Here is a 548,678-nt window from a genome sequence, read left to right as displayed (position 1 = left end):
AACCTCGTGGGGCTCCACCGGGGAGGCTCGGCGGCTTCAGCTGCATTAACCGCTTCCTGTGCGTCCTGCTCGTTCACGGGTTTCAATTTTGCCGTTTAAACTTCGGATTCTATGACATCTGTGAATTCTGGCAAAAAGATAGTCCCTGACGGATGAATAGTTGCAAATAAGGAATTCTAAATTAGTGTGACACAGAAACTTTGTAATCCAGCCTGGGGTTCAACAGCATTGAAAGAGACTTTTCCAGATGCGATGCTGGGCACGGAATATAGAAGATAAAGAACACATCATTTCTGCCCCTATGAAGATCCTGTTTTCTATCTTGTTCTGTTTGCTGAAAAATTTCTTGGCTTATCTTCCAGCTCTGGATTGAAATAGAGATAGATAGATAGATAGATAGATAGATAGACGATAGATAGATAGATAGAGGTAGGTTGAGATAGATAGATTGAGAGGTAGATAGATTCTGCTATTGTATTATTAAATTCTGCTATTGTATTTTTAATCCCAAGAGCTATTTCCTATTTTTGAATCAGGAATTAAATATCTTTTTTTTTGTCTCTCTGAAGATATTAATTGTGGTTTCCTTAAAGTACTTTTTTCTTTTTCATTCATTGTCTCTGATGCTTCACAGTTTTTTCTTTTCTTTTTAAAGATTTTATTTATTTATTCATGAGAGACAGAGAGAGAGAGAGAGAGAGGCGGAGACACAGGCAGAGGGAGAAGCAGGCTCCATGCAGGGAACCCGATGTGGGACTCGATCCCGAGGCTCCAGGATCAGGCCCTGGCCAAAGGCAGCGCTAAGCCGCTGAGCCACCCGGGCTGCCCAGTTCTTCTCCTTTATGATCGTATTGGGTTTCATCTTTCCTGCCACCACCATACACTAATGCTTGGTGATCGTTGAGCATCTATTCATATTTAAGAGTGAGACACTAAAGAAAACTACTGTAAACTTGGTTATCAGACGAGGGTTTACTTGCCCATTATTGGCCTCCCTACAGAGTAATAACATGAGACTTTGGCTGTTTCATTGGAGAACTATCTAAAAGCCTTTATCTGTAGATCTTTTCTCTCAGACCAGTGATTTTCCCTGGAGAAGAATCTTTTAATTTCCTGTCTGGAGGGCACATATCAGACATCAGAATGTGATGGGGGTTAAAATGGCCTCATAATTCAGTATTTAGCTTTCACTATTACCCACTTATAGTGTAACACCTTGACACCCCTCTTAGCTGTGCATTTCTGACTTTATAGTCTTTCTGATTCAGTTTCTTCATGAAATCAAACCTGTAGCCTTCTGTCTTAAAAGGAAAGGTAACTTGGCACCCTGGTTATGGAGGAAATCCGGAAGTGGGGTTCTAACTGCTCCTTATTCAGACTTTTCAGCAGACTATTCCTCTCTTCAGGCCCAGTTTTAGTATGTTTTTCAGGAGTATCTAGTCTTTAATTTGTGAACATTTCCAGAATTCTTTTGTTTAAATTGATTAGTTTTTGTTGACTTCTTAGCCAAGTTAGTTACTACTCATCTGTCCTTTTTCTAGCTTTTAAATGTTGCTAAAATCTCATTAGCATTTACTTTTATTATTTTTATTCTTCTAAGTCATTTTAGTAGATTTTGAGAGGCAGGGAATATAAATGTACATGGTTAGTCTGCCATATTGAAGCACAAAACCCCAGATATACTGTACATTATCAGATTATGCCACTCTCCTATTTAAGTATTCTAATAGTTTTCTACAAAAGCCTACATTATTTGGCCCCTGCCCACAACTCTGACGTCCCATAGTAACCACTCTTCCTTCTAATTTTTTTTAAAGATTTTATTTATTCATTAGAGAGAGAGGGGGAGAGAGAGAGGCAGAGAAGCAGGCTCCATGCAGGGAGCCCGATGTGGGACTTGATCCTGGGACTCCAGAATCACGCCCTGGGCTGAAGGCAGGCTCTAAACCGCTGAGCCACCCAGGGATCCCCACCACTCTTCCTTCTAGAACATTACACTTAGGCTACAAATGTTCTTTTTCCTTCAGTCTTACAGCCTTTGCTCTTATTTTCTTTGCCCTGAATGTTCTACCTTCTGTTGGTGCAAAATTTAGCAGCACACTCAGCTCCTCAGATAGACCTTTTCTAACTATGTTAGTACTACCTATAAATAACCCAGTTTTATTTTCCCCATAGCACTTATCACGATCAGTTCGTTTAACTTGCTTTTCTCTGCCTCAAGAGCGTGTAAGCTTCAAATAGCCTGCATTTTGAATATTTTGGTTACTGCTGCAGCCCTAGTTCCAAGCGAAATGCATTTCGAATATACACTCATTATATATTTATCGAATGAAATGACAACTGAGGCCTAAAAATAAGATGCATGTCATCTTGTAACCTGGAGGCAAGAACTTGTCTTAGTCATCTTCCAACTAGAGCAGTTTGGATTTTGGCACATGGTAGCATCACAAGCCCTTTATTGATATACCGTGGTAGTCAGGCCCTAGGGCATTGTGGACTCGTGTAATGAGAATACCTCAAAACCTATTAAAAAGAGACAACTGCTAGTAATATTTGGGAGTATATGCCTTCAGCCTTCTTTATTCACAAACAAAAACACACATACACTCAAAGGCAGTTTTACATAAATAGAATTGCACTAGAGATATTTTTTATTTAAATGTTTATTCAGAAACCTGACATGGATATATTTGCCTATCAACAAATCTAGAGGTACAAAATCATCTTAAGAACTCTAAATTCCCTTATAGGAAAATATCATAATATATCCAGTCTTCCGTTGTGGATATTCAGGTTGTTTTCAGCTTTTAACTACTCATGGTACAAAAAAATTTAAGGAATAGTGCCATGAACTTGTGTGTATATATAGATATATATATATATATCTCCTTGCATTTGTGTGAGTCGTGTAAAGTATGAGGGTGAAAGTCCTGAGAGGATTGGATACTCCCAAGTTTAATATGCGGGAAGGAGAGCATATTTGCCATTTTGGCTAATGCATTGGTAGGATAGTGGAGAGAAGAAGGATGACTACATTTCCAGGGCCTGAGAGAAGGCGATTCCCTCTCTACAGGAGGGAGTCAAAGCCCCCTGAGATACACGAGAGCCTGGGCTGCTTCTAAACACCATCCTCCTGTGGTCCTTGCAATCGTTCTAAACAAACAAACAAACAAACAAACAAACAAACAAACAAACAAACAAACAAACAAACCGTCGTAGGATTTCATTCTGGAAATTCTCAGAGCCTCCTGCGCCTCTCCTAGTACGTTAGTAGTCAGCATCCTGAACGGAGGATACAAAAGACTACGACTCCCAGAAGACACCACGACCCCGAGAAGCGTGGAGCAGTGCAGGCTGGGAGGCTTTTCCTTCCGGGAGGCGGGGACAGAGGAAAAGGCTCTTTGAATGTGGTGATGGAATTTCGAGTGTTTTGGAGGCGCTGATTCTTTTCTTGGTTAACTGAGAATCTCTGGGTGTAGGGAGGGCCTGCGTCGGTTCTTCCTTGGACGGGCCCTTCTGTGCGGGAGAGCCGGACGGCGTCGGCGGCGGACCCGAAGAGGAAGCTAAGCCTGGGGCAGTGCCGCCGCGGCCGGACCTTCGGGCGGGTAGGAACCTGCGGTCCCGTCCCCCGTCCCCCGTCCCCCATCCCCCATCCCCCATCCCCCACTCCGAGCCCGCCGCTGTCTGGCCCCGGGAAGAGAAGAAACTGGGCGTGACGTTCTTACCCTTGGTGGGTTGGGAGAATTTCCTTCTAGAGTCAGAAACTTGTTTTCACATTTTTTTAAAAAAACTTTGTTTATTCATGTGAGACACAGAGAGAGGCAGAGACACAGGCAGAGGGAGAAGCAGGCTCCATGCAGGGAGCCCGACGCGGGGCTCGAACCCTGGCCTCCAGGATCAGGCCCTGGGCCGAAGGCGGGGGCTAAACCTCTGAGCCACCCGGGCCGCCCTTCCTGTTTGTTTTCAAGTAGCCCTTGGCTGAACGATGTAGGAAGTTTGTGGCTGTGGTTGCTTTCTAAGGATTCTTAACAAAAAGCGCCTTTTGTCGGTACCCAGTGCTTTCTTAGTCCATAAAACCCTAAAGTGACTGCAGATTTTTGGTACAATTCATTTTATAGACCGAACCTCAAAGACGTGGATGCGATTGTTTTACGTAACATTTTGAAACCTGAGTTTGTAATCCAGTTGGTTCTAGAATCGGTGCTCTTTCCTACCATGGTTACTCTGTTTTGTTTGTTTGTTTGTTTGTTTGTTTTTTCTTTCTTTCCGTCAAGAAAACAGCGTTTGGAGCCCAACTGGGTTAGCATTTTGGCTGACCATTTTCTGGCTTTGGTGACCTGACAAATCCTCCGTATGGGATGACAATAATGTTACTTAAATTACTTTGATAAATCTGAGGCTCTTTTTTTTTTTTTAAGATTTTATTTATTTATTCATGAGAGACACAGAGAGAGGCAGAGAGAGAAGCAGGCTCCATGCCGGGAGCCCGATGTGGGGCTCGATCCTGGGACTCCAGGATCATGACCTGAGCCAAAGGCAGATGCTCAACAACTGAGCCACACAGGCAACCCATCTGAAGCTCTTTAACTGTTAACTCCTGTACCAAGATGTGTTTATTTACACTCCCCATTGTTAACAACTTTAAGTTTCGGTATTTAGATCAGTTAATAAGATTTCTTCTTATAGTTTTCTCATAACTGACTTGTCTTACTTGGGAAATTTTATGAACATTATTTTTTTTTCTCTACCTCAGACGAGACACACTTTTCTAAACATTTTAAAAGCTATTTATTTTTAAGTTGAACTATTATCGCCTTTATTTTGTTGAAACCATAAACTTAAAATTCAGTAGAGAAAGTTTGGTTGAGATTTATAAAATGAGGTGTGTACATTTGAGGAATAGTTAAGTACATCAGACTATCACCAAAATAATCCAGTTTTAAATATTTGTTAAAACTTTGTTTCAGATTATTTTATAGAATGCATTTCTCTTCGGCCTTTCAAACTTAAAATAATATTATGTTCTTTTCTAGCTACCGGATGTACTATGCTTTCTTGTGATATTTGTGGTGAAACAGTAACCTCAGAACCAGACATGAAGGCTCACCTTCTAATTGTGCACATGGAAAATGAAGTTATATGTCCATTTTGCAAGTTGTCAGGTGTGAATTATGATGAAATGTGTTTTCATATTGAAACTGCTCACTTTGAGCAAAATGAACTAGAAAGAAGCTTTGAAAGGATCAATACGATACAAATTAGAACTTCAGATAACAGGAAGGACAACACCTTGCAGTGTAGAATGGAAGTTAATTCTAGTGTCCATTCAGCTTGTGCATCTAATCATCCAAAAACTTCACCTCAAAGCCTGCCTAGTGATGACACTTTAAAACATAAAGCCTATTCGGAGAACTTAACTGAATCTAGAAAATTCCTTAAAAGTAGGGAGAAAGAGTGTGACCTATCTAAAATAAAAGGATCAATTTATGAAACAGTGTATAGTCCTCCCGAATGTCCATTCTGTGGAAGAATAGAAGATTGCAGTCAAGATATGGAAAATCATGTGAAAACGAAGCATGCCAATCTTTTAGACACTCCATCAGAAGGTAAGATGTTCATTTTATGTAATAAAACCGTAGTCTCAGTTTAATATATGGTGTCCTAAAAATTGGTTTATAAATCAGATTACTGCAAATGTGGTTTTTTTTTTTTAAGATTTTATTTATTTATTAGAGAGAGAGAGAGAGAGAGAGGCAGAAACAGACTCCACGCAGGGAACCCGACATGGGACTCGATCGCGGGTCTCCAGGATCACGCCCTGGGCTGAAGGCGGCGCTAAACTGCTAAGCCACCGAGGCTACCCTGCAAATGTGTTTTTTAAATACAGTTTATAACATTGTTCATTTGCTATTATTGCAATCTAAGAATATAATTATGGAAAAGAATTTTGATTCAGTTAATGTTTCAACTACATTGAGAGTAGTTTTAGAACCTTTCTGAGGAGGAATACACTCAGAGTCCATTTTTCAGAGGGCATGCTTTTATTTACCACCAGCCCGATGGCATCTGAACTGTATTGGACTCTGGTTTTCTGTGGTTCTGAGATTGACTCCCTTATGATCAGAAAACACACTCTGTGATGTTAGTTATTTTGCAAATATTTCTTCCAATCTGGAGCCTGTCTTTTCATTCTCTTAACAGTGTTTTTCATAGAGCAGAAGTTTTGACTTTTAATGAAGCACAACTTACTTGATCTTTCATGGATTGTGCTTTTGATGTCATATCTAAAAATTCATCACCAAATCCAAGGTCATCTTTCCTATGTTATCTTCTAAAAGTTTTGTAGCTTTGAATTTTACATTTAAGTCTGTGGTTCATTAGAGTTAATTTTTTTTTTAAGTGTAAGGAGTATCTAGATTCATTTTTTTTTTTAACTAATGAATGTCATTTTTTAGAGCAGTTTCAGGTTCACAGTAAAATTAAGTAGAAAGTACAGAGAATACCCACGTGCCCACTGTCCTCATATATTCACAGCCTCCTCCACTATCAATAACTGTCCAAGTGATAATCATTTTTTTTTTTATAATCAGTGAACCTACTCTGACCCATCATTGTCACCCAAAGTCATAGTTTCCATTAAGGTTCACTCTTGGTGTTGTATGTTCTATAGGATTTGACAAATGTGTAATAACAATTACCCACCATTTTAGTTATCATGCAGAATAGTTTCACTTCTCTAAAAATCCTGTGTGCGCCACCTAGTCACCACTCCCCCACCCTAACTTCTGGGGCAATCACAGATCTTTCTACTATCTCTATTTTTGCTTTTTTCAATGTCATTGGGAATCATGCAGTATATAGCTTTTTCAGATTGGTTTCTTTCACTTAGTAATATGCATTTAAGTTTTCTCCATGTCTTTGTGGCTTGGTAGTTCATTTTTTAGGGCTGAATAATATTCCATTGTCTGGACATACCACAGTGTATTTATCTATTCACCTACTGAAAAGCATCTTGGTTGTTTCCAGGTTTTGGCATTTAGGAATAAAGCTGCTTTAAACATCCATGTGTAGATTTTTATACAGACAGAAATTTTCGATTCATTTGAGTAGATAGCAAGGAATGTGATTAATGGATTGTATAATATGGTGTGTTTAGTTCTAATAAGAAACTGCCAAGCTCTTTCAGCAGTGAATGAGATTTCCTCTTGCTCCATATCCTCACCAGCATTTGGTATTGTCAGTGTTCCAGATTGTGGCTATTCTAATATTTGTATTGTAGTATCTCATCTTAATTTATTTTTTGTCTTAATTTAAAGTGCTATCTCATAAACGTAGCATGAATCTCTTTTTGTGTGGTTACTTAACCATCAGTATATCTTCTGTGGTAAAATATCTATGAAGGTCTTCAGCCACATTTTAATCTGGTTTTGGTTTTCTTATTGTTGATTTTGAAGAGGTTTTTTGTATATTTTGGATAACAGATCTCTTTTTTTTTTTAATTTTTATTTATTTATGATAGTCACAGAGAGAGAGAGAGAGAGAGGCAGAGACAAAGGCAGAGGGAGAAGCAGGCTCCATGCACCGGGAGCCTGATGTGGGATTCGATCCCGGGTCTCCAGGATCGTGCCCTGGGCCAAAGGCAGGCGCTAAACCGCTGCGCCACCCAGGGATCCCTGGATAACAGATCTTTAGTACATGTATTGCATATTCAAGTCACTTTTGTGAAGGATTTAAATTCCGAGTCTAGATTCATTTTCTTTGTATTTTGATGTCCACATGTGCCAGCACCATTTGTTGAAAAATTTTCTTTCCTCCATAATTCTGCCTTTGCTTCGTCAAAGATTAATTGACTGGGCTATAAGTCTATTTCTGGGCTCTCTGTTCTGTTTCATTGATCTCTTTGTTCTTTTTTTCAGTACCGTAGCTTTATAGTGTCTTGGAAGTCAGGTAGAACCAGTCCTTTGCTTTATTCTTCAATATTAAGTTAGTTATTCTAGATAGTTTGCCTCGTTATATACATTTTAGAATCAGTTTGTTGATAGCCACCAAATAACTTGCTGGGATTTTTTTTATTGGGATTGCCTTGGATCTATAGATCAAATTGGGAAGAATAGATATTGTGGCAATATTGAGTCTTCCTATCATGAACAAGAAATATCTCTCAACTTAGTTGTTTACTGATTTCTCTCATCAGAATTTTGTATATTTTTTCTCATGTATATCTTGTTATATATTTTATTAGGTTTTTACCTAGGGTTTGTTTTTGTTGTTGTTGTTGTTGTTGTTGTTGTTTTTGGGGTAGTGGTGGTGGTATTAATTTACCTGATTGTGTCTTTCAAGGAATTGGTCCATTTCATCTAGTTTACAAATTTGTGACCTAATTCATAATATAACTTTATTATCTTTGGAATGTACATAGGACATGTAATAATCTTCTCCTTTTTACTTCTGGTGTTAACAATCAGTGTTCTCTTTTTTCTTTTTAGTTTGGCCAGGGTTTCGTTGGTTTTCTCTTGATATTTTGTTTTCAGTTTCATTTATTTCTGCTCATTTTTTTAAAAAAATTCTTCTGCTTTTGGTTTCATTGGTTTTCTCTTGATTTTTTGTTTTCAGTTTCATTTATTTCTGCTCATTTTTTAAAAAAATTTCTTCTGCTTATCTTGGATTTAACTTGTTCTTTTTCTAGTTTCCTGAAGTGGAAACCTAGATGATTATCTTTCTTCTTTTCTGATACATTCATTCAGTGTTACAAATTTCCTTCTAAGCAGTGCTTTTGCTGCATTGCATAAATTTTAAGTTGTACTTTAATTTCATTTAGTTTAAAATATTTAAAAATTTCTCTTGAGATTTGATACATTAATTAGATGTATGTTTAATCTCCAAGTATTTGGGGATTTTTCGGCTCTTTTTGTTAATTTTTATTTCCTTTGTACTCTGAGAGCAGACATTGTTTGACTTTAATTTTTTAAATTTCTTAAGGTTTAATGGCCTAGATTATGTTTTATGGCCTAGAATGTGGTTTGTCTTGGTGAATATTTTATATTTTATATGAGCTTAAGCAGAATGTGTATTCTGCTGTTGTCATATCAATTATATCCAGTTGATTGATGGTACCGTTGAGTCAAACTATATCCTTATTTTCTGCCTACTGGATTTGTCCACTTCTAAAAGAGAAGGTTAAAAATTCTCTAACTGAAAAAAAAATTCTCTAACAGTATAATAGCAGATTCATCTGTTTCTTCTTATAGTTCTATTAATTTTTGCCTCATGTGTTTTAATACTCTGTTACGGGGATCCCTGGGTGGCTTAGCGGTTTAGCACCATCTTCAGCCCTGGGCCTGATCCTAGAGTCCTGGGATTGAGTCCCACGTCGGGCTTCCTGCATGGAGCCTGCTTCTCCCTCTGTCTGTGTCTCTGCCTCTCTCTCTCTCTCTCTCTCTGTCTCTCATGATTAAATAAATAAAATATTTACCAAAAAAAAAACTGTTAGGCTCATATACACTAAGGATTATTGTGTCTTCTTGGAATATTGAACCCTTTGTCATTATGTAGTAACATTATCCTGGGTAAAACATTCCTTATTCAGAAATCTGCCCTCTCTGAAATTAATATAGCTACTCCTGGTTCTTTGGTTTTGGTTTTGGGTAGTGTTAGCATGATGTATCTTTCTCCATCCCTTTACTTTTAATCTATATGTGTTTTTTTTTTTTTTTAAAGATTTATTCATTTATTTGGCAGGGGGGAGGGGCTTAAGAAGAGAATCTTCAAGTATATCCCCCACGGAGTGTGGAGCTCACACAGGGCTCCATCTCAACAACCCATGAGATCAAAACAAGAGTTGGACGCTTAACCAACTGAGGCACCCGGGCATCCCTCTATATGTGTATTTATATTTAAAATATAATTTCTTATAGACAGCATATAGGTAGGTCTTGTACTTTGCTCCACTCTGATAATCTGTCTTTTAATGGGTGTGTTTAGACCAGAGATGTTTAAAGTGACTATTTCTATAGTTGGATATTTGTTATTGTTTTCTATTTGTTGCCCTTGTTCTTAGCTTTTTTGTCTTCTACTTTTTTTCTGTCTTTTATGGTTTAATTGAGCCTCTCATATGATTTCATTTTCTATTGGGAAAAACAGACATGCGTGTAGTCTTTTGACCCTATTTGGCTATATAGGAATGAGCCTTGGGTCTGGAACACTTCCTTATCAAGAGATAGAGTCCTCACAGCCTGTGTTTGGAAATATTTTTCCCTGTTTCAGGCAATAAGGTATACTCCTTTGTTTTGTGTAACCACTTGTGTCATCTGGCACCCGAACCAGCCTTACTGCTGGATTTATCTTCTGCCAGAGGTGGGATGGCATCCTCTGCCAGAAGGGGATGACATCCTTCATATTGTGGCACAAGAGAGGTGTGTACAGACCAATTGCCGTATATTGGCTGCTAGAAGAGACCTATTGGTCATGGCAGGCTAATGTCTAATACTGAAGGTTATCTTGCTCTTTCTCTTCTGTGTGTTTCTCTGTGTTTACTTTGAGTAAAGGGTTCTCTCCAGTACTTGACTGCATTATGTTTTCCTTGGTGATTCTGATATCAAGATGCATTTGGACTTCTACTCCTAATACTAGGCAAGAGATGTCACTTGCTCACTACTCTTCCTTTCTTAACATATTAATTAAACTTGTTCTTATTTTTTTTAGTGCTTGGCCTAGAATTTGCAGTGTATGTTAATAACTACTCCAGGTCTACTTTTGAATAACACTGTATCACTGTAGGAGTACAGATCTTATAATAATAAGATATTTATTCCTAATTCCTCCCCATCCCTTGTGTCATTGCTGTCATTCATTTCAAGTAAATGTAAGCACATACATATATATGTATATATACACACACACCCACATAATTGAATACATTGTTTCTATTTTTATTTGAATAAACTTTTATATCAATGAGAAAAATAAAAGTTTTATTTTACTATTTCCTGTTTCTTCACTGATACTCTTCCTTTATGGATATCCATGTTTCTGACCAATACCATTTTCCTTCTCTCTGAAGAATTTAACATTTCTTGCATGGCAAGTCTACTTGCAACAATTTCCCTCAATTTTGTCTGAGAAGTTCTTTCTTTTCCTTCACTTTTGAGGGATAATTTTGATTGGTATAAAATTTTAGGTTGATGGGGTTTTTTTCCTTCTGGAAAAGTGAAATATTTCACTCCTCTCTCTTATTACCTGAATCACTTCTGAGAAGTTGTATGTAATTCTTATCTTTGTTCTTGTATAGGTAGGGTGTTTTTCCTTCTGGCTTCTTTCAAGGTTTTTTATCCTCGATTTTCTGAAGTCTGAATATGATGTGCCTAGATGTAGTTTTTTTTAATATTTACTGTGCTTGGTATTTTCTGAGCTTCCAAGATCTATAGTTTGATGTCTGACATTAACTTGCGATATTCTCAGACATTATTGCTCTAAAACTTTGTTCCTTTCACCCTTCTGGTATTCCCATTTTGTGTATGTTATAACTTTTGCAGTTTTCCCACAGCTTTTGGAGACTGTGGGTTTGGATTTTTATGTTTAGCAGTGGGCTTTGGGAGATCATTTTCTTTTTACATTTCATTTTGGGAAATATCATTTAAGAACTTAGTTGAAGACTGCAGTGTTGACACCATGACAGCCACGTGTAGGGTCGGGCCTGGTTTTGTTTTGGTTTTGTTTTCAGTAGCCAGTGGGGTATGTTCCTTGAGTTGGCTGCTAGAGGGTGTGGTACAGTTTTGTGGGGCCCATGTCAACTGCCTACTAGTCATCAAGGTAAAAAAAAAAAAAATTCATTATCTCCTCCTTGGTATTCCATTCCATGGAAATCAACTCAGTATTGCAAGATACTTGCAACTCCACTGAATGCTTTCACAAACTGGGATCTTTTGTATGACTTACCTGTGACAATTTCCAATGTAGCTCCAAATTTTTTAGAGTTGTGAGCAAACCATTCTATCAGGGACATAGTTTTAAGCAGTTCATGTTCCTGTCCTGTCAGTGAAATGAGATTTATCCTTCTCCTATTCTACAGTTAGATAGAGAATGTTCTCTTCTGTGCCTTGGCAATGAAGAACATTTCTCATTGAATCCAGATTTTCATAAACTGTTAGAATCTCTACAGCTCCCATCCCAAAGCCTTTAGTGTATCGTCAGCTCCAAAACAGTACTTGTCTGTGTCCTGGCTAATTTTCACCAAAGTGTTGAATTAATTTCTCTTTTTGAATGAATTTTACCTTGAAAGAACAACAGTAGATAACTCAATGGCTTGGTTTCCATTTTCACCACCATAGGATATATCAACTCATTTTAAATCTTTTGATTGTAGCCTCTCACCAAACATATCAGATTGATTTAGTTCAATTATAAGGTCACCCGATCCACCTAAAATGAGACCAGTCACATTCACTTTGTAGAAATAAAAGCTACATAGCAGTCTCAGCTACTTTCTAAATATGGTTATTCCATTTCCAGACCAGGCCTTACATGTATGGCTTGCTCAGCTCAGTGTTCTGTGTCCCTCTTCTGTGCACAATATCAGTCAATTCTTGGTCATGCAGAGGGTGCAGCTTCTTTCCTGCGCAGGCTGCACCTGTCTGCGTACAGTGCTGCTTGGTGAATACAGCACTTTGATCTCCTGCTCCCAACTAGGCAGTGTGATCCCAGTTCCAAGCTTTATGCTGAAAGCTTTATGCTGAATTTTGCACCTCACCACTCAGGTTTGGAGGGAGGGTGCTGACAATTTAGTCCCTAAAATTCATGCATAGACTGGCCCCTACTTATCATTTTAATTTTCCTTTATACTTTTCTTGCTTTGACTACAGATCCAACTGTTTATTATTAATTTTTTTCTTTTATTATAGCGGTAAGAGATTTGTGCTTATGTTCAGCCTTCCATTTTGACTCTAGAAGTAGAAAATAGCTTTAAATCCAACTATAAAGAGCTTTTACTTATTTAATTGGTTATTGGGCAGTAGACAATCTTTGACTTCAGGTGAAAAAATCTTAAACCAACTAAATTATATCTCCAAAACAGACCATGATCAACCACTGTATGACTGTCCTATGTGTGGGCTCATCTGTACAAATTACCATATTCTTCAGGAGCATGTTGACTTACATTTAGAAGAAAGCAACTTTGGACAAGGTATGTTGATGTGTTTAAAAATAAGAATCTCGTGATGTAATTTCTGCTGCCTAGAATATATTGAATCTTTAGAGTAGTGATATAGAGAGAACAAAGCATGCCAGTTAAAAATAAATTTGTACCTTTAAAGAATTCTGATGTCCCTTCAACTTTTTTTTTTTTTTTTAAGATGTACTTATTTATTTATTCAGAGAGAGTGAGAGAGAGGCAGAGACACAGGCAGAGGGAGAAGCAGGTTCCATGCAGGAAGCCAGATGTGGGGCTCGATCCCGGTCTCCAGGATCATACCCCGGGCTGCAGGCGGCGCTAAACCGCTACGCCACTGGGGCTGCCCTCCCTTCAACTTCTTTTTAGAAGTTGTTTCACAGAAAAGTTGTGTAGGAATTGCTGTGACCAGCAACTAAACTAGTGGTGTGTACCCCAGAGTTTTGCCCCAAAATACCAATATTTAGAAGACAGTGAAATATGGTACAATTTAAGAAATATGTTTGATGAAGTTGAGGCTATTTCAGCAGCTAGAAGTTAGCATCAGGTCAGCAAAAGTTGATGAGCTAGGAAGCTGCCATATGACACATACAATTTTTTAAAAATACGTGAACTTTATGATTTAAATGTTTTTCAAGTTCATTTCCAGTTTGCCCAGTATCTTATATTTGCCCAGATATTATATTATCACTTACTAGTTTTGTAAGTGACTCTGTACAATTTTTTTCTCTGTCCCCTATGTCTTTGAGTAGTGGTGTTGATTAAAAAATCATTGTGGTGCCTTAGAAGTGGAAAGATCCTGTGAGTTTCAGAGTCCCAATGAAACAATATAAAGTAGACCCTAAGAGAAACCAATTGTGTTCTACTGGGCTTCATTTTCTTAAGGTACATTGAAATCTCCTAATAATTCAGGGGTCTTGAGTGTCCTCTATTACTGATCCTAGTACTTACTGTCAGTACAAGGAATAGGATCTTCATGGACAATATTCCTTGCTCACTCAGCCTAATCTCAAAATGAGAATCCCTGGAGCAAAGATGAACAGTCCTCTGCTCCAGTGATTTTCTACTAATTACTGTGGAAAAAAAAACCCTCTGAAGCTGAATGTCTGATAACTCTTTTGTTTATGATAGGCTTTGTAGGGGTACATAAATTATTCTATAAGCCTGTGGTAAATAATGGAAGGTATGGCCTGAGTAAATCACTGTAGATAGCGTCAGAAGTACGCTAAAAATCAGTTGTAAATTGCTTATCTCCGGCAGTGGAAATGGGGACCAATAGGAAGATGTAGTATAGACTGAGAGATTTGGAAGGAAAAAAGAATATCCAGATACATAATTCAGATATCAAATTAGAAGTCAGGGAGACAAGATCCTGGCCAGAAGCCACTAGCTAATGGATCTGCAGGGTATTGAGTAGAGAGAAAACAGGGCAACATGTGGCAAAGTTGTACTATTTGTTTGAGACCAGACTGTAATTAAGCTGGACTTTGCAAACATATTTTTATGCCCTCTATTATTTTCTTTTCTCCCACCGGTTTATTTTAAAAGCCAGTTTTCCTTTTTTGCTAATTAAGAGTATTACTTAATATCTCAAAGTTCTGGTTTCCTTAGTACATAATACCTAACTTCCTAAGGTTGTTATAATGATCAAATGAGATAATTAATGAAAAATGCTTGTCACAGCCTACCTACTCAGTAAGTACTAGTGATTTAAGTGGAGGTGGTACCATGATAGAAACTGTTCAAGTTCTGCTAGAAACTGTATTTTCATGACATCATAGTCATGAATAAATACCAAAATAATGGCATTTACTTCATTTAAAAAACAGGAGTTAACATATAATGAGATTTGAATACAGTTGTTATTTTATTCTAAACTGATATCTAATAGGCATAAATAGAGTACAGTGTTCTCGAGATCTGGAATTGGCTCACCAACTTCAACAAGAAGAAGACAGAAAGAGGAGATCTGAAGAAGCACGACAAGAAATGGGAGAATTTCAGAAGCTGCAGGTACAAAGATTAAACAATTACAGTATTTTGCTTTGGTAGAATTCTAATTTTTCAAACATGCTGTCAATACTGCAGCCTATTAGTTTTGTCATTGTTGGTATATAAAATACTTTTTTTACATTTACATTTTATAATTCATAATAGTATTCACTCGTCATTTCCTGGGATAAGAACTTCATACATAGAATCTCAAAATCTTCACAACAACTCCCTACATGACAGATGAGGAAGTAGAGACAGAGCACTAGTAACTTGTTCAGGTTCGGGATGTATTAAATGGTAAAGCCTAGATTCAAACCTATGTTAAATTGATAGGGCACATTAGGAAACCAAGATTCAGAATTTAAGTGTTTGTATAGATACTTAAAAGAGAAACTTTGAATTAATTTCTCCTGACTGTTAGGTTCTTTTAGTGATTGCAATTCAGGCATTTTTAAAGACCCATTTTTAATGGAAAATGCATTTTTTATAATATTTGAGATTTTTATCTTAGGTTGATGATGGTATCTGCTAAATTAAACTGGCAGCACCTAATATATTTTTAGTGCATTCAAATTTTTAATAGATTTTTCTACTTTTCTCAGTCCTAATTTGCTGTGGACTATGGTGTTACCTGTGCTAATAATGCTCACAGTTTCTAAATACTCTCTTTCTAAGTGCTAATAGGATTATGTTTGAATAAAAAGGGTTTATGATTAAGTTTGAAAATACTCAGTTAAACAGGTTTGTATACTTCAAGATTTGTCAAAACCTTTAATATACTAATGTGCATTGTACAAATAATTTTCTCAGGCCTACTTCTGAGTTTTTCTCCGATATGTTACACATGACTAATTCTCATTTTGGAATATCTAATTTAGGCTATTTTTCTCCTTGGTGATTCATTTATTTGCAAAGTATTTTCCCACCAACTTTCAGAGGAAGAAAAAAAGTTGTCTTTTCCTAAATTTTCCCTGTCTTGCATAATTTTGAACATCATCAATACAAAAGATTTCCAGTATTTAAATAGGAAGTTTGTTAAGTAACTTTGCAAATTGTTTAGATCTCAGAAACTTTTTCCATAGAGGCTGTGTTACACATTTGAGATTCTCTATCCAGTATACAAAAAAACAAAATTTACTGTATAGAGTTACTGCCTGAATGAATTATGGATTAAGTAGAACTTCATTGACTAGCCTGGGAACCAAATAAGAACTGACAAGCTTTCTTAAATAAATCAGTGATATGTTCAGAACTCATCTGCCTTTTTCAGTACCTTTAGTAGAAAGACAGGATTCTTTACTTTCCCAACTACAAAGAAAGCAAATCTCTTGCTATGGTAGTAGTTTATAGAGAAACGCTCTTATTAACTCAGGGTTTCTGTGTGTGTGTGTGTGTGTGTGTGTGTGTGTGTGTGTTATTTATCTCTAATAAAAATCTTGAATTGACTTGTATGAAAGTCTATACACCAGAATGTTTCAAATTACATTTCCAAATTGTAGTAAATTTCCATCTTCATTGAGGTAAAGGGACATAAAAATTAAGTCCTTTGTTTTTATGTTTGATAGAGACAATATGGTTTAGATAACTCTGGAGGATACAAACAACAGCAACTACGAAATATGGAGATAGAAGTCAATAGGGGAAGAATGCATCCATCTGAATTTCATAGAAGAAAAGCTGATATGATGGAATCTCTAGCTATTGGTATTGATGATGGAAAAACAAAAACTTCTGGTAAGTATTTAAACATCAAAATTGTTATTTTAGTACTTCATGTAACAGTGAGGTAATAATCAGGATTATTTGAATTTTGCTTAATTTTAATAATCCATAGTTTTTATACTTTTAGGTGAGACTGTTCAAATAACTTTTTAATGTATTTTTTGGAAACTTCTGCACTTCTATTTTTACATTAAATAGTTCACCTAAAAATAATTTACTTTTATATTGTGTTCATTTACTTGACATTTGAAAATGAACCTTTTATAAGTTTTATTGTTTACTATGTTCTAGATCAATGCTGTGTAATAGAAGTATAAGTGAACCAAATATATAATTTTAAATTCCTATAGTCACATTCAGAAAAGAAAGTGAGGTGAATTTTAATATTTTAAACCCCATATGTCCATAATATTATTATTTCAACATATAATCAATATTAAAAACTATTAATGAAATATTTTGCAATCTTTGTACATTCTTCAAATTTCAATGTGTATTTTTTATACTTTCCAGAATATTTAGATTTGGGCAAGCACATCTCAAATGCTTAATAGTCATACTGAGATAGTGGCTACTATATTGTTTTAATATAGTTTTAGACACTGAGATCTTTATAAAACTTTATATATTCTTTATATATTCTTTTCATTTGGTCAGTTTATTCTTACAGCTGTACTTCAAATATGTTGATTCTTTTAGCTGTACTTCATTCATTTTGACTCTAGTATATACTAGTATTTCCTTGTGTGAGAAAACACACACAACTAATTTACCTATTTTCATGTTGACAAACATTTAGGTTGTTTCCAGTTTCTTACTCTGAAATTATGAACAGGTCATTTTGTTTGTTTCCTTAATGCCCATCACCATTTGCCCCATCCCCCCACCCATCTCCCTGCCAGCAACGCTCAATTTGTTCCTGTTGTGAAGAGGTCTTTTTTAAGAGTTTCTCTAGTAATGCATTCAGAACTGGAAATACTAGGTTAAAGGGAATATACATCTCTAACCTTGTTAAGGTTATTGCAGAATTATTTTCCAAAATGATCATAATCTACATTTGCATCATTGTATTCTCATACTTTGTATGGTGACATTTTTTAATTTTTGCCACTCATTTTTGAAAGAATATAGTACTTAATTTGCATTTTCCTGATTACTCCTGAGTTAGTTTCCTGTTCCTTTCCTTTGTCTGTCCTCTATTGGGTTATCTTTTTCTTATCTGGTTTGTGGGAGTTCCTTCAATATTCAGGACATCAATTCTGTTGATTACATGAAATACAAATATTTTCTTCAACATCTATAATTTGCCTTTAAATTTTGTATATGATATCTTTAATTAGAATTTTAAATTTGATTATAATCAAATTTCTCAGTCTTTGTCTTTATTTATATCCTAAGTAATTTAAGAAAATCCCCCAGCTTCAAGATCATAAACATATTCCTTTATATTTTCTGTAAACATTTATACTTTGTATTTCCTATTTCTACTTTTAATTTACATGGAATTTATTTGTATGAGACAGGAGAGAGAAAGAGGAGGTGTGGATTTAATTTTTTCCTCTTATATATAACAGCACTTGTAAGTTCTTATTGCTTATACATAAGCAATAAGAAAGGAATAGCAATAAGCAATAAGAAAGGAATTGCTCTGCAAGCAATAAGAAAGGAAAGCAACTCTGTACTTTCCCCCACTTATCTGTAATTCCCTAATGCCATGTATTTTCATACCCCATGAGTATTTCTGAAGGCTGTCTTTATACTTCTTCAAGGGTCTCCATGTAAAAAGGTTTCTGTGGGATAGATAGGGCATTCCAGGAGATGTGGAATATGATTTATTAAGGTGTACAGGAAGAAAATACTAGAATTTCTATTTTAATTTATGTCACCCTTTAATTTCTATTTGTGCATATGTTTTAGAATTACTATAGAATGTGGTACAGTATATATAATAGAATATTAATATATCTGTAGAAGATTAAAGAATATTACTCTGTAATGTACTATGTCCTTTTTATAAACTGCTTTGGAATTCAGTGATTGTGTGGCAAAGATTTTTATTTTTGTTAGTCATGCAAATGTTAATTGAAGCAACTATTAGTTACTCTTATTTCTTTTTAACAATAGATTATAATTTAACGAAAGATAGATTTCATCTTAGGTAATATCTTAAAGAGATTGAGGGGCTAAGGATAAAAAATACTATTATGAGGAACTTTTTCTTTGGCAGTTATATGATGTGGTTGCTAAGACCGTGTTACCTAGACAGTGAGGCACCATTGTCTTAGTAATAAGTATGCCAACATATATTAGAATGTTCATTACTTCTTTTTTTGGGGGGTGGGGTTTCCCTCTCATTCTCAGTGATCTCTCTCAAATCTTGTTTTCTTCATCAAAGTTTCTGATACTGAAGTTCACATTTATTTTCTCTGAATTCTAAAGTATCCATTCCATGCTACCATTTTTAGTTAATCAATTACATAGTCTTTTATTCTTTTTCTTGATTATAAATCTTACCTTTCAAAATTCCTTGGAAACGGTTATATATATTTCTCTCTTTCATATGCTAGGCACAGCTACAACTCTTGGTTCATTTAATTGTTTTGACTTATTTGCTCTGTCTTGTTAAGGACAAAACTGATTTTCCCATAGTTACCCTCATTCAAGTGAGAGTTCAGTGATTGTCTTTTTGAGAATCTCCCTATTGAGAAGGTATGGGTTACCCAGTTCAGCCCTTCCTGCCCACAACCTTCACAGAGTCTGTAGAGAAGTAAAGTATACACAAAACTGTTGTGTTCTCCTGTGACAGAATATGGCTAGTACCTAGGAGCACAACAAATAAATGCAGTGTGTGTTCGGGGAAAGAGGACCGATTTGTTTGGGTTTTAGAATCAGGGAAAGGGTCTATGAAGACATGAGCATGTGATCTGTGGAGTATCTGTAGGATTTCAAAATACAAGAAGTGTATACCAGAAGGAGGCAAAAGGACAGGATCACATGTACTCTGTCCTAACACCTTGTTTATCCATATTATAGTACTTACTATGGTCTGAGTCCATGAGATTTCAAGGAAAATGTTATATATATGTATATACATATATATATATATCCTTATATATATATATTTTATATATATATTTTTGTATCTTAGCACTTAGCATAGTGCTAGGTATATAAAAAGTGCTTAGTAGACATTGTTAGTAGAAATTCCATGGGCAAAATAACATTTAATGTATTCATTAGGTGACAGCCAAAATTATGGCAAGAAGAATGGTTGGAGAAAAAGATAAATTAAAGGATAGCTTGCTGTGGGGCTTCATATACCATGGATTATAACCATTCTATAGGTAATAGGAAATTACTAAAGGTTTTATTTATTTATTTTTTTATATATATATTTTTAATTTATTTATGACAGTCACACAGAGAGAGAGAGAGAGGCAGAGACACAGGCAGAGGGAGAAGCAGGCTCCATGCACCGGGAGCCCGATGTGGGATTCGATCCCGGGTCTCCAGGATCGCGCCCTGGGCCAAAGGCAGGCGCTAAACCGCTGCGCCACCCAGGGATCCCATTACTAAAGGTTTTAAATTGGGAGCAAATTGATGAGCTTCAGAGAGCATAATGTCCAACACTATGTATAATAATAGACAAGTATAACATTCATTCAATAATATACTTTTATGTGCACCTTGCAGGTGCAGAAATGAAAGATGTAAACCGCTTCAATTCTGTGTAATAAGTAAGTAGCATGCTAGTGTCAGGAAAACTTGCATAGTAGTAACAAGAAAGACATGAACTAAGGTTATAACAGTCAAAAGATAAAGAAGATGGAATTGACAGGATTTAGATGGGGCACTTGAGGGTGGAGAGGGGCTGATACTAGAAATAGATGAGACAGCCATAGAAGAGGATAGCTTATCCATAGAAGAGGATAGCTTATCCTTCTAAATCTTCTTTTTTTTTATTTTAGGAATTATTGAAGCACTTTATAGATACTATCAGAATGCTGCCACAGATGTGAGACGCGTGTGGCTTTCCACAGGGGTGGATCACTTTCATTCATCTTTTGGTGACAAAGGTTGGGGTTGTGGTTACAGAAATTTCCAGATGCTACTTTCATCATTACTGCAAAATGATGCTTATGATGATTGCTTGAAAGGTATGTGAAATACAGTTCTCTCAATTTGTCCACTGATAACATAAGCCCTCTAAAACACATGAGTTTGAACTACATATACATGGATTTTTATAAATGGAGTTTTTACAGCCTAGTATTTTATTTCTCTTATGACTTTTTTCCTTATGAGTTTCTTTTTTCTAGCTTTATTATAGGAATACAGTATATAATATGTATAACATAAAATATATGTTAATCAACTGTTCCTTTTATATTTATTCGGGAGGCTTCTGGTCAACAGTAGGTTATTAGTAGTGAAGTTTTTGGGGAGCACAGGGTGCCTGAGTGGCTCAATTGGTTAAGCGTCTGCCTTCGGCTCATATGGTCCTGGGATCAAGCTCTGCAAGGAGTCTCCCTCTCCCTCTGCCACTTTTCCCTGCTTGTGATATCTCAATGTTTTTCTCCCTCTCTCTAATAAGTAAATAAATAAAATCTTTAAGAAAGTTTTGGGGGAGCAAAACGTATGCAGATTTCTGACTGTGTCAGGGGTCAGTGCTCCTAACCCTTACATTGTTCAAGGATCACCTGTACATATAATATGGAATGAATTCATATATAGTACATACAATTAATAGCTGTAACGAAGAAGTGTTTTGGTGGATAATTACATTAAAACCTGAATTCTGGTTGGAAGAAGAGAAAATGATACAATAGAAAATGTCAAGAGTAATGATCTTAAAAACCGTGTTATAGGTCCTCTAGAGCACATGGTGTACTACTAACTAATACTATTTAGTACTTTAGTAATTGTCATGTAATGTGTTTGCTTGTATAATTTTAGGTATGTCAATTCCTTGCATTCCAAAAATTCAGTCTATGATTGAAGATGCATGGAAGGAAGGTTTTGATCCACAGGGTGCCTCTCAACTTAATAACAGGTTGCAGGGAACAAAGGCCTGGATCGGAGCATGTGAAGTATATACACTCCTGACCTCCCTACGGGTAAAGTATGTACCACAAAACCCAAGTTAAGGTTATTGTCGTATCTGGGAGGTTTTCTTTGTTGTTTTTTCTTTAATCAAAGAGACATTTAAAAAATAAAATTTAAGAGATACTGAAAGGCTTATACTAAAAATCAATAATTCAGTCCCTAGCTCATGTTCTTCTCTATTCTCAAGTCTGATTTCTCAGAGGCAGCTGTTAGTTACTTCAGTTGTTTCTGAATAATATGCTTTTTCTCTCAGGGCTTTTTACGTTTTGTTTTTTGTTTATCAGTTTTAGACATCATCTCTTGAATTTCCCTCACATTTCCTACCTGTGTTCACCCTCAGTCCTTATAATTTGATTAAATCTCATTTTTTTATTTAAGTCAGAGTTTACATCATGACTATAATAATATCATTCATTGCTGATTTTATTTCCTTTCCTGAAAACCTTTTAAAAATTTTCCTTGAGTTAAGAATTGTCTTTTCTTTTCCCTATTACTATTTGACTGTATCATGGTCTCATACATTTTTACACACTCCACTTTGTAATCTGAGGCACTCCTATTCCTGGACACTTCTTCCTTGAGCCCTCTATTGTTTTTGTGCTCGCTAGTCTCCTGGATCCCCTTCAAAGCTAATCATGTAGCATTCCATCATGGTTTCCTTGAAGCGGAGCCTGGAATTTTTTCTGGATTCCATGTCTTTATCTTTTTTGGACTACTCTTCTGCTTAAACACATCTTTCATTAGCTCCCTAAGGAAAGGTGTCTAATGATAAACTGATAGTTTGGGTGGCTATATTATTCTAAATTCAAAATCATATTCAGATCAAATTAAGTTTTTACTCTGTTGACTTCTAGCAATCAATGTTCCTATTGAGAACGTAAAATGTCATCTGATTTTCATTCCTTTTATATATAACCTATTTATTTTCTCTGAAAGTTTTTTGCATCAACTCTTAGTTCTGCTGTTAAGAAGTTCTACCATGAATGTGGGGCTTTAATTCATTATATTGGGCATTTGTTTTTCCTTTTGAATCTGGAATTGTGAGTTTAAAGATCTCGGGATAGGGGTGAAGAGCTTGGACTTTGGAGTCAGACTGCCTACAATTGATTCTAGCTTTCCTGCTTATTGGCTGTATGACTTAATTTGTCTATAGCTTAGTTCCATTATTGATAAAAAGAACATGTAAGTACTAACTGCTTCACAGAGTTAGAGTAATATTAAATAATAAGGTGCTTAGAACTGTGACTACAATATAGTAAGAGCTCAGAGGTTAGCTGTTGTTTGATAATTATGATCCTTCCCTTTTCTTTATTTTTTTCTGGAATTTCTGGTAGTTGGCCACCTAACTCCTTTCACTTTTTAAGTTTATTGGTCACGTTTCTTTTTTTTTGTTTACCTTTGCTTTTGTTTTACTATGTAGACTTTCTCAGCTCCCAATTACTCTATTGAAATTTGTATCTTAGCAATCATGTTAATTTTAAGGAGTAATTTCATAGCATCATAGTCTGTTATGGTGGCAAATTTTTCCCCAGCATTTATTTTCTTTCTATTCCTTGGATTTTGTGGGTTTCTTCCATGTTAATTAGTTTTCATGTCTGTTTATTTTAGTCCTTTGCTTTTTGAAAGCTTTCTTCTAACTTTTGTAAATCCTTAGTCCATTCCTAGAGTGAAGATGAGGCACTAAAAAGTTGATCAGAGGGTCCTGTAAGATTTTATGGAGCTTGAAGATGAGCAGGCTTCATTTACAGTTTTAAGTGGAAGCTTGCTATTTGAGGAACTCTCAAATTTCAGTAAAGGACCATTCAAAGAAGAGTTCTCCACTTTCCTGCCTAAGCTCCTACATTGATGGAGGGAATAGTTAACCAGTGATTTGCCTTCCTTGTGGAAGCTTTCAATTTGTTTCATATTGTATAGTCTCCCCAATACCTAGTGCCTCTAAGCTTCCAGCCTCTCTGGGATTTTAAGACAGTTGTCTATTTTTTTGCATTTGCTTTTATATTTCCTTTTCTTTTGTCTGTCTCCATTCTTTTGTCTTTACTATCTGAATTATTTTCTCCTTCAGTACTATGTTGTTGGGCTTTCAAGAGGGAATAGAGATAGATGTTTGTCATCTTTTTTTTTTTTAATATTTTTTTTTAATTTTTATTTATTTATGAAAGTCACAGAGAGAGAAAGAGAGGCAGAGACACAGGCAGAGAGAAGCAGGCTCCATGCACCGGGAGCCCGACGTGGGAATCGATCCTGGGTCTCCAGGATCGTGCCCTAGGCCAAAGGCAGGCGCCAAACCGCTGCGCCACCCAGGGATCCCGATGTTTGTCATCTTTAATTGAAAGTTTGCCTTTAAGCTTCATGGCTCTGTATTTTCCTTTATGCTTGTTTTACATTGTTCCTACCCTATTAATATTAATTGATTGGTTTCAGAGGTAAAAATATTTTTTAACTTTTAAACAGCAATAGAAAAACTTTAAATAGAACTTTAAATAGAAAAACTCGTGCTTTCTCAAAATAAATAAAAATTTATTTAAACATTTTTTTTAAATGTTTTTTTTTATTTATTCATGAGAGTCACACAGAGAGAGGCAGAGACATAGGCAGAGGGAGAAGCAGGCTCCCCGCAGGGAGCCCAATGTGGGACTAGATCCCAGACCCCGGAATCACGGCCTGAGCCGAAGGCAGACACTCAACTGCTGAGCCACCCAGGTGTCTCTATTCAAACATTTTTTAAATTGAGGCACAGTTGATATATAACATTATATTAGTTTCAGGTGTACAGTGTAATGATTTGATATTTGTGTATATTATGAAATGACCACCACAATGTCCAGTTAACATCCATCACTGTACATAGTTACAAAATCTTTTCTTATGGGAACTTTTAAGATTTACCTTCTGAGCAGCCTTCAAATATGCAATACACTATTATTTTTTTTTAAGTTTTTAAAATTTAAATTCAATTAACATATAGTGTATTATTAGTTTCAAAGGTAGAGTTCAGGGATTCATCAGTCATATATAATAAATCTATAAAAGACAAAGACTTTAATAAGTATATTGAATTATTTATATTGAAAGTACTATTTTAATGCCCTCTAAATTTATTTTTTCTCTTTTTCTTCTTGCCAGTCTGTTGACACTTTAAGACTACATATTATACTATGTACTGAGTTTTCAAATAATGTTTAAGGAAAGGAAAATATCTAGAATACCTGATATGTCCAGCTTTTTTCTTGGTGCCTGAAATAGTTTAGTTTTTTAGTAAAGCCACTTTAATACTATACTCTGAATTTGTTTACTATTTGTTTAAATGTCTTCCTTTCTCTAGGATATTATTCAAATTCTAAATCTAAACATGTCATCAATTTTTAACCTAAAAGCAGTATACCTACTTTTTAAAAATTTAATCAAAAGTTCAGTGTTTAAAACTTAGTAATCATTTGGTAGTTATCAACAATACACTTGCTGAGGCTAAGGATAGCAACCATTGCAATTTTGGTGTATTTGGAGATTTTATTGTCCAGAGAGACAAGGAAAGGGTATCTGTGCTGTACTTTAAAGTGACAGTAAAGCTCTTAATTAATTTTGCTTATAACCCAACCTTTTATTTATTTTTTTAAGATTTTATTTATGTGAGAGAGAGAGAAAGAGTGACTAAGCACAAGCTGGGGGAAAGGCAGAGGGAGAAAGAGAATCTCAAGCAGACTCCATGCTCATCTCAGAGCCTGATGTGGAGCTCGATCTCAGAACCCTGAGACCCTGAACAGAAATCAAGAGTTGAACACTTCACTGAGCCACCCAGACACGCCTTACTTATACCCAACCTTTTAAAAATAGTTACTGAGAAGTGTCAGTAGTGCTTCTGGTTAAAATAATTTTGTTTATTCAAGGTTGACTTCTCTTGAAGAAGGAACACCACTGTGGTCTAGTGCCAAATAGGGGATGGGTAGATGTATAGATAGGAATATATACAGAGTTTTTCTAACATCTTTACAGGTATTTTCTTGTCTATTATTGGAATATAAGAGCCCAACAGGAAAAATACTCAGGATATTTTTAGTGGATATGAATGGCTGTTGTGGAATTAAAATTAGAAGTCAGCTTCTAATTGATCATCAGGTTTAGAGATTTTATTTATTTTTTAAAGATTTTATTTATTTATTAGAGACAAAGAGAGAGGGAGAGGCAGAGACACAGCAGAGGAAGAAGCAGGCCCCATGCAGGGAGCCCGACGTGGGACTCAATCCTGGGTCTCCAGAATCACGCCCTGGGCTGAAGGCAGTGCTAAACCACTAAGCCACCGGGGCTGCCCAGGTTTAGAGAGTTTAGAATGAAATTTGTGTCTCAGATTACATGTAGGTGACTTTTAAAAACCAAGTATGGTCCTCATTTACTATTCATGGAGATTCTATATGTCGGAAAATGTTTGTAACTTTGAAATCAGCCATCAACCTTATTATAAAGTTATTTAAATAATCATTTTTTCTTAAAATGATACTTTTCCTGATATATAATGAAATTTATATGTATTTTCTTCTTAGGAAAATACTCCTGGGATAAAATTAGTTCTAAATTAAATTTTTTTTGTATTTGATAACTCCATTGACGAAAATGTTTTAAAAAATAATCTCCAAATAATCCATTTTGTCAAATTTTTTATAGATGCCACATTGTTGATTTTCATAAGTCAACTGGTCCTTTGGGTACCCATCCTCGCTTATTTGAATGGATATTGAACTATTATTCTTCAGAGAGAGAAGGGAATCCAAAAGTAGTGTGTACATCTAAACCTCCTATCTATCTTCAGCATCAAGGTTGGTATAACTCATAGATAGGAAGTATAGCTTATAAGATAATACTTTTATAGGACAACTAATTGGCTTTTGCTTTAGGATAGATTAAGATTCAGATACAAGGGAAGAGGGGAGTATTGTGACATTAGTCTGATTTTCAGAGCTACATTGTCATTATGGTAGCTTCCTAGGTAATGAAGGATGCTGTGCCTCATTCATTCAGGGCCCCTGGGTTCACTCTTCCTTTCTTATTCCTCCCTTCCTTTTTATAGGTCTTCATGTATGTCACTTCAGTGAGGCTTTCCCTGATCACCTTCTTTAAAATTCCACCTTGTTAACAGCCCTCAACACTGGCATCTTCTCTCTCTTCCCTGCTTTATTTTTTTTGTATCTAACGTAACATATGCTTACCTATTTACCTTGTTTATAGGGTATTCCTTCCTTTTAGAGTAAAAACTCCACGAAGGCAGGAATGTTTGTTCTGTTTGCTTCTTTACAGCTAACTGCCTGGAATAGTGCCTGGCACATGGATACTTGATACATTTTGTTGAACAGATGATTTGAATCAATAGGAGTAGAAGAAGTAAGTGTAGGGAATTTTGTTACTTAGCAATACAAGCTGTAAATGTTGAGCCCTCCCTGTTGAAATTCTAGTATATATTAATTTACTTTTGTTAACCTTTTGGATTCATGAGAGTTTCTGTTTTGTGGTAATTTTCAAATGCTTTCATGTGAGATGATTTGATTAAGAAGGATCAAGGGATTAGGAAAGAAAAACTAAAATATATGCCACAGTAGACATAATTTTTTGTAACGAAGCCTTTAAGAAAAAAAAACTGAAACTAAAGGTTTCAAAAAATGAAAAGTAAAGGTTAGGAAATAGAATTAAAACTATTTTGTGTTTAGAATGAAAGACTGGTTAGAAGGACTATTTATATTCCAAAGACACATGTGCACACACTGCATACAGAGAGTATATAATGTATGTGTATGTATTTAGTAACATATCTATATGTATAGCAATAGACAGGACATACACATATATACAGCTGGGTATGTTTTGTTTTGTTTTGTTTTTTGATAGGTCATAGTCGAACAGTTGTTGGAATTGAAGAGAGAAAAAATCGAACATTATGTTTACTAATATTTGATCCTGGATGTCCTTCTCGGGAAATGCAGAAACTATTAAAGCAAGATACAGAGGCTAGCAATGTCAAACAACTTCGGAAATTTGTGGGAAATTTAAAACATAAGCAGTACCAGATAGTGGCAGTAGAGGGTGTTCTTTCTTCTGAGGAGAAAATTGTAAGTACTTACGTATTTTCTTGTGTGAAGCTTGAACAAATTGAACTTACGGGTTTAAAATTTTTAGTTAAGATCATCAGTGTTATCCCTTTTTATCTCATTCTGTATTTTTCAGTTGGCAAAGATATTTTGGTTTTCTATCATTTAATTTCTGGAGTGGACATCTTTAAATTTCAGGTGCTACCTAACTTGACTCAGAGCTTCAAAAAAATATTTAATTTTTTAAATTAAATTAAAATTAATTTTTAATACCAGGCACATAATGAAAAATGGCAACATATATGGTAAAAAGACCTAACTTAATCCGAGGACTCCTAATGCATATTGGTCTTAACAATTATGGTTTATTAAATGTGATTCTTGTGATTATTGAGGCTCTGTGTTATGCACTTGGGTTTACTGGATATATACACAGTTCTAGAATTTAACTTCAATACAGTTGCCTCTTTATCCCGTACAGCTAAGTGATGACTGGTATGTTACAGAAGAATTTCTAGAGGTTGAAAACCCTCCACTTAGTATAAACTGAAGCTATCTATGTATGTAGTGGCATATCAAGTCTACAAAATGCACAGTTCCCAGAATCTTAAAAGGAAAAAAAATAAGTGCCTATTTGAGTATTCCACATGGATTTGTTTTCCCCTAAGGAGAAGAGAGACAGAGGCCTAGAGAGGAGCATTTATGAAGAATAACAGGATTACAGGTGGAAACACTAAAATTGCTTTAAATGAGAGAGAATTAGAGTAATCTTTTCAGCCTCACAACTTGGGATATAAAGGCAAATATTATTTCAGAGGTTCTTCAGTTTAATTAAATCTTAAAGGTTTCCTTGGAGTGAATTACATGCCAAAATTGCATTCATTTTTTTCACCCTGTCATATCTTTGGCTACATAAAGAGATTAATTTTATTTATTTATTTATTTATTTATTTATTTATTTATTTATTTATTTATTTAGACTTTAAAAAAATATTTTTTTATTTTAATTCTAGTGTTAACATACAATATTATACTGGTTTCAGGGATATAATATAGTGATTCAGCAGTTCTGTACATTACCAATTAAGTGTATCTTAATCCTCTGTACCTATTTCGCCCACCCCCCACCCACCTCCCCTCTGGTGGCCATCTGTTTGTTCTCTGTAGTTAAGAGTCTGTTTTTTGTTTTGTCAGAGGTTAATTTTAATTGTTATAAAATGCCAAGATGCTTGTTCATCAGTATACAGGTAACTTATGAGAGCATAAGTGAGGTTAAATATTATCATGGAACCTAGCTGAACATTTTAGTTCGGTGTTATGTTAACTTTCTGATTGTGGGAACTGAGATGTTGTTAGAATAGTAGCTTGTCCTTTTCTTTTCTTTTCTTCTTTTTTTTTTTTTGAGTCATAGAGAGTAGCTGTGTCTTTAACTTCTTTAAAAGAATTAGAACTTGGCTCATTATGTACAATACTGCTAGGTGGAAAAGAAATAATATGATTATAATTGTAATACTAATAAAGTATTACTTTGTAATGCTTGCTTTGCACTAGGCACCACGCTAAGCATTTTTACACAGATATTAACTAATGTAATTACACAATTGCCCTATAGAGTAGGCTCTATTATTCCCATTTTACAGATGAGGATGTCTAGGCTCAGAAGAGTTGTTACATTTCTGAAGTCACACAGCAGCTAAGTAACAAGAGGCAGGATTCCAATTCAGTCAGTTTACATCCAGAGTTCTGCCCTATGTGGCTGCTTCTGGGAGGATACAATCTCTTGTTTCATATTCGTTAATTAAGCTTATATGTGAACAATTCACTTTTATTATTGAAAAGATAGGATACTATATTTTGAAAGATGAAAATCAGTTAACATTATTTTTACATACCGCTTTCAAGCCTACGTTTTTGTTTCTTCCTTTTTGTTTTAAATCACTGTGTCTTATAGTTATTCTGCCATTTTTAACAGTGCTGTCTACCCTGTAGGAATTCAGCAAATACTGCCGTACTGATTGATCTGTGTATCACCAGATAGACATCTGCAGCTTCAACTAAGGGCTCATTAATGACTTTACTTTTTATTTCAGAGTGGTGGTTTATTTATAGCTCATTTTAAAATGTGTTTTTCCTCCTAAGTGATAACTATAATTTTAATTGTAGGAATTTCAGAACATATTTGGTATTTTAAAGTATCCCAAAGTGTAGATATTTGTAACTGCATTTTATATTCTTCATATTTGGAGTTTAATTATAATATTTTAATAATCATGCAGCTCTTACTCAAGGAAAGGAAACAGGTTTCAAACAATTGTTTTTATCCTGGCAGCTGTCCTATAATTACCATAATGCATTTCTGCCATAACTATATTTTGAGTAATAATTCCAAACTGTTACAGATGTTGGAGCACTTGGTTAAGTGAAAGAATTTATGTTGGCAAATATCTCCTAATGCAATTCAATTAAGTAATGCATACATACCTACTTAATAGCCATTTTCCTCAATTCTTTTCATACATTGACATATTTTAGTTAAATTCTACAAAGAAGCACTGCATTCTGTTTTCCATTTTGTAATCCTTGTACTCTTGATTTAACTTCGTTTTAAACTGGCTTGGTATAATATGCCTTGATTCATAACTCAAGTTGTAAAAATAGAACAAATGCTTAAAAGTCTTTTAAAGTGACATTTAAAGCCATAATGAAGGAGATAATTTTCTTAAAGATTCTCTGCTCACAACCCTCTGTTTATACGTGTCTCTCTGACTGTGAGCCATCATTTTTATTTTTGACTCATTATTCCTTAAAACGGTGAATTTTCTTTTTACTCTTTTCTCTTTACCTGGTATTTTGTTTAATTTCCTTTTTTTGGGTTGGTTTTAAAAATCTTTATTACTAGAGCACCTGGCTGGCTCAGTTAGCTAAGCATCCAACTTGATCTCAGCTCAAGTCTTGATCTCAGGATCCTGAGTTCAAGCCCCATGTTGGGCTCCACGCTGAGTGTGGAGCCTACTTAAAAAGAAAAAACGTTTATTCCTAATTTCCTAAGTTTGAAGTTGTAATTTTTCTTAAGGAATTTTTATTATCTTAAAAAAAGTCCAGATTTTATTTTTTATGTTAGATAATTAATATATATTCTAAATAATGGACTTCTTGCTTAAAATTAACAGTTTTTTAAAATTCCTTTTCAAGGCCAGGAGACAAGCTTCTCAAGTCTTCACAGCTGAGAAGATTCCTTGAAGAATTAAGCATTTCAGTGATCATGGGATTTTACTTTCTTTTCCAAATTCAGATACTATAAACTCCCTCATAGTGCTTACGAATCTGAATTCTCTAAATACTCAACTTATAATTTCTGAAACATCCATATCATACCTCGAGTACCTCACTGTTTAGAAACTATTTCAATAAACTGTTTTGTTTGCATTATGAGTTCTGTATTTCCTCTTAGAATTATGTGTTAGAAACTGGTTTTGTATGATAGTCATATGTAATATTTATTGGGTCCTTGTGTTAGGTATTCTTAGTACTTCCCATGTATTAATTAATGTAATCTTTAAAATAATTCTGTGAGACCAATTCTGTTAGTCCTGTAAGGAAGCTGAAGCTCTGCCAGGTTTGTAATTTGCCCAAGAAAATTATTGTAGTCCAGAGTTTGAACCCAGGCTATCTCCCTTCCAAGCTCTTAGCACTTGAGCATTATGCTTTCTTTCATTACAAAACATATATAATGAAATTCCCTCTTTATCACTTAGAAATTACCTTAATACTTAACAGGTATAACTCTAAAAAGAGGGATTTACTTTTGTTAAATATTTATACTCTTACCCATACAACTGTGAATTAGAACCTTGTGTTTAACATGGCCTATAGGAAAGAAACTTTCAGATTCATGTTAGATGTGTCAAGTAAGGTTGTAAGCAGGAATCCTACTTTGGCCAATTTGAGCAGAAGGGAGTTCATTGAAAGACTATCAGAAGCTTAGAGAATACCAGGTAACTAGGAAATAGTGCTGGGACAAAGACAAATCTAGAGGCCAGCATGTGATCCGATTTATAGCAGAACAATCAGATTAGGAGCTGAGGTCAAATGTCTCTGCTCAAAATTCAGTTTCTAGAAAGGGCACATCTGATTGGCATGAGACTATGCCAGGGGACAGAGGCAGTTTCTCAAAAGGAAATCAGGGTAGATAAGGAAATGGATATAATACAACAACAAGCAGCACCATGAAAAAGAGGAAGAACATACTTGAATAAGGTTTTATAAATATTAGCTACTCCATCAAATAGTAAAAGGTGCACTCCAAGAATGAATAATACTGCCAATTGGAAAATTCTGGAATCATCCTTTCTAATATTCTATCCCTCAGGCAGCCAGCCAGATTTCTACTTTATCCCATTTCATGCCATCATTACCTTTTATCTAGATAATGGGATCATCTAACTGGTCTCCCTGTCTTGATCCTCTTTCGGTCAGTCTTCCACATGGAAGCCTAATGTTCTGAAATACAGATGTGATTTTGTGACTTCCTTGTTGAGTCTTCTTCATTGCTCCTCGATAAAGTCAAGACATTCCACACAATCTGGGCCCTGCTTACCTCTCCAGGCTCATTCCTCACCACTCTTAAAATTCTGCTCCTTCCAGCCTAAAGTCCTTTGCCAAAAAACCGTGGTTACTGCCTAGTACCCTTCTCCCCTTAGTTCTCCACCTCTTAGAAGTGCTTTCTGCGAGGCTCAAGTCCCAAGTCCAGATTAAATGCACCTTCTAAATGTTTGATAGCAGTGTTTTTCAAAGTGTAGATAGATCAGTGATCTGAGAACTGCCAGTCTGTGACAAGATAATTTCAGAATTTAAAATTGCTGTGATACTTTATTTTACAAAAATAATGGCATTGGGTTAGAATTTTTATTTTTAGGGGTTCCTGGGTGGCTCGGTCAGTTAAGCGTGAGCTGTGCATCTTGCTTCTTGCTTATCAGGGAGTCTGTTTCTCCCTCTGCCCCTCCCCCTGTTTGTGTACTCTCTCTCTCAAATCTTTAATTTTTTTTAAAATTGGTACTTCACAGAATTTGAGAAGCACTGTTCTGTGGTACCCTGTGACATTTATATTACAATACCTGCTAAGTCGCAATCTATTCTAATTTTCAATTCCTCTTTTCATATTCCCTTCCTTGAATGGAAGCTCAAAGACTTCAGGAGCAATTGCTACTTTTTAGCAGTAGTCTCAGAGTGCCTGGCACATAAAGGACTCAAAAATACTTTTTTAGTGAATGGAAATAATAAACTCATTTTTAGATAAATAGGAGTAGAAAGTAGTAATCTGAAGCCTGGATATTCCAGCCAGCCATCTCTGTGCAGATCATTTTCCCCCAGTCAGATCAAACCAATTTCTGTAAGGAAAAGGAGTCAGACTGACAACCTTTTTAAGAAGTTAACAAGTAAAAGTTTTGAGTGTTCCCATCTTTGAGCAGGTGATAAAATTATAAATCCTCTCCCCAACAAAACAAAACAAGACAAAAAACAACCCTCCCCATACAAACTCAAACACAATATTCACATACAGTATCACAGGCTAGTTAAAAACACATGCTCTAATTCAGGGATTATCAATATTTTTGGCCTCAATACCCACCAACAAATATTAAAGTCCCCAAGATTTTGTGGATTACATCTTTCCATGTTTCCATATTAGAAAATAAACCTAAGACTTTTTTTTTAAGAATACACATTCTACTAGCTGTAATCATCATAACAGTGATATAAGAATATGTCATTTAAGCCTCTGGAAAACCCATCAAGCATCTCTTTATAAGTACATATTAATAGTCGCACATACAAAATTCCAAATGACATTTTCAAGCAATGACATTTTGCACATGAAGAGTTGCCAATTTTTACGTAACTGTTACTACATATTATATATGTAAAACTGGTTCCACACGTGGTGTATGTGTACCAGTCTCACACAAGACTGGGCTGATTTTATTCTTGGTCCTAATCATCTTCCTCATCTTCATCTTCCTCAGTTTCTTCCATTTCCTCAGCAGGAAGAGCAGCTGCTTCTTGAGCGGCTCTGAAAGCCTGCTCTTCCTCCACACTAGGATCATCCATTTCTGTAATTTCTGCTCCGCTGGGGTATTCTTGACAAACTGGGGGTAGAGCTGGAGGTGTATAGTTGTCTGGACTATATTTATGACCCCAGCCTATGTAGACATTTTCAAACTTTCTATAAAGTTTGAAGAGAAAGTAGATAATCATTATACAGTTTTTCAGTAAGAAAGTTGATCCTTCTGTAAAAGCTGATCACTCTCTCTTAGACCATCATATTCCCGTAATTTTAAAACAATACATTTTAAGTGCTAGGGATGAAATCGCCCTCAGTGATTCTTCTACCACAGGAAATGACTGATGCAAACTGCTTAAGCTGGTTAAGAGGCTGGCCAGACCCTCCTCAAAATGTACCCTACACCTGGACCACAACCTTTAATTGTTACTATTTTCAGAAAAACAAAACCAATAAGTTTAAAAAAAAAGTTACTAATCCTCTGTAGAGTTAGGAATAATTAAAAAGTTGCCAACCTAGTAAATTGTTGGTATGACAGAGGATGCTTGCTATTGGTTACAAACCTGTGTGTGATTTTTTTTTAGGCCCAACTGTGCAATTGTCAGGTGCCACCTGGCAGGCCTCACAGGAAAACTGCTGTTTCCATGCCAGACTTGATGCCCAGCAAGACTGCACCACAGTCTCTAAGGAAAGTGGTAGTCTGACCCATCGGGCCTGTCATGTTCTCCCCATAGTTGAGTTCTTAGCATGGGTGCCTTCATTCTAGGTCTTATCTGAGGCCTTCAGCAGAGGTCTTCAGGTGCTTCTGCCAAGGCTTCCTTATGGGGTTGGGGAAGGGCGGGTACCTTAGAGACACTGCTCCGTCCTCTGACTCAGTACTCCATACTTTTTCACCTCTAGCCTTTCCACCCACCCTCCACTGGCTTCCTGAGCTCCCGAGACCGTAAAACTGCAGCAGCCTATTATCTGGGGACTCCTCAGTGAGATGGCCCCCACATCTACACTGACCCACTGACCTCCCATCGTTGTGTCATTCCATGAAGGAAAATAGGACAAGAGTAGTCAGGGTTTTCTCTTGCTTATATCATCATGGTAAATGATCAAAATCTTAACTCATTTAACCTGTTGCTTTAACAGCATCTCTGACATCTGGCAGCCCCCCTCTCTCTCCAGCTTAGCTGAGCTTCTGACAACTGGGTTCTTAGATGAGAAATGGAAGCATAAGACAAATGGAAGTGTATGTTCTGGGTGAGGGAGAAAAGGACAGTGAGTATTCTCTTGATCCTAATTCTCTTGGAAGTGATAGCTTAAATAATACATACTTTGAATTATTTTTTATCAGGATACCCAATAAAAATTATGTGAGCCTTAGACTAAACACTGCACAGAACTACCTCCATTAATGCTAGAAAATGAGTAAGTCTTTTACTCAATCAGAATAAAAACCATATTAGGACAGAAGTCTGAATTACTCTTGTATTCTAAATCTGATGCTTTACTGTGTAATGGAGATGTTATTTGAATGAATCTTACAGCACACACTCTTGACATGCCAAGATGAGTTAAAACAAGTCACCCCCCCTTTCCTCCTTCATGAGCATTCCTGGCACCAGACTTGGCTCCAGAAACAGATACCACTGAGAAATTCATTCCAGTTTAGAAAATAGCTTAACAGATTGTGGTGGTGTAGATTCCCTGGGAGTGGTCATCTTGGCAACAGGGAGAATTTTATCCCAGGCAGTGACACTACCCACTATGGAGTCCAGGGACTTCATCTGCCTCCAGCCTCTTGCTCCCTCTTTATCTCAGCCAATTCCCTAAGCTATGAAATGAGGGGCCTCTCTTCCCAAAGTTGTGATAAGAGCTGATGAGGAAGATGTAAGTACAAGTGCTGAACATGACATCTGGCTCATGGCCTGGACCTTCCTAGGAATCCACATCTCTACCAACTATCTGGATAGACTGCCCCATGCCCTTTTTTCCCTCCCATCCTGGTCTGAGATCTCACCCTAAGGTTATTGTGAATGGCTACCCTGAACAACCACCCAGGGCAGCCTTATCTGTCACTCTGGGGTTGCTCTAACTCCTTTGCCCAGGCTTGTACTTTACTTGGGGAAGCAGGTAAGGGAGAAGAAAAAGAAAAAAAAAAAAAAAACTGGAACATAACATTCCAGCGATAACTATAATTTCTAGCATTTAAATAGTCTTAATAATGGCTTTGTAAGCTGTCAGATACTTACTTGCCATTGGAAAAGGCATATGCTCCAGGCCAAAGGTTGGATCTAAGGACTGCAATAGCATATTGAGGAATGAGATTTGAGGACAGCCGTGTTGTCCAAGGTGGTATATTCTGGATTTCTGTAAACCAAAGAGAAATTCAAAAGCGTAACTTCTAAACAGACAAGGATCTGTTGTATAACAGAAAGTTTTTAGAAATCTTAAAACTCATACTTGACACACAAAGAAAAAGTAAGCATCAGCAACTTAAAGTCAAAGGATAATTTATGAACATTGTGGAACAACAAAATTCAATTATTTATATGCATGTATGTGTGCAGGTGTGTGTCCATCTGTGCAACAGAGAAAAGTTTTAGAAAAATTATCTAATGACCAAGTAAAAGATCAAATTATTATTATGAAGGAGAACAAGGGTTATAAGCAAAGATGCTCCAGGTAGAAACAAGAATAGAAGGACAAGGGTAGATTTAAAAAGCCACAGTATCTCATCTAATATTTTACTGTAACTATGTTGGGTATTTATGGCCATAGGTCTTGGCTGCAGAATGCAAGACAAGAATGAAACACAAGACAACTGTCAGCATTTCCAAGTAAGAGCTTCAGCCAATTTACATTTCTTCCCTGTACCACTCATCACCCTCTGTCTGAGGAAGTTGGTGGTGGGGCCAGCTATAGTCTCTAATCTCCGCTATGCCAAGGCACGTGAAGGGGAAAGTGGATGAAATTTAGGTTCCTGTTCACTTTTTATTGGTTTCCAACTCCCATGTATTTACTCTATAATATCCACAGTATATTATGTATACATGAAAAATACACTATAGTGTATATATATATTATATAGTGTATATAATATGGTGTATATATATTATATAGTGTATACTATATTATATATACATAACATCTGTATAGTGTATATAATACACACAGCATATTATGTAGTTTGTGTAAAATTACCTAAATCTTCAGAGATCGGTGTCAAAAGAGGAGGCCCCACTTCCTGTTCTATATAGTCAGGCTCTTCTCCTTTTTCTTCTTTTTCTTCATCCTCCTCCTCTTCCTCCTCCTCACTCTTTTGTATGGGGTTAAACCAATTACAGCGACCCTGGGAATGAGTGTTGCAACATTTAGTCGTCTAATGAAGACCTTAAAATATTGAAATATTTATTCAGATTAAAGCAGTTATCTGCAGAAGGTCCTACTATGTGGGAATTTAATCAATCATTTATTCATTCAACATCCCTGGTGCTAGGTTTTTGATCTAGCATATTTCAAGCAAAAAATGCTATAATTTATTTCACAAATTTGCCAACTGCTTAAAATCAGCAAAATCTTAGTGAGAAAAAATATGTACTTTACTGATGTGTAATAAATAATTTATGTGAAAATGATAAGGTGCTATTATTAGCAACAACGAATTTTTTAATGCAATAATAAAGTTAGGTAAGGAGGTTTGGGGTTATTTCTCATTTAAGTGACTCTTATCCAGAGACATATAAGAGTACCTCTTCCATAGATCAGATGCAATGATTTTCTACCTACAGATGAGACAGTACAGCAGGATGATTAAGAGGATGGATGCTGGATCCATTCTGTCCATTCACAGGTGACCCTGTTGCCTATTACCTATAATCCCTTTTTCACATTTTCTAAACTCTCTGTCTTGATTTTCTCATCTGTAAAATGAGGATAGTATTAGTCTCTCATACAGTTATGAGACTTACATGAGATAATATATATAAAGTGCTATTAAAAGCACCTGGGGGATCCCTGGGTGGCGCAGCGGTTTAGCGCCTGCCTTTGGCCCAGGGCGCGATCCTGGAGACCAGGGATCGAATCCCATATCGGGCTCCTGGTGCATGGAGCCTGCTTCTCTCTCTGCCTATGTCTCCGCCTCTCTCTCTCTCTCTCTCTCTCTCTGTGACTATCATAAGTAAATAAAAATTAAAAAAAAAAAAAGAGCACCTGGGAGGGGATGCCTGGGTGGCTCAGAGGTTGAGCGTCTGCCTCTGGCTCAGGTTGTGGTCCCAGGGTCGAGTCCCGCATCGGGCTCCCTGGATGGAGCCTGCTTCTCCCTCTACCTATGTCTCTGCCTCCCTCTCTGTGTCTCTCATGAATAAATAAATAAAATCTTAAAAAAAAAAAAAAAAAAGAGCACCTGGGAGAAGAGGTGCCAAATAACTGCCAGATAGCACTGATTATTTTCATGTTTGTTATATTTTATTTTTCTTGGTATAAAAGCTCCATGTATTATAAAATAAAAAGAACTGCTCCCCAAACTAATGCACCTATCTATATTTGACATATAAAATATAATATAATTAATAAAAACTATAATTAAATCATAAATTATAATTAAAATATAATTAATTAATAATTAACCTAAATCCTTACATAACTTGTCAAAATCCCCCTAGACATATTTATTTTATTTCTGTTTGGAAATAAAAACTCGAAGATCCCAGATCTAGACTACTCGGCAATTTTGTACTACTCTGCTTTTATTTGATTTTTCAATGGTTTCTTTGTCTAGGGTCTGGAGAACATTGTTTTGTATATATTTGTGCATTGTAGAGAGACTTTAATAAAAATTTGCTGATTGGCTGATAGAGAATTGCAAAACCCCTACCTGAGAGAGAATGTGTTGCACATGATGAACCCAATTGGATAGAGATTCCACGAGATCAATCACTTGGATGCCTTCAAAATCGGGGTTTTCTTCAAAGCTGTCTCGCCTGCCTTCCACCTCCTCCTCCTCCTCTCCTTCCTCTTCGCCAAACTGATAGAATCCCAGAGGGCTGACATGGGTCCCTGCTGAAATTCTGGCAATTTGTGCTCGTAAGTAATTGCTCTCATTGCCTGGAAAAGGCGGGTAGCTCACAATGGGAGCATCTAAACGCCCAGTGAAAAACTTCTTGATTTTTCTTGCAGTGACTATTTGTGCAGGTGTCACCGATGGTAACTTCACCCATGGTCGGCCCGGTTCGTTGCAAACAAAATACACATACTTGTTGGCCCCTGTTCTGCTTTCTTCTTTCGGGGTAGCCTGTGGGGTCTTGTAAAACGCCCTGGGTAATTCATCTTCGTCGTCTTCGTCAGCTCCACTGTCTCCATCGTCCCTCTCTTCAGGGACATCTTCGTCTTCTATGTCCTCTTCATCCTCGCCCTCCCGGAATTCTACTTCAGCCACCAGGTAATTCATTTCCAGACCCAAGATCTTGCCCCAGAAGCGGCATCTTTGGATTGGGTGGGTGTCAGTAAGCTGCTTGAGGGCGAGAAATATGCGATAAGTCTCATCTGTGCCCAAGCCAACTCCAGCTTGTTCAAAATAAAAGGCTGACTCCATTAGGTTTGGGAGAGAGTTTTCTGCCTGGGGATACAAACGCGGTGGTTAATGCTCTATCTCTAAGGGAACTGCTTGCTTCCTTTTTCCTTTATCCACATCTTGCTATGAGCTCTACTTTCCTCCTTCCATCACGTCTTCAACATTCCTTGTAAGGCTTAGAGCAAACTCTGATCATTCCTGTATTCCAATTTTTCTCTCGTTACTTACAGATCTAACTTCTACTGTTGTGTCTTATACTCACCAATATGAGAGTTGCCTCATTGTATGTGTGTGTCTTAAGGATAATTGAATAGCTACTAGAAATAATAAAAATTCAACATCCTCTTTTCATAAAAAAAAAAATACTTAGGTGGTCCCTTTCCTATCCTGAAATAACAAAATATAATCTACCTCCCTACCTACATTTAGACAAAGTTTATATCTGTTTGTATAAATTACCACTGTTTTTCTAAGAAAGCAGTATTTATTGTGTACATCTGATCATAGATAAGGTAAATAAAAATCAATATGGCCCTCTATATAGGGGAATATATAGGATAAATAATAAAAAGATAGAAAACAAGTGCTCAGATGTGACTGCCCTTGAAAACATAATTTAGTCAGGTATTTGCCCCTACTTATAATAAATACTTTGGGGTTTAACATAAGGAAGAAAATAAAAAATGATATTATAAAGGAAATAGAAATGAAAAAGCAAAGCCTCAAGTGGACTCTTAAGAAAACATCTGTGAGAAAGTAGAAAATAACTTTAAGTAAGATAGGGATCATGTGCAAGTTTTAAATAAACGAAGACAAATTGTAGACCTTGAAGATGGAGAAATTGAAAGCACTTTGCTAATTCTTACAAGTGTTCTGCCCTTGTTTATGTTATACTTTTGGTGTCAAAATAAGCACAATGACTTTTTTACAACCTTCATCACTTACATGTTTGGCATCTGTTGCACCCTTCACCTTTTTTTCTTTTTCTTTTTTTTTTTTTTTTATTTGAGTGTAGTGGGCACACAACATTGCACTAGTTTCGGGTGTATTCATAGTGATTAGACAAGATTATACACATGCAGTGCTCACCACAAGGGCACGATACTATTACAATATCATTGACTGTATTCCCTATGCTACATCTTTTATTTCTGTGACATTCATTTCAAAACTGGAAGCCTGTATCTCCCAATCCCTATCACCCATTTTTCCCATCCCTCTGCCCCTCTCTCCTCTGGCAAACATCAGTTTCTTCTCTGTTTTTACAGGACTGATTCTGCTTTTTGTTTGTTTATAAACTTGTGTCTTTTTAGATTCCATATATGAGTAAAATTATATGGTATTTGTCTTTCTCAGTCTGACTTATTTCACTTAGCATTATACATTCTACGTCCATCCATGCTATCACAAGTTCATCCTTTTTTATGATTGTGAAATAATTCATTATCCTTATCCCTTTGTCTTTCAGTGGACATTTAGGTGGCTTCCATATCTTGAAATATTGTAAACAATGTCCTGCAATAAAGATAGGGGTGCATACATCTTTTCAAATCAGTGTTTTTGTTTTCTTTTGGTAAATATTTGGTAGTGAAATTATTGGATCATATGGTATTCCTATATTTAATTTTAATTTTAATTTTTTTATTTATTTTATTTTATTTATTCATGACAGACACACACACGCACGCGCGCGCGCACACACACACACACACAGAGGCAGAGACACAGGCAGAGGGAGAATCAGACTTCATGCAGGGAGCCCAACGTGGGACTCGATCCCAGGTCTCCAGGATCACACCCTGGGCCGAACGCGGCACTAAACCACTGGGCCACCAGGGCTGCCCCTATATTTAATTTTTAGAGGAACTTCCCTACTGTTTTCCACAGTGGCTATCACTCTTCATCCTATACTGTCCTTTTAAACTATTTCTTCTTAGTCTCTAATTGGCTCCTTTTCCTTTATTGAGCCCTAAATATTCATGTCCTCAAATTTCAGTCATCATTCAGTACTTTATGCTTGGAAGATTGCTTCCACACACTTCAAATGTTATATTGTTGTTCAAAATCTAGCTCTCTCACTCTGACTTTTCTCCCATGTTCTACACCTGTGTTTCTAGTCATGAGAAATTTCAGTTGAATAGTCTACATATACCTCCAATTAAGATTGCATTCATATTTCTCTCAAAATCTTCTCTTTTTACTATATACCCTATCTTTGCCAATAATATCACCTTTCACTCAGGTTCCCAAAGTAATTCCATCACCCTATTTCTTCTCACTCTCTACACTTTCATATTTAATTAGAGTCCTACTGATTTTACCACCTAAAAAGCTATGCCCATTATCCCTTCCTCTTTAGCTCATTTCTTCCATACTAGTCTCCATCCTGACTCCTTATCCTGTCACAGAAGGCTTCCCATGCTCTCCTTGCCCTGTTCTAATCTTTCTTCTTTCATTCTCCTCCACATTATTTCCAGAGTTACCTTTCTAAACCAAAAGTAAGATCATGCTATTGACTTTTATTGCTATTAAAAGCTTCTATTGACCTTCCATCATACAGAAGAAATTTCTTATCAGTGCACAAGAACAGTCTGGCTTTAAGCACCTGTTTGCTTTGTTTCTATCACTTCCTCAATCCCAGGCTTCACTTTCTCAAACATTACATAATGTCTCCTGACTTTTTATTGCTCCTTTTGCTCAGAATTTATTCCTTATATAGTCTTTGTCTCATGAACCTCTACTTATCCTTCACGACCCAAATGAAATATCACCTCCAGTACAAAGCCTTGCCCAATTCCCGGTAGTGGGAATTAATGGAGTTAGTCACTCCATTCTGTTTAATGGCTTGTAAAAACAATATAACCATTCATTAAATTCCCAGTATGTGCCAAACCTATCATATATAGTACTCTACCCCTTGAGTTGTTGACATGTGATTATCCCTGAGGCTTGGAAAGTTTCATCACTCACTCATAGTCACACAGTAAGTTAAGGGATTGAGCTACGATTCTAATTCAGATGTAACTCCAAAGTTCACATTTTTTCCCACCAAACAAAGCTATCTCTATTTTTGCACTGATCAAATAGTGTTACAGCCTTTTCTGCTTCTTTCACTAGACTGTCCTGACTTAAGTTGGGCAGTCTTTTTTATGTGTGTATCATTTCACATGTATGTCTTTCTCACGTGTAGCTGGCATGCAGTGGGTGGTCACAGTGCTTGTGAATTACTGGGTTAACAAATAAATGAAAGCTGAAAACTAGGAACAGGAATTCTCATGTGGTCAAAGACAGGAATAGAAACATGAACACTCTCCATCTTAAGTCTGAGACAGAGTTGGTCACATAGCTCATATTTCAATGCTTCCAAGACCTATGTGTCTTCCTGTTCCTGCATCTTCCTACTGCCTGAGGTAGAACTTTTAATCTTCATCTGATGGCTCAGCTCTTCTTGGCTCTAAAACCAAAGCTACTCCTCAATAAGAAGAATTTATGAAACCTGATTAAGGGGCTCAAGTTCCAGGACCAAAACACCTCATTTGTGTTCTCAGTCCTAGTTTTAGGATGCAGATCTCTACCATTTAATACTGTACCAGTGGAGGGCCCAATGCCCTATTCTTTATACTAGAGTCTGATTTCTCTTTGATAAAGTCCTCCATGAGAGTGTCTGCCTATCTGTTTGATCCCCACATGCTGATTGCCCCCAGACTCGTCATCTCTGTGTGTGTGGCTATCTAACCACATGTTTGAAGTAAGATACTTTCAGAAAAGTTTCAGCTGATGTCAACTCCTTGACACCTTAGACCTGTTTCTTCTGAGTACTCTGTATTCCACTGTGTCACAAAGGTTGCGGAGCACCTTACCCTCCTATCTTTTTCTTGACTGAACTCTCCACCCTTCTGAAAATACCTTACACCAAACATCAACATTGCAAGCATATAGGCAGATTTTAAGGAATCTAGTGGTACTATAACGGAAGCTCAGTAGATATATAGTATAAGTTACTCAGTAGCATAAATTATAACCATATGGGCATTCAAGAAACAGAATACTTGATGCTATTTTTAAAATATCTGGAGCAAAAATTTCTGTGGTACAATAATTTTATTCTTTAATGATAGCTTTTTTATCTTTGACACCAGCTTTCTCTGTAAATATTTTCAAAACACATTGTCTATAGCTATTAAAATAAATATTTTATCCCTCTCTTGTTGTATTATGTCCCATTGATGTAATATGCATACTATGAGGAATTCCGTTGCCTTGGAAAATAACGCAAAAACATTAGAGGTACTCCTAATTATTCTAGTAAATTAATGGGGAAAATAGGCAACTTGTTTTAAAGCCCAACTTTTAACTATCTGACGTTAATTCACTCATTCAACAGATATTTAGTAAGAAACAGCTTTAGACCTATATCTATACCAGGTACTTTGGAGAATATGAAAGATGAAGGAATCATTTTCTCTTATAACAAGGAGCTCAATCCCACCAATATAAAAACTAAGCCTATGTAATATTAAAACAGAATGTGAAAAAATAAGAAACTCCAAATAAAGAAATGAATGGTGTGAAATGAGATTGCAAATACTATTCAGGAAACTATAGAAGGCAGTCAATATGAATTTCAAGCCATACGCACTCATCTCAAAACCCGAAGATTGCACTATTCAAATTTATAGCCATGACTCACTATTTCATCTTCCAGTTCTTGGTCGGCTCCCTCCAAATTTCCCTGAAGAAAAAGAGCCTTTTGCTTCTCTGCTATTTCATATGTTGGAAGCATCTCATTCTCATTTTGTAGTGTATCTAATTTTTTCCTAAAATGTGCCATCTTCACATCCTGGCTGATACTTTCAATGATGTCCACAGCATTTTCAGGACGCTCATCTAAGACCTTCGTGAGCATATCAGAAAGATGATCATATCTACCCGAAAAGAGAAGATTCCAGGTAACATCCATGTCAAAAAGGCTTTGAAGAAGTATTACATGCAGACTCAATTAGTTGGTTTCTAGGAAATTTCAACAACTCAAAGCCTTCAGAAATTTTAAGTGGATAAACACAGTAACTTCATCTGCCACAAAGATCCTACCCTAGAATCTTCCTTATTTGATATGAATATTTAACTTATTTAAAAAACATATTACAGCAACTAGAGTTCTTGATTTGCTCCAAAAGAGGCCATAAATGCCATTAAATTGCCATTAAATTGAGGACTCTACATCCAAATCTTCATTTTATTTTTCCAGTTTTAATATGTTTACATTTGATTTATTTATAGTTCTTCAGACAAGATATTGTATCAGTGTGTCTTAAGAAGTCCAAACCTGAAAATGCCTTTCTGTCAAATTATAAAATATGTTTATTAGATTTTAATTCACAATTATAGCTTTTTCAATTTGGAAGCTATAATTAATATATAATTATATATTATTATAATATATAATAATATAATTAATAACTTAATAGAATGACAGAAAGGAGGAAGCAATTCTTTTTGTAGGCTTTTTATTCAACAGAGAAAAACCAATATCAGATATTGTGTTTTAGTAAAAGACTGTTTTAATCACAACAAAAAATATTTTTCATGGCTGTCAAATAAAATCTGCAGATAAGAGAGAATTTAAGTCATCTGTTACTGAGCAGTTTTTAAATGCAGGCTCTACCGTACTTAGAAGATAATAGTGAATATTATAAGAGATGTCAATTTATGACCTCAGAGACTTAGCATTTGAAAATAAAATTTAGATATTTAAGTAATGTCAGTTACAAAATAATTCAGTAAAATAAATTTTTCCATTTCGATGTTTTGTGTTCAGTTTTAAATTGTTAGTGAACTCTCAAGTATTTATAATGAGTTTTTCTGGAATTTTAACACTGTTTGTAACACTATTTGTAAATTCATACTTGTTATTTAACCCAGAGAATTATGACCATAAGTTTATATGAGAAATTCAAGTAGAATCCACTACTTCACATCCTTGAAGCTTAGTAAATAAACTGTAGCTTAAAACAGTATTTTAGAAAAAATCTTTTGAATTGTTAGTCTTGGGTTTTGTGGAAGATTTTTCACATTAAATATTAACTTGAAAAAATTCTTCAGACCTTAAAATTATTGTGACCAATTCTCCTAGTTTGCCCTAGACTAAGGGGTTTCTCAGGATGCAGAACAATCAGTGCTCAAATCAAGACAATTCTGAGTAACTGAGATAGTGACTCACCCCCTCACTGGCCTGGTGGGGCAGGGAACTCAAAACCAAGCCAGACAAGCACCAGGATGCCATGCACTCCCTATCACTGGTAGACAATTACTTTTTATAAGCATCTAGGAGAAATGCTTGGACTTCACTATTTTCATGATCTATTTTAAACCCAAGGTTCCATATCCCTAGGTTTTATTTCTGTGTGCAAAGGGTCTTTAAAGAAGTTAAAGGAATCCCCATCAAAGATCTGTTTTGAGTTCTGTGTTGCAAAGAGTTACTAAGTCACTCTCTCCTACAAATGCAGACTTTTCAAATATATTTCTATTCATACTCTTTCACACAAAGATACACTCCCCTTTTTCTTTTCCTCCTCCTCCCTCGTTTTTCCCTTTAAGACTTACAAATTTAAGCCAGACTTGCTACTGGTCTTCAGTAGGTAAGCCTTAGCACTCTGAATGGCAATCTCAAGCAGGCTGGGGGCCACTTCTGAAACCCCAGGCTCAGCACAATCCAGATCATAGTTACTGTTTGAGTCTTCCTCCTGAAAGATGTTAAATCTCAGCTCTTTTTGTTTAGAGTTGTTCTCACTCACATCTTCTGGGCCATACAGGTGATGTCCGGTTTGCTGAGACTGTTGAAAGATGTTTCCTTCTGATTGGCACGTTTGAGGAGCAGTCGATTCTCCTTTATCAGATGATTGTTCCAAATGGGGGGAGCGAGGTGTCTCAGCTTTGGGATCCACATCAGGGGTTTTGTCCGACTGCCAAGGTGTGCCAAGCTCCTGTCTGGCCAGAGTCAGGATAGAAGGAGGGGAAGGGGCCTCCTGAGGAGGGGAAGGTGCAGATGATGCGTCTGGTCCTGTGAGGTCATCCAGAGGAGTGCTGGTTCTAGACTGTGGGCTCCGAGGAGGGCTGCTTCTGGGTTGGCCTCTTTCTGGCCCCTGCTCCGACTCCAGGGGCTCAGATAAACCAGACTCCGGATCTTGGGAAGAAGCTACTGTTATTTCTTCCCATGGCCGCCCTACTTCCCCCACTTCTTGGTCTGCCTTTTCTTCCTTTGGGGACGTCAAGTCTTCCATGGAGGGAGTCGAGAAAAAACGACGTTGTGGATGAAGGGGGCGTGCAGATATGGAAAGAGGCAACGCAGGGCAGTTACCTTGTTGAGGTCTGCTGAGCGATTCCTGGGTCCCAGCGGCTCTGCAAGTTGCAGCGTCCTATCTCCATAGCAACCCCAGGCTAGGGTTCCTCGAAGGGCAACTACACACACCTGTTGCCAGGATTCCAGGGAGGAGACCAAGTAAAATGAAAATCCTAGATTTGTGATTTGGTGAAGCCTCTGCTCCTCTTCTTACCGCAGCCAATCTGACCTGCTATGCTAGTCGACCAGTCTTGGCTGGAAACCTGAGAACTGGAGCCTGGAGAACAAAGGAGGAGGAGCTTCAGGATCCAGCGCGGGGTGGGGGGCTTGCCGGGTCTGATGGTTTGATTCAAGTTGCGCACAAAGGGGCGAGTCAAGCATTAGTGGAGACATAATGCATTTATAGATTGAGTGTGTGTGTGTGTGTGTGTGTGTGTGTGTGTGTGTGTGTGTGAGAGAGAGAGAGAGAGAGAGAGAGAGAGAGAGAGACAGGGACACAGGCACAGACGCAGATGCACCTTTGGAGCCACGAGGTGTCGGTGCCAATGAGATGCCAGTGTGCGGACCAGTGTGCAGACCAGCGGTGTCTAAGACTTACCCTTAGAAGGCAGAGCTGTCTCATCTGTGCCCTCCAAACTCGAGAGACTCGGAGGATTAACAAGGAAGTCCTGATTTTTGTTCTTCCCCCCTCTTAGGGAATATGCCAGAGGGGTAAGCAGAGTATTACCTTGACGGTGAAGGCAATGCAGAAGGTTATCCTATACATAAATAATGCAGCTCATAGGTTTACTTGTTTTCTAGTGATTGAAATTCAACTTAACCCTGAAACTATACTGGCATAGCATAATCCTTTTTTTGATCATATAAATGTGAATTCATAATTTTGCAATATTTAAGGTCATTACTATGACTATTAATTCGTATTATTCATGAAGAAGGTATAAAGGATGAGACCATATATTAATTAGTCCTTAATCTATGTCCCTGTATCTCTCTTTTAATAAACTAATACTTGGTTTTTGACCCTTTACATTGATATAACTTTCAATTAGCAAGATGTTGGTCATTAATTTTAACTGCATGAAATAACATAATACTTAGCTCTTGCTCACTCGCAATTTAGTGGGAGAATTACAGGGCTCTTCCATAAAACTGTGGACCTTTAACCTTCACAAAATACACATGTCTGTGCACACAAAATGTTGCATATAATTTCTGCTGGTTCAGGAACTCCTTGAAGTGAAACTCCTCAGAACAGAACCCCTGGAATAGACTTAAAATGAAAGAAAAACTAGGGGGATCCCTGGGTGGCTCAGCGGTTTGGCGCCTGCCTTTGGCCCAGGGTGCGATCCTGGAGTCCCCGGATCGAGTCCCGCATCGGGCTCCCGGCATGGAGCCTGCTTCTCCCTCTGCCTGTGTCTCTGCCTCTCTCTCTATCTCTGTGTCTCTCATGAATAAATAAATAAAATCTTAAAAAAAAAAAAGAAAGAAAAACTAGAATGATGAATTAGGGGAGGAAGGCAACTGAAAGGAATAACCTTAAGAAAATGTCTGTTATTTTTCCTGCTTCATTTCCAGCCCAAACATCTATCTAGGCTTTGACTCTAATCCTAAAGTTTTTTCTCATTATTCTTAAAATAACTATCAAAAGTCTTGGCCTACTAACTTAGTCCCCTAATTTTTCTTTCATTCACTCAAATGTTCCATATTCCTTCTTACCTCAGAGCAATTGCACATGCTGTTTCGTTGGCCTGAAAAGTTTTCCCGTTCTTCCACTTAGTTCTTTTCCTTAGAAAAACCTTCCTTGATCCCATAGACAATCTCAGTTTCCCTTATTATGTGCTATCATCATACCCTGTACTTTTCATTCTTAGCATTGATCACAATTTGCCATGGTAATAAACTACTAGTGAGTTTTACCTCCAGAGGCTTCCCCAGGTTCTTGAAGACCAAAGGAAAAAAACCTTTTCTACTTTGAGCAGGGGACAGGGGAAAGTAACCATTCCCAGAAATACGCCCAGAGTTTTCTATTCTCCTTAACAAGGATTGCCCTCCAGGGAAGGCATTTTACCAGAGCCTAACTAATTTTTACAAGGGTTTCTCTGGGCTTTTTTCTGAAGCATAATTGATCTGAGAGATATCCAAATCTAGGACACCCTAGACTTCCTATATCACCTGAGGTTAGAGAGGGGGAATAAAGCTGAGAAGCAGTTGTGAAGTTCACACCTCAGCAAAGATATTTACAAAGAACTGAGACCTAATTATAGGATTATGGAATGCTTCCCCTTTCTCTACATCTTACCACCCATTCAGTGGGGCTTCTGTATAATAACAGGGGTAACACTGGAAAAACTGCAAACCTGAGATCCATTTAAGGAGGAGTCTCTGGAGAAACCCAAAGACAACAGAGGACCCAAACACAAGGATGCTAGAGGAAATTTTATCCTCTGAAACCACAGCTGCAGCAAACAGTAAACACATCCTAACTCTTAACAAGATAAATATAATACCTCACACTAATGGTCTATGTATCTCAGTTCCTTTTACCTGATAGATCCTTCCAGCTTTCCATAAAAAACTTACAATGCGTGTTAAAAGACAATAAACAGTCTGAAGAGAAAAACTAGCATCAGAACCAGAGTCAGATATGGCAATTTTGGAATTATCAGACCTGAATTTAAAGTAACCGTAATAAACAGGCTAAAGGCTTTAATGAAAAAAAGTAGACAATATGGAAGAACAGATGAGTACTCTAAGAAGAGAGATGGAAACTGTAAAAATCAAAAGGAAATGCTGGAAACCAAAATCATTGTAGAAGAAATGAAGAATGTATCTGCCGGGCTCATCAGTTTAATGGACATGGCTGAGGAAAGAATCAGTGAGTTTGAAGATATGTTCATAGTAACTTTTCAAGCTGAAAAACAAAGAGAAAAAAGAATTAAGAAATAGAAATAAAATGAACAGAATATCCAAGACTTATGAGATAATTATAATAGGTGTAAAATAAACCTAATGGAAATAGCAGAAGGTAAAAAAGAAAAGAACAGAAAAAAAAAATATTTGTAGTAATAATGGCTGAGAATTTTCCAAAATTAATAACAGACACCAAACCACAAATCCAGACAATTAAGACAACATGCAGGATAAATACTGAAATATCTACATCTAGGCATATAATATTCAAACTTCAGAAAAACAAGACAAAGAGAAAATCTTGAAAGAAGATGGAGGAAAAAAACACTTTACCTATCTCTACAGAAACAAGGATAAGAATTACATCAGACTTCTCTTTAAAAACCATTCAAGCTGGGGCACCTGTGTAGTTCAATCAGTTAAGAGTCATGGTTCCAGGGTCCTGGGATTGAGCCCCAAGTCAGGCTCCCTGCTCAGCAGGGAGTCTCCCTCTCTCTTTGCTCTTCCCTCTCCCCCTGCCCCACCCCTACATTCGCCTGCTCTCTCTCTCAAATAAATAAGTAAAATCTTAAAAAAAAAAATTCAAGCAAGAAGCGAGTGAAGTAAAAAATGCAAAGATTTGAAAGAAAAAAACCCCACAAATCTGGAATTCTGTATCCAATAAAATTATCCTTCACAAGTGAAGGAGATATAAAGACTTTCTGAGATGAAGATTTGCTCCCCGAAGACCTGCCTTGCAAGAAATGTTAAAAGATGTTCCTCAGAGAGGAGAATGATACAGATCAGAAAGTCAAATCTACACAAGGAAAGAAAAAGTGTTAGAATACATAGATGAAGGTAAAATCAAATCTTTACTTTTATTACTTTTAAGTGAGTAACAGATAACAGTTTGATCAAAGTAATAAGAAATGATTATTGGATAAATACAGCTTATGCATAAGTAAATTGCCAGCAGATGGATTTGGGTTCAGTTACAGAGAAAGGAAAAATTCTCTATAGGTGTTAACAAGGTAAGCTACTTTGGGTTGTATATTGATTGCTGGTTTTATCTTCAGAATGTCCATAAATATGAGTCTTTTTTTAAAAGACTTTATTTATTTATGCATGAGAGACACATACACACAGAGAGAGAGAGAGAGAGAGAGAGAGAAAGGCAGAGACACAGGCAGAAGGAGAAGCAGGCTCCACACAGGGAGCCCGACGTGGGACTTGATCCCAGGTCTCCATGATCAGGCCCTGGGCTGAAGGCAACGCTAAACCGCTGAGCCCCCCGGGCTGCCCCACAACTATGAGCCTTATGATCAGATGTCTGTTCTGCTGACTTCTCAATAAATGCTTAAAAACAATTGCTGTTTTGCCCAATCCAAAGGTTTTGGCCCAGTTCAAACAAAAGTAGGTAAGGTGGTTTATCTACAATAGCCATCTCTACTCCCTTTTAAAATGAATTGTCATGTCAATTTTTCACATTTCCCCCTTTTGTACTAGATCTTTCTCTGAAAGTATTGCTGATCAACCATCAAGCATCAGTGATCCCTTGTCACCATGCAGGCTCATTCTCAGTGTGTCATGTCCACATAATGAGTAAAGTGGAAGCATAAATTATGGAGTCATTAGACACTGTAGTTCGATCGATAAGGTGGACCTATTTTAGTAGGGAAATTAACTTAAGAAAGGAAATAAGAGTAGCAATATTTTAAAAATATCAACAATCTGAGCATGTCAGAAGTGTTGAGTTATCAAAAGCTAAGAAGTTTGCCGGTATTGTAAAGCAGGTCTAATATGAAATGGATTAAGAGCAGAGTCAAGGGATCCCTGGGTGGCGCAGCGGTTTGGCGCCTGCCTTTGGCCCAGGGCGCGATCCTGGAGACCCGGGATCGAATCCCACATCGGGCTCCCGGTGCATGGAGCCTGCTTCTCCCTCTGCCTATGTCTCTGCCTCTCTCTCTCTCTCTGTGACTATCATAAATAAATATAAATTAAAAAAAAAAAAAGAGCAGAGTCAAAATAATGTTCATGAGTATACAGGCCTGGTCCAGTCGAGTTACCTGTCCACGTTAGGTGCCATCTTCATTTTCCTAGTAATTTGGTTCAGAGGTCTCCAGCATTTGTATAGAGCCAGATGTCAGGTGGCGCCTTCTTTGGGTGTGAGATGTGTTCCCAAGGCTCAAGTCCCTAAAGTTTGGCTGCCATGTGGGCAGTGAGGAGGACTTGATATATTCTCTTGCAAGGATATTTGAAGGCAATTATTGTTCTTATTGATTTCACATCACAAGGGTGGGAGAAAATTGGAAATGTTAGTTTGGAGAGTCAAAGCCAGATATTTGAAGGAACTATAAGAATTTAGGATTCAGTCCAGCTTCCAGGTATATAACAAAACCTCAAAGACAATTAATAGGACTAGACTCTAATACAGACAAAGATACAAATATAACTTCTCTTTCTACAATTACCCTTATTTTTAAAAAATTCAAAGATCACGACAAAACTAATTTGCTTAAGCTTGGCCTGATTATTTATATAAAAACAGCAAAAAGAGTGATTAGCTATATAAACTTTTTAAAGGATTGTTTTGTTGGAACTTTGTAAGCAAGGTACTAGGCCAATTTTTACAAGCAGTTCTTTAAAGCTATCTGATCATACCTGAGTCTATGCACCTATCTTACAAATATGTTCTAGTCAAAGCCTTGGCAAGGCAGCCAATTTTTTAAAAATTGTGTCCTGTGATAAGCAGAACAACTTCTCATTGAATTTATGTAAACAACTAACAATATTGTTTGAATTCTAGAGGGATAAGGTAGGGAGGGAAAGACAAATATTTCATCTTTGTTTACAAAGGTATATCTTACCAAATGGTTGACATATTAAGAGAAAAGACTTTCCTAAATCTGGAAAAACAAAAAATTAAAAACTGGTAACACTTCAGTTAAAAAGTTATGAAAATTATAATCCATATTCATCAGTTTGTTAATTACATCAGTCCTATGTCATTAATACTTGTTCTGCCTGAGTACATTTTTTTCATTAGTTTTGTTGACCTTGCCTGATAATCAAAAGTGATAATTTTAAGAAATTTGTAAGGTTTTCATTAAGTCTTACATAATTTGCCTGATGAAGTCGGTACCTGGATATTGTGGAAAGTATACCTTACATGGGAAACACATCAACATTTTGATAACCCATAGTAGGTGGCAGTTGAATGAAGTCCAACTGCAGATGTTCAAAAAACCAAGAGAGAGGAGGTCTGAGGCCTCTGAGGAACAAATTAGCTTTTCTTAAATGCACTAAGGTGAGTAAAGGAACGCAAAAACCAAAAATGGGTTTTGCCAAGGAGCTAGGAGCCATCTTGGGTTTCCCATAGCCCTGACTAATCACTTAATTTATAGCCATCGTTTACCTATCTTAATTTCTGTGATTCAGGAATAGACTGTTGTCATGTTACAAGGACACCAGGATGGCAAGAGTGTGGTAATGAGGGGCCATTTTTTGTAGAATCAGAATGTACTTTACACACATGTACCACAACCTATAGATTGTATTGTCTGTTGTTAAAGATGTAATGAGAATTCACTGCAATGGTATTGACAAGAAAGTTTGGTTATTTTTGAGACATATTACATTTTAAGATAATACCTGAAATTGTAAGTAATAAGCTGATTCGGGGAATCTTATTAAAAATATTCAAAAGACTTTGAAATACTTGGTCAAATAGGATCAGAAGCCATTGGGAAACAATAGTTAGTTATCCATTTAGCCATGGTGACGATTAAAGACTTTGCAGGCAAATACACAATACAAATATTGGGAACCATAGCTCTTTCAGTAGAAAAGACTCAGTTTTAAGTAATCAAAAAACCTGACAAAGCCATTTTTTTAAAATTTTTATTTATTTATGATAGTCACACAGAGAGAGAGAGAGAGAGAGAGAGAGGCAGAGACACAGGCAGAGGGAGAAGCAGGCTCCATGCACTGGGAGCCCGACGTGGGATTCGATCCCGGGTCTCCAGGATCGCGCCCTGGGCCAAAGGCAGGCGCCAAACCACTACGCCACCCAGGGATCCCAAAGCCATTTTTTTTAAAAGACTTTATTTATTTATTCATGAGAGACACAGAGAGAGAGAGGCAGAGACACAGGCAGCGGGAGAAGCAGGCTCCATGCAGGGAGCTTGATGTCGGAATCGATCCCGGGTCTCCAGGACCAGGCCCTGGCCCTGGGCTGAAGGCAGGGCTAAACTACTGAGCCAGCCAGGCTGCCCTGACAAAGCCATTTTTAAGAAAAAATCTCTAACAATTTTTTGTCAACAGCAGACCAAGAGATTTGGTCTTTTTATTTTATTTCATTTTATTTTAAAGATTTTATTCATTTATTCATGAGAGACACACAGAGAGAGGCAGAGACACAGGCAGAGGGAGAAGCAGGCTACATGCAAGGAACCCGACATGGGACTTGATCCCGGGTCTCCAGGATCATGCCCTGGGCCGAAGGCAGGAGCCAAACCGCTGAGCTACCCAGGGATCCCCTGGTCTTTTTATTTTAAAGATTTTGTTTTTATTATTTTTTCATGAGAGACACAGAGAAAGAAAGAGGTAGAGACACAGGCAGAGGGAGAAGCAGGCTCCCTGTGGAGAGCCTGATGTGGGACTTGATCCCAGGACCCCAGGATCACACTGTGAACCATAGGCAGCACTCAACCACTGAGCCACCCAGGCATCTCAAAAATTGGTCTTTTTAAAAGTAAACCAAATCCTAATTTTGCAACAGTGTACTTTTGTTTTACAATAAATTCATTTTAATCTTAGCCAGCTTGACCACACATTAAAATTCCTTTTCAACAAACATTATATGGTCTCATTCATTTGGGAAATATAAAAATTAGTGAAAGAGAATAAAGGGAAAGGAGAGAAAATGAGTGAAAAGATCAGTGAGGGTGACAAAACATGAGAGACTCCTAACTCTGGGAAATGAACAAAGGGTAGTGGAAGGAGAAGTGGGCGGGGGGTTGGGGTGACTGAGTGATGGGCAATGAGGGGGGCACTTGGCGGGATGAGCAATGGGTGGATGGGTGTTATGCTATATGTTGGCAAATTGAACTCCAATAAAAAACATTTTTAAAAAATTCCTTTTCAAAGATTTCTTTTCCACAGATCTTCTCAAGTTTCTTTTTACACTTAGATTTTGTCCTCAGTATTCCCTCTTTTAAAAAAAATATTTATTTATTTATGATAGACATAGAGAGAGAGAGAGAGAGAGAGGCAGAGACACAGGAGGAGGGAGAAGCAGGCTCCATGCTGGGAGCCCGATGTGGGACTCAATCCCGGGATCACACCCTGGGCCAAAGGCAGGCGCGAAACCGCTGAGCCACCCAGGGATCCCCCAGTATCCCCTCTTTAAATAACCAATCTCATTATAGGACAAAATTATTTTATTCTCCCTCAACAAAAAATCAATTTCCATTCCTCATACCTTCTTTTACACACATCCTACTTTTTGTGATTTCTAGAAATATGTACTTTTATAGTATAATCTTTGAATAAAGCATAAAACATGTTTGCTAACAGATCCAAATGTTATCTTTAGTTTCTTTGTAATGAGGGAGCCAAAAGTAGATAAGCCTATGCTCAGAAATTAATATTTCATTATTTTATCTTATTTGGAAATGATCTAGACATTTAATACACTTCTATCATTTATTTTATTTTTTTTCTATCATTTATTTTAATTTAGCAAAACTCAAGTTTCAAATTACTTGAAACTTGATTTTCAAGCTATTGAAAATTTTGGAAGCTATTTTTTTTTAAGATTTTATTTATTTATTCATGAGAGATGCAGAGAGAGAGAGAGAGAGAGAGAGAGAGAAATAGAGAGGCAGAGGTAGAGGGAGAAGCAGGCTCCATGCAGGGAGCCTGACGTGGGACTTGATCCCAGATCTCCAGAATCATGCCCTGGACTGAAGGCAGTGCTAAACCGCTGAGCCACCCGGACTGCCCAGGAAGCTATTTTTAAGAAAAAGCTTCACCATAACAAATTATTGTGAAATTTTGTAAGAGAGATGACATAAGCTATTTGTAGAGGCTGCTTTTAGGCAACAGGCTTGAGCAATGGAAAATGGAGCAAGGCCAAAAGGCCCACACCGATCACCCCAGCTGATGTGAACAGGTTCATTAACTCATTGGCCCTAACCAACCAATGTGCTAACCGAGCACAATTCCTGAGGTTGTCCTCCACTGGAACCCATTCTTATAATACTATTTTCTAGCTGGACCTCTTACTGGAATTCCTCCAAATGATCAGAGATCCCATATATGCAAGCCCACATGGCAATGTCCCTCAAATCACGACCTCCACAAAAACTGTAGAATGTGCCTTTTTTCAGTTTCATGGCCCATCTGACCCTGCGGACATTTCTAGAAAACTCTTCTTTTATTCCACCCAGTTGTCTTTCCCCTCTCCCTGAAGGCCCAGGGGCTCCCATGGACTTAAATTGCAAACTTTAGATTTACCCACCGGTATCCCAGGTAAGAATTGACCATGGGGAACAAACCAATTGACTTTTAGTGGACACAGATGCAGCATATTCAGTTAAAGCTAATCTTCACAGTGTCTTCACCAGTAATAGGTTCCATCTCAAGAAACCACTTTCTTTGCTCATCCATTAGAAGCAACTCCTCATCCATTCAAGTTTGATTGTGAGATCACAGCAATTCAGTCACACCTTCAGGTTCTCCTTCCAATTCTAGTTCTTGGCTATTTCTTCAGACCTTTAATTTGTACAAAATATGGTACCTGTGAAACAGTAAGATGAGGTACACCTATAACTGCTACTGGAACATTAAAAAGGTAATAAGCCGAGAGGACAGGGAATCTGGATTGGCAGAGGGCATGGGATGGAGTGGCGTTGTTAGAATACATGAACAATTGTCCTTCATTTACATATGGATTTTAAAGATTTCTGCCTCTCTTAATCATTAATTATATAATTGAGCCTCGTCATTTTTGTTCACTTAGTGAAAATATACACACAGCTGAACTTTTATTAATATCGATATCAGACAAATCAGATATGTGGGTTTACTACACTTTCTATTGTCTACTGTTGATTGATTATTCTCTTCCTTTACCAATACAACACTGTCTTTGTGGTAAGTCTTAAAGTCAGGTAATGTCATTCCTCTGATTTTATTCTACTCTTTCAATAGTGTTGGCTATTCTGGGTCCTTTACTTCTCTATATAAACTTTAGAATCAGCTTGTGAGTATCCACAAAATACTTGTGGGCTAACATCTGTAAGAGGCTGTGATAAGAATTTCAAGACACTATGTGGTCAAATAAGTGGCATTTATTAATAGTAATATTGTTTTTAATATGTATTATTAATATATTAAGATCTTAATCTTATTTTGAATTTTGTATTTAGAGACACTCTCTAAAACACTTATACCTGATTACTTTAATGGCACAAATTGTTATTATTTCAGAATTCTCACTTTACTCTTTTTTATAGATCTACTGAAAGTAGTGGGTTTTTTTTGTAAGACACAATTTGATTATTCAGAGTACTTGAAAGTAGTTCTGAACATAAAAACAATATAGTCATAATAAACATTAAACTGGTACGGGTATAATGTGAAAAAATTAATGCACATAAAATTTGAAATCCATTAATCAAATAGGAATATTACAATAGTGCATATTTCTTTTTTTAATTAATTAATTATTTTTTTGAGAGAATCCTAAGCAGACTCCACACCCACCTTGGAGCCCCATGTGGGGCTCGATCTCACAACCCTTAAATCATGACCTGAGCCAAAATCAAGAGGTGGATGCTCACCAACTCAACCACCCAGGTGCCCTAATTGTGCATATTTCTAAGCCAATTGGTAAAAATGCATAAACTTATTTAGTATGAAAAAAACATTTCCCTCATTTAACTTACCTTTTTTATAAGCTAGGAGTGAATATGTGTTTTTTTTAAAGAAAACAGGTGGAATATTAGGTATTGTTCTATAACTTACTTTTTTCACTAATAATCATTCAACACCTTTCTAAATTTTGAACATATATATGTGTGTGTATATATATATATGTATTTTTATTTAAAAAATTCCATAATATACTTTATCCTAATGGATATTGTGCTAAACTTAGTTTTTAATTTCCTATTTTTTAAATAATGTAACGCTAAACATTCTACTGTAGTTATATATGTTTAGTTCTTAAGGTAGATACTATGTGTTTGTGTTTTTACATATATGCGATAAATTTCTAGATGTGAAACTTTTGGGTCAGCCGCTATGCACGTTTACATTTTTAATTTGTATTGTAAAATGGTAATTAATTGATAATCTGCCATAATTATTACATTTTTAAGATGAAAAACCTGGTCCAGCATAATAATTGGTGAATTATTTCAGTTGTATAGATATGAAAGGATAATGTTCTTATAAATTAATCTCAGTAAGGTAGTTGGTTAAATAATATCCTACCTGAAATATTTTGATTCTGTGTAAGGAATTTTCTGATAAATTGTATTTATAAGTGTTTAATTTTTCAGTTAAATTTTCATATAGCAAGGCAGCAAACCAACTTTAAACTATACTAAAAATCATATTTAGAAGTCACATATAAATTACCTTGATATGTCAAAGAAAATGTGATGAAAATACAAGCAAATACTATGTTTCAGTATTTTGGCTATTCAAAACAATTTTGTACTTATGTATGTGCCATATGATACCCTCTTTATGACTTAGCACTTAGATAAAGCACATAAACATGTAATAAACAATTTAATATTGGAAGCTACTGAATGGGAGAATATATTTGCAAGCCATATATTTGATAAGGGGTTAATATCAAAAGTATATAAAGAACTTAGACAACTCAGCAGCAAAAATTCAAACAATCCAATTAAAAAATGGGCCGAAGGGCAGCCCAGGTGGCTCAGTGGTTTTGCGCTTGCCTTCGGCTCAGGGCATGATCTTGGAGACCCAAGATCGAGTCCCACATCGGGATCCCTACATGGAGCCTGCTTCTCCCTCTGCCTGTGTCTCTGCCTCTCTCTCTCTCTCTCTCTCTCTCTCTCTCTGTCTTTCATGAATGGATGAATAAAATCTTTAAAAAATATATATTAAAAAATGGGCTGAAGATCTAAATAGACATTTTTCCAAAGAAAGCATATAGATGGCCAACATGTATATGGCCAACATCAATAATCATAAGGGAAATGTAAATTAAAACCACAATGAAATATTACCTCATCTTATTAGTATGGCTACCAGAAAAACAAAAAATAACAAAAGTGTTGATGAGGATGTGGAGAGAAGAGGACCCTAGTGCTGCATTGGTGGGAATGTAACTTGGTGCAGGCCCGATGGAAAACAACATAGCAGTTCCTTAAAAATAGAGCTACCATATGATCCAGTAATTCCACTTCTGGGTATTTATCTGAAGAAAATGAAAATATTAACTTGAAAAGATATCTGCACCTCCAATGTTTATTGGAGCATTGTTTACACTAACCAAGATGTGGAATCAACCTAAGTGTTTATTGATTAATGAAAAAAGAAAGAAAATACAGTATATTATTTAGCCATAAAAAAGAATGAAATCTTGCCATTTGTGACAGCATGAATGGACCTTGAGGGCATTATGCTAAGTGAAATAAGTTATACAGAGAAAGAGAAAGCTATATAATCTCTCTTATATGTACAGCCTATATATTTTTTTTAAAGATTTTTATTTATTCATGAGAGACAGACAGACAGAGAGAGAGAGAGAGAGAGAGAGAGAGAGGCAGAGACACATGCAGAGGGAGAAGCAGGCTCCATGCAGGGAGCCCGATGTGGGACTTGATCCCAGGCCTCCAGGATCACGCCCCAGGCCCACGGCAGACGCCCAACCACTGAGCCACCCAGGCGTCCCGTAAAGCCTATATTTAAAACAATAAAACAAAAAATTAAAACTCAAGCTCATGGATACAAAAATCAGATTGGTAAAAAGGAAAAAAAAAAAGGGACAGTTTGGTAGTTGCCATAGGAAGGGGATGAGGTTAGGGTGAGAGAAATGGGTGAAGGGAGTCAAAAGATTTTTTTTAATTAATTTAAAAATTTTAAATAAAACAAAAAAAGAAGGGGTGCCTGGGTGGCTCCGTCGATTAACTGTTTGCTTTCAGCTCAGGTCATGATCCTGAGGTCCTGGGATTGAGCCCCAAGCATCAGGCTCCCTGCCCAGTGGAGAGCCTGCTTCTCCCTCTCCCTCTGCAGCATCTCTTGCTTGTGCTTAGTTCTCTCTCTCAAATAAAGAAATAAAATCTTAAAAAGAAAGAAAGAAAAAGACGGGACTTAAGACCCATTTCAGACTTCTGACCTCAAGAAATGTAAGAGAATAGATTTATGTTGTTCTAAGCAATTAAATTTGTGATAATTCATGATAGCAGCAATAGGAAACTAATACAGCTGGTAAACAGTAAACAGCAGCTTTCTAATAGCTCCTTGAATATCATTTTAGAATGAACTCAGCATGGGTATGAAAAAATGGCCCCTATTCCTCCAGGCATTTTATAAAAAGGAGAAGAAGCCACCTTACCAAATAGGTTAGGGGATGGGGACTGATTTGTGTAGGAGGTTTCCTACAATTTCAAAAACAGTTGGAAAAGAAGTGGGTCCCATAGTGTTCCCTTTTTTTAGGAACAAGCTAAAAGATTTTCTTTTTATTTATTCATAGAGACACAGAGAGAGAGGGAGAGGCAGAGACACAGGCAAAGAGAGAAGCAGGCTCCATGCAGAGAGCCTGACGTGGGACTCGATCCAGGGTCCCCAGGATCACACCCTGGGCTGCAGGCAGTGCTAAACCGCTGGGCCACCAGGGCTTCCCAGGAACAAGAGTCTTAAAAGGGAAACACAATTTCTTACCAGGTGTGTCAACCATCTGGAATAAATAAAGCTCTCCTCTGAGTCCTTTAACCCATTTTGTGGAGGATATATGCATTAATAGTCCTGTCTTTATCCCTTCCTCTTGATAGATGATAGATGATAGATAGATGATGATGATGATAGATGATAGATAGATAGATAGATAGATAGATAGATAGATAGATAGAAACTTGGAAATTCAATACAGCTGTGTAAGAACATCAGGCTGTAAGCACCTCATGGGTTGATAGCAGTGCTGGGATCCCAATCTTGTACTTACTCTGCGTAAGCTGCTATGTTAATACTGAATAGGTAGAGGAATCAAGCTTCTCACTTTTCTAAAATAATACTATACCTTAGTAGCAGATCACTGAATAATGGCAGAACAGACCAAAACAGGAAGTTGATAACTAGTGCTATACTTCAAAGACTTTTCATGCCTATTTGTTGAACCAAATTTTCTAGATGTGCTAAAAGACTTTGAAATCTGACATAGTGATACCTTCATTGTTTCTTATCCAAAATCTAGTAAGTTATATAATTATTTTGATTTTTATAGCATATGTCAATGTATATATTAGTAATCACTAGAAAGTATTATTGGAAATTTGGAAATTTGGCCCAAAAAGTCCCAAGAGTAGAAGGGTGTAAGAATGTGTCCTGATCAGTTTTAATCGAATACATCATTTCATTTTTAAATTCACAAACCATTCTTTCTTAGCTTTAAGGGAGCCCAAGAATTTCCAATCATTGATTATTGACTTAAAAGATCTTACATTGTGAACTGCATCTACTCTAGGATGGAAACATTTTCTTCTATTTCCCACCCCTGAATCCAGCTCTATACACTCTTGTTTCCTTCTCAAAGTCTCTGATTTGTGGACTTCATCATAGATCTTGACCTACATGGCTCACATAGAGCATATCATTCTAGCTGTCATATTTTGGGAGCCAAAATTAAAGCCTTTGAGCCTTAAAAGAACTACCAAAGGCAAAACCTCATTTTATGGAAATACATTCTTTTCTTGAATGTCACTCTTTAGACTCACACATTTTTTTTTCCAGCAGTTTAATGAGTGAGGAACACCGTATTTATACCAGACTTTGTATTAGATAGGATTTGAGATGGTGACCTGTATTAAAACGATTTCACTTGGTAGGGTAAGGATTGCTCTATTGCTTTTGTTCCCTGAAGACTTTCTGCCTTGCTTTAGAGGATAAGAGATAAAATGGTGTCCTCCCAATCTCCAGTCCAAGAGCAGAAAGCTTGGAGCCCATCTCCTCTGTGCACCCTCAGGGAAAACCAGTCAATCACACCTGTCTCCCTGGTCTGACCACACTATGTGCTCACCCAGGCTGTGATAGACTGAGGGACCCTCAGTCTTCCTGTGACCCTCAGGGATTCTGAGACCACTCTGTTCCACCTAGGATTCCGCCCCTGCTTCACCACCTGAACCAGGGACCACCTCAGTCAGGGACCTCACTGGAGCAGACCTCTAAAATCTCTAATATTGTGCTACTTTGCTCTATCACTTTCTAGTGCTGGCTACTGGAGGCTCCCTCCCTCCACACTTTATCTTCCCATGTATTGCTTCAGGTTCACTTCTCTGCACTTCCTACCTTGCAGATATATACTCATATAATGTCTTCCTTTGCTGCCTGACATGTATGATCTCTGAAGGACAAACACTGTGAACTACTTCACATAGTTTACCTACTTTGTGTTGTAACACCAAAAATGGATTAGTACATAAATATTGAAAACCTGCACTCTCCTTTTTCTCAAATCTAAAAATCATCTCTCCCCTTCTTGGCAAAGATGTCTTTGGAGTTGGTGACTGTACAATGAACTCATCCTTTGCATCCATAAGAGCTGTTAATTCATCACTCTTACTGGTTTTACCTTCACTAGGGAATGTTCATGTAGCCTTTTCACTGGGTTTGCCTTAGATCAGTATTTATCCCCATTTTTCCTCTGTTAGCCTTGTTGGCACAAAAATATGAAAGAATAAAGAATAAAAGCTGCAGATGGCAAATACCTCATGCTTTGGGAGATGGAACCCAGGAAACTCTGGAAGCCTGTTGAACTTCTAGACTATGGTGAGTCACCTACATCTAGTGCAAAATTTAAGGAAACACCCAAATTTCAGTAATTAGGATAAATAATGTTTTCATGCAATAGGTACAAAAATAAATAAAAAATTAATGTAAATAAAATGCTTGGTAAGCAGAATATCCACATTTTTATATTGGACAGTGCTTTTAACTCAGGTGACAATATGCTTGTGTATATCACTATTGTTTGAAGTTCTGATTTGGTATCCCTCTCCAATATTATTTTTAAACATTTATTTATTTATTTGAGAGAGAGAGTGAGAGCACATGATGGGGAGGGGCAGAGACTGAGAGAGAGAGAAACTGAAGCAGACTCCCTGCTGAGCACAGAGTCTGAGGGGGGCTCGATCTCAGCACCCTGAGATCATGACCCAAGCCAAAATCAAGAGTCTGACACTGAACCAACTACGCCAGCCAGGAGCCCCGCAATATTCTTGAACTTTCTCCAGCAAAATGATATATCACTTCTTACCTTACTGAGTGGCTATATCAAACAGACTGAAAATAATTAGCATTAGTGAAGATGTAGAGAAATGGGAATCCTTTCCAATGGTGCTGAGGTAAAGGTACGGTCCTTAGAAAGCAGTTTGGCATTACAACTTATAGGTGTTTACTGAAAAGAAATGAAAACATATGCACCTTCAAAGACTTGTCTGTGAATGCTCATAGCAGTGTTATGCATAGTAGCCAAAAATGGAAAATATTCCAACATCTATCAACTGGTGAATAAACAAAAGGTGGCATATCCACTCAATGGAATACTATTCAGGAATAAAAATGAACCACATTTAATACATGCTATAGCAGGAATGAACCTCAATGTTCCCAACAAATGATTAGAGGCAGAACATAGTTTTATATGTGACTGAGTCGGAGCATAGGAACAGAAATTGGGATGTTGATGGAACTGTTCTAAAATGAATTGTGGTGGTGGTTGCACAGCTCTAAACTACTAAGCATTATTAGGGCATACACCTAAAATTGTTAACTTTATAGCATATAAATCATCCCTCGACGTATCTGTTAAAAAATAGCTTAGAGAAAGCTTATCTGACATGCAACTCAGAACATTACAACCATTGCTTACTGCTCCTATGGTCCCTATGTTAGGTCAAGATTTGGAAGTAAGTGGGTAGAGTAGAATGATAACAGTCTACTTCAGCTCAGGATTCTCACTAACTGGAAAAATCTCATGATAGCCCATAGTTCTCTTACAAATCTTTGACTTCTTGACAGATGCTCTCTTTTTTTTTATATCTGTCTCTCATATGCTTCAATGGGAGGTAAAAACGACTCCTTGAATATAGTGAGGGAGAATAAGTAATGGTATCATAAGAAATGAATGAAGAATCTTTAACTGGCTGTATTCTCAAGGGCAATTAGCCACTTTGCCAAATATCAAAGCCAAGATCAAAGTTTTGTTTTCCTAAAACACAAAGATAAGTACAATCAGAGCTGTCCTATAAACTGGGCTCAGGAAAAGATTTTAAAAATTGTTGTGAAAATACCTGTCAATTAAACTTGTTTTTAAATTACAAAATCAATTTCTAATAAATACTGAAGAAATCTTTTTAAGAATTTTGGACTTTACAATTCCACTGAAAGCCTAATGTAAACGAAGAGAATCCCCATCGCCATATCACAGGGAAGTTAATGATTTAGATACAAGATGATCAAAGACATGGGAAGAAGTGCTTGTGCCTGGCACATAATGACTATGTAGCTTGAAATGGCTTGTTCTTATATAATTAATATGTTTAATGAAGTAAATCTTGGAGCACCTGGACACTCAGTCAGTTAAGTGTCTCCTTCAGCTCGGGTCGTGATCCTAAAGTCCTGGGATGGAGCCCGAGTTGGCCTCCCTACTCAGCGGGAAGCCTGCTTCTCCCTCTCCCTCTGCCTGCTGCTCCCCCTGCTTGTGCTCTCTCTCTGTACCTGTCAAATAAATAAATAAAAACTGGGGGGAAAAAAGAAATCTTAAAGGGATTTAGTATCATCCTCATGTTATAATGATATGAAGAGGCACTTGTTGAGAGAGAGGATGAGGCATTGTGAACACCAAGAGAGTTAATTAACTCTTGGTAAAGGTTGAGGAAAAATTGCACAGAATACAATTATGAGAGGAATAGCCAGTTACCACAATATCCTCACATGATTTGATATTGTTAGAAGGTGAGAATTCAATCTTTCATTTATTCATGATTTGCAATGAGTAAGAACAATTTGGGCACTGGTACATTGTCTGGATCTTATCTATCCCAATGTGATGCTTGACTCTCTGTCAGATTGTCTCAGGACCCAAGTAATGCTTGTCTCACCTAGGAACTCATTAAACACACTGGTGGAAAATGAACTTGCTCCATTTCTTGAAATCAGGTAGGAAGCCCTGGTGCATATATGCCACAGACCTTGGCTACAAAGATGCAAAGAGAATTTGGAATTGGAATTTCTGAACATAAATTAAATGCCTTTCCCTAATTATATGCCAAAACAAAGAGACAACCCTCTCCTGAACAGAACCTGAGGAATACCGGACAATGGAAAAGAGGCCACAGATGGCAAATGATGTAAAGGCAGTATATTCATATTTATTAATCACTGAGGTTTTTCAATAATGATTCAATGAGAGTCAAAGATGAAAGTGTACAATTGGATATATTTCCTTCTGAAAGTGCTTTCTTAAACTATCTGTGTATGGCTTAGCATTCTAGTCTTCATTCACATCCCAGATGAACTTCAGGGGAAAATCTTTCATCTCCCTTTGGAAAATCTTGTCAAACCTTTCATTCTGCTCAACAGTCATGTGATTTTTCCAGTCTCCAATGGTACCTGGGAGGAAAAACAAGGAAATTACATCAGGGAAGAGTCTGAGAAGAGGGGCATGATGCCTTAGCATTGTTGGGAGAAACAGTTTTTGCATTTTGATTTCTCTTCCCACTAAGGCCTCAGTGACTCCTGAACGCGGCCCTGCCCCTTCCCTCTCCCACCTCCTGGCAAGTGGGCAAACAAATTCATCCTCGCAATTATGCTGTAATGTCAGATAATTAGCCCAACTTCTCAGCTGGCAGACACCTGGAAAAGAAGAAAATTCTGGCAGCTTGTTCAGTACTATGCTACAGGCTAGCATGGGCTATGGTAGTTTAGAGAAAGAAGTCCTGCAAAATTTCCATAAAATCTGGTATCAATGAGCTGATTTATAACTGATGAGGACCTGGCAGTTCAGAGAGATGTTTAAAATGTAGCCCAAGGAACTAGAGTTCATAATGGCTGCCCTGTAATGATTCCCTCTTCACCCACTTTAGGTTCACAACAATCTTACTTTAAACTTGTAAACACAGAGTCGTGATGACAGACACAGGCTGATAGAGGGAGAGGCAAGAAAAGAAACACTGATCTTCACACACACTGAACTGTATACAGACAACTGAAAAAGCTGAAATATTAACAAAACTGGAATCATAAACCACAGCAGTGCAGGAGCGCTGAAGTCCGTGCAGATGCTGCCCAGAGGATCACATATAAGAGAAAAGCGCACCTGTGTGCTCAGTAAACATATGGGGGTGTGCTTCATTTCCACAGGAGATCTGGCTCTTTGTATTTTTTTCTAAGCCCTTTTAGTCTGTCATTTTTGGGTGTAAAGACATATAAGCACAGAAATTTTTCTTTTTTCAAAGAGAAACAAATTGCAAACACAAAGACAATGGCAGTTGAAGAGGGCTTTGTATCTGCACCACAATAGGATGTGCAGGGCAAAAGGGGAAGGTGTTTCCCCGCTTCTGGAGGCTCTCAGGTACCAGTGTTTCATATTTTTTAATTGAATAGGTAAATACATATGAAGAGATTAAGTAAGGAAATACTAACTTGAGGAAATCAAAGTGACAATTTCTTGCTACTTGACACAGAGGCATAGCACACTATGATGAAGTGCAAAATTGAGGTCTATAATTCCGTTTTATAGATTTTCCGTGTACCAAGCTAGAACATCATAAAATATAATGTAGAATGATTGTATAAAATAAAATAATTTACCATGTTCAAATTTATCAGTTCTATAAAATCTCACTCACCGAGGATATATTATGATAAATGAGATATTCCTATACTTTTTACTGATGTGAAATTCTAGTTTACTAGAGGACATGTGATAGTCCTGCCCAAGAACACAAGCACAGCAAGTGTATGTTCTTAATTCAGCCCTGGTGGAGGTTTAGGAAAAATCACAGAGATGGAAGAGCAGCCAGTGACAGCCAACAGACCCGTCATTACCTCATCATCACATGCTGAGCCCATGCTAATGAGAGGAAGCAGTCTAAACCTAAATGAACATCTGTTTTGTGGCAGACATTGTGCTAGGTATTGGTAGATTTTCAGAGGCCGTGGAGAAGACCTCGTGATTTTAGGTAACTCATCAGTTTCATCCAGGAAACAAATAATATAGTCTCCTAAAGAGCACCAAGAAGAAATCATAGAAAATCATCTGTTAAGAAATGAACAGGCCCATGAGGGTTCTATGTTAGGAAAGTCCACCTACAAGTTTAGAGGATAGACTCTGGTCCTTTTGTACCATAGTACAACACAGCCATTTGCTGTTCGACCTCCTGTTCAAGCTCACCTTTGCGAAGGAAATGACCTTTTACATTCTTTCCATATGCAGTTTTGATTATATCGTCATAATTTGCTAGTGGGTCATACTTCATGTTTTCAAATGTGGCCTTTGTCATGACAGCATCTATATTCTCCTCACTCAACTCTTTCCCCAGAAACTTGCAGATTTTTAACACAGAACCTCTGAGATCCTGAAATACATCAGAGTATGATAAATTATGCACAGTATAAGAAAGAAGACTTATACGAAAGTCACAGCTAAGAATAAAAATAAAAAATGTAGGTGCTTATATTGGCTAGAAAAATGGACTTGGACCACAAGAAGTGACTTGCTTATTCTTCTTGGTAAATTAATCCTTCAGTGTGCATTATTTTAGAGCACATTTGGCTTCATTACAGACGCTCATTTTTCATTTTATCTGTGTAAGTCAGCAAGTATTTGGGGAGTAGTTACCACATGTCAGACACTGCCCACATGATGGTGCAAGAGAAGAGAGGCACAGCTGGGACTCCGTGCTGGGAATTCAGTACACAGACCTAGGGGCAGGAGTAATTCCATAACAGAATTTGGAGAAAGGTTCAACAAAGATGGGAAATTTGTTTGGGGAATTAATGCAAAAAAAGGAAATTTCTGTTATTATCTAGAAATTTCTAGATAGCCCAACTGAAGGTATGGAGTCCGGACAAAAGAAAGAAAATATATGCACTGTTGTGGTTGGATGGAAGGTGTGAGGTTCCAGGTCACAGGACTATCAGAATTTGAATCTCCCTTGTGGAGCTTTATGGGCATGTGCCTAGGAGCAGAAAGATGGGAGATGGGGCTGGAGGCAGTGAGGAAGCCATATTGTGAGTAAGGTTACAAGGCCGGCCACATACCTGAATATCTCATTGGTGGGTGGTACAGACTGAACAAGAGAGTGTAGGCTTGGTGTCTTGAGCTTGGGGCAGGTATAGCAGAAACCAGTGACAAATACTCAGCACGTGGCAGCCCTTATGCTTGCCTACCTGTCAACTCTTTCTCTTCTTTCCCAGCTAAGAGATCCCTGATGGTGTTCTGGCAGCAGTGCCCAGACCCCTTCCAGTAATGATCTGGAATGATCCAGATCCTCATGCAATCCCATTGTCCTCTACAAGACATTCACCTAGGGTGGTCACATGACCCAAATTGTGTCAGAAAGATGAAGTCAAAGAGAAGTTTGAAAGAGTGATTGTCCTCCTAGAGAATAGATGGGAGCGAAGCAAGGCAAGAAAGCCCTTCTCCTCCCACTTCGCTCTCTTTCTGCCATGAATTCTATCTTCTGAGGACATGACTTTGGAGCTACAATCACCATCCTGCTACTATGAGGGAAGACATCGTTGTCACAGTAAATATGATAGAAAGGAAAGACAGAAAATGCTTGAGTCATTCACAACGTGTTTAAGCTGCCACAATATCAGGATAGGCTGTCTCTGGGTTTGGGTCAATAAGCAATAGAAATTCTTCTGTTTTAAGGCATTTGTAGTTGACTATAGTAGAAGCTAGATTCTTTCTTTTTTATTATTTATTTTTAATTTTCAAGTCAACATTTAGTTGGCTAAATTCAATAACTCAACATATAGTACATCCTTTAGTTTCAGATGTAATATTCCAGAATTCTTTCTAATCATACACAGACATTTCATTTAATTTTTCTTACAATACTTAACCACAATACAGACAAGATTAAAGTTTCCCATGAGATGCATCCCAGAATGATGAATATAACATCTAGATGGTTACTAGAATGAATAATGCAGAAAATAGATTTCATAACCCTTGCAAGAGCGACCAATAATCTGGCTCAGAATAATCAAACATATGCATGCCCACATAGATAAATAGACAGTGCCTCATGCACAGCTGGTTTTTGGAAAGAAAATTCCAGTTAATTAACTGTAAATGAAAACATGGTAAGCAAACTACAGGAATGATATAGGAAACACATCTCCTATTATGCTTAATCTGGGATCTCAAATTTGATAATGTTTTTGGGTGTTCTACATATGAACAATCAATCAACTCATTTAGCCAGGCTGAATTGTTTTACAGCTTCTGTGAAGTCACTAATGTCATGTTTCTCACCTTGTTTATCTCCTCATACATCATGAACTGAATGTTGAAGAGGCTTTTGTGCTCATACCAACCTTTGATGTGGTCAAACCAAAGGCTTCCTATAACTGTGGGAAAACCAGATACATCATCAGGCAAATTTGTTGAACAGGTTGAAAATAAGCTATAGTCGTGGGAGGTACAGGAATCTTTACTAACAAAGAAGGAAGAGGAATCTGCTGCTAAATTTCAAATTCTCCCTAGAACCTGGTTCTAGGAGCACTATCCACCTTCCCCTAGGAAACAATTAGATGAACTCAAGGAGAAATTAGTCTCTTAAAAATGCATTTTATTCAGGCAGAAAATCATCTTAACATGGGGAGAGAAAAACCAAAACCGGAAAAGAGAGGAAGGAATCCTTTCCTTTTTGCTCCTCCCACAGTGCCCAAAGGCACCTAGAGCTATTTGCCTGCTGCATGCAACAAGAAGTCTTCCTGATGAGTCACTTCAGCTCTCCAGTTGACTCTCCCGTTGCAGATCATTATCTCTACCTCTGCAGGCCTTCCTCCTGATCAACCAGTTACACTGGCTTCTCAGAACACAAATGTGGGGGCGGGGGGGGCTGGCTCCTAGGATGGAATCAGTAACTCTTGATCTTGAGGATGTGAGTTTGAGCCCCACATTGGGCATAGAGATGGACAAAAAATAAAAAAAAAAAAATAAGAAAAAAATTTTTAAAAAGAAAGGAATATGGAACAGAACTTTGTCAAATAGAGCTCCTGGGAGGTGCCCCTTGCAACATGCAGTGCAAAGCTCCAAACCTGTGATATCAATTGAGATGCTTCTCTCTGAGCTAGACCAGACAACTGTGTGCTTGTGAAAGACTCTCTTCATGGTTAGATGTAAATATTCTCTGGTGATATACCTGTAATCTTGACAGTCTCCTGAGAGGGAGCAGGAGTAATCAAAATCTGTAACAACGGCAGGTCATGGTTATCCCAGACAGCCCTACCAACTGGCTCAATACATTGATTACAGAACCCTGTTTGAATCTATTTCATCATTCACTCTCTGTCTGCCAAATTCACTAAGCTTAAAAATTTACTACAGGACACCAAACTTAATACTTATACTATAAATTTTAGTTACCTCTTCCTTCGAGAAATTGTTCCATGAATCTCTCAAAGGTACTTGTAACTTGTAATATCACATTTGTTCCAAAGTGGAAATATGAGGACAAAACATCCTTAGGGTTTCTGTATATGTAAATAATCTGGAAAGAAAGGAGGCATTCATTATTTCTGATGCTTTCATTCTCTCAGAGCTTTACCCTAATAGTTTCCAATTGGATGAAGCCTGTTGTTTTAACTCTACATTTTCCTAGCCACGTCATGTATATACTCAGCCCTCTTTGTATTTTGGGCTTTCCCTTCTTGGCAATGCCTTTCCTTTCATGATTGGCCTAGTGACTCTCAATTATTCTGTAAGACACACCTCACATGGTACCTCTTCTTAATTCACCCTGACAGAGAGCAGCAATATTCTCTTGTCTCTACATCAACAAGCTAATACAGGTGAAAATGCCCCATAGCTATAAATTATATAACAATAAGAAAAGCTTATTAAGATATTTTCAAATCATCTTAGAAAATTTAGAATGTCTTTTTTCATCCTTCTGTGTACGGTTTACATAGTTCTTATTTATATATCTTCATAGTGTAAAGTACAAGTTACTTCAGGATGTTTGGCATTGAAGGCATTGAAGGAATATGGGATTCATTCTAAAAACTGTTTATTATAACCAATCAGAAGACTTGCATTCATAAAACAGCTGAGCAACCCAATGACATTAGAATACAAAATATCATCAATCTCTGTCTAGCCCATGCTTATTCAGCATGTGTATAGATATTAGTCAGGGGGCCTGGATGAAACCTAAGGTTTGTATCTTCATAATAGCATGTATATATTTTGTGACTCCTTTGGGAGTCACATCTACATTCATAATAGGAAAAGCTTTCATTCACCTACTGCCTCCCTGTACATTGCCTGGAGCCAACCCTTAAGCTAGAAGATGAGCTTGATGCATGTCAGCCCACTGAACCCTTCACCCATGGGATTTACTGATATTTACTGATATGAACAAAGTGGTTGATAATACCAAACAGCTGTTAACACTGGTTGGTATCTGTAATGAAATAAAACGTCTTCTTAAACATGGAGGAAGAAGTTCTTTTCATTCTCTTGCTGCTTTGGCTTTGAGAATGGCTTCTTGTCATTAATCTACAGGATTGTATAAAAGTGACATAAGCACAATGGTACAAATGAGTCACTTATGCCACATGTCCTGATCCTAACCCTCTTAGGTAGATGATTACACATTTATGAATACAGGGAACCTGGAAGAGCAGTGGTTTGGAGATAAAATAAAAAATGCATTTGGATATTTGGATATCCATTTGGATATTTGAGTTCCATGTTTAGATAACAGGGGCCATAGATATATTTGAGATCTCTCTAGACATAATAGAGGAAATGGAGTGAGAGAAGTTTTGCTTTACTGTAAAAACGTGACACATTAAAAGTTGGTTATGGGCCAAATGCAATGATCCTGTAATCACAAGGACAATGGAAATGAATGAAAAAAGAAACAATATTGCTCGAGCAAAATCTTTGAGGATAGAGCAAGTTTCTCACAGTGGGAAACATGGCCATTTTCCCCCAATAATCTGTTTTTGGGATGACTTTAAGCATCATAGGGCATTTAACAGCATGCTGGAACTCAACCCATCAAAGATCAGTAGCATCAATACCCTAGTCAAAAATGCTCCAAATATTCCAAATATCCTATGGGGACAAAATGTCTCTCATTTGCAAAACAGTTGGGTAGATAAAAACAGATCTAGAAAGGGATCCAAACAATAAGGAGAGGGCAGATATATACTGAAAACAAAAATGATCAACACATTCCACTCCTCTTCTTAAGGAGGGAAGGCAGGGAGTGGAGGTTTGGGATGTGGAGGTCATTAAGTGGGAATAGTTTATTGTGACCCTTTTACTGGGATAGGTGGAACAGAATGTTATTGAATTTTGAGAAGATGAAGATAGTAGCAAATGGTCATTTTGGTAACGGTGAAAGCAAAACATTTTTTTTTAGCAAAACATTTTTAAAAGTAAAATTTGAGCATCAAGGTCATAAAAAGAAGAAGAAGATACAACTTTTAAGTGCGTTGTTTTTTCTTCCCACACTACCAGTTCATGAACACCCCGAATATACAATAATTGGGTTTCACCAGACTTAGCGGTTAAAAGCTGATCATAAGGGTTGAATGGAGCAAGGGAATTGAGGCAAAGGGGATTTGAAAGTAAAATATGGGGTCATTGGTGGGTGAGGAGAAATTGAGGATATGCGAGAGAGGGGTGGGGTGTGTGTTGAGACAGAATGGAGGGGGAGGGAATTGGAGATCTGAATGTGCTGACAGGTCACTGCAAGAGATACCTGAAAGGAGTAGGAGGAAAAGGAGGCAGCACTCAGATAACAAGGTGCTTGAAGTCAGGATTCAAGTTAGAACAATCACTGGTGATCCCTTTGTTCATTTATTCAACTCTAATGCTTGCTGGACACTGTTCTGTGTACTGCCAACTCCATCTCTCTCATGGGTTTGTACTCCAGCCAGAACCGGACAGTAAATAAACAGGTAAGTATGTATTGCATCAGGTGGCAAATGGTATCATAAACAAAGGCAGGTTTATAACACATTTATAAACCCTGGAGGTTGGCAGAGGAATAGTTCACTGGAGGTGAAGTCCACACCTAGAGGTCTGGTGAGGATAAGGGTATGGGTGGCCAGTGCAGAGCCTAAAGGGTCAACATGAAGGAGGCAATCCTGCACTTGCATGACCCTGAGAAGGCTCCTTCCTGGTGACCCCTCAGGGGCAGTTTGGTTCACATTTGTCTGGCACTGCAGAAGACCATTCACATCAACTTTGAAACACTCCCATGAGTGACAGGAGTAGAGGTAGAGAGGAAGGTAATGAGTCAAGAGCTGAAATTATCAATGAGTGGAGGTGACTGATCCAGGGAGAGAGAGAGAAATACACTCAGTAGAGATCAATGATTTGCTCTGAGGTTCCCTTGCAATTCCAAGGAATGAGGTACATTTGAACAGAAAGTAGGCAAAATAGGTGAAGTGTGAAAAGAAAGCAGGGAGGGCACACAGAGCCAAGAAAAAGGAATTGCTAGCATTTTATATATACTTGTTTCTACAGTTGTAAAAAATGAAAGGATATATAATTATATAATATATAATATATATGGTATTTTAATACAGTCTGTCAAGCAAATTAAAAGCACACATATCTATTCTTTCCTTTTTGAATGTCTGATTATAATGTCTTTTATAATCGGAAAAGAAATGGTGCAAGATACAAATCAGATACTGTAGATAAGACCTCAGATGGCTATTGAAATTTAAAGTTTGGAAATAGCCATATTTGTGAACAGTTGGATGAGTGCAGTGTTGATGAAGTGAAACAAAATGAAATCATGAAAAAGAGCAATTATCTTTCAGCAGTCAGAGTCTATTTCCTACTTTGCCTTTTTTGTTCTTCAGCCCACTTGGAACCAAGTTGTATGGGAGGTGGGTAGAGAAGAGACGAGGAGATGGTCTTTTCCCAAAATCCAATTGTCGAAAGTTGTACTCAAAGAAGGGGACCTGATCCACTGTTTGCAGTTTTCCAGTGCCTCTGCGATGTTCCTCAAAATAAATCAGACTTAATAACTGCTGAAGCCAGACAGTTCCTATAAGAGAAATAATTTTGTTTTCAATGCTGCACAAATTCCTCCAAAATGTTAGATATGTCATCAATTTTTAATCAGAGCTTGCTATTATCATAAGTAAATGGTAATTTTATCGGATTGGAATTTTTAATATATCTAAAGTACAGTATGGGTAAAAGAAAACAACACTGCCTTTATTTTTCTGTTTCAGGAGATGCTCCATTTGAAACTCCATGGGCATTTGTCCCACACATTTATTCTTTGACTCTTCTGTCCTTCCTTCTGCTTCATATATAGGACTTATAAAATATCGTCTATGGCTGCCTCCCTATTTCCCTCCCAACTCCACTCCTAGAAGCCAATGAGCCAATATTAGCAAAAAAAAAAAAAAAAAAAAAAGGAATTTCACTGAAGAGTACTTTCCATCTTTCCCCCCTTTCCCATGTTTGTCTGTGCCCATGATGGCTACTTAAGGAAAGAGTGTTCATTATGAATCCCTAAAGGAGGCCCTGGGACACCCACATGGAGATGGGAATGGAAAGACCATGCCTAAAGTTAGACCTTCTGCTTTAAGTGGGATGTGACAAATTTTTATGATGACTCTTTCACTTCATTCCAATTAGAGTGAACATTTGTCACAAAATATGTGGGTGTAATTGCCTGCTTTAGTTCCTTACACTTCATTTGCAATGCTTCATATATGGGACTATAAAGGTCATGCTTCTGACATATCCAGGCAATGCTTTACAAAGACTTCTCCCATCAAAAAATCACAAGTCCCAGAAAGATTCAAATCAACTTCTGAAATGAGAAAACCCATTCTCCCCTTGTCAATTCTCATCTTCGGCTTCCTTCTCAAGACTCTCCAATCACCCATGCTAAGTAGCAGCCCCCAGTGAGCAAGATCATTGTTGGGCACACATCCCCTTGCTGACAGTTGCAGGTGGTGTGCACCTTATCGGATCCTTCCAGTACCTTAATATTGGTGGTTGTAGTCCTCCAGTGTTGCCTGGGGAAGACCAAGACCACGTGGGCCTACATGCTACCACAGCTGGAGCTCAAACTCAGTGAAAACTGTTAGGAGGCTCTAAAAGGCTTTCTTACATCCTTTCACTTTTCCCAGATAACAGACACTGCTTCTGTAGGAGGGATTGTAGCTTTAGGGTGGCAAAGAGGTATCATGCCATAGTTCTAGAGACTCAATAAGAGGATGCAAAAATCTCTGCACAGATTCAAAACTTCAAATGTCTTCAGCTTTTCCTCCCACTCCCCTTTCCACATGGTGTCCATCTGTCTGTTTTCTTTCTTTCTTTCTTTCTTTCTTTCTTTCTTTCTTTCTTTCTTTCTTCTACCTTCCATTCTTTCTCTTCCTTCTATCCTTTTTCCCTTTCCTTCCTTCCTCACTCCCTTCCTCCTTTCCTTTATCTCTTTCTTATCTGGTAGTCAGCTGTTAGCATAATGGGATACTAAACTTTTCTCTTCAGTTCGTGATATATTAACATCACTGATTCACTACAGGCCTTCTGTCATCTGTTTATTCCTTTATCTCATTTCCTGTTCCATCCTACCCCTACTCAAACCACAGACAGGCAGGCTTTGGTATTTAAAGTTGTTTCTTTGCTGGAATGTATTCTTATGAAATATGCCTTGTTGTATGTGTTTGTATTTTCAGTGGATGGGCATCTCTTCCTCTTTCACTGTACTCTGTAGTTTAACATTCATTTATATGCTATGATGTCTGATCCATTGTGTCTAAAAGAGACTATGTTTCAGGGTTGCACCCCCACACTGACCTGTCCACTTTCTCCTGACGGACACCCCACCCCAAACAACACTGCAGTGTACACCTTCACTCATGTTCCCCTATGCACCAGCATAAGATATTTTGGAGACAATACTCAAGCAGGAATTGCCTGCTAGGTCTGTATTGCAGTTGTCCAGGGATTGGCAGATTGCTCTCCAGAGATGCTGCTGAGATCTTCTCTCTCAGGGGAAATATGCTAATGCATGCAGATGTCTGTGTACTCCATGACAGCATTCAGCGTTATTCACCCCTCCAAAGTTTGACAGCCTAGTAGATGTAAATTAATACACCATTGTTGACTAACTTGAGGGTTTTTTTTGTTGTTGGTATTGCTGGAGGGTGGTTTTTCTCTGTACATCTTAGCTCATTTGTTTGGCTCTTTTTAAATTCAGATTGCTGTCCCCTACTTGCTGTTTTGGGGTCCTACTGTATCATAGATAATTAATTATTTCTTAATTGTAAACATTGCAAATATTTCCTCTCTTTCTGTCACCTATTAACTTTGCCCAAGGGATTCTTAGAACTATGTGACCTATTCTAAAGTAATAAGTATCATCTTGTGGAGAGCAATTAGAGCAGCAGAGAAGATTGTGAGTTTTTTGGTGAGGCTGAGTTTTTAATATAGCCATTCAAAATGCAATCATGAGAATATGAATTTTTAAGTAAGGACTCAAACGAAGGGAGTATTCCATGTACACATCTAGAGGAAGACGTTTTTACAGAAAAGAAAATCTGTGAGTGCAAAGAGCCCGAGGCTGGAACATGTCTGTGATATGGAGGAAGAGCAAATAGCCAGTGTTACTCTGGTAAAAATATGAAAAGTATTTTTTCTAACACACATAGAAAGATGAAGAATTAATATCAATCCTTCGTAATCTCTTCAAACGCTAGAAAAGAAGGGAAAACTTCCAAACTCATTTTAAAGCCAGAATTACTCTGACAAAACCCAGACAAGGCAAGTACAAGAAAGGAATATTAGAGGCCATTAATCTTGATGAAAATGGATGTAAAAATCCCTGTCAAAATATTAGCAAACTACTGGATTCAGTAATACATTAAAAGGGAGGACCTAAGATGGCCCGATTCTGGAGCCCTCATGCTCGTCCCCAATTGCCAGCTTACTGCTGAGTATTTTGAGAAAACTTGGTTTAGACTGAAAGTTGCTCATCAGCAAGTATTCCCTTGGCAGGGAGCAGTCCATCCTGACACCCTCCAGATGGCCCTGCAAGTAGTGAACATCCAGACCATCGCAATGAGCAGGGCTGGGGCTCACCCGTGGAAAGCCTACCTCAGTGCTAAGGATGACACCGGCTGCCTGTTTCTAACAGAACTGCTGTTGGAGCCCGAGAACTCAGAAATGCAGATCTCTGTGAAACAGAATGAGCCGAGGACTGAGACACTGAACGGTTTTATTTCTGTATTAGAAACTGTGCTTGGAACCATTGGAGACATAAAATCCTAACAGATTCTTGCTGCCTGTCCTAAGTGAGATGAGTAGCTATCAGAGTTCTAGCTTTTCTGATTAGAATTGCTTGAAGTCCAGATATTATCAAATGCAAAAGAGAATGGACAATCTCAGAATCAGGATTCTTATGTTTTTGTCCAAAGACAATTGACTTCTTCCTCTCATACCTCTAGGTGAATGACCTCATTTTTCCAGATGTTGTTGAAAAGGTTAATGTTGATAAGGGGATGGGATGGGGTGAGGATAGGATTTGGATTCTTTTCTAATCCATTTTAGGGATTGTTTTACTAATTAAAGATGCTCAATGTTTATGGAAAAAAAAAAAAAAAAGGACCCAGGTTTGCTTCCTTCCTCCAACACAGCTAGATACATATAAAATCATTCTGAATACACAAGAAATCTATCTGAGTGATGAGGGAGCACAAGGCTAGATGAGGACATAGCACAAGCTGATACCCTGCAACCTTCTCCCTGTCCCAATCACTGGGTGAAATATGTGTGATGGAGAAATGTCACACATACTCCAGGAAGCTCCCAACTGTCTTCATGTTAATGCCTTGCTAGAGGGAAAAACAACCTTAACTTGACAATGGAAAGGCCTCCAGTATCTTCTAGGTCCTCTTTAGCATATGAAACTTCTTTTGGGGATCCCTGGGTGGCGCAGCGGTTTGGCGCCTGCCTTTGGCCCAGGGTGGGATCCTGGAGACCCAGGATCGAATCCCACGTCGGGCTCCCGGTGCATGGAGCCTGCTTCTGTGTCTCTGCCCCTCTCTCTCTCTCTCTCTCTCTCTCTCTGTGACTATCATAAATAAATAAAAAATTAAAAAAAAAATAAAAGTCACTATATTATAAAAAAAAAAAAAGAAACTTCTTTTGAAAACCTCCCTTTTCCTTACCTCTCCTAACTCCCAAGTATATAATCAGCCACGCCTTACAACCCCAGGGCAGCAGGTCTTCCTGCCTAGGGGTGCTGTCCTCCTTGCTTTAATAAAACCACCATTTTGCACCAAAGACCTCTCAAGAATTCCTTCTTGGCTGTGGGCTCCAGACCTCACTACATCATATGTCACCTACATTTAAAACTACATCACTCTCCCTCCTGAGAGCTTTTTCTATATCCTTGCTTAATAAAACTCTATCCCTTTACTTGCTCTCCCTTGTCTGCAAGATTCATTCTTTGACTCTGTAAGACAAGAACCTTGCTCTCCAGGTACATGAGAACTACAGAACAAACCACACAACATGAGGGAGAGAAGAGGCCACATCATTAAAGGTAGAAGGCAGAGATGTGGTTTGGGGGAGAAAAGGATCCCCAATGCTGCAGAGTGGGAGAGACCAGGTCACAGAGACAGGAAAGAGAGAGGGAGGAGTACACAGGTGATCACACAAGAAAACATTTCCCCACACAGACAGTGACTGGGAAAAAGAGGCAGTCTGATTTTCGTGAGTGCTTACAATCAGCAGGGTTCAAAGACTGGAGGATTGGAAGTCTGTGACTGGTTCTGGCTGGTCTGGATCCCTGTGGGCACTGCAGTGCTCCTGTGGAAGAGGGCAGATGGCCTGAAGTGGAGAGCAGGACCTGAGGATCCTATGGGACTCCCTGGGGGAGATGGTTCCCCCTTCCTGGAGTGCATCTGGGAAAGATGGCATTGTCTCGCTGGGGACAAAAGGGCTGGCAGGTGCCATAACCTTCCCCCAGTGCTCAGCAAGGGCACAGACCACTTGTGAGGGCAGCTAACCTGGACACTGGCTCTTTGCTGGGCTTTACCTCAAACTCCAGGCTCTTGAACTTCAGGGACAGACCTGCATCATTTCCAGCACAGCAAGACCCTCGCCCAGAGGACAAGTGGAGGTCCACAACACACCTTCCCTAAAGTTTCAAGTTTTAAAACTCACCTGACCTGCCTGGAATAAAACACAGGTGCATTGCACTGCCAGGTGGGCAGCCAGCCTGGACACAGACAGGGTGAAGGCAGGAATCTAGGGATGCTTGGGACAGATGAGGGGAGACTGTTCATTCTTCGGTGAGGGCTTCCCAGACAGTAGCAAGCTTCAACTCCCTTCTCTGGGATAAGGGAGGGGATTGATGCCATTTCTCTCTCCTACCCCTCACCATAAACTAATTTCAGTAAGCAGCACAGGTCCAACAATGACAGCCTAAACCACTACCACAAGGCCGATCCCCTTGCACCTGCAGGCACTGCTCAACTAGGGTAAGTTTGCCTGAGAACAGGAGCTGTGGGCCCATCCCCCAGAAGACTAGGAGAAACCCTCTGCAGGCACAAGGTCTACTGACTATAGGGAACTGACTAAACCTTCAGTTCAAAAATAAAAATAAAAATAAAAAAATAAAATAAACCTTCAGCTCTAGTGGAAAATGCATCACATGTCTTTTAACAAGTAGACCACAGCACAATCCTAAAACCCACCACACTGTGGTCAAGGTTCAACACTCCCTACTGTAGGCAAAGAGAAACTCTAAACAGGACCTGAGGGAAAGAGCACCTAAAACATAGCCATAGAGTGCACACAGTATATGCCAGAGACACTTCCTGACGTGTCAGGCTCTGAACAGTATATGATCTCTTCTTTATAACGCCATTACTCTCAGGAGCAGGAAAACTAATAGGCTTTCCTAACACAAAATAAAAGACAGAGACCTGGACAAAATGCCTGGATGGAGGAATTAATCCCAAAAGAAAGAACAAGAAAAGAACATGCCCAGTGATTTAATCGAAACTGACATGAGTAGTATGCCTGATGGAAAATTTAAAGCAATAATTTTAATAATACTAGTTGAACTTTAAAAAAGCATAGAAGACATCAGAGAGTCCCTTGCCACAGAGAATGAAGGCTAAAAAATAGACAAAAATGAAAAATGCAATAACTGAGATTTGAAACCGACTGGATTTAATGACCACAAACATGGAAGAATCAGAGGAACAAATAAAGGATATCAAAGATAAAACTATAGAAATAATGAAGCTAAAAGAAGAGAGAAAGAGAAGTATTAGATCACAAATGCAGGCTTAGGAACTCAGAGACTCCATAAAACATAATAACATTCATATCATAGGAGTCCAAGAAGAAGAGAGGAAATAAGGAGCAAAAAGTTTTTAAGGAAATTATTTTTTTTTAATTTTTTATTTATTTATGATAGTCACACAGAGAGAGAGAGAGAGGCAGAGACACAGGCAGAGGGAGAAGCAGGCTCCATGCACCGGGAGCCCGATGTGGGATTTGATCCCAGGTCTCCAGGATCGCACCCTGGGCCAAAGGCAGGCGCCAAACCGCTGCACCACCCAGGGATCCCTTAAGGAAATTAGACCTGAAAATTTCCCTAATCTGGGGAAGGAAACAGATATCCAAATCAAGGAGGCACAGAGAACTCCTATCAAAATTAACAAAAGCAGGTGAACACCAAAATATATTGTAGTTAAATTTGCAAAGTATAGAGATATGAAAACATCCTGTGAGTACCAAGGGAAAAGAAATCCATTATTCACAAGGAAACACAAATAGGGTCAGCAGCAGATCTCTCCACAGAAACTTAGCACACCAGAAGAGAGTGATATGATATATTCAATGTGCTGGAGGGGAAAAATATGCTGCCTAGAATTCTCTATCCAACAAGGCTTTCATTCACAATAGAAGGAGAGATAAAAAGTATTTTCCAAACCGACAAAAACTAAGGAGTTTGTGACCACTACCCAGCTCTGTGAGAAATATGAACGTGACTCAATGAATGGGAAAGAAAAACCAAAAGCAAACATGGACTAGAAAGGAACAGAGAAAATCTCCAGAAACAACACTGAAATAAGTAATAAAGTGACACTAAATTCATATCTGTCAATAATTACTTTCTATGTAAATGGACTAAATGCTCCAGTCAAAAGAATAAAGGGTGTCAGTATGGATAAAAAAGTGAGACCCATGTATATGCTGCCAACAAGACACTCATTTAGATCTAAAGACACCTGCAGATTGAAAGTGAAGGGAGAGAGAACATTCATCATGCAAACAAATGTCAAAAGGAAAGCAGAGTAGCTATACTTCTATCAGAAGTAGATTTATTTATTTATTTATTTATTTATTTATTTATTTATTTATTTATTTATTTTTTAGAAGTAGATTTAAATCAAAGACTGTAAAAGGAGATTTAAAAAGGCACAATATTATAAAAGGTTTTATCCAAGAAGAAGATCAAGCAATTATAAATATTTATGCCCCCAACCTAGAGAACCCAAATATATAAAACTTTTAATAATAAACACAGAGGAACTCATCAATGATAATACAACAGTAATAAGAGACTTTAACACATCACTTACATCAATGGATAGATTATTTAAACAGAAAATCAACAAGGAAACAATGACACATTGGACCAGATGAAGTTAACAGATACAGAATATTTCATCCTAAAGCACCAGAATACACATTCTTTTTGAGTGCACATGGGACATTCTCCAGAATAGATCACATAATAGGTCATAAATCAGGCTTATTAAGTACAAAAAGAGTGAAATCATACCATGAATATTTTCTGACCACAATATCAAGAAACTTGAAGTCAACCACAGGAAAAAATTTGCAAAGACCACTGCACATGGAGGTTAAAGATCATTCTACTAAAAAATGAATGGGTCAACCAGGAAATTACAGAATAAATAAAAAGTACATGGAAACAAATGATATTGAAAACAGGAGAGTCCAAAATCTTTAGGATGCAGCAAGAACAGACATAAGAGTGAAGTATACAGCAGTACAGAACTACATCAAGAAGCAAGAAAAATCTCAAATACACAATATAACCTAACCCCTAAAGCATAGATAGAAAAAGAACAACAAATGAATCCTAAAGCCAACAGAAGAAGGGAGAAAATAGAGATTAGAGAAGAAATAAATGATATAGAAACAAACAAAAACCTCACTAGAACAAATCAATGAAACCAGGAGCTAGTCCCTTGAGAGAATTAATAAAATTGATAAAGCACTAATCAGAGTTATCGAGAGAGAGAGAGATAAAGGACCTAAATAAATAAAATCAGAAATGAGAGGTGACATCACAACCAACACCACAGAATTACAAACATATTATAAGACAATATTATGAAAAATTATATGCCAACAAATTAGGTAATCAGGAAGAAATGGATACATTCCTAGAAACATAAAAACTACCAAAACTGAAGCAAGAAAAAATAGAAAATTTGAACAGACTAAAGAAATTGAATCAGTAAGCAAAACTCTGCTTGAGAAGAGAAACAAAAGTCCAGGGCTAAATGACTTCCCAAAGAAATTCAACCAAATATTTAAAGGAGGATTAATTACCTATTCTTCTCAAACTATTCCAAAAATAGGAATGGAAAGAAAACTTCCAAGCTCATTCCTCTAGGCCAGCACTACCTTGATTCCAAAACCAGACAAAGACCCCACTAAAAAAGAGAATATAGGCCAATATCCCTAAGGAACATGGATGTAAAAATTCTCAACAAAATGCTAGTGAATTGAATCCAAGAGTACGTTAAAAGAATCATTCACTATGATCAAGTGAGATTTATTCATGGGCTGCAAAAGTGGTTCAATATTTGCAAATCAATCAATGTGATACACCACATTAATAAAAGAAAGAGAAAGAATCACATGATCTCTCAATAGATGCAGAAAAGTATCTGACAAAATACAGCATCAATTCTGGATAAAAACCTTCAACAAGGTAAGGATAGATGGAAAATATCTCAACATTATAAATGACATATAAAAAACCCACAGCTAATATCATCCTCAAAGGGGAAAAATTGAGAGTTTTCCTCTAAGGTCAGGAACACAACAGGGATTCTCACTCTCACCATTGTTACTTAACATAGTACTAGAAGTCCTAGCCTTGGTAATCAGATGACAAAAAGTTATAAAAGGCATCCAAATCACCAAAGAAGTCAAATTTTCAATCTTCACAGACAAAATGATATTCTATGTAGAAAACCCAAAAGGCTCCACCAAAAGGTTGGTAAAACTGATACACAAATTCAGTAAAGTCACAGGATGCAAGATCAACATTTCTGTACACCATAGAAATCAGCATTTCTATTTCTATACACCAAATATGAAGCGGCAGAAAGAGAAATCAAGGAATCTATTCCATTTTCAGTTGCACCAAAATCAGTAAGATACCTAGGAATAAACCTAGCTAAAGAGGTAAAAGATTTGTGTACTAAAAACTAAGACACAAAGAAATGGAAAAATATTCCACGTTCGTGGATGGGAAGAATAAATATAGTTAAAATGTCTATACTACCCAAAACAATCTACACATTCAATGCAATACATAAGTAATACCACAGCATTTTTCGCAGAGCCAGAACAAACAATCCTAAAATTTGTATGGAACCACAAAAGATCCCAAACAGCCAAAGTCATCTTGAAAAAGGAAAACAAACCTGGAGAGATCACAATTCTGGATGGCAAGTTATATTATAAAGCTGTAATGATCAAGAGAATATGGTACCAACACAAAAACAGATACATAGATCAATAGAACAGAACAGAACATCCAGAAATGGACTCATAACTATACGGTCAACTAATCTTCAACCTAACAAGAAAGAACATCCAACAGAAAAAAGACAATCAGATAGTCTCTTCAACAAATAGTGCTGAGAAAACCGAACAGCCACGTGCAGAAGAATAAAACTGGACCCTTTCTTACACTATACACAAAAATAAATTCAAATGGATGAAAGACCTCAATTTGAAACAGGAAACCTTCAAAATCCTAGAGGAGAACAAAGACAGAAACCTTTTTGACATCAGTCAAGACAACTTCTTACTACATGTGTCTCTGGAGGCAAGGGAAACAAAAGCAAAACTGAATTATAGGGACATCATCAAGATAAAATATTTCTGCACAGTGAAGGAAACGGTCAACAAAACTAAAAGGCAACCTTCAGAACAAGAGAAGATTTATGCAAATTACATATACAATAAAGGGTTAGCATCCAAAATCTATAAAGAACTTATCAGACTCAACAGCCAAAGAACACATAATCCAGTCAAGAAATGGGCAAAAGACATGAATAAATATTATTCCAAAGAAGACATCTAGATGGCTAACAGAAGCCATGAAAAGATGCCCCAAATCACTCAGCATCAGGGAAATACAAATCAAAACCACAATGAGATAATACCACACACCTATCAGAATGACTGAAATTAACAACATAGGACACAATATATGTTGGCAATGATGCAGAAAAAGAGGGCACTCTTGCACCATTGGTGGGAATGCAAACTGGTGTAGTCACTCTGGAAAACAGTATGGAAGTTCCTCAAAAAGGTAAAAATAGAACTACCCTATAGCCCAGCAATTGCACTACCAGGTATTTACCAAAAGGATACAGAAATCCTGAAATAAAAGGATACATGCTCTCCCATGTTCATAGCAGCATTATCAACAATAGCCATATGATGCAAAGAGCCCAAATGTCTATTAACTGATGAATGCATAAAGAAGATATAATATATATATATATATATATATATATATATATATAAACAATGCAATATTCCTCAGCCATCAAAAACAATAAAATCTTGCCATCTGCAACAATGTGGTTGGAGCTAGAGTGTATTATGCTAAGCAAAATAAGTCAGAGAAAGATAAATATCATATGATTTCACTCATATTGTGGAATTTAAAAGACAAAATAGATTAACATAGAGGGGAAAAAGGGAGAGAGGCAAGCCATAAAACAGTCTCTTAACTACAGAGAACAAACTGAGGGCTGCTGGAGGGAACGTAGAGGAAGAATGGGTTAAATGGGTGGTGGGTATTAAAGTACGTATTGTGATGAGCACTAAGGGTCATGTGATGGGACATCACTAAATTCTACTCTTGAAACTAACATTACAGTATATGTTAACTAACTAGAATTTAAATAAAAACATTAAGTTAAAACAAAATACATTCAAAGAACCATATACCATTCTCAGGTACTCTTTATTCCAGAGATACAAGGATGAGTCGACATCCACAAATCAGGATGATATACCACATCAACAAAATGAACCATAAAAACTTCATTATCGTCCAATTGATGCAGAAAAAGTATTTGAGAAAACTGAACATCCATTCATGACAAAAAGTCTCAAAAGAATGGGTATGGAAGGACATATGTCAGCTTACAAAATGCCATTTATGACAAGCTCACAGATACCATTATATCCAATGTTGAACAACAGAAATTTTTCATCTAAGATCAAACCAGGATCAAGATGCCCATTCTCAGTAGTTTTTGTGGAAATCCTAAGAGAGCAATTAGGCAAAAAAAAAAAAAAAAGAAAGAAAACACATCCAAATTGCAAATGAAGTATAAAACTATCTCTCTGTGTAGATGATAATGATATTGTATATAGATAGGCCTAACAACTCTCTCAAAAATACTTTTAAGACTAATAATCCATTTGAATTTTTTATTTGCAAGATATGAAATCAGGATATAAATATAAGTTGCATTTCAACATAATTATAACAAACTATCAGAAAGAGAAATTAAGAAACATCCCATTTGAGGACTCCAAGATGGCATCATCCATACCAGTGAAAGAAAAGAAGCTCATGGAGGTGAAAGTAGGAGAGCTGCCAGGCTGGATACTGATGCGGGACTTCACCCCTAAGGGCATTGCTGGAGCATTTCAAAGAGGTTATTACCGGTATTACAACAAGTATATCAATGTGAAGGAAGGGGGTGTTGCTGGGATTTCTATGGTGCTGGTTGTTTATGTGCTTTTCAACTACTGTCATTCTTACAAGGAGCTCACACATGAACGGCTTCACAAGTACCACTGAAGAGGGCCCAGTGTGGAAGCACATTTGGCATTCCTGACCATGACTTTTGCCTGGCATCCTTGAATCCTTCCACTGCCTAATTCACAATTAATATCCAATAAAATTGATATTAAAAAAAAAAGAAAAAAAGAAAAACAGAAACATCCCATTTATGATAGCATGAAAAAGAATAAAATATGTAAGAATAAATGTATTCAAGGAGGTGAAAGACTTGTACATTGAAAACTGTAAGACATTGATAAATTGAAGAAAACACAAATAAAACACATTCTATGCTCATGGATTAGAATAAACAACGTTGTTAAAATATCTATACTAGGGGCAGCCCAGGTGGGGTGGCTCAGAGGTTTAGCACCACCTTCAGTCCAAGGCCTGACCCTGGAGACCTGGGATGGAGTCCCACGTAGGGCTCCCTGCATGGAGCCTGCTTCTCCTTCTGTCTGTGTCTCTGCCTCTCTCTCTCTCTGTGTCTCTCATGAATAAATAAATAAAAATCTTCAAAAAAAAGGTCTATACTATAAAAAGCAATCTACAGATTCAATGAAATACCTATCAATGTTACCATGGCATTTTTCACAATAGGACAAACCATTCCAAAATTCGTTTGTAAGTAAACAAGACCCCAAATAGACGAAGTAATTTTGAGAAAAGAGAACAAAGCCTGAAGCATTACACTTCTAGGTTTCAAATAATATTACAAAGTTATAATATCAAAACAGCATGGTATGGCATATAAAAAGACACATTGATAAATAGAATAGAGAGGTCCCAGAAATAAACCAACACATTATCACTTAACTGATGGCAAAGGAGCCCAAAATATACAATGGGGACAAATGGTGTTGGAAAAGTTAGACAGCCAAATACAAAAGCATGAAACTGGACCACTCTCTCACACTACACACATTAATTCAAAACAGATTAACGACATGAATGTAAGACCTGGAGCATAAAACTCCTATTGGAAAACATTGCTGTTAGCAACGACTTTTTTATGGGAGTTGGATATGATGGTATAAACAAATGCAACAAAAGCAAAAAATAAGCAAGTAGGATAACATGAACATCAACTAAAAAGCTTCTGTACAACATGTGGGAACAGGCTGTGAAAAAGGATGAAAAGGAGATAGAAGAGCTCAAGAAGGAAGAGCAAAGACACATAAAGACCATGGATGAAGCCATGGCCCAGCTACAAGACCTGAAGAATCAGCATCTGATTAAGAGATCTGAGGTGAGATGGGGGAGATTTGTAAGCAACTGGGACACCAATGAAGAAATGACCCATTTACAGAAGGAAGTAACAGCCATTGGGACCAAGCTTGAACAGAAACGCAGTGACCAGGAGGATCCCTGGGTGGCTCAGCAGGTTTGGCTCCTGCTTTTGGCCCAGGGTGTGATCCTGGAGTCCCGGGATCAAGTCTTGTGCCGGGCTCCCGGCACGGAGCCTGCTTATTCCTCTGCCTGTGTCACTGCCTTTCTCTCTCTCTCTCTCTCTCTCTCTCTCTGTCATAAATAAATAAATTTTTTTAAAAAAATCTTAAAAAAAAAAGAGAAAGAAACACAGTGACTGCCACAACGTGCTACAGACTTACCAGATCTAGGATATCAAGTTACCCCTGTCTAAGAGCACTATGGATGACATTAGTCAGGGAGAGGGTAGCTCTCAGGGTGAGGATTCAGTGAGTGGTTCCCAGTGAACTTCCAGTGTCTCTGCATGAGAGGCCCACACTGAGATTGACTATGGTGAGCTGTGTGAAGATCTGAAGGGTACCCAGGCTGAGGAGATCAAACAGGAGATGAATACACTGCAGCAGAAGCTGAATAAGCAGCAGAGTGTACTCCAGCATATTGCTACCCCTAACATGAAAGCCATAGAAAAGCTGGAAAGTGTCCAAGGCAAGTTACAGGAGACCTCAGATAAGCTGGGAGAAGACTGAAAAGCAAGCCAAGAGAGCCAAGCAGGGATTCAAACAGATCAAGAAGGAGCACTTTGACCATTTCAATGCTTGTTTTGAATCTGTGGCCACCAACACTGATGAGATCGATGAGGCCATATCCAATGACAACAGTGCCCAGGCATTCCTGGGCCCTGAGAACCCTTAGGAACCCTACTTGGATGGCATCAGTTACAATTGATGGCTCCTGGCAAATGCTTCTGGCCTATGGCGAACTTGTTGAGGGGGAGAAGAGTGGCAGCTCTGGCCTTGCTCATTGCCATTCACAGATAGAAGCCAGCCCCCTTTTTCATCCTGGATGAGATCGATGCTGCCCTGGATAGCAGTGACATTGGCAAGGTAGCAAATTATATCAAGGAGCAATCAAGTTCCAACTTCCAGGCTATTGTCATCTCTCTCAAGGAGGAGTTCTACACCAAGTCTCAGAGCCTCATGGGAGGCTGCCCTGAGTAAGGGAACTATGTGAGCAGCAGAATCCTAACCTTCGATCTCACTAAGTACTCAGATGCCAAACCCAACTCCAATGAGCAGTAGCAGTACTTCTGCCCTCCTACCCTCCTGCTCTGTCTGGATCCCTAAGCTGCCCCTCTCCCAATCTCTGAATATTTGGCCCCTAACATTCCCCTATTTCTTGTCCCTGTTTGGTAGAGTCATGGGATTCAGGCACTGCTTTCAAGTACCAAGTGGAATTGAGGTGATGTTAGCTCTGGGGCGAAAATTCCTGAGCTACAGTGAGCACCTTGGCTTTCGCAATGAGGTGCTGAGCTCATCTGAGCTGATCAGGGCCATCTGTCCATTCCTTCTCACTCCTCGCCCCCTCCAAGACCTCCTGCTCATCACCCATAACCATGGGTCGGGCCCCTTGCATCTTGTTTGTGTGGAGTATGTGCGTGTGTATATATTAGTCCATATGTTTACATATGGGTGTGTTTGCAAAATCATAAAGATATTGGAGACTCATTTTAGAAGGATCCTAGGCTGAATTTAATTCCAAGAGAGCTCAGTATTACAGCACCCCAGAGCTGGGCAAAGGTATCAAGGACCTCATAGGAATCAGTCAGACAAAATTGCCCTTAATCACTCATTTGTGTTTTCATATATTTGTGCATTCATCAGACATATATTGAGCACCCTCTATTTGTCAGGCTCTATTCTAGAAATATAGAGCAGAATCAGACATGATCTCTACCCTACTACTGAGGAGATGCAGTGGGTTCATTGTTTCCCACAGTCAGCTGAATCATATTTATGCATACTTTGAAGAAGAAGGATGAGAAGGATAAGAGGATGATCACCTCCAGGCTTCCTGAGCTGAACCTTGACAAACTGGTAGGATTTGGTTGGGCTCTGAGGACAGACAGTTGTGGTTTCTAGTCCCTTTTATTAATCACTCACTAGTGTGATATTGGGCAAGTCATTCGACCTTTCTATGCCTCAGTTTTCTCATCTGTAAAATGGGGCTAACAATATGACCTACCCCATAGGGTTTAATGATGTCAAGCTCCTCACTGAGGATCTTATCCCTGCTTGGAGCCCACTAGGTGCTAACCCATCAGAATACAAGCTTTCTCATCCCTGGACCCCTGAGAGCTCTGATCCCAATTGTTGGGGACAGAGGAGCCTCCAAATCTGGGAGATGCTAAATGTCTTGGTTATTGAGAAAGTTCCAGGGCACCAATGGGATTTACCTGGATGGTGAAAGGCATGAAGAAGCCTACAGCTTCAAACATGTATGGTATCCAGGTGCCTGGGCCCCAACTTGGGTGGTAAGGAAGTCGGAGAGAGATAGCCTGGAGTACATCCAGGCCAAATGTATATGAAGATCCTTTTGGGAACTAACTGTGTCAGCTGCAGGAACTGTGCAGAGGCAGCACAGCCTGCAGCCATGAGGTCAGCCTTTACTTGTTCACGCACTGTCAGACCATCACTTTGTCCTGATTGTATACTACATTTTTGTTTTTCAAATGTGAAATCAGTTCTAACTACTCAAGTGACACATAAATCCATTCTCTAAGAAATTAGATTTATAAGTAAAGCTAGCCTCATTTGACTATCATTGCCTTCCCTCTCTAATATGCTATTATGTTTGCTGTATGTCCATCTAAATTCTTTTTAAGACTTTTACATATATGAGTATTTTGAAAACATTATTGTGTGTTTAATACAAATGTTATATTGAGTCCTGCAATTTGCTTTCTTTGCCAAACAATGTTTTTGAGGTCTATGCATTCTGTTTTTCCTAAAGTAGGTTCAACTCATCCTTTGTAACTGCCATATTGAGTGTCATCATATGACTTTATCACGTCTTACCTGTTTCTTTTGTGCTGGCTAGTTAAGACTGTTTTCTGCTTTTGCTATTACAAATCACCACATTGGTAGTGTGTTACACACACACACACACACACACACATATACATATTTACCCAGGGTTGTTTCCCAGAAGTTCAATTGCAGAGTCCTCAGCTATTTATATTTTTGTTTTGAATAGACACTTCCAACTTGCCCTCCTATACTATGTACTCAATATTTTTCTTTACATAGTCTTAGGTGTAACATTGTTATTGATTTCACTTTTATCCAAAGTAGTGATATTCATGAAACCACAGATTTAACGTGCTAATTACATATTTTTCTAATACACATCTTTAATGTGTCCATCTTTTGAGCCTAACTCAAAAAACATTTCTGTACAGCAAAGAAAGCTATCAACAAGATGAAAAGGTAGCATTAAAAGGAAAAAAATATTTGTAACTCATTTATCAAATAAGGGGTTAATATCCAAAATATATTAACAAGTCATATAACACAATAATAAAGATTACAGAAACCCACTTAAAACATGGATAAAGGACTTGAATAGACATGCATGTATATACACACACATTTATGTATATATGCATTGTATACATGTATGTATGTTTTGGTCCTTTCTGAGTGCTCTAGCAAAATAAGACCCAAATAATTGAGGATTACTACGCACTGTGATAATTAGTATAAATTAAATTTCCTCCTTCTCATGCACTTGGTTATTAAATACAACTTCAACTATAGTTCAAGGTAGCTTTTTTTTTTTTTAAGATTTTTATATATGTATTCATGAGAGACACAGAGAGACACACACACACAAACACACAGGCAGAGAGAGAAGCAGGCTCCATGCAGGGAGCCTGACGTGGGACTCAATCCCGGGTCTCCAGGATCAGGCCCTGGGCCGAAGGTGGCGCTAAACCGCTGAGCCACCCGGGCTGCCCAACTTTCTAAATGATAAATATTTCTGCAGCCTCCCCAACCCAATTTAGCAATTTAGTGTTTGATAGGGTGTCTTTAAAATATCTACTTCAATATTTTCTCCATTTCTTTGTCTACATCAAAAATAACTTGTAGGGATGCCTGTGTGGCTCAGTGGTTGAGTGTCTGTCTTTGGCTCAGGGTGCGATCCCAGGGTTCCAGGATTGAGTCCCACAGTGGGCTCCCTGTGAGGAGCCTGATTCTCCCTCCGCCTATGTCTCTGCCTCTCTCTCTGTCTCTCATGAATAAATAAATAAAATATTAAAAAAAAAACAAAAATTACTTGTAGCTACATTGTAAAAGACCTTATTTCATAGGATATTAAATTCAATACACCATGATATTTAGTAGAAGTGTATATATCCATATAGAATACTACTAAAAAGACAGTTCCCACATTATTAAAGTATCATCTGATTTCTTAGATTAGCTATTAGAATATAGAACTAACCAGATTTAGGGTAAGTGATTATGAAGACATCATCTTCTCTGATTTCAAAATTATCTAAGTTTTCTATAAAGTCAATATCAATTCCTTTGCGATAAAAATAATATCCTTTAAATTTGAATAAAAATCCGTCTCCGTCTTCCATATTTCAGTCACCTGCAAAAGAGAGACAAAATTATTTGAAAGAGATTTAGTGAGTGTCTATGGTCTCTTCCCTTCTGTATCTTCAGTTGTTGACCATATACTGAGAGAATAAATTGATATCTTGTTTTCTTCACAAACACTGAGAAGTGGCTGGCTCTGTAAGCTACTTCCTGGATTCCAGACGTGTGGTGTTTGGTCCAATGCTGGGAACCAATTGTTCATAGGCTCTAGGTTAGTTCTATGTATGTGTACTCCATTTTTCTAGCTACAAAGAAAATAGTTAAAAAATAATTTTTGTAGTAGCAAAAAGATACTTTAATTAGAAAGCATACGTATATATGTATATGTATATATATATATATATATACACACACATATAAAAATGAACATACAAGTTGGATTTGAACAGGCTTCAGAAACACTTGTCTCCCATCATTCCTTCATTAGCTGGACTTTTCCCCCCATAACTGGAATATAATGTGTTAGTGTTTAGCAGGTTTCTAGAAGCTTTTCTTTATATACTTCCTGGGTAGGAATTATGCATTCGAAATATCTTTGGTAACTTTTAACTTAAATTTTGCTTTATTTCTTAACTTGTAACATGTAGAAGAATTAACACACATGACTGTATTCCAGGAAGCTGATAAATTGCAATGTGAGCAATTAAATTTCCATAATGACTAGATGACCAATAGCACAAAGTGAAAGTCTTAGAGAAAACATTCAAATAATGGTTGATACATAGTGCAAACCGAGCCTCATGAGTCATCATTCATGTATATATTTTGCCTTTCATTATTATCTCTCACTAGCCATATGGAAAATAATCTCTTGATACTATAAACTCTGAGGTGATAGTTGACTTAGAGTTCTTCCAGAAGACTCTGAAGTGTCCTTTTTTTCTATTTTCCAAAGTAGTCAGTCACGGGAACAGTTAACAAAATAACAGCTTCAGAATCACACAACTTGAAAGCAATTCCAGGACACCTGGGCCAAGGGTCATCATGAGAAGACAAAGGGAAATAAGAAATATTTGAAATATATTTTGACAGTCACACAGTTACTAGAAAACAGAGGATTGATAGCCTCTCTTTATAAAGAAGATTTAGGAAAGCTGCAAAGTAGTTGGAATCATCAACACGAATTGACAGAGAAGAAAGTGGGGGACCAGACAGGGAAGGCTAGAGGAAGAGAGAGAAGAAGATATGTCATCCTGTCACTAGAGTTATTTAAGGATTCTCATCCTTGCCATCCTTAGTGTTCAGAGAAACCAGCTACTTTACAACTCCATACCCATTGGGCTCTAATATTAACGTCCACTATAAAGCAGCAGTGGCTCCTTAACAGTAGCCAATTCCATGTCTTGGGATCAAAACAATAATGATGAGCCTATAACATCTTGATCTCTTCATGAAGTAAACATAATTCTACCATCTTATATTCTACTTATATTAGATCTTAGTATAATTACTCTCACCACAGTGAATTATATCTTTCTTTTAGTATATGTTCTTAAATCTCTACATAAATATTTGGAATCACATAATGGATCAGTTCATTGAAAATCAAAGCAAAAGTAGTAGAGTATAGTATTCTGTCATATAGAAGGGCTGATAGCTTACACATATTTAGTCTAATGTTTAGAAAACTACCAAACACCTAAAACTGCATAATTAGTACAGTACAGTCAAGAGAAAGGAAGCAGAGAGTACGTCACCCCTAAAGTACCAATTTGGCATGTGGATTGTTTTAGCTGAAAGCAATTAAGACCCAGCAGACTCAGAACAGCTTTTTACCTTCTGCCTAAAAGAATTTGGATAGGGAGCCTGTACCAGGAATAGAGCTACTACCACATATAGCTTTTTCTAGTAGCAAGACACTTTGATGGCATGGAACACATCTGTTTATCAAATATGTGCTCTTCTCAACTTCCTGTGAATTTCCCTTCTCCTTTTTGATTTCTGAAGCATATTACCCCCTTCTCCTTTGCTCAGGATGTGCCATGGAGCCTGGGATATATTTTGACAGTCACACTGTTACTAGAAAATAGAGGATTAATAGCCTCTCTTTATAAAGGAGATTTAGGAAAGCTGCAAAGTAGCTGGAATCATCAATATGAATTGACAGTCAGAGAAGAAAGTGGGGGACCAGACAGGGAAGGCTAGAGGAAGAGAGAGGAGGTAACCATATGAAGAAAGATTTGGAGTGTCATTGAAATTTAATATGGGAGGACAGGGGGACCAAGACTCGAACTTGAACTCAGACTGGACTTGGATCCCAAGGCTTTGTCTCCTACAGTTTTTATTAAGAGAGCTAGCAGATTGGCTACAGGAATGATTAATTTGGGGAAACAGAGAAAAGCATGTTTACTTCAAAAGGTAAAAGAATAGGCTATTAACTCAAGGAGGGGGAGTGGAGGACCTTATATCTGTAGAATAATGTGGACAAGAGTCAATGTGCCAATTCAGGACCTCACACATCCCCAGTGTGCCCAGGAGTACAAGATTCAGTTCTTAGATAGGCACCACAGCTAGTTCTCCCACAAGGATGGTATATAAGACTCAGTTGTCAGACTGTCTTTGACTCTTCAGGCCTTTGTGGGTCTCCCACACACATATAATTACATTTCTCTTCTGTGAGTCTCCCTTTTGCCTATTTTTTTATAAATTTATTTTTTATTGGTGTTCAATTTGCCAACATATATACAATAACACCCAGTGCTCATCCCGTCAAGTGCCCACCTCAGTGCCCATCACCCAGTCACTCCACCCCCCACCCACCTCCCCTTCCACCACCCCTAGTTCGTTTTCCAGAGTTAGGAGTCTTTCATGTTCTGTCTCCCTTTCTGATATTTCCCACTCATTTTTTCTCCTTTCCCCTTTATTCCCTTTCACTATTTTTAATATTCCCCAAATGAATGAGACCATATAATGTTTGTCCTTCTCCGATTGACTTATTTCACTCAGCATAATACCCTCCAGTTCCATCCACGTCGAAGCAAATGGTGGGTATTTGTTGTTTCTATTCTCAGACCAGCAAAGAACCTAGAAGGAAGTAGCAGAAAGTGTTTCATCCCCAAACTACAATGAAGCTACTCACCTTGAGCGTTCTTTGAAGTGAAGTGTGGGCTCTCGATATAAAAGCCAATGAGAAGAATAATTGTGTACTACTGAAGGAGAAAGACACAGATGAAAACTGAGGTTTCCACAAAGAGATTTAATGACTCACTAAGTAGCAGGGTTCCCCGAACAAATAGCTCCTTAAGGAGGAGGGATTAGGCTGATGTTGACCAGTAGATCATCAGAGTCTAGGAAAAGCTCTGATGTATTTACTGTAAATAAAGGAAGATAATGCTTCAAGCAGCTTGGTGCTACTCAGAGCTGCTGACTAGGGTCCAAAGTCTCTGCTTATATTCTGATATAATTGAAAAGCATGTATACATACTTGCTGTCCCACTCATGGTACTCTAGTGGCCATAGATCAGTAGTATAATGGACTGAGTTGCTTCTTCAATAGCATGAGTATTGGTGCCTTTAAATCCTTGTGTTGTTTCTCATGAAATAGGAAGGAGAGTAAGTGCAGTGTGAACAATGGAAAAGTTGAGGGGAGATAAACATATCTTCAGGAAGTAAATCTATTTATTTTGAAGGATTAGGCACTTTCCCAAATTCTACTATATGCTTGACACAAATGTAATACTCACTTAACTACCAGTTACCACATAGCTGCCATTAAACCCCTCAGTTGTGTTACTATTGGGAAAGTCTTCACTTCACTATATCACAGAGTGAGACATAGGTCCTGGGGTTGGCTCCCCAGGTAGTTTTGTGTCCTCTTTTTCGGGGGTTCCACGCTCTAGCCTGTCAGTTTGTTTTCCAAACAGAATGATCATAAAGGATAAACATTCTAAGGTTTATTCAAGTTCCCTCTATATGTACTTGGATTTTTGACCTTAGATGCTGTTTCTCTTATTAGTTCTTGAAAGCAAACGTTTCTTCACATATGCTAAGATAAATCAGCACTCCTTGGCATTTGTTGATGTTATGGCATGCACACTAACAGCTTTGGAACATGACTCAAGCCCTTTCTAACACATCTCCTTTCAGTTCTCCTCTGTAAACATATCACCAGGCAAAGGTAGCCTTTTTTTTTCTCATTTAGAACTACTCTTGACAACTTTAGAGTTCATCTTTGGTTTCACCTTTCCTATTGTCACCTTTCACTAAATAAAATTTTGATCCAAGGAAGGCTTTAATCCCTTTTCTTGGAGAAATTTTACTGTTAGGAAAGTGTTTAATGTGACAGAAATTTGACCTTGCAATTATTCAGAAAACCTCTTTCTCAGTGTTCTCTAAATTAAAACATAACACATTTCATGAAGCAAAAGTTGTCAATTCCTAGGAAGGAATAATTGTGATTTCCTAAAACAAATAACTTGAGGAAAGTAAACTGATACTTGTGGTTATGCACATTTTCATTATTTGCTAAACTTATGATGCTGAAAAGCTGGAAATATTACCTGCTTAAGAGGTTTAAGCACAATCTCTTGATCTATTATTGAATGATGAATAAACTACCTTGGCCTTGTCTTAAATACAACACAAGATTCAAAAAAATATCTAAGTAGTGACATCAGAGTGTGCATAAGGTTGGGGATAGATTCCATAGAATTAGTTCTAGTGAGCCACTATCTAAAAACATTAAAAATAAAATAAAGCAAAAAAGAGGAACAACCACTTCCAGGACAAGATCAGAATTCTGAAAATATTTAGTTTTCACAATAAAATACCATATGCCAAAAAACAGGAAAGTATGGTACATGGGCAGGAAAAAAGAGCAATTAATAAAAACAGTGTCTGAATGGACCCAGACTTTGGACTTAGCAAACAAAACAACTGTAAAAAATATGTCCCATTTGTTGAGCCACTCAAAAAAGGTTTGCTCCAGCAGAAGAATCATGCAAATGAAAACAGATCAATAGAGAAAAGAAATACAAACAATGAAAAGAAGACAAAGAATAAAGAAAACTGAACATAGCCTCAGAGACCTGTAGAAAATATCAAGCATACCAACATAAGTGCAAGCAGGAGAGGAAAGGGCAAAAGAAAATCTTTGAAGAAATTATGACCAAGATCTTCCCAAATTGGATGAAAAATATTAATTTGCACATCTATGAAGCTCAACAATGAGTAGGATCAACATGAAGAGATTGAAAGGAACACATACAGAGTTAAACCCCTGAAACATACATTTCAGCACTACTTCTCTTACTTCTTAGAAGGATGCCTTTGGTATTTTGATGAGGATTGAATTTCATCAGTGGATGGCCTTGGGTAGTAGGGACATCATTATATTCATTCTTCCAATCCACAAGTGTGAGACGTCCTTCCATTTGTTTTGTATTCTTTGATTTCTGTTAGCAAAGTCTTAGAGTTTACATTGTACAGGTCTTTCATGTCCCTGGTTAAATTTACTAAGATTTTTCATTGTTTTTGATGTTACTGGGAATTAAATACTTTATTTCTTTTTCAGATATTTCACTACTAGTGTAAAGGAATGAAATGGATTTCGGTATATTGATTTTGCATCCTGAGACTTTACTCTGATAGTTGATTCCACAATTTTTTGATCGACTCTTTGGGATTTGGGATTTTATATATATATATATATATATATATATATATATATATATATATATATATATATTCCTTTATTTGCAAATATTGGCTATTTTATTTCTTACTTTCTGATTTGGATGCCTTTTATTTCTTTGTCTTGCCTAATGGCTCTAGCTTGGACTTAGTACCAGAGAAGTGGTGAGAGTGAGCATCCATGTCTCACTCCTGATCTTAGAGGAAAAGCTTGCAAACTTTCACTATTGACCATGATATTAGCTGTGGCTTGTCAAAATAGTCTTTATTATGTTGTGGTATATTCAATCTATTAAGGGTTTTTAGCATGGAAGGATGTTGTGTATTATCAGTTGCTTTTTCAGTGTCTATTGAGATAATCATGGTACATTATCTTTTATTTCATTGGTATTTTACATTTATTGAGTTGTGTGTGTTGAGTGAAACTTGCATCCTAGAGGCAGATCCCACTTGGTCCAGGTATATAATATGTTAATGTGCTCTTGATTTTGGTCTGCTATTTTGTGGAGAATTTTGCATCAGGGATATTGGTCTAGTTTCAAGGTTATTTTTAATTTAAATTAAATTAGCCAACATATAGTATACCATTAGTTTCAGATGTAGAGTCCAGCTATTCATCTTATATAACACCCAGTGCTCATCACATCATGTGCTCTCCTTAATGTCCGTGACCCAGTTACCCCATCCCTCCTCCCACCTCCCTTCCACCAACCTTCAGTTTGTGCCCCATAGTTGAGAGTTGCTTGTTTGTCTTCCTCTCTGATTTCTTTCCATTCAGTTTTCCCTCCCTTCCCCTATGATCGATCCTCCATGCTATTTCTTATATTTAACATGAGTGAAACAATGTGATAGTTGTCTTTCTCTGACTTATTTCGTTCAGCATAATACCCTCCAGTTGCACCCACATCAATGTAAATGGTAAGATTTCATCCTTTTGACCACTAATATTCTAATATATATATATGCAGGTGGCCCTTTGGATCACTATATTTGTATTTGTATTTGTATTTTTGGGGGTAAATACCTAGTAGGGCAATTGCTGGATCATTGGGTAGCTCTATTTTCAAGTTTCTGAGGAAACTTCACATTTTTTTCCAGAGTGGCTGCACCATCTTGCTTTCCCACCAACAGTGTAAGAGGGTTCCCCTTTCTCTGCATCCTTGTCAACATGTCTTCTCCTGACTTGTTAATTTTAGCCATTTTGACTGGTGTGAGGTGGTATCTCATTGTGATTTTAGTTTGTATATCCCTGATGCAGAGTGATGTGGGCCATTTTTCCATGTGCTTGTTGGCCATTTGTATGTCTTCTTTGGAGAAATGTTTGTTCATGTCTTCTGCCCATTTCTTGACTGGATTATTTGTTTTTTGGGTGTTGAGTTCAATAAATTCTTTATAGATCTGATACTAGCCCTATGTCATTTGCAAATATCTTCTCCCATTCTGTAGCTTGCCTTTTAGTTTTGTTGCTAGTTATGGGTCTGTTCAATTTTTCTATTTCTTCCTGTTTCAGCTTTGGTATTTGGTGTTCTTGTCTGATTTTGGTATGAGAGTTAAGAGCGGCCTCACAGATTTAGTTTGGAAATGTCACTTCCTCCTTGATATTATGGAAGACTTTGTGGAGGATTGATATTGTTTCTTTAAATGTTTGGTAGAATTAATCTGTAAAGTCAGTCATCTGATCCTACTTTTTTGGTGCGGGTTGATAACTGATTCAATCTCTTTACTCATTTGTTCAGATTTTCTATTTCTTCTGATTCACTCTTGGTACATTGTGTTTCTAGAAATGCATTCATTTCTTCTAGATTATGTAATTTGCTGGCATGTAATTGTTCCTAGTAGTCTCTTAGGCTCCTACGTATTATTGCTGTAGTATCATTTGCACTATCTCTTCTTTCATTTCTAATTTTATTTGTCTGTCTTTTCTTCTTTGTTCATCTAGGTAAAGTTTTGTCAATTTGGTGATATTTTCAAAGAAGCACTCTTAGTTTTCTTGATTCTTTTTATTGTTTTTCTGGTCTCTAATTTATTTCTGCTCTCATCTTTTGATCTGTATTTTTTCCCAAGTTAACTTTGGGCTTAACTTGTTCTCTAGTTCAAGCTGTAAAATTAAGGACTTTATTTGATATCTAATTTGTAATATGTGATTATTGGTATTAAATAGCCATTCAGAACTCTTCCTGCTGTATCCCATAAGATCTGATATGATGTGCTAAAAATGTTTAATATGTTGCATTTCCATTTCATTTGTTTTGAGGTAATGTCTTTTTTTTTTTTTTTTTAGGTAATGTCTTTCTTATGATTTATTTTTGACCCATTGATTATTCAGAAGTGTGTCATTCAGTTTCTACATATGTGGATGTTTTCATTTTCTTGTCAGTATCATACAAAGTAAAAAGAGAGTTGGTATAAATTGAATCTTCTGAAATTTCCTAAGATTTTTGTATCCTATTATATAATCTATACTGCAGAATAATGAGATGAATGTGTATTTTGCAGATATTGGATAGAACATTCATTGTTCTATTAAGTCCATTTCTTCTAAAGTATGCTTCCATTCCAATGTTTCCTTGTTGATTTTCTATCTGGATAATGAACCTACTGCTGATAGTGAGGTAATGAAATACCTTCCTTTACTATTACTGAATTGCTGTATATTTCACCCTTAAGTTCTGTTAGTATTTGCTTAATATATTTCAGTGCTCCAAGGTTGAGAGTAGAAATAGTTGTGGCTTTTATATCTTCTTGATTTATTGACCCTTTACCTTCATATAATGACTTTCTTTTGTTACTTTTGACTTGAAATCCATTTTGTTTGATATAAAATAGCAGCCTGCACCTGTCTTCTTTTGGTTTCCATTTGTTTGGAAAGCCATCTTCCATCTCTTCACTTTGAGTTTATGTATGTCTTTAGAGCTGATATGTCTCCTGTAGGCAGCATATAGCACAGTTTGTGTCTTGCTTTTTCTTTATCCAGCCACTGTGTGCATTATAATTGGTGAATTAATCCATTTATAATTAGGGTAATCATATTAATACATAAGGACTTTATACTCTTATCTTTTGCTTTCTGGTTTTCTACCTATTTTCTTTCTTTTTCATTGTTTCTACCTCTGTAAAGTGGCGGGTTTTGTTTATTTGCTCAGTCTTCCGTGTGTGTGTGTGTGTGTGTGTGTGTGTGTGTGTGTGTGTGTATAGATGTGTCTTCTCTAGATTTTTGTTTTGGGGTTTCCTTGAACAATACATAAAACATACAAGTCCTTTTTCTGCTGCTAGCGACTCATATTCGCTTGTTTCTGCTCTCAAGTTTTGCCTTATGGTTACCTTGAGGCTTACATAAATGCTAGACCTTTATTTACTGCTAGAAACTCATATTCATTCACTTATAATGGTTCCACACTTTTTTCCACTCCTCCCTTTTGTTTATGTCAAAATTATCTCTTGTTATGCTGTGAATTCCTTAACCAACTGTAGTCCCTATCATTATTTTCAATGCTCTCTTCCTTTAACCTTTATTCTGTAATTGTTTAAAATACTATTCAACTGAATCTCCCTATTTTGATGGTCTCTATCACCTTGATGAGTTTTGTGTGATTTCATTTTTTGTCACTAGTGTCTTTTCATCTTAGCTTGAAGAGGTCTTTCAACCTCTCTTGCAAGACAGGTCTAGTGTTGGCAAACTCCTTCAGCTTCTGTTTGGGGAAAACCCTTACTTTCCCTCATATCTGGTATGTTTGGTGACAGAGTATTCATGACTGCCACTGGTATCTTTCAGTATTCTGAATCTGTCATTCCATTGTCTCCTGGCCTGTAGTGTTTCTGCTGAGAAATCTGCCCATAGTCTAAAGAGTTGGGTTGTGAGAGCTTCCTTTGCACCAATTCTTTCCTCTGCCTCTAAAATTATTTACCATTGGTTTTGACATTTATAATGTGTCGTTGAGAAAGATAATAAAGTGTTCTATTAGCTCTGTGGACTTGTATGTTAACTTCCTTCCACAGGTTGGGAAACTCTCAGCAATTATTTCTTTAAATAAATGCTGCCCCCTTCCACTCTTCTGGTATTCTTGATATTCTTATATTGGCTTTTCTAATCTGATAACTCAAATAGGGTTTTTCGACATGTTAAAAATCTTAGTCTCTTTTCTCTTCCACTTGAATCATTTCCCAATTCCTATCATTAGATAGTTCATTCTCCCTCCCATCTGACCCACTATATTTCCTATGTTTTCTAATTCATTTCTCATCTCATGTGTTGAGTCCCTCACATCCAGAATTTCTTTGGTTCCTTTTTATAATTTCAATCTCTTTGGTAACACACTCCTTCTGTTCATTAATTTTATGCCCAGATTCTCTGAGATGCCTCCTAAATTTTCTCTGGCTCATTGAAATTCTTCACAGAAGCTTCATAAAAGCAATTATATAGGAATAAGATCACAATATTCTTTGCCTCTGAATTTAGTCCCTGGACTATTGTCATTTTCTCTTTGTGATACCATCATACTATGATTTTGGATGAAATGTGCCTTTGTCATCTCACTTGAAGGTTCAAGCATCTTTCTTATTTAGGAAAGGTTTTGTTGACTTTGATTCTAACAGTTAAGCAAATTGGCAATCAGAAACCTTACTTTTGTTTCCCAGAAGGTCATGATCTAGCAAAATATTTTATTTTCTTATTGGAGCTGACTCACCACTAATTAGGAGCACACCTAAGAGATCTGACACTTAGGGAATTAAAAAACAACAACAACAACAAAAAAAAAAACCCCAAAACAAACCTGGTGGCAGAGTGGCAGGGCAGTTGTGGGCTTTAGCACTTGGGTCATGGGTGTACCCAAGGCCAGTGCGATGGGTGGGTAGGGTCTCAGAGGTCCCAGACTTCTTGAAACCCCAAGGCAGACAGCAGGAAACACCTTCCTCCAAATCATTTCCTCCCCTTCCTTCCCTTGTGCCAGTCACAGAGTTCCTCAGAAATCCAGGTGCTGAACAGCAACAGGTTCCTCCATGTACCTGAGCAGCCAGGGAGACTTTGACTTACCACTCTGCTTTCTACCTCCTCTGCCTCCAATGCCAGGATCAGCACTGCCACTGATGCTGCTGCACTTCCCTTGGCCCCATAATCTCTATGATTCCTAATCCACCCTCTTTGGAATGCAGATGGATGGATCTCTCAGTATGCTCTCTGGAGGCACTTTTATTCAGCCATGGATGTTTAATTAGACACAAATGGAAAGAAAGAGAAAAATGAAGAACTTACCCAGCTACGATGCTGACACCCCTATTACTCTCTTTAATAGGGTTGAATAAGAAATGTTAAATGAATTTCTTCTGTCTGGTATTTACCTAAATGAGGACTGAGATGAGTATGAAATGCAGTACACTTGTTATCTGGAAAAACCAGGCATACATGAAAGGGTAGGAGAGAACCTAACAAAGACCATGTTCCAAGGACAACCACAGGTACTTGTTTTCTATATATATATATATACTACTCATACTGGAACAGTGCAAATCCTTCTAGGGAGGCCATGACTTTATCTGAGATCAGTCTATTCTAGAGCAACTTAAAAAAGACCATAGTTGCCCAAACTCCATTTAATATCCTAGAGTCATAATTCTATCACTCTAGTTCTGGCTCCAGGATGGCATAAACCCCTTTCAGTGCATCTTTCACACTTCTATAAATTCTGGACAAATACAGAAAGACCTACAATTAGCCACAGATACCAAGATGCATGGGAGACAAAACTTGAACAAGTGCCCAGTATAGGGAATAAGGTCTCCAGGTCTCTGTTACTTTATTTCTGTGCCTTTGTCTACAAAAATTTCTCCAGCTGTAGGGAGAAAGAATCCAGATTCCTGGCTTCTTCCCACCCTGATATGTTGTGAGAAACAAAAATGCTCCCACATTTTTCCAGGCCCCATCCAGAACCAGTTTCCTAGCACCACCAAGGGCCCCAGCTCAATACCCACTCCACCAAACTCTGCCCTCAGTTGGTTCTGCTCCAAGGCTGTTCTGCCATTAGGTCACCAAGCTGCTTTAATTGAAATCATTTCATAGGATGTTTTCCTTTGGCTGCTTCTGAGGACACAGACTGAGATATGCCTGCAGACTAGGAAGCGCCCTCACCTCACCACCTGTGAGGGAGTGAGAGCAGAGGAGGGCAGAGGAGGAAGTTGAACTGCAATTAAACAGCAACAAAACCCACAAATGATCAAACAGGGAGCTAAGGACCTGGGATGCCTTTCAAATTCTTTTAACTTGAGGCAGTTTTGCTGCTACAATTGGAATGCAGGGCAACATTTGTGCAACCATCACTCAAGGACATGTCACCTGCACTGCTACATGTTTTGTTTGTTTCTGGATTTGCTTTTTGATGAAATAATGGCAAAAGGAAGACAGAAGGGTACCTGTCTTACTCCAATCAGGCTGCTATCACAAGACAGCACAGACTGGTGGCTTACGAACAATGGATACTTACTTCTCACAGTTCCGAGGCTGGGAAGTCCAAGATAATGACACCAGCAAATTCGTGTCTGGAGAGAATACCCTTCTGTGGTGGTCTTTTCACTGTGACCTCACGTAGCTGGTAAGAGTGCCAATCTCAATCATCCCCTCCCCAAAGCTCACCTTGGGGCTTAGGATCTCAACGTAAGAACTTCTGGGGGACACATGCATTCGGCCAATGGCAGTACACTTCTTCCCTATAATTTCACTGTGTGAGAGAGGACACTAGGCAGTGTGGGAAATGTAGGGAGATTTGTACACAAGGCCCCACAACGGCAGTGTTAACTCACTAAGCTGAACATGTGTATTAGTTGTCAATTTTAAGATTTTCATATTCAGAAATTATTGTAATCCCTGCTTACAGATGAGGAAATTGAGGACCAGAAATTAAGTGGAATGATGTGCAAACTGTCAGTTATTAGAAGAGCCTATTACTCCAATTCTCACTCTTTCCACTAGTGCCATCTTAAAAAATTTTCGTGCTACACATGCATTAACCTTTACTGGTGAACTAAAATATTAAGTAGTAAACATTAAATCTTCACTTTTCCCCTTTGTGTTCAAGCTCTCTGGGGCTGGCTCAACATGTCCTTTTTCATATCAATTGATCACCTATGTCAGGAAGAGAGACATTCCAAACTCTCTTCATAAAATATACAGACACAAAGACACTTCCTATCTCTGATAGAATCCAATAAAATTAGTTGATAATAGCAAAAAAAAAAAAAAAAAGGATATTAAATGCAAATCTTTGAGAATGTGCCTAAGACTTTAATGTCATTTCTAAGGGCCTTATAATCAATATTTACATTTTAAAACAAACACTCTTAAATCCTAATGGCTAAAGGCCTTTTCAAACAATAGAGATGAATCAATCTGACCTTTACGAAAATATTAGAAGATACATCCAAATTCATATCAAGAAGTTCTTTTAAAAACATTAGCCCAAAAGTAGAGATTAAAAATGTCCTAGATCCATCCTTTCTAGACAGAGTGAGTTCCAGAAGAATCAATCTATTAAAGATATCACCAAACTTGAAGTACAATTTTTTTTTTTTTACTCATGATTGTATCACATCTAGCTATGTTTGGATTGGTATGGTCAAAGCTATAACCTATTTTTTTTAAAAAGATTTTATTTATTTATTTGAGAGAGACAGTGAGCACAAGCTGTGGGGAGGGGTAGATGGAGAGGGAGAAACAGACTTCCCCCTGAGCAGGGAGCCTGATGCAGGGTTTGATCCTATGACCCTGGGCTCATGACCTGAGCCAAAGGCAGACGCGTAACTGCCTAACCAACTGAGCTAACCACGTGCCCAACTATAACCTATTTTTTGATGTCTTAGGCATGTGGCAGTAGCCCACAGTCTAGTAATCTCCAGGTCCTTAATTGCTTTGCTTAAATATCTGCTTGAAGCTGATATGGCTCATTCTATTTGTTGTTTTCTGAGCATCTTCATTTACATAAGGAAGCCCCCCCCCCCCCCCCCCCCCCCCCCCCCCGTTACCTAAAACTCCACATGGTTTTACCTCCAGGCCTTTCTCGTTAATAATCTTAGGATAGAGGTCAGGGAACCCTGAAAGCTTTTTGGAGCTATCATGGACTGCGGCAGGCAAGTGAGGCACTGATCTTAGGTGTAAAATTTAAAGAGGAACCAAAAACTCAGTTATTAAGATAAATAATATTTTAATGCAGTATTTTAAAAAATAAAGATTAATGTAAAATCCAAAATAAATAAAATAAGTAAATTTTAGGTAATTACTATTGATTCCTTTTACCTCAGAGGCCAAAATGGTTCTGCACAGCCATTATTTAAATTTTGATTTGATATCCCTTACAATATCCTTGAAACTTTTCTAGCATATTTCCATTTCTTATTAATGGAAAGTGCACTAAATTGTGCATTCCCAACCTATCTCATCCCTTTTCTTTCCAAGTCCTTTGCCCAAAAAAGTTGACATGAAACAGAAGGCTATAAACTTCATAATAGACCTTTTGGCAGCATTCTGCATCTCTCACTCTGACATAGGGCCTAAGGCAGCAAACAAACTAATGTCATTCCTATGGACTCCTACTCCATGTATCACTTGTGAAAAACTTTCCTTATCATGTTAGATCTCCACGGTCTCTAAAATTACTCCCTACAGTTCCGAAGTTGTGACCCATTTTAATGTATAATCATACAATGGCTACCTTTGCTGCCTGACACGTATGATCTCTGAAGGACAAACACTATGAGCTACTTGAGGTAGTTACCTACTTTGTGTTCTAATACAAACAGTGAGCTAGCACATAAATATTGAAAACCCACAATCTCCTTTCTCCTGGAATCCAGGAATGTGTCTCTTTGCTTCTTGGCACATATACCTTTGGAACTGGTGACAGTACAATCAATGAACTCATCCTTTACACCCACAAGACCTGTTATTCATACTCTTCCTGATGTTATCTCAACTAGGAAATGTTCATGTAGCCTTTTAGATGTGTTTGAAGTTAATGCAGAATCCAGAAGCATTCTTCAAAGCTGCAGGTGGCAAATAGAACATTTCTTCTGTCAATGTTTTACCTTCAAAATGCATGACAATTTTGCATTCTATTCCATAATTCACTCATTCAACAAATATTAGATGCCTATTCAGTGCCGGATATTGTCATAGGGATACAGCAGAGAATACACATATTTATATTTGTTTTTAATCTTAGAATATTTTATACAATTTAGCATAAGTAGAGAAACCAGAGCAAAAATTATCCCAAATCCAAGAGCAAAATTGGTAATCTGAGATGGCCAATTATTGCTTCACATACCACCAGTCATGCTTTTTGCACATCCTGGGATCATGTGTGCTCCAGTCTGAGAAGTAGAGTCTTTCATTAATTCCCAGAAAATAAAAGAAATATTAACATTAATATTTATTCCAGATGAAAATACTTGGGAGTATCATTAGAACTAACTCTTTGTCTTCATTTCCGTACATTAGGTTCTGCCTACATTCTGAAATGACAAAGACAGAATCCACTTCAATACCCACAGAAAATATATAAAGCTAATACTTTAAAAAAATCATGTGTGAGGAGGAGGTAGTCTCACTCTTGACACTTTAAGGTCAAATCTTTATTGACCTCGGTGCTACATTGTTCATCACTGCTTATCTTACCCTTAATTAAACTGCTCTTAAGTTCTTAATGCATCTACTGATCAGCTTCAGAAAGGATCTCTCCTTAGAAAAAGCTAATTCTCACACAAAAGAAACTTTTAGACTTGTCTCTGCAGAGAAATGCTGAACACTACTGCTGTTCCCTTTTACTGGTTGGAACCAAAGCCAGTGAAAAAGAATTATACTCTTCAGTGATAGTTTTGTCTTAAATAATCTGATTTTAGCAATAGGTCTAACTCCAAAAATAAACACGTGGTACTGCTTGTGCTTGTGGATATGTAGTATAGGCATTTTTGAAAGAAGGCAGTGATTTGCAATAGCACAGTAATTTCCTGTTAGGATTAAGATTCAATTCTCCAAAACTACAGTGACTGGATAACTTGCATGAAGCCTGGCTTTCCTACCTGAAATCCTCATGTCAACCATTCCAAATTATTACAAGAAGGTCTCATACGTGTATTAATGTAGATGTGTGTTCTCTTGCAGACAGTGTATAACCTCAAGAATTCAGATCTTTTCAGACTGTTTAAACTAGAAAAGTACTGGAACAACACAATATATATATTTCACAACTACAGAACAGGGATTCTTACCAAGGAGTAAGTAATGGAATAATCTGTGTCACTGGCATGAGATCTCACTGTTTTAAAATTCAGATTAAGGTCAGTGTTTAATAACCTAAATTGAGGAGGGCCTAGGAATGCATACCTTTTAATAACTCCATAAAGGATGCTGATTCAAATACTAACATAAGACTAAAGTCCACTTTAATCCTGAATATAATTTAGCTTTCTGGTTTTGTAAAGGTTTAAATTTATCATGCCCAAAGGCTAGAATTCCGCAGGTTTAATGTTCTCTTCACTTCTGTCTTCTAATATTTTATATTAATGATGGTACTCAGAGGCATAAACCACCACTGTCCTCAGCACAGAAATCCCAAGTTATTACAATTCCTTATATATGAATCCACACCTGCGCATAGCTGCATTCTATCCTCAAATAGACCTTATTCCTACCAATAAGAGGAACTGAACATTTTATATTTGAAACTTTAAGGTCAGTTTATTAAGTTCAATGATGAAAGCTATCAGAAGAATATTCTCCTGAAAATTATTTTTTCTTAGAAAAAAAGAAAGGAAAATCAACACCTCCACACAGCCACAGATGCTGTGGCAGTCACACCTCTCTGTAGATGGGGATAGTCCATTAGTCAGTCAGATCACTCTCTGGGTCAGCAGGATTATAGTCTGGATCATCCTCATCATCCTCTAGCTCCAAGTCATCCATTTCCTGGAATAGGGATTCATCTACCTCCACATTGTTTCCAGCTGTGAAAGACAAAAGATTTCGCCTTCAGTCTAATATTTAGGAATAAAAGATAGAACTCACTGGTAACACCAAATACAAACTTCTAAATGTACAAGTGAGGTGCCAGTGAGGAAATCCTAAACTACTACCGCAAATCATAATAACAATGATCTGTATTAGTCAGCAAAGACATAAGACATACATTTTAAGAGACACTTCAGGCTTCCAGTTTTAAAAAAAATCCAGTTATAAAAAAAGCTTTCCTAGAATGCATTATTTATTATGTGGCATGTTATAAGTTGAAGACAATGGTTTGCCCTGGTTACGCAAAGTTGATTATCACTGACCATGGGGCCTGAGCCAGGAGTTTTATCACTTCTAGTAGTGGTAGATATGTACGTCACTAGAACTCAACCACACTTGTTATTTAATTCATAGATATAACTTGATCTTTACTCTCAGATAGTTCCCCTTATGACCAATGGTATGCCCTTCTCAAATTCTAAATATCTGAGCCCTTTAGGAAGCAACACCTCAGCCTTGCATTAAACATCTTTACTCTTCAGTGCATCTAAAGTACATAAAGGCAGGATATTATAGTACTCTTAAATCACCAGAAATTGTTCATCTTCCTTTCCTGTCAGACGTTAGCCCACTGATATTCAATTCAACGAGAATGAGTCTTGCTTTATCCCTAAAAGCAGTTAAGTAATAAAATTAAACTTTCCTAAGTCCAGGCTAAAGAATAACTCGCTGATTCTGGAAGAGCCAGGAAAGACTTCCCAAAACAGATGACATCTAAAATACCTTTATGATAAATTTTAATCCACCAAGAAGAAAAGGTGTCAGGATTAAGCAATCATAGCAAAAGTCAGAAAGAAAAAATAAGGGCAGCCCGGGTGGCTCAGCGGTTTAGCGCCACCTTCAGCCCAGGGCGTGATCCTGGAGACCCGGGATCGAGACCCATGTCAGGTTCCCTGCATGGAGCCTGCTTCTCACTCTGCCTATGTCTCTGCCTCTCTCTCTCTGTGTCTGTCATGAATAAATAAATAAAATCTTAAAAAAAAGAAAGAAAGAAAGAAAAAATAAGACTTTGGGTTTTGTTTTTGTTTTTAAATAAGACTTTGAATATTTCTAATTGGAACACAAGATTCTTTAGGAAAACTATATGGATATATCATAGATGAAGGCGAAATTGAAGGACTGCGTAGGTCAACTTTTTCCTCTAACCAGTAGAGAGCCATCAAAAGATTTTGAGAAATATCATGATTAAACATGAATTTTAGAAATGCCACCTCTGGGGCAGTGACTAAAGGCACTAGAAAGAGGAAGAGACTGAAGCAGGGAGACAATATAAGAAGCCACCACAAACACCCAGGGAAAATGTTAAAATCTTCCGGTTAAGAGGAAAGAGTTGAAAATGTCTGGAAAAGACACTTCTGAAGCAGAATCAATGGAGAATTTTTGGTGAGTTACTGGATATGAAGAGATATTTGATCCATTAGATAGGGTAAGGAGTCAAGGATGAGTGAAGACAGGAAAACTTCTAAAGTGCAAGAGAGAATAAGATACAGCTTTCTGGTTGAGAATTTCTCAATAAAATAGGAGAAAAACGAGCTATAAAGTGAGAGGAGGATACATGAGGACAGCCTTGCTGGGTTTGTTTGTTTGTGGTTGTTTGTTTGAGACTAATAAATATCTTGGAGCAAGAATGTGGTATGAGATTAATAAAACAAAATGCTGAGTGTCAATAAGGGCGCAGCTCAAGTTAAGAAGCAATTTAATTTAGCACTGAGGCCATAACAACACTGTTTTAACCTTTTCCAGGAGACAGTCCAGGAACAAGGCTGAAAGGCTAGATGCTTCAGGATCACCAACTGGCAAGATAAGCTCGAAGAAAGCTAATGAAGTGCAGAACTCTAGGGTGCTATCAGAAGTGTGACTGAGTATGGAGCCCAGTTAAAGGAACACACATAGGCCATAAGCTCCATGAGGGCAGGGACTGTCTACACCGTTCTCTGCTGCTGTATCAGCAGCAGCCAGGACAACGCTTGGCTTATAGTGGGGTGCAATAAATATCTACGGATGGACGAATAATGGATGGACAGAAGATTGAAAGAGGATAAAGTTTAGGATAAAAAGGAAAAGGAAAGCATAAGGAACTAGATGCTTCAGATAGTAAGAAACATAGTATGTTTCTTAGTATGAAACATAGATTTCTGGGTAGAGTGCATGAAGAGTTCCAGATTTGAGGTCTCTATAAAGTTCCATGACTTCTGATACTAGAAATTTGAGTAAACTAGGTCAAGTTACATTGGCCTGGTTTGCTAGTTCCTAGAGAGTAATGTGACCATAACTGTTTACTGCCATCTTTGATGTGGCTTAAATTATCAGAAAATTTTAAAAAATACATTGCTATAGTTTAGTGTTTAAAATGATCAAAAATTACAATTTATTCTTCAAAATGTATTTGTTTATAGCCTTGGAAGGAAAATTTTACATTACACTCTGATTTTCACAGTTTAATATTAAAAACAGTGCATTATATACATGTGGAATCTTAGTATTATCTTACCATCTTCCAAAAACTGGATATCAGATGTGTCAAGATTATGATCTGTTTCAAATAGCTGTTTCCCTAAAAGAAATAAATGTTTAATTCAAACATATTTTTTCTATATGTTCCAGTTTCCCGCCTTTCCAGTTTTCCTCCATTGTCCCTACAATCCTTTAAAAAGTATAATTCAAGAAAAGAAGTCTGAAAACCTATTTTTCTGTGAATTTCAATAAATTTATCAATTCAGTAAGTAGCTAAGAGGCACGAGATAGGTATCTGCATTGAAATGAACAAGTGAAAACCCAGTCTGCCTTTAGAGTCCTAGAAAAACAAATGCATTTGACTCTACCACTTCCTACACTTGTGATTCTGAATGCCATAGTAGCTATATCTCAAGATTTTTCCACTGCAATATTTAGATCAGAGATAAGCCATAAAATTAATTATAATTATGAATGAAGGGCAGCCCTGATGGCCCAGTGGTTTAGCGCCGCCTTCAGCCTGGGGTGTGATCCTGGAGACCTGAGATCGAGTCCCACGTTGGGCTCCCTGCATGGAGCCTGCTTCTCCCTCTGCCTGTGTCTCTGCCTCTCTCTCGCTCTCTCTCATGAATAAATAAATAAATAAAATCTTAAAAAAAAAATTATGTATGAAGTAATATCATCATGTAGACAGAATGCTTTCTCTTTTTGTCCTAGATACCGAAGTACATTATTTTTCTATAGAAATCTGTCCAAATGAGATCCTCTTGCAATGTAAGAATATAGAACAGCCTGGCTTGGGGGGGGGGGGGGGGCGGAGATATGAGTCATACCACTTAATTTATTTTTTCCTGCTTGTTCTTCTTCTTTCATTCGTTTCTTTTTAATTTCCAAGAGTTCTGCATCAAATTTGGCCTTCCAACTTAAGAAATTCTCAATTGTGACAGGAGTGCCATGAAATAATTGCTTAGAAAATAAAAAGGACATGTGATCACATAAATGAGACACTTATAATTTATAATAAAATTATCATTTATAAAGAAATAATGCATATTTCTTGATCTTACCTGCATGAGCTCTATTAACCTTTACTAGTCTTTATTGATAATTATCCATGCTATGTGACCAGTGCAGTAAGGGACTTCTCACATTTTATTTAACAAATCTTAAATAAAATTTACTTTTGTTTATTTTGCGATTGCCGAAAAATTACCAAAACCAAAAAAACCCACCAAAAAACTGAAAACAAACAAACAAAAAAACAAACGAACCCCAAAACAAAAACCACAAAACAGATATAAAGAATAAGGAAAAAACTTAACTTTATAATATACCTTTTCAGCTTCTTCTGCCTCTTTCTCTTTTTGTTTCTTTTCTTCTTCTCTTCTAGTTTTTATTTGATCTACTATTTCATTTAATTTTTCTTGCACAGCTGTCACTAAAGTAAAGATCATTACCATACCAAGGTTTTCTTCTGCCTATGTAACCAAAAGAAAGGTTGTAGTGAGAAACATACTTCTGAGGAAAACTAAAAAAAAAAAAATCAATGAAACTGTTTCATCATAATTGCTAAATGCCATACATTTATAATATGATTACTAATTACTAATTCAGTTACACCATAAATTCAGACATCTAGATAAATGATCATTTAAGAATTGAGCACATACGGGGATGCGGGTGATTCAGACCATTAAGTGTCTGCCTCGGGCTTAGGTCATGATCCCAGGGTCTTGGGGCTGAGCCCCATGTCAGGCTCCTTGCTCAGTCAGGAGTCTGATTCTCCCTCTCCCTCTCCCCCCTGCTTGTGCTCGCTCACTCACTCTATCTCTCAAATAAATAAAATCTTTTAAAAAGTGGGAAAAAAAGAATTAAGCACATATATATGAATAACTATATAATAAATTTTAAAAGACATGTGATTTGCTACATCCAACCTAAAACAGGTATCTGTCTTACTAAATTCTGTTTAATAATCAGAATTCAGAAAACCTTTTCCTACAGCAGCTAATAACATAAGTTCTCCACCATATTTTCATGATTTAGATCTTTTGGGATATTTTAAGAGCTGTGACAATGAACTGAATCTTGAGACCAAAGTGATTTCCTAATATAGAATAATAAAGAATGTAGGTATTTTTGTGATTTATCTTTACCTACCTTTTTTTCTTCAATTTGAAATGGCTTAAAATCAAATATAATAAAGCTCTCCAACTCATGAAAGGATATATACAGTTGATCCTTGAACAATGTAGGTTGGATGTAGCACTGCACAGGTCCACTTATATCTATTTTTTTTTCAATAAATACAGTATAGTACTGTAAATGTATTTTCTCTTCCTTATGACTTTTTAATAACATCTTCTCTAGCATACTTTAAGAATACAGTATATAGGACATATACCATATAAAACATGTGTTTATCAATGGTTTATGTTATGGGTAAAGCTTCCTGCCAGTTAGCAGTAGTTTTTGGGGAGTCAAAAGTTACACACAGATTTTCGACTATGTGGAAGGTCAGGTTCCCTCAACCTCTGTGTTGTTCAAGGGTCAACTGTAAGTCAGAAGCTATTTTGGAAGTTGGTTACTTGAAAGCAGAATAAAGTAAAACAAGATATCTTGCTTATCCATAGAAACAAAATACAGTTTGAAGAAAATAGACCAAAAAAAACAAAAAAATACCCAAATATACAAGCCAGAATCTTCACTCTAGAAAGAGAAGAGATTTCCAACCACTCTTTTGACAGAGCTGGCCTCAGCGGAAGTTGAGCAGGTATTTCAGCTCCTAGGCCCTCTCCGAATACAAGACTTCCAGCTGGCTCCTGTGATTCTCTTCTTGGGGCTTCTCTGTGGTGTCTCCATGCTAACCATCCTAAATCTGACTACACAAACTTCTCTCCTGAGTGCCGAACACATAATAAAACTGCCCAGTGGACAGCAATACAATGTCTCACAGGCATGTCAACACTGAAACCATCATGTTCTCTACAAAACCTATTTCTATGTTCCCCAACTCAGAGATCCAAACCACTAACCACCCAGCATGATCACTCACATCCCATCATAAGCTCTATCACTGCCTCTAATCTATTCTTAAATGTCATTTCAATCTGCCTACTGTTCTGTCAACATTGTTATTATCCTAACCCAGGACTCAATAATCTTCAACTTCAAATATTAAAAGAAATCCCTAACTGGCTTTCTTAAAATCTGTGGTCTTGTCACCCCCAAAATCAACTTCTCTGGCCACTTAGCACACAAACATAACTAATCCAGTCAGTATCTTGCTTAAAACTCCTCAACAGCTTCCCAAACCAGGAGCAAGACCATATTTTCAAAATAGTTCAGAAGATCCTTTAGGAATTAATTCGTTTAGTTCCATCACATAATATCACTAACTTCAAATTCTAAGCTCAAGAAATTTAGTATGACTAGAAGTTCTGGAAGAAAATATTGCCCTCTTCTCTCCCTGTCACTTCCATGACCCTTAGTTTGCTCTTCTACTAGCCAAGAACTTTCCAATACCTATTTTTTTCTTCCATTCAACCCCTGCTCTCAGAGGGATCATAAATCCTGGTTGTAAGCTTGAGGAGAAGGAAAAATAATAAGAAACAAAACAAGTATCAGTCCTCTCCCCAGACTGCAGGCAATCTAGACTACAACAGGTCAGAGGGGTTGGAAGTTTTAATTTTTTTAAAAGTCAGAATTTTTAACTGCATACGGGGCTGGACATTCTGAGAAGCAGATAAAAACTGTATTTAAATTTAAAGTACCTATCAGACATCTGATTAACTAAAAGTCATGAGGCTGATTGAGTTTCGAACAGGGATATACAGACAACTTCTCTTACTCAAATTTTAAATGTACAGTGGGAAACAAAAATAAAGATGCTTTGTGAATATCTATATCTGTATGTATATGTTTAAAGAGAGAGCTAACATGAATTCTCCCTGTTCAATGTACTGGTTATACATATTTACTAGCATTTTCTGACTCTTGAAATTAATGTATACTTAAGGCCAATAAAAAATGCCATTAAAAGACTTGTTATTTCCTTACCTGTAACGCTAATAGTTTTAAAATATCTGAAACATCATTATCTTCTAGATTTTCCTGGGAGAATATTTCATAAAGAGGGGCTTCATCTGGGTATTTTTCACTGTATGTAAACTTGAGGGTAGTCTGGACAGCTAAAGACAGAAGATACGAATTTGATACAAATTATCTTTAAATGTAAAGTATCAAGAGGTCAACATCTTTGTTGGATCAGTGATTAATTTACAATGTGTCAATGAAAAGTAACACAACAGATATTCCTGCAAAGAAAAACAAGGTTACTATGAGATAACCACTTAGACAACCACTAAAGATAAATAACACCTACCACAAAGATGAAGTGAAAACAAATCATGGGAATACCAAAAATCTCGTTGAACGCATGAAATACATGTCTTACTTATCAGTAATTTACCATATCATATTGCATGTCTGAGAAAGAGCATGGATAAAAGCCACTCTTTTTAAAAACCTCCTTAAGATGAACAAAAGGCACTGAATATAATACGCAGAAAAATACTACCTTGGGCTTATTTTCAGGCCTCTACCAGACCCAGTTCCCAGTGAGGAAGATCTGGCATTAGCCCTGGAATCTACATTTCTATCTGAACAATTCCAATAGGGTACTGCTAAAGGATTGCTAGATGACACAGTTTTGAAATAGGGTTTCAGAGGTTGTCAGAGAAACTTAAAACCTGATTCATATTATGATAATTTTTGTCCCAATGTCAACTTTTTTCACTGAATAAAAATTTAACTGGGTCAAGGAAACACCTCTACAAAAATCTAAAAAAAAAACAAAAAACAAAAAAACAAACCTGATTCATCTATACATTCTCACTCACTCTTTTGGCCTGTATCAATGCATACATCTGACACTTGTATAGAAGTGAGATTCTGGGCAGCTCCGGTGGCACAGCGGTTTAGCGCCGCCTGCAGCCCAGGGCGTGATTCTGGAGACCCTGGATCGAGTCCCACATCAGGCTCTCTGTATGATGCCTGCTTCTCCCTCTGCCTGTGTCTCTGCCTCTCTCTGTCTCTATGAATAAATAAATGAAATATTAAAAAAAAAAAAAAAAAAAAGAAGTGAGATTCTTACAGGCAGATCAGTGCAAAGTATCTCTCTACAGACCAGCCTGGTGAATTCTCAATGCCACCAGGCAATTTGTAACTAAGCAGCAGTGCCAAACATTTTCTGTTAAGACTTATTATTTACACACACAAAAATAAAAATAAAAAAATAAAACTTACTAATCATAATGATCCTTTGTCTAGACTTCGACTTTCTTGTAACTCACATTTTTTTTTTTTTTTGTAACTCACATTTTAATTATTAAGAACAATCCTAAATTTTGTATGGAACCACAAAAGAACTCAAATAGCCAAAGGAATGTTGAAAAAAAGAAAACCAAAGCTGGAAGTATCATGAATCCAGACTTCAAGCTATATTACAAAGATGCAGTCATCAAGACAGAATGGTACTGGCACAAAAACACATGTATCAATGGAACAGAATAGAAAACCGAGAAATGGACTCACAACTATATAGTCAACTAATCTTTGACAGAGTAGGAAAGAATATCCAATGGAAGAAAAAAGATAAAATACAGTCTCTTCAACAAATGGTGCTGGGGAAACTGAATAGCCACATGCAGAAGAATGAAACTGGACCACTTTCTTGTACCATACACAAAAATAAATTCAAAATAGTTGAAAGATCTAAATATGAGACAAGAAACCATCAAAATCTTAGAGAACACAGGCAGCAAACTCTGACCTTGGCTATAGCAACTTATTTGATATGTTGTTGGAGGCAAGGGAAACAAAACCAAAAATGAACTACTGGGACTTCATCAATATAAAAAGCTCTACCCAGTGAAGGAAACAATCAACAAAACTAAAAGGTAGCCGGGATCCCTGGGTGGCTCAGTGGATTAGCGCCAGCCTTTGGCCCAGGGCGTGATCCTGGAGACCCGGGATCGAATCCCACGTCGGGCTCCCGGTGCATGGAGCCTGCTTCTCCCTCTGCCTGTGTCTCGGCCTCTCTCTCTCTCTGTGTGACTATCATAAATAAATAAAAAATTTAAAAAAGAAAAAAAAAAAAAAACCTAAAAGGCAGCCTATGGAATGGGAGAAGATATTTGCAAATGCCTTATCAGATAAAGGGCCAATATCCAAAATCTATAAAAAACTTACCAAACTCAACACTCAAAGAACAAGTACTCCAGTCAAGAAATGGGCAGAACATATGAACAGCCATTTCTCCAAAGATGATATCCAGATGGCTAACAGACACATGAAAAGGCACTCAAAACATCACTCATCATCAGGGAAATTCACATCAAAACCACAATGAGATACCACCTCACACCTATCAGAATGGCTAAAATTAACAACATGAGAAACAATAGATGTTGGTGAGGATGCAGAGAAAGGAGACACTCTTGCACTTGTTGGTGGGAATGCAAATTGGTGCAGTCATTCTGGAGAACAGTTTAGAGGTTTCTCAAAAACAAAAATAGGGGTGCCTGGGTGGCTCAGATAGATAAGCATTCGACTCTTGGTTTGGGCTCAGGTCAAGATCTCATGAATCATGGGAGAGAGTCCCAAGTTGGGCTCTGCACTCAGCTAAGAGTCTGCTTGGAATTCTCTCTCTCTTCTCCCTTTGCCCTCACCCCCGGTTCACACAGGCACCTGTTCTTGCTCTCTCTAAAATAAATTAATAAATCTTAAAAAAAAAAAAAAAAGGAAAAGAAAAGAAAAGAAAAAATAGAACTACTCTATGATCCAGCAATTTCACTGTTTACCCAAAAGATACAAAAATACAGATTCGAAGGGGTACATGAACCCCGATGTTTATAGCAGCATTATCAACAATAGCCACACCATGGCGAGAACCAAAATATCCACTGATTGATGAATGGATAAAGATGTGGTATATATACAACAATGGAATATTACTCAGCCATAAAAAAAAAAATGGAATCTTGCCATTCACAATGATGTGGATAGAGCTAGATAGGGTATATTATGCTAAGTGAAATAAATCAGAGAAAAGACAAATACCATTATGATCTCACATGTGGAATTTAAGAAAGAAAAGAGATCAACATATGGGAAGGGGGGGGAGGAGAAGAAAATAAGCCATAAGAAATTCTTAACTATAAAGAACTGAGGGTTAATGGAGGAAGGTGGATGGGGAGGTGGGCTAGGTGAGTAATGGGTATTAAAGAAGGCACTTGTTATGATGAGAACTGGGTGCTGTATATAAGTGATGAATCACTGAACTCTACTCCTAAAACCAATACTGCACTGTATGTTAACTAAGTAAAATTTTAAATAAATAATAAAAAATAATTAAAAAAAAAAGACTGTTAGGCCAGTAAGGATACATAGTATCTTATGGCATTTTCTTTCTTTTTTTACTGCTAGAATAAGATTTTTCTTATATGTTTACTGATTTTACTATTTGATGTAATAGATATTCATTATAGAAAATTTAGAAATACATTAAGGGGAAAATAAAATCAACAATAATCCCATAATCATGAAGAGATCACTGTTGCCATTTTGGGATATTTAAAGTATCATAAAAGTATTTTTTTAAAGGATATTTTAAAGTATCTTCTATACATTTATTTACATTTCAAACAAAGTATAAAAGGATACTCATGTTGTATTTGAGATTCTGTGTATAAAACCTATATATATACATACATATATAAGCATATGACTGTGTCCTATATCTTTTTAATTCAGATTTTAGTAATATCTCTGTGCTAATCTCATTTTCTTTTCTTTCTTTTTTTTTTTTTTGCTAATCTCATTTTCAATTGTATAAAACAGATTTGGTTATCAAGTGATGCCACTAAAATTGCTATTACTGATTGCTCGTGGCAGAATTTTAACTGACTAGCTTAACATTTAAAAAAAAAAAATCCTTGGGGTTAGCACCACCTTAAGTAATGTTTTTATCAAATTCCAAAATTAACTGAACTAGACTAATAGTGGAAATGAACTTCAGATCCTCCCCCATCTGCCACATTTAAATTAATCTATTTAATTTTAAATTATTGGTTTTATAACTGCTTTATTTCTATCAGTATATTTGTATTAGTTCTATAGTTGTATAATAGTGGCTTTTATCTGGTTTTATATGTGTGTGTGTGTGTGTGTGTGTGTGTATTTAAACAACAGTATAATATCCATCCTAAAGAAAGAGAGAAAAACCATAAAGAGAGATATTTATCCGGCTTATTTTGTTTTTTTCTTTTTTCATTTTTTTAAAGATTTTATTTATTCATGAGAGACACAGAGAGAGAGGAAGAGACATAGGCAGAGGGAGAAGCAGGCTCCCTGCAGGGAGCCTGATGTAGGACTTGATCCCCAGATTCTAGGATCATGCCCTGAGCTGAAGGCAGACACTCAACTGCTGAGCTACCCAGGCGTCCCTATCTAACTTAACTTGAAACAGCAAATGTCCAATAAGCAATCTAAATGCCCAGAGAGGAAAAACAATCATGGAGAAGTGGAATAAAACATAGTCACTGAAATATGCATACATTCAAAGTCTGGTTCTAGACAATAATCTTCTACCTTTTCTCCAACTGTTATATTGTTAATGTTTCTTTTTCACTTTTTAAAATTAAGTCATTGTGTCAGAATATATCGCATTGACCTTCTCTCTGTTTCTAAGTCATGTTTACATAGTAAATGCTAATTAGAGACATGCAACATTCATACTAGGTTCCTGACAGCACCTAATTTAGCACCTCCACATCTTCACTCCCCAACATAATGGCTGCAGAATGAGTATCATTGCTGAGAGCAACTTAGGAGAACCACAAGTATTTTTTACTGGACTTACTTTCATCATTTTCTCCAGCCTCAGATGTCACAGTAATGGTGAAACTGGGTGGATTTTCTGATAATACTGCAAGAAAATATACACAGAGATTAAGTTATTAAGATGCTTCCTAAGGCAAATGCTTTTCTTATTAGCAAAATATCACTACCCAGTCCTGGAAACTGATTCCTAGTCTGTATTTTCACTTCCAAAAATACAGACTGAACAGAACATTCAAATGATAAAACACTCATCAATTTTCTATTTAAATCTAGGATTATCTTTAATTAGGAAAAAATACCTATAGCAGATACATTTTTGAGAGTTTTATCAAATCAATTCAAAATTTCCATCTATACATGGAAAACTACATTCTAAAAAGTGGAAAACTACATTCTAAAAAGTAATGGCAGAATGGCAAAAAAAAGTTTGATGTTTCATCAGAAACTATCTGTTGATATTCAGTATTATCACTAATTTTTAAACATATATTTCCTAAGGTATAATTCAGAACCTCTATGACAAACAGTAAATATTAATTTGTTAGAGTTTGTGTCTTCTAACTATTTCTTTCTCCCACATAATCCCTAGAACCAAACTTTATTCTTTCACCAATTACTGAGTCTCTACCATCTTTCACGGAATTACAAAAACAGCCATGAATCCAAATACCAAATTTCTTACAATTTGTTAAGCAAGTCAGGATATGCAAATCAACATTTACATAAATAAGAAAGCTTTATATACCATTTTACAGCCTAATGCCTATCTGATAGTATATATGTTTATATTTCTTTCCCCACAAGAATACTATAAAAACTATGAGAACTTCTGTATCAGTACCTGGCTGTATCTAGAAATTCAATAATTTCTGGAAAAATGACAAGAGTTAAAACAATAGAATGGAAGTAGAAAAACAAAAACAAATTAAACTTAAATCCAGAACCATTAGAAGAGTAAACAAAAAAAATTCAGGCCACCTGTGATTGCTGCTGAGCCCCTGAGAAAAGCCTGTGCCTCACTCCAGCCCTGGGAAGCACTGGCCCCTGTCAAGGTTGGCAGCAGCTCAGCAACCTCTTTCTGAAATGAAAGGGCAAGGACATCTCTGAAGAACTCACCAAGGAAACTACTCAAAAACTTCTTAAGCCTTCATAAATATTCATTATCAATAAGATTTTCAAGACATATGACTTCATTTTAATTGAAGTTTGAAAGTACTCAAAGCATGATGAATATCTATGATTACTGTCAAAGTATTTGTCAAGAAGATAAAACTCACTAGACTCATATTTTAATAGGCCTCAGATAGTCCAGCCGACGCTAAAAAAAGTCCCTGAAAGATAATTCTCATAAAGCTTTTATAATATGACTCTACCTTTTTTTTGACAAATGTGTATAAAATATATTTGAGGCATTTTATTTCTATTTCTTTCCATGACCAACTTTAGCATTTATGTGTCATAAGATGTAAACACAGCGACTATAAAAATAAGGGTTCAACCCATCTTATTACCACTTTTAGGATTCTATGAGGTTGTACTTTAAGGTTTGCTATACCTAATAACAACAGCTAACGTCTACTGAGCACTACTTTGTGCCTATGTTGTACTATGCATTTACACAAAGATCCTTTATTCTTACACCAAGACCACAATTTTATACTGTTACCATATTTCACCAAATTTAATTCTCAGGCTGAATTCATAGATTTTCAGGATAATTTGAAGGTTTTCTAGGTAATTTGGTGGAGACAGGTGATTTGGAGATCCTACTCTTCCGCCATCTTGCCCCTCCTCCCTGTTACCATATTTCACCAAATTTAAAAGACTGTCAAGTATATGAGATACACCCTACTTTATGAACTAAGAAAAAAAGAATCTGCCAGTTAAACTTTAATACATAATCAATTATAAGACAAATTCATATTTCAGAGATGTTAAAACACAGAAATGTCTTAGAACCAATTAAATATACTATTATCCCAATTTCATAGCGTGGAAACTGAGATAAAAAAAGCTTTTAAATAATCTGCCCAAGGTTATTCAGCTAGTAACTAGAAGAACTGAATAGACTATATTGAGTTTCATGTGAAAAGAAAATGTTTTTTCCAGCTGGAAAAGTCATTTGAGCTAGGCTATGAATTAAGGCATATTGAGAAATAAAGATGGAGAAAAGAAATGTAGGGAACAGGAACACAGTAGCAAGGGCATAATGGTGGGAATGTTTAAGGAATATATAGGAAAGAAGAAATTATTCCATTTTGTGGATGTATATGTGAGTGAAGACAAATAGTTGAAAAAAGTTTAGTTGTGGACAATGATAGTTTTTTTAGCCACAGCAGTATGGGCAGAATTGTATTTCTAAACATAGGAAGATAAGGCTAGCAACAGAGCAGAAGTTGGAAGAGGGGAAACAAGACTAGAGGTACGATGATCGTAGATAGCTATTAAAATCATCCCAGCAAGGTTAATGAGGTTCTGAACTAGGTTAGGAGCCATGGGGATAGCAGGGAACAAGGAGGATTCTACATTCCAAATGTGCAGGCAGAGGATGGTTAATGCCACTAATAAAAACAAAAAATACAAAAGAAAAATCAGAGATGATACATTTAAATGACACAAGGAACTTTCTGTTGGAGACACTGAGTATGCAATATGCAATCAGAAACCGGCAAATGGAGCTAAAGAGAGTTGGGCTTGAATTTAATTTGGAGTCACACACACAGAAGTGATAGCTAAAGCTATCAGACTAAATGAGATCACGAGAGAGAAAACAGAGAAATAGGACCAACACTGGCTTGGCTTTGTAAAGAATCCTAAATTTGGAAAACAAAAGAGGAAAAAGGGCCAGAGAGAAAAAGAAAAGCAGTAGCCATGAGGTCAAGACATACTCAAAAGCAGCCTATTTTATTTGTGAAGGCACCCCAACTATTGAGATCCAGGTCTGGTAGGGCAGCGCTGTCTACAATGTGTACTATATGGGTCTGTGGAGCTCTATGAGGGGAAAATGAGCAATGAACCACTGGCCTGCAAGATCAGATCTAAATCCCTAACAAGGCCTTCTGTAATCCTGCCCCTGTTCATTTGTCATGCTTCATTTTTCATGACCCCAGTACTCACTTTATGTTTTAGGAATACCAAGCCACTTTCCTTTTAAATATATTTTGCTATTGCAGAGTCCTGCTTCTGCACATGCTGTGCCCCTTCCCCCATCACCCCTTAGAGTTCTCCAAAACAATCAAGACTCTCCCTTTTTCCTGTGCTCCTATATGTTCCTCTATGAAAGAATTGTCACACTATGTTGTAAATTACTTATCTGACGTCTTTTCCCAACAGACTGAGATTCTAACAATGCATATAATAAATATTTGGTAAATGAGGACTTGGGATGCTAGCATGAACATCACGGAATTGCCTGACCTTGGGAGACATACAGAATAGGGAGGCAAGATAGACGAGAAAGAAGTTGATAAACTCTTAATCCATGAGAAATCATGAGGAGAGGCATGTTCAGTAAAAAAACTGGAATGAAGAACTGTGGGGCTATAAAGTTTATGGACAGAAAGAGGACTTTCAGAGGCCAAAATTCTAAAGATGGTATTTACAAGGTATGGTCATGCCCCCACACAGTTGAAGGAAATGGAAATAAAAACTGTTCATTGATGAAGACAAGGGATTGTGAAGCCATATTGGAAGAATCAGCAACTAAGATGGTAAATTTCAAGTAGAGAGTATCTTATACTTAACAGTTACAAAGTATTTGCACTTACTTTACTTCCCATTAAACACATATGGAAACTGAAGCTTGGAGAGGTTATGACTTGTCCAAAGACATAGGGCTCATATCCACTATACCAAGCTGCCATTACAGAGAAAAAAATGTGAGCCAGGAACAACAATAACAAAAAAGGACACTGGAGAACACTGCTAATATCCCCTACTATCTACTCCCCCTCTCTTCTAGTTATTATACCACTTCTAACTGAGCATATTAACCACCCAGAATGAAGACTACATTTCCCAGCCTCCTTTCCAGTTAGGTCTCACCTAAGTTCCAGCTAATGAGATGGAAACAAGGAAGTCCTTTGACAGTTCCCAGGAAATTTACTTAAGAAACTGCTGTCTTTGGATTTTTCTCTGTTCCCCTCACTCCCCCATTCCTTTATCTACTCTACTGACTGGAAAGGAATGCTACCATCTTCACCATGAGGTAGACACTACATCTAAGGAATAACAAGGAACTAAGCAGCAGCCTGGGTACCTGAGGAATTCTTGGACTAAAGCTACACAACTATCTTTTATGTGCAAAAGCAATAAACTTTTACCTTTTTAAATTTATTCAGAGAGAGAGCGTGAGGGGTGGGGGGGGGGCAGAGGGAGAGGGAGAAAGAATTTTAAGCAGACACTGCGTTAAGTGCGGAGTCCAACTTAGGGCTGGATCCCATGATCCTGAGACCATGACCTGAGCCAAAATCAAGAGTCAGACACCTATGCAACTGAGCCACTCATTTCCCCTAAACTTTTACCTTTTTGAAACTACTTCTTTTGGGGGTTTTCTGTCACAGCTGGACCTAATCCAAAGAAAGAAAAGAGAAGAAAAGGAAAAGAAAGAAAAAGAAAAGAAAAAAGAAAGAATATTCCAAAGCTTGGAGTAAACTAACACAAGGATGAGAAAGTTACTTAATTGGACTTGAAACGATGAATGATTCATCAGCACTCTGACGAAGGAATAATCCCATTCCAATGCATTACTGTGAATTAGAATAAAATTAGCCTTCACTAAAGATACCAGATTTCCGCCACTGTAAGTGGATCAAAATATTTTTGAGAAAAAGAATAAGGTTATTGGGCATAGTGGAAGGAACCAGTGGAGGAGCAGGAGAAGTGTTGAGGGATACGGGCGCAGACGATGGTAAACTGGACAGAATTAAGGACAGACATAATGGAGGTAATAGCTGAAAGGTACACTAAAGGGACACACGAATGACATCAGGGTTTTCACAAAGAACCAGATAGCCCATATTAAAATAAGTCCCTGTAGTTCTCAGGGACTCTCTGTCTTAGAAAAACTGCTTTTGAAAGATGACCTGTGCCCCATCTCTAAGATGCAGTTATAACTATTACATGCTCATGGATACTACTTAGAGGTACTGACACAAGCAAATACCGAATCACGTACCCCTCTTTGTAAGACCAAACAGAATTAAGGGAACTTGACTTTTGGTTAACCTGAAGCTAACCAATTTGTTTCAACAAAATTCCCCATAGCCAGAGATTTTGATACAGAAATGGAAATAACCAAATTCTACTACCTTAGCAGGGCCTTGTCAAGTGAAGCACTACTGAAGGAGAATGTGGTATCAGGAGAGTCCATTTATATTTTGGAAGACTAGTTGTTAGGAGGATTGGATCAGTGTGCAATCAAGCTACAGAACAGGCAAAAAGAAGAAACTGTATTATGATTTGTCAAAATTCACAACAAATTCAACACTGGACCAAAAGTTCTTTGCAAATAGTCAAGCAATCAACTCTGAGGTTAGACTAGGTCTATGTGGCTAGAACTATGGGCTAGCTAGATGCTGCCTCTTAAGCATCCACAAGGGGGGGCCATGATGTGCTTAACAAAGAAGGCTTCTCTGGCAAGCACCAAGCTTTTATTTAAAAAAAAAAAAAAAAGTATATCTACTTCCTTCATCAACAGCATTGAGCATTTACCAAATCTAATATTAAATGGGATTCAAAATTAAATTAGAAAACTGCCAATTAGTGTTCCTTGGCAAACTGACACAAGCAAGCTCTCTCCTTTAACCTGGTATGAAAACAGGAAGGTAAGAAATCATCAACAGAAAAGAAGGCTATAAAACAGTAAACCTTGCAAATCCTCATGATTTCAAAAGATCAAACATGGAAGGGTTTTATCCCAAACTCCTCTGCCTTTTCCATGAGAGGGTTCATAAACAACACGATCATGAGTAAGGCAAAGTACCTTAAAAAATAAATAAATAAATAAATAAATAAACAAACAAACAAACACACGCAAAAACACTATAAATTGAGACATCTTATTTTACTTCATTTATTGCAAAGTTTATAGGAATGGTGGCAGGAATTAGAGACGGATGGACTCAGCTGATACTGCAGAACACTTGAATGCATCCAAGATTCATAAATTGTTTTTTATTACCCTGGCTCAGAATCCTCAAGCACTTTTGCGCCTGACAAGAATTTCACATACTGAACTGCATCAGAGCTTAGTACAATTTGAAAGAATCCTGGTTTAGGATTAAAAATGTATCACTTTTTAAAATGCTTATACGCACAGTATTTAATGAGGGATACTTTACGTCCATAGAAAAGAACAGTATACCTTATGCTTTCTTAAACTCTACCTACACGGTGCCAATTACATTTCCAATGTACTAGAAATGACCAAACGTCACGATTAAGAATATATCCAACAACGGACCCTATGTTCTATTTTATTTAGACATTGACATATAAGCAAGGAGAGAGAAGGGAGCCAGACTCCATACACACTCACCCAGTTAATGACACTCTCAAACCCCTCTTCACTCATCCCCTTAACATCCTCACAGCACAGCTGTACTGCTGGTGAGAGAGAACATGAACAGGACTGGAGCTATACAGGGGTAGCTGAGAGACATCTGCCTGTTGGCAAAGCAGAACAAAATTTGCTACCATTGCAAGCAGTGGTCAAAAAGTGGAGCTAAGAAAACTAAGCTGAACAAGGAAAAGGGAGAGGGATGGGAGTGGAACATACCTTACATTCTGAATTCTGACCGTCAGGGACGGACGACAGTCAAAGGAAGGGATGGGGGCTGTCAATCCCACAAACCTATAGGTTCTACTCCCTCATCTTGGCTTTAATTCGATCACTTCGCAGGCACGGAGTGTAACAGGGGAAAAGCCGTAGGGCTACGGTGGTTACGATGCGGCACTTTCAAAACCCATCTGAAGCGCGGCTTAATACAGAAAAATCCTCTGCCTTTAACACCCGTCTAATGAGCTTCTCAATGATGATTTTTTTTTTTTTTTTTTACATTGGCCCAACCTACCAAGTAATCGTCTGCTCCCCCTCATCCCGGCTGGAGCTAGATCCCACGTTCCACGTGTCCGCAAAGTGAAGGAACCGGAGAGGGGGTCCAAGCCCCAAGCGGTTCCGCCGGTTCCGCCGCTAACGTGCTGGCCGGACCCCAAGCGAGCCACTTACCTTCCCTGCGCCTCCACTACCTTGCTGGAAGCCAGACGCGTCCAGGCCAGACGACGTCTACCCTACTACCCCTCCCTAACAACCTGTGAATCTGCAGTGGGACTGAGATGCGTGCCGCATCATTCACTGGGCATTCGCAGGGAATATAAAGACGAAGAAAAGCGACAGATCTCAGGGACACCCCCCCCCCAAAAAAAATAAAAATAAAAACCCAAAAAACTGATTCTGGGCGACTTCGACAACAGCACTCTGAATCCCATCAACTTTAAAACACCAGCATATGAAAAGCAGCTTCTACCCCCGACGAAAGGGGGGAAAACCGACGCCTCTTGCAGCTCTGGAAAAGCTGCTCCCACTTAAGAGCATCTGTTTTCGTGTGTTTTCCCTAAAGCTCGGGTTCGCTGTAAGTTACCCAGAGACCAACGTGCACCCGACTCCGATTCCAGGCCTGACGCTCTCCAAGGGGCCTCGCCAGCCCGTCCCGGGCTCTCCAGGGTTCGGGCACTAAGCGCTGGAGTTACTCCTAAGGGTCTGAACACGTCGGGAGAAGAAGGTGAAGAGAGAGCGGCGGGCGAGGTGGCCACGCGGCCTCGCCGTCGCCGTCCTCCATCCTCCATCCTCCATCCTCGCCCGGGAGGCCGAGGGCTCCGGCCCGTCCCACGCCGCCCCCGGGCCGCTCGGGGCCCGCAGCTGCGCAAGTCACCTGTGAAGGAGTCGGGGTAGATGGACTCCAGGGCCTCCAGCTCGTTGCGCTGCTCCTCGCCGTAATCTGTCATCGTGGCCCTCGCTGCTGCCCATGGGCCGCCCAGCCACCCAGGCGGCGCGCTGCAGCTGGGACCGCCGCCGCGCCGGGAGAGCGGGCAGCGGCCGGACCCGCGCAGGCGCAGACTCCCCGGCTGCCAGGCCCGGGGCCCAAGGCCAGGCCGGGCCTGCCGAGCAGCAGCCCCGCGCGGGCCTACGCCTGCTCGCTAGTTCCGCGTTCGACTCGTGAGGCCTGGCCAGCCGAGCGCGGAGCAGCTGCCCCGCTCCCCCGCCCCCGCCCCCGCCCCCGCCCCCCGCCGCGCCGCCGCCGCCTGGGATTCGCTGAGGCGCGGACGGCCCCCGGCGCGGCGTCCGCTCCGGACCACGGGGGCGGGTTGCGGGGCTTCTCCGGGCCGCAGCCTGGCAGGCCGCTCAGCGCCACATCCCCCGCTCGATGGGTCTAGCCTGAGAGCCGAACGCGCGTACCGAGGCGGGACGAGGCGGCTGCTGGCGGGACGCGGGGCGCTTCCGCGAACCTCGTCGCTTCCGGCTTCCGGGTCGCGACCCTGCGGCCCCCGCGGGAAGGAGCGACGCGGCGCCGAGGCCGGGTCTCGCTGCGGTCGTGTGGTTCGTACGCGTGCGGAGCCTCCCGGTGTCCCGGGGGGCGGGGGCGGGGGCGGAGTGGGGAGGGCGAGAGGCCGAGCAGGGGAGGCTGCGGGCGGCGGAGGAGCGGAAGCTCTGCTGGGGCGGCTGGCCCGGAACGGTCGGGGGCCCGGAACGGTCGGCCTGCAGCGGCCGTGAGCCCGGGGGGAGGAGTCGCCTGAAGGCGGGAGGTCGGGGTTCCGGATCCCCGCGCTTCCCTGCTGCAGTCGGCAGGTGAGCGCGGCCGGACGTGGATCTAAAGGCGGTTTATTTCCGTGGAATGATGAAAGGGATGTAGGTTTCAGGAACGGTTTTAATAAGCAATGTTAAAAAAAAAAAAAAAAGAACGTTCAGTACTCTGGGAAACGTTCCGAATTGTTACCTGGGAGGATAAAATCGAGGAGGTGATCCTGGAAAAAAAAACATCCAGATGCACCTGTCGTCTCCCAGGTTCATCGCGGCCGTCGAGATGTTCAGAGAACCGAAGGGCAGGGCTAAGTGAACAAGGTACTTTTTTAGGGGGAAAGCTGTTAACAGACTGCTTATGTTCGCGATGAAGGGACGTGCGGAGTTGTAGGAAGACGCTCGCAGCAGATTACAAGATTTGTCACGCTTTTTTCTTTTTCTTTTTTTCTTCTTTCTTTCTTTCTTTCTTTCTTTCTTTCTTTCTTCTTTCTTTCTCTTTCTTTCTTTCTTTCTTTCTTTCTTTCTTTCTTTCTTTCTTTCTTTCTTTCTTTCTTCTTTTTCTTTTTCTTTTTCTTTTTTTTTTTTCTTTTGCTTTCCACCCTGTGTTTTGCATTTTCTGATACAGAAGCGGATTTCACTTGTGCAGTGCGGGTAACGCTTCACGAAGAAGTTCCCCGACAGATAAAAGCTCTGACGTTCTGTGTTGTTACGATGATGATGTACTACGGAAGCAGCAGCAGCAGCAGCAGGCGTCTTGATCTTCTGGGAAGTATGAGCTTGCAGCAGGGGAATGTGTGAGAGCGAAGGTATGGGGGGGGGGGGACACGCCCTGGTCCTGATTCTGCGTCTTGAGGATTGCTTTGGGGCATTCTCTGAGACTTTGGGGAAAAAATCGGGAACTCTACTGAGGACGGTGAGAATCATAAAGCCCATGAAGTAACTTTGCAAATGTAAGGTGCTCATTTTTCTGGATACCCTGAGTTTACAGAAAGTAACCGTTTGTTTGTTGGGGGGCCCCCGGGGGAGGGGGGAAGAGCTGGACAGAAGAACAGTCAGTGCAAAGGTGAGAGCCCACTTGGTATTTTGGAAGCCAGTGCGGCTGATGCCAGGTCAACTGGGCGGGATTTGCAGATCCCACAGGGTCAGGATTTGATGTGGGTGGTAAGAGAGGTCAGAGGTGGTTTCTGGCTAGAATAACGGGAAAGATGAAATTCTAGTGACCTAAATGACAGGTAATGAAGACAAGGAGTTTGGCACAGATGTCCATAGCACCTTTAAATAATGGGCCAAAGAAAAGGTCAGGTGAAATGTTAAGACTTCTCCTGATAGTCAAAACAACCTATCAAAATAGATACAATGTAGCAAAACAACCAATTTAAAGTTTACATTAGAAAAAAGATCGGTGTTGGTTAACGAGTTTTAATTCAGCAAATGAAGTGCTCCTTTATTTGCTCTGCTATTAACAGAAGTTTTGGTAAAAATACCCTTTTAAAGCCTGTTACATATATATTCACTCTAAAGCCTTCATATTTTAGAACGCTGTTGTGGTGGCTTTGTTTCTGTTTTTTTTTTGTTTTTTTTTTTTAAGATTTTATTTTTATTTATTCGTGAGAGACACAGAGACAGAGAGAGAGACAGAGACATAGGCTGAGGGAGAAACAGGCTTCATGCAGGGAGCCCGACCTGGTATTGGATCCCGGGTCTCCAGGATCAGGCCCTGGGCTGAAGGTGGTGCTAAACCGCTGCGCCACCAGGACTGCCCCTGTTTGTTTCTTAATCCTGCCAATAGTTCCCTGAGGGAGGGAGTCCAGTGCTAATCAAGAGAACACCCTCAAATCTTTACCACACTTAATTTTTTGGTTGATCTCTAATTTCATTTTGACGATGACAGAGACACTTCACAGATACATGAAGACCCGTAACTCTTGGGAGTTGTTAGGAGGCAAATTGGCTTTCTTTTAGTGTTTTGTTTTTAATCTTTAAAGACGTTGGAGAACAGGAGTGTTTGAAGCTCTGCAGATAGGCAGATTGTGTAGGGAAACCGTCACAGGGTTTGAAAACAAGTGAGAAGCCCAGCTTTAGCTATTTATAAGCGTATAAGATCATTCAGAGAACATGGAATCATGTATATAATAGCACATTGAGATTCAAAAATAGGATATTAGTGTTATTCATAATCTTGAATGTATATAGTATCTTCTGAAGCACTTTTCTCTTACTGTTCTCCATCTTCATTACTAAAGAAAAGTGTCTCTAAGATACTTGTCTTATTTGTATTCATCTAAGTTTCTTTGCAAGTAACACAAACTCCCAGTTGCTATTTCCTAGTATTATCAGTCTTCAAAAATTGTTTTGGTGTTTATTTTTACTTGTCTGTGCCTATGAGTTTTCAAGGCATTCTACTCTCATGCGCAGAATTTCAAATTCCCTATTTAAAGATTAATCTTAATTATCTTCATGTGGCTAGTGTTTTCATTTAGTCAGGGGTCTCATTACCAGTCACAAATACAAATAGCCACATGAAATTCTAATTTTGTGTCCCCTTGAAAGGTAGTGAATCTCTGTTTCACTTCTAGCCTAACTGACCCCCCTGTTTCCACCCTCATTATACAATCTGCTCTGACCCAACACAGGAGTCAGAGTGATCCTGTTACAGTATAAATCAGATAATGTCACTCTACTCATAACTGACACTCTCCCCAGATAAAGGCCCATCTGGCTCCCCAACCCTCACCTGCACATCTTGTTACCTCTCTAACCTTGTCTCCTACTGTCCTGCTACCTATTCTCTGCTCCTGCCGCACTAGCCTCCTTAGAGTTCCTCAGACATGCAATGTAAGTTCTCTTCTGAAGTCTTTGCGCTTGCTTTCCCTCTGCTTGGCATGCTCTTCCTCCCACACCTACATGGCTCACTCCTTCATGTCCTTCAAGTCTCTCCTCAAATGTCACTTTCTCAATGAGGCTACCCTGATTACCCTACTTAAAATTACAACTACTCTTCTCAGTACATGCTACTCTTTACCTAATTTTATTTTTCTCATGGCGTGTTAAAATTGTACTAGAATTATTATTTTTTTTTAATTTTTTTTATTTATATATGGTAGTCACACAGAGAGAGAGAGAGGCAGAGACATAGGCAGAGGGAGAAGCAGGCTCCATGCACCGGGAGCCCGACGTGGGATTCAGTCCCGGGTCTCCAGGATCACGCCCTGGGCCAAAGGCAGGTGCCAAACCGCTGTGCCACCCAGGGTTCCCCTAGAATTATTTATTAATATTATTCTCCCGCGCTCCCCATACACACCCCTTTGCTTTGGATTTGAAAGGGCCTGGGTAGAGAAGGAGGAGAGAAAACAAAGGAGTAGAAATATAGAATAAGATAGGGCTAGTGAAATAGGATATAGGGGCAGCCCAGGTGGCTCAGCGGTTTAGCGCCGCCTGCAGCCCAGGGCCTGATCCTGGAGTCCCGGAATCAAGTCCCGCATCGGGCTCCCTGCATGGAGCCCGCTTCTCCCTCTGCCTGTGTCTCTGCCTCTCTCTTTCTGTCTCTCATGAATAAATAAATCCTTTTAAAAAAAAAAGAAAAAAATATGATATAAATTATTTAAAATGTAGAAGGAAAATGAGAGTTAAAACAAAAAATTAACATTTAAGTCAAATCATTTTTTTACTTCTTGTGAGAAAATATAGTGAGTTGAGTCAAGGATTCCGCTAAGGGTGTATAGTTTCCCGGGCAAACATGTTTTGTGGGCTGCCTGTCCATATAAGCAATTTTATTAAAAGATATATTTTAAAAATTCATGGGCCAAGTAAGATACAGTGATTTGCTGATAAAGATTTAGAATAAGGGCAGCCCAGGCTCAGCAGTTTAGCACTGCCTTCAGCCCAAGGCCTGATCCCAGGTCTATCAAGTCCCATGTCAGGCTCCCTACATGGAGCCTGCTTCTCCCTCTGCCTGTGTCTCTGCCTCTCTTTCTGTGTGTCTCTCATGAATAAAAACAAAATCTTAAAAAAAAAAAAAAAAAAGATTTAGAATAATAGAGACACTTAACGCATTGTTTATTGTTTAATCAGTGAGCATGAAGGCCCTGTAGTGTCCATGCACCATCTCATTATGCTCTTTATCATCAAATATATTGTTCCTGTCTAACTTCCTATCTCCCATCATGAAAAAAAATGTAGCAGTGCTGTTACTACTCACAATGCCATGACTCTTTGTAACTTCTGTTGAAACAATATAGTTCTTGCTTCTGCAGTATCCTAATGCTGTTAAAGTAATGTTAGTCATAACATTGCTCATTAAGTTCCACCTATCATGTTGCTCCAGAATACTGGCTTCCAGTGATTATCTCAAAGAATGTGTTCTCTTGAGGATGTCCGCAAATGCAAATCTTACCCAAAGTATGCAGGAAAATAAGTGATCATTTGTTTTCTAGTCACACTAAACTTACTACATATCTTCCCACCATGTCTTTTCTTGATTTCTTTGAATCACAATCACTGCATTCCTAGAATGGGATCTCTTTCAGTGTCAGCAGCACCTTACCTTCCAGGTGGGTGGATCCAGTCCAGCAGTTGCATTTGCCTGTGAGGAATACTCTTGACTAGCCCGGGAGAGCACAAAGTCACCACGTGATCAGAGACCAGGGAAGGTAGCAATCTGAAGGGCCAGTTATAAACCTCAGAGGATGAGATGCACCACCCCCAGGGGGCTACCTAAATCAGAGGCTGGATTTTGGCTCAGTCATTACAAGTCTGTGTCCTTTGGCAGATTGTTTGACTTCTCTGTATCTCAATTGCTTCATCAGTAAAATGGGGGAACCTATTTTACTGGGGCAAAATAGGCCTGGATTCCAATTATGACCCATGGTTCACCAGTTACAATGTCAGTGAGAAAACATGTTGTCTGTATAGAACTCTACACAAAATTGTTTCACCTTCTCTGTGTTATTTCATGCCATTTCAGCAAGTCATGTCCCAATATATGCTTCTGTTTAGCAGTCTTTTGTAAAGTAAATGGGATACATTTTAAAGTATTTTAAAGTTTAAAGTAGCTGGCGTATAGTAACACTGCATACATATTGTTACTACCACTACTACGACAGATGGGTGCACATACAGGTCTAGGCCACTGGGAGGCAGCAGAGGAAACAACACCTGAAATCCATTTCTGTCTAAGGTTCCCGTGTACCGAGATTAAAGAAGTTTAATTGTACCTTGTGGTTAGTGCAGAAAAATAATTCAGTTTAGGAATGAAATAATTCACCTCTCTAGAAACACCATTCATTGCTCTTTGGTTCACTAGTCCCATTTATATACATGTGCTCCGTAGCTCAAGGAGCTCTTTGTATAGCCATATAGCTGACGATAACCTGTCGTTCAGTGACTAGGACTAAATTGTGGTAGACTTACTTAGAAGCTAACATTATATTGCTACACTTTATATTTTGAGGTAGCAAATAACTACCTAGTCTTGCATTTGGAAGGCCTTTGGTTGACTGTGGTATTTCAAAGTTTTAAAGTTAATGTGATTTTCCTTTGTGCTAAAAAAAAATGCAAAAAGCACTTTGGAAATCCACATTGTTGTTTCTTATTACGATCCTGCATTTGTGTTTTTTAATGGAATTGGAGATTGAGAACAGAGGAAGGAGACAAAGAAGGTAAATATAAGTTTGATTCTGCAATTCAGCTTTGGAAAACATAAAGAAAGCTGAGTTAAACACATCTAAACATTGAGATTATATTTGTCTCCTAGAAAGGAGGCAGCTTAGATTGTGGTGAGGGGCTGGGGGAAGCTGACAAAGTTGAAGTTAGGAAATGAGCAGGTCTGTGTGTATGCCAAGCCATAGCATTTGATGTAGTAGCCAAGATCATTTGGTAACGAAATATAAGGTAGTATTAGCATATAATTGATTATATGTCTTTAAATTATATAAATCCATTAGGCATAAAGGGGAAGAAGTACAATATTCCTAATGGAAAAGTTTTGTCTAACTGGCTGTAGAACAAAAGAATATTCTGAACAAACATACACACACAGATGGAAATATGATTTGTTTAATTGGAAATAGTGTACAATGAAATACTAGAGATGTGATCTGCCCTTCAAATGTTCACGTAGTTGCTATACAGCTCTTTGAAGCCGTGTAGAGAAACCAAAGAATACTTTAATCCTTTGCTAGAAAGCTGTGTGGAAGATTATGATTACGTGATTTAGAATATAAACTGTGTATGTCATACTCTGAAGGAGTTTGATGTAGAAAGGGCTTCCAGAATCTAGTAAAAAGAAAGTTTCCTGGTGTTAGTGTGTATAAGCAACAATTATCTTCTTTCTGGTGATGTAATGCTTTAACTTTATATACTCTTTGATGTTTCTGTTAACTGAAAATCTTATTGGAGAGTATTTACTGTGCTATAATCCCCAGAAACTAATAAAATAATTCTGAACATGGTATAAAGTGTTGATTAACTATTCTGTCCCAATACAGAGGAGTTTCAAAAATTCCCAGATAAATAGAGTGATAGAATTTTAGTGCTGGAGGAGACTGGAGAACAAAGTGGACATGACCTTCCGTATTTACACAGCTCATTTACATCAGAGCCGGATGAGGACCCTAATTAGCTTCCACAACTTCTGTTTTCTTAAGGATCCCTCTTGTGGGGCACCTGGGTGGCTCAGTGGTTGAGTGTCTGGTTTTGGCCCAGGTCATGATCCTGAGGTCCTGGGATCCAGTTCTGCATCAGGCTTTCCGCAGGGAGCCTGCATCTCCCTCTGCCTATGTCTCTGCCTCTGCGTGTGTGTATCTTTCATGAATAAATAAATAAAATCTTAAAAAAAAAATGACGATCCCTCTTGTCATGTCAGTCATGTCAGTCCTTGGCTACTTGAAAAAGTTCAGTACATGAACATTCTTTTGAAAGTGGAATGTCAGCAAATGTTTTTAGAAGAAGAATTGAACTCAGTGATAATTTCCTTCTAATGGAGACAACCTGGGCCTACTACTATTCCAGAAGATTGTATACATATGGACCTGTATACATTTAAACATGAACATAAACATCTTAATGGATTTAAAATGCACCTCAAGAATACATTTGCTTCAGTTCCTTGCCCTACAACAGGTAAGGTATCATTAACTATATTTTATAGATGAAGTGATTGAGTCCCAGAGAGACTAGCTGACTTGTCCATTAAGTAATGGTGAAGGAGAGACGGATCTCCTGTCATCGCAAAGTACTACACTAGGCATCTCTTATAAATTTTTTTTAAAAATGGTCTTCAAATTCATTTTCTATTGGTTTCCATGAAGTTTGTAGAACCCATAATTTCACACAGAATAGACTCTTTCTTCCACAATTGTGTAAAAGTAGATTACTAAGTGATTATATTTCAGTTACTCAAGTTCTCTGGTCTCCTTGAAAGTGAATCTTGAACATCAGCATGACAATTGATGGTCCATTACCCAGTAAGCAGCCATGATTTTGGTTTTAAAAGACACACGAAAGCTCTCATTTTGCTTGTTTTAGCCAATGAACCAGTTGCTTAAGTGAATGTGACAAACATCAGGCACAAGATACTACATATATCAGAAATAATCAGGATAAATTAGAAACTTTCAGATATTAGAGGTGTAGCGTCACAGAGAAGAGTCAGGCAGGTCTCCCCTTTTGGAGTTTTAGATAATGGGTATATACAAATATAGATGGCAGTCTCATTTCCCCAAATGGATTTTGAGTGCAAGGGTGCAAATTGATAATGAAAAGGCATGGATAGTGTCTCTACAGTAGAGCATAGAAGGGAAAATTTCTAGAATAAACTTCTTATGTTATGGCTATAAAAATGTTCCTAGTGTGGAGGTGCTACCAATAACATTTATGATACTAATGATGATAGAATAATGCATCATCTTCCCCTGGTTATGGCAGAATTGACACAAGACCTTGCATGGGCTTCTACCATACATGTTACCAGTTTAGAAAGGGCTTTTAGTATAGGTGCTGCCAAAGCGAGCACAGAAAGGGCTTTTCATCCTGTTGCCAAAAGGTCAGATATTTAAGATCAAAGGAAATTAGAGAGTAATGGAAAACATGGAACACAGAAAAAGTAACGTGTGTTGGCACTTATTTTAGGAAAGGCACTGTGCTGAGCACTTAGCTTATATTAACACCTTTAATCCTCACAACAGCTCTATGAGGTAGCCGTTATGTGCAGGTAACAAGATGGTGCTCAAAAATACTATTTTTCATACAGCTAACTGAGTAACAACCGAGATTCCAATTCTGATATGACTTCAAGATCCATATTGTTTTCATTAAGCCAATATTAAACCAATATCATTGGCACAATGATCAGATAAACGGATTTTGGAAATAACACCTTGAATGGACTCAGTCAAACAAATCTCAGGAGAGAAAAAGGTGAAGAGATTACTTTGAAACTCCATCATCACAAAAATAAAGCATCTGTTAAGCAAACTGAATTGTGAGAGGCGCCATAATCAAGGTTTTAATTCAATACCTTCAGGTTTGCTTTCCTCATTATCCTCATCCACCCTGTCTCCAAGGAAGCTATATCGACCTTGCAAGTCCTCACCCATGCAGAAAAGACTGGGTGCTGAAATATCTCTCCAGTCCTGACATGAAGGAATACGGATGTGTTTGACATCTTCCTTTCCAGGAATAAAGCCAAAGAGTTTCTTTATGCGCTGCATGATGATGAGCCGTGAATGCTGCTCTGCAGCTTGTTCAAAGAGCTCCCTCTCGTTGTGCAGGTGGTTGGTCCAGTAGCAGTGCTGCAGAGAGGTGAGGGGGGAGCAGCACCTCGCCAAGCAGCAGGACACGAGGATAGCGATGGTTGCCAAGGTGATCAAAATCCAGCCCAGCATCTTGATATAGTTATTTAAATAAAAAACAGAAAACATCAATATAGCAATTATCAAGGAACAGGCACAGTAAGAGGGATTCTTACGTAACTGAGAAGTGGGTAAGAAATTTGTTTTTCTAGTCTTTAAAATACTAACAAGGTGCTGATCGCTTGATACGGATATAGGCATGATGGAGAGACTAAACCCAACCATTTTAATTTGGTTTGGGGCCTATTAAGGATATTGACCAGTTAACTTAGAATGGATTAGAAGTCCTGTCCTTGAAGTGGCAGATGCTATAACCCACCAATTACTCTTATGTAAGGTACAATAAACTATATTTAACTCCCCTCTCTCCCAACCATTAGGTAGGTACAGGTCAAGCATCCTTTGGGTTCTTAACAACTATTTGGTAATGATTGTGATGAAAATGATGATACGATAGATAATAATGGTAGCTTCCTAAGTGCCTTCTTAATAATGTGCTAACAAGTGTTCATTAATATTTCTTCCTGAACTGCTCTTCCCTTTTATTTTTTTGTGACCAGAGATGACTTTTATGTCCCTAAATGGAAAGCACTTTATTATTTTCCTTTTCATTTCCCTCCTCCTTCAAATAGTTATTGGCTGACCAGTTTAATGATTCATTTTTGAAATATACTTAGAAGGGAAAATTAGCCATATTTTATTTGCAATTATTTAGTGTCCTCTTTGAAAGATTGATGTAAATGGCTGTTTTCGGGCAGCCCGAGTGGCTCAGCGGTTTAGCACCGCCTTCAGTCCAGGGTCTGATCCTGGAGACCCGGGATTGAGTCCCACATTGGGCTCCCTGCATAGAGCCTGCTTCTCCCTATGCCTGTGTCTGTGTTTCTCTGTATCTCTCATGGGTAAATAAATAAAATCTTTAAAAATAATAATAAAATAAATGGCTGTTTTCTAGTCTTGGAACTCTTTTTTTTTTAAATGATTTTTTAAAGATTTTATTTATTTATTTATGAGAGACACAGAAAGGCAGAGACATAGGCAGAGGGAGAAGCAGGCTCCCTAGGGATTAAGGATCCTAGGATCACTACAGGAGCCAGAGGCAGATGCTCAACCACTGAGCCACTCAGGCACCCTAATAATTCTTTTTTTCCCAATCGTTAGCAATTATTATGTAAAGTGAGAGAGGCAAGTTCCACACCGATAAGGAAGCCAGCAGGAGGCAGCCACAGTCTGGGAGGTGAAGGTCTCTCCCACAGCTTGTGATTCTCCAGCAGACCTGGAATTACCAGGGTGAGCACAGCAGGGGAGCTGCACTCAATGGAGGCTAAAACCTACAAAGTGACACAGCAATTAAACTTGAGAGAGGCCAGCACAGTGGAGGAAAGGCCATCTGAGATGCCCATTAATTATCAGCCATCATTTATTGAGTACCTGGTTGACCTCTCACCATGTTCTATACATGGTGGTTGGTTATGAGGTCTTAGATGTGAATACATTTAAGATACATTCACCCTTTCCACAGTCTTTCAACCAAAGGAGGAAGACAAAATAGCAAGCCAAGAAATATAGTTAAATATGATAGTTTTTTTTTATACCAGTAAGCACAATGGGAAAGAAATGAACTCACTTAATGAGGAGAAGTATCAGGGAGTACTTCCCAGAGGAGATGATGTTCAGACTTAAATATTAAGGAGCAGTTCACCAGATGCAAGAAATTAAGAGTTCTGATAAAAGCTGATAAGAAAAATAAGAGCATGAAGAATTGGGAGAACCTCAAGAAGTTTGTGCTCACAGGTCATAGGAGTCCTGTGGAAAAGTCAGGAGCCAGACGCTGAAGGACTTTGTATGCCCTGACAAGAATTTGAGTTTGTGACTGGGCCAGTAGGAAATCATTCAGGAACTTTATATAGGGTCTGGGGACAGTGATCATAATTCGATTCACATTTAGAAAGATAATTTTGGCATGGCTGTAGAAAGTTGACTGAAATTGGATAAAACTATGTCAGGAAGCTATTTTAGAATGATGTATGGGCAGAGAAGGGGTTTGAACTTTATAGGACCTTGTGGTCAACTCAGAAAAATCAAACAGAAAAATCAAACAGAAAAAACAGTGTATACTTCTCAAATGAGACTGAAGTTCAAGGTAGTCGTGAAATGTGGCTTGGTACAATGGAAACAGTATGACCTTTGAATATCTCTCTCAGCTCTTTATTAGCTCTGTGAGCTTATAAAAGTTACATAAACTCTTTAATCTTTGCTTTCCTCATCTGTAAAATGGGATTGATTATAGCTCTCTCTTAAGATTCTGAAGGTTAGAATTAAAAATGAAATATTTGTACAGTATATGATAAACATCTTACTAAATATTAGTTTTGTGGTCGCTGATCCAAAGAAGTCCACTGGCTGATGGCACTCAGAACCATAAAACTGTCTTTTCACATAAGTCTGTGTAATAAATAAGGTATTTTATTTTCACTTTAAGAAAATCTTACCAGTGGTAATAGATCTTAGTTTTTCTTGAGCAAGAACATTTTTGCAAGTTAAAATGGTCCCATTAATTATTTGACGTTTCACCTATCCTCACATAGCTCCCTCCTCTATCCGAGTTCTAGGGCTAGTATAAAAGGTTGAGGCACAGCATACCTTAATGGGATTTCTAACTTTGCTTCAATCAGGCCATATGCAACACTTGAGTATTCTGTGTGTTGATAGTAATTTTTTTCAACAAAATAGCACTAGCACTTCTAAATTTTAATAGCTAAAAAAGTGATGGGTCAAAAATGTGTATGCCTTTGCAATAAATAGTTTAAAAATAATGTATTTCTATTGTACTGCAGTGGTTTGCCAATGTGTTTTTATCCTCAAATCCCTCACAGAGAGCGATGAATGCCAATGATTCTTTCTGTATTGACAAAATGCACTTTTACAGTTCTTTTTTTTTTTAAGATTTTATTTTTTATTTATTCATGAGAGACATAGATTGAGAGAGAGAGGCAGAGACACAGGCAGAGGGAGAAGCAGGCTCCATGCATGGAGCCTGAAGTGGGACTCGATTTCAGGTCCCCAGGATCAGGCCCTGGGTAGAAGGCGGCGCTAAACCACTGAGCCACCTGGGCTGCCCTATAGTTCTTAAATTTAACCTGTAAGTGCAGTAGATACAGGCCTTTTCTCTGCCTCATCCCACCCCCTCATGTAAACTTGTCTAAGGACATTAAATTTAGAGCCATCGCTGGGATTTATTTTGATCATTATTAAGCTTCCTATAATTTTAGGTAAAATGTTAATACACAAGAATGAATATTTCAGAATATCCAAGATGGAATGAAATGATACACTATATGGTAATAATAATTTTAATGACGATATCTAAGATGTATTGTTTTTTAACATGGATTGTAGACACAATGCTGAGCCTTTTAGATATATTAGCTCATTTATTACTCACTTCAACCTTATGTGGTAGGCCCTATTAATATCTCTATTTGCAAATTGAACACCAATAAAAAATAAATGTATATTAAAAAATAGTGAAAGGGAATTAAGGAGAAAGGAGAAAAAATGAGTGGGAAATATCAGAAAGGGAGACAGAACATGAAAGACTCCTAACTCTGGGAAACGAACTAGGGGTGGTAGAAGGGGAGGTGGGCGGAGGGTGGGGGTGACTGGGTGATGGGCACTGAGGTGGGCACTTGATGGGATGAGCACTGGGTGTTATTCTATATGTTGGCAAATTGAACACCAATAAAAAATAAATTTATTAAAAAAAGTAAAAAAAATTTCTATTTTACAGCAAAGAAAAGTAAAGCGTGGTTAAGTTATATAACTTGCTCAAGGTTTTGCAGGTTAATAAAAGGCAAAGCAAGATTCAAACACAGGTCTGCTGACTCCAAAGCCCAACATCCTAACCATATGTATAGAGCCACTCAGTAGAAATCACTTTGATAAATGGCATCAAGATTGTGTTGTATATTCGGATACTATGAGAAGTAGTAGGAATGTGTAATGTCTCCAATGGCTGCAGTTAAGATGGGATAGCATCGCAAGAAAAAAAATCAAGAACTTACTTGTGACTGGAATCTGTGCAGAAGAGCAACTTCATCTCTTGCCAGGATCATGTCAGATGGAGCTGATTTGGGACATGGAAACCCAGCTAGGATCTCTTTTCGTTTGCTGGCACTGACATTGTCAAACACTGGGTAATGATCCACAGATGCGAATTCACTTGCTGCGCATTCATAGTAGGTGCCTGTCAGCAGGGTGACAGCCAGCCATGTTAATGGGGCAACAAGTGCCCTCCCAGTGATGCTGAAGAACCGAAGACAAGCCAGCTTGCGCTCCAGGGGGCTGATTCTCCGGTGTGAAGGGGCACAGCTGCAGCAGTATTCACTGGTCATTGTCCACATCTGGCTTCTCAGAGCATAGCCAGCAACCAGAAGGATCAAGGCTGGGATGACTAGAAACGCAGAACCATAGTAGAAATTTTTTCCAACCTGACAGGGACAACTGAATGTGAAAGAAGAGAAAAGCTGTTGCCCACCAATAGTCAAAGCAGCAATGAGAGAATTGATAAATGTCCCACTTCTCTGCAGGGAAGATACGATATTGTTGAGAGTTCGGCTCATCGTTGGGAAGCTCTGAAACAAATGGCCCTTTCTGATCATTAGACTCTACAGCTATAACCATTTTATGGGATCTTACTGGTTTAACTGGCTGTGTCAAGCGACTGAACATCCTTATATGTTTAAAGGATTCTAGCATCTTTCCTTGTGTACTTTGTGAATCCTGAACTAATAAATGCCCTTCGGCTTACAGGTGGAAGAAACTAGAGAGATTAATCTGGTACGAGTGACAGGAAACACTTCTGCAGTATATCTTCCTGCTAAAAAGAGAATGACCTGCTTTGCAAAGCAATCTGCTGCCATCTTTCCATGTGCTGCTGTGTGTGACACAACGTGCTCAGCACCAGCAAATAGAACATTGGGAGCAAAACAGAGAACATTCTTACCCTGTACTAGACCAGGATTTAGTTACCATCAAATTATGATATAAGAACAACAGAAATTATCAAATAATAGAGCAATCCAAACATTAGGGCTGTCTGGAACATCCAAAACCTAAGAGTTCTGTCAGAAGATCCCAAAAGCTTTCCTCAAAAGGACAAGAGTTGGGTACCTATAAATCCAAATCACAACAAAAACATTCCAACTTTGCATTAAAATGCATTTGTATTGATGGAATATAATATATTAATGTCTGGCTTTATAAGTTAATTTGCAAATTTGGGTTTATATGGTATCTTTTTGTTACATGAAAATATGATACTTAGGTATTAATAAAGTTATATATCTATAGAAAGAAGTAAAATGATCAAATATATAAGGTGTTTTCTATATTTAATCAGAAAATATTTATTGTATAACTTCTATGCAAAAGGCACTGGACTAGGCTTGGTTGGGCTAATAAAAAGTGAATAAGATACAAATTTCTCAAACTCTCAACTGGGTGTTGTTAAATATGTAATTAGTGAATTGAAGCATAATGCTGAGGAATTCACCCAAAGTACAGTATAAAAAGAAAAGAAATAAAATACTATATTTTAAAAACCAATTCAACGAACTAGAAGTCAGACTAAGCAACTCTATAACAGGACTTCCAGAAGGAAGAAATGGGATAGGCAGAGAAACAATGTTTCAAGAGAAGTAACAGAGTTTTGCAGAATCAAAGAAAGTTCTCATATCAGAAGAGTGTTAGATGTTCTGAGCAGCGTGAATGAAGACAAATCTACATATAAAAACACCATAGTAAAACTGCAGAGTGTGAAAAATGAAGAGATACTATTAAAAGCTACCAGAAGGGGATGCCTGGGTGGCTCAGTGGTTGAGCTTCTGCCTTTGGCTCAGGGTGTGATCTCCGGTCCGGGGATTGAGTCCCACATCGGGTCCCCACAGGGAGTCTGCTTCTCCCTCTATGTCTCTGCCTCTCTCTGTGTGTCTCTCATGAATAAATAAATAAAATCTTTATTTACCAGACCAGAGGCAGTATCTTCAAAATGCTTAGTACCAGATACACTATCACTCAAGACAGAACAAAATAAAGATACATATGTTAATTTTAAAAAGAGATACAGAGGGGAGGAGCAAGATGGCGGAAGAGCAGGGTCCCCAAATCACCTGTCTCCACCAAATTACCTAGAAAACCTTCAAATTATCCTGAAAATCTATCAATTCGGCCTGAGATTTAAAGAGAGAACACCTGGAATGCTACAGTGAGAGGAGTTCACGCATCTATCAAGGTAGGAAGACGGGGAAAAAGAAATAAAGGAACAAAGGCCTCCAAGGGGGAGGGGCCCCGCGAGGAGCCGGGCTGAGGCCGGGGCGAGTGTCCCCAGGACAGGAGAGCCCCGTCCCGGAGGAGCAGGAGCTGCACCGACCTTCCCGGGCGGAAAGGGGCTCGCGGGGAGTTGGAGCAGGACCCAGGAGGGCGGGGATGCCCTCGGGCTCCCGGGGACACTAACAGACACCTGCGCCCCGGGAGAGTGCGCCGAGCTCCCTAAGGGCTGCAGCGCGCACGGCGGGACCCGAGCAGCTCGGGGGTCTCGGGCGGAGGAAGAGGCTCCGTGCGGAGGGGGCTGCGCGGTTCCAGGAGCAGCTCGGGGGGGGCTCGGGGGCGGCTCCGCGGAGGGGGCTGCGGCCCGGGAGCGCGAATCCAACAGCGCAGGCTCCGGAGCACAGGGCGCCGGGACACAGCCCAGGATCCCGCCTCCCCCGGGACAGGCAGAGGCCGGGAGGGCCCAGGACAGCAAGGACGCTCCTGCCCCAGCTGAGCAGATCAGCGGCCCCGCCCCGGAGCCTCCAGGCCCTGCAGACGGAGAGCTCCGGAATTCCTGCCTGAGCTGAATCCAGGTTTCCAGAGCTGGCCCCGCCACTGGGGCTGTTGCTCCTGGGGCCTCACGGGGTAAACAACCCCCACTGAGCCCTGCACCAGGCAGGGGCACAGCAGCTCCCCCAACTGCTAACACCTGAAAATCAGCACAACAGGCCCCTCCCCCAGAAGACCAGCTAGACGGACAAGTTCCAGGGGAAGTCAAGGGACTTAAAGAACACAGAATCAGAAGATACTCCCCTGTGGTTCTTTTTTTGTTTGTTTGTTTTTGTTTTTGTTTTCGTTTTTGTTTTGTTTTGCTTTTTGATTTGTTTCCTTCCCCCACCCCCTTTTTTTCTCCTTTCTTTTTCTTTCTCTTTTTCTTCTTTTTTTTTTTTTCGTTTTTTTTTTCTTTTTCTTCCCTTTTCTTTTCTCTTTCTCTTTTCTTTCCTTCTTTCTCTCCTCTCTTTTTCTCTTTTTCCCAATACAACTTGCTTTTGGCCACTCTGCACTGAGCAAAATGACTAGAAGGAAAACCTCACCTCAAAAGAAAGAATCAGAAACAGTCCTCTCTCCCACAGAGTTACAAAATCTGGATTACAATTCAATGTCAGAAAGCCAATTCAGAAGCACTATTATACAGCTACTGGTGGCTCTAGAAAAAAGTATAAAGGACTCAAGAGACTTCATGACTGCAGAATTTAGAGCTAATCAGGCAGAAATTAAAAATCAATTGAATGAGATGCAATCCAAACTAGAAGTCCTAACGACGAGGGTTAACGAGGTGGAAGAACGAGTGAGTGACATAGAAGACAAGTTGATAGCAAAGAGGGAAACTGAGGAAAAAAAGAGACAAACAATTAAAAGACCATGAAGATAGATTAAGGGAAATAAACGACAGCCTGAGAAAGAAAAACCTACGTTTAATTGGGGTTCTCGAGGGCGCGGAAAGGGACAGAGGGCCAGAATATGTATTTGAACAAATTCTAGCTGAAAACTTTCCTAATCTGGGAAGGGAAACAGGCATTCAGATCCAGGAAATAGAGAGATCCCCCCCTAAAATCAATAAAAACTGTTCAACATCTCGACATTTAATAGTGAAGCTTGCAAATTCCAAAGATAAAGAGAAGATCCTTAAAGCAGCAAGAGACAAGAAATCCCTGACTTTTATGGGGAGGAGTATTAGGGTAACAGCAGACCTCTCCACAGAGACCTGGCAGGCCAGAAAGGGCTGGCAGGGTATATTCAGGGTCCTAAATGAGAAGAACATGCAACCAAGAATACTTTATCCAGCAAGGCTCTCATTCAAAATGGAAGGAGAGATAAAGAGCTTCCAAGACAGGCAGCAACTAAAAGAATATGTGACCTCCAAACCAGCTCTGCAAGAAATTTTAAGGGGGACTCTTAAAATTCCCCTTTAAGAAGAAGTTCAGTGGAACAGTCCACAAAAACAAGGACTGAATAGATATCATGATGACACTAAACTCATATCTCTCAATAGTAACTCTGAATGTGAACGGGCTTAATGACCCCATCAAAAGGCGCAGGGTTTCAGACTGGATAAAAAAGCAGGACCCATCTATTTGCTGTCTACAAGAGACTCATTTTAGACAGAAGGACACCTACAGCCTGAAAATAAAAGGTTGGAGAACCATTTACCATTCGAATGGTCCTCAAAAGAAAGCAGGGGTAGCCATCCTTATATCAGATAAACTAAAATTTACCCCAAAGACTGTAGTGAGAGATGAAGAGGGACACTATATCATACTTAAAGGATCTATTCAACAAGAGGACTTAACAATCCTCAATATATATGCCCCGAATGTGGGAGCTGCCAAATATATAAATCAATTATTAACCAAAGTGAAGAAATACTTAGATAATAATACACTTATACTTGGTGACTTCAATCTAGCTCTTTCTATACTCGATAGGTCTTCTAAGCACAACATCTCCAAAGAAACGAGAGCTTTAAATGATACACTGGACCAGATGAATTTCACAGATATCTACAGAACTTTACATCCAAACTCAACTGAATACACATTCTTCTCAAGCGCACATGGAACTTTCTCCAGAATAGACCACATATTGGGTCACAAATCGGGTCTGAACCAATACCAAAAGATTGGGATCGTCCCCTGCATATTCTCAGACCATAATGCCTTGAAATTAGAACTAAATCACAACAAGAAGTTTGGAAGGACCTCAAACACGTGGAGGTTAAGGATCATCCTGCTAAAAGATAAAAGGGTCAACCAGGAAATTAAGGAAGAATTAAAAAGATTCATGGAAACTAATGAGAATGAAGATACAACCGTTCAAAATCTTTGGGATGCAGCAAAAGCAGTCCTAAGGGGGAAATACATCGCAATACAAGCATCCATTCAAAAACTGGAAAGAACTCAAATACAAAAGCTAACCTTACACATAAAGGAGCTAGAGAGGAAACAGCAGATAGATCCTACACCCAAGAGAAGAAGGGAGTTAATAAAGATTCGAGCAGAACTCAACGAAATCGAGACCAGAAGAACTGTGGAACAGATCAACAGAACCAGGAGTTGGTTCTTTGAAAGAATTAATAAGATAGATAAACCATTAGCCAGCCTTATTAAAAAGAAGAGAGAGAAGACTCAAATTAATAAAATCATGAATGAGAAAGGAGAGATCACTACCAACACCAAGGAAATACAAACGATTTTAAAAACATATTATGAACAGCTATACGCCAATAAATTAGGCAATCTAGAAGAAATGGACGCATTCCTGGAAAGCCACAAACTACCAAAACTGGAACAGGAAGAAATAGAAAACCTGAACAGGCCAATAACCAGGGAGGAAATTGAAGCAGTCATCAAAAACCTCCCAAGACACAAGAGTCCAGGGCCAGATGGCTTCCCAGGGGAATTTTATCAAACGTTTAAGGAAGAAACCATACCTATTCTCCTAAAGCTGTTTGGAAAGATAGAAAGAGATGGAGTACTTCCAAATTCGTTCTATGAGGCCAGCATCACCTTAATTCCAAAACCAGACAAAGACCCCACCAAAAAGGAGAATTACAGACCAATATCCCTGATGAACATGGATGCAAAAATTCTCAACAAGATACTGGCCAATAGGATCCAACAGTACATTAAGAAAATTATTCACCATGACCAAGTAGGATTTATCCCTGGGACACAAGGCTGGTTCAACACCCGTAAAACAATCAATGTGATTCATCATATCAGCAAGAGAAAAACCAAGAACCATATGATCCTCTCATTGGATGCAGAGAAAGCATTTGACAAAATACAGCATCCATTCCTGATCAAAACTCTTCAGAGTGTAGGGATAGAGGGAACATTCCTCGACATCTTAAAAGCCATCTATGAAAAGCCCACAGCAAATATCATTCTCAATGGGGAAGCACTGGGAGCCTTTCCCCTAAGATCAGGAACAAGACAAGGATGTCCACTCTCACCACTGCTGTTCAACATAGTACTGGAAGTCCTAGCCTCAGCAATCAGACAACAAAAAGACATTAAAGGCATTCAAATTGGCAAAGAAGAAGTCAAACTCTCCCTCTTCGCCGATGACATGATACTCTACATAGAAAACCCAAAAGTCTCCACCCCAAGATTGCTAGAACTCATACAGCAATTCAGCAGTGTGGCAGGATACAAAATCAATGCCCAGAAATCAGTGGCATTTCTATACACTAACAATGAGACTGAAGAAAGAGAAATTAAGGAGTCAATCCCATTTACAATTGCACCCAAAAGCATAAGATACCTAGGAATAAACCTAACCAAAGATGTAAAGGATCTATACCCTCAAAACTATAGAACACTTCTGAAAGAAATTGAGGAAGACACAAAGAGATGGAAAAATATTCCATGCTCATGGATTGGCAGAATTAATATTGTGAAAATGTCAATCTTACCCAGGGCAATATACACGTTTAATGCAATCCCTATCAAAATACCATGGACTTTCTTCAGAGAGTTAGAACAAATTATTTTAAGATTTGTGTGGAATCAGAAAAGACCCCGAATAGCCAGGGGAATTTTAAAAAAGAAAACCATATATGGGGGCATCACAATGCCAGATCTCACGTTGTACTACAAAGCTGTGGTCATCAAGACAGTGTGGTACTGGCACAAAAACAGACACATAGATCAATGGAACAGAATAGAGAACCCAGAAGTGGACCCTGAACTTTATGGTCAACTAATATTCGATAAAGGAGGAAAGACTATCCATTGGAAGAAAGACAGTCTCTTCAATAAATGGTGCTGGGAAAATTGGACATCCACATGCAGAAGAATGAAACTAGACCACTCTCTTTCACCATACACAAAGATAAACTCAAAATGGATGAAAGATCTAAATGTGAGACAAGATTCCATCAAAATCCTAGAGAAGAACACAGGCAACACCCTTTTTGAACTCGGCCATAGTAACTTCTTGCAAGATACATCCACGAAGGCAAAAGAAACAAAAGCAAAAATGAACTATTGGGACTTCATCAAGATAAGAAGCTTCTGCACAGCAAAGGATACAGTCAACAAAACTCAAAGACAACCTACAGAATGGGAGAAGATATTTGCAAATGACATATCAGATAAAGGGCTAGTTTCCAAGATCTATAAAGAACTTCTTAAACTCAACACCAAAGAAACAAACAATCCAATCATGAAATGGGCAGAAGACATGAACAGAAATCTCACAGAGGAAGACATAGACATGGCCAACATGCATATGAGAAAATGCTCTGCATCACTTGCCATCAGGGAAATACAAATCAAAACCACAATGAGATACCACCTCACACCAGTGAGAATGGGGCAAATTAACAAGGCAGGAAACAACAAATGTTGGAGGGGATGCGGAGAAAAGGGAACCCTCTTACACTGTTGGTGGGAATGTGAACTGGTGCAGCCACTCTGGAAAACTGTGTGGAGGTTCCTCAAAGAGTTAAAAATATACCTGCCCTACGACCCAGCAATTGCACTGTTGGGGATTTACCCCAAAGATACAAATGCAATGAAACGCCGGGACACCTGCACCCCGATGTTTCTAGCAGCAATGGCCACAATAGCCAATCTGTGGAAGGAGCCTCGGTGTCCATCGAAAGATGAATGGATAAAGAAGATGTGGTTTATGTATACAATGGAATATTACTCAGCTATTAGAAATGACAAATACCCACCATTTGCTTCAACGTGGATGGAACTGGAGGGTATTATGCTGAGTGAAGTAAGTCAATCGGAGGACAAACATTATATGTTCTCATTCATTTGGGGAATATAAATAATAGTGAAAGGGAATATAAGGGAAGGGAGAAGAAATGTGTGGGAAATATCAGAAAGGGAGACAGAACGTAAAGACTGCTAACTCTGGGAAACGAACTAGGGGTGGTAGAAGGGGAGGAGGGCGGGGGGTGGGAGTGAATGGGTGACAGGCACTGGGGGTTATTCTGTATGTTAGTAAATTGAACACCAATAAAAAATAAATTAAAAAAAAAGAGATACATAAAGGCTAAGGGAATTTACCACTCACAGGAACTCATAAAGAGCATTATTAAAGGATATATTTCAACAAGGAGAAAAATTAACTCTAAGGAATGACATAGGACAAAAAATAATTATGAGTACAAATATGATATTTTTAAGTTATTTTCTTTAATCATTAGCTGTGGAAAGGATTACTTTTTACTTTAACAGGTGGAACTAAGGCAATCCATGGTTATGATATGACATCAGTATGCAATAGCTAAAATTAAGAAGACTGACCATATCAAATGTTGCTGAAGTTTGCAGAATAACTGGAACTCTTTTTCTTTTTTTTTTTTTTAAGGTTTATTTATTTTAGAGAGAGAAAGAGTGTGGCAGGGAGGGGCAGAGGGAGCAGGAGAGAGACACTCAAGCAGACTCCACACTGAGCATGGAGCCCAACTTGGGGCTTGATCTCATGACCTTGAGATCATGACCTGAGCCAAAATCAAGAGTTGGATGCTTAACCAACTGAGCCACCCAGGCACTCCCAGAGTAACTACAACTCTTATACACTGATAGCGGGAATGTAAAATGGAATATTTTTGGAAAATTGTCAGTTTCTTTAAAAGTTTACTATGTACCCACTATATATGGTACAGTCATTTGTCTCCTAGGTACTTGCTCAAGAGAAATGAAAGTATAAGTCCACACAAAAAATTGCACTTGAATGTCCACAGTAGCTTTATTTATAATAGCTACAAACCAGAAACAACACAAATGTCCATCAACAGGTGAGTAGATCAACAAACTGTTATATATCCATATGATGAATACTACTTGGTAAGATAAAATGAATAAACTATTGATTTATACAATAAGAAGAATGCATTGAAAAGAATTTTCTGAATTAAAGAATTTAAGCAAAGAAGTACATAATGTATGACTCTATATAAAATTCTAAAAATGCAAATTCATCAATACAGACAGAGAATAGGCCAGTGCTTGCCTAGGGAATAGAGGAGGAGGAGTAAGAAGAGAGAGTACCAAAGGGCCTTAGAAAACTTTCAAAGGTTGTATCAATTTGTACTGATGGGGTTTTAATTTATGGAGGTGATTGAGTGATGACACGGAGAAGCCAATGCCATTGATAGGAGATTTCTTATTTTCATTTACGAAGAGAAGAGGGCATGCCAGGCCACAAGGGGAAGCATCAGGTTTGGTCAAGAGGCAGAAAGGAAGACAGAAGAGCCTCGGCCAGAGCTTTTATTGGGGTTTCCATAGTAAAGGCAAGGTAAGGCAGGGGAAACAGCCTAGGATTGGCTAGTTTAAATAATTCTGGTGGGCTTTGGGGCATAAGGGCTGTCACTGCTTGTCTAGTACCTGGTCCTGGGTTGATCTAGAGCAGGGGAAATATTGACTTGGTGTGTGAGAGGTAGATAAGAAGATGTTCCGGGTCTGATCACATGGGAGATATTAACCGCTTTGCCTGTTAGTGTGACCCTGTAATTAATGGATGCCAAATAGACAAAGAATCTAAGATAACATAGCTGAAACAAAGGTAATGGAAATGTTAATTATGTTGATTAATTTGATGGCTTTGGGGTTTATATGTATGCCAAAACTCATCAAATTTTATTTTATTTTTAAAATATTTTATTTATTTATTCATGAGAGACACATAGAGAGAGGCAGAGACACAGGCAGAGGGAGAAGCAGGCTCCATGCAGGGAGTCCAATGCAGGACTCGATCCCAGGACTCCAGGATCACTCCCTGGGCCAAAGGCAGATGCTTAACCGCTGAACCACCCAGGCGTCCCAAGACTCATCAAATTTTAAATCAATTCATATCTCATTAAAGCAGCAAAATTGTAAGCATAATTATTAAATACTTGAAATATAGGGTATAGATCATTCAAAAGCAGGAAATTAAAAGGGAATATTAACAGAAAAAGAGACTGTAAAGAAAGGGAAAATGATGGTAAAAAGAAAACACAAAATAACGGTAAAAATGAGACCAAACACATCAATAATCACATATAAAAAAATTTAAATACCTAATAATTACTGTGGGCTTAGGGACATGTCAGGCACAGTTATAAGAACTATGATGAGGGATCCCTGGGTGGCGCAGCGGTTTAGCACCTGCCTTTGGCCCAGGGCGCGATCCTGGAGACCCAGGATCGAATCCCGCATCGGGCTCCCTGCATGGAGCCTGCTTCTCCCTCTGCCTGTGTCTCTGCCTCTCTCTCTCTCTCTCTCTCTCTCTCTCTCTGTGACTATCATGAATAAATAAATAAAATCTTTAAAAAAAAAAAAAAGAACTATGATGAGATACTAATATCATCCTCAACTGGTTTACAGATGAGAATGTTATCCTCAACTTGCTTACAGGTAAGAACTTATTTTCATGAAAAGATTCAGGAAATTGCACAGGGCCATACAGAGATGGGTAAACTTAGCTCCAGAGTTATTAAAAAAATAGAGTCATACTGCTTACAAGGGACACACCAAAAACTAGACCACACACAAAGCATGAGAAATAAAGGCACTGAAATCTATATAACTGGGAATAATGATATTAAAAGAAGGCAAAACTGAACCCAAGGCAACAAGTGTCAAAAGGGCTAATTTGGGACACTCCATCATAATAAAAGGAACAATCCATTATGAAGATAGAGCAATTGTCAACTTGTATGTCTGTGTATGTAGTATCCCATCGCAGTATTTCCATTCCATTTCATTAGTAATGTCCAATAATGAAGAAACAGATGAATCAACTGCAGAAACAGAATGCTGTAGACGAGGGGTTGACCATCTAAGGCTCATAGACAAAACTGGCCAACTGCCTGTTTTCTTCGACTTGAGTTAAGAATGGTTTCTACATCTTAACACAGTTGGATGTAACAAAAAATTTGTTTAGTATTTTATAACATGTGAAACTGCATGAGATTCAAATCTCCATGTTTACAAATAAAGTTTTATTGGCACACAGGCACACCTGTTCCTGCTTTCCCATCACAATAGCAGAGTTGAGTGGTTGTGACAGAGTCCATATGTTTGTAGAACTTAAAACACCTACGCTCTGGGCCTTCTCAGAAGAAGTTTGCTAATCTCATCTAGAAAGGCTGTGAAAATAAATGAGCTAGAGTGACAGCCATGGATATGGATAAACCTTAACAAATAACTGGGAAGAAAAAATGCAAGCTGTAGGATATGTACAGTATGATAAATTATGTCATTTTAAAACAAACTGATGGGGCATCTGGGTGGCTCAGCAGTTAGGCATCTGCCTTCAGCTCAGGTTGTGATCCCGGGGTCCTGGGATTGAGTCCTGCATTGGGTTCCCCATAGGGAGCCTGCTTCTCCGTCTGCCTATGTCTCTGCCTCTCTCTGTGTGTCTCTCATGAATAAATACATAAAATATTTTAAAAAATAAAATAAAATGAAATGATGCTACATATTCTTTGCAGTTACTAACATATAGAGAATTTTAAAACATATATAGAAATAATAAATATCAAGTTCTATGTAGTGGTGACCACTGAGGAGGACAGAATAGAATTAAAGAGGGTGCTGGCTATTTCAACTGGATCAGCATTGCTTTATTGCTTACAACAAGACCTCAAGTATATCTAGCAACTTGTTCCATGGAACGTGGTAGTAAAAACCACATTTTCCTTGTGTTTATAATTTCATATTTTAAAAGTCCATGTAATGGAACATACGGGAAGTGAGGAAGAGAGAAGGAAATTGTAGACCAGTGTTTCAGGGAACAACGCAAGAAAGGATGGAGCACTGATAAATGAGAAGTCACTATTGGAGTATCAAAGTCTTGCCGTAAAGGAGTTTCTTGATGACAAATTCTTAATTTTTTATCGTTGTTTACAGTCAAAAGAACTAATGACTTCCTCAGGGGTCCTGTGTGTAACTCGTCAGTAATTGTGAATGATTACATCTATGATGGATCAATTTTCTTTGGGGTGTTACAACCAAATGGTCTTTTTGTTAAAGATAGCTTGCTGTCACCTGTCTATCCAACATATTAAATGTCTACTTGTCAGCGGAGACCCAGAGGCTCCCTGGCTGAGGACGTGCTGGCACACGGATAGGGAAATCAGATCTGACAGCTAGAGCAGTCCTCAGAGGGCTGGGGTGCTGAACATATTATCACTCATTTTATGTAAAGAAGTGTGGTTAAAATAAATGCGAAAGGCAGCTTTAAATAGAAAAAGAAATTGCAAAAAGGTAAGACACTCCTGAAGCAGATGTGATGGCTGTGTCTGATAGTTTGTGGGCAATCTCAGAGGACGATGACACAGCTGATGATGGATCAGTAGGGGTTCCCCTCTGTCAGCACCTCCCCAGTCTACTCAGCTGCCCAGGTACCTCCCAAGGGACCACTCTCGGGGACTGGCTCAGTTCATCGCTTCCTTGGGCTGGTCGGTTTGCAGTGCCCTATGATGCCATCGACCATTGCATCATTCTCCCAACCCTGGCTCCAAGTCTGTCCTAGGCTACCAAAAGAACTCTTAATAAAAGAGGAAAAGCTCCTCCTCTGCATTATTTTGAAATGATTCTTCTTCCCAGTTCACTGCCAAGACAGAAATTATCTACCAGCTACCTGTTTGAAACATACCCTTTGTACTTTCTTCTATTTAAGGGAAGAACGTGAAGAAAAGAAAGAGCCTGGAGCACACCAGCCTGCCTTAGATCATAAAGGCCACTGAAGGTTGGTGGGTTTCAGATTCTGGGACACAATCCAGTGTCCCAGCACCACCGGCTGCAGCTGTGTTCGTGCAGGCTGTGCCTCTCGTGCAGGAACGCCAGGCAGGGACTCCTTCCTCAAGCCTCATGGTCCTGGGTGAAAGGTCAGGAGAGAGGGGGAGGCCTGGCAGTCCAGAGGAAGAGCTGGCTTGTCCCAATGTGCCCACGATGTCCTGAATCCTCAAGGTGGCCATGATGTTTCCACACCACAGTCATTAGAGTTCAGTGAAACGGATTCCTGGACCACCACTCTCCACGCACCAAGCACACAGGCCTGTGCTGTTTTTCTCAGGACTCAGCACTGCCCCCACACTAGGCTCAGCAGCGTGCTCTCACCAAGCCTTCGTAGCCATTGTGAGTCCACCTCTAAATTATTTTGCTCTAACATAAGAGTGTGTACAGTAGAAAAAAATGTTTGATTTGGAGTCAGCAACTTGAGCCTAAATCCTTCCTTGTTGCCAACTCTCCAGCGGCTTTGAACAAATTTCTTTCTTTCTTTTTTTTTTTTATTGGTGTTCAATTTACTAACATACAGAATAACACCCAGTGCCCGTCACCCATTCACTCCCACCCCCCGCCCTCCTCCCCTTCTACCACCCCTAGTTCGTTTCCCAGAGTTAGCAGTCTTTACGTTCTGTCTCCCTTTCTGATATTTCCCACACATTTCTTCCCCCTTTCCTTATATTCCCTTTCACTATTATTTATATTCCCCAAATGAATGAGAACATATAATGTTTGTCCTTCTCCGACTGACTTACTTCACTCAGCATAATTGAACAAATTTCTTAACATGACTTTTAGATTCTTATCCTAGGACATGGCAATCAATTACAGATGGTAATTGAATTAGAGGGAGATAAAGTGAAAACCATGTTTTAAATTGTAAGCTTTACATAAATATAAGGTGGTGTTAATCCACCACCAAAAAGCACCCTTCGCCCCCCTACACCACCACCCAGCAAAACTGACTTTTCCTGGGAATAGTCATGGAATACAGGCATTAATAGGAATACCCTAAATATTGTGGAACCCCATTCAATATACACACGAGAAAAAACTACAGTAATTAGTGTTTCTATGGTGCATTATAATGTGTTTTATAGCACACATTATCTCTTTGATACTCACAATTATTCTGTGAGGTGGATATTATTATTGCCTTTTTGCAAATGTGGAAACTGAGCCATAGAGCAATAAAATAGCTTGTCCAAAGTCACTCAGCCAGTAAATGGTAGAACTGCAGCTCAGCCTGAGACTTCCAAATTCTCCTAGGCTCTTTCAACTCCACCACACTCTTTCAAAGTAGTGAGTAGTCTGTCTTTATACTATATACTTTATACTTGCTATACTTTATAGCAAGAATTTTCGAGAACATACAGGGCTCATTGACTCAGATGGTAAGAAGTAGGAAACTACTTTCTTTAAATTGAGTTTTAGGCTTCTGTTTCTGGAACAGTTTTGATCCTCCACACCCTGCAGCTGTCAAGATGAGGGAGTTTCTCGTTTTAACTTTAAATATGTATACTCCTACTTAAATAAAGAGAGGCTTCAGTAGCTAATATCTCAGGGACTACAAAAGAAAGCTGAGGGCTTGCTTTCTCTGCCAAAATCATTATACATTATTCAACTGTAGAACACTCATTTAGAGCAACAGTTTCACGACAAAAAATACTAATACCCCCAAATCCATCATTCCTTAAAACTGCTGCTTATGAAAACAAAAGTACCAAATATATTTGAATTTGGTAATCATGAAAGATGGGGGTGTGCGATACCTATTAGAGTTGTTGATTAGGTTTGAACCCAAGGGGTAGTACCTACAGATTGCTGATCCTGTCTCGAATTCACACAACAATCAATACAAAGACTGAATAATGCTAACAGTGAGATCTGTCTTGGATTGTGAAGGTTTCTGTTTGTGATTTTAGAACAATGCCTTGGCATGAGAGCAAAACACCACTCTTATATCCCTTGGGCTAAAGAATTTTCAGTAGCTGGTGCTTCTTATCTGACTTCCCACTATCAGCTTTTATGCCTCTAGATTACAACTTGTTCTCACCAGTGAAGCAATATTTGATCCGTGGCAAGAAACGTGCCTATAAGACAGTCCTGCTCATGATTGTTTTCCTCTACAGCCCAGCCAGGAGCAACAGCAGTAGGGTGCAGAAGTAGCACTCGTCTCAAAGCAAGAAGGAACTTGCAAAAAACGGAAGGACAGAGATTGATATGCCTCTAAGGTAAAAACCAGTGAAAAGAAATCGAAGATCACATTCTCCATCTATCAAGCACTATGTCTCGCCCTGCACACAGAAGACCAGAATACCATAAAATCGTAAGGTCTTTTTATAAATATATTCTCAAAGAAGGTTTTCTTCTACTTCAAGGAAAATGTTTTCTTGAATGATTTCTGATTTATTTTAAATGGTGACACTTATACATAGACTTTTTTTTTTTCAGTGGAGCAAAGGTGTGTTTAGTAGAGTGGATCATAAAAGACACCTCTGGGAACAGTACAATGATCTCTAACACACTGTGACAAAATAATTGATCCTTTATACATATTTTAGGGTTTTCTTTTGTGACTAATTAGCTCTATAAAGGGTCAAATTTATCTTTTGTGTCTGATAGAAAATATAAAAAGATGAAGCAATTCTTTGTATTTCTTACTTCAGAACTAGGAAATGAAATGTATGTGAAATATATATAAAATAGTGATTGTGTGTTAAATTAAGGGGAATAAATCAGCAAAAAAACCTCAGCATTAAAAGATTGCCTTTAGAAATATATTTCCTTGTCTCAAATGTAAGTATCTATTACTATAATTTGATATGTGCTATTAATCTTTCTGTATATTCCAAGCTCAGAGTTATTTTCAAAACTTAATTGTTTGCAGATTAGTTTTGGATAAATATTCTTTTATAATCCTCTCATTAGAAATTGCAGATGTGAAAATTTATCATTAAATTAAAGCTCTTTTAATTATTTCAGGAAACTGATGAGCATTGAATAAAATTAGGTAATTTCAGTTATGGGTACTTAGAGTTGTATGATTAACTGGCACATCCCAAATGGGAATGCTTGTAGATACCCCCTCTGGTATTCTGGGATCTTGACTTATTTTTATGTGAGGCTCTGAAATACTAAAAGATTTTGTAGAGTTGAGATATTGTACCTAAATCACTTCATTTATGTGTCAGTTAAAACACACTTTTATCCTAATATATCCAAAACCTCAAATAATTAATGGTGTTCTGTTTTTTATATGTGAAAATGACTTTTTATTGTTTTATGAACTATGTCAAATTTTATGTTGACATTTTCTGTGACCAGTAGTATGGATTTGAGACCTACTGGACATGTAGTTTAAGGAATCACCTTTTACTAGGATGCAGAATGGAAAATGGGCCTCATGGGTGTTGAACTTAAAATTCAGCTACGAGTCAACTGTAGTGACTACTCACCCATCAGAATAAGCGAGAAAGAGGAAGAAGAAAATGCCATGATTTCAGTTTGGTTATATTATAAATGGGCACAATGTTGAGGCTCTGGCATATGAGTAGGGTGTAATTTCATTTCCTGTTACCTCTTGGTCAAATTCTTCTATTTTTCTTGCTAGTGGCAACAACCACATTATTCTCTCTGTCTCTCCTTCACCTTTGCTTATTTTTATGCTGTGGTCTTAACCACATAACATAATTTATCTTCCGTGGTGGCTCCTTATTTGTTGAGAAGATACTTCATGTATAATTTACAGACATTTCTTATAGTGTATGATCAAGTTTTTCAAGTTAAATAAGAACAGAATTAAAATTGAATACATGTGACTCTTTAGTGATTTAACAATATTTATGTTAAAATCACTTGCTTTACATTTCTTCTTTTCTAGTAGAAATATTAATGTACTTATTATTTTCCTATACCTGATTCATATAGATTAGTCCTTGATGTAATGTCAATTAGTGTATATAATGTACATTCTACGCACACTTATGACATTTTGATTTATATTTTCAGTGTAAATTATATCCACATATGGACTTAATTTTTATAATTATTTAGATTCTATCCATTTAAAACTTATTTAGTTATTACAAACATTCTATCTGATTAAAGAAACATATTTGTTATGACATAAACCCACGTATATGGAAGTGGATTCTTGTGGTATTGGACAAATTTTGGAAGTATTTGGATCAAAATTATATAACATTTTGTTGAAAAAAATTTTTATTGGTTTGGTTAGCCATTTCTGAGGCTTGTGCCTTAAAAAAAAAAATCTTATCAGGTCTTATCTTACCCTCCATGTTAGGCTACCCAAGACACCTGAGTCTAGAGGTATAGACACCTCTTCTAACTGGAATCCACATTTACCTTTTCATGTAAACACAAGATTATGCTATGCACAGAATAAGATTATTTTAAACAGTGGATCCCTTCCCTCCCTCCCTCTCCCACCTACCTATTTCAAATAGGCCTTCTTTTGTGCATCTCAGAGATAATTGCTATGTCAGAGTGAAGCCTGCAGTCTCAGGTTCCACCCTGGCTCTGCCAGTTGATGGCTAGTTGGACAAGTCACTCATTCCTCCTGAGGCCTCATTCCCTCCTCTGTGGGACTGACAGCATTGGAATAAATTATCCCTAATATCTCCGGCCCTTACTTAGATAGTATTCAATAGCAGAAGCAAAATAGAGAGACTTTGTCAAGTGGATTGGTCGAGCTTTGTGTGTTCTGTTTCCCATTATTTTCAACCTCTCAATGCTAAACCAAACATAAATTATTCTTAGTCGTAGTTTTCATATTTAGTTCACTCTGAAAATAGGCCATATTTTGGAGATCTATAAGGAAAGTACAAATTCTCCTTTTTTCACTAAGTATAAAGAAAACAACACCTCACAAATTTGCTGCTACAGCTGGGTTTTCATCCTGCTGGCCTCCTTGGCAGATGTGGAACCCATTAGGGATTGTGCAGACTCATGAGAAGTCTCAACCAATTATTTCTTCCAACTGAAAACATGGTCAGCCAATACCAAAGGCCATTCTAGAACAACAGAAATTTATGTTGGCAATTATTCCTTTTTTAAAAACTTGCTCTGTGAAAATACCTTGCAAGCTATATAATATAGCAAATGCATACAAAGATTTCTCCTGTTAAGAAATTTATTTCATTTCAGGGATCCCTGGGTGGCGCAGCGGTTTGGCGCCTGCCTTTGGCCCAGGGCGCGATCCTGGAGACCCGGGATCGAATCCCACATCAGGCTCCCGGTGCATGGAGCCTGCTTCTCCCTCTGCCTGTGTCTCTGCCTCTCTCTCTCTCTCTCTCTCTATCATAAATAAAAAAAAAAAAAAAAAAAAAAAAAAAAAAAAAAGAAATTTATTTCATTTCACAGTGTTTTTTCTCATCAGCAATGGATCCAAATATGGGTACAACTTTTTCTCAAAAGTCAAAATTATTGCAATAATTAGGAGGGTGGAAAAAATATGAAGATGATCTCCAAGACTTCTTCTAATTGGAAAATTTGTTTAAAAAAATAGAGTAGCATATTGTCCATAGCTTTACCTGTAAAGTAAAACCAACCCTTTTTTCTCTAGAACAAAGATCTCTTTGTCCTCACCTATGGAGCACTGGTTGCCCAACTGTGCAAAGATTATGAAAAAGACGAAGATGTGAATAAATATCTAGATAAAATGTAAGTAGAAGTCTTTTATTCTCATGGAATGTATATTGTTTCCTCACATCCTCTGAATTTTGTCTGCTTCTAATGACTTTGCTTGCTCCACTTCATGAGCTCTTCTATTATTTCAATGAACCACATTTTAAAGCTGAACATAATTTCTGACAAATGCCATTTGGGTTGTCATAAAGTATAAAGTAAGAGAAAGGAAACTTTTTTTTTCTATGAAAACCAAGCATGGAATATATTCTTTTTAGGGAGAAATCATTTCTTTGCTAGTCAATTATAAGCAAAAGTATGGTAAAACAGACTGTTCTTTCAACAATGTGATGGATCATCAAACTGATTCTTTTCAGAAGTCTTTTGTTCTAATATAACCCCTTCTAATACAAATATGTGCTTATATAATACAGATTATCTGTGTAAGGATATGCAAAAAGAATGCTAATGGCAGTTGCCTGAGAGAACTTGGAGACAGGGTTATACATAGAAGAGAGATTCACTTTTTCCTATGTAGTGTTTTTATTGTTTGAACACTTTTACCATTGCTATGCTTTACTTAAAAATATATTAAAGGGAGAAATGCACTCCTTCCTTTTAAAGTCCATTCTCCTTGTATACTTCTGCATAAATTCAGCCTTTAATTTTCTCAGAGTAATTATATGATCATCAGATTATTGCTCAATAATAAAATATCTGTCAACATTTTTTAAACCTCTTAATTATGGATCCTGAAAAGGACTCTAACAGGGCAATGACTAGAGAGCCTGTATTAATAGAAGATTTAGTTAGAAAGGTTGAAGGTGAGATTTAGCCTAGTTGAGGCTCTACCCTATGAAACATTCCCTTTACACACTGTGGTGACTTTATCTTGGTGGGCCTTCTATTGCTCCGTTCAAATCATTTCACTTGTCTATGTACATGTGGTTGTGAAGTTAAAAGACAAATTTTGTGCCAGTTGTTTAGCAAAAGCAGTCTTATTCCTTTTTATTTCCAACATTAAGGTCATATTTGCTCAACTAGATTGAAAGTTCTTAGGTCTGTCTTGCCACAAGTGTCTGCTCAGCCATCTCAGCCGCATTATGACATCTCAACATTGTGCTTCAGGTACTACTCAACATTGTGCTTCAGGTACTACTGAATCCATTTGTAGTAGGGTGGAGCTAGCCCGTCATACAAATACTTTCCCCCAAGTCCCATGGATTCAGTTTCCCTAGAATGAAAAATGAATTTTTGGATGTTGCTTTTTTTTCCTTTTCGTTAAACTTCAAAGTTCTAACTGCAGAAAACTACACAGGCAATAAAAATAGATTTTTCTTTTCCCTTCTTCCTCTCCTTCTGGTGCTCATCCTGGACATGCCTGTCTTCTTACCATGATAACTATGCTAAGAGAAGAATGAGCAGCCATGTACCACATCTATAGCAGACAAGTTAGCTAGATGCTCATTCTGTTTCCATCAACAGCCACTGATGAGAAAGTTCTTTGCCAGTAAGAGATATTAGGCTACAAACACCAACCTCCTCTAACTTTACATTGTCAAATTTGGGCCAACCTTTCCTTTTCAGGCTTCTCTGCTCATAGGAAACTAGTTAATATTTCCCGGACAATTGCTCTCTGCCAATAGCCATTGGACTTGTCAGATTTGCTTTGTTACCCATGCAAATGCTAAATAGAGGACTCCATCCCTAAACATTGATAGAGTTCATTATTCAAATATTATTTACAGACCTTTCCTTCATCACAGGGGATATGGCATTGGAACACGGCTGGTGGAAGACTTTTTGGCTCGATCTTGTGTAAGAAGATGCCATAGTTATTCAGAAATTATAGACATAATTGCCCAGGTAAATGCATTTTTAGCTCTTTCAATATGTTTTGAAAATCTTTGACTTTCCTCAGTCTTGTGGTTTTCTGCTCTGATTGGATAGGCTCTATCTGTATTCACTATTAGGTGCTAAGAGATTCTGATTGAAACCATTTTATTTCAGCCCAGGAATAAAGCTATTGTGAACAGAGGAAAATGCTTTTAGGCATTTAAACATCTATAGATTTTTCTGGCCACACTAGGAAAAATATTTTGAGAAGGTAAATAGAAAAGGAGTGTAATAGGGCAACCTGGTAACATGCACACCCCAAACTGGTTTCTTTGTAATCACTTCAGCACACAGAGGAGGTGGTCGTTGGCTGCCTCAGAGAATGCAGTTGTAGCCATTTTATTCCCAGAACAATATTTTCCCAATTGAAAAATAAAGCTTCCTATAAAAGTATGTGCTCTAAGAACTTTCACAGCCCTGTTATATGAGAGACAACTTGGAATCACCTGAGAGTAGCTCAAATATCTTAGATAGAAGATGAGATCAGGAAATGCATCATTAGCCAAAATCCTTTTAATCTGCCAGCCTACAATTATTAAACTAGTGTTGTTGTTCATTTGTGGGAGACCTGGACAGTGTATATGGGTATCGGACACTTTAAGGTTCAGGTATACTGCCTCCAGGTTCCCACAACAGACCTATTAAGTTGGTCTCATTCTTCTCTTCTCTCCGGATCCTTAATATCATGATACATTGCCATCCTGACTTTTCATGTGAGTGAAAATAATAGTTCTACATGGTGCAATAATAGTTCTACATAGTGCTTTGTGACTCCAAATGCAGTTTTATGTATTTTTTGTTTTTTACCCTTACAGTATCCTTATGAAGTAAGCAGAGTAGGAGTTGTTCCCATTTTCCAGACAAGAAAACTGAGTCCCAGAAAGAATATGATAAAAATTGAATACTAGTATATACAAAAATTTATGCATTCAAAACATAATCCAAATGAAAGATTTTCCCCATTCTTGTAATGATTACTTTCATTATTTCATTTCATTTCTCATTATTTCATTATTTCATGAATAATGTGGATAAAATTGAAATCCAAGTTTTCCATTCTCTACACACACACAACAAATTTTGGTGAAGATGTGGAGAGATTGGAACCCTTGCACACTGTTGGTAGGAATTCAAAATGGTACAGCTACTATGGAAAACAGTTTGAAAGTTTATCAAAAAAAATTAAAAATAGAATTACCATAAGACCTACCAATCCCACTTCTGGGTATTTATCCAAAAAAAAATTGAAATCAGGATCTTGAAGTGATATGAGCACCTTATATTCATCACAGCACTATTCACAATAGCCAAGATGTGGAAACAACCTAAAACACAATTGACAGATGAATAAAGAAAATGTAGTATATACATATAAATGTGGTATATACATATAATGGCATACTATTCAGTCTTTAAAAAAAAGAAAGAAACATTCTGCAATGTGAGACAACATGGTTGAACCCAGACACAGAAAGACAAATACTGCATGATTTCACCTAGATGAGAAATCTAAATCTAAAATATTCAAATTCATAGACTCAAAGAGGGTTTCCAGGGGCTGTAAGGAAGAGGAAATAGGAAGTTATCAGCCAATGGGCATAAAGCTTTACTCAAGCAAGATGAATGAGCTTTAGGGGCTGTGGTACAACATTGTATCGGTGGTCAACAATAATGTATTGTACACTTACAATTATGTTACAAGGGTAGATCTCATGTTAAGGTTCTGATCCCATTTTTAAGAAATCTTAAAAGGAAGAGATCTGTTTGATATAAAACTAAGAACATGTAGAACATCACTTTCCAAATATCTCTCCTCTAAACTTTTTGTCTTCTTGATTTTTCTGATGTCACGGAAGTTCTTGTCTGCTCCTCCTGTCCTCAAAACACTGGGAACAAATCCACTTCCACTCCTTTGCAAGATCTCTTCTTGCAATGAAGAGAATATTTCCTCACCCTTACCCTTCTCTTGTGCATTGGGTTGTCTCCTGGCCTTTGCACTTTCCTTCAAAGGTCCAATTCCCTCCCTCTTAATCATTTTCACTACTCCAGCAAATGTTCTTTTACAAAATGTTACCAAATCCAGAAGCATTTTAACACAGAGGAAGGGCGGACCTTAGTTACATACTCACCCACTAATGTTTTGCTTGTGTGTGACAGCTTTCATTAAAAATCCGGCCTTCAGCAGCATTATTTCATTGATCCTTGTAAAGGCTCCTGAGAGGAGGCAGGTGTCAAGTGTTAGAATCAGTTTCAGAGAGGAGGGGGGAGCAGAGGAAATTCACCATAGTCACATGCTGCCCATGGAGCATAGCAGGGTCAGGAATAAAACCTAAACCTTGTAACTTTTTTTGGCTGCCCCCTCAGACTTTGCCCTTATACAGAACACCATCGTGGTCCTTGCATCCTCACCGTTTTTTTTTTTTTTTTTTTTTTTTTGACAAAGCTTTAGACCTCAGGTTGCGCCATCTAGTGGTCTGAAGAGAAATCCCATGACAGAGGTCAAATCACAAAAAAGTCTGTAATCAGGCCTTATATTTCATATAAAAAAGAGATGACAGGCTAATTCTAAAGTCATATCCCTGCAACATTAAAATGTATCCATTTTTAAAGTGTGATTTAATCACAAGTCTACTTTTTGTGGTGATTGCCTTAAAGTACTTTAAATTCTAAATGTAAATGTTTTTTTTCTAAATGTAAAATTAAATACAAAGATTGTCAGTAGCATTATAACGTGATGTTGAAAAACTATTAGTAATGCAGCGCCTTTCTTAAGAAAAGCTCAAAGTAATTACCACCTATTATTTTTTTCCCTTCCAAGAGTCTTGTGAAGTAAAAACGATAGCCACCGTTAGCCTCATTCTACTGATGATGTGATTGAGACTTGGGATGATGTCATCACAGTTACATAGTCAGAAAACCCAGCTGAAAATTTAATTTTTCTGGTCTTATTCCAGTGCATTTCCCCAAAATTAATTGTTTCTTTTAAACGTACATTTGAAGATTTTCTCCTGTTATGACCACTTTTCTGAGAAAATTGAAAATGTGGAATTCACAGTAGAGTCACTGTGGCTGCTTTTAGTTGTAGTACTGAAACACTGGAGCGTTCAAATGTAATTTAAGAGGCATAAATCTGGGATACCTGGGTGGCGCAGCGGTTTGGCGCCTGCCTTTGGCCCAGGGCGTGATCCTGGAGACCCGGAATCGAGTCCCACATCGGGCTCCCGGTGCATGGAGCCTGCTTCTCCCTCTGCCTGTGTCTCTGCCTCTCTCTCTCTCTCTCTCTCTGTGACTATCATAAATAAATAAAATTTTTAAAAAAAGAGGCATAAATCTTTCAGTTTATTATAAAAGCATGAATAAATAAATAAAAGATGAGAGAGACAGAGACAGAGAGAGAGAGGCAGAGACACAAGCAGAGAGAGAAGCAGGCTCTATGCACAGAGCCCGATGTGGGATCCGATCTCAGGACTCCAGGATCACGCCCTGGGCCAAAGGCAGACACTCAACCACTGAGGCACCCAGGCATCCCAAATAAAATCTTAAAAAAAAAGAGAAAAGAACTGGTACCTCGCTTTGGTCTAAGGTCTAAAACACACTTCCTTAGTTACATAAAAATATATTTCATTGTTTCCAAACACATCCACGACAAATGCTTTATTATTAAGATAAGCTAGAGATAACTTAATCTTTTGAAGTCAAAATGATTGTAAAGTTTAGACTTGATAAAAGATTATAACACTGCCTTTTAAAGTTAATTTAAACACAAGAATCTCTGACCCTCATCAGATGCAAAGTGATAATCTAACCAAATCTAATGTAGTGGAGATTAAGAGTCCACATCCTACTTAACCACATTCCCAATGTGTGACCCTGAGCAAGTCACGCAGCCTGTCTGAACCTCAGCTTCCCAATCTGTAGGTAGGACCTGTAGTTTCAGCTGTAGTTTTTCCAATTTTCAGGCTTTGCTTTCCATAGGCAAAATCTGGACATGGAACTATAATCATAAAGAGCTGAGTGTGATGGGTGTAGTTCCTTAGGCCTCCCTTGGAGCATCCATAATGTCTCGTTACTGGTGGTGTTTACAACTGCTCGCCTTAGCACAAATTCTGCTCATCAAAGCTGGGAAAGCTTTCCACTGTTGTTAGATCAATGTCATCATGATGTCATTATAAGGGATAGAAGGAATGTATAATTTTTCAGTATAAATATCACACCAGGAGTGTTGTTACAGAAAGATTAAATTTGTAGAAAAAATATATGATATATAAAAAATATAAAAAGACTTATAAGACTTGAAATTCTGTTCTTTAGGTTAAAAAACTGCCCTTAATATATTATCCCTGGAAATTCTGAAAGCAAAAATGAGATCTTTTCCTTTTAATAGTATAAATTGAAATTTTACCTTAACTAAATAATAGGAGTAATGATTTTTTTTTCTTTGGTGAGTGATGTAAAATCAATGAATAATTGAAAAGAAGTATTCATTGGGGGCAATATAAGTAAGGATGCCTAAAGCAGGGAGGAAACCTAATGGTGAATGTCAGAAGCAGGAACTTGAGGGCAAAAGATTTAGGAATATAATCCAGAGAGGAACTTGAATGGCAGAGGTTTTTTTTTTTTTTTTTAACTGGATGATCATTTTTAACTCAATAAATTGGTCCATTTAAGATTAGAGTTGAGACTACACAGAAAGATTCCAGTAAATCATACCGGTCTTATTTCTCTTACCTTGCTTCTGATATGAATGCACAAAACTACCATGGATGAACAGATACAAGTAATTCAAATATTTTCAAGCATAAAGCTCCTGAGTCATTTCAGGATGGTGGCATCTGCAATAGCCATAGAATTGCAATCTCCAATACCAATTTGTACTCAGAAGCACAAATTTTATGCTTCTACAAGGACATCCAAATCTGACTTTATTAGACATTTTCAGAGGGGTGTGTCATGGCTTGCTTGGAAGGTGGGTCAGTGAGGCCCCATCAAGAGACAGAAACCATACAATCATTTCAATCAAGAAGAATTAATATAAAGCATTATTAACTATTTATATGGAATTATCTTCTAAGAAAGGGAAAAAATGCTGAAGAATACCCTAGTGCTGAGAGAAACTACCCAATCCAGAACCACATTTTGAAGAGGGATCATCTTCCCAAGGCTGGGTTTCAAATGTCTTTGGAGGCATGTGATTACAGCTCATGGATGCTGGAAGAGGCCTTTGGGTTGTCAGGTTGAGATATGTGGGTAGGCAATTATGGATCAAAACTGGTAAACAGAACACCCCCACCGAGGTCTAAGTGTGCTGAAGCTGGCAGTGAGGAACCCATGGGAAGGGAGCGGGAGCTCAGAAGGGAGAGCCATTGGGGGTCCCATGTACCACCAGTCACCATTTCCAGCAGACAAGGTATCCCAGAGCCAGGAAGAGATGTCCGTCCTCCTGTCTGTCTACTTGGCAAAGGAGAAATATTTGCAACATCTACCTTCAGCATCACAAGCAATGCAACGAAGCCGAGAGGCATCATCTGACAACTGGCACAGAAGGCATGAGTCAGTGTGATTGTCACATACATTTATACATTTCTGTGGCTTTTAATTTTATTTATTTATTTATTTTAACATCGAGTGGGCTCGCGTTTGGCCCTATCCAAACTGCTGGCTCACACAGGAACTACTCTCACCTCTCAGGGTAACTCAGGCTGGCTGGGGGGAAGAGAGATGTGATAAAGGAAGCTGCATTCTTCTCTTAGCAGGGTGGTGTCAACTTCTTGCAAATGAAGATGCAAAACAGGCTGAAGAGCACCATTTTCAGTATGCAAACTTCTGAAATAAAAACTTTCTGTTAAACGCTGACATTTATTAAATACAGCTACTGCCTCTTAATGAATTTCTCTATGACCAAATCTGTTCTTTCTCCCATGACTATTAAATCGACTCTCTCTATTTCATTACTGTTCAAAGTGCCATTAAGTGACCTTACTGGCCAAAAACCCCAAACACGACTGGTGAGCTCTTCCCAAGAAGTCCAAAGAAGTGAGGTGCGTGGTGTAATGGTAGATTGGTGCTTAAGCCGCCACTTAGTGAAAGGTAAGTCTGGGACTCAGACTTACCATCTGTGTTAGGGTCTCATGAGCTTTAAATGGACCAGGTCCATTTTCTGAAATGTGCCAAAGGGTGAAACTTAAATTTTCTTTGTAGGAGGCAGGAGCTGCAGTCACAGTGAGTAAGCAAAAATGACAGAGCGACTTCAGGAACGTAAGGGAACCCACGATTACCCTTACTGAGAACATTTTTTATTGGGAAAAAAGAGCAACATGAGTCTGCATTTTAGCTTAATATCTCAGTCTGTGAAATGTAATTTTACTGGGTTTTGTGCCTGCTGATCTCCCAAGAATTTCCTGTTGACCGGCTTTTTTGGCGTATATTTCTGTCCTCCATCTAACTACCGCCAAAGCATTGTGCAAAGAATGGAAATTAATACAGGGTTTTCTTGAGTTGCTTTGAGTTGATGCTGCAGTGAGATTATCTTTCATTTCTGGGAAATCTCATTGCCCCATCCCATCTGGTAAGCTTTTCAAAGGGAGGGATAATTTCAGACATTCTTGGGGTTTGGCCCACAGTGTCATGGCAAAGCAGTACATGGTAGATGTTCGTTAGAAACTGTCGAAGTGAATTTGGAAAATATTTGCAGATCTTTTCATTCAAGGGCACACTGTTGCTCCTCCTCTTCTGTCCAGGAGAGGGCAGTGGTCCACACTCATCTCCAAATTAAAGCCTCCCCCTCCCTCCCTGGCTCCCACCAGCTGTAAAAGCTCTTTTATTTCCAGCGATATTTACTGCATTGAAAATCCAGTGCTCCAAAAGTGTGGTGGCTCACGACGGCCGATCTGCAATAACACGATTTGAACTGCAATGGGATCCTGGACAGGAAAAGGGCTGATTCTTGTTAAATAATGGACAGTGAACTCAACTTGGTAATTTTATGGAAACATTTCGGGGCTTTTTTGCCACTATTTATGAGTGTAGCATGTTTCAGGAGAAGAGAGATATTCGGTCTTGCTACATTGAGGTCAACTGTGATCACAAAGTGCAAGGAGGATCCCTGAGTGGCTCAGCGGTTGAGCACCTCCCTTCCGCCCAGGGTGTGATCCTGGAGTCCCAGGATGGAGTCCCACATGGGGCTCCCTGCATGGAGCCTGCTTCTCCCTCTGCCTGTGTCTCTGCCCCCCTCTCTCTGTCTCTCTTTGCATCTCTCATGAATAAATAAATAAAATCTTTGAAAATAAATAAATAGGTAATCAAATCATTAGATATTAAATTTCACTTAACTGACTCAACAGGCATCTATCACTTCCAGTTTATTCTAAGAGCAGATAGAAAATACAGTTATACCTTTCTCTAGTCTAAGAGCTAAAAAAGCATCTCCTTAGTTGTACAAAAGTGTTTTTCATACTTTCCAAACCTGTTTGTGGTTAAGATTTCATTATTAAGAGAAGCTAATTAAAGATAAAATTGATCATTTAAATAAATCATTTCCATTAATTATGGAAAATATTTGAAATGTATCCTGAACTTCATCATGGAGCCGAATTGTGTTGGATAGATTCCTTTATGCCACTGGTTGGTGGGTTATGTTGGGTCATAGTGGTTGATTGTAAGGATGTTCTGGGACACAACAGATAGGCCTCATGGCAGAGCAGAAATCAGGAAATCCCCCATCTACCGTGTCATGTAGGCGTCTGTGGCTCCTTGCTTCAGTCCTTGTCATTTTGGTGACTCAACTATTCTCTGCCTCTTTTGCTCTTGCAGTTACCTTCTGACATCTTTCTATTCTTTATTTTCTCCACCCGTGTCAGACTCTCTGCCTCAGGACATTTGCTTACTCTCCTTTACTCCCTTCTCTCTGGGTGTCTTTTGTTTTCTGTGACTCTCTGTGTCTTATAATCAAAGTTCCAGAAAAAGCCCCTAATCTGTGGGGTAGATCACTTGCCCTCTGTGGGTAGAGCTTCCATCCACGCATCTTCCAGCCTGTATCAAACTGTGGGCAGACTGCCCCAGCTCTCAGATGCCCTTCTAGTCCATTACCTATGGCCAGAATGGAAGTAGAATGAGTCACAGAGCCTGGCCATCATAGGGAGCCCCCCCAGGAAGGGGATTTGGGTATGAAAACATCCTGAAATTTCTCAAAATGGAGCAAAGCAATTGGTAAAGACCTTGCTCTTCCTGTCTGGAGATTAGCAACATTTATTTATGAGTCTTCTTTACCTGTGAACCCTCTGCTCATATTTGTCTTACTAATGTTGGAATTTTCCATTGTTCCAGAGGCTAGAATTCCCATATAGAAGAGTGTGGCAGGCTCCATGTAGCATGTGAAGTATAAGGTTTTGAAATAGAATTGTCCTTGTTATATGTTTTGCAGGTAATAATCAAGTAAGAAAACTTAAAATACTTCCTCTGGGAAGCAATTTAAGCCAAATCACATTATTTGTTGTAAATAAATATTTTATTTCATTTATTTATTTTTAAAGACTTTATTTATTTATTCATGTGAGACACAGAGAGAAAGAGGCAGAGACACAGGCAGAGGCAGAAGCAGGCTCCATGCAGGGAGCCCTATGTGGGACTCAATCCCGGGTCTCCAGGATCACACCCTGGGCTGAAGGCGGCACTAAACTGCTGAGCCACCGGGGCTGCCCGTAAATAAATATTTTAGACCATTAGCCAAGAGTGGGGCAGACATTTCTTAGAACAGTAAACTTAGAGGGCTGCTTCGTCCAAGGGAGATAGCCAGATTTCTTCTGAGAAAAATGATGCTGTGCTGCAACAGACAGTATTAGGTTTTCTTTTGAATTTCTTATAAAGGAACCAATCATAGAAGTTTGTTCTGATCCTCTAATCCCATGGGCTTTTTGCTTTTGTTTCTTTTTCTAAATCTTTTTCAGTCCTTTCTCTTGGCATTCTGTTTTTTTTTTTTTTTTTCTTTAGAGAACATTACCAGAGATGACCTGATTTTTTTATGTGAATAGGAAAACTGCCCAAGTGAAATGAGCTTGAACCAGGCCATTCAAGACAGAGACATCAGAGTATCTTAGGTGTCTTCTTTCTCTTAAAAACATAGCAAAACAAAACAGGTTTTGTTCCTTATGCTTCTGTATTTTACTTTCCTTCCTTTAAAATTTTTAAAAAGATTTATTTATTAGTTATTTTAGAGAGAGAGAGAGAGAGAGTATGCATGTGGGGGGGCAGAGGGAGAGAGAAAATCTCAAGCAGACTCCCCACTTAGCCTGGAGCCCTCTGTGGGGCTTGGTCTCACGACCCTGATGGGATCATGACCTGAGCCAAAATCAGGATTCAGATGCTTAAGCAGTTGAGCTACCCAGGTGCTCCTCCTTCCTTTTTCTTCTGATTATATTTGGCTTCTTTCATTTTCTTTTTTAAATTTTTATTTTTTTTAAGATTGTATTTATTTATTTGTCAGAGGGAGAAAGAGAAAGAGAGAGAGGGCACAAGAAGGTGATGACCGGAGACAGGGAGTGGGAAAGCTGACCAGAGAGCCCAATCCCAGGACCTTGGGATCATGACCTGATGGGAAAGCAGACGTTTAACCAACTGAGCTACCCAGGTGCCCCGGCTTCCTTCATTTTCTAAGCATTGTACATGTTTAAAAGGAATACTTTTCCTAAAAGGCATCATATTTCACAATTCTGGGTGTAAACCTAAGTGTACTGCTCCCAGTACAATGCACAACATTCGAATTGTGTCAACATCCTAGTTCTGTGCACACAATCAGGAGACTTTTTTCTGTCCTTTGAATGTTTTTTAACCAGGGAAAAAATTTAAATATCAATTTTAAAGTTGCCTCTGTTCCCACCCACCCCCACTTCCCCTGTCTTCCCCGCATCCTCGCACCCACACATACACTCTCCTTCTTATACACAACATACTAAAGGGATAGACTGAATGGCATAGGATAGAGGGAAACCTGGAGCCCTTTTATTACTGGGCAACCTCTGCCCTTTGTTAAAATCTCCCATTGATGGTTGAGGTCTGGTCTTTGCTGATGATCCTCTCAAAAGATGACTCATCTCATCACGGCTGGGAGCACCTCACTGCCCCTGCTCTGCTGTCAACATGACCAGATGATATGTCCTGATCCAGCCTCCTTGCTTCCAGGATACAGAGAGGAGGCTCTGGGCTCCCCACACAGATACTAATGGAGGGAAACTTCCCCTCAGATCAGATCTGCTCCACCTTGGGCAGCTCAGTGCTGTACTCAAGATAATCTCTAGGCAATCTGGATAATTCAAGGTGAAGATTGGGGAGAGGGTGCAGGGTGGCTACCACTTACTTCACCTACATCAGACAGCCAACAGTCATGACTGTCAATTCAAAGATTCCCCCTTCCCCGCCACCATCCTAAAATACGTTGGTGTCTTGCCATTGTTTGATACTAGAATACTCTGTAAATAGATGTTTGAGAATGTGGCCATTATTGTATGTGCCTCCCACCCCCACCCAGAAGATTGAAGTCAGAAACTGAGGTATTAGAACACAGGGTCCTCAGAGTCTAGGGGGAAACGAGTAACGGGTCTGGACAGAAGTAGAGTGTGAATGTTCACAGGCGACAGGGTGTAACTGGAGACCAGGTCACAGAGCGCTGTTCCCGGTGAGGAGCAGGTGGGGCTGGATCCATGGGAGAGGGCACTGGAGGGGACCTCACCCTCGCCCTCCATGCTGTTCTAGGGTTACACTTCCTTCCATCCCTCCCCCAACAGTGGAAGCTAATCAGATTAAGCCTAAACAAGGTTGGTTTTTTTGGTTTTTGTTTTGTTTTGGTTTTTGTTTTTGCTATTAATCACCATTTTTCAAAGGCTAACTCACACTGTAGTGTTAGGGACCTATTCAATTGCTTTCCTTTTTCCACTTTTTCCAACAGATGATATTAAAATAAGTGGGAGCCCTTGATAAACAGGGGTTGAATTCCATGGAAGTCACAGCACTGCACCACACAGCATTCCAGAGAAGGCTGGCCTCACAGCCAACTGAATGTCAGGCCATTTTCTTACTTAGTAACATTTTTGAGCAGGGAAGAAGGGAGTGGAAAAAATTAAATGAAAAGAAAAACCCTTTATAGTCATAAAATCCTCAGTATTTAAACAAATGAATATTAACAGCAAAAGGAACCCGTCGAATATTTTGAGAAATCTTCCCATTTGGGCCAGAAATATAACAGGTACCTTATTAAAAATCAGAAGCTTGTTTAAAGAAATAGAAACGTTTGGGCCTAACTCCCCTGTCTGAGTAGCCAAGAACTGCCTTACATAAACACCCACTCACTTGGTCTATTCCCCTTTGTACCTCTGGGAGGGGTGAAAGAAGAAAGGCGTAGGAAGTTTTCTTTTGTGGAAGAGCCTGTGTGCAGAGCCACAGGGTCTGTGGATCCTGTGGACGGCCTGGGCCTAACCTAGCAGACCACATCAATTAGCCACGGCCGAGTTCCAACAGGAAAGCAGGGCACCTGGGCGAAGATTACCCCTAAGCCTTTATTACGACGACGCTTGAGTAGTAGTGTTTTTCCTTTAGTTGCAGAGAAGTGTTTCTTAAGGCTCAGCTGTCAGCAAATTCTGCAAGTTATCCCCTCTTACCGACGAATGTCCATCTTCCAGTTCTGTGTATGATCAGGTCTTATAGGAAATCTGGCTTTAAATCTAGGCACCTCATCTCCTTGGCACTGTTACCAAAGGTGCTCCAGGGGAAAGTCTTCAATGTGCCAGATATCTCAGCACATGAAAACCTCGGCTGTCCTAACTTTGCGTTAGAGTCTCCTTTTTAGTCCTATTTCTTAACTCTTTTGGATGAGATTCATAAGAGCCTGACTTAGGAAACAAACTGAAGTATGCAGATTGAAAATAGGAGCATTTTGTCCCTGTAACTATTTACAGTGAAATTCCTTCCCAGGAAATGAAAATGGCCAAGGGAATACTCTGGGGAACCAAACCCCAAGGGCTGAACAAGGTCTGTCTGGGCCTGATGATTCAGAGACTTATCTGGAAGACAGCCACACTTGGGAGCCTCCTTGCTCAGTGTTCTTTTTTTTTTTTTTTTTTTTTTAAGATTTTGTTTATTTATTCATGAGACACACACACACACACACAGAGAGAGAGAGAGAGAGAGAGAGGCAGAGACACAGGCAGAGGGAGAAGCAGGCTCCACGCAGAAGCCCAACGTGGGACTCGATCCTGGGACTCCAGGATCATGCCCTGGGCCAAAGGCAGGCACTAAACCGCTTAGCCACCCAGGGATCCCCTAGCTCAGTGTTCTTAATTCATGTCAGAAGTAAGATTTTGTTCAGACTTGCCCTGACCTCTCAGTGATGCTCCAGAGTAATGGTTCTCCATTTTTACTGCTTCATAGAATCACCTAGAGCTTTAAACAAAAAAAAAAAAAAAAAAAAAAAAATTCCAGATGCCCAGACCCTCCCTACTTTTGACCAATTGAGTGATGGTCTCTGGAAATAAGACCCAGGCATCAGGACTTTCAAAATGCTCCCCAAGTGATTTGCATGGGCTTTCTCTGCTTTAAAGCAAAAGTATGCCAACTGTGTCCCTTGGTGAGTGCTCTAGGGTGATTGCTGTAAATGCAAGGAGGTATGTGAGGGCTGCCACTCCTCCAGGCCCTCACCCCCAATTCTTCCAGAGTTACCTCTCATTCGATCTCTTCTAAGTGTTTCCAATAAAATAAAATGTCATTGGGAAAAAAGTAGATAGTCTTGATTGAAACAAAGGCCACCCCACCAGCGGTTGGGATGACTAGCTTATCTCATGGGGAAGAGGTAGGAAGAGAAACTGGGTCTTCTAGGACATTCACTCCAAAGAAGATTGAAATTGATCAAACACTGGTTTGTGACTGTATATTTTTATTAACAGCTTATTTCCTATGCAGAGTCAGTAAGACCCACTTATAATTAGCCAGATGTTTAAGGAAGTAAGCTTTTTTTAAGCACTGATTACTATCCCTCATGTTTCCTCCCATTATTCAAATACAAAAAAAAACCCCCAAAACCCTGGGAGAAAGAATCTTGTTCTGTTGATACCATCAGCAATCATTGTTTATGCAAATGCAAATCCGTTCATGTTACAATCTAGGAATAAAATGTTCTTACAGTGCAACTAATAACTGTTTTATGAGTTACGTACTCTGTCCAAAGATGTAATACATTTTGAGGTATTCTTTTTTTTTTTTTTTTTTTTTAGGATTTTATTTATTCATTTGAGAGAGAGTGTGTGTGCTCTAGCAGGGAGGAGTGGTGGGGAAAGTGAGAAAGAATCTGAAGCCCATTCCGCTTTGAGCACTGATTCCAATGTGGGGCTTGATCCCACAACCACGAAATCATGACCTGACCTAAAACCAAGAGTCAGATGCTCAACCTACTGTGTCGCCCAGGCACCCCTTGAGGTTTTTTTCTTAAGCAGAATGACTCAGTAATACGCCAACACGAGACAACATTTCTGTGGTGGAAGTTAAAAGATCGGACAAATCCAGGTCCAAATTTAGGCTCTATTCTCTTAGGCTTAATCTTGACCTTTTTAAACTTCGGTGTTATTCATAAAAATAGAAACAATAATACCATCTCCCCAGGACGCTTGGGAAATTTTTAATATAAATTACACGTAAAGTATCTATCACATGATAAGTTATCAATAAACATTAATTCAGTCTTCCCTCCTTAGTGGAAGAGCAAAATTTAGAATGTGATCTCAGAACTCAAGTGTTCTTTCTGCATAACTCAGCTTTAACCAACTGAACATAGAAAATTTTATTTGAGGGGCACCTGGGTGGCTCAGTTGGTTAAGCATCTGCCTTCTCCCTTGGGCTCAGGTCATGACTTCAGAGTCCTGGGATTGAGCCCCCCACTCTGCAGGGAGTCTGCTTCTCCTTCTCCCTCTGCCCCTCTCCCCCTCCTTGTGTGCTCTCTCAAGTAAATAAAATCTTGTAAAAAAAAAAAAAAAGAAAAAAGAAAATATTATTTGAAGCTGCCTAAGAGCAGATTTCCTTCCAGACTCAAATAGGACATTTTATATTTGTAATAAATATGTTCCAATCCCAGAAGGGATTAAAATCAATGCTCTTGATCAAAATCTTACTCGAACAGGTATAAGTTTAAAGTTCTGGCACTTGTCTTGCTTGGAGACCCCTTTCTGGGGCTTCCCTCCATGCTCAGGCTCCAGCCTCAGTAGCTCAGCTTGTCCTCCTGTCTCTCTTAAAACCTCACTATGTCCCAGTACACAGTTTGGGCTTCATTAAGGTTTAGATTAGAACTGGAACCAGATCCTTCCTGATGTCAGTGCCTCAGGAGGGGCTGCTAGGCTCCCTGGGGAACGCTGGGCAATGATGGGATTGAGAAAAATATTTGAGAATCAAGACAGCAACCACACAAAGATCTTCATCTTTGCAGCTGCCACATAAGTGTGTGGATCCCCTGTTCCTTGCTGTTTACCTCATAGGTCTGGGGCTACACATGTCAAAAAAATCAAGGATTGACTGTATTCTGGTCACATGGACAGGTGGAGAGAAAGGAGAGGGTAGGAATAGATGAAATGAGAATCCAGACCACAAGATTAACTTCATTTTTAAAAATTATTATTCAATTAATGGAATTCCAATAAAAGTATAGCAGTGGTTTAAAGGTTCTGAATCCCGGGATCCCTGGGTGGTGCAGCGGTTTGGCGCCTGCCTTTGGCCCAGGGCGCGATCCTGGAGACCCGGGATCGAGTCCCACGTCAGGCTCCCGGTACATGGAGCCTGCTTCTCCCTCTGCCTGTGTCTCTGCCTCTCTCTCTCTCTCTCTCTCTCTCTCTCTGTGACTATCATAAATAAATAAAAAAATTAAAAAAAAATAAATAAAGGTTCTGAATCCCAAACCATAACATTTCTTGAAAATCATGTAATGTAACAAGGAGAATACGAGGAAATTCACAGGCCCACTTTCTTGAAACAGAAGAAAATGTTTCTCCATAATGAAAGAGTGTAGCTTGGAGCAGGGAAAACCTCTCTGAAGGCATGTCTAGTAGCATTATTGGACTTTAAAGATGTGAAAATACAGGGCACCTGGGTGACTCGGTGGTGAAGCGTCTGCCTTTGGCTCAGGTCATGATCTCAGGGTCCCTGCTCAGCAGGAGGTGAGCTTCTCCCTTCCTCTGCCCCTCCCCCCCCCTCATGCTCTTTCACACTCTCTCAACTAAATAAAATTTAAAAAAACAAGATGTGAAAATATAGACAAAAACATCATGTTAGGAAATCAGGGTGACATTGAATTTTTCCTCAGCAACATTCAGTAACAAAAGAAAACAGAGTAACACTTAACATACACCCAAGTAGAAAAAGTGTGAGCCAGCTAAGCGGTCCTTCAAGTAGAGAACAGGCCAACATTTGAATATCTAAGAATTCAGGGAATAATATTCCCTGAGAACCTTTTCTGAGGATGATCCTAGAGAGTACAATCCAGGCAAGCAGGAGCTGATTGGCAACACTTCAGTAGAAAACTGAGGTGAGCATAATTTATTTCATTGCATAACTATTGTGAAAAATTTCAAGCATACACAAATTTAAAGAGAATGTATTATAAATCCCATGTACCATCTATCCAGGTTCAGTAAGTATCAATCTTTTGCCAATCTTGTTTCATCTTTTAGCTACCCTCCTTTTTTGTGCTGAAATATTTTATTTTTTTAAAGATTTTATTTATTTATTTGAGAGACAGAGAGAGAGAGATCACAAGCAGGGTGATGGTGGAGGGGGCAAGGTAGAAGCAGGCTCCCCACTGAGGAAGGAGCCCAACTGAGGACTCGATCCCAGGACCCTGGGATCATGACCTGAGCTGAAGGCAGACGCTTAACTGACCCAGCCACCCAGGTGCCCCTGTGCTGGAATATTTTAAAGAAAATTCTAAAAAAAAAAAAAAAAAAAAAAAAATTCTAAACATAAATGCTAATTTACACAGAAACATTTCAACATGCATCTGTAACTAATAAGGACTTTTTAAAAGCTATAAACCACCATGCTATTATTATACATAACATGGTATATATTTTATATACATGTGTTTAGCTTATAATATTATTACAAATAATTCCCTGAAGTCATCTAATACCCACTTAATACTCATTTGTGAATATTTCCCTAAATATCGCAAAGATATTCTGTTATAGTTGGCTGTTTGAAACAGGTTACAATAAGATTCATATATTGTTTTTGGTAGTTAAGTCTCTTGTCTCTTTTTTTGTCCTTTTTTCATGTCATTGGTCTGTAGAAAACTGGGTCATGTGTCAAAGAGAATGTCCTGTATTGTTGATTTACTTGGTTGCTTCCTCATTAACTTGTTTTCTTTGACCTCTATTTCCTGCGAGGTAGTAATTGGGTCTAAATCCTTGATTAGATTCAGATTTAATTCTTTAGGAAGCAGTACTTGACAGGTGATACTGTGTACTTATTCTTGCACTGTGCAAGAATATCTGGCTGTCCCATTTTTAGAGATACTAAGGAAGATGAGGGGCTTCAAGTGGCACAGTCCTCATCCCACCATGCTTTCCTCTCATAGTTTAGAATTCATTATTTATTGTGTAGATCCATTATGTCATTAGGGGTAGCGAAATGGTTATTTTCTAATTCTGAAGAGCTCTACAAAGAATAAAATAATAATATGCATAAAGAAATAGTTTTTTCATGCACTTGACTAATCACGACTTAGAAGATATCACGGGAAAAAAAAAACCATTGACTATAGCAGAAAAGAAGAATGCCTACAAATACAGGAAACTTAATAAAACTTGTGTGAGGAAAAATTAAAAATATTTCTAAAGGACAAAAGGTAGCCTTGAAGAAATGGAAAATAAATGGAAAGGCACCCCATGTTCCCAGACAGGTTGATAACAACATAACAAAGGTGTCTAATTAGGTAGCTCTCCAGTGGGACCCAAGATTCTGAATCTCTTCTAGCCTCCCCAGCATGGCCTGCTTTGTGCTTTAGAGCATTTCTCAAGGTGTGATCTCCAGACCAACAGCATGAGCATCACCTGAGAACTTGATTACAAATTGCATATTCTCTTGCCTCACCCCAGACCTACTAAATCAGACACCTTGGTCCCAGCAGTCTCCATGTTAACAAGCCCTCTGGATGATTTTGACATGAGCTGAAAGTTTGAGAATCATGGCTCTAGAGCTTCTGAAATTTCAGTTGTGTAGGAATCACCTAAGATCCTGTCAAACTGAAGATTTGATTCAACAGATCTGGGATGGGGTCTGATTCTGCATTGCTAACAAACTCCCTCATGATGCGGATGGTCTGACCACGACATTTTGAAGAGCAAGACTAGAAGAACAATCTGTTTCTAGTTTCCTCAAGGCCAACCTATCCTGTACCTTCTGCTTCCATTTTGTTCTGAGTATTAATGACAGATCATATACTATTTCTCTCAGTAGTATGTCTATTTAAAGCAGAATTTAACCCACAGAAGTGTGTTCCTCTCAAAACAAATTTACCCAGAAATAATTGCAAATTAATCTCAGGCTTTGGTGGAGCAATTTTGAAGAGATGCCTAGTTAGCATCTTTTAAATCATGCCACCAAGGATACTGCTGAATGGAATCTAGAGGAACAAATTAAGGAAAAGCTTACCCATAAAGAGAATTTTATATAAATCTATGTGTAAATCCAATTCACCTCTAATTTCTCTCCCTTAATAAATTCTGATTATCATATTTAAGGTTTAGGCTATCTATGGCTTCATAGGGACCCAAAATTTGGTGGCTTAAAACAACAAACATTTATTTAAGCTCATGATTTTCTGGGTCAGGGATTTAGGGAAGACACAGTAGGGAGTGCCCTGCAATGTCCACAGCCTCAGAAGGGGTGCTAAAAATCTGCATGGTGGGAAAGGCTTTACGAGGACCATAGCCCTGAAGTCTTTGTTCTGGCTCTTGGTTGGGTTCCCTGGTTCTTTTCCATGTCACGTCTACTGAGGCTGTTGAAATGGCTTCTTCACTCGTGCGTCTGGCACCTAAGCTAGCATGACTGGAACAGCTGGGGCTGACCAGCTCCTCTCTCTTTCTCTCTCTTTCTCCCTCCACTTGGCTAGCTTGGCCTTCTTCAGAACTTGGACCTTCAGGTAAGTGGTCTTCTTGTGGTGACTGGCTTCTGCCAGGGTGAGCATTACCAGAGACAAGGCAGAAAGTTCCACAAATCTGGCTTTATTTCTGCTACGTGCTTTGGGTTCACTAAGGCCGGATTCAAGGGGAGAAGGGTAAGACTCCATCTCTCAATTGGAGCCATTGAGCTGTACTACCATGGCTGGGTTTTATTAAAGTGAAACCCAGATGCACCAAAGATGCAATGAAGTTGCTTTGGTTAGAATCAATGTAAATGAAAACTAGCTTTAATACCTTCTCTGAAAGGCTCAAGAGAGCCGGTGGTTAACATCTCTTCCTCACTCTGCCTTCAGTGATCTCACCTTGGTAACTTAAATATGTGTCATAGAAATTGGCAAACATTTCAAATCAGAATCTTTTTAAGAGCCAGTTGTTACATATTAATCACACACCATGTTTAAAATCCAAATAATATATCACATATGTTGCAAATATACTGAACTTTACATCCTCCACCCTCCACTCTGTGTGTATGTATGTATATATATATTTAAAAGAACATGGGTATATTACATAGTAGATGCACATTTTGTGTTTGGTTTTGATAAACATAAAACTGCAAAAGCAGTTTTGACAGTTTCCTCAGACCTCTAGTCAGGAACCCTTTCAGCACAATGGCTACTATACCAAGGACCCATGAAATTTTTGGGGCTCACGAAGGTGTTTTTAATTTCTTTTAAAATCAGAAGAAAATGAATGAACTTTTGGGTTGCAAAAAATGCTTTAATACATAATATCAGTGTATTCGTCTTTATATTAATACAGTCATAAATGTGTGTGTATGTGTCTTTTTTAATGTAGAAAGGGGTTCATGCAGGCAGCAGTGCCTCTGGCCCCCAAAAGTCAGAAGACAGCCCTGACTATAGGGACATATTTTCAGCGCACAGTGGAAACATGTGAAAAAGCTCTAAATTTTAGGCATCATATCCTTTGACTGTGTTATTCATGAGAACTGCTGTCTTCAGCTTCCAAGGAAATGAATTCCAAATGGTAGGATTTCATACGTCCTTGAAAGGTAGTAGAATAGACTTGCAGGACAAGGATTTCCTCCGACGAAACCACAGATCCCACTGTCTCCAGCAGTCTGGCAAGAGTTTCTTGCTTACTCACAAGTCACCACTTCTGTCCCCAGATGCCATGACCAATGTTCACAAAGAGTGGCCAAACTTCTTGTATGAGTCTTGCTTTCAAACCATAAAAATCTTAGAACTTGAAGCCACTGAACCCCAACCCCAACCCTTGACTAGTCCCTAGGCATCAGTTTGAGTATATCTTGACACTGCCTGCCCTTGGGAGCTGCAAAGCTGCTTCCCTTTGGGCTCTTGTCTTCAAGGAAACACTAAATGTGAGAAAACACAGAGATACACCGGGTTGCTATGGATGCAGCCCAAAATGTCAGAATGAGTGTATCCCGATCCCTGTGGTTCTGCAGTAGTAGATGGACTACACACTGTGGGCAGTACCCACAAGCACCATTGTGGTCTCATCGTCCTCAGGGCTAAGTTCCAGGCCATCTTCCACCACCCTATGCAGGGTACTGTAATGTTGCCGGCTCTGGTGGAAAGAATGCAGCTCTGAAGCAGCCTCCCAGGCCGCAAAGGAGGGCATAGGGAAGACATCTGGCCTCTTGTTTTCAAAAAAGCATTTCAGGTTTCTCTCGCTCAGCTTGTTGGCGTACTCCAGGAATGTATTTTCCAACTGCTCCTTCTCCTTTTGTGCATACGTCTTCCAAAAACTCAGCTGAAGGTAGCTAACTTTAGATCGGCAGCGAGCGTAACAAGTGGCGAGCAGAGAGAAGAAAGATGCTGAACAAATCAGGCACCATCCTAGAATCTTAGAAAGAAAGAAATATTGAGGACGCGGAAAAGTAAAGCCACTTCCCAGGCAGCGGAGGTGGTGTTACCGGTAAGTAAGTGCCTGGCTAAGTTAACACCACAGTCATGGCCACGCCTCATGTGAAATCCTTCATGTTAATTTTTTAACAATACTTTTTTTCAACAGTGAAAGTAAAGTTCAGGTTTGCTTAATCCCTATTATCCATCCTACCCCCATTGCTGGTATGCAACTAAATAACCAGAAGGCAGACAAATGGAAAAGGGCAAAAATAGAAATTATCCAAGAATCAGCTAAACCAAGCCCTCAAGTAGTATTCGCTTTTAAAGGAAAGAATTCCGTGCATGAGTGAATGTGGTCATGGGAGCAAATGAACAGTTTCTCAGCCAGGAATTTTAAGGCATTGATAAGTGCATATTCATGGCCAGTGACTGACTTTTCCATGTTACGTTGTTTGCAGAGAACAACAGACCCTCTCTGAGAGAGATCCCACTACTCATCATACATGATAAAGTGAGACAGACATAATACAATGGAGAAACTGAAGCTAAAAGAATGAAAAGGCTGTATAAAAGCCAAAACAAAACAAACAAAAAAAAAACAAAAAAAAAACCCCAAACCCCCCAAACAACCAGAGTCATTCTAAACCTTCAGGATTATTGGTTCTGAATTTTGGCAATTGGAAAAAAGAAAAAACAACAACCAAATTCCTTTTTGAGGACAGACTGGTTCAGCTGGCATTTTTTTTTTCCTCCAAATTTTAAAAGCAAATAAAATAGTTCAACTTACCTCCTAAACTCTCTTGTTCTTAATTATATTTGTCACAATTGGAATTAATCTCCTATTTGGACAACTAACAGAGCCTTTTCACAGTTTCTCTTGACATTTTCGTTAAATGACCCTTAGTATTTCTCAGCAAATGGGCCTATTTGAAAATAGAAGCAATAATCCACAAATGAACCCATTCTGACCCTAACAGGACTACAAATACACTCCAGTACTTTAAATCAGGAGTTCCCACACTCTGCTCAGACTGTGGAGTCATTGTGAAGGTCCCAGACTCCAAAGGAATGCCAACTCTGGACTGGCGCTAGGTGGGTTTAAATCTCAACCTTCCCCTTCCTCTGGGTGTTCTCATTTCTTATGGGTGCCTCATCTCCTCAGTCATAAAATGGGAGTTACCCACCACAGAGAGGAAATTGGGGAATTAAAATAAGTCCCTGTAGACATACATATGCATTCAGGAAGTGTTAGCTATTATCACAGGCTGCTATTTTTCAAACGTATAGATGTTTGTGTAAAAGCATTACTGAACTCAGGGTGTCTTCCTGTCATGATTTACCAATGAGGCACAGCTCCTATCGTGTGAAAGTCCTCATATTTACCTCGAATCACTTGTGGTTGGCTATTTCAGATCTTCCTCTTCCTCTTCTACCCTCCTCTTTCTATAGAGCCAGGCCTCCTGTAGGCCATTGGGCGGTCTCGTCTCAGTATCTGAGCCAGTTCTGAGTTACACTATTTGATCAACTACAGATTCCTCCTCCCACATTGCTTGGCCTTAGCGTCACCTCGCTCTCACCCAAGTGCTGAGCACTGAGCCCTCATGTTCTTCCTCAAATCCTAGTACTTGGAAGTTATCAGACATGGTGGATGCTCCCACTGCAGCCCTCAATACGTTCCATTCCACATGAGCCTCCTCTCGCAAACCCTGGTGGTTTTCTCATTAATTTAGAACACTTACTTTGAGTCAGCAGCTTTATGCTCAGGTATGTCCATTATCTCTACGTCTTCCAGCCACCCTCCAAAGTAGGTGTTCTGACTCCCAACTATGAGGACACAGGGGCTCAGAGGGGTCAAACCATTAGCTCTGGGTCATAGAACTGGTAAGTGGTGGAATCAGGATTCAAACCTAAGGCTAGCCAACTCTAAGACCAAACTCTTGCCACTAGTCCACTCAACTTCCTTAAGAATAGAGAGGCACCCAGCTGGATTTCTTGTTTCTTTGCTCCACCCCTGGATGGGGCACTTTTTCCACTCCCACCCACATACCCAACTATTGATCGTTCCTCCTGCCTGGCTGAACCACTTGTGGTCAGCACCTGCCATTGATACAGCTCCCCTTGTCCACATCCTGCTTGCATCCTCTGCTGAAAATCAGCCCCAGGTCCTTCTATTCTGCTGTAAACAGGTAGTGTGCCCAGACTAAGCTATGACAGGATACGCATGACTTCCTTATGCCTGTGTTTAGAGAAGAAAAGCTCACACAGTGATAAGTGTTTGGATCTGGCACTAACTGAATAGAGTCTGGTGCCTGAGGACATAAATCATAAATCACTCATTGTATCATAACATTTGTAATTAATACCTTCCTTCAACAAAAGAAGGAAGACATTTGGGATCCTGGCAGGTTTTTATCTAAGATGTGCCTTATGCATTAATGAAAAGATTTTGTTTGGCGGGGGGGAGGGGTGCATATTTAAGCTTCTCGGTTTGTGCAAAAAGTCTGGTGCGACTGTACTGCCAGTCAGCTTTGGAAAGTATGATTTTAAAACCAGACTGCTTCGATGAGTTTGTTGAAAAGGCAAGTCCTTGCTGAAAAAGTAAAATTATACCATTTGCGGTGTGTTCATTCTGAAATGAATGGCATTCCTGACAAATTGTGGCTCTGTTTATCTACCCTTATTAGTTGTTTTGGTTTGGGGAATGTGATCCTACTGCTCACAGGTAGGAATTGGGCCTTTTCCCGAGGCCAGGGCAGGGCTTCACATCTGGATTTGTGCTCATGCACCTGGAAGGGCGAGCAGCTACTTCCCTGTGTCCATTAGGTAAAGCTACAGTTTCCTTCTGTTAAATCAGTGTCCCAAACCCTGAGCTTCTATTGTTTTGTTTTGTTTTGTTTTGTTTTGTTTTGTTTTGTTTTGTGGTTAAACCCTGAGCTTCTAAACTGCTGTAAGAGCTTCTGTAGCTGGAGAGCGCAAAGAGCAAAGGACGCAACCTCCCTGGAGAACATGGTCCCTTTTCACGAATGGCTGTGTCCAGACTGCCAACGCCCCGTTTACGCGGGAAATCTTTCTCAATTTTGACAATATTCATACACAGAACGAACAGTCGCCAGGAGTCATTTGAGGAAAACTCTGCGCTGATTATATCACATGCAGCTTTGAAAAATATTAGATCACTTGGTTCGGCTGGATTTTAATAAGCGAGTGCCACATGCACAGGTTCTCAGAAACCAGTTTGAAAATAAATAATTGATAGAAGGCAGCAATTTCTAATCACAGCTCTGCCATTAACTCTCAATTATGAGTTAGTGTCGTGCATTATTCACAAAGTCAACCCCAAGAGGTGGTTCTCAAAGCACTTAAGTATTTACATCTGCTCCCCCCAGGGGACAGTTTCTTTTCGGAAGTGGAAAAGACACAATCCAATCAGCAATTTCACGGAGCCACCAACCTCCAAAATAGCTTTTCCGGAGATGGTGTGCAGGCTGCGTCATGTCCCAGTTTTCATTTAGTGTCACAACGTGCCCGCAGGATTGCGGCTCGGCTGTGCCTGGAAGGAGGACGGAGCGAGAGTCCTTGGAGCTCCTGCGGGGGGAAAGAGCAGCCTGTCCTTTCTTACCTGGGACTGGGCTTGCAGGGACAGCTTCAGTTCTTCGCTGTCCGCGGCTGTCAGGCTGGTTTTGCCACAAGAGACTTTGTGCAGCTCATCCCAGCACTCCCGGGGCTTGTCCTTGCAGATCAGGCCCAGGAGTTTCGAGCTTTTGGTCCCGCTCATGGCACATTCATAAAAAGTCCCATTGAGCAGAGCCACGGAGAGCCACATCATCGGAGCCACCAGGGAACTCAGCGTGATCTGGCCCAGGACATGGAAGAAGCGGCAACTGTGGCCTTTGGGGAAGATTTTCCTGGGGTTCACACAGCAGCCTGTGAAGAGCCTCCACGACCTGCTGTTCAGGAAAAATCCCAGGATCAGCAACACCCAGGCAGGGGCGACCAGGAACACCAGCCCATAGGCCACGTTCTCCTTGCTGCAGGGACACTTAAAGGCCACAAGGGAAAAGAGCCGCTCACTGCCCACGGTCAGCAGAGCCATAAAGCTGTAGCCGATAACAGTCTTCTGGTTGAGGAAGAATTTTAAAATCCCCTGAAAAGCATCCATGCTGAAGGGCCCGGCAAGGGGAACCCGCTCGGCCTTACTTATGGGCAGAGCAGCCGGGGCAGTGGCCGAGGGTGGAGCTCCTTCTTCACTACGAACAACAGTCCAGACTGTTCTCCAGACTGACTCCAGCCAGATAAGGAAACAATGTCATGCCCTAGGAATGAGTCTTTCCCAACCGTGTTCAGATAATGCCTCCTACTGGTGGGATTTCACGCCGTGGAACCGGGGCCCAAACACTGAGGATCCGAGTTAAATTCAAAGTGCCCCGCTCCCATTTGACGTTATTTTCACGTGGCTTGGATTCTCAATCATATAAATAGCAGTCTAGGAATTTTCCAGCCAGAGGAATCAGCATGAGCAGAAATAGGTTTCAGCCAATTCACTGGGAGCCAAGTCTCCGATTGTGGAATTTCATGCAGGCTTTTCCTTTGCAGCTTAAGACGTTTCGCTATTTTGCCTTAAGATCTGAAAGATGCATTTTGGATCCCCTGGAGCTGACGAGTGTCAGAGATGTGAGCCGAATTTTAGGATTTGGGCTATTTGAAATTTATATGGAAAAGTTTAGGGAGCATTTGAATTTTGAGTGACAGACAAAATGAGAATGGTCCTCACCGTTTCTTTCCCAGGCGATGAGAGCAACCTCTCGATTAGTATCTCTGCCTTTGCCCTCATGCCCACCCCTATCTTCGACCCTAATAATGACTAATATTTTAATTTCTTACCTTCTTGCACAGTATTTATTTTGGGAAACGATTTTTTGAGAAATAATACTTAACTCTGTTTCGCAAAGCATATTGTTTCCACGGAAAACTAGTCCCTTAAGATATTCCATAAAAACAAAAGGGTTTAAGACTTGTACAGGTCTCAGGGTCAGTGCATTCCAAAGCTGAGTATTCCAAAGTCTGAACCCAGACTTTCTGACTACAAACTCCACATGCTTAACCATTGTGTGGACCACCTGGAAGAGAATATTTGGGTCCTCTGCTAATGGATATTTCTTCCTGACCAAGTTCTAGTAGGGTTTTTTTCCTCTTTATTAGGTTGCCTTTAAGATGTACTTGGGGATTACACCCAGTGTGACCTGTAACAATTCAAGCAGAACTGAATTTTCCCTGATCCTAGACAAGAATCCGCTGGTGGAGTTTGTGGAAGAGCTCCCTGCCGGGCGATCCTCTCTGTGCTACTGCAATTTACTCTGTGGGATTATCAGAGGTGCCCTGGAAATGGTAAATCACATATTTCATTTTGCCAGGTATATTCGTTATCTAGTGCTGTGTAACAAATTACCCCCCAATACAACTGCTTAAAACAACAAATATTTATTATCTCACACAGTTTCTAAGAATCAGAAATCTGGGAGTCTTGCTATGTAGGTTGTGGCTAAGAGCCTTTCAGAGCCTAATATCCATGCAGTCCAGCCGTTGGTCATGGCTGCAGTGGTGGAGACTTGACTGAGGCTAGAGAATCCACCTCCACACTTACTCACATGGCCTCAATGCATTGCTGACAGTGGGCTAGAGGCTCCATGAAATTCCTTGCCACATGGGCCCCTTGGTAGATCTAGTCACAGCAGGTGCTGCCAAGCCTGGTATACTGTGGGAGGGAACTACCCAAGGGTGTGAATAACAGGAGGCGGAGATCATTGTGATCTGTTTTGGAGACTGGCTTCCATACCTGACTATTCATCGACTTAACAAAGACAGTAATCAGCATCTGTTCAAAGGCACTGAGCATACAAGATGAGTAAGACATAGTTGCTGCCCTTTGAGAGTTTCTGTGCAGCAGAGAAGTCAGATGTGTAAAGAAGTGTCGATGATGGCTGGGTTGGCGTGGGTGGTGGGGCACAGATGACTTCCTAGAGAAACTCTGGGCTAGCATGTGAAGGATAAATAAGAATTAGGGAAAGGAAGGCCTTAGGATGAGGAGAGCAGGGGAAAATCATTTCCAGGTAAAATGAGTACCATGTTCAAAGGCACGAAAAGAATGTTTCATGCAAGGAGCAAGGAACCTTCCTTTCAATAGTGTGTGAGGAAGTCAGCCTTTTTAAACTAGTAAGACTGTTACAGGCCTTCTGTTTTTATAAATATTCAAAAGACTTCTGGGTTTTAAATGTATTCCTATTAGGGTTCAGTTTAGTTTTCCTTTGAATGTGATTGTAGGTGTGATATAATTATATATATATATGTATATATATATATATATACATATATATATATATTTAAAAAAAGGAACAAGGAACTTGAATTAGTTCAGTATGGATGGCATGTAGATTGAGGGAGATAATGTCAGGAAAAAGGAGGTTTAACTTCTTCACAGAGGCCTGACTTTTAGAAAGTGGTGGGAGCATTAATATGACCCAAGTTGGGAATTAGGCTTTTGTAACGAAAGCCGCAAAGACCTATTAGAGGTTGATAAACAAGGGAATGATATTTTGAGATTTGTGGTTTAGAAATTTCATTCCTTTGTCGTCAAAGCAGAAGTGTACAGTAGAGTAGGATGCTGGAGGGAAGAAGAGGGCAGTTGGGAAGTTGTTGATGGTAACGTCAAGAAAAACCAGAATAAAGCCCTGACAGTAGGAATGGATTTGAACAACATTAAGAAAGCAGAATAGTAATTAATTAGACTGAAGACTAGGATATCAGTTGACTGAAAGAGACAAGATTGGGAAGAAGAGTCAGGAATTATTCAGGGTTCTGAGCAACCTGTAAGGATGGTTGTACTATTGACCAAGAGAGTAAACCAAGTACAGTGGGGTTAGGAGACACAAAGTGAGGAGTTCAGCTTGGGAGGTTCTAGGTTTGAGGCCTCTAACACACAGGCAAGTGATGATATCCAATAAGCAGCTATTACACATGTCTGGAAGCCACAGAGAGATGTGGGCTGAGGAGGTTTTGGGACTGTCAAAAGCGTGTAGGGAGTGTATAGAGGAAGAAGGAAAAGGAGTCACAGGTGGAACCCTAGGAAGTGATAACACGTAATGAGTAAGTTGAAGAGAGAATACAAAGGCTGCAAAGGGTACCAAGAAGGAGTAATCAAAGGTGAGAAAAATGCAAGGACAGAATGGAGTCAGAAACAAAGGAGGAGAATATTTCAAGAAAAGGGATAGAGTCACAAGATCAAGGACAGCAGAGAGGTGAAGCAAAACAAGACCTGAGAAATATTCAAAACAGGCAGGGACCCAAATGTCAGGAAGGACCTTAGTAAAAGCTGGTTTGGGAAAGTGAAGGAAGAAGAACACCATCTGTCAAAGACTGTAGAGCCAAAGGCAGCTTAGAAAGAGGTAACAGTCCACAATGTCTCATTTTTCCAGAAGCTTAGTTATTAAGAGTGGTGGGACCAGAGAGTAGCCAAAGACTCGACATGTGTTGACCCACCCAATAATGAGACATTCATGTAATTTTTCAATTACTGCTGATAATTAGAGGAAGGACATAATAACAGGGAATCCAACAGAATACAAGAATTGAAATCATGTTTTATTCACATAGATCTTGCATGTTTCTATCCTACCAATTTTTAAAGATTGCCTTATAATCCAGAAATCTCAAGAAAGGGGAAGGGAAATATTCCCTTATAAGCAAAGGGATGATCCATAAAACAAAGGCAAAAATAGGATAAAGAATTCTCCAGCTTTCATTGATAACAGTTGATTCTATGTGCTATATGACAAACATATCAGACCTCATGCGGCCTCCAATATCCAAATAGCTTCAACATAGCCTCCTTGTTCATTTTAATTGACCTTCTGTTAAATTTTGACAAAAAACAAAAAAGATCTCATGGGGTGGGGGGAAATGACAGTAAATATAACTTCTGTATTTCAATTGCCTATTAAACTCAGGTTTTATCACTTATAATTATTATTTGTTTTACCAACCAAGTACTTTTGCTTAGTTATCTTACTTATCCCAATGACGTAAAATAGCTGAACAGACACTCTACTGAGGGTAGTAGGTAGCAATATGCTGCTCTTATGTGAATGCATTTTAATGAATAGGGAAGTAAACCCTGTGGGATTACGTCAATGTATGGGAAGTGGGAAATGCTTTACAGAGGGAAAGAAGGGCTGGATATCAAATATTCATGTCTGTAATTTCTATCATTAATTTTATATTTATAATTTATTTAGCTGATGCTTTTTCAAAGCTCTCAAAGCCATAAGTGATTCCTAAATGTTGTTAGGACAAATGATTATGTTATTTAGCTGATGACAGAATGATTGATTGCAAGTCACTGGGAAAGAAATTGTTTAAGAATCCATTTATCCTCAGAAATTCTGTCTGACAAGGCACATTGGATCAAGGCTATCTTTCAGTTGGGAATTTGTGTTCTTCTTGAGATGGACCCATAGTTCAGCTCTGCGCTGTGAGCAAGAGTGGGCTCATCTCTCTGGGCTTGCCCCCAGAGGCATTCAGGTTGGGCCCGGCCTGGGCCCCCCTTCTCTCTGTGGACTCACACCACAGAGCTGCCACTGGGTCAGAACGTGTCTGGAGGACACATTGCAAAGGGCCCTTCATCTCTCAGAGCAAGCTCTTTTTTATCATTCCTAAAGGAAAGTCAGCCCCTTCTAGGGTAAGTAAAGCTGAAAGCAGAGACAAATTTAGAGAGGTTGTTTTTGTTTGTTTGTTTGTTTTAAAAAATTAAATGATGCAGGCCTGGTTTATTTTTTATTTTTTCCCTTTCCTAGGTTCATTTGGCTGCTGATGTTACATTCTTGCAAGACACACTGAAAGGCGACCGTGTGACAGAAATAGGAATAACATTTCTGAAAAAGCTAGATGAGAAAAAATACAGACGGAAAAAATGAAGAATTGCATGCAAAATGCCACAGGGTGGCCAGTTGAGGAGTAATATTATCTAAATATATAGAGCCATAGAAATTTTGAATTGTTTAATAATGGCATGGGCTTTAAATGGTTTATATATCAGTCAGAAATTTGAAGTGCAGAGCACTAGGATTTAAAGCTGTTTTTTTTCCTTTGCTTATAGATTACACGTTTTCAATCTTATTTCCATAAGATTTCATATACAAATAAGATAGCATACATGAATTCCACATATCATATGTGCATCCTAACAGAGTCCACTTATTTCATTTATTTATGATAATGAAAAACAAAGCATACCAACTGCACAGTTGGTATATTTATCCATTCTTATTGGAAAAATAGATGAAATGATACAATATAGAGTTCACTATATGTAGACAACTTCTAGATACCATATATTACATTCTCTATAGAAATAGTGCCATTTATAACACTTTTCCATATTTTTGAGTAACTATGGATATGATTTCTCTTATATATTGGCTCGGGTTATCACTTCAGCCTCCTAAAGCTGCTCTCCCTTGATTTATAACTACCAAGGCAAGCTGTTTATTTGTATGCTAATTCTGAAATATTTTAAAATAGTATTTAATTTTAATTCATGTAAATTTTAGATAATATTGACCAAATGTCTTCCTTTTCTTATGAAACATTGCTGATGGGCAGGCCAGGAAACCTCTAAAATGAGAGGTAAATAATATTTTTTGAAAATACTTTCTTACCCCAAAGCTTATTCAGTTAGAATTTCTGCTATCATTTTTTATTCCCTAAAAAACCTTACAAAGCATAGTTTGTGACCAGAACATATTTAAAATTTAAAATGTACTGGATTAAATAAACAATAATCTTTACCAGACCATCAGCATATGCAGGTAGCCTCTATGGCAGTCCAGGATCTACTGGACTCTGCAGAAAACTGAAATTCCAAGTACATTAGAATTAGTGTGGGTCCATCAGTTAAAACTAGCATAAAGGATATGATCGTGGTAGACCTCAACAAGGACTCAGGAGCCTGAAGAGACAGTCCCAGGTCTATTTCTAGTGGATTCAGCTGATCCTAACTAATGGCTCATCTCGGGCCAGGCACATAAAAGATTACGTGCTCTCTCTCATCTATACAATGACACCATTGAATGTGATAAATATCTAATTATATAAATGGCTTTAAATGACATCAGGAACCACTGAAATTCCATATTTTTGGATTTTGAAGACATTAGGAAATTATTTGTTCCCTACCTACTCAGCTATCTCTTCAAAAGGACATCGAGGTTGGTATTAAGAACCAAATAGCATCACTGGGGCAGTTGCAGCAACCATGGAGGGAACTTCAAACCAGTTCCACAGAAGACCAAGAGTAGAGTCTCGAAGAAGACTACTACCTGACGTCAGAAGGGATATCACAATGCCATGTATTTTAAACTGATGCCTCCAGAAGAATGTTTGCCTGCCATTCATCCCAAAACTTCTTTTTGGGATATTTCCATCTTCTGTTCCTCTTTCTCCTTTATAGTACACTCACCCCTCCAGGAACCCAAAATACTCATGTCTAAGGGCCTTCCTCTTAAATCAGTACCCAACTAACCTTTTGTAAAAGTTCCATGCTCTGGAATATTCTCTAACCTGACTATATCGTGCTCTCCTTTCTTTCCTGACCCAGCCATCCAAACTGCCTTGGCGCTCTGTCTTCATTGCCCACCCACCTGAGGACAGGTGAATCTGATGCTCTCAATGATGTGGAGTGTCAGAACTGGTGAGGGTTTTGGGATAAGGCTTGTTCTCCTTCCTCTTTCTTCCCCTCATCTTAGAGTGGGAGACACCAGTCTTTGGGATTGAATTTGTGGTATGAACAGTGACCTATTTAACTGAGAGAATAGTCCTCCCTTATCCACAGAGGATATGTTCCAAGACCCCCAGTGGATGCCTGAAGCCACAGATAGTACTAAACCCTATATATACTATGTTTTTCCTATATATACATAGCTGCAATAAAGTTTAATTTATAAATTAGGCACAGTAAGAGATTTATAATAATAATAACAAAATAAAACAATAACAACATAGTATAATAAAAGTTATATAAATGTTGGATTTCTCTTTTTCAAAATATCTTACTGTACTATACTCACCTTTCTGTGATGATGTGTGATGATAAAATGCCTATATGATGAGATAACATGAAGTGACTGATGGAGGCATTGTGATGGAGAGTTAGGTTACTATGGACCTTCTGACCAGAAGTCAGAAGGAGAATCATCTGCTTTCAGACTGTGGTTGACTGGAAAGCAAAACTGCACGTGAGGAGAGACTACTGTATTCACGAGGTGCTCTATCCTGAGGAAAGTTAAGAATCTAAAAATACTGTTAGAAGTAGAGCCACATATATAAATTTTCTAATAGCCACACTCAAAAAGTAAGAAGGAGGGATGCCTGGGTGGTTCAGTTGGTTGAGCATCCAGCTTTTGGTTTGGCTCATGTCATGATCTCTCAAGGATCTCGTGGGATTGATCCTTGGTCCATGCTCAGCACTGAACCTTCTGATGATTCTCTTTCTCTCCCTCTGCCTCCCCCTGCTCTCTCTCTCTTAAATAAATAAATAAATAAATAAATAAATAAATAAATAAATTCTTTTTAAAAAAGGTCAAAAGGAGTAGGGAACACCAATTTTAATAATATACTTTATTTACACTATGTATCCAACATTTTATAAGTGGACTAATTATCCAAAGTATTATTATTTCAACATTTAGTCAATATAAAAAGTATTGAGGCCATTTACATCTTTTACATCACATCCTTGCTTGAAATGTCTTTAAACTGTACTGTGTATTTCATACTTTTAGCACATCTCAATTCAATGCTAAATGTTCAAAGCTTCCAGTAGTCCTACCAAAACAACAAATCTGTGTTTGGTGTTGTTTAATAGCTTCAATTTTTAAATTTAAATGAACTTCAATTAAAAATTCATTTCCTCAGTCACACATCATATTTTAAGTGTTCAATAGCCACAAGCAGCTAGTGGCTACTCTAATGTACAGCACAAATTCCCAAAGACCTAGGGTCTCCTTGAGCTTAGACACAAAGAGTTAAGGGGGAGGATTCAGTTTAATAGAGAAGGAGAAAGGAAAAGGTAAGAAAGACCATCCGAGATCAATGAAATGCTGAATGGTGACCCATAAAAACAGAAAAGTTTCTATGTAAAGATTTCATACTCCAGAAAGGTTGCACACCGTCCTCTGGCTTCCAAGTATATTTTCACTCTCTTGGTGTGAAGCTGAGTCTTTCTAATAATGTCTTTGTGGAAGTTGCACAGTGTAACTACAGAGTTACACCACATTTTTATTTCATAAAAGCCTTCACTCTAAACCCTAAACCTTGAATAATGCAGAGATTTTTTTTTTTAATTGTCTTGGCAAAGCCAAAAGGGAAGAAAAATTCCGGTCAGAGAGAGAGTTTATTGCTATTCAAACAACATCACCAGATTGCTACCTGAGCCATTTACAGGGGAGACCTACTGTGGTTCCTATTCAGTAAAGTTGCGGGAATCAGAAATACTCCCCTCAACAGCCTACATACTTGCTTATTGTCTTCTCACAATTGTCATCCCTTAAGCTCATCCGTTAGTTACTAGAAGCTTGGATCTCTTTAGCATTTGGAATGGGCTATTATGAATAAGTGGAAAGTTCCCTTTACTCTCTGTTTATGAAGGACTAAAGTAGAAATATGGAAAACCAGATGCATGAAGTGAGAGAACGACATTAAAACTCTTGTAACCAAAGAGGCCACTTTCATCAAGAGCTACTAAATATTAACTAACACAGTCAACATTGAAAGAGATAATATTATTCACTGTTAAGGGCCTGTCGGGTGGGACTGTAGACTCTGAGTGATTGCTATATTTCACAGCCTTGGAGGCTAATTAAATCCTCCTCATTAACACTGAAGTCCGTGATGAAGGTAACCTCTCAACCCCAGAAACTTAGTGGGACAAACATTTTCTTCTTTAAAAAGAGAGCCAAGCTTTGTTTATTCTGTTGGTTGCATATTAAAAAAAATTCTGTCCGGTTGTACTTCTTCATTCTGATAAACCTTCCAGAACTTCAGCTGGACATGACCAGTGGTTGACCAACAGTGGCTATGGCAAATAAGCAGACAGAGGGAAAGGGGATGTGGAAGTATAATGTATCAGTCTGTAATTTGAGAAGGAGACACCCAGTTCTTACTCAATCAGCAACAAGTCACCCTACAAACGAGAATAAGGCACAGCCACAGCAATCATTAGCCAAACTTTCTTTTTCAAGTGTTTCACTAAGAAAGGAAGAGCTAAACAAAACATATCAGAAGTTGGAAATCCTTCACTAAAAACAGATAAGAAATAAATGTCCTAGGATAATTCCTTGTTCTCCCTCAAACTCTGTCTTTCCCAGTTAAATTTTGTTTTTCTTCTTTTGTCTTCCGTTTTTTCTTCTTGGAGCTCTGTTACCACTACCTATGCTTCTTTTTCTTTTTCCCAAAGATTCTTCCTGCATCTCCTTTACTTCGTCCTTTATTGCCCCTTCCACTTCTTTTATCTTCATTAAGCTTCATGTAATGGATGTTTGTTGGCTGCCTATATTCTCCACTAATAGACTGACGTTTTTCTGTTCAGCAGCCTGTTATTTTTATTTATTTATTTATGATAGTCATCAGAGAGAGAGAGGCAGAGACACAAGCAGAGAGAGAAGCAGGCTCCATGCACCGGGAGCCCGACATGGGATTCGATCCTGGGTCTCCAGGATCGCGCCCTGGGCCAAAGGCAGGCACCAAACCGCTGTGCCACCCAGGGATTCCCCAGCAGCCTGTTATTTTATTAGGCAACCTATCTTTCAGGAAAAGTCATTGCTATCTCCTGCTCCATTGCTATCACCTGGGCACAGTGGCTCTTTCCCATTTGAAAACCATCACCTTGCCAGTCCGATCTCAGCCAGTCAGGACATGGTATTCCCCAGACCACAATCATTGCTGCTGACAAAGGGCAGAGGACAAGGATGAATGGACTGATAACAGAAAAGTCTGCTTGTTACATGAACTAATAAATTTACTGCATTCTTAGAGCAAGTAGAGTTTTCTGTTATGTAATGCAACAAAGTCCACTGCCTGATAAATAGGCGATAATTTGCAATATAATGGAGAACATCAAAGAGAAAAACTTTAATTTTTTCAAAGATTGTATTTAGAGGGAGAGAAAAGGAGAGAGAGCGAGGGAAAGAGAGAGAGAGAGAAAGGAGGAAGGGCAGAAGGAGAAGCAGACTCCCCACTGAGCAAGGAGTCCAATGGAGGACTGGATCCTAGGACTCAGGGTTCGTGACCTAAGCCGAAGGCAGATGCTTAACCAACTGAGCCACCCAGGTGCCCAAGAATAAACTTTATTATTACATTTCTTGCATGGTTGAATGCCCAATGAAATAAATTTGGCTATACAATAGCTTTCCTCCTCACAGAAAGGAAAGGATGGCAGGAGAGAGAGACTAGCAACCATGCATGATAGTGCGCATCTACCTAGCATACAAGTCCCAGAAGAGGGAGACCCCATAGGGAGAAGACATTTTGAATCAGTGGTAGCTCTTTAAAAACAAACAAAACTCAGACATTTCAGGTACTTCAACTATTTTTACAGGAAACTCAAAATCCCATCGAATTACCCAAAGATTTCAAAGTCAGAACAATCCTCCCAGAGCCTCCCAGTGGCCTAAATCTTTTAAGCCAGCAGACTACTTGGTGATTTGGCCTTTCTGTGCAGTATGTGAATCACAGGTTTTAATGGCCTAAAAGAGGAAATGCTAATTCCCTGTGGTCTGGATATACCTAACAATAGAAGCACCTGGAAATGCTGTTTTCTTGGTTTTGGATTCAATTAAGATATTTATCTGGTGCTAGGTACACAATTATGTGGTGTGTCACTTAATTTTCATAACAATCTGCAAGACATTAGGTTGGTAACAAAGACAAAGAGTTCAGTATGAAACTAAAAAGGAGCTGGTGCTTTAAGTACATTAAGACCAGGCTGATGAGTGGAGGGAGATGACAATGGCTCCAGAGTATCTCCTGTCTCACTTGGGAGGCTGACTGGGGGACCACAAGAAGAGGAGGCAGCTTAGGAAGAAGCTAATAAGCTGTGAATATTTTGAGTTTGAGGTGACTTTGAAACATCCCAACAACCACAGAAGCTCAGAAAAGAGGCCTGGACTGAAGATGGGCTTTGGAGTCATGGGTACATGGATAATAGTTAAAGTAATGGATGTGGATGGCAACATCTGGGGCATGAAGAGCATGGACTTCAGGAAATACAAGGAACAAAGAATCTGGACAAACACCACCATTGAAGAGGCAGCAGGGAAAGAAGAGCACAAGTGAGGCTGAACTTGCCGTCACAGATGGAGATGAGAGAACCTGATGACATGAAAGTGGTCAGAGGCATTAGAGGCCAGAGAAGAGCCAAGAAAGGCCAGAAAAGGAACATTCTGTTTGATAAGGAGAGGGTCTCTGTCTCAGAGCAATTTCAGGACAGAGACAGCAATTTCATGGAGATAGCAGACTCATCACAGTGGAGTGCAGAGACAGCAGGAGGAGAGATGCTTTGTGACTATCCTGAGATGATTCCTGGAACTTGATTGCAAATGGAAAGAGATGGAGGATACCTGGGTAATGTTGAGTGGTTGTTTGCTCTTTTATTTTTATTTTTGTTTTTAAAGAATGCAGGCATTTGAAGATACAAGAGAGAGGGACCGACTGAGGAAGCAAGACTCTGGGGACACAGAAGGGGTCAGGATCCAGATCAATAAAGTTTGACTCTGAGCTGCACAATAACCACCCCAACCCCTGAGAAAAGAGCGAACAAGGTGGAGAGGGCTGGCATGATTGGGGTTGGGATAGGAGACATCAGGGGAAGACCTTGACAGAGCCCATCACCTGGGGCCTCAATCTTCCCTGTGAAGCAAGTTTCAGCGTCTTTGTGGAGATGGAGGTGGAGGGAAGCCAGAGGAGGTTACCTTGTGCTGTGGGCCATGGCTCACGCTCTCCCATTCACACCCAGAGAGAGAAAATAGCCCAGCCTTTGGGTTGAGCGATCAAATACATGCCTGGGGAGAAAATATAGATCACCTTTACCTCTGAGCTCCACCCTCACACCGACACAGGTGGATAGCATCCTGACGGGAGGCGCTTACCTGAGACTCCACTTGGATCACAGGCGGGATTTCCTCTGCCTCCAAAAGAAAGAGAGAGATCTGGTTGCAGGCCCTCTTAGAGAGCTCCTCCATGCAACAACTACATTTGTAGCTTCAAAGTTGCCTCAGTTACCCCTGTATTCTGAAACTGCTGATGGTACACACGGAGAAATGACCCCTCAGGCCAACCACAGAAAGCCCCCAAACCGGACTACCAAGATTGTAAGGTGATTTTCCCAAAGATGTAAAGGAAGTGACATTATTTCCCTTTGGGGAAGATTTTCCAAGAGTTCATAGAGAATCTTGTGGAAAGCTAACAAATGCCACTATAGGAGGGGTGGAACACCCAGGGAAAGCAGCACAAAAGCTGGAACTAATAAGTAAACATGTCCATAGACATAATTTTTACTGCTGCAGACACATAAAACCAACAGGAAGAGGCAAATCCCCTCCTCTACAGTCAGTGGAAACTAACCTGTGACTGTTTTGTGGCCACCTAGGGCATTCCTGACAGTCGGGAAAAGCTCCAGGTCTAAACAGTACACTTTTCAACACCCTTGGGAGGTGAAAAACGGGCCTGTTAAGCTCTCCTGCACACATGCTGGAAGGGGTCCCTCTGGAGGGTGTCAAGTCTAAATGAATGCATGAGAGGTAAGGAGCCCCAAAATCAGTTGCTTGAGTTTAGACAGCTCAAGGGGCAGTTCTTTGCCAAGAATCCAACTACTCCTGGCCCGGTAGTTGATTAAGATGGTGTTTCTGTGCATGGACGGGGCCAGCTGTCTCTTGGCAAAGATGTGTACTCCATAATCTAAAGTTAAATATAGCTGAACACAGTTGAACTAAGTCTTGATGATGTGTCTCGTAGCTACCTGCTAGAGGCAGAAATATTTGCAGCAGATTTGGCTAGGTGGCAGGGAGAGAGACCACACAATAACTCAAAAAGTTCTTTTCCAGTTCTGGGATGATGGACTTTATAGAAAAAGCCATAAAGATAGAAGTTTAGGGCCAAACATGGTCTTGGAGATATTTAAAGTGTACCACTTTTTTACATTAATAAGGTTGCTGAGAACTGAAAGGTTGATAATGTTGTCATTTTCAACAGAGAAAGACCCCAGGAAAGAGCAAATTGGATAAATAAATAATAGCATGTGGAATTGCTTATTCTGATAGAGGACAGGCATGTCCTAGTTCCCACTGCCTCGTCAGAGACCTTAACTCTGTCACCCTCCCATCTTCACTTCCACTTGGCTCCTTCTCATAAACCTAAAAATACACTCAAGACTCTACTGTCCTGGAAAAACATTCTCTTAACACTGCTTCCCTTCTTCTACTGGCAAATTTTAAGAAAATATGAGGTAGCAAGAAAATGTTCTATGGTCTGAATATTTGCCTCCCCCTCAAATTTCGTATGTTGAAGCCCCAATCCCCAAAAGGATAGTATTTGGAGGTGGGATGTGATTGGGGTTACATTAGGCCTTGAGGGTGGAGCCCTCATCATGGGATTAATGATCTTAGAAAAAGAGAAAGAGATCCAAGATCTCTCTGCCCCCTCCATGGGAGGGTGCAACAGGGCAGACACCAACAAACCCATGTCTGGGGAGGGTCCTCCCCAGACATTGATGCTGCTAGCATCTTGATCTTGAACATCCCCGCCTTCAGAATGGTGAGAAATAAATGTCTGCTGTTGTGTAAGCCACCAAGTCTGTGCGATTTTGTTCCAGCAGAACCAAGTCACCTAAGAAAGAGTGCCAGCTTTGAAAGTATATAATTCTATGTTAAAATACTGACTAGCGCTTACTTTAAATTTCTCTAGTCTGGCTCTTCTCTTGTGTTTCAGCTGGCTATTGATTATAAGTCTCTCTCATTCCTCTCCAGTTCTGCTTTCTTTCCCTAATTTTGCTACATGCAGGCTCCATGGTTGGCACTTTGCTCAAGGCAGACGTTCCCCCCTGGGTAGTACAACTGACACAGAAAACCTCTCCTCTCTCCTCTCTGCACACATCTGCTCCTATTCCCTGCACCACTTACATGTCCCAGAAGCATGTATTTGGTGTGTCCCAAAGACAGCTCATTATGTCCTCTCCCTGCAAAACCTCTTTTTCCTCCATCACTCTATGCCCTAGATAACTGTCCCCATTGTTAAAACTAAAAGCCTCGTATTAATTTCTGACTCTTCCTTCCCTGTAACCCCGACATCTTATCTGTCATCAAGGTCTTTTAATTCTACACCCCAAACTTCTGATCTTTCTTTTCCCCTTAGCTCAGGGCCACATCTATACTCTTTAAATTGCTTTCTGATGTGAATTTTCATGTCTATTTCTCTCGACTCCAGAGTCAAGTGATCTCTATAATATACAAATCAGATACTGATGCAGCCACACTGCCAATCTCTGTTTTCCTGCCTACGGGATATAGCTTCCAGTACATACTATACTCCTTATCCATCAGGGGAAGTCTAGCTCCACCTCCCACATATGTCCCCTACTCAATGGAGACTATCCTAAATGGCCCATCTAGCCCCTGCCCCGGACCTGAGTGAATTGCCCACTAATTTCTGGTCTCTTTAGTACCTTTTATATATCTTTACCCTATATGCTGAGTATCTTCCTACATGCTCCTCCCTTCCCCCCAGTTAGTCTGTGAGTTCTTCTTTGGCAAAGAGCACATCTTATTTATTTTCCCAGCACATGGCACAGTCCCTGAAAATCAACACTTACTAATATTTTTTGAGTGACAAATATATAAAGTGAATGAATGAATGAATAAGATGATAACTTATAGGTCTTATTGACCCATTTTGGAAGATTGCACTCTATTTTGTCTTCTTCCTGTGGCCTTCTATTGTTAATGTCAAATTTTTGGGAAAGTTTCTCTGAAACATCAATATGAAGTACATGGAATGTGTCTGTGTAATCACAGACTCCTTTAGCCATGAGGATTCCTAGGGTGCCTTGACTGATCATGCATAGAACTATGACTCTGCTTTGCTCAAGAAGGTGGACATAGGCAGGAGACCATAACTTCACTGCATATTTGCTCTGCCTCTTAATTTTCTGGTGTGACAAGAGCCTCCATGAAAAGTAGGGTGAATGTTCTTTATTCTCCTTGTCCTTTAGCTCCCTCAAGGGTTCATTTTCTCAAGGTAACTGCCCTAAAATTACAAACCATATGGTCTATAATAGAATGAAAGTATACACATTATCAAAAGAGATTTTTTTCACCTTCATAGGTAAGTTGAGGTAATCTTAAAGGAAAGTAAAAGTGCTTATTATATCCCCAAGTCTTGCTAAATAATACTCCTGTCCCTTCTCTAAATGTCTCTTGAGTCAAATTTCTGTTTTCCCTACACAGTACCACTGCCCTAGTTTTCAGCCTATCACCACAGCAGTGATTCTCTCATTCTGTGCTCCCTGAAAACCCACCATTATTTTCTTCATTATGTTATGTGTGAGAGTGGTGTGGTATATTTAGGATATTGTCATCTCTTTACAGATATATGTTAAACACTTTTGGAGAAAGACAACATGCTTGTATTTTTCTTTAATAATTCACAAAAAATAGTAATCAAATTTGGAAAAATGTTTATTGTGGATGTCTGCATAAGGCTATTCATATGTATTAATTACAAAATAAAAACAACTAAATGTCTACCTGTAGAGGGCTGATTGAATAAACTATAGTACATCCACATAAAAGAGTACTATACTGCTATGAAAAAGAAATGAGTAACAGCTTATTTATTCTATGGCATGGTGATCTGTAGATTATATTGTCAAGAAATAAAAAGGAAAGGAGAAAAAATGTACATATATATTTTCTGATGGAAGGCTAAATCAAAACCTTTTTTTGTTTTTAAAAGATTTTATTTACTTATTTTATTTTAGAGAATGTACATGTGCACATGTGTGAGCAGGGGGAAGAGCAGAGAGGAGGGAGAGGGTGGGAGAAAGACTCTCAAACGGACTCCCCATTGAGCGGGAGCCCCCACGCAGGCAGATTTCACACCCTTAGATCATAACCTGAGCAGGGACCAAGAGTCAAAGGCATAACTGATTGAGCCATCTGGGCCCCCCAGTTAAAAACATTTTTTAAAAGGATACCATTAAGAGAGGGAACAGTATGGAAGCCATAAGGATAAAAGCTAGATTTGTCAAAATACACCTTTTGGGATGATTTGGTTTTGTAACCATGCAATCACTTCACATAATAGTTCAACATTTTAAATTAAAAGCAATTCTTTTTTTTTTTTTTTAAAGATTTTATTTATTTATTCATGATAGTCACAGAGAGAGAGAGAGAGACAGAGACACAGGCAGAGGGAGAAGCAGGCTCCATGCACCGGGAGCCCGATGTGGGATTTGATCCCGGGTCTCCAGGATCGCGCCCTGGGCCAAAGGCAGGCGCCAAACCGCTGCGCCACCCAGGGATCCCTTAAAAGCAATTCTTAAGAAATGAAAGCAAAATAAATAAATGAACCCAAGTACATATTGAGCTAGTGGCATTGAAAGCACCAATTCAGGTGATCTTAAACACAGTGATTTGATTGCACAACCTTAGAAGGATATACCTTAAGGACAAAAGGTAGCAGAAAAACAATAAAAATAAAAGTCCTAAACTTCTCTTAGAAAGCAAATCATCTACTGTAATGTTGATATCATTATTTTGAGTCTTTGGATGTGTATTGTGGTATACAGTGATGTAGTAATCCTGTGGCTATTAAGACCTGGGATTTTGGAGATGAGGAAAAGGAGACATAAGGTCAGTTTGATAGAGTTAAATCTAATTTTTAAAAAAGGCTTATAGTCCAGAATTTGAGTTGGAAACTATCAATATAATGTATATTAATCTTAAAAAAATCCAGATATGATACCAAAAACACAGACAACAAAAGTAGTATATCAAAATTAAAAATTCTGTACATTGAAGAACACAATTAACAGGGTGAAAAGGCACTTTATGGAATAGTAGAAAATATTTTCAAATAATGTATCTGATGAGGGGTTAACATTCAGAATAGATAAAGCACTGCTATGGTTCAACATCAAAAAATAAACAACTCAATGAAAAATAAATGGGCAACATTTTTACAAAAAAGATCCACAGATGGCCACATGCAAAGATGCTCAACTTCAAACTGTCAGGATAATGCAAATTAAAACTGCAATGAGATAGCCACCTCACACCCATTAGGATGGCTATAACCAAAAAGCAAACAAAAGAGAAACAAATATGTTGAGGATGTGAAAAAATTTGAATCCTGTGAGTGGGAATGCCGAATGGTGCAGCCTCCATGGAAAACAGTGTGGTAGTTCTTAAAAAGGTTAAACATTGAACTAAAAATATAACTCAGCAAACTCCACTTCTGGGTATATGCCCCAAAGAATCAAAAGCAGAGTCTCAGAGAAATATCTATACACCCAGGCTTACAGCAGCATTATTCACAATAAACAAATAGTGGAAACAGCCCAAGTGTCTGCCAAAGGATAAATGAATAAGCAAAATGTGGTATATGCTTAAAATGGCATATTATTCAGCCTGAAAAAGAAGGACATTCTGACAGAAGCTACAACGTGGGTGAATCTTGAACGCATTTCACTAAGTGAAATAAGCCGGTCACAAAAAATATAGAAACTGCATGATTCCATTTACATGAGGTACCTGGAGTAGTCAAATGCATAGAGACAGAAATGGAATGGAGTTTGCCAGGAGCTGGGGCAAAGGGAGTCTGGGGAGTCATTGTTTAATGAGTACAGAGTTTCAGCCTTGCAAGATGCAGAGAGTTCTGGAGATGGATAGTGGTGATGGTTGCACAACAATGTGAAATACTTAGTACTACTGAATTGTACACTTAAAAATGGTTAAGATGGGGATCCCTGGGTGGCGTAGCGGTTTGGTGCCTGCCTTTGGCCCAGGGTGCGATCCTGGAGACCTGGGATCGAATCCCACGTCGGGCTCCCAGTGCATGGAGCCTGCTTCTCCCTCTGCCTATGTCTCTGCCTCTCTCTCTCTCTCTCTCTCTGTGTGACTATCATAAAAATAAAAATAAAAATAAATTTAAAAAAAAATTAAAAAAATGGTTAAGGTGGGGGCACCTGCGTGACTCAGTCGGTGAAGCGTCTGCTTGTAGTTCAGGTCATGATCCCAGAGTCTCAGGATCAAGCTCCAAATCGGGCTTCCTGCTCAGTAGGGAGCCTGCTTCTCCCTCTCTTACCTGCTCAGTGCTCTCTCACTCTGTTTCTCTTTCTCTCAAATAAACAAAATCTTCTTAAAAAACGATTAAGATGGTAAATTTTATATTATATATATTTTACCACAATTAACAGTTTTAAAAATAATGAATCAAGTGAGTACAATATAGAATTGATATTTTTAAAAATAATTTATTTGTTCATTAGAGAGAGAGAAAGAGAGGGACGGAGCATGAGAGGAGGGAGAGGGCAGAGGGAGAAGCAGACTCCCCACTGAGCAGGGAGCCCCATGCGGTTTCTATCCCAGGACCCTGGGGTCATGACTTGAGCCAAAGGCGGATGCTTAACCAACTGAGCCACCAGGTACCTCTCAAAATTTGATATTTTAAAAAGATATTTGGTAGTATATGGACCTTATCTGAATACCAATTCAGACAAGTAATATTTTAGTGTGGTGTCTGGCTGGCTCAGTTGGAAGAGCATATGGCTCTTGATCTCAGGGTCATGAGTGTGAGCCCTACATTGGATGTAGAGATTACTAAAACAAACAAATTAAACAAAGTAATACCTTTATGAAGGATGTGGAAAGGAAAATACTGCCTGGATATTTGATGATATTAGGGAATTATTGTTTTTTAGGCATGATAATGGTATTGTGGACTTTGCGTTTTGGAGTGGTTTTTGTTTTAGTTTTTGTTTTAACTAAGACTTTGTTTTTTTAAAGAAGCTTTAAGGTTTACAGCAAAATTGAGGGGAAGGTACAGAGCTTTCCCATTAACCCCTTGCTCCCAGGGACACCTGGGTGGCTCAGCGGTTGAACATCTGCTTTTGGCTCAGGTTGTGATCCTGGGGTCCTGGGATCAAATCCCACATCAGGCTCCTAGGGAGCCTGTTTCTCCCTCTGCATGTGTCTCTGCTTCTCTCTGTGTGTCTCTCATGAATAAATAAATAAAATCTTAAAAGAAACACTTGCCCCCAAACACGCACAGCCTTCCCCATTACCAACATTCTCCACCAGGGGGGTGCATTTGTTACAGCTCATGAACCTATACTGACACATCATAATCACCCAGAGTCCATAGTTCACGTTATCACTCACTCACAGTGGTATACATTCTGTGGGTGTTTTAGGTATTCCTTTCTAAGATATACACTTACATATTTACAGATGGAATTGTACGACATTTGGGATGTGCCTCAAAACAATCTGGGACTGAAGGGAAGTTATGTTGGAGTGTAGATAAGATCGGTAATGAACTGATACTTGTTGAAACTGACTTAGGGGTACAAGAGGCCTCCTTACATTATTTTCTCCACTTATGTTTATTCTTGAAACTTCCCCATAATAAACACTTTTTAAAAAAAGATTTTATTTATTTATTCATGAGAGATACACAGAGAGAGCGAGAGAGAGGCAGAAACACAGGCAGAGGGAGAAGCAGGCTCTATGTTGGGAGCCCAACATGGGACTTGATCTCGGGACTCCTGGGCCGAAGGCAGGTGCCAAACCGCGGAGCCACCCAGGAATCCTAATAAACACTTTTTAACAATGTTTGCAATTCTGAAATCTATGTTTATGTATAGCTCATTATACTATTTTCTTTTTCTCTGTGCTTATGTAAGTTTCCTAATACCAAGTTAAAAAAAAAAAATCCTTCACCAGAATGATCATCCATATCCAAAGGTATCACCAATTTCCTTACTACCTCTCATCGTCTACAGGGTGAAGTGTAAGTTCCCCATGATGAAAACGAAGCCCTCAGTGACCCACCCTCTACCCTGCTTTCCAGCCCTTGCGTACAGGGCAATGCTAACGTAATGTGGTTCCTAAATACACAGCGCTGTTCGTGGCTCTGCCTTTTCACATGGTTTTCCTTCTTCCTGCAATGTTCTTTCCCTGCTTGTACACCTGGCAAAAATTCATCTTCCAAAAACCTCTTCAGGGCTCATGTTCTCTAAAACCTTCCCTTTTCGCCTCTCTCAACTCCTTAGTTTATATCTTGCCTCACTCACATAAATATCTGAGAATGGTCCAGGGCAAATCGTCACTCTACTACTTCTCCAACATGTACAAACACTACTCTTCACACAAATTTCATTACTTTAGAATTATTTGATTATGGGGCTGCCCCCCTCACGAGGCTATAATTGTACAATGGATGCTGGATGCATATTTATTAAATCACACTGGCTCCAGCTTCAAAAATTTTTCAGTGACATTGCCAAGAGAAGGAAAGGCTAAAATGAACAAAAACCTATTCAATAACCAGAGTATTGTTTTTCATACCCTAAATCAATAGAGAAAATACAATAGTCACCAGAACTAATTAAAGAGGTCACTAAAGATTTTGTGTTATCTCAGAACACACACACACACACACACACACACACACAAATTCTTCTCAACAGACAGATCATATGGCTCCAGTCATACAATTATTTTTGATCACTTCAGAGAACATGGGAAAATCTTTAGTGGAAGGTAATATCATGTAGGATTTCTTCTCTGTAGATATAAGAACCTTATTTGGAGGACCCCTGAAAGGGACTTTGGCGTTGTAAAAGATGTAAAGCACTGATTAGGAACATTGGTAACATTTGCAGATTCTCTCCATACATTTTAATGATTATTTTAGTAATTCTCTTGTTTCTCTTTTCTTTTAAAATTTACCTTTTTAAAAATATTTTATTTATTCATTCATGAGAGACACAGAGAGAGGCAGAGACATGCCCTCTATGAGGGAGAGGTCCATATCCTTCCACTTCCTGATCCCTTGATGGAACTCTGCAATCTAGAAATCCATGTTCTTCCATCTGAGGAAAATGTATTGAATTATTTCTTAGATGATATCTTATTCTATTCTACCTATTTCCCTTGCTTTCTCCTGGAATCTTCTTAGTAGGATGATAGATCTCCTAAAGGAGTGTTCTAATTTTCTTTACTTTTCTCTCTTTCCCATCTCTTTATCTTAATCCTTTACTTCCTGGAAGATTTCCTCCCAGTGTATCCTCCAATCCTTCTATTGAATTTTTAATTTCTGCTATCATGCTAATCTCCAAGGACTCTTTTGTTTTCTAAATTTTTTTTAATACTATTCTATTCTTGTTTCATATATGTAATGTCTCCTCTTATACCTCTAAAATCATTATGGTGGTTTTTTTTTTAAGTTTTCTTAGAAGAATATAATTTCGGGGCACCTGGATGGCTCAGTCATTTATTTGGGTGTTCAACTCTTGGTTTCAGCTCAGGTCATGATATTGGGTTCATGGGACTGTCCCCGCATCAGGCTCTGAGCTCAGAATCTTGTCTGCTTGTCCCTCTTCATGCCCCTCTAAACCTCCTCCAACTTGCTTGCACATGCACACACCCTCTCTCTTTCTAAAATAAATAAATAAAACCTAAAAAAATGTGTACAATTTTTTTCTTCCAAGCAGCCTTTTCCAACAAGCCTTTGTTTTGACTTCTTTTTTACTTCTTTCAAATCTCTGAAGCTCCCTGGTTGTCCACTCAAATCAGATAAAATACAAACTTTGGTAGAGTTTGTTGATTATGGACTTCAATATAGGATAATAAGTTGGGGAATTTAAATGTGAATCTCAAAATGGGTTGTTTTATTGAAATCTCTTTTCTTAGGTGGTTAGATTTACTAGATATGGCTCCTCTGACCTACAGCCTGGAGAATAAAGGCCTGAAAGCCAGCGTTCTGGGAGCCAGGTTGGGTAAGAAGGTTGGGGAAATAAAAATTCAGTATGCACATTTTAACTTAATTTCCATTTGTTCAATATAATGTCCCCGCCTGCAACTAGCCAAGTGTTCCTTAGTTCAGAAATCTTTTTGAAAAACCGTATGAAGAGATTGAAATTCCCATCTTTCTCTAGGGTACAGAGAAGCAGTTGCCAAGCCACTTGGGATAGGGGCAGAGACCTGAGGGACCAATTCTTCTTAAACAAGCTTTCAGCCAATGCTGTTTTTAGCCCCCATACCACCCGCATTTCCAGAGGAGACTGGTGCTGCTGATTGCTAAGCTTTTTTTTTTTTTGAAGGTTTCAAATGTACTTTATTTCTTAAATCATGCCATATTTTAGTGGGTGCACAGTGTTTCACTTGGCATCAATTATGAGTTGGTTTTGAAACAATTCATTATTACACCAGCTGGGATTACTGATCCCTCCATTCCTTTAGGGGTGACTCTGCCAACAGGGAACAGGTTCCATTCTATCCCAATTTGTGTTGCTGTATATGCCCATACAGCAATAGAGAAAGTGGCTCCACTAGCTAATACAACATTACCATATTTGTCATGGAAATCAGGTGCCCATTTCTGGTGACTGCCTTGCCATTGTTTGTGGAATGCTTTGAACTCGGGAAGATTTTGAGCCTTTCTGGCCATGGGAAACATCCTGAAGCTGAAGGCAGAAACGACGCAACTGCGGTTACTGCTTTGCTACAACTTCGTGCCAAGTACCCTTGCAAAGAGCCCTGAAACACAAAATGATTCCCGAGCTTTTAAAGAAAAGTCTCATGGCACAATCATATCATTTTTTATCTTTCTCCAGTTCTGTCTTGGGATTTAGATTTCTCAAGCCCATTAGAAAAATTATCATTTACCATCTGCTTTCCAAATTCCAAAAATTGTCTTGCTTTCTCTTCTCCTCTTCTCTACTTGCTTTGTGATGTGAAAAAAAAAAAAATCCCTTTGCTTTGTTTTATTGTGGTTGAACATGTACTTTCAAACCAACAATTTCCTTTAAAGAATTTATTTACTGGGATCCCTGGGTGGCGCAGCGGTTTGGCGCCTGCCTTTGGCCCAGGGCGCGATCCTGGAGACCTGGGATCGAGTCCCACGTCGGGCTCCCGGTGCATGGAGCCTGCTTCTCTCTCTGCCTCTTTCTCTCTCTCTCTCTCTCTCTATCATAAATAAATAAAAATTAAAAAAAAAGAATTTATTTACTTATTCATGACACACAGAGAGAGGCAGAGACATAGGCAGAGGGAGAAGCAGGTTCCCTGTGGGGATCCTGATGTGGGACTTCATCTCAGGACCCTAGGATCACACCCTGGGCCAAAGGCAGACACTCCATCCTGAGCCACCCAGGCGTGCCTCAGCCCAACCGTTTTAACCAGAAGTACCTCTTTCAGTTGTCTTTCACCACCAATCATCCTTTGACCAAGTCTTAGTGTAAATTATTCAGTCTCAAGTTGGAGGGGGAACATAGAGGATCTGGAATAAATGTTTAGATTTTAAGACAATGAATGACTTTTATAGAGAAAGCTTCATCATGCATCTGCAAGGAGAGGGAGGCAGTTTGCTAGCTGGGATAACTGTGCTTATGAGGCTGGAAAATTGTGGGATTCTGTTGGTATGAACAGTGGCAAACAGACTTAAAGAATGTGGACTGATTTTAAGTTAGTCTTCTTCGATTGCATATGAATTGAATGGGAACAGTCATCTCATCAAGAAATCTTGAGCAGAGGAGCTGGGAGCTGAGAAAGGGGTTCGGACTGTTTTGATTTTTGAGAGGCAAAACATCTGTTTTTGATTTTATGCACTGCCCTCTCTCCAGGCGCTTTTAAGTATCTTTAAAGATACCTAAACACATGATGATCTGGTCTCTGTGAAATAAAGTATGGTTTAATAAATCCAGATTGTATCCATCTACTTGCTTGGACATTTGAAAAAAGTTGCCCCACAGCTTGACCATGTCTCAGACTTGAGTTTATCCAAGTTGCTATTTTTGGATAGACTGTGCAAAGTAAGCCAAATAACAGTTGATTTTCCATCTGCCTCTGATTATCTGAGGTAATGTTTCCCAAACTGTGTTCTGTGGAACATCAAAACCCAAATTGCCAGTGGGTACTCCATGAAAAAAATAACAAAACAATAAAAAGCATTCGTCTTCTAAATTTTCTTTACTATGTATAAGTAAAATATTAAAATATATTTATACAATTGCTTTTCTTATTCTATAATCTGTCCTTAAGAAATGCAGTGCCATACACAAAGACCAACAAATAATATAAGAGATCACCTGATTTGTGAACACATGGTTTTCAAGTCCAAGAATGATAAGTGCAGATTTATTACATGGTTATATACTGTGTCTCTTAAAATTTTAAGAAACATCTGTCATAGTTTATATGTTTTATCTCAAAATATTGAAAACTTGAAATTATTGAAATTTGTTGTTGTTAGTTTTTTTTACTATTTTGTGCATTTGTAAGGTAATCTTTTCTAAAAATCTTCAGAAGGCATAAAATCATGCTGAGAAAACACAGTTATGATACAAAGAGGTATACGATCAAGTGCCACAGTGACTTTGAGAGGTGAAGTCATAAGAGTTCAGAGAAAGAAGTCACTATGGACTGATGACATTGGGGAAGGCTTTGAGTAGGAAGTGTGATTTGAAAGAGGTCTTGAAAGTCAGAAGATATTGTGCATGCTCTCACATGTCTCACTAGTATGCCAAGAATGCAAGGCTCTGACTGCTTTTAACCCAGGCCATTTCTCAGGGTGTATTTGCAGCTTAAGCAACTTTGAAAGATGAAATAATTTCCCTCTTGGAAAAGAGCAGTCTTGATGACTACTTGCTATAAAATGATGGTGCCCCAATGCCTGAGTGGCTCAGTTGGTTAACCATATGACTCCTGATTTCTGCTCAGGTAATGATCTTAGGGTCATGAAATCAAGCCCCATGTTGGGCTCTACGCTCAAAGGGGAGTCTGCTTGAGATTCTCTTTCTCTCTTTCTAAGCCATGACCTCCCTTTCTCTCTCTCTAAAATAAATAAATAAATCTTTAAAAAAATGGTGGTACCCCAAGTTCTTTGTTCTCACAAATAACACAATTCACTGAGTGTGATGGAGTTTGGAGGTGATTAGATCATAAGGGCAGAATCCTCAGGAATGGGGTTGGTGTCCTTACAGATGAGATCCCCAAGAGCTTCCTTGTCCTTTATACCATGTGAGAAGACAGCTATCTATGAACCAGGAAGTGGGCACCGACCAGACGCTGAACCTGATAGTGTCTTCATCTTGGACTTCCCAGCCTCCAGAACTGTGAGAAATGTTTCTGTTGTTTATAACCCACCCAGTCTATAGTACTTTGTTTTCAATGACTGAGCTATTAATCATGGCATTATAAAGACTCCCACGTTCAGTTGGTATTCTCAATATACGTTTGGATGTTTCTTGAACAACTGAAAATGAATGTATCAAGAAGTTGATTGTGAACATGAGGGGTTTTTGGTTAAGTGGGGCCCCAAACTTGACAAGGAGAATAACTTTAAAGTGACCCACAGAGTTTTATTTTTCTAAATTATTTTTCCAAGGCTTTCAAAATCAAATGCATGTAATCATTTGGATTGGAAACAAAATTGTATACACACACACACACACACACACACACAATTTTATATATATATATATATAAATCTTACAATGATATATAATCATATATATATATATATATAAGATATATATATCTTACCTGGATATATGTATATCAAGCTAAATAAAAGCCATATCATAAATTCTACTGCAAAAAAAAATAATTCCTAGAGTAAATAAATACATTTAAAAAATGTGACAAATTCAAAACTTATTTAACCTAAATTGAAAATTAATGAAATCCAAAAATTATCACTATTATTATGCTATTGGCTCTATTTTATTTTATTTTTTATTTTTAAAATTATTTTCAAGTTAATTAACATATAGTGTAGTATTGGTTTCAGAAATAGAATTTAATGATTCGTCACTTACATATAACACCCAGTGCTCATCCCAAGTGTCCTCCTTAATGCCCATCCCTCAGTCAGCCAATCCCCTCACTAACCTCCCCTTCAGGAACTTACAGTTTGTTCTCTATACTTGACAGTCTCCTGTGGTTTGTTTCCCTCTCTGTTCTCATCTTATTTTAGTTTTTTCCTTCCTTTCTCCTATATTCATCTGTTTCTTAAATTCCACACATGAATGAAATCATATGATATTTGTCTTTCTCTGGCTGACTTAGTTCTTTTTTTAAATAAAAATTTTATTCGTTTATTTGAAAGAGAGAGGACATGAGCAGAGGAGAGGGGCAGAGAGAGAAGGAGAAGCAGACTCCTTCCTCCCTGCTGAACAGGCAACCTGACTTGGGGCTCAATCCCAGGATCCTGGGATCATGACCTGAGCTGAAGGCATACACTTAACCAGTTGAGCCGCCCAGGTGTCCCCTGACTGACTTATTTTGCTTAGCATAATACACTTTAGTTCCATCCACATCATGGTAAATGGCAAGATTTCATTCTTTTTGATGGCTGAGAAATATTCCATTGTATTTATATACCACATCTTCCTTATCCACTCATCAGTTAGATTTTGGGCTCTTTCCATCGCTTGGCTATTGTTATTAATGCTGCTATAAATATGAGGGTGCATGTGACCCTTCAAGTCAGCATTTTTGTATCCTTTGGGCAAATACCTAGAGTGCAATTGCTGGGTCATAGAGTAGCTCTATTTTTAACTTTTTGGGAAACTTCTATACTGTTTTCCAGGGTGGCTGCACCAGTTTGCATTTCTATCAACAATGCAAGAGGGCTCCCCTTTCTCCACATCCTTGCCAACATCTGTTGTTTCCTAAGTTGTTATTTTTTGCCATTCTGACCAGTGTAAGGTGATATCTCATTGTGGTTTTGATTTATATTTCCCTGACAATAAGTGATGTTGAACATTTTTTCATGTGTCTGTTGGCTATCTGTATGTCTTCTTGGGAGACGGGTCTATTCATATCTTCTGCCCATTTCTTCACTGTTTTATTTATTTTTGGGGTGTTGATTTTGGTGAGTTCTTATAGATTCTGGATAGTAGGCCTTTATCAGACATGCCATTTGCAAATATCTTCTCCCATTCTGTAGGCTGCCTTTTAGTTTTGCTAATTGTTTCCTTCACTGTGCAGAAGCTTTTTATCCTGATGAAGTCCCAGTAGTTCATTTTTGTTTTTGTTTCCCTTGCCTCCTGAGACATGCCTAGTAAGAAGTTGCTGTGGCCGAGGTCAAAGAGGTTGCTGCCTAGGTTCTCCTCTAGGATTTTTATAGGTCCTGTCTTGCATTTAGGTCTTTCATCCATTTTGAATATGCTTTTGTGTATGGTATAAAAAAGTAATGACCCTCAAAGTTTTAAAAGCAATCTCTGAGTACACAAGTTCTTTTGAATATAGAAGCTCGTTTATCTCCATTATAAATAACCTATCAAACCAAGTTTCCTTAAGTTAATACTCTCCCATTTAAAAAAAAAAGAAAAGAAAAAGAAAAAACCTTTCAAAAATGTCCTCACAGCATTATAAGAGCACTCACACACACACACACACACACACACACACACACACAGATCTACACACACATACACATATACTTTTCATCTGATTTAATTCCACAGTAACATCTTTCATTAGGTCTTGGGCATCATTTCCCTAACTCCAGGACTGTGGCTGTCTGTAGACTAAAAGAGGGCATCACTTCCTCTTTTTTTAATTAACATGCTCTTGCTTTCTGTTGATTATCTCAGTGTATCCAATGGTCTAACTCAGTTATCAGTTGATTTATGCTTTGTATGGAATGTGTGTGGTTATTCAGTTCATTTACAGTAAAAACCAAACCAAAGTCCTTACAGTAGCCCAGAGACCCCATGGCCTCCTTCTGTCCCCTAGCTCACTACCTAGGCCACACCAACTAAGTCCTCACCTCTTCAAGGCTTGGCTCAAAGGCAACTGCTCAGTGAAGACAACAGCTCTCAGAACTCTAGCATTTTAATGTTCTCCTTTTTCTACCCCCCCCCATATTCTTTTCTTCCTTACATTCAATTATTTGCCTATTTACTATCCTTATTGTTCATGCTCTCTCTCTCCCCTTAGAATGCCAGCTTCACAAAGTCAGCAGCGTCTTTGTTGTTGGTTTACTGATGTATCCCAAGTACACAGAACGTGCCCAGAACAAAGTAAGCATTTAGTGAATATCTGTTAGTCTAGATGGATGAATTACAATGAAATAATATAAATCAATAAGAAAAAGACAGACAACCCAAATAGAAATAAAATGGGCAAAAGGCTTAAATAGGCCTTTCATAAGAGGATATCCAAACAACTAGTAAACCAAGGAAAGATGCCATAAAGCTTTAATGGTTAGGAAGATGTGAGTTAAAAAACACAGTGAGGAGGGCACTTGATGGGATGAGCACTGGGTATTACATTATATGTTGGCAAATCGAACTTCAATAAAAAAAATTAAAAAATAACAAATAATAAATAAATAAATAAATAAATTCAAAGTGGATTACAGAAAAAAAAACCCACAATGAGAGGGGTGCCTAGGTGTTTCAGTCAGTAAAGAGTCTGACTCTTGATTTCGGCTCAGGTCAGGATCTCAGGGTCTTGAGATCAAGCCCTGTGTGCTCTAAACTCAGCACAGAGTCTGCTTGAGATTCTTTTCCCCTTTCTTTCCCTGCCCATCTGCTCCTCCCCCTGCCCCCGCTTGCTTTCTCTCTCGCAAATAAATAAATTTTGAAGAGATTTTAAAAAGCACGCACACAATGAGAAATACCATTACATACTCACCGGGGAGACAAACAGTCAACAACTGGAAATACCAAGTGTTGTCAGCGAGAAGCAGTGAGAAGTCTCATAGTAGTGTAAATTGGCACAACCCTTATGGCAAACATGTGATATTATCTAGCAAATTGGAATATGTATATGCCCTCATGCTTCCATCTGTTCCAGGAACACATTCTGAAGCAACACTTACACATGTATACCAGAATTCAAATACATGAAGATTCACTCCAGCGTTGCTTATAAGAGCCAGAAACTGAGAACAAACCGAATGTCCATCAGTAGTTAAATGGATAACTGGATTTGCTATATTCATGTAGTAGAATACTATCCACCAATCAAAATAAATAGGTTATTCTAGACATACTATGGATGAATCCATCAAATAAAAACAAAAAAGAGGATAAAGTAATTCTTAGAGAATTGATTAGAGAATGTTTTCATTCATAAAAAGTTCAACAATAGACAAAAATAACCATGAATAATTTAGGAATGCAAAAAAAGTGGCAAAACTATAAATAAAAGGAAGGAAATTATCACACACACACACACACCGCCCAATTTCAGGCAGAAAGAGTTGAAACTGTAAAGTGACACTTGGGTAGGGTCAGGGTTTTCTGGGCTGCTGGAGAGGTACTCTTCCTTTCCCCTCGGGGGTGGTTACATAGATGTTTACTGTGTAATTATTCTTTAAAATGCACACAAATACTTCATATACTCTTCTCTAGGCTGGATATCCCACAATTTTTAAATGACAAAAAATTGCCTAATCTTATAGAAATTTCCTTTGGAGGATTTTAATGTTTTGTTCCTTGTGGCAAAGGATCTTGACAGACCACATCCCTTTTTTTGATATAGTTCTCTTTCCTTAGATGAGAATGTAATATAATCAATTCCGCAGTCCTTATTTTGCAGTTCACAAGAGAGATTGCGTAAGGAGGCAATGAAGAGGAAGAGACAAAACAGAATCAACCAACAGCCTACTTTCAGGGCAGACCCAGTGTCTGACACACGGTAGGCGCTCAGTGGGAGTTTGCCATGGACAAAATAGACAATGGTGGCGGCTGCTGGGGCTGACTCAGGGAACATTTCTCCATCTTTTATCTTAGGAAGAGTTCTTTACAATAGGCCACCTGGTAGATATGTTTCTACATAACACCTGGTGTTATGAAACCTATGGTTGGGGTTTCAAGATGTTTTTTGGCCAGACACATTTGTGTAGGGGGCTAATTCTTTTTGCAGATGCTTCCTCGACTTGCTTCTTTAGTCAGTTTGTAGAGCATTGATATTTCTATCCATGGTTTTGAATGGAGCAAAAGAGACCATGCCTGATCTTACTATGCTCTGTAAATGGTCTCATCTTGCTGAACTCAACACTGTGTGGAATCATTTCTTAAAACAATATGGTTGTTTCGCAGCAAATATTATTAGCAGGTGCCATGTCTGAATCTCTTCTAAGGTTAAGCCTTTAGGGCAACATAAAGCCAGGGTTATTAAAAAAAAAAAAGCCAGGGTTATTATAAGAATCATTTGGTGAGCCAGCAAATAACTACAGCTGGACCTTGAACAACACAGATGTGATTTACACGGGTCCACTTCTACGTGGATTTTTCTGTATACAGTACAATACTGTACATATATTTTGTCTTAAGATTTTCTCAACATTTTCTTTTCTCTAGATTATTTTACTGTAAGAATACAGTAAATAATACATACAACATACAAAATACATGTTAATCAACTGTTTATGTTATTACTGCTTCCAATCAACAATAGGCTATTAGGAGTTAAGTTTGGGAGTGGGAGTCAAAAGTTATACATGGATTTTCGACTATGTGGGGTTCAGCCCCACTATGTGGGTAAGCCCCAAATGTTCAAGGGTCGACAGAGTGTAGAAATGCTTGTGAACCCATACTGTGGTCTGTATGGGGCCAGGCTCCTAGGAGTAGAGTGTCCTACCAAACAGTGGTGACCATGTTCCCACCCTGAAATAACTTCTGTGTCCAGATATCACTGTGTTTATTCAAAGTGGTCTCAGCTATCAACAGTTACCAAGTTCCTGAATGAGATGAAAAACATTAAGGGTCACTAAGGACATCTACATCTGTTCTGCTCATGAGGGCATGTGGACTAAAATGAGAAAAACCTGGCCCAGTAATAAAAACACCAAGTGGCCACTTTGAACCACGCAATCCAGAGAGGCTCAGTCCCCTAGATTTAGTTCTGCCTCCCAGTGACTGTATGACCTTGGCCTAGTAACGTAACCACTCTAACCTTCAATTCCTCACTTGTAAGTATGAGTGATGTATTTCACGGGTATCCCACAAACTTGTGAAAACAAAATGAAGAGAGACACATAAAATCTCCTGTTGAGTGTAGAGCCCTACACCCTTCTAAGGATTCTTTTTAATCTTTTCTAATTATACAGTTAACATTTATCATTCATTACCAAAAAAAAAAAAAAAATCCAAAGATCAAAAACACATGAGGTTTAAAGAAAAAAATCCTTTGCCTCATTATTAGTCTTGAGAATTGACCAAATTTGACAATTTGGTGCATATCTTTATATACTTTGTGAACGTGTATGTATATTTCTATGCATATTTTTTTTAACAAAAAAGGGACCATATCTTACAAATCAATAGAATACTATGCCGTAATTTCTTATGAGGGAAATTATTATAAATGGACACGGAACAATGATATTTTATGTGAAAAGTTGCAGAACCACATTTAGAGTATGATTAATATTTGTGTAGACACAGAGTACATGGCTCTGTTGAAGCTGTGTAATGAATGTACCTAAGCTCATAACATTGTTCTCTCTACTTCTGTGCATATTTGAAATTTCCCGTAATAAACGGCTTTAAAATTTTCCCTCTGATTCTACAAATGAAAACCAACAGTTTTGCTCGCAATTATCCTAGTTTTCCACATTTCATATTTTTTAAATTTTACTTTCCTTTTCATAATTTTTCATTTTTGCTTTTTTGTTTGCAGGAGGTATTTCAATGTTCCAAACAGTGTGTTATCTGCAAGAAAGTGAATTTGAAATTAACATTAGATAACCTAGAAGAAAGGTCAGGAGTTCATTCATTCTTTTAGATTTTGCTTACTGAGGTCTTTTGACAGCATTATTATTCAGTGAAAAGGACCCTAGACCAGGGATTAAAAAACTTCTGATCTAGTTCCAGTTTGTCACTTTGAGTGAATCATTTGACTTTGCTTCCTTTTTTAATATAATGAATATAATAAATAGGTAAAGTTATAATTTTTTATTTGATTAAAAATTGTTTTCACAATTTGAAAAATCGGGGAAAAAAGCAATCAGACAATACTAACGTTTTTTTTTTATAAATTTTTATTTTATTTTTATTTTTTTTAAGTTTTTTTTATTTATTTATGATAGTCACAGAGAGAGAAAGAGAGGCAGGGACATAGGCAGAGGGAGAAGCAGGCTCCATGCACCGGGAGCCCGATGTGGGATTCGATCCCGCGTCTCCAGGATCGCGCCCTGGGCCAAAGGCAGGCACCAAACCGCTGCGCCACCCAGGGATCCCCCAACGTTTTTTTTTAATGAAGCAATAACTCAAAAGCACTTTCTGTGTATTCATTAATAAGGTCATAACTCAGCAGCAGTGTTTATGTTTATACCAGGTGTATCTACAAAGCCAAGAACAGGAATCACTGCATCTCCTTCTTTAGATATGATACTATGAGTCTTCTCTTTTCTGTTGACATATTTGTGCAACATGCTGTAGTACTGCTCCTTCGGATTGAAAGTATATAGCGATGAAATTTGCTGCCAGTCTTTCATGCTGGGGGTATTGCATTCCTCTGGGTGTAAGCACTCAAAGAAACACTTAACATTCTCTTTTGCCAGTTCCATGGCATGCTCTGTGGCCTGAGCTTTAAGGATCTGCTGCTCCTGTTCCAAATAGATTTTCCAGAATTTCAGCTGCAGGAAACTAACTGGAGATAGGCAACGGGAGAGAGACGTAAAAATCAGAAGGAAGATGATGACAAGTGCTATCAGGATCCAGCCCAGCACCTTCGGAAAACACAACAAAACAGCAATTTAGTCACATTTTTTTGAGAAACAAGTTTTAAAATCTGGGCAGCCGGGGTGGCTCAGCGGTTGAGGGCCTGCCTTCAGCCCAGGGCGTGACCCAGGAGACCCGGGATCGAGTCCCACAGCGGGCTCCCTGCATGGAGCCTGCTTCTCCCTCTGCCTGTGTCTCTCATACATACATACATACATACATACATACATAAATAAATAAATAAATAAAATCTTAAAAAAAATCCTTCCATAAAGTCTGAACTGCTCACAGTTGATTATGACGAACAAGCAACAGTTTTAGAAGGGGTTGGTAACCTCGCAAGCCCCCCATGCAGCTGCTGGACGGGCCGCCTTCCAGGTCACGTCCAGGGTCCAGGGTCCAGGGCCCGGGGAGGAGGCTGCCCATCTGCCCGCCAGAATCCCAAACGCGGAATTTCGGCGAAGCCAAAGAAACCAGCGTTCGTTTTCAAGGCTCTCGGAGCCGCGAGTGCCCAGAAGGAGTGCGGGCTGGTGGCCTCAGGGCCAGGACGACCCATTTTGCTGCAGCAACTCTGCTCGCTTGCAGCGGGACACGCAGCGCGACCCGGACAGAACCACGGGGCTGGCTCTCGGGCTCCGAGCGGGGCCTGAAGCTCCGCGCGCGCCTTCCCTCCTTCTCCTTCCCTTTCCCGAGGCGTTCGCCGCTCTGGTTGGCCGCCCCCGCGCCCCGCGCCCCGCGCCCCGCGCGCCCGGGTCGGTGCAGGCTGCGCCCCCCCCACCCCGGCCCCGGCCCCGGCCCCCGCCCGCGCCTCACCTGCGACTGCGCCTTGAGCTCCCTGAGGAGGCCCTGCGCGTCGGGGCCCTGCGCGGGCAGGCAGGGCGCGAGCGGCAGCTGGGCCTCGCAGGCGGGGGCGCGGCCCCGGCACAGGCGCCGCGCCAGGGGCGCGCTCCCGGCGGCCGCGCACTCGTAGAAGGCGCCGCCGAGCAGCGCCACGGCCACCCAGGTGAGCGGCGCCACCGCGGCCGAGGCGCCCAGCTGCGCGCACACCACGGCGCCCCGCAGCCCCGCGCCGCAGCCCCGGGCGCGGGAGCGCGAGCTGCGCGCGCAGCAGCCGGTGAGCAGGCGCCAGGTGCGCGCGTTCAGCACGTAGCCCAGCAGGAAGAGGGCGAGCGCGGGCACCAGCAGGAAGACCAGGCCGTAGGGCAGGTTCCAGGCGGCGCTGCAGGGACACTGGAACAAGGCGGCGGAGAACAGGCGCTCCCCGCCCGCCGTCAGGAGGCTCACCAGGCCGTAGCCCAGCGCCCTGTGCTGCTTGAGCTGCAGGTCGAGCACCGTCTGCAGCTTCTCCATGGGGCGCCGGGCTCGGGCCTCGCCGCCGCTGCCGCTGCCGCTGCTGGTGCTGCTGGTGCTGCAGCTGCTGGTGCTGCTGCTGGTGCTGGTGGTGCTGCTGGTGCAGGTGGTGCTGCTGGTGCTGGTGGTGCTGCTGGTGGTGCTGCTGGTGCTGTTGGTGCTGCTGGTGCTGGTGGTGCTGCTGGTGGTGCTGCTGGTGGTGCTGCTGGTGCTGGTGGTGCTGACGGGCCTCGCTGTCGCTGCTGGTGCTGCTGCTGGTGCTGCTGCTGGGCCTCGATGCTGGTGCTGCTGCTGCTGCTGGTGCTGCTGCTGGGCCTCGATGCTGGTGCTGCTGCTGCTGCAGGGCTCCGGGTGGGCCAAGCTCTGGGGCTTTCCAGGCTGCTCAAGGGCAGCTTCCGGACAGGGGAAGAGGGCTTCACCGGCCTCCGAGAGCTTTCACTTTCTTCTTGCAAGTGGACCCACTCTGGCTGACACACCGACTTTTCTCGCAACGGTTCGGAGACTGGACTGAGGACGGACCCCCTCCGGTTGTCACCTTTGTTTCCACCCAACCGACAAGCCACCTGGGGGGACCCTGTTTACTCTTCCCGAATCAGTGCGGCTGCCCGATGATAAGAGTAGTAAATTTTAGCTAGGTGTGAGCAGACAACGCCAGGATCTCCCCTATTGCAGCCACCCCCCTTCCTAGGCCAACTCCCACTCAGGCCAGACGATTACCCAAAACCTAGTCACTTACAGGAAACACTCAAGGGACAAATTCTGGTTTCTCTTTCACAAGCTGATTCACAACAAAGCCCAGCTCAAGTCCCAGGACCTCCGTGATCTTCTGTCCCCTTCCTGTCCCCCTTCTGGACAGATCACCAGCCTAATTCACACTGACCGTTCTCGCCTCTGATCACCCACAGAACATTAGACTGAGTGTACTGGGTTGGCTCTTTGATTAGGTATGCCCCAACACTGCCAGGCCCTGGACGACTGTCCAGTTCTTAGTGACCACCACGCTGATCAGAGGTGAGTGGAGAGGCAGGGGAGACATGGTTATTCAGGAAACACTAATTGATCCCCCAAAAGTTCAAGCTGCAGCTACATCTAACCACCATGTTTCCTCCACCTTCACTTTCCTCAAAGCAGCTTTGCTCTGACTCAAAATGTAACCACTACTGAGAAACTGAGCCTTACCGTGTGTGTGGCTCCAGAGTGAGGTGAGGCGTACTCGAAAAAACATAGGCTTTGGAGCAGGGGGGGCACTGTGTGTGTGTGTGTAATAACTTCACCCCTCTGAGACTCTTATGTTTTTTTTTTTTTTAAGATTTTGTTTATTCATTCATAGGAGACACACAGAGAGAGGCAGAGACACAGGCAGAGGGAGAAGCAGGATCACGCCCTGAGCCAAAGGCAGACACTCAACCGCTGAGCCACCCAGGCGTCCCACTGTATCTTTATTTGTAAAAGTGGGATGATAGTCCTCACCTTTCAAGATCAGTTGAGACAAGCACATTGAGCAGCATATGTACAACGCCTTTATTGATAGGATGTATCCCATTAAACCAGTGTTTAATGTGACGGATTACCTCTTACATTGCAATGTTGGGAATAGACAACACATAATTGCGTATGATTTAAGAATCCATATCAATGCTCGGTTGTAGAGCAAGGATTATATTCAGTGACTCAGTGATCTTCTACCCCCTTAAGAGAATTGGTGGGCCCTTCGTAGTCCACCGTGCTACAAGGAGGGTGTCTGGTTATGGTTTTGGGTGGGCAGGTCACAGGGAACTGGTTACTGTCAGTACCCATCCACTGGGTTTGCCGTATTTACTTGGGAAGACTAAGTGGGCTACACAACCGTGTGAATTGTTAGAGAAGGGGGAAGAAAGGTCTTAGTCTTTTCTTAGCCTAACTTGCCTTCGTAGCTACCTCCCACTACCAGTGCCTGCCACAAAACCATGATTCTGTAGCATTTAAGTGAAAAGCTATGCTGTATGTGTGAGTCCAAATTGTCAGGCAGGATGGTTGGTGCCCTCTTCTCTGAGATTAAACCGCGTATTGCAAAGTTTCCTGTGAACTTGCAGCCAAGTTCTGTATTTGAGGCGCATCATTTCTGCTATGATGATCATCTCTTTATTCCTACATTTCAAAACAATTTTTTTTCCTCCCTTGTCCCTCAGGTGACTCTGCCCCTCTTACTGCTAGCCTCTTCTTCCCTCCCACCACACATCTCCTAAAGATGTTGCCTCCCCACTCCCCACTTTCTATATACCATCGTGAACAAATCCCATTGTATCCATAACCTTTATGCAGATGGCTTTGGCCAAATCTCCCTTAACTGTCACCTAACTAAAATGTGCCCTCTGTCCTTTTGAATAAGGTTTATTTTGTTCTCCCACATTTCTCAAAACGAGAGGGAGCGTTGGCTGGCATTCTCCCGTTACAATGTCCAAACCCAGGCTTTTCCATTCTTCTAATAGTTTATTCTCCATTGAGGCTCAAGCTACTCAGCACAACCTCCTCCCCCAACCTCCCTCCTGCCATCTGTGTTCATTCCCTTCATTTATGAATACTTTTGTATCTGGTGATAGCTTTCTTCTTCTTCCTAGATCCTGCTCTTCCATCAAGGATTTGATGTCTTTTTTTTTTTAAGATTTTATTTATTTATTCATGAGAGACACAGGGAGAGAGGCAGAGACACACGCAGAGGGAGAAGCAGGTGCCCTGCTGGGACCCCGGTGTGGGACTCGATCCCAGGACTCTGGGATCACGACCTGAGCCAAAGGCAGATGCTCAATCACTGAGCCAGCCACCCAGACGCCCCAAGGATTTGGTTTCAAACATTTTTAGTTACAGAAATTTCCATCTTGTCAGTCTCCTATCCCAGCTAGAGTAATTAATTTGTTAACAGTGTATTAATCAGTTCATTTGTTCATTCAGTCATTCATTTAAATGTTTAATAAACCCCCAGAATATGATAAGAACCTACAAAAGTGCCTGGTATTATTGAGTACAATAAGAAACAAGACAAACAAATACCTTCCTTTCATTGAGCTTACATTACTGTGGAGATAAATAACGAGGAGGAAACTCCTCAAGGTTATGCAAATAATTAAATGGAATTGTGTGGTAGAGAGTGTCCTGAGAAAGCCTTTGTAAGGAGAGGGTATTTAAGGATGGATGTGAATGACCTAGGCTCTGGGATGCAAGGGAGCTCGATAGTCTATGGTTGGAAAGAAAGCTAGCTTGCTGGAATATTAAAGGTGAGCAGGTAGCTGGCACATTATGAGGGCAGAGCTGCAGGTGGAAGGTCAGGTTTAGGGGCTTTATAGACACCAGAGCATGCGATTTGCAGTCCTGCCCCTGAAACTCCTTTCAGACTGAGCTGCATCCTGACTTATTATGCATCTGCTCACGTCTCCAAACACTACCTCCTGCGGTTGCCACCACTGTGCTCCCCCGGTCATGTATCTCCCAGATACTAATTATCACCCTGTGCTTATTACAGGTTCCTGTAATTGTGAGAGTCTGAGTTCTGCCTGCCAATCTGAATTTTCTCCCAGTCCCAGCAGATGAGTCCAGTACCCTGACCTCTACCCCTGCCATCACTGAAGCAGTGGATGGTTCTAGTTCTGAGTCTATTGAAGATTGCTCAGTCCTCTATACCTGGCTTTGTTTGGAGAAGACATTGCTGAGAAGTTCAGTTCTCTGTAGCAATAGAGTAATATACTAATGGTGTGGACAGGATTCAAGAATTTTCTCTTGAGAGTAGACCAAGTAATATTTGAAAGACTTTTACACTTTTGAAAATCTATAATTTAACACCAATTTACTTTAGCTTTTATAAAATGAGTGAAAGATTCTCATGGTAAGCACATTGGAAAACCAATAGTTATGGATTTTGTTTTAACGGTAGTACTTTGTTTCTTGGCACTATCATCATCATTGTCAGGAATGGGGTTCAGAAGCCACAAAACAAATCTTAGAAAAGAAACTCTTGAAAGAATTCCACACTGTGAATCTAAGAGGTCTTTGTAGTTGTTTTCAAGTGAGCTAGTTTTCAAACATTTTTGAGAACTCAGACTAATGGTATGACCCTGCTTGGAATGTGACTTCTAGATTCTAAAAAAGTGTTGATCCTGGTCTCAAGACCCACCCATGAGAATCAAATCAAAATTCATGGATATTTTAAATATCCACCATGTGCAAGGCACAACTTTAGGTGCCAAATATAACAAGTAAATTTAGATCTGACATTCTTAATCTTAAAGAATACTTTTCTGTGCATTATAATTTATGGACATATTATGTTATGTATTTGAAAATCTGAACCTGTTATTAAGATTTTTGAATGTTTATAAAAGTTCTTTCAATGGAAGTATAGAGCAGAAGGAGGGAAAGATCAGACACTTTCCCAGACACAGGAATGTCATTTGTTAAAATGGCAATCCCATTACATTTCAAGTGACCTTTTTACAGATTATTTTCCCCTTTTCTTAGCATGAATTTTCCAAACCTATCACAAAATTTTAAATATTCACTGATTCACACACTAATTTTTTTAAACAAAAGATGATTATTTTAACCCTGAGAGCCTAGATATGGCCAGTCTTTGCTATTATTACTGTTGTCATCATCATCGTCATCATCTGATACCATAAGTCTATAAAAGGTTCTAGTTTTCCTTCCATGGTTCCTTTTTTTTTCTTTTTTAGAGAAAGAGAGAGTATAAGCAGAGGGTATAGGGGGTAGAGAGAGAAAATCTTTTTTTTTTTTTTAAAGATTTTATTTATTTACTCATGACACACACACACACACACACACACACACAGAGGTAGAGGGAGAAGCAGGCTCCATGCAGGGAGTCCGACGCGGGACTCGATCCCGGGTCTCCAGGATCACACCCTGGGCCGAAGGCGGCACTAAACCGCTGAGCCACCAGGGCTGCCCCGAGATAGAGAAAATCTTAAGCAGACTCTGTGCTGAATGTGGAGCCCAACATGGGACTCAATTCCATGACCCTGTGATCATGACCCCAAGCTAAAATCAAGAGTCAGATACTCAACAGACTGAGCCACCCAGGTGTCCATCCTTCTATGGCTCTTAAAAGTCAGGTCTAGCCTCCTTTCCAACCAGGACCCAGCAGAATGGCTCCCACAAAGAAAGGTGGTGAGGAGAAGAAGAAGGGACATTCCGCCATCAATGAGGTAGTGACTAGAGAATACACCATCAACATTCACAAGTGCACCCATGGCATGGATTTCAAGAAGCGTGCCCCTCAGGCACTCAAAGAGATCTGGAAATTTGCTGTGAAGGAGATGGGAACTCCAGATGTGTGCATTGACACCAGGCTCAACCACACTCTCTGGGCCAAAGGAATAAGGAATGTTCCATACCGTATCCACGTGCAGTTGTCCAGAAAACATAATGTGGATGAATATTCACCAAACAAGCCCTATATGTTGGTTACCCATGTACCTGTCACCACCTTCAAAAATCTACAGGCAGTTAATGTGGATGAGAACTAATTGCTGATTGTCAAATAAAGGTCTAAAACTGCCAAAAAAAAGTCTATTAGGAATTTTGGTAAATTACATAATGTTTTTCCATTGACTCAAATTATTTCACAGGTGATTTTAATGTGTGCTAGAGCTTCATTGTCAATGGCCACTTACTTATACTTTGCTTCATCACAAGCCCAGTTCCTCTGCTGTTAAATTCAGTTTACTAGTTTGTGAACTATGATCAAAGATTTGGATTTCCAAGGATAATAATAATAATAATAAATAGCAAAGAAGATTAAAGGAATAAAGGAAAAATCTCCCTAAAACAATTTATCACATAAGGAGTGCCTGACTGGCTCAGTTGGTAGAGCATGCAACTCTTGATCTTGAGGGGTATGAGTTCAAGCCCCACAGTGGGTGTAGAGATTATTTAAAATACATAAATGAAATAACACTTAAAAGGAATATATCACATGAAAGATCTGCATATTTAAAACATTCACATCTATGCAATAGAATGCAAAGTAGGTGCCTATGATTGAGGTAGATCTGTATGTGCTGATATGAGTGAAAAGACAGAGTTGACATGTTAATTGGAAAAGATAAAAACGTTGCATGTCGTACATTTGTGTAAAAAAAAGAAAAGAAAAAGAAAATATATGCATGTCCCTTGCTGATGTGTATGATATTCTGCAGGATTAAAAAAATACTGTCAAATGTTTACCTCTGAGAAGTAAGGCTGAAGGTTGTGAATGAAGGCAGGGTGAGAGACTTGCTTATCTTTCTTTAGTGTTTGTCTTTTTTTTTTTTTTAACCTGCATGTGTTCCTTCTACAATTAAGAAATGCTAACATGAAATGTTTTGATCTAATGGAGAATCTCTGAAGAACAAGTCCAGGAAGAGGTAATTTCACAGGCTCTTGTTTGTCCTTCCTTCTGTGCACACAGAGCTTATACTAAGGGTTGATCCTTGAACCTGGAATGCCAATAATTCACCTCTTCTTGCCAAAAGTAGTAAGTCCAAGGAAGAAACCGACTGTGTTTGAAGGATATAGAAGATAAAGGATTGGAGTGTTTGAGAACTGGAAGATGGCAAAAAAGCAGTAGGAGGAGAAGAAGAAAAGACCAGATGGAAAGGTGGGATTGGGTGGCATTTATCCAAGCCTGAGGGAAATGAGATGTAAGAAGCCTCTGCTTGCTTCAGAGAGGGCTTCAACTGTGCTCTGTAGGGTCTTCTAGGTACCCATAATGGCATAGGAACAAAGCAGAGACGAAAGGCAGGTGGAGAAGAATGGAGGTGGTTGAATGGTTAGGTAGTAGAGCTTCTGAAGAAGGACAGCAGGACCTTCAGCTTCCAGCTGTTTAGAAATCACCATCACTTCTTTTAAATGTTGATCCAGACTAGTTTTTCCCCAGTTTACAGAAGTTACCTGTTTTGGTCTAGCTTCATTAAAAGCCCTCTATGTATGGGAGAAAATCCAGAAAACCAATAGCATTTGGGTGAGTTAAGATATTGTTTAATGTAGGCTGGGAGCTGCTCCTGACTGAGCCACAGAGTGTTAGGGAAGGGGAGGTGACTCCTAGTAGACAGAATTCTGATTTATCCCAGGATCCCTTTCCTGAGGGGCTATTGTCAAATTATACAAGAACAGTAAGAAAAGAAAGGAAATACCTTTAAAGTGTTATTGGTCTTTTCTTATAGGAGGAGGAGGGAGTGGGGGGCAGATATTAGAAAGCACTTTGGGAATTCATTAGTGAATTGAAATGGCTTTTCACCTATATACACTGACAAGTAATCTTCAGGGCAACTAGAAAACCAGGCCAGGGGGACACCACTGTCTTCTAGATAGAGTCTTGGCCTTCCTAAGAGCCCCATATTCTCCTTGCTCCAGCTCTGGGGGCTCCACACCCTGCTCCTTTAGGAAGTAACTCTCCCCTCTTTAGGGATTGCTTTTCAATGATGAACCTATAGATCATCATCTCTGTGTCTACATTCTTATCCTAGGCAAACATTTGCGTCTTGGGAAGGTCTGGATAATTCCATGACTTCCTGTCTCGGGTCATTTTCTATTCCTTCTTCTCATTCATTACAGACAGTGCTGTGGTCAGAATATGTCCCCTCCAAATTCATATGTTGAAACTCTAACCCCCCCAAAGTGAAGATAGTATTAGTAAGTGGGGACATTCTGAGGTGCCTATGTCTTGAGGGTAGAGTCCTCCTAAGTGGGATTAGTGCTCTTATAAAAGAGGCACCAGTGAGATCCTTAGCTCCTGGGGGTGGGGGTCTCCCGGTAGCTCTTAAATGCTTCAGCACAGTCTCTTGGTCCACCTTACTACAAGGGAACAAGGACATGTAATCTTTCCATTTGCCAGAAAGAAAGAAAAGAATGGTCATTAGTTCTACTATAGGCCACTCTTTTGTTTCACTTTCGTTCCCACTGCAGAACACACCAAACTTCTTCCCAAAAGAAACAAACATGAAGTCCAAACCTGGAGCTCACAGTCTAGAGTCTGGGTAGTGTAAGGTTCATGTGCTACTCATACAATGTTGGAAGGCTACAAGTCCAGCTGGGTTTATGGTTCCTTTGACTATAAATCTCTCCCAAAATTATTTAATAAGCTGCTTGTCTCTGATTTCAGTAAACTATATTTGCTAAAACTGTTATGGTTCTTTTTAAAACATGGTTCCCAGATCTACTACATGCTTTTGCTTTCTTGCCCCATTCTCTCTCTCTCCCCACTAATTTGTTTCTATCTGTCTTTCTCTCTTGCCAGTACAGCGGGTACCCTGAGTAAACATGAGATTATAGTTTTCTGTGGGAAAACTTCACCTTTATTTTGAGCTTTCTGTGGCTCTTTACCAATTGAATTCCTTACTTTTATCTTTGCCCTAAAGTTCCTGAACTTACTGAGAGGTATTATCAATAGGTGTAGAAGCCATACTTTTAATTTGGCCTTTCTATGGATTTATTTTATTTTATTTTATTTTTTAAGATTTTATTTATTCATTCATCAGAGAGAGAGCGAGAGAGAGAGGCAGAGACACAGGCAGAGGGAGAAACAGGCTCCATGCCTGGAGCCCGACGTGGGACTCGATTCCGGGTCCCCAGGATCACACCCTGGGTTGAAGGTGGTGCTAAACCGCTGAGCCACCAGGGCTGCCCCTGATTTATTTTAATGGACTTTTTCAAGGCTACCCCAAATTCTCTCTTAGAGTTTGGAGTCTAAAACCTGTCAGGTTTTCCAATTTTGCAAGTCCTTACTTTTCTTAAATATCTCTATTCCTTTTCATTTCTGCTTACAAATCAACCAATTCCTTTTTGAGCTTATAAAGCCTTGCCAAAACATAGTCAGCAGCAACCAATATGCGCTAGAAACATTGTTTTCTAATTTTTTCCCCTCAGGCCACATTTTCTTTAGCCACATAATCTTTCCAAATTAATGCAGGAGTTAGTTTTATTAGTAGCCAGGTAAGAATTGCGGTCTTTCTAGCCCTCCATTATCAGTTTCCATGCTGCTCACCAGTAGACTGCTAAGCTAATGTCACATATTTTAGGAAAGGAAGTGAAACTTCTTTAAGAAAACTAATAATAAAGCACAGAAAAAGTTATTTCCTTTTGGTTGTTGTCTACAGCTAAAGTAAAAAGAAAAATCCCTCCCTTAATTCATCCCCTTATATGTGGGTATGGGAAGATAGTGGAGAAATGGGGGCAGATTGTGGGAAAGATGATAGATTATTTTTTATCATAGAACCGTCCTGCAGCAGACACCAATATTTGGTCCAAACTAGTCACAAGACTCCATCAAATTGCAAGGGAAATGGTGAAAGAGAACTGGATAAGCGCAAGCATGTGAAGTCTACCGTGTGTTGTAGGATCAGTTTTTCTAAATTCCCCTATTCACCCCTTAATCTTTTTAGCCTTCTGTTTGTTTCCTTATTACATATGACAGTTTTATAATCTTTTATTTGCTACTTACTGTTTTTTCATCTATGCAACTAGATTATGTGTTTCATGAAGGCAAGGATCATGCTTGATTTAATTCCTTTTTGGTTACACAGTTCTTAGCATAGTGCCCAGGATGTTATAGGTGTTCAATAAATATTCATGGATATAATGAGTGAATCAATGAATGAGTCAATGAATGAATGAGAATCTGACTTGGATATTCTCTTCTCTTACTGCAGAGCTAGCACCATGTCTACTTTGTTCAGCTCAGAATTTGAACCCTTTTACAGATGCCTGCCTGAGCATCTTGAATTGTGACAAACAGTAGGTAAATCTACCCAGGGAGGAGGAGGACAACACCATGGAGAAGATAGGGCCATGGGACAGGTTCCAGGTTACAGTTGAAGGGCCCTCTGGACAGCTACTCCCACTCAGTTTTGTCAGAGTCACCAAGCCACAGTGGGGGGATGACAGAGCTGCAGGTGCTGGCGGAGTAGGGATTCTCCCATAACTTCCTCCTTCCTGCCCAGCTCAGCTTGTTTACTCAGCAGAGTTGTCTGGTATACAGAACTCATCTTCCCCACTACCAGCCCCATTTCTCCACCATCTTCCTCTGCCATACATCACTGAATTTCTCAAGGGAGGGATTTTTCTTTTTACTTTAGCTGTAGACAGCAACCAATTTTTTTTTCTATATTTTATTGTTAGATTCCTTAAAGACGTTTCACTTCCTTTCTTGGAAGCAGTGAGCCAAGCAGGAATAGGTTTTGTTGACACCTGGTCTCAAGCTTGGGTATTATGACTCTACTTTGGCACTCTACCTCCAGGAGTGCCAGGCACCTAACTTAACTTCTCAAGGTAACTTAAGTTTGACTATTAATGACACTTTTGCGGCTCTCCTCCTAACTTGGTGACTGTTCATCTAAATGTCCTTCCCAGGTTCCTCCTCAGAACCATTGATATTGGTACTCGCTAAAACTCAATTCTTTCCACATACACTACTTGCATAATCTTCTCTTGGGGCCACCACTGGCTAGATGTGTGACCTTGGGCAAGCTTTTGACCTCTCTGTGCCTCAGTTTTTTCATCTGTAAAATGAAAATAACAGTATTATGTGCCTCCTTGGGTTGTTGTGAAGATTGAATGAGTTGATACATATGACATTCTTTTTTTTATTTTATTAAGTTTTTATTTTAATCCCAGTAAACATACAGTGTTCTATTAGTTACAGGCATACAATATAGTGACTCAACAATTCTATACATTGCTCAGTGCTTGGCAGTATACTCTTAATCCCTGTCACCTATTTTCCCCATCCCCCGACCCACTTCCCCTCTGGTAACCCTCAGCTGGTTCTCTCTTAACTGAGTCTCTTTCTTGGTTTCTGTCTCACTTGCTCTTTTTTCCTTTGTTCATATGTTTTCTTTCTTAAATTTCATGCATGAGTGAAATCATATGGTATTTGTCTTTCGCTGACTTATGTTGCTTAGCATTATACTCTCTAACTCCAGTCACGTTGTTGCAAATGGCAAGATTTCATTCTTTTTTATGGCTGAATAATACTCCATTGTGTGTATATATCACCTCTTCTTTATCCATCCATCCATCAGGGGACACTTGGGCTGCTTCCATAGTTTAGCTATTGTAAATAATTCTTCCATAAGCATAGGGGTGCATGTATCCTTTGGAATTAGTGTTTTCATATTCTTTGAGTAAATACTTAGTTGTTCTATTACTGGATCATAGGGTAGTTCTATTTTAACTTTTTGAGGAACCTCCATACTGTTTTTTACAGTGGCTGCACCAATTTGCATTCCTGCCAACAGTGCACGAGGGTTCCTTTTTCTTCACATCCTCACCCACACTTGCATTTCTTTTTTTTTTAATTTTTAAAAAGATTTTATTTATTTATTCATGAGACACACACACACACACAGAGAAAGAGAGAGAGAGAGAGAGAGAGAGAGAAAGAGAGAGGCAGAGATACAGGCAGAGGGAGAAGCAGGCCCCATGCAGGGAGCCCGATGTGGGACTCGATCTTGGGTCTCCAGAATCACACCCTGGGCCGAAGGCGGCACTAAACCACTGAGCCCCCTGGGCTGCCCCACTTGCATTTCTTGAGATAGCTGTAACATTCTTGGAATAGTGCCTGGCACATGGTAAGTGCTCAGAAAGTGCTGTCAATGACTGTTCTCTTTTCCCGTGTCTTTGACAACCAACCATATATTACCACTTCTACATCTCTACCTCCAGCCCCTCCCCTCCTAAGTTCTCCAGAGGCTTTTCTAGTTGCCTAGCAGACATTTTTGCTCATATGTCCAGCAGTCATCTCAAACCCCAAAAAGAGCTTATTTCCTCCCTAAAACTTATTTCTCCTCCAGCTTTTTGATGACCCTTAAGGATGTCAGTCTTTTAAGCTAGAAAACTTAGGGTCCCCTGTGTGTGCCACTCCATTTCCTGCGCAGCTCGATGCTGCCTCAGGGCTGTCCCTCATATCAGACCTCTTCTCCACCCTCGCTGAAAATAGACCGGGTCATTATTACCTCACTCTCCTCTGGTGGATGCCACACAGTCCTGTCAGAGTTAGCTTCCTGGAAGAAATCTGAATAGGCTGGAGAAACCGTTCTGCCCATGTGAATAGGATACAAAGTACAAAAGCCCATGGCAAGCCCATTGTTCATGTTAGGCAAGAATTGGCTTAAAAAAGTCAAAGAACAAATATCCGACAGCATCACACAAAAGAAATTGCAAAACACTCAGATGGGAGAATGCTACTCAGCCGCTGAAGTACATAAATGGCTGCTACAGCACCAACCAACCAGGATGAGTCTTACAAACATGTGGAGCAAACACAAAGAAGATTTTAAATATGATTCCAACTATAAAAACTTCACAAGCAGTTAAAATGAAATTTTGTTTTCTGCGGAAGTAAATGAAAGCAGTGAAACAGTAAAGAAAAACAAAGTAGTGGTGAAGAATCACAAAGACAGTGGTTATTACCTTTGGGGTTTGAATGGGGTTACGATTGGGATTGGGAGAAGAGGTAGGTGTTCGCAATGTTATATTTCTATTCCAGGATGAGGGGTACAGAAGTGTTTGCTTTAGAACGATGCTTTATACAGTATATTTGTTTTAGTAGTTTTCTGACCATGGGTTATATTTTTCAATTTGTAAGGCAGGAAAAGAAAGAAATCCAATCACGTTATTTTCCAGTTGAAAACGCCCATCGTCAAGAGGACAAATTTCGTATTCCCCGTGTTGACCCGAAAGCTCTTCCCAGTCCTGCTTCAGTCACCTCTGTCCACTCCATCCCACATACCTCAGTTTCCTAAAGGACTGACCCCGTACATTACCCATTCTTATGTATCAGTGTCCTTCACTTCAGTTGTGTCTTTTCATTTGCTTGTATTGCTGCTTTGTTTTTTTTTTTTTTTAAGATTTTATTTATTTATTTGACAAAAGCAGGGGGAGCGGAAGAGGGAGAGGGAGAAGCAGACTCCCTGCTGAGCAGGGAGCCGATGCAGGCAGGCCTCTATCCCAGGATCCCGGGATCATGACCTGAGCCGAAGGCAGATGCTTCACCAAATGAGCCACACAGGTGCCCCTCATGTTGCTGCTTCGAATGACATTTCCCTGTTCTTCACCTGGAAAACTACTCTCCTCCTTTAATAGTCCAATGTCCTCTCTTCATTGATGCTATCCTCAAAACCCCAACCAGAGTCAGTGGTCCTGTTTCCCTCCTCCCACACTATTGAAGAAGAGAGTAACTCAGCAGTAGTTTTTAAGGTGCCTCTTGCAACATTCCTTTCCAGAATTCCATCTCTCCTACTAAGGGGGGGGGGTGGAGATTAGAAAGAGTGTCACACTCCTACTGTCATCACAGTGTCACTCAATAAAGTCAGTCAGTCCCCGCCCACAGCTCTTCTCACTCCTGAAGTAGCCCTCACCACATTGTGTATTAGCTTTCTCTCTTTACACAGTTGTCTCAATTGATGCCATACAACTTTTGTGAGAATTAAAGTGAGATAGTGTAAAGAACCCCGCACGGTTTCAGTTACATTTTCTAAGATTTTTTAGCAGTCATTACTCAGAAATGTGCTAGAGGGCGCTAATTCACTGCCGTAATAGGTTATTGTGCTCTGTGGGGTGTTAACACTTGACTCCGATCATCTAGCAGAGAATCAAAGAAAGGTTAGTAAACAAAATATCAGCCATCTGTATTCAGTGAAATAAATGAATATAGTTCAAGAATTTAACTCTGCAACTTACTTGAAATTATTTGGGGGGAGAACAATCCAACAGTTGGATTGATGGCATCATAAACTTGTTTGCATCCCTGTTTCTTTATTTCCCAACCTAGGACAGGGTGCAGCTTGCAGTGGAAATGTTCAAGCAGGCAACGTTGATTTTGGTGACGCCTTCATGTGCACTAAAGTGAAGAAATGCCAAACATGGTGCTTCTTCCACTGTGAAATGAGAGGATTGGGCTAGATCATCTTCAGAGTCCCTTTCAACTCTATCATTCTGTAAAACACAATTCTAGTTCTAGAAGGAAATAGGCATGATCTCCAAAAATATATACATTCAAGCAAAGAGTGACAAAATTGAATCAAAAGGGAAAAACAAAGAATTGCTTAAATCTTCCAAAACAGGAAGACAAAACAAAATAAAAGAACTGTTCCATTTGTTCCTTCCATAGAATGCTGGGATTTAAAAAGCAGTGTGAGTGACAAGTGACTGGCTATCTGAAAGATGGCACTGATTCTGAAATATTTTCTAGCCTCTCTTACACTGAATGTTCTCCACACCCATTAACGATTATTTCAGACAAACCTTTGTCTTCTTTAGGAGGGTGATAAAGTAGGCTTACTTTATATGAAGTATTAGCCAGCCAATTTAGAGCATTATAGTTTTACAATGACTTCATTCATTTCAACCACCTGAAAAACCACAAGCTGTTATGAATAAGAGCAAAGTTCAGGTAGTAACTCTTAGTTAAGAGATGAATATGAAGAAATCAGTAAATAATTTGCTGTTATGTTTATGAGGCATTTCTACTTCATAAGAATCAAAGTGACTCACAGTTTGGATATAAGATGAGACCAGAAACAGAACGCTGAAGTCTGATTTTGCACTGATGGTATATATCATATGCTCTCTGCAAGCTGCGAGATCTTAAATTATGACAAATAGTTGTAATTCCTAAAACACGGGGGATGTCTTTTTAGAAGAGGAGGCAGGCTGGGACCCAAGGGGGGTAACACAGTAAAAATACTGCTTCAGTGGGCAACGTGGTACAGGTTCAGAAGGGCATTCGTCATAGTGACGCCAAAGCCCAGGTAAAAGGGAGCAGTGGTGAAAGATGAGAAAGAGCCCAGGATTGAGCCAGAAGCCCAGAAGAGTCAGGCGGGAGCAAAGAAAAATGAAAAAGAATCAGCAGGAGAGAGGCCAGTCCTGTATGAGGAACCCCTCACCCCCAGATCAGAAAACCTCCCCCAGTGGTAAATCAGCCTCACTCAAGATCTGCTCCTGGAATGCGGATGGGCTTTGAGCCTGGATTAAGAGGAAGAGTTTAGCTGAAGTGTAGGAAGAAGCCCCAGAGAGAAGAGACCAAATGTTCAGAGAACAAACTATCAGCTGAACCTCAGGAGCTGCCTGAACTATCCCATCAGTACCGGTCAGTACGTTCAGACAAGGAAGGGTACAGGGGCGTGGGCCTGCTGTCCCACCCGTGCCCACTCAAAGTGTCCTATGGCACTGGGGACAAGGGACATGATCTGGAAGGCCGAGTGACTGAATTTGTTCTGGAAACAGCCTATGTACCTAACACGGGTGGAAGTCTGGGGTGCCTGGTGGCTGGCAGTGCTGGGATGGAGCCTTTTGCAAGTTCCTGAAGGGCTTGGCTTCCCATACATCCCTTGGGCTATGTGGGGACCTCAGTGTGGCCCATGAAGAAATCCACCTTCTCTACCCCAAGGGAAACAAACAGCATGCTGGCTTCACTCGACAAGAACGTCAAGGCTTTGGGGAGTTGCTAAGGCTGTGCCACTGGCTGACAGTTTGGGGCACCTCTACCCCAAACCTGGGCTATGCTTATACCTTTTGGACCTACGTGAGGAATGTTCCATCCATAATCGTTGGTTGGCACCTTGATTACTTTTTGTTGTCTCACTCTCTCTTACCTTGTGTTGTGTGACAGCAAAAGCTGTTGCAGGGCCCTGGGCAGTGACCACTGTCCCACACCCTAAACCTAGCACTGTGACCCCTCCCCTAAATTACTGTAAGCCTGGGAAATAAGTCCCCCAAGCTAGCTTTAAAACTTAACCCCCCAAATGTCTTTAAAAACTGCTCTCTGGAGAAATCTGCATTGCACTTTCCCATCTAAAAATGTGAATTCTTTAATCAGGCTTCTAGTGACACTTAGGTTTCTTTTGAACCCCCAATTTTCTCTCTCTTTTGTGCATTTCTTTTTTCTTTTATATTAAGCTTCCTTTGAACTGTTTACAGGAAAATAGAGCCGTCATTTCAAGATAAAATAAAACACGGGGATGTCTTTTAGTCTATGTTATTTTTTAAAGTCTGCTTTGACAAAAACATTTTTTGCTTGCTCTTTTCAGCTTCACAAGGTTGAAGGTAAAAGTTGCAGTGAGACTTTAATAGTTTTGACATGATGATGCTCACAGCTCAATAGTTTCAATTATTAGAATGTGGCATTTTAAACATTTCAAATAATTAAAAGCAAATATTAAAACTTTGTATTTTGCGCTTCATGAAGTAGCCCATAATAATTGCTGGGTATCTCTAGTCCCATTTCTTAACCTCTCTGAGCCTCGTTTCCAAATTCATATAATGGGCTGTAACTTGTATCTTCCTTATTTATATCCTTACTGCATTGGTGTGCAGATGGGTGCAAAATTCTTCTCTCTGGGTCTCAGTAAGATGGCTATTATTACCACTGCTAGCCAGTATGCTTTAACATAATAATGGTGTAAACATGGACAGGGCAGTGTGTTCATCAGTTGTTACACATTTTATAAAATAAGCCTCCCATGTGGGCTCTTTGTAGCCTATTTCAAAAACAGAACTTATTTTGTCATCCATCCTTCATTCCCTTTTTCTTCCTCTGGCACCCAAGTTGTTGTTGTTGTTGTTATTATTATTATTATTTTAAGTGAAAAATGACCTCGCTGAAGCAGTGAATTCACAAAGGTCCTCTCATCATCTACGAGACTTTTAAAACATCCACTAAGCAAGACAGAAACTCTAGGAGAGAAAACATGTAGTAACTTATCCCAGCTACTCCTCTCGCCAGGTTTTCTCAGGAAGTGGGATGAACTGGTAGATCCACCCCCCCCCCCCCGCCCCCCGCACTGTCCCAGGTGCCGCAGCGACTCAGCTGCACTGGCCTGGCCTCTCTTGCTGGAATTGCACAACGTTGTGAACTCGAAAGGCATTCTCCTGGGCAATTACTGAAGCTTAGCAACAGTCTGTTGACTACTGGTGGTTTACAGCATCCCACACAAACGTTGTGTTATTTTAAGTTGGGCTTTGATTTGGCATCGGGGCTTTCTGCCCCACTGGGGACCACTGCGTGTATAACAGCCTCGAGCAGCTGCATGGGCGCCCTGTTAACCTCTGTCTTTCTCCTGCGCCCTGTCCTGGAGGTGGACTTTTCGAACCACCACGTAGCCCAGAGATGGCAGTGCTGAAACAGTGCTAGGATGAGCACTGGGTGTTATACTAAATGTTGGCAAACTGAACTTCAATAAAAACAAAAAACAAAACAAAACAAAAGAAACAGTGTTAGGATCCAGTGGGAGCATCTCTCAGGGCCAAAGTTCACTGCTACGTGGGAGGTCTATGACGTGAGCTCACCATACCGGCTGGAGCTGTCCAGGGGAAAGTCTTCTGAGACACGGTTGTCTGTGCTCCATTCATGTGTTCAGTCTGGCAGTTGGTCAAGTGTTTTTTGAGTACCACGTAGGTGCCAGGCACTGTGCAAGAATCATGTACATACAACGAGCAGGAGGCCCGATCCCCGCCCTCAAGGAGTGTGGTCTGGTGGGGAAGTCAGAGTAGTGAGTTTTGTTTTCTCATTCTAAGGGTCAGCTACCCAAGGGCAGTCTTCAATAGCAGTAATGTTGTGAGTTGTTATTGCAATTTGTGTTTCAACTTTGATAACAAGCTCTGTAAATGCATCTTTCAAAAATAATCACATTTTCCTTTTTTCGGTCCTTTTTCTATCAGGAACAGAGCTTTAAATACATACCAAGAATTCTCAGAACTCTAATAAATGGCATGGATCCATCCCTCTGTCATTAAAACAAATTCCTTAGAGAGTGGGATGAAGGAGCTAAGAAATCAAGATTGTCTGCACAGGAAGGCAACAAATTTCATTTATTTCCTGGCTGTCTCTTATCCTGAACAAGATTAAAAAGCAGTAAACAACACTTCCTGAAAAGTGAAAAGTAGAGAAGACTGACAAGATGTTCCCTTCACAAAGAAAAGGTAGTTCCTGTTATTACACTTCCTTTGAAAGAAAACGAAGGTGCCTAAACCAATGGAAATTTTTTTGTTGTTGTTGTTCAGAAAATAATTCCTAAATACATACTAAAATTACTTTTCATTGTTTAATTTGGAAAGTGTGGGCTAACTGAAATGTTTTTAGAAGCTCTTACCTTAAGAAAAACCCCCTTAGGGGCACCTGGGTGGCTCAGTCAGTTAAGCATCTGCCTTTGGCTCAGGTCATGATCCTGGGGTCCTGGGATCAAGCCCCACATCAGGCTCCCTGGGGCATCTACTTCTCTCTCTCCCTCTGCCCCCACCTCAGTGGGGCATCTACTTCTCTCTCTCCCTCTGCCCCCACCTCAAATAAATAAATAAAATCTTAAAAAAAGAAAGACAAAAGAAAATTTCCCTTAAACCAAAGCCTCAAAGGCCCATCCCAAATCATTAACGTTTCCTTTGGGACCCACCACTAAAATCATACGATCCTTCCATGACAAAGATTGCCCCATAACTAACTTCTAGACACAGCATGAGGAACAAGCAGCAGCCTTCCCATTCAGATGGTACTTCAACTGCTTGAGTTAATCAAAATGCCCATCCCATACCATTGGTACTATTATTTAAAAGTCAGATTAAAAAATTAAGGGGAAAAAGGGGGCATTACCTTTCTAGTCTTGTTTTCCACCACCCTCCATTATACACCCTCTACTCCAGCCACTCCAATCAACGTGGAGTCCCTGAAACACACAGGCTGAAAATAGAAAGGGCAGGAAGACTTAGACAATTTCCAAAGTTTATTAAGGGACAGTCGGGGGGATTGGGGCAGATGCATGGGAGGCAACTGTGCTCTTCTATAGTCTATGGGACTCAGAGGCACATACATCCTGAAGGCCCCTGGATTCATCATCTTTGATCTACATACTTCCACAAAACATCTATCCATCCCTTTGGTCACATGCTTTGCCTCTGAGCTGTGCCTTAAATATTCCCTCTCTAGACTTAGTTTTGGAACTGATTATCTCCTATCTATGGAAGGAGACAGACTATGGAAATGGCTTCTTATCTCTTCCCCACTGAGTCCATCCTCTATGTTGAAGCTCAAGTTGTCTTTCTAAAATACATTTCTGATTATTTCAAAAGAAAATCCTTCAATGGCTCTGCACTGCTTGCAGTGATTTCCAACTAGAGGGAATCCTCTTGCTAGAATGAGTTTATGGGAAATAGGGGCATATCAGCGCCACCTCGAGGATTTTTTGAAACCACACACACCTACACACACAGATGTGTGACATCTTCACCTCCCCTCTTTCAAGTCCTCTTAGCCCCCCATCCGCATATCCCACCTGGTGAAAATCACTGCCATATTGGATCAGTAATGGGCATTGTTGGTCTCCCTCGGTTATCCTAAAACATGAAAAAGGCTGAGGAGCCTTTACTGCAGAATAACGTCCAAATTCCTTAAGATGCTATACAAAGACCTCTTTAAAATTCTCCTAGCTTTACATTCCAGTCTTATCTTCAACCAGACCCCATTTCATGCCCTAGGAGCCAACAATGCCAATCTGGATGAATTCTTGAACGAGACTTGGTTTTTCATACTTCTGTTTCTTTCTGCTGTTCCATTTAGTTGGAATGCATTTCTCCCCTTACACAGCTGGTGACTTTCCATTTAACCTTTAAGAAGGCACCAACATGAACTATTGGGACTTCATCAAGATAAGAAGCTTTTGCACAGCAAAGGATACAGTCAACAAAACTCAAAGACAACCTACAGAATGGGAGAAGATATTTGCAAATGACGTATCAGATAAAGGGCTGGTTTCCAAGATCTATAAAGAACTTATGAAACTCAACACCAAAAAAACAAACAATCCAATCATGAAATGGGCAAAAGACATGAACAGAAATCTCACAGAGGAAGACATAGACATGGCCAACATGCATATGAGAAAATGCTCTGCATCACTTGCCATCAGGGAAATACAAATCAAAACCACAATGAGATACCACCTCACACCAGTGAGAATGGGGCAAATTAACAAGGCAGGAAACCACAAATGTTGGAGAGGATGCGGAGAAAAGGGAACCCTCTTACACTGTTGGTGGGAATGTGAACTGGTGCAGCCACTCTGGAAAACTGTGTGGAGGTTCCTCAAAGAGTTAAAAATAGACCTGCCCTACGACCCAGCAATTGCACTGTTGGGGATTTACCCCAATGATTCAGATGCAATGAAACGCCGGGACACCTGCACCCCGATGTTTCTAGTAGCAATGTCCACAATAGCCAAACTGTGGAAGGAGCCTCGGTGTCCATCGAAGATGAATGGATAAAGAAGATGTGGTCTCTGTATACAATGGAATATTACTCAGCCATTAGAAATGACAAATACCCACCATTTGCTTCAACGTGGATGGAACTGGAGGGTATTATGCTGAGTGAAATGAGTCAATCGGAGAAGGACAAACAGTATATGTTCTCATTCATTTGGGGAATATAAATAATAGTGAAAGGGAATATAAGGGAAGGGAGAAGAAATGTGTGGGAAACATCAGAAAGAACAGAACAGAACATGAAGACTCCTAACTCTGGGAAATGAACTAGGGGTGGTGGAAGGGGAGGAGGGCGGGGGCTGGGGGTGAATGGGTGACAGGCACTGAGGGGGGCACTTGACAGGATGAGCACTGGGTGTTATTCTGTATGTTGGCAAATTGAACACCAATAAGAAATAAATTTATTATTTAAAAAAAAAAAAAAGAAGGCACCAACAACTCTATCTTCAGCCAGAGCCCAGGCCTGGATTCCAGGACCAATCAGGTGTTTAGAAAATATACAAGCTCCCGACTCACCTGCCCCTAGTAATTCCTCCCGCAGCTGGCCATGTCTCATATCTGCCACTCCATTCTTCCACCTGACTTTTCACCTCAAAATCCGAGTCTTTGCTACAACCTATGAGGGCGGGTATGATCAGATCTTGTTTCCCAGCATCCTCCCCTCTCCCAATCCACTCCAGCCACACTGGCCTCCTATTTTTGAAACACCAAACACATACTGATGACAACAAATGCTGACACCAGGGCCTTTGTAACTTCTGTTCTCTCTACCTGGAATGCACTTCTCCCAGAAATCTTCCTTCCTTTTAAGTGTTTGCTCATATGTATCACATCTGAAATAGCTTTTTATAGAACAGTACCAGCTCACCATCACTTTTCATCCCCTCCCCTTGCTTGTTCTCCATAACGCTTATCACTACTTGACATATTGTATTTTATTGTGGTTGTTGTCATTCGCCTCTCCCCCTCACCCACTCACATCAGAATGTAAACTACCTGAGGACCAGGTTTTATGTTGTCCTCTGGCAAATCTCCAGTTCCTAAGAGTACCTGGCACAGAGTAGGTGCTCAGTAAATGTGTGTCATTGTCATTCCTACTTATCAACTCACCTGAAAAGTGATGTGGGGCTTCCAGTTAAACATACTGCATTCAGTATGAATTTATATCTGTTCCTTCCTGAAATGCCACTAAATTGACATAAAAGGATTTTTTAAAAGATTTTATTTATTTATTCATGAGAGACACACAGAGAGAGACAGAGGCAGAGACACAGGCGGAGGGAGAAGCAGGCTCCATGCAAGGAGCCTGATGTGGGACTTGATCCCGAGTCTTCAGGATCACGCCCTGGGCTGAAGGCGGCACTAAACCGCTGAGCCACCTGCTTTATTGAGCTGCTCAATAAAAGGATTTTTAAAAATAAAAAGGAGCATGGTACTGAGGGCCTCGATAGAGCCTACCCTGACCACCCTATTTAAAATTACACCCTCCCTAGGGCACCTGGGTGGCTCCGTTGGCTCAGCGGCCAACCTTGATTTCAGCTCAGGTCATGATCTCAGGGTCCTGGGATCGAGCCCTGAGTTGGGCTCTGTGCTCAGGAGGAGTCTGAGTCTGCTTAAGATTCCCTCTCTCCCTCTCCCTCCTCCCCTCTCCCCCATTCTTTCCTTCAAATAAATCTTAAAAAAAAAAAAAAAACCACTGCACTCTCCCCTTCTCAATCTCAATTTCACACACCAGTACCTATTTATTACCTTTTAATAGGTCATGTAAGGTACTTATGAATTATGCTAAGTTGTCAGACTCATCCCTAGAACATAAGTGTCAAGAAGGCAGGATCTTCATTTCATTAACGTAGTATTCTAAGTGCTAGACCAGTGCCTAGAACTAAGTGGGTTCTCAAAAAAATTTTTTTTGTCGAATGAATGGATGGGGAATAGAACAAGACTGTGCAGCCGAGAGAAAATGGATGAATGGTAACTAAACAGGAGGCTGAAATCCAAGCCAGCAAGAGAATGGGGTTGCCATCAATGGATACAAGCCAGTTTGCTCTGCAGAACTGCAACGAAGCTTGGGAATTGGCAGCAGGTACCTCCGTCAGGGGGGATGCAGCTGGAAGCCGGAGGTGGAACTGCTGCAGGCAGAGCATACTTTGACTCCAGCAGAACAGGAGGCTTTGACTACCAGGGGAAACTGAGAAGAGGGATTCTGGATTAAAGACACAGCACAGCTGCGAGTGGAGATGCTGTACTTAATCAGAGGGTAAGTGAGACCTCTAGGCCTCTTCCTTCCTGCGTGCTTTGAGAACACGTGCAGCCAGGCCGACTGAGTACCTCCCTCTGCAGCATCCCACCACTGAAGTCACCGAAGCAAATGGAAACTTTCTCCGATTAACATTGCTCTGTCTGGGAGAAAACTCAGTACCATTTCGGAGGTCATGGAGTCATGCCTTCACAATTATGAGGAAAAGTTATTTCCAGCCTACACTTGTTGGTTAAATGATAGATCAAGTGAAGGACAGAATAAATATTTTAAAAAAGATTTTTACTTTTTTATTCATGAGAGACACAGAGAAAGAGGCAGAGACATAGGCAGAGAGAGAAGCAGGCTCTGCGAGGAGCCTGATGCGGGACTCGATCCCAGGACCCCGGGATCACGACCTGAGCCTCAACTGCTGAGCCACCCAGGCGTCCCGAGAATAAACATTTTTTTTCAGACATGCAAAGGGGTAAGATGTTTACTGCTTGTGCGTTCTTCCTCAGAAATCTGAGAGAGGAGATGCTCCACGGAAATGATATATTAATGAAGAAAAAGGAAGCACGGGATCCAGGAAACAGAAGATTTAGCCAGCAAAAGGCATAGAGAATCCTCAGAATTATGGGGAAAGGAGATCTGAGGACAATCAACATACGAGGAGGGCTGGCCCCAAGAACAAAAAGAACTGCCCGATTACATGGAGGTGTTGAACGGAGTCTGATTTCCACTCTTATTGGAAAAGTTTGGGGATAAAATGAAATTGCTTAACAACTGAGCAAATTCAAAAAAAGAAATAGCCATTAACTTTGGGGAAACCAAAGTTCTACATGCAAGGAAGTCAGATAGTACTCTATGTGCTCTAACCTGCAAGGCCTACTTACCATAGTTATAGCATTTAAATACTGAATACTGACTTAACCAAAAACTATAATAGCTCTGTTAGAAGGCTGGGGGTGAGTGAAACAGGTGTGGAGAGAGGGGAGGTGGATAAGAGAGCTAAATCCTCTTGGTAACAAGTTTTGGACCTTATCACAAACAAGGGCATGATGGATGCCACAGCTAAAACAATCAGAAATTGGTGACTTCTGGAAAGCACGAATTTAGAGTGTGAAAGGAGAGGGCAGGAAATGTTTAAAAATACAAGCCTTTTTAATAATATTTTACTTTTTCAATCAGGCATGTTTATAACTTAGGAAAAAAAAATCTAAACCCAAAAAAGCAACCTCCAACACAGAGAGGGGAACTATACAGCCAAGAAAAACAAGAAAGTTCTGATGCAATTTGGACCTTTATTCTTCACATGGTGATGTGTCTTATTTAATAGAGTCTGAACCGATTAAAATAGATGACCAAAAATTAAATGTTTAGATTATGTAGTGGATTGTATGATTTCTCAGTTATTTCCTGAGAAATGTCAGTAGCTGATTGGCGTTACAGCATAAAGCAGATATCTAGCTAAAACGCTGCTGGAAAAGTGTTATCTTTGCCAGTAAGCTACATAAGCTGCAGAAACTGACTTCTTCTCAGCACAGACCTAAAGACAGAAGAATCTACCCAGTGAGTTTTGCCAACAAAAATGAAATAAGCACAGCAATAAGCATGGACAGGAAGTGGGAGACCCTATTTCCCCACCTGCCAATTTTGGAGATTCAATCGGATTATCTCAAGTTCCTTTTTTTTTTTTTTTTAAAGATTTTATTTATTTACTCATGGGAGATGGGGAGAGGCAGAGACACAGGCAGAGGGAGAAGCAGGCTCCATGCAGGGAGCCCAATGAGAGACTTGATCCCAGGACCCCGGGATCACGCCCTGAGCCAAAGGCAGACATTCAACCACTGAGCCACCCAGGTGCCCCTCAAGTTCTTTTTTTAGTACTAAAGTTCAAGTCGGACCTTCACACGCCCCATCCTGACCCCTTATATTTCCTGAATTAATCATCTATGGCATAGATGACCATATGTCCCAGTGTTCTCAGAATAGTCTTGGTTTATATCTGTTGTTCACTTCTCCTTTAACTCTAAAAAGTGCCTAGTTTAGATGATAAATTACATGGCCTTTCTACCCATGATCGTATCCATTTTAATCTTGTCTTATATTTCTAAGGAAAAACATGAATTTATTTTTTGACTTACAAATACAACATTCCACCATTTGCTTTCTCTGAAAAATTTGTGGAGAAATCTCGAACTCCTTTGTGGGTGGTTTGTGAACTATCAACAATGTTTTTAAAAACAGAATAAATATAAGGTAAATTTTTCTTTTAAAAATCAGTGGGCATAATATTCTGTTAAAAGCATTAAATGTGAAATTTTGCTACTTCTTTAAAATCATGGCTGAAATATTTGTGGAAGAATTAATTCAATATCCTAGTGATATAATAAATTTTAATGATTAAAACAGTCCCAGAGTAAGGTCTTCCACTTGACTTTATTAACAATTATAACAACAATGATCTCAAAAGACTGTTCGTAGCAGATGAGATGTCTCATCCATCATCCTGACTGTTTAGAAGCTAAGGAGTTACCAACCAGGGAATATATCCCTTCTACTGCACAGACAAGCTCTGTATGCTAATAATTCCCAAATTTTCTTTACGGCTAGGACTAAGAGCCCTGCCAATCCCTTGAACAACAGCTTACATATTATTCAGGGAACTTGAAACACTCCTTTCATGGTGAGCAGCACTGAAACAGATTCCGTAATTGATTACTCACTTTACAAGGAAGATTTAACATTTTTTGGTTTTCTGGAAGATACAAAGAGTTCCTTAGTTTAATTCAAATATGATATAAAACATGTCTCATTATAAAGAGTTGTGCTTCCTTTCAGCATTTTTTTTAACTTAACCACTTAAGTCATTGCCTGTGGAAATTTCTTTTTAAGTGAATTAGAGGTCCAATTGGAAGAAAAAAAAAAACATTTAATCAATTTTGTTTCAAAGATCCATGATTATCATATTTTTAAAAATTAAAGAATGAACTAACATGTTAGACTGCAGCATGCTATGATGACTAATTTACTGTTTGCCCTAACCTAATGAAAACAAAAGGTAAGCTGGATTTGGCACTCACTTGCACTTTCTATCCGTATTAGAAAGCATGCCTTGAGTTTTTGGATCTGAGATCAGGTTCGCTTTGGTAGCCTCAAAGAGCAATTTTCCCTTTTTTTCAAAATTTGCTTTTGATCGTTTCAGACAATTCATCTTCTCAAATGAGAAAGAGAAGAGAGGAATGTTGAATGAGGTTAAGTAAACGGAGAATCTGTCACATAAAGCAAGTTTAAATCCCAGTAACAGCATCCATCCTTCCTAGGACAAACGGAAGCATTATTCTTTTGAAAACATTATTCTTTTAAACAGTGTGTAATGACATCCTCCCTAGAGACTTCCTCCACAAAAGAAGAAAAAATACTTCCCCTTAGAAGTCATCTTCTAGATGCCAAGCGTAAAGAGTGAAGTCAAAACTTGTGTTTTCTCTGTGTAAGAAGGTTCAGAATTAGAACTGCAAAAAGATGTTTCTAAGGGTTTCCTTATGCCCATTTTCTGTCACATACTGGTATTTCCACGAATATAAAGGACTAATTAAGAGAAAATATTGCCATTATTACTTTAGACCTACAAATCAGCGAGTGTGTCCTTACTAAACTTTGAGCCAAGTGTATTTTCTGGTTTCAAGGAAGTCTGCAAGACTCAAATATATGGAATATAAGTTAATTTACTCTTACGTTCCCTATAAGTAGGTGACTTTCTTCTGCTGAAATATAAACCGTGGAACATGTTCCCAGCACTCTGTGCTCCTGTTACCACCTGAGAACTTGCTTGACAAGACCTATGAAGATTTTATGTCTTTAATTACTTAAATATCAGAAGTTGGCTTTTGTTTTAAATGTTTAAACTATGTCTAGACAACTAAAAGGTAAATAAGCAGAGAAATTACTTCTTTCAATTCAAACACTACTTAACAAATTTAATTAATGCGTGCCCAAATAAACAGTTCTCTTCAAGGATTTCAAAGCTGTTGCAAATGTGTTTAATGTAATAGAACAAAGAAGAAAGACTCTATAGATAAATCATAATTACGATGTTTATTTAGCAAAATAAACTTAACATTTTCTATTAAAAAAACATAAGAATCATATCCAAATTTTAGCTTCCCAATCTTCTTTGGTATTGAAATCAATGTTTGGGATATAAAATATTTCATTTTCAAGTTGAGCCACTGGCTCAACTGTACAACAGTTTTCCATATGTGGAAAATTAAGTTACCTGTAATTGTCTTACTTATTGAACAACCAACTGATGCATTATGTGTCTGCAGAGACCAACATCAAGGAAATATTCACTCACTGATATGTTTTTCTACTGAAAATATATTTAAAAATTTTAATGATTGTCTGGCATCATTTTATTGTGCTGTCCGAATAGTAATCCAATATGGAGATCCTGTTTTCATTTAACTAATGAACTACTCGTCAAGAAAGTTAACACCACCATACCAGGACTTAATAATACTTATTTTTCACCATGACTACACCATTTAAATTTTTTCTGAATTTCTCAGCACTGTGTGCTTCAGTCTTTTCCATAAAATAGTATCTGGAAATTGCTAATAGCATTAAATTAATATCAATAAAACCCAAATCTATCTAAATCTTTTCCTTAAAACCAGACTTGTTGTTTCTTCTGAAGAGTAGTATTATGTGTACCACTAAATTAGCCACGCCAAATACTTCCAGAAACACCATGGGACAACCAAGCTACTCTTATTCCTCTGATAAATCTTTGCCTTTCCAATTCTGATTTCTCCATATCCCTGGCTTCTTGTGTGAAAGTATCTTCTCCTTAATTTGTTAAAAGGAATCTGAGATTAAAAAGTCCAGTAACAAACTAGGGATTTTTTTTTTTTTTTTTGCATAGACTCTTGTGACCACAAAATGACCAAACAATGTATAGCTTTAGTGCTAACACTGTGATTGGGAACAAGAAGAATACAACCACAATAAAATACAGCTATCTATTAGAAGGACTGCATAAAGACATCTTTGGCCATGCAGGCTCTGGGCCCTCTGGAAATAAGTCAGTTGCATTGCCAACATGACAAAGAAAATAGCAATGTTCAGGATCAGGAACAGTCTGGTGTAGGAAGATGACAGCGACGGGGCTCTGCTGCGCGTTGTTGTCATCATCCGGGCCTGTCCAAACCGGCCTTTCAGGGCACCACCGTTTTTGTGTTTCTCATATGTCACATCTGCAAAGTCTAAAAGGTCTTTCATTTCTTCATCTTCATCTATGGGCAGTTCTTTCTGTGCCAAGATCTGAGCTTTCTGTCGAATCTTTTTTTCATTGACTTCAATCTGTGCAAAAATATCAGGGACGGCGTCCACAAATTTATAACGTTTGCCTACCCTTCGGTTTTTCTTTGACTTGCTTTGCTGCTGCTGCTGCTGCTGCGATATGGCAAAAATCCTATCAATGGCCTCCTCCGTCTGCCTCTTGTCTGAAAACCTCAGCAGGCGCTCGGCAGTCTTTCTAAAGCTAGCTGTGTTGCGGACCCGGGACAGGATCTGCTTCTCCAGCAGCTGGAACACGGGCTTAAAACGCTGCAGGTTCTGTTCCACCACAGTGGCATAGTCCTTCACCTCCGGCATGGTGGTGCTCTTGATGGCCGAGCTCCGGTCGAACAGAATTTTCTGACGATCTGCAATGACCTGTGCAAAGGCGGATTGTCCCGCGGTCTCTCCGCTCCAAAGGTAAGTGGCGTAGGCATGCTGGCTGGTGGCTATGAACACGTCCAGCTGCTGGGCGTCTCCGTGGACGCTGAAGCTCTGAACATCTACCGATGGCCCTATGAAGAGGTAAGCTGTCCTGGTGATGGGACTCCGGAGGCGCACGGTGACATTCACATAGTTTGTCCCATTGTAGGGATAGCCCCGAGGGTACGTCACTGAAGCCAAGGTTGCTTTCTCACTGTAGCCAGTATCGTCCATCCAGTACATTTTGTAGAGACCGTCCCGCTGCCTGATGAAAGCCCCGTGGACCCCATCTACCACTGTCTCCTCGAAAGGGACATCCACATTGTGGAAGAAGCTTGCTGCCGTCTCCAGAGGACTCTTGTCTCCCAGGTGTATTTGGTCCACAAGGAGAAGCAGCTGTGGATGCAGGAGGAACAGATTCCTTTGAACATTCTTCAGATTCAGCTGTGGGTTATAAGCTCCCACGCCTTCTCCTCGGATGAAAACCACTCCGTTTTTCTCCACTGCTGCAACCACCCTCCCCTGACAGCTGGCTGCCAGGTCATGCTTGTATTTAGACCATTTTGAAGAGCAGTCTTCCGTGACCTGACCCTCCCAAGGAGAAAAGCAGCTCTTTGACACAGCTGGGGAAAACATCAAAACGTTGTTGAAGAAGGTGTACTTTGGCCCATAGAGAGCCTCAGTAATGAAAGGTACGCCATTGGGAGCAAAAGTAAATGAGTTTTGATCAGGATGTTCATGCCCTGCATTAAAATTTCTCCATCCTTTGATCCAATCTTTGTATTTGTTTCTGTGGACAATGTCATATATTGCACGGCCCCCAAGTTTTCCCGACTTGAAAGAAAGAAAAGATCTGTTGATTTCTGCGGGCAGGGCACTTCCGTAAGTCACAACACCCCAGTCTTCAAAATAATGCAATGTAGGGGTGCCAAAATCCGGAGGTGGAACAGATTTCAAGCTGGCATCGTACCTGAAAGGATTAGTTTTTCAAAATTAAATGGTTTTCTGGTGGAAGTTAAAATAACCCGTCAGTACTGTTATGCCACTTTGCACTGTGGCTGGAGGAAACACCACAAATGATACCCAGAGTGCTGGCAGTGGCTTCTGGAGGAGGGACACGTCTGGAAAACCCATGGATGAGCATGCATGGGGGAACACCCTTCGTGAGGGGGAGAGGAGTCTATCTTCATTACCTGTGATCCTTGGGTTTGAGCCTGAATGACTGTTGCCTCTAATCACCACATGGACCTTCTTCACTTAATGATTTCAGAGCTGCCATCCGAAGGACCGGGGCTCACAGAATTACACTTCTAAACTTCTAGTCTAGGGGCTCCTATTCTTGAGAACCCCATGTTAGGATCTAGACTCTAACAAGCCTAGACTTGTAAGGAAGTATTGTTCTGTGACAACTGACACTGAAAGCTTGGTAGAGTACTTTTCGCCCTCTAAAAAATTAATTTTAATAGAATTAAACTTCATATATTAGATAAAATTTACTGCTGATACCACATCTAAGAATATAAGTGGATAAAATTCAAGAAACTACTAATACTGGGAGATTATAAGTGTGGCTACTACTGCCTACCAACAACCACAGGCTTTGTTTTAATCTTCAGATGATATCATGGACTTTGGACAAAAAAATGGCCTCTCATTTTTATTTATGACAAATGTTTATTATTAAATTTATACAATAGTTAACATTAAACTTCCGCAGCGATTAAGAACACAGGTTTCTGAGTCAGAGAGGGGCCCCGAAACATGATTATTTGCTTTTGATGATTTGAGATAACATTCAGACAGGTTTAGATGATTTCCTCAAGGGAAGAAAGGCAGGCCTATACTATTAGCTCTTAGATACTTCTCTCTAAAATGAATCAATCACCTATGGTTAGTATTACTGGTGTTTGATTTTGGCCGTTTTGTCTGTTGTTCTACGGTCTCAGGCCATCAGAAACTGTGTCTCTACTCAGGTCTAGTTAATAAGGTTGGCTTAATTATTGTGATTTAACAAATCCAGACACAAGATGAATTGGCCATACTTCTCTGTGGTCAGTTTGCATATTCCTATGAATGGCAGACTTTGAACCAAGTTAGACTTAGCATTAATCTGACACCTAGAGTCAGATTTATAGAACACTCCTGGTTGTTTATTTAGGGTAAGTGAAATCAGTATTAAATAATTACATCACACCCCTAACAGGAGTCATGAATTGTTATATGTTAATATATCTACTTCAACTGTAATAGTTTTTAAAAATGCTGGTTAATTATAACCAGTTATAACTTTATTAGTGTTTTTGTTCTTAATTGTTTAAACTAGAAAAAAAATTATGATGAGAAGCAAATCAAACCACAGAAGCTTATTTTGGAATTGAATACGCATTTCAATAGCTTGAAAAGACATCAAGGATTAATGAGTAACCAGTTCCCTGTAATTTTTATTTTAATTTATTGGATGCCAACAATGTATTTGGCAGTACTTTAAAAAGGAGACTGGCTTCTCTTTCTGGGCTTAAAAGATTAAGGCAGAAAAAATTACATGGTTCTTTTATTATCAAAGTGAAACTGTCAAATACTGTCAAACAATTTTACACAGTTTTGAAAATTCAGTAACAGTTTTGTTATTAGAAGATTATAATGCTCCATTTACTAAAACAAAACATTATCCTACCTTTATTTATTTATTTCTTTGGTGTGATTGTCGGAATAACCCAGTCTAAATTTTGTGCTTTTTATCTTTATGTGATCTCAAAAATGATGTAAGTTAAAACATGCACATCTATGAAAGGAAATGTCTCTAGCAGAGTGTCAAACGCTGTGACAGGAATTAAAACTGCCAGTGCTGAGGTGGCATATGGAGAAGGGATTACAAAGTGTCTTAGTTTTTCTATTTTTAAATGCAGAAAACTAGCACACTGTACCTCTTGGGACAATTTCTTTTTAAAGATAGCTCAGCATGTCCTACCAGAGAAATTCTGTGTGAAGAGTACACCAGCGCTGCCCTTTGGATGGTGTCCCTGGACCTTCCGTCACACGGTTCCTCCTGATTTGGTCAGCCAGCCAGTTACCACTGCCGTTACGCATGACAAATTTATCCAGGAACACTAATTGGCTTTCTGGACCATAAAACCAGTTGTAATTTGAGTCTGCAATAGCCACAGTTCTTTGAAACCCTAGGGAAGGAAGTTTGACAGAATTAAGATAAATTTAAAACTGCACGCTCCCATAAAGATCTAAACAATGATTTTCAATCCTGCTTGCAAATTAGAATCAACTGTGTATCTTAGATTAAAAAAAAAAAAACCCAAAAAGCATGATGTCCATGCTTCACCCCAGACTAGTTAATGATACTCCCTCTGAAGGTCCTCCACAAATCTAGTGTGCAAGTTTGTATTTGCTGTGTGGTAACTTATCTTTGGTAGTGGAAGTGCTACAATTCTTAATGCTTAGTATACACCCCACCTTCCTCATTTTCCAATGTTCATGCTATGTGTCATTATAACTGCAGACACATATACTCTCCTCTGGTGCATGGTGAGCTCCTGAACCTGGAATGAGCATCAGCTTTCCTACCAACTCAACCAACTTTCCACACCAAGATAACGACATAAGGTGCTTCAATTTGGCATCCCAAAAAAGTGGAAGTTATAAGGCTTAAAGAAGACACTGCAGTTCTATAGGAAGGAAATTTAATAATTCCCATAGAAGATCGTGCTAATATGTACTGCTGGAAGTTAAAGAGAGGAAATGCAAAGATCATACAGCAAAACAAAAGCAGGTTAAGACTGGATATGCAGGTGTTCTTGAAAAGGAATGGGACACAACTCTGGGCCAGACAGGAATAATCATTACTAGAATAGCCATTGGAGAGGGAAAAAAAAGAGAGAAAGGTTGTTGAGAACAAGTTGACTTTTAATATACAATCCCTTCTAAAATGATACCATGATCATATTTACATAATTTACAGCTGATGTGTTTTGCTTCTATCAGTTTAGCAAATGCTATTCAGAGTGAGTCCTTATGGTAAAATGTGATTTTCTGAGTCTTCTATTAATCTGCAAATTCCCTGAAAGCAAGTATGTTTTATTTCTCTTTGAATCCCCTGCCTGGTACAGTGCCTGGAACATAGCTATTCAATAAGGGTTTGCTGGATTAACTGACACAAATACATGAATCTTCCTCTTAGAGGTGTTCATACTGTCTTTCCAGTTTAGGAGGCAGTCACAAACAGCTCACAGCAGTGATATGGCTGGCTGTCAGATCTCAGATCAAATTACAAAGCACTGAGACCTCTTCCAAGGTCCCTGGCTTTAGATGGCCTTTGTCTATCAAGATAAACTACAAAACAGGCCTCTCCTGCCTATCTAAGAATAAGCAATAAAACACTAGGGTTCTGAAAGTTAAGTCTCAACTAAACTTTAAAAATCTTATGATTCTTTTGCTCTGCGTTACTTTTTGGATATTTAACGCACTAATGGAGATTCTATTCAGTCCATATATATGCAACCAGAGCCAAAAGATTTATAGACTGGATTCTTTACTGTAGATCTAGAATCACTACCTAAAAATTGCATTTCAATGGAGGAAAAAATCCCCATCTTTGTTTCCTTTTTTTTTTTTCTTTTCAAATTTTAATTTAAATTCTAGTTAACCTACAGTGCAATATTAGCTTCAGGAGTAGAATTCAATGATTCATCACTTACAATCAACACCCAGTGCTCATTACAAGCATCCTCCTTAATTCCCATTGCCCATCCAGCCCATCCCCCAACCACCTCCTCCGATCAACCCTTAGTTTGTTCTCTATCTTTAAGAGTCTCCTATGGCTTGTTTCCTCTCTCTTTTTTCTTTCCCCCCTCCTCCCATATGTTCATCTTTTGTTTCTTAAATTCCACCACATATGAGTGAAATATATGGTATTTGTCTTTCTCTAACTCATTTCATTTAGCGCATAATACACTCTTGCTCCATCCATGTTGTTGCAAATGGCAAGGTATCATTCTTTTTGATGGCTGAATAATATTTCATTATATATATACACCACCTCTCCTTTATCTGTTCATCAGTCAATGGACATTTGGGCTCTTTCCAGTTTGGCTATTATTGATACTGTTGCTATGAACATCAGGGTTCATGTGCCCCTTAGAATCTGTATCTTTGTATCCTTTAGGTAAATACCTAGTAGTGCAATTGCTGGGTCATAGAGTAGCTCTATTTTTAACTTTTTAAGGAAGCTCCATACTATTTTCCAGAGTGGCTGCACCAGTTTGTGTTCCCACCAATAGTGTAAGAGGATTCCCCTTTCTCCACATTCTTGCAAACACTTGTTTCTTGTGTTGCTAATTTTAGCCATTCTGACTGGTGTGAAGTGGATCTCTTTGTGGTTTTGATGTGTATTTCTCTGATGATGAGTGATGCTGAATATCTTTTCATGTGTCTGTTGGCCATCTGGATGTCTTCTTTGGAAAACTATTCATGTCTTTCCCCATTTATCAACTGGATTATCTGTTTTTTGGGTGTTACAAAAATCCCCATCCTGATGAAAATATACCTACTAAACTTTTTCTGACATCTTAGTCCTGTTTAGAAACAAAGAGTTATAAGGCTGTTCTAGAAATGAAAGTGTTCTTAAATCATATACATCTTTTTTTAGAGCTAGTTCTCTTAGAAGGCTGAGCTACATGACAACAAGGAATTAGAAGTTTTGTAACAATTCATTTTTCATTTTTTTCTATTTTATACTATTTATTTCAGTAAACTATTTAAAGAAAAGATTAAAGCTCCAACAAATATGTAGGTATAATTTTTCATTTTGAGTATCTGAACAGTTTGAAAATAAAAAAACTAAAAAACAAAAGAGGATCAATTTGGGATTGCATGTAAAGGAAAATTAACATGTAACCATAAATGTTTATAATTTGTTAAGATTCAAGAAAATGAGTTTATATATGTACCCAAGTTTTACATCTACAAAAATAAAAGTGCTGTGGGAGCTACAAATTATATTTGATCCATCCATTATGCTCTGAGCTTTATAATACATAAATCACAAATCTTCATAATAACTTCCCAAATGCTCTGGTTATACGCAACTCTTGGATTCCTTGATTTTTTATTAAAAAATCCCTTTTATTTCAATATCAAACTCCACATTTCTCTTCCTAGTCTAACCCAGTTTCATAATTAGAAAAAACTGTAATAGTTAATGATTCTTCACTATACCTGGTAGGATGGTTCTATACATAAATGCAAAGTGTTGTTTAAGCCATGGGTGGCCAAAGTGGTTGATGTCAAAGTGCCTCTGAACCAGAAACATATACTGGAAGAGTGATCTAGTGGTGTAGCTGCCATATGCAACTCCTTCGTAGAGGGAACCATCTGTCACCTCTCGGAGCAAGACCAGAGACTTCTCCATGATGGTCAGAACTTGTTTGGTCCATAAATAGGCTTCTTGAAGATACCCTGGAGAATGAAAACACATGGAAACAATGACTATGGCTGCAATGAAGCGTAGGGAAAATTATGGCCAAATAAAACCCTCTGAGTTATCTGACTACAGTGCAAATAGCATTTTGTAAAACTCTCACCTACCAACATTATAAATCACATTTTGCTAATCCAGGTTTGTGTCGGGTCTGTGATATAAGTTAAAAAGTTCTTGAATACAAGTCAGTTATTAATTAAATGAAGATAAACCTTGAAATGAGTATTAGTTTCTTATCTAATCTATAATAAATTTGAAATCCCATCACATCTAAGATTACAAACTGCATATAACTTTAAGTTTACAAGAAAAGATCTGGGGGTACCGGGTGGCTCAGTCAGTTTAAATGACTCTCAGTTTCGGCTCAGGTAGTGGGCTTGAGCCCCACATGGGGCTCTTTGTTGAGTGCAGAGTCTGCTTGTCCCTCTCCTTCTGCCCCTCTCCCCCACTCTCTGTTTACACATGCTCTTGCTCGCTCTCTCAGATAGGTAAATAAGATCAATCTGATATTTATATTGTATATATTAAAAAGATCTGTATATTGAGACTTCTATTCAGTTTTTCTAAAAACCACTACTTGAAAATATTTTTGAAGCTTATCATTCATATAAATTGTGCCATTATTTTATAGGATTTTTAACAAGCTGCAAATACTATACAAGTTAAGCAGATAGTCTTCAATTTGTTCCTTCATTAGAAGACAATTTCTCATCCTGTATGTGCCTTTAGATTCCACAGGATCTCAAAAGGTAGCACAGTAGGTTGAGGCACCACTGGAGTAACAATCTAATAAAAAATCTAGTGAAAAATATCAACTGGAAAAAATAAACAAAAATTTTAAAAATAAAAATTAAAAAAAAGAAAACCAACTGGGAGTGCCAAATCTGCCAAAAAAATGAGCTACAAAATTTTGTGCAAGCACTTCAACCTGTCACATTTTTCTACTTCTGCAACTAAAAATTAAAGGCCTTAAAATTTTTATGAAATACTTTTGACTCAAAACTGCTAGCTTTTTATAATTCTTGCAAGACTAGCATTTAGGTAATAATAACAACTTGCATTTCTAAAACATTTGTAATTTACACAGCACTGAACACAACCTTACTTAATCCTTTTACTAATTCAATTAGGCATTATTACTCCAGAATTACAGAAAGCTTGACTTGTTCAAGACCTCTGACACATGACCAAAAAATGAACATAACCTTTGATCTGAATCTAGGTCTTTAGATTTCAATTTTGTTTTGTGTGCTTATATTTAATACATACAACTGGTAAGGATACAATTAAGCTCATTGCCTCCTGATGTGGATGGAGTCTTGTTGCTTTGCTCCCCAGATGTGTATGATCACCAGTGTTGAACACTACCATAGCCTACTGTGCTCGTGTTTTGGGTGTGAGGGCTTCCAGGGGCCCCAGGACCACCAGATCTCAGCATGAATCCAAGGTCCCAGACTCTGTCAGACCTGGATCCCATCTCATGAGGGCAGCACTGATCTCAGGCTCAACTTGAAGAGGTGGCTGTGAATGTACCCTGACTCCTCCTATCCAGCTCTACACCTGACATGCCAGTCTTCTGGATAGCTTTTAGTTTCCATTCTGTAATCATTTGGGTTTAAAATTCTAGTCGTCTTCATCTTTTTCTTCTTTGTATCCTCCATCTCTAACCAGACTCCAATGGAATGCTTATAATCAGTCCTGCTACTTACTGCTCCCTGGTATCACATTACCTGGTTTTCCCTGTTTTTTTCCCTTACAACCATCTTGTTCAGGAGATAATGAGGCAATGTCTACCTTTGTAAACTTCAAATCTGTCAATATGAGGCACTGATATTGTTATTTTATTTCTATTTAAATTTTAGTTAACATACAGTGCAATATTGTTTTCAGGCGTTGATATTGTTATTGATGCTATGCCCTGTGCTTTACCACCAGCCATACACCCTGCTGGAATGTTCTTCATTATTTTCAGTTATCCATATCCTATCTATCTTTCAAAGTTCTATGAACCTTCTCAAACTCACCTAAAGAACATTGTTGTCCTGAATTAAACTCAATACACTCAATTGATATTTAACCATAGCTTCATGACATCCCTTATCTCATTGCATATTCATTTAGACATTTCATATGTCTTCCTTCCAACTGATTTGTAAGCTGCTTCTGTGTGATCCCGTGGTCCCTATGCACCAAGCCTTAGACAGAGTTAGGACATCAGAGAGAACATTCTAATTCTCCCACTTCTGAGATTGTATGTGAGTCCAATGGGAAGTGTCAGTACACTAAGCTCCCCAAGCATCTATGAGGCTGGTCTGGGGAACATGGGATTGTCGAAACAGCCTGTGAGGTAGCTCCTAACGGTAGTGAGCATGCCTAGAAAGGCAGGATTATAAGCCTGATTATTAACTGGGATGGGCAGGGCCAGAGATTTCACCTTTTCCTCTGTCCAATCATCTTATAAATATGTGCATTTCCTATGTGGTGATTCTGCAACACTGTATCCCTGAGCAACCCACAACTGTAATAGGAAATAATTGTACATGGAAACTCCTGCCAGAGGAGAATTATACATTTTGACCCAATCTGAACCAGTATTTTCGATGCCTGCAGGTTATCTGGAGTAATCTTACCTACCATGAAGAATGAAGAAATAAGCTCTATTCCAGCTACTAAATAACTAAAAGTTTATATGAAGAAATAATACTATACTAGACTAAAACCCAAGACTCCAGGCTGAGAGCTAGCTTATCCTGGGTTCCTTCCACCATTTCATGATGATGTCTTTTCACAGGACTTGGGATTTATTTATAAATAGTTGAAGATGTGTATTTTGATATTTTATTAATTTTTTTTTTTGCATTTTGATCTTTTAAATCTTGTTTGTTTCTGTGAGATTAGAGGGCTATAGGAGCTAGGATGAAACTTGGCCCTCATAAAGCTTTCCTTAAATTACTATAAATTGAATCTCTACTCCAAGAGAGGCAACAAAATATAGTGGAAAGAGAGTGAACTTTGAGTTTGGCCAGAACTGGTCCAAATCCCAGCTACCTTATATGGCTGATGGGACAATTAAATTAAATAGGAACAAGGATGAACACATGTCATATGTTTGATTCATATTAGTTTCTTTTCCTTTAAGACTAATTGAAAATGATGGCTGGTTGATAAGATAAGGGAGAAAGCCAGACTTAAGGAAATCTGATGCTGGATAATCTACAAAATGCATAGTAATTCTTGTGGGTAAGTGGTCAAGAGTTCTGTTAGACTTCCGGGCTCCAAGTATATACTTAATATCCTAATAATTCACTGTGATCTTAGGGCTGCTTTTCTTAAATATAGTCTAATTAAATCATACATAGACTTTCATAGGTGTTTTAATTAATTCAGAATTACAAGAACAGAGAAAATGTAATATCAGCAATTATGTATGTTAGGACATTAAAGCAAAGTAGCTATGTGACCCACAAAAGTCATCTCCAAATTTGACCTAAATGATCTAGACTGGTTGTTTTAAGTCCTTAGAGAAAAAATTGGTGTTGTAATGATGCACATCTGTATCCAAAGAACATTCATTTGAAATAATAAACCACCTATTTAGCTTTTAAAAACTACTACGTTTATCCAGGAAGGCTGTCTTCACAGTCAAAATTCTCTGGGGAAATGAATATTCACCACTGACTGCATGCTGTAGGGATATGGCTTGACACGATCCAAAGCCTTACTTAAATAACCTGCAGGCTGATGTAACTAGCAGAAATGAAGAATAGATGTCTCTCAACTGTCTAAGAGAAGCCCTGGATATTACTTCATCTCATGAGTCCAGTTAGGATCCAAGTATGAACATGTATGAAGGCTAGGTATAAAATGCTCTGCTCACAAGACAATGGTGACAGATGTTGGCTTGGGCATTCCCTCAGCTGTATTCATACGCACCTTGATTCATCAAAACAAGGCTTCCTGTGAGCAAGGCCATGCAGTTGGTGGGCTGATGATTGTGAAGGTACTGAAATCCCCATCCTCTCCTGTATGAAGTTTCATACATATATCCGGAGACGTTGGCAATCACTTCAAGAAACTTTTCCTGTTGTGTCTTGCTCAAGTAGTTGTACAAGAAGTCATAGGCAGTGGCAAAACCAACCAGAGAGTGAGCAAGCGGGACTTCATCCCAAGGAGCATCTTTCACCAGCCTGCCAAGGAAAATCAACCACATGAATGAGTGCAACAGTCCCACAGCATTTATCACACTTTTCGAGGGTCTGTTTCTTAGGAGGAAAGGGCACAATGGAAGATACAATCTAAGAGGTTTAATGCCTCATAATTAGCTTCCCTCCACATTAGACACAGCATAAAGTCTGTCTCGTGTGAAAATTTTAGAGCGAATGCTTTCCTCTGTCAGCTTTCTGGCCACATCAAGATGTTGAGAATTTTTACTTTTGACTTTTTATTTTTGATGAGAGGTAGAAGAATACATTAAAATAGATCTAAGGCACATAACATGTAGTAGCAGGGCAAAATCTCAGAAACATCTATTTAACTACTACTCACACTACCCTCTTTACAAATAAGAGGTTCTCAGTTCTGTTTTTCGGCCGCCTTGGCAAACCAGTGGAAGCATGTATCCCATCCTATTTCCCACAGGCTGGACCAGGTGAAGGTATCCTGGCTTATAGTTTATGACTTCTCAATCTGGACAGACCCACTTGGTCAAGGCCACGAGGAGAGTGAGAGTGAGGAGAGTGGCTAAAAATCTGGTGTTAGTGAAATGAACTGATTCTAACTCAGATCTTTACATCTTGTTCCTTCTTGTAAGATGAACTGCACTGCCTTTAAGTTCCTTTAAGTATCTTTCAGAGAAGTGTAAAAACTGACCTGTGAAGTATGAAACCGTTATTTTCTAGGAAGCCAAGTTTCTGCTTGGCTGGCTACATTATTCTGCAATGTTTTATTTAACAGTGCATGACCTGCGTTACACAGGAAGCTTCGAAGGGATCTTTCACAATCACAATTCCGTGGAACTATCTATCCAGAAAGCCCTCCCCATGTGCTCAAGATGTATTTGCATAATCTCTGGGACAGAGACACGAGTGAAGAGTGTGCTGTACAGGTGGGCGGTGGAAGAATACTCTTGATTGGGGATTAAATGAAAGCTTAATATTTCTATGCCATGAACCACTTGACCTCTGGGCAATCTGGTGAAGCCTCGGCCTCTTTCTCAGTGTTTGAAAATTCATAAGATAGAATACAAAGGGATATAAGGAAATCTGTTACTTTGACATGTATCTATCAATACAGATTTTTGGAAAAAATTGTGATCTCTGTGCTTTATTACGGTACTAAAAAATAAGATTTAATAGCAGAGACAGTAACTACTATAATTTATAAGTAGTGATAAGCATAAACAATAGTATCTACAATAACTATATTGTGATATGAAAATATCAAGTGATACTTACCTATGTCAAAGTTGTAAGTTCTCCCAATATTACTATAGGGGTATCTATGTTCAAGATTTGGAAGAATTGCTAAATTTCAGTTAGAGTCAATGAAAATGAAGATGCAGTATTTCTCCCATACAAACCCCATCGATCTCAAGACATGAACACTTAATATTATGAGAGACCATCTCTTCTAGACTATATTCTTCTTTTAGGAGTTTATATGATGCCTTCTGTGGTCTGTGGTCACTTTGCAGTATTTCTTTTTTAAAATTTTATTTATTTATTCATGAGAGACAGAGAGAGAGAGAGAGAGAGGCAGAGACACAGGCAGAAGGAGAAGCAGGCTCCATGCAGGGAGCCCGATGTGGGACTCGATTCCCGGTCTCCAGGATCACGCCCTGGACTGAAGGTGGCGCTAAACTGCTGAGCCACCAGGGTTGCCCATGCTGCAGAATTTCAACATCACTCCCCAACTGATGGTATCTCATTTCCCTTTCTCACTTTTTTGCCTTAGTGTTGTGTGTGTATATGTTTATGTATCCTCTACCAGATTTTAAGTTCTACAAGTCTAAGGTTTTATTTTTTTCTCTCTTTTATTCACTACTGGATCCCTAATCTTATAATAGTGTCTGACACAAAGAAGATGCTCAGCAAACCGTTTTGGAAAGAGGAAAAATGAAGGAACAGGCCTATAAATCTAGGCCACACTATTAACAGTGAGTAAGTTATCATCACAAAATCAGAAATCTGGAGCAATCTCTTGGTACCTAATCATTATTTCAGTGTTTGGTTAGCTGTGGTGCTATGGCCTGGTGCTATGGCCTAGTTATGCAACCCATAACTAGGGTTGATGACTTTTTTAACCATCTGGATACAGACAAAGCCACCTTGCCCGTCAGCTTGCTAGTGTGTACTGGTTATAAACAGACTATGAAGAGTGCGAATTAATTCCCCACTTTTAGGGAAAAAACCAACATCTCCTGCAAGCTCAGTGCCAGGGAGTTAGGAACACAGTCTTCAGTGACTCCTGGTGGTTGGTGAGTGAGGCAGAGAATCTGAGTCATTTGTTTCCCAGCCTGTGTCTTGGAGCCATGTCACGATGCATCTATACATGACAGCATGTCCACCTATTATGGTAGAGTTGACATCAATGAACCACTACTGTCTGCCCAACCCTGGCATATTTGATTAACCAGTGAACTTATTTCTCTTTTTACCAGTGAACTTATTTGTATAGATCAAAGAACATTTATTATAATTTTCATCCTTCAGGAAGTATTATTATGCAATCTCTGTGAAAATCTCCAAGCTCTCCCATTACACTTGTTTATTCCAGGCAGTTTTCAACTCAACAAATGCTAGGACACCAATAAAAAAAAGTTTATACAATCAAGCTCAACACTATATCATTATGATATCTGACCTGTAATAGTTACATTCCTAAAAGGATTTAGATAACAATCTACATTGTTATTTAGATAACAATCTAAACATCTAATATCTAATTGTTATTTAGATAACAATTTAGATTGTAATCTAAATCCTTTACCAATACAATCTGACCCAGCCGTAGATACCAAGAGCCATGATGAGAGAGAGCATTATTTGACTGTCATGGAAACCAAAGGAAATTTGCTTCTAGCTCATGGATGGCAGCAAAGAAACTATCAGATTCAATGTGATCCTTACTACTGGTTAATAAATCTACTAGTGGAAAAGTTGGTTGAGTGGTGAATCATTTAAAGAAAAAAGTATAGATATTAATTTATGAATTTTATTTCAGCTTAAAATATCTATGTGTATACACATTCACCAATCTTTTGAAGGTGAGCTAAAAGCCTTTTCTTTAAATGTGGGTCTACAGATTAGGTCATTGCGGTTCTTTCTGCAAAGCACACACACAAACACATCATCACAATTTCAAGCTTAGTTTCACAATTTAGTTTCTCTATGACATAGGAATTAAAAATACCTGTGAAGGAATGTGGAATCCTTCCAGATTTTTAAGTTTTTTTCCCCCTAAACTTTAACAAATCTCATCCACACTAAATTATGATAGTAATCTTTTACAGTAAGTAATTCCAAACCATTTAAGTTAGTTTTAGAAACATACATTCTTTTCCTTTTTTTTTTTTAAGATTTTATTTATTTATTCATGAGAGACACAGAGAGGGAGAGAGGGGCAGAGAGAGAAGCAGGCTCCATGCAGGGAGCCCAACGTGGGACTCGATCCCAGGACTCTGGGGATCACACCCAGGGCCAAAGGCAGGGGCTCAGCCGCTGAGCCACCCAGGTGTCCCCATTCTTTTTCTTTTTGAACTCACACTTATTCTATTTATATAATATTAAAATTGTATAAGAACAAGTATTGTTGAAATTGGCATAAACTGATTTGAAAACAAATACCACTGACATTTGCAAACTATCTTATTCTAGAGATGAATGGACATAGCAGAGGGCAGACAACTGGCCTTGACACTCAGCCTTCTATGAGAGTAGTCGCTGCCAAGGTTACACAAGTCAGTTTAGAGGAGGGTTAGGAAAATTTTTACTGTAGTCTTCTTTTTATGACCTATACCTTCTCCCCTTAAGAGCCATTCTTAAAGTAAGGTCTATGGACCCCTGGGGTCTCCAAGACCCTTTGAAGGAATCCTCAAGTAAAAATTATTTTCCTAATAATATAAAGATATTATATGTTGACAATTGCACTGATGATGCCAAAGCACTGATAGGTTAAAAATGCTGGCAGCTTAAATGAGAATCCAAGCAGGGGCGCTGAACTTCAGGTGATTCCGCATGCTGCCATGTACCCTAAGTTACAAAAGTAAAAACTAAAAAGCCGGTTTCATTTAAGGATATCCTTGAAAAAGTGGTAAAATGAGAATTTTATAAAATCTCAACCCTCTGAGTAGATCTCTCTTCTGTATTCTGTGTTATGAAATGGGAAGTATGTATAAAAAAGTGCAGTGAATACCAAAGGGCAGGGACTGTCACAATTAAAGGAAATTGTGCATTAAGAGCTGAGCTTGTTCCTTTTTTTTGTCATGAAACATCATTTTTACATGAGAGAATGATGAACTGACAAATTCTAGTTATTTAGACTTTGGTATTTTTAAGCGGAAGTTTTCATTGAAAATGAACAAGGAAGCCTGCCAGTTCAAACAAAATTGAAAGCCTTTGCTGCCCAGGACAAAATTTGAGCTTTTTCAAGAGAAAATAAAATTTTAGAAAGCTTGTATTTGCTGTCATGCGCTTAAGAGTTTACCAATATTCACAAACTTTTCTGATGAGGTCAGTGATAACAGATGTGATTTATTTTTATATTGTATCACTAAATATGTCAATACTTGGAGGACTGTAAGAACTCAGCAAACATTCAGAATAAAAAGGCATGATATTACAAAACTGTACACAGATAAAAGATAAGTACAAAATATACCAGTGGATTTTCCTACCAATTAGAAGAGAACATGGTTTCATATTCAATACTGAAACTTTTATGATCCAGAGTCAATATAAAATTAGCTTGTATGAAACTACCATTGGTCAAGTTCTAATCTAGTATCAGAGTATCCACAATTATCTGAAAAATTCTTAAAATACTCCGTTCTTTTCAATCACATATTGACGTGAAGCAGCTGTATGCTTCATAGAAATCAACCAAAATACCAACTGCAACACACCAAATACAGCAAAAAGGCAAGATATGCAAACATGTTAAACAATGACCTCCTTTCACACTATTTTGTTTTAAAAAATACAGTTATTTCCTCCTAAAAATATGTTATTTAATGTTAATAGGAAATAGACTTTTCACCCTAAAGGAAAAAAAAAAGAAACAGACTTTTCCAATGAATGCATACATATTTGAAATATTTCTCAGCTTTTCAAATATAATAAATACTGATATTTAAATATCAATATAGTCCAGACAAGCAAAAAGCCCTTTAATATCTTCATTAACTTTTAAGAATGTAAAAGAATTCTGGATCCAAAAAGTTTAAAAACTGCTGCCTAGAATATTTTCAAAGATGAGTTTAAGTGATTTTATGTGACACAGAATGATGTGAACACGAAAATGAACTCTTAATTGCCTAGGCTGGGGGGTATGGCATGGATGGGGAAGGGCATAGAGCTTATCAAGATGTGCTTCTTCCAAGAATCAGGCAGATTGTCAAAGGAAGAAAAAAGGCATAAAAATCTTTCCAAAATGTAATAGCTTCATTGATTCAAATTTTTATAATAGTTTTATACAAACAGAATGCCTCCATTATCATAAGTGCCTTTTGAACTATCTATAATGTATAGAGTTATAACAGGAAATCTAAGCCTCTATTATTTAAAAGTGGGCAGGTTAGTTGATTAAAAAAACTAACAAAAAGAAGTCTAATAATAATGTTGGCATCTATTTTTATTTATATACATTTAAGAATGATCAAATGATTATATTTATATTTTTTCATATAGTTTTAATAGATACATATTCTTTAGAAAATAACCATCTGTGAAAAGATTAATGTTAGTATTACAAGATTCACAGAATACTCTTTACATAATCTTGTTTAACTTTTTATGTATTTATTTCATTTACACAAATTCCGTTAAAGTAAATATGTGGAATAACAGTAATCTGGCATTTAAAATCTAAGAGGGGCCAAGAAATCACTGATATTTATTTAAATGAATCAACAGTATACAAAAAGTAAATACTACAAACCACAGGGTAACTCATAATGCCCTTTGTAATGTTATTATGACTATTAGTCTTGCTGCCTAGCACTTTTTACAGCCTAACAGTTCTATGTCAGGCTTTTCTATATGTAACTATATTGTGAAGATCATGATTTGATCCCTGGTATAGGCAAATTTATGTATTTTTATGTTTAAATGAAGCTCTACTGTGTAACCTTTATAAAAAGCAGAACTCCAAACAATCCTTTTACTCATTCTGAGAGAACATACAGTTTTAGAAGCCCATAAAATATTTACTTAGTAAATTCATAAAGTAGAAGAATCATGTTTAAAAAATCTGGCTTATTTTAGACAATATATATTTATATCAATATAAATTTAAGAGAAAATGAAGGAAGGCTGGAGCAGTAGCAACTTCACTTTTGCCAGCTTCACTGCAGCTGTGTCTACTGTAAATAAGCCACATTTTTGCCTACTGTGCACTTGGTCATACCACCCAAGTATGCCAAAATAAGGTTTTGTTCTATCTTAAAATGTAAATTAGTCTATTCATTCTAAAAGTGTCCTGAAGACAGTAATCTGATAGAAAGTCATTCAATTTTCACCCAAATGTCTTTGTGTGTTTGGAAACAACTTCCAGTAAGTTAGGAGAATCCAGTATTACTACTGTTTTTAAAAAACATGACTAATGGCAATTGTGATTCATCTTTTTTTCCTCTGTAAGTTAAATGGGAAAACCATAACATTAAATGTCAATAACAAGTTAAATTCTGTAAGTTATTCCCGTAAAACTTAGCCAAAGGAAGTGGATTTCTAAGCTGTGTGGCCTTGCCTGTGAAGCATACTGGGGCCTTGACAGTGATTTGCCAAGAAGAGCAGGGTAAGCCTGGAATTTACAGAGCCTTGATGCAGAGACCTCTGAGTGGGTGGTCAGGTATCCAAGGGGCATATTCAGCTAAATTCTGGCCTGGCTTGGTGTCTATATTCCTGTTTGATCAGGTGGCTAAGGGTGGCATTTGCAACATCAAGCAAAATTCACTATTTATAGTTAAGAGGAAAGAGAGAAGTTGTACTTCATATTATATAGTAAGCACATAGTATGTGCCAAGCTCTTCATATACTTTATTTCACCTAATCTTCAAGACTTATATTGGGATATTACATGCCCATTTAATAAATTGTAAAACTGGTATTTAGGTAGGAAAATTCCATGTTTAAGATCACAAAGTTAAATGGTGGAGCCTAGGATGGAATCCAAGACTATGTGAATCTAGACTTGTTTTATACTTCTACCTGGTGAGGGAAAGCACAGTGCTTTCAAAGAAAGTCACCATGTTTGCAATAGGAACCCAGCCAGAAGAAAGTGCTAAAGTTAGCAGACCTACCAAGAGCCAGGCCAAAAGGCACTTACAAGGAAATACAATCCAGGGTTTGAGCCCCACCATGTCCATGATACCAAGGGAGAATATAAGGTAAGAAATGTGAGAAAAAGGGCAGAGATTAGAAGAGATAACCATGACTCCATGTTCATGTGGTTGCTCATGACCCACTCAACAACCTAAGATACCAATCATACAGAACGCCTGGAACAACTCTTCCTCTCTCCACAGACATCTGCTTAGTGTGGGGCTCATAGATTACTACTCTAGGTACAGCTGGTACAAGGGCTAGTGGGCCTGAACTTGCACACTGAGAGCCATCAGCTCCTTAGTAAGCTGGACAGGGCTACAATGGACAGAAATGGACAATGAGCTTCCCTTTTTCAATATCTAGTTTATTCCCTACCCGATAAAAGTAGTGCTGGAAGGATAACAGTATGATAGATTGGAAATTGACTGTATATTGAGAAATTGGGTCACTTGGGCAGTGCAGTCAGTTGAGTGTCTGTCTCTTGGTTTTGGCTCAGATTGTGATCTCAGGGTTGTGATACTGAGCCTGTGTCAAGCTCTGTGCTCAGAGTCTGCTTAAGACTCTTCCTCCCCCTGTCCTTCTATCTCCCATGCTCTGCTTGTTCTCTCTCCAAAATAAATAAATCTTAAAAAAAAGTCTTCAGGAAAAATAACTTAGCCCTAAGATATAAAAACATTTTCTCTCACTATCCATATTTCTATATTCATTAAATTACCAGATTCAATATAGCAGTACCCTACCACTTAATTTCCTTTTAAAGCTTAGAATTCAATACTCCAAGTATTAAATTCTAAAATACAAAAATTTAGGTCAGGTTGGCTCCACTCAAGCAGAACACTGAGGAATCAATTATATAAAAGCAGAAACTAAAGAGAATATCCATATTGCTTTAAAAAAGTATGATAAATAATGTGTAGAGAAAGTGAATTTGAATGTCAAAACATACCAAGCTAATGAGAATAAAATGTAGAGTAATGTTGTTAAATGGGAAAAGGCACCGCTATGTCATTATTCCAATGTTTAATTCACTGACACAAGGTCTTAAGCAAATATCCAAGTATGCCATCCAAGCATAATATAGTTAAATAGAATCAAACAGCATTTATAATTGTAATCCCTTTTAGCTGACCAGTGGGCTAGTGTCCAGCCTGGAAAGATAAGAGGGAGAAATATGATAGGCAAGAGGATTCAAATATGATAACAAGACTCCTATGTCATTGGAATGGCAGAGTTCAAAGGGCTAGGGTTAGTCCTTACCTATCAAATTCTAATGAAAAATTATCAAAGAACTCATAATGGAGAAATTCTGAAACCTACAAAGAATAGGAGAGAATAACACAGATTTATCTATATTGTTCACAAAGCTTAATAAAATGATTTTTGCCCATTTAAAAAACTATCTTGGTATTTTATAAGTTTAACATACTTTACATTTATATGTGTACAATATAAAACAAGTTTCAAAGAGTTTAGGTTTCAGTAGGACACCTTATTGCTGTCATTGCTTTAGTCAATGACTATACAAACAACCAGTGACCATGTAAGAAACAATGCCTGGAAAGAAGGAAAAGAAGAAGAAGAAGAAAGAAGAAAAAAGAAAGAAGAAAGAAAGAAAGAAAGAAAGAAAGAAAGAAAGAAAGAAAGAAAGAAAGAAAGAAAGAAAGAAGAAGAAGAAGAAGAAGAAGAAGAAGAAGAAGAAGAAGAAGAAACAATGCCTGAAAATAGTCAATGTGATGGTAATAAAAAAATTAAGCATGTGAGAATAGCCAGGGAAGTCAATTAAAAAAAGAATAATGATGGAGGGTAATTAACTCTGCCAGAGAAGAAAACATGGTGTAAAATTTCACCAATCAAAACAGAGTGTCATGACATATGAATAGACAGACACATTAATGAAACAAAACAAAAAGGTGCAAAATATATGGAAATTTGGTACGTGATAAAGGAAGCATCAAAAATAAATAGGGAGGGATGCCTAGGTGGCTCAGCCGTTGAGCATCTGCCCCTGGCTCAGGGCATGATCTGCAGTCTCAGGATCGAGTCCCACATCAGGCTCCTCTGCCTTTCTCTCTCTGTGTCTTTCATGAATAAATAAATAAAAGCTTTAAAAAAATAAATAAATAGGGAAAAGAAGTAACTTTAAAAAAGTTATACTGGCACAACTGGACAATTATTTGAAAAAAGATAAAGTTAAATCCAAACTTCACAGAATACAACAAAATAAACTCTATATAAATTAGGCATCTAAATGTAAAATATGAAATCATACTATTATTAGAAGAAAACACAGATGAATTCCCTTGTGATCTGGCCAGCTATGATTCAAAAGCAAAAAACAATAGAAAAATAAAGTGACCAGGGATGCCTGAATGGCTCCATGGTTGAGCATCTGCCTTTGGTTCAAGTTGTGATCCTAGGGCCCTGGGATCGACTCTTATATCAGGCTCCCTACGGAGAGCCTGCTTTCTTCTTCTGCCTATGTCTCTGTGTCTCTGTGTCTCTGTGTCTGTCATGAATAAATAAATAAAATCTTTTTAAAAATTAAAAAAAAGAAAAAGAAAGTGATCATTTGGACATGTAAAACTTTAAAAACAACTTTTGCATAGGAGAAAAAAACCACCACAAGCAAAATCAAATACAAATAACAATTGGTAAAAAGTATTTACATCATATATCTTGAATAGTTACACTTACTTAAACATACAAAAAGCTCTTAAAATTTAAGAAAAAGATAAAAATCTCATTAGAAAAATGAACAAAAGACAAAGAAGACAGTTAGCAAAAAAGAAAGGTAAATATCTTCCCTCCCAAATTCTCATCTCCACTTATAATAAATATTATAGGGATCTTAGAAAGAAAAGAGGGAAAAAAGGGCAGGAGTTTATTCAACAAAATAATGGCTAAGGTAGGGAGAAATAAACACACATCCAGATACAGGTAGCCCAAAGAGTTATAAAAAGATAAATCTAAAGAGGCCCACAAGTTGCATTTAAATTGTCCAAAATCGAAAATAAAGAATCTTAAAAGTAGCAAAACAAAAGCATCTTGTTAACATATAAAGGAACCCTCATAAGACTATGAGCAGATTTCTCCACAGAAACCTTTCAGGCCAGAAGGGAGTGGGATGATATATTCAAAGTGTTGTAATAAAAAACTTCCAAACAAGAATACTCTACCCAGCAAAGTTGTCTGTCAGAAATGAATGACAGATAAAGAGGTTCCGAGACTCTAGAAGGAGTTCATCACCACTAACCGGCCTTACAGGAAGTGTTAAAGGGACTTCTTTAAGCTGAAATGAAGGATGCTAACTAGTAACATGAAGATATAGGAAAGTATAAAACTCATAGGTAAAAATAGATATATACTTAAATTCAGAACACTCTACTATTGTAATGGTGGTAAGTAAATCACCTATAACTTTAGTATAGATTTGAAAAGAAGAATATTAAAAATAATTATAACTATAATAATTTGTTAATAGATACACAATATTAAAAAATGTAGGGATCCCTGGGTGGCGCAGCGGTTTGGTGCCTGCCTTTGGCCCAGGGTGCGATCCTGGAGACCCAGGATCGAATCCCACGTCGGGCTCCCAGTGCATGGAGCTTGCTTCTCCCTCTGCCTATGTCTTTGCCTCTCTCTCTCTCTCTGTGTGACTATCATAAATAATAAATAAAATAAAAAAAAATGTAAACTGTGACACCACAGTGGGGAGAAGTGTAAAAATGTAGTTTTTGTATGTGTTGCAAGTAAAGTTATTAACTTAAAACAGGCTGTTAAAACTAGAAGATGTAAACCTCATGTTGACCACAAAGGAAAAAGCCTATAGCAGATAACCAAAAGAGAAAGGAAACACTACAGAAAATCAACAAATCAGAAAGTAAGAGAGCAAGAGAGGAAGAAGAAAGGAACAAAAGGACTAAAAAACAGCCAGAAAATAACAAGTCCATATTTATCAATAATTACTTTAAATTGTAAATGGATTAAAGTCTCCAATCAAAAAACATAGAGAAGCTAAACAGATATTTAAAAAGACCTATCAAAAAAAAAATAAATAAAAAGACCTATCCATATGTTGCCTACAAGAGACTTACCTCAGCTTTAAGGACATATAGACTGAAAGTAAAGTTAGGGGAAAAGATATTCTATGCAAATGGAAAGCAAAAGAGAGCAGGAGTAGCTATACTTAGATCACACAAAATAAACTTTAAGTCAAATGATAACAAGAGACAAAGAAGGTCATTACATAATAATAAAAGGTCAATTTATCAAGAGGATATGACATTTTAAATATTTATGCATCTAACATAGGAACACCTAAATATATAAAGCAAATATTAATAGTTCTGAAGGAAGAAACAGAGCAATACAGTAATAGTAGGAAATTTCAGTACCTCAGTTTCAATAATAGATCATCTGAAAGTAGATCATCCAGGCAAAAAAACCAATACGGAAAACTGTACTTATACTACACCTTAGACCAAAACTAAAACTACACATTAGATCAGATATACATAAAAACATATATACACATAGACCATATATATATAAACATATATATATGAAATATTTCATCCAATAGTAGCAGAATACACATTCTTCTCAAGCTCATGTGGAACATTCTCCAGCATAGATCATATATTAGGTACAAAGCAATTCCTAATAAATTTAAGAAAATTAAAAAAATTTTTAAGAAAATTAAAATCATAGTAAGCATCTTTTCCAAACATAATGGTATGAAGCTAGAAATCAATTATATGAAAATTGACAAATATGTGGAAATTAAACAACATACTCCTAAGTAACCAATGGGTCAAAGATAAAAGCAAAAGGGAAATCAAAAAATATCTTGAGACAAATGAAAATGGAAACACAACATACCACAACAAATTGGATGCAGTAAAAACTGTTCAAAGAGGAAAGTTCATAAAGATAAAAGCCTACACTAGGAAAACAGAAAGATCCCAAATAAACAAGTTAACTTTACATCTCAAGGAACTAGAAAAAGAAGAGCAAATTAAGCCCAAAGTTAGTAGAAGGAAGGAAATTACAAAGTTGAGGCAGGGATAAATAAAACAGACTAAAAAGACAATAGAAAAGATCAATAAAACTAAGAGCCGATCTTTTGAAAAGATAAATCAATAAATGTGATACACCCACATTAATAAAATGAATGATAAAAATCATATGATCACCTCAACAGATGCAGAAAAAGCATTTGACAAAGTTCAATATCCTTTTATAATAAAAACTTGGCTAAATGGATATAAAAGGAATATACCTCAATATAATAAGAGCCATACATGACAAGCCCACAACTAACATCATTTCCAACAGGAAAGCTAAAAGTTTTTCCTTTAAGATCAGGTACAAAGGAAGAATGCTGACTTTCACCATTTTTAAAAATATTTTATTCATTCATGAAAGACAGAGGCAGAGACACAGAGGGAGAAGCAGGCTCCCAGCAGGCAGCCCAATGTGGGATTCGATCCCAGCACCCTGGGATCACACCCTGAGCCAAAGGCAGATGCTCAACCAGTGAGCCACCCAGGCATCCCTGACTTTTACAATTTTTATTCAGCATAGTACCAGAAGTACTAGACAGAGCAATTAAGGAAAAAAGAAAAAGAAAAAGAAAAAAGAGTATCCAAATCAGAAAGGAGGAATACAACTGCTTCTCTTTAAAGATAGCATGATACTATATATAGAAAACTGAAGATTCCACCAATGAAACAAAACAAAACAAAACCTGTTAGAACTAATAAATGAATTCAGTAAAGTTACAGAATAAAAAATCAATATATAAAATTGTGTTTCTATATATAACAGTGAACTATCAGAAAGAGAAATTAAGAAAAAAATCCCATTTATAATAGCATAAAAAACTTAGGAATAAATTTAATCAAAGGAGTAAGTGATCCCTTTCATGAACTGAAAGAACTGAAATTGTTTTTTTTTTAAGATTTTATTTATTTATTTATTCATGAGAGACAGAGAGATAGAGATAGAGAGAGAGAGGCAGAGACACAGGTAGAGGGAGAAGCAGGCTCCATGGAGGGAGCCTGATGTGGGACTCGATCCCGGGTCTCCAGGATCAGGCCCTGGGCTGAAGGCGACACTAAACTGCTGAGCCACCTGGGCTGCCCAAGAACTGAAATTGTTAAAGTGTTCATACTACCCAAAGCTATCTATAGGTTCAGTGCAAACCCTATCAAAATTCCAAAGGCATTTTTCACAGAAATGGAACAAAAATCCTAAAATTCATATGGAACCATGAAAGACTCTGAATAGCCAAAGCAATCTTGAGAAAGAGGAACAAGGCTAGAAGCATCACACTTCCTGACATCAAACAATATTACAAAACCACAATAATCAAACAGTAGTAGCACTGGTATAAGAATAGACATATAGCTTAATGAAGAACAGAGAGCCAAGAAATAAATTCACGCATATATGGCAACTTAATTTCTGACAGAAGAGCCAAAAATATACGATGGGGAAAAGATAGTTTCTTTAATAAATGGTCCTGAGAAAACTGGACAGTTTCATGAGAAAGAATGAAACTGGACCCCTATCTTATACCACACTCAAACAACTCAAAATTGACCATAAGAACTAAAACCAAAAAACTCCTAGAAAAAAAACAAAACAAAACACAGCAAAACTCCTTGATTCTGGTCTTGGGAAGGATTATTGGATCTGACCCCAAAAGCACAGGCAAGTATGATATCAAACTAAAATGCTTCACGGGGGGGGGGGGGGGGCGGGAGGCACAGTAAAGGAAACCATCAGCAAATGAAAAGGCAACCTATGGAATTCAAGAAAATATTTGCAAAACACGTATCTGATAATGAATTAATATCCAAAGTATACAAGGAACTCACACTACTCAGTAACAACAACAACAAAAAAATAACCCAATTAGAAAATGGGCAGAGGAATCGAACATTTTTCCAAAATAACATATACATTTTCCCAAACTATATGTACAACAAGAAAAGGTACTCAAATCATCAATTACCAGGGAAACACTAATCAAAACCACAATGAGATGATCCCATCTCATACCTATTAGAATGGGTATTATCAAAAAGACAAGAGAAAAATACTGGTGAAGATGTAGAGAAAAGGGAACTCTCATACACTGTTGGTGAGAACATAAACTGGTACAAACACTATGGAAAATGGAATGGAGTTTTCTCAAAAAATTAAAAACAGAAACACTCTATGATCTACCAGTCCCACCTCTGGGTATATGTGCAAAGAAAACTAAATCAGTATCTTGAAGAGCTATCTGTACTCTCATGTTCACTGCACCATTATTCACAATACCTAAATGTGGGAACAATCTGTGTCTGTCAACAATGAATGGAAAAAGAAAATGCCACCCCCTCACACACAGAAGAATATTATTCAGCCATAAAAAGAAGGAAATCCTATCATTTGTGATAAGATGGATGAACCTGGAGGCTATTAAGCTAAGTGAAATAATTGGCACAGCAAAAGACAATACTGCACAGTATACGTAAAATCTCTTTTTAAAAAGTCAATCTCAAAGAAACAGAAAGAATGATTATTGCCAGGGTCTGGGGAGTAGGTGAAATGGGGAGAGGCTGAGAAAGAGATATAAACTTTCAGCTTTAAGATACATAAGGTCTGGGGGCACCTGGGTGGCTCAGTGGTTGAGCGTCTGCCTTTGGCTCAGGTTGTGATCCCTGGGTCCTGGGATCAAGTCCCTGATAGGGTTCCTTCAGGGAGCCTGCTTCTCCCTCTGTCCATGTCTCTGCCTCTATCTCTGTGTCTCTCATGAACAAACAAACAAACAAAATCTATTTAAAAAATAAGATGAATAAGGTCTGATGATCTCAAATGTAACATAGTGACCATGGTTTATACTCTGTATTGTATCATTGAAATTTGGCTAAGAGTGCAGAACTCGAGTGTTCTCATTTTATTTATTTATTTTTTTAAAAAAGATTTTATCTATTTATTCATGAGAGACAGAGAGAGAGACAGAGAGAGACAGAGAGAGAGACAGAGAGAGGCAGAGACACAGGCAGAGGGAGAAGCAGGCTCCATGCAGGGAACCTGACATGGGACTCAATCCCAAGTCTCCATGATCATGCCCTGGGCTGATGGTGGTGCTAAACCACTGAGCAACCCGGGCTGCCCCATGTGTTCTCATTCTAAAAAAGGTAAGTATGTGAGGTGATGGATGTGTTAATTAACTTGATGATGAGTTTTCTTCCCCAGTGTATATGTATGTCAAATCATCATGTTGTACACCTTAAATATATTACAGTTTTATCTGTCAATTGCACTTCAATAAAGGTGAAAAAGTTTGAGTGTGAAATAAAGCTTTAATTTTAAGATAAATTGAAAGCTGAGAAACTCTGTTATCAGCAAACTTGTGCTACATGTAATGTTACAAGATTTCCTTCAGGCTGATGGAAATGATAAATGAAAACTGGACTCTATACAGAGAGGAATCAAGAACACCAAAAAGGATAACCACGTGGGCAAATGTAAAAAGACTTTTCCCTCTCATGTTTATATGTGTACGGATGCTCATTCCTTCAAAATTTTTAAGAAAAATGAGTACCTCTTTAAAGAAAATATAAGTAACCTGAGGTCTGTTTTGCTGGGCTTGTTAAAAAAACCTACAATCCACACTCTTCAGCAAGATCATTCACTTTCCTTGCTTCTTTTCAATGCTGCTCGGGCCAGAAAAAGCTTTGGCTGTCACCACAAATAGACATGATAAGCACTTGGCAAAACTGCAGGGTTTTTGGAGTGAAAACTTTTCAAGCACACTATCAAAGAATGAGGCAGATCCCGAAGATGTTCGCCAGGGAAAGCAATCTTGGCAAAGTCCCGAAGTGAGAAAGCACGAGGAAGAGGAGAGATGCTTAGATCAGGGGTGCTGGGGCCCCTTGACCACCAGCAGCAGCATGTACTTGCCCCTACCAGACCCACTGAATCGGAAACTGAAGGTGAGCCTGGCAGTCCTACTAGCCCTTTGGGGGACTCTGGTGCATGCCAGTGATTTGAGAACCACAGACTGTGCTGTGCTTAAATGTTTTAATATATGGGCATTCCCCCTAAGCTCTGAGGTACACTTACATTTCCCTCCATAAGTATAGACCTGTTTTGTGTATGATTCTTTGCAGAAACTGTTCATGTCTTTATTTCCTATGCTTTTTCCTAAAGCCCCTAAAAGATCTCCTGGAAATACTGAGAAAGAATGATGTGGAGAAAAATGCCATCAAGGCCATATTCAGATGGATGGAAAAACCTTTAAAGTAGATTAAAATATAATGAGAAAAAGAAGAAAAAAATACAAGTAACAATGTATTATGGGGTTTATAATAAATATAGAAATATAACATATTACAGGAACAAAAAAGGAGGGGTATTGAATGGAATTACATTGCTGTAAGGTTTCTACATCTTTTCTGAAAAGGTCTAATTTATATCTTGCAAATAATTTAATTCATAGCAAACCACAGGGTAATTCAAAGTATAGCTAAAAGCTAACAGAAATAGAATAAAATACTAAAAAATATCTGACTAACATAAAAGAAGGTAAAAGGGGAGACACAGAGGAACAAAAACAGAAAACAAATACCAAGTTAGTTCATTTGAGCCAAATCATCACTAATTACAATAAATGTAAATAGACAAACCCACCATGTAAAGAGATTGCTGTATGTAAAAAAAGCAAAATGGAAATATATTTACAAAGGCATGCTTTAAACATATAGACATAACAAACAGGCTTTAAGTAAAAGATGAGAAAAGGTAAACATTCAGAAAAAAATATGGGAATGGTTATATTAATAACAATATAGGCTTTAAGACAGGAATATTACCAGAAATAAAAAGATAAGTTTTATAGTGAAAATGTGTTCATTCACCATGAAAATATAACAATCCTAAATGTTTATACACCCTCCTAACTGACCTTCAGAAAAATATAAAGCAAAAATTGGCAAAACTAAAGAAAAAAAAAGCAGATCCACAATTATGGTTGGAGATTTTAATACTCTTCTCCTATAGATTGATAAAAAGAAAAAATTGTAAGGATATAAAAGATTTCAATAGTACTATCAACCATCTCAACTTAATTGACCTTTATAAAATACTACATCCAACAACTGTAGAAAGCACACACATTCTTTTTTTTAATTTTCTATTTTAATTCCACTATAGTTAACATGTAGTGTTATATCTGTTTCAGGGGTCCAATATAGTGATTCATTAATTCTATACATTACTCTGTGGTCATCACAAATTAATCCCTTTTACTTATTTCATCTATCTCCCCTCCCACTTCCCCCTTGGTAGCCATTAGTTTGTTCCCTATAATTAAGAATATATTTCTTGCTTTCTCTTTTTTTCCTCTTGGCTTATTTGCTTGGTTTCTTAAATTCCACATATGAGTGAAATCATATGGTATTTGTCTTTCTGACTTATTTCACGTAGCATTTTACTAACTCCATCCATGTTGTTGCAAATGGCAAGAACCCACCTTTTTATGGCTAATATTCCATCCTATATATATATATGTGTGTATATGTGTATGTGTGTGTGTGTGTGTGTATATATATATACACACACACACCACATCCTCCCCATACACTCATCCATCAATGGACACTTAAGGTGTTTCTAGTATTTGGCTATTGTAAATAATGCTTCAATAAGCATAACAGTGCATGAATTAGTGTTTTTAAATTTTGGGGATAAATAGTAGTGTGACTACTGGGTCACAAGATAGTTTTATTTTTAACTTTTTAAAAACAGCTTTATTTATTTGACAGAGAGAGAGAGAGAGAGAGAGTAGGCACACAAGCAGGTAGAGGGAGAAAGAGAACCAGGCTTCCTGCCAAGCAGGGAGCCCAATGCATGGCTTGATTCCAGGACCCTGGGATCATTACTTGAGCTGAAGGCAGTTGCTTAACTGACTGAGCCACCCAGGTGCCCCTATTTTTAACTTTTTTTTTTATTTTTTAAAAATTTTTTTTTATTTTTAACTTTTTGAGGAACCTCTATACTGTTTTCCACAGTGGTGGTGCCAGTTTGCATTCCCACCAACAGTGCAGAAGGGTTCTTTTTTCTCCACATCCTCCCCAGAATTTGTTGTTTATTGTGTTTTTTATTTTAGCCATTCTGACAGGTGTGAGGTGATATCTCATTGCAGGTTTGATTTGCATTTCCCTGATGTTGAGCATCTCTTCGTGAGTCTGTTGGCTCTGTAGGTTTTCTTTGGAGAAATGTTCATGTCTTCTGCCCATTTTTTAATTGGATTGTTTTCTTTTTTTTTTTTTTTTGGCTTTGAGTTGTCAGGTCTCACATTTAGGTTCATAATCAAATTTGAATTTATTCTTGTGTGTGGTGAAAGAAAGCGGTCCATTCTTTTACATGTGACTCTCCTGACACCATTTGTTGAAGAGACTGTCTTCTTCCCATTGCATATTCATTCCTCCTTTGTTGAAGATTAATTGACTGTATAATTGTGGTTTATTTCTGGATCTTCTATTCTGTTCCATTGATCTATGAGTCTATTTTTGTCCCAGTACTATACTGTTCTGATTACTACAGCTCTGACTGAGTCAACCAGGTGCCCAATTACTAAACCTTTGCAGTATAACTTGGAAGTCCAGAATCATGATGCCTTCGGCTTTGCTTTTCTTTCTAAAGATTGCTTGGACTATTCAGGGTCTTTTGTAGTCGATGGAAATTTTAGGGTTATTTGTTTTAGTTCTGTAAAAAATGCTGTTGGTATTTTGATAGGGATTGCATTCAATGTGTGGATTGCTTTGGGTAGTATAGAGATTTTAACAATACTTGTTCTTCCAATCCCTAAGCATCAAATATCTTTCCATTTCTTTGTGTTATCCTCAATTTCTTTCATCAATGTTTTATAGTTTTCAGAGTACAGGTCTTTTACCTCTTTAGTTAAGTTTACTCCTAGGTATTTTATTATTTTTGGTGCAACTGTAAATGGAGTTGTTTTAATCTCTCTTTCTGCTGCTTCATTATTAGCGTATAGAAATGCAACAGATTTCTGAACATGTATTTTGTACTCTGTGACTTTACTGAATTCCTTTATCAGTTCTAGTATTTTTTTTTGAGCACACACATTATTTTAAGGGCACATGAAATAATTACCAAAGCCTACCTAATGCTGGGCTATAAAATAAGTTTCAGTAAATGAAAAAGGACTGAAATCATTTTAAGTATGTTTTTGCAACAAAAGCATTAAAATAGTAATAAGAGGTAGATAGCTAGAAGAGTTGAATATATATAAAAGCAACTCCTAAATAACTCATGGGTCAAAGAACAAATTACAAACAATTACAAATTACTACAAATGATAATGAGAATATAACATGCCCAAATTTGTGGGATGTGCTAATAGCAGTCCTTAGAAGAAAGAAAAAGGAGAGACACCTTGTGGCTCAGTTGGTTAAATGGCTGACTCTTGATTTTGGCTCAGGTCATGTTTTCAGGGTTGGGTTTTTACACTGGGTGTGGAGCCTACCTAAGATTCTCTCTCTCTCTCTCTCTGCCCCTCCCCCCATCCTTGCATGTGCATGTGGGTCATGCACACACACTCTCTCAAAAAGAATAGAAAAGTGGCACCTTAGTGGCTCAGTTTGTTAAGTGTCTGCCTTCAGCTCAGGTTGTGATCTCAGGGTCCTAGAATTGGGCCCTGGTCAGGCTCCCTGCTTGGTGGGGAGTCTGTTTTTCCCTCTCCCTTGTCCCCTCCCCCTTGCTTGTGTGCTCGCTCTCTTAAATAAATAAACCTGTAAAAAAGAAAAGAAAAGAGTATAAAAAACAATGATCTAAGGGGCACCTGGTTAATTGGTTGAGCGGCAACTCTTGGTTTTGGCTCAAGTCATGATCTCAGGGATCAAGCACATAAGTGGGCTCAGCTCAGCAGGGAGTCTGCTTGAAGATTTTCTCCCTCTGTCCCTCCCCTCATTTATGCACACACATATGAGTGCTCTCTCTTTAATATATAAATAAAACTTAAAAAAAATCAATGATTTAAGCTTCCACATTAAGAAGTCAGAAAGGAAGGGCAAATTAAATCCAACATTAATAGTATCAAACAAAAATAAAGACAAAAATCAATGAAATACAAAACAGACAAGTAGTAAGAGAAAATGAACCATGGCAAAACTGACTCTGGAAATACAAATAATTGTTGAATCCAGGAACTGCGTATTTAAGTTGATGTTAACTACATAATTCTTTAACTTCTACAGATACTTGTAAGTTTTCAAATTAAAAGGTTCAGAAGAAAATGACAATTTATAAATAATGGCTCTGACAGTAGCTGATCAGTTATAATAATTCTGTGTATCTTTATATATTTATCTTCTAAAATCCAATATATATTTTATAACATGCAAAATTAAAAATGTCTATTTCTAACATAACATGATATATAAAGGCTAAGTACTCTATGACCTAAAATAAAGATCTAAAGATTCTGACATCAAAGGTTTCCCAGGGAAAAAGGTGGAGCCAAATTGTTATCAACCTTATAGTGCACAAAATCCCTTCCCCAACACACACGTAGAATGGATAATCAGCTGTTTAGAATCTGTGGTAGGCAGAACAATGGGGCCTTCAAAGATTCTACATTCTAACTCCCAAAATCTATGGATATATTACTTTCCATGGCAAAGGGGACTGTGATGATGTGATTAAATGAAGGACTCTGGTGGTATATTTTCCTAATTTATCTAGGTGAACCAAATCATGTGGATTTTTAAAAGCAAATATTCTTTCAAGGAACACCTGGGTGGCTCAGTTGGTTAAGCATTTGACTCTGGATTTCAGCTCAGGACACGATCTCAGGGTTGTGAGATCAAGCTCTGCATAGGGCTCCACACTGGGCTGGGCATGGAACCACTTAGGATTCTCTCTCTCTCTCTCTCCCTCAGCCCTTCCTCCATCTCTCTCTCAAATAAATACATAAGTAAAGATCTTTCCTGGCTGTGGTCATAAAAACGGTATGACTATAGAGGAAAAATCAGAGACATTTGATGTTACTGGCTTGGAAGGTATAGGAATGGAGCCAAAAACAAAATAATTTATGTGGCCTCAAGAAGCTAGATAAAGCTCTTACCAGGGCCTCTGAAAAGAAATGCAGTCTTACTGACACCATAATTTTATCCCAGTGAGACCCATGTTAGAGTTCTAACCTTACACCTTATCTTGTGTAAGATAAGTTTGTATTATTTTAGTCACTATGTCTGTGGTAATTTGTTTCAGCCACAATAGTTAACTAATATAAAATTCTGCATATATGAATAGTCAGTTAATGACTACCAGAGTTTTAAGGAAATCCCATAATATGAAAGAAGAGGCCCAGATTAGCAGAATGGTAAATGCAGCTTGGGAAAAAAGATTATGCAGTTAGAAAAAAAACCCTTGAAAACAAAAAGGAACTCTTGAAGATGAAAAATAACAGGAAGACAAGCTCAATAGAAGGAGTTGACTGAAAGCTGAAGAAATCTCAAGAAAGAGAAATATGAGACAATGAAACAGAAAATGGAAAAGAAAGTTAGAGGACTAACCCCAGACGTTGAATATCTAAATAAGAAGAGAATAAAGATGAAAGCAAATAAAAACAAAGGGGAAGAAATCAAATGTATGAAGAAAACCTCCTAGAACTACAATGCAGGAGTTTCCAGACTGGAGGAGTCCATCAAGTGAATAGTATGTGGATGAAAAGAGATTCATCCCAAACCAAGATCCAGACTTTTTCAACACTGGTGACAGAAGAGACCCAAAAAAGCTTCAGAGAGAAAAATCGGGTTTCATTCAAAGCATCAAGAGTCAGATTGGGATTGGACATTTCAACAGCACACTAGAAGCTGGAACTTTAAAACTCAAGGAGACAATAAAAAAATGAAAATTAAAAATTAAAACTCGGGTAAACAACACAAGCTATAATTCCATACCCAGCCAAGCTACATTCAAACTCGAGTGCACAATAAACACAAGCAGACAGCCAAGTAAATTTCCAAATTTACCTCTCACGACACTTTCTCTGGAAACCAATGGAGAATTTCTCCACCAAATTAGGAAAAGAACAACATGATTCTCATGGCCCAGAGAATCCCACACAAGATAGGAGAGGAGAACAAGTCAACAGCTATACAGCAGACCTAGATCACAGCAAGTCAAAAGGCTCTGGCAGTTATTTCTTGATGAACTGTCAGATGAACTGTCAGGAATATAGGTATCTCCCACCTTTCCAAAATTTGAATTGTACAACTTCACTTTTATGAGAGACCTGCATTGGTGTGCATTGTTCGCTAACTAAAAGAAATCTGAAGAGGATGTTCCTTTTGACAAAAAAAGTTGAAAAGCAAAAATAGTGTTCAGCATTTGTTTTGCAGCAAGCAATGGGAGGCAGCACACAACCCAAACAGCAACAGTGGCGCCACCAGGCTCCTTCCCCGGGAACTACACTAGGTAACTCAACATTAGACTGCCAAAACTGTGCTGAGCATCTGTGCTTTATTTGGATTTATTTTGTGCATCATTAGCAAGATGCGTCCTAAGTTATCAGAACAGCCTAAGACAGGTTATTTTGGGGGTCTGGGAACACTAAAATGTATTTCCATATAAATTAATGGTGGTAACTGGCTCTTTGCTTTATGCCATTTCTGCTTACTTAAGTTTTATAGGAAAGCTCTATTTTTGGATAGCAGGGGAAACCTAAAATGTCATTAAGAAAATCTCGTGGGCAAGTGTCTGGGTGGCTTAGTTGCTTAAGTGTCTGCCTTTGGTTCAGGTCATGATCCTAGAGTCTCGGGATCAAGCCCCCACTGGGCTCCCTGCTCAGTGGGGAGTCTGCTACTCCCTCTGCCCTTCACCCCCCCTTCTCTCTCGCTCACTCTCTCTCAAATAAATAAAATCTTTTTTTAAAAAAAAGATCATCTCGTGAATTGATTGAGAGAATTACATAACTAAATAAAAGTCTGGTTGATCATTAGTGATAAATATATAGGAAATTAACTAAATAAGAAAGCTGTTATTAATACTAAAGAAAACAAAAGCTGTACACAAATTGAAAAGAGATCATAGTACACAACAGGGTTTAGGTGTCAATAACTTTTGCCTTGTTAAAATATGCAAACACTTAAAATTCATCTAACTAAAATGATAATCTATACAGGAAGATGGAGGGATAAGAAGTATACATGTGTTAATGGCAGATGGTATGTTGAGAGACAGATGAGTGATGTATCTACAAGCCAAGAAATGCCAAGGGATGCCTACAACCACCTGAAACTAAGACAGTAGCATAGGGCAGTTCCTCCTTTGGAGTCTCCAGAAGGAACCAACCCCACTGACAACTTGATTTCAGACTCTTAGCCTCCACTTGTTCATTTTAAGTCTGTGGTACCTTGTTAGAGCTGCCTCAGCAATGAATACAATGACCTTAAAGAATCTCACCAGCCATCACCACTGTCCTGTACCTGCCACCTTCCTGCCGATACCTGGACAGGACATTCCTCCCATTTATTTTAAAGAGCAATCCCCTAATATTCTGACAACATGCAACATGCAAAAGGGGAAAGAATTATCTGCAATAGAAAGTTTAAAAAGTGAAGGACACCTTACCAGGGCAAAAACTGTACTCAAATTGCTGAATCTTGCCACCCTAATGGTAGGAAAATATCAAAACCAAAATGAGGCAGACTTTAATGTGCTAAGATACAAGAAAAGATATTTTACTTTCTCTTATAATCTCCTCAGTAAGGTTAATATTTACTTAAGATACCCACTTCTTAATGCTTTATCAAAATTGTCCTCCTTTACAATATGCTTTTTAAAGGTTTTACTGAAATTGCCTTTTTGAAACAGTGAATAAGCTGTGGCAGATTTGATTTTAGGCACCGAGAGGAAATAATGTGCTGCAGAATTTATTCCACTCAACCCTGGAAACCTGAAATGCAATCATCAATCACGGACTTTGCACTCTTTCCTAATGAAAAAAAGCTGCTTCCTAATATATTTTAGAAACAAGTACTCTAAACACTCAAATTATGGAAGAAAGAGGCCACCTCAAAGAGCAAAGGAGTCCCTTCAGTGGCAAGATTTAAGAGGCATGTTAATTTAAGAAAGGGTTTTCTGAAAAGGAATCGTGTTTATCAGAGTGTTAGGCAGCACTTTCAAATTTTAAATCATAAGCTATTTTTTAAAGATTTTATTTATTTATTCAAGAGAGACAGAGAGAGAGAGAGAGAGAGAGAGAGAGGCAGAGACACAGGCAGAGGGAGAAGCAGGCTCCATGCAGGGAGCCCACTGTGGGACTCGATCCCGGGACTCCAGGATCATGTCCTGGGCCGAAGGGAGGTGCTTAGCCGCTGAGCCACCTAGGCGTCCCAAATCATAAGCTATTAATAGATTGTGAAATAAATATGATGGGTTATGACCAGTACATTTTTAATGGAATTTAATGAAATGGAATAGAATAGAAACTTGTGAAATGCAAAGCATGACCTAAATGCAAGGGCTGGGGGCACCTGGGTGGTTCAGTCAAGTCTTTGCCTTCAGCTCAGATTGTGATCCTGGGTCGTGAGATTGAGCCCCAAGTCGGGCTCCCTGCTCAGCGTTAAGTCTGCTTCTCCCTCTGCCCCTCCTCCTTCTCATGCTCTCTCTCTCTCCTTCAAACAAATAAATCTTTAAGAAATAAATAAAATAAATGCAAGGGCTGATTTGTACAACTTTCACTCATATATTTATATTACATACACATGCATAGACAAATGTAGAGTTAAAGTTAACCTGTGTACTGAGTTGGGATGCAAACTTTCTTACTATGCATCACATTCAAAAAGGTTTGGAAAGGCCTTAGAGGGTAAACTGGACACCAAACAAGCAGCCAGCCAGATGCATCCTGCAGACATAGAGGACCTGGGCCCAGGGCCTGCTTCAGTGGGTGGAGCTTGGTTGAGACACAGCCACCCAGAGCACTTTCCAGCACAAGACCAAGCCAATGCTGCGGGAAAATCACACTGTGAGATCACCAGGAAGGAACCCAGAGCACAAGTTCAGTCTGGTTAAAATAGAAGGCAGAAGGTACTGTATGATAAAGGCAGACACAAAACACCAAACAGGCTCAAGGCAGTCAATTCAGGAATGAAAACTGATTTATCACTATGCAGAAAAACATCACTCATCCTCCTCAAAGTGATTTTGTTTGGCTTTGAAGCCAAATACATTCAAGAGAGACAATGAAATAATGCCTATGAACAGCAGATGGTACCAATAGTTTATTTCATGTCCTTAGGACCCAGTTTCAGAGTACTTCTTAAAAAGCAGTGAAGTGGGAAAGTCAGTTTAGGATTTTTCTTTGTGAATCATAAAAAAAATCTGCAGGATGTACTATCTCACATGTTGCCAGAAAACAAAATTAATGAATAAACTAAATTTCAATTATGAGCCAAACTTGTAAGCTATCATCAACATGCCATCTGCATTAAATACTCCCAAGTTTTAATGTAGAGTTACGTCATTTTGAAAATAAAAGTTGACCCTACCCCAAAAACTGAATGCAATCCCATCCTCCACATCTTCTCTGACCAATGCCAGGCCATGGTAAAAAATAAAACAAAACAAAACAAAAACACACACACACACAAACAAAAACAAAAAAACAGGAGGAAAAGATTTAAACTGGATTCAGTAATACTTTGAGATCTCTCCCATGTCAACAAGTTCTCCAAAGAAGGTAAAATAGTAAACTCCATTTGGGTTTTCAAAATTATGGCCAAAAATTTAGGGCAGTAAGATATTAAAGTTATATAAAGTTTTTACAATATCTATGGATTAATTCTTATCTTCTCTTTTACCCAGATTTTTTTCTTCTAAGAGTGAACTTCCTGTAAATGAATCACAGAAATGAACTTAAAATTGCTCACTCCATTGTTACAAGCCCGAATGGTTATCCACATACTTCCTTGAGAATCTTTTCTCTTTTTCTTTTTCTAACTTTAAGGAAACAGGAGGATTCACTCAAGCTGATGCATTCCTCCCGGAGTGCCGCCTACATGGTGTTTCATTTTGGCTTCAGCTGCAAAAAGTAACGTGAAGACACCCATGTGGCTATAACACTGTCAGGCCTTTGCCTTTTCTTTTCAGTCTTCTGATTGTTATTCATTTATTTATCGTGGTAGGCCTACTTTAAATCTGACCTTCTTTAAACTTTCTTTCTACATTTTTCTATAGTCAACAGAAGTTACATACATTGTATTTCAAAACATATTTTATATTTGATAAAATCTTTTTTGTGGTGACTTTTTTTTTTAAGTCACAATACACTCATGGCAAACAGGAAGTAGCTAAAAATAACACTTGAGAGTTGCAAACCCAGTATCTCCTCTTGGGTTCATAGACCCTTCATACTCTGTATATCCAAAAACCAAAATCTTTGTTAGCATTCCCCAATGAGTGTTGCCATCTCACAGAATGGTCTCATCATTCTCTCAGCATCCCATAAAAAAATTCCTTTGTCCTTTTGGTCCTTCAATACAGTTGTCAAGTCTTATACATGCAAATTCTTAAAAGTTTCTGGAACCCAGCATTGCTTTCCATTCTCAGAGCTCCTATTCTGGGCTCTCATCTGGATGATAAACACAAAAGGCCTAACTGGTCTTTCTGGTTTGACCTCTGCAATCTACTCTCCACATGTGGCCAGAGACTCTTCCCAAAACACAAATCTGTCACATGGAGAAAACAGCAGCCATTTTATGTCTCCCGCTGAGAAAACAGTCACTCCCTACGCTTGTGTCAGAGTGACCACAACAGGTGGCAGCAGCTCCTGGGTCTACAGGAAATAGCAAGGGTGGAGGAGCATCCCCCGGAGCTATACCTTAAACATGCAGTCAGCAACCTCCAGATTGTGGGGAGCTGCTGTGCAGGTCAACAGTCCCAGGTTCTTCCACAGATAAATTATAACAATAATAAAGAGATAGAGGAGAAACAGCTTAAAAAAAAAAAGACTTAGTGAACATCTGAAAAACAAGCAAGACTGAACTTGTGCCTAGGGAGACACACCTGAATGAACTATAAAGAACACATGGGTGTAATGACTGAAGTCAGAGGAGGCTTTGTGGGGACAGACAGAGTTGGGATTGGGATGGGGCCCTTGGAGGCCTTCTCAGGATGGCAGGCAAAGTGCCATTTCTTGGTCTGTGTTGTGGTTACCAGGGAATTTCCTTTAGATGCTTCATTAAGCGACATGCTTGTTCATATGGTATTCTATTTCACTTTGCATTGAAAAGGTTAAAACACACACACACACACACACACACACACACACACGAGTTGGATGTCACCGACCTGTTAGAACCCTTCAATGGCCTCACGGTGCTCAGAAGTAAAAGTATAAGCTCCTTCCTTCACATGGCAGATGAAGCCTTGAGGCACCTGGCTCTCTGCTCAAAGCCACAATAATTGCTAGTCTCCTCCCCACATTAAATTTTCAGTTCCTCAAAAGCATTGGGCTTTCTTATGTCATGGCCTTTGAACATAAGTTACTTCTACTCAGAACAATCAAATGCACTCTCTTTCCCCTTCACTTGGCTGATTCCTGTTTGTCCTTCAGGCCCCAGTGGAAAAGTCTTCCCCAAAGCTTGAATGTTGAGTGAAGTACCCTTCCATCTACCCATTACACACTGTACTTTCCCAACCATGGCATTCATCATCTCCATTAATATTTATTAGTGGATATCTTCCGTAGGTCAACAACAAGCCAAGATGTGTAACTTGCCCTCAAATTTTCATATCCCCAATTCCTAGCACAATGCCTAGAATAGAATAAGTATACAATAAACATAAATAAAATGAATATGTACATCCATTTGTTATAAATGAAAATTACCTTTGTTGGCATCAATTTATAGGAAAACAAAATATAAGCAAAGTAAAAAAGGTAACAATATCATTATGCTAGATATTCTTTCATTAACTCATTTAATGCTCTAAACAACACTATGATGTATTGTATTTATCAGCAATTCATAGATGAGGAAACTGAGCCATGGAGAAGCCAACTAATATGCTCCGGGTCACAGAACCCATAAATGGGACTAGAATGCAGGCAGTCTGGCTCCATAGTCCTTGCTCTCATTCCAATAAACTATCCCTCCCACTTCCCACTGCCTAACATCACTACCATACATTTCAAAGATTGAAGCAGGTGGCTTTAATGGGAAAACAAAACAAAACAATATTCTATTGAGGTTATTTGATAGGGAATATTCATGAATATTATATACATATTAAAGTGCTGCATGCCAAAATTTGAGGACCTGGGAAGGAGAGAATACCAGGTGCAAGAGCACTTCAAAGAGCAGGTAATCTGACTCTCCTGATAAACTGTGCACTGAGATGTCAAATCCTGACATACCTTTTACTGGCTTCCAACTGGGCCAGGGAACAATACCTCTGTGATTACAGGCTGACAACAGGCAGGCCTTCAGAGCAACAGTGAGGCAGACAAATATAAGCATCCATGGCGCACAAGGTATCAAATCTGATGCAAAATTTGTAGAGACCAGGACTTCAGCTCTCAGTAAACTCAGACTTTCAATCAAAATACATTCATTCATTCAATATAATGTATTAGGTCTTTAAAACCATATATATGGCTCTCAGGACTCAAAAGTAAAACATGATGATACTGCCACCTTCAATAAGCTTATGTGAGGTAGGTAAACAAATAAACCAAGAATTCTAGTACGACAAGACATCCAAAAAGAAGTTTACATGGTTCCCTTGGCATATCTGAATCACACTGGACAAAGTATGGGTAGGAGCTAGAGCCCAGGATGTTTCTAGAAAAACATTTTTGAGGGGCTCCATCTTGAAGATATATATTCCTGACTAGAGAACCAAGTAATAAAAAACCCAGTTACTATTGCAAACCAAAAAGTCACATGAAAAATAATACCAGTGGGAATTGAGAAGGGTAACAGGCTAGAGAAAATCTTGTAGGGGATGGAGAAGTTAAACTGGATCTTGAAGTCTGGGTAGGGCTGGAGAGGAGAAGGAGGAAGGAAAGGAACAGATACATGTGGGATTCCTGCAGGCACAAAGGCCAACTTGGCACTGGTCTGTAGTGCCACTAGACACTCAAGGCAGAGTAGAAGACGCCAGTACCTGTGGTCCAAGTGGACAGTGGGGGAGATGCACATCAATGCCTATGGGTGAAAAGCTTAAAATACGTAATCGCAAAATTCTAGGAAAAATAAGACTTTAAAAACCTGTAAAAGCTCTGGTTAGGGGCATGTTTTATGATGAGGATAGCAACAGGCTGATCTTGCTTTTGACACCCCAAAATACTTTTCCTTGAAGAGCTCACCCACATTCAACAATGACACAACAACAGCAAGATGCATTCACGGAGTGGTAGTAGTGTGGAACAGAATAAAGGGGAGGAATGAGAGAGATGGCAGAAGGTAAACCATGTGGCAGCAACAGTGCAGAAGCCACAGAACAGGTGAAAGTGGAAGACAGTGAACTTATGAAAGTAACAGACATGGCCAGGAGGCCCAAGTAAGTACAGTAATAAAATATACACCAAGATACCCACCACAGGTATCTAGGAGCCTTTGTGATGACAACAGGGGCAGAGGGCTTTGAAATTCGTCGTTCACACAGTTGGTTGATACTAACAAAGTGAGACAGATGAAGTAGATAGAAGAAATACACAGTGACACCAAGACACATGTAAAAAGTGAACTATCTTCTCTCTCCTATATTCCCTACCACATCTGGGCATTACTGTGTAACCATTTCACCCAAGACAAAAATCAAGTACCATTTTTTAAAACCCTCTTTTCCTTTTTAAATTTTAGTGTGGGGATCCCTGGGTGGCGCAGTGGTTTAGCGCCTGCCTTTGGCCCGGGGCGCGATCCTGGAGGCCCGGGATCGAATCCCACGTCGGGCTCCCGGTGCATGGGGCCTGCTTCTCCCTCTGCCTATGTCTCTGCCTTTCTCTCTCTCTCTCTCTCTCTCTCTGTGACTATCATAAATAAATAAACATTAAAAAAAAAGATTTATTAAAAAAAAATAAATTTTAGTGTGTCTCAGAATCACATAAGGGACTTGTTAAAAGGGCAGGTTCCTTGGCCTACTCCGAAAGACGGTGATTCACGCAGTCTGTGTAGCGCCCAGGAATCTGTCTTTTCAGGAATACCTGTATGTTACCTCATATCAGTCAGAATGGCTAGTTAGCAGAAAGTCAAGATGTAATAAGTATTGGTGAAGATAAGGAGAAAAAAGAATCATGCACTTCTGGCGGGAATGTAATTTGGTGTAGCCACTACAGAAAACACTATAGAAGCTCCTTAAAAAAATAAAAATCAAAGTAACATATGACCCAGTAATTCTACTTCTGGGTATTTGCCCAAAGAAAACAAAAACATTTATTCAAAAAGATATATGTACTCCATGTTTATTCCAGAATTACAATAGCCAAGATCTGGAAGCAACCAAAATGTCCACTGATAGATGAATGAATAAAGAAGATGTGGTTAGTATAAACACGGGATATTATTACTCAACCAAAAAAAAGAATGAAACCTTACCATTCTTGACAACATAGATGGAGCTAGAGGGTATTATGCTAAGTGAAATAAGTCAGACAGAAAAAGACAAATACCATATGATTTCACTTATTATGAACAATCTAAAAAAAACAACATAAATGAATAAACATATACAAACACACACACACACAAAAACAGAAACAGACTCATAAATACAGAGAACTGGTAGGTACCAGAGAGGAGAGTATGGAAGAATGGGCAAAATAAGTCAAGGGGATTAAGAGGTACGAACTTCTAAAAGTAAAATAAGTCACAGGGATGAAAAGTACAGCTCAGGGAATATAATCAATATCATAACAACTTTGTATGGTGACAGGTGGTGACTACAGCCATGGTAAGCATCCTATAATTGATATAATTGTTGAATCATTATATTGTACACCTGAAACAAATATAGTATTGTATGTAACTATACTCCAATTTTAAAAAAAACTAAGCTATTGGTAACTGTACTTGTTATAAATTAATTGGACCTGTAGTATGAATTTTACAGATATGAAATAAAGACAATTTCTAAAATTTGTATGATTTCTTTTAGTAGGCTTCATGTCCAACATAGGGCTCAAACTTGAGATGAGGAGGAAAATGAATTTTTAATTCCCCCTGCACAAGAAAAGGATACCTTTGGAATTCTGATGAAAGAATCACACTGTGAGAAAGTGTCTCAAATCCAATCAATCTCCGTGTAGATTCTCCGCCCTCGGTGTCTCTAAAAGTCATTCCTTCTTCTCTCCACCCTCACTGTCTTAATTGTGGTCTTCACTTCCTTCCTGGACTAATTTTATAAGCTTCCACCTAGTTCCCCTCCTCCTAATTCCCGCCCCCCCCCCCCCAAAGCCATCCCACACACAAAGCTTCTAAATCACCGGCTTATGTGGGATAAGCAATGATCTGGAGGCCCCAGATGACAATGTCTCCTCCTGCTGTCCTAATGCAGCGTATTCACACTGGAAAGGAAAAGGAAGGACAGGTGACACAGTCCGTGTTAAGCTAAAACATGTTCCCTTAATGGATATGGGAGTAGGAGATGAAGAAATCAGAAAGCCATTCTGAAGATAACTAAGGTGAAATGAACCACCCGGCTTATAAGAGACCCCACAGACATACTCATGTCATTACTACTCTCTAGGAATTATAAATATCTGCTTAGCATTAGTAAGAAGCTAACGTCAGCAAGACCCTACATCTTAAGTAGTACTAGAACTGAGGAGTGATTTTACCTAATAGATAAGGCCAACTTAAAAAAAAAAAAAAAGATGACAATGAAGCATCATTGGAATAGAACATAGGTGCAGGACGCCTCGGTGGCTCAGTGGTTGAGAGTCTGCCTTTGGCTCAGGGCATGACCCTGGGGCCCTGGGATCGAGTCTTGCCTCGGGCTCCCTGCAAAAAAGCCTGCTTCTCCCTCTACCTATGTCTCTGCCTCTATCTCTCTCATGAATAAATAAAATCTTAAAAAAAATACTTTATCCTCATTTGCATTTGAAATAGATGGAGAACACTGTCAGATACTGAACAATCATACTCTAAAGAATAAGTGGGAAATATCAGAAAGGGAGACAGAACATGAAAGACTCTTAACTCTGGGAAACGATCTAGGGGTGGTGGAAGGGGAGGTGGGCGGGGGGGTGGTGACTGGGTGACAGGCACTGAGGTGGGCACTTGACGGGATGAGCACTGGGTGTTACTCTATATGTTGGCAAATTGAACACCAATAGAAAATAAATTTATAAAAAAAAATTAAAAAAAGAAGATACTAGTAACTCTTCATGTGCTTCACATGCTTCCTCCTGCTATGGGTCATCTAACCTCAATCCTCACCCAATTGCTTTATTATTGTACTGGGAACAACCTATTAAATAGCCTTCAAGAAGACAATTCCCAGACCTGGTTCCTAACATATGTTCCATAATGATCATCAGGGGTGCCTGATGCTCCATTGGTAGAGCACAAGACTCTCAGTCTTGGGTTTCTGAGTTCAAGCCCCACATTGGGGGTAGAGATTACTTATACAAACAAAATAAATGTAGAATTTCTTTAAAAAAATCTGATCATCATAAAAAGCCTCATAGTCGGGGATCCCTGGGTGGCGCAGCGGTTTGGCGCCTGCCTTTGGCCCAGGGCGCGATCCTGGAGACCCGGGATCGAGTCCCACGTCAGGCTCCCGGTGCATGGAGACTGCTTCTCCCTCTGCCTATGTCTCTGCCTCTCTCTCTCTCTCTCTGTGTGACTATCATAAATAAATAAAAAATTAAAAAAAAAAGCCTCATAGTCATCAATTTTAGTCTTCTATTTCTAAGGATCTAAGGTAGGATAAAAGGGGATCACTTCTTTTAGATTGTAGAATGAAAAGAACAGAGAAAAAGAGAGGCAAAAAGAGAGGTAGGGGGAAGGGTAAAAGGAAGAAGAAACAGGAATGAGAAAAAGCCAAGGGAATTGGGGGCTGGGTTTTCGGAGAGCCCGGCATTTGTTTCCCCAGGTCTACTGGATTTGTTTCCTGGAATCCAATGGGTTCCAGGTGCATTCTGGGCTAAGCCTCCCAGTCTTCGCCACTGTTAAGGTCACGAGATCTTTTTACTCACAGTGCTGTGGGTCCACATGTTGGGGCCCAGCTACACCCTCCCCCTTCCTTTGATTCCCAGTCTTAACGAACAATTTAGAAAAGTAAAAAGTCTGCAAAACAGCTGGCCATGCTGAGAAAGACAGGCACACACTTCATTTTGGAATGTACAGGAATAAAACCGATTGGTTCATTTCCATATGCCAGAGGCTTTTCTTTCTTTTTTTTTTTCCTTTTCCCTCTCTCTTCCATTTTATTTTGTTATTTTATTTTACTTTATTTTGCAAATACGCTCTCAGATATCACTCTCCAGAAGTCTGCAATCCACAGGCAAGGATTTAGTACTCAGTCTGTTGAAAATGTAAGTACAATTACTTCTCTGTCCGAAAGTTCAACTTTCTTTGTTTCCCTCACCAGTTCTGATTTCCTGTAGCTGACTGGCTCCAATGCAAGAGTGAAGTAATTTCTCTCCTCTGTGATTTATTTTCTGACGATAAGTGAGCAAAAATACTACATAGAAAGGAGGAAAGCAAGATTCACAATGAATCCTTCTCAAAAACGCGACTCCAGGGTGACAGAGCAGGTAAAATGGAGTACTGTGTATCAAGAAACTTGAGAATCAAGCTCTATGTTCATACCTATTTCTGTGTAATTTATAACAGTCTTTTTAGTAAAACTATGTGCCAGGTATATAATGCTAAGAGCTTTACATGCATTATCTCATTTAATCCTCAGAACCACCTTTCATGGGAAGGATCATCCACATTTTATAGATGAAGACACTGATGTTTAAAAGTTAAAAAACTTGGGCAGCCCAGGTGGCTCAGCGGTTTAGCGCCGCCTTCAGCCCAGGGCCAGATCCTGGAGACCTAGGATCAAGTCCCATGTTGGGCTCCCTGCATGGAGCCTGCTTCTCCCTCTGCCTGTGTTTCTGCCTCTCTCTCTCTCTCTCTGTGTGTCTGTCATGAATAAATAAATAAAATCTTAAAAAAAAGGTCAAAAACTTGCCAAAGGATGCATGACTAATAAAATGGCAGAGTCAAGGTGCAAGCGCTGCTCTGCCTCCAAAAAATCACTATGCGAGGGCCATTCCCCAGGGTTTACAATGCATAGGTAAAAGCCTGTTGTCAGGAAATGCACACAGGATAGTTAGAGGCTATCAAATAGAGCTGAACATATCATTTGTTTAAAATTCTATTTTATATCTCTTTTAAATGCATTCATCTCGTCATAGTAAGTAAAATAGCCTCAATGTAACTGCACCTTTCTTAAGCAATTCAGGATCTGCAGTGTTTTCCAAAAATCATATGAGTGTACTTTTTTGCTTCTTTTGCTTGTTTTTAGTTATAGATCACTGTAAGAACTGCCTGAGAAATGTAATGGCATCTATCACAAGCTTGAGTGAGATACACCATGTACACGGAGGCCGCCTGATACACGTGCAGAATTCTACTGAAGGATTCAGCCACGTTAGGGAAAAAAAAGGGGCCTGAGGCTAAACCATATATCCATCCCTTCCACTTCCACCTTTATTTCAATGAACTTCACTTTGGAGATGCTTTATCCAGGGATGCTACAGTATTCATTCATTCATTCATTCATTCATTCACTGGGCAGAAATCTACTTAATGCCGTGCTAAGAGGTGGAGGATATATGAGTGAGCAAAAGACACAACCTTGCCTTTAGTCTGGTCTGGCATAAAAAATAGCCTTGTGCAACCCATCACACATGCACTGTAGGGATGTTCATGAGACTACTGTGAAGGTTCTTCACAAAAACCCCAAGAGACATTGCTGTCTGATACTTGGGTCAAGAGTAGTAGTTCTATAGAATAACTGATGTTTTTGATCCCATGGACAGTCTACACTTACTGAGCCTCTTCGCAGCTAAAAACCACAGGGCTCACTATGACCCACTTGTGGTCTATTAGATACAACATTTTAGCAACTGTCTCATTCCTAATTCAGTTGATGTCCCAGATCTTTTTCTTCCCTTTTCTTTCTCAGCTACTTTGAATTTTGTATTTTATTTCCTTAATCTTCTGGGGGAAAGGTAGAGTAGAAATAAGTAAATAAAAATAAAAATGTGAAAAATTTAGGAAAGTAGCGTACTATGTGTTAATTCCCCAAACCAAAATTGACTTTTTGGAAATATCTTTTAAATCTCTATTAAAGAGATTGGGCACCTGGGTGGCTCAGTCAATTAAGCATCTGCCCTGGGCTCAGGTTATGATCCCAGGGTCTCCAGGGTCCTAGGATCCAGATCCACATAGGGCTCCCTGCTCAGTGGGGAGCCTGCTTCTCCCTCTACCCCATCCCCTGCTCATGCTCTCTCTCTCTCTCTCAAATAAAATATTTGAAAAATAAATAAGTCTCTACTAAGAACTGCTTTTGTTATTTTCCTATCTTAAAGTTTAAGTTTTTGTAGGGAGGACCTGATGGAGAATACTTGGAGTTTAGCTGTGTTCTTTAACTATGTAAGGTTTGAAGACAGAAAGCAATCATTTATAAATGAGAATACCCTATATGCCAACTGACATACTTAGAACTTGCTCTAGTGACCAGGTGACATTTTATAAAAAATGAATTCACTTTAAGTGGATTAAAATCCGTTTTCTATTGTTACCAGGTCTAGACTTATGGCCTCAGCTCACTGAGCTTTCTTCAAGTAGCTGCATATTAAATTCTTTTTAAAAAAGATTTTATTTATTTATTCATGAGAGACACACAGAGAGAGGCAGAGACACAGGCAGAGGGAGAAGCAGGTTCCCTATAGGGAGCCTGATGTGGGACTTGATTCCAGGACTCCAGGATCATGACCTGAGCCAAAGGAAGATGCTCAACCACTGAGCCATCCAGGTGCCCCCAAATAGCTGCATATTAAGTTCTAATCAAGCTTTTATATAAAATACGGAGCCAACTGCAGTGCAAATCCTAGTTCTCATTTGGAAGATGAGATCTATAGGGGACACCCACCCCCCAAAGGCTTAATCCAAGGGTTAAAGATATTTTTGGTGATTCTGAAAATGACTTGCCACTTTATATATAAGTTAAAATAATATCTTTTAAAATTTGATTTTTAGAACTAGGAACAAGCTTAAGTTACTGTTAATTTTACTGTTATGAAGAACATTTGAGCCTTAGCAGAAGTCAGAACAAAGGAGTGCGTGAGCAAGGACATGGCATATCTGCAAAGGCAGATACTACAGAGACAGGACTCATCCTTTTGTGGTGCCGGGAGGTACATACAAGTATAATGCTAAAATAAGAAGTTTTGCATGCTGTTGTTTTCTAATCACTACCATTCTCATGATAAATCTTTCAGATTCCCTTTTACTTGGCAGTATGTGTCATATAAAATGGCACAGAACAAGATTCGTATAGACAACATTTTCCTTTAACTTTTTTTATAATGGCCCAAGAGCCCTAAATAACTGAATATATAGATGTTACTTTTAGCTCTTTCCTTACAAAATACTCAAATGAAAAATGAGCCATATTAACAAATTTGTATGCATGTAAATATCAGATGTACTTCTTTTTAATACCAGACAAAAGACACATCACTGTTACATTCCACTAAACCTTCTTCATTGGCATTACCATCAGATTCTTATATGCATTAAAAAAGGGCCCTCGGGAGCATCACTGAACATTTTAACAGAACAAAGCCAAAAGGGAAATTTAGTGAGTTAAACAGATGTGCTAGTTTAGAGAGTCATTTGAACAAAGATGAGTAAAATCTCCACATAAATCCCAAATACTATTTCCTTAGAGTCTACATATACTGATGTATAAGCCAAAACAGGGTGTAGGTACTGAATAAATAACAGTAACAATACTTATCATTAACATCATTATTCTTATTTATTGAAGGCTTACTAGGTGACAGGAACTGTGCTGAGTACTCTCCATTGTTATCTTGGAAATCCTCCTAATGAGGCTCTGAGGGAGATATTACTGCTATTGCCACTTCACATTAAGGCACAGACAAAATGTGGAAAGCCAAGATTCAAATCCAGAGGGTGAGTGTGGAGTTAGCACTTTCTATCACACCAGAGTGCATGCAGCACGATACAAACCTTTGTGTCATGAACGAAAACTAATGAAATCTCTCATTTCTGAGAAGAGGGCACCGCCCTCACTTAGCTTTCAAATACCCAGTGTTTGCACTTCTCACTGTAGGGGTGACTTAAACAATTTCTAGGCCATCCCTTCATCTTTGAATCCCTGGTACGCAGCCGAGTGCATGACACACAACAGATACTCAGTAGAAGTTAGCTGACTGAGTGAACACAACTAAATCATTGGTTTTAAAAGGAGTAGAAATGCTCTTCAAAGAAAATGGAAAAGGTATTCAGTCTGATAAAGCCATTGTAGGAAGCTTTCTAAAAAACAAATCTATAGTATGAATTATTGATCTTTTTGGTAAATAAGAGCTAGTTCTTTTTTTTTCTCTGAAACTAATATATGTGAACTATATCCTAAGACAGTATTTCCCCACCAAAAGCTTAAACTTTAAGGCAAGAAATAATAAAAGCAGTTCTTAGTAGAGATTTATTTATTTTTCAAATATTTTATTTGAGAGAGAGAGAGAGAGAAAGAGTGAGTATGAGCAAGGGATGGGGTAGAGGGAGAAGCAGGCTCCCCACTGAGCAGGGAGCCCTATGTGGAACTGGATCCCAGGACCCTGGAGACCCTGGGATCATAACCTGAGCCTAAGGCAGATGCTTAATTGACTGAGCCACCCAGGTGCCCCTTTAGTAGAGATTTAAAAGAGATTTCCAAAGTCAATTTTTAGAGTTTGGGGAGTTAGCACTTTACTTTCCTAAAATTTTCATATGTATGTTTTTATTTACTTATTTCTACTATACCTTTCCCTGGAGATTAAGGAAACAAAATACAATATCCACAATATACTTCTCTGTGCATTGTGGGAACATATCATTGAGTTGATTTATACAGTGACAGCTGAACTACAGAAGTATTTAAGCTATCAAAAAGTGATTACATTCAACTATAAATCTAAGTGAAAATATAAGAGTCCAAGAGTTGGGCATGGTAAATTTTAAAAAGTTAAAATTTCCATGAAATCATTTAAAAGTAGAACCTAGTAACAGTAATTGTCAAGATAAAATGTTCCAGTAGCTCTTCTTTTTCTGCTAGGATCACTTCTGGCACTAGAAACCAAATGTAGAGGTAAACTTTCCATTTCTGACCTTCCTCTTTCAAGGAGGTCAAGAGAAAGGAGTCAATTGTTCAGCTCTATCAAATCACAGAATGACTTTCTGGTGACCAGATACAGCACAGAGTTATATCTATTTTTATCAATACTGCCATGAATGAAGTATTAGTCTCTTGGCAAATTTATACATACCTCCAAAACCCAGTAAATCTCAACTTGTACAAACAATATAGAGACCACCATTTTTGTAAAGCTATTTAATTTTCCCTTTTTTATCCTAAGAGTCTCATGCTCTCTAATGACAGCATTCATTCAAGTTGGTATTTATACCTCTGAATGTTTTATATTTTAATGTTTGCATCAGTTTGGTGTAATTCTCTTAATGTTATTGTATTTGTGTTAAAAAAATCTTCATGAAACAATGGTACTTCAGAGTCAGCTACTCTGTTATAAAGTGAAATAGCTTTTCACAGGAACTATTCTCTTGAACATTTTCATTAGTATCTTAATCTGACAAATTTAACTTCTCTATCTAAAAAGGGACTTTAAAAGAAAAAGTAGCTTTTAAGCAACAGAGGGGTTTCTTTCTACAAAAAGTATTTCACGGTTGCCATTTTTAACCAATTACACAATGTCGAGTACTTATAACATTTGATAATATAATATTGTAGTTCAAATATCAAATAAATTTTCATACATCTTTTATTTTCTTTCTTGGTGTCAGGAATAGAGTAAAATCAGTTAATTAGAATCAAAATCAGAAACTACTGCATACATGGCTCAGTTTTGAAACAAACCAAATATAAAGGTTCTTTTCAACCTAAAATATTATAAGCTTCAAAATGTTATACATACCTAACAATAACTCTTAAAAAGTTAGCTCTGATATGGATTTAATGCCGGCTCTTCCATAATCTTTTTCATTAAGAAATGTCCTAATATCCTTCAAATTCTATAAGCAAACAGCATTCTTTGTCATATTGGTAGAAATTTAGGAAAAATTAAATTTTGTTACGATATTGACAGAATTCAGGAAGCTTGCAAACTACCATCTTTCACTTCTATTATGGGTGAGATATAACTTATCATAGCATTAAATGCATTTATTGATTTTTCTAAGCATTTAAAAATGAGCTCTCTATAGTCCTATAAAAAAGAAATTTCTATAATTTTAAAAAGGTATTTTATATAGTTTGTAATTTTTCTGGTGCAAGTATACCATGAATATGTACTAAAACACAGTTTGGGTAAGGATACCCATAGAATCCCTAATCAACTCCCCCCATATCTCCTTGGAAGCAGGCAGACATATTTATTATAAAGAAATAAACTAAATTTAAGCTAATTCAAAAAGGGACAGCAAGTTTGTTTTCAAATCTTAGAAAATCTGAAGATAAATTATTATGTAGTTAGAAATGCTCACAAAATTATACAACAGGTTTTCCTACAGGTTTGGGCAGTTTGGTCGTTATCGGATAAGATTTTATTTATTGCCAGTTAATCCTATCATATTCATTTTTAGCTTCTAATTGTCATAAAATTTAAATAAATCTTAATTGGCCCAAATGTCTTGCTGGCAGAAGGTTTTAACCACTTAGAGGTTGATAAGAACGTAAAGCCAGATGACCATACTACATGCTCGTTAAACTTAGAAGAAAGAATTCTCAACAATTGGATGATAGTATTTACTCAATGCAGCAAATTATGTTTTCTTTGGCTAGGATATATCTAAATATTTTCCTCTAACTTTAAACACGGACATTACTGGGTCTTTTGAAATTATGGACCATTCATTAAGCCACTAACACCACAAATAACGAGTAACCCCTCCCCTTCACTCACACATGTATGTGAAAACCTGGCTTCCAAGATTTCATCTGAGTATAAATTCATGTCTTTAAATTGCAGAGTTCATACAGTAAGAAGAAAAAGACAAAAATCTACCAACTAGGCTGAGCTGCCATCCTCTCCATGTAGTCTTTGGCCATGTCTCGGGCTTCAATGTTCTCAGGATACAGCACACAAAACATTGCCAAGGCGCCCAGGTTGTTGCCGTAAATTTCATTCCAGCGGGCGCTGTAGTCCTTGGGGTCCCAAGGAGGGAGGTATTCCAAGGGGCTGGACAGCATGGTGTGCACGGCCTCAGTGAGCCGGGCAGCAATGTGCTCATGCGAGCTGGCGGCCCTGAGCTGGAGCTCTGCGACCTCCGCCCTGGAGAAGTAGAGCATTGGGTGGCTGTCGTAGTTGGCGTTGGTGAAGGGAATCATGACTTCTGGGTTCTCGTCAGTGATGTATGCTGACACAAAGCAAAACAAATATATGAAAAACACACTGGGGGCCCCCCGTGTGTGAGTCCTCATCGTGGCATCAGATCTCCAAATCTCCAAGGCAGCCAAACCATCTTCGAAAGATCCTACAGTTGGAAAAAAGAAAAGGATATGTCAACCAGGGAAACGTGGCGAAGTAGGAAGGACAACCTTGCTTACTAGGAGCAGGTCTAAATATTAAAAAAGAAAGCTTATGAATTTAGATTTTTTAAAAAATACAACAAAAATTTGAACTAGAAAGAGACTTACTAAAGCCTAATAACTTAGTCACAGGAAGAAAAGGTACAACATAAGGAATATGGTTAATGATATGATAATAGCATTGTATGGTGACAAATAGTAGCTACACTTGTGGTGAACACAGCATAATGTACAAACTTGCCAAATCACTAAGATGTACCCCTAAAACTAATAAATATATTGCATGTCAACTATACTCAAAAATAAATTAAAACTCTAATAATTTCATTGGATAATTAACCAAGTAAACATGATACTGCAGACCTGTAGTCATTGAAGAAAACAGAACTTTGGACTTGGGAAAACCATATTATATTTGCTCAAGTAGGGAAGACAGACTCTCTGTGGCATCGTTTTCATATTTTATCACGCAAAAAAAGTTTGATTTTATGGTATTTTTTTTAGACATGAACATGAAAACCACAGTAACCAAAAGCTGGTGGTGAAATGTTGTCTGGGAATCTGGATGGTCATTAGGGAAAAAGAGAAAATCCTGTCTTTCTTAATTATAGGCTCCATCACTCTGGCTTCTCCCGGCTTCCTAACATTCTACATTCTGCAGCAGGGATTAGGATCAATACATCTATACGAGTATAGGCAGACAAAATATTATGAGTAAGGTTATATCCTCTTTGTGTTAGCAGAAGGTGGGGACAGAGTAGACAAAAGCAGAGTAACCGGCAGCCAAGCCCATGGATTCCCTGGGCTGACATCAGCAGGCGTGTATTGAAAGGCCAGACAAGGGGCTGCCGGGACTAGAAACGGATGGGCCTTCATTGAGAAAATAAAATCCCAGAATCAAAAGGCTGAAATAACACGTGTGCATTTTCCCCTTATTATTTGAAACTGCTGCCTACTTTTTCATTTTGCATAGGGGATTTTGGTGTCATTCAGTAAGTCAGACAATGAAACCAAGCTCATATTTTCTTAACTGCTTAACTTTCTTAAAAATCCTTTTTTTTTTCAGTGGCACAGGTTAAAAGAACATCTTTAAAAAACAAGAACATTTTTAAAAAAGTAAAAGAAAAAGGAAAAAAAAAAACCCCAAAACCTCAGCCTAGTCTATGTCCCACATCTGGGATAAAGCAGGCATAAAATCCCCCAGAGGAAAGTCAGGGAATTCTTAAAATTCTTCAGAGGGGAAAGGTTATAGAAAGCAGACCAGAAAAAGACAGTTTTATGTAAATAATGAACAGTAGTTTTCAATTATTAAAGAGAGAAACTGATGGAGAAAAATCAACCTCCTCAGCTAAACACAAACTATTTTTCCAAGAGAAAAACTGCCTCGTCACATTCATAAGAAAGAAAACCAAAGATTTAACACACACTGGAGATCAGTCCTTATTCTCAACTTGCTGCATCTCCAAGACAGAGGCAATATGGCATCACTTATGGATGCTGCCATTAATTCTACTATTCCTTATATTTCTGAGTGTGTTTTAGACTACATATGAAATTCAAGGGCAGCAATTTTGTGAAGCATTTTATATGTATTTCAAGAGTCAAACTTGTGATTAATAAAAAAATTGGTATAGCCATGCTAAATAAAGTACATAAAATAGAAATAAGTCTTGGACTCTACTCATATTATGTCTAGCACCCAACGCTTTGAGGCGGCTGGCTAGACCCTTCAAGGTCAGAGACCTGGCCAAAAGAAATAGTCCTTTGTGGTTATGTCTGAGGAGGGGTGTGGTCTCTGGCAACACAGAGATGCGGCTGGGTCTGAAGTAATGCTGAATCCCCACCACCCCGCCTCCGCCCCGAGGTTTATTTTTTGCTCTTTTCATTGAACATCCACACAAACAATTTTCTTAAAAGCCTGCCTGTATTAAATCCCCCAGACTCTAAGATGGAATGCAGTTATCAATGCAAATAACGTTGTGGAGGTATTTTAGATACCCAAAGTGAGGATGAATTGGAAGTTTCTCCTTTAATTGACCCCTACAGGGATGCCTGGGTGGCTCAGTGGTTGATTGTCTACCTTGAGCTCAGGGCATAATGCTGTGATGAGTCCCGGGATTGAGTCCCTGCATCAGGCTCCCTGTGGGGAGCTTGTGTCTCTGCCTCTCTCTATCATGAATAAATAAAATCTTAAAAAAAGACCCGTACATGGATAGTATTAAAGATCTTCTCTCAATTACTGGTTTTTGAATGTGTAGCTAGGTATTTGTGGGAGGTTGGGTTTTAGGGGGATGGGTGAGAACCCACAGGGAGACTAGAATTCCTCTATCTCAGATTCTGCACCCACATCCCTAAAGGTAGCTCAAACCTGATTTGTTTTATCCTCTTCCTCCTCCCGTAGCATGCTACCCTCTGGCCCAGGCCCAGAGTCACTAAGGTAGTGGGGGCTGCCCCAGAGAGGACTCATGCTATGATCCCAGCCACTTCCGCCACATTGCTTCCAGATACATAGGTCATGCCTGAGTGTATTTGAACAAGAAGAGTTGCTTCTGAAGCACAGAACCTCATTAAGATGTTGTTTTGGGAATCGTGCCACCTCAGTATGCCAACTGTTATTGAAGGGTCCCTAGTTATTGCTTCAAATTCATGTGAGGTCAGGGCAGCAAGGCTGTGAGCTACCACACATTTCAAACATGAATTCTTGTTGGGCTACCATGTGGGCCAATGCAGAACCCACAGAAATTCTATAGAACAAACATGCACAAAGACTACTTGGGAAGAAGGGACTGTAGCGTTCATCCCGTCACATACTATATTGCCTTCCTATTATTCTGCACTCCAGTCATCCAGCCTCCACTACTCTCCCGCGATTAAGGCCTTTGTTGATCTATCCAAAGAGTTCATTTCTTCTGTATCTAGCACATACCTCTATCAAATGGAACTGTTTGGGCTGTTTATACGCTTTGCCTCAAGAAGGTGGGACGATGGCTTCCTCTTTGCATCACAGGACTTAGCACTGTGCTTGACAAGGAAAAAGCAGCTCTTAGATGCTGGCTGAACTAAGTTAACACTTGGACTTAGCAGGTGGAGTAGATATCCTTACTAAAATGAGTGAGGAGGAACTGGTATGCCCCATTATTTGTAGTCAAAGCAAGTTTAGAATTTTTCAGAAGAAAAATTTCTGCTAGGAAACTAATAAGGGGAAATACAAGGCCAAGAAACTCCTGTAGCCTAAAAATAAATTTCAAATAAAGAAAAGAAAAATAATTAAATTTAAAATGTAACCCAAACTTACTTTAGGCTGATAACCTAAAGGGAGACATCTACCATCTTTTTTCTTTTTTTAGATTTTATTTATTTATTCATGAGAGACACACAGAGAGAGGCAGAGAAATAGGCAGAGGGAGAAGCAGGCTCCTCACAGGGAGCCTGATGCAGGACTCGATCCTGGGACCTCGGGGTCACCCCCTGAGCTGAAGGGAGATGCTCAACCACTGACCCACCCAGGCATCCCTTACCATCTTGAATCTGTCCAGAAAATTACACTGAAAAGCCTTCATTTCCAGTCTTTGCATTTCCCCTTTACACTTCTACCTTCAGCATCCTGCATACTACTCTGTAGAGGGAAGACGTGAAGTTACGTGAAAGGAGTGTTTCTCATGATCATTTTAGGTGGACCACAGGTAGACAACTTTTATGTCAACTTATTTCAATGGAAAAACTATAACTGGTACCTCTAACCGGAGATTTCAAGAGATATAAAGTTCTGTTTAAAATACATTTACAGGGATCCCTGGGTGGCGCAGCGGTTTAGCGCCTGCCTTTGGCCCAGGGCGCGATCCTGGAGACCCGGGATCGAATCCCACCTCGGGCTCCCGGTGCATGGAGCCTGCTTCTCCCTCTACCTGTGTCTCTGCCTCTCTCTCTCTCTCTCTCTCTCTGTGTGACTATCATAAATAAATTTAAAAAAATTAGAAAAAATAAAATAAAATACATTTACATTTAAAAATAAAAAAAAAGTAAATGGATAGGGCAAAAATTGTTGAAAGTTGTAGCTGAATGACTAAAATGTGGGAGATGCTGAAATGCTGAGTAAAACAATGGTCACTGAGTTTACCAGAAGGACCAACCCTGACTCTCCCACTGCCCCACCACACGTGCGTGTGCATACACACACACACACACACACACACGTGCACGAGCTGCACAAGTCTGTACTCTCAGATGTCTATGGGTGATCTCTCAAGCCACGCTCCCCTTAGTTCATGTGTTGCAGACACAGAAGAGTACTGCTTGCTCTCTTAAATCTTCAGGCTGCACTTGGGCCAGCTCAAGAGCATGGCATTTTCAATATGGCAACATCACAGGTAACCCCTGGCAACTGCCACTAATATTTCAGTTTACCCTTAATTCAATCCCCAGGATGTTTCTGAATGACTCTAGAAGGCTCATTTCCCCTAAAAGACTTTCTTTTTCTCTTCCGCTACTATACACTAACTTTCCTCATCGAGTTTTCCTTTCTTTGTCTCCCTCTACACAGCTTGGAAAGCAAAACATTCCTAAATTTTGACCTAATCAATGAGTACAATATAGTCATTTAAAAATTAACCTGTCACTACCAGATAATTGAAATAGCAATTTGATCATGCCCTGCCTGTATCTGTGCCAGTCCAAGTTTGACATTATGCTTAGGCCAAGCCAAATAATACAAAAAGTATTTAACAAGATGTCTGAATTCTAATTATTTTAAGTAGGTCCTCACAAAGTAACAATAAGCCTAAAATTATTTTGCTTTAATCCTTGTTCCAACAATCTGCTGCAGCTATTATGACTGCTGACACACAGAAATTTCGTGTGAAATACTTTTCACATATTTGATCTTTTACTTTATAATAACTTGATGTGACAAATAGTATTAAGAGTTAGTGTCCACCGGAACTCCAACAGTATCTTAGAGGCAGAACTAGAACACTATCTCCTAAATCCTAAGCCAACATTCTTTTCTTTAACCAAATTTTTAACAATATTCAGTGACATTAAAGTTCCCATGTTTGCCATCCTTACACAAAGAAAGTACAGAAAGAATATGTTCAGAAGGAAAGAACGGAAAAGTAGACTAGTAACATCAAGTTTCAAAAATGAAGTCGGTTTCCAAATGGTCTGGGACTGTTTATAAATGTAACACATGGTAGCACAAAAGTTCTTTCAATTTCCCTGGCTTTAGAAAATATAGAAAGTATAAGGATCGAAGAGTGATATTACCCTGTAGAAAGTAAAACATGTCCCAAATTAAGATGGATTAAAAACACTTTTATAGCATGTGCTAATAAGTCTAAGGAGAACAGCATTACCATTAACACTGGGCATGGACAAAAGAATAAATCCCTGCTCTGCTGTCTGCTAGTTTTGATCAACTGACTCATGCTCTCAAAGTCTCCATTCTCTCATCCATAAAATGATCCCACTTCATGGGGTGATTAAATATTATATGATGCACTTAGCAGAGAACCTGACATGAAGAGGTCTCTCTACATTTTTAATAAAAAGGAAGAAGTTTCAGACATACAAGATGAACCTATCCATAAAATATTTTATGGATTATATTAACCATATATTATATTAACCTACCCATGAAATATTTTTTGAAAGAAACTAAATATTATAAGCAAAAGAAGGAGAATCACAGATGTTAAGTGACTAGGCAAGGTCATACTACTTTTTAGAAACTTAGCTGAAACTCAAACACAATGCTCCTGACTCTCTAACACATCATTCATTAGTAAGCTCAACACTCACTGGAAAAGAAAGCATATGACCCTTACGGTTTTTCAAGTATTTGTCAGGGGTTTTGCCCTCAAAGAAAAGAATAATGATTAAATAAATGATATCTGAGTTTGATTGCCTCCCAAGGCCCGTAATTCTTGGTGTATAAAAAGTGACTGCTTCATGATATATTCTTTCAAAAGGCCCAGTCATACAACAGGGGCTGAAAAATAAAATCTCTGGTGGGAGAGTGTTTCCTACTAATAAATTTATATGATTGAAGGGGTACATGGTATTTGGGGACATCGGCAAGAGCTGATACGGTAACCTCGAGGGTCTGGTATTGGCTCAGACAATGTCATCAGTATCTCAACTGATCATCCTGAGATATGCTATCCAGTATCAATAAAACTAAAACCCTCCTCCCCCAACATATATAAAACCAGAATGTCAGTGCATTCATTTACAAGAAATATGACCATCGAGCAGATTGGGAAATATCTTCTGGCTTCATCAGAAAACTACATAGGTAGTAAAATTACTAGATAATTGCCTGATGAAGGGCCCAGGCTTGGGGCAACTCAACCAGTCAAGATTACCAACATAACTCACTTGAAAGGAGGCTGTGTTGTTAGCATCTGTCACAGATGCCCTCGGGATATCATTAAAAACAAAAACTTTAAAATGGAATTGTAATGATAGTTAGGAAAGAAGTGCAAAATATACATACCCCACAGCTCCTGCCACCACCCTCACCAAGCTCAGCTCAAGATTACCTGTTCCTGTTTGCCCAGGCCAATGGATGGGCCCAGCAGTCAGTGACCTGATTAGGACACTTAAATACCTCCCACACTAGAACCGGATGTGTCCATATCCACGAAGAGCTAAAGCAATCCTGCAGACCATACTACAGAATGCACCGACGTCGGATCCTCCTCCCTGGGAAAGGTAGAGGCGCTGCAGAAGTTACCAACTACAACTCTTTCTTCATTCTTCTACTGAAACCCAAGTTCCCTCATTTTAGGCCTCCAATCGGGTTTTAGGCAAACTCTGATGCCCTGAGAGCACCAACATATCTTAACAGAGCTGCACATTTTCTTCTCTGATCTATTTTAGGATTTAACTCTCAGAGAAACCTATTTCCAAGTATATGAGAAATATCTTGCTGTGGTCTCACACATACTACTTCACTGTTCCCACATATTTTAACTAAGGGAATGTACATATTTTTAATATGCTCCTTACTTTTCTATTTCAATTTTATTAAACGTATAATGAGGAGACATTTTTGAAAAATAATTTTACCTCAATATCAAAATAAAACCTTATATGTCCTTGGTAAATTTCTGTAGTGAAATAAATCTAACATTATTCTTACATACATCAAATCCTAAGAAAACATATGGTTTTGGTACTACACAATCATTTGCTAAAATTACACTCCCTGATGTGTAAAGCCTGTAGACTCAGCCAAGAAAGAACATTTTAAAAACCAAGGGCTCTTAATCAAAATGAAAGTTCCTTTTACTGAGGGTTTATTGTTTTCCTTATTTAGGGTGAAATGAAATATATCTCCCCAAAAAGTCATTTCCAAACAAAAATCCACAATATGAAATTATAGCATATGGAACCCCCAAGAATTTACACACACTACTGAGGGAGTAATTACAACCCTGAACCCACACAGCAAAACCACACCGTGTATAATAATGGTACTCACCACCTTCACACTCAGCACTGGAGAAATTTTAAGTTAGGTTTGAAAGTTAAGTGCAGCTCTGTGCAGTCTAAAACCATTTCTATATTGTTTCTGGAAAAGTTTTTTTGTGAAGATAACACATTTTCTCCCAATGTAATCTGAGGCTGGATCCTTTTCTAGACCAACAATGATAACTATGTAACTTCCTTCTATGAGAAGAATTGTTAACCTAAATTATGTTTAAAATGAAGGCTCTATCTCCCATTCACCAGAGGACTACTTGAATAAGTAATTTACTGGCTATCAAACTGAAGGCATAATTTAGTGGTAGAATTATGCCTGGTGCACATTATTACAAAACTAAAAACCACTAAGATGCAGCTTTTTTGGTGCCTGGCTGGCTCAGTCGGTAGAGCATGCAACTCTTGATCTCAGGGTCGTGATTTCAAGCCTCAGGGTCGTGATTTCAAGTTGCAAGCCTGTGTCCACATTGGACACAGAGCTTACTTTAGAAAATAAACTAATTAAGGTATTACATTAAAAAATTAATAAGATCCAGCTTTTGAGAAGGTGGCTGTCTTATAGAAAATAGAAAGAAAGTAAAATCTGTATTTTCAGGAGGCAAAGAGAAAGCAGGGTAGAGGTGTGGCGGAGGATCTACAAAGTCACTGAGGAGACTAATAAAGCAGCTAATTTTGCTTACAAAAAGTCTAAAAGAGGAAAATGAAATAGTTATACTTTCTAAACTGTAAGTAAATTCTAGTTTATCTAGCAGTCCAACAACTGGACACCTTCTAATTGTTACCTCTTTATTATAATTTTGATGGGTTTTATTAATGCTGGTGTTAGAATACAAATTGCTAAAGTATTTTCAAAAGTTTTGATTCTGGGGTGGGTGGCTCAATCAGTTAAGTGCCTTTGGCTCAAGGTCATGATCTCAGGGCCCTGGGATCCAGCCCCAAGCCCATGTCAGGCTCTCTGCTCAGCCAGAACTCTGAGTCTCCCTCTCTCTCTGTTCTCTCTCTCTCTCTCAAGTAAATAAAATCTTAAAAAAATTTTTTTTACTCTGATACTATTTTCAGAAAATGTTGAATATAATTAAGTCAAGTAGTAATTTATACACATTAAGTTTTCCAATGCACTGTCTTCCAGAACTGGAAGATCAATTTCCCATCCACGTTAGGGGTAAGAATTTCTTGTAAATATTAATTATTTCAGCTATGTATTGAACAGCTATTAAATCCTGGAACTGTGCTAGCCATGGGGATAAAAAGTAAACAAGAATAATGATTATAGCATTAAAAATCTAGGAAAATGATGTTTCTCAGTTCTTTCTTTTAAAGATTTATTTGTTTGAGAGAAAGAGTGTGTGCACATGCATGGAGGTGCAAACAGGGGTAGGAACAGGAGGGGCAGAGGGAGAGAATCTTAAGGAAACTCCCTGCCAACTCAGAGCCCCACATTGGGCAATCCCATGACCCTGAGATCATGACCTGAGCCAAAATCAAAAGTCAGTCGCTCAACCAACTAAGCCACCCAGATGCCTCTGAGTTGGTTTACTTTAAACTGCAAAACTTGTATTACTTTGACAATAAATATGAGTAGGAATTTTCCCTTAGTTTAACATATTTAACTACTATAGCTGGCCCCAAAATAAAATTAACAATCTTTTTTTCCTCCAATTTTTCTAAACGGTAAGTAACCAAAGATTCTCTGGAAGTTTCTATAAAACCAGCTATGGCTTTCTCAGCAATTGCTTTAACCATGAAAACACTCTTTTCTGGCATTACTGGGTAAAAATATAAAGCATAGGAAAGAAGATAAAGATAATGAAGTTAGTGGCTAAATATAACCTCATACAATTTCAAATAACAAACAAAACCATAAATAGACATGAAAACTAAAGTACAATTTTTCTTCCTGCCACAGATTGACCAGGGCAGACCGGTGAGGTGGCTCAAAGGATTGACAAGGGGATCAGAGTGGCTTTTGTTCATTGCTCTGTGATTCTGGACGAGCCAGCTAGTCCAACTAAACCTAGTTCCTTATTACAAATGAAGATGAAAATAGTATTTGTCTCATAGAACGGTTGGGAGATTAAATAAATACCTATAAAGCATTTACCACTTTCTGGTGAGAGTTCCCCCAAAATGCTAGTCATCACAGCTCACCTCAGAACATGATTAGTGGCTGTGGGCAAAAGCCAGAGCCACCAGACTTTCAAGGTTTGAATCTCAGTGCCACCACATCCCTAGGCATGTCCCTGTTTTCTCCTGCATAGACTGGATAAAATAATACCTTCCTCAAAGGGTTTCTGTGATCTTCAATTAGCTGATACACTTAAAACATTAAAAAAGTGTCTGGAATTTAGAATTTGGAAGGTGTTCAGTAAGAGCTAGCAATCATCACCATCTTCTCAATGAGACCACCAAGGTCAGTCCAATGGAGAGGAAGCGTGCCATGACACCAGGAGGAAGCGCTCACAAAAACTGTGACACACAGATTGTTATTTTTAAGATAGGTACAATGCATTGTGTGTTCAGAACCTTGCAGAGTCATCAGGAACCTAAAAATATCAAATATTTTGACAAATAAAAAGTATGTGAAGCCAAGAAGTTTCTCCTTCTTCCTGCTCAATGGCACATTTATAACTTCAGGCTACATGTTCTAAGTAATTCAATACATCTAAGAAATCTGCAAATCTAATACTATTTCTTCATCAACCAATATTTATAGAGAGAGATAGAACTTTCTATACCATAATGACACACATGTGTTTACAGTCAGGAAAATATCCTAAACATAGAAACACCAGTCTTGATGACACTTAAAAGATGACAAAAATCACTTCTGAACCTAAATATAACTTTAAAAAATCTGATGTTTGATTGAAATACATTCTCTACATCCCCAAAATGGCAATACACATTAGCCTTCAGTTGGTAATGTAATTCCTTGAATTTGTGGATAAAACTATTTTTAATTCTACAACCAACTCTCCTCCACCCCCCTTTGATTTTTAGATATGTGACTTTCTTTCTTAACCAGTTTTGGTGGTTAATTTCGTGTCATTGTGATGGGCTACAGGTACCCAGATACCTGGTTAAGCATTATTTCTTGTGTGTCTGTTGAGGGGGTTTCCACAAGAGGTTAGCATTTCAATACATAGACCAAGTAAAAGTATAGACTGTTCCCTTTGATGAGAGTGAGCCTCATTCAGTTCACTGAGGGCCTGAACAGAACAAAAAGGCAGAGGGAGAATTCCCACTCATTCATGGGCATGCACTCTGGGCGCACTCTGCCTGCCTGCCTGAGCTGGACCAACAGTCTTCTCCTGCCCTTGGATTGGGGTTATACTTCTAGCTTTCCAGGGCTCCAGCCTGCAGACAGCAGATCATGGGACTTCTCAGCCTCTAGTGTTGAATGAACCAATGCCTCAATGTCAACCTCAGGGCCAACTTTCTTCCTTTCCCTTAGCACCATGTGTTCCTGCAGGTCAATTCCTCTGCTCCCCTGGCCTACCGGCTGCAAACGCCCATGGAACAAGTCATGACATCAATTATAGATTCTCAGGCTAAGTACCACAAAACACACTTAACCTCCTATAAGTAATCTACTCAGTTTCATTCATTTATGAATTTAGCTAAAACTGTATATATTTTGGGTATGTCCTTCTATCATTCTCCTTCAGGATCAGGTTTTATAGTTTTAGCCTCTAATAATGACCCTCAGAGACACTAATACCATCCTCCAGGCCCTACCATGCTAACTAACCATGCTATGCAGGAAAAGATTAACCCAGTAGGCCTACTGCTCAAATCTACAAGATTTCTAAGAAAGGTCTGTCTTTTCAGGATTGGCTCAGATGAGCTCTGAGAACTTGTAATAATCTGCCTCATACAAGTTTTTTTTTGTATGCCTGAGGCCTTGGGCCATGTAGTAGCAACATGACCGGATAGTTTATACTAACAATGTGATTCATGACAAACTCCCTATTTTTGCTCTGAGGGGCTATACTCTGAATAGATGAAGTCACAGAGTGCCTATATGACTGGACCCCTGGAAAAGCCCTGGACACTAAGGCTGGGGTGAGTTTCCCTGGCTGGCAACACTTTGCACATGTTGTCACATATTGTTGCCAGGAGTGCCACTCCACTAAGAGAGGTGAAGCCTTACCTGGTTTCTCCTGAAGTCTGCCCCCATGTATTTTTTCCCTTTGGTGATTTTTAAAAAAGATTTTATTTATTTATTCATGAGAGACACAGAGAGAAAGAGAGGCAGAGACACAGGCTGAGGGAGAAGCAGGCTCCATGATACAGGGTGCCTAACGTGGGACTCAATCCTGTGACTCCAGGATCACGTCCTGGGTTGAAGGCAGGCGCTAAACCACTAAGCCATCCAGGGATCCCCTCCCTTTGGTGATTTTAATCTGTATCCTTGGCTCTTTCAAACCATATTCATGATTAAAACACCTTTTTGTGAGTGTTTCTAGTGGATCACTGGGTCTGTTGGTGGTCTTGGGTATTTTCTTTTTAGTCCAATCATCTAAATTCCTGTTAGAAGTAGGAGTCTTGATATACAATTTGCCCCATTAGAAAATATTGTGATACTATTCACCAGATCTTTTTCTCTACTCAACTTTTGTTATTTTTCTATGATTTGTCCCCAGAAAAATGATTCTGTCCAAGGATATTTCTTTTGAAGCAAAGGGCACAGCAGGATATACAGTAGTGGACTTATGGACTGCCTAAAAGCTTTAGGTATTATCCAAAAAATGAAAGACACAGATGTTAGGCAAAAGGCTTAAAAGAATTTCATGGGAAAGTAATTTGCTGGCATTAAACTTATAATTCCAGCTTATTCAATAAAAATAAAAATTTCACTTACTGGATGAGTATATATACTCATGAGTATGTATACTGAGTAGATATTGGAGAGTGATGCTTTTTTCACTATACATGAAGCTCTTTCTCATTCCTTACTTATACAAGTATTTTCCACTTTTCCAATCTTCAAATACTCACCAATGATAAAACTGAATTTTTTTGCTGCCTTCACATTCTCAAACATTTTTATGTGCACCTTTTTTTAAAAATTCTCATTTTTGTCTCACAGATCATAGTTCTTTGGCACCGAAATCCCTGAGTACTTTCCAAATGTCCTCTTATGAATCATAATCAAAACTCAGAATACCACAGACTTGGTTTGTAAAACAATGATACATACGTGTAATTAACCCAAAGACACACAGGCACTGTCTTCTCAGGACTTGCCCATCTCAGTTACTGGCAACCAATCCTACCAGCAATTCAGACCCAAACTCCCCTTGCTTCCCATACCCGCTCTGTCTCCAAATCTAAATCATCAGGCAATTCTGTTAACTCCATCCTCAAAATATACCACAAATCCAGACACTTTCACCATGGCCATAATGGCCAAGCCATGCCATGTCTTGCCTGAATTACTGCAAAAGCTTCCAAACTAGTCTGCCTGCCTTCACCCTTACCTCCCAATGGCCATTCTCAATGCAGGAGCCAGAGCCGCCCTTGTTCAATTACAATTCAGATTATGTCACTGCTCTAACACTCTCCAATAGCTTCCTGTCACTCAGAGTAAGAACCAAAGTGCTTCAAAATCACTCTCAAGGCATGACGTGGCCTGCCCCAGTTGCCTCTATGCTTTCGTGACCTACAGCTCTGTCTCTTTCCCCACTCTTGCCATGTGGCCTCCTTGCTCTCCTTGCGCTCACGGGGTGTGCTCCCTCCTCAGCACCTGAAGGCTTGTTTCTTCTGCCTAGCATGCTTCCCCCCAGACATTGACGTGGCTTGCTCCCACACCTCCATTAAGCCTTTGTTCAAATATCACTTCCTCAGCAAGTCTGGCTGTGACCATGTCATTTAAATCAATCACCATCATTCCCTAACTTCTTTCCAGATTTTAGTTTTCTTCATAACACTTAGAACTTTCTAATCTACCATATAATTTACTTATTTCTTTTTGTCTGCCTGGCTGCCCCCTCTAGAATGAAAGCTCCATGAGGGCACTTTGCTTTCTGCTCTATCGCTAACACCTACAAGAGTGCCCAGCACTTAAAAAACATGCAGAGATTATTTACTGAATAGATGAACTAATGTGTCAAGATGTAAACCTTTAACAACTCAGAAAGAACTATACATATAATTATATAACTATATAAATGTAACTACATAAAAAGCAGCAATAAAACTCTTTGCCTACTAGGACAAACCATTTGGAGGTAAAATACACTGCACCATCTGACCCTTACAAGGTTACTCAGGGCGATTATTACAGTTTACTGACAGCTGCCACCATGCCCACTGCCCTCCCAAACCTCCCTCGGGTACAAAGCTCTCACTATATCTGCCCCAGGCTGCAGGTGGCTTGCTGTGTCCTCAATTCTTGCCATGCCCTTGTTAATGTGCTGGCCTACCTCAGATCACACTCTATGTCCTGAGTATACCATTTAGTTTTCCAACAGTCCATAGATGGTTTTCATCCCGGGTTTTTCTCCGGGTTTTTTTCTAAATGCCACCTCAAAACTTTCAGCCCATTTTTCACTGGATTGGACATTTTGCTACTTCTGCCATCCACTCCTGCCCAGACCAGCCAGGCCTCTCTTTCTGCTGGATGGTTGGTTGTCTGGGGCTAGCAAGACTTTTATTAAAGTTGTTCTGTTTTGAAATTTAGGGTGATTCCCTTCATGTCTTCATTTTTAACTGTATTCCCAAAGATGATGATTATTATTTGATGGCTTGGTATAAGGGCTTTATTAGTGCTATTTGTAAATTAAAAAATCTTCCTGTATTAATAACAATTCTTTTAGCTAGAAAATTCAAAAGAATAGGATGCTTTCTAATGAATTTTTTCTCATACACTTATGCCAATCTTATTATTTTGTGCTAAATATCTTATTATGGTGAGTTTTTATGGCTCTATAAAGTGTTATTAGCCAGGAAACAATCTAAGGAAAAGGAAAGCTTTACTAGACTGCTGGAGACTATGATCACTGTGCAGAACACACAAATAACTGCTGGCCACAGTTCTGCAGGCCAAAAACAAGTCTCCTGACAGAAATACCCCAAGTCAGAGCCTGGAACATGGCCAGATAGTTAATAGTTGTGTTGTATGTCCAAGGCCATGTATGCTTAACTGGATGTCTTGGTCAATCAACCATCTCTATTTCATACTGTCTTTAGCATCCTACTCTGGGAACGTTAGTTCTGTTCTCTACATCTCCCTATCTAGGCATACACTTCTCATCTTGACCCTCCCCATTTTACCCAACCTCTGCTCACAACAAGATTCCACCCAGCTATTTCTTTGGGTCCGACCTGATGGCATTATCTTTGTGGAGCTGGATGCTGAAGAAAACTCCTTTTGTACACATCTTATTTTCTAAACTTTCTTCTCATGTATTATCCTAAATGAATGTGGAAGCAATTCCTGAAAATGGGGCAGGGGTGGAAGACCAAGTGTCACTTAGGTTATCTTCCAATCCAAATTAAAGATCTTATAAAGAAATTTTGGCTCTTTCAATGACATCCTCTCCTCTGCTGTGCTCTTTCTGGAAGGCCACACCTCATTCTTCCCAACCTGCAAGCAAAGTGGGGTGAGCCTCTTTGATTCCTGGAACCACCCCTTAGTTCTCTCAGTGATAACTCCTAATACCTTCACTACCTGAAATCACCACTTGCGCATGTACTCTTTTTAACCATCACAGGCAATTTCTATTGTTTGAGGATATTTCTAACTTCCTTAGTGGCTTATAAACCTCAATCACATTTGCCCATTCCTCCTCAATCACAACTATAAACCTGAGAGGCATCAACTTTTCCATCTTACCTCTGCATATATCTTTTCTATCTTACCTCTGCATATATACCTGCTTACTCTTCTCCAATCTACTCTTTTTTTTTTAAAGATTTTATTTATTTATTCATAGAGATGCAGAGAGTCCAATCAACTCTTTAGTAAAATCCTTACCATTGATACTCTGGATTTTTGCCTCTTTCCAAAAGTATTCAATTCTTTCTTTATCACTTATACTTTGGGACAGTAATATATCATCCAAAGTTATAAAGGCTGAAATTACCAAGTGCAAGTATAATGTCCCTAAACTTATCTTAATACCTTTGACTCCAATCCTCAAATGGAAAGAAGTCCCAGAGACTGCCATGTTGGAAAGAAGAAAGAAATGTAAAAGATCCCTTCAGGAGACAGGGACATACTGATATCCCAAGGCTCTCTGTGACATGAGCATCACTGTGGCCCTTCAGAGAATGGTGCAGGTCCAGGCAAAAAGGAGAAAGAAGAGCCAAGGGAAGCTCATTAACGGTTTCTCATACACACCTGCAGATTCCTCCCCTTTTCTATAATTCTTCTGGCACACAATAGTCATAATGTGATAGACTCAAAAGACTTGATTTGGAGTCTGTCATGGGTTGAACTGTGTCTTATAAAAGTCATCATGTAGAAGTCTAAATCCCCAATACCTCAGAACGTGACCGTATTTGGAAACAGGGTTGTTGCAGATATAATTAATTAAGAAAAGGTCATATTGGAGTAGGATAGGCCCCTCATCCAATATGACTGGTATATTTGTAAAAAGAAGAAATTTGGAGACAGACACACAGAGAATGTATCATGTGAATGTAGAGATTGGGTTGAAGTACTGTCAAGCCTAGGAATGCCAAAGATTGAAAGAGACCACCAGAAGCTGGCGGAGGCATGGAATAGATTCCCTTCCTAGCCTTAGAAGGAACCAACCCCATCAACACCTTAGTTCTGGACTTCTAGCCTCTAGAATCGTGAGACAATAAATTTCTGTTGTTTAAGCACCCAGTTAGAGGCACTTTGTTACAGCAGCTCTAGGAAACTAATACAGAGTCCTAGCTCTATAATTTTCTTATTTCTAAAGTAGAAATTGCGAGCACGTGGGTGGCTCAGTTGGTTAAGTATCTGCCTTTGGTTTAGGTCATGATCCCAGAGTCCTGGGATAGAGCCCCTCATGGGGCTCTCTGTTCTCCCTCTCCTCCCCATTCTTGTTCTCTGTTGCTATATCTGTCCCACTTTTTCAAATAAATAAATAAAATCTTTTAAAAAATAGATTATAATTCTTATTGCTTATAGCAATATTGTTTATAACAATAAATATATGTAGTGCTTACCAAGTGCCAGGAACTGTGTTAAGTACTTCACATGGGTTAACTCATTTAATCCTCACCACAGGCCCATAATGTAGATATTAATATCATTCCCTATTTACAGATGAGGAAACTGAGGCATAGGTAGATTAAGTTACCCAAGGTCACACAGACAGTGAAGGAACCAAGAGAGAAACCCATATAGTCTGACCATAGTACCCATGAAACAACTATCTTTATAAACCACAAAATTCCTCACAAATTAAAGAATCACCATTATGATATCATTTTCCTACTCAAGAGCCACTATTCTCACAATAAAATGAACAACTCTCTCATCCAAGAGCTTCTGCAGTCTAACACCTCCTACCTTCATTTTATCACTCATTTTCTCCCTACACAAATTCTCCCTTCACACTTAGCTACTCCTCCTTGCTTGAGCACAACTCTTATTTTTCTCCTTTATTCCCATTGTTACTCTCTCCCATGGGGCTCCTCCTCTGTCCTGCTCCACACCCAACCTCTTATCTTTCTCAAATACAACATTCTATTAAGCCTTCCCTGCCAACTCCATGCTTAAGTGGTCTCCCCCTGTGGCCTCGTACATGCAATGTTCAGTATTCCTTGAGAATTCAGGAATAACGCCAGCCAAGAAGGCGCTTACACCATCCTATAAGATGGCAAGAGAAATGAAACATTTACCCAAACCATTAAAATAAAAAGAAGGATATCTGCATGAGAATGACAAACTACTTCTGAGATTTACAGAAGTTGACACATCTGGCTGGGGTGGAGAAAGAAAGAAGTACTGAGGCAGTGGTGCCTGAATTGGGCCTAAAAATGGGGTAAGAATGTTGATAGCTGGGCGCCTGAGTGGCTCAGTGGTTGAGCGTCTGCCTTTGGCTCAGGTCATGATCCTGGGGTCCTTGGATGGAGTCCTACATTAGGTTCTCTATTGGGAGCCTGCTTTTCCATCTGCCTATGTCTCTGCCTCTCTCAAAATCTAAAAAAAAAAAAAAAAAAAAAAAAAAAAAGAAGAATGTTGCTAGCTTCATTATGTGTTTACTAAAGTACACATTTAGTACTAGTGAAGGTATACTTCCTTTCTCATAGTTAACTGTTTCAGTCCTCTCTGGATCCCAAAGGGATCTGAGGTGAATCTGACCCACTGGGGTAGAAGCTGCTGTAAGGCAGGGGTCTTCTCTTTCCTATACCGATATGCACGCTGATTACAAGCAATCAGACACCTTCAGGAAATACTTGTGGAGAGCCCGGAAAGAACTGATGCAGAGTGAAGGAAGAAAGAAAAGAGAATGATACAGGAGAGAAGTGAATTCCCACGATTTGCCCAAGTTCTCCTCAATCTGGCAGCCACTCTATTTCGCTGCTTCCTGTGCCTTGGCTCAGCTGCCCTGCTTGTGATGTGTTTTTTCCCTTCCCCTTTCTGGCATAAAGTCCTCTGAGACCCAAAGTCCTCTCCTAGCTGGGGGTATTATCTGCCTGGGTAATCCTATGGATCTCCTCTTTCCTGCAATTTTCTACTGCATGCATTCAGCTCTGGTCAGCATTTAGTTGTTCTCATAAAGTTTCATACTTGGTTATCCTTCACCAACCAGATTTTATAGCTCCCCAAGGTTGGAAACCATGTCATATTTATTTTGTATGCTTCCCTTCTTCGCCTCCACACAGACGTCTCTTCAAACACAGAAGTACCTGGCAAATACTTGCTGAATGACTAAATCCTTTCAGTATTTCTATCGCTCAAGTATAATGTTCTTTCATCTAACTCTCCAGGTTCAAAAGTACATTGGAAAAAGTTAAATATCAAAGCATTCATTCCCAAGGAATACAGATTTATCTTTTCTAAAACTTGCAATCACTGAACCAAACTTCAGTGGCTTCACCAAGAAAAAAAGGTGTAAGCACACAAAGAAGGATCTATTATGTAACCGCCCTAACACTGCTAGCTCAATTCAACTTCTTTAGACACAGAATTTATCATTTTATGGCAACTGAGTAGATAAATACTACACGTACTTCTTCCCCAAGAAAGAGATACTGAATGTGGTCCAACTTAACCTAAAACTTGTAAGACGAAATCCAATAAGTAGAAGTGAACTTGAATTTGTAAAGTTCCCAAGTTCCTAGGGCATATTTTCAAAATACTATTTATTAATTTGAATTTAACATGGAATAATTCTATGCAAGTCACAGTTAAGTCTCAAAATTTTAATGGTGAGGACTTTAGAACCTTAAGATAACATATGGTTAATGTGTGATGAATCCAATCTGAACAATGCTGGTTTCCTTAGGAGAAACAGTGGAGCTTAACATTTTTAAATGTTCATTTATCTAAGTAATCTCTATACCCAATTTGGGGCTCAATCTCAATACCCCAAGATTAAGAGCCACTTGCTCTTCCAACTGAGCCGGCTAGCTACCCCAACAGATTGATTCTTATTTTGCTTTCTATTTCTACTGGGTTATCAATAGAACCGATCGATAGGCTCTAACTTGTGAAGACTTAAAGATAAAGGAGGTTAAGAAGAAATTAAGCTGATCATCAAAGGAGTCAGCAAAAATTATCTTACCTAAGATAACTCTGCAGGTTTTTCAGTGCCTCCAAGAATCAGCTTCCTCTGAGAGGTAATTGTGAAAACATTTCAAAGCTGCTTTAAAACCATGGACTGTAAAACTAAGTTGAGATACTTATTCCAATTGCCTAAGACATTGACTTTTCTGGGCTCTACTTCTTGCCCACTGACATTGGCTGGGAGTGCTTTTCCCAACACTTTGTTATATCAAAATGAACTTGCTTTTAAGATAATTACACCTCAAGTAGTTTAATGTTAATACTGAAAAAACAAAACAAAACACCAAAACCAAAAACCAAAAATCAGAACCATTGGCCTAAAACCACAGAATCAATTCTCTTGGAGAGTCTATCTTCCCAAACAAAAGTGAAACAAAGTTCACATTCTGGTTTTATAAATACCATTATTAATTTTTAATCATAAATACTGCTATAAGAAGTTTGGTAAATGAGAGAAGTTTCCAGACTCCTTCTGACATAGGCAACCTCTGTATTTTGACCACATAACTGATGAATGCCCCATATGTTCCTGTGGCCACTACTGCCAGTCTAGTTATACTATAAAAAATGGAGCAGAAAAAACATAAAAGGTATTACTGAAAAGCCCAAATGGAATACTATAGTCTGGTGCCAAAACCTTTTTTTAAGATTTTCTAGAATAAAAAAAAGAAATGTAGAGAAAAGCGACCTGTTCGGGGAGAGAAAACAGAGTAAGTATAGAGAAAAGGAATTTTCAGATATTATAATGCACACCTGAATGAAAGTTTAAAGGACTCTTACACATGATCAATATTTACCAGTGAGCAAATACTTTGCTCTAATAACAAAAATGCTAAGAAGAAACCATAAAGGCAACTTGAGTTTCAAACACTAAAACTGACCATTTCTTCTATGTTCATATAATTAAATCCTTTTTAATTCCTAAGATTTTCATATCCTGATGAGCCAATGTCATAAAATTAGAACCTGACAAGACATCCCTCCAGGACAGCCTCACTTAAACCTTTCTAAACACAGAAGAACTCCAAGGACTCCTTCAGAAAGCCATTCTAAAGGTTAAAACATTCAGAAAAACTTCCCTGTATTTAGCATAAATCCCTCTTGATGCTCGCTGTAAGTCGATTTCCTCTTCTTTTTCTTCAGGGAAGATGGAAAACAGCTGTTCAACATTCCCTTTCAGGCTACTTTTTCCTTCCTGCCAGGCCCATTCCCCCCAAGGGAGAAGTGTAAACACTGCAGGTGATTCCAAAATGCAGCTGGCCCAAGCCTGATTATCCACAGGGTTGGTGGGTCTGGCCCCATATGTACCTCCTAGGATGATATCATTAAACAGCAAAGGCCCCAAGAAGAGTTCTTCACCAGAATTTATGGAATTCTAGAAATCCATGACTTACAATAGTCTATCCTCAGTAGACTCAAATAACAAAAGCAGTGCTGCTTCAGGAAGAAAGAGTTACAGTCAGAGTTGTAAAAAAGGTAACCAGTTACTGTCCTGCAGCCAGGCCACCTTCACTACCGCTTTACCCAGTGTGTCAGGGTGTTGAGAGTACCTTGGCATAGAACACTTTTAAACTACTTAGTGATTTTTATCATGCGATTCTTGAGATTCTTGTCACTGACGCAACTTTCTGGATGCAAACTAACTTCAGCAATGCAATAACCCTTTCGGTACTTCAATCTAAGGGAGTATTCTATTGGGAAGTGTCAATCTGTAGTCTACTACGTCTGCAAATGAGTAATCTCTGCTGGAATCACAACATAATCTGCAGATTACTACCTTATACACTAAAATTTATAAAACCAATCTAACATTGTTACTTCCTATTTCATGAATTGCTAACAAATATCCCCATTTTTCTTGCAATAGCCATTAGACTCCAACAGTAAAGCCAGTATATGACCTGTGTACTTCATCAATAAAAATATTATAGACTCACAAGTTTGCTAGCCCATTTCCTTTACAAATTCCTTTTAGGAGTTATGAAATGCTGATTCAACTTTGTTGTGGTGTAACATCTGCATGCATTAAGTGCCTATTGCTTAGTAGCTAAGTTTGTTACACGCGAGAAAAATGCAGAAGCCTTGATTTAATCAACAAATACAAATTTACAACTCTAAGGCATCTGTGTATGCAATGAGTATTTCAAATGGAAAAATTTCACTGACAGCTCTTTAACTGATTGTGGACCTATTCAATTTCTACTAGAAGAGCAAAGTATACTAATTTAAACGCACACAGGGAATTTTGCTATGATTACCTATTTTTTTTCACATTAACTGGGGAGGAGAGGCAATATTAATTCCTTAAGTAATAGAAAAAATCTTTAGGCATGCAGACATACACATTCGGTTACAAACTCTCTCTGACCCTTCCTAGGACAAAGCAAATGGACACAACCTACAATGGATATGCCATATACATGTAATTGAGAGTTACCTGCATATATGTCTTCTGTCCTATTTTTAAAACCAGGACCATACTAATCCAATGGCTATAACCATTACCAAATATAAAATGTCAAAACAAACTATGCTTATTATCAGTATGTTTATAGCCTCTACAAAGAGGCAAATTCTGTTCTTTCAGGAATTGTTTACTAACATTTGATGACAACACTTACCAAGTTCATGCTTACGGAATATCCCAAGGGAGTTGAAATAACTAGAAGGAAATCCAGTGGTAATCTTAACACACATTAAAATTCACAGTGTTATTCTGAATTAAGGACTGAACAAACTACTCTATTCGAGAAATAAACAGATGGCCTCAACTGTCTTTTCTTCTCTTGCCAAATTAAAATCATTCCTTTTCCTTCTTTGTGATCTCCAACAGGCTCTGAGAACACTCACTCTGCCTCCTGCAGGTTTATACTCTTCTGGGCATCTGAAAGAGGATCTGGATTCCACACCCTCAACAGGCTGGAGCTTGCCTGGATAGGCAGAAGCAAGCCACACAATTGGTGAAGCACCCAAAGACCTGAAGGCAGCTAATGAGAACTGAGTGATGAGCCTAGGGCTCTGCAGGAATTCATGAAATTAGAAGAGGCCCTCCAAAATGGAATCCTTACAAGGCCCAGAGTGGAAGCAGAGGGAACTGCAGGAAGGGGTTCTTCTATACGGCCAGTTTACAGAAGTCTGGGAAGCACGTAAGTATTTGACAGAGCTGACAGCCCCTGGACAGCAGTGAGTAGTAAAAGGCATCATAAACTACATCTGTAGGAAAATGAAATGTAAGAGTCTTCAATAACATGAACTTGGAGTTGTGAAGGAGAAAAGTAGAAATAAATGTGCAGTGTGGGTTCATCTTGATTTAAGGCAGGCTGCTAATTATTTGTAAAATGACAGACAAGTCAATACCTTCATGGTATTTCCATTTCTGCACCCCTAAAATGAGGATAAGATACCTGCTCTATAGCATTCTCCACTTCCACTAAAATATGCTAAGATATACAAATATTAGATTTGGAAAAAATTTAAAAGTACTAGGCAATTTCAAAATCCAAGTATTCATGTAGCCATATGATCTATCAGGGACTTTCCCCTTACCTTTAATTGTCTAAACACATGAATTTGTAAGCAAGGTTTATTAATCGTAATGGCCCCTATTTACCCCATCCATAATACTTTCCACTAGTTTAAATCTTTTCTGTAACACTTTTCCACCAACAACTAACCTAATCACTCTTCCATATGTGCATAGAAGTTGTGAAACACTAAGCGTAGATGGGTCAGAGCGTAGGACTAAGTTTATTCCTTAACAGAAAGATTTTCTTTAAAGAAAAATTATTTCAAGGGGCACCTGGGTGGTTCAGCAGTTGAGCATCTGCCTTTGGCTCAGGTCGTGATCCCAGGGTCCTGGGATCAAGTCCTGCATTGGGCTTCCCATGGGGAGCCTGCTTCTCCCTCTGCCTATGTCTCTGCCTCTCTCTGTGTGTCTCTCATGAGTAAATAAAATCTTTAAAAAAAACAATTATTTCAATTAAAAACAGTATCCACTTAATGCAGAATTTAATTTTTTAAAGGGGATTTCTTATTAAAATTGGGCCTTAGAGTGTTGGCAAGACTTTTTGAAATTCATCCATTTCTAATTATCACCGTCACCAAATGGACGCATGGATCAGTGCCTCAGGAGTCTGGGATTTTCATCTCTAGTTCCTATTGTGCCACTAACTCACCAAATGAATTGCATGGGAAAACAATTTTTCTTTTTGGTAGTCTGGTCTTATACACTTGCCTAATTCCCAAGTTGGGCACTGATTCTAGGTTTAGAGAATTTTATTGTGTCATCCAAACATCTGCTGGTAATTGGGTGACCCCCAAATAGAGGAAGATAGTATAATTCCAAGATGAGGAAACCCTCAGGCATCCAGTAACAATTGTCCTGTCCTCTGCTTGGACAGATTATTTCAGAAGGCTGTTGCCCATCGAACCTCACTGAGTACCCTTACCCACTCCTTCAGAATAGTGAGGTCCAGCCCTCTCAGTAAATGAAATACTAATATTCACTATGATGATGAAGTTCTACCACAGGCTCTTCCCCTGCTCCAAGTCCTGTCACAAACACATCCCAGGAAAATAACACTATTTCTCTTTTTTTCTTGGGCAGGGGGAGTGCTGAAAAAAAAAAACAGTAAGAATGCTTACTACATTTTAGACTCAAACATGCTAATAGTTAAATAATACTTCATATCCACTGGAATGACAAAATGCTAGTCTTTTTACCACTTCTTTACCCATTTGAAAACTTAGATTACTGACATATTGAAACCTAAATTTAAATATTTTGTCCTTTTTTCCTCTCCAATCATTTGCTGCAATGATAATACTGAATGGGAATAACATAGTTTCTTTCACACAGTGTGATCCACAGCAGTAGAAATAAATACCAAAATAATCTACCATAAAGAATATGAAGATACACATAAGTACTTTACTATGTACTTGCAGAATGCATTTTCACCTGCGTTTATAAAACACGTTTTCAGAGATTAATCTTTAAAAAGAAGCCCTGAGGAAGGTAGGGCAACACCTGTGAAGTTAAGAACGTTATGGATGACCACCAGGTCCTCTCAAGGCAGCACTGCAAGATCACTGGGCCAGCCAGACCACAAATCTCACTGAACACCCGTATTAGCTTATCTGTGGACTAATTTTATAAATACTAAAGTTGATGCTCACACAAATGTTAGTCACTACAATAGTCCTGACCTGATGTGACCAAACTGGTTGACTCGCTACCGGTGTCTTCCACACTAGCCCCTAACCTCAACAGCTTTTACCCAGCAGAAGCAGCAAGATCCTAATAACCCCCATGGTGGCAAAGGCCTATACTGTGTGTGCTGCTGCAAATTTTCCTTTTTGTCCAAATGCTTTCTTTTTGAGAACTCCCTTTTACTTGGTGACTGTACTATCAATACTTATTTTTTTAAAAACGATTATTTATTTATTCATGAGAGACACAGAGAGGCAGAGACACCAGGCAGAGGGAGAAGCAGGCTCCATGTAGGGAGCCCGATGGGGGACTCGGTACCGGGTCTCCAGGATCATGCCCTGGGCTGAAGGCAGGCACTAAACCACTGAGCCACCGGGGCTGCCCACTATCAATACTTATTAACCTGAATGTAAAAATGCACTTTGCAGGAAAGTGTCTTTATTAACGAAGAATTGATGAAAGTCCTACGGACATGATATACCAATCAATGGGAAATGACACTTCCCAGGCCCAAAGTCTCAGGGGCTTCTTCAAAGCAACTCCAGGAGCACCAGGGCAGTTTCTTATACACCCTTGTCTGTCTCCCCGAATACCAGCACCCCGGTATTGCACTTTTTTGCTGAGGGGGGGGGTCCCTAGAGGACGGAGGCATGAAACCCCGTCTTTTCTCTGTTTTTTACTAAAATACATCTAATTTACACACTTCATAACACGACTTGTGCCTGTATGGTGACCTTAAAAAAAAAAAAACAACACATGATAGACAAAGACCCCCGTAATCATGACATTTTTGTGACCCCCTTCCCCTCCCCGTTGTGGCAGTAGCGTCTGAACAGCCCACCAAACGTGGCGCTCTCTCTCTCTCTCTCTCTCTCTCTCTCTCTCACACACACACACACATCATTTCGGAAGTTGTCATTCATGGAGAAATCGTTTCAGAGCTGAAGAAAAGCGAATTCCTGAAAGATTCAATTCTGTGAAGAAAGTGTGTGCGTGTGTGTGTGTGTGTGTGTGTGTGTGGAACTGTTTTGCAACGAGAACGTCCACTTTAGTGTATCAGTAACGAAAACCAGGACTAACGAAAAGACAAAAATAAATAAATAAACAAATAAACAAATAATTTTTTTTTTTTTTAAAGAAGTTGACACGAAGAAGCCTAGAACCTCAGTGTCCTTTCCTGAGCCAAGGAACCGCCGGCAGGCGAGGCTCCCCTCCCGCCCCGGGCCGCGGGGCCGCGGTCAGCCTTCGACGGCAGCCGGCCTCACGGGGGCTGCCGCTGCCTCAGAGGAGCGACGGGGCCCGGGTCGCCACCGCAGCTCGACACGTCGGGCCCCGGCGCGCGCCGCGGACGGGGCTTCCCAGCCCGGGAGTCCAGCGCCCAGCGCCACCGGGAGGGCCGGCCCGGAGCTTCGCCCCAGCCTCGGTGCGGGCGGCCCCCGGGGCGGCGGGGCGCGGCGGGGCGGGGGGGCTCGGCGGGTGCGCGGGCAGCGGGAGCCCCAGCTCCCGGGGCGGGAGGAGGCCCCGCACGCCCCGCGCCCCGCGCGCCCCGGGACGTGGCTCTCCGCCTCCCGCCGGCGCCCCGCGACCCGCCCGCGACCCCGGAAGAGAGCTGCGCCGCGCGCCCCCCGGCTTACCGCTCCCCGCCGCGGCTTGGTCCTCGCCTCCCCGGCCTGGGCGCGGGCTCCGGGGCCCCCTCGGTCGCGGCCGCCTCGGTCCAGGGCGCCCGGGCCTCCCCTGCCCCCGCCTCAGCCCGCGGCGCCCTCGGAGCCGAGGCCTCAGGGCGCCCGCCGCGCCTCGGGATGCGCCGCTGCAGCCTCGGGCGGCGCTGCTGCGAGCCGGGCGGGCGGGTGAGTGTGGGGCGGAGGGCGCGGAGGGGCGGAGGGGGCGGAGGGGGCGGAGGGGGCGGAGGGGGCGGAGGGGCGGGCCGCGGCGGAAACCGCAACGTCACCGGGGGGGGGGGAGGAGGAGGGGGAAGCGGGGACCCCCCCGCGGCGGGACCGCGACCTCCCCCCTCCGCTGGGGCGCGCCCCCCGCCCCTCGCACCCCTGCCTCGCCAGGCCTCTCGCGCCCCAAGTTGCTTCAGCTTCCGAGCGACCCCACAGGCTTCGGGGTCGACTGTGAAGCGACGGAGGTCGGGAGGCCCCGGGGGAGGAAAGCCGCGCGGCCCTCGCCCTCCCCGCCGTACTCACCCCTCCTCTGCTCCCGCGTGTTCTACTCTGAGGGAGAAGGGAGGACATCACCGCCTTGGAAGCTGCCCTCCCTTCCACTGCGCTGACGGGATCGCTAAACCCAAAAGCCAACTCCACGGATTTTAACCATCCAAGGTAAAGGGGGTCCCGGACCGAGCATTTGATGGACGCGGCCTTCGAGAGGAAATTTCCTCCACCGTGTCTCCTAGGCCCCTTGCGGGCGGGGGGCGGGGGGGTGGAGGGTGAGGCAGGAGGAGGGAGAGGAGACGGACCTCGGATCCTCAGAGGTTTTCAGGTGGAGGATTTGCAACCTTAGTAGTCACAACCCCTTTGGAGAAGTTTCCTCCCATTTCTTATTTTTTAAAAAAGATTTCTATTTATTTATTCACGAGAGACACAGAGAAAGAGAGAGAGAGGCAGAGACACAGGCAGAGGGAGATGCAAGCTCCATGCAGGGAGCTCCAAGTGGGCCTCGAACCCGGGTCTCCAGGGTCACGCCCTGGGCTGTAGGCGGCGCCAAACCGCTGAGCCACCCGGCTGCCCCGGCCCATGTCTTAAAGTAGCCCCCCTGCAGGCAGCTTGGTCCAGCCTGACTCCAGGGAGATGTCCTCTAGGACCAGGCCATCACATCCTCCAACCTCGGTGTTAGGGTGTAATCGAACCTACCAGAGCTAGAAGTACAAAAGTGACAGATGTTTAATCCAATTCCTTAGAACTGGAGATGTTTTACCAGAGAGCAGTATTTTTCTTCGTTTACCTCAAAGTGCTTTGCTGGAATTCTAAAGGGCCACCTCCAACCCGTTTCCCCTGTCCTCACAGGTTCTCAAGACCTTCCACATTAGGCCACATTAGGAAAAACTCTTGGTCTTTTAGGCTTCTCTTAAAAAAAAAAAAAAAAATGCCTCTGAAGAGAGATTCCTTACAAACAGCTCAAGAGGAAGTGGTTTTATTAAATTTTTTAAATGTTCACTCAGGTAAACCACTGATTTGCATAAACTTCCAGAAGTTATTTTTTTTTTTTCTAAGATGCTATTTATTTATTCATGAGAGACACGGAGAGAGAGGCAGAGAGAGAAGCAGGTTCCCTGACAGGAGCCTGATGTGGGACTTGATCCCAGGACCCCAGGATCATGACTACTGAGTCACTCAGGTGCCCCAAACTTCCAGAAGTTTTAAAGGTGACCTGTGGAGCAGGAGAGAATGGGCTCTCTAATTGAGAACTGATTTAATCTGGTTTGAATCCTTATTTTGATAAGGATAAACCAACTACAGATCTTAGTTCCATCATCTGTAATGTAGAGATACAGTACCTCCATTGAATGGTTATACATGGTTATACAATACAAATAGCTAATATTTGAGTTACTACAGGCCAGACACTGTGCTAAGGGATTTATATGTATTAATTCAATTATTAGAGAGGGTAAATTGTGAAAGTGCTTAGCTGTAGAAGGCAATCCAGAAGTCTTCATTTCCTTTGATCTTCTTGAATTTGGAAGACACCTTAGAAAAAGCATCTGGTTTGATTTATTTAGTTTCTCAACAAGTAGTCATCTAGCCCAGTGACTTTCCAACCTAGAACAGTAAGTCAGCAGCAGGGCTTTGATAAAATACTTTTTAATGAGGGCCCCACACCAGACTGATAAATCAGAATCTCTAGGGCTAGAGTCTCAAGCTTCAGCATTTAAAACTCTCTTCCCAGGTGATCATAATATGCAACCAGGATTTAGAGCTCTTCAAAGGTGACAGTACCCATTGTCATTTGCTCCCCTTATCCCCAGTTTTGCCTTCAATTGATCTAGAATCTGCTTTTGGATAACATCTACCTCTTGCAAAGGCCCCCCGTGCAACAGGCCTCAAATATCAGCAACTTTGACCTCTGGAAGCATCTGGCACCTTGATTCCACAGAAGAGTACTTCAGTTTGGCTGGGTACCTACCAACTCCATCAAGCTTCTCTTCATTCCTTTCTGAAAACTTCTCGGAAGGCAGTTTCCTTTGCCACTGTCCCTTTCAAAATCTGACCCCAATAATAAATTCAAGGTTTCATCCAAAGAACACAGGGTAAAAAGATTAAAAAGATATTTAATGGCTTTGTTCTAATTAGTGTATTTCCTCAAGTAAATCCTATGAGTTATTATGGCAGCAGTATTACCCTGATGACTCCGGATTATATTCTCCTAAAACTCTGAAGTAGTCAAGGTTTTTTACAGTTGCTCTCCAACACACCTTCCCCAGCCTACTCATTCTAGTTAGTGTTCATTCCTTAACGTGTGATTCTATGAAGTTTGATTGTGCTAAGTCAGGCTTCTTCTTTTAGCTCTTTGACATGTTGAATAACACTGATGTAATTAATTGAGTAATTCTACCTCCCAATTTTATGTCTTCTGCAAATTTGGTCTGTATGCCATGTCATCATTCAAGTCCTCATTCTCAGGCACTTTCCACTGCCAACTGACACTGAATTAACACGCCATTGATGAATATTCTCATCAATGGAGGACCCACGTGTTACTTAGTCATATTTTCTTTTCTTGTACCAGAACAGCAGCTACAGTGCATGTGTGCTTGGCATCTTTGTGGATATTAGAAAAAATTACCCACCCATACCCAGGCCAAGGATTAGGAAAACGCCACTTCTTCCTCCCAGATACAGCTTAAACAACAAATGTGTCTATGAGATGTCCTTGTTCTACTGGTGTAGCAACATGGTCAAAAAAAGGAAATGACTACTTAGAGAATTCTTGTTAACGTCTGGATTTCTTCCTTTTCTAAGTACCCAGATACTACTGTAAGAATAGGTTTATTAATTTTGCTCAGGATCTGTAAAAAGTCCCTTGTCTTGCTTTCCGGAGTCTAGCTGCTGCTTTTTTGAAAATTGGAACTCTACTTACTTGTCCACCTCTGGTCTTTTAGTGTTCACCTCTCTCTGTGCTGATTTGAGATGAAAGTTCTTATTTGCAAACTCTCCTTGCTGAGATGTAACTTTTGTAGACCAGAGGAGTTAAGCTTTAGAGAGCTAGTTTATTTTCTTGCAAATTCTTCACCTAAGTTTGCAATTAGCTCTCACACAAAGTTCATTGGACGCTTTCAGTTGAAGGGTTATTTTTTTTTTTGTGATAAAGGAAGAAAAAAAGGAATGAGTTCTGCTTGTCGTCTGTGTCAAATAGGAGCATCCCTTCTATGTTCTTTTTGTCTGAACAAAACAAAAAATATATAAACAAACTATCCATATATTGTTGTCCTTATAGTTTATTCTTGGCTCTAGCCTAATGGACCCCATTTATAGGGCTGTTAAAAGTGCATGGTTTCTGTTCTCTTGTTTAATTCATTAAACTCAAATTTGCCCTTTAGGTTTTACTAACCAGCCAGCTGGTCCATGACTGTACAACTGTCTCAGTTCTTGAAATACTTTTTTTCTTTTTCTCCCTCAGGCCAAATTAGTCTATTTGTAAAACTGCTTTACCTTACACCTAAAAGATTCATCCTTGAGTCACTGAAGAGGTATGATCACCTTGGTTTGCTTAAGCCCAGTTGCACTTGAAGTGTTCTTAGTAGTAGTCTTCAGTTTCCCTTCCATTTCTGAGCATCCAGTCCTGGCCAGACATCTACCCCAGGCTTCTCCAACCCCCCTGACTCAGACCCGCAGCCTCCCTGACTTGTCCAGTGCCAACCTGCCCCTCTCCATTGCCCAGACTGTTCTGTTGCTACTGCTTCATCTCCAGATGACTCAAGCTTCCTGAACCTAGTTTTCATCATTAAAACAAAACAAAACAAAACATTTACCTATATTATTAATCATAATTGAATTCTAACCTCTCCATCCTCATTCACAATTTAAGGCTCTTCTATAGAATTCTTCGTCAGGTACATATTTCCTGGCCTCACCATCTTCTAACAGGTCAAGTATGCTAGGCAATTCCATATGTGTCTCATTTAATCCTCACAGGTACTGATGTCGGCATTATTACTATGTTCATTTGACTGGAAACAGGCTCAGATAGTTGAAGTGGATTTTCCAAGGTATAAATGGCTCAGACTACATGACATAAACGTAACATAAGGTTAATGTTTTCTGGTATTGGATCCAGGCTCTTTCCCTGAAATCACTTGGTCTGTACTAACTTCATATCTAAAATCCCACTTTCAGTTTGAGAGTCCTCAGGTGAATTATTCTCTATTCTCAATTGATTTTTGAAACAGATGATTTTTATATCACTTACTGATTTATTTTAAACTACCCAAGGTGGGGGTGCTTGGGTGGCTCAATGGGTTAAATGTTCGACTCTTGATTTCAGCTTCAGATCATGATCTCAGTATTGTGAGATGGAGCCCTGTGTCTGGCTCAGTGCTGAGAGGGGAGCCTGCTTAAGATTCTCTCTCTCCCTCTACCTTTGCCCCTTCCCTCTCTTTCCCTCTCTTGAAAAAAAAAAAAATAAATAAATAAAAGTAAAATAAACTACCCAAGGTGTCCCATATACCTACCAAGTTACAGCACTATTCTCCGAAATTAAGCAAATGATTATAGATATATGCAACATGAATGACTGATATTATTTATTCTTTTGAGTCATGGAAAGAACCAAAAGTAGTTTAAGCATATTGCATATTCACATTAATATTTTTCTTAAATGTGGCTTTTGAGAACTGTCAACATCACTGAGGAGTTTAGAAATGGATGTTCATTGAGGCTTGATTTAGTTAGTGATTCCTCATAAACAGGTGCTTGGACAGTTCTTAATCCTCTCCACTTTTTACCAAAGTCTGGCTTCTTCCAGGAAAGTACAATTAAGAAAGAATTGCCTTAAGAAGATTCTGAGGTCAGGGATGCCTGGGTGGCTCAGTTGGTCAAGCGTCTACCTTCAGCTCAAGTCATGATCCCGGGGTTCTAGGATCAAGCCCCGTGTTGGGCTCCCTGCTCAGTGGGAAGCCTGCTTCTCCCTCTCCCTCTGTCCCCTGCTTGTGTTCTCTCTCTCTCTTGCTCTCTATCTCAAATAAATAAATACAATCATAAAAAAAGAGATTCCTAGGACTAGTTCATGGTCCCGGAATCTGATTGCCCAACGTCCATGTGCTATTATAGTGTGTTATTCCAAGAAATAACCCAACTTCTGTCTTCATGCACTCTACCTGCTCACAATGCTGCTGAAAGTAGTTGAGATTAGGCCAGGTTTGTATTAGTTTGGAAGCCAAACCTTATGGAATTTTATGCTAAAATATTCAGGAGGATAAGGAGTTGCTTTGGCAATATTCTGTAGTAGTAATTCTAACCCCATATTAGCATCACCTGGGGGAGTACCTAAAACACAACAATGCTCAGGCTCACTCTTAGAAATTCTGATTTAATTCTTTCTAGGATGAAGCCTTGGCATCCCATATGTTGTTAAAGATACCAGATGGTTCCAGTGTTAAGCCAAAGTTAGAACCAATGCTCCATAGCATTAGAACAATCCAGGGAGCTTTTAGAGCTTCTGATGGCCAGGTTGTATCCTATGCCAATCAAAGCATACTGACTGAGGTGTTTAAAGCCCTGTGATTCCAATATACAGAATGTTCAAAAACCGCCATTCTGTAAAAGTGTTACTAAATGGGCATTTGAACCAAATGAAGCATTAGATTTAGATAATATGTTAATTTACCATGTTTGTACTGGCCTAATGATTATGTACAATATTGTGAAGGTTGCTTTTCATTTACACTGGTTCACTAATATATTTATTTCTGAGTACTATTGCTGGATACGCATTTTGGGGAAGTAATACTTGATTTTAGTTTTGGCTGAACTAGTGAAGTTGTTTCAGTAGTTAATGTTTCACTTCAAATTTCTGCTGCCCAAGTATTATAAATAATAATTTTCAATGAAACATTTAACAGCTAGGCCATTCAGGACTTTTTCTTCTGCCAATGAGATTAACTGTATTAAGCAAGGAAAATCATGGTGGTTTTGGATTGATGGTGTCTTTCAGATGATCTTTTGGATGATAGGAATAATTGCCAGTTTGCTGATGTTAAACCTAAGTATGTAACCCAATGACAGTTTTCTATACATTTTTGTAACTTAGCTCCAAAGAATACAGATTGTTTCTTCTATCTTCCAGATTTTATAGTTTTTATAAATAATTCCATTTTGGGGTGGCTATTTTTGCTCTTCATGGCCAAGTGGAAAATACTGTTTTTTTTTTTTAAATGCTAAAAAGAAAAAAAAAAGGCTAGAACAGCAAAATTTAAAAACCCAACTACAGTCTAAGAGCAAAACAGCTTTCTTAGATGCACTTATCATCTATGCAAAAAAGAAGAAAGAAGAAATCTTGGAATAATCATATCCTAACCCTTTCATTTTCCAAAGAAACTGAGGTTAATATAGGTGGTGATTGCCAGTTCCTGCTGCTAATTACTGGTAGAAATGGGAAAAGAAGTCAGGCCTCTGGGTCCTACCTACATGTTCTTTTTCCCACTTCTCCATGCTGCATCATTGGCCAAAAAAATATAACTTCTCCTTTTCAGGTTCTCATATTTTATATGAACTGTGACAATTTATTTAAAAATGTAAACTTGCATTCTTTCCATTAACAAAATTATCAAATTATCAACACATAAGGAAAAGTAAGCTTTATTTTTGGAAGAAATCAAATACCTACTCAAAATGTAAATTGATAGCACCCTCATTTAGCATTGCTAAGCCCGATGATGTATGCTACATATAATTTTCCACTGATATATGGGCAAAGTATGCTCCTCAATACATACTTAGCAATTGCCACCTAAGCAAGGTCCTGTCCTTGAGGTGAAATCCTCAATAAGCTTTTACCTTCCTGAGTCATTTATTCTCATTAGACCTGGGATTTTTTAAGACATTCTAAAGTTTTAACAGATTTTTACATTTTTATTGCATAAATCAATTTTCTATGTTTCCTGCTACTTACAAGAAGAATAATGCTAGTGGCAATGTTTCTACTCATAGTGGGCACGTTACTATTACAGGGTGAAGATTGGCCACATGCACGCACATATATACATATAAATGTGTGTATATATATATATAAAATCTCACTTTATGATTAATCATTAAACATGTCACAACAAATAGCAACTATTATGGAGCAGACATAGAACACAGAATACAACATTCTTGGGATTGTACTACAATGAAAAAGCCACTTAAAGTGAATCTACCTGAATTAAACAAATAAATGTTTTGAGGGGAAATGAATGGGTCAATCTTGGAAATGGAGAATGTTGGGTTCTAGGACTAAATCTTTCACATACCAGCGTGTGGCCCCAGAAGAAATTTTTTACTATTCCTAAAAATCAGGAAAATTCAGCAATAGCATACATGTTAACTAGAGCAAACCACTTAACCTCCTTGAGTTTCAGTGTCCTTAGCTATTAATTGAAGCAATTGGCCTTGGTCCGTGGTTCTCAGTCCAGGTTAAACATCAGCATCACCCGGGAAACATTAAAAAATAATGATGCCCTGCACTACCCTAAAATTGAAACAGAATTCCTGGGGGATGTGGCTTCAGCTAGTGTACTCAGAATGCGGTCTATGGACCACCAGCATCAGCATTACTTGGTCTATTACTCAGCTTGGGCGGCCACAACAAAATACCATACCACTGTGTATCTTACACAACAGAAATTTATTTCTCACAGTGAGGGAGGCTCAAAAGTCCAAGATCAAGGTGCTTGGCAAATTTAGTTTCTGGGGGAGCTCTCTTCCTGTTTTCTCACTATGTCCTCACATGGCCTTTCCTTGCTGCATGCATGTGTAGAAAGTGAGGGATCTTTCTCCCTTCTTCTCCTAAAGCCACCAGTCCTACTTGGGTTTATGATGAGATTATGACCCTTATGGCCTTAAGTAACTTTACCTCCTAAAAGTCCTATCTTTAACATACGAATGGTGTGTGTGTGTGTGGGGTGGGGGGAGGGTTTCAGTTCAGTCCATATCATTTGGGATTTTGAAACCCTTCAGACCTAAGCCCAGATGTATTGAATTAGATCCTCTGGGAGTAACGACCAAGAATCTATGTTGTAATAAATTCTAAAGGTGATTCTTATATGCACAAATTTGAGGATCACCGTGGCTTAGGCCACTTTTTGTTACACTAGGTTGCACATTGAATTACCTGGGATATTTTCAAACCTTTGATGCCTGGGGTCCAATGCCAGAGGTTTCCATTTGTTACCAGGATGCTCATGGTAAGCCAAGTTTTAAAGCTCTGGAGGTAAATCCAATCTGAGGAACACTGGTGTAGACCACTAAGAGTCTTTCCGTCCTAGAACAGTATGGACTTTAGACATGTTTTTAAAACATTTTTTATTTATGTATTTGAGGGAGAGGAAGCGAGGGAGAGAACATAAATGGAGAGGGAGGGGTGGAGAGAGAGGGAGAAACAAGGCTCCTTCCCAGGACACTGGGATCATAACCTGAGCCAAAGGCAGATGCTTAACTGACTGAGCCACCCAGGCACCCAATAGTATGGATTTTAATATGATTATATATGTATGTGTATATATATATGTAATATAATGTACATAATCTAGATAATGTACATCAAAAGGAAAGTGATAGAATAGCTCTATTTTGTAGTTTCAGATACAAATGCATTTGTTAATCCCTTTACATTAATCAGGTAATGTAGTGCATTAAATAGAGTTCTTTTTTAAAAGAGTACATTTGCTAGATACAGCATTAGTTTTTCTTCATAAGAATTAAAGATTTATTTGATGGTCAGTGTCTTTCCACTATGTAAGACTAACTGAGGGTTTGGGTAGTAACCAGATGCTTATGATACATTTTTAAAGAATCTTATAGAGTCCAGGGAGAATTCTAAAAGATAAACATAATATGATTATTTTGTAAATCTCCAAAAGGTCATTCAACCATATAAATAAAGGAACTATGGGTATTTCTTAGTATTAAAATGTATGTTCTGATTTACACAATTTCAAAATCTCTTTCAATACTAGGATATAGGTCACTCTAGGATAAAAATGCCACTTCTACCCAAATATATAAGAGTTATATAAAAATATCTCAAATCACCAGAGGCCTGACCAGTGAATAAGCACATAAGAGTAGGAAACACAACCCCTTGATATTTTTTCTTTTCTCTCCCAGGCACATGAAACAGTTAAAAACACAACTATTAAAAACTTCAAACTCATCAGAGAGGAACAAGTAACTAATGAATCAAAACAATCTCCTTAATAGACCTGGGGTTTAACCTGAGAGTTATTAAAAATAGTATTTGAAATTATAAGTGAAATGCTAGAATACATGTCAAGATGTGACCTTCTTTCCATTTGCAAATACAGGATAATATTCCTTCTCTGTAAGCAAGTTTATTATTATTACAATGTAATCATCATCATCATTATCATCATCATCATCATCATTATAATCTGGTGGGGAATTGTTTGAAAACAATGCTGCCATATGAATTTTGCTTTTATTGGATGACACTAAGAATGACCATGGTCTAGCAATTTAACCTAAGCGATCTTGCTTCACAAGTCAACGGTACCATTTTATGAGTAAAGCAAGCTACATCAACACTTAGAACCACAGATGAGCTGAGATTAACAAATGCTTGAAGGAAAAATTATAGAATTCTTTGTAATAAACTGAAAAACTCCCAGCTGTTTCCACTTAACCACATCACCTGTTACATATACGGTACAGAAACCAAAGATCTGTATTACAGTTTCTATTTTGAGTGTGAAAGAATAGTGCTGACTTTTGCATGTCCCTGATCTATCCGATGTCATTCTCTGAAAGCTAAGAAGCTTCTGAACTCCACTAAAATGAAAACAGTATTTACTACTTATAGGATACGAGATATATGACTATAGTAGCTGAGCTATAATTGTAAATAGGAAGAAAGATATGTTTAATTTAAATTTGGTCATGATGGTTGACAATGACTACTGAAATCCACAAACAGTGATAACAATGGTTATTTTTAAATTACATTTTACTACTAAGAAGCTGGGCAAAGTACGCTATTCACGTTCAGTGAAGAAATTGTTAAAATGCTATTTATTCTAAATATAAAATTTTGTTTTTATTGCAAGAATCATTATCAGAACTAGAACTATATATTTTCTTAGTTCAGAAATATGTAAGCAAGTCTTGTTTGCCAGCTTTACCAGAAACTGAAGCTAAATATGTCCATGTCTTTCTTTTCCCAATAAGTAGAATAGGTGTAATAAAGGATAAATGAGAGAATGTAAATTATTTTTGGCCTCAATCTTTGTAGGTGATTTTTGTTTTGCCATTGGGATAGCAAATGGTGGCTCAATTATTCTGGATCGACAATTCAAAAAGTGCCACATTCTATATCCTGAGTGGGTGGCTGAAGTGTCAGAGTTGTATAGGGAAGCAGTATTTCTCATGATACCTTCTCCTTCAGAATTGTGTTCTCCTTTTCTATACCATTATAAAGTTCTCTCTTTTTTTAAAAGATTTTTATTTATTTATTAATTTATGAGGGACACACACAGAGAGAGGCAGAGACATAGGCAGAGGGAGAGGCAGGCTCCATGCGGGAGCCCGACGTGGGGCTCGATCCTGGGACTCCGAGATCATGCCCTGTGTCAAAGGCAGATGCTCAACTGCTGAGCCACCCAGGGATCACAAGTTTTCTTTTCTTTTAAAGATTTTTTTATTGTTGTTCATGAGAGACACATAGAGAGAGGCAGAGACATAGGCAGAGGGAGAAGCAGGCTTCCTGAGGAGCCTGATGCAGGACTTGATTCCAGGATGCGGGATCACAACCTGAGCCAAAGGCAGATTCTCAACCACTGAGCCACCGAAGTGCCCCTAATTATAAAATTTTCACTTTAGATTTCAGTTCCTGGTTTGGTAGTCCTACTGCTCAGAAGTATAAACAAGTCTCAGTGGCTACAGACTTCCAAGTACATGTTTGAGGCATAATACATGAAAGATAGAGTCTGAACAGGTGCCCAAACTTTTCTACATCCTCTTTCATTTAACACATGTTGACAGTCTGGTCCCATCAAGGCAAGCCCTTTGAGGAGCTGACATTCTATTTGCCTCTAGTGCTGAATGGCATCAGTGAGGAGGAAGGTCAGCCAGGTCTGGCCCAGAGAGCTTAGAGCCATCCAAGCAAGGCCTCTGATAATTTATCAAGATGTCCATAAGACTTAGTAATCATCCCATTTTTTATGTTTCTACATACAGTTTTAAAAGGCAAAAAAACCAATATGGGAGTTGTGGGAAGAAGAAGTTGTGAAAGAAGGATCTCATCACATCTGCAAACTTAGACGAGGTGTTTCCTCTTCAGTCATCAAGAAATCATAAGAATTGTTATGATGTCTAATAATTTATTTCTGACAGTTCCCCTAAGGCAGATTTTCTTCAAACTTTTTTTTTCTTCAAACTTTTTTAAAGCTAAAAACTAACAGTATATAATGACAGAAACAGATGATCAATAGTTGAGAAATATATAGAAATAGATATGTATAAAACAAAGTTTCAGAAACCAGTATTTATATTTTTCATATTAGTATATTTTATTTAAAAAAATAGATTCTCAGTAACTAGATAGATTTCAAGACCCACTAAGTGGGTTGCAACTTGTAGTTTAAAAACATTGCACTGGGGTTATCCTGTATGTGTAGAAAATACCATTCATGTTTACTTTCTGAGTTTACGATTATGTGTTTAAGTCTAAGAAATATGAAACTGAGTGGCGCCTGGGCGGCTCAGTCAGTTAAGTGTCTGCCTTTGGTTCAGGTCATGATCTCAGGGTCCTGGGATGCTCACATACGTTCTCTCCTCAAATAGATAAAATCTTTATTTAAAAAAAAAAAAGTTTTTGAGAGAGCATGAGTGGGAAGGGGGGGGGGCACAGGAAGAGGGAGAAGTAGGCTCCCCACTGAGTCTGATTTAGGGCCCCATCCCAGGACCCTGGGATCATGACCTGAGCTGAAGGTAGATGCTTAACTGACTGAACCACCCAAGTGCCCCTAAATAAAATCTTAAGAAAAAGAAGAAAGAAAGAAAGAAAGAAAGAAAGAAAGAAAGAAAGAAGAAAGAAAGAAAGAAGAAAGAAAGAAAGAAAGAAAGAAAGAAAGAAAGAAAGAAAAAGAAACTGAAACAGTGTCTTCTGAATTTGTTCTAGCTGTAGTAAATCTGGCTATAAAGCACTTGTTTGATGCTTTAACCAAACAAGTAGACAAGTGTGCCAAAAAAAAAAAAAATTAAAAGACTGGCATTTAGAAGCCTACTTTTATTGGTAGGAGGAGAAGAAAACAGTAGTAAATAGGTACAGCTTAAAGTAATATGTTACTTTTAAGATTTTCCCAAGGGCCACGGAGATCTTCTAACAGGAAGATTATGTGTTTGTGAGGCACACCAATAAATTTGGCAAGTGTTCAAGCAGTAAGGCACTTGGGGCTCCTTACAGCCTAGAAGTTATCACCTCATCAATGAGAAGGTCCACCTGAATGATCACCAGTCATCAGTTTTTGCCACTAGGAAGGATACTTCCAAAGACTGCCTATCCCAGACCACACGTACCATATTCCTTCACTACCTCATCTCAGGTTTTTAGTAACTAAAGAATAGCTCTTTCCCTCAACAAAGCTAGACTTTTAAAAACTCTTCTCAACTTCTCCAGCATACTCTAAAGTCTGCTGTCGTGCAGGGTGCTGATACTGTGATCTCTAAACATGTCATCTGTTGATTATTATTTTCATTCTCTTCATGGGGTGAATATCTTGATGGTCAGAATCAGTGGTAGTAAAAGACTCCTGTACATGTTGTGGGAAAGAGGGCCAAGGTCAGAAATTTCTGCTACGTTGGACTACAGGATTTTGGAGCCAGGCAGGGAGGACTTGCTTCCTTTCTGCCAGAGGCAAGGATTCAACTAGAGAGTAAAGAACTGAAATTAGAAAGTATTTGGTTGGGCACCTGACTGGTTCCGTCAGTGGAGAGTGTGACTCTTGATCTCAGGGTTGTGAGTTCAAGCTCCACATTGAGTGTAGAGATTATGTAAAAATACAATCTTAGTTGAAAAAAAAAAAAAGAAGAAGGTATTTTGTGACCTAGGCCTGAGAAATCCTAAAGCCAGATTTATTCACATATTCTTTTGCCTGGGGCATTTTAACTTATCAGTGAGTTGGGTTAATTATTCTATAAATTCTATACTTGACAGCTCATCTTAAAACTCAGGAATCCAGAAGGATACACATCAAAATGCAAAGATGTGAGGCAGGTATTTGTCTGTGTCTTCACCGACTTTGATACACATAAATAGATTTTCATACATTTTGGACATGTACATACATGGATCTCAACAGACTTGGAATCATCCAGGGAAGTAGGTTCCTGGAAGGCACCATTTAGAGCAGCAAATATTCCGATAGAGATGGGAAGAGGATGCTAGAAATATTTTTGGATGCTAATATTTGGATGTAAATAGTCTGTTGAGTGACTCTTGATTATCTACTGAGGTCATAAACTCAGGGTCCTGGGATCGAGGTGTGCATTGGCTCTTAGCTTAGGGAGGAGTGTGCTTGGGATTCTCTCTCTCCCTCTGCCCCTCCCCCTGTTCAATAAATAAGTAAGCAAGTAAATAAACAAAAACAAATAAATAAATAAAATCTTTAAATTCTTAAATAGTTTATTAAAGGGTGAAAGAGAAGGAAAAATGATTTTTGTTTTTAAAAAAAGTCTTATATAAGCAATTCTTCTGATGCCATGTAAAAAATAACTTGTTTTTATTGCTAAAGGGCAGGAGCTGGGGAGTGGCTCACCACCCATCAGCACTTGATCCTTCTGAAGAGTGAGCTAGTACTAGAGAAGTGAAGAGAAGGAGTGCTGTTTTGTGGTTGCCAGAGAAAACCAGGATGTGTAGACATGGGTGGGGGGATCATTAAGGAATTTCTAAGGTTCATACTACTCAATTAGGTAGACAGTTTTTGTTTGTTAGTTTTTTGAGCCATGCTTTGGAAAAATATCAAGACCTCACCAAAACCACAGCTCTGTGCAGAGTCAGACTTAGTAATTAATGTGAGATGGTGAAAAGGGGAGACAGAAGCTTAAGGTCCAAATATGACTCTTTAGTAATGAATTTTGGAAGCACCAGCTATGCACACAGGAGCCTATGAGCATAGACTGCAATAGGGGCTGTGGGTGGTGAAACCTGTTATACCTCAGACTTATAGGAACCCTGAAGCTATCACCATAGCTACTGCAGCCAAACACAGGCAGCATGGACGAGAGAAGCTATCCCTGGATGGTGATCCAAGTATGTGTGATTCAGGACATCTTGGCTCTGCCATGAATTCAGGTGACCTCAATAAGTCACTTCACCCACCTGGGTGCCAGAATCCTCATTTATGAAATGAAAGGGTTATATCATCTACAAGATTCCTTGAACTTTAGAATTTCATGACTCAAAATTCCTGAACCATGGAACAAATGCCTTCTGGATCAGAACTGTCCAGCAGAAATATAATGTAAGCTGCATATATATAATTTTAAATGTTTAGTAGTTACATTAAAATATGTAAAAGGGGGCTGCCTGGCTGGCTCACTCAGTAGAGCATGTGTCTCTTGATCTTAGGGTTGTAAGTTTGAGCCCCATGTTGGGTGCAGAAGTTACTTAAAATCTAAAAAAAAAAATCATAGCACTTTTGTGATGTCATCATCTATATACAATAAATAAGTAAATATATACAAGGAAACAGGTGAAATAAGGTTTTATAAAATTTTGGTTGACCCAATATATTCAAAATACTGTTATATCTTTGAAATCTCAAGTAGTTACCCACACTTCAAGGGCTCAATGGCTATATGCAGCTAGTGGCTACTATCTACCATACTGGACAGCATTGTTCTAGACAGTAGTGTAAAGTTCTTAAGAGCAGGAGCTACTTTCTCTTTGATGCTCTGGGCAGTGGTTCCAAAGAATTCACCAAAATTACTGAAGGAACTCAAAAAAATATTTCTTAGCCCTCCTCGTTCTTTGTTCCTTGGGCGTGGGTCATATCTTAGAAAAATCTCACCAGATAAATCTAATGTGCAGCCAGTTCATACCAGTCAGTAGGAGAGTGTTTGAAAATCTCTTTACTGACCGAATTAAGCTGTTCAGAGGTGGGTGAAATAAAAGAAGCAGTGGTCATGTGGTTAACCTCCCCACCAGAGACTCTCCAGATTGTTATCAAAGGACTATCTGCTCTCCACTCAGTGGGCTGGGAGATTTCAACACTAATCCTCATAGCACAGGGTGCTTTCAGTTATTGAATACTATTTCACTCTTTCAAGTTAAAAGGTAATAAAGAACAATGAACTGATATTGCAAAACAAAGAAGGCCAGATTCCACTCTGCCAGCTGGTGACTTGAAGGAGCTGCAGCTGTAACTATGCATCTATTTCTGAGTCTGTTTAACATTTCTGTGTACAGTAGTTGCCCTCAATCTAGGACTGATTTGCACCTTCGGTTGTTCTTAGGTGAGTGGTAACTGAGCAGTTGAGAAAACTTATCAAAGTGAGGAGTCTCATAATACTTTCATTTTACTGACATGAAAAAAAAGAGTCAATGTATCAGAAGTCTCCCTTCTAGAGGTCCATAATCATTTAAGTATGGACAAAGGAGGCTGCCAGGGAATTAAAAACAAAACAAAACAAAACAAAACAAAACAAAAAAAACATACATTCCAATTAGGTTGACTGAGCTCTAGCTGGTTATCCCAAAGGGAAAAGAAAAGGGTCTTAAATGTAGGTGAGGCTCTTTGTGGCTTAACAGGAGCAGAAGGCTGAAAAGTATCAGCTGAAAGACTGATGGCCAAAATGGTAACACAGAGGAACCCAGCCTCCTTTCCCCTACAACAAAGATCAACAATTAGACAGCTGTTCACAAACAAAATGAGCTCTAGGAGAGCTCTGGCGCTTACTTGAAAAACTTTAGCAACACAGTGGAACAAAGCACCTGAAATTGCACAAGGGAATGGGGACAGCTTCATTTCCCCGTGTTCTCCCATCCCCTAGCCAGCACTGTTCTAGTCAAGAGGGAAGTTCCCAGGTAGAAAGAGTTCCCTTTGTCAGGAAAGGAATTAGTGGGGTGAGCAATCAGTTTACCCAGCCTTTTGCAACACTACACAATGGTCCTGCTTTGCTTTCACCCTACCCAGACCAGCACAGCTGAGGTAGAGACAGCTAGGAATGCAGGCACTACCAATAGCCGCCATGCAGCAGGAGCAGCCAAAGGTGACAGGGACCTCATCTGCAGACTAATCCAGCAGAGTCGGCTACTGAAGAAACAAATGGCCAGCACAGATGCGCCAGAACCCCTGCAGATTTCATCAGCTTTTACCCCACAGGTATTCTTATTTGGTGATGCTAGCCACCGGAGTCCCTCTGCCCCCCACCCTCTGTCTTACCCCTCACTAGAGATTGGAACTACAGCAGCAACCAGCCCAGGCCTCTGCAACTGCAGGAGTGCAAGACACCAGCACAAACCACCACAGCTGACTCCCACTGCTGTGTGCACATTCAAAGTTAGCCACTCTGTGCACTTGCACCCAATGGCCTGACATCTGTCCCTAACCTCAATTGCAATGAGCACACCCAGGGAGAGACTGTGGAGCTGCAGGAGAATGAGTTGGCAGCCAGGGCCCCTGCAGATGCCCCTGCCAAAGTTGCCTGTCACTACCCCCCATCGTGTATATCTGCAACCAGCTCTGGCCCGTACATGGGCACCTGCAACTGCATTAATAGCAAAGTATGTGCACATCACCAGCTCCAGCCACCACTGTTGCCTGCCCTGCTCCCTAGCCACTGGACCCGGAGGCCACCAAGAACCCCAACAGCCCTTGCAGCCCTTATGAGCCCCCACTGTGTTCACCAAATATCACATAGTTGTCAATGCTGTGGACCCCAGTAGCCTAAGGCAAGAAATCATGTCCCTCCCACTCCCAACATACATTCACACTTGGAGCCCAGTACCACCAGACCTGGGGTCACAGTATGCTCCAGTGTGCCCACCCATAGGTGAAAGTCTTCCCTTAATGTAGTTAGTCCATAAGATCTGGAAGAGCTATTCAGAGGTGGGTGAAATAAATGCACAGACACCTATACAAGGCTACAGAGACCATGAGAACTCAGGGAAACATGACTCTACCAAAGGAATATAGTAAAACCCTTAGTAACTGGCCCCAAATAAATGGAGATCTAGGGATTTCCCAACAAACACTTTAAGATAATTGTCCTAAGGATGCTCAGAGAGCTACAAGAAAACACCAATATAAAATTTAACAATATCAGGAAACAATACCAGAACAAAATGAGAAGGTCAAAAAGATATAGAAAACATTGAAAAAAAATATTGGAGCTGAAAATACAGTAACTGAGCTGAAGAATTACTTCAACAGCAGAATCAATGATCTAGGAAACAGATCAAATGATCTAATCAGAGAAGAGAAAGAAAAATGAATGAAGAAAGACTATGGGCCTTATAGAGCACCATTCCAAGAAACGATATTTGTATTATTGGAGTCCTAGAAGGAGAGAGAAGCAAGGGGTAGAACACTTATTTGAAAGATTAATGGCTAAGATCATCCCAAACCTGGGGAGAGATTTGCATATCCAAGTTTATGAAACTAGTATGTCATCCTAAAAATTTAAATCTAAAACAGTCTTTTCCAAGGCACATTATAATAAAGTTGTCCAGGGGCACCTGGCTCTGTCAGTTAAATGTCCAACTCTTGATCTCAGCTTAGGTCTTGATCTTAGGGTTATGAGTTCAAGCCCTGCATTAGACTCCACACTGGGCATCGAGCCTCCTTAATAAATAAAATAAATAGGGGCGCCTCGGTGGCTCAGGTGATTAAGCATTTGCCTTCAGCTCAGGTCATGATCCCAGGGTCCTGGGATCAAGCCCGCATCAGCTCCCTGCTCAGAGGGGAGTCTGCTTCTCCCACTCCCTCTGCCCATCCCCCCCACCTTGTTCATGCTTGCTCTGTCACTCTCTCAGATAAATAAATAAAATCTTTAAAATAAATAAATAAATAAATAAACAAACAAATAAATAAATAAATAAATAAATAAATAAATAAATAATAAAAAAAGACATACAGAGTTTGGATGGATAAAAAAACAAGATCCAATTATTTGCTGCCTACAACAGACTCACTTCAGCTTTAAGAACACATATAAGTTCAAAGTGAAGGGATAGAGATATTTCAGGCAAATGGGAACCAAAGCAAAGCAGGGGTAGCTTAACTATACTTATGCTAGACAAAAAAAGACTTTAAGCCAAAAATAATAACAAGAGACAAAGAAGATCATTATATAATGAGAAAGAGATTAATTCATCAAGTAGGTATAACAATCACAAATATATATGCACCCAACATTGAAGCACTTATATATATTAAGTAAATACCAACAGATCTGAAGGGAGAAATAGACAATAATACTATAATAGTAGGGGACTTTAGTACCCCACTTTCAACAATAGGTAAATTAAAGATGGAAAACCAACAAGGAAACATTAGATTAGAATAATATTTTTGACTGAATGGACCTAATAGACATATACAGAACATTCCATCCAATAGTATCAGAACACACATTCTTCTGAAATACAAATAGGAGATTCTCCAGGATAGATTATATGGTAGGTCACAAAACAAGTCTTAGAAAATTTCAGAAATCAAATCATACCAAGTATCCTTTCCAACCACAATGGTTTTGAAATGAGTAACAGGAGAAAAGCTGGAAAATTCACAAATTTATAAAAATTAAATAACACACTCCTGAACAATCAATGGGTCAAAGAAGAAATCAAAAGAGAACTGCAAAAGAAAAATTTCGAGACAAAAAACAATGGAAATACAACATATCAAAACCTATAGGTTACTGCAAAAGTAGTTTTAACCTACAGTAAGAAAAAAGAAATATCTTAAATAAACAAGTGAACTTTATATCTTAAGGACTAGAAAAACAAACTAAGCCCAAAATTAGCAGAAGAAAGGAAATTTAAAAGAGCAGAAATAAAAGAAATAGAGATCAGAAAAACAGTAGAAAAGATCAATGACACTGAATGGCTTTTTGAAAAGATAAAATTGACAAACCAAGAACTAGACTAAGAAACCAGTCCAACAAACTAGATTAACTAGGGAGAGGGAGAGAGAAGGGAAAGGGAGAGAGAAAAAATGAGAGGATGCACACTCAAGCGAATCAGAAATGATATAGGGATACTACAACTGATACAAAAGGAAATACAGATCATAGGACAACTATAAACAAACAGGCCAACAAATTGGATAACCTAGAAGAAATGGATAAATTCTTAGAAACTTACAATTTACCAAGACTGAATCATGAAGAAATAGAAAATCCAAACAAACCAATAATGAGTAAGGAGTTTGAATCAGCAATCAAAACCCCTCAACAAGGAAAAACCTGAGTCTAGTTGGTTTCATTGGTGAATGCTACCAAACATTTAAAGAAACATTAATGCCAGCAAAATACATTCTTTTCTGGAGTTGAAAGAGTGTGTGTCTGGAACAGCTTCCCACTCTGACAGAGTTTTTTTTTTTTTTAAAGATTTTATTTATCTATTCATGAGAGATGCAGAGGCAGAGATATAGGCAGAGGGAGGAGAAGCAGGCTTCATGCAAGGAGCCCGGTGGGGGACTCGATTCTGTGACCCCAGGATCATGCCCTGAGCTGAAGGCAGATGCTCAACCACTGAGGCACCCAGGTGTCTCTCTCTCTTGGTTTTTAAAAGATTTTATTTATTCATGAGAGACAGAGAAGGGCAGAGACATAGGTAGAGGCAGAAGCAGGCTCCCTGCGGGGAGCTTCATGAGTACTCAATCCCAAGGACCCCAGATAATGCCCCGAGCCGAAGGCAGACGCTCAACCACTGAGCCACTCAGGTATCTCTCCGGACAGAGTTCTAACGGAAGTTCTTGTAAGGCTTCACTGTACAGCAATACCATGAGTTTCTTGGTTCCCTTATTGTACAAACTCTGCCTCTACCCTTAAAATAACTCGCCACTTTTGAGACACTATGAGAGGAGGAGACACTTATGAGACACCATGTTTCTTACAACCAAGAGAGGCTGACTTGAGAATAAAGGCCAATCCATAGAGTGGTTATAAGGTCTGTTTCAGGTTTGTGTAGTCCAAGACCTAAGCGGCACATAGCACACAACAGGCTTTCAATAGGTAAAACTTTTTTTATTGGTTGGAAATAAAAATGTTTTCCAACCTTAAACATTTTTTAAAAAGGATTTGATCATTAAATTCATATAGTTTGGGTCAACATTTACTCAATGAGTCCCCTGCTCCTTGCCTTACATCTCAAAGACAAATGTGAGGAAGGAGACTCTATTCCTGTGTAACCTGCACTAAGTATTATGATCTTCATTCTCTCTAAGAGGACTATATATATCAGGAAATATTACCTAGAAATGTTGCTGCAGATTTAGGTGTATATTTGAACGTTATCTTAAGTCTAGAAAATGATGCTACATCACTCCTTAAAAGCAGGTAGCCATTATGATTATGATTCAGCATCTGAAGCCTGCTTACATCTTCTGTAAAACCTTTTCTATCTAAGAATTTCTATACATGACATATGAGTATGTTTAGACTGAATGACTATAAGATTTTTTTAGTTTAAAATCATAATTATCAAATTATTTTACATTAAAGTTCACAAAAAGCAGGCACCTTTCTAAAATAAGCCCCATATCTCTCTGAGTCCCTTTATGTCACAATGGCAGGTGTCCTGTGACTAGAGACAGATCAGTATTCAAGTAACAGCTGTACAACTTATTTGCTCTATAACATCAGGCACATTCCTTAGCCTCCCCAGATCTCATCTTTTCTGTGGATATTAATGCCCATATATTGAGGTTATGAGAATTAAACATAAAGCATGTAAAGTGTTGGACAACGCCAGACAGAATAAATGTTCAAAGGTAGCTATTACTGTTAATACAAGTCTATTTAAGACCTTACTGATAAACAATTATAAGATTTTTCTGGAAATTAGGAAGGCCTTCATGAGGAAAGATATTTATTCCCAGTAACTACCCATGACATAAACAGATTTGGAATACTACAAAGGAAAATGTCCCTAAATTTTCCACCCAATATTACCTAACACTCACATACACACAAATATGCACAGTTCTGACCCACCACCACCCTTAGTAGTCTTTTAATTTCTCCAGAGAAAAAGTAGGACATAAAGTTCCTTCTGTTAAACCACAAATTAGAGGTCATCATTAGTTCATTTGGAAAAACATCCATCAGTGTTTATACAAACTCAGGCTCACACACACATATACTTCCACGTACACACATACACACAAATATATTTACTCACATGTGTATTTGAACTACAAATTAGTAAAGACCTTGATTTTAGTACTTAGCTAACATAAACAAATGAGGTGGTAGGGGAAGCCCGAGCAGTTACAGTGACCACAAGACACATGCCTCTGGCTTACACTTAACTGCCCCTGATGCAGTTGTCTGACAAACACATTCCACATGTCCACAAATCATTCTGAAAAAGAAAGAGAGGAACAGGCAGATAGGGCAAGGGTGGGGAGAAGAAGGAAGGAGGTTGGAGGAAGAGGAAGAGAGGCAGGAAGTGAGGAAGGAAGGAAAAAAGGAAGTAGGAAGGAAAAGAGGAAAGAAAGGGGAAAAAGGAAGATTCCATGTGTGAGGCATGTATGTGGGTTGGCTTGGCAAACCAGGTCAGTTTTGGGAAGCCAATTTTTTGCCCACCCAAAGCTTGCCCAGACTTGTCCTGAGGCTATGTTGCAAAACAGGTAGTAATTTCTCTGCCAGGCATATTATTGGAATGAGTGGAGTTCCAGACCTGACTAATGTTTTCTTCTTGGCCCTCTTGCTTCTTTAGCACAACATCTGAAGCTGTGGTGGTTTGACATGTGCTCCTCAAAGCATCCCCAAATTCCTGCTTTGTATTTCTCAATTCTTTGATATTCACTACCCAGTTTAAGACCTATTGACCTCTGCTCCACCTAATGCTAACCCTGTGGATGTTAAGTCTTTTGCCTTTAAGAACAACCATTCCAAACACATCTACCTCCATGCAGAGTCTAGAAATTAGGATCAACGACCCATGCCAATTCAGTACCATATTGACAGATTCTTTTAGGGCAGGTACTTAATCATTCGAAACAGTGCTGTATTTGGGGAGCCCTTGTGATTGAGAGAAGTGGTTCTGACTGGTCATACTAGTTGAACTAATCCTTAGACATAATCTCAAAGGATTGGCTGTGCCAAGGAAACTATGTGTAGATAGATAATAGTAGGTTCATTAATCATTCAGTAAAGCACCACTATGTATTGATATTGATACTGATTCCAAGAATGTATAAACAACTAAAATAAAATGCTATAGCTGGACATCTTATTTAATTCTTTCATTTTACATATTTACGGAGAGAATTGAGGTCTGGAGATTTTAACTAACTTTTCCCAGATGACAGGAGCGACTGGAATGAATTTTGGGTACTGTCCAGTGGAAACTAAATATTTTATTTAGTAACCAAGGAGGTTATACACTATTAGTAAAGGTTTAATGATGGGACTTAAAGTTCTCATAAACTAAAAAGTAGCCCTCAGAGATGGGAGAACTGAGGCCACTAAAAAGATGATTATGAAATTTGAGAGACAACTCTCCAAGTTCCACTAGAGTTGAGATGAACATTCCTCAAGAACTTTGTCTCCATTCATAGAGTTTGCCAGGGAGCTTTCTGATTACAAAGTCAAATTCCTAAATGCCTTAAAATTAGAGTTGAAATACACTGGATGACAGAGAATACTATTTTAATAAGCTAAGACTGACCATTTGAATTAAACTGATAAACTTGAGTTTCTAAAATTACATACTTGAAGACACCGGATTCATGAAAAATAATCCAAGATAGTCAATAACCCTTATTCTTTCTCTCTTTTTGTGGAATGTTATTAAAAACTGCAGCATTTATATATAGCTATTTTATGAAGCAAAAAGAATAAGTTATTGATAATAACAAACACCACTATAATAGAATATAATAGAATGTAATTGTGATATACTTAGTCAATAAGAATGTGTTGTTATAGTCAGCTACAAAAATAGCTCCTGAGACTTCATACGTTAATAAAGTTGCCAATTCATTAGCACTTTTCTTAAATAAAAACCCAAAAATTCAAGATGTGAAATGAAGTACCAGGTTCATTTTTTATCTTCTACCATACTCAAACAGACCCTTTGTTTTCTCTCACGGGTACCAGCAAGGGTTACTCTGTGGCTGCCAGGTCTGGGTATAGGATAGCTGAACTGAGATCAGATGACTGTTCTGTTAAAATAAGCATTCTGAAATTGTGGATTCATGAGACTGGGGATTCAGCAAGAGGAAAAACATTCACATCTCTACTGTAGGAAAGTTATTAACAGTGTTGAATATTTTGAAGAAAAGAGAAAGGTAGACAACTAAATTTGTGTTTAATCACAATAAATTTTCTACTAAACCATGTAAAAACAAACTATAGTATCAATAATATTAGCCAATTTCAGTAACTTTTAACAAATGAACATTCTTTTCTAAGACTGTAAGTTCTGTGTAAAATAATGCAATGCAGAACAGTGACTGGAATGTCTCATGAAACAGAGTGATTTTCAAGATTTTTTTTTCAAGATTTATTTATTTATTCATGAGAGACACAGAGAGACAGAGAGGCAGAGACACTGGCAGAGGGAGAAGCAGGCTCCATGCAGGGAATCTGACGTGGGACTCGATTCTGGGTCTCCAGGATCAGGCCCTGGACTGAAGGCGGCGCTAAGCCGCTGAGCCACCCAGGCTGCCCAAGATTTTTTTTTCTGAAAGGAAGATGTGCCAGGGAAATTGTTATATAATGAAAATCTGTCTTCATCATGTATAACTTCATTAAAAACCACCCAAATATTGCTCTAGCCTTTTTCCTTACTTGGAGGCAGATTATACATGTACATGCAGCATACATGTTTGATGAAAATACATGTTTGGCACATAACCCCACTTGGAGAATATCATCAAAACAGTGAGGACCTGCCTGATATTTAGAGAGCCATATACTTTGCTCTGTAAGGAATTAAATATCATAATGACCAATTGGATAGAACACAATGCCTAACTGGATTTTTTGCACCCTCAATGAATAAACAATTGTGTCAGTGGTTTGTCCCTGAGAAAATTTAGATAGAAGCTTAAAATGTGATTTTCAGATTGACTTATCCAGGGTTCTCTGGTGTAAGCTTTGCTGGTATGAAAGAGAGATGTAAGTTAATTTCTCTGAAGAATGAGTTTTGACTTAATTAATCTTTAAATGAAGTTTATTGCCACAGGAGTTAGATAGTCAAAGGTTTCTATACTGTGAGGAAGTAACTAGATCCTGGAATAATAATGTAGAATGATAGTACATTGACCTTCTATGTTATTCCTCAACCGTATCCTCTTGAGCAGTTTGTATTTATTTATTTATTTATTTATTTATTTATTTATTTATTTATTATGATTTTATTTATTTATTCATGAGAGACACACAGAGAGAAAGGCAGAGACACAGGTAGAGGGAGAAGCAGGCTTCATGCAGGGAGCCCGATGTGGGACTCGATCCCAGGACTCCAGGATCACGCCCTCGGCCAAAGGCAGGCGCTCACTCAGGTGTCCCATTGAACAGTTTTTATTAAGGCATTTGAAATGGCCTGATCACTTTTCAATTATTATCCTATACTTTTATGATATACAAATCACTTTGAAATAGAGAAAAAGTAAAGTATAAAATTTGAAAGTAAAGTATAAAACCTTTTTCTAAAATGCAGTTATAAAGTTAGATAAAATTGGCAAAACCAATCATTTCAGCACTCTGAAAATTGACCAAAGGCATACAACAATCTGAGAAATGTTTAAGCTTGAAAAACTGTTGAATTTTGAGTAAGAATAAAAGAGACTGTGACATTCTGGCCTGGAGCTGCTCTCTACCCTGTTGTCTCATCAGTAAGGATAGAGGTTTTGTAGAGGCAGAGTAGGCTATAAAGACAGCTTCTCTGTCATGGTAAGTGTGAGCTCACTCAATTTGGAGTGGTGGGAAACAACCACTCCCAATAGCATTTTTAGTGGAAGTAATGAGCTCTTACGTGGGTGAACAGAGAGGGCCAACAGCTTTACTAGTCTGAGGCTGTGGTCATGGTTGTGTATATGTGGAAACCAGTGGGGACCAGAGCTAGTCATTCCTGGCCAACCCTGGAGCTATGTGCATACATAGAGGAATTATGAAAAGGCCCATTGGAAAGTAAAAGTTGAAATTGGAGCAGAATTGAAACTATCCTGAACTTTCAATGAGCTCCCTATTCACACAGAGATTCACTGGCAGAGGACAGAGACCTCTGTGGCTCAACGTGTTGAGCAGAACCTGTCAAATCGCTAAGTCATGCAGACACAGGGAAGCCTGGCATAGAAATAAAAACAACTGTGTGTGTGTCTGTGTGTGTGTGTGTAGGTATACTATATATACATGTATATCTCTATATATACTGATATATATGTATATAAATAAAACTTTGCTCAGTCAAAAAATAGAGATCTACATATATACGACATATATAATATATAGATACATATAGATCTGTATGCATATCTGGAGGTGCAAATGGTAAGGAAGAAAAATTTCACATTTAGTTCAAGGTGAGATACTAAACTAGCAAACAGGAATCAACAGCAACAATAACCTTCAAAGGTAAAAATAAATAAATAAATAAAGCAATGAATCTAGACTCCTTGTAATGTGTTGTCTACTACGTTCAGTTTTCAATTAAACAATTATGTGGCATACAAAGAAACAAGAATGTGTGACCCATATTCAGAAAATAAAGCAGTCAATATAGTCTCTGTTTAAAAATAAAAAAGTCTCTGGTTGTCCCGAAATCCCAAAAGTTGGATTTTGTAGACAAAAAATACAAAGCACCTATTTTAAAAATTGCCTATTTAGTTCAAAAAACTAAAGTAAATCATGTTTTAAGAATTAAAGGAAAGTATTAGAGCAATGAATCAAGAAACAGAAATTCTCAGTAAGGTGGTAGGAATTAGACAAAAGAGGTAAATGCATGTACTGGATTTGAAAACCGAAATGAAAAATTCACTAGAAGGACTCAATCTTGGATTCAAGATAACAGAATTAAATATCAGTGAACTTGAAGACAGTAGAAATGATCCAAGCTGAAGAACAGAGACCAGTAGGACAACATCAAATGTACCAGTATCCATTTAATGGGAGTTACTCAAGAAAAGAATGAGGAGGCAGAAAAACTATTTGAAAAAATAATGACTGAGAACTTGCCAAAATTGATTGAAAACATCAATCTGCTTATCCAAGAGGCTTCATGAACCCCCAATAGATAAATCTTCATGAAACTCTCCTTCCTGATTTTCTGTGATTGTGTACTCTTATAGGTGCCCCCACACCTCCATGTCTGTTCCTTCCTTGGATACTTTTCTTTCTCAATCGTATTCTTCTCATGGGCTATATTTTAAAATCCCATGCAATTTTTATCTTTCTATACCACATACTCTCACATAGAAATTCCATTCATTTTTATCAACTATCAGTAGAAAGACTTTCAAATCTTACAACAAGGTTGTCTGGTTAAATATCTCTTCTTGGATATTTCACTAACCTACTAACTGCAGAAGAGAGATTCTTCTTCTGTTGTTCCATATTTCCATAATAGTATTTGCACCAAGAGTAGGAAACAGGGAAATAGGCAACCTGAAACCTCAGTTGCCTTTGACTTTCTTTCTACTCCAATTTTACTTGGTTGCTGAGTCTTGCCAGTCCTGACAATTTTCCTCCTTCCTATTCATTTCCACTGTTACTCTCCTAGGATTTCATTACTTTCTCACCCAGATTTTTTTTTTTTCACCCAGATTGATCTTACATCAGTAACTACTCTTCGTGACCTTGTCTTCTTTTCTCTTTAATCCATCCAAAGCATAGTATTCAGATTAATATTCATAAAAATTAGCTCTGATCATTAGAGTCCCCAATAAAACAACAACAAAATGACTTTCCCATGGCTCAAAAAATAAAATCGAAGTTTGTTAGCAGAACATTGCTTTTTAAACTACATTTAGCACTTCCCTTCACCAATCTAAAATTCCAATTGTGAAAAAAAAAAAACATTTGGAGACTTTCTTCAACTGAAATAAGTTTTTAAAAGAAGAAAGAAAAGGCAAAAAAAAAATGGGGAAAAAATGATAATTGTGGGCGGGTACACGTTCCCTGACAACTTGTAAACGTTCTAAGATTTTACATTATGTAAGTTCTTGGAAGTGTAGAGTGGCCACATCAGCTACGGGAGATGAAAAGTTCAGGACACGTGGCCATGGAATATGGTAAGCAGATGGACAGCATTGGGATGGAGGAGATCCCACTCTGGACTTTTTCAGCCAGTTAAAGACCAGATGACGAACTACTTTATCTACTGAGAAAAACCATGTTACTAGTAAATGGATGCAGATGAATAGAGATTATAGCACAGGGTGCATGAGAAAAATAAACCAAAGATACAGCAAACATTTCTGGAATACTCATTTTGTTATTTGGAACCACAGAGGAACTTGTAGTTCCAGATGAACCTGAGGAAGGATGTCTGGGCAAGCCCTCAGAGGTCCAGAGACCCTTGACTATTGGAAGCTGGAGAATCTTGATGAACTGGCATGAAGCTGCTTTGTTTTTATAAACATGCTGCTGCTTGTACAGTATTTTGCTGGAAAATGGAAAAAGCTTTCTATCACTCTACAGTGTGAAACAAATAAGCTACACAGATTTTGCAAATTAGGTAACAAAAACTGCAGATGCTGCTTGGGTGTGGGTCAAATTGTTTAGCTAAGCTTTCCATTCTCTCTGAACGTATTCCAAAGGTAATCTTTGGTTCAGTCTATGAATTATGATGAATTCTAAATTCGTATCATCCAAATTTGAAACATTTCACTACAAAGGGATGCATTTGAATTAAAGATAAGTAGAGCCAAAAAAGTAAGGTTAATTAGGACACCAACCGGACATGTGAAGAATGACAAAACCCTTGTTATAGAGAGAAAACTGATGAAGTTTAGTCTTTGTGGTTTTTGTTGTTTCCTTTACCTGACAGAATCAAGGTAATTGCAAAACTTCTGCTGGGGTTTCTGAAGGTGTAATCTTCATAGTTACACCGAATTTCATAACATCCTACAAAACTGCCAAAAGTGTTATTGAATGCAGGAATAAAAAGTCTACATAAGTCAGAGCTGACTTAACTAATATTCAAGGTTCTCGGAGTCATTTCTAAAAAAACAAAAAACAAATCATTTTTGCTGGTAGTCATTAAGAAGTATGTCAAACCATTTTACTCTGTATATCTGAAATCTCAGACTTCATCAGAACATAACTTTTCTAAATCTTTGTTCTTTACTTGACTACAGGACACTCTGTAATCATCAATAATACTAATGCTGATTAATTCTGCAATTAGAGATTTTCTAATTTTAATGATGAATATCATTGCAAAATTTAGCTGAAGTAAGTCTTGCACAAAGCAACTTTTCTTATATATGTTTTCCTCATATGTACAAGGTACTATAGTATGGCAGTGAGGAGCAAGGATTCTGGAGCCAGATTATATAGATTTACGTACTAGGTCTGCATATCAGCTGTGTGACATTGAGCAAATATGTATTGTTTGGGCTTCAGTTTCCTTATCTGTAAAACAAGGTAATGATAGTACTTATAACTCACAGCGTTACTGGTTTAAATAGATAAAATGTAAACATGGTCATTATCAGTATATCACTATTACTAGCCATTCTCATTATAATCATAAATATTAATACATATGTATCAGTCATTAATATTTTCCAACAGAGACTATGAACTTAACCTAAAATATATTGTCAGATATTTGGGCACAATATAATTATATTAATATAATTTAATGTTATTGTTTTTCTTCAAAGCATGCAATCAAATGCAGTAGACCACATATCATTTAGGTAGGTGGCATTCGGTATTAGTTTTAAAATAATGTGTATTTTTTAAGATGACTTTTAGAAATTATAACTAACACATTCAGATGAGCAAATCTTTAACTAAAATGAACCTCTATCACATTATTTAGGATCTTGCAGGCTTGTAACTCATTTTTTTCATACAACTTTTTTTTAGGTTTTGTCTAGGTCATCATGATCCTTTTCTTAAAGATTATTTATTTATTTATTCATGAGAGACACACAGAGAGAGAGGCAGAGACATAGGCAGAGAGAGAAGCAGGCTCCCTGTGGGGAGCCCAATGCAAGACTGGATCTGGGGACCCTGGGATCACACCCGGAGCAGAAGGCAGATGCTCAACTGCTGAGTCACCCAGGCGCTTCTTCCCCCGCCTCCCATCATGATCCTTTTCAACAGGGTACATTTTCCGTTAATATACTGCAAGATATATACTTTTAGATTTTTCTTCTATAAAACAGATTTATTATTAAATAAAATTCCTCCTGGATTCCAAAGAAGATGACATCTAAATACAAATGTACAGCAGGGGTGTTCATATCTTGAACATAATTCTGTGAGAGATCTTTGTAATTAAGTACACACAGAGAAAACAATAAGAAAATAATACCATCAGCAAAGACAGCCTTATTCTCTGGATATAGTTTGTGAAACCTGGGCAGTGTGGGCATTAAGAGAGCCATAGGAAATGAAATTGTGAATTACTTCAAATGGAAAAATGAAGTAGAATCCTTTATCTTTCAGGATGTGATTTGGCTTTAATTCTTCTGGAAGGTAGCACAGTGATTTCAAGCTTTCTTTAAAAAGGTTAAAATGAGCCCTTACGTACTGAGTCAAGATGTTGAGTATAAAAGCTCATTCATTCATCAACAAACGTGTGTGTGTGATATATTGGGAATAATACAGACACAAAGATAAGAGCTTGGCCTCAAAAATATTGGAATCTAATAGTGAGAGACAAGTGTGGAAACAGATTAGTACACTAAATTCACTAAAGTAAAACAAATTAAAATTAACCAGCTAGGATGGAGACCAACATGGCAAAGAAGTAAACTTCTTTCACAGATCACAACATTTTCTAAACTGCATTGCCTTACCTCTGGGTAAGGAGTAAAAGGCATCAAGTAATTTAATTTCAGTGATATTTCTAAATTTGTAAATAGAAAAAAATATGTATATATTTTGTTTTAAAAAGAGATGATAGAATTTTAAAAGGTTGCTTTTAGATACAATGCAAAGGATCTGAAGAGTTGTAAAGGCCTGGTATAGATGCTGGCTTTTCCACTTGGTAGATTTATAGATTTATTAAATATTTTTGATCTTTCTGAAACTTCCTTTTCCTTTTTTTTATTTATTTGAGAGAGGAGACAGAGAGAGTGAGCACAAGCAGGGGGAGCAGCAGAGGGAGAGGGAGAAGCAGGCAACCCACTGAGCAGGGAGCCCGATGCAGTGCTCTATCCCTGGACCCTGAGATCATGACCTGAACCAAAGGCAGAAGCTTAACCAACTGTGCCACCCACTCACCGCATGAGACTCACTTTTTAAATTTGTAAAATAAAATGATTCCTACCCTGAAGGGCAGTTAAGATACAGCATAGGTCAGTGCTTGCTGCTTAAATGCATGAACTGATACGAAATCATGTTAATTCCATTCTCTTTTCATGGACAATTTACTAATTTTCATCCTAACAGTGAATAAGAATAGCTGTTGCTCCACATCTTCACCCATACTTGGGATTGCTGGTATTTCTAGTTTTAGCTATTCTGAAAAAAATCTAATGGCATTTAACTGTGGTTTTAATTTGTGCTTTATTTAATTTGCATTTCCCTGATTACTGAAGAAATTATAGACATTTCTTATAATTGTTGGCAGTTGGTATATCCTTTTTGTGTGTATGTGTGTGAAATGCCTGTTCTAGTGTCTTGCTTATTTTTCATTTAGGTTGTTTTATATACTATTTATAGATATATTTTTATATATATGCTGGATACAAGACTCTCATATGTAACATATTCTTCTACCCTGTAGCCTGACTATAAGTAATTAAAGGTGTCTTTGATAAAATGGAAATTAAAAAGTTGTTAATTTTAGCATAGTCTAATTATCAGTCTTTTCCTGTTGTTGGTACTTTCTGTGTCCTGTTTAATATATAAACAACTGATTTATTTCAAAGGTGAATCTTTTTCTGGACTCCCATTTTTTTCCACTGATCTTTTTGTGTAATCTTACCCCAATCTATACTGCCTTAATTAGTATAGACATATAATAACTATTAATATTCATTAGAGAAAATTTGACCTTTTCTGTCCTATTCAAGAGTGTCTTACCTGTACTTGGTCCTCTGAATTTCCATATACATGTATAGATCTCATAATTTTATATATATATAATATTTCCAAGTCCCTTTCTTTCTCATATACATACATACAAATACAAATATGGATACACTTTTAAGCACACATACAAACCTAGTAGGATTCTGACTGTAATTTTACTGAATCTAAAGCTCAGTTAAAAAAAAAAAGAACATTTTAAATGTTGAGTCTTCCAATGTACATGAATGTGGTATAGGCCTACAGTAATTTAATATTTCTTAATGTCTCTCAGAAATGTTTTATCTTTCTTTCACAATTTTTAAATATTTATTCCTGGGTTTTATATATTTTTTATACTATTATATTTTTTTTCAGTTTTATTTTCTGTTGTCACCTGTCATAGAAATGCAATTTTAAAAATATGTAACTGTTAAACTCATTTTATTCTAATATCTATTTGTAGAATATTTGGGATTTTCTACATAGACAAGTCATATTAAATAATAGCAGTTTTATGTTTTTTAAAATTCATTCTCTTTCCTTACCACATTGACTAGGACCTCTGGTATAAGGCTGCCTCAAAGTGTGATAATAGTTCTTGTATATGTCTTATTCCTAATCTCAGAAGGAAAGCTTTCGATCTGCCTATGGCGACTGCTATTGGGGTTTTGTAGATATCCTCTATGAAATTCTTTTCTTTTCTTAGTTTGCCAAAAGATGTATTTTAATCATAAAGAAATGCTGACTTGAATCAACTGCTTTTACAGAAAGATGATGATACAAATCTTCCTTTTATGCTGTTTATATGGTAAATTCTGATTGGTTTTCTAATATTAAATTAACAATTCATCATTACAACACACTCAACTTATGTGTGACATATTCTTATTTGTATATATTGTTGGTTAGGTGAAATTAAGAATTTTGTTATTTGTATTCATGACTGAGGTTGCCCCCTAATTTTTTCCTCATAGTTAAATAGTGAAACTGTTACCAGTAGTGAAAGGTTTTAAATTAAAGATTCATCTTTTTTAGCTATTATGAGATCCTCATAATTTCTGTTTGTTTATGCCTAAATTTCAGCAGGCTGTATTTTTTGAGTTTTTTTTTTCATCCTACTAAGCTTATACAAACGATTTAAGACACAAAGAATGTATTATTATTGGCATATATTTTGATAAAGTATAGTATATATAATATGTAACAATTACTAATTAAAAATCAATAATTATATATAATTATATATATAATTATATATATAACCAAAATCTATAATAGATGAGAGCTGTATTTAGGGATAGCTCTATTTCTTGATTACTAAGATTCTGCCTTATTAAAATGGATTGCTGTTTGGCTGCTATTTGGCATAAATTTCAAAAACAGAGTTAAACTAAAAAGACAGAATGTGTTCTATTTGTTTTGAGTTTAACTGAAAAGATGGATATAGTGGTGTACCTTGTGACTTGACAACTGAAAGGGACCATTTTTAACACCACTTCCTCTATCAGACAAAAGTATTTTTAGCAATAATCATGAAGTGAAACAAATAATTATTATGTCCAGAAAAGCAATGCAGATAGTGACAATTTTCCTTTATTAAATTTTGCATTTAAAACAGTACTAGTAAAAAAAATAAAAAAATAAAACAGTACTAGTAAAAAATTAATACAATGTAAGAAATAAAGTTCTAATACTTTTAAAGTACATGATTTTTTTTCTTGAAAAAGGGAGGAAAATATTTATACCTTCATTTTAGTCTGCCATGGTGATGAATAATTCCATTGTGGTTTCTGGCTCTGAAACTTCACCTCTGCAATTTGTCAATGGCTTTGTCAAATTGATCTTCATATATTCACGGTCAACATAATCAGTATTACAGTATATATCAGATTTGTCAATTTATCCTCACTCATAGTTGACTGAAGAACAATTTTTATTTAATTTCAACTGTTTCTCTCACATTAAGAAACGGATACACAAATAGAAAGCTTTTAAATGAGGATGCTCATCAGAGATTCATAGAAACCCCATTTTGGCAGCTCTGGTGACTCAGAGGTTTAGCACCGCCTTCAGCCCAGGGCCTGATCCTGGAGACCCGGGATCGAGTCCCACGTCGGGGTCGGGCTCCCTGCATGGAGCCTGCTTCTCCCTCTGCCTGTGTCTCTGCCTCTCTCTCTCTTTCTGTGTGTGTGTGTCTCTCAATAAATAAATAAAATCTTTAAAAAAAAAGAAACCCCACTTCATAGTAAATTTGGTAAATTACAATACTGTCCATGTCTTCTTCTCTGAGATTCATTATAGCAGCTTTCATATGTTTCTGCAGTCGAAATTTTCTGCAAGAATACCTTCACCAGAAAATTCATCATAAATTTCTATTATATTTGGTAAAATTCTCCAAAGTTTGTAATGGTTGGGAATTATTGACTTTGCTTCAGGCTCAGTTCATATCTCTAACCCCTAAGGTACTACGTAATCCTGTGTTTAAACACAGATTCAAAATAAATAATTATACCAGAGCAATTCTGAAAACGAAAAAACAGAAGTTGGTTGCTTATTCTTGAAATAAATATGTGTGGCTGAGTCCACCTGTAGGGGAGCTGGATTACTTCCATGTGGAATACAATGTTTATTAAAGAATAAGTGATACAAAAAAAAAGAATAAGTGATACAAAAACATGGGAATTTTCAGCTTACATGTATATTATTAAATTTCAGTAACTGTAGCAGTTGTTTAGAACTTAGACCAGGGGCACCTGGGTGGCTCAGTCAGTTAAGCATCTATCTGCCTTTGGCTCAGGTCATGATCCCTGGTCCTGGGATTGAGCCCTATGGTCTCCTGGCTCTGCAGGGGGCCTGCTTCTCCCTCTCCCTCTGCATGTTGCTCCCCCTGCTTGTGCTCTTTCTCTCTTTATCAACTAAATAAAATCTTAAAAAAGAATAATAGAACTTAGACCAACAAGAGATTGTTTTTTCAGAGTGGAGTAGTCTCATTGACATGGCTTAGAATTGTGCAGTTATAATAAAAAGCAGACTTACTTTTACTATTATTTTATTTTATTCCTTTTATTAATTTTCTATACACAAAGCACTCCCTTACTGCCTATGCTAGGGGTAGACCACTCCCACCATCTAATCCTTGGTACACCACTGGCTGGATGAGAAAAATAATGAGAGAAGCTAAAAAGAAACATTTATTTCCTTTTAAACAGCAGGCCAAAGAGTCTTCTAGAATTAAGAGATTACAAGTAATTATAAGAATAATGAAGCAACTTCTTGATTTATTTCTGGAAATATTCATTAAAAATACAAATTACATTCTCTTTTGCTTCTTCACTAGGCCTGTTTAAATCATTACAACATGCCTCATTTTTGCTTATCTGCTGCCACTGGCAGTGAAGTAACAGAGCTTGCTCTGATGTAATGGAGTAGATAACCAACTGATATACCAAGATTTAAAATTTTAGTAAGGCAAAGAAGCCTCTGAAGTACCATTTGAGGTATTTCCTGACCTTATCTGACACATTTGACACCTTATCACAAACTGAAAGGAGGCAAAGTTATTCTGTTCAATAAATGGGCATTCTCTTGGATTGGGAAAGAAAATATCTGAGAAATTTAATTCAAGTCTAAGTGAATCATAATATATATCTCAATAGGTTGAAGCAAATGTTAAGTTTCAGTTTCACAGTTTAATAAAGAAAGAACTGACTTCAGATATAGTAAAATTCCAACATCCTAAGAATGTAGTATTGCATAAATTGTAGTAAGTAAAATAACCAGAAAGCAGCATTATATCTTCCTGAAACCAGAGTTTAAATGAACTAAAATGACTACATCTTATATGTTTGCTGTGCTTTATTGACAAATTTAGGTGAAAGAAATAAACTACATCTTCCCTAATGGTCACAAAATAAATAGAAGAAATGTCCATTTGGTCTTTCCTGTTTGGTTCTGTTGATGGACTAATGTTCCCTCCTGCTGTAGCAATTGAGGATGTTTGTATTCTTGACCCCTCCACAGGGAAGCAGGAAAAACTCTGAACTCTGATGACTCTGTGTACTTCTGGCTTTGATGTGTGGCTCTGGCCTCCGTGGTAGAAGTGCGCTGTGCAGAGGAACAGAGCTAAACTTGTATTGAAAGCAGAGAAAATGCCAATTAAGAGTCTGACATTTAGCAGTTGCATCGGTCAGTTTACTTGGATAAGAATATAATTTCTTTTGTAACACATAATAATAGTTTCAACTGCTTTCAAAATTAGGCAGATAAAATATACAATAAAACATTTTCTAAAAGATATGTAAAATGGCGAACGAACTAGGAAGCATACAGCAATAATGGGCCCATTGATAACAGAATATTTCCAGAGAACATTTTGGAGTCAACTATTATTGCAATGCTTTAAAGTTTTGAACTTTAAATACCCTACAATCCCAGTGATTTCTATCCCTTGGATGCCAGCCATGGTTCTAGCAAATTATTTGCCTAAGATCTTGACAAGAAAATCCATCCTCTTTCAACTCTACCTTTTCTGGAACCCCAACATGATAAGAAGCAGTTCAGAGTCAGTTATGACCTCCCTCGGTCACATCTGAGAGTTTAAAAGCTCATATTAATCTTGTCCCTTTACCTAATCCTCCTCTTCCTTTATGTACTTGTTCACTTTGCAATAGAAGAGAGGGAGAAATCCATGAAACATTTATTTTAATTTTCTACTAAGAAATAATCCCATAAAGTGTCTGACTCACCTCTTTTTTTGTACCTAAGGGCCAATAGATTACTCTTTGTGATGTGTTGGGTAACTAAGTAACTGAGAAAAACGAAGTCTGTTCTGGAAAAGGATGGCACTAAATCAGCTAAAGATACCTTCCCCCAACTTTTCCCTGTTCTTTCCTTTCCTGACAGTCTATACAGTAAACCCCTTTATTTTTTTTTAAAGATTTTATTTATTTATGCATGAGAGACATAGAGAGAGAGAGGCAGAGACACAGGCAGAGGGAGAAGCAGGCTCCACTCCATGTAGGGAGCCTGACATGGGACTCGATCCCAGTTCTCCAGGATCCCACCCTGGGCTGAAGGCGGTGCTAAACCGCTGAGCCACCAGGGCTGCCCTGTAAACCCCTTTAGCATCCACTAATTTCCCTCTAGGGGAAACCTATCCATTTTCTCTGGAGTTATGAGGCCTATGCAGAAGGCCTGCATATTTGAAGATCACACAAATAACCCCCAACATCAATCTCAAGGCTACAGCTTAGTAATGTGAAATGTCATGAAAATCTAACTGCCTGCCTGTAATGATTTTGCAAATTTTACTTATTGTAATATTTTGATTTGGGCTTTCCCTCTTTACAGACTCTTCTGATTGAATGAATTTAGCAAATTATATTTATTTTCTCATCCCTTTAGTGATTTTTCTGCTTTATTTTGCTCTTATACATTATTTTCCTCATTTAGATTTCATTTTTTAAAAGATTTTATTTATTTATTCATAAGAGACACAGAGAGAGGCAGAGACATAGGCAGAGGGAGAAGCAGGCTCCCCTCGGGGTGACTGATGCGGGACTCGATCCCAGGATCTGAGAGCCACCCAGGTATCCCTCCTCATTTTAGATTTCAATATAGTTTACTTTTCTTTCCATGAAGTGCTCATCCTAATTCATACTCTGCTGCTCAGCAGCAAATTTTAGGGAGTACCTAATGTCTTTACATTTGACAAATTAAGAGAGAATGTTACAGTTTTCTTGGCCAAGTAAAAGAGACATGGAGTATGACTGTCATGAGCCAGGATTTGGCATCCTCAGCATCAGCTAGAAGACAGCAAGTGTCACAGCTGGGTGAAAATACATAGCAATGAAGAGGGACAGTGGTCAGACAGTGTTATGTTTGCATTATTTACATATTATCAGTAATATCTAAAGAGGTGACTTGGCATGAAGATCACAGTAACTGCCAAAAGATTTCCTCACTCTTGGCACAAGCTGCCCCTGCGATATTTCAAACATAAAGGTCTTTCTTTCAAAGAAAAAGCTGAAGGGAACCCTTACCTCAGATTTTCCTTTTTTTCCCTGTAGGCTCTTATTCCTCAGGCTTCTGCCTTCATCTCCTCCAGGATGAGGCCTCTCTCCCGGTTACTATAGTGATGGGTCAGGAAAATATCTGAATGCATGCTGCAAAATTAGTCAGTAAATTATAAATAGGTTTCTCATATAAAAAGACTGAATTGTATACCAGAGAGTAGTGGTCTTTACATAGAAAGCATAAGAAAATTATACATCAGAGCATCTCAATGTGACAAACAAAAGTTGTCTAAATGTCTTAACTTTGCAGGAGACCATCTACCTATCCTTGTTGCTACTCAGGGCACTAGGTTCTATGAAAATGACAAAGGTACCAGACATTTGGGGATGAAGACAAGGTAGAAAGTACAAACAGATTATTTTATACAATTTACCCTATAAAACAAGAGGGAAAACCCATTTGTTTACAATTCAGCCTGCCTCTTGAACTAGAGAGCTAATGGAACTTTGGAGATGGCTTACTTCATTATTCCTTATCTAGGGACACACATCACAACTTATGACATTTTCAGAAACATGCCTGGCCTTACTCCAGACCTGGTAAAATTATGACTGAGAGTGAGGCCTTGGGACTTAGTAATAAGTCAGGCAACTAGTGTCTCAGTCATCTGGGTTTTCTTTTTGCAGAAAATTCAACTTTTTCCAGTAACTTGTGAGTTTGGGAGCTTTGGTGTCTGAAGGACTCCCCTGATGCCACAAAACATGATCCTGGGCTAGTAACACATGGCCCTAGACTTTCAGATGACCAGCCCTCTGAAGAGGGTTGTTTCTCATCGTAGGTGAGCCAGTTAGACTCTGTACTTCCAAAACCACATAACACTGAAATAGGTGGTATGTGTCCTTACTTGCTCTCCAACTATCATGCAAAGAGGTCATGGGCACTCATTACTATTGCCTCATGGTGCAAATATGAAATAGAATGAATTGAGAGAAAACTTAAGGACAGACAAGCAGGAGAGCACACACAATTGCCAGAGCCTTCATTACCCACAACTGAGGTCAGGCAGACAAGGACTGCATGCATCCTTGGAAGGACAGCACTGGCCCTTACAATCCACCACCCATTGATACATCAATGTAAGGACATATTCAAATTATCAGTCTGTTCTTTCCTTGAGCTCAGGATGATTGAACTACAAATTGACAGGTGTCCAGCAAAGCCAGGTTCTTTTTGTGCTTTACATATACTTATGTCACTGCATGTAATCCTCAATCCTCACAATCTCACGAAGGTTCCAAAGCTACAGACCCTGCAACCACCCTGTTTGTCCATGTCTGCCATGATTTCCGCTGACCTTTTGGCTGATGAAAACTTGAGACTCATAGAGTCAACTCAGACAGTTATCAATGGTGGAGTTAGGATTACAACCCGAGTTTGACTCCCAAACTCTTATTCTTGCCACAAATCCAAACCACCAACTCCTAGCAAATTACTTATTCTGAGTTATTAAAGCAGTCTTGGGAAAATAGGCAAAATATCTTTATTTCCCTTATTGTGCCTATTGTTGCCTCCACCTCAGAGTTAGGCCAAAAACTGAGGAAAATCTGCCCATTTACCACTAGAAAGATCATTAAGTAAGACATAAATAAAGTCACATCAAATGATGGTGGAATTAGTTGGGAAAGCCAACAGCAGACATGGCTTTAGGACATGTATTTCCTGTATATAAGAAAATCCTTTTGAGGATTGGAGGTGAGGAATGGGGGAGGAGGGGAATCTATTGACTACTGAGTTTGTACAGAGGGTAGCTCTTTCTGGAAATTCAGGGACAGTTACCCAGAATAAATCACAACTAAACTGAGATGAGAAGGTGGAGTAGGAGTTAACTCTATGGGAAGGTAGGAACTGAACATCAAGTGCAAAGGCCTGTGAAAAATTGAAGAGAAAGAGAAGGACATTATCAAGAAGCTAAGAGTTCACCAACAAGTCTGTGGTGAAGAAGCTGAAGGGGAAAGAATCAAAAGTTGAGGTTGTGAGGTAAGGGCCAGGTCATGCAGAGTGTCACAGGCCATGTTAAAGATATTGAATATGATGTAAGGGCCATAAGGAGGCATTGTAGGATTTTCTGTAGGATCAGGATATGATCAGATTCACATTTCCTTGGAAATATGAGGGAAAATCCTTCATTTTCGCTTCTCATTCTCTGACATAGGCATGTAGTTTAATAAATTTCTTGCACATTTAATTCTGAATTGGCATCTGCTTCTTGGAGAATCCATACCAACACAAATTCACACAATTTTTAGAAGTAAATGAGTTAGGATATCTGCATAGTATTTAAAAAAAAAAGATTTTATTTATTTATTTGAGAGAGAGCAAGAGAGAGAGAGAGCAGGGGGAAGAGCAGAGGGAGAGGGACAAGCAGACTCCTTGCTAAGCAAACACAGAGTGTGATGCAGGGCTTGATCTCATGATCCTGAGACCATAACCTGAACCAAAATCAAGAGTTGGATGCTTAATGGACTAAGCCACCTGGATGCCTCTGCATAGTACTTTTTGTTGTTGTTGTTGTTTTAAAAGGATGTTCAATCAGTTTCACAGGCATCTGTTAAATTCATTCTTTGCCAAAACTAGCTTTAGGATCAGGAAGTGACCTACAGGATAACCAAATACTGTCTTTCTGGGGTAGGTGTTATTTCAGACCATATAGTACCATGTTCCATTGCATTGCTATGGTAAAGACTATCCCATGACTTGAAGGGATAATACTTCCCCATAAAGTACTTTTAAAAAATTGCTTATGATAGCTGCCTGGTGGCTCAGTTTATTAAGCAATTATTAAGCATCTGACTTAGGCTCAGGTCATGACCTCAGGGTCTTGGGATAGAGCCCTGAGTCAGGCTCCCTGCATGTCCCTCTGTCTGATCCTTCCCCCTGCTCATATTCACTCTGTCTCTCTCAAATCCTGCTTACCCAGTAGAGTTTGGATCATTAATTGAAAGCCATGAAAAAAAAATGTCCTAAAATTTGGTCCCAGGGGAGGATCACGCTGTCCATTTATTGTTAGACCTAGATATCTGAAAGGGAAGTAGAATCTTGAAATTATTAATGATTTTAATGAAAATAATGATAACATTTTCTATCAGAACATTATAACTGTTACTCTACTTACTGGGATATTATAGTGGTAATTCCTTTTCTTTGTTGATGCAAAATTACTGTATATCTTATCCACAAGTACAGTATATTCTACATAATATATAGCATTTAGGAAAATGGTTAAATCACTAAAGTGTAAAGCCAGTGCTTTTAAATCACATAGATTACTAATATTAGTTCATTATCAGCCTACAGTAAAGTCTCTAGTTATGAGTCATAGACCAATCCTATGTAATATTTAGGACTAGTTGGAATTTTTTTTTTTTCAGATTTATTTGAGAGAGAGAGAGAGAGCACACACAAGAAAGAATACAAGCAGGGGCAGTGGGTGGAACAGAAGGGGAGAGAGGAGCAGACTCCCTGGTGAGCAGGGAGCCTGAATTGGGCTCCATATCACTAGACCCAAGATGAAGGCAGACACTTAACTGATTGAGCCAGCCAGGCGCCCCTATTTATTTATTTTACAGACAGCAAGCAAGTTGTAGGGGAGGGCAGAGGGAGAGCGAGAGAAAGAATTTCAGGCAGACTCCATGCTAAGCATGGAGCCCCATGTGAGGCTGATGTGGGGCTTGAATGCGGGGCTCCATCTCACAACTCCAAGATCATGACCTCAGCCAAAATCAAGAGTTGGATGCTTAAACAACTGAATCACCCAGGTGCCCTTAATTAAAGCCATTCTTTGGAGAAAATGTATTATTGGAATAACTTATCTGAGCCAAAGTCCTATGAAATGTCCAAACAATTCTTCTAACCCTTTCTTAGAATGACTAATATTTGTTTGGGTTACAAGATAACTATGGAGGTTAAAACTCATATGAATGACTAAACTCAAACTTGTTCCCATGACCCTTGGGCCAAAAAAAAAAAAAAAAAAAAAGAAAAAACTGAATTCACATTTAATTAAAAATTAAATTTGAGGTTGAGAAGGAAGAGTAATCACTTTAAATGTGTTGCAATCCATACTAGAACCTATTTGAAAAATGTGTTGAAATCCATACTAGAACCTATTTAAAAAATTTGCTCTATTAGTCAGTCTCGCCTTATGATAATACAGCAAAATCTTCTTTTATCTATATTGTGAAAGCATATGGACCAGAAGAGAAAAAGACAAAATAGTAAACCTTGGTTTGGTATAAGAGATTAAATTGACAGAAAAAAAAAATGGAAAAAGGAAATCATTAAGGCAGTGGCTGGGAGCTTGAAAACAAAGATAAGTACAGTGAAAACAGATGTAAACAGCAGAGAAAACTGCTCTGAGCGTAGGAGAGTTTAAGTTTCTGTATAATTCACCTCTCTATGAATTTTCTCTCTGATTCAGGATGTGAGCTAGCAAGATTAGTGGGATAGTGAGTTCTAAATCTCTTATTATAGTGAGAATAAGCATAGTAAGTGACTAGAGGATAGGCATGTTCATGACCTTAAAGCTAAAAGTTAAAATCTGTACTTTATAAGAAAGCGATGACTAAGTCACTTGATTAAAAATCTAATAGTTGGCAAAATTCAGAATGTCCCTTATATGCACGACTACTGGGCTATTTTCATATTTGAGTTAAGATCAGCAAATGTGAATGTGTTCATATATATTATCTGAAGCCAAGTAGAACAGCAATAGTAGGATTCATATAAGATAATAGTAGGATTCATATAAGAAGGTGACCAATAGATAACTGACCTTTATCTTAGTATGTGTTTGTATGTGTACTCCAAATGACATATATAATGACTAGGAATATAAAAAGTTATTTTCTAGGCTATTCCTTAAAAAAGAGTTATGTGTGTAGAGGCTGGGGAGGAGAGAATAAAATGAGTATTTATTGAGTGCTTACTATACGTCATGTGACTATTCTAATTTTACTTAATTTAGTTTTAATAAAAACATTATGAGAAAATATGAATAAGCTCAATTTACTAATAGGTGTTCTAAACAAAATTAAAAATTTTTAGTAAAAGCAATATTCACAGTTTTCATTACCTATTAGTTTTTTATTTTGTTCTCCTGATATAAAAAGTATTAATCGTAAGAGCTACTATTTATTGAGTATCTATTATGCTCAAGGTATTGGAACTCATAATTTACATACTTTTTTTTTCATTTTCAGCACAACCCCACAGAAAGATAGGTATTATTACCACCAGTTTATAGAAGATATACTTGAGGCCTAATGGGTTTCCATAAATTGCTTCAAAAATAGAGTTAGTTAAGTCACAAAATAAAAATGTAGAGTCTGATTTTTCTGATTAAAAACCTCTTATTCCATCCACTATACCATGCCATCATCGTAACATTTTGAGACTTAGTTTTTATGTTCAGCATTCCATGTGTTTTTATTTACGTTCATAAATACTTCTGTCTAAACAGTTCCTTTCAAAATATATGAGGGCAAGGAAGGATATATCAAATTCTATGTTATTTTACACATTTACAAGATTTATAAATCGCTTATAAGATTTAAGCCATGGGGTACCTGGCTGGCTCAGTGGTACAACCTGTGACTCTTGATCTTGGGGTCATGAGTTCGAGACCTATGTTAAAAAAGATCTAAACTAAGCTCAAAACAAAACAAAAACAAGAGGCCTGTATAGAAAAAAAAAATTTTAAGTAGGCTCCACGCCCAACGTGGGGCTTGAACTCACAACCCTGAGATCAAGAGTTGCGTGCTCTACTGACTGAGCCAGCCAGGCACCCCAAGAAAAAATATTGTTAATAAAAGATCAGCTGGAGGAAAGGTAACAAATGGAGGCCAAGATTCCTACTTCTGTTTAGCTTTGTATTACCTAAAGAAAAGAATTATTCATGATTTATTAATAGCCATACTTCAGGGTGCCTGGGTGGTTCAGTCAGTTAAGTGTCCAGCTCTTGGTTTCAGCTCAGGTCATGATCTCTCAGGGTCCTGGGATTGAGCCCTGAGGTGGGCTCTGCACTCAGCACAGAGTCTGCTTGTTCCTCTCTCTCTCTGCTCCTCTACCTGCTGCTCTTTTTCACAAAAAAAAAAAAAAAAAGAAACCCAAAAAACCTTAAGAAAACCCAATACTTCATTAACAAAATTCTCCATTACTGTATGTTTTATCTTCTATTTCCTATTCATCTAGTATATGAAGGGAAGTCTTTTTTTTTTTCCAGAGTAACAGTTTTCAGTTAAAGGCATTCAACCTTCTTTATCTTTAGTAAGATATTCTTTTGAGGCCACTGAGGCCCATCACTGATGATACAGGGATAGGCAGGCAGAGCTATACACAATGTCTCTGCTTGATTGGAAGCTGTGGCTCTCTCTGTCCAATGCTGAAATCAACTTGTCACAAATTCAAGTAAAGTAGCAATGAATCCACACCCAAACAGTATGGTTAATAAATGACTGAAGTGGTCAGGTTCAGATTCTCCTTCACTTACTCTGCAAGATTGGAACCCAGTGAGTCTCAGGCACTGTGTGAAGACAGAAAGATCAAGAACACTGATGCTGCTCTCAGGATTCACTTCCCAGTGGGTGAGAGAGGCCCGTCAGCAATCCGATATAAGAAGGAGTCCTAACTATTATGTTTTACCTCTTTGCAAAGTGTTGTAAATACACAGAGGACCTGGGTTACTCTGTTGAGACTGCCATGGCAAAATACCATAGACTGCATGGCCTGAAAAACAGAAATGTATATTCTCACAGTTCTGGAGGCTGTGAAGTCTAAGATAAAGGTGCTAACAGATTGGGTTCCTGATAAGAACTCTTATCCTGACTTGCAGATGGTTACCTTCTTGCTGTGTCCTCATATGGCAGAGAGCAAGCTCTCTGGTGTTTCTTCTCATAAGAGCACTAATCACATCATGACAGTCCCATCCTCATGAACTCATCTTATTCTATTTACCTTCCAAAGACCCCACCTCCAAATACTATTACACTGGGAGTTAGGGCTTCAGCAAATGAATTTTGGAGAACACATTTAGCCCATAACAGGAGGGAAGGGTTAACTCTGCATAGGGTTGTAGAGAAGGCTGTTACAGAGGAAGTGACTCCTGAGCTTGTTCTCATTTAATAAGAGGTCACAGCAGAGGAGTAGGGAGAGTATACAATGTACCCTCCCTCTGACAGCAGAAAAAAAACCCAGGAGAAGGACCACAGGGTGCCTGGGTGGCCCAGTCAGTTAAACATCTGTCCTCAGCTCAGGTCCTGATCTTGGGGTCCTCTGATCGAGCCCCGAGTCGGGCTCCCTGCTCTGTGGAGAGTCAGCTTCTCTTTGTCCCTCTCCCCCTGGCCAAACTCCTGCTCTCTCTCAAATAAATAATATAAAATCTTAAAACAAAACAAAACAGGAGAGGGAATAGATAGTGATCATTTCAGGGAAAGTAAGGAATAAGGCAGAAAAATTAAATTGGGACCAGATTATAGAAGGTCCCTGTGTCTGATGCTAAGGAGCTTAAAAATTTCTTCATATGGGCAGTGGGAAGCTGATGAAATTGTGTGTGTGTGTGTGTGTGTGTGTGTGTGTGTTAGAATAGTTTGTTTGGATAACAGTAATGCAAGTTTAATATTTAAAAACTGGATTTTTAAACAATTTCAAACTTACATAAAGGTTGCAAGAATAGTACAAAGAACTCTATATATTCTGTATCCAGAATTATTCATTGTAACTATTTTGCCACTTTTGCTTAATGTTCTCTCTCCATATACAGCATAGATATTATTTATGTAGACATATACAGACATACAGATATGGATATGCATGTTTATCTGTATACACATGCACCTATATACAGACGTATACATACTCATGTGTATGTACATACATTCTATTTTTTTTCTGAGCTAGTTGATTCTGCTTATTTTTCGATTTCCTGATTAAGCCTTGAACACAGCAGATACTGAATAAGGATTGTAGACTGAAAGCCATCTCTTAGTAGCATAAGAAAAAGGAATGGCCGAGTTTCCTTCTAGGCAAAGAGGGCTGGGAAGACTCAGGGGATTTCCTTGCAGAATAGAGGAACCCCTGGGGTGCCTGGCTGGCTCAAATGGTGGAGTATGCAGCTCTTCATTTCTGGGGTTTGTGAGTTTGAACGTTATGTTGGGTATGCAGATTACTTAAAAATATATATTTTTGAAAATTGAGGAACCTGAGTTAGCAGGCCAGAGCAACTCCTCCCCTGCTGCTGAGAATCAGTCAAAAAGGAACTAAGAGGGTGCAGGAGCACACAATGCTTTGTACCAGGGCCACAATCCCCCATCAAGAACTTCCAAACTCAAAAAAATCTGAAATGTAATTTTGTATCTCATTTGGCAGCAAAATCTGACCTGAATTGATTTGAAGCTCTTGACCTGTTTCTTTATCCCACTCACTGTGCATATTCATATATTTCTCTGCATGACTATTAATGTGATTGATAACAAATGCTGTTTTAGAACTTAATATGTGCCCCAACTATCCCCTTTCTAAAATTCAAAAAATTCTAAATTTCAAACTCATGGGACTATAGAGGTTTCAGATGAGGAAATGCGGAAGTATATTTGAAAAGTTGGGTAAATACTACCTTTGCCACCTAGACTGGTTCCTTTTTTTTTTTTTTTTTTTTTGACTGGTTCCTTTAAATGAACATTTCACTCATGAAAATGTGAATGGAAGCCAAAAGTATCCCTAGACTTTGGCATCTTATATCTGGAGCTACAGAGAGGGCCTTCATTTTGCCTGTTCTGACTCATTCTGTCCATTTCAGCATCTTTGGCTCTTTGCTTCATTCGGCATGTCCCTCAGCATCCACTACAGGCCTTGCTCACCAATGGATCCAAAGCCCTCACTCTTCTTCAAGATATGGTTTTTGCTATATGATCTCTGACCCTCCTGCCTCTAAGAAAAGAGCTTATCAGCCCCCATTCCTCACCTATCCTCCCTCTCCCTCACTGTGCTATGCCCTATGGGACTCATCAACTCTACCTGTCTCCTGCTGGCCTGCCCTACATCCTGGGGAGTGGGGAAGTGTGTATAAGAGAATCAGACCCATCAGCCATTCAACTTTCAAGTTGGTCATTTGCTGACTAATCATTTATTTATTTATTTATTTATTCATTCAAGAAATATATATATCAAAAATCTACAATACGCCAAATGCTATGTTAAGTATGGGAAATAGAGCAATTCACTGACATATCTGATGTCACCATTGAGTTTACAATCTAGCAATGGAAAAAGATGTTAAATAAACAATCAACTACAACTGTAGTAAGTGCTACAAATGGGGATGAAGAGTGAGTGCAGTGAGAGTGTACAAGAGGGGCTAAGAGAGAAGGGGCCAAACCTGGTGTAGAGGCTCAAAGAAGGGCTCTTGGGGGAAGTGACTTTTGAGTTCAGATGAGAAGGATAAGTAGGAGGCAGCCAGATGAGAAGGGTGGTGGGGGCAGGAAGGATGGAGGTGAAGAGAATTCCAGGCATAGCAAACTGCCTACAAAGGAGGCAAGACAGGAAGGAGCTTGCCCTAAATGTGAATGTGGAAGCCATAACTGTGGCTAGTGAGGAGAAAGAGAGCAAGCCTGGGGTGAGGTAAAATAACTTTGGTCTTTATGTTAAGAGACAATCTACCACTGAGGAGTTTTAAGTAAGGATGTGACTAATCAGATTCTAGGTATCAGACAACTCCGGTTTGTGGAATGGAGAAGGAAAATTCAGATTGAGTGCATGAGGAACTGAATATATCATTCACATGACCCTAAGTAGGATTGCACCTCCCAGCCCCTGAAACACTGGGTTACACAGCCTAGCTCCACATGGGTGAGGCCAGGGCTTCCAGGAAGGCCTGGCCATCTCCAAGGGGGAAGTGGTATATGACTGCCTCTCCAGGCGGGTCCTCAAGACTGCTTTTCACCTCCAAGAGTAAAGTCTATCCCAGAAAAGCTTGCCTGCGCTCCCTCTCTTTATGCTCCCACATATATCCACTCTAAAACCTTTCAGCCTGACCACCTCGGTAGTTCAACTGTTCCACAACCAAAGAAGGCTTTCTCTCTTAGACTTTGCTCCATATTTTGCATTTGAATAGTCTATAAAAATCACAGTTGGGATGATTTCTCCTTTAAGTTTATCATCCATCAATGCTATTTAAGCTCTTAAGGTAAGATGGCCATGAAGTTTGCATTAAGAATCATAATCATATGTTATCATGATTCTTCACTCAAATAGAGCAGCATTTACTCTGGCTTACTTCCATACTCCAAGACTTTTATGCTGCCTGCTGGCATGAGGAACACTGCTGGAATTCATTCTTGAACAGAACTTTTCCTGAACTGAAATTCTACACTAAAAAGCAGTGAAGGAAACTTGTTACCATTCATTTATTTTGGACTTGGATTCAAAGGGTGGGAGGAATAGGGGAAGGACAATAGTTCTTTGAGACCAGTTAGTAGAAGGCCAAAAATCCCTCATTAGACTAAATAGCCTGAGGCAGAATTATGCAATTATGCAGAGCAATTATGCAAAGTGTATCTTTAGCAGGAGGGGAAAGATAAGATAAATATATGTCATGAAGCATATGAAGCTTTTGCCAAATATTATACATGGTCCCTCTGAATTCTAAAATGTCCCTGGTCTTCACCGCTCTGAAATTTTATTGATAGTGATAAAATTATATATTCAGAAGTTAAAGGAATTTGTACATTTGAGGTTGAGCTTTTTTTCTTTCATTTTTGTATTTGTATCAAAATAACATTCAAATACAGGAGGAAACAAGTATTGCACTCTTAAGGACTATTTAGTATTCCAAAAATATTAACAGCCACCTAAAATCCACCACTTGGAGTACTTAAAATGTAATACTATTCAAACATGACTCTATTATTTCCAATTGTTCCTCTAATTGTGGCTTTGGATCCCAAAGGATTCCAGCAACCTCTCAAAGTAGAAATTTAGTAGTTTAGTGCTGAATAAGGTCTCTTTCTGGAAGGTGTGAAGGTTTGAAGGTCTGTCTTTTCTTTATTCTCCAAATGCTGTACACATCTTCCTAAGAAAAATTTGCACTCTTTTTCTGGACTAAGATTTATGAATAACTGCCAAATTTAAAAAATGGTTTGAACAAAAGCATATTATTAGCAGACTGGCAGTTTATTAAAATTCCACAACTATATTTCCATCTAATGTTCCACATTATCCTTGCCCACAGCCAACCATCCCCCAAAACTAGCAATCTCAGAAAATAGCAAAGTGTGTTAAGAACTTTCTTTCAGACCATACTGATTTTACTTGGTCTTTAGTTCATAATATACTGTGAAATTATCCATTTCAACATTAATAACCTAAAGATGTGCACTGGAAGGTTATCTTGGACCTTGTAGGTGAGAAAAAAAAGTTATGAATATGTTCAAGTTTTGAAAATTCTATTTGGTACAAGTTGAGTGAGAGGAGCCTCCCGTGTCTCTGTCTCTCTCTCTGTTTCTGTCTCTATACCTATACTCAGTCTCTATCTAGATCTATCCTCTCTGCTTATAATGCCTGACTCATTTAGGAGAAAAGGCAACCCATCCATATTCTAAAGTAACTTAAACACGTACTGTGAGGCTGCTACATTAGTTGAAAGACTTACAACACTGGAGAAAAGCCCAAGTAAAAATGATAACATTTCCAGGAGATTAACGCAGTTTAGAATTTTGTGTTTATTTCGTCTTCCTAAAAAATCTTGATGGTCCAACCAGTGAGACATCAAAAATCCACCCAGAACTTGAGTTAATATATATTTGTAACTATACTCAGAACTCTGTATACCCACCTCTCTCCTCCCTACAAACATGGCACACATTTCTTTTGCTGTTTTTCTTCTTCACTCTGTTTGCCATTAAAGCCAGGAATTCAAAAATGAGGAAGTTCTGAAGGGCAGACTCTACAAAACTGACCTAACTTGGCTTAAGCTCTTAAAAATTTTGGCCCAGGGTAGCCAAATATATTCTAGTTATAATAGTTGTAAGATTTATGGGTTCAAATTCTATGAAACTGAAAATCAAGGAATAATTTTTTCTTTCCTTATCTAAGGAATTATTTTTTTTAATTCAAGCAGACTTTCAGGATGAGAAAATTTACCATATTTTTAGTTTACCATGCCTTTGGGGGCATTTTGTTCCCTAACAGCTTTCTAAACCCATAATTATAGATAACTTTTAATTGGCTCAAATTATTCTTAAAATGAGTAAAGGGAGAAACTACTAATTTGTTCCTCAATATTAAGTCTTCTCTTCTTGCTTTAGAATTTTAGATGAACACAAAACCACACTAGCTAGAGAGTAATTTCTTTCTGTCTCCCTTGCAAACCAAATTTTGCCATTGACATGTGAGTGTATATGACTGGAATTTTCAGGTCACATTAGAAAACTGCTTTTCTTCATTTCCTCTTTCCCTATATTTATTACTTAATAAAAATTACCTATTTTATGAAAATTGATACTCTCCTGGGAATAGAAAAGCTAGTGAAAATTGTCCTCATGTTCAACTTGTTTCCAAACTAAGAGGGATTAGTAAAATAAATTCACAAATAACTGAAACAAAGTAAAACAAGACAAGTAAGCATAATAGATGTATACACAATGCTAAAGGTTCAAAGGAAAAATATATCTGGCCTGAGGCATCCAAAAAATAATTTATTCAGGAGTTAATGATTGAGAAAGGTGATAACGAATAAAGTGGGAGAAGCTGGCACCCTGGCCCTGGCCCTGGCCCTGGCCCTGGTCCACCCTGAAAAATGCAGAGAAGTCAAATGCTTCCTGTGAATCTTGACACAGACACCGAGTTAGCTGACATTATTCCAGCAACGCTGTGGGTCAGAAATGTGTTCACTACTTTACATGTCTAGCTTTCTATAGGTGCTGTAACATGACCACAAACTCAGTAGCTTTAAAACAACACAAATTCAATACCTTAGCATTCTGAAGATTAGAAATCCAAAACGGGTTTCACAGGGCCAAACTCAAGGGGTGGGCAGGGCAGCAGTTCCTTTCTGCAGCCTCTGAGGAGGATCCATTTCCTTGCCCTTTCCAGCTTCTAGAGTTTGCCCACATTCCTTGGCTAGTAGCTTCTTCCTCTGTCTTCATAGCAATGCTGATAGAATTCTCACACTGCATCACTCTGACCTTCCTTTTCTACTTTAAGGAGACTTGTGTATACGTGGGACCCATCCAGAGGATCCGGAAAAATATCTCTATCTCAAGGTCAGCTGATTAGCAACCTTAATTCCTTCTTGCCATGTAACATTATATTCAGATTCTGAGGATTAGGATGTGGATATCTTTGGGAGGCCATTATTCTGCCTATCACATATAATCTCATTTAATCTTTACAGATCCATGATGTTGGTACTAGTGTTAACTCTATAAATAAGAAATGAAGGAATAGAAAGATTAAGGGATTTGCCCATGATTACCAAGCCACTAAATGGCAGGTCAGAATTGAGAACTCAAATATTTCTTACTCCAGGGCCGAAACTTTGATAAATACCAAAAATCTGGGTCACTTTAAAGTGACCAATAATTCAGTGTTAAAAAACCACTAGTCCCAGGTAACTGGCAGGTTTTAACACTGAGAAACCCCCTCCGTCCCAGGCAAACTACAATGGTTAATCACCATATTTGAACACTTAACCCAAATCTCTATTACAATAGTTTAGTGAGAATTTATTAAGAGCCTGGTGACCAGAGATCATCACTAAATTCCAGAGGACTCCATTGTGGCAGGATATGGTGCTTTACAAGGCACAGAGATGGCAGAGAAACTCTACCTCTTCTTCCAAGTTAATGTTTCCCTGGCTTTGAAAGAGGACTTCAACTACTCCCAACTACTGAGTTCTTGTTTCCTTCTTGTATTTTAACTCTGGCAAAAGAGTAGGCAAAGCGTCCCCTGATGGGAACTGAAACTACCACCTCAAGCAATAGGGACTTCCCTGAGTCATCAAGACCCTCTACTCATGACAATGATGACCTGACTTTTATTGCCTACCTGCACATACCCACCAACCTTTGCCCCATTTTCCTTACATAAACTTGTAAGTATTTTTAAAAGATTTTATTTATTTATGAGACAGAGAGAGAGAGAGAGACAGACAGAGAGAAAGAGACACAGGCAGAGGGAGAAGCAGGCTCCATGCAGGGAGCCTGATGTGGGGATTCGATCCCGGTCTCCAGGATCACGCCCTGGACTGAAGGTGGTGCTAAACCGCTGAGCCACCCCGGCTGCCCTAAACTTTTAAGTATTTTGGGCACTTTGGAGATAGTCTTTGAAATGCTAATCTGTTGGCCTTACTGAAATAAATTCCTTTACTGTTTCACCACCACTCATTTCTCTGTCTTTGGATTTTGTCAGCAGCAAGGGACAAACCTAGTCTGCTGAGGCTCTTGGAGCCAGGTGCTCTCATAGCCCTTCTGTCCAACTAGTTTGACTAAAAGATGCATTCGCTGAAGATGGTCCAGATAATTTACTCCAAGAAGATTCATAAGTAGGGCCTTGAATGTAGATGGGAAAATATACTTGAGGTAGAAAATTTAGAATTACTACAATTAGTGTCTTGAACTGACAATAGAAACCCACCCTGGGACAGGGATTGGAGTACTTTGTTTTTATAGGAGGTGATTCCAAGAGGCATTTGTGGGGGCTGGGAAAGAGAAGAAAGGATGGAAGCCAATATAGTGGATGATGATGAATAGGTTACTGATAAGGACAGCTGGATTACTGACAATGGACAAAGTTACTGAAAATGGACAGATCCCACTGGGACCTTTGAGAAGATGGTGTAGAACATGCATCAGAGTTGTTCCCTGCAGAGGTGAGGAAGTTAGGATTCTGGCCAGGCAGTAGGAAGCCTGCAGCATGCACTGAAACCGAAACTGCCACGGGGATATGGGCAGAGCACCAATAGTTCTAATTTACCTATCCAAATCATTTCCTGAGTCTTCCCACTTCTCATAATTTCTACAGTGACAATCCTTGTTTGAGCCACCACAGCAGTTTCCCCATTGGCTTTCTTGCTTCCACTTTTCCTCCCCACCCAATCCCCACAAAATAGCCAAATGTCTTTTCTAAAGCATGACTCCAATTATGTCACCCACACCCTAGCAAAAACTCAGATTCTTGTTACCAGCTAGAATCTAGCTTCCTCATTGCCTTCAAAGCCTTCCATGGTCTGGCTACCTCATCTCTCTGATCTTACCTCCAAGTAAACCTGGTTCATTACTCAGCTATCTACTTTTCTTTTTGTTGATTATATTTGTTTCAGTCTTTGCTCTTTGGGTTCTCTGCTTTTTCCACATTAACTCTAATAATCACCTCCACACAAAGGCCTTTTCTTATTTATTAACCCAGTCATTCATTTCACTGACTGTTAGAGCAATTATTGGTCCCCTAAAAACTCTTTTTGTTTTCATATTTATTGTCTCTCTCTGCACACTATAACGTAAACTCCTAATTGGCAGTAATTTGGAATATCTTGTTCAAAGCCATGTTCCCAGTACCTAGAATGGTTCCTTGCACTAGGGATTTCAGAGATATTTCCTACCGAAAAAATGTTTCCAAGATGGATGAAGTTGAATGGAAGGGCTTATCTGTCTTGATTATCATAAACATAACTCCAATATACCATGTTTATTACTGGTTTACAATATCATGAGGAGATGATTTGTTAAGAAAAAGTAAAACTGATGAGATTATGAAAAATTTTTCATCAGTGAAGTCCCATTTAATGAAGTCATTATTTTCAAAGAGGTTTCTAATCCTAATGTTCTAGATATTTTTAGAATGGATATAAAATGACAACTTAGAATTTTCTTTTTCCTTTTAAGTAAATCTACTTCTAGATCTGGCTTAAAATTATTCTCTTCCAGATTTAGTCAATGTATTAAAAAGTAGCTAAAACTAACAGTATTGAAAAACATATCAATCAACTTCCGGGAGGTAAGTTATTACTTTCTGCAAACCTAGACAGCTCTACTTGGTCTAAATCTTTAAATTAAGGCTGTAATTTTTTATTTTCTGTATTGTGGTTCCTAACTTCCTGTTCTACTGTTGACTAATTATATGTTGCATCAAATCCCATCTCATATGAAGACCTTATTAAAAATTTGGAATGAAGTTGGCAAATTTTAAATAGAAAGAAATAAATGCACACTGTCAGAGTTCAGTAGGACACTGACAGTGGAACACAATACTCCAAAGTGAGTCTCAAAGCCCTTCAAATACAGCCCAACATACATTGCAGCCTTCTGCCCTCCTTTTCCCTCCCCCCACTCCCCACCAGTCACCCCGTTTTGTCTACACCTGTTACAGAAGCAGGCTTCCTCCCTCTTGCCTGTCTTTGCCTGGGCTCTTTCCCAGCCTATCCCCCATCCTGTCAGCATCCTCTACTCTCACACCTCTCTTCTTTCATGTTCCAGCTCAAGGTTTCCTTCTTCTAGGAAGCTCTTTCCAAACCCCCAGGCACTTGCTTGGTCTTTATTTCTGTGCTCAGTGTTCAAATTATACTTGGTAAAAATATGCCTAACATCCCTCTTTTCAAACTGCTGTGTAATGGTTTATGTCCAAATCAACATCCATCCTGCTGGATGATCTCTCAGGGCAAGAACACCATCTATTCTGGAATCCTCAACACTTACCATACTCACTACAGGAAGTGCTCACTAAGTAGCCGGTGAATATTCTACTCATTTCAACATACCTTGGGGTTCTAAGAGGGTGTGTTCTGCACATATTATTTTGCTCTGCATTGGTAATTGGCAATTGGCAGGGGTTGGGGGACATGTTATGTTCATGTCTCCTCTTTTTCCCTATATTCTCCCTTCTGTCTTCAGAATGGAACAGCAACTAGATGAAGAGACTGGACTGAGGTTCTGACACCTTATATATATACTACCTCTGACACCAGGACTCAGGCATCAGCTTGCAGGGCTTTTCTCTGACTTCTTATTTCTTTTTATGAATACTTCTCCCATCTACTCTCCCTTTCCAAGAGTTCTTGTGCCCTTGGGCTTTTCAAGTTCCCTATCTAGGGCTTTCTCATCTTCCTTGACACTTCTATCAATACCCCAAAATTACTTAAATATATGTATACAGGAACCTTTCTATTTTAAAAGGCATAGATTACTTCCAATGAAATTCTACTAAGTGGGACTCCTGGGTAGCTCAGTGGTTGAGCATCTGCCTTCGGCTCAGAGTATGATCCCCAGGTTCTGGGATGAGTCCCACATTGGGCTTCCTGTGGGGAGTCTACTTCTCCTTCTGCCTGTGTCTCAGCCTCTCTGTGTGTCTCTAATGAGTGAATAAAAAAATATTTAAAAAAAGAAATTCTAATAAGTAAACTTTTTAATTTGGCATCTAGCTGTGTTTTACTAATTCTAGCACTCTGCATCTAAGCCTTCCATATAAAATAACTTTTTATAAAAAAACACATATTTATTAATTTGCTAATTACCAACTTGCATGTTGTGACCTTTAATTTTAAGTGTCAGCTTGAGTATGGTGTCCAGATTAAACATTCTGGGTGTGTCTGGGAAGGGTATTTCCAGAAGAGATTAGCATATGAATCACTGGACTCAACAGATTGCCTCCCCCATGTAGATGGGCCTCATCCAATCCAGTGGGGGCCTGAATAGAGCTATTAGCAGAAAAAGGAGGAATTCACCTTCTTTTTTCCTGCCTCATTGAATACAATAGGACGTCTCATATCTTTCCTGGGACTGAAATTTACACCATCTGTTCCCTGGTTCTCAGGCCTTCAGGTTTAAGACTGAATTACATCATTGGGTTTCCTAGGTCTCCAGCTTACAGTTGGTAGATCATGGGACTTCTTAGCTTCCATATTCACATGAACCAATTCCTCATAATAAATCTCCATATTTATATCTATATCTATATTTATATCCACCTCCTATTAGTTCCATTTTTCTGAAGAACACTAACAGATTTAAAATATATACTTTATATAAAATAAATACAAATAAAGCCACAATGTCACTTCTGCTCATTTTTTAAACTACCAGTACTCCATAATACAGAAATTTACCTCAATAAATTAATTTCTGACTGAATTTCAATTGTTTTAAATAACTCTTTAATCTAATATTGGCCTTACCCTACAGATTTAAGGGGAAAAAAAGCCTAATTCACCTCGAATTCAGTATCACATTTTGAGTAGGTGTTTTTGCCTCACCCTTTAAATACCAACTCAAAAAGTTTTCAAAGCAAATTTATTAATTTGTGTTTTTTTTCTTTTTTTTCAAATAGTAAACTCTATATTTGATCAAGTAAAGTCCTATTATTTCATCATTACATGAGAGGGTTTTCTTTAATGTTTAAAAAATATTTTAAATTCAAAGTGTAGAAGTCATTTGAATGTCACTCTATAAAACTGTAGGAAGCAATAGGTTAAAGTTCTTTTCTCCTTTCCCATCCCCATTTCTCTGGAGACCACTTCTGCTGGCAACTGGGTACACATTTTTCCCAATGATTAGGATTTCCTTCAACCCTCCTTCTTACAAACTTTTTCCTTCAACTCAATAGTTCCCTAAATATATCCCTGACTGGCTCTCCTTTGCTGAACTGCCAATTATGAAAGAACTGTCCTCTTTATACTTTCTTTTTTTTTCTTTTTTTAAAAAATTTTTATTTATTTATGATAGTCACACAGAGAGAGAGAGAGAGAGGCAGAGACACAGGCAGAGGGAGAAGCAGGCTCCATACACCGGGAGCCTGACGTGAGATTCGATCCCGGGTCTCCAGGATCGCGCCCTGGGCCAAAGGCAGGTGCCAAACCGCTGCGCCACCCAGGGATCCCTATACTTTATTTCTTATTCATTCTTCAACCCTGTAACTCTCTGTCCCTCTGCTCTTCTGATACTACTCTCACTAAAATACACCCATGCCCACATAGCTACCCAATTCAGGAACTTTTCTTCCTTCCCAGTCTTCATCTCACTTGATATGGCTTCTTCCTCTGAACCCTGGCATCATGAAGTCCATTCCTCCCTTGCCTTCTAGGACAACACTCTCCTGGTTTTCCTCCTATCACTAATGGCTACTTTTCAATTCCTGTTTGTCCTATCACACCTGTGTTTCTCATGTCAGTGTTCCATAGACTTCTACTCTTGGGTTTTCTTTCTTCTCTTCTACATGTCTTTCTGTATTCTCATCCACCAGTTTCAACTATTACCTTTGTGAAGGATTTCTTTTCCTTTGGTGCCCATGATTTTTGGTCACACTGCTTTGAAGAATCAAGAGGTAGACCAAATGAAGGGTAATGGGAAGCAAAGTAAAGCTTATTGAGCCACGCTAAAGAAAAGTTTACTGAGCAACAGTTACAAAAAAGAGGAAGGGGACCCAAGAGGGTAGAGTTGACAATTTGGTGTTCAAATCTAGGGGTTTTTATGGCCTCTTTGGTGTAGACTGTTTTAATCTGATTAACCCCATGCACCTGTCACCCAATCAGGTTTTTGTCCCCATGCTCATCTAGCTATCAAGTAGTCGTTCATGTGGGAAAGGGTGGAGGGTTACTTCAAGGGTGGTGAAGACCAAGAGGTCTGTGGTGGGACCAAGAGGGTAGTGGCCACCACTGCCCTAGGGCATGCTTGCCAGCTTCAGGCCACCAGATCAAGCTCTTTGTTTAAATATCTCACTAGCTAGTGAACTGGCCCCTGGGCCTAAGTTAGGAAGCCCAAGGTTAGTCCCTTTCTTTCTGTCACACACAAGTTCTAAGTCCTCTTAGTAGGATGACTTAGAGCAGGGGCATTGAGGAAAGTCTAGAATAACAGAATAGGAGTCTTTCTTTTTCCTTTTAAGGGCTGTTTTGCTCTTAGGATGGGGTAGGGCAGGGGGAGGCTTGCCCCTGATGACTTTTCTTCTGACTATCCTTCATTACCTATATACTAATAACTTCCAGATCTGTCTGTAGACCCTGATGTGAATCAGGCTAATGCCATCTTGGGCAAATCTGCCATGATAACCAGTTTGTGACCTGAAACCTTCTTGATCATGACCTCCCTCCTCCCCCACCACCATTCTTTTGTTTGGCCACACACTTACATACACCATCAGTGTATGTTGATCTGCCCCAGAGATAGGACTCTTCTTAAACATTCTCCTTTTTTGGGGGGGAGGGTCCCTAAACATGTACTCCTAGCTTCCAGGGCTATAAATTCAGGTCTTAAAGGAGGTGAGGTTGTGGAGATCTGCTTGTCTTTGTGGCAGCCCAAGACATGCTTCTATCCGTAAGTTCCCTTAATAAACCATTTCCTGTCAAGCTGGACTTCGAAGCATTTTTCTTTGGTCTTCTGGCTCCTTTGGCCTTTGGAGGTCATTTGCATATACCTCTCTTTCATGGAACAACCCTACTCTTCTCCTGACTTACAAATGCCCAAATCTATTTTCTAATATCTCTAATGGGCTGCCCCAGATTCACAATTAAACTCCCCTTGTTTGTAGCTGAATTTGTGATGTCTCCCCTCTCATCATAACCTGATATTAACCTGATCCTCTTCCTATATTCCATAGCTTGCTCACATTCCCACTCATTCCTGTTGACCAAACTGAAACAAGTGAATCTTTCTCTTCTCTTTGCCCATCTTCGTATCTAGTTTCTCAGTAAATTATTTTACTATTACTCTGAAATATTCTGTTCTGTCACTACCACATTTCTAAAGATACTTTCAACAATCTCTGTGTGAGTTATTATAACACTTTAAAACTAATTTCTCATCCTTTAATCATAGAACCTTCAAGTCATTATCCAGATTGCAGTTATTTTCTGATACATCCATTTCAGTTCCCTGTTTTAAAACCTCCAATATTTTCTACTATTCACAGGATTTTAAAATGCATACCTAAAAATTAACAAGTCAGGAAACAGCAAATGTTGGCAAGGATGGGGAGAAAGGGGAACTGTCTTACATTTTTGGTGGGGATATAAGCTAGTACAGCCACTCTGGAAAATAGTATGGAGGTTCCTAAAAGTTAAAACTAGAACTACCCTATGACCCAGCAATTGCACTACTAGGTATTTACCCAATGGATACAAATGTTGTGATCTGAAGGGGCACCTGCACCCCAATGTTTATAGCAGCAATGTCCACAATAGCCAAACTATGGAAAGAGCCCAGATGTCCATCAACAGATGAATGGATAAAGAAGATGTGGTATATATACAAAGTGGAATTTTACTTAGCCACCAAAAGGATGAAATCTCACCATCTGCAATAACATGGATGGAACTGGAGGGTATTATGCTAAGCAAAATAAGTCAGTTAGAGAAAGACAATTATCATATGGCTTCACTCATGTGTGGAATTTAAGAATCAAAATAAAGGAGCATAGGGGAAGGGAGGGAAAAATAAAATAAGACAAAATCAGAGAGGGAGACAAACCGTAAGAGACTACTAACTATAGGAAACCAATGGAGGGTTGCTGGAGGGGAGGTGGGTAGAGGGATGGGGTGACTGGGTGATGGGCATGAAGGAAGGCATGTGATGTAATGAGCACTGGGTGTTATATAGGTCTGATGAATAACTGAACTCTACATCTGAAACTAATAATACACTGTGTTAATTGACTTAAGATAAAAAACACATACCTGTTATAATCACATATTACACACATTAAATGATAACTCTCTCTCACACACAAATAAGGTAGTTAGCCATCAGATTCCATTTTATCTAACCATCCCTGCCTACTAATTCCCTATCTTTTAACCATTCCTCAAGCTGTCTGAGTTCCTGCTTGCATTTGGGTCCTTGCTCAGGGTGTTTCATCAGCATTCAACCAGCAATTTCATTGTAATTGAACTGTGAATATGTTCTCTCTTCGAGAGAAGTGAGCAGTTAAGATGATCCCTGTTTTTTAAATCAGGGAAAGGTTGACACCCCTGGGGGGCGGGTCGGAGGGACACTCCTGGGGGTGTCTAAGGGATGCCTGGCCCAGCCTGTGCAGCCTGGACACCCAGTGGATGTTGGATGTCACTGACAGGGGACAGGACAGGCTCAACGCCAGTTGTTTTCTTGGGGGTGATCTTCCTGAAGGCGGGAATGCTGTATCTGGGCAAGTCCTGGGCGGCTGATGGAGCCAGGCTAGCAGGTGTCACCCCTGGTGGGGCTGCACTGGCTCTGATTGCCCACTGGACTGTCTAGGCAGGGGTGTGGAGTGTGGTGCCAGAGACCATGCAGGACGTTAGGGGACAGCTGGCTCTGTTTCCAATCATTGAAAAAGGAAATGACCTTAAAACGACAGTGTTCTGTTAGTTGCAGATCCTTGTGGTAGGGAAGTAGAACAACATCTGTAAAGTCAGGGTTTCTTCAGTCCACCTAACAGGAAGGCAGTAGATTTTTCTTTCCTCTGAAATTAAAGCAGCTAAATATAAAGAGTACTATTACCTTTAAAAATGTTTAAGAATTTCGGAAAGGACTTCAATACTGTGGGTGTGTCTGATTTGCTGCTACCCCCACTTCACACCTATCAGTGGCCTGGCTCCCTGTTAGCTCGTTCTACCTCAGGAGAGCCAGAACTGGGGTCTCTTCTGACCTGGGTCATGTGCAGAGCTTTAGATCTTCTTCTGCTACAGAGTAACCCAGCAAGGATACGTTAATGATGGTCCCATTTGTCACTTTCTGTGATGACCATCTTATTGTGAGAGTCTCCTCGAGGTGGCGAGCACTCTAGCAGCCTTCAAATGCTTGACTTGTGACCTCAGCATTTCCAGCCTTTTTGGCTTCAGAGATTCCATTAGCTCCATTAGCTTCAAGCTTTGTCTATATATAGACAAAATTTCATTCACCTTGGGCTAGACTCAGACCGGCTTAAATTGGACCCAGTTTGACCCAGGACCACATCCAATTTTTAAGTCGGACCCAGTCTGATAACCACCAGCAGTTCCCAGTGTGGAATCTGGGGAGAATGGGGAGACAATTGGGGGAGGGCTTCCAACCACATGGGGAACTGTGGAAATCCAATGGGATCAGGAGCTCAACACAGGGAGTGCAGAGCTCAGAGCAGGGCGCAAGTCACCCAGGGTCCTGGGAAGTCAGGAGAACTCCAAGTGCTTGCAGGTGTATGCCTGTGTTTCTCCTTGTCCCCAAAGCTGCTAGATGTCGCTTCACATCCCATCACTGCTGCTAAATCTGTTAACAAAACTCAGCTGAATAAATTTAAAGATTAAATTGGCTATTTAATGATGCAGGAGTCAGCATCCTCGTCTAGCCACAGGTAGGAGCTTTGTGGAGCCATGGGAAAGGAAAGGCTTTCCAAGGTGGAAAGAGTGTGGAAGGACTTTTATGGAGAATGCACGGTTTCGGGCAAGGTCAGCTTCCTCAGGTAACGGAAGGGGTCTGTGGGACAGGGTATAAAAAGTTGCATTCCTGGCATTGAGGCTGCAGTTAGGCGTAAAGTCTTGATCTGCTGTTATGGAGTTTCGCCCAGTGATTGCAGTTTGTCCTGCTGTCTTCTTTCAGCAGTTCAGATATGTATTGAATATTTATCATGTATTAGTTACTAGGATACAATACTGAGAAAATAGACATCTATATTCTTCTCCCAGAGCTAGATGTTAATCAGTTATGTGATTTTATATATATGTGTGTGTATCTATATACACTGGACCTGGACCTGTGAAACATGGGGGTTAGGTGTGACCACTCCCCATATAGTCGAAAATCTATACAAAGTGTGACTCCCTGGAAACTTAAGTACTAATAGCTCACTGTTGAGAAGCCCTTCCCGTAAACAGTTGACTGACACATATTTTGTGTTATATGGACTGTGTACTCTATTCTTACAATAAGATCAGCTAGAGAATGATACAGTCCTGTAATTGTATTTATTGAAAAAAAAGATCTGTGTAAGTGGACCTTCAGTTCACACCTGTGTTGTTGAGGGATGAGCAAATCTGAGGAACGAGGTTGGTCACAGGAGGTCAACGAAGGGGGCTGGGAATGTGATGTAAGATGAGCCCCAACAGCTGGGCTGGGCTGGGCTGCAAGTTTGGTCTCTATCTTCAGAAAGATGGGCAGCTGTTGGCAGCATCCAAGCAGGGCATTGCCTTCATACCTTGTAGTTCAGTCATTCCTTGATGGGGGGGCCCAGAAGGAGCTCCTTAGGGACAGGTAACAAGGACTGGCCTGGGAAGCAGCCAAGGCCCACTGCATGAAAATGCCAGGCTACAAACACGTGAATCCCCAACCCGGGTGGGGAATTGTTCTTGGGCAAATGCAGATGATCGCTCCATAGGTCTGGGAGCATGTGGTGTCAGCATCCCAGAGCCCTGTGGACCTTGGGTCCTTGCTACCTGCCTCCTTCCCAAAGACGGCCAGTCTCCTGCTCCCTGATGTTTGAGGCCAGTTCTGCCTGCTGGTGGGCTGGTACTGACCCCACCGGATGACTAACGTATCTGATTATGAACATGCCCCAGATGCCCCTCTCTCCCCGTGCCGCTGCAGGTGGACATCTGGGCTGTTTCCGATTTTGGAATCATGAATAGTGCTGTTTTGTGCATTCTGATGTGTGTTCTGTGTTACACGTTTCTTGATGCACATGCTCACGGTTAGCTGTGTGCTTGGCACAGAATTGCTCCCTGGTCTGTTTTTCTGAGTGGCTGATTCAACTTCACTACTCCTTCTGGAAGGTTTGGAAGCTCATCCAAGCTCAATGTTCTTAGCCTTTTTGGTTTTAACCATCCTGATGGGTGTATGGTTTTCATTTTTCATTTCAATTTGCATTTCTCTGATAAGTAATAAAGATGAACATCTTCTCCAGTTAATTGGCCATTTGGAGATCTTTCATGAGGTGCCTTTCGCATATTTTTCTGTCGGTTTGTCTGTCTGAGGATTTGTAGGAATTCTTTGTATGTTCTGGATATCCTTCTCAGCTTTTTTTTTTTTTTTTTTCCTTCTCAGCTTTATGTGTTGCTCATCTTTCCTACGTTATGGCTTGCCTTTTCACTCACTGAGTGGTGTCTTTTTTTTTTTTTAAGATTTTATTTATTCATGAGAGACAGAGAGGCAAGGACATAGGCAGAGGGAGAAGCAGGCTCCTTGCAGGTAGCCTGATGTGGGACTCAATCCCAGGACCCTGGTATCATGACCTGAGCCAAAGGTAGATGATCAACCACTGAGCCACCCAGGCAGCCCTGAAATGGTGTCTTTTGAAGAATCTCAAGTTTTGTATTTGTTGATATTTATTATTATTGTGGATGTATTAAAGTTTTTGTCTTTCTTGAGCATCTAAATACTAATATATATATACTTAGACAAGCATGAATTTTTTTTTTCTCAGAATCTATTCCTTTCCTGGCAATAGTCCTTGAATTTTCTTGGGTGGCCATTCTTCTCTCTTCTGGCCAGGCCCTGGGGGTCACAGTCCCATGACACGTAGGGCTGACTGGTCAGCACACTTTTATCCTTCCGATTACATGATAAATTCATGGATAAGAAGTGGCCCAAATTGGCCCAAACTCATAGGGGATGTTCAGGGTTTGATAGGAAGAGATGGTCACTCTTCCTGCATCAGAGCATGGCCATGGGAGCTGCTGGCCACCCTGTTGCCAGGAAATGACAACAAAAAGGAGAAACCAGAGCCAAAGTATAGACAGGCTCTCTGAGAGATGGAAAGACCAGGCCTGGGTGGCTCAGGCTGCTGTATAGGGCCCTGTGTAGACCTTTCAGTGACAAGTCTACCCCTCCGGAGAAAGCATCCCTTTCTTTCGGGCCCACTAGGCTGAGCTTCCTCTCACACCGAGAAGGCACTCACTGATATGCAGAGTAAACTGCCTTAATGTAATCTTTTTAAATGTCTATACTGCGTCCCGCTGAATGTAAGGACTGTGATTGCATTTTATATTCTAATCAATGCTATTTTGGACATCCTTGAAGAAATACATTTTGGGAAATGTACATGTTTTAAGTTTATAGAATGAAAATTTAGGAATCAAAGAATATGTACTTTTAAAAATATTTTGACCTACATTGCCAAATAGCCAAAGTTAAGGCCCATTTATTCTCTTACCAGCAGTGTATGAGAAAAAGTCTGTACATGATAATTTTATTTTATCATTTAGTTATTGCCAAGTTAGAATATGAAAAATGACATCCTTTTGTCTTAACATCACATTTCTTGATTACTAATTGTTTTTATATGTTTATTGGGCACTGGTATTAATCTTTTTTGTGAATTTATTGCTATTTATTTACTTATTTCAAAAGTCATTTTATTTATTTTGTTATTTTCATCATGATGCATGTCCTTCATCCCCATCCTCTATTTCTTCCATCCCCCCACTGATCTCTCCTCTGGTGACCAACAGTGTGTTCTCTGTAGTTAAGAGTCTGCTTCTTGGTTTTTCTCTCTCTCTTCCTTTCCCCTTTGTTTGTTTCTTAAGGTCCACAAATGAGTGAGATTATATGGTGTTTGTCTTTCTCTGACATATTTCACTTACTATAACATTCACTGGCTCCATCCACGATATTGCAAATGGCAAGATTTCATTCATTTTTATGGCTGAATAGTATTCCATCCTGTTTCTACACCACATCTTCTTTATCCATTCATTAACTTGTTGGACACTTGGGCTGCTTCTGTAATTTGACTATTGTTGATAATGCTGCTGTAAACATCAGGGTGCATGTCTCTTTTTGAATTGGTGTTTTTGTTTCCTTCGGATAAATACCCAGTAGTGTGATTGCTGGGTCATAGGTAGCCCTATTTTTACTTTTTGAGGAACATCCATACTATTTTCCAGAGTGGTTGTACCAGTTTGCAATCCCACCAATAGTGTAGGAAGATTACCCTTTCTCCACATCTTCACTAACACCTCTTTTTTGATTTTAGCCATTCTGACAGATGTGAGGTGACATTTCATTGTGGTTTTAGTTTATATTTCTCTAATGATAAGTGATGTTGAGCATCTTTTCATGTGTCTGTTGACCATCTGGATGTCTTCTTTGGGGAAATGTCTATTCATGTCTTCTGCCCATTTTTAAATTGGATTATTCATTTTTGGGGGGTGTTGAGTTAAAGAAGTTCCTTACAGACTTTGGATACTAGCCCTTTATTTGATATGTCATTTGCAAGTATCTTCTCCCATTCTGTAGGCTGCCTTTTAGTTTTGTTGACTGTTTCCTTTGCTGTGGAGAAGTTTTTATCTCACTGAAGTCCCAATAGTTCAATTTTGCTTTTGTTTCCCTTGCCTTTGGAGACGTGTCTAGTTGGAAGTTGCTGTGGCCAAGGTCACAGAGGTTGCTGCCTGTGTTCTTCTCTAGGATTTTGATGGATTCCTTTCTCATATGTAGATCTTTCATCCATTTTGAGTCTATTTTTGTATGTGGTGTGAGGAAATGATCCAGTTTCATTTTCATTCTTCTGCATATGGCTAATTTTCCCAACACCATTTATTGAAGAGACTGTCTTTTTTCCATTGGATATTCTTTCTGACTTTGTAGGAAAGATTAGTTGACCATAGAGCTGAGAGTCCATTTCTGGGTTCTCTGTTCTGTTTTATTGACCTATGTGTCTGTTTTTGTGCCAGTACCACATTGTCTTGATGATTTACAGCTTTGTAATAGAACTTGAAGTCCGGAATTGTGCTGCCATCAGCTTTGGTTTTCTTTTTCAAGATTTCTTTGGCTATTTGGAGTCTTTTGTGGTTCCATACAAATTTTAGGATTGTTTGTTCCAGCTCTATGAAGAGCTGGAGGGAGAAGCAGGCTCCATGCAGGGAGCCTGATGTGGGACTTGATCCTGGTGGTATTTTGATATGTATTGCATTGAATGTGTGGATCACTCTGGATTGCATAGACATTTTAACAATATTTGTTTTTCCAATCTATAAGCATGGAATGTTTTTCCATGTCTTTGCATCATGTTGAGTTTCTTTCATAAGTGTTCTATGGCTTTCAGAGTACAGGTCTTTCTCCTCTTTGGTTAGGTTTATTCCTAGATATTTTATTGTTTTTGGTGCAATTGTCAATGGCATTGTTTTCTTAATTTTTCTTTCTGCTGCTCATTATTAGTAGATAAGGATACAAAAGATTTCTGGATATTGATTTTTGTATCCTGCAACCTTACTGAATTCATTTATCATTTCTAGCAGTGTTTTTGTGGTCTTTATGGCTTTCCCTACATTGTATAATGTCATATGGAAAGACTGAGAGTTTTACTTCTTCCATACCAATTTGGATGCCAAAGTTTATTCCTTCCTCTTGTCTGATTGCTGTGCCTGTGACTTCTAGTCCTATGTTGTACTAAACACTGGTAACAGTAGGCAACTGTGTCATGTTCCTGACCTTAGGAAAAAGGCTCTCAGTTTTTTCCCATTGAGGATGATGTTTACTGTGGGTTTTTATTGCTTTTCTGCAGTTTGCATTTTTTCTTTCTTTTGAGGTTTTATGCTTTCTCTCATTTATTTATAATAGCTCTCTAAATATTAAGGATGTTAATTCTTTCCCTTATTTTTGTAGGTTTTTCTAGTTTTTGTTTTTCAATTGTTAATCATACTTTGTAACCTACAATCCATCTGAAATTTAATTCTTCTTGTTATTATTTCTCAAATGGCTATCTGGTTGTTCCTGAGCAATTAAAATAATTTGTTTCATGAGCTGAAGGCCCTACTCCTTCTCCTCTCTCCCAGTCACACTCCCATTCTGTCCAAGGGTTCCTATATCAGCAGAGATTTCCAGTGGCTTATGGATGGAAGTCAGTTGGGATGGCCAGCAGCTCAAAGCCAGGAGTAAGTGCACCTGTGTCCAGGAATGCCCAGCAGGACAGCATGCATTTTGTGCAGAGGCATTAGATGTCCTTTGGCCACTGTCAAGGCAGCACAGGTGTGGGAGTGGCCAAGCTCTTTGGAGAGGCTGTCTGTGGGTGGCTTGGAGCCTGGTCACCTGCACAGGTGAGTGGGTGTTGGTACACAGGCCTAGTCACTTAGGTCAACAGGGAGAGGCTGAGAAGGCAGTTTGTGCTGTCTGTTTGACGGTGAACCCATGCTGCCTCCATGCAGTTTCCCTCCACTGCTGATGCTTTCATAGGTCAGTGGAGCTGTGAGGTCACCTGTGGCCCCTGGTCTGGGTGCACTGTGCAGAGGTGCTACATGAGGAGTCAGAAATGTGAAGTCCCACTGTGTCAGTGCCACTAATGAGTTTCATTACTTACTGACACCTCCAATTTTTTCACTTGTAAAATGGAAGAAACATAACAAACAACTTTAAAGGGTATCGTAAGTATTAAATGATGTAATGTATTTATTGATATACCCAAATCTGCATGTTAATATGTATGAAGATGATTTTTATACTGTAAATTGGTGTGCAAATGCTATTATTTGCAAATCGTGGTGCTGAATGTGACAGGAGTTACAGAAGAGATTAAGATAATCCTTGGTGCATAAAAGTTTATGTTGAAGGAGTAATACAAAATTTAATCAGAGTTTGATGGATGGAGTCTTTTTCTTATTTTTAAAAATATTCATGTCTTTAATTCTCATGAAAGTGTATTTCACTCAAAGTAGCACTTTTTTCTTTTAAAAAGATTTTTTATTTAAGTGTAATTAACATATAGTGTTATATTAGTTTTAGGTGTACGATATAGTTATTCAGCACTTTCATACATTACCTGGCACTTATCAGGTTATGTGTGCCCTTGACCTATTCATCTGTATGCTATCCCCACGTCCCCTTTCCCCACCCTCTCTTACCTCCTCCCCTACTTCCTCTACCCCTCCCCTACCTCCCCACTACAAACACCATTCTCTTCTCTATATTTAAGAGTCTGTTTTTTTTTTTTTTTTTTGGTCTCTTTTTTTTTCTTTGTTTGTTTCTTAAATTCCATGAGTGAAATCATGTGGTATTTGTCTTTCTCTGACTGACTTATTTCAATTAGCATAACACAGTCTAATGTCTACGGAAATGTCAAAATCTTGTTCTTTCTGATGGCCGAGTAATATTCCATTTACATATATACCACATCTTCTTTATCCATTCAATGGGTGACTTCTTAAATTTTTTGAAACGATTATAATTTTCATGTATTCTTTCATGTTTCTTTTTTGAAAAAGATTTTTATTTATTTATTCATGAGGGACACAGAAAGAGAGAGGCAGAGACATAGGCAGAGGGAGAAGCAGGCTCCATGCAGGGAGCCCGATGTGGGACTTGATCCTGGAACTCCAGGATCATGCCCTGAACCAAAGGCAGATGCTTAATCACTGACCACCCAGGCGTCCCTTCTTCTATGTTTCTTATGATATTTTATGTTTCGGAGAAGCACTTGGAGGAGCCACACAGTAATTTCATTGCATCCTCTTGGGACACTCCCCTCATCACCAACTACATGCTGGCCTCTGTGCTAACCCTTGGTTCCTTTAAAATGGTAAAACCTACAAAGCAAATCATGGTAGCCTTAAAATACTTAGCTATTTTTTCTATGAGATTCTCTGCTGTGTCTTGGCAGTTGCAAGAATAATAACTAAAACCAAGTTTATGAATGGAGAAGATTGTGCATTAAAATATTCAAAATGTTTTTTATTTTTTTTCTCCAAATTCTTACAGAATTTTCAAGTCTTTAAAGATCGCCTCTTATTTGTTATCACAGAGCCTCTATTTTATGGGAGATCATGGAGCATAAGTCCTGTGACTATTTTGAGAGCCTTATTGCTCACATTTCCCTACCTGCCGGTATCTTGGCCTTAGAGATTCTAAAATCAGGGTTTCTGGTCAGAAACCTTCAATCAGAATGCTTGCTGACCTCCTTTGGGTTATCTTCCAGTAGAACAGCTCATCTCCTTTGTTTTGTTCAACTGTGATTGCTGCACCGTGTGGGGAAGTGGTGGTGGCTGACTGGGCAGTGAGCAGGTGCTGCATGCTGCAGGGTCGACACCCCGTCGGGTGGCCTGGAGGCTTTGCACAGAGCACCACCCACTCAGTGGAGAAGCCCCCAGCAGTCTTCCCCTGTCTGCTGGTGTCGTCTGAGCTGGAGGACGGTGGCCCAGGGCCCTGACTGCAGCCCTGCGGTCTGCCCCCAGAGGGGTCACCTGGGCGAGGGTGTGGGGAGGTGAAGGAAGTGGTAAAGGGCACACAGAGGACTGTTGGGGCACTCTGCCGACACCAGAGGGTGAGAAGGGCTGGCAGGTGGAGAGCTTGAGACAGGAGAGATCACTGAGGGGAAGGAAAGCTGTTCTATTCTCAGAGCCAAGAGCAAGCCAGCATGACGGGTCAGAGGGAAGTCTGTGTCTGCGTTGAGACTTGCTGGCCTTGAGCACCCAAGGGACGCTGCTGTTCAGGAGTCAGGGGGTGTGGGCAGTCTGTGGCCTCCTCACCACGGTCAGGGGTTCTGGATTGTTTTGTAGATTGGCATGATCTTTCATGTGGGTATTGAGGGCCCAGGCCTCTCAAAGACAGAACTAGGATGGATTGGGTACGAGGGGCTCAGGAAAGGAAGGGATTGGCATTCGTGTAGGCTTTGGTCCCTGGAAACTAGAATGTGGTCATGCCCCGAAGAGAGATGTGGAGATAGAAGGGGTTCCAAGCGGGAAGGAAGGAGTGGAGTTACCTGGTCGCCTGCCTCCCGAGCAGAGTCCCTGTGTGTGGAGCTGGGGCCATGGCCCACTCTCCTCCCTACCTGGGCTCTCTGGGTCCCAACCACTGTGCCCACTGCTGCAGATGGAAATGTGTATTGTTCAGCTGCCCTGAGTAGCTCTCCAGTTATGAACTGGGCTTTAGGAGCCCTTCTGTATGGTCTGCTGCCCAGCACACCAGGCTCTCCTGGATGCTTGTGAGGTTGTGCAAACTGTGGGACAGAAGTCTGAGGCTGTTGTTCACTCACTTATGCTCTTGTAAGATGTGGTCATAGAGTCGGTGATTATATTTCCTGAGGTCACAGGCTTTCACCATGTACGGTGTTCTGAAACGGTTGAACAAACCCAAGGCAGTAGGCGATGTAGACTAATATTGCAGTCTGCCCCCAACTTGCTTGGAAAACTTGGGAAATGATATTGTGTCTCAGTCATCGATAATAACATTCCATTTCGGTAGTAACCTTCTGTTCACTCCTCAGAGCTAGTGCTGGGCTCGCGCATTGTGGGCAGCCTCCGCGAGGTTCTGGTTTGGTCTGTTTTCCAGCAGCGGGAGCCGACTCCGCACGTCTGAGCAAGGTGTGCTGATCGGAAGACAGGGACGTGAATCCAGGTCTGTTTAAATCTGAAAGCCCATGGGAGGGGTGAGCAGTTGTGTGCATGGAACCTTCTAGAATTTCAGTAACATCTTCTCCTTTGTCCTGGGAGTGGGGACGGGGCAGGTGAGTGAGTGGGTGTGACGCACTATGTGTGATGTACTCTACGGCATGTCCCCTGCAGTCGTCGTCTATGCCTCTGCACTCTCAGGCTGGAGATGGGAGAACCACGAGGGATTTTCTGCTCTGCCCAGGGCTGTGTTGGTGACGTGATCATAGAACAGCGCCTGGTAGAGTCAAAGGAGCCTGCGTCCCACGTGCCGCTCGCTTGCAGCGCACAGTACTGCGCTTTCCCTGTGGATGGGAATGTACTTTGCCTGTGGAACACCAAGGACCCTTCTTACCAGGTACTTCAAAGTTCCATGTGCTTTTTGTTAAGTCAAATGACACAAAAAGCCTTGTAGTCACTAGCCCATCTCTCTGGTGCTATTTGGATGATGCTGCCCTCTGCGGATTCAGCGGCCCACTCTGGGAGAAACACGTTTGAGTTGTAGAAAATAGACTGCCTGCCATCCCTTTATTAAATAATTTCTTCTTCAGTAAGGATATACGCAAGAAAAGGTTTATGTTAACATAAGACAAGTCAAAGTTTTGTAGATTTTATTTTATTTTTTTAAAAGATTTTATTTATTTATTCATGAGACACACAGAGAGAGGCAGAGGCACAGGCAGAGGGAGAAGCAGGCTCCTCCCTGGGAGCCTGATGTGGGACTCGATCTCGGGACTCCAGGATCACACCCTGGGCCAAAAGGAGGCACTCAACCACTGAGCCACCCAGAAGTTCTGAATTTTTGTAGATTTTAAATGTAACACATTTAAGGAAGTTTGGTATATTTAATGCAGAATCTTTTATATCATGCTGACAGTTTTAAAGACCTCACTCGTTTGCATTCAAAACTTATTTCATGACTAGTATAAATTATCTGAATGCTCTTGGAAACAGGTTTCATTGTACAAAATGAAAAAGTAAACTCTCAGCCTTTTTGGTGTGGGGGATCATTTTTATCTTCATTCTGGGCTACAGGAATTTAGGGCCAGTGATGACAGCCCATGGAGCCAATGCTGTGTTTGCCTGAGAGCTTCCTGTCATTTCTATGTTACTGACACTTCACTCATCATTAAAGAGAAATCTATAGTTAGGTTTTTTCCCTATTGAGGTACAAGAGGCTTTATTATGTTCCTTCAACATGACTTACACTGGTGAGTTGGCCCCTGCATTCCCCGGGAGTGTGAGATACTTAGAAAAATGTGTTCCATTAGATACTGAGTGCCATTGTTTGACACTAACAAAGTGAGCCCAGCTGGGTACCCGTCATCCAGGTTCAGCCTCAACTCCTCCCTCAACTCCTAGCGCCACGTGTCAGTTTGGCTTGTGTTTGAACTTTGTATGAGTGAGGTCATGCATGATGCCGGTTGCTCTGATTCACCCTTACACTTGTGGGGTTCATCCCCATGGTTCCTTTCGATCACTGCATGCATAGTATCCCCCTGCCTGGATGGACCACATTAGCCCTTTCCATTCTTGGTGACATTTGTTTTGTTTCCATATTTTGACTACTACATGCATTCTTTTGTATGTTTTCTGAAATACAGGTGTGTACAATTGCTGAATCCTAGGGAATGGGTAATTACAGTTTGGTAGATAAGGCCAAGAAGATCTTCAGGGTGGTTGTACTGATCTGTACTCCTTCACAGGCCATGTAAGAGTTCCACTGATCCACATCCTCATCTGTACTTGGTCCTTTTAGTCTGAGGCCTCCTGGTGTGTGTAGGCATGCTAGTTTAATGGGCAGTTCTCTGCTGATTAATGAGGTTTAACCCTGTTTGCAAATTTATTGGCCATTTGGACATTGGCTTTCATGATAGGTGTTCAGTCTTATGCTTTTTTTTTTTTTTCTGTCATGTTATCTGTCTCTTTCCTATCGACGTGAAGGAGTTCTTCATGTATTCTAAACAAGAGCTTTACATTAGTTTGCATTTCCTAGAGTTTGATGCCAATGAAATCAGACAGTACTTACTCTTTGTGTCTGGCTTCTTTCACTCAGAATAATTAGTTTGGAAGTTATCTGCATTGTTGCAGGTATCAATGGTTCATTCTTTTTCAACATTGAGTACTTTCCCATTGTATGAACATACTATAATTTGTGTATCCATTCTTCAGTTGGTGAACATTCAGGTTATTTTCACTTTCGACTATTGTAGATAAAACACTATGAATATTTGCATATCTGTTTTATAAATTAGGTCGCATTGCTTGATAGTATTCTTTACATCTTCTCTCATGCCTCTTGCTCTGTCAGTGACCGAGATACAAATACACGGGACTCTACATGGGAATTGGCCTGTTTCTCTTCCATGTATTTTGAAACCTCATTATTCAGCACATAGATGTTTGGTATCTTTATGTTCCCGGGTGAATTGGCTCTATTAATGTAATGAAGTAACATTCCTTTATCCCTGGTCATATTTCTTGATCTGAAACTTTGGCTACATGTTTCTTTTTAGAGGATATGTTTTATCCTTTTTAGTTTTTAATTTTAAGACTTTATTTAAAAGCAGTTTTAGGTTCACTGCAAAATTGAGGGGATAGTATAGAGATTTCCTATATACCCCTACGCTCCCCTCAACAGAAAGCCTCCCCCACTATCAACCTGTGCACTAGAGTCCTGCATTTGCTGCACCTGATGAACCTGCATCGATGCATCATCATCACCCAGAGTTCATGGTTTATCTCAGGGTCACTCCTGGGATTGTGCTTTCTATGGGTTTGGACAAATGTACAATGACATGTATCCACTGTTATATCATTCAGAGCATTTTCACTGCCCTAAAATCCCATGCTCTGCCCCTTCATCCCTTATTTCCCCGGCCCCAACCCCAACCCCAGCAACCTGTCTCCACGTCTGCCTTTTCCAGAGTGTCATGTGGGTTGGATCACACAGTGTGTGGATTCAGACTCGCTTCTTTCACTTAGTGATGTGCATAGAAAGTTCCTCCCTGTCTTTTCATGGCTGGATGGGTCATTTCTTTTTAGTGCCAAACACTATTCCATTGTCTGGATGTAGCAAGTTTACCTGTTTATTGACTAAATGACATCTTGGTTGCTTCCAAGTTTTGGCAGTTATGAATCAAACTGCTGTAAATATCCATGTACAAGTTTTTGAGTGGACATAAAATTTCAGTTCCTTTGGGCAAATACCAAGAAGCATGATTGCTGGATCATATTGGTAAGAAAATATTTATTTTTGTAAGAAACTGGCAAACTATCTTTCAAAGCAGCTGTACCAATTTGTATTCCCACCAGCCATGAATGAGAGTTCCTGCTATTCCACATCCATATTGGCATTTGGAGTTGTCAATGTTCTGGATTTTGTCATTCCACTATGTGTGTAGGTGTCATTGTCTTCATTTGCATTTCCCTGACTACAGCTGATGTGGAGTTTGCTTACTTGTCACCTGTGTATCTTCTTTGGTGAGGTGCCTGTGATGGTCTTTGGCTCATTTTTTAGGCTGGTTATATTTTTATTGATGCCTTTGAAAAATTCTTTGTATATTTTGGGTAAAGTCCTTTGTCAGATGCGTCTTATGCAAATATTTTCTCCCACTCTGTGGTTTGTCTTCTCATTCTCTTGATGGTGTCTTTGATGGAACAGAAAATTTTAATTTTAATGATGTCTAGCCCATCAGTTCTTTCTTTCATGGATCATGCCTTTGGTCCTTATCTGAAAGGTCATCACCACACTTAAGTCATCTAGGTTTGGGATCCCTGGGTGGCGCAGCGGTTAAGTGCCTGCCTTTGGCCCAGGGCGCGATCCTGGAGACCCAGGATTGAATCCCACGTCGGGCTCCCAGTGCATGGAGCCTGCTTCTCCCTCTGCCTGTGTCTCTGCCTCTCTCTTTCTCTCTGTGACTATCATAAATAATAATAAAAAAAATTAAAAAAAAAGTCATCTAGGTTTTCTCTTGTGTAATTTTAAGGAATTTTTAGTTTTCTCTACTGTATCACCCTTGTTCCTTAGTCAAAGTTTAGTTGACTATGTCTTTGTCTTTTTGTTCTCTCCCATTGATCTGTTTGTCCTTTCTTTTGCCAATACTACAGTCTTGATTAGTGTAGCTTCATCGTAAGACTTGAAGTCAGACCTTGTCCATCCTTCAACTTGGTTGTTGTTCCTCAGGATTGTGTGGCCATCCTGGGTCTTTTACTTCTGTATAGACTTTAAACTCAGTTTGTTGGTTTTGATTAGGATTGGGTTAAATCTATAGATCAAATTGGAGAGAACTGACATCTTCACAATATTGAGTCTTTCTATCCATGAATATGGGATATCTCTCCATTCATTTAGTTTTTTTATTTGTTTCAACAGTTCTGGTTTTCCTCATGGAGATTATATATATATATATATATATATATATATATATTTTTTTTTTTTTTTTTTTTTAAGAGAGAGCAAGCGATTGCTAGTGGTGGGGCAGGAGAGGGAGAGAGAATCTTTTTTTTTAATATTTTATTTATGTATTTATGAGAGACACACACAGAGAGAGAGAGAGAGAGAGAGAGAGAGAGGCAGAGACACAGGCAGAGAAAGAGGCAGGCTGTTTGCAGGGAGCCTGATGTGGGGCTTGATCTCCAGACTCAGGATCTGTGATCACACCCTGAGCCAAAGGCAGGTGCTCAGCCACTGAGCCACCCAGGTGCCCTGGGAGAGAGAGAATCTTAAGCAGGTTTCACACCCAGCACGGAGCTCAGTCTCACAACCCTGAGATTATGACCTGGAGCTGAAATCAAGTTGGATGCTTGACAAACTGAGTAGCCCAGGTGCCCCAGAGATCTTATACAATTTTATTAGATTTGTACCTAAGCATTTCATTTGTTTGAGTGCTAATGTAAATGGTATTGTGTTTTTAATTTCAAATTCCATGTATTTATTGCTAGTATATGGGAAAACAGTGGAATTTGTATATTAACTTTATATCCTGCAACTTTGCCATAATTGCTTAGTTTCAGGATTTTTTTTGCCAATTCTTTTGAGTTTTCTACATAGATGTTCATGTTATTTGTAAACAAAGACAGTTTTATTTATTTTTTTCTCAGTTACTATACCTTCTTCTTCCTTTTATCGTGTTATTTTATTAGCTGAGACTCCCAGTATAATGTTGAGAAGGAGTTGTGAGAGGGGACATCCTTGACTTGTATCTAATCTTGGTGGGAAAGCTTGCAGTTTCTCACCATTTAATACATTAGCTTTTGGGGATGCCTGGGTGGCTCAGCGGTTAAGTGTCTGCCTTTGGCTCAGGGCATGATCCCAGGATCTGGAATCAAGTCCCACATAGGGCTTCCTGTGGGGAGCCTGCTTCTCCCTCTGTGTATGTCTCCTCGTTCTCTGTCTCTGTCTCTCATGAATAAATAAATAAATCTTTAAAAAAATACATTATCAGGCAGCCCCAGTGGTGCAGTGGTTTAGTGCCACCTGAGGCCTGGGGCATGATCCTGAAGACCTGGGATCAAGTCCCACGTCAGGCTCCCTGCATGGAGCCCAATTCTCCCTCTGCCTGTGTCTCTGCCTCTCTCTCTCTCTCTGTGTCTCTATGAATAAATAAATAAAAAAAATCTTAAAAAAATACATTAGCTTTTGGTATTTTATAGATACTCTTTATCCAGTTGAAGACGTTCTCATTCCTAGTGTACTGATAGTTTTCATCATTAATTGCTGTTGGACTTTGTCAAATGATTTTTTTCTACATTTTAAATAATGAACTATACTTTGAAGCAGCTACTATTTCTGTTTATTTATTAGTAAGAGCATGAGCACATGAGAGTGGGGAGGGGCAGAGGGAGAGAGGGAGTACACCCAATATGGAGCCTGACATGGGGATCAATCTCACAACCTTGAGATCATGACCTGAGCCAAAATCAAGAGTTGGATGTTTCGCTGACTGAGCCACCCAGGCACCCCAAGATTTTTTGATATTTTAATGTGATTTTTCTCCTTTAGCCTGTTGGTATGATAGATTAATTGATTTTCAAATGTTCAACCAGCCTTGCATACTTGGAATAAATCTCCAAATTTAACTTGGTCGTGGTGTATAACTTTTTATACATTGTTTGGGTTGATTTGCTAATATTTTGAATATTTTGTTGAATTTTGCTTCTGTGTTCATGAGAGATATTGATTTTTAATTTTCTTTTCTTGCTATGTCTTTGTCTGGTTTTGGTATTAGAGGAATCCTGGCCTTAGAGAATGAGTAAGGAAATATTTACTCTGCTTCTTCTGAAAATAATGTTCCCCCCATTTCCTTTATTCAGTTGTCTTAAAGAGATTTTAGAGAATTAGTAAAATGTCTTCCTTAAATATCAGATAGAATTCACCAGTGGATTCATCTTGGTCTGGTGCTTTCTGTTTTGGAAGGTTATTAATTATCAATTCTTTATACCTCTATTTAACGTTTTGAACATGTAGAATAGAATTATAATAATGGTTTTCATGTCCTTATCTAGTAATTCTGCAATCTGGATCAGTTCTAATTTGGTTTCAAGGCCATCTGGATGATCTGTGGGTTGTTTTCCATGGTTATATATTTCTCTTGGTTTTTGACTGAATGGTCTTGACTCCTTGAATACCTGATTATTTTTGATTGACTGCTGAACATTATGTATGAATGCACAGCTAGTTTGGGGCTCTGGATGATCTTAACTTCTTGCAGAGAGAATTTATGTTTGCTTCGGATAGCACTGGCCGAGGGCACTGGCAATCCCAGTAGCCTAATCTAGTCAGGGATTATGAGAACTTGAAGGTGGGCTTGCGAACACTCTTCTGGTGTCCATCCACCTTCCCTTCTTGGGCCTGGCCCTTCAGGTCACTACTTTAAGCCCGGGCATTTGACAACATGCCGTTCCTTCACACCTGAGTAGGCGGTATGCTTTTTTTTTTTTTTATTTTTTTTATTTTTTTTCATGGGACATATTTATACTTTATTTATTTTTTTTTTATTGGTGTTCAATTTACTAACATACAGAATAACACCCAGTGCCCGTCACCCATTCACTCCCACCCCCCGCCCTCCTCCCCTTCTACCACCCCTAGTTCGTTTCCCAGAGTTAGCAGTCTTTACGTTCTGTCTCCCTTTCTGATATTTCCCACACATTTCTTCTCCCTTCCCTTATTTTCCCTTTCACTATTATTTATATTCCCCAAATGAATGAGAACATATAATGTTTGTCCTTCTCCGACTGACTTACTTCACTCAGGTATGCTTTTTTTTTAAAGCAGAAATTTATTAAAATGCATTCATTGTGTTTTTTTTAATTTAATTTTTTTATTTTAAAGATTTTATTTCATGAGATACACACACACACACACAGAGAGAGAGAGAGATAAAGAGAGGAAGAGAGAGGCAGAGACACAGGCAGAGGGAGAAACAGGCTTCTTGCAGGGAGCCTGATGTGGGACTTGATCCTGGGACTCCAGAATCAGGCCCTGGGCTGAAGGCAGCGCTAAACCACTGAGCCACCTGGCTGCCCATTCATTGTGTTTTTTTTTTTTTTTTTTAAAGATTTCATTTATTTATTCATGATAGTCACACAGAGAGAGACAGAGAGGCAGAGACACAGGCAGAGGGAGAAGCAGGCTCCATGCTGGGAGCCCGATGTGGGATTCGATCCTGGGTCTCCAGGATCACGCCCCGGGCCAAAGGCAGGCGCCAAACTGCTGCGCCACCCAGGGATCCCTCATTGTGTTTTAAAGGGAAAAAAATTGCATGGAGTCCTCCACCTTAAGGCTGCCAACTCTATTCTCAGAAGTACTTTGTCAGGCCATAGGGTTCTTTGCCCTTTCCCCAATGAAATAGTTCTATTTGTGCCTGAAAATGATGCATTTACTTGCATCATTTTTGTGCTCCTCGTCTCTCAGCTTTTAGCTGCCTTTACTGGAATTGTCAGAGAGCTGCTTTTGACAGCAGTCTTCATGGGTGAATGGCCTGGCATTTTAGGTCCCTGCTCTGTCTCCTTTAATCTGTTCTTAATTCTTTGTTGTTTTTATTGTTCTTTGATGTCTTTAAAGTGTATCTCTGTGTTTTGGCAAATTTTGGCAAATTTTGCCCCATGTCACTTTCATTGGGAGGTTGGTACAGATGAACTGGCCTGCCGTGACCAGAGATAGAGCTCTCCTTGTTCTAGTGTTTGAGTGATGGCTTTCGTGTCAAAGAGCCTACTGTCTGCTGACCGTCAGCTCAAAAGTACCTTACTCACTGCAGCCCAGACGACCTGTGTTCTTTCCTGATTCCATCCCATTTTCCTTACACCACTGTTCACCTAGGATTTCAGCCTGGAACACTGGTAATCTTTGCTTTTGTCCCTTCCCTCATCTCTCAATGTCCATCAATCACAGGGTCTTCGGTTTGCTCCCCTCCCATCTCCATCCCTGCCACCCTTGTTCAGGTCTTTACTGTACTTGGTTTGGAATGTTTGGTCCCACTGTGTCCTCCCTGTGGTCCCTCTTCTGCACTTGCAGCAGTGTTACAAGCCTGAAAATGAGTCTGGCCATGGATTCTTCTGGTTATATATTCTCTGCTGGCTCACCAGTTTCCTGGTGCTCTAACAGGACTCCTTGCACAGCACCCAGCCCTGGTCAGTGTGCCTTATCTCCTAGCAACCCGAGCGCACGCCTCCTCTTGAGGGTTCCTTGTCATTGCCTTATCCCTCAATGTCCATCACAGCCATGACTTCTTCTGGCAAGTAGCAGGGATGTGAGACACATTTGCTTAATTAATAGCTAATGAGGAAGTGGAAGAGCGAGGTGACCGGCATCATTGTCCTAGTGTGTGTGATCCGTGATGTGGAGTAACAGTGAGAGGGTTCACGAGACAATAACTGAGTAGTACATTAACAGGAATTTTAATAAATGAGTTATAAATGAATATAAGAAATAAATACATTTGAAAAATTCAATACATTTGACTTCTTTGGTTTGCAATTATGCTGTTATGCTTTTTATTCTTTAAATGTTATCTATATGGCTCTTGGTAGTTTTCTGTTAACTCTTTCAGCCTCGGGGCAGCCCAGGTGGCTCAGCGGTTTAGCGCCGCCTTCAGCCCAGGGCCTGATCCTGGAGACCTGGGATCGAGTACCACATCGGGCTCCCTCCATGGAGCCTGCTTCTCCCTCTGCTGTGTCTCTGTCTCTCTCTCTCTGTGTGTCTCTCATGAATAAATAAATAAATAAAATCTTAAAAAAAAAACAAACAACTCTTTCAGCCTCTGACTCTACAAGGACACCATGAGCCAATTACTGCTGTGGCATTTGGAAATACAGTGAGTCCACTTCTCATCTGTTCTGCGTCTCAAGATTATGTTATAATGTGGAGTCTGGATGAATGCAGACAGAAAGTGCTTCAAGGTAAATAAACAGTTAAAGGATATTTTTAAAAATGCAGAAAGGGAAGAACTCATCCTTAAATAGACTTGGTAACATATAGGGGTTTGGGAGAATATTTCAGGCCTTTAACCCTGAAACCATATACATGTCCAAGCTGGACATTCCCTGTTGGAAGCATACGAGGCATTCAGATGTACTGACCTTTGCTGTGGGTGAAGCTGACATGAAATAGGCTCATTAGTTTTATTTTTATTTTATAAAGATTTTATTTAAGAGAGAGCGAGAGAGATATCACAAGTGGGGGAGGGGCAGAGGGAGAAACAGACTCCCCACTGAGCAGGGGGCCTGATGTGGGACCCAATCCCAGGACTCTGAGATTTTGACCTGAACCAAAAGCAGATGCTTAAATGACTGATCCCCCCCAGACACCCTGGCTCATTAATTTTAATCTTACATATTTTCTTAGTTTGAAACCTGTGATTTTTATGGAACTCTGAAAACATGAAGGCAAGTAGAAATATTCTTTCCCTACAAACAGTGAGGAGAGGCAAACATGTATCAAACAAGCAAGCAAGCAAGTGGTTATCAGTTGTGGAGAGCACAGTAGAGAAGGCAGGTGAAGTGTAGATAGAGGATGTGGGCAGGATGTACTCACATGGTGTCATTTCTGGGGAGGTGACTTTTGAGTTGAAGGTTGAGGAGGAGTGTGATGGAAGGGCAGGTGCCTGCCAGTGGCACCATGCTGGGTGGCAGAGGCATTCATGCATGCTTGGGGCTTGTGAATCAAGAACTCATCCTGTCGGCACAGCTGAGAAGGTGCCCGTGGGTTGGGAGCATGGTGACGGTACAGTTTTATCAGATGAAGGTGTTTGAGCGCTAATTAATCACACTGAGAATTTGTAGGACTGCTCCAGAAAACACGTGATGGGATCTCAAGTAGCAGCATGTGCAATAGTTTATACCGCACCTCATGTCATTTGTTGTTGAGCCTCCAGTGTCAGTGCATTACCGTAGCATGCACACACATGTGGATAGAACACACAGAAATATAGTAAGCATGTATACAGCATACACACATGTATATGCACACAGCGTATGTGTGTAGTGCACACACATGTGTATCTAGTGTACACATGTACACATATATACACACTACAGCACACGTCCATGTATGTACACACATGTACGTCTGTACAGCAAACCACATGGTCATTACCCGCTCCCTGCAGAGGTCTTTGTTAACGTTGGAAGGGGCTGCACTCCCCCAGTTTATTTTTAGGTTGCTCTTCAGAACCTGTGTGGATTTTGATCCGTGGTGTGTGCTCTGTGGCCAGTGCGTCAAGCCGGGCTGGGTCACAGGCCTGGTGCTCACATGGAGCCCAGCACGGTGTTTGGAGCTGCTCCTGTGTCCTGAAGCTCCAGCCATGGGACAAGAATAAGCTGCCCCACCCTCAGTTCAGGGACGCTCAGGCCAGCGGCTGTGCCCCTGTAGCAGGGACACGACGCAGCTCATCCACATGTGGTCTCTGTGCCTGCAGTGGGAGGGGGTGCTACATTCCAGCACCTTCCTGCCCAATGTGGCTTGTGTTTGCACTTGGACTTAGGGGGTGGTATGTGACTGTATCAGTGGTTATCCCTTGTCCCCAGTCTCCTGTGCGGGCTCCTTGTCTCTCTCTCACCTCTTCACTTGGGAATATGGGATTTTCCTCTTTCCCATCAAAAATCCCTCCTTTGATGATGACAGCAGGCATTGATGGCTGCCGCCTATCCTCTCGCCCAGTCCTCATTCCTGACTGTGATCTCACGTGTGAATTGCTCCTGGACATCTCCACGTGGATGTCGGACAGCATTGCAGGCTTCCCTGCCCTGATCACCTCTCCCCCCACCTGCCTCCCACAGCCTTCCCTGCAGCAGCTCAGGTCAGAAATGACGGTGTCATGCTTCCTCCTCCCTCTGCGTCCCTGCACCCCACACCTCCACACCAACCGACCCCACCTTCCATCTGCTTTACCTTCAAAACCTATCCGAAGTCTGGGCCCCGCACACACCTGCCTTCACTGCTGCCCTGCAGTCCAGGGCCCTGAGATCACTCACCAGGGTTATGACGCTGGCTCCTCCTCCTTCACCTGCCCCGGTGCTTTCTTCTCAACTCCATAGCTGGGGATCCCTGTAAAATTGGAGTGAGTGTGCCACACTTCTGCCGAAAGCCCTCCAGTGCCTTCCCATCCCATGCAGACTAGTATCTGACACAGGTGTGGGACCCTCAGCTGAATCTCGTCTCCAGGAACAGCCCAGGCATGGTCTGCCCCCGGGCCTTTGCATCTGCTGCTCTGTCTCAGGATCACTGTGGATTCAGCTGCACCCTTGCTGTGGGGCCTTCTGACCACTACCCCGGGTCCCAGCCCCTTTGCATGCTTTGCTTTTTCTTACAGTGTTCACTACCTTCTGGCATCATACATAATCTGTTTACTTATTTTGCTTATTGGTGTCTAAGTGCCCCACTGCCTACCTCAGGGTAAGCTTTCCATGAAGGCAAGGCTTTGTCTCTTGGCTCACTGACTTATCCCAGGTACCTCGGGAGATGCCTGGGGCAGCACAGGTGCGTGTTGAATACTCAAGAAATGAGACTGTGGGCTTGGCCCAAATAGAACTCCGTGTGATATGTGCACATTTCCCTTTCTGTAGGTTCGTGGTCTCATGTTGACATGACCTTGTTGGACAGCAAACAGCCCCAGTCTCAGGGCCCAACCACAGTGGCACTGAGTCCTTGCTGTGTGGTGGTGGTGGTGGGGTGTTGGTTGGGAGGCCCTACTTGAGCCTGTGGTTTGGCTTGTGTTGTCATCTTGGTCCCACAGGCCTGCCTGGACAAATCCTCATGGGGGTAGAGAGGTCCTGAAGGCTCAGATGTGCCTTCTGTGCCTTCTGCCTGTCTCTCATGGCCCCGAGCAGCTCACATGGCCATGCCCCAGTGGTGGTGAAGTCACAGGGAGGAGGAAGAATGGGGACCGCGGGCTGTTCTGTGAGAACCTTCATGTGTAAGCACATGCAGGTGTGATGACATGGGGTCATTTTCTGATGGATGATTCCTGTGTTCCACATATACTGGAAGAACTGTTTCCACTCAATGTTTTTAATCCTCTCAGGGAGCCAGAGTGACACCAAAGCACATTGTTATTCTGCATGTTATTTTAGAGGAGAGGGCTGCGGGGTCAGGGTCTCCCTGTGGCTTGATGCAGTGATACTAAGGTTGTTGACACCCTTTGATAACCTGACACTAACGCTGAACCCCCCTCTAGGGCTGAGTCCTCGAGGGGTCATCATGGGCACCCTTCTGGGACAGGTGCTGTGTTTGAGGTTGAGCCCGGATGACCGTACAGTTGCTGTATGTGCTGGAAATAAAATATTGATGCTGGATATTGAGGTAAGAAGGTTCGACGCCTGCCTGCATGCAGTTTAGCAGGGCCCAGCGCTGCCAGGCTTACCACGGGGCCCCCATCTGCCTCTCATCAATAGGATTCTTTTTTTTTTCTTTTTAAAGATTTTATTTATTTATTCATGAGAGACACAGAGAGAGAGGCAGAAACACAGGCCGAGGGAGAAGTGGACTCCTTGCAGGGAGCCTGATGCAGGACTTGATCCCAGGACCCCGGGATCACGCCCTGAGCTGAAGGCAGATGCTCAATTTCTGAGCCACCCAGGCGTCCCTCATCAACAGGATTCTTAACTGGGCAATGAAGGAAACATATCTTTGTCTTGCACTTGGAAAGCTGCAGGAATCAGAGACTGCTGTTTTACGTCAATTATGAGACCAGTCCATGACATCAGGCTATCCGGAGGCTAAACGAGCATGATCGGTCACTTATTTCTCTGATTTTCTCTTCCGTTGGTGACCAGAGATAAGCCCTCCCAGGGCAGTGCTTTCGTGTATCTTTTTTTATCAAACTTGCTTTCTGTCAGCAACTGGACTTTTTTCACTTGTTTCTTAACTGAGGTTGGTTTAAGTAAACGTGTCTCCTCTTCCAGGCTCTGCGACGTCTGATTAGGGCAAGGGAGTGCATTAGGCTCACCAGGCATGAGAGCGCAGGAGCGGGGCCGGGGGTATGAGGGAGGCCTCCTGTTCCCTCAGAATTCATGTGCTGCTAAGGCTTCCTTTGGCTTCTGTTTGCCAAATGAATGAAGCTCACAACTGTTTGCCTATGAGGAATTTTCTGCTATGTCCACTTAAAAAAAATCTGGGTTAGGGAGGATATTAAGCATAAAATCTTAGTTGAGGATTAATTGACGGTGGGCTTGCTGTGTGCTAGGCACGTGGGACATAGAATGTACATTTCTGTGTTCATGCAGATTTTGGCCAAGTTGTGCAACTGAGGCTCATGCATAACAAGATGCTAACGTTGTAAGCGGAGTCTCAGGTGATGGGAAAGTTCCTAGGATTCAGGGGTTCTGTTACAACACCTACCACACGTAGCAAAGCTCAGCAGCCTCGTGTTGGGAGAAGGAGCACAGAGGAGCCAGGAGGACACCAAGCCCTGTCGATGTTGGCGGGAAGGCAAGGATGATGAACCTGAGTCTGGCCTCCAGCACGCAGACAGAAAAGCGAGGTGGCAGGGGTCTGTTCCAGGCTGTGTGCACCTAAGTCCTCGGTGGGCCTGTGAAGCACGAGACTTACCAAGGTACTAGCTCACCGGACGTGCACGGGCTGCCAACCAGCACACGAAGTGTCGTAGTTCTTTTAACAGTACATGTCATAGTGGCTGCTTTGTGGCCTTTGCTTTGAGAGACTTACATGAGTAGAGAACACTGACACTGATGTCAGACATGATCACAAATAACAAAGGGAAGCAAGGTGTGTTCCAGGATATGGCATTATTAACAGGCAGAAATGCATATTTCCTAGCATCCAGGCTGGAAAGTTTCCTTGTCCTTGGCACAGTGGGACCTCCCTTTCCGTCTCTAACTGCCTGCTGGCAAAGAAGCCTAAGACAGCAGTGTTTCAGTTGTGTTTGTCAAGGGTTTCAGGTTGCGGTATTGGAAGTCTTTGAGGGTGAAGCACTTCCTCATCAGTTGGGTCCCTGTGTGGATGCAGATATGTCTGTAATTCCCGTGTGTGTCTGAGGGGGTATTTATCTTGTCTGCTGGATGCCGTAGTGTTGAAGAGCAGTCCTGATGCCAGGCACCTGGAGTCCCACAGGGATGTCACTTGCAGGGGTGACTTGTCACCATCCCTCCACTGTGCTGTGTGATTCTGGCTCATGACAGCATCTTCTGGGGCTGCCTGGTGAGAGCGGGTTTCAGGGACTTCAGAGGAAGGAAAGCTCATCAGCAGTGAGAGCACCCCGTCCTGTGTCCTGTTTGATCTTAGGATGCCCTGGCAGCTGCCCACGGGGTGTGGATGGGAAGGTGGGAGGGCCCCTGAGCCGTGTCTGCTGCGTGGCTCTGCTCAGGATTGACCTCAGGTTGCTTCGTTTCTAAAATTGCCATGCACGTGTCCTTGAGCAGCTTATGCTCCTGCAGCTCAGCCTTCTGAATTTTAACAGGTAGTCTCGCATTGGGAAGAGGGAGTTTCTAGAGTTTATTTGAACAGAAACTGTTTTCTGTGAGATATATGTCATTTCTTAAGAACAATAATTACCAGAACATTCAGTTCCTGACCTTCTTCACAAACTCTCCCAGAGCCGGTCTATACTCGCTGAGCTGGAGGGTCACCAGGGCCACGTGACTGCAGCTGAGTTCTGTCCCTGGCAAACACATATCATCATCTCTGTGTCTGAAGACAGAAGCTTCAAGGTAGGGGCGTGGGCACGGGAGTACTCGAGGTGCTGTCCAGGGGACCGTGGACACACCCGCTCAGGCCCGTCTGGTCTGAGGTCACCGTGCACATGTGATTCTTGTTTCAACCACACTTCTGTCCTGAACTTGGCCTGAGGTGTCGTCTGGGCATGTTTCAACATTCGCCGGCAGGCCTGGGTCAGCTGCGGGACCCTCCTCCCCAAATCCAGGGCCTTGGGGAGCTAGAACACTAACGTACCCCTGGTGTTTCCTGGGGTCAGAGCGGAAGAGCATTTTCCAATCAGAGGATTCAGTCAGAACCAAACTGAGCTTACAAAGACCATAATTTAAGATGCCAGCACCTTCCCATCCAGCTCCAAGTCAGCTAGTGTTAGGATTATCGTCCTATTGACCCAGGGAGGACGTGTAGAGCATGGTTGGAAGAGGAGTTGAGGGTAGTTCCCGTCCACCTGCGGAGTGGGAGAGGAGAGAGGCCAGAACACTTCCTCGGTCACCTGGAAGTGTCTGCCCCGCAGACCCGGCCTCACAGGGGCTGCTTGCCTTGCTCGGAGTGGGACTCCTGGGGTCCAGCCCAGCCCCAGCCCACCCAGCTGCTGTGCCGCACCTCTGCTCACTTGGATAGAGATGAGGGTGCCCGTTGTCTCATGGGGTTTTTGAGAAGGGGAGCTGATGTTGGGAAGGCACTAGAGTGTGCCTGGAAACTCAGGCCCTGCAGCCCGGATGGCAGTGACTGTGGCTGGCACACCTCTTCTAGGCAGCGTCAATCGGGTGCTGGAGATGTCTGCAGCCCTGTCTCGGATCTTCCAACTCCATTACTTCTGGAAATGTTAGCCTTTTCTTTTTCACATGCTTCTGACATCTTTTATTGTGTTCCTACACTTTTGTTATTTATATGGCTATTTTATTATTTTCTCCTTTAGGAAACTGCTCACACAAATTAATTTGTAACTGAGTAGAAATATTAGTTCAAACTACATCAGTAATGGCAAAATTTGTATCTTGTAAAGAAACATGTGTCTTTCCCAAGGTTTGGGATCATCATGTGGGATCATTGATCTACAACTCACCAGTGTTAACAGGTAACTTAAAACTCGCCCGTGGAGTCCAGTTCTCTCAGTGTGTTTATATGCTGGGGTTGTCCCGTTGAAGGGGGTCTGAGGGTCCTTCAAAAGTAGCTGTGTCCCTCCCAGCCACACGTTGTAAGGATTCACTTACCAGGTACATTTCCTGAAGCTTTAAACTTAAAATTATTTTAAGTGTAAGCTCACAGTCTGAAAAGCTTCCAGGTGGGCTGGAGGAAACGTGCTGTCCACCTCTGCTGTCCACAGAGGCAGGTGCAGCGCCAGAGGATGCACTTACCTGGGAAGCTCTGTAGGCCCTGAGCCCTTGGCCACTGTGCGCTCTTCTCCAACTGTCTGTTTGGTGGTGAGTCCTTACAGCACGGTCATGTAGGTCCCCGAAGAGCCTGCTGCCCCCTCTAAACCCCCTCCAGACACCTCCTGGGCCGGTGTTCCAGGGTTCCTAGCTCACATCCTACTGTACATGTGGCTTCTTTCTTGTGATGAATCACAGGAAAATACAGCTTAACGATCGTGCAGGTGCATTGTGACCCAGTGGAGTTCCTGCGGCCCTTCCCAAGAGATTTGGCGTTCCCCCTGACGTCAGTGACCCTGTGCTGAGTGGGATATTCTAGGAACTTAAATGCAATCTCGGGGACAAGTGCATTTCTTGGAATTACGTTGGAATTATCTTCCTGAAATTAATTTGTGGACTTACTATTTGACGGTCCAGAAAACAATTACTAATTTGATTTTGATGTCATTTGTAGTTTATTTAGGATGCGTAGTGTTTTTAAATGTCCATTTATCTTAATTTTCCTTCTGAATTCCTGACAGTTTAGATTCAGAATAACTTTTATTCATTTATTTGAAAAGATTTTCTTTCTTTACTGGAGAAAGAGAGAGAGACAGAAAGAACATGGGTGAAGGGAGGGGCGGGGGAAAGGGAGAAACAGACTTCCTCACTCAGCAGGGAGTCTGATGGGGGGCTGATCCCAGGACTCTGAGATCATGACCTGAGCTGAAGGTAGACATCTAATCCACTGAGCCACCCAGGCACCCCCAAAATAGCTTTTAGGTGAAATGACATACTAGGCAACAATTTAAACAGTGGGCATCATTTAATTGCTATTTTCCTGACTAATCCCATAAATTTGTTTTCTTTGTTACAAGTCTAATGGTTATTGGGTGCTAGTGCTTTTTGTAGTGTGGGTAATGGAGCCGCTGGGCCTCAGTGGCCCTGAAGTGGTTTGCATGGACTGTGAGCTGCCCCCAGGCTGATGATGTGGGACAGCTTCGCTACCTTCCCCTGCTCACAGGTCTCAAAATGGTTATGCACTCACAGTTTCTATTTCCCCGTGAAGAAATTATTTCGGAATAGTTCAGACTTGACTAAAAAAAAGCATTATACATAAAACTCAGATGGTTTTCAGTTTACATACTACAGGTAAATATTCATGTATTCTCTCTACAGCCTTCCCTCTCCTGAGCCTCCTCATTGATGCCAAGAGCAGACAGCTAGTGACGGGATGTGCAAACGGCCAGGTGAGGGAAGCACCAACTGTAATTCCAGGTCCAGACATGATCATGACCACGCGAGCGTCCGCGGAAAGGTCTCTGCTTGCATTCTTTATGATTTGAAGAAACCGTCGGCCCCAGAGCTTGGGCCCTTCCTTTTGGGGCCTGGGCGTCGGGCTCGCACGCACCCGCCCACTGCCGGCAGAAGAGCCAGCTTTACATAATTTGAAAAATTTGAAGATACTTGATTTCTTTAAAACTTAGTTTTTTAGGGGTGCAATTCAGGTGGACTTCACAAAGCGTGGATACTGTTTTCTTTTTAAAAAGTTGCTGTTGTGATAATCTGGGCAAGATACCATATTAGGAAATAACTCAGTTCTCGCTCTTGCAAGAGTCCTTTACCTTCACACGAACGAACGCCTTGCTTCCGACACCCTGGTCACCACGGGTGTGGGGGTCCCTGCACACCAGGTGGTTCTCCAGCATGCCCACAGGGTGTCCTACGATCTTACTCAGTTCTGACACTGTCTGCTGGAGACCCGCAGGTGAGGGGCCGGGTCCCATGTGACGACACCCCCTTCACACGCTGATCACATGTAGTAGGGCCTGGGCAACCTGGCTATAGACTAGACGTGCTCACACCCCCCACTTTGGGTTCCATTGATTTGCTAGAGCGACTTGCAGACCTCAGGGAAATGCTTATTTGGCCCGTTTGCCAATTTTCTTTAAAGATTGATTTATTTGAGAATGAGAGAGAGAACATGAGCGGGAGGGGCAGAGGGAAAGAGCATCTCAAGCAGACTCTCCACTGAGCACTGAGCCCGACACAGAGTTTGATCCCATGACCCTGAGATCACCTGAGCGGAAACCAAGAGTCAGATGTTTAACTGACTGAGCCGCCAGGTGCCCCCAGTTTACCTGCCTAATAAAGGGTGTGATAAAGGACAGACAGCAGCCAGTTGGAGGGGCACGTATGGCGAGGTCTGAAGGGTCACCTTTGTGGTGGGGGCTGCAGGTGTGTTCACCAACCTGGAAGCTGGGTTTTCATGGAGGCTTCATTATACAGGCCGGACTGATGAAGCCATCAGCCACTGGTCACTGAACCCTCCCCTGAGGTCAAAGGTGGGATGGAAAGTCCAACCCTCTCATCAGGGGATTGGTTCCCCTGGGAACCGGCCCCCACCTTCACGGCTTTCCCAAGGTCACCTCGTCATCACCACCGAAGATGCCTTTGTCACTCTCATCACATAAGAAGTTCCTAAGGTTTGAGGAGCTTTGTGCTGGAAACAGAGAGGGAGGGGGGCGGCCAAAAATATGTATTTCCTGTTATAAATCACAACATCACAGATGTATTTCTGGAAACTAAGAAATGTTATTTTTGTTTTTGACAAAGGTTTTGCCCAGCGACGTGCTGGATATATTCACAGCTGTGTGTTGGTGGTGCTGGGTTCAGAGAGGCTGGTGTGGACCAGTGGGAAGCAGGGTTGTGTCTGCATCTGCAGGCTGCGGTCTGAAGCTTGGAGGCTCTGGGTGTGCAGGGAAAGGTGGGGTCACCCAGACAGGCTTCAGGTGGGGAGGGCTGGTCTCCTGCTCCACACCTTTCTCACTGGGCTGCTCACTGGTGCCCTCTGATGACGCTGACCTGTTATGTCTGTTTTGCTTTTCCAGCTTTGGATCTTCAGTTTGGTTGAGGGACATCATTATCGTTGTGTGACCCGCGTGAGCCTAAAGAAGAAAAGTGAGAGTTTCTCTAGGAGGGTTGAGTCCAGGCTGTGCAGCCTGCCGGGTAATGTCACTCAGAGTCCCCCTTGGGTCTCCTGTCCCTGGGGCTCCTGCCCCCAAGGCTCCTGCCCTCAAGGCCCTGTCCCTGGGGCTCCTGCTCTCAAGGCTCCTCCCCTGCTCTCAAGGCTGCTGCCCTTGGGGCTCCTGCCCTCAAGGTCCCTGCCCTCAAGGTTCTTGCCCCTGGGGCTCCTGCCCTCAAGGCTCCTGCCTTCGAGGCTCTTGCCCTAGGGACTCCTGCCCTCGGGGCTCCTCCTCTGCCTTCGGAGCTCCTGCCCTCAAGGCTCCTGCCCCTGGGGATCCTGCTACTGCCCACCCCCACCCCCCCCCACCCCCCCATCCAGGGCTTCCTCTCAGCCTGCCAGGGTCCCACGTCAGGTGAACCGAAGGGAGAGCAGGGCAGGGACAGTTGTTATTGGGACAAGTCTGGCGTCTGACCTCAGATATCCAGCAGCACCAGGCTGGTCTTGTGAGGGGACGGGGGTATGGGGGGCAGCGGAAGCTCATACTTGTGTGCATAGCATTGGGGGGGGGGGATGCTGCGGTCTGGTGATCAGGAGAGCACCTGCCCCCCAGCCCAGGGCAGCAGCTTCCCAGCTTCTGTGGGTTGTCACGGAGCCCGGGCCCCCATCCTGCCTGAACCAGCCCCATCTCTGTGCTGAGGCCTCTCCCTCAGCCCACCGTGTGTCCACTTGGCCACGCCTCACTTCCTCCTCACGGGTCACTCTAATATCTCCCAGAACGTCTCTAAAGGAGCGGACACTGCTGGAAACGCTGGGGATTTTACTTCTTGCCCTCTAGTGGACATGTGCTGTCCATTCAGTTTAGTGGTACAGCAAATGTGTCTTTCTGCCCTCAAGTTCCTCATCACTATTCCTCCCTTTGCTTTAGTTTGTATCTTTTTTTTTTTTTTTTTTGTGGATGGCTTTCAGCTAGTTCTTTGTGGAGAAGGTCAGAAAGGACCTTATCCAAGTTATCTGTTTTCTTCCTAATGCTTTAAATCTTGGCTTTCATTATTTCTTGAGTAAGTGCCATTTATCAGAAGGTGAACCTGACCCTGCTTTAGGAACAGAGGCAAAGAGAAGTGCCTGGAACCCCACCTGTCTTCCTCACACACCGCACGAATGGGGTCTGCTGTGGATTTATAATCTTGTTCTTTGACCCGTGATCCGAGTTACTCAGCCTATGTGTTATTCCCTGCGACATCCCATGCTACCAGCTATTTGCCTTTGTCTGTGTCATCGCTGAGATGATCAATAATTCTGTTCCTAGAGGAGAGTCAGCGTCCCTGCACACATGGCCTGGAGAAGGGAGAGGAGGTCGAAGCAAGCCTCCCCGTCCTGGGGCTGGCGCCCTGTGACCTGTCAGCCATCGTCAGTGCCCCGTGTGTGTGGGGGTGAGTGTGATGACCTTGGCCGGTGCCCTGTGAGGAAGGCCTCCTAAGTTAGGTTCATTTTTTTAAGAATGATTAAAATAAAGCCAAGTATTTTTGTTTGAGAAGTAATAGCTGGTAAGTGTTGTTCAGATTGCATATTCTAAGTCTTAAAGTTGGTAAACTTGGTCAATTATTTTTAAGTATGTTTAGTAAAAGAGATGAAATTGTTTTTAATTTTGCTCACCAAAACCTAGGCAGATCCTGATTCTGCACAAGTAAAGGGAGATATAATCAAACTCATTCTATACCTCCCCCAGCTGCACTGCCTATCAGACTCTAAAGAATGTATTACGCTGGCTTTCACCACTGAGCACAGAAAGCTCCAGGGACAACGAGGCACAAGCCTCTGGTCTCCTTGGACAGAGTGGGGATTATTGGCATGGGGAGCCAGCAGTGCTGGGTCTCCTGTGCTGGAGCTCCTTGAGGGTCAGGGCCAGGGCTTCTCCCCTGGGGTGTACACGGAGTTGTTCAGCCGACTTGGGGATGGCTGTGAGAGCATGAGGGCCGAGAATGAGCCCAGGAAGTCAGGGTGGTCAGAGGCTCCAGGGGACCGAGAGGCAGGAGGGAGGGAGGGCACCAAGAGTCTTCAGAGTCCCAAGTCTGGCACAGCCTGAGGAGGCCTATTGGTCCCTTTATTAATATTTATCTAGTTTGTATGATAAAACATAGAAGAAAAAGCAGAGTTGGGTTTGCCTTTGGCTCTCTGCTACTTCTTTCCATTTCCTGTTGAGCTGGTTACCTCCTTTACAACACCACCTGGCAGGACCAGCAGGTGCAGCACTGCCCCTCTCTCAGGGACGCCCACCTCAGAGAGGCCCGTAACCTCAGAGAAAGGGAAACCTTGCAGATTGTAGTCAAGCTGGAATCAGGTTGTGGCTGGTTAGTACTTGTCTTTACCAGACAGCGGGTGTCCAGGAGACCCGGAATTCCAGCCTAGTCAAGGACAGTTCTAGATCATCAATGCCAAGAGCCGGCCACCTGCAAGAGCACATGGAGGGCCACTCAGTGGCATGCCGTGGGATGGGAGCCTGAGGAGTGAGACCAGCTCTTTGTTTTTCCTTTTCCCTTTACAATTAGGCTTTCTTCTGAGACTACCTCATGCTTGTGGATTGGAAGCTCAGCTGGCTTATTCATATTTAACTTGGCAAACTTTGAATTGGAAGCGGTTTTACATTATAGGGGTAAGATCACAGTTCAGATCATCTTTGATACAAATTTCACGTAATGTCAATTAGTCTTTTTCTCTGACATCTGGGGGGTGACACTTCAGCGTAGAAGGCTTAGTCATTGGGTGTGCTGGGTGTGCAGAGTGGTCAGGCCACAGGCAGCCTCCCCACGGGATCCCAAGGACAAGCTCTGAGTCCACTCTGACCTCCTGGCAGGTCTCCCTTCTCTTTGTCCTTGGTCCTCCCATCTTCCATATACAGGGCTCTGAGGGACACTTGTTCTCTTAGCACTGCTGCATCTGTCCCAGGCTCATACCAGGGGCTCTAAGTTCACCCCATCAGTATTTCCTGCTAGAGTCTTAATACCTGTGACTGGGGACTGGTCGGACTCCCAATTGTCTGAACTGAGCTGGGGTGCCCTCCTGCCCAGCTCTGGTTCCAGTTCTCAAGACCACCATGCACTGAGCTGCCCCTGCTGGAGATGTAGGCATGATGAAGGCCGCACGGTAGCCAAGGTCACCCATAGGTGCAAGCTCCCTTCTTTCTCTCTTAAGGCCCCTGAGCTTTAGGGACAGAGTCTGGGTCCTTAGCCTGGGCCCGCCAGGGCCTTGGTCCTCACGGGAAGTCACTGCACCTTTGCATCACTTACAGGACTTGGCCTGAACCCTCCAGACCTCTGCTGGCCTGAGTTCCTGTTCCTCCTCCTCCCGCTCATGCTTGTAGCTTCACCTGAGCTTGTCCCCCGATCTGGTTGGTGTGTGTGCTCCTGGGGATGGTGTTTTTCTCTGTGGCTACGCTGCACACTGGGTCTGTGGTCTCTGTAGGCCCCTGCTCCTCAGTGACTCCAGCAGCTCTTGCCCCGGGGTTAGGGCTCCCGTGAAGGCCTTGCTCCTTGAGACACTCCAGCCCCTAGCACAGGACCATGGGCAGTGGGCATGCGGGCACATGGTGAATGAATGTGTCAGTGAGTGGCTAGTTCCCTCTCCTTACCCTGTCAGCATTGCTTGCTTGTTTCTCTTTGCTGAAAATTAAGATTTCAGGAGCCTCAGCATTCACGTGGCGGGATCATGTGCAGTGATGAGCAAAGCCAATGATGATAAGGTCAGTCCTAAAGTGTTTACTGCCCTCAGCCTGCAGAACACACTGCCCGTACTTGTGCTTTGTACTCACGTTGTGCCACATAGGATGGCATGGTTGGCTTAGTGGGGTCTCATGGGTGGCATTTTATGAAGCACATGGTGGCCATGGGGCTACACTGTAACTCCCGGGGTCATTGGAGCAGATTAATTTGTACAGAGCTGGGCTTTGACTGGAGTTGTGAGTGTGTGATCGTTGCTGACTGTCCCCTGCAGGCCATCTGCTTACTCACATCCTTGTTTGGCCGGAAGATCGTCATGTTGGAGATCCGTGTTGCTGCTCTGGTGAGGTCTCAGCAGGGTCACGACGCAGGAAGGCATCTATCGGTGCTGCCCCGGTACGGCCTTCCTGAGTAGGATATACATGGGCAGCTTGACCAGCTGGGAGAATTTTGATTCCTTTCTAATCTTGAGAAAGAAAAATAAAATTCAGTAAACTCCCCGAACTGTACTGTTTGAAAGAAGTTATTGCTCGTGGCATTGCTTCTACCTTGTTTAACGCTAAACGATTGATAGTTTATGTTAATGCAAAACTATTTATTTTATGAAATAGCACTTTTATGAAAAATATTAAAAATTTTTTTTTAGATTAAGAATAAGCATGTGTGCAAGCACTGCATGCCCGCATCTACAGGAATCATCGCTGGTGACTGTCCTTATACTGTGCATTTCCGTGGTACAAGGCCAGTACGTGACTTTGCTGTCCTGTGTGCTTCTGTTCCTACCCTAGCACCTGTGTTGGGCCCACCTCTCCACTGTGCTTCACAACTGCGAAGGAAAGCAAGACCCCGCCGGCACCTCAGAGACAGTCTGGTTAGTGTCCCGTGGCCTGCAGTGTCAGAACATGAAGCCCTGTTCTGCTCCGTGACCCCGTACTAGTTGGCACCATTCACTTACTTTGTGAATTCTCACGTGTCCTCCCCACTCCGGTGTTCATTCTTCATTTCTCTGCCTCTCGTGTATATTTTTCTGTGAGGTTGTTGGTAGGGAATATGCTAGATGTGTCTTTTCCTGGATTGGGTATCATTCACAAGAATTCAAAAACATTTAAAAATTGCTGATGGCTCTAGTGGCCAGAAGAGCAGCTTACTTAGGGATACTCAGTTATCTACGAAGGGAACAATCTCTTCTTGCCTCTCTTTGCTGACGAATTTTAAAGCAAATCCCAAACATCCCATTAGTTTACCCCTGCATACCTCAGTATGCATTTCTAAAACATGTGGACATTGGCTTACCCAGCCATGATGCCTTTATATCAAATCCAACAGCATTTCTTTGGTGTTTTACATTAGCCAGCCCATCTAAGCTATTCTCGGTTGTCTCAAAAAATTTTGTCATTGTTTTATTATAAGCAGAAAATAAATCCACATGTTGCCTTTTACAAAGAAATGATTTTAAACGTAACTTGTTTTAAGATGATAGGCTTTATCACATTCCATTTATTTCCATTGTAAGAATAATTGATAATGAGGTTTTTTTTTTTCCCTTCAGTGACCAACCCAGAGTCCAGTCTTGTTAAGCCCCTTAGTGACCTAATTAAAAAAACAATAGAGATGCTCGTCAGTCTGCTTTTCTCTCCATCTTTGGTGAGGGACCCAGCTCCTGCAGGAGGCAGGACAGGGTGGGATGGGGTGCCCCCTGCGAGGACCTCTCCTCCCCTGCCCAGGTGGGTATCTGTGTCCATCCGTCCCCTCCTTTCTCTGTGAGACCTTCTGAAATTCATGACTCTTCTCTCCTCATGCCGCTGAGCCCTTCAGGAAAAGATAGTGTAGAGCCCCCCACTGGCTGACTTTTTAATAATTCTCTTAATACCAAAAATAATTTTATGTTATGTATATGTTTCTATTAAAATTATTTGGAAAACTTGTGAGTAATAAATATTAAATGGCTAACAGTTGGAATAAAAAACTAGGTTGTTTAGATAATATTCTGAAATTCTAAATATAATTTTTAACTTAAAATTTCTTATGGGATGAAATCTCTGCTATGTGACTAATGATGCATTAGGTTTTTTCCCTGTAAGCGTGGCAGCTGTTTTCATCAGCCACATGTTGGCGACCTTACATTTCAGGAATATAATCTTACGGCGCACCTCCATGTGGAAATCCGTTGTGAAATGAGACACATGATTCTCTCTCCTGCTTTTCTTTTTTACTTTACTCATTTATTTCTTTAGCTTTTGTTCTTGCGTATGTTTTATTTAGATTTATCCTTAAAAATGGATTTTATTTCCATTTTTTGCTAGTATGGGTCATCTTACTTAGATGGGGGTATATGATACACCACACTTCATGGCTAAATGTTGCGTAGAGCAAAACTTTTGATAAGAACAGTTGTATAGATAATAAGGTTTATTATGGAGATTATAATTTCTCTGTATCGAGAGAGAGGTAAAACCTCAAAGTGTTGATCTTTATGCCAGTTTTTATATCTTGTTTAAAAAATATTCGTATGGAAAATTAATGAAAATGACTGATTTATAGCTATCCTATAATCTAAAAAATTACATCTCACTGTAATAGAAATAAGAAATACTTGTGATAAAGAACTTTTATTTTAATGCTTAGGGCATTTATTAAGATAATATTCATTTACATATTTATGAACTTTATTCTAGTAATCCAAGACTCTCTTATAATGAAGTATACTAATGGATCTGTAACTTAATAATTCTCTTAATACCAAAAATAATTTTATGTGATCCTGAAAGTATTTTCCCATTGGTTTTATTTTTCTTGGAGGAGATTTTTTTTTTCTCCTTCGCTTGACACTTAGGTGGAGAGAGGTTTTCTGGGTCCCCTCTGGGTACAGTTTTATTTCCAGGTCTTCCCTGAGGTGCTTGCCATCCCCTGGGTGGGACTCTTGCTTTGTAAGCCCGGAAGGGAAACCTCCCCCCTGTTCCTGGGTCACATAGATGCCATTTTAATGATTTGCTCATTAGCTTCACTTGGTTTTTGGAGGGAATATGGTCCCGGTTATCAGGTATGAAATAGTGCCAGAAACAGAACTGAATTTCTTTGTTTAAAAGAAAAAAGGGAGAGCAGTTTTTAAAATAATTGAATATTGTGCAATTACCCATTTTTATGAGGTTATTTTATACCTTGGTATAGAATATTCACACTGGATACCAAGTATTAAACATATATAAAAATAAATAATTCTGGCAGAATTTTATTTAGTTTGAAAGAATTTTTGAGATTTATAAGTATTTGTGGTGTTCACCCAATGTGAGAGTTTTTACCAATTGGCAGTGTTGTGGAAGACTGGTTAAAAATAGGGTAAGTTTCATTGCCATTAAAAGACCCTGACGTAATTATGTTTTAGTGGCTTATCTTTCTTGTTACTCTATCTATATCTATAAAAGAGAAATTTGAGTGATTTAAGATAATGGCTATTCTTATTTGTAGAAAAGATGTATTTGTCACAGGTTTGTAGAGTGAATTCCTCCTGGATGGCTGATTTTTAGCATCTGATGGACACAATTTCCCATAGACCAGGTTTTGTGTGTGGCCTGTTTTATGACAACAGGAGCTGACATGCTAGAGTCCATAGTATTATTGAAATATGAGGTCTTGAACATACTGTGATTCAGTATCATTTGAGGAATGAGAAAAACATTATTTTTCTGTTTTCTTCTGCTTTTGATGCCATTGATATAACCTTCTTTGCTGATGGTGGTTGGTTTGGCTTCAGGTTTGAAACCTAAGTTTATGGGGACTAACTTCATTCCATTTGCATGAACTTTTCTTTCTTTTTTTTTTTTTTAAGATTTTATTTATTCATGAGAGACACAGGGTGGGGGGGGAGAGAGAGAGAGAGAGAGAGAGGCAGAGACACAGGCAGAGGGAGAAGCAGGCTCCATGCAGGGAGCCCGATGTGAGACTCGATCCTGGGTCTCCAGGATCATGCCCTGGGATGAAGGCAGGCACTAAACCTCTGAGCCACCTGGGCTGCCCAACTTTTCTGTTTTTAAGGGACTTTGTTCTTGTCATGTTAAATGTTTGCTACTTCCTATACTCCTTTTACGCAGCCGGGAGGAGCACCGTGAAGGACCAGCCCCTGGTTTTCCACACCAAAGTGAGGTCATCTGGGTACGCATCTGCACCGCAGTGAGTAAACGGACTCCTAGGCTGCTCATGTCGGGGCGGAGAGGCAGGGTTCAGTACATACACATGAAAATGTGTCTGGGAGGGCCACCCCCTGGAGCAGGGGACAGGCACGTTGGCTACAGGAGTGGCCACAGCAGCATTTCCTCAGTGCTTGCTGAGTACTGGCCTCCTAGGAGCCCTTTGGTCCTGACCTCATAACTGCCGTGATGCCGGCTAGTCTGGACGGTGCCAGGACAGGGGTGGACCCACCCAGGAGAGAGGGACTGTCCCCCTCACAACTCAGCGTGGCTACAATAGCGGAGCATGAAGTTCAGTACATTCGGAATGGGGGAGGTTGGTTGGGGATGGGGTGAAAGATGAGGAAATAGTAAATTCTCAAATATGAGAAGTTTCCAGTACAGCAGAGCCTTGAAACCCCTCATCCTTCAGGAACACCACATTTCTGGGAAGTAGACTTCACTTTTCTGTGTAAAATCCTATCACCCCCAGTCTTGACCTATTATGTGTTCTTAACACATTGAGCAAAACAGCTGTGCTACTGGCAGCCTGTGGGGCCCCCAGTCAGAACACAAGTCAGGGCTTTGGTAGGTTCTCTGGGGTCACCCATCCCGTAGACCTCCCCTTCACCTTGTTCCCTTTCATGGGTCTCCTGTAGCCACACCTGGCCTCCCCTGTGCATTCCTCCTGCCTCAGGGCTCTGCACTGGCCCTTTCTTCCCCAGGTGCCTCCCTGAGGCTCATGCAGGTGGGGCTGACAGGGTGACCTAGTATCTGGGCTGCCATCCCTGGTTGCTCTGTATAAAATGGCAGCCCCTACCATGATTCCCTCTCAGCCCTTGCTCGCTTTACTCTCCCTGGCCCGACTGGCTAGCATGACTATGTTTTATTTATTTACTCTATAAACCCCTGGGCCTGAGACAATACCTGATACCTCAGACCCTCTCACAAATATGGATGGATGTTTGGATGGATGGATCAGTGGGTGGGTGGGATGGGTGGTTGAATGGATGAATGGATGGTTGGATGGGTCAGTGGGTGCATGGATGCATAGATGGATGGATGGATAGATCAGTAGGTAGATGGATGCACGCATGCATGAATGGATGGGTCAGTGGGTGGGTGGGTAGCTGGATGGATAGGTGGATGGATGGATGAGTAGATGAATGGATGGAAGGAAAGATCAATGGATGGGTGGATGCATGGATGGATAGATGGATCGATCAGTGGGTGAATGGAAGCAGGGATAGATGGGTGGATTCTGGATTCATGCTCAGCAAAATTGCATGCTACTTCGTGCATCATGCCTGTGAGCACCAGCTGTAGTGTGATGTGCTGTGTTCTGTGTGAGCCTCCAGGGTCCCCTGTGTTCAGAGTGGACCCCCAGAGTGCCCTGTGTTCCGTGTAGACCCCCGGGGTCCCCTGTGTTCCATGTGGGCCCCCAGGGTGCCCTGTGTTCTGTATGGACCCTCAAGGACCTGCCCTGATCATGCCTGCCCCCCCGCTCCTGACATGCTTCATGCACTCCAGCAGCATTCTTGCTCCTTCTTGGATGCTTCCCGCCAGTCTCTGCTCAGTGGCCCTCTACCTTTTGTTCCCTCTGTGGAGTTCTCTTCTTCTATCCTCATGGGACTAGTGTCCTCCCTCATCTGGGCCCCAGCCCCTCCTAGGCATCCAGGGGACTTGCAGATATTGTGGCAAATGCAGAGTCCCAGCAGTGGCCTAGGGCCAGGCCACCCTCTCTTGCCCCATGTCTTGATGGCTCTGGGCATGGCCTGATGCAGAATGTGCTGCTTGCTCTGTGAGGCTGGATGCAGGTGCAGGTGGGGGTTTGGCTGTCCCCTGTGCAGCCCCGGGGCTTAGCACCCTGTCCCAGCATCTCTGGCATCTTGTACTTTCTCCATCTGAAAGACAGGCTGGTACCAGGCAACTGTTCAGCCACTACCTGTATTTGATAATTTCATTTTATTTAAGGGAGAATCCAGCATGGTTTCCCGGAGAGTTCACTTCTGTTCTGAGTAGGTCCAAAAATAACACCCATAAGGGTGGTTCAGTTTCTGTTATGATTCTATACATCCATTCTCCAAAAAGGGACAATGTCACAAGAATGCCACTGCAGATACATAAGTGGATGAACAGCTATTACAATTGAAGTAACCGAATGTTTGATGTATTACTATTGTGGGCCACTGAAAGTGCTCATGAATGTTTATATGTGTGTATATTTTGCTGCAAAATACAAGTCTCTTAAGAAGCTTGGAACTGTAATCTTCGAGAGTGACATGAATTTTCTTTCCACAGCATAACTATGTTTTCACCAAAGGCCAACACCAGGAAGTGTGGTGACCACTCTTCACGACGTAGGGATGGTCCCAGGTGGTACGTAACTAGCTTGTCGGTTCAAAGTAGATGTAGCATAATTTGGAGAGAGCCTTTAAATACTTTAAATGATTTTGTTTCAAACAGGTGTACAACCTAGTGAGTATGTGTGTACACATGGGCACGTATATACACAGCGTGTATATGTATGTTCCTTTTGGTCAAACTCAGTTCTTGTTAATCCTCTTTTCAGATGGGCTGCTAGATTTACCACCTTCACAACTTAGGGATATTAATTTTTGTTAAAATTCTTGTTTAGAAAGTGTTATAGCTGTGACGGATCATTCTTGATAAGTTTCTTAGGTAATAATTGGACAGAAAAATCTGAGCAGTTACAGGGCTCCAGGTGACTTTGAATGGCTGGAGATGAGCTCGTGGACTTGGAGGCGCATCTTGGGCAGTGGCCGTGCTGTACAGCACATGTGGGGCCATAGCCAGTCCTGCCAACCCCCGGGGCCCATGTACCTGGATGAGAAGGTGATTGGGGGGACCTCCAAGACCCTCCCAGTCCCACACGTGGAGGTAACCTCATCTGGACAGAGATTCCAGGCTGTGCTGTTGAAGTGTCCCTAGCTCTCGTCCACAAGACGTCTGCGTGAGCAGTTTTTCCCAGTTTTGTGATGTTTCTCTTAAGCCCCGATGCTCTTCCTGCCCTCCACTGCTGCTCCTGTATCAGCGGGTCATTGATGGCAAGGATGTGACCCCAGCAGGTGCCCTCAGACCCTGTGACACTCAGACCAGTGGTTGGAGATAGAATGCAGCACCAGAGAGTTCTGCTCAACTCTGATCTTCTGGGTGACTTTTCCCACAAAAGCTCAGTTCTCCAGACCCAGCCAGTGGTCTTTGATGCATTTCTGGCCCAGGAGGCATTCTGTTGAGGGTAGGACTGATGGGAGGACCCCAAACAATGCCCTTCCTGAGCAAAAGGCTCCTCCGAACACCGACCAGATTTCACTTAGAAGGGATGGGACTGTGGGCTGAGGCCTTGCAAGGCCAGTCTTTCCAGCTTGTATGGCCTATAAAGCTGTGAATAAATGTATCTAACTTGTCGCCAATAACTTCCAGCCTTTACAACAACCCGTCTTCACAGCTACTTTCTTTTTCTGCCCTCTGCTGTGTGCCTGGTGCCTTTCCACATTCCCCTAAGTGTGTAGCAACACTGTGTGTCAGGTGGTTTGTGTTCAGTTTACTCTGCATTCTGCGGCCGAGGTGGGAAGATTGGGGGGCCACATGCATGCCAGTGAGGAGCCTTGCCGCCCGTGCCCTGGCTGGCCCCCATGCCCATGGCCTTGCTGCTGTGCAGAGGCTGCCAAACCTTTAGTTGCTGAAAATGAACACTGGGGAGATTTTGCCTCAAGATCTGGATGCCTTCAGTGGACCATGCTGCCTGCCCCCAGGGCCTGTGGGACCCACTCCACCCAGCCTGCCCCTGCGAGGGGTCCCGGCCACCGATCCTTTCCCCTAAGCCTCCCTGGGCTCTTTCACAGCCTGGGAATGTGGTTATTCTCATGGCAGATATCAGCCATTTGTAGTTTATTTGAGTGATTGGTAGGATGGTCACCAACAAAGAGTGTGAAACTGCAAAGTGCAGCAAGAGGCTCTCCCCAAGTCGTCACAGATTCACTTGAGTTTATGTTAAACATGAGAAATCCTTGACATCTTGTACTTAAAATGCATGCATTTTGGCCCCATGGAATGCAAGTGCATTTTAGAGTTATTTCATGGCTTTGAATATGTTTATATATATTCAGGTTGGGTAGAATGAAATTGCACATGTAAATAGGGGACAACCTACTATTCTAGTCTGTTATCTTGTTTCTAATCTCACTTTGAACTCTCTTGATGTTCATTTTCCTGATGTCCCTTCAAGTAAGGAATACCCTTTGGAGAATTCTCCACCAACCAAACTCTACAAGCAGCGTGTCCTCGCCTACGGGCCTGCTGCCGCACACTGCGTCCAGTACTCAGGTAGGCTATGTCTGGGGCCGCGCATCGCTGCATTGCCAAGCATCCCTTACCTCCCACTGTTCCATCATAAACAGAGCTTTAAACTTGCTTGCTTGAAGTTATCTGGCATTGTTTGAGTCTGGTTTAAAGTCAAAGCTCACATTGCCCCTGAGCATACCCGGCATCAGGGCATTTGTGCTTGCGTCGGCCGCTGCTGCAGCTTGGGGAGCTCCTTGACTTGGACTTAGAGGCTCACCCAGGTCTGCGCTCTGCATATGTGACCATCTCCTCCGTAGCATTGGAGGGTGTTGGGGTGGGGGCGGCTGCTTCGAGGAGTGTGGAGGAGGCCGCCCGGGGCAGATGACCATCCCTCCTTGGGTGGAACCTTTCCTGCAGGCCCAGTGGGTCTTGGGCTTGTAGCGGCCATTTCACTCTCAAGTGTGTGGAAATGCCTCTACCAGACTCTCTTCTGGGTCTTCAGCATTTTTCCCAGGAGAGTTTGGAGGAAGCTGGGAGCAGCTCCCATGCAGGTGGCTCTGTGATTTGAGCTCTTTCTTCAGAAGCACACGTTGTTTCTGGGTTCTCGAGTGACTTGGAGTGAGAAGCTGTGCTTGCCCTCAGTCCGGGCTAGAAGGCCACCCCTCAGCATCTTGAGCGCATTCCTGCAGTTTTCACTGTTTACAACTGTTCTAGGTTCTCTTCATTTTTCATGTAAGTTTAGTCAAAGCATGTCTGAGTGATTTTGGGAAATTAGATTCATACCATCATCAGTAAAGTACCTTTGTGGTGTGAGAGAGGCTTGCTTATTTATGATCGTGTGATTGTATGATGTGATTAGAAATAAAGTAGGAGTCTCGATTTGAAAAATTGTGGGAGGTCTCTAACTTAGTTCTGCCCTGTTTTAGGGGTATGTTTAAATAGAACTGCCTAGCTGAATAATATGTGTCTTAAATTCTGTTGATGGAAGGCGGGGTGCCACAGGGTGCAGAGTGGGTGCCCCTACTCCGCACTCCCGGGTCCTCTCTAAAGCACATCCTGGGGGATGTCACGTGAGGGTGACACAGGGCCTGCCACCTGGTGGACTCTCAACGTGTGGTGGCTAGCCCTCGAGCAAGTGCTGTTTGGATTCCCTCGCTAACTGACAAAACGAACGTTAAGTTAACTACAAATTCTGTATTTACCTGTTGCAAGTGTGACTCCTGTGAGCTGTGATTTTTAAAGGATGTCCCTTGCTGTTTTGAAGCAGGAGATGGACAGTGGCTCGCCTGCGGTTTAGCCAACCACTTGTTGCTGGTCTTCCGTGCTGACCTTAGTGGGACACCTACTGTCTTTTCAGGTATGATGTGTTAGTTTGAGTTAATATGTATTCATGGAGGGCTCTCCTTTTGGTCCTGGGTATCAGTTGCTTTGTGCCCTTCTATGCCCTTCAAGTTCAGAATGAGAGTAAGTAAGGCTTGTATGGAGGTAAATTAGTGAACTAGATTGGCCCTGCTAAACCGGGCGGAGGGGGTATAACCTGGGAGGCTAGGGCTGCAGGCACGTCTGCCACAGGTGCCCCAAGGTCAGGGAAGAAAGCTTTTGCAGAGTTCCAGGGGAGGAGTAAAGTCAGATCTTACAGACATGACGAAAACATGCTTGGAAAATTAGGGGGGGTTTGTTCACAGACATTTTCATAAACCTAACAAGGTAAATTTTTTTTTTGGGGGGGTGAGTAGATCTGAGATGAGGGCAGTGGTATTGGAAGTCTCGCTATTTTAGCTTCCTGACAGATCACTAGTCCTGAGCCCTGAGCTTCTCCCACTCTTGTTCAGGGTCCTGGAACTGCTTTCTGCAGACTCACACCCAGTGGATATTTTAGTAACAATAAAAATACAAAAAAACCAAAACCAAAAACAAAAAAACCCCAGAAATGCTGCCAGTGAAAGTGTTTCTGTGAAGTAGAGGAGTGAGGTGCCTGGTGGAGGGAGTGGGGTGCAGGTGTGGTGGTTGGGGGGGCAGGAGCATGCCCCCCAGGGCTCTCCCAGACTCGGGCCCCCCAGAGTCCTCAGTGGCCTCTGGACAGCCTGGAGGAGGGGCCTCTGCAGGGGCTGGTGCCACCCTCTCGCGACGTGTGGGAGGAACTGCCGCCCCATCCACAGCCCACGTCGTCCCCCTACACTCTGTGGCTCCTCCTGGCTCCAAACCTTGGTTCTTAACGCTCTCCTTAAGGTGCCTTCCATGAGCCTAGGACTCTGTGTGCGAGTCTTTCTATCATTCAACAGTTGATAGAAATGCTGATTATGTTGGACGTGGATGTTTCTCTATTCTATTGCAGGAATGGGGCTCGTGGCTGAGTTAAGATAATGCAGTAGATGTTCAAACTCACCTTTTAAAAAAGTGCTGCGTTTGTGTTTTGGGGAACAGCATCATTCTTACCCACCCTACCTCGTCATCATTCTGCCCTGATGGTTTACCTGTCATATGATTCAACTTTGAAAATATGATGGCTTTCTCAACACTTATATGCAAAAAGCAGGAAAATGGGTGCCTGTTTGATGGTCAAGGAAGGGAGCCACTGAGCTGGGAAGAGAGGTGCATTGGCAGGTCCCAAACAGGTGGAGCTGCCCACCTGTCATGCTCTTGCCCGGGGCCTGCACAGGGCCCACAGCAGCCGGGACGCTAGCGGGTGGTGGTGGTGGGTCCTCAGACACATGATCTCCAGCATCGTATCCCCAGCCAGCAGCATTGTGCAGGCCTGCAGCCTGGTGCACGGGGCCTTCATCCTTATTAAAACTCCCAGAGACCTCCACGAGAGGGCAGTAGAGCTATGTCAGAAAGTTCCGGCTGGTTGTGTTGGGTCTCGGTACAGAACTGCAGCGCGTACTCTTTTTTTTTTTTTTTTTAATAATAAATTTATTTTTTATTGGAGTTCAATTTGCCAACATACAGACTAACACCCAGTGCTCATTCCATCAAGTGCCCCCCTCAGTGCCCGTCACCCATTCACCCCCACCCCCCGCCCTCCTCCCCTTCCACCACCCCTAGTTCGTTTCCCAGAGTTAGGAGTCTTTATGTTCTGTCTCCCTTTCTGATATTTCCTACCCATTTCTTCTCCCTTCTCTTCTATTCCCTTTCACTACTATTTATATCCTCCAAATGAATGAGACCATATAATGTTTGTCCTTCTCCGATTGACTTATTTCACTCAGCATAATACCCTCCAGTTCCATCCATGTCGAAGCAAATGGTGGGTATTTGTCATTTCTAATGGCTGAGTAATATTTGTACTCTTGATGAATCTTTCCTGCCCCTTCCATCTCTGCCGTGTGGGTTCTCTGGCCGGTGTGACATGTGATGCTGCGGTTCACTGCTCCTCTGCGATGCTCCAGCCGCAGCAAGAGGGTCCTCCCGGGTGAGTGGTAAGAGTGCTTGAGGCCGAGGCCAGTGCCCTGGCTCAGCAGGTGGCAGAGGTGCGTGCTCTACAGTCCTGGCCAGACGCAGGGCCCACAGAGAAGGGCGGCTTTGCAGTGGTGCTAGGGTCATTGGGCCTGTCCTGTGTGCCCCGTGAATCACGGCGCCATCCAGACTCCTGTGCTGTGCTGTGGCCTGTGATGTTCGCACCCCGCCTGCCCTGTCCACTCCAAAAAGCCCACGGTTTTCATTTCTCAGCCTTTCCTTGGGTTCCTCTGTTTCTCGGAGCAACAGGTGGCAGCAGTGTCAGGACCCTTTTAATCATCACCTCCCTGAGGTGATGACCATTCTAAGGGGCCCCTGACGGAGGCAGGAATCAGAGATCGGCCTGTGTGGGAGAGGCAGCAGGTGCCCGGTGAGAAGGAGTGGGGCTGGTGGGTGGACGCACTCCCCTGTGCCCTGGGCCACCGTGCTCCCTGCCACTGCGTCAGGATGGGGTGGACTGCTGGGCAGCTTGGAGCTAAGGCCGACGGGGTGCGGGGAACCCACTCACAAGGATGGACTATCCCATTGGCCATGTGTATGATTGGGGGAAGTGCATGTACGGCCTGGGTGCCCAGCCCAGCCCCTGGCAGATCAGGCCCCAGCCCGCAGCAGCATTGGCACTTTCCTCCTCACACATCCATGTGCCCTGAGAAGGAGAACGCGTGGTACCTGGTACCTGGGCCCGTTCCCTGTAGACTTAGGTATCTGGCGTTCTGATTGCTGCACCTGAGGAGGGGGTCAGAGTGGGGGAGGGCACATTTTAGCTGTCTGCCACGCCAGGGCCAGTGGTGGCAGTGACGGAGGTTAAGGGGTCCCATGGTCCAAAGGACAGATTGCAGTTGGTTAGACTTCTCTTCGGCGTTCGATTAAGAGGGAGAAGCAAGCAACCACGTTGTTCTTGACTCAGTGATGGGGGTTGAGTCTTCCTTCCTTTTCTTTCTCCTCATTGCATCCCTGTCGCTGGGGCTCTGGGCCACTGGGTGCTGACAGCCCAACAAGGGGTCAGATGACACGTGCCTGCGTTTGGGAAATCCTTATGACCTCTCGCTTCAGTGTTAAAACAATAACAGTTCTTGAAGACATGTTATCATGAAGCCACAGATTTCTGTACATTTTATAATACTACGTTTTAGGAGTTTCTTCTTTTAAAATACAAATGCATATGTAATTTTGAGCTTTATGTTTTAAACGTAAAGTTTTGAAATGCCTCCTTCACAAACCATGTTAAGCCTTTAAATGAAGTATAATTCCCCAACCGCCCCCCCCCCCACCCGGCGATTTATTCTGGGAGGGCTGCATTCTGCTGTGTTGGAGGGAGGTCCTTGATGCCCCCCTCTGCTTCTGTCCTTCCCTTAGGTCACGACGGGGCAGTGAGCACCGTGTGCTGGAGCCATGACAGCAGGTGGCTGCTGTCTGCTTCCCAGGACGGGACACTGCGGCTGTGGTCACTTCGCAGGGCGGAACTCGCGTTGTGTGTGGTAACGGGTTACTGCTGTCGATCATGGGCAGGGTTTCACAGTGACCAGCCCCGTGACCCCCAGACTGTCAGAATCACAGAGGCACCAGGAGTTTAGGGAATGGGGTGAACCAGAGTTGCTCTAGTGCACCAACAGCAGTTGATGATTGAATATTTTCTTACATGCGTGTCCTGTGCATACATGTGTGACAGCCAGGCACATGCACAAAGAGGGGTGCACTTGTGCACACAGTGACACGTGAGCCTTCTTGTATGCTTAGAGGACACCATTTGGAGACAATGGGAGATGCAAGAAGGGAAGATGGTGATGATGTCACAGCCAAGACAGGAAAGGGAGGGCCATTCCCCTGTGAGTCAGATTAGGAGCTGGCCAACTGCAAATTCTAAAAGATGTGTTTAGCACTTTTTTTTCCCTGTGGGTCTTGTTGTAAATGGGGGATGGAATCCCAAGTAGGCTAGCCAGGAAGGGACGTGCATCAGACCTGGGACTTCTGGACCAGGTGTTTGGGAGTGGCTTCAAGGGGACAGATTTGATTTAGGGTCGTTGACACTGTCGTCTTCCATGCGTGATACTGTGGGTTCTGAAATACGAACTGAGAGCAGACCTCTCAGAACCCTACTCCATGGTTACAATTTTGTCTTTAACAAAATCCTTGCTACTTAATATGCTCACTGCCAGGTATCGATTTTCTTTTATTTTAAGGTTTTTAAGTGGCTAGAATTCGAAATACTCATTACAGTGAAGCTTTAATCATGTAACATCTTTCGGAAATAGGAAGAAGAAACAAAATCATGAAGTGTATCTCTACGTTTAGAGCAGACGTGTGGGTTGATATGAAGGAACCTCCCTCGTGGAACTGTGGTGTTTCTTGTTTGCCTCTGTTATGTTGGCAGTAATTATTGATTTGTGTTACAGGGCAAAGATGTGTTTTCCAAGCCTGTCCGATCTGCACAGTTTTATTATGTAGACACTTTTGTGTTGTTGTCTTCTGGTCCTGAACTTCAGCTCCTGAAGTATCACATTGACACTTGCAAGGATGAGATCCAACGGTGCGTAACCTCTGTTTCTTTTCTCTTCCTGGTCGGGGGAGCTGTGTTTCAATACTGGGTCGTATGCAAATAGAATGTTTACATTTAAAAACGTGCAACATCAAATCACCTCATCACAGGCTGCTGACAAGAGCTGAGTGATGGGGTGATGGCTTCTCCCTGTTCAGAGCTTGTCCACAGTGCCGCACGTGGGGGCCGTGAACTGTCGCCTTGGTTGACCACGTATCAGATTGATGTCAAGTGGGACTATTGCTGCCATATTTGTAATGAAGTAAAACATGAACTGTTTCATACACACACACACACGTGCACTAGATACATGTACTAAATACCTGTTCACACCTCCTTTTGCAAGTATTAATGCTGGTTTTGTTCCCAATTTTTTTTGACTTGCCTCTTTTTAAATTTAAATTCAATTTGCCAACATATAGAATAATATCCAGTGCTCATCCCATCAAATGCCCTCCTCAGTGCCCGTCACCCAGTCACCCCATCCCCCTGCCTACCTCCCCTTCCACTATCCTTGTTCGTTTCCCAGAGTTAGGGGACTCTTATAGTTTGTCTCCTTCTCTAATTTTTCCCACTCAATTTTTTAAAGAAATGAAAGATTATGGGGTAGTTAGTGTCCTGCTGTCCTGTTCCCATCCTCTCTTTTCCCTGCCTGCTCTTTCTCCGTACCGGGTGAGCATTTCTCTCACCACCATCCGTGAGCACGCTGGGCAGCCAGTCCCCTGCACCATCTTCCTTGCGCTGCAGTTCCATTTATTCCACATCCCTGTCCCCTATTGCACCCTCCACCTGCCAGCCTCAAGTTCATTTTATTTTTTTTTTCAGAGTAGATTTTTTTTTAATTTTTAATTTTTATTTTTTTGTATTTTTTTTATTGGAGTTCAATTTGTCAACATATAGCATAACACCCAGTGCTCATCCTGAGTTCACTTTCTATATGAACAATTCACTTTCTGTTCTGTTGTTGTTCTTCTGTTGTTTAGGTTCCACATGTGAATAAGGTCAGAGGCTATTTGTCTTTCTCTGACACACGTCGCTCAGCAGAATGCCCTCTAGGTCCGTCCTTGTTGTACGCGGCAGGCCTCATCCTTTTTGATGGTTCCATTGCGCACGCACCACCTCTTTGTCCTTCTGTCCACCGACACATGGGCTGCTTCCAGTCGTGGCTGTTGTAACCTTCCTCAGTTTGAAATTGGAGTGTTTGCTTCCTGTCCGTGGCTTTACATCTGTTAATGCTACACACACCTTCCATAATCATCCAAATATGTTTCTGAGACTGAGCCATGCTTGCAAATGTGACTTCAGTCTGTTCCCGGTGGCTGTTACATGGTTTTACAGGAGGAACGTGCCATGGGTGCTTCACCCATCCTCTTGTTGCCGGAGCTCTGGGTTTTCCTGACTCATCCTGTTCCCTAACCAGTGGCATGCTGGATTTCCTTGTGTGCATCTGGAAGTGGGTGTTTGGGGGTGATTGCACACCCACCTTCTCTGTGCCTGCAGCGAGCTGTGTGCGGTACACACAGCGAGGGCAGAGTCTTGACTTTCTCTGAGGCTGTCTGTCCTGCCTCTTCCTGCAGGGGATGCTGTCCTTCCTTCCTGTAACTCAGTACCTGATTGTGGCAAGTACTTTCCCTGGAAAGAAATACTGTGCCTGCCGACTATTTGCTTCTGGTGTAGCAGCCAAAGCTGGGGTGTGGAGCGGCCTTCATGCCTCATTCCTTTCGTGCTGGCTTATGTGGCCCTTTGCAAACTGTCCGGCCCTCTGGGGGTGTGCGACCTGGGCAGCCACACTTCCTCCGTTTGGGGGATGCCCCATGGAAGCTGCTTGAGAAAGGCCCTTCCCCAGGCCTGCTGCTTGCTTGGGCTGCAGCTGCTTCTCCCATTGGTACCAGTGTCAGCTGGGGGTGGTGACTCTTGGAAACTGGCAAGGCTTCAAATGATGGGACACCGAACGTCACATGGGCCACAGGCACGCACGCCCCTCAGCAAAGCTGTCTGTCTCTCTGGCAGGGCTCTTGGCCCTTCGTGTGGAGCAGAGCCAGAGAGGGTATGCACTCAGCAGCATACCATGCAGCCTCCCCTGCCCTTATTCTCCTTCTGAGCCAAAACTGGCCCGTGGCCCGTTTGCCATGTGAATACCTGTGCCTTCCCTGGTCCACCTCACCCCCACTCCCTGTGATTTCAGCTGTGTGTGGTCCCTTTGCTTACATGATCTGCTGTCTCTGACACACCCCTCCTGGTCTGTGCTGTTCATAGAGCTTTCACACGGCTGCCCCTGTGAAGCAATGGCTTTCTGCCCCATTAACCACCCTGCTGGATGATCTCACGCAGTTTATCAGCAGGAATGTGCGGCAATTTGTGGCATCTTTGTGTCATCACTGAGCTTCACTTCAGACCTCTCCTGTGACTCAGCTCATTTTGTTCCTTGAGTCTTCCCATTCCCCCCAGGACCTGCTCTCTGAGTCATCCCTCTGGATGCCCATCTCTGTGCCTGCATATCTTGCCCTAGGCCCCAGGTGAACGTGCGGCGTTCACCTACCTTGGAAGGTCCAGGCTGATGGCCTGCTCATCCTCAGCCTCAGCCTCAGCCGCTCCACAGGCTCAGACTCGGAGCCCTCCCCACAGCTTTGTCCATCACCGGCCTGTGCCTGCTCTGCTCAGCCACCCCGAGGTCTCCCCGGCCCTGCTTGGGCCAGGATCACTCGTAAGATGGCTAGAAGGTTCTTTCCTTTACTAAAGTATTGTTAGGGATCTTTGAGGACATGTGTTTATTAAACCAATAGTAACTGCTTATGTTATCCTTTAGAAAATATTAAGGGGACACCTGGATGGCTCAGTGGTTGAGCATCTGCCTTCGGCCCAGGGCGTGATCCTAGAGACCCGGGATTGAGTCCCACATTGGGCTCCCTGAATGGAGCCTGCTTCTTCCTCTGCCTGAGTCTCTGCCTCTCTCTCTCTCTATCTCTCATGAATAGATAAATAAAACCTTTAAAAAAGAAGATAAAATATTAAGAACATATGTGTAAATGGAAATACAGATAATTTTTATCCAGTTAGATATCATTTAAGTATACGTAATTATTTTAGAATTAGGAGAAAAATTTGCTTTCTCATAGACAGGAATGAATTATTTTGGGCTTTATATGATATATCTTCATGAAGTTTTCCTAAAGGAAAAGTTGAGTTTCCTACAGGAAAATTAAGGTAGCAGACTGGTTCCTTTGATGTTATAAAGTATAATTATTAAGTGATATGAAAACTTTTTTCATATTCAACTTTTTCAAGACAGAATGCTTTGTCATGGGAGGGAAACAAAAAGACGGGTTATCTTTATTTTTCTTTCAGATATAAGCAGAAGAGCAGGTGCAAACGTGTCTTCAGGCTTCCTACGACTGGTAGGACAGAGATTACCAGTTTATCAGCCGTCAACGACTTCTATTCCTGTATCCTTGCCCCTGCCATTGGTGTTTTCACATCCTGGGCACCCTCCTCCCACATGAGCATCTGCTGAAGGCCCCAGCCTCAGGTGACATGCTGAGCACTGGGACTTGGGGAGCTCACGTCTGCTGCAGTAATTGTAGGTGCAGCAATTTCATCTCAAAGGAAAATAGACATTGATGCCGCAGAGCATATGATATATAGCAGGGTGATTTAACTTGGTATCTCTGGTCTGTAGTTTATGCATAGTACTTTTTAGAAATTTAGTACTTTTTAGAGATCAACTGCTATACCTGCTATGGGCCTCCTTCCATTAACTGGAGTTTGCCTCATGTCTGTGGAGGCTGAGAAGTACCTGGGGGATGGGCCCTGGGGAGGGCACGTGTGGAATCAGCACTGGGCGTTATATAAATATGATGAATCCCTGACCCCTACCTCTGAAACGAATTAATACACTATGTGTTAATTAATTAAACTTAAATTAAAAAAAATTTAAAAAGAGAAGTAACTCTTGAATATAAAATTGAGCCCATGTGCGTGTTGGCCATGTCTATGTCTTCCTCTGTGAGATTTCTGTTCATGTCTTTTGCCCATTTCATGATTGGATTGTTTGTTTCTTTGGTGTTGAGTTTAATAAGTTCTTTATAGATCTTGGAAACTAGCCCTTTATCTGATGCGTCCTTTGCAAATATCTTCTCCCATTCTGTAGGTTGTCTTTTAGTTTTGTTGACTGTATCCTTTGCTGTGCAAAAGCTTCTTATCTTGATGAAGTCCCAATAGTTCATTTTTGCTTTTGTTTCTTTTGCCTTCGTGGATGTATCTTGCAAGAAGTTACTATGGCCGAGTTCAAAAAGGGTGTTGCCTGTGTTCTTCTCTAGGATTTTGATGGAATCTTGTCTCACATTTAGATCTTTCATCCATTTTGAGTTAATCTTTGTGTATGGTGAAAGAGAGTGGTCTAGTTTCATTCTTCTGCATGTGGATGTCCAATTTTCCCAGCACCATTTATTGAAGAGACTGTCTTTCTTCCAATGGATAGTCTTTCCTCCTTTATCGAATATTAGTTGCCCATAAAGTTCAGGGTCCACTTCTGGATTCTCTATTCTGTTCCACTGATCTATGTGTCTGTTTTTGTGCCAGTACCACACTGTCTTGATGACCACAGCTTTGTAGTACAACCTGAAATCTGGCATTGTGATGCCCCCAGATATGGTTTTCTTTTTTAAAATTCCCCTGGCTATTCGGGGTCTTTTCTGATTCCACACAAATCTTAAAATAATTTGTTCTAACTCTCTGAAGAAAGTCCATGGTATTTTGATAGGGATTGCATTAAACTCACAGAGGAAGACATAGACATGGCCAACACGCACATGAGAAAATGCTCTGCATCACTTGCCATCAGGGAAATACAAATCAAAACCACAATGAGATACCACCTCACACCAGTGAGAATGGGGAAAATTAACAAGGCAGGAAACAACAAATGTTGGAGAGGATGCGGAGAAAAGGGAACCCTCTTACACTGTTGGTGGGAATGTGAACTGGTGCAGCCACTCTGGAAAACTGTGTGGAGGTTCCTCAAACAGTTAAAAATATACCTGCCCTACGACCCAGCAATTGCACTGTTGGGGATTTACCCCAAAGATACAAATGCAATGAAACGCCGGGACACCTGCACCCCGATGTTTCTAGCAGCAATGGCCACTATAGCCAAACTGTGGAAGGAGCCTCGGTGTCCAACGAAAGATGAATGGATAAAGAAGATGTGGTTTATGTATACAATGGAATATTACTCAGCTATTAGAAATGACAAATACCCACCATTTGCTTCAACGTGGATGGAACTGGAGGGTATTATGCTGAGTGAAGTAAGTCAGTCGGAGAAGGACAAACATTATATGTTCTCATTCATTTGGGGAATATAAATAATAGTGAAAGGGAAAATAAGGGAAGGGAGAAGAAATGTGTGGGAAATATCAGAAAGGGAGACAGAACGTAAAGACTGCTAACTCTGGGAAACGAACTAGGGGTAGTAGAAGGGGAGGAGGGCGGGGGGTGGGAGTGAATGGGTGACGGGCACTGGGTGTTATTCTGTATGTTAGTAAATTGAACACCAATAAAAAAAAAAAAAAAAAAAAAAAAAAAAAAAAAAAAAAAAAAATAAAATTGAGCCCAAAAGTTTATTTATTTTTATTTACTTTCTTTGGTTAGCATCATTCTTTTTAATTAAAAAGCATTGATTTTTATTTATTTATTCATTTATTTTTAAAATTTTTTAAAAAATTTATTTATGATAGTCACACACAGAGAGAGAGAGAGAGAGGCAGAGACATAGGCAGAGGGAGAAGCAGGCTCCATGCCGGGAGCCTGACGTGGGATTCGATCCCGGGTCTCCAGGATCGCGCCCTGGTCCAAAGGCAGGCGCTAAACCGCTGCGCCACCCAGGGATCCCAATTTTTATTTATTTAGAAAAAAGCTCCAATCTTTAGGAATTCATATTATAAAATTTTAATTGATTCAGAGGTCTAAGTGCTGTTCTTTTTTTTTTAACTTTTTAAAAAATTATTTATTTATTTATTTATTCATGAGAGACACAGAGGCAGAGACACAGGCAGAGGGAGAAGCAGGCCCCATGCAGGGAGCCCGACGCGGGACTTGATCCCAGGTCTCCAGGATGGTGCCCCAGGCTAAAGGCAGCGCTAAAAAGCTGAGCCACCCGGGCTGCCCGAGTGCTGTTCTTTTGATGAGTTTTATAGTTGAAATTTCAGAAGGACAGATATAAGGTGTTAGGGTTTCTAGTGTGTTTTAATTAGAAATGTGGTATTTTTTTATGCTACGCAGCAAAACACCTAACAGAAATGTGTCATTCTGAGTATTCTAGCCTTGAATGGCTATTTCTGCATATTTCAGGGTTAGCATTGGGTTTATTAGTGGATCAGGTAATCTTTCTACCATGGTTACTATTTATGACAGTGTTCTGGGCTGAACACTGGAGGTCGGGTAATTTTGGTGGTCACACGAGCCCTAAGCTCATACACTGCTGCTCTTGTACTGAATGTATGGAGTTAGTGATGCTCTGCTGACAGCAGACCATGCTGTGAGGTGCATGCTCTCTGAGGGCCAGCCCTGGGTGCCACTATCCACGTCAAGTTTGCACGGCCTAATTTTACCCTCAGACTTGTCTTCTGAGCTCAGCACCCATATATTCAGCTGCTGTTCCATCTCTTGATGTGTGTATTTCTTGGACATCTTGAACCTCATTTCACTGAAGTTAGACCTCTGGGCCTCCCACCTAGAGATGTGTACCACCTGGGTCCGCCCTTGTCTGCAAACCAGATGGGGGGAGTGGGGCTGTGACCACAGCTTCTGGGGAACTCCAGTCATAGCTGGTCATCCTTTGGGTGTCTTCTGGGGTTCCAATAGTATTAGCAGAATAAGCAGGATTGCTCACTCCTTATGGTGGATTGTTGAGAGGATTCCCTAACTGAGTCCTGAAGATCTTGTGCTCACAGCCGGCCGGAACAGGACTCTGGAGGTTTTCGACCTCAATGCAGGTCGCAGTGCAGCCATGACAGTGGAAGTGCATTCACGGCCTGTCCACCAAATCTGTCAGAATAAAGTGAGTGAGCTTTTGATACAGTACATATCATTTGTAAAATTTTATGTTTAAGGTGTTTGACAACTACAAAATGTGTGATGCAATTTTGATAACAGTTTGCCACCAAACTCAATGCTAATTTTTAGTCATTGTTAAATTTTCTAAGCCTTAATGTTTGACCTTAGAAGATAGTTTAATGTCATATGGAATGTTAACTTTTGTCTTTGATTATTTTATGGGCCTATTTTTCAACTTTACTAGTAATGCATTCACATTTAAACCTTAATGGAGGGTTTGGGTGTATCAGGGACTAACTGGATTGAGTGAGTCATGTAGATCCTGCAGGAATACGAAGCCTTCAGGAATCAATAGTTTATCTTGTTAAGATGTACCTATTCTCTTTTGACAGAGAAGTAGTTTAAAACTACTCATAGCTGAGGGCTACAGACTTGAGATTAGACGGGTTGGTGTTTTGATGAATCCATTGTTTCATAGTTTAGCTTGAAAGGCACTTTGCTGTCCCAAAGGGTATCTAAGAGATTTATGAACAAAACTTTTGTTTTTAGGACTGCAACTACCATTTTGATTTTTGATATATTTGCAATAACTTTGCCAATTGAGAGTTTAATTTATAATACCTTCTGGAACCTGTATTATGATTTCAAGGGTATCATTGTTTTTCTTATAGGGAGGGAGGGGCAGAGGGAGAGAGAATGCTAAGCAGGCTCTACCTCCACCATCACCACCATCATTACCATTACCACCATTACCATCACCATCACCACCATCACTACCGTCCTCACATCACCACTACCACTACCATCATCATCACCATCACCACTATTATCACCCACTACCATCACTATCATCATTTTTTTGTGTATGGAAAGTGGTTTGTTAACATTTCCATTATAAATCCCTATTTCCTTTTTCTTTTACTTGCTCTGTTCTTTCTTTCTGGGATTTATCACAGAGCCATGAAAACTTGATCTAGATGAAACTTGGTATGAAAATCTGAAAAATCTCTGTCTGAGATTTGTTTTTTTCACTTGATTACAAATTTGTTTTAAATTGTTTCAGCTGATTAAGTTGGAAATAAAAAATATAGTTTTGGAGTTTTAAATGCATTTTACTTATAAAAAATAAAACCCTGGTTTTAATATAATGGTAAAGATAATCCTTTTAAAGTTAACCAATTTTCTCATATTTTCAAAAGAAGTTATTTCATTTTGAAAAATGACATGATGCTATTTTGTCTGCCATCTTGGGATTTTCTTATTTTCATGCCTTTCTGTTTCCATTTCATAGAAGACTTTTAAACCTTTTGCACTCATTACTTTTCTTGGTTGAGGAATTAAATAAGATAATGCAGGCAAATCTCTTAACATGGTCTCAGTTCATTAAATGATAGTTATTCTTCCTATTTTTTTGAAATGTGAATTTATGAAGGTTGGTGGGCATTACCTTAGAAAACTCTGACTTGTCAAATGCACCTAATTTTGCACAATCCCTTTGTTCCTGTGAGTGTTAAGGCAAGTGCCCAAGAATTTGCTACTTCAGAAGCTGAATTAAGAAGTTGCTTTCCAAGAAATTGTAACACAGAAGGTGGTAGTTGTGGACGTGGGTCATAGTGACACAAAGCTGCCTGTGGCGAGTGCCATCATGTGAGACGGCAGACTGTGGCCACAGTAATGAGGACGTTGATTGTGTCCCGGGAAGACTGGAGAAGGTTACATTTGCCTGGGACTCCACCTTGTCACTTATGGTCAGGTAGAACTTATTTTAGGAAGATGGTGAAGGCACATAAAATAGACAGGTTGCCTTAGCCCCTGCAGGTGGTGAGTCTGGGCTAAAAGCTGGGTGGTTGCCTCTGCTCCCTTAGGCCCTCCAGCCTGACTCCCCTGCGTAAGCCCACAGAGCAGGCTGGCGTGCATGAACGCCCTGAGCACGCCCCGCGCTGCCACGTGCCCGGCCCCATGTGCAGTCTGTCATCCATCCTTCTGCCCCAGCTGCCACCTACTGCCGTCTGCTGTCTCCTCAACCCAGCCACACTCCTACTGCTAAAATATAAATACTGCTTAAATTCCACAAGGTTCCCAGCACGTCGATGTAGAATCAGACTTGGCATGCAGGTGCTGTCCTCCTCCTGTCTCAGGCTGGGCATGTGATGGAACCTGAGTTGCTGGGCCAGGCCCTTTCCTTGTGCCATAGGTGGCTCCTGTGGGATGTGGCAAGCCCAGGTGACCCTCCAGGACAGGGGGAGGCACACCCTGCACTTTTCCCTGTCATGCTCTTACACATGCACATGCCACATGTGCTCCCACGTGGCAGATGTTGCGTCTTAGCATGCATGAACTCAGCCCTCATTCATAGACGTGGAAGCTGAGACCTGAAGTGCCGGTTCCCTGAGGTGCATCGGCGGCGTCTGGCCGCAGAGCTAACGGTCTCAAGTCCCCTGGGCTGCTGTTGTCTGGGAGCCTTGTCTGGCTTCTCTGTACCAGGCTCGGGCTTCCCCCCACCGAGATAATGAGCTTTATGAGCAGGATTGTGACCCTATCAGTCCACATCTACAACCCTTCACCACGGTGATGTCTTGGGGGATGGCCGGCACCTGCCCCTTGGTCCTCACCAAGCTTGTGGTCTGGACTGTACCAGGACTTGCAAGGGCACATACATGTATATGTGTGTATATGTGCATGGACTCATGTGTAGGTGTATGCACATGTGTGTCAATGTGTGTGTGAATGCATATGTATTAACCTAATAACAAATTCATTTAAACGTATCTCTCAGCAAGTCTGCACCTGGTGCTGCTCTGAGCACTGGGATATAGGTGTGTGGGAGAGAGTAGAGCCCTCACACTTGATGAATTTGTTTCCTTCTAAAGAAAGAAGTGGGTTCACTTTCACACAGGTCAGGTACTCCTCTCTGAGGAGGTGATGTGGGCAGCAGGTCCGTGGGGCAGGGGAGGGAGCCAAGTGTGCACCAGGGGAGCAGCATCTAGGGAATGGGCACCATTCATATGCAGGCCCATGTGATGAAGCCAAGGGTGGGAGCTGGACTGCAGATGCAGAATCCGTGACTGGGGGCAGGGGATGGTCCTCTGGGCTTGCAGGCCCTGGTCACAGTCTGGGTTCAATTCCAGGTACAGGGCAGTCATCGTGAAGGTTGAGCAGGAAGGTGAGTGACCTGCCTGGATGTGCATGAGTGATGTACACCTATGTGTAATACCGATGTTGGAAATAATGAAGTTGTGCCACGAGGTTCCAGCTGGAAGGGCTTGTGCTTGTGCTCTGTCCCCTGTGGGGAGTGCGCTGGTGCTCTGCAAACATGTGCTGCTTTAGGAGCTCCCACCAGTGAATAGACAAGCTGGAGAGGAAAGAGGGGACGTGCTCCTGGGCAGTAGACCAGCCAGGGAGTGTCCATAGCGGCTGTCCTAGTGCACACCTGGCTCCTTCAGCAGCAGACAGCTTCATGTCATAGGGCCTTACACTGAACTCTGCTCAGATACCAGCTGGGGCCCTGGCTTTGTGGCTGATGTGCCAACGGTAGCCTTGGGGACAGGGGTTTCTGACTTAGCCTGTTTTTAGGGCATGGTGTTGGCTGCAGGAAGGGTCCTCTTCCTAGTGGACTTGGGTCTCCAGGCCTGTGTCTCTGTGTTTGGGGAGCCCCCTAACAGATTCCTAGGAAACTTCCCTTCAGATGCTACCAGCAGCCAGTACAAGCCATTGTTGTGAAGACAGGGCTGTCCCTCTCCTTGGGTGACACCAGGACCATTCCGTATGTCCCTCTCATAAAACCTTTCCTTGTTACACCTTTTAGTGCATTTGCTTTAGGAAACTGCTTAACATGTCTTCTCCATTAAGTAGCAGCATATGTAATGACCAAACAACAGCCTGATCTACCTCAAATTGATGTGGTCTTCCGGCAATGATTGTGATATTTTGGGGATCATTGTGGTGTGCTCTTGGATGAGAGGTGTCATATTAGGAAAAGTAGTCCTGAGGTTTTTATGGGAAAATGACTAGTTTGACCTCCTAGGAATACATTTCTGAGTGGTATATGGTGAAGGGAAGGGAAGGAGTGTAAGGTTTCAGAGGCTCACACTGTATCTTAATAGCTTGTTTTTCTAAACTTCTCTTAAATTCTTGTTCAGTTACACAAGATACATCAAAGTGTTCTGACTACCCACAGCCACATGGGAGCTGCTACCCAGGAACTGTCCTGTAACAAGTCCAAATTTACGAGAAACACAAATCCTTCCTGGCCCAAATGTCATATTTCCAGTAAAATATAAAATAGGTCATTTTGAATTTCCCTTAAGGTTAGGACAAGAGAACTGTATCTGTCACACACCAGTAATGCTTCTTTGCACTCATCCCAACGCACGGTCCTGAAAGTCACCTCTCCTGACAACTGCCTCATGTTGTGGTCAGATAAGCAGACTGTTTAATTTGATCACATTAACGAGAATATCACATGAAATAGTCAGAGCTGTGTTTTTCTGTTTTTAAATTGTGTTATGTCATGAGGTGGCTTATTTTTATAATGAAAAGGCATACATCTTTTATGATTTATTGATCTCTTTAAAAAATCATAGTTACTCCTTTTTCTTTATATGTAATAAAACTTTGACTATTACTTTTTTCTATGCCTGAGTAAGATATGTGCATTTTTGTGATGTAAGTATATAATGTTATACAGCTAATTTGAACTGAAAAGTTAAATATGTGAAGGTTTAAATAGTTTTCTAATGAAAACATTTTATCACAAAGAAAACTTTAGATTTTCAGAAATAAGTCATTAATATCCATGTGATTGCCTTAAAATATATTACTTCATTATCTTTAGATCTTGTATTTTTTTTTAAGAACTGAAATGCTTGTGGATACAGACACAGTTCTGCTCTGTTTCTTTGTCTCCTTCTTTGATTACTACAACTGAATTTGATGTGACTCTTTCCCAAGTATGCGTTCAAAATACATTCTGTATTGTGTGGTGTGTTGTCCTTTTACATAATAGCAGCAAACTATACCTATCTCTGTCTACCTGATTTTTATTCCACATTACAGGTATGAATTTAATCCATTCCATTTTTTATACATTTATGATGTATGCATTTAAACCTATAAATTTCCCCTTGAATTCTGCTTTAGCTGCACTTTACCAGCTTTAGCTTGTGTATTATTATTATTTAGCAGTGGATGTTCTCTAATTCCCATTATGATTTTTTTTACCCTAGGGTTTATTTAGATGTGTGCTTTTAAATTTCTATATGTATGAGCTTGTTTTTAGTAAACTTTTTGTTACCGATTCCTACTTTTATGGCATTGCGTTCAGAGTGCATCATCTATGTGACACTGATTCTCTTCTATCTGTTGAGTTTTGTTTTTTTTTTTTTTATCTGTTGAGATTTTTGTATTTCTTGAGAAACTTGGCTTTCTGGTTGATTTTTATGGATATCATATATGTGTGCCTGAAAAGAATATGTTCTTGCTAACCGTTGGGTACATGTTTGCATAGATGTCCATTGGCCCAACCTTATTAACTGTATTTAAATTATTCAAGTTTCCAAATTTTTGCATTCCTAATTGTTTTTTTTTTAAGATTTTATTTATTTATTCATTAGAGACACAGAGAGAGAGAGGCAGAGACATAGGCAGAGGGAGAAGCAGGCTACCCATTCAGCGGGGACCCCGATGCGGGACTCATTCCTAGGACTCTGGGATCACAACCCGAGCCGAAGTCACCCCCACCCCCTGCCCTCCTCCCCTTCCACCACCCCTAGTTCGTTTCCCAGAGTTAGGAGTCTTTATGTTCTGTATGCCTTTCTGATATTTCCCACACATTTCTTCTCCCTTCCCTTATATTCCCTTTCACTATTATTTATATTCCCCAAATGAATGAGACCATATAATGTTTGTCCTTCTCCGATTGACTTACTTCACTCAGCATAATATCCTCCAGTTCCATCCACGTTGAAGCAAATGGTGGGTATTTGTCATTTCTAATGGCTGAGGAATATTCCATTGTATACATAAACCACATCTTCTTTATCCATTCATCTTTCAATGGACACCGAGGCTCCGTCCACAGTTTGGCTATTGTGGACATTGCTGCTATAAACATTGGGGTGCAGGTGTCCTGGCGTTTTATTGCATCTGCATCCCTGTTTTTTTTTTTTTTAATTAGAGAACTGTATTAACATTTCTATGATTATAATCTTGTCAACTTCTTATAATTCTTTTGATTTTTGCTCTATATATTTACAGGCTGTTTTTTGTGTGTGTTTAAGTTACACTTCTTATATTTTTATATGTAGCATTCCTTTTATAATAGTTACAAACTCTTTAATGAGGTGTTCTATATTTTTCTAGTACTTATATAGTCTTGCCTTCTTTTATTTAGTATATGCTATTTTTCTCCACCTTTCACATTCAGCCTTTAAAAATAATGCTCTAAGTGTTTTTCTTGAAATTCAACTAAGAATCTCTTCTTTTTCTTTACTTGAGTTTAGTCTGTTTGCAATCAGTATGATTACTCATACATTTGATCTTATTTTGTGCTTTCTCTTCAACATTAAAGAAAAAAAACTTCTGTACTTTCTATTTATCATGAATTTTCTTTGCTTCTTCATTCCTTCTTCCTTAGCCTCAATTGGATTGATTGAAAATAAATTTAATTCTCCTGTTATCTCTGTAAACGCTTTTGGTTTTTACTGGTTAGCTTTAAGAAACAAGCACTGCTGTGAAGTGTTGTAACCATGCATCATGTGTCTGCCTTCCTTTTTAAAATTTTTTATTTATTATTTTTTTAATAATAAATTTATTTTTTATTGGTGTTCAATTTGCCAACATACAGAATAACACCCAGTGCTCATCCCGTCAAGTGCCCCCCTCAGTGCCCGTCACCCAGTCACCCCCACCCCCTGCCCTCCTCCCCTTCCACCACCCCTAGTTCGTTTCCCAGAGTTAGGAGTCTTTATGTTCTGTATCCCTTTCTGATATTTCCCACACATTTCTTCTCCCTTCCCTTATATTCCCTTTCACTATTATTTCTATTCCCCAAATGAATGAGACCATATAATGTTTGTCCTTCTCCGATTGACTTACTTCACTCAGCATAATACCCTCCAGTTCCATCCACGTTGAAGCAAATGGTGGGTATTTGTCATTTCTAATGGCTGAGTAATATTCCATTGTATACATAAACCACATCTTCTGTATCCATTCATCTTTCGATGGACACCGAGGCTCCTTCTACAGTTTGGCTATTGTGGACATTGCTGCTATAAACATTGGGGTGCAGGTGTCCCGGCGTTTTATTGCATCTGTATCTGCCTTCCTATTAAACTAGGTCTGTGTCCTTATGCTCCATGCCTTGCAAAGTGCCCAATGTTGTAGGTGATCTCTTATGTTTGCTGGGTACCTGTTGGATTGTTTGGATGTTGAGAGTGACCAAGCTGTCCTGGCCTTGTGCTGGTTTGTAGACTGATAAGCTATTTTGGGAGTACTGGCTGGGTGGCCTCCAGTGGATTCCTCACCTGAAATGGATATAAAATAGTTCACATCTCCTAAGTTTGTTAAGAGGATGAAATATTCAGTGTTTAGAATGCTGTTGGCTCAGAGTTAATATTCTGGTAGCTTGTTACTGAATTTACGTAAACCTTCATTTCCTATTTGTAACTTAAAAGGAACCTCAAGGTATGTGTACACTGTAAGGATAAACGCTCTCAGATATATTTTACTAAATATTTCTTAATAATTTGGATATTCTTGGCTTGAAAGGAAGATGGACTTTGTTATTAACCATAATTGTTTAATGTTTGGGGCCAGAGATATTTTAAGTCACTGCGACTTCTGACAGCAGCTTGAGGGGAGGTGATGATCAGATCAGAGGCAGGTCCTCAAACGGACCCCAGGCCGTGACACATGCATGGCCTCAAATAAGCCAGTGCTCAGACTTCTGTACAGGGCCTTAGGATGGGATCAATAACTAACCTCTGGTTTCAAATGCCTCATTATGGGCATCTTTCAGATAATTTATTGAAGATGGATTATGATCTATACTTAAAAAATCTGGTGTGTTAATATGGTAGTCTTTTGGTCTTTTATTTTATGTTTATAACTTTTGGTGGCATTTCATATCTAGGAAACATACACCAACAATTTGTAAGGTCAAATGTACCATTAGTAATTATTCATAAGACAGTTTTTGGAATCCAATTCTGAAATTGTTATAAATAGGAAAAGAAAAAAACCTTGTGTCAGTTTCTTACTTTAGATTCACTGTCCTTACATGCCATGGTATAATGTTTATTAATTCAGCCTTTAAAGAACACATCTTGTTTCCTCCCCTTATGATCACAGGGATCATCATTTACGACCCAGCAGCACGAGGCTTATAACCTTTTCGCCACCACCGCCAGTGGGGATGGCATAAAGCTGTGGGACTTGAGGACCCTAAGGTAAGGTCCGCCTCTACCTGATATCGTAGAGCTCCCCGGAGCCCAGCTTCATGCTGGAAAATGCTTGTGAAGGCTTTCTTGGGGTGGCTCTGGCTGTCCCAAAAGGTGGTGGAGATTTTCTCTGCACGACTGTTTTCAGTTCCCTGACATATGTTACAATGACAGGTTGTATATAATACTTTATAAGTACTTGGTTGTGGCACTTGACCAGCCTTATAGAGTGTTGCTCCTCCCAAAAGTCTTTGAATCACTGATCCAAATGATTTATGATTTAAAAATGTTTGTTTTATATTTTTAAAGATCTCCAGAATAACCTTCTTGCCTTTAATAACTCATGTGAGTGCTCTCTCCCACTGCTGATTTGGTCATTGTTGTAAAGACAGGCTACCAGTCAGTGACCTTTTCCCTAATTTGCATGAAAATTAAAAAAATCATCTTTTTCTCCTGGTGTCTCTTTTTCTCCTTATAGATGTGAGCGCCGTTTTGAAGGGCATCCAAACCACGGGTACCCATGTGGAATTGCTTTTAGCCCTTGTGGACGCTACGTGGCTTCTGGTGCTGAGGACAGACATGTAAGTGCTGCCGTGGTGTGTTTGTTGGTCTTCAGTCATGAGACCCTAGACTTGTTCTTGTGGAAACTGCTTAGTATTATCGCACATGAGGATACAAATCTATTTTAAAAAACCTTGGCTACTGGCCAGGGTTTAAAACCTGCAAGTAATAGTATTTTGATAAGAATAATGTGTGAGCTATGAAAGGCCCTCATGCATTAATTTTGATGAATCATGATTATTTTAAACCCCATTCACACATTAATTTATTTATTTATTCATTTATCAATCATTGCACAAATTGCCTTCATGTGAAAGGCATTGCTACATGCTGCATGTTCTGTGAATCACCAGATAAAACACTAATAAATAAAATACCAGATCAAAGTATTTAACTGGGAGTATTCCTTTCTGATGTCTTAGGGAACAATGTACTTATTTGATTATTATTTTTTCTAACCTTCCAAAGAAATGCCTTTATTCACAGGACTTAGGAATGGAAAAGAAAAACAAAACTCTAGAAAAAGGGAATTTCAGAGTCAGCCCTGGTGCAAGGAGTACTTGGCAGGTCCAGGCTGCAATCCTCCATGCTTCCTGGTGGTCACTGCCAGGTAGTGATGACGTCCCACGACTTGGTTGGCTCCCTTTGGGCCACAGCACCTGACCCTGGCGACCTCTCAGCCCCCAGTCAGCCCCATCAGCTCTTCATCTTACAGGATTTTGTAATGGCCAAGGACTTGCTCTGGGGGCAACTGGTGCCTTTTGTGGCCTAGAGTCTCTCATTGGGAACCACAGTATTGAGGGTGTCACTGATCAGGTTATACTTGAGGTTCTGGTCGTTGGCGGTGCTGGAGGTGAGAGATGGAAACTCGCCTCAGTGGGCCAGGGCTTCCGCTTGTCATCGGAGACAGTCGGAGCCATAACCCTGGAAGCACTGTTGGTCATTGCTCATCATCACACCATGGCCTTCAGCGACCACACCATGGCCCAGTGGGCCTTCCAGCAGCTGGCCGCCAGTGCTCTCCAGGTGGAGTCCCCTGGCCCCGTGGATGTGGTTGGGTGGTCCTTCCTGTGCTTCTGAAGGGCAACCTTGGTGAGAGGAATGGACAGATATGGTGTCCAACTCACAGGAAGTGTGTTTCACAGAGCAAAAATGTCGAAATCCAAGTTCACATGTGGTGGTGTGGAGACACCAGAACATACAAGCGCAGATGGAACTTCCTCCTGCCAGTTGGTAATGGGTTGTTAATGTACAGAGAGATCACATGGGCTTTTTTAGTGGACTGTGTCACAAACGGGGCTGTTTTGCTGTCCTGAGATCACTTTTTGATCTGTGAGAACTTGTCCATCAGAAGATGTCTGTCCCCTGGGCTTTGCTGCAAGGTTTCATGATTCTAGAGGGACTTTTCCATAACTCCACAAGCCGGCTGTGGTCAGCAGGCAGCATGAAGGTGACCAGAACAAAGTCCAAATGGAGGTATTTTCCATTTTCATCTTTTTCTGCTAGAGGACCCCCTTCTTTCTCCAGCTCCTTCCTATAGCTTTTAATATTCTTCACCATCAGAACCTTCTGGGTCAGATCCTAGTGGTTCAGAAAATGTTATGTGATTATCTGAGAGCCAACAGCCAGTTTCAATGCTAAAAACATTTTTCGTTGGTTTGCACACTCATCTGGTAAAAATTCCAACACTAATTTTCTGTCACTTGCATCCATCCACTTTTTTTCAAAGTTATTTATGAGCACTGAATTCTCAATGTCAGTGACCCATTTCACTTTTCCTGCCACAATTCATAGGTATTTATGGTGCCAACAGGAATGACCACTTTCTCTTCAGCTTCAGTGAATCCTGCATCACATCCTTACCTGATGTCATACTGTTTTCCTGTCACTTCCTCCTGTGGGCAGGCACAGTACAGAGGAGTGCAGAGCATGGTGGCTGTGGGCTGCGCCCCAGCTGGCCTCCAGTCCCATGGGTCTTGCCAATGTACTTATTTTATTTTAATTTTTTAAATTGATTGTCTTAAATTTAATTAGCCAACATATAGGACATCATCAATTTCAGATGTAGAGTTCAATAATCCATCAGTTGCATAAATTGAATTTAAATTAAAAAATTGATTTTTTTAATTTTAATTTTTCTTTCTTTCTTTTCTTTTCTTTTTAAATATATATATATATATAGAGAGAGAGAGTGTGTGTGAGCACTGGGGGAAGAGCAGGGAGAGAGGCAGAGAGAGACTCCCAAGCAGATCCCACACCTAGTGGTGCAGCCTGACTTGGAGCTCCATCCCACGACCCTGAGATCACGACCTGAACCAAAATCAAGAGTCAGGATGCCTGGGTGGTTCAGCGGTTGAGCGTCTGCCTTCAGCCCAGGGCATGATCCCAGAGTCCCAGGATTGAGTCCTGCATTGGGCTCCCTGCATGGAGCCTGCTTCTCCCTCTGCCTCTGTCTCTGACTCTCTCTGTGTCTCTCATGAATAAATAAATAAAATCTAAAAAAACCAAAAACAAAATCAAGAGTCAGATGCTTAACTGACTGAACCAACCAGGTACCCCATACAGAAAAACAATTTAGAGGGAAAACCAAAAATCACATTATTTTCTTGTTGGTGGTAGTGCCAGCAAGGTTTTTGTTCAATATTGCAGAAAAAAAAATCTAAAATGGTGGCAAATATGTCATATGGTCAAATAAATTTTACTTATTTTAATTATTTAAGTTGCTTATGAGCACTTAGCTGCATAGTATATTTCAGAATACATTGTATTTTTTGAAAAAAACCTAAACTATCTATTTCTACCCATTTTCACATAATCCAAATACCCCATTTAGATAGGCCCAGCATGGAGCCTACTTAAGATTCTTTCTCCCCGTCCCACTGCCCTTTCCCCCATCATGTGTGCGCTCTCTAAATGAATGAATGGATAGTTTCTCTATCCTGTCATGCACCCTAAAATGTCTTACTAATTCAGATCCACCCATTAAGTTAAATTCTCTTTTGAAACATCTCATTATGTATCATGGCTTAGTGGCTTTCAGGTAGGATATCAAATTCATATTTGCTTCAAAGGCTTGAGCATTACTTGGATGTTACCTAAGAAATCCATGAGATAACTTAAGTATGGACCTATTTTTAAGGAGCCAAATGCAAGTCAACTGTGTAGATTGAATTTTCTTGAAATTTTTGATCCCTTCTTCTTTTATTCAATGTATTTGTGAATTCAGCTGAAAATATGAAATTTGAAATTAAGAGTATAAAGTCACAGAGACATTGGAAGTAGAAAGATGAGAAAGCAAGCTGATGTGAGAACACTTAAGTCTAAGGTAGACATTAAGGCTTAAACCATTACTAGAGGTAATAAGGGGCATTTAATAATGATAACAATGCCAATCTATATAGAAAATATCATAATTCTAAATCTATATTTACCTGGTAACGTAGTCTCAAAATATAAAAAGCAAAAGTGATATAACCCTAAGAAGAAAAAGAAACATCCTCAATTATAATGTAAAACTTCAACAAGCTTATTGTAATGGTTAGAAAACAAATTATTGCTGATTATAATGCTTTTCTGCTTAAAATATTCTGCTGGTTCTCCAATATTATGTAGGATACTGATCAGTTATCTGTATGTGGTAAACAAGAATCTCCATGATGTGCTCCAGCTTGCCTATTGAGCTTTGTCTGTTTTTTTTTTTTTTTTTTTTTTTTTGTCTTCATTGATCTTTATTAAATGAAGGACTCCAGGGCAAGCAGGAGGGAATCAAGAGCAACAGCAGCAGGAGCAAATATAAAAGTATAAAACGTAAAGTGCAGCACTGGGGAATGTGTGCTTATGGGGCTCATGCTTACGGGAACCTTGGGGACACAAGGCTGAGGACTAGCCATAGCCTATCCTCTAACGGAACCTAGACCTGAGGGGCCTGTGCAGGGCTCTTTGCTGGGGGTGGAAGTGGTTTGAATGGGGCCCAACCTTGGGCCTTGAAGTAGGAGACCAGCTGTGTGGGTACTTCTGCAAGCACAGTCTGTGCCAGTGTCTCCCGAGGGGCATTTTGGAAGCGGCGGTAGGGCACACGGGTTTCTCCTATATGTCCTATTTTCTATTCCGTGGTGTCATATAAAGTCCGGATATGACAGTTCTTTTATAATACAACAAAATGAGAGTGAAGCAAAAAAAATTCTCAGAGACAAGAGACCACACAGAAAAATATGTATACTATGCAGATGAAACTGACCATGTATTTGAAAATAAGGGAAGGAAATTAAGAAAACACATAATCTTTAACAGAACAGCAGAAACAGAAAAGTTCAGAAATAATACTACTAGACACAGGACTATGTGAAATGAAAACTGATAAACATTAGGAAAGCATTAGAAAAAAAAATTTCAGAGATAAAGACCACACTTGAATGAATAGAGTAGAAAGTAGATACTCCAGAGAGCACAATAAGGGTAAAAGAAGATACAAAGGAGAAAAATAATTAAATACTTCCATTCTCTATAGGTAATTTGAAACCTTAACGCTTCTGCAACTAAAACTTCAAAGGTTTTCCTGTACGTAGACAATCATATTATAAAATTATTTCAAGAAAAAACAAATAATAATTGTTAAGACACCCTAGAAAAAACAATTATGTTGGGGAGATCTTGCTTTACCAGTTATTGAAACACTCTTAGAAAGCATCTATTTAAAAAAGTGTGGGGTGCACCTGGGTGACTCGGTCCATTAAGTGGCTGACTCTTGGTTTTTGGCTCAGGTCACGGTCTCCGGATCCTGGGATCCAGCCCCGTGCAGGTGCCAGGATCTGTGCTCAGCGGGGAGTCCGCTTCTCCCTCTCCCTTTGCCCCTCCTCCTGCTTGTGCTTTCTCTCTCTCTCTAAAAATAAATCTTAAAAAAAAAACAGTGTAGAATTGATGTACACTTATGAAAACAGGTATTTCCTAGCATCAGCCAGTGAAAATGTTCAGAAGCATCGACATTCCAGCCATTGCCCTTCATGACCTTGTGGGAGCCTCTACCTAGCCCACTGATGGAAAACCAGAGTTCTCTGGATGAATAGCTGCTTTCAGGTCTGTAGCAAAAGTTTAAGGATGAGCCAGGGGCATCTCATGCGAAAGATGAAGAAATTGAGGAGTGATCAGTCATATAATACGGCTGCAGGAAGCAACATTAAAGGCTATTGGCCAGAGAAGGTGTAGTTGAGCTTTGAGAGATTAATGACTGCAATTAGTTTTAAAACATTATGTATCTAAAATCTCACAGTTTTAAAATAACACTCCAATAAAGAGACCAAACCTAAACGAAGCCTTATTCATCCCCATTTGATGGTTCTTACTCAGAACCATGTCTCTCTAAGGAAAATAACCCAGCATTTGTCTTGCTTTTCCTGTTTGGACTGTGCTTCAAGTTAGCCTGATACCCTCTTTGAAGAAGAAAAGTTATTTTTTAGGAAATAATTCTAGACAAGTGAGATGAATGGCAGAATTAGAAAATTACCCTCTTGCAATCTTAAAAGTAATTGACTTTGGCAAATGTCATCAGTAGATGAAACTATCAGATAAAGATTGATGGCCCCAAGGCAGCTTGAATAGATGTTTCTCCAAAGAAGACATAGTAGTGGCCAACAGGTACATCACTCATCATCAGGGAAGTGCAAAACCAGTGAGATATCACCTCACACCTGCTAGGATGGCCATAATCCAAAAACCAGGAGATAAATGTCAGCAGTGAGCATGTGGAAAAATTGGAACACTTTTGCACTGTTGGTGAGAATGCAAATTGGTGCAGCCACCATGGAAAATCATGTGGAGGTTCCTTACAAAATTAAAAGTAGAACTACCATAGCATCCAGTAATTCCACTCCTGGGCATTTATTCAAAAGAGTTGAAATCAATATTTTGAAGAGAGATTTGCGAGCCTCCTATGTTGCTATAACATTATTCATAATAGCTAAGATGTGTAAACAATCCAAATGTTTATTGATGGATGAATAAAGAAAAAATGTGGTGTATGCATACAATGGAGTGTTATTCAGCCTTAAAAAAGAAGGAAATCCTGCCTTTGCAATGACCTAGATGAACCCGGAGGATATACTGAGTGAAATAAGCCAATCACAGAAGGTCAAATACTGCGTAATTCCACTTACGTGAAGATTCCGAAACAGTTGCACTCATAGATGCAGAGAAGTGGAATGGAAGCTGCCAGTGGGGATGGGCAGTGGGGAGAGAGACGTTGGTCAAAGGCACAGAATTTCAGTTGTGCAGGACAAATTGGTCTAGAGCTCTGCTGTAGAACACTGTGCCCGTAGCCAACAGTACCATATTGTGCACTTACACATTTGTTAACAGATAGACATCATGTTAAATGTTCTCACTAGAGTTAGAGAAAATATTGATGGAGCTCTCCAAGGGATGTCATGCTGTCACAACCCAAACCTCCTGACCAACATAGTGTCATTGAGCGCACAACAGTTTAAACATTATGGACATTACTAACGCCATTTTGAGAAGCACACCACGTTAGTATTCACCATAAAGTATTCTTGCTAAAAACCACTAGAGTCTGAACTGAATCGAGTCTTTATAGATCATTTCTGGCTTATGGCACCTACACAGGATGACGGAGCCAGATGCAAGATGTCACACAGAGATGAACAGACAAGTCCTAAGTGGAAGAAGGGATTTCTCCAAGCAGCAGTGCTGGAGAGACGTACCAGCAGCGCACAGATCTTGTTTGGTTCCTTGTGCAAGGACACTTGAGGACACTGGGAGTGTGTTGTGCATGGTGGGACCTCTCCAGGGCTTATTTTATTCTAGCTAGCTGTAAAATGTGTTCAATGTCTGCATTTTTAGAGATTCTTGCAAAGTACGCAGGACATCATCTTAAAGCAATTTACTAAAAATACTTCACATTTCTTTAATCACAAAAACTGAGAAGAAAAAGGTAAAGAACAAAGATATGATAGTTGAAGCAAGTATAACAAAATCTCAACAGTGTTGTGTTTGGGTTATGCACACATGGGCTGGTTATACAATTCTCCGTATTTTGTGTATATTTGAAAGTCTTCATAATAAAGCCAAGCACTGACTTTGGGAATAGAAGCAGACATAGAGGACCTAGGTTTTTCCATCGTGTGAGACCCCTGTGCAGGAAGGAGGGCCCTCAGGTTCAGGAGAGGCTGGCTCTGTGTCCCAGCCTCAGACTCCTCAGCAGTGCGCCCTGATGTCTGCCCTGTGGATAAAGTGGACTCTGTAGCTGCATTCAGTGATGCTTGCTAGAATCTCACGGTATAGAGACCTTTAGTGGGACTGGGGTACTCCATCGGGGTATCTCCAACATACAGGTTGATAGAAGCAGCATTTTTGCCAGATCCCTCTGCCCCGACGTTTCACTACGTGATCACATTTTCAAAGAATGAAGTAATGGATCCTTAGAGATGACTGGTTATGTAACTGGTCATAGGTCCAGGGTTGCTGAAGGAGACCAGGCTGTTATTAGAAATGGAGCTGATGAAGGTCCATGCAGGACTGTTAGAGCTGCTGCCAGCCCAGGCGTGTGACTGCCCAGTGGGTGACCAGCGGCCCGTGCCGTGCCAGTGACCCCTCGCACGGCCCTGCAAGAGGAAGTGGCAGGGAGCAGGGCAGAGGGCATCCCTGTGTCTGCCAGACCAGGGTGGAGGTCGCCGAGAGAAGGCGGTCGTGTGTGAGTGAGAACCCAGAGCCCCGTCATGAACATCCCTTGTTCACTTGGTGGAGGTCAAGTAGCTTCTGGGCCAAAACCAGCAGCTTCCTGACTGAATCCTGGCTTCTGCTGAAAGTAGGCAACGTTTCTGCCCTAATGTGACTTCTTAATAATGCCTGTGTTAAATAGTGAACATTTGGGTCTCCTGAGAAAACTTTACTTTTTTTAATGCATGCGAGCTAAAAATGCAGTGGTCTGCAGCAACATGCACAGTTCTGGGAAACATCTTTTCTGGAAACATTTTAAAAAGTAAGTGAGTGACCATAGTGTGACCGTTGACCACCCCGTGGACAGTATCACCGCTGTTAGGAAGCTTCAGGACTACGGTGTGAACTTCTGTTTGCAATTCCTTTTCCCATTTCTTCTGTGGAGAAAATCCAGGCAGAGGGAAATGAAGGACATGTTTCAAGAGTAATGTAAGATGGAAAAATGGAAGGAGCTTCATCTTCGAGGATACGATTCAACAGAATCACAAAATACTCAGAATGAAGCTGTCTAGTCCTGTTGGCAGCAGTACCTTTGGTCCCTGACGGCGTCAGAAACGTTTTCAATGGTGAAGCGCTTTCCCAGTGCCCTCCTGGTTTGCCGCATCCTCATCTTGGGCCTGCACAGCACGGCCCCTTTGTGCTTATTACCTTAGCTTCCGGGTGAGCCTTACTTCCTTAGGATTTATTTCAAGTGTCATTTGTTTCTTAGCACATTTTAGCTCCGGTTTATTTCCCTTTGATGGGGAGGAGCGGCTTCAAATTACTACTATTGGCTCTGCTAGTAAACACAGTGTTCTGCACACAGATGGTAACAGATCGAATCGTTTGCAGGTTGATTCCTGAGTTTTCAGCATCAAACAAGGTGCGTCTTGTCCGTTGTGGTGGAATTGTTGCCGCTGTTTGCAAGTGCAGCTTGTGGCAAGTGCGTATCTAATAAGAGACTTCTGTTATTTGCACCTGCAAGACTGCTGTTTTCACGTTTAATCTTTGCCGTGACCAGAAAGATTCACTGGAATTCAGGAACCTCCCTGGAGAAAAGAGATGTGTCATTTAAAAGCACTTTCATTAGAGAACATGAAAGGCTATTTCTTCAATGACCCTTGTCTAGACTTCCTTCGCAAAATCATGGCATCATTTTGTGTGGGTTGTGAGATCTGTGCAGATGCAAGGCAGCTGTTGATTCCCACTCGAAATCCAGCAAAAACACGAGTCTCAGGAAGGACTTTTCCAGATACTGGTCTGAAAAGAAAGGCACGTTGACCTTCCCTGTGCTCTAATTTCAGAGCCTGTACTTGTCAGCTTGGTGCTCCTCTGGCCTCCCTGGGGAGGACGGGGTGGGGGGGCGCTCCGTCTCTGCCGAGCCCGGTGGCCGTCCCTCCAGCTCTGTGGGCACATTCCCTGGAGTCTCACCACGTTGACCAGAGCCATCAGCTTGTACTTGACTCTTCAGTAATTGGGTTTATGTCCCACATTGTACTGAAGCTGGTTCCTGAAACATTAGCACTGTTGGCCTGATTTCCTCACCTCCCGGCCTCTTTCGTGCTATTTCTTATTTCTTGAAATCCTTTGCTCTCGTGCTTCTCTCCACGTTTGCTTCTTCCCTCACGCTTCCCACTCGTCCCTCATCTTCTGTGGTAGCTCACGGCCCTTGTCACCTGTCACCGTGAATGCTGGCCCGTTTCCTGCATCCCCAGTACGGCGCAGCTGCTGGCTCTCGTCATGCACTGGTGGTCACTTCACCGGGAGTGTGCAGACCTGTGTGTCATTTCTCCATGCAGCCATTCTCAGGGGGTTCTGGTGGCTTCCCTGGGGAGATGCCCCAGTGGTGAGATGTTTGCTCCTTGTTTCTCTCTGTGGTTTGGGATCTAGAGAGATTCAGGGTGTGTGAGATCAATGTACGCCTCTGAGAATTACATCTTTTATTGGCACACAGTTTATATTTGGGCATAAAGTAGCTGTCAGCTTAACTTTTTTGAATAGCTGGCTGTGAAAAGTTTTGTGCAGGTCTTTGCGTAGAACTTGCATTTCTCTTGGGCTAACGTGGAGGAGTGAGGCCATGGAGCCTGAGGGCTGGTGGAGGTTTAACCCCCCTGGAAACTGCCAAGCAGGCTTCTGTGCGGCTGGACCATTGACCAGTGTGGCATCAACTCTTCTGCACCCACATGTATGCACAGATGGTTGTGCAAAGCTGATCAGTGATGGAAACGTGCCGAGTGGGCAAAGCTCCAGGGAGGCAGCCAGGAGGCACTGGCCCGGAGCTCATACTGTGACATGAGCAGCTGTGTGGCCCCCGGAGTCCTCATCCGTGGAATGGGGACGGTGGCAGTTCTGGGGAGGTGGACAGGATGACAGGAGGGGGTTGCTGCACGTGTCAGTGTGCGGTGAGTGTGTGCTGTTATTGACCTTCCTGTTTGATGATGAGACATGACAGGCGCAGATGAGCTGTGGCCCAGGTGGGTCCCCTCAGCCACTAACCTCAGCGGCAGACGTGAGGAGAGGCCTGCGTCCCCAGGAGCCCTCCAGTGCTGTTCAGGAGGGTTCTCCACCTGAGTGTGTCTGCAGGGAGACCGTGGGGTGGCGAGGCTAGCGTTGAGGCACCTGCAGGCCGGGAGTGAGTGTGAAGAGGCCCTGAGTCCATTGTGGACAGGCAAGCTCAGAGGCGGCCTCATGGACAACCCACGAGTTCAGAGTCCGAAAAACTCAGTTAGAACATGAGTGTTGACACTCCGCGTCAGTACCGGTCACCTAGTCCCTGCATGACCTGCTTTCCCCAGCGAATACGAGGGGACCACCTGATGTATGTGGCAGCTGTGAAATGTCCCTTTGGGGCCTGTGAACCACACAGCGCGACCGTCCCTGGGCGAGCATAGTGGCCGCTTCGGAGCTGCTAGGAGTGCACAGGCCAGGAGCTGCTCCTGGGCCAGCAGGAAAACATCCACACTTTGGATTTTTCCACTCCAAGACACATAGAATATCTCTGTGTGTCTTTCTGAAACAAATAGACTTTGTTTCAGAAACCCCTGTATAGCCAATGACAGGATCATCTGGAAGTTCTAAATTTGAAGGGCTCATTTGTGCATTAAAATAGGTTTTTTTTTCTTTTTTTCTTTTTTATACAATCCTGAGGTCTTTTATTTTCTTTACATTTATCATGCCATGAATTCATAAGGAATGGGTTCCAGCAGTTCAGGCTCCTTTCCAGTGTTTCTCACAAAGTGTGCTTCTCTGGGTGGGGCAGGCTGGTGCTTCAGTTGGACCCAAGTACCTTTCTCTTTGGCTTCCTTCTATTTCTGATCATTTTCCTTCACACGCCTCAGGAAGCTATCTCGGCTCTTTTAGTGTTTAATATGCTCAATGCAGACATTAATTCTCTTGGCAAGAATCTTGCCCTTGACTTGTTTGTTTACAACAATGCCAACAGCATGCTGAATAACATTGTAGACTCTTCCGGTTTTGCCATGGTAACGTTTTTGGGGCATTCCTTTTTGAACAGTGCCCATTCCCTTGATGTCCCCAATATCACCTTTCTTATGGATTCACATGTATGTGGCCAAAGGAACAACTCCATGTTTTCTAAGAGGCCTAGAGAACATATAGTGGGTACCTCTCCTCTTTCCCTTTGTGTTGGTCATTTTGGTGAATTACTGAAAGATGGTGATTCCAGCCAAAAGGCTTTTGTGTGTGTGTGTGTGTGTGTGTGTGGAAAAAGGAATTGCCTAGGTGTCCTGCCTCTGCTGTGATGTGCCATTTCTCTTTATTACTAGTAGAGTCCACAAAATTCTTGTCTGCACATTTGTTACTTAAAAACTAGAATGAATTTCTCACCTCTTCTATCACATCAAGATGGTCTCCGATACCGGATTTCTGTCCCCAAAATAAAGTTTCTGGTGACATCTATGTGTATATATACACACATACGTATCCTTTTAGATAGTAATGCCATTAGTGAGGAATGTAAGTTCTTACTTTTAATTTTATTGACAGCTATAGAAAAAATTAAAAATGTTTGAATTGCTCAAATTCCAGACTGATTAGTAGGAAGCAGAGTACAAGGTTTTGCCTCAAGTTTATGGGAAAGGACCATAAAACAGCACTTTTTCACTGTTTGGGGCTTGCAGGTAAGATTGGACTGTGGAGGCACGAGGGGCTGTGGACATGAAGACGATAAAGACCTGAAAAGGCGAGGAGGAGAAATGCATGTGTCCTTGAGTGGGTTCCCTGATGGTGTCAGGTCACCTGCTGCCTCCCAGATGCAGGCTGTGTGCTTTGGCTGTGTGCGACTCCCGCTCACCGCTGGCCCTGTGAGCATGGAGCCCATGTGCTTGTCTTACAGGCCTACATGTATGACCTGGGCTCCAGCACGTTTTCTCACAGACTGGCTGGACACAAGGACACCGTCACCAGTGTGGCCTTCAGCCCGGCAGCCCCCCAGGTACAGTCTCCTCGGGGCGGGGAGGGGGGGCGGCTCCACTCCCTATGAGGCTTTCCTCGCATTTCCCATATCTGTTGGCCTTTGGGTGAAATCCTGTCACATTTGAGGTGATGCACCCATTTTCATCGCGTGCAGGAAGGCAGGCTTGGGAGAGGAGGACTTCGGTGTGTTCTCTTGTGCAGCCAGTGTTTGTCATTCGGGCGCTTGCTCTCAACTACAGAAATGCATGGGCATGTGGCACATGAGCACTAGCACAAACACTGTCATCGGGGGAGTCCCAAAGCAGGGGTGAAAAGGGTATAGAAAATCCTCACCAACGTTTTGGGTGGAGGAGGAAGACCACACAATTTAGAGGCATTTGCGTAATTGGGAGAAAACCACCAGCTACAATCTCTCATACGGGGGAGTGCACTGTCTTGCAGTAAAATACCAGCTGTTCAAACGTGGCAATGTGAATATCTTGGGCATGTGGATTCAGAGAACAGTATTACCGCGTGGTTGTGTGGGTCAGCCTGGCACGTGTGCCTGCCTGCACAAAGTGGGACCACACCTGTTCCCTGCAGTGCACTGCTGCAGTCAGGGGGACCTCAGACTCTCAGACCCCCGTCTGTGCCACGGAGGTCCTCACGCACATCAACTCTGCTGTGGCCCTGCAGTCCACTGCCAGCGGGCGTTCAGGTTCACATGTTCTCTGCATGTGTGATTATGATCACTTACCAAAATGCAAGACCATGCTGCGAGGACCGCAGGTGCCCACTTTTCTGATTGATAATACGTGTTATCATTACCTATTCTGCATCTCTGGTGTCCTTTCTGGAACTGTTGGATTCCTGTGTGAATCCTCTTGACAGACCAGCACTGATGAGGTGGAGGCGAAGCTGGGAGGGCAGGAGAGCTGATGATGCAACAAGGAGAGTGGTCAGCAAGGTGGGCAGCAGGCTGCAGGGTACAGTGACCTGCAGGTAGAGGTTGGTGCCAGTGGTTCTGAAGATTCAGTATTGGTGTAAAAATGCCTTTTAGCAGAATAGAATGAGAAGCTACTCTGAGGAGTTCAGGCTATCACTCAAAATAACTCAGCAAGGGTATAAAGGAAGACCAAACATGAAAATGTGCAGGATGGTGCAGTGACTGTTCTCCTCCTGAGGTGCAGAGCCCCTGGCGTGGAAAAAGAGAAGGAAAAAGTTAAGAAATGGACATCTGAAAACTTCTTATTTTCCTTTAAGATTGTGATACGTTACAGTGGACATCTAGGCTGTTTTTAGTATCTTGGTATTATAAGTAATAATCAGATGTATAATCAGATGTATATCCAGTGTTTTTCTGTTTCTGGATTTATTTTCTCAAGATAAATCATTAAAATACTGCTACTGAGTAAAAGAGCAAAACCTTTGCAGGGGCTCTGATATGCACAGAGAAATATTTTTCAAAATGTTCCCTGTTTTGTATTTCCTTACATTATTAATGCTTTCATTATCTTTGTTAAGTTCATTATCAAGAAATAGTACCTCATTATTTTAATTTGCCTTTCTTTGGATATTGTAAAGATTGTGTGTAGTTTTATGTGCTATTAATTATTTGAGTTTTTCATTTTAAAAATGCTTATTTTATATTCTTCATATCTTTATCTTTTTTTTTTATCTTTATCTTTTGGATCAAATATTTTGCTTACTGACCAATCTAGCTTTTAATATAAAATTGACATTTTGTCCTTTGTAGTTACAGTTTTTTTTATAGATTCAGTTTTGCTTTTTTATTTTCTTGTTTTCTCTTTCAAGTATAGAACTTGTATTTCTTCTAACTATTCTAGGCCTAGTAAGTTTTTTCTTTTCAAAAATTTATCTCTCTAATGAAATTACAGTAGAATCTTTAAAATAGTATTGTAATTTTTAAGTTCCCTGGCTGACAGTTCCAATATCTGGGTCATACCTGCGTCTCATTCTATTGATTGCTGTGTCTCTTGACAGCTGGCTAACCTATCTTTCTTTCTGATGTGTTTTATTTTTCAATGAATGCCAGATCTTGACTGTGGAAGGACATAGAGGATACTTGGACAAATATATCTCTTTTTCTGCTAGGCTGTTAGTTTGGTAGTGTTAGGAATTGAGCCAGGTACCATACACTTTATTTATTAAAACTTTGATTATAGTAAGGTCATAATCAATTGGTATTAGAATTAATTGGTACATGTCATTATATAAATAGAAGTACACAGACAATATTGTTACTTTCTAGAAGCTTTAGAATATTCAGTATTCTTCCCAAGTCATCGTCTGTCAAACCTTTTAGAAAATTTTATTTACTAAAGCATACGAGGATGAAATTTAAATCTACATGTTTTAAATAGGCCACCTTCCTTTGAGAATTGTGTTTAGCTCTTCCAAGGAAAAATAACCTAAGTCTATATCTGAGAAACAGTTATTTTTCTTGGTTATAAAATTGAATACAAGTTTGCTGGTTCCCCTAGAATGGTAACCCCACTGGCTTCTCCAGTGGTTGGAATTAATATACAGATGAAGTGTATCAAGCCCACTGTATTATTGGTTTTCTATGAATTTAGGAATAATCTGAGAATAATTAATATTTTAGGTGTTTGTAATATTTTAAGGATTTTGATATATTAAAATATCTGATTCCAACTTGAAATCTGAATTGACTTAGGTTTGTGACTTTTTAGTTGAGAAAAATGAGACAATGTTCCTGTTTGTGAACAGCATTTAAATTTTTAAAAGAACTTGAGATTCAACATATTTGTGTTTACTTTATTAGATTTTTGAGAATTGGGAGCATTTTGCTTTTTAACTTTCTTTTCATCTAAAGTATTCATGAAAATATAACATTTGAAACGAATATTGACAGTTTTAGAATAACTTAAATTGTAAACAATTCATTTCCTAAACGTTTTTAATCTGTTCATCATGAGTAGATTTAACATAAATCAAAGCCACTTTGCATGTTATTGTTAAAATTTACTAGATTTTTAAAAAAAGATTTTGTTTATTTATCTGAGAAAGCACACAGGCAGGGGGATGGACAGAGGGAGAGGGAAAAGCAGACTCCCCACTGAGCAGGGAGCCTGACATGGGGCTTGACCCCAGGACCCCTGAGCTGAAGGCAAACACTTAACCGACTGAGCCACCCAGGTGCCCTTAAAATTTACTAGATTTCTAAACATAGTAAATAAGATATTAAATTGGATGAGAAACTTAAGGAAACTAGATTTTAAAATTTGAATCTTTAATAAATTGAATTATAATTTAAAAACGTCAAAATGAACCACAAATCTCCAGCACTTTCTCCAGCAAGAAACTATTGTGTGTGTCATGCCTGATGCCAGAGCACTGCAATGCCTTGTGCTCCCTGCAGGGTGCCCGGCCCACACTGCATGGAGCTGCTGCTCACTGTGTGCCAACCAACGAGGTGGGTGCTGAGCATGCAGCAGGAGCCCCCGTCATGTGGGAAGCGTGGCCCCATGGGCTCTTTGCCCCATTTGATGGTGACATCATGCCACTACCCCCTGGTATGTGCGTGTTAGGGTACCGTGTTCCACATAGAGAAGTGTTACATACATTGGTCATGAAATGAAGGAACAGTGTATTTTCTCTCAGTTCAGCTTTTTGTAAGCTTTAACCTCTAAATAAAACAACTAAGTGTAGATACTGAAAACACAATCCAGCCACTCTCAATTATTGCACAGATGCATTCATTCATAAGGACATGTAAGATCATAATTCCACTTGTCTCTCCCCTTCTGCACTATGCGGTAGTAAGCACTTGGGTCTCCGTTGTTAACCATCCTGACCTTATTTAAGGTCTGTGTTCACCTTTTCACGTTACGGGAATGTGTTATGAGGAATCGCAGCGGCTTCTGACATGCATTTGCCTTCCCATGGCCAAATGCCAGTTGATTTCATGGATTTTAGATGTTGCCTTCTTTCGTCACGGTCCCTCATGACTTGGGTGTTGATATCTCTTGGAACAAAGAGATCCACTGCTTTGACCGCTCTTTTTCAAGCTAGCTGCTTTATCCTTGGAGCCAGAGTTGGTCAGGGATTGTCCTTGGAGCACGCTAAAAGCTGCGTGGTGTGGTCCCACTTCTAAGCCTTGTGACTGAGCGGGTGGGAAGCCTCCCCCCTCCCCCCAGCTTGCTGGTGGGGTTCAGAGGATGGCTCGTGTGGACCCAGACTCGTTTCTAAGTCTAACATCATTGGCCTATCCTGCTCATCTTTTATGGCTGGGGGAAGGGAGTGTTAGGCCCCGTCCCTTACATGGTTCCATTGCACGTTGGGGAGCTCCATCAGAAGTTAACATATTTAGAGAGAGCATGAGGACATCCCCTGTGTGGTTCCTGGAATGTGCACGTTGTGTCAGATGCATATCTGTGCAGGTGTTCCCGCAAGCGCAGACACGGGTGGTGGTAGTACCATGTTCAGTTCCCATGCCTTCTGAATTCTCCAGACTGCAAGCCCGATGATCTCTTTTTAGAAAGTATTTCTCCAAATTAATTTTGCTTCTTGGATAAGACTTTACAAAGAGGAAAGATAAATGAGCAACGTGTTAGGGTGAGGGCCAGATGGTCCACCTCAAACGGTGATGTTTATCAACTTGCTTATGTGTGAGGAACTTGCTTAGTGGTGGTTGATCTAATAGTTGCAGTGAGGATGAGTGGCCGGCCGGTGCTACTGGGGGCTCTGTTCCCTGTGTGGGAAGGTCCGGCCCGGAGACATCACCCGGTGTGTGCACTGCATCACAGTAGGCTACCTTACAGGAGGCATGTAGTGAACATCGCCCAGAGTCTGGACTGCTTTCCTGACCCCGCTCTCCCCCGCCTTTGTCTGGAAGAGGCTCGAGGCAGAGATGTGCAGGTTCCTCTCAGACATGCAATTGGGGTTGGAGCTGAGGGAGGTGCATGTGAATGTGGCCGGCTATCGGTGAGCCTGGCCCACCCCTGCTGATCATAAACCTCACTTCTTGCTCAGACCTGGCCCCAGCATCATCACCTGACTGCGCAAAGGATAATCTTTTCCAATTTACTTTCAAGGTACATTTGCTTTTGTGAGTTGACTGAAAGAGCTCTGTTTTTGAGTTCACTTGAGAGAAATTTGAATTTTAGGTGAGCTCAGTAAACAGAAGGCCTGTGTCTTTGGAACAGTTTAGAAATGCTCATTTTTTCCTGTCAGTTTTGCCATGGAGATGAGAAGCCATGATGCTCAGTTCTCCCCCCCAGGACCCTTCAGGGGACTCTGCTGTTGCAGGAGGCTGGGGAGGACACGTTCCTGATAAATCACCATCTGCCTGCTGCCAAGACAGGCTGCCTGTGCGCGGCCACCAATGGGGAGGTTGCAGGAGGAGCTGAGAGAAGGGAGTCGACTCTTCTCCCACCACAGCTGTTAGCAAAGATCGAAAACAGTCATACCTGGCACATACAGCAGTGGGCGGGTTAGCTTCTGGGGGCAGGTTACCCCCACGCGGCTCAGGATGCGAATGTCGTTGGATGGGTCAGTGGAGATGGAGACCGTTCATTAGATAGGACGCATCTTCCCAACTTCTGTGGTGACGTTATTCTGTGTTTGGGACTCTTAAATGTAGTCTACAAAATTATAGACATCTTTGCTTTTTATGAATAAACTTGCTTATCCAGTGAGGCAGAAGGGTTAGTTTGAAGGTCATGAAGGGTTGGGTTTAAGGGTTGAAGGGTATGGGTTTGAGGTCATGACCACCATCAACGTGGGGGACTACTTCCTCTCTCCGCTATGCCTGGAGAAGCACAGCCATCCGGCAGAGCTGCTTGTCCTCGGGAGGGGAGGTGTGTGCGGTCTGACACTGCTCTGATTCATAGTAAAATCCTGACCCCAAGCCCAGGTTCCTCTGCTGTTCGACGTAAACATACTGAGTAAGTGACAGCGTGGGACACTCTCTCCTCTCTGAGTGGCAGGTCAGGAGTGGTCATCATCAAAATATTTTTCTTGTCACGTAGCATGTTTTGAAGGCCAGGAATGCAAGGAGGATCTTGCTGAGGGTCCACGAGGACCAACTTTGCAGGTGTCGCGTCTCTGGACACCTCCTCCAGGAAGGTGGGAGCTCACCACTGAGTGCTGGTACCCACAGGGGCCCCCAAGCCAGAGGAGAGGCTTCTGCACTCCAGGGCAGTTTGTTCTGCCCAGAGCTGGTGCTTTCCAGCCACAAAGCCCTTCCCTGCCATTCTCTCAGAATGACCCCGAGAGTTTTATTTTTTTTAAAGATTTTATTTATTTATTCATGAGAGACACAGAGAGGGAGAGAAGCAGAGACAGAGGGAGAGGGAGAAGCAGGCTCCATGCAAGGAGCCCAATGTGGGACTCCATCCCGGGACTTTAGGATCACGCCCTGGGCCAAAGGCAGACGCTAAACCGCTAAGCCACCTGGGCTGCCTGACCCCGAGAGTTTTAGAAATAAAAAGCAGAGCTTCAATAAGTGGTGTTATTATTTACATCACAAAATGCTTCTTTCATGTGTTAAATCACTGATCGAAGAGTCCCTCTCAGGGTACACGCAGTCACAGGCAAAACCGCTATCAAGGAAAGATTGATAATAAAAGTAAAAATTGAACTCATCATATCAGCAAACGAGAAAATGGTACTTGGTTTGCAAAATTCATTTCTTACCACTCAACTCTTTAGGGATAGCTGTTGCAGGAGGTGGGGCTGCTTCTCCACGTGAGTCCCCAGAATGTTCTAGCATCCATCTGATTCACAAACACACACTGTGAAGGGAAATCATTTTCATCACTGTTCAAAGTCAGGAAGGAAATAAATCGACACATAAATATTCTAGATTTTTAACGTCTGTGAGGTGTTTTTAGTAGATGGAAGTTAAATGACTAATCCCCTTAAAATAACAGATAACAGACCAGGGTCCTCAGGGTTCTGTCTTATTTAGGATAGTGTATCGATTTGCTTCGGTGTTTCTAATTTAGGATATCATGTAGGACTTAATATTAAAATTCAGTTTCCTGATGACTGATTGAGATGGAAGTTTCATCTTGGTATAAAATTTTACCAAAAAAAAAAAAAAAAGAAAAAAAAGAATAGACTTTGCCCTTCAGAACTGGCCTTAAAGTCCAGGTGGAAACACACACAGCAGTGTGAGCGCTGTACTCATGGGGAGGGGAGCACCTGCGCCTGCTGGCGCGGGGCTGCCTGCCGAAGGGCAGAGTGTGTCTGCGTGGAACATCCTATGGGCCATCAGCTCGGGGAGGGGGGCACATGAATTTGGCTTTATGTTCTCTACGTCGAGCACCTCTCTGGGATGGTTGCTTAGTAAATGCATCTCAGACAATGGCTTTTACTCTTATTTTTTAAATATGGAAGTCAGACCACCCATGGAGTCATATGTCTGATTTTTTTTAAAGATTTTATTTATTTATTCATGAGAGACACACAGAGAGAGGCAGAGACACAGGCAGAGGGAGAAGCAGGCTCCATGCAGGGAGCCTGACGCAGGACTCGATCCCAGGATCCTGGGATCACACCCTGAGCCAAAGGCAGATGCTCAACCACTGAGCCACCCAGGCTTACCTGAACTTTACATTTTAAAATAAGAAAGTAATGTATTTTGATTTTACTCAGTCCTTAAAAATCACTTTGAAGGGAAAAAGATTTTTGTTTCCCTGCCTGTCCGAACACTTTCTCTGTCCCTTTGCTCTGGTCTGAAGAAACAGATCTGTGTTCACTCCTTTTACTCTTTAATATGAGGTTTCTTCAAAAATCGTGCTTGCCCCAAAGATACAGATGCAGTGAAACGCTGGGACACCTGCACCCCGATGTTTCTAGCAGCAATGTCCACAATAGTCAAACTGTGGAAGGAACCTCGGTGTCCACCGAAAGATGAATGGATAAAGAAGTGGTGGTCCATATATAAAATGGGATATTGGGATCCCTGGGTGGCGCAGCGGTTTGGCACCTGCCTTTGGCCCAGGGTGTGATCCTGGAGACCCAGGATTGAATCCCACATCGGGCTCCCGGTGCATGGAGCCTGCTTTTCCCTCTGCCTGTGTCTCTGCCTCTCTCTCTCTCTCTCTGTGACTGTCATACATAAAATAAAAAATAAATAAATAAATAAATAAAATGGGATATTACTCAGCCATTAGAAACCATGAGTAACCACCATTTGCTTCGATGTGGATGGAACTGGAAGGTAATATGCTGAGTGAAATACGTCAATCAGAAAAGGACAAACATTATATGGTCTCATTCGTTTGGGGAATATAAAAATTAGTAAAAGGGAATAAAGGGAAATGAGAAAAACTTAGTGAAAATATCAGTGAGGGTGACAAACCATGAGAGACTCCTAATTCTGAGAAATGAACAAAGGGTAGTGGAAGGGGAGGTGGGTGGGGGGTTGGGGTGACTGGGTGATGGGCACTGAGGGGGGCACTTGGCGGGATGAGCACTGGGTGTTATGCCATATGTTGGCAAATTGAACTCTAATAAAAAATTAAAAAAAATTAAAAAAAACAAAACAAAAATTGTGCTTGCTGTTTTCAGTGGAAATCTCCTTTGGTCAGCTGGAGACGTGTGGGCATCAGCAGGGGCCGCCCCAGGTGCCCGTGTGCACCTGCCACTTCCTGGCCTCTGTGTCTGGTTTCCTCTGGCTCCGAGTCGGTGATGAGTCAGATGGACCGAGTCAGAGTTGTGGCCTCGGTGGTGGCCGCGGTGGGTCCCAATGGGAGGGCAGGTTTCCCCCAGGAGCCTTCCCTCCCCTTAACTGTGCTTCCACACACAGTCCTGCAGCAAGCACTTCCCCAGTCCAGGCACAGGAGCCTCCCCACCCCTCCCCAGGGCTGACCTCCACCCGTACCGTGTTTGCTGCCACCACTATGGTCCAGTCCATCCCAAGCCGCCTCTGTGTCCTCCCTGCCCTCCTTTGCCCTGGCGGGTGGCGCAGACACCTCCTTGCTGGCATCCTCATCTCCAGGCCTGCCCAAGCCTGTGCCCCGGCTGGCATCCTGCCACTACCCCGGAGGGCAGGCCACCTGGAGGGCAGGCCACTGGCCGTCCTAGCACAGGGGCGGGGGGTGTGCTGTGCACTCCCTCCAGATCCTGCTGTTTACACCCCCCGCCCCCACGCCACCCTGTTTTAGTTGCTCATTCAGTTCAAGACACTTTCTGGTCTGCCCTTTGATTCCCCGACCTGTCCATGGGTCATCTGAATGTGTGTTGTTTTGTCTGCAAATATGCAGGGAATTTGCTGACATCTTTCCTTATCTGTTTCTCCTTTAACGGCATGTGGTTGGAGACCTTGTGTGGTGGGGCCTGAAGCCACTGCACTGGGCTTCACAGCTGTATCTGCTGGGGGCGGATGGGCCAGGTTCGTCTGTGTGGCCTGGTGGGCCTGCCAAGAGTCACGCCCTCTGTGGCCTTGCCAATCGTGTCTTTATCAGCCGGTAGGTGTGGTCTTGTCTCCATCCAGAACTGGGGTTTCCTTTCTCCCTTAATGCCAAGAGGTTTTGCATTAGGTGTTAGAAGCTTGCTTGTGAGGTCAGGATCGGCCTGTTCTCTGGGCCAGTGGGCCCTTTGATGGAAAGAGCCAATCAGCTCTCTTTGCATTAGTGTCACAATAATATTTTCTGTTCTTTTCTTTTTAACCTGCCTGGGTCTTTGATTTGAAGTGCATTTCTCATAAGTATTTAGTTTTGTTTTGCTCTTTTAACCAGTTTCACTGTCTCCGCCTTTTAGTCAGTACGGACCGGTTCTGTTTGATGAGATGACTATGACCATGTTTAAACCGCTCATCCTGCTGTTCTGTTTGTATTTGCCCATGTGATCCTTGCTTCCTTTTCTTGCCTCCTTTCAGCTCAAGTACATACGTTTTGTTCTTCTACGTCTTTTTCCTGTGCAATTCCTTATTCTCTTAACTTGAGGGAGCCTCAGGGTGTGTGGGGTGCATGGGGGCCTGGAGCACTGTCGCCGCCTGTCTGTGGCTGGGGCCTCCAGTAGCAGCCTCACACTTACCTCCTTGTCACGCGGGGAACTTCCCCGCAGGCTACTGGGTTCATCCGTGGCGGCAGGTAGTTACCTCCTGCAGAGACTTCACAACGACGGATCTTATGTATTTGCCGTGTCATCCGCATTACACTTTGTAGCCTTGATATTCTTATCTCTAAAATTAGGTTGTTGAACTTTATGACCTCAGTGGTTTTCCAGGCACTTTCTTGTCTATAGAGAGGATTGAGAGGGTGCAGGGCCCCAAGTGTGTGTGATGGTTTCTATATCTGTGTGTACATAGTCTCCATTCTGTGTCACACAAAATGTGCATACATGACACATGTGCAGATTTGATGCCGCCTCAGTGTGCCTGTGCATGCTTGGCCGGGCGGCTGAGGGCTGCAGGGGTGACCTGGCCAGGGCCGTGGTGACTGCCCACATCAGGACCCTCTTTCTGGATTCAAACCCACAAGGCACCAACACCAGTTTTCATTTTGCCTGTGATGCTACACAGGCTCCATTGCCGAGTGACGTGCCAGCCTCTGTGCACGTGGATTGCAGACGATTTCATTTAGAATTTCCTGTCTTGGCTAACACACCCATACCTAATTTTTTATCTGGAGCCAAAAAAAAAAAAAAAGATTTGAGTTCAATGTAAACATTTCCTTATGCTTTAATCACATCCTTAGGAAGTGGGGACTGAATTATCTTCATAGGGCGGATAGAGGAACTGAGGCAGGAAGAGGTTCCAGGGGGTGCAGTACAGTTGCACCCCGTGGAGCTGATGTCAGCTGCATGGCCAGCTTGGCACTGCACACCCAGGGCTCTGTGTGAGTGCAGACAGTGGTTGGGGTGCCCCAGGGGAGGCCCGGGGAGGGGCCCAGAAGAGGCGTGAGATGGTAGTATTGGGAGCGGAGGCCACGTTCTACTCCTTCTAGAGGCCGCAGGGATGTATGCACCAGAACTGAATCCTATGTCAAGATTTCAAGACAGTTGCTTTTTTCTATTCCATGGGAGGCATATGTTTTTTGTTTTTATTGAGGTGACAGTAACATTTTTTTTAAACCATCAAGTGTTTTCTAATTAGTTTTTTATATGATGCTCTAGTTCTGAGGCTCATGTCACTCCCAGATCTTTCCAGCCCACTTCATCAGGCCACCTCATGGAAGCTAATTTCATTCTTAAGCCCCTAAGAATCTAAGTACCTTCCTTTTGGAAAATGTTCTGCAGATCCTGGCAAGGTCAAGAGTGAAGCCATAAATTTAAGTGTAATACAGACCTAGAGGAATAGGGAGTCTGCTTTTGTCACATTACTTATTTTAACATTCAAGTAATTTTCTATAAAAGTCAGAATATTGTACCAGAACTCGATCTTCCACTGTAATGCAGACATAACCTGTCCAGGTGATAAGTTAAGAAGATGAAGCATCAAATAAGGCATTGGTTTCAAGTTCGGGCTGCTGATGGAATTTGTTGGGCAGAAGGGGAAGGAGGCTGAGCATCCAGTTCTGTGGAGCGCGCCTTGTGTCCTGTGCACCAAATAGGAGATGGCCAGCATGCATGGTCAGTGGTGGCACTTACTCCAGGACTCAGGGATGCATGCTTCCCTCTGGCCAACAGTGGTCAGGATGAACTACCTGTTTTGCTGTAGATACATGGCTCACATGCTCTGGACAAATATCGCATCTACTTCTACTTGTGTTGGGGAACACTGGTGGGCAAAGTGTGCTTGCATAGAGGCTAGTAGAGTGCTTCTGGAAATACCAAGATATTTTGGCCCCTACCTGAGATGTTCTGCTCCATAGATGCATGGAAGAGACTGGACATGTGAACTTTCACAAGATCATTATGGTGCTGTTGGGCTCAGGTCACACTTGAAGAGATGCTGCGCTAGGTTACCTGGGAGCTGGGGTCCTGGCCGTATGCAGCGGAGCTCCCCTCCTGATTGAGACCGCTAGTCTCGCAGGTGTTCGTATCTCAGGTTGCAACCACTGATGCCCACCCATTATCTCCCAGAAGACCCATGTCTGTCATTCAGCAACAAGGCCTCCACCAGGACTGAGCCCAGGCTGTCCCTGTGTGTGGCATTGCACCTGGCTGTCCTTGTCCAGGCCAGGGACAGACAGCACCCGTTCCTGATTCAGATATGCTCAAACATCATAATTAACATGTCTTACACCCAGGAATACTTTAGTGAGGAAAGTGGATCTTGTCCAGATACCATCCCTCATGTGTCAGAGATGGGAAGTCAAGAGGAAGAATGTATTCAGAGCCTTCTGATGAAATGCAGGTTGCACATGCTTGTGTGAACCCAGGACATCTCAGACCAAGAGGGGGTAAGATGACATGATCTCCTCGCTGCACTCTTACTTTTACAGATCAGAAGAGTACCTTGGAGCTGGAAGGGTCTCACAGACCTTAGGGCCCCTATGGTGGTGAAAGAAGTGCCAGCGCAGGGATGCAAGGGCCCCCGTGGCGGTGACAGAGATGCCTGTGCATTCTATACCAGGTCGTGTGCATTTACTTCCAAGATACTTTAGGGTGCACAGAGCAGCAATGAAACCATCTCAGATCTACTTGAGACCCTCATCCTGACCAGAGTCTTTTAAGTTTGTAAAGGGGAAAGCAAGATATTTTTATATTCCTGGATATTTCTAATCAAAAGTAACATTTGTTTTGAATAAGAATTAAATAGGAAGGATTGAGGGTGGAGGCAGCCAATGCTGACAGTTCATCTGTAGTTGTGCTGAGTGCGTGTTCCGAGTCACATCGGACGGCTGACTCTGCCCCTCTTGTAGACACAGTCACACTCTCTGTGGCCTGGTACACATGTCCCTGGGACCCATGCCACCTCCAGATGCAGGACTTCTCCTTCACTGGGACCTTCCATGCCCCTGAGCAAAGAGTGTCCCAATGTCTATCAGAGACCGGTCTTTTCTAGAGTGCCGTGGCAGTGGGACCTTTGTCGTTCTGTGTCCTGGCAGTGCCTCCTTTGTGTGGTAGAGAGCTTTTCTGTTGGGTCAGCCGAGAAAGGTCTGGTGTTTCCACTTGTGGTGTTCATGAATAAAGCTTCTTCTGGGGCAGGTGTCTCTGTGGAGATGTGTCCTCTCTTCTCCTGAGCAAGCAGATGGGAGCATGGCTGTGGGGCAGTGGGGTGGGCACATGCTCAACCCGGAGACCCTGCTCACCTTCCAGAGCTGGTGCCATCCCCACCCTGCTGGGACTGCTGCATTTTGTTAGTCTCTTTCATTTTAGCTATTCTGGTATTTTTATTATGGTTTTAACTTGCATTTCTTTAATAATGACCAATATTGAACACAGTATCATATGATTATAGGCCTATTTTTAATTGTTCATTATTAATATTGAGTAATAGAACTTTTATTTTTTAGAGGTTTATTTATTTGAGAGAAAGAGGGTGCATGCACGTGAGGCAGGGGCAGGGGACAGAGGGAGAGCCTTCAGCAGACTCCATGCTGAGAACAGAGCCCAATGTGGGGCTCGATCCCACGACCCTGAGGTCATGACCTGAGCTGAGATCAAGAGTTGGATGCTTAACTGACTGAGCCACCCAGGTGCCCCAAGTTGTAGAACTTTTTAAAAACTGTGTTCTGGATACTATCATAGGTGTATGTATTGCAAATATTTCCCCTGATCCGTGGTTTGTTTATTTGTGTTGTAACATCCTTTAGTGACCATCAGTGTTGAATTTTTATGAAATGCAACTTTTATTTTATGGTTAGTACTTTTTGGCCTGTCTGAAAAATCTTGTCCACCCAAAGCCTGAAAATATATTCTATGTTTTCTTCTAGGAAGTTTATAGTTTTTATTCATATTTAGGTGAATGGCCCATGATATCAGCTGCCTGTTGTTCCCTAGCACTGTGCTGACCCTTGAGCAACACGGGGGTGAGCCATGTGGGCCACCTGAAGGTGGGTTATCCCTACTACAACACAGCCCTATAAACCTACATTCTATTCTGTGGGGTTGTGAAAGTAACATTTTCTCTTTGCCAGCTGACTTTGTTGCAAGAATATTTTGTGTATAACACATATGGCATACAAACTGTGTGTTGACCAGTAAGCCTTCTGCTCAGCAGAAGTTGTTATACTAGTTGTTATGTTTCTGAGGAGTCAGAGTTATGTGCAGATTTTTGGCAAGAGGGGTTGGCATCCCTAACCCCCATGTTGTTCTAGGGTCAACTGCATTAGCAAAAATGTAGCATTCTAAAACATTTATTCTCACAATTTCTGTGGGTTGAGTCTGGGCTCTGGGCGTGGCTCAGCTGGGTCCTCAGGTCAGGGTCTCTGGTGGCTGTAGCTGAGGTATTGACCAGGGCTCTTGCTCATCCAAGGCTCTCTTAGGGATGGATCCACTTCCAGGCTTATTGGCCTGTTGGCAGATTTTTGGATCCTTGTGGTTGTAGGACTGAGAGCCTTGGTGTCTTGGTGGTGGAGGGCCAGAAGTCACTGTTGGCCATGACCAGAGTCCCCTGCCACTCCCTACCACGTTGGGTCCCTAGTAAGCCACTTGTTTCCTCATAGTCCTCAAGGAGGAGGGACCCCTGTGGGACAGTGCTGCCATATCGTAACTGTGTACAACACTGTCATTGGGGGTTAGGGACAAGTCCCAGCCCACCCACACATGGGGCTGGTACCACCACCGTGTGTCTGGCCTGCACATCCATCTTGAAATAATTGGACTAATTTGGGGGCATGGAGACAAGTGTCGGTCAAGATTCATTTTTTTTCCATGCAAATACTTATTCGCTCTAGCTATACTCGTTAAAGATACTTTCCTTTTCCACTGAATTTCATTGGTGTCTGTTGAAAATCAATGGATTCTTAAGTGTGGGGGAAATCTCTTGTTTAGTACTCAATCTATTACAATTTTGAGAGATGTTTTAAGTTTATCAATTGTTTATTTTCCCGATGGTATGGTTGGCACTTTAACTGTCTGGTGAGGATTGTTTTCTCTCTGAACACCACCTCTTATGATTTCATTGTACAGCCAAGGCTCATTAATGCTGTTCTGGAAAGTTACTCAATGTAATCATGGACTGTAATCAATCTCATGCATAGGGGATGGTCACAGTTTTGCTCTATTACTTTACAATTTTAATTTTTTTTGCTATGTTTTTAGTGACAGATATAAATGATCATTGTCTTTCATCCTCCCCGCTGCCCCCCAGGATTTGGTCCAGATGCGCCCTGGCCACCCATACCTCTGCCCCAGGGCTCTGTTTCCAGCCCAGGGAGCACCCACTCCACTGTGGACCTCTGCCCCTCGGTTCCCCTCTCATTGTTCAAACTCCTCAGCCACATTCAAAGTGCTGTCCTTGTGAACTTTCCCCAAAGCCCCGTCAGCCTCAGATCTCCCGAGTGTGGACAGCAGGCTTCAGAGCCCGGTGCGAAGAGCATGCAGGTGCTATATTCTCAGCTTACTAGTTGAGATGGCAGCTTCTCCCCTGGAATCTGGGTTCCTCAACTGGGGGTAAATGTCTTCATCTTCGTTCTGTTTTTATTCCTGGAAGTCAATCTGATCACCAGAATAGAGCAGATAGATGCTCGCTGATTGCTGGCAAAATAAATCAATCGGCTTTCTATTTCTAACAGCTTTCCTTATTTCCACATTGCCTAGAAATGACAGTATTTTTCAGCTGAGAGTGTTTATCTTGTTGTGGAGGCAGAAATGCACATCTCACACACAGAGTTCTAGAAAACACACCTCTGAAGTCGGTCTACTTTGAAAGCCTTTGTAATAGTAAACCATTAGAAACACCTAGAGAGTTCTATGTGTGAAATGTGGGCTGTAATACAGCTTGGAGGTTTCATAATGCACCTGCTTGGGAAGTATAAGTAATCCTCCTTGGCGAGTCTGGATCACATCTAATGACCAAAGCAGAGGCTGTGGGGCAGCCACCACCGCCACAGAAATGGGGATACTGTGACAAAGACACTGTGCATGAAGATTTATTTTGTGATCTCGGGTCCTCTGATGTTTGCATTTTCTAAGGCCACTTCTGTATTTTCAGTAGGTTATACCCCCACACTATTTTAACATTTAAAAGGGCATTTTTCCAGTAATGATTTGTGTAAGATGCAAGAGTCTACCAGTAGGGCCGTTAAAGCACATTAATGACTTATGGGCAAATGGCCAGGCCAGCATGTTGCAGCTGTCTTTCATACTCTCTTGGTCAGAGGAATTGCTGGTGTTAATTGGCATACCTCCTTCTTCCTCCTCCTTCTTGCACAAACCATTAAGATTCCTTTAGAAGGCCGCACATGTCCATACATGTCTGCCTATCTGCCCTGACACCTGCGAAGCTCTTTCAGACCTTGAGCGTGAAGGAACATTTGTGCCAGGTCGTAACTTACCATGCACTTCTAGCCTCAGATATGTGAACATCTCGATATATGTTGTAATATAGGTAATATATATATATATATTACATCGATATATATTGAATTTCTGAGATTTCCTCAACTGGGAAAGAGCATGCTCCTCAGTGATTGCTTTGTTGGTTCAAATCATTTTCATTTGTTCATCTGTTTGTTCATGCTCAATTTTAGTGGAACTGGAATGACAACAGTTTGGACCTGGAAAGGGACGTGAGGGGCTGGTTTCTCTGTTCCTGGATCCAGAGTGTGGTGAGGCTCATGGCACATTCCTGCCCTCTGTCCTCTAACTGACACCTGTGCTTGCTGTCCAGCCACCCCTCTCGGCTCTGCTTGGGGGTCACTGGAAGGCTCACGGAGCTTCAGAGTCTGCCAGACAAGATGCCAGGACCGTGTTCCCCAGCAAGCTCCCTGTACATAGCAGTGTCGCCGTGTCCCCAAGAGCACAGCTTATCCTGCTATCCTGAGAGCTTGTTGCCAGTGCAGGGACTGAGGTGCCACTGGTGGCTGTGGCTGCAGAGGGCTCAGTGTGGACCAAGGCTCGGATCATTCATTGTTCCCGGAGTCTGACTACTTGCTGTGTAAGCAAGCATGCAAACATTTAGCTTGAGGGGTACCAGTTATCTATCATCAGAGATAGTCATATGTTGAATAGTGACAATTCTTTTTCAGAAGTGGGAACACAAATTCTAAAAAATTTAAAATTCTAAATTTATATTCTAAAGTGACTCAAGCAGGAGAACAGGGGAACTTTAGGTGTTCTACAATATCTGTCACTGCAAACTCCCCACCTGCCAGTGATTTTTAACATAGTGATGCCTGGCGGCAGGGTGGCTGGAAAGTATCCAGGTTCAGATAGGACAAACGGAAAGAAGAGGCTTGGAAGGATAGAGACCATGTCTGTCAGTGAAGAAGAATGACAGGACCTCAGATTAAAGCAAAAAGGGGCTCTTGCAATAAATACCAGTGGACCAGGCAGAAGTCCTTAAGTGAGAATTTAATGCTTTCCAGTAGAACTGTACCTTGGCTTTTATTCAGGTTGGGTGGTGGGATGCTTTGGCAGCCAGTAGGAAGTCTCAGTGTGCCTGGGCTGGCCACCTGCTCAGTTTCCTGTCCCTACCCACTGACAGTCACATGGTTGTGTTCAGACATAAACTGAGGCAGTGGTTTCAACCTGAATGCCAACTACAGGCGGCCTGCCAGGTGAGTCCTTCACTCGGGTCTCACCTGCTGCCTGCCCTCAAGCCATTTCCAAGTGAGTGTGTCAAGACTCCAGAGGCCACTCAGTGCTCAGACAACATAGGCCAGACAAGCACACCAGACATAGAGGCAGAAGCCCCATGTGCACTCAGTGCTGGACAGTTATGTGCATTCACCACCAGTGTTTTTCCATAGACTCACATCTGCCTGGAGGAGCTAGCAATATCCAGCTGCTACCATTCAGTCTGTCAAACGGGGAAGCCCAAAATCAAGAGTCCAAATTTTCACATTCAGAAAATGAAATAAGCACAGTAGAATAAATTATAGAAATTAAAGTAGAATTACAAAATAATTTTATTAAAACATAAGAATTAAAGACACCTGAATAAGCCACGCCTGGAGGAACGTCCCTCTGTGGTACCCAGTTGGGGGAGCATCTGTCCTTCACGTTACATGTGATGGTAGCTTTCCTTTGTCAGATCCTCTGTGTTTAGATGTCACATGAACCCAGATGACACTTCTGGCCTCTGCTCACGTGTTACAACAGTGAGTCACATAAAATAAGGATTTGCCAGTGTGCTTTCATCCTCAAGGGACTGAAGACACTTGCATGTGGACTGGAACCTATGTCCACAGGCCAGTCCTGAGGGGGCTGCATGCGGACTGGGGTGTGTACCAGTCCATGCCCTGGTGGTTCTGTGGGTCTTCTCCTGAGGGACCATTAGGGTTGAGAAAACCCCAGAGTGGGGAGATCTTGCAGATCTGGACCAATTATGTTTCAGAAAATGTAAATAGACCTTCTGCAGGTCTACTTGAAGGCAAAACAGTTGCCATAAATGTAATTCATGGTAGACATCAGATACTCTTCTAGGAGTAATAGTTTATGTTTTAAAGTTTCTTCTAAATTTCTTCTTGATAATTGCTCTGAAATTAACTCCCAGTGTACAGACTACACTTTTGGAATAAGGTGCTTTTAAGTTGAAACTCATCCTTGACTCAATGCCCTACAGGGGGTTGCTGCAGTGTCCTGTCCCTGACTGGGCCTGCCTGCCTACAGTCCCCATGGAAGGCTTTCTGAGGTCAGGAATTGATGTCATAGGCTACTACTTGAGTCCTGAATCCCATGTTGGATCACTGTGTTCTGGAAATGCTTTCTTGCAATTTCTAAGCAATCATCATGACAACAGTGTTTATTTCTAACAAAAATATAGGCTTCTGCTTGCTTCTGGAGTTGATTAACTATAACTTTGGTCTCCACTGAGATGAGATGTTGACTTTGCAAAACTGCTTCATAGGTTGGAAGTGATGCTGCAATTCCCCCCTGGAAAGGTTGTGTTTGTGAGTCAAGGGTGTGCCACGTGACTGCACCATACTGTGCTCCCAACATTCACCTCAGCCTTAGAGCCAAGCCAGAGCTGGTGATAAGCCACAAGGCGAGACACTCTAAATAACATTCAGCCACGGATTTTAGCTTGAGAGTTGCATGTTGTGGACAACTACTTCAACTACTTCTGCAATGGACGAATACTTCTGTGTCTTCTAAATTCCAGTAACTAGTTGACAGTTGCACTGAAATTAGCATGGAGGGTTTCTCTGTCCTCAGGATCCTCGATGCCCCCTCCTTTCCAATCCCTCCTCAACCCTGACCCCAGAAACCTGTCTCCACATCTGCCTTTCCCAGACTGCCATGTGGGTGGGATCACACAGTGTGTGGATTCAGACTCTCTTCTTTCATTTAATGATATGCATAGAAGTTTCCTCCCTGTCTTTTCATGGCTAGAGAGCTCATTTCTTCTTAGCACTGGGTTCCATTGTAATGTCTGGATATGAGTTTTTCTTTACCAGTGTCTATATTTCAAATCTTTTCCTGTTTCATGGTCCTGGCAGAGAGCTTGCCCAGAAACACAGGAAGAGGCCTCATTTGGAAGGGATTTTTCAGTGCTTCTCCGAGAAGGAAGACTTCCGATAGGTAACCATTATTGGGCCCAATGTCTTTTAAGTATGAATTGGTGTTGGACTTTATCAGAGGTTGTATACACCTACTGAGAATATATTTTTTTAAGTTTTTAATGTGATGAATGGCACTTACCTATTTTTCTAGTATAGAACCACCTCTTATTCTTCCAAAAACCTCAGATTGGACATGATAAGTTGTCCTTGAATAGTAAACTAGGTTATCAGTGAAGCCTCCCACTTGACTCCCTTTTGTCAAGATTGTCTTAATTATTCCAGGCATGTACCCTTCCATATAAATTTTAGAGTAAGCTGTGTCTACAAAAGTCCTTGCTGGGGTTTTCATAGGAATTGCATTAAACCCATGTATATACATCAATTTGGAGAGAACTGACTTTTTACTATGATGAGCTTTCCAACCCATAAACATGGTTTGTCCTTCTATGTATTTTCATATTTGATTTCCTTTGTCAGCATATTATCATGTTCAGCTTACATATACTGCATATGCTTTTAAAAGTTATATCTGGTATATAATTTTCTTTAGGGTAATTATAAATTATACTGTTTTTAACAGTGGTTTCCACATGGTCATTATCAGTATATGTGATGAGACTGAATTTTGTGTGAGTGACTGGTCACATTCTAGGAGTTACTTTTTGTTTGTTTCTTTGTGTGTGTGTGTGTGTGTGTTTGTAGATTCCTTGGGATTCTCTATATAGACAATCATGTTATCTGCAAACAGGGACAGTTTTGCTTTTTCCCTACAATATGCATGTATATTATGTCTTACTCTTGTTGTATTGCAATTGCTGGGGCTTCCAGCACTGTGTTGAGTAGAAGTGGATGTCCCTCTGTGGTCCCCAGTTGGGGGAGCATCTGTCCTTCACGTTACATGTGATGCTAGCTTTTGGCATTTTGCTGATGCTATCAAGTCCACTTCATAAATTGCTTTTTATCACAAATGTGTGTTGGCTTTTGCCAAATGCTTTTTCAGTATCAATTGCTACAGGCAATTTTTCTTTAGCTTGTGGATATGGTGGACTGTGATATTTTGACATTGTATAATGTCATGTGTCAGTATTGGAAGATCCATATAACTAAACGGATTGTATTTTTCATGTGATTAATGCACGATGTTATAAAAGCATGCACTGGTAAAGATTTGTTCATTCACAGTGGAAGATGGACCAATAGATTTTAGTGGGTAAGAATACACTCATTGATACAACTTCAGATTCTACATTCACATAGCCTTTAAGAAATATATACATTCATCATATTTTGGAGCAGCATCAAAGATGATTATTCACAATCATCTGAAAGGACTGTTAAGAATAGTTCTTCTGTTCCAAATAGTCTTCAACCAAGACAACGTATTGCAGCAGTTTGAGTGCAGAAGCAGGTAGGAGAACCTAGTCGTCTTCTAATAGGTTAGACATTGATGAGATCATGACATTCATCTCACTAAATTTATTTTCGTTTTGGAAAACCATTATTTTTCATAAAATAGGTTATTTATGTAAAAATATAATGGTTTATCATTGTTAGATGAATTCAAGCATAAATATATTTTTAAATTCCCAGTTTTATTTTATAATTTGCTGAATGTTGGCTGACACTGCCTGCATAAACAAAAGATATTTGTGGTTCTCAGTAATAAATTTTAAGAGCATGAAGGGGTATTGAAACCAAAAATTAGGAAGTGCTACTTTATGATAGTATGATTCTGGTTTTAAATACTTTCTTAGATTCATTTTGGGAAGATATTTTTCTAGAATTTATTCATTTGCTAAGATTTAAAATGTATTATCATGAAATTGTATTCTCTTATCATTTTTTATTATTTAGTTTTTATTGTAATTTCAAAATTGTGATATTATTTGAAACTTACAGAAAAAATGCTAGAATAAAAATGAATGTCCTATATAGTTTTTACCCATATTAATAGTTTTATTTTATAGTATTTTTTACTTGACTTATAATTTATCCATCCCTTCTTTCTTAATTTCTCTGCATGTAGCTACCTAGCACTTGAAATTTGACTAGTCCAAATTAAGATGACCTATAAATCTAAAATATACATCAGATTTTAAAGATGTGGTACAATATAAAATTTTTCATTAATTTTATGTTGATTATATGCTGAAATAATAATTTCTTAATAATGGGTTAAATCAAATATCAAAATTAAATCATTTGTTTTTATTTTTTAATGTGGCTTCTAGACAATTTAAATTATACATATGGCTTGCATAGTATTTCTATTGGATTGCATATATATATAAATTAGATTTTTGAAACCATCACTAGTACATTGGAGAAATCTTTCCCCTTTATGTCTGAGCACATTAGGATGTACATTAGGAACTATGATATCCTTTTACATACATAGATATGGTTTTAAATATCAGGGAATGTTATGCCGACACAAGGCTGTTCTCTGCTCATCCAATCCACAGTTCACTTCCAGCTCACATTTACAGATCCTTTATAACTCTTCCCAACCCACGATGATACACTTCTTATAATTGTTATGTCTTCCTAGCCTCTCCTAACTTGGAACAGTTTCTTTTTTTTCTTTGACCCCCTCTCCCTTTTTTTGACAACCACAAGTCAGTTCTTTGGTAATATTTCTTTATGATTAGTTGCCCTTTTTTGGTCAGGACTGCACAGAGATGGTGTTCTTGGGTCAGTGGCAATGTGATATTGGTTTGTTCCAATCATCTTGCAGACTTTCGTAACTTGGCTAAGATCCTCTACACCAGGCTTCTCTTTTGTAACAGCAGTATTTTTTCTTTCATAATTCATAAGCAGTTTAGGGGTGGATATTTTAGAATGAGACAAATATCCTATTTATTATCAAACTTTTACCTACTAATTTTGGCATTCGTTGATGAACTTTGGAATTTTTGTGTAACTGGTTTTTAAAGAAGACAATAGACTTGAAGAGAGCAGACTGAGGACTATCTTTGCACACGGCCAGGACTCACACATTGTGTTTGGTACATGGGACCTTGGATTGTGTAGCAGTTCCATACTTGAAATGGGATACTCAGGTATCTAGAAGTATACCCAGCTTTATAGTGATAGCAGTGAGAATCACAGTTCATAAAAATAACTGACACAGTTTGGAAGTACTCAGTGGATGTTTCGCACACATGCATGCAGCAGGTGTATTTTCAAAAGCTTCTCCTTGAGGGAATCTTCAAAGGAGGAAGTCCTCGAGTGAGAAAATCACAGCAAGTTTGTGTCATTGGAACTGTGACCACAGCACTGCCTTCACTCCTCCTTAGCCTGTTTTGCTCTTGGCACAGAAGGGCGATTTAATATTTTCCAGAGATGAAGTCTTACAGGCGTGCTGGCAGCTTCTGGATGGCTTCTGTGAAGTGATCCCTAAGTTTTCATCCCTTCACGTGGATGACTCTGGGGACCAGAATCTGGGCCCACATGCTGGCACTGCTGCCTTCTATGGGGAAGCACTACTTAGGGATGAATCTGCTGGGTGTGAGCACTCGCATTTATCCACCGTTAATCGTTTGATCGCCTCTGAACTTGACCTGTGACCTCCTGTTGTCTCTTCCCTGCTTACTCTTGTACTGCATCCTGTCTGCCTTTGGAAAGATGAAAGTTCCCAGTTGTGGATGGTCTGGACCCAGTTAGGTTGTTGTACCAAAATTAGACCCGGAGCACAGCCATTTCAAGCAGTACTGAATCATCTGGGCAACACTTACTAAACCTCATTTCCCAGGAGAAGGTGAACTACTGGAAAATACCTCATTGCTTTTTAATTTTGGCCTTGGTTTTCCATGATTGTGTTAGATTATAAAAGAAAGAAAGAAAGGGGATTTTCTAAAGACGAGTCTGTTTTTTCTCCCTGTTCCTAATTTTAATTTTTTTGAAGATTTTATTCATTTATTTTAGAGATAGAGCAAGAAGGGGGAGGGGCAGAGGGAGAGGGAGAAGCAGACTCCCTGCTGACCCTGGAGCCTGTTGCCGGGGCTCTGATTCATGACCCCGAGATCATGACCCAAGCCAAAATCAAGTCAGATGCTCCACCCACTGAGCACCCTTGGCGCCCCTTAAAATCATCCTTGGTGATTTTAAGAAACTGAGGTACTTGGTGGTATTCCTGCATGGCTACCATGCCTTTCAGTTGTCAGACTCGAGATTATCTAATAATTCTTTCAGTTTTAAAGAAAGTAAAAAGATGAAGGGGAATATGGTCCCCAAGCAGACTGGCATGCCAGGAGACCTGTCTTCATTCTTTAGTTCTGAACAATTTTGGTGACTCTCCTCATGCTCTCTAGCACCTCGTGGTGTTACCAGGTGATATCAAACTTATAAGATATCAGTCATAGGTGAGGCCTTAAAATCATTTGATTCTATTTGTAGCCTGAAGAAAATGATAGAGCTAGTTCATAGCCTAGCGAACATTCCAGAGGTCTCCAGAATCCTGCACAGGTGCTGTTTGCTCACCACAGTGGCTCTTTCAGTGCAATTTAGGATTTTACCTATGAAAGATTAGTTATTTTATTTTCTAGACAAGTCAGATTGTAAAATTATACTCTAAATGGTTCGCAGAAGAATTCAAAAGATGTTTATAGATATCTTTCATACTAAAATGTTCTTACAGATGAGTAGAAAACATAACGCAGCTGACCCTTGAACAACACAGGTTTGAACAGTGCAGGTCCACTTATGCGTGGACTTCTTTTTGATAAATATGGTACTTACTCTAAAGGTGTTTTCTCTTATGACTTTCTTAGTGACATTTTCTTTTCTCTAGCTTACTTTATTGTAAGAACACAGTATGTGATATAACAGAGAATAGGTATTTATGGGCTGTTTGTGTCATTGGTAGGCATCCATCAACAGTAGACTGTTGTACTGAACCTTGGTGGGATAAAACGTTATACAAACGTTATACGTGTATATTCGACTCTGCAGAGGTCCCATAGTTAAAGGGTCAACTGTAGCTTCAGGTTTTACCTGGATGACAAGTGTGTGTACCCAAAAGTTAGAATATATGAAGTTATTGAGTAGGGAAGTGAAGTGTAAGGGCTGGAGCTGACCAAGAAGAAAAAGAGAAGCCTCACTAATGAGCTGCTGTGTAGCCGTGAGTCCGGTAGCTTGACTGAAATGGAAAAATTCATAGAAAGACATATGTTGAGATTGACTTAAGAATAAATAGAAAAATTTAAGAGATTTATAACAAGAGATTAAATGATAAGAATAACTAAAAACAAAGAAAACTCCTCACAAAGAAAATACCAGGAAAAGATGGTAGTTACTCCTACCAAATATTTAAAGAATTAATCCCACTTTTCCATAAATTTCCAAGAAATTAGAGGAGACACCAAAACTTACTCAGTGATGTCAGTGTCATTCTGATTTAAAAAAAAATCAAGAGAACAGAAAAGTAACACCAGTGTTTCTTATGAATATAGATGCAAAAATCCCCAGTAACAAGCAAATCAAATCTGGCAATATGTAAAAAGGATTATATACTGTTACCAAGTGAGCTTTATCCCAGGAATGGAAGACTGGTTTAACAAAGGAAAATAAATTAATGTAATACATCCCATCAAAACATAAAAGCATATGACCATCTCCATAGACACAGAAACACACCTGCACGCACCTGCACGCTCACCCCTGATATCCAGTACCCATCAGGGATCCGAGGTTGCTCACCAGGGTGCTTATCCCTCTCATGTGTCTGGGGTTAAAAACAAATGCAGTGGATGGGGGCTACAGTCTCCAGGGCACGTGGCTCTCTGGAAACAGAGCTACTTTCCTTTGGGGACTGGTCCCTGCACCATTGTTTGTGGTGCGTGGACGTGGAACCTCAGTGGCTGCTGTTTGCCTCTGACTTTTCAGTGTTGAGCTGTGGGTGACCTTTGAGAGGGGGTCTGAGACTTCACCATGATCTTGGGTTCCAGGTGTGCGTCGGTGTCTCGGGAGGTGAGCCAACAGAGATTGGTCCTCTTTGGTCACATTGTCCCTCCAAACAGACATTTCCAGCAGTTCCCAGCTGTCCTGCACGTAGCATAGAAGACTCGTCTAAGTGTGTTACTGGTTCCTCCAGCCTCATCTCTCTTCTGCAGCCACTCGCCCGCCAGCTGGCTGACTTCTCGCCCTTTCCGAAATAAGCCACCTTCTCTCACACAGGTGTGCCCATTTCTCCTTTCTGGAAGACATGCTGCCCTCTCATCTCCCTTGGCTAATGCGTATTTGTCCTTCATATGTGTCCCCGACCTACCCAGGCATGTTCCCCTCTGGGGGGCCCAACTTCTTCTGGGTGGTTTGCCTCCCCAACTCCTTTGTGAGCCCGTTACGGTCCTGCTCCCGCTCCGCGCTCTCACACCCTGTGGGCCCTGTGCCCCACAACCGGGCGTGTGCAAGCCGTGCCCCGCAGGGGCCCAGGGTTGCATGTGGATTGACGCGGGCAGCCAGGCAGCTTCATTGTGACGTGGGTCCAGCGATGACCCCTCCAGTGTGACTCCATCCTGAGCCCTGACTATCCCAGAGCCTAGGTGAGGCGTTGTTGGGAGCCAGAGCTTCACGTTCTCATTTCAGTTGACAAACCACAAAAAGAACATCTTTGACCTGCCTACCCTGACAGATACCCCCTTATCACATCAAAATTGAAAGACACAAGTGGAGTTTATGACTAAAGTTAACACAACTTCAAAGGCAATTGAATGTAATTATCATGATGCAATTTTGGGCACTCTACCGCAGGGTTGGCAGTAGAGTGAAAATCTCATTTAATAAAAAGTAGGAAAATAGTCCAGGCTCAGTGACAGAGTAGTGTCACTACTAGTGTCCAGCCTGCTTCTAACCATCGTTTACTGTCAGCCTGGAGTCTCCTGAGGGTGCTTGCATGTCCCCGAGAGACCCAAGTCAGAGCTACACCCCATGTACAGGGTGCTAGGAAACCTGGACTTGTGAGGTTAGAGGGGGGGTTCCCTAAATGTGAGGAAGGTTCTCCAGAGGTTCTTGATAGTGAGGAAGCATGACAAATGGCCATTATGGGGGACAGACGAAAATAGTTGCTGTACAAATGGATCATTAATGTGACGTCACAGTGGTAGGATTACGGCAGAGAAATGCCAAGTAAGAAGCTTATTAGGTTCACTTTGTGTTTCTCCTACAGTTTGGTAGCTCTGCGAAGGTATGATTCTGTTCCTATCTATGCTAGAAAACAGAGCATCTGAAGATAATTACTGTAAAATCAAGGACACTAGTATGTAGCCAGGTGCTATTGTGGATGTGTCCCAATGTGAAGAGTTACCACTGTGATCTTCTTTATTGGTTCAAGGAGAGCATCAACAAGGATGAACTCCAATAGAAAAATAGAAGGAAGGTTGAATATTTTTTTTAATTCTGGAAAAGATTACTTCTTCTTTTAGATAAATGTGTAACTGCACCAGAGAGTGAAAACTGACCTAAGAAAACTAGCAGCTCTCCACTTTTATTAAAATATTAAAGTCAAGAGGATATAATTTTATGTATAAAATATAATCCATTCATCCATCCATTCAAGCCAAAATTATTGAGTGCCATGAAAAACATTCGTGAGGAATGCTGGCAAGATCCTTGTTTTCATGGGGCTTAATGGATAGGCAGTGTCAGGGACTCTGGCAAAAACAATAGAATTTGGTATGGAGGGACTGTCATGAGTGGGAGACTATGAAATCAGACATAAAAACTCCTTAAAACACAAAAAGACATTGCTGTTTTTTTGGAAATGCGGTGTGGGGTGCGTGTGTGTGTGAGGTTTGCATATGCTTTTCTGAAATGTAATTTTCTAATCATGGAATTTAGACTTCTGGCTCAGGATAACTTTGGATTTCAACCTCTTGAAAGTGTATTATTTTGCTGTGTATTATTTTGGTGTATTATTTTGTTCAATCCAGAGTAGAGGTGGAATGCACTATCAGTGAGAGGGCAGGGAGGCACGGCCCAGGCGCTCTGACCTGCTCACAGCAAACACCACCAGCCTCGCACACACTGCCTGTCGGGGCAGATGTCCCTGCGCAGCCCGTGCCTATTTACTCCCCCTTCTAAGCCCCCTGCGGTTCCGTGTTCGAGGAGGCAGACAGAGGGGCTGGTGTAAGTCTCGGAGTAGAAGTGTTTGTGGATTTGCACATGGAGAATGAGAACCGTCAGATGCAGAAGAGGGAGACAACCTGTGACCTCGGCCCCCATGGGCTTGCTGCTGTCATTGTGTGCGATAGGCCACACTGGACCCATAGGTGGGATGTAGCTGCAGGCGTTTGTAGCTTTTGAGTTATGGCCACGGAAGATGGTTCCTGTTACGTTTAACAGTTGTTGATCTAACATCTGGCTGGTGGAAGATATTTGTTCCTGATGGTCTGGCAAGGCTCTGGGCTCTGCAAACACTCACGGCCGCGGCCTCCAGCCCGGAGCACAGTGTGGTCACAGGGGAGGAATGCGACAGTTGGACTGTAACTGGAGTTCTGCTAGTTTCTCTGTAAATGATTTATAAACCCAACTTGAAAAATTCGTCTTAAATAAGCTGCAGCATTCTCGTGTCCTCAACACATAGGATTCCTGTTACACATGGTTCTGTTATTGTGGGCCGTTGCACAGTTACAGAGACGTGGCAACTATGCTTTCCACGCAGAGATAAGTAGCTTTCAGGAGAACAGACACAGGATTTCCCACACCTGGAGCCCCGCAGACCTGTCCGGCCTGCTTCCCTCCATGATTCTGGGAAGGACAGCTGGCACCGGGGTGGACACTGGGTTCCAGCCTGTGGTTTATCCCTGTGGTTCGGGTATGAGAAGACCATCTTGGATGTTAGTAGAATACTTAGACTATATCGTCATTTTATAGGACATCTAAGGTGCAGATACACAAATAATATGTACAGAGATGACATTGTTTCTAATGGTTTGTGTGTTTCTAATGGTTTCACTTTTAAAATATATATGATTTTGCAAAATAGGAAATCCACAGGAACAAAGGGAAGCACACAGAAAGGAAACTGCACAGCAGCTCTCATGAACTGTCCCAAACTCAGCTGTGACTGCTGTTGACATGCTAGTGCATGCATCGTCAGATTATTTTTTCCCAGGATTGTGTGGAAGTGGATGTGTGGGCACACATGCTCAGAACAGGGATGTAGCGTTGATATTTGCACTGCGTTCTGTGTATGGGCATACATAATTTATCTGATCTTTTGTTGTGGCTTTCAGGCAGCCTCTAACTTGCTCAGTCGTTCACAGTGCTGTGCTGCACATCCTTGGAGGTACACTGTGTACACTGGTGTGATTGCTGCCCCATGATCATGTTTGGAAACACAAGTGCTGAGTCGGTGTTCTCACTTTTTAGCAGCTTTTGAGAAGTATTGCCAAATTTTCTCCAAAAAGTTTGGGCCAACCTGTATATCTTCTAATAGAGGGTGAGAAAATGGTCTACATCAAACAATGAAAATTATTATTGAAACACTGTCAGCGCAGATCCCAACAGTCAAGGGCAGGAAAGAGGGTGGCATGGGGAGCTGCACATTCCCTCGCCCACACTCACATCCACACTCATGACAGGGCTTCTCCGAAGACGAAGGTGTCTGGGTGTTAGCACAAAGGAGCTCCACATGCTGGGTTGTTGTATTTAGTTTTTGGTGAATTATTTATTGACACTTTAAATGTTTTTCATTGACATATTCCTTGTTTCCCCTTGAGCCGTTAACCCCTCTTGATGTGTTAGCATCATTTTCCTCAGTTTGTGATATTAGAGAAAAATTCTAAGCTCTGTTTTTATTTTTAGACTTTCCCCTAAGATTACATATTCATTGACATTCCCTAATTTTGTTTCATATTTACATGTACAGTAGTAGATGAGTCTGTTACCTATTTATTTTTGTCCCAAAGCATTAGCCTGGCACCCAAATTACTGACCACGTTTTTTCTCCTTCATTTGAAATACCAAACCCTTCATACAATATTCTTGTCTCTGCTTCTTAACATTATTTTCCATTCCAACACAGTCCACCAATTTTGATTATGTACTGTCATAACTATGCCTTAATATCCCTTTCAATAAGCTTTATTTAGTTCTTCTTCTAAAAATAATTTCATAATGCAAACTTTGAGTGTTCCTAAGAGCAGGGAGGATGTCCTCATGAGCCCGATGTTTCCACCCCAGCTTGCATGGACAGTGGCGCCCAGCTTGTCTATTCATTTCTCCCAGCTCCATACCTTGAGATCATTTTGAGGCAAATTCCAGGTAGCATTTCATCTGTAAATATTTCAGTATATGTCTTTATTAGATATTTTAATTGATATATAACTTATTTATCAATATATACCACTTTTAGCTGTGGCAATTCAGCTGATTTGTGTGTATTTATATATTATATAACCATCACCATTATCTGTCCCAAAATATCCTCACTCCCCCCCCCCCAAAAAAAAAACCCTGTACCTATGAGCAGTTGGTCCCAATTCCCGTTCCTCCAGTCCCCTGGAAACCACTCATCTTCCTTCTGTCTCCTTGGGTTTGTCTGTTCTGAACATGTCACAGAAGTGGAATCTTACGTAATGTCCTTTTGTGTCTGGTATCTTTAGCGTAATGTTTTCAAGATTCATTTCGTGTTGTATGTATCTGCACTTCATTCCTTTTTATGGCTGAGGACGATTTCATAGCATGGATAGCCCACATTTTGGTGATGGATTTTTCACTTGTTTCCATTTTTGGGCTATAGTGGGTAATGCTGCTGTGAGGCTTCAAGCACATGTTTTTGTCTAAACATATCCTTTCAGTTCTCTTGTGGAATTTCTGGGTTGTATGGTAGTTCTATTCTTAACCATTTGAGGAGCTACCTAACTTAAATGGAGGCTGATTATTTTAGATTCCCACTAGCCATGTGTTAAGGTCCTGATTTTGCCACATCTTTGCCAACACTTATTTTTGATTTTTAATTTTTTTTAATTTTTGATTTTTATTATAGTTATTCTAGTGCGTATGAAGTGGTATCTCATGGTTTTGATTTGCATCACATTTCCTTAATGATTAATAATATTGAATATCTTCTTGTATGCTTGTTGGCTATCTCTATGTCTGTATGTCATTGGAGAAATTCTATTCAAGTCTTTTAGAGAAACTCTATTGAAATATTCTGCCTATTGTTAATTGGGTTATTTGACATTTATTACTTAGTTTTCATAGTTCTTTGTATGTCCTAGATATTAGACCTTCATCAGAGATGTGACTGAAACTGTTTTCTCTCATCCTGTGGACTGTCTTTTCACTTTTATTTATAGCATCCCTTAGAACACAAGAGTTAATTTTCCATAGGATGGGAGGTAGGGGTCCAAATCCTGCCTCCCCCCTCTTTTCTTTCTTTGCCTGTGGATATGCAGTTGTTTTATACCATTTGTTGAAAGAATTATTCTTTTCCTCCACTGAATAGTCTGGGATCCCTTGTTAGAGGTCAACTGGCCATGGATTAAAGGTGTATTTTTGGACTCTCAGTTCTACCCCATTGTTCTCTATGTCTGTTCTTCTGCAGCTGCCTTGTTGTGTTGGTTACTGTAGCTTTGTAGTCAGTGTGGAAAGTAGGAAGGCTGAGTCTTCCAGCTTTGTTTTTCTTCAGGATGGTTTTGGCTATTCAGGGTGTCTTGCATTTCCACACGAGTTTTAGAATCAGATTGTCTTTTTGTACATATGAAAAATTTTGATAGGGATTCCACTGAATCTCTACTTGAATTTGGGTAGTGTTGCCTTTATAATAATATTGTTTTCCATTTTCTGAAAATCAGAATGTCTTTCTATTTATGTACATCTTATTTAATTTCTTACAACAGTGTTTCATAATTTTCATTGTAAAAGTCATGTGTTCATTTTGTTAAATTAATTCCTGAGTATTTTGCTTTTTTTTTGATGCTGTTATAGGTGAAATTGCTTTTTAAATTTAATTTGAAAATGTTCATTGCTAGTATATAGACATGCAACTAGCTTTTGAATAATGATCTTGTATTCTATAACCTAGCTGAACTAGTTTATTAGCTATAACAGTTATTTTTAATGGAGTTTTAAAACTTTCAACATGTAAGATCGTGTCATATACAAATAGAGCTAGTTTGACTTCTTCCTTTCCATTCTAGATAACTTTTATTTCTTTTCTTGTCTAATAGCTCTGACTGGAACTTCTAGTACAAGGTTGTATAGAAGTTATGAAAGCAGACATCCTCATGTTCCAGATCTTAGGGGGGAAGTTTTCAGTTTTTCATGATTAAGTGTGATCTTAGCTGTAGTTTTCTCATAAATAGTAGAGGAAGGAAGGTCCTCTGTGCCTAGTCTCTTTAATGTTTTTTTATCATCAAAGGATGTTGCATATTTTCAAATGCTTTTTTTTTTGGTATCTGCTGAGATGATCATATGTTTGTTATTCCATTGTTATGGTATATTGCATGAGTTGATTTTTGTATGACCTACTAACCTTGTATCCCTGGGATAAATCCCACTTGATCATAGAGTATAAGCTTTTTATATGTTGCTGTATTCAGTTCTTACGTATTTCATTGAGGATTTTTGCATCTGCAACTGTAAGGGATATTGTTCTGTAATTTCCTTTCCCTGTGATGTCATCGCCTGGTTTTTGTATCAGAGAAATACTGGCCTCAAATAATGAGTTCTAAAGTATTCTTTCCTCATCTGTTGTGTGGGAAATTTAAAATGATTAGAATTAATTCTTCTTTATATTTCTAGCAGAATTCAGCAGTAAAGATAATTAGTCCTAAGTGTTTCTTTGTTGGAAGTTTTAATCATCACCACCATCATCATCACTGACTCCAATCTTCTTAACTGCTATAGATCTATTTTTTTCTTGAGTCAGTTTTGGTAGTTTGTGTTTACACCAATATGTCCATTTTGTAGGCTATCTGATTTGCTGGCACACAATGGTTTGTGCTGTTCCTTAGGGTCTTTTTATTTTTGTAAGGTCAGTCATAATGTCTCCTCACTCACTCCTGATTTTAGTAACTTGTGCCTTCTCTTTCTTTTATGTATTGCTTGCCCATTAACATAGATGTATAGTTATTATTTATTTATAATTATTGTTTTATTTATCTTTTAGGTCATATTGAAAATAAAAGGAGTTACCAACAAAAGTTAATTTACCCTATCCTTCATATTTACCTATTTAATTACCTTTACTCGTGTTTTTCCTATGGAGTTGAGGAGTTACCTGGTGTCTTTCCATTCAAACTTGAAGGGCTCCCTCCAGTATTGGTTGTAGGGAAGGTCTGCTAGCAACATACCCTCTTTTTTTTGTATATTTTTAAATTGGAGTTTGATTTGCCAACATATACTATAACACCCAGTGCTTATCCTGTCAAGTGCCCCCCTCAGTGTCTATCACCCTGTCACCCCATCCCTCTGCCCACATGCCCTTCCACTACCCCTTGTTCATTTCTCAGAGTTAGGAGTTTCTCATATTCTGTTACCCTCTCTGATTTTTCCCACTTATTTTTCCTCCTTTCCCCTATAATCCCTTTCACTATTTTTTATATTCCCTGTATGAGTGAAACCATATGATTGTCCTTCTCCAATTGACTTACTTCACTTAGCATAATACCCTCCAGTTCCATCCACGTTGAAGCAAATGGTGGGTATTTGTCATTTCTAATGGCTGAGTAATATTCCATTGTATACACATACCACATCTTCTTTATCCATTCATCTTTCGATGGACACCGAGGCTCCTTCCACAGTTTGGCTATTGTGGACATTGCTGCTATAAACATCGGGATGCAGGTGTCCTGGCATTTCATTGCATCTGTATCTTTGGGGTAAATCCCCAGCAGTGCAATTGCTGGGTCGTAGGGCAGGTCTATTTTTAACTCTTTGAGGAACTTCCACACAGTTTTCCAGAGTGGCTATTACCAGTTCACATTCCTGCCAACAATGTAAGAGGGTTCCCCTTTCTCCACATCCTCTCCAATATTTGTTGTTTCCTGTCTTGTAATTTTTTTATCATTCTCATTGGTGTGAGATGTTATCTCATTGTGGTTTTGATTTGTATTTTCCTAATGGCAAGTGATGAGGAGCATTTTCTCATGTGCTTGTTGGTCATGTGTATGTCTTCTTTGGTGAAATTTCTGTTCATGTCTTTGCCCATTTCATGATTGGATTGTTTGTTTCTTTGCTGTTGAGTTTAGTAAGTTCTTTATAGATCTTCAATGCTAGGCCTTTATCTGATAGGTCATTTGCAAATATCTTCTCCCATTCTGTAGGTTGTCTTTTAGTTTTGTTGATTGTTTCCTTTGCTGTGCAGAAGATTTTGATCTTGATGAAGTCCCAATAGTTCGTTTTTGCTTTTGTTTCCCTTGCCTTCTTAGATGTATCTTGCAAGAAGTTGCTGTGGCCAAGTTCAAAAAGGGTGTTGCCTGTGTTCTCCTCTAGGATTTTGATAGATTTTTGTCTCAAATTTGGATCTTTCATCCATTTTGAGTTTATCTTTGTGTATGGTGTAAGAGAATGATCTAGTTTCTTTCTTCTGGACTTGGCTGTTTAATTTTCCAAGCACCATTTATTGAATAGACTTTTCTTTTTCCAGTGGATAGTCTTTCCTGCTTTGTGAATATTAATTGACCATAGAGTTGAGGGCCCATTTCTGGGTTCTCTATCCTGTTTCATTGATTTATGTGTCTGTTTTGCAACATACCCTCTTAATGTTTATCTGGGGATGTCTTAATTTCTCCTATATTTTCAAATAATAGTTTTGCTGGATATAGAAGGATTGACTAAAATACTGTTTTTTTCTTTTGACACTTTCTATATGGCACCCTGTTTCCTTTCGGACTCCATGGTTTCTAATCAGAAATTAAACATTAATCTTATTTATGATCATTTGTACATGATGAATTGCTTCTGTCTTGCTGCTTCCAAGATTGTCTCTTTGTTTTGTCTTTGGAAAGTTGCATTATGACATATCCAGGTGTTCTATGAGCTTTTTCTGTTTGGAGTCTGTTGAGCTTCTTGCATGTGTAGATTAATGGTTTTCATCAAATTTGGAAAATATTTGCCATTATTTCTTCAAATATTCTATATACTCCTTTCTCTTCCTACTTTTCTTTCTGGGACTACCATTGTATGTATGTTGATACATTTGGTGGTATCTCACAGGGTCTGCTCCTGTGTCTTCATTCTTTTTTCCTTCTAGTCCTCAGTTTGGATGCTCAGTTGACCTATGGTACAGCTGTCCGGTTCTTCCTCTGCTTACTTGAATCTGCTATGCAGTCCCTTTAGTGAGCTTTCCCTTTGAGTTATTGTGCTTCCCAACTTTGGAATTTCTATTTGGTTCCTCTTTTTAATTTCTAACTCTTTATTGATATTTTCAATTTGGTAATGCATAATTCTCAAACTTTATGTTAGTTCTTTAGACATGGTTTCCTTTTGTCCCTTGAACATATTTAAAGTAGCTGATTAAAGTCTGTCTAGAAAGTCCAATGTCTGGGCCATACTTTCTTGTTTCTTTGCATGCCTCATACTTTTTTTCTTTTTGAAAACTCATTATTTAAATGCTGTAAAGTGATCACTCTGTAAAAATCAGATTCTCTCCCTTTCCCAAGATGATTTGTTATTACTGATTATTATAATTATTTTGATCCATTTTTACTGAGTTTTCTGAACTGATTTTTTATATTCTGTATGTATTAATTGTCATTTATGGCCATTAAAGTCTATGTCCAGTTACCTTAGCTGTCAACCACTGATAGGATAGAGATTTCCTTAAATGCCTAAGATGAAATAATTTCCCAGTCTTTGAACAGGAAGTGTGTGTGTGTGTGTGTGTGTGTGTGTGTGTGTGTGTGTTTATGTGTTTGGGCATAACTTTAACACTTAACCAAGCAACATGCAACTCTTTCTTATCTTTACTTCTTCATAGAGTTTCAAGGTCAGCCAGAGGTGAGAATAAAGGGCCTTCTCAGGTCTTTACTGAGCCCTAGGCATGCGTGTGGACTTCTAGATTCTCAGGAATATGGCAGAGCTTTTCAAGTTCATATGGACATCTCATTCCATGGCCTTTCCTTCTGAGGTTTCTGGTTTGTCTGTTGTTTCCCCAAATGTTATCTGTCACCCAGCCAACAACAACTATAATGTTAGCCTGTGACTGTTGTAGACAAATACTTTAGCCCTGACTGGTTCTGAGTTAGGTACAACAAGACAAACCTTTAGGGAGGCATCATGGACTAAAGTCCATGTGCAGGAGGCCAGCTCTGCTGCATCCCATGTAGGCAGTACAAGTAGTTAGTCTCATGGCTTTTGCTGAGCCAGGTGCCCAAAACCTGGAGCCTTGGGGTTTCTATTGGGAAGGGAGGGGAGTGACCCAGCACCTAGAGCTCTGTTGTTGAGTTAATGCTCTAACAGTTGCTGTGACCCTTTGACTAATTTTCAGATTAGTGAAGTAAAGCTAATTCTGACAGTTATGCAGTTTTTAAATTGCTTTAATGAAGGGATATAAGTTGTAGTGTCTTATTTTTCTGCTATTTTCCTCTTAGCTATTGTTATAATTTACCTCTCCACCTGAATATTAGAGTTATTTATTTATCCTGAGGATTTGATTAAGATTATATTCAATTTTTGAATCAATCTTCAGTGAATTAAAATCTTTACAATTTGGATATTTCATCCAGGAATATGTTATTTCTGCTTGTTGGTGTTATGTCATGTGTCTCTTTATAAGTTATTTTAAAAATACATATTCCTTTCACAATTTTAAGTTTATCCTCATTTTACTTTTATTTTTCTAAAAAATTATAATAGAAAGGTATATAATAAATATGTGTACTTATTTGTACTTATAATACCAAATCTTTTTTTCTGTTGTTTTCCCAAGAAAGCTATTCATTTGCAAATAATTCTTTCCTTGAATTCTTTTATTTACATGACATCCTTAAATTTTTTTAAATAAATGGTCATACAAATAGTGAAAATTTTGACAACTAATTTCCAAATTTATGCTCAGTATTTCCTTTCACTCAAAATTTGATTAGTTAGCATTTTCAAATATTGCTATATCAGTGTGGTCATGGGAAGCATCCTTGCTTAATTCCAATATGTTTTGGGTGCAGTTTTTAAAAGTATGAAACAGTAAAATTTATAACAAAGGAGAGGTTTCAGTAACTGTAGAATGGTATGTAGGAGTTTACTAGAAATGACTATAGAATGTAAAAATTGACCATGCTTCTTGTCGGCTTGAATTTTTTAGTACCATTTACAAGAAGAATCTTGTTTTACTAGAGACACATGTATCCTTATGATTGTCCTTTCTCCATTTTCCTTTTTATTGTGAAACAAAACTTAGGAAGGACATGTATATAAAGCAAGTGCATATGACCCATTGACTCATCGAGTGTCACATTAGTACCTTTTGTATCCACTTCCCCAAAAGCTAGTTGGTGTTCTAGCTTTTATGAACATCATCTCCTTGGTTTTATTTTTAATCTTGAAAACATGCATCCCTCAAACCTTTCTCACTGTTGAACTTTCTACACGTGGCACACAGTGTGTTTTCTCCTGTTTTGATCATCATGTGTAACGCTGTCTTGCACATTCTCTTGCACACCCCCTACTGTGCATGTCAGCACATTTGTGTTGTCTCTATAGCTAAAGCAGGAGTGAGGGGTCATAAGCATGGGTACTGTCAACTACCACAACGAAAGACAGGATTTCAAACAGGTTGTACTAATTTAAAGCCCCATTATCCATGAATGAGAGTTTTAGTAGCTCCATGTACCCACTAGCACTTGGTGTTTTAGTTTTCGTCTTTCTGATGTGCATGCAGTGGGATTGCATTATGGTTTAAATGTACATTTTCGTGGTTACTAACATGAGTGAGTGCTTTTGAATATGTGTATTTTTTATTAGGGTGTGATTTTTTCAAGAGTTCAGCTTTTTATTGAATAAAAAAATCTTTTAGTCAAAAGAGCAAAGCCCACGTCATCATCAGACTACTCTGATTCTTCTCTCTGTGCTTCCTGCTTCTTTTCAGCAGGGACAGCCCTAGGGGCAGGGCTGGTACTTCCTACTGGGCCAGCCTCAGCTCCTGGGCTGGTCCAGCAGGCCCTGCACTGTGGGTGAGGCTCCCCACATGGATGGTAGCCAAGGGCCTTTGCAGGCAAGCTTGGACAGAAAGCCCACTGCTCTAGGAAGGGCCTCTTATACTTGTGCAGAATGAGGGCCAAATAAATGCAGGTGAGCCCCGAGAAGAAGGCTGAGGGTGGGTGAGGGCTGAGCTGTACCACCAGGTGAAGGGCAGCCCTGCCCCAATGGGGCCGTTGTCCTCAGAAAGACTGAGCACCCTAGCAGCTGCTGAGGAAAAGTAGGATCTGATCTTGTAGGAAGTGTCTATTCTGTGCCATCCAGTTTATTGGTCTGTTTATCTGTATGTTGTTCATTTGTAAGAGTGTTTACAAATATGTTAGTTGTGTTAACGGTTATCTTTCCCAAATCATTGACTTGTCTTATTGCTCCAGTTTGAGGTGTATGTACATATGGATAGATGAGCACAGTCTAGTTTATTAATTCACTTTCACCTGTGTCTTTGGGTCCCATTGTGTGCTCTTGCAGAGCCTGAAGACTGTCTCCTCGATCATCTGCAGACCCCTTACTGTTTTGCCTTTCACATAAGGCCTGCCAGTCCACTTGGAAGTTATTTCGTGAATGGGGAGAAGTAGGTGTCAGTTTTTTCTGTCATCCTGGATAACTTACTGTCCTAGCACTGTCTGCTGAGAAGACCACTTGGCCTCCACTGCTCAGCAACATCCATTTCTCTGGCTGGGTACCTCAGGGCTGCTGTGGATGTTTTATACGAATATTAAATTATATTGTTATTTCTGTAAAAGATATCTTGGGGGGATTTGACTGGAATTAAATGGAATTCATAGAACAACAGAAGATGGCCTGACAATCTTGACTCTTCTAATCCGTGAACCTGGCATTCATTCATTATTGTATATTTAGGTTTTTTTCTCAATGTTTTACAATTTTCTATATGGGATGTCCTGTAATACCTTTTATTAACTTTCTTTTAGCTACCTGATATTTCAGATACTATTTAAAATGGTGTCTTTTATATTTTTTATTTTTCATATATTTTAAAAAGATTTTATTTATTTATTCATGAATTCATGAAAGATACAGAGAGAGAGAGGCAAAGACATAGGCAGAGGGAGAAGCAGGCTCCCCGCAGGGAGCCCCATGTGGGACTTAATCCCAGGACTCCGAGATCACACCCTGAGCCAAAGACAGACTCTCAACCACTGAGCCACCCAGGTATCCCTTATTTTCCATATTTTTGTTCATATATCGAAATGCAATGAATTTTTCTATATTCCTTATTCAGCAATCTTGCTAAACTATTATTATAAAAATATATTAGTAGAGTCTATTCTATATAATCATGTAGTCTCTGACTAATGAGAGTTTTATTTCTTATACACATAATTTGTAAATGACAGCTTTATTTCTAATTTTAAAATCCAGTCACTTTTTGTCTTTTTCTTATTCTGTCCTAAATCCTCCAGTACTATGTTGAATGCAGGTGGTGAGATCTCGTTTCCAATCGCATAGCGGGAGCTTTCAACACCTCACCATGAGGTTTGACATTTATGGTAGATTCTTTTTGTTATCATCACTTTTTATAACTACTCTCTGTCAAATAAAAAAGTTGTCTTTTATTTCTAGTTTTCTAAGAATGGTTGCTAAACTTAACACATGGTATCTCTGCACTATTAAAATGGTGTTTTTAAAAAATGTTAAATCAACTTTATTTTTAGAATAAATCTAAATTGTTCTTAATTTATTACCCTTTTATTATATTAATATTTAATATATTGATTTATTTTGATAGTTTATTTTACATTTAAAAATTTATCTCTATGATTGAGTGGGCTTGTTGTGTATATATACCATTTTAATCATTATAATTTTTATTATATACTTACAAAGTATTTTCACTTACACAGTATGGACAAGCCAAAGGAAGATTTTTTTAATAAAAACTTCATTTTTTTTTTTTACATTTTATCCTCAGACATTATTCATTTTATTTTTATTCTAAATTAAAATATTAAGATACTGTGTTAGTTTCAGGTATAGCATATAATGACTCAACAGTTCTACACATTACTCAGTGCTCATCACAAGTGTACTCTTAATCCCCTTCACCTATTTCACCCATTACCCTCCCTTCCTTCTCTCTGATAACCACCAGTTTGTTCTCTGTATTTAAGATTCTGCTTTCTCTCTCTCTCTCTTTTTCTTCTTAAATTCCACACATGAGTAGAATCATATGGTGTTTGTCTTTCTCTGGCTGACTTATTTCACTTAGCATTATACTTTCTAGGTCCATCCATGTTGTTTCAAATGGCAATATTTCATTTTTTAAATGGCTAAATAATGTTCCATTGTATGTATACACATCTTCTTTATCCATTCATCTATTCATGGACATCTGGGTTACTTTTATATCTTAGCTATTGTAAATAATGCTGCAACCAAAATAGGGGTACACATATCTTTTTGAATTAGTGTTTTCATTTTCTTTGGTTAAGTACCCAGTTGTGAAACTATTGGATCATAGGGTAATTCTATTTTTAATTTTTTGAGGAACCTTCATACTGTTTTCCACAGTGGCTGCACCAATTTATGTTCCTACCAATATTGCATGGGGGTTGCTTTTTTCCCACATCTTCACCAGCACCTGTTGTTTCTTGTGTTTTTGATTTAAGCCATTCTGATAAGTATAAGGTGGATCTCATGGTAGTTTTGATTTGCATTTCCCTGATGATTAGTGATTTTGAGCATCTTTTTGTATATCTGTTGGCCATCTGGATGTCTTTTTTTGAAAAATGTCTATTAAGGTGCTTTGCCCATTTTTAAATTGGATTGCTTGCTTTTTGGTGTTGAGTTGTATGAGTTCTTTACATATTTTGGATATTAGCTCTTTATCAGATATATCATTTGCAAATGTCTTCTCCCATTCAATGGATTGTTTTTTTTTTTGTTTTGTTTTGTTTTGTTGATGGTTTTCTTCACTGTGCAAAAGCTTTTTGTTCTGGTGTAGTCCCAATAGTTTATTTTTGCTTTTGTTTCCCTTGCCTCTGGAGACATATCTAGAAACATGTTGCTACTGCCAATGTCAAAGAAATTATTGCCTCTGATTTCTCCTGGGGAGTTTTATGGCTTCCTGTCTTACACTTAGGTCTTTCCTCCATTTTGAGTTTATTTTTGTGTATGTTATAAAAAAGTGGTCCAGTTTCATTCTTTTTCATGTGGCTATCCAGTTTTCCCAATACCATTTGTTGAGGAGAGTGTCTTTTTTCCATTGCATTTTCTTTCCTCCTTCATTGAAGATGAGTTGACCATATAGTTGTGGGTTTATTTCTGGGTTTTCTGTTCAGTTCCATTCTGTTCCAATCTATGTGTCTATTTTTGTGCCAGTACCATACTGTTTTGATTACTCCAGGCTTGTAGTATATCTTGAAATCTGGGATTGTGATACCCCCAGCTTTGTTCTTTCTTAAGATTGCTTTGACTATTCAAGGTCTTTCGTGATGCCCTACAAATTTGATACTATTTGTTCAGTTTTGTGAGAAAAATGCTAATTGGCATTTTGGTAGTGATTGCATTGAATCTGGAGATTGTTTTGTGTAGTATAGACATTTTAACAATATTAATTCTTCCAATTCATGAGCATGATTTCATCATGAACATGGATGGATTTTCCTTTGTATGTTCTTCAATTTCTTTCATCAGTGTTTTATAGTTTTTGTAGTACAAGTCTTTTACCTCCTTGGTTAAGTTTATTTCTGGATATTGATTATTCTTTAAAAATTTTTATTTAAATTCAATTTAATTAACATATACTGTATTATTAGTTTTGGACGTAGAATTTAGTGATTCATCAATTGCATACAATGCCCAGTGTTCATCATTTCATGTGCCCTCCTTAATGCCCATCACCCAATTATCCCACCTCCCACCCCATGCCCCTCTAGCAACCCATAGTTTGTTTCCTAGAGTTATAAGTCTCTTATGATTTGCCTTCCTCTCTGTTTTCATCTTATTTTATTTTTCCTTCCATTCCCCTATGTTCATCTGTTTTGTTTCTTAAATTCCACATATGAGTGAAATCCTATCTCTAGTTCCATCCATATCATTGCAAATGGCAATATTTCACTCTTTTAGATGGCTAAGTAATATTCCATTATATATACATATATGAACATTTATATATGTATATAACATCTTCTTTATCTGTTCATCTGTTGATAGATTATTTTTAATAAAGCAATTGTCAATGAGACCATTTTCTTAATTTTTTTCCTGCTACTTCATTATTAATGTATACGAATGCAACATAATTCTGTATATTAATTTTGTATCCTGTAACTTCACTGAATTCATTAATCAGTTCTAGTAGGTTTCTGGTGGAATCTTTATGGTTTTCTATATATAATATCATGTCATCTGCAAATAGTGATATTTTTATTTCTTCCTTACCAATTTTTATGCTTTTATTTCTTGTTCTTATCTGACTGCTGTTGCTAGGACTTCTACTATGTTGGATAAAAGTGGTGAGAATGGACATCTTTGTCTTGTTCCTGATCTTAGAGGAAAAGCTCTCAGTGTCTCACCCTTGAGTATGATGGTAGTGGTATGCTTTTCATATATGGCCTTCACTATGTTGAGATGTGTTCCCTCTAAACCTTTGTTGAGGGTTTTTGTCGTGAATGGATGTAGTACCTTGTCAAATGCTTTTTCTGCATCTATTGAGAGGATCATCTGGTTTTATACTTTTTTTTTCTTACAAAAGTCTAGTTAGGTTTTTATCACCAAGGTGTTGATTTTGTTATTTTCTCTCTTTATTCATCCTGAAATGAAGTAAGTATAGATCTTGAATTTTTCAACAAAGTGTATAGGTTGTCAACTGACCTTCACTTTTTAATTTATTCTATGTCAAGGAGCTCTGAGATAACAGCTAGAAGCCACTGTGAAATGCAGTGTCTGATGGGGACTTCACTCTATAAAAGTGTTACTTTTTCCTGCATTCCCTGCCATTTTAGTTCTGAGATGTGAGTACAAAGATAATGTGCAACTTCTTTGTTGCTGTATCTATATCTACTAGTACAGGACTTAGCAAATAGTAGATATTTGACATATAGTAAGTAGTTCCACAAATGAATGACTTGGCTATAATATCTAGCATTTTTGCTATTGGGGGTATTTCTTCAGAACCTTGTTTATACTGTTTATATACTGCTACTGCTCAAAATATTCTATTCCTAAATTCTCCTACTCAGGCCTAGTGGCATTTTGGTAGTTGTTGTCTCTCTTGTCTCTGAATATATGCAAATATATTAAAACGGAAAAATTCTGAGTCAGGGAACAAACACTGGGTTCTGAATCTAAAATCTTAAAATTTGGCTATAGATTCATTGATGCTTTTTTTTTTTTTTATCAGAAGGCTTTGTCTGTGTCCTTTCCTCTTGAATCTGGGTGTTTTTATGACTGTTTCGACCAATTAAGTTTGACAGAAAGGATACCACATGATTTTCAAGGACAAGCCACAGAAGCCCATGCAGCTTCTACTTTGTGTGCTAATTTGCCCACTTTGGACCCTGAGACATACCATAAGAAGACTTACTATTTTGAGGCCCATGCTGGAGAGGCCATACAGGGGCTCATTGAGCAGTCCCAGCTGAGCCCAGTAGGTACAGTCATTAGTGCAACATGGACCACAAGAGTTACCCAACTGGACCTGCCCATGAAGGCATGGGAAAAATCATGATATATAAGAAAATGGTTATTATTTTAAACCATTACATTTTGGGATAGCTTATAAGCAACAATACATAATTATAACATCTTTTTATGATTTTTCATGTTCTTTTTATTTTATGGAAGTGTATTTTCTTAATATACTTCCATTTCCTTTAGAGTCAGTAGTGATTTCATCCATATTTTGGCATCATTGTTTCTTGGTTTTTACATTGTCTCTTTCCCATCTTTTTATAGATTTTGTTTTAAGATGAATAAACTACATGAGACACATCAGACAGGCACTATTCTTTTCATATTCTTTCTTGAAACATTTAACACGACTTTCTATTATTATAAAATCAAAGGTTATTGGACCTATTATCTCTAATATCTAAAGTTAGACAAGTGGTTTTATTGCATCCCAATGTTGAAATGCTCATGTTTGCAGCCTTTGAAGAAGTTTCAAATAGCATAATTAAAATCTGACTTGTGTATAGTCTAAAAACCCAGGTGATTGCATGATGGTGTCTTACTAGCTATTATTAAATATTTCCTTGCTTTACTAATTTTAGCTTCCTCTAGAATAGAGTAGCTCAATGGAATAACATAATTTGAAGTTAATTTTGGTCTCTGATTAAACTTCTATTTTGTAGACTTGATTTCAGAATTTAATTTTTTTGCCATCTAGGTATCAAATTACGAGTAGCTTTTAAAATATTTAACTTTTTGACTTCCTGCCTTTCCTACATTAAAATAATCTGAGCAATTGTTGAACTAGAACACAAAGTTAATGCCTTCAGCAAAAGCTTTAATAAACCCCATGGGATAGAGCAACTCAAGGTGACTCACAATCCGGTGGACTCTCATGTAGTGATTTCATTGAATTGTTTGTTTCGGGAAGATAGTGTAATTTGTTTATAGAGAAACTTCCTGTGAGTATTTAGTTTGATTTGTGTGTTTTAATTTTTAAACTAGAGTTGAAAATTAGGAGTGAACTGCTAAACACTAAAACTTGATGTTTGATATTTTTCTTCATCAAGGGAAAGCAAGTAGCCAGGAATAGAAGATTGTGTTGGATGATTTCATCATTTTTAAAGACAGAGCAATAGAATGACATGCTTTGTTGCTAACACCATTATAGTACAACAGAAATGACTTGCTTCAAGTAGTCTCAAAACTTATCATTGGAGTCTTGAAAAACTGATATCAAAGGATCCACTTATGGCTCCATTTGTGTTATCAGGTTAGCTTTAAGAAGAAGTTAGCCTGCTGAGTTCCCTAATGGCTGGCTGATGTGCGTGAGGGGTGATGCACTAGCTGAGCGGCTGATGGTTCTGGAGTGAGGAGCTCTTTAAAAATTATCTCAGTTACATTTGATTTAGGAATTTACTTCCATTGCATTTAAAATTGAAATGACAATTTATTATCTAAAATCAAGGTATTGCATTACTGAAAAGATAAAAAAAATACTTTTTTGGGTGACTTAGGAATAGTTAATTAAATCTTCAAGACTTCTGAGTAAAAGATTTGCACATTTGTTAAGAAGATACTATAATTTGACAAACCACAAGCTATTACTATTTGAAAGGTAACTTTAAAACATAGATTGTGTCAGTTCTTCTGTTTTCTATTTAGAAGGATGTAATTTATAATATTTTGTGTATACTGTATGAGTTCTTTTTTGATTAAAATCCTTTGAAGAAAAACAATGTAAACTGCCACTTGCAGCCACTATGGCAACTTCTGTTTGGGTGAAACTTTGCAATGATAGCATTTTATAATGACTCCACTTCCCTCTAGGAGAGCAGCAAACTAGTGACCATGTTGTCAGTAACATTTATTGACTCACCAAGAATAATGGAAATGCTCTTGAGATAATTTGCCTTGTTTTGATTTTTTCCCCAAATTTTTATTTAAATTCTAATTGGTTACCATACCATGCAATATTGGTTTCAGTAGTAGAATTCAGTGATTCATTACTTACATACAACACCCAGTGCTCATCACAAGTACCTCTTTAATGCCCATCCCCATCTAGCCAATCCCCTACTCACTCCCCTCCAGTGACCCTCAGTTTATTTTATGTCATTAAGAGTCTCTATGGTGTGCTTTCTTTGCCTTGTTTTTAATGAACTATGGATGTTCATAATGACCATCGATCCTTGTATTGGAAGATCACAAAACAGGAAATTTTCTGTCTATTCATTCATCAATCTTCATATTTTTCAGTGAATGATAACTTAAAACCATGTAAGATGATGACAGTTATGGGCATTATCTAAACTAGTTAAGCATAATTTGGGGACTAAAGTGATATCTAGAGCAAGGATCAGACAGCATTTTTTGCTGAAGGGCCAGATAGTAAATATTTTAGGCTTTGAAAGCCAGGAGGGAAAATTGAAGAATATATATATATAATCAGAAAGGGAATAAATCTCTTACAAACTTTTCATTGTGGCTTTCAAAATATAACAGTAAAAGTTGAGTATGACTTTTTTTTTTTGTAATACAGCTCTGTGGATGAGAAGAATGGATATTATATTTCTAGGGAAGGGTAACATTTTATTTAATTGGGGTTAAAAGTCAGCATTCCCTGTCATCAAAGTTGATTGCAAATGTTCATCTGTTATTGCTGATTGTCATGAAATTATTTGTATCTCTCCTTTGAAAATGTCTTTTCACATAGTTACCACCAAAAAGTGGTGTCAGTCCCCAAGCATTTGATTTAACTGAGCATGCTCATTGCTGGACAAGCATTTAGAGTTCTATTAGATTCCACACTTGATAAATGTCTATAAAGATTTCACCACATTGCAGACTAATCACTTTTGATTGAAGGTTAGGTAGAAGCACCTAAAATGCAGCCAGCGAGTTCTGAAATGTGAAAAGTTGTCCTGCCCTTGCACTGAGGTCTGCTGGGACTGGACCTGTAGTCTGAGCCTGGGGATATTTCTGCTTCAGATCTGTGTGGGAATGGAGCTACCACTTAGGTATGACTTTTCACAGCATTAGACGTGTGTAAAACTGTGGAAGTTGCTTGTGATTTGAGCATTTGTTGTCATCAGAGTGACTCCACTGCAGAGTAAATTTTGCATGTAAGTATTGTTTTGCCTTGTAGTTTTAGGCTGGATTCATTAGTACAGAGTATTAAGCTAATTCTACAGTCATTCAGTGTTTCATAAAAATGATGAAAGGCAGTTCTCATTTAGAAAACTTTCAGTCTCCACCTTGACCTCAACAATTGCAATAAAACTTTATTGTGGCTGTGCTGTCGGGCTGCTGTGCGGACACTCAGCTTCTTTTTTTTTTTTTTTTTTTAAATTTTTATTTATTTGTGATAGTCACACACACAGAGAGAGAGAGAGAGAGAGAGAGAGAGAGGTAGAGACACAGGCAGAGGGAGAAGCAGGCTCCATGCACCGGGAGCCCGACGTGGGATTCGATCCCGGGTCTCCAGGATCACGCCCCAGGCCAAAGGCAGGCGCTAAACCGCTGCGCCACCCAGGGATCCCGACACTCAGCTTCTATTTCAGACAAAGCCTCACAGGACTGAGCTGGGAGCCAGTCAACCTGAGACACATTCCTCAAACCGTCTGAGTCTTGTTTCCTTGCCTACTGGTTCAACAGCCGAGGAAGGAGTAGGATGTCTTCCACCTGCTGATGCCTGCTGAGAGCACAGTGGATAACCCAAAACTTTCAACACCTGGTAGCTTCATAAGTGTTGTAAGTTGTGCACCTGAGACTTTTCCTCCTCTGCCTCTACTTCAACACCACCAGTTATAACACATTTTAGAAGATTCCACTTCAGGTTATGCCAATCCATGTTTTCCTAGCTTTCCAGATATTTCTGGCTATAGTTGTTCTGGTTGGGCTGGTTACAGACTGCTGATTTAGTCACTTCATAGAATGCTGACTTCATAAATCAACATGTGAGCTGTGTTATCAATAACATTACTGATGCATCAAGAGTCAAGGAAGCATTCTTGAGATAACTCACCTTGTTTTTAATGAACAGTGGGTGTTACTGCCACTACCCTCAATCCTTGATCATGTCTTCCAGCAAAAGCCAGCAAAGCAACCAGTCTTAGACAGGCCTGCCTGGGAGCCCATGTCTCTGATTCCTGCAATCAGCCACCATCCAGGCTTTCCTTATTTGGCTAACAAACCACTTATAAAATTACTTTGGTTGGATTGTTTGTTTCTTTGCTTTTGAGTTTAATAAGTTCTTTATAGATCTTGGATACTAGCCCTTTATCTGATATGTTATTTGCAAATATCTTCTCCCATTCTGTAGGTTGTCTTTTAGTTTCATTAACTGTTTCTTTTGTTGTGCAGAAGTTTTTGATCTTGATTAAGTCCTGGTAGTTCATTTTTGCTTTTGTTTCCCTTACCTTCATAGATGTATCTTGCAAGAAGTTGCTGTGGTCAAGTTCAAAAAGGGTGTTGCCTGTGTTCACCTCTAGGATTTTGATGGATTCTTGGCTCACATTTAGATCTTTCATCCATTTTGAGTTTATCTTTGTGTCTGGTGTAAGAGAATGGTCCAGTTTCATTCTTCTGCATGTGGCTGTCCAATTTTCCAAGCATCATTTATTGAAGAAACTGTCTTTTTTCCAGTGGATAGTCTTTTCTGCTTTGTTGAATATTAGTTGACCATAGAGTTGAAGGCCCATTTCTGGGTTCTCTATTCTGTTCCATTGATCTATGTGTCTGTTTTTGTGCCAGCACCACACTGTCTTGATGAACACAGCTCATGAAATGGGCAAAAGACATGAACAGAAATTTCAAAGAAGACCTACACATGGCCAAGAAGCACATGAGAAAATGGTCTGCATCACTTGCCATTAGGGAAATACAAATCAAACCATAATGATTTGTTACACCAGTGAGAATGGGGAAAATTAACAAGACAGGAAGCAACAAATGTTGAAGAGGATGTGGAGAAAGGGGAACCCTCTTGCATTGTTGGTGGGAAAGCAAACTGTGCAGCCATTCTAGAAAACAGTATGGAGGTTCCCCAACCTCCTCAAAGAGTTAAAAATAGAGCTCCTTTAACCTCCTAAAAGAGTTAAAAATAGAGCTATCCTGTGACCCAGCAATTGCACTACTGGGGATTTACCCCAAAGATACAGATGGAGTGAAACCCCGGGATATCTGCACCCCAATGTTTATAGCAGCAATGTCCACAATAGCCAAACTGTGGAAGGAGACTTGGTGTCCATCGAAAGACGAATGGATAAAGAAGCTGTGGTCTATGTATACAATGGATATTACAGCCATTAGAAATGATAAATACCCACCATTTGCTTCAACGTGGTTGGAGCTGGAGGGTGTTATGCTGAGTGAGGTAAGCCAATCAGAGAAGGACAATCATTATATGGTTTCACTCATATGGGGAACATAAGAAATACTGAAAGGGGTTATAGGGGAAAATTAGTGGGAAAAATCAGAGAGGGTAACAAACTATGAGAGACTCCTAACTCTGGGAAATGAACAAGGGGTAGTGGAAGAGGAGGTAAGCTGGGGGATGGGGTGACTGGGTGACAGGCACTGAGGGGGGCACTTGATGGGATGAGCACTGGGTGTTATGCTATATGTTGGCAAACTGAACTCCAATAAAAAAAAATATATATATATAAAATAAATAACTCCAATAAAAAATATATATAAAATAAAATATCAACGAAAAGCACTTTGGTTGCAGCCTGGTTCTTATTTTTAAAAGAAATTATGTTCTGTTGAGATATTTGTCTTACAGTTTCTTGGTCTTCTGACCCTGTTGTCTGTGAGTGGTGATGAGAGCTCCTCAAGCTCAGCTGTATTCAGCACAGTGAACCGAGCTACAACTGCAGCAACACAAGCTGCACACCACCGCACTGTCAAGCGCTGTAGACAGAGTCTGCTTTTCTCCTGTTTTGATGTGACATGTGCTTTAGTACAGCAGTGCTGTGAATGGGGCACTTGCGATGCTGCCATTTTGTGACTGTGTTGTCATGGCCTGTGCTACACTGAGCACAAGCATGAAGCCCAGAGGCCACATCTGGTCCCTGTCATAGCCAGGACCCCCACAACCAGCCAGCAACCAGTGACCACACGTAAACACATGGCTATGATGGCGCCTGTGCGCCTTTACTCATGGACATTGAGACCTGAACTTCAGGTCATAATCATGTGTCACAAAATATTCCTGAACATCGTTTCAACCACTTGGAAATGTAGAAACCATTCTGAGCTAACTGGCCATACTGAAGCAGGCAGTGAGTCCAGGTGTGCTGATTCATGGGGGAGAGTCATGGGGAAGGTGGGTGGGGTTTGCCCTCCACAGTTCCCTCCTTTGGTGAAGAACATTGGTGCTTCCAGGGGTCACTCACACTATGGTTGTTCATCCCACGCCATCCCTTCTCTGATTGGAAGGGGAGAGCTCTAGGCAGCGGTGGATGGAGATGACGTGGGAGGTCCCTACATACCTCCGGCCTCTTCCTTTCTCCTCCCCTTCGATCTCCTTGCAATAACTCTGGTCACAAAAGAACAGGAAAGGAGGAAAAAATGCTGCTTTGGGACTTGTTTTAATCTTAACTGAATCTGAGACCCAAAATACAATTTGGAAAACCAAATCTGAAGCAGAAAACGTAGTGTTTTTCAGAACTCAAAATATTTTCATTGTTTATAAACCCTAAATTATTTAAAGTGGTGTTCATTCAGCTGCTATGGTATATCATTAGGACAGCAACAGTGTCCTTTGAATTCTGTTCTGATCATATGAAGATTCATTAATGCAGTTAATATGATAATATTAATATAGTAAGATATTTTTACAGCCTTGGTGACTTATTTTTTTTAAGATTTTATTTATTCAGGAGAGACATAGAGAGAAGGGCAGAAACATAGGCAGAAGAAGAAGCAGGTTCCCTGCAGGGAGCCCAATGTTCGACTTGATTCCACGACCCCAAGATCATGACCTAAGGCAAAGGCAGACGCTCAACCACTGAGCTGCCCAGGTGTCCCCACCTCTGTGACTTAGTAAGTAATAAAGATACACATTTTCAGTGTACCAAGCTAATGAGTGGATTCCTAATCAGAATGGATGAACAAATGTGGAAATGGTCCAGTGACCTGGTTGCATGTGGTGTTGCATGGTCCTGGCTTGTTTTGTAAGGGATCACACCTGATTCATGGTATTCATCTTCATCCCAGGGAATCTATTAATACACGATTTTAGAACAAGATTTAGTATAGAAGACACACACTTTTTGGAGATGATAATTGTAGCTATACAGCTGATTTGTAACAACTATATTTTTACCTATTTTTATCTGTAATAGCTGTATTTTTACCCCATTACTATGCTTCTGTGAATTTGTTGTATTCTACGATTTTCCTAAATTCTTGGGAATCAGTCTCTCCTTTTTATTCAGCCAGACTTGTTCTTCAATTTGGCACACTGTTTTGATTTCTTTGGACTTCAAGATAGTGTTCTCAGGAGGCAGGATTTACAGATTATAAACCCAGACACTTGAGAAGGTTATCAGGATTGGCACCAACAAGAACCTTGATTTTTCTCTTTTTGGATCACTTGAAGTTCTGTTAGCAAATGGATTAGAATTCACAGCTGCTCAATATTTATTATGTAAGACAGAGCATTTTAATGGCATATGATTATTACATGTATCCTGATTTTTGTCTCCCTGGAAATTTCAAATGATCATGATGTGTGCTAATTTCCAGCCATCAAAGGGAAGACATGATTAAAATGGAGAAATTAGTGCTGGGAAGCCCTCCAAGTGTAGCTTGTACAGTTATGGCATTTCAGTTTGTAGCTCAGATGAAATACTGCACATTTGCAGAGAAATCCCAATTCCACTGGAAACGGGAAAATGTTGTAAAAATTTAAATGTGCACTGTGGAGTCAATTCCTGGAGTTTGTGAGTTTACCAGCTTGGAAGATGTTAGCTAGCATGGATATTCTGATAAATACAGCACCTGAGGGAGGGTCTGGAAGCAGTCTAGAAAAGTGGAGTGTATCTCAACGTGTGGTCCTGGGACCAGCAGCATCAGCATCCCTTGGGGACTTGTTAGGAATGCAGATTCTTTGGTCCTCAACCCGGTCCTACTGGATAATAAATCTGGGGTGGTAAGGTCCAGCAATCTGTATTTTAACTGTCCTTCTAGATGATTCTGATTACAAGAAAATCTGAGAACCACTGGTATAGTGGTGAAGGGAACTGGATTCTTCTCAACTGTCAGTGTGGCTCTGAAGCTCCAGGGTTCCTTTGAAGACACGGACTCCCACTGGGTAGGTCTGGGTGGTTCAGAAACTCTGCATTTCTAACAAACCCACAAGTGGTGGTGATTGCTGCTGTCTGGGGCTGCACCTAGCTTAGGCGTGTGCCTCAGTGCCCTCATGTCTGAGTCCCAGCTCTGCTGGTAGCTGGTCAACCCATGACACATTCCTCAAACCGTCTGAGTCTTGTTTCCTTGCGAACCGAAAGGAGTAACAGGTGCCTCTGTGCCATGTAGGCATTGGTGTGCCTGCCCACCTGTGGGAGGAGCTTGATGCACAGGAACTTTTAGTGTCCTGGCTGCAAGGGGTTGAGACTGAGGGCTTAGTATGGGCAGCAGGCAAAGCAGGGAGATACCCCCAATGGCAGCTTTTCTTCCCCGTTCCTCTGCACGACTGAAGTTGGCCCTGACGAACAGGTGATTTTTTAGCCAACCGGAGCTTGCCAGGACCTTAGGGATTCTCTACAGTAACTTACCCAGCAGGATTGAGGCTGGTACATCTCGATGCAATCTGCTCGCCGCCAAAGGGGAATTTGCTCAGGCGTGGTCGCACAGAAGGCCACGTGCCCCTTAGTGACTCACAGGCAGGAGGAGAGCCGAGTAGTACTGTCTTCCTTGATGGATCTCATGTAAGGATCTTTGGCAGGTTACTCAAAAAGAATAAGATAAGGTTTCACTTCTTTTTTAGAAAAAACTCAACTGCCTAAGATGACTGATTTTCATAAAAGCCTTGAAATAATGTAGCACGTGTGACATGAGAGGTCCTCATCTAAGAGAGAGGTCTACTGTGCTTCCCAACATTACTCTGAAATATTCTGTATACTACAAAGTTGGAAGAGTTTTGCAGTGAACAGATTAGCTCCTATTATTTAGATTTCTACCACTGACATCTTACCACTCTTGCTTTATCACACGACTGTCCACTCAGTAATCCATCCGATTCTGGATGCATTTCAAAGTAAATTTTACAGTCAGTACACTTCCCCTAAAAGCTCTGTTTTTAGCATGATTTTGGTCTATTACTACCTTTTTGACCAGAATTCTGTCCCCCTTATAAACAAATATTTATCTGAGTGCATACGAACTCAGTGTTGTGCTGAATGAAAATAGGGATGGTGGCCAACAAGCACATGAGAAAATGCTCCCCATCACTGACCATCAGGGAAATACAAATCAAAACCACAATGAGATACCACCTCACACCAGTGAGAATGGGGAAAATAAACAAGACAGGAAACAACAAATGTTAGAGAGGATGTGGAGAAAGGGGAACCCTCTTGCATTGTCGGTGGGAATGTGAACTGGTGCAGCTACTCTGGAAAACTGTGTGGAGGTTCCTCAAAGGGTTAAAAATAGACCTGCCCTACGACCCAGCAATTGCACTGCTGGGGATTTACCCCAAAGATACAGATGCAGTGAAACGCTGGGACACCTGCACCCCGATGTTTCTAGCAGCAATGTCCACAATAGCCAAACTGTGGAAGGAGCCTCAGTGTACATCAAAAGATGAATGGATAAAGAAGATGTGGTCTATGTATACAATGGAATATTACTCAGCCATCAGAAACGAATACCCACTATTTGCTTCGATGTGGAGGGACCTGGAGGGTATTATGTTGAGTGAAATAAATCAGTTGGAAAAGGACAAACATTATATGGTCTCATTCATTTGGGAAATATAGAAATTAGTGAAAGGGAATAGGGGGGAAGGAGAGAAAATGAGTGAAAATATCACTGAGGGTGACAAAACATGAGAGACACCTAACTCTGGGAAATGAACAAGGGGTGGTAGAGGGAGGTGGGCAGGGAGTTGGGGTGACTGGGGTGATGGGCACTGAGGGAGCACTTGGTGGGATGAGCACTGGGTGTTGTGCTATATGTTGGCAAATTGAACTCCAATTAAAAAAAGAAAAAAAAGAAAAAAAAAAGAAAATAGGGATGGAATAAAAATAGACATTTGGCTTTCAATTTTAGGGTTTATTGGCCAAAATCTTGAGCAAGCGCAGAGCCTGATTGACAAGGTTTAAACTGACAGCTAAAGAGTGTGTTAATGACCAGAGTTTGATCAGGAATTGGTTCTTCCATTTCACGTGGCTGTGGGAACACTGGGAAGGCCTAGGAAATGACAGCACACATTGAAAATGTGACCACGCCACATGCACTGAAACATGCAGCTCATGGGTTGAGCTGACATTTTTTTTTTTTTTTTTGAGCTGACACTCTTTTTTTCCCAAGTTAAACTCTCTCATCTTCCTCTCATGCACAGGAGCATTAGCGAACGGGTAGATGGCAGGCTGTAAGGTCGGGGAACAGAGTCCTGCTCTTCCCAGAAGTGTGTATGCAGTCCACAGCGAGGTTCATCCTGGTGTCTGCAGCTCTGCACCCTGACCTAATGGGTCTCGTCCACGCAGTTACCCCGTGGCACCTGCTAAACAGCCTCTGAGTCTTCCTCACCCCCTGGGTCTGAGCCCATCCTGTGAATTAACCTCTGCACTCATAGGCTTCTGGAGGCTTGAGAAGCTCACTAACCAGACATCCTGGTATTTCCGGCCCATCTCCTACATTCCATTTGCTGTGTTCACAGCACGGCCAAAGGGCATCTTTTTCAAGGACACGGGGGACAGACCTGTCAGGTGTTTGCCTGTGACGTGTGATGATCACCTGATCTTCATTTTGACTAGGTGGACATTTCATGGGATTTACCACCGGTGTTTCAGGGAGTCCTGACAAAATGTTCGGAGCCTATAAAAGATACAGCTCTATTTCCAGCTTAGCCTCCCTACCCACTCAGTTCTTAGCTGCCCCCCGAGAATGGGCAAAACAGTGGCCCCAATGATGTCCACACCCAGATCCTCAGAACCCATGAATATGTGACTTTCTATGGTGATGGGCAGTTGAGGCAGATGGAATTAGGGCTGCCAATCACCTGACCTTGCAAGGGAGACAGTCCTGCTATGCAGGCGGGCCCAGTCTAATCACAGGTCCTTGAGAGGTAGGCCGAAGAGTCAGAGGAAGGTGTGATGTGATTGGCTTCGCAGACAGAGAAGGGGCTGTGGGCCAGGGGCTGCATCAGCCTAGAAGTGGGAACACGGCCCTGCTAACACCTTGATCCTAGCCCAGTGGGACCCATTTGGGGATGACCCACAGAGCCGTAGGTGCTAAATTGGTGTTGGATTGAGCCATGAAACTTGGGGTAGTTTGTCCTTCCAGCTGTAGGGAACCGAGTGCAGGGTGGACAGGCCATGTTGTAGGGCGCTGTTGAACTTCAGTCTCAGTGACAAATGAGTCTGAGGTCTTGCCCTGTCGTCTCCTGTATTCATACAGCGAGGGTCCTAAGAGGCCTAGATCCTGTCTGCAGTGAGGGAGAGCCCAACCACGTCCATGTTACCTTCTCCTCTGTACGTGCCGCATGCTCATACCATCATTTCTCCTCCCTGGGACCCCTCGCTCACCCATCCGTCCCCTACCCCTGAGCTCCTGGTGTGGTCGACTATCCGGCTGGCTGGTGGTCATGTTGGGATGGTCTGGTCCTGTGCGTGGATTTAGACGTGGGCACGTGTCAGGCTGTTTAGCTCTGCCTAATTTACAGAGAACCTTCTGGAATAACTGGACCCTAAATCCAAGTACATGGAAGGTGCTGCTCCACTGACTGCCCTCCTTAGCCAGCTCGTGGGAGTGGCCAGCAGTTGTGATTCTCCAGCTTGTGCCTACGAGGCAGGGCCGTGTTTAGGCTCCTGGTGGTCACTGATTAGACAACTTCAAAAATCCTAATTTCATTTTACCCGTGCTTCTCAACAGGACCTGGTAAGATAAAGGCCCAGCTGAGACCCTGTTGGTTGAGATTCACCTAAGTAGAATGTCCAAATGTATGTTACAGCTCCTGAGGAGAGTCTTTCTTCATCCGTCCTCCTGTATTTTGGCTACTGCTTGTCATAAAACTCACTGCATTTTCTTGGGTTGGCCACTTTGGTTTTTATAAATATCCTTGAGCAGTAACTTCCTTCTTCCTGTATTATGCTGATGGTTGGATCTGTGGCATAAGGAATATTGTTTATTTTGGCACCATACCCGGCACAATTGCTCTGTTACATGTTGGGAGTAGGTGTCGGTCAGCTATTGCTAGGGAAAAGCAACCATAAGGAACCACCCCGGAAATCTGAGGCTTTGAATGACACCGTTTATTTGTACCAGTGGGTGGTTCGCCTGGCTGGCTCTGCTGCCCTGGGGACGCTGCGGGGACCTACTGGTCCACGATGAGCTTGAGCCCAGCTGGGCCCCTCTGCCTCTGTCTGCAGGTGGATGCGGTGGGCGTAGCAAGATGCAGGCATCTTGGTGAATCATGGGGGGATTTCAGCTCCCTCCCGCACGCGGAGTGGGTGTGATCATGCCGTTGCTTGCTGAATTTCAGGAGCAACCAGAGCTTCTGTCTCCCACCCCAGTGCTTCCGTTGGCAGATTCCAGCCCGGAGCCCTGCTGGCAGAAATTCTAGGACACGTGGAAGCCCAGATGCCCAAGCTCCGTGGCACAGGGTAAGGGACAGATTTCTGGTCCCCAGAACATGTGAAGCAGAGTCTCTGTGAGCGTCCTGCTCTGAGCCACAGACCCAGGGCGGTGCTGTGTGTGGCTGCCTGGATGGAGCAGCTGGGGGCCCTTTCCACCGCACAGACAAGGGAGGCCACAGCGGACGAGGCCGGGGAGGCCCACTGGTATCCACTGTCTGCACAGATGGAGCAGCTTCCCGCCCCGTCCTGCAGCCTTTCCCTAGCTTCAGGGACAGCTGCGTACAGCACACTTTTCCCTTGGAGGAGAGAGGCTTCCGTGAGAGCCGTAGACAAGTGCAGGTGAGGGTGGGATGGCCTCCCGGGCTCTGGTGGGGTTTGTTCCCCCACCTGCCAGCTCAGAGGCTCACCCCTGGAGGCCCTGCTTGTCTGTCCCCAGATGCTGTTTGCACGGGGCCCTCGTGGCCATAGGCCAGTGTGTACTCTGCACAGAGGGACGCGTGCTCAGAGTGCAGCTGGTGTGACCCAGGTCAGACGGGGTGGCGTCCTGGGGCCCTGAGGTGGGAGGGAGCGCTACGCAGTGGCAACAGCACGCTCACTCTCAGGGCCACTGTGCTGAGCACCTAAAGCACCACTCCACAATTTTCCCAGAGTCGTGTAGCCACACAGGCCATGTGGGGATTATAGGAAACCAACTGCCAGGTTATAGTCTGGCAATGAGATCGCGGCACTTCCCCCATGGATGCGATACTGCTTTTTCTTGGCTTTTGTGAAGTTTTGCACGGAGGACTCCAGCCTCCTCCCCTATGACAGCCTCAGTCCTGCTGAGCAGGGAGCCAGTGTGGGCAGCTGCCAGCTGCGGAGCATGTGCTCCCAGCCCAGGCCGGAGCAGAGAGGAGCCAGGGTGTCCCCAGGGCCAGGCTGCCGCCCCGGCCAGGCTGCTCTCAGGGGCCAGGGCCTGAGGCCTGAACGGGGCCAGCACGGGTGTTGGGGCGGGAGCCTCTGTGGTCAGTCAGCTGCCTGGCCAGCCTGCGATCGGGGCCGTGACCTCTGAGCCCTGTGAGCCTGGCTCCGGCCCTGCTGGGGACGCGGGGAGCCCGACTGCTGGCAGTGTCCTCCTCGGCTGTCTGGGCCACGGAGGCCCCTGCTCAAGGCTTTTTCCGTTGCGTCTTCTGATGGATGTTTCCCCGGCCCGCGGTGCCGGGCTGTGGGACTGGGGCCTTGGATTTCTTTCTGGATGACATTCCAAGACATTTGTGGCATATCCACCCCATTCAGCATGGGCCACCCTGGGGCGCGGGTTGAGTCAGCCGCTCAGGAAGCAACCGGAACCACGTGCAGCTGAGTCTGCCGTGCAGAAGCCGCCCTGGGCATGGGCTCCTGGGCATGGGCTCCCAGGCCCGCCAGGTTTCTGGAGCGGCCCTCCCACGCCCCCCACAGGCTGTGCTGATCACGCTCACAAGCTCCCTTCTCTGGCCCCAGGGTCACCGTGAAGGGACAGGCTGGCGGGGAGCCTTGTCATGACAAACACGGCTCAGTGGCTGCACGGAGGCGGGGCGCACTGCACTCGCCACGAGGCCCTGCGTGTTGGAGCTTCAGCAACTCTGGATCCCAGCGGCGTGGTCGCCTTTCGTAAAGAAAAGAGGCGAGCTGTGAGCACAACGTCCATTTCAGCTCAGAAATATCCCGACGTACTTGCTGTGCATCCTGCGCGGTAGGACAGGCCGCCTACTCTGGCGGAGGTGGGTCGTGGCCGCTGTTACTGTCTGCCCATCATGTGCACATTTCCCATGTGACCTGCATGTGTGTGTGTGTGTGTGTGTGTTTGGGTACCACTGAGGTCTCTGTAGTGTTGTCACATGTGTGTCCACCAGCTCAGGCAAGATCCAGAACATTCCGTCACAAGGATTCCTCGTGAGTCCCTTCTGTAACCACACCCATCACCCCACCCCTTCCCAACTCCTGGCAGCCAGTGCTCTGTTCTTATTTCTGCCACGCTGTCAAGAATGTTCTATCGTCACACTGTAACCTTTTGCAATTGGCTTTTTCATGCAACACCATCCTCTGAAGACTCAGTGTTTCTGTCACCTGTTGGAGGACGTGGGGCTGGCGCCAGCTGTGCAGCCACGCCATGCTATGCGGTGCTACAGGTGCAGTGGCGCTGGGCACTTGCCCGGGGGCTCCAGTGCGCATGTTAATTTCCATTTCTTGGGGAAAGGCACCCCCGTGGCAGCAGCTGGGCGCGAGAGTGGTGGCGTGTGTGCACGTGCAAGGAGCTGCCCTCAGATTGCTGCCTGGCGATGCTTATATTCCCGCCAGCGACATGTGAGCCAACGCTGTTCTTCCCCCTTTGCTGAGGGGACCGTCCTCCCCCCACTGGACTGCGCGCGAGCTCTTCTGCATGCGCAGAAGGGTCATTCTTCCTGCGTGATCTCTCTTTTTCAACAGTGTTTCAGCCACCCTATGGCCTTCCCTTATAAAATTGAGAAGAAACTTGTCTGTCTATACGAAAACAGGAGAAAAAATGCTGAACATTTGGGAATTGTATTGAGCTTAGAGGTCAAGTTGGGGAAAAGTGGCGTCTTCTTCATTTGGGTCGCCCAGTCCACGAGCTTATGGGTGTGGTTGCCCGATGAACCTGTCATTGTCTATATTCTGACTTTCTTCTTTAAAACTTGCATTCCAAAATCATATCGGCTGTTTTAATGACTCTGCTTAATTAATTTCCTCAGTAGTTTATGTGTGAACTGATTGTTATCCATTTTAATTATTTTTTAAAATCTATTTTAAGTAGCTGCGAATACTTTTTGAAGTAAGAAAATTTAGGTCCTAAGTCAGCAGTGTAGCCCAGAAAGCCGTCCTCCTAGCACATCTACATATACTTATCGTGAACTTCCAGGCTCTTTGTGAACTTATAACTTACAGGATTTGCCTTTTATATACCCTGCCACGTTTCATAATTTTACCTACAGGCATGATTTTTAGATTGTGTTTTTTGTATAATATTTGTACAATTTCTGCTTCCACATTATGTCGTGCGAAGTAAGTATCCACAGGCACAGATGGTGTCCCCCGGGGTCACCGTGTTCCTGGAACACCTTAATAAGTGCTGCTGTGCGTTTTCCAGTGTGTATTGGTTACCCAAGCTTCAGATTCCTGCCTAACAAGATACCCCAGTGGAAGAGTGGTCTCTGGCCAACAGGCCATCAGACGCTGACAGTAGTTCTCTAGCTGAGGTGTCCCAGGCTGGTACTGGGCACACCTGCTCTGCCTGGAGCGTGGAGGGGAGGCCTCTGCTCTGCCCGGCACACCTTTCTGCTCAGAGAGGAGCAGATGGAAGCCTGTGTTGCAACAGATACAAGGATCCAGGGAAGCACATTTTTGGTGATTCATGTGCGTATCACCAGCTTGGCTAATTCTCCAAGATGGAATTTTAATCCCTATGACTAACCCTGCTATTCTTCATTTTGTTTCCACCGACACTTACTGAGAACTCATTAAGGGCACCTCGCACACATAACAGGAGAGGCATATTCTCACCACTTGTCATGAGATCCCTGAAGGTGACGTATCTTGCCCAAGTTACCACGTGGAAGCAAGTGGAACCACGACTCAGAAACAGCTTAGGGGATGCCTGGGTGGCTCAGTGGTTGAGCATCTACCTTCGGCTCAGGGCATGATCCTGGGGTCCTGGGATCGAGTCCCCACATCGGGCTCCCTGCATGGAACCTGCTTCTCCCTCTGCCTGTGTCTCTGCCTCTCTCTCTCTGTGTCTCTCATGAATAAATAAATAAAATCTTAAAAAAGAAAGAAACAGCTTAGTTTTCTTTTTCATATTCCAGGTAAGATACGGTGGTCCCCTGTTTGTTCAGAGTCTTGCTGCGTAGACTAATCTCCAGCATGATTAGAAATGCAGTGATTGTCCTTCTCCGATTGACTTATTTCACTCAGCATAATATCCTCCAGTTCCATCCACGTCGAAGCAAATGGTGGGTATTAGTCAATCGGAGAAGGACAAACATTATATGGTCTCATTCATTTGGGGAATATAAATAATAGTGAAAGGGAATAAAGGGGAAAGGAGAAAAAATGAGTGGGAAATATCAGAAAGGGAGACAGAACATGAAAGACTCCTAACTCTGGGAAACAAACTAAGGGTAGTGGAAGGGGAGGTGGGCAGGGGGTGGGGGTGACTGGGTGGCGGGCACTGAGGGGGGCACTTCATGGGATGAGCAATGGGTGTTATTCTGTATGTTGGCAAATTGAACACCAATAAAAAATAAATTTATTATTAAAAAAATAAAAAATAAACTTTCACTTTACTTAAAAAAATGCACAGTGACAATGAAATTGAGAAAGTCATTTTTTTGTGTGTTTGAATTAGATGATTAAAAATGAAAAAGGGGGGGAATCCCTGGGTGACTCAGTGGTTGAGCACCTGTCTTCGGCCCAGGGCGGGATTCTGGAGACCCGGGATTGAGTCCACGAAGGGCTCCCTGCATGGAGCCTGCTTCTCCCTCTGCCTGTGTCTCTGCCTCTCTCTGTGTGTCTCTCATGTAAATAAAATCTTTAAAAAAAATGAAAAAGGGGCACCTGAGTCACTCCCATCAGTGAAGCGTCTGCCTTCAGCTCAGATCATGATCCAGGGTCCTGGGATCAAGCCCCGAGTTGGGCTCCCTGTTCGATGAGGAGTCTGCTTCCCCTTCTGCCTCTGCCTGCCGCCCCCCGGCTTGGGTGATGTCTCTGACTCTCTCAAATAAATAAATAAATAAATAAATACATAAAATCTTTAAAAAAAATGAAAAAGAAAAACTGCACCTTGTTGCTCCTTTCCCCCATATAATAATAAACAAGAAAGATTAGCGATCCTCTGTTCATTCAATGCTAGTCCTCACTGGAGTTTCTCCCACTCCTACTGCTCATTCTTGTCTTGTTTCCTTCTTCTGTGTTTATTTAGTATCATTCATTCACACTTCTCCAGCTTATTGAGTTGAATATTTCACTGATTTATTTTCATACTTCTTTTTTCTTTGTGTTTGCATTTAAAGATGCAAATTTCTCTCAAAGTACCAGCTTAGTTTTAGCTGATGGGTTTTGACACGAAGCACTTTAGTTTAAATTGAATTTTAACTACTTAGAATTTCCATTATAGTTTCCTTTCTTCTCAGTGACTTGCTTTTCTTCCACCTAAAACATATGACTTCTAATCAGTTATTTCCAAAGATGATTATTCATATGACCTAGGCCTAGGATAGTGGCCTACTTCTGGCTTAGTTTTTACAAAATTCCCATGTGTGTCCGGAAATCATATATAATTATGTTTCCACTTACCATCTGCTGCATCATCGCTGTTGGATCAAACTTGTGGATGTTTTCAAACCCGTGACATCACTATTATTTCTGTACATTTATTGTCGACGTGAAGCAGAATGTGCACCTGCATATCTGCTCTCCTCGTTCTCCTTCTCGTGCTTCGAGCTGTGGCTTTGGACGTCTGGACACTGTCTGCCATCAAGTCTGTGCTTGCTGGTCTTTCTGGGGATTCTTCTGTGTACTATTACCATGCATTCATTTTCTTTCCTGCTTAGGGTTTGGAGCTATGGTAATTCCTCTGTCTCACAGCAGCGGAGTGAAACCAGCCCTGCCTGTGCTGCTGGGCGCTGACATGTGGTGGGCTCTTCCCGTCTACTAACTTTCTTAATTCAGGTTCTAGTTGGCTGTCTTTCAGCTGGATGGTCTCACACATTCACCATTTTCTGGACTACTGAAATATTCACACTGACTTTTACAAATGAATTTTTGCTGTTTTTCATCCTGGTCCTTTGATTCTTTTGTTTCCTTTTCTATCTCTGCAAGGTTGATTTTTAATATTTTTCCCAGTGTTGGCTGAAAGCTAGAGGTTATACTTCTATTTTATTGTAACTGTTGCCCTTAATATGTAACTGATATACTAGCTGTAATTTTTTTAAAGATTTTATTTATTTATTCATAGAGATGCAGGGAGAGAGAGAGAGAGAGAGAGAGAGAGAGAGACAGGCAGAGGGAGAAGCAGGCTCCATGCAGAGAGCCTGACGTGGGACTCAATCCAGGGTGTCCAGGATCACGCCCTGGGCTGCAGGCGGTGCTAAACCACTGCACCACCGGGGCTGCCCTGTAATTTTTTTTTCTTTTAAGATTTTACTTACTTATTTGAGAGCAAGAGACAGAAATAGGGATGGAGATAGTGAGAGACAGCATGAGTGAGAAGGAGAGGGAGAAGCAGACTCCAGCTGGGCAGGGAGCCCAACACAGAACTCAAATGTCCTAGGACAAGGAGGTTTAATCCTCAGTTAGGCAAGATCAAAACCAACACGTTATGCCGTGCACGCAAGGAAAGCCAATATACATGGCCACAGACCAGTGAGATATCTTAATGTTCCTGCTGCCCACAATCATATTTGAAGTAGGTGGCTAAGAAGAGTAGCATTGAATAGCATGTTAAAATTCTGTTTTAGGAAGAAATTCAGAGTCTCCTCGTTTCTAAATTTCCTCTTTTGATGAATGAGGGGCCAAGCAGTAATTTCTTTGTGCAGAAATTCCAGACCTTTCCCCCCATCCACTACAGTGAGCTCTCCAAGCACGCAAAAGGGCAAATCCTGGTGACCTTTGGAGCAGAGAGTCTGGCAGCTGACTTGTCCATGCACAAACACATGTTCTCATCTGGCAGGAATCCAAGTCCATCACAATTAACGAAGACATGAATTTCTCTCTTCATTCCAATGGCACAGCTGGGTTTTATCTCCTTCACACTTGTTGTGCTAGATGAAGTGTCCATGAAGATGGCCATCTCCAGTCACAGGAGCTGTAGAAATTCCAAGATTTCCTGTAATTTCCCTATTGCCTCTAGTGGTAGGGATGAGACTGGGACAGGGCTCTGACCCTCTGTGAGCAGGTTTTCCAGCCTCCCACCAGGAGGCTCAGAAGGGTGGGTTGGCCTTGGCTTGACCTCCAACACAACCAGGTTTGGTGACTTCACCTTGAGTTTTCAACCTGGTGCTGCTTCTCTCTATGAATGTTTTCTTTTTTCCTTGAGGCTGTGTATGGAGTGCACCTACAAGGCCTTGTGCTAGAAATGGCATCTTCTCACATTCTACTCAGAGTGGAGGGGAGGTATTCCTGGTTGTCACGGGGTAGGGTGATTTTTACATCATAAAAATAGTATTTACTATATGCTGGTGGAGTTTTAAGGCTATTAACTAACGTAGCTGTCAGATAGGTTGCCTGAGGTGGATGCTGTTATAATCCTCATTTTAAGATGGATATGAGGCATGTGAGGTCACGATAGTGTCAGTAAGATGACACAGCTGGCGAAAGGCCTGCCCCAAGTTGTGCTGAGTGCTGTGCTCTGCTGTCTTTACTACTGATGGGCCACATAAATTTTGGATGGGGAATGGGGAAAGTATGAAGGTTCTAGAGAATCTTGAGTTTGGAAAAAAGTGGCTATGTTCAGACCTGTTAAGATAAAAAAATTTTGTAGGCAGAACTGCATGATCTGCCTCACCCATTGTACACTGGGAAGGTGGCCTTCCGTGAATAAAGAAGAGATCTCCCTGCCTGTGAAAACACCAAGAAGAGGAAATAAGGACACGTGGAGGCTGTGTGAGAGTTGAGGACTGCTAGCAAACATTCAGAAGTTTGGCAACTGTTGGAATCCACATTCGAAGCTGGAATCCATATTTGACATGCAGGGAGGACGAGCGGATCTACAGCCCAGAATGTCTGTCTTGTTCTTCTTGTATTCTTCAGTTCCTGCTGGAAATGGAAACCAAATGGTTTTCACCTCTGCTTATTAATCATTTTTCAGGATTTGTCTATTATGTGAACATAAGGTGTGTGCTACTGAAAAGCAGTCTATTATGTGTTACATGTGCAAACACCTCGAGTTTTATAAAATCAGGCTTATGACGTATGCTCTTAATTCTTCAAATGAAGTATTACTATAGCAGCAAGTCTCACCATGAACAGACATTTCTGCAAAGAAGACATATAGATGCCAACAGACATCACTCGGCATCAGGGAAATACAAATCAAAGCCACAATGAGACACCAGCTCACACCAGTGAGAATGGCTAAAATTAACAAGATGGAAACAACAGGTGTTGGCAAGGTTGTGGAGAAAGGGGAACCCTCTTACACTATTGGTGGGAATGCAAACTAGTGCAGCCCCTCTGGAAAATAGTATGGCATTTCCTCAAAAAGTTAAAAATAGAGCTACTCTATGACCCAGCAATTGCACTACTAAGTACTACCTAAAGGATAAAAAGATACAGATTCTAAGGCACCCTGATGTTTATAGCAACATTATCAATAATAGCCAAATTGTGGAAAGAGCCCAGATGTCCACTGACTGACGAATGGATAAAGATGTGGTATATATAAATATAGTGGAATATTAGTTATTAGAAAAGATGAGATCTTGCCAGTTGCAATGACTTGTATAGAACTAGAAGTTATTATGCTAAGTGATTTAGTCAGAGAAAGATAATTATCATATGATCTCACTCATATATATGGAATTTAAGAAACAAAACAAATGAACACAGGAGAAGAGAGGAAAAAATAGAACAAGATGAAATCAGAGACAGAGACAAACCATAAGAGACTCTTAATCATAGGGAACAAACTGAGGGTCACTGGAAGGGAAGGAGGTGAGGGCATGGACTAACTGGGGGATGGGCATTGAGAGGGCACTTGATATGATGAGCACTGGGTGTTATATAAGACTGATGAATCACTGAACTCTACTTCTGAAACTGATAATATACTATATGTTAATTAATTGAACTTAAATTAAAAAAATAAAAATAATAAAAAAATAAATCTGGGAAAAGAATAGAAAATATGTAGTAAAATAGTAAATTTAAATTAAATGTAAATTAAATATATTTGAAAATTGTGGATGTTTTCTTGTATAATGTATGTAGTTACATTCCTGTGCTTTCGTTTTGTTTTTATTGTTCTTATTTATTTTATTCCCCAAAAGGATTTATAACAGTAACAGTTTTTAGTCAAAATGAATAATTATTATCAGGGAGAAAGAATTGGAAACTGATAGGAGAAGCACTTTAACTTTGATATAATATTTATGATTATGCATGGTATACCATATAGCATTATCATTGACAAGAGTTTAAAATTTAGGCATGTTAATGTCAAAAATATTATAAACAAATTTATGAAGACAAATTATAAAGTAAGAGCTAATTTGGACAGATATGAAAAATGATTAATGTTATTAATAATAGTAATAGATTAATAGGGATTTAGATTAGATTTAGATTAATAGGGAAAGAAAGCTGGTCAGCTATGTTAACAGACGATTCAAAAATGAAAACTGAAAATGACCAATAAAATTAAAGATTTAAAAATTGAAAAAGAATCTACTGGAGGACTGTTCTAGTCATTTTTTAAAAAGCAAAGTGAATACAATATATGGACATCTTGAAGGAAAAAAAAAAAAGCAGCAGCAAGTCTCACTTACCTGAGGTACATTGTTATTTGCAGACTACATGGCTTAGAACAAAAAGGTTTATATATTTTTTATAGCCAATTGGTATTTTTATATAATTTAAATAATCTTGGACAATTCCTATTATCTACTTCATTTAGTCTAACATATGGTAGCATTTATTATATTTTTTAAATTATGGTTTACTGATAGTTTACATAAAGTCCATTCTATGTGGTATAAAATTAAACAGTACTTAATGGATGGATACAGCCATACAACCTTCACCACAGTCAAGAGGGAGATGTCTCCCACCAGATATCAAGTCTCTCCAGAACCAGGATGGGAAATATCCCCTCACCGGGGTCTTGTGAGTCCCTTTGTAGTCAACTTTTTCTTCCCATTCCAGCCACTGATTTGATTTCTGTTCCTTATGTCTTTTCAGGAAGTCATACATTTTGAATAACACACTAGATATTTAGTGTTTTTATTCTTTCATATAGGATAATGGTTATGAGACTTTTTGTATTATTGCATGTATCAATAGTTTGTTTCATCATATGGTTTCACAATTGTTCATACATTCACCAATTTGTGGAAGTTTTGCTTGTTTCCAGCTTTTGTGTATTATGAGTAAAGCTATAGAAACATTCATGGACACCACTTTGTGCCAATGCATGTTTTTCGTTTTTTTGGATAAATAACTTACATATGGGATTTCTGGGTGGTATATGAAATGTATGTCTTATTTTATAAGGAACTGCCAAAATGGCCTTTTTATCTTCCACTAGCACTGAATGTATAAGAATTCCCCTTGTTTTGGGCAGCCTGGGTGGCTCAGGGTTTACCGCCGCCTAGAGCCCAGGACCCAGGATCGAGTCCCATGTCAGGCTCCCTACATGGAGCCTACTTCTCCCTCTGCCTGTGTCTCTGCCTCTCTCTCTCTCTCTCTCATGAATAAATAAATAAAATCTTAAAAAAAAGATTTTCCTTGTTTCACAATGAGAGTGAGGTATTTTTTATTCTAACACCAGCTAACACCAGCTAAATAAATGCAAAATGTGACTATATGCCTATTTCAGTTATGGACAAACCTATGTGAATTCTAAATAGAACATGGCCAAATGAATTCAGCTATGCACTTAAAAATGCACTTTAAGGGCACCTGGGTGGTTCAGTCAGTTAAAAGTCTGCCTTCAGCTCAGGTCATAATCCCAGAGTGCTATGACTGAGTCTCATATCAGGCTCCCTGCTCAGCGGGGAGTCTGCTTCTCCCTCTCCCTCTACCCTTTTCCCTTGCTTGTGTGCACACGCATACACTCTCTCACTCTTAAATAAATAAAATCTTTAAAAAAACTTTTTGATTAAGTAGGATTTGATTTCTCTCTAAGTGCAAGATTGGTTCAACATTGGAAAATCTAATGACTTAATTCACTACTTTGATAAAGAGAAAATATTTTGTGTTATCTCAGTAGATGCAGAAAAAGCATTTAAATCCATTACTGTTTAGGATTAAAAGGAAATCTAACAAAGTAGGAATATTTCCTTGGTATTGGTGGTGATCTCTCCTTTCTCATTCATGATTTTATTAATTTGAGTCTTTTCTCTCTTCTTTTTAATAAGGCTGGCTAATGGTCTATCTATCTTATTAATTCTTTCAGAGAACCAACTCCTGGTTTTGTTAATATATTCCACAGTTCTTTTGGTCTCTATTTCATTGAGTTCTGCTCGAATATTTATTAACTCTCTTCTTCTGCTGGGTGTAGGATCTATTTGCTGTTTTTTCTCCAGCTCCTTTAGGTGCAAAGTTAGCTTTTGCATTTGAGTTCTTTCCAGTTTTTGGATGGCTGCTTGTATTGTGATGTATTTCCCCCTCAGGACTGCTTTTGCTGTATCCCAAAGATTTTGGACAGTTGTATCTTCATTCTTATTAGTTTCCATCAATCTTTTTAATTCTTCCCTAATTTCCTGGTTGACCCTATCATCTTTTAGCAGGATGGTCCTTAACTTCCATGTGTTTGAAATCCTTCCAAACTTCTTCTTGTGATTTAGTTCTAATTTCAAAGTATTATGGTCTGAAAATATGCAGGGGACAATCCCAATTTTTTGGTATTGGTTAAGACCTGACTTGTGACCCAGTATGTGGTCTATTCTGGAGAAAGTTCCATGTGCACTTGAGAAGAATGTGTATTCAGTTGCGTTTAGATGTAAAGTTCTGTAAATATCTGTGAAATCCATCTGGTCCAGTGTATCATTGAAAGCTCTCGTTTCTTTGGAGATGTTGTGCTTAGAACACCTGTCAATTGTAGAAAGCACTACATTCAAGTCACCAAGTATAAGTGTATTATTATCTAAGTATGTCTTAACTTTGGTTATTAATTGATTAATATACTTGACAGCTCCCACATTAGGGGCATAAATATTCATGATTATTAGGTTCTCTTGTTGGATAGATCCTTTCAGTATGATATAGTGTCCCTCAAAGGAAGCAGGGGTAGCCATCCTTATATCAGATAAATTAAAGTTTATCCCAAAGACTATAGTAAGAGATGAAGAGGGACACTATATCAAAGTAGGAATAGAAAAGAGATTCTTGATCTAATAAAGGTATAAATCAATATTTATAGAAAATATTATACTTAATAGATTTTACATGCATTCTCTTTAAGATCAGGCATGTGACAGGATAGCTACTCTCAACTCCTTTTAATGTAATATTGGAGATTCTGATCAATAAAACACAGAGAAACAAATGGGAGTAAAATGGCTTGGAAGAGGAGAGACAAAACTCATTATTTGCAGATGATTTGATTCATTTAACTGGAAAAACTGATAGAATCATTAAGTTTTTAGAAGTAACATAATTCAACAAGGTTTCAGTATGGTTGCTGCATGTAATATCTAGTTACAACAATCAACATACCAGTAATAACTAACTGAAATTAAAATAAAAATAAGAGTTCCTTTATTATAACAAATAACACTTAAAGGCAGCTAAGAGCTTAATTAAGAAGAAGGAATAATTATGGAGAAAACTTTAAAGCTCTAATAAACTGCATAGAAGATCTGAATGGTATTACATATCCTTTCTTTTTAAAATTTTTAAAAAATTTAAACTCAATTAGCCAACATATGGTACATCATTAGTTTAGAATGTAGTGTTCAAGAATTCATCAGTTGTATATAACACACTCAGCCCTCCTTAATACCCATAACCCAGTTACCTATTCCCCCACCCACTCCATTGAACAGCCCTCATTTTGTTTCCTAGAGTTAACAGTCTTTCATGATTTGTCTCCCTCTTTGTTTTCTTCCCATTCAGTTTCCCCTCCCTTCCCCTATGACCCTCTATGCTGTTTCTTTAATTCTCCGTATGAGTGAAACCATATAATAATTGTCTTTCTCCAATTGAGTTATTTCACTCAGCATAATACCCTCCAGTTCCATCCACATTGATATAAATGGTATTTACCCTTTCTGATGGCTAATATTCATATATATAATGAATATATATAATTCATATAATATATATAATAATAAATATATAATCTATATATCTATATCTATATATCTATATCATCTATATATCTATATCTATATCATCTATATCTATATATCTTTATCCATTCATCTGTCAAAGGATATCCCAGCTCCTTCCACAGTTTGGCTATTGTGGACATTACTGTTACAGACATTAGGGTGCAGGTGCCCCTTTGGATCACTATATATCCTTTCATAATTTATGACTTAATATAAGAATGCCAATACTTCACCAATTTATAAATCTATTGCAATCTTAATCAAAATTCCAGCAAGATTCAATAAACTTATTCCAAAAAACATTTATTATAGAAAACAGATCCATAAAAGGCTAAGTCAACTTTATATTTTCTCTATCAGAGATATTAAGATATTAAGACATTAAGATATTAATTAATATTAAGATATTAAGACACATGAAACTACAGAAATAAAAATAATGCAGCATTGGTTCAAGAACTAAAATAAAGCCAAAAGAATATAATTGAAAATTTAGAGATAGATCCATGTATATTCGGGAACTCAATACATAGTAATAAGGCACCATAAAACCCTGGGGAACAGATGGATTATTTGGTATAAAGCTTAGGGAAAATTGGATCTCTATAGTGAGAAAAGGTGAAATTATACTTCTATTTAAACATTCATACATCTAATGATTTAAATATCTAAATGTGAAAGGTAAAACTATAAATAAATAGGGGAAAAGGTAGAATAGGTTTATGACCTATGCTTTGGAAAGACTTCATAAAACTTGAAAAAACTTGTACAAAAAACGAGACAAAATTTGATGAATTTATTTTCATTAAAATTAAAGATTTATTTTTAATGAAGGACATGATGGCAAAGGTAATGGTCAATAACTGACAGTATAGGGGATCCCTGGGTGGCGCAGTGGTTTGGCGCCTGCCTTTGGCCCAGGGCGTGATCCTGGAGACCCGGGATCGAATCCCACGTTGGGCTCCCGGTGCATGGAGCGTGCTTCTGTCTCTGCCTCTCTCTCTCTCTCTCTCTGTCTCTCTGTGTGTGTGTGACTATCATAAATAAATAAAAATTAAAAAAAAAAGAAAAAAAAATAACTGACAGTATAATATTTAAATCTGAAAAATGAAAAATATGTTAAAAAAATGGACCTTGATTCTTGCTGTACCTCAGAGTCACTTGGGACCTCTGTGGGTTTTTGTTTTGTGTTTTAAAGATTTATTTTATTTTATTATTTAAAAATTTTTTTTTAATGTTTTATTTTTTTATTTTTTATAATAAATGTATTTTTTGTTGGTGTTCAATTTGCCAGCTTACAGAATAAAACCCAGTGTTCATCCCGCCAAGTGCCCCCCTCTGTGCCTGTCACCCATTCACCCCCACCCCCCGCCCTCCTCCCCTTCCACCACCCCCAGTTCGCTTCCCAGAGTTAGGAGTCTTTATGTTCTGTCTCCCATTCTGATATTTCCCACACACTTCTTCTCCCTTCCCTTATATTCCCTTTCACTATTATTTATATTCCCCAAATTAATGAGAATATATAATTTTTGTCCTTCTCCAATTGACTCATTTCACTCAGCATAATACCCTCCAGTTCCATCCACGTTGAAGCAAATGGTGGGTATTTGTCATTTCTAATGGCTGAGTAATATTCCATTGTATACATAGACCACATCTTCTTTATCCATTCATCTTTCGATGGACACCGAGGCTCCTTCCACAGTTTGGCTATTATGGACATTGCTGCTATAAACATCAGGGTGCAGGTGTCCTGGCATTTCATTGCATCTATATCTTTGGGGTAAATCCCCAACAGTGCAATTGCTGGGTCTATTTTTAACTGTTTGAGGAACCTCCACACAGTTTTCCAGAGTGGCTGCACCAGTTCACATTCCTACCAACAGTGCAAGAGGGTTCCCTTTTCTCCACATCCTCTCCAACATTTGTGGTTTCCTGCCTTGTTAATTTTACCCATTCTCACTGGTGTGAGGTGGTATCTCATTGTGGTTTTGATTTGTATTTCCCTGATGGCAAGTGATGCAGAGCATTTTCTCATGTGCATGTTGGCCATGTGTATGTCTTCCTCTGTGAGATTTCTGTTCATGTCTTTTCCCATTTCATGATTGGATTGTTTGTTTCTTTAGTGTTGAGTTTAATAAGTTCTTTATAGATCTTGGAAACTAGCCCTTTATCTGATATGTCATTTGCAAATATCTTCTCTCATTCTGTAGGCTGTCTTTGAGTTTTGTTGACTGTATCCTTTGCTGTGCAAAAGCTTCTTATCTTGATGAAGTCCCAATAGTTCATTTTTGCTTTTGTTTCTTTTGCCTTTGTGGATGTATCTTGCAAGAAGTTACTGTGGTCAAGTTCAAAAAGGGTGTTGCCTATGTTCTCCTCTAGGATTTTGATGGAATCTTGTCTCACATTTAGATCTTTCATCCATTTTGAGTTTATCTTTGTGTATGGTGCAAGAGAGTGGTCTAGTTTCATTCTTCTGCATGTGGATGTCCAATTTTCCCAGCACCATTTATTGAAGAGACTGTCTTTCTTCCAATGGATAGTCTTTCCTCCTTTATCGAATATTAGTTGACCATAAAGTTCAGAGTCCACTTCTGGGTTCTCTATTCTGTTCCATTGATCTATGAAAAGCCCACAGCAAATATCATTCTCAATGGGGAAGCACTGGGAGCCTTTCCCTTAAGATCAGGAACAAGACAGGGATGTCCACTCTCACCACTGCTATTCAACATAGTACTGGAAGTCCTAGCCTCAGCAATCAGACAACAAAAAGACATTAAAGGCATTCAAATTGGCAAAGAAGAAGTCAAACTCTCCCTCTTCACAGATGACATGATACTCTACATAGGAAACCCAAAAGCCTCCACCCCAAGATTGCTAGAACTCATACAGCAATTTGGTAGCATGGCAGGATACAAAATCAATGCCCAGAAGTCAGTGGCATTTCTATACACTAACAATGAGACTGAAGAAAGAGAAATTAAGGAGTCAATCCCATTTACAATTGCACCCAAAAGCATAAGATACCTAGGAATAAACCTCACCAAAGAGGTAAAGGATCTATACCCTCAAAACTATAGAACACTTCTGAAAGCAATTGAGGAAGACACAAAGAGATGGAAAAATATTCCATGCTCATGGATTGGCAGAATTAATATTGTGAAAATGTCAATGTTACCCAGGGCAATATACACGTTTAATGCAATCCCTATCAAAATACCATGGACTTTCTTCAGAGAGTTAGAACAAATTATTTTAAGTTTTGTGTGGAATCAGAAAAGACCCCGAATAGCCAGGGGAATTTTAAAAAAGAAAACCATATCTGGGGGCATCACAATGCCAGATTTCAGGTTGTACTACAAAGCTGTGGTCATCAAGACAGTGTGGTACTGGCACAAAAACAGACACATAGATCAATGGAAAAGATTTATTTTATTGTATTTTGTTTATTTATTTATTTATTTATTTATTTATTTATTTGAGAGAGAGAGAGAGAGAGAGAGATTGAGAGAGCACACAAGTGGAAGGAGCAGAGGGAGAGGAAGAGAGAATCTCAAGCAGACTCCATGCTGAGCATGTGGGGCTCAACCTTATGACCCTGAGATCATGACCTGAGCTGCGGTCAAGAGTCAGACACTTAACTTCCTGAGCTACCCAGGTGCCCCAGGGCCTGTGTTTTAGTGTCACCCTTGTGCCTCACCAGCAAGAAACCAAGTCTCTGTGAATGAGGGTGGGTGCTTGTATTTACCTAAGGCCACTTCATGTGATAAAGATTCAAAATGAGGCCACCAGTTGAAAAGGAATATTGTGTGTACTGTTCTGGAGACTTGATGTAAATTTAGTTGTGGGTTATTATTATTTATGTATCCTAGAGCTCATGTGTTTCCTCAATAACTATACGATTTTTCCTTAATTCTGGATAATTCTAGCTATTATCCCTTCAATATTCTGTGTTTTCAAATCTCATTCTTCTCGCCTCCTGTAACTCCTTTTAAATGAATATTTACACTCAGTCTGTCGTCTAAAGTCTCCTTCACATTTTTCATCCTTTCAACTCTGAGCTGCATTCTGACTGATTTCTTCACACCTGTCTTCCAGTTCATAAATTCTCTCTTCAGCTGTTCCTAGTCAGCTCTTAATTCATCAATTGAAAGTTTATGTTTACTGACTCTTGTTTCTAGCTTCATCGTGATTGTTTTCAATCCTACAGTTCTTTATTATAGCAGCTAATCCTTTTATTATACTCCTAGCCGTTTTAAACTTATTGATCTGAAGACCATGTATGAAGTAGTTGTCTGCGGCATCCAGTACTCACTCCATTTATGCTGTATGTTGTGTCCACTAACTCTAATTCACAGGAAAAGGTCCAGAGATGACCTTCAGCAGAGCTTATCCTTGAGGGTCCTGCTTTTGTGGAGGAATGGTTCAGGGGGTCTTCGGTTTGCTCTGCTGGGTGCTCTGGGAATATTAGTAGCTGAGATTCCTTTTTTTTTTTTTCTAGTTAGCTCCTTGATATGGATTTCCATGTATTCCATAGCAAAAGCAAAAACTGCAAATTCCCTCTGGGCTGCCCTTGGTTATGGTATTTGAGGTGATTTCCTCACCTCAGGCTGAGATATCTTGTCTCCCTGGCATCAAAGTGGCCTTCCTCTCCATGCTTCACTCAAATCTAAACGTGTGAATCTTCAGACTTTGGTCGGTTTTCGTGGCCCAACTCCCTTTATCATGAGATCTCACGTTCTCACCCTCTATGTTCACATGGTGACTAAAGCCCAGGTTGTCCCCTAGCATACACACACTTTGCTTTGACTGTGATTTCCTTGGGCAGAAAGTGATGTCATAACCTTGTCACTCTGGCTTTCAGTTCCTTTGTCGGGCTTGTCTATCTTTTCCTGTAGCTCAACTGTATGTATGAACATGGCTCATCCAACCTCAAAACATGAGTCCTTCAGGAGTCGCTAGCCTAGATTTTGCAAGAGCAGTGGTGAGGTCAGTACCCCTGCTGCAGTGGACAGCATACACGCACTGTCATGGATGTCCTGATTTTATTCAAGGAAAGAACTCATCCCTGTTCCTTGTAGTTTGTCTTTCTCTCACTGCCTTTCTCGGAACTTTCCACACACATGGTTATCACAGGAGCAGCAATAACTGGACGTGTGAAGTTTTTTGGGCCCCATGGTAAGACTAGAACCCGCAGGAAACTGGCTGAAGCCTAGTAGCTTAAGTGAGATGAGATTTTGCTGCTGTTTCTTTTGTTTGTTTTGTTCTTTTCTGGCTGTGTGGACTTGAGAATTAGAAACACATGGTTCCCTAAGAGAAAGAAGAAAAAAGAAAATGTTCCCAGGGGCGGACACAGGTGATGATGACAGGGTGCTGGCTTCTGCTTCTCCTGACTCCAGAGTCTATTTTTGATGTTCAGCTCCTTTGGACATTCCAGTAACCATATAACCAAATGCCTTTCTGCTCAACTTGTCCCTGAAAGAGTTAGTCACATCCCCTGAGGGTTCTCACAGCTCCCTCCTAGCCCTCTAGGCAGAGTGGTCAGGGCTCTGCCTTTCTCTGTCTTCACCCCCAAAGGGCACCTGCACCCCAGGACAAACAGCTGGGGACATGCAGCTTGTGTTCCACCTACATGGATGAGGATCCGACCTTTGCAGGTTGAATTCCTAGCCAAACTCAAATGAAACTCTCAGAACTAAGAGCTACTGTGTTTATCCCCTGGATGTTGTTGCTTTTCCTAATGGTTTAGAGTTTGGAAATAGAAATGCCTCAGCCATCTGAAAGTGATTTTTATGTTGTTTGAAGATATGTTCTAAGAAAGGGTTATTAATGTTATAAGATGTCATTAGTATGAGATTTGTAGCAGTGTTTTGCAGACTGAGGTATTTAGAGGAGATAAACCTCATTTTTTTAAATCCCAGATGTGTGTGGTTTGTTATCATTGTCTCTGATACAGTCCAATTAAAGAGACACTTTAAAATAAGTTTGACATATGTCCATGAGGGGAAGATTATTTGGGGACTTGCGAATAAGTGACGTTTTGCTACAATGTGAAATATGACTTTGTTTTAGCCATTTCTTTGAAATAAGAACTAAGTTCTTCTTCCAAAACAATAAACATTCTCAGATCTGAATTTTAAGATCTGAACTGTAAACATTAGTCCATTACTCTCAGGATTATGTAAATTGTATACTGGGTCTGAAAATTGAAGATTTTTATCTGTATCTGTCCCTCATCTGTTTGGTCCTACAACATTTCTAAAGTTTTTGAGGGTGCCCCACACGTCTGGTTCTGGTGGGTGCTTTAGGGGCATGAACTGAATAGCCCGAATGACTCCTGACTAGGTAATGTCATCCTGATATTGATCCCAAATGGAGGTAGAGAGAGGTGACTCACCTCGCATCCTATGGCAGATATGTGGTGAAAACAAAGTCTTGACTCAAGTCTGTGATCGTGATCATCATGCTGAAACTCCGGAAGGGACTTAAAGTTTTAATCAAGTAATGAAATCCTAGATGCTTCTCTGCTTGACTTCTTCTAAGACAGGGTGTCTGTATTAATTTCAATACCATCATTACTATCAATAGAGACATGTTCCAGGCAGGGCATCACACTGTGCTGCCAACACTCAGAAATGGTGCAGTTGTTATTTTAGCATTTCCTTTTTTTTTAAAAGATGTATTTATTTATTTATTCTTGAGAGACACACAGAGAGTGGCAGAGGCATGGACAGAGGGAGAAGCAGGCTCTCTGCAGGGAGCCCGAAGTGGGACTCGATCCCGGATCCTGGGATCACACCTTGAGCCAAAGGCAGACTCTTAGCTGCTGAGCCACCCAGGTGTCCCTATTCTGCTTTTCTGATGTTTGACTCACTTAGTCATTTATGACAGCAAAGACCCATCTGTGTCAATCAACTTAAAAATGTCATCCCAGGAGGCTGTTGACAGATTGATGATCCATCTCCAAAGATATTATTGGGACATCTTGAACCTAACAATATGTAAGAAAAGAAAAAAAATGATTTGTGTAAAGCTGAGGGGATCTAGGGGTACATTTCCTGACAGGGTGTGAGGTGTAGACAGCAAGGAGCTGCAGGCACAACGCAGTGTATGAGCCCAGCCTGGGGTCTCAGAGCCCATGGGGACTGCACGGCAGATGCAGTCTTGTGGCGAGCATCGATGTCAGCATGTACACTCAGGTCTAACAGTCAGTGTGACTTCACGGCTCCCCAAACCCTGACCTGGGCTCTGCAACGGACAGATGTGTTGGTGTCAGGAGGGGGTGCCTTTGGGAGGTGACTAGGTCATGAGGTAGGCCCTCAGGGAACTCTTTGTGCCCCAAGGAGAGCCTGGAGCACCCCACGCCCTTCCTGCCATGGCTGCTGCTCTTAGTCCTGTGCATCCAGACTGAGTGACAATGCTTGTAGTTCATCAGCCACCCAGTCTGCGGTACTTTGTCATATGGCCTAGGGGTGTCGAGAAGTTTCTGGAGCACACGCGTGACAAGCTGGAAGATGTCCAGGCCTTCCTCGGTGGCCCGCCCAGCCCAGGGCCAGGTGCAGAGAGGGGGTTTGTATAGCTGCCCCCTCCACCCTGCCCCTGCACACGATGTCAACTGACCCTGACATTGCTCTGGATGGGGCAGCAGACCTGAGCTGGGGGCCCCACAGCCGTCTGGTGCGGGCCACCTGCTTCTCCAGGGCGTGACTCGAGGAGGGGGCCCCCGTAGCCCAGGATGCATACCTTGCTGTCTCTTCTTCTTCCAGGCCAGGGGTTCTTAGAACTTCTAGATCTTTCACAACAGAAGCAGCCAAGTCTTCTCCTATTGACTTTTATTACAGATTTTTAAACATTTCCAAAGCAGAGGCTTTTAAAAATCAAAGGCCACAAAAGTACACACTGCTCCTTATTGCATCGCCCTCCACGGCCGGCGGGCTCGGCGTGTCCCAGCCACGGCCCGACCGGAGGTGCCACACCCAAATGTGGTGAAGATGTTGAAGCAGCATTAGTTCAAGTATCACGACTGCACTGAATTACCTCAGTGTAGGGGCAAGAACAGCCCACAGTGGAAGGGGAGGGGGGGGCCACCTGCCCCACACACCCGTGACCCAGACTGAAAGACCATGACCGCAATACCAGAGGCCTACGCAGTGCTTGGGACAAGTGAGTTGGCTAATGTTCTCCAGGGAGGCACAGATTGTGCTGCTCCGATCAGAGGTGAGGACCCTGATGTGGGGCCGTTGGGGACGCGGCGAAGGTCAAGCGGCAGCGTCGCCAGGGCGTGGGTGTGGATTACGTCATCTGATGAAGAGCAGATTCAAAGATCCATCCAGGCTGTAGATCATAGGATAGGTCAGGGTTGTGGTGGCTTCTTGGGATGAGAAGAGTAGAGTTGATTGGATTTGAAGCCACGCTGGGTGTCCATGGGGTGATTTGTGTAATGTTTCAAAATTCAGAATTTTGGTGCAGACTCGAGGTGACCCGAGGCACAATATCGCAGTAGCAGACCAGCATTGGGTCCCTATGGGAGTGGCAGGTGAGGCCCTCACGCACGTGGCCACCTGAGACCTCTGGGGTGAGAGCCTGTGGGTGCTGCCTGGATTTGCTCCCCAGAACACAGACCCCATGTCCCTAAGTAACGGGGCAGGTGGGCCTTACCAGCTGGCCCCTGAGGACCAAGGGGGAAGGAAGAGGGCCTGGCTCCTTGTCTGACCGCCCCCCCCCCCCGCCCCGGGCAGGGCAGTGGTGGGAAGCTGGAGGGAGTGGCCATCCTGTCCTCTCCTCTCCTCTCTGGGCCGGTCGACCCCGGATTCCAACCCAGGCACCGCCAGCATTAGAATAGCAGTGAAATGTAGTTCGTGTCAATCGACGATAAGTAAAGTGCCTGCTGTATACACATTTAATGCATTTTGTTCTGTGGTCTAGAAAATTGCAAGTGAGGGAAACTCAACACTGTGAGCTCATAGGATTCCCAGCTCAGGAAAGTGATTGAACCGCACGGTATTTTGTTTTCGTTTGCAGCTGGCCTCAGCCACCCTGGACGGCAGGCTGCAGCTGTTCGTAGCGGACGGCTGACCGCTGGCCGGCGACCACGGCGGGGGGCCCGGCGCCACCAGGACTCACGTCCCTCCCCTCCTCACACTGCTGCTCACGCCCGGCAGTGCCCCCCGCTCCTCCAAGGGTCACCCCTACTGCAAGAACGGAGTTGGCATCCGGTACTTCTGCACAGAATGTGGGCAAGTTAAAACAGAATGTTCTTCAATAGACTGTAACCTAGTGTTTGTTTCATAACAGACTTTGCGGGTGGGAAGGGGAATCCACGCTGGGAGCGTGGGTGTTCAGCAGTGGGCAGCACTGCCCCAGGCCTCCCGACGACCTGCCCCGGTTCTGCTCGGTGAACAGGGGGCTCTGCACAAGGTTTGGCTACTGGGCCTTTCCTCTCAGCGGAGGCAGAGTCTGAGGATCCCCAGGATCACACACAAACTCCCCAGCCACGAATGGCTGTTCTGGGGATGGACAGCAGGTATCCGCCCTCCTAGGGCCCAGAGCCAAGTCTTTCTGGGGTCCCAGGAGAGTCAGGATGCTTCTAGAACAGGTCCAGATGGCCAATGACCAACAGCACACGATGCCACAGGACAGAGCCTCGTAGGGCTGGCTGGACCGACCCTGGACCGACCTTGCCCCTCTCCTGCCCACAGATGTGCTCTCACTCCCCTTCTGAGAAATAACAGGTGGGCCTCCGGCTCCACATGGGAATGTCCACGCACAGACTGATCAGAAATATACATGCTTTCCTTGCAAAGTTTTAGCGAGACAACATTTTGGGAAAAACTCATTTTTATTTTTCTGACATTTGGAGTTATTTAATCTATGTATAGCAATTCTACTATCTCCCTTTGTTAAAATTAAATTCTTTTGAAACCAGTTAAAATAGGTAAATGGAGCGTTATATGGACAAGTAAACCCATAGAATGTTATTTAGTATTCTTAATTCCAGTTACAGCATTTGAAATTTTTTTTTCATATCATTCTTAATTCTGGCAAAATACACATAACATGAAGAGCACCATCTGAATCACTTCTAAGGACACAGTTCAGTGGTGTTAACTGTGTCCACCCTGCTGTGCAGCCGCCACCAGCATCCGTCTCTAGAACCTCCTCATCTTGCAAAACGGAAGCCACCCCCACTAAGCACCGGGTCTGCTTCCCCACTCGGCCGCACCCTCTTCCTCTCTGTGCCTGGATTCCCCTGTGGAGTCGTCCTTTTGTGACTGGCTCATGTCACTGAGCATAATGTCCCCAAGGTCTATCCGTGTCATAGCAGGTGCCAGGATCCTCGCCGGGTGATAGACATGCTGTTCGTTGTCCATCCGTCCACGGCCACTTGGGTTGCTTTCACCTTCGGCCGTTGTGACTGTTGCTGCTGTGAATGTCAATTTGGAAGGATCTGTTCAAGACCATGCCTTCTGGACTTTTGGGAAAACACCCAGAAGTGGAATTGCTGGATAATGTGATAGTTCTATTTTTAATGTTCTGGGGAAGCTTTGGTGCCACCAGGTGCACCAGCATTTTGTCTTTCACATGCCAGTTCCACGTGTGATGTTTGTGGTGTTAACGTCTTCTTACATATCACATTCATTTTTTTATAGAGATTTTCTCTAAAGTAAGTCTTGATTCCAGTTGCATCAAATGTGACTTTGAGAAAAAGATTTTAAATGATTGAATGTCAATAATAATAGCCAAATATTTTAAAGAAAAACTAATGTGTTAAAAAAAAATAAAACCCTAGACATTAGAAAGCTTTGTCAGGGACAATGCAGGACAAAGTAAATTGGAAAAGCTGTTGCTGAGGTGAGAGGCAGGAGGAGTGGGAGTGTGGGGGGCAGAGCCAGGGGGCCACTCAACTGTGGTACGGGCACTGGGGCCGTGCGAGTCAGACTTGCTGAAGGTGTGGGGCATCTTGTTAATGTTTTATGTGTGTTATATAGTGATTACACCTTCCAAGCAATAAGCAAGTGCACGGTGATGTCAACGTGGGTGGTTCTTCTACCTTCATCAGAGAACATTAATAAAAATAATGTATTATATAGCACTTCTCATTTTTAATGTGATTTCACTTCATTACCCAATTTTTATGACAATGCAATGAGTTTAGTAGAAGTTACTATAGTTTTATTTTCCAAATACTTGACAAAAGCTACATCATAGGGAGGTAGTGCTGGAATTGTGTCTTGGAAAACCCATTTGAAGCCATTCTTTTCACACACAAAGTTGACAGACTGCAGAGGGGCTAGCCCTCGCCAGGGTGGGTGGGAGGAAAGGGCTGCCCGGCCTCGGGGGCGAGGCTTCACCAGGTCAGAGGTCGCCAAGGTGGGGCACGGTGCTGCGGAGGACACCTGGCTAGGGGACGGGCCAGGGCAGGGTGAGGTGGGGTCTAGAGGTGGCCTGCCCTGGGGCTATGAGAAGACACTGTAGACGACCACCAGCAATCTCAAAAGCATCCTATTGAGAGGATAGGTCAGCCCATCCCTCTTCCTGATCCTACAGCAATGATCAGAGTGAACGTCCTTCATCCCACAGGTAGGAAGACTGAGGCTCAGCACTGCTTCCTGGGATGGCCCTGTCGGTGTGCCCCGGGGTAAGGGGCGCTGACCTCCAGGCGAGTCCTGACCTCCGATGGAAACGGGGGCCGAGATGCGGGTCTGTCTGGCCTGCTCCACTTTCAGTAATTAGGATGCTGGGAAGATTCCCTTCTGGGATTTGGATGATAAAATGATTCATATTATGTGGCGTATGTCATGGGGCTTACACGCTCTTGGCACACCCATGTTTTTGTAGACAAGAAAGCAAGAATGTGATCGAGGCTGCCCAGGCCGTGTGCAGAGGGGTGGTCTAAACGAATTCTGAAATAAACAGTTTCTGTCATTTTTGACATTCTGTGTAAGGCATTCTTTTCAGATGTGGGGTTTTGCTTTTCATTAGTGCAGCAGAGCTGACTTCATGCTTCAGACTTTGGAGGAAGGTGCCTGGGTGTTTCATAGGGAACGTTACTACTGTTTTGCAGATGATTGATTGTCAGGTGGAGAAGCTGATAAAATCTGTGATAGGACCTGGAGAGCCGTCCACCTGGAGGAGAGGCTTCACGCGGGGAGCACACAGCTCAGCCTTTGGAAGGATATCTTTTCCAGATACCTAGCAGTTTCTTGGCTTTGATTCTATTAAATCGTATAAAATTACCAGCGTGCAGCTGGTTTCGATCTGCAGGAGTGGAAACGTCATGTGGTTCAAAGGAGGGAATTCGTGCTCACACTAACCCTGCCTTCCTGGCCCATTTCCCCTTCTCCCTGTCTTCCCTCCCACAACCATTGATATAGGGCCAACTTTGTTTCTGGCCCTAATTAGAAATAACCTGTCAGCTTGTTTCCTCTATATATTCCCAACCTGATTTTTTTTTTTTTTTTTGCTATTAGTAGCTTCATGGTCCCCTCTGAGCACCTGGAGCTGCTGACACAGGGCATCTGGGGAACTCCCTGGGGCCCAGGTTTGTTTGGGAAACTCCTCAAGGGAGTGACTGCCAGCAAGTGGTGGTGGGCTCCACCGTGGGGTTTGGGGCACGGGTGTGGCCCTCAGGCCAGGAGAGCCTCACACTCATGACCGAGCCTGCTTGTTTCATACACACCACTTCATCTGAGGTGTTTAGTAGAGGATTGAAAAGCAAATCGAGGGAACTTGGTGCCTGTCTTTTCCTGGCACACGAGCTGAGTTAACAGAAGGAAGAGTGAGGTTGTGCAGAGAAGGTGGGCCTTACAAGAAGGCTCCAAAGGAACAGGGGGACAGGCGGGGAGGGGCAGTGGGACGGTGGCATGGAGGCAGGTGTGCACCTTCGTGAACGTGGGTGTGGGTGGGCCCAAGCAGGGCAGCTCCTCCTTGTGCATGGACATGCGCCCAGGATTGGGGCAGGGAAGCCAGCACCCCGGGACCCAGGTTCTGTCCAGATCGGCGTCCGTGCAGTCTGTAGTGCTCTGGAGGAGATTTTTTATTCCTCCGTTGGTCCTAAAGTTTTTATTTATTTTTTATTTATTTTTTATTTTTATTTTTTTTGTTCCTAAAGTTTTTAATACTGTCACCAGAGGAAACAGCTCTTCTGTTCACTTTCTGAGGGAGTGTGTTGGGTGGAGTCCACGCTGACTGGCATGGAATCCAGAAGCCTGCTGGCTGAATGGCTTGCATCCATCCGTTGCTGACAACCATGATGTGAATGCACGGTCCTGCACCTGCAGATATTAGGGGCTATTGTCATTGTCCTCTGAAAAGCTGCTTACGTGGAGGAGTTCCATGTTGAATCACAAAATCAGAGCTACACAGTGGATGAGAAGGCAAGGATGAAGGCCTTGTTACCTTTTCTCTCTGCAGTGCAAGATTCAATAAAGATAATCTCCACATTGGGCCTTGGCCCTCACAGGCTGCCATGCTGCCCTCATCTGACATGGTGCTTAGTGGCGGCCTCTGCTCTCCAGTCCTCGACTTGTCACCGTTTATTGTGTCGTGGGACTCCCTGGGTTCTCAGTGCCCTCCTGAAAACACCCAGACCCTCAAGTCTCCTCTGGGTCCTGCATCCTGTGCTCGTCCCTACAGCCTTGCCGTATGTGACCCTCTTCATGGAACACCCAGCAACCATTGTCATCCAGAATGCACCGTGTTTCTGTGACCCTCAGGTATTTACCAGCCACCAAGAAAACACTAAATTTTCTACTAAAACTCTGAAATTGCTTTCAGACATGCACCGGAAGTGCCCGGCACACCAAGCCACATTCCATCGGCAGTGGATCAGCCTGGGCGATCCAAATGCATTACAAATGGATGAGAAAATATGAAAATAAAAGCTTTCCTAAGTGAAACCATACTCATTTTTCTTCTACTGTGAAATAAATAAAATAATATTTTTCTTTCACAGATATGGAATGAATCCACACAATTTGCTGTGGTTCTTTTAAAGGAAACTATACTTTTAAAAATTTGGGGTAGGGATAGCTGAGTTAGCCATTTTTATTTCTGAATGAAGAAAAAATATTTTGCTCCTCAAAAGACGGCATCTTGATCAATATGCAAGCCACAGGGTGGGAAGAACAGACCGTATGTGCAGTGCAGTGTGGACACTACCTTAACAATAGGCTTGTTTCCACATAACAACATGAGCTACTCTAATTGGTAATAAAAAGACAAATAACCAAAAATGGGCAAGACAGGTGAACAGGCACTTCATGAAGAAGATACATGACAGCAATATGAAAGGAAAACTCGCCCAACTGCATTCCTAAGGAAATGCAAGTCAGAGCAACAGGGAGAACCTGCTACCCACTGGCACCTTGGGCTCATCCTTGGCTGGGATGCTGTCCTCCTGGAACGCACAGGGCCTGGGGAGGGAGCTCCAGATGGTACAGTTTGCAAACATGTTTGGAAGTCTCTCAAAAAGTCCACATACATCAACTCTGTGTCCCAAATTCCTCCACTGGGTATTTATCTAAGAGAAGGTGCGTGTCTGTAAAATGCCTGTGTGAGTGTATCCTCCTGCCTGCCATCGAGGAGTGGTGCTTGCAAGCAGCAGACCTCAGATACGCACAGTGACAGTTTTGCTGAGTGAAGGCACTGGACAGAAGCCAGTACACAGCCTATGACTCAGATTATAGGACCTTCAGGAATAATTGAAATCAAGAACAATAAAGATCAGGTTGTGTCAGGGGCTGGTCTGGACAGAGTCTCAGGCCGGTTTCCGGGAGACGGGTTTGTCTGCGGCACAAGGAGGCTCCCTGAGGGTATGTGTTGCAAACAGACCCAGCCCTGTATGTAAATGACGCCTCACACGAATGTTCTTAAATATTCGTATTTCTGGTAGTGGTTGGGTCATGACATCATGACATGTGACAGACCAGTGAGTTCAATTTTAGCGCTGGGGACCTGACGTCTACACTACTTCACCTCCTCAGCATGGTGTGCCAAGTGCCCATGGTGATCCAGGCCCTGTTCTGGCCGGAGAGAGATAGCAGGCCTTCCCGTGAGCATGAGCAAGGACCGGCTTTCTTCCCAGGGCCCTTTTGCTGGGCTCGTTCACAGAGAGAGACAGACAACTGTGGCTTTGCCCCACGGGGGTCTTTGTAATGAGGTTTGAATTTTCCTAAAGGCTCACCGCTCAGACTTAATTTAGGCTTTAATTCCACCAAGTATAGATGCAAAACCATAGAGTGAGCATTCTGCAAGCTAGGTAAGAGATGTAGACATAATAACACATTTATGCAAAGGGAAAAATTTACATACTGACTATATATCTACCCCATATGCAAACACCCTTTAAGCTTCTTTTTTTTAAAGATTTTATTTATTTATTCATGAGACACACACACACACACAGAGAGAGAGAGAGAGAGAGAGGCAGAGACACAGGCAGAGGGAGAAGCAGGCTCCATGCAGGGAGCCCGATGTGGGACTCGATCCCGGGTCTCCAGGATCAGGCCCTGGGCTGAAGGTGGTGCTAAACTGCTGAGCCACCCGGGCTGCCCCCCCCCCCCCAAGCTACTTAAATGCCAGTGCTGTGTTCCCTTCCTTGCTCCTGTTGCTCAGAGAGCACGGCAGTGTGTGCACACGGGCTCCTTCCCATGTTTCTTGTCTCTCAGTTTAGTGTGTTCACTAAAGGGTGCTGCATAGACACGTTCGAACCTGTCTTCTCCTCCGTCCCAGGAGTGGCTCTCGGGCGGACTGTGAGCTCTCTGTCCCCATGTTCTCGGAGACCCTGCTCTCTGCCTGCATGGAAACTTGCTTCCACCCCTGTCACCAGGGGCCTGGCCATGCGACGTCCCGGCAGGAGGTTTGGGCGCGGGTCGCAAGGTGCTGCCTCACACCCGTAGGCTCTCGAGTATTCTATTCTCGAGTTTTAGTTGAGACTCTTCGCTTTTGGGTGACTTTTGGCGAGGGCAGTAAGAAATCCAAGTCACTGGGTTCCTTTAACACTTCCCGTAACCCGTGAACAGA

At 40.3% G+C, this 548,678-nt stretch overlaps 10 protein-coding genes and 5 pseudogenes across 66 annotated transcripts; 5 read left to right on the top strand and 10 right to left on the bottom strand.

Moving 5' to 3' along the window:
* Window positions 1–3,357: 3,357 nt before the first annotated feature.
* On the top strand, window positions 3,358–44,990 carry ZUP1 (zinc finger containing ubiquitin peptidase 1). Of its 4 annotated transcripts, none has more exons than XM_072831573.1 (10): window positions 3,358–3,605; window positions 5,034–5,606; window positions 13,070–13,180; window positions 15,057–15,178; window positions 16,726–16,894; window positions 20,851–21,039; window positions 21,839–22,004; window positions 26,645–26,796; window positions 27,860–28,080; window positions 44,550–44,990. In XM_072831573.1, the coding sequence occupies exons 2-10, from the start codon at window positions 5,048–5,050 to the stop codon at window positions 44,580–44,582; spliced, it is 1,722 nt and encodes a 573-aa protein (XP_072687674.1). In that variant the 5' UTR covers window positions 3,358–3,605; window positions 5,034–5,047; the 3' UTR covers window positions 44,583–44,990. The 4 variants fall into 4 exon arrangements, with proteins under 4 accessions (XP_072687674.1, XP_072687672.1, XP_072687675.1 ...); XM_072831571.1 differs by lacking the exon at window positions 44,550–44,990 and adding an exon at window positions 31,252–31,488 and having other exon boundaries at window positions 3,359–3,605; XM_072831572.1 differs by lacking the exons at window positions 3,358–3,605; window positions 44,550–44,990 and adding exons at window positions 4,282–4,299; window positions 31,252–31,488.
* LOC140608603 (eukaryotic peptide chain release factor subunit 1 pseudogene) lies at window positions 11,804–12,819 on the bottom strand (annotated as a pseudogene).
* RSPH4A (radial spoke head component 4A) lies at window positions 31,136–47,402 on the bottom strand. 2 transcript variants are annotated; one of them, XM_072831565.1, is made up of 6 exons: window positions 46,284–47,402; window positions 44,371–44,605; window positions 38,985–39,725; window positions 37,313–37,460; window positions 36,361–36,478; window positions 31,136–34,282 (listed from the first exon to the last, which is right to left on the bottom strand). In XM_072831565.1, exons 1-6 carry the CDS (start codon window positions 46,958–46,960, stop codon window positions 34,051–34,053), a joined length of 2,151 nt encoding a protein of 716 aa, XP_072687666.1. In that variant the 5' UTR covers window positions 46,961–47,402; the 3' UTR covers window positions 31,136–34,050. The 2 variants fall into 2 exon arrangements, with proteins under 2 accessions (XP_072687666.1, XP_072687669.1); XM_072831568.1 differs by lacking the exon at window positions 37,313–37,460 and having other exon boundaries at window positions 34,128–34,282.
* Window positions 47,403–65,523: 18,121 nt separating this feature from the next.
* On the bottom strand, window positions 65,524–105,986 carry LOC140636176 (amine sulfotransferase-like). 2 transcript variants are annotated; one of them, XM_072831563.1, is made up of 8 exons: window positions 102,784–105,986; window positions 95,460–97,773; window positions 92,220–92,372; window positions 74,221–74,429; window positions 70,778–70,901; window positions 69,662–69,756; window positions 67,568–67,751; window positions 65,524–65,784 (listed from the first exon to the last, which is right to left on the bottom strand). In XM_072831563.1, the coding sequence occupies exons 3-8, from the start codon at window positions 92,359–92,361 to the stop codon at window positions 65,663–65,665; spliced, it is 876 nt and encodes a 291-aa protein (XP_072687664.1). In that variant the 5' UTR covers window positions 92,362–92,372; window positions 95,460–97,773; window positions 102,784–105,986; the 3' UTR covers window positions 65,524–65,662. The 2 variants fall into 2 exon arrangements, with proteins under 2 accessions (XP_072687664.1, XP_072687665.1); XM_072831564.1 differs by lacking the exon at window positions 102,784–105,986 and having other exon boundaries at window positions 95,460–97,976.
* LOC140617703 (ATP synthase subunit f, mitochondrial pseudogene) lies at window positions 86,259–86,622 on the top strand (annotated as a pseudogene).
* A 2,721-nt stretch (window positions 105,987–108,707) lies between the features above and the next one.
* RWDD1 (RWD domain containing 1) lies at window positions 108,708–129,166 on the bottom strand. 9 transcript variants are annotated; one of them, XM_072831534.1, is made up of 10 exons: window positions 128,354–128,526; window positions 126,961–127,088; window positions 125,732–125,845; window positions 121,401–121,500; window positions 120,442–120,507; window positions 115,578–115,708; window positions 112,853–112,996; window positions 112,352–112,484; window positions 111,556–111,618; window positions 108,708–109,000 (listed from the first exon to the last, which is right to left on the bottom strand). In XM_072831534.1, exons 7-10 carry the CDS (start codon window positions 112,976–112,978, stop codon window positions 108,879–108,881), a joined length of 444 nt encoding a protein of 147 aa, XP_072687635.1. In that variant the 5' UTR covers window positions 112,979–112,996; window positions 115,578–115,708; window positions 120,442–120,507; window positions 121,401–121,500; window positions 125,732–125,845; window positions 126,961–127,088; window positions 128,354–128,526; the 3' UTR covers window positions 108,708–108,878. The 9 variants fall into 9 exon arrangements, with proteins under 9 accessions (XP_072687635.1, XP_072687655.1, XP_072687638.1 ...); XM_072831554.1 differs by lacking the exon at window positions 126,961–127,088 and having other exon boundaries at window positions 128,354–128,529; XM_072831537.1 differs by lacking the exon at window positions 121,401–121,500 and having other exon boundaries at window positions 128,354–128,523.
* TRAPPC3L (trafficking protein particle complex subunit 3L) lies at window positions 128,713–193,831 on the top strand. Of its 6 annotated transcripts, none has more exons than XM_072831558.1 (8): window positions 128,713–129,018; window positions 129,484–129,540; window positions 129,845–130,025; window positions 157,306–157,502; window positions 160,761–160,858; window positions 162,589–162,688; window positions 187,956–188,141; window positions 191,603–193,831. In XM_072831558.1, the coding sequence occupies exons 4-8, from the start codon at window positions 157,461–157,463 to the stop codon at window positions 191,720–191,722; spliced, it is 546 nt and encodes a 181-aa protein (XP_072687659.1). In that variant the 5' UTR covers window positions 128,713–129,018; window positions 129,484–129,540; window positions 129,845–130,025; window positions 157,306–157,460; the 3' UTR covers window positions 191,723–193,831. The 6 variants fall into 6 exon arrangements, with proteins under 6 accessions (XP_072687659.1, XP_072687660.1, XP_072687657.1 ...); XM_072831556.1 differs by lacking the exon at window positions 128,713–129,018 and adding an exon at window positions 155,067–155,524 and having other exon boundaries at window positions 129,085–129,540; XM_072831559.1 differs by lacking the exon at window positions 129,484–129,540.
* Window positions 137,105–192,662, bottom strand: CALHM4 (calcium homeostasis modulator family member 4). Of its 5 annotated transcripts, none has more exons than XM_072831492.1 (6): window positions 192,597–192,662; window positions 168,400–168,541; window positions 164,848–164,932; window positions 163,929–164,043; window positions 160,061–160,209; window positions 137,105–138,101 (listed from the first exon to the last, which is right to left on the bottom strand). In XM_072831492.1, exon 6 carries the CDS (start codon window positions 138,099–138,101, stop codon window positions 137,715–137,717), a length of 387 nt encoding a protein of 128 aa, XP_072687593.1. In that variant the 5' UTR covers window positions 160,061–160,209; window positions 163,929–164,043; window positions 164,848–164,932; window positions 168,400–168,541; window positions 192,597–192,662; the 3' UTR covers window positions 137,105–137,714. The 5 variants fall into 5 exon arrangements, with proteins under 5 accessions (XP_072687593.1, XP_072687606.1, XP_072687584.1 ...); XM_072831483.1 differs by lacking the exon at window positions 160,061–160,209 and adding an exon at window positions 142,130–142,568 and having other exon boundaries at window positions 137,106–138,101; XM_072831497.1 differs by lacking the exons at window positions 160,061–160,209; window positions 163,929–164,043; window positions 164,848–164,932; window positions 168,400–168,541; window positions 192,597–192,662 and adding exons at window positions 140,426–140,510; window positions 142,130–142,246 and having other exon boundaries at window positions 137,107–138,101.
* Window positions 181,624–186,915, bottom strand: CALHM5 (calcium homeostasis modulator family member 5). The gene is made up of 2 exons (XM_072831518.1): window positions 186,376–186,915; window positions 181,624–182,754 (listed from the first exon to the last, which is right to left on the bottom strand). Exons 1-2 carry the CDS (start codon window positions 186,913–186,915, stop codon window positions 182,365–182,367), a joined length of 930 nt encoding a protein of 309 aa, XP_072687619.1. The 3' UTR covers window positions 181,624–182,364.
* Window positions 193,832–209,242: 15,411 nt separating the features above from the next.
* Window positions 209,243–209,552, bottom strand: LOC140617667 (cytochrome c oxidase subunit 7B, mitochondrial pseudogene; annotated as a pseudogene).
* A 9,510-nt stretch (window positions 209,553–219,062) lies between these two features.
* CALHM6 (calcium homeostasis modulator family member 6) lies at window positions 219,063–221,230 on the bottom strand. Its single transcript, XM_072831462.1, has 2 exons — window positions 220,576–221,230; window positions 219,063–219,770 (listed from the first exon to the last, which is right to left on the bottom strand). The coding sequence occupies exons 1-2, from the start codon at window positions 221,110–221,112 to the stop codon at window positions 219,342–219,344; spliced, it is 966 nt and encodes a 321-aa protein (XP_072687563.1). The 5' UTR covers window positions 221,113–221,230; the 3' UTR covers window positions 219,063–219,341.
* A 9,681-nt stretch (window positions 221,231–230,911) lies between these two features.
* On the top strand, window positions 230,912–236,993 carry LOC140604892 (DNA repair nuclease/redox regulator APEX1 pseudogene; annotated as a pseudogene).
* Window positions 236,994–247,704: 10,711 nt separating this feature from the next.
* On the bottom strand, window positions 247,705–328,800 carry DSE (dermatan sulfate epimerase). 5 transcript variants are annotated; one of them, XM_072831420.1, is made up of 6 exons: window positions 328,660–328,800; window positions 300,759–301,227; window positions 259,812–260,065; window positions 255,617–255,856; window positions 252,360–252,567; window positions 247,705–250,361 (listed from the first exon to the last, which is right to left on the bottom strand). In XM_072831420.1, exons 2-6 carry the CDS (start codon window positions 301,172–301,174, stop codon window positions 248,600–248,602), a joined length of 2,880 nt encoding a protein of 959 aa, XP_072687521.1. In that variant the 5' UTR covers window positions 301,175–301,227; window positions 328,660–328,800; the 3' UTR covers window positions 247,705–248,599. The 5 variants fall into 5 exon arrangements, with proteins under 5 accessions (XP_072687521.1, XP_072687513.1, XP_072687529.1 ...); XM_072831412.1 differs by lacking the exon at window positions 328,660–328,800 and adding an exon at window positions 327,903–328,060; XM_072831428.1 differs by lacking the exon at window positions 328,660–328,800 and adding an exon at window positions 327,348–327,504.
* WDR27 (WD repeat domain 27) lies at window positions 327,661–543,747 on the top strand. 31 transcript variants are annotated; one of them, XM_072831290.1, is made up of 28 exons: window positions 327,661–328,037; window positions 378,573–378,631; window positions 397,550–397,615; window positions 397,783–398,005; window positions 406,908–407,049; window positions 410,325–410,449; window positions 412,702–412,815; window positions 413,846–413,897; window positions 415,351–415,421; window positions 417,063–417,180; window positions 418,446–418,569; window positions 419,686–419,789; window positions 420,808–420,875; window positions 421,127–421,248; window positions 421,641–421,723; window positions 424,941–425,019; window positions 427,317–427,394; window positions 429,265–429,362; window positions 430,585–430,677; window positions 434,133–434,254; window positions 435,170–435,303; window positions 438,658–438,755; window positions 442,248–442,369; window positions 450,718–450,815; window positions 451,285–451,387; window positions 463,432–463,530; window positions 482,978–483,059; window positions 541,677–543,747. In XM_072831290.1, the coding sequence occupies exons 4-28, from the start codon at window positions 397,817–397,819 to the stop codon at window positions 541,898–541,900; spliced, it is 2,742 nt and encodes a 913-aa protein (XP_072687391.1). In that variant the 5' UTR covers window positions 327,661–328,037; window positions 378,573–378,631; window positions 397,550–397,615; window positions 397,783–397,816; the 3' UTR covers window positions 541,901–543,747. The 31 variants fall into 31 exon arrangements, 23 of the variants coding, with proteins under 23 accessions (XP_072687391.1, XP_072687411.1, XP_072687400.1 ...); XM_072831351.1 differs by having other exon boundaries at window positions 327,662–328,037; window positions 410,369–410,449; XM_072831241.1 differs by lacking the exon at window positions 327,661–328,037 and adding an exon at window positions 336,084–336,100 and having other exon boundaries at window positions 417,063–417,132.
* On the bottom strand, window positions 451,844–453,298 carry LOC140608595 (polyglutamylase complex subunit TTLL1 pseudogene; annotated as a pseudogene).
* Window positions 543,748–548,678: the final 4,931 nt, after the last annotated feature.

The sequence above is a fragment of the Canis lupus genome, chromosome 1, assembly GCF_048164855.1.
Source record: "Canis lupus baileyi chromosome 1, mCanLup2.hap1, whole genome shotgun sequence".
In the NCBI taxonomy this organism is placed as follows: Eukaryota; Metazoa; Chordata; class Mammalia; order Carnivora; family Canidae; genus Canis; species Canis lupus.
The sequence above is the reverse complement of the archived record's forward strand: the minus strand, read 5'-3'. Positions and strand labels throughout refer to the sequence as shown.

Bases quoted from the DNA above. Each gene is read 5' to 3' on its own strand.
- ZUP1 (XM_072831571.1), top strand. From the start codon at position 5,048: ATGCTTTCTTGTGATATTTGTGGTGAAACAGTAACCTCAGAACCAGAC. The intron at 22,005-26,644 runs GTATGTACCACA...AATTTTTTATAG, and splicing joins CTGACCTCCCTACGGGTAAA to ATGCCACATTGTTGATTTTC. The intron at 28,081-31,251 runs GTAAGTACTTAC...TTCCTTTTCAAG, and splicing joins TTTCTTCTGAGGAGAAAATT to GCCAGGAGACAAGCTTCTCA.
- RSPH4A (XM_072831565.1), bottom strand. From the start codon at position 46,960: ATGGAAGACTTGACGTCCCCAAAGGAAGAAAAGGCAGACCAAGAAGTG. The intron at 44,606-46,283 runs GTAAGTCTTAAA...CTTTTCGGGTAG, and splicing joins AGCAAGTCTGGCTTAAATTT to ATATGATCATCTTTCTGATA. The intron at 36,479-37,312 runs GTAATTTTACAC...TTTGGTTTACAG, and splicing joins ACCGATCTCTGAAGATTTAG to AAATCCAGAATATACCACCT.
- LOC140636176 (XM_072831563.1), bottom strand. From the start codon at position 92,361: ATGGAAGACGGAGACGGATTTTTATTCAAATTTAAAGGATATTATTTT. The intron at 74,430-92,219 runs GTTAGTTCTATA...TTTCTCTTATAG, and splicing joins AATCACTTACCCTAAATCTG to GAACTGTCTGGCTTCAGCAG. The intron at 69,757-70,777 runs GTAACTAAAATT...GTTTTCCCACAG, and splicing joins ACAATTTCTCGAAGGAAGAG to TTATAGGAAGCCTTTGGTTT.
- RWDD1 (XM_072831525.1), bottom strand. From the start codon at position 126,996: ATGAGTGAAGAGGGGTTTGAGAGTGTCATTAACTGG. The intron at 120,508-121,400 runs GTGGCCTGAATT...ATTTTCTTGCAG, and splicing joins GGGCTCAGCAGCAATCACAG to TATTATCAGAAAATCCACCC. The intron at 115,709-120,441 runs GTAAGTCCAGTA...TTCTGTCTTTAG, and splicing joins GGCTGGAGAAAATGATGAAA to CTGTCCAGACTACCCTCAAG.
- CALHM4 (XM_072831475.1), bottom strand. From the start codon at position 142,726: ATGATCAGAAAGGGCCATTTGTTTCAGAGCTTCCCAACGATGAGCCGA. The intron at 138,102-142,129 runs GTAAGTTCTTGA...AACTATATCAAG, and splicing joins TGCACAGATTCCAGTCACAA to ATGCTGGGCTGGATTTTGAT.
- TRAPPC3L (XM_072831559.1), top strand. From the start codon at position 157,461: ATGTCTCGCCCTGCACACAGAAGACCAGAATACCATAAAATC. The intron at 157,503-160,760 runs GTAAGGTCTTTT...TTTTTTCTCTAG, and splicing joins GACCAGAATACCATAAAATC to AACAAAGATCTCTTTGTCCT. The intron at 162,689-187,955 runs GTAAATGCATTT...CCTCTTTATTAG, and splicing joins TTATAGACATAATTGCCCAG to GTTGCCTTTAAGATGTACTT.
- CALHM5 (XM_072831518.1), bottom strand. From the start codon at position 186,915: ATGGATGCTTTTCAGGGGATTTTAAAATTCTTCCTCAACCAGAAGACT. The intron at 182,755-186,375 runs GTAAGAAAGGAC...TTTCTTTCTAAG, and splicing joins CCCTGCAAGCCCAGTCCCAG to ATTCTAGGATGGTGCCTGAT.
- CALHM6 (XM_072831462.1), bottom strand. From the start codon at position 221,112: ATGGAGAAGCTGCAGACGGTGCTCGACCTGCAGCTCAAGCAGCACAGG. The intron at 219,771-220,575 runs GTGAGGCGCGGG...TGTTTTCCGAAG, and splicing joins AGCTCAAGGCGCAGTCGCAG to GTGCTGGGCTGGATCCTGAT.
- DSE (XM_072831420.1), bottom strand. From the start codon at position 301,174: ATGAGGACTCACACACGGGGGGCCCCCAGTGTGTTTTTCATATATTTG. The intron at 260,066-300,758 runs GTAGATTTTTGT...TTTCCTTGGCAG, and splicing joins ATGGCAGCTCAGCCTAGTTG to GCTGGTGAAAGATGCTCCTT. The intron at 250,362-252,359 runs GTAGGACATGCT...TAATCCTTTCAG, and splicing joins CTTCACACAGAATTTCTCTG to GTACGATGCCAGCTTGAAAT.
- WDR27 (XM_072831241.1), top strand. The intron at 435,304-438,657 runs GTGCGTAACCTC...TTTTTCTTTCAG, and splicing joins TGCAAGGATGAGATCCAACG to ATATAAGCAGAAGAGCAGGT. The intron at 438,756-442,247 runs GTATCCTTGCCC...TGAGTCCTGAAG, and splicing joins CGTCAACGACTTCTATTCCT to ATCTTGTGCTCACAGCCGGC.